The 505,469-nt window shown below is 40.7% G+C and overlaps 9 protein-coding genes, 2 non-coding genes and 2 pseudogenes across 26 annotated transcripts; 8 read left to right on the forward strand and 5 right to left on the reverse strand.

Annotated features, from left to right (window-relative positions):
- Positions 1 to 9,097: 9,097 nt before the first annotated feature.
- Positions 9,098 to 11,244, reverse strand: EGR4 (early growth response 4). Its single transcript, XM_068986968.1, has 2 exons — positions 10,812 to 11,244; positions 9,098 to 10,413 (listed from the first exon to the last, which is right to left on the reverse strand). Exons 1-2 carry the CDS (start codon positions 10,945 to 10,947, stop codon positions 9,098 to 9,100), a joined length of 1,452 nt encoding a protein of 483 aa, XP_068843069.1. The 5' UTR covers positions 10,948 to 11,244.
- Positions 11,245 to 62,744: 51,500 nt separating this feature from the next.
- TRNAG-CCC (transfer RNA glycine (anticodon CCC)) lies at positions 62,745 to 62,817 on the forward strand. Its single transcript has one exon. It is a non-coding gene; the product is annotated as a tRNA-Gly (tRNA).
- A 38,110-nt stretch (positions 62,818 to 100,927) lies between these two features.
- On the forward strand, positions 100,928 to 290,178 carry ALMS1 (ALMS1 centrosome and basal body associated protein). The gene is made up of 24 exons (XM_068972319.1): positions 100,928 to 101,218; positions 129,788 to 129,913; positions 141,624 to 141,819; positions 145,622 to 145,739; positions 146,869 to 147,344; positions 148,878 to 148,981; positions 153,128 to 153,152; positions 156,079 to 156,165; positions 168,433 to 173,343; positions 174,364 to 174,497; positions 203,058 to 204,895; positions 218,610 to 218,851; positions 225,792 to 225,917; positions 238,347 to 238,517; positions 246,809 to 246,940; positions 248,408 to 248,557; positions 250,484 to 251,646; positions 277,894 to 278,011; positions 280,035 to 280,238; positions 280,707 to 280,936; positions 281,658 to 281,841; positions 285,861 to 285,924; positions 288,641 to 288,740; positions 289,939 to 290,178. The coding sequence occupies exons 1-24, from the start codon at positions 100,928 to 100,930 to the stop codon at positions 289,981 to 289,983; spliced, it is 11,235 nt and encodes a 3,744-aa protein (XP_068828420.1). The 3' UTR covers positions 289,984 to 290,178.
- LOC138090984 (F-actin-capping protein subunit alpha-2-like) lies at positions 120,697 to 128,324 on the reverse strand (annotated as a pseudogene).
- A 201-nt stretch (positions 290,179 to 290,379) lies between the features above and the next one.
- NAT8 (N-acetyltransferase 8 (putative)) lies at positions 290,380 to 292,516 on the reverse strand. The gene is made up of 2 exons (XM_068981657.1): positions 292,460 to 292,516; positions 290,380 to 291,936 (listed from the first exon to the last, which is right to left on the reverse strand). The coding sequence occupies exon 2, from the start codon at positions 291,861 to 291,863 to the stop codon at positions 291,150 to 291,152; it is 714 nt and encodes a 237-aa protein (XP_068837758.1). The 5' UTR covers positions 291,864 to 291,936; positions 292,460 to 292,516; the 3' UTR covers positions 290,380 to 291,149.
- A 4,904-nt stretch (positions 292,517 to 297,420) lies between these two features.
- TPRKB (TP53RK binding protein) lies at positions 297,421 to 304,154 on the reverse strand. Of its 7 annotated transcripts, none has more exons than XM_068978605.1 (5): positions 303,404 to 303,759; positions 302,162 to 302,324; positions 300,936 to 301,058; positions 299,469 to 299,645; positions 297,421 to 297,573 (listed from the first exon to the last, which is right to left on the reverse strand). In XM_068978605.1, exons 2-5 carry the CDS (start codon positions 302,300 to 302,302, stop codon positions 297,532 to 297,534), a joined length of 483 nt encoding a protein of 160 aa, XP_068834706.1. In that variant the 5' UTR covers positions 302,303 to 302,324; positions 303,404 to 303,759; the 3' UTR covers positions 297,421 to 297,531. The 7 variants fall into 7 exon arrangements, with proteins under 7 accessions (XP_068834706.1, XP_068834690.1, XP_068834714.1 ...); XM_068978589.1 differs by lacking the exons at positions 297,421 to 297,573; positions 303,404 to 303,759 and adding exons at positions 298,864 to 298,950; positions 304,113 to 304,154; XM_068978613.1 differs by lacking the exons at positions 297,421 to 297,573; positions 303,404 to 303,759 and adding exons at positions 298,864 to 298,950; positions 303,999 to 304,094 and having other exon boundaries at positions 302,162 to 302,261.
- A 6,913-nt stretch (positions 304,155 to 311,067) lies between these two features.
- Positions 311,068 to 311,171, forward strand: LOC138093502 (U6 spliceosomal RNA). Its single transcript, XR_011146106.1, has one exon. It is a non-coding gene; the product is annotated as a U6 spliceosomal RNA (small nuclear RNA).
- Positions 311,172 to 314,551: 3,380 nt separating this feature from the next.
- DUSP11 (dual specificity phosphatase 11) lies at positions 314,552 to 329,490 on the reverse strand. Its single transcript, XM_068978776.1, has 9 exons — positions 329,315 to 329,490; positions 327,707 to 327,782; positions 326,382 to 326,513; positions 322,806 to 322,929; positions 320,158 to 320,218; positions 318,031 to 318,077; positions 317,679 to 317,754; positions 317,275 to 317,457; positions 314,552 to 315,001 (listed from the first exon to the last, which is right to left on the reverse strand). Exons 1-9 carry the CDS (start codon positions 329,413 to 329,415, stop codon positions 314,806 to 314,808), a joined length of 996 nt encoding a protein of 331 aa, XP_068834877.1. The 5' UTR covers positions 329,416 to 329,490; the 3' UTR covers positions 314,552 to 314,805.
- On the forward strand, positions 329,428 to 344,204 carry C1H2orf78 (chromosome 1 C2orf78 homolog). The gene is made up of 4 exons (XM_068967249.1): positions 329,428 to 329,554; positions 337,199 to 337,330; positions 340,304 to 341,062; positions 342,289 to 344,204. Exons 1-4 carry the CDS (start codon positions 329,428 to 329,430, stop codon positions 344,202 to 344,204), a joined length of 2,934 nt encoding a protein of 977 aa, XP_068823350.1.
- Positions 344,205 to 360,061: 15,857 nt separating this feature from the next.
- Positions 360,062 to 383,506, forward strand: STAMBP (STAM binding protein). 5 transcript variants are annotated; one of them, XM_068974126.1, is made up of 10 exons: positions 360,062 to 360,095; positions 362,052 to 362,269; positions 370,336 to 370,411; positions 370,714 to 370,809; positions 371,918 to 372,281; positions 373,309 to 373,433; positions 374,318 to 374,455; positions 380,743 to 380,855; positions 381,383 to 381,482; positions 382,922 to 383,506. In XM_068974126.1, exons 2-10 carry the CDS (start codon positions 362,067 to 362,069, stop codon positions 382,976 to 382,978), a joined length of 1,272 nt encoding a protein of 423 aa, XP_068830227.1. In that variant the 5' UTR covers positions 360,062 to 360,095; positions 362,052 to 362,066; the 3' UTR covers positions 382,979 to 383,506. The 5 variants fall into 5 exon arrangements, with proteins under 5 accessions (XP_068830227.1, XP_068830235.1, XP_068830218.1 ...); XM_068974134.1 differs by having other exon boundaries at positions 360,068 to 360,169; positions 371,918 to 372,284; XM_068974117.1 differs by having other exon boundaries at positions 360,068 to 360,169.
- Positions 383,507 to 417,229: 33,723 nt separating this feature from the next.
- ACTG2 (actin gamma 2, smooth muscle) lies at positions 417,230 to 441,372 on the forward strand. Of its 2 annotated transcripts, XM_068983249.1 has the most exons (9): positions 417,230 to 417,278; positions 426,144 to 426,305; positions 426,687 to 426,815; positions 433,413 to 433,523; positions 433,778 to 433,862; positions 435,657 to 435,818; positions 436,551 to 436,742; positions 438,396 to 438,577; positions 441,171 to 441,372. In XM_068983249.1, exons 2-9 carry the CDS (start codon positions 426,180 to 426,182, stop codon positions 441,312 to 441,314), a joined length of 1,131 nt encoding a protein of 376 aa, XP_068839350.1. In that variant the 5' UTR covers positions 417,230 to 417,278; positions 426,144 to 426,179; the 3' UTR covers positions 441,315 to 441,372. The 2 variants fall into 2 exon arrangements, with proteins under 2 accessions (XP_068839350.1, XP_068839351.1); XM_068983250.1 differs by lacking the exon at positions 426,687 to 426,815.
- LOC138090394 (complex I assembly factor TMEM126B, mitochondrial pseudogene) lies at positions 430,262 to 430,853 on the forward strand (annotated as a pseudogene).
- A 6,158-nt stretch (positions 441,373 to 447,530) lies between the features above and the next one.
- DGUOK (deoxyguanosine kinase) lies at positions 447,531 to 481,084 on the forward strand. 5 transcript variants are annotated; one of them, XM_068973116.1, is made up of 7 exons: positions 447,531 to 447,708; positions 458,002 to 458,114; positions 470,129 to 470,316; positions 474,150 to 474,297; positions 479,665 to 479,780; positions 480,370 to 480,469; positions 480,902 to 481,084. In XM_068973116.1, exons 1-7 carry the CDS (start codon positions 447,567 to 447,569, stop codon positions 480,926 to 480,928), a joined length of 834 nt encoding a protein of 277 aa, XP_068829217.1. In that variant the 5' UTR covers positions 447,531 to 447,566; the 3' UTR covers positions 480,929 to 481,084. The 5 variants fall into 5 exon arrangements, with proteins under 5 accessions (XP_068829217.1, XP_068829199.1, XP_068829208.1 ...); XM_068973098.1 differs by having other exon boundaries at positions 480,370 to 481,084; XM_068973107.1 differs by lacking the exon at positions 480,902 to 481,084 and having other exon boundaries at positions 480,112 to 480,468.
- Positions 481,085 to 505,469: the final 24,385 nt, after the last annotated feature.

The raw sequence follows: 505,469 nt of genomic DNA on the forward strand, positions 1-505,469 counted from the left end.
CATGCAGGAAAGCAGAGTGGTGGAAATGACAGAAATGAGGAAGGAAGACTTGAATATTAGTAGACGGCATTATAGGCCAAAGACATGATGCTCCAAGCTCGGTGCTTCCAGGAGCCGTCTGCCAGCAGGTGGAGGAGGGGGAGAATGGGGAGGCAACTGGAGGTGTCCCTGTGGCTGGAGAATAAAGGACTGCCCCCTGAGTCCCCCAAGAAGGCAGAGGCTCTGGCTGTCTCCACCTGGGGCTGTGGCCCAACATCTGCCCCTCCCAGGGTAGTTCCTGTCACCTGGAAAAGACCCACGGGGTCACTGCATCCAGTCCTCTGCTTCTTGGTAGCTCTGACACTGCCTTTTCCATTCTAAGCTCCCCCTCACTCTCAGGCTCCTGCAAGCATGCACACACCTCCCAAGGTCACACACACATGGCTCCAGCACCGGGATCCCACACCCAGAAAACCGCCTGGGCCCCTCACTGCAGACTCAACTAAGGAGAGAGCAGGCCCCACTCCTATGCACAGGCAGAGGGTGGCAAGCGCTTACAGGCACCGTGGCACACACTGACATGCAAAGCAATGCAGTGGGGCACACATATCCAGATCACTGTGGGCAGTCACCGGCAGAAGCACTAGGATGTCAGGAAACATGCGTGCACACGCATGCACACCTCTAAACCATCACACGTGCACACAAACCCTCCCACCCTCAGACACCCGCACAGGTGCCCAGCCAGGCCTCAACACCAAGCCCCTCCCCCACCCCTTTGCAGAAGTAGGTGGAAAGGGCTGGGGTTTGAGGGCGCTCTTTCTCCTCCCTCCCTCGGGTCCCTGCTCTACAAGGTCCAGAGTCCCAGTGGGGTTTGAAGCCCGCCCCGCCCCCCAACCTGGCTTGAGGAACGAATGGCGAGAGGGGGGATGGGAAGCCTGGTCTCGAATCGTTCTGATTTTAAGTCCTTATATTAACCCCTTCTTTGCCTATGGCCTGCTCCAATCCCCCGCGGTCGGGGAGCCTCCCGGGCCTCCAGAGGGCTGTGGGGGAGAAGCAAGGGGAGGAGGCAGCGGCTGGGGTCCTCCCTGCCTTCTCTCCAGGAGCGGTCCCGCAGCGCGCCCGCGACTCGCCCTTACCTCCTCCACCCCGCGACGAGGCCAGGCCCCGCGGCCCTCGGCTGGGGGTGCAGAGGCAGCCCCCGCGTGCCCGGGCCAGATGCAGGGCCGCCTCGGGGCCTCGGATCTCGCTCCCCTCCGCAGCCTCGGGTGGCCGCCGCGGCTGGCGCCCCCGCCTCCCTATCGGGGCGGGGGCGGCCAAGCCTCCCAGCCAGTCGCAGCGGGAGGGGCACACAAACAGGGTGGGGGAAGGATGGAGGAGGGAGGAGGGGGCGCGCGGCCGGAGGAAAGGAAAGGAAGGGGTAGGGAGGCGGCGAGGAGGTGGGGCAGAGCCGGCCCCTCCTCCGGGGCGGGCTCTCCTGCGAGCTGGGGAGCGGCAGATGCCGCCAGAAGCGGCTGCGCCGGGACCCCACGTTTTCCGCTGAAGGTGGCTTCGGTGGGGGCGGGGTCCGCGGCGCCGCCCTGGGGGTGCCCGGGCCTCTCCGGCCGAGCTCCCCTTGGCTCCCTGTTCTCCTCGCTCGCGGCACCGCCCAGTGCACTCCCCCTGCCCCAGGCACCTCCGGTTGCGACTTCTGCTGCCCACCTTTAATCCGAACCTCTCCGCCCTAACCCTACCAGTCCGGTTTGGGCCTGCTCCCCCCCGGGGCAAACCCTGGGGTGCGGAATTCTGTGGGTCGGGAAGAGGGCCGGCGCGCTGCGCTACTGAGATCTGCGCCGCCGGCCCTACGCAGCCGCCTGGGATACGCGCCTGGTGTGTGCACTCAGCGACCTCGGGTCACAGCCTTCGAGGAGACTTCCTGGGCCCCATCCCCTCTGGGCATCCCCAGCGACCCAGAGGAACTAGGAGAGTCTTTGGCCAGACTCCACCAGGTCCCGGGACCCAATCTTGCCCTTGAGGGTGCCGTCTAGGAACACATGTCCCCGTCACAAATCCTATTCGGGACCTGGAGGGGACAGGAGACCCCTGGTTCCTTCCCACCCACTCCCATCTCAAACTTGGTTAGGGGAGAAGCCTGGCTCTATGGAACTTGAGCACCTAGAGGGCCCACCCTTGACTTGAGGCCCATCCAGCTGATAAAGCAGGAACAATCTGACTGTCCAAGCTTGGAGGAAGTTTATAGGACTGCAGTGGGTAAAATCGGATAGGGTGTTTGGGCTACTAAGCCCAGGGATGAGATGAACTGAGCTTTGGATGAGAAAAAGAAGAAGGCATTTCAGACTAGGGGTAGTGCTGGCACAAAGGCAAAGAAACTGTCTTGGGCAAAGTTGAGGGCCAAGACCATGAGGGGTCTTCTCACAGCAGCAGAACAGAAATCCAGCATAGTCCCAGGATTCTCCAGTAAATGAGGCTGATGGGGACTCTCCTTGACCCCATCCTTTTCCTGCTAAGGCAGGGTCACTGGGCATTTAGTATCTGGAAAGATAGTTTGTGGGCTTCCCTGACAGCTCAGCGGCAAAGAATCTGTTGGCAATGCAGTAGATGCAGGTTCAATCCCTGGGTGAGGAAGGTCCGCTAGAGAAGGAAATGACAACCCATTCCGGTATTCTTATATACTGGAATACAGGAAACCCATTCTTGCTGCTGCTGCTGCTAAGTCGCTTCAGTCGTGTCTGAATCTGTGCGATCCCATAGACGGCAGCCCACCAGGCTCCCCCGTCCCTGGGATTCTCCAGGCAAGAACACTGGAGTGGGTTGCCATTTCCTTCTCCAATGCATGAAAGTGAAAAGTGAAAGGGAGGTCGCTCAGTCGTGCCCGACTCTTAGGGACCCCATGGACTGCAGCCTACCAAGCTCCTCCATCCATGGGATTTTCCAGGCAAGAGTACTGGAGTGGGTTGCCATTGCCTTCTCCGAACCCATTCTTATATAATCTGAATACTGGAAACTCATTCAAATTTCCAATATTCTGGGAAATCCCATGGACAGAGGAGCCTGGCAGGCTATAGTCCATGGGGTCACAAAGAGTTGGACACCACTGAAGCAACTAAACAGCAACAGGATAATTTGTGGAGCTGTTGGGTAGCTTCTGAAGAAAGGCAAATTTAGTAAGGACCCAGGCCAGTCAGTTCAAACTCCCCTCCTCCCCTACATCTTCTTTTCCTTCCCCTAGCTCCTGAATTTCTTTCCTCCTTGAGAAAATCTTCTTAGATTGAGCAAATAAGAAATCGCTTCTCTTAAGACTTGTTATAACAGCTATTAACCAAATGCTGCATACCCAGTCACTTGTTGTGTCTGACTCTTTGTGACCCTAAGGACTGTGGCCTGCCAGGCACCTATGTCCATGGGATTCTACAAGCAAGAATACTGGAGTGGGTTGCCATGTCCTCCTCCAGGGGATCTTCCCAACCCAAGGATTGAATGTGGGTCTCCTGCATTTCCTGCTTTGCAGGTGGGTTCTTTACCACTGAGCTACCAGGGAAGCCCACCCAAATGCTGGGCGTTTCACATCATTTTTGTATATATTACTCAAATGTCAGACCTACTGAGTAGGTATTATTATTATACCCACTTTACAGATTGGGAAGCTAAGAGTTCAGAGCTCAAAAAAGGGAACAGTCAGGATCTGAACTCAAGTCATTAAATTCTAAGGTCTGTGCTTGAATATAGTGCCCCCCTGACACCCCTTGGCTGTATTAAGCCCATTGAACCTTCTGCTGCCAAAATGAAGATTCTCTAAATTCACCTGCTTTTGTAGACTGCCAAAAATATTCATATGTTTTTTGTTCTAGTGATGTTTGTTCTCACTCTGTGCTTCCTCTGAATCTGTAAAACCAATTTAGGGCATGCGTGTGTACATACATGTGTTTTTGTGAATGCATGTATATATGCATATGCACACAGGTGTCTGTGCAGATGCTCATGTATGCATGTGTGTGAGTGCATGAATGTGTGAATGTATGCATGTGTACATGGGGGGTGTTTGTACATATGAATGTGTATGTGAGTAAATGCACATGTGTGTGTAAGCAGGCATACATGTACCAAGTGTGTATTCAGGTGTGCATGTACACACACGTGCATAAGTATATGTGCATGTGTGCCCAGGCTACATTTTATGGACAACAGTTCCTGCTTGGTTGTTATGGGAACCACAGTTCTAAAAATGTTAAACTGAATCCCACTCCATGTGGGCCAGAAAAACCAAAAGGGAGAGAGCGAGCTGAATAACAGACACATCTGGGGACCCAAAGCTGAGGCAGAGCATCATGGGCTCGGGAAGAACTGGACGGGCACAAACCAGCCAGAAGTATGCCCTACTCATGGAGCCCCTGGGCTTGGCTCAGGGCCTCAGTCTCGCTTCTTCCCATCTCCCTCCTGACCCTTTCCCAGTTTCATGCTCTCCACCCACCTTCCTTCCTTCCTCGGCCCCTTCTCTTTTCCTCTTCTCCTTTTAGGCCTTTAGGCCTTTTTGTTTTGGGCCAATCAATCAGCACAATAATTAGGCACTTAAGGTGTACCAGGCAGAAGGCCTAGTGATACAGTGGCCACACATGTGGATCAGACAAGGTCTCTGGCCTTGAAGAAGCTTAGTAGTTGGAGGATTTGGTGGGAGGATTCATGTGGGTGGAGGAGAGAGGACAGAGCGAAGGGAGAGATGACAGAAGAGGATGGACAATAAGTTTGGATCAGATACGGAGGGCTTTAACTGCAGTGTATTTTTTGTAGGAAGCTGGAAGCTGTGGTCAGTTTGGAATAAAACACTATTACATCAGTAGTGGTGTGCAGTGTGAAATGGAAGGAGAGAGAAGGGAGGCAGAGGGACCACAGGAAGCGGTCTGGTATAGTACAAGCTTGTTTCAAACAAGGCCAGAGGTTGGGGTGAAGAGGGAGGAAATAGCACTCTCAGTTGCTTTGTCAAACTCTCCCCCATGTCCCACATCATCAAGATTCTTATTACTCTTCCCTATCTTTCCAAGATGAGAGCCAGGATTTAAGTGAGGCTTTGTTACTGATGTGTATGTGTGTCAAATTCTTCAGGTGCACTGGAAAGGAAAAAAATTGGTAACCACAGGCTCAACATATGGTAGGCACTCAGTAATACTTGTGAAACAAATGTATATATGGAAATGGGCTGGTCTTGGCCCTGGAAAGCCCAGATTCAAGGTCCACTTCAGTCTCTCATCATCTGTGTGCTCTTAAGAAAATCCCCAAACTTCTGGGACCTCAATTTCCTACTCTGTACAATGAGGGGTCAGTCAGGATGTTCTTGTAAGATCCTTCCAATTATTATGTGATTGTCGTAGCCAAGGTGTTTGTATATGTGGAGGGGGTGGCATGGACTCAGGTGTTGGCAATAGGCACGGAGAGGATAAATGGGGGAAATATTTTAATAGAGGAATCTGTATTTTCTGGCTTCAGTTTTCAGCAATATTGTGGAATAAACCCAAGTCCCTCCTGCTAAAGAATGCAGGGACTGATTCACAAGACATAACAGACATCTGAAATGCTCAACTGACCTTGCAAGAAAGGGAAGAAAATCTACTTGGACCAGAACGAGCTGAGACCAACAGATGAGAGAACAAGATGTGCTGTGGAGGTATGGAGAAGGAAGGCCTTCCCGTATTGCTTGTCTGTCCTGACCTGGGCCCTGGGTGGAGAAGGGGAGTTGCCCCTGAGAAGCTGTAACTACCTGAGTTAGAGTTTGAACTCACAACACCTGCATAATATAAGAACCCCAAGCCAAGATATTAACATAAAGATTTGCCTTCATCAGTTGATATTCCTGGAATGCCCTGCAGAAGCAAGCACAAAACTGCTCAGGAGAAACATACCCTCTACCCAGGCTACAGAATATTACTGTCCAGGTAAATCCCCACTTAAGATGATCTCACAAGCTAAAAATGACAGTACATAAAAGAAAGCAATGTACCATGAATTAGAGTGTGTAAGACCCTTTTGAACTTCAGTAAGATCCAGGAAGTCTGAGTTGACAGCCTGGATGTGGGGGAGAGAGGGGTAAAAAATGAATCCCACAGAACTGTAGTTATTTAGGTGATTTTGAGAACCAAACAAATGGTGGTCTCCATTAGCATAAACTGGGTATACAGAAGAATGATTTGGTTTTAGACAGACTGTATTTGAAATGGTGGTGAGCCATCCCCATATAACATCCCCATATGGAGACGTTCATTATTCAGAGTCATGGGCTTCAGCTGGAGTAGAGATGAGGCCTGGCTGGCTTAGATGTCATCTGTGTAGCAGTGATAGCTGAAAGCCTAGGAATTAAGGTGGTCTCCAAGGAGAGTGTTGAAATGGGGAATCAGGGTCTCAGAACTAAGTCTGGGAAAACACCCACATTTTTGAGGACTAAAGTAAGGAAAATGAGTTATTTGTCCCTGATTATGTTTGGGTCCTGGTTTGGGACAATTTTCTGAGTGTTTCACTTAATTCCTTCCATCTCTGGCCTATTATTCTTTTCCCTCAAAATCCCTAGGGGAAATTCCAGTAAATGGAGCAGTTTCTCTTGGGAATAAATAGGAGGGCCTTCTTAGCTGGGAGTTCTAGAACCCAGGCTGGGCCCTGGTACGAGCACCACTACTAAGTCACTTCTTTGGGGTGCAATTTCCTTATCAGTGACTTTGAGCCTAGGTGGGTGTGAGGACAAGGAGGGACACAATGGAGCTGACAGTACGTGATGGAGTGCTGCTGAAGGGGACAGGGGAGGGGTGGTCAGACACCACTCGCCTTCTGCCCTTCTTACTTGTTCAGGTTGTGTAGTTTGAAACCAGTTGCTTGAAATTGGGGTCTTTATGCTCTTTCTTACCCTACTCTGCATGGGAAGTATAGTCAGGTGGGCTGTGCCTATAAAGTGAAAGGTGTGGTCCCTTAAATAGTAAGATAATGAGAGTCGGCATCATCTTATGTCTCCAGGGATCTACCACTTCCCTGTTACAGTGCCTGATGCTCCACCATTTGAGACTCACTACAGGGCTAAACATTGCTCTCTATAGGCTACTCTATTAAAATGCTGACTCTCCTAGAACTGTTAGTCGCTCAGTTATGTCCAACTCTGTCGAACCTGCCAGGCTCCTCTGTCCATGGGATTCTCCTGGAGTGGGTAGCCATTTCCTCCTCCAGGGGATCTTCCTAACCCAGGGTTTGAACCTGGGTCTCCTGTATTGCAGGCAGATTCTTGACTGTCTAAGCCAGGGAAACCCCTCCTAGAGAAGGGAGCAGTGAATCCTTTACCACAGACTGGTTTATTAGATACAAGGTACCCAACCACATGAAAGCACTTAGCACTTTGGGAGAAAAATGGGTAGAATTCAGTGACTTGATAATTTTGTCTCTTGTCAACCGGAGTGTGGGGATGGAGGGTGAGCACATCTGAGTTAGTGAAGGAATGAAGTGGCCAAAGGATCAAAAGCTGGGTTGATCTGGCATCTTAGGGCTGTAGGACTCTCTTAATTCAGGAATAGCTCAGCTCAGAAAAGAATGAAGTCCTCAGACAGGCTCTATCCTTTCCGTAGCAGAGAGGAGCTATCAGGGAGGAGAGATGGGGTGCGCAGCAGGCTTTTAATACTCCAGCAGCTACCCAAGACGGCCAGGAAAAGTAAAACCTTTTGGGTTGGGAATTTAGGGAGAAAGCAAGGGCCAAGATTCACCCACTACCCACCTTCCCCATCACAGGATCATACTTTCCTCACCCGCCTCCTAGCTCCACTCCCCGCTTCTGCCCTCCTTTCTCCCCCACCAAAGCCACAGATGTTCACCTGGAAGGAGAGTTAGGGAAAAGGAGCTGTGGTCATTGCATGACTAGGTGGTAAATGGACTGCTATGGGAAAAGCAACCAATGTGACTGTGAGCCTCTGACAAACATCCTCTCCTTACTGGGCTTGGCTCTTCTCATCAGTGGTCTAGCTGAATGCTGAGTCCCTTCTGGCCCTGACAGCATGTCATCCTTATACAGATGCAAACACACTGGTTGTTATAACCAATACTCTGGGCGTTCACAAGCAGCACTGAAATACTGCAGTCTTTTGCTGCTGTTGCTACTGCCTGGAGCTCCCTCTAGCTGCCAGATCTATTTCACCTCTTGCTAAGATGCCTTTCCAAACAGTGATTTTAAGCTGAGGTGCCACCATACTGGAGCTGGGAAAAAAGCATTGGCTTTGGAACCAGACAGATCTGAGTTTGACCCTGTCTGAGTTACCCAGAAAGTTACATACTTTGCTTCCTTATGCTGCACTCAAGATTGCAAAGATTAAGGAGGATAATATACGCACAATGTTTAATGCCTAAGCCTCTCAAAGACTCTCAAGTTCCAGAAACACCTTGAACCCTTAGGTCAGCTGTGATTAAATCCATTCGTTAATGCAGTACACATTTATTGAATGCCTATCACATGCCATTGTGCCTGATCGTAGGTGTGTAATGACTCCATGAGCATGACATCTCCTTTCTTTCCTGGCACACATCTTCATGGGGTGGGGGATGGTCAGGAGCTTGGATGGCAGATTCAGTAAGCTTTTAGCACAATAATTTTAATTGCAAAAATAAACAGTTCTGTCAACTGCTTGAGAGTAGCGTCTGCTTTACAAAAATTAACAACAAAAAGGAAATAACCCCAAAGCAAAACGTTACAACCAATGGCCGCTGAAAACGACATTGCTGTACAAAATCCCGCACGAGACCAGCTCGGCGCTACCCCAGCCTGGCTCTGGGGGTCTTCGAGGGGGCGTGGGGCGTGCGCCAGTTACAAAGAGTGTTTTAAGTTCCAAGTAAGTGCCTACTCAGTGGGGTAGCCCAAGAGAACTTCCCTCCAAAGCGCAGCTGACTCAAAAACAGCGCCTAGACCACGGGAGCTGTCCGTGGAGCTGGTGCTGAACAGGGTGTGTGCGGCGGGCGCTTCAAGGGAACTAGAAGCCGAACCAGAGTCCCGCCCTAGGGCGTGCCGGAAAAAAGTGGGCAGAGGAATGGGGAAGAGGGCGGAGGGTGGGGGCAGGTTTTCTCTTGCGCGCCAGATTGCGGCGCCCCAATCTACAAACCCATTTCACCCTCACAGGGCTGCGAAGGAGAGGCCCAACGAATAAAAGCCAAGGCCCTTGAGCCGCTCCTCGGCGCGCGCCTTCTGCTTGAGGTGCACCTTGCTATGCCGTTTCTTCTCATCGCTGCGCGCGAAGCGGCGGCCGCACACGTCGCAGGCAAAGGGCTTCTCGCCTGTGTGCGTGCGCACGTGTGTAGTAAGGTGGTCGCTGCGGCTGAAGTTGCGAAGGCAGATGCGGCACTGGAAGGGCTTGTGGCCCGTGTGGATGCGCAGGTGGCGGTTGAGCTCGTCGGAGCGCGCGAAACTGCGCACACAGCTCTCCACCGGGCAAGCAAACGCTTTTGCATGCGGCCGAGGGCAGAAGCAGCGTGCGCTGCACTTGCCGCCCCGGCGCCCCTTGCGCCGCGCCTTGGCTGGGGGGAATGGGGCCGGCGGCGGTACAGGAGGTTCGGGCACGGCGCTGCTCCCGGCGATGTCAGCCACTAGAGGTTTCGGGAAGTCCGCTGCGGCGCTGCGAAGGCCCAGCGGGGAAAGCTCAGGCTGCGTACCATCTAGAAACTCTCCGCCTTCGCCGCTACTCCCTCCCTCCCCGCTAGGAGGGGTCAGGAGCCCCGGGAGGCTCTCGGCTCCTTCTCCTAAGTCACCCGGGGCCAGCGGGAAAGCATCGTAGGTCCCCATGGTGTAAAGTCTGCTGGCAGGGCCACCAGGCAGCTCCGCGGGGCAGCTGATGGACAGCAGGTCTTCAATCTTGGCCCCCATCGGGGGGAAACGGGCCTCTGGGGCGGCCTGGTAGCCTCCTTGTGACCCACAGCTCCCTGGAGCCCCGGCTGAGAGCAGCTCCCATGGAGAGTACGGACCTTTAAAGGCCGAGGCAGTGTCCAGCGCAGGGGAAGCCGGAGGAGCCCGGAGACCTGGCTTGACGTCGGGTGGGGAGAGATGAGGCTCATACAGACACTGTGAGGGGGCGCCTGCCGAGGGCGAGGCCTCCCAGAACGCCTCTGAGAAAGCAGCAGCGCCCGGATCCGGGGAGAAAAGGTCTGGCGGACCTGGCAGCAAGGCGTCGGAGCCTGCGGGAAAAGAGGCGTCCAGAGGAGACCGGGATGCTGCCGCCTCAGCGCCGGGGAAAGGTGTCAGGCCTAGGATGCCCGACATGAGGTTGAAGAGTGCTTCTGGATCGTGCGGGTGTTCGGGTACTGCCTGGATGAAGAAGCTACCACTGTAGCCGAGGCCAGGGGGAGACGTGGGCGCAGGCCCCTCCAGGAGGCAGGAGTCGGTTAAGTACTCCCCGGCGCCACAGCTGCTCAAGGCCCAGCTCAAGAAATCACCTGCTGAGGAGGGAGCAGGAATCAGCTCCGCGCACATCAAAGCGGGAGCCTCGGAGCCCGCAGCCCCTACCCAAGAAGCCCTCGGTGCTCGCTGACACACGCAAAGTGCCTTTAGCACATTCCGATCCAGCCGGAGCCGGCATACGCCCCAAGAGATACATACAAACATGCACACACAAAACACACGTGCAAAAGCAAAAGGACGCCTCCATACACGCACAGGTTCCTGCGGAGGCGCTGGAGGCCTGGTGTGGGTGGGACTGGGGGTGCGCACCACAAGACCCCGAATCTCCTTCCGCCCCTATCCCTACCGCTCGAGCGTCCCCATCCCTGCCTGTTCTCAGGCACCTTGTGTCCCCGCGGTGCGCCGCCGTCTGAGCACCCCTGGCCTCGCTCCTTACCTGCCGGATAGCCGGTGGCTGCGGGTGGGTCCCTGGAGGGCAGCCGGGTCAGGTCGGTACTGGGTTCAGAGCAACAGCCCTCGGTAGACTTTACTAGGAGCGCGTCGGGGCCGGAAAACTCGCTAAGGTGGAGCATGGCTCGGCGGCGGCGGCGGCGGGGCTCCCGTGGCCTCGCCCGCTGGGCTTGGGGGCGCGCGAATGGCGAGGAGCCGACAGTCGGGGCGCCCGCACCTCACAGACCTAGATGCTCGGACTCCTGGCTCTCACCTCTGGCAAGGGGTTGGGAAGGGGTGGCTGCAGCGCCCTAGCGCTGGGAGGTGGCAGTTCCTCGTCTCTCCAAAGCGCAACCGGGCTCCCCCAACCCGCGGCCCCCCCACTTATATAGCAGCGGCGGCGCTGGCTCAGGGCTTCCGACTCCCCGGGCCACTGCCATTTCGGGAGGCCCCGGCCCTGCCGCCGTGACGTAAATGCCCAAACATGGACACAGGATGTGTGCCGGGGACTCCCGAAAAGGAAAACTCGGGCTGTGACGTCGTTGCCTCAGCCGTCGCCGGGCCCGCGCCGCTGCGTGCGCGCGCACTCCCCAAGCGTGGAGCCCCGTGCGCGCCGGGACCGCGGGCGCATCTGGCTGGGGCGCCGCGCCGCGTGGGTCTGGACGTCTAGAAAGTGCTCTTCTCTCCTGGAGGTAGACGGCGAAGGACGGCTAAAAAAGACCGCGTGACCTTAGGGATTCCATAATTTGGGTTCGAATCCTCTCTCTGTCAACTACTAGCTGTGTCGTTTCATCTCCCCAAACGTCAGTTTCCTCACCTGTGAAATGGAGATACACATATCTACTTCATAAATTTGCTATGTGAAAGTGAAATTGCTCAGTCGTGTCCGACTCTTTGCGACCCAATGGACTGTAGCCTATCAGGCTTCTCAGTCCATGGAATTTTCCAGGCAAGAGTACTGGAGTGGGTTGCCATTTCCTTTTCCAGTCATTGGATTAGAGCATATGAAATTCTAGGCACAGGGGCACTCAATAAACCATAGAGATTATTGCCGTAATTCAGTATTTGCTCACGTCCGTGTGTTTTTCATTTTCTTAATAGTTTTGTTTGTTTGGGTTAGTTTGTGCTAGGAAAAATAACATTTAAATAAAAAAGAGTCATGTCGAGAGAAAATGTCAGTTAACTGAAAATTGTATATGCAAGATTGAAAAGTAAAGGTCTCTCTTTACCCACCATTTTTTTTAAGAAAAAAACATGCATATGCAAGCACACACACTGTCTTGCAGTAGAATTTTCCTGAACTTGTAACAGCCTTGAGATTGACTCATGTCCAAACATAAAGAGTTTGATCCTTCTTTTGTAAGGCTGTATAGTACTCCACTGCAAGGGCCATCAATTTGTCCCTTATCCATTAGCATATAGAAAGTTTCCAGTCCTTTGCTTGCCATCGTTGCTGTAGTCCTTGAGTGCATAAATGTGAATATATCTGTGGGATAAATTGCAATGAGTATAATTCTAGATCTAAGAGTATGTAAAATTTTGATACAACTGGCAGTTGTCCTCCAGAGTAGTAGGGCCAATTCCTGCTCCCCATTCCCTCACCCACAAGGTTTGAGATGCCTTTATAGTAGTCTTTTTTTTTTTTTTTTTTTGCCCAGGAGCACACAGAGAATTTATAGGCTATACATGCCTGGAATCAGTTCCTGGAATAATTGGGCTTCTTCTGCAAAACTTAAACAAATATATTTCCTAGTGTTAAAGAGGCTGTGGCTCTTGGCTACCGAAGGCTAGTCAGCTCTAGCAAAGAAGCCTGCCTGCCCTCCTGATCCCCTTTCTCTTCTTCTGTAGTTTTTACTTTATTTTCTCATCTTTAAAATTTTTTCATTTTATTTTGTATTATAGTTCACTTAACTCCTTTCTGGACCAAATTAGGAAATTAAGAAAATTAAGTATGTTTTTCTTTACAAAGAGCATCAATTCTTGAGATTCTGGGTGCCAGCTGGTATGGAGGGCAGGTCGGGATCCCCTCTTCCTTAGGAATGGAAACAAAGTCATTTAGGGATGATGGGCCCTAGCATGACTGGCAGTATATCTCCAAGTCCTGCTTGCCCAGCCTCCTTTTTCAAGGGAGAGTGCCAGGAATGCCCAAAACCCACCAAATGCTCAAGTGTTTACCCTGTGTTCATTATGCAAACATTCATTCATTTAACTTCTCAATGTTTGTTCATTCAGTATTTATTCCTTAAGTGCCTACTATGGATCAGAAGGTAGATTTTGGTTTTTATTCTACAAAGCCTGTGAGATATATCTCCATCCCCATTCCACAACAGTGCTAAAGTGTGTTCACAGAATACGGCATCATATAATCACCCCAAAAACACATGCTGACACACTTGCATTCATTTTCTCGTGCCTGGAATTCACGTATGTCCAGAATGACCTAACAAATGCCGTAGACATAGTTCCATGTTAGCAGCACATGTGTTTCCACGTAGGAAATGCAGAAACTCAGCACTTGTCTGTAAGGATTAGGCACACAGGCCGCCATTTCTTTTATACTCTATTTCAGACCCTGATTTGAATCCTTATCCAAATGCATTGCCAAAGCCAGGTGAGCCCGTACCAGACACACGGGGCACACATGTCTCCAGTCCTTGCTGGCATCTTGCTGCCTGGGAGGGAGGAGAAGTGGGGAAGTTTGACTAGGCCGGTGTCCAAGGCTCCCCAGGTTGCCCCGTCGGGCCAGATTGGCCAGCCCCAGGTTCTCCATCCCTCTGCTGTTCTTCCCTCTGCCACAGCATTCCTCCTCCTTCTTAGTCATGGATAATTCCCCTACTCCTTTGGCAAGTTCCCAGGCCATTGCTGCTCTTTGCCAAGGGCTGTTGGGCTAAGTCTGTGTTAAGACAAAGGTCCAACTTCCTTTTGTTAGAGGCCAGGCCTGGAGGCAGAGCTGGGAAGGGGAGAGAGTAGGAGAGGAGACAGGGGACACAACCTGTGTTCTGGGTGGGGCTGGCCCGCATCCCCGCCCCTGTGGCCTCACCTTCAGCGCATGCGCACACCCATACTCTCGCACATGGGACCTCTGGAGGGCAGCTGCACCTACATTTGGTTCTTTGAGGAGGAGGAGGGAATATAAAAGGGGAAGGAGCATTTGGTAGCCCTTCGCAGCTCAGCCCATCTTACTCCCAAACTTTAACAGCTTAAAAATAGATCATAGGGGATTCCCTGGTGGTCTAGTGGTTAGGATTTGGCACTGAACAAAAGCTCCATGGAATAATGAATTGAAGACCCACTTCAGATGAGGAAACACACTTAAAAATATTTAACAACTCACTCAAGGCCACACTTCTATTCCGTGGTGGGACTGACAGTCAAGCCCAGGCTAGCCTACCCTGTCAGATAATTTAGGAAAAGATCATTCATTTTACAAAAAGATTAAAATGGCTGTATGTGGAGAATCTTCCTCTAGCTTTTCAAACGTACACACTCCATCTGGCTGGGATCCATCCGTGCAAGAATTCTCTGGAGTGACTGCCATTAGGAACACGGTGGGTCATCTCAGACACGTGCTGAGGAGGACGGCATGCAAGCCTCTTGGAAGCCAGTGTGAAAGGTGGTGGTGGTGATGATGTGTCTGTGACTGTGGGGAAAGCGAGAGGAAACTTCTGGCTTCCATGGGAAAAGGTGATGGAAGGAGCGTTTACTTTCTAGGCAAGCATTGAATAGACACTCACTGAATGAATGAATGAGTGAACAAATTCATTCATCAAATGTTCATTGAATACAGCCCTGTGCCAGGCGCTGCACGGGCCCTTCAGATGTGGATGCTGATGTCTCGGGGGTGAAATTGGAAGCTCTGGATCCAGGGAGGGTGGAGGGAGAAGGATCAGAGAAGTAAGCCTCCCTTTTCTCTCTTCTGGGAAGGGCCCAGACCCTGCCATCATTCTGGTAATGCTACTGTCTCCTCCCCCACTCCCCACCTTGATCTTTCTGCTCTAAATATCATTGTGTTCAAATAATAGTGTATATTTTAAAAGACTCCAAGAAGACAGCTGCCTCAGAGTATTATTCATGAAGAGGCCAGCGCTCAGTCTCCATGGCGACTCCTGGCGCAGAATGCCGAGGAGCAGCTCCACGTCCCACTTCCTGGGGCCGTGGAGATGCAGGCACACAGCGTTTCTCTCTCCTCTCTTCTCTCCTCTAGCCCCTCTCCCTTTCCTTTCTCCTTCTCTCCCATCTCCCCTTCCGCTGCCTCTTATTATTCTCCCAAGAGGGTTTATTTAAAAGCAGGGGCAGAGGCAAGATCCAGACACCCGACTGACACAGGGTAAGGCCATTGAGGCTGCAGTGGAGATGAAGCTTGTTTCCAGCTGCAATTTCTGCAGTACGTAGCACCCCTCCCCAAGACCCTGCAGTGCCCCTATGCTTCACTGACCACTTGGCCAGAAGGAGTCCAGTATCTGTCCCTGAGGCAAGTGACCCATCATCAGGGTCCTTCTTTGTACCCCTCCTCTTCCCTGACCATGTTCAGTTGTTGGTTTATGGTTTGGATTCTCAATATCTGTTTTTTTTTTTTTAATGACCACAAAAGTAACACAGGCTCATTGGAAAAAGACAAACGTTTAAATTTATAATGTGAAAAATGATACATACAATTCTATACCCAGATATATAAAATTAAAAAGTTTCAGGTTGATTCCTTTAGGTTTTCTTCATGCATATTCACTTATCTTCTATTAATTCAGCTGTAGCATTGTTATACTTGTCATTATTTATACCAGTGGTATCATACTATACATACTCTTGTATGAGATTGTACATTGAACAGTTTTTCTTTTTCCCTAATCATGGTACTGCTGCTGCTGCTAAGTCACGTCAGTCGTGTCCGACTCTTTGTGACCCCATAGACGGCAGCCCACCAGGCTCCCCTGTCCCTGGGATTCTCCAGGCAAGAACACTGGAGTGGGTTGCCATTTCCTTCTCCAGTGCAGGAAAGTGAAAGTGAAGTTGCTCAATCGTGTCCAACTCTTAGCGACCCCATGGACTGCAGCCCACCAGGCTCCTCCATCCATGGGATTTCCCAGGCAAGAGGACTGGAGTGGGGTGCCACTGCCTTCTCCGAATCATGGTACAGACTAACTTAAAGTCTTATAGGTTATAACCATATATATGTATATGTATATATATATCTCCTTATATGTATATAACCTTATAACCTATAGGAATTAATAATTGCTCCAGAGTATTCCATCATGTCAATATATCTAATTTTTTAACTTGACAGTTTTTTTCCCCACTATTATAAAGAATCTGGCTATGCACAGCCCTTTATGTGTACTTGGTGTACTGATAGGGGTAATAACACTACAATATGCTAGTTAACATTTGTATACCACTCACTATGGGCACTATTAATTGGGTATTGAGAGCTTTACATGTACTCACAAGTCTGTGTAAATCCTCACGATGACTTGTTAAGTACTATTAACTATCTCTGCTTCATAAATGGGGAAATCACAGCATGAGGAGGTTAAGAAATGTACTCAAGTTTACAGGGTTAAGACTAACCTACACTGTAATCATAGAATAGATTCCAAAAAGTAGAATTCCTCGGTAAAAGGTAGAATATTTAAAATTACAGTGTATGTTGTCAAACCTTCCTCTGAAAAGATTGTTCCAGTTTGGGGCCAGTGAGCAGCATATGAGAGCCACTGTAAGCATTTCTGGGAAAGGTATTCCTGTGATATTTTAATTTACATTGTAAAAATTATTAGTAAGGACATGAAACTTTCCATAGGACCTTATTATTTCCTCTTCTGTGATCTAGGGGCCTGATGCCTCATCCAAAGACATCTGAGTGGGAGCCTTTCTTGTGCTCCTTACATTCCTGCAGCGGGCACTGGAGATGAGGCTGTTCTTGCATGAACTGGTGTGGCGATGTGGGGTCTAGGGGATTTTGCACTGTCCTTATTTTTCTTTTTTTTTTTTCTAGTTTGAGTCATGGTGGAGGTAGAGAAGAGAATAATGCAGCTGGAAACCATTCAGGAAAAGCTTCTTAGATTCTCCCAAAGCAGCTTCTAAACTTCTCTCACAGGAGAGAGGGAGGTTATTCTTTCTCTTCTCTTCCATGCTATACTCCTCCTTGGGCAAAATCAGCATTGTACAGAGCCGATCACAGAGGAGGTATGACTAGAGTGGGTTCTAGGAGGGTCAGAGGCAGGGGCATGGACAGAATGACATCTCAATGCTGCTACCCACCCTGCAGTTTGGAATCAACCTCTTTTGTCTCTAAGCCTGTTTCTCCATTCGTGAGCAATAATGGACTTGGATCTTGATATGTACTTTTATTTGATTAGGTAATGGTGTTCAGAGCATTGGTTTTCAATTCATGAACTGAGAAGGTGAAAAAGAGGCTGAGAGTAGAGTGGGAGGCCTAGAACTCGAGAACAGAAATGGAATCAGAAAGAAAGCTGGTAAACCTCCCCAGCATACCTCTCTTCTCCCTGGCCTCCTCCTGCTTCCTCGAACCTGTGCTTATCTCACTTTTTTCTTTTTTTTTTGAATCACCTCTCCTCCTCCATCCTGTAATAGCGTTCCTTAAACTGACTTGAGTAGATTGGTCAATGCACTGAGATCCAAAATACTCACGCAGTTTATCTACAACTAAGTCCTCTGTGTGTTCCTGAACCCTGTCCACCACTAAGCTAGGTTTCTGCTTGAAAGTGATAGAAATGCAACCTGAATTAGTTTAGACCCAAAAAGGAATGTATCAGTTCATAGAATCCAAGGGAGTGTCAAACAATGACCCTGCAAGGGAATAGAGACACAGCTGATGTCAGGAGCTGGTAGAACCAGGGGCAAAGAGTTTTTCAGATAGTTTCAACTCTTTCTCTTTTCTCTCACTTATGACTGAAAACTTGGCAACTAGCAGATTCTGAATTCTCCATGCCTATCTTCTGTGATTAATGGGTTCTCATTCTCAATTCCAGGTAGGAAACCCTAGGAAAGACCTCTGCTGTCCTACTTAAGATAATGATCTGGCTAAGGGTCAGGGTAGTACAGCTGATGAGACCACTCGAGGCTCGCACTCGGATTTTGAGAGCCATTACTGGAGAAAGGAAGCCAATGGGAGCCAGGAACCTCCCAAGAGGCCTCCACCTCAGGTGTTGAGGGCAGAAGCTGGGAAGCATTGGGCTCTGCAAGTTCTCCAATGCCCCTGGAGCAAGTCACCTATTCCATCTGTCTGCCAGCTCCAAGGAGCACTGCCCAAAATAAAAATCCGTAATTAGTAATTCCTGCAATTCAGAAAACCAGTGTATTTGTTTCCTAGAATAATCTGGAGCCGTACTTGGCTTGGCAACCAGTGGGCCCCACAGATGCATGCAGTGTGCCACGTGAAGACTCCAGCAAGGACCCTTCCTCAGCCAGGGCATGACGGGGAGGCCCTGGGGCACCCCTGCCCAGGCAGCAGCAAGCAGGGGCCGAGAACAGAACCGGCTTTATCAATTGTATACCGTGGGCTTCTGAAACAGGGAGTTAGGGAACAGAAGGAACGTCAACAGGACTTCTAAATACCAGGCCCCATAAAGGCCAGACTAGGCGCACACAGCCTGCAGGATCATAGGTGATCCCATAATGGAGGAGTGACCTTCAGCCTGGGATCAGGGGGACTGATTCCAACCCAGCTCTGCTGTTAGCTTGCTCTGTGACCCTGAACAAATTCCCAATCTTTCTGTGCCTGCAAATCCTCACCTGTGAAGCGGTAGTATGTTATTTGCTCTACCTACAGTCTGAGGACTGAGAGCTAGAAAAACAAATTAAGCAGTTGAAGCACAAGTACTTACTGTAGCAATGAGAGGTGATGTGAGAAGCAGTATATCTGCTTTAGAAATAGTGGAAAACCCCTGCCACCCCCAAATGTGCTCCCCGTTTTCTGAGCACCTCTTTATATGGGGCTGAGACTGGTCACCATGACCTAAATTTTATTTTCAGTATAAAACATCATCTGTTTTATTATATCTCATCATTTTTGTGGGTAAGGAATTTGAACAGGGCTTGCATAGCTAATCTATTTTTCTGCTCCACATGGCTTTTTATTTTTAAAAATTTTTTAAAGTTGAAATACAGTTAACTTACAATATTGTGTTATGAATAGTTTCAGGCATACAGCAAAGTGATTCACATACACACACATATATTCTTTTTCAGATTCTTTTACACTAGAGGTTATTATAAGATATTGAATATAATTCTCTTTGCTGAAAGTGGGCCCTTGTTTTTTATCCGTTTTATATATTGTAGTGTATATATGTTAATCCCAAACTCCTAATTTATCTCCCCTCCAATCCCCTTTGGTTACTATTAGTTTGTTTTTTTATGTCTGTGAGTCTGTTTCTGTTTTTTAAATAAGTTCATTTGTATCTCTTTTAGATTCCCCATGTAAGTGATATCATATGACATTTATCTTTTTCTGTCTGAATTACTTCACTAGAGTATGAAAATCTGTAGATTCATCCATGTTACTACAAATAGCATTATTTCATTCATTTTTATGGCTGAATAATATTCCACGGTATATGTGTACCATGGACTCTACACGTGGACATCACCAGATGGCCAACACCAAAATCAGACTGATTATATTCTCTGCAGCCAAAGATGGAGAAGCTCTATACAGTCAGCAAAAACAAGACCGGGAGCTGACTGTGGCTCAGATCATAAACTCCTCACTGCCAAATTCAGACTTAAACTGAAAAAAGTAGGGAAAACCACTAGACCATTCAGATATGACCTAAATCAAATCACTTATGATTATACAATGGAAGTGAGAAATAGATTTAAGGGCCTAGATCTGATAGATAGAGTGCCTGATGAACTACGGATGGAAGTTTGTGACATTGTACAGGAGAGAGGGATCAAGACCATCCCCATGGAAAAGAAATGCAAAAAAGCAAAATGGCTGTCTGAGGAGGCCTTACAAATAGCTGTGAAGAGAAGCAAAAAGCAAAGGAGAAAAGGAAAGATATTTCCATTTGAATGCAGAGTTCCAAAGAATAGCAAGGAGACATAAGAAAGCCTTCCTCAGTGATCAATGCAAAGAAATAGAGGAAAACAACAGAAAGGGAAAGACTAGAGATCTCCAAGAAAATTAGAGATACCAAGGGAACATTTCATGCAAAGATGGGCTCAACAAAGGACAGAAATGGTATGGACCTAACAGAAGCAGAAGATATTAAGAAGAAGTGGCAAGAATATACAGAAGAACTGTACAAAAAAGATCTTCACGACCCAGTTAATCACGATGGTGTGATCATTCACCTAGAGCCAGACATCTTGGAATGTGAAGTCAAGTGGGCCTTAGAAAGCATCACTACAAACCAAGCTAGTGGAGGTGATGGAATTCCAGTTGAGCTATTTCAAATCCTCAAAGATGATGCTGTGAAAGTGCTGCACTCAATATGCCAGCAAGTTTGGAAAACTCAGCAGTGGCCACAGGACTGGAAAAGGTCAGTTTTCATTCCAATCCCAAAGAAAGGCAATGCCAAAGAATGCTCAAACTACCACACAATTGGATTTATCTCACACGCTAGTAAAGTAATGCTCAAAATTCTCCAAGCCAGGCTTCAGCAATACATGAACTGTGAACTTCCTGATGTTCAAGCTGGTTTTAGAAAAGGCAGAGGAAGCAAGGATCAAATTGACAACATCCGCTGGATCATGGAAAAAGCAAGAGAGTTCCAGAAAAACATCTATTTCTGCTTTATTGACTATGCCAAAGCCTTTGACTGTGTGGATCACAATAAACTGTGGAAAATTCTGAAAGAGATGGGAATACCAGACCACCTGACCTGCCTCTTGAGAAAGCTATATGCAGGTCAGGATGCAACAGTTAGAACTGGACATGGAACAACAGACTGGTTCCAAAGGAAAAGGAGTATGTCAAGGTTGTATATTGTCACCCTGTTTATTTAACTTCTATGCAGAGTACATCATGAGGAATGCTGGGCTGGAAGAAACACAAGCTGCAATCAAGATTGCCGGGAGAAATATCAATAACCTCAGATATGCAGATGACACCACCCTTATGGCAGAAAGTGAAGAGGAACTCAAAAGCCTCTTGATGAAAGTGAAAGAGGAGAGTGAAAAAGTTGGCTTAAAGCTCAACATTCAGAAAACGAAGATCATGGCATCTGGTCCCATCACTTCATGGAAAATAGATGGGGAAACAGCGGAAACAGTGTCAGACTTTATCTTTTTGGGCTCCAAAATCACTGCAGATGGTGACTGCAGCCATGAAATTAAAAGACACTTACTCCTTGGAAGGAAAGTTATGGCCAACCTAGATGGCATATTCAAAAGCAGGGACATTGCTTTGCCAACAAAGCTCCGTCTAGTCAAGGCTATGGTTTTTCCAGTGGTCATGTATGGATGTGAAAGTTGGACTGTGAAGAAAGCTGAGCATGGAAGAACTGGAAAAGACCCTGATGCTGGGAGGGATTGGGGGCTGGAGGAGAAGGGGATGACAGAGGATGAGATGGCTGGATGGCATCACCGATTCGGTGAACATGAGTTTGAGTAGACTCCGGGAGTTGGTGATGGACAGGAAGGCCTGGTGTGCTGCGATTCATGGGGTTGCAAAGAGTTGGACACAACTGAGCGACTGAACTGAACTGAACTGATATGTGTACCACATATTCTTTATCAGTTCATCTGTCAGTGAACATGTAGGTTGCTTCCAGTCTTGGCTGTTGTAAATAGTGCTGCTATAACCATTGGGGGTGCATGTATCTTTTCAAATTAGATTTTTCTCCATATATGCCCAGGAGTGGGATTGGTGGATCAGATGGTAAGTCTATTTTTAGTGTTTAAAGAACCTCCATGCTGTTCTCCATAGTAGCTGCATCAATTTACATTCCCATCAACAGTGTAGGAGGGCCCCCTTTCCCCCACACTCTTTCCAGCATTTATTATTTGTGGACTTTTTAATGATGGTTATTCTGATTGATGTGAGGTGATGCTTCATTGTAGTTTTAATTTGCATTTCTCTATTAATTGGTGATATTGAGAATCTTTTCATATAGATGGCTGTTGGCCATCTGTATGTCTTCTTTGGAGAAATGTCTATTTAGGTCTTCTGTCCATTTCTTTTTGTTTTTTGGCCATGCTGTGTGATTCATGGGATTGAACCTGCGCCCCCTACAGTGGAAGCACAGAGTCTTAACCACTGGACAGCCACAGAAGTCCCTTTTCTGTGCACTTTTTGATTGTTTTGTTTGTTGTTTTGGTATTAAGCTGTATGAGCTGTTTGTGTGTTTTGGAACTTTATCCCTCGCCCATCACATTGTTTGCAAATATCTTAATATTTTCTCCCAATCCATAAGTTATCTTTTTGTTTTGTTTATGATTTCCTTTGCTGTGTAAAAGCTTTTAAGTTTAATTAGGTCCTATTTGTTTATTTATTTTTATTTCCATTACTGTAGGAGACAGATCCCCTCCCCTCAAGAAAACATTGCTGTGAATTACATCAAAAAGTGTTCTGCCTATGGATTCCTATAGGAGTTTTATAGTATCCGATTTTATATTTAGGTCTGTGATCCATCTTGAGTTTACTTTTGTATATGTTGTTAGGGATTGTTCTAACTTTATTATTTTACATGTAGCTGTCCAGTTTTCCTGGCACACCACTTATCGAAGAGACTGTCTTTTCTCTGTTGTATAGTCTTTCCTCCTTTGTCATAGATTAATTGACTATAAGTGCATGAGTTTATTTCTGGACTTTCTATCCTATTTTGTTGATCAATATGTCTGTTTTTGTGCCATTATCATAACTGTTTTGATGACTGTAGCTTTGTAGTACACTCTGAAGACCATAACCTGAACTTTATGACTAGCTATTTTCTTCCAATCCTTGCTCTCCTTCACTCATTTATTCATTCATCTAAATATGTATTGAGGACTTAGCTTATCAACACTTCACAAAATCATTATAGAAATGTGTGAAGCATGTGAAACTGGGGGAAGAACAGGGTGGTTTGGTATCATAGAATGAGGCAGGAGACAGTTATCTAGCCAAGGAATTTGGGGGAGGCCTCCTCAAGGAAGTTTCAATTCTAATTGAAACCAGAAATTTGAGTAAAAAGTTAGCAAATAAAAAAGGAAAGGTTGAGTGGGGAGAATGTTCTAGGCAAAAGGATAGCCTGTGAAAAGGCCCGAGTTGAGAAGGAGGAGTCGAGGAGAGAGAAGGAGTCAGGGAATTGAAGGAAGGCCATGATGGCTGGATGGTAGGGTGTAACAGAGGCTGGGAAATGGGGAAGAGAGGTTAGTCTGGAGGGGTGGGCAGCCTCAGGATCATAGAGGACCTTTTAAAGCATGTTTAGCATCTGGACTCTATCCTTCGGGCCATAAGATGCTTTTGAAGAGGGTTAATCTGTGTAGAAGATGCAGGTTTTATTTTCGAAAAATCAGTCTGCCTCCTGTATGGAAGGTGATCTGGAGGGGAGGTCAGTTAGGAAAGCGATTGCTGCAGAAATTCAGGTGAGAGAAGTGCATGAGACGTGAACTCTGGTGGCAACAGGAAAGGAGAAACTTCCAGAGTCAACAGTCACTTAGGAGCTAGTCTATTATGGACATATGTGAGTGCTCAGTTACACATGGGGCAGAAGGGAAAGGAAGGAATTAGAGTTGACTCTTGGGTTCTGGATCTGATAGTGAGGTAGTCATTAATTTAGGTGGAGAATCAGCAAGAAAATCAGGGTCCTCCAACCAAACAAACCATGTTTTTTTTGTGAAGCTATAATTTACAAGTCCCAATTTATGTACCGTAAAAGGAGCAATTCTTAAGTGTATCGTTTGATGACTTTATGCCCAAATCAAGATATAGAACATTTATATCCCCCAGAAAATTCCCTTGTGCCCCTTTCCAGTCAGGGTAACCACTTTTTTCCAACTCTGTCCCTATAGATCAGTTTTCGCCTGTTCTTGAACTTCATATACATGGGCTAATTCAGTACATACTGTTTTGTGTCTGACTTCTTTTGCTCAACACAATGTCAGAGTTATCTACCACATGTTTTGGATGTATCAATAGTTTATTCATTTTTTGTTAATTACTGATTAGTGTGCCTTTGTTTGAACATACCACAGTTTGTTTATCCATTCTCCTACTGATAGAAGAAGGTATTTTTTTGTTGTTGTTTTCTTTTATGTTTATTTGTTTTGAGGAATCCAAAAGTTAAATGATTTAGAAATGAATGACAATGAAAAGATAGAACAGTTATAAACTCTTATGCTCTCCTACACAGCATTAAAATATACAAATAAAAGCTATGAATAAAAGATCTCATTTACTTCAGCAAAAAAGAAATTTTGTAAAAATCTAGTAATAAACTCAAGAATGTATAAGATGAAACAATAAAATTTTCCTGAAGGACATTAAAAAATAGAATAAGTGGGGGCATATGTTTTCTCAGATGGAAAGACTCAATATTATCCATAGGTCAAAGTGTCGGTGTTAGTGGGTTCTCTATGAAGCAGACATGAAAATAGAGTCAGGAGTACATGGGGTTTACTTAGGAGCACCCCACTCCAGTATTCTTGCCTGGAATATCCCATGGATGGAGGAGCCTGGTAGGCTGCAGTCCATGAGGTCGCTAAGAGTCAGACACGACTGAGCGACTTCACTTTCACTTTTCACTTTCATGCATTGGAAAAGGAAACGGCAACCCACTCCAGTGTTCTTGCCTGGAGAATCCCAGGGACGGGGGAGCCTGGTGGGCTGCCGTCTATGGGGTCACACAGAGTTGGACACGACTGAAGCGACTTAGCAGCAGCAACCTAAGTGAGAGATAGAAGAGAAGCTGGAGAGCCTCAGTTTGCAATGCATATCTGACAGGGTTTCAGTCAACTTGGTGATGAGTTCCAGAGCGAAAAACACCCATTATGAGCATCTTGCTTGGGAAGACGTGGCCAGTTCCCTGATACCCACTCTGTGCTCAGTCATTGGTGGGAGCCTTCCTTGAAAAAGCATGGCCTTGGCTTGAAAGCTGAGGTGAATCTTAAAGGTGCTAACGTCTGGGGGCTCCATTAGATCTGTACTGAACAGCAAGTTCATTCTTTTATTTTATCTTTTAACCAATTAATTATTTCCTTTTATTTTTAGTGAACTCAATAAGCAGAATCTTACATTTTATACCATGCAAGCATCCCTAAAATTTTTAAAATAAGATCTTTTGAGACTTAAAATGAGTTCTTTCAGTAAGACTATTCTGATCTCATAAATGTAGTGCTAAAAGATGAAAATTATAATCAAGAATTTAGAATTATCTATTATACTTTAATCAGAATATGAAAATTTGACTTTCCTTATTTGAGCATAGGCAAATACATTTACGGAGAAGGCAATGGCACCCCACTCCAGTACTCTTGCCTGGAAAATCCCATGGATGGAGGAGCCTAGTGGGCTGCAGTCTATGGGGTCGCTAAGAGACACGACTGAGAGACTTCACTTTCACTTTTCACTTTCATGCATTGGAGAAGGAAATGGCAACCCACTCCAGTGTTCTTGCCTGGAGAATCCCAGGGACGGGGGAGCCTGGTGGGCTGCCATCTGTGGGGTCTCACAGAGTCAGACATGACTGAAGTGACTTAAAAAAAATACGTTTAAGTATGTGATTGTGCCTTACCCCTGTAAATAATGAGTGGGGAAATTCACTTAACCTGGAAATATGTCAAAACATTAGTCAGCAAGTCCCATCTTGAAGCAAAACCTGAGGGGGCAACTTTATAGCTGCCACAGTCACTTCTCTCCAAATTAATCTGTAAATTTAATGCAATTCCAATAAAAAATACAAAGAGGACATGATTATATACAGAAAAATCCAAGGCAATGAACAGATGAACTATGAGAAATGAGACTTTACAAAAGTTTCTTGATACAAAGTCAACACATAAAAATCTATTTTTCTATACATCAAGAATGAGTTAAGAAATGAAATATAACAGGATAAGAAAACAAAACAGAAGTTTAAAAATTCTATCATTTTCCAAAGACAAACATATGAAGTACCAAAGTATAAATATGACCAAAAAGTAAAATATAAAGAAATTAATAACATTTTACTGAAAGATATTACAAAGTTTAAATTAAGTGGGGCAACCTATCATTTATTGAAAATGAAGCAATTTTAAGGTGACAGACTTCCCCAAATTCATGGATAGTGAAAGCAAACTAAATATTAATATTATTAAAATATTATTGGCAAGTGATTATGATTATGAGGCATTTATGAAAATGCAAAGAACTAAGAGAACTTAAGATGCATTTTGAAAAGAATAGGATGGGCAGATAATTCTGCTAAATATCAGAACAAATTATAAATCTAGAGTAAATAGTATAGAATTATTGAATTATTATAAGTAGTAGAGAAATGTATCCCTGAATTAAAAAAATAATGTCAATAAGATGTGGATTATTTTAGGAATTGGGGTGCAATTTAACAAATTAATACTAAAGTATGTTTGGAAGAATATGAGAGAATGATCAAGAAATTTTTTTATTAAATTATGACTAATGCTCTATTAAGTATCAAAACCTATTAAGATAATGTCATGTTTGAGCAAGGGATACCCAGATAAATCAGTGGAATAATCAAGAAACCAGACTTCCCTTGTGGTGCAGTGGACAAGAATCTGCCTGCCAATGCAGGGGACACAGGTTGGATCCCTGGTCCCGGAAGATCCCACATGCAGGGGGTGGGGGCAACTACTGAGCCTGAGCGCTGCCGCTCCTGAAGCCTGTGTGCCCAGAGTCCGCGCTCCCTAAGAGGAGCCACGTCAGCGAGAAGCCAGAGCACCACGAGAGTAGCCCCTGCTTAAGGCAACTGGAGAAAGCCCACACGCAGCGACGAAGATGCAGCGCAAGCAAATGCGAGTAAGTACGGAACGCGACAGAGACGTCAGTGCAGTGGCAAAAATTAGATGATTGAATACACGGCATTGAGAGAACAGGGTGGACCCATAGACGAGATGATAGAACACATACTTCATAAGACTTTCAAAAGTAAACTGCAGCTGTGTCAAAAAGTATAACAAACCTGAAGCTATACAGCAACAAAAGAAAACTGTGTGAGAGGATATTTTTATAATCTTGGCATGAGGAAGGTCTTTGCAAGCATGAAGTAAAACTCAGAAGCCATATTAGAAAAAATTGGCAAGTTTGTCTATGTGAAAATTTTAAATGTTGCTTGACAATGGTCTTATAAAATTTAAAACAAAGGACAGTCTTGGAGAAAACAAATCTATCTATTTAATAGCCATGGCTTAATACTTACAAATAAATTTAAAAAGACAATCCAGTAGAAAACTAGCCAGAGGATATGACAGGTAAGTTGAAGAAGGAACAGTATAAATGATAAAGAGAAAAAAGATGTTCAACCTCATCGTTAAGAAGATAACTGCAAATTAAACAACAAGATGTAAGAGATGAAGGCTTTTACCCTTCAGATAGGCAAAAGATTAAAAAGGTAGTAATATTCAGCATTGGCATTAAAAAAAGAATGAGGTGTATCTAAAGAAAGTTATTCATGATAATGCTAATTATTATACATTCTTTTACCCTGAGCCACCAGTGAAGCCCCATTATTATACATTTAAGTTTTTACAATATTGTTACATTTAAAAGCAACATAGAACAATACATACATAAAATGGTCTCATTTTTGAAAAACAGTTTATGTGTATGTGTTTCTGGTGTGTGTCTTTGCATATTCCCACAGGAAGACATTAAAGGATACAGGTCAACCTGTTAACAGTGTAACTCTGGGGAAGAGTTGTGGAGGGATTTCTGCAGTTTACTTTATATAACTCCTTGTTTGAATTTTTAAACATATAAAATGGCTTTAAAAATAAAAACAATAAGAATTCCCTTTGACTCAACAGCTACAAGACCTTCTAGAACTAACACCCCCAAAAGATGTCCTTTTCATTATAGGGGACTGGAATGCAAAAGTAGGAAGTCAAGAAACACCTGGAGTAACAGGCAAATTTGGCCTTGGAGTACAGAATGAAGCAGGGCAAAGGCTAACAGAGTTCTCCCAAGAGAATGCACTGGTCATAGCAAACACCCTCTTCCAACAACACAAGAGAAGACTCTACACATGGACATCACCAGATGGTCGACACTGAAATCAGATTGATTATATTCTTTGCAGCCAAAGATGGAGAAGCTCTATACAGTCAGCAAAAACAAGACCAGGAGCTGACTGTGGCTCAGATCATAAACTCCTTATTGCCAAATTCAGACTGAAATTGAAGAAAGTGGAGAAAACCACTACCATTCAGGTATGACCTAAATCAAATCCCTTATGACTATACAGTGGAAGTGAGAAATAGATTTAAGGGACTAGATCTGATAGACAGAGTGCCTGATGAACTATGGATAGAGGTTCGTGACATTGTACAGGAGACAGGAATCAAGACCATCCCCAAGAAAAAGAAATGCGAAAAAGCAAAATGGCTGTCTGAGGAGGCCTTACAAATAGCTGTGAAAAGAAGGGAAGTGAAAAGCAAAGGAGAAAAGGAAAGATGTACCCATTTGAATGCAGAGTTCCAAAGAAGAGCAAGGAGAGATAAGAAAGCCTTCCTCAGCGATCAATGCAAAGAAATAGAGGAAAACAACAGAATGGGAAAGACTAGAGATTTCTTCAAGAAAATTAGAGATACCAAGGGAACATTTCATGCACAGATGGGCTCGATAAAGGACAGAAATGGTATGGACCTAACAGAAGCAGAAGATAGTAAGAAGAGGTGGCAAGAATACACAGAACTGTACAAAAAAGAGCTTCATGACCAAGATAATCACGATGATCTGATAACTCACCTAGAGCCAGACATCCTGGAATGTGAAGTTAAGTGGGCCTTAGAAAGCCTCACTACGAACAAAGTTAGTGGAGGTGATGGAATTCCAGTTGAGCTATTTCAAGTCCTGAAAGATGATGCTGTGAAAGTGCTGCACTCAATATGCCAGCAAATTTGGAAGACTCAGCAGTGGCCACAGGACTGGAAAAGGTCAGTTTTCATTCCAATCCCAAAGAAAGGCAATGCCAAAGAATGCTCAAACTACCACACAATTGCACTCATCTCACATGCTGGTAAAGTAATGCTTAAAATTCTCCAAGCCAGGCTTTAGCAATACGTGAACCGTGAACTTTCAGATGTTCAAGCTGGTTTTCGAAAAGGCAGAGGAAGCAAGGATCAAATTGACAACATCCGCTGGATCATGGAAAAAGCAAGAGAGTTCCAGAAAAACATCTATTTCTGCTTTATTGACTATGCCAAAGCCTATGACTGTGTGGATCACAATAAACTGTGGAAAATTCTGAAAGAGATGGGAATACCAGACCACCTGATCTGCCTCTTGAGAAATCTGTATGCAGGCCAGGGAGCAACAGTTAGAACTGGACATGGAACAACAGACTGGTTCCAAATAGGAAAAGGAGTACGTCAAGGCTGTATACTGTCACCTTGCTTATTTAACTTCTATGCAGAGTACATCATGAGAAACGCTGGGCTGAAAGAAGCACAAGCTAGAATCAAGATTGCGGGGAGAAATATCAATAACCTCAGACATGCAGATGAAACCACCCTTATAGCAGAAAGTGAAGAACTAAAGAGCCTCTTGATGAAAGTGAAAGAGGAGAGTGAAAAAGTTGGCTTAAAGCTCAGCATTCAGAAAACTAAGATCATGGCATCTGGTCGCATCACTTCATGGGAAATAGATGGGGAAACAGTGGAAACAGTGTCAGACTTTATTTTTCTGGGCTTCAAAATCACTGTTGATGGTGATTGCAGCCATGAAATTAAAAGACACTTACTCCTTGGAAGGAAAGTTATGACCAACCTAGACAGCATATTGAAAAGCAGAGACATTACTTTGCCAACAAAGGTCCATCTAGTGAAGGCTATGGTTTTTCCAGTGGTCATGTATGGATGTGAGAGTTGGACTGTGAAGAAAGCTGAGCACCGAAGAATTGATGCATTTGAATTGTGGTGTTGGAGAAGACTCTTGAGAGTCCCTTGGACTGCAAGGAGATCCAACCAGTCCATTCTAAAGGAAATCAGTCCTGGGTGTTCATTGGAAGGAGTGATGCAGAAGCTGAAACTCCAATACTTTGGCCACCTGATGTGAAGAGCTGACTCATTTGAAAAGACCCTGATGCTGGGAAAGATTGAGGGCAGGCGGAGAAGGGGATGATGGATGATGAGATGACTGGATGGCACCACCGACTCGATGGACATGGGTTTAGGTGTACTCCGGGAGTTGGTGATGGACAAGGAGGCCTGGCGTGCTGCGGTTCATGGGGTCACAAAGAGTCGGACACAACTGAGCGACTGAATTGAACTGAACCACAGCTACACTTCAGAAATCTATTCCAAACAAAACTTCCCATAATATATAAGTGCAGGAAGATTACTTACAGAATTGACTGTGATAGAAAAACATTGGAAACAAGCTACAAATCCATTCAGAGACGATTGACTAAATGATGGCTGTAGTTCACTCCATTAAAAAACCTGTACACTTTTAAAAATGAGATAGTGTACTGTTAGAAAGGTGTTTTGGTACATTGTAACAATTTGGTGCATTGTAACTAATTGCAGAACAGTATATATATTTTGAGTTCACTACATTTTTGTGAGTTTTAAAAATGGGTGAATATACTTCAGACTGTTAACAGCATTAACCTTTGGAGAGTGGAGCTGAAGGGAAGGCATAAGACAGGCACAGCTGGACATCTGTTAGGAGAGGCCAGGTGCTGTGGGTGCAGCTGGGTGCAGAGGGTTTTGATCTCGCCTGCTTGTAATGTGCTGTCTCCTCAGTGCGATCGTTATTACATCCGTTAATTGCATAGACAGTATAATTACAGATCATGAAAAACAAGGCAGTATAGATGGGGAAGAGAAGGAAAAGAAAGTGAAATGAAAAGAGCTTGAAAAGATAAAAGTTGATGTTATCAACTGGGCAGAAGGCAGATGTGACTGTTTCTGGTTGATCTGTTGCATTCCTATGTCACCTAGCTTCTAAGGGCCTCCCTGTATTGTGGAGGCAGCGAAGTTGAACATCACAGTCCTCAGACTCCTTTTCAGCTAGGATTTTGAATGCAAACTAAGTAATACCAAGTAGCTGCGTTGTGTGAGATCTGGAAGACAGGTGTGGGACAGAAGTCATCTTTCTGCCTCTTCCGATTTTTTTTTCTGCTGCCAAACCAGAGTGCTCCACTCCCTGGCTTCTTCGATGTGCAAAGGTGACTGTGTTGGCCAGTAGGGACTTCTATTCTTTGGATTACATCTACTGTAGTGTGTTTCTGAGCTCAATAATGTTACATTCTGAGAGTCGTTTCAGTCCTTTCAAAGACTTTTAAGTCCCCAATATCCTCTAATAAACCTCTTCCTCTTTAAAATACTGAAGTAATTTCTATTTCCTTGTTTCAGTTATCTTAGTGCTACCTGACAAACCACTCAAAACTCAGTGGGCTTTAAAACAGCAACAATTGTTTATTTTGCTCAGAATGTGATTTGGGCAGGATTTGGCAAGGAAAGCTCATTAGAGTGGCTCTACTGAAGGCTGATTATCTGTTTTTTAAGCACTAAGTCACTTCAGTTGTGTCTGACTCTGTGGGACCCTATGGACTGTAGCCCACCAAGCTCCTCTGTCTGTAGATGGGATTCTCCAGGCAAGAATACTGGATTGGATTGCCAAGCCCTTCTCCAGGGGAGGTCTCACTTCTACAGAGAGCAAATTGGTGCTGGCTGGCAGCTAAGTTTCTTCTTCTGATCCCCATGGGCCTCTCCTCAGGGCATAGTGGTTGGGCTTCAAGAATGAGTGTGCGTGTGTGTGTGAGATCATCTTTATCACATACCACACTTTATCACAAGTCCTGGAGCATCACTTCTGCCATACTGTAGTAGTTGAGACAGTCACAAAGATCCACTCAGGTTCAACCTACTCGGGGTCAAAGAGAGGGAACTTAAGACATCACCTCTTGATGGAAGAGTGACGAAGTTCTAGAAAAGCGTCTGGGATGGAAATATTGTGGCCATTTTTAGGAAGTACAATCTGCCACATTCCTGTTCTGAAACATAATTGATACAGTTAATAACAAGGTTGCTTTTCTATTTAAACCTGAAGAATAAAGAGTTGGGCTAAAATTAAATTCTATAGAAAGTATTGTCTGTAAATAACTAAACAAGTAACATTTAAAGAAATATACAAGAAAAGAAAAGGGGAGATTTTTACAAGATTAGTTTTTAAATAGAAAGGCTAAATATAGAAGCAAATATTTTTCCAGAAAATAAAGTTTCATACATAAGGTGTGAAGGTAGAGGAAAATAAGAGAGAGAAGGTAGAACTAGAAGACTGAGAAAAAGAAGCGGTAAAGTAAGAACAAGGATAGAAAAAGAACAATGAAAATGGTCCACATTAAGACAACAAAACACGTTCAAAAGCCCTGCGACTGAAAGCATTAAACCAAATATATCTCTGCTAAAATAAGAAAAAAAGTAACTAAAGGCCAGTTTAGGGTGGGTTCTGGCCCTAGATGGAAGGAATCCTTCTTCAAAGGCCCTATGACCTTCATGGCTGCCGCTGGTAACGCTGCCACGTGGCTTTGGAGGTCTCATCATTTGGGCAATCTCTTGCTGAGTCTCTCATTTCTTCTCCATGCTAATTTCAGACTTCTGCCAAGGCAAATTTCCTTGGAGTTTGCTGCCTCGTCCAGGTCTTTCCTTGTCTTTGTGGCCATCACACCTGGGCCATCCTCCTGGTAAGGAGACAGCAGGGTCCCCCAGAGCCACTTCTTGTGGAGGCCAATTCCCCCTGTGCAGGTGAAGGTAGAGAGACCCTGGACTTGGGCTGAAGTTGTCATCAGGACCCAGGAGACCAGTATATCCTCATAGAAGCATGCTGCCAGTACTTGGATTCCCTACTTTCTTGTATTTAATCTGCTATTGCCCTTATGGTTGTTGGGTTTTAATGGTGGTGATTAAAAGAAGATTCAGTCATCGTCAGAAGCATACACAGTCATTTCCGAATGGGAGAGTCTGAGTTGATTCAATTCCTGGGCAGCGCTTCTATGCCATTTCCTTCGGTTCTTTCGTCCTTCTCTCCACTGGGTTGCTATCATTTCCACCACAGTGGATTCCTATTGTTGAACCCCAAGCCCCCATCACTGTGTAAGACCCATGGTTCCTCCAGGGCTGTTTGGGAAACTCATGTGAGCAGCATTTGCCCAGCTGTTGGGCGCCAGCAGCAAATCCTCCAAAAGAGTCCCAAGCAGAGCTGGAGTTGGGTGAGAGTAGAGGTGTGAGAGGAAGCCCAGCAGGCTTCAGTTACGTTGCTGAGTTTTGAGTTGCTCCTTTCCTGAAAGGCTGTGTCAGCCTACCCTGGAAACACTTCCCTGGCAGCTCCCTGTATGAGCTGCGGGCTGCCTGCTGCCAGCACCTCTGCCTCCAACCTCGCCAGCTGCCTGTGGTTCAGCTGCCTTCAAGAGCTTCATATCTCCTGTGTTATTAGAAGCTAACCTTTCTCCCAAGCAGCAGGAGCATCATCTTTCTTCATTTGGGTGTTGGCTTTGTAGAAGGGGCTGGAGGAGGTAGGAAGGCGGGTGGGAAGAAGAAGGAAATATTGACAATGTGATTGAAAATACTTTGTCTCCTTATTTTAGAAAATTAAAGAATGGTGGGTGTGGTGGTGGGGTTAAACGAGGAGACGAGGCCCCTGCCTGCATCTGCTTTCCTACAGGGCCCCCCATGACCAAGGGCACCGGCTTTTCAATGGCTGCCCGCCCCCGCCAGGGTGGGGTCTGTGCTGGAGGTGGGCTTCTGTGCTTCATCTCTGACATAGAACCAAGAAGCAGTAGTGGCCTGGTAGAGAGACAGAGCCCCAACCTGTGGGACTCAGTACGGGTTTTGACCACTTGAATGAATTGGCCCTGGATTAAATGGAATGGATTTTTTAAAAAAATCAGTGAAGATAGAGAGATGGTGAGCAGGTAGGGGGCACTGAGGCTGAACGCCTAGAAACTAATCCTGGCAAACACAGGTGAGGGCTAACTATATGCTGTGCGTGCGTGTGTGCTAAGTCGCTTCAGTCATGCCCAGTTTTGTTCGACCTCCTCTGTCTACGCTTTTCTCCAAGAATATTGCAGTGGGTTGCCATGCCCTTCTCTCGGGGCTCTTCTCAACCCAGGGACTGAACCCTCATCTCTTTAAGTCCCCTGCATTGGCAGGCGGGTTCTTTACCACTAGCACCACCTGGGAAGCCCAACTATATGCTGCTGCTGCTGCTGCTAAGTCACTTCAGTTGTGTCCGACTCTGTGCGACCCCATAGATGGCAGCCCACCAGGCTCCCCCGTCCCTGGGATTCTCCAGGCAAGAACACTGGAGTGGGTTGCCATTTCCTTCTCCAATGCATGAAAGTGAAAAGTGAAAGTGAAGTCGCTCAATCGTGTCTGACTCCAAGCGACCCCATGGACTGCAGCCTACCAGGTTCCTCCGTCCATGGGACTTTCCAGGCAAGAGTACTGGAGTGGGGTGCCATTGCCTTCTCCGGAACTATATGCTAGTACTTGTCAACTCATTTCTCAGAGTGGACACAGCTGCCCCCTCCCAGGTGGTGGGCCTTAGGGCAGATGCAGCCCTTCACCTTTCCCAGTATCTATGCCCAGCCCGTCTATCAGTTTAGCCTTGTTAGTCTCACTCTAGTCCAGAAAAATATCTACTTCTGCTTTATTGACTATGCCAAAGCTTTTGATTGTGTGGACCACAACAAACTCTGGAAAATTCTTCAAGAGATGAGAATACCAGACCACCTGACCTGCCTCTTGAGAAATCTGTATGCAGGTCAGGAAGAAACAGTTAGAAATGGACATGGAACAACAGACTGGTTCCAAATAGGGAAAGGAGTAGGTCAAGGTTGTATATTGTCACCGTGCTTATTTAACTGATATGCAGAGTACATCATGCGAAATGCCGGGCTGGATGAAGCACAAGCTGGAATCAAGACTGCTGGGAGAAATATCAATAACCTCAGATATGCAGATGACACCACCCTTATACCAGAAAGCAAAGAAGAATTAAAGAGCCTCTTGATGAAAGTGAAAGAGGAGAGTGAAAAGTTGGCTTAAAACTCAACATTCAGAAAACTGAGATCATGGCATCTGGTCCCATCACTTCATAGCAAATAGATGGGGAAACAGTGAAAGGCTTTATTTTCTTGGGCTCCAAAATCACTGCAGATGGTGCTTGCAGCCATGAAATTAAAAGACGCTTGCTCCTTGGAAGAAAAATTATGACCTACCTAGACAGCATTTTAAAAAGCAGAGACATTACTTTGCCAAAAAAGGTCTGTCTAGTCAAAGCTATGATTTTTCCAGTGGTCATGTATGGATGTGAGAGTTGGACTATAAAGAAAGCTGAGTGTTGAAGAATTGATGCTTTTGAACTATAGTGTTGGAGAAGACTCTTGAGAGTCCCTTGGACTGCAAGGAGATCAAACCAGTCAATCCTAAGGGAAATCAGTCCTGAGTATTCATTGGGAGGACAGATGCTGAAGCTGAAACTCCAACAATTGGGCCACCTGAAGTGAAGAACTGACTCATTTGAAAAGACCCTGATGTTGGGAAAGATTGAAGGCAGGAGGAGAAGGGGATGACAGAGGATGAGATGGTTGGATGCCATCACCGACTCAATGGACATGAGTTTGCATAAACCCCGGGAATTGGCAATGGACAGGGAGGCCTGGCATGCTGCAGTCCATGGGTTCACAAAGAGTCTGACACAACTGAGTGATTGAATCGGACTGAATTAAGTCTCACTCTTAGGGCTTCCCTCATAACTTAGTGGTAAAGAATCTGCCTACAATGCAGGAGACTTGGGTTTGATTCCTGGGTCGGGAAGATCACCTGGAGAAGGAGATGGCAACCCACTTCAGTATTCTTGCCTGGAGAATCCCATGGACAGAGGAGCCTGGTGGGCTACAGCCCATGGGGTCACAAGAGTCAGACATGACTTAGCAACTAAAGAGAGGTAGAGTCTCATTCTTAGGGACCCTTGGGCCTTCTAGAAAGCCCAGGAGTGTGATTCAGATTCAGAGACTGCCTTTCCTCATGCTTCTTGTCCTGGCTGCTTCTCACCCACCCTTCCTAAGCCCTCACGTATATGGCATCCCTGTCTCCTTTCTCCAAGCCCTTCACTCATGGACTTCTTCCTGAGGCTCTCCTGCCTTTCCTCTAAGCTTCAGCACAAGGTAACTCGCATTTCCAAACTAGACATTCCCCTGCTCACTGTGCTTTTATCATCCTCCCCCCATCCTTCTCTGTTGCTTTTTTTTAATTGCTGGTCAAATTCTGTGGTTTTGTATAAAATAGCTTTCTCCCAGATGAAACCCCAAACCCCTTGAGGGCAGGCGGTGCCCCTTATTCATGTTTGCAGCCCTGGCAGCACCCAGCCTGGGCCTGGCACACCTGAGACGCAATGCACGTTTGACCAGGTGACTTGCCAGAGGGCTGCAGGTGATGCTTGGCCCCACAGTTTCCCATCAAATGCCCTTCCCTTTTTGCTTGAATGGAGTGAAAGCACCCTGCTGTATATTCATGTATTCATTTAATAACTGGTGTTCCAGTCTTCCCTAATCACGCCTAAATAGCAAGGTGGTGAGAGTTCCAGGATCTGGGTCCATTCACCTCCCTTTGCTCATCACTGAGACTCACATCATGGCAGTTATTTGTGAGGAAACACTTTTGAAGATATTTAAAGGGATATTTTTTACCAAGTGGATTGAGGGAGGTGATAAAGTGGAAGATCTGTCTATTATATTGCCATTTCCTTAGTTAGAAAATCTATGCCCCAACCTCTCTGAGGTCCCCTTCAGAATTTGGAGGTGTGGTGGGAGAGAAATGTTTATAATTCTCACATCAACCACACAATAGGATTATAGAGATGTTTACCCCTTTATGAATCTAATATTTTCTAAACTTAAAAAAAAAACCCATTTAAAAGATAGGAACATGGAGTTGCTAAAGGCTTAGCAACCCTTCCACCCCACCCCTCATCCTCCTTTATTTATTCTTTTTATTTAGTTGATTTTAATAATGTAACAAGCACCATAAATTCACCACTGAAAACTTGGCCCATGACAGTACTCCACATCTGACTGTATGGTCCCCCAGCCCATGGCTTCACCTTCCCTCACTCAAGGTGACTTTCCATGCTACACTCAAATCAGGTTGGAGTCAGGGACCTGCCTTGTTTTATCACTTTCTCATCTGTTCTCGTTGCCACCAATAGGGCAAGTCTACTTTGGCAATCTTAACATTTTACAATATCCTTAAATGACCTCACTTGGCAGAGAAAAAAGCTCAGAATAAATGCTACTTCTTGTAGCATAATTTTCTATGTTTAACAGGAGTTCAAATATAGCTGAGATATTATTCATCTTGAAGCTATCACCCACTAATTCAGATATAACTTCTTTTGTCATATTCTAGAAATTCTTCCTTCTAGGATAGGACCAGGGTCGCTGACTAAGAGATCCCCACCCCACACTCCCTGCCCGCCTCCTCTCCAGTACTGAGTAGTGTTTTTCCCTCAGCCTCCGCCAGGGCGCATAATGACTCCTGAGTGACAGTCTCCATCTAGGCTCATACTTAGAATTCAGAGGCTGCTGCATAGAGTGACAAAGATGGCCATTAGTCACTCTCCCCAGCACTGAGCCTGTATCATGTTTCACAGCCGGGTTTGGAGAGGGGATAAAAAGTACGATACATGTTGCAGATCCTTTCTTGGGGAGAGGGGCTCTTAGAATAAAAGTGAATTCTTGGATACAGAATACAAACTGATGGTTAGCAATGAGGAGAGGAAAGGGAAGAAGGGCAAGATGGATGCAGAGGATTCAGAGGTACAAACTACTATATTTAAAATGAACAAGCTGCAAAAATATATTGTATAACACAGGCAATACAGCCAATATTTTGTAGCTGTAAATGGAGTATAACCTCTGAAAATTGTGAATCACTGCTGTCACCTGAAACTAATATATTATTGTCAACTATATCTCAATAAAAAGTGCATTCTGGGAGTTGATTTGAATTAGCAGGATAAAGCCATTGTCTCATAGACATTTCACTCTGGAGAGTCTACAAGACCTGAAGGTAGCTAGACTTGAAGTGTTATAAGGAGGTTCCATCTGCCACCTAGAGAATGCAGTTTCTAAGACATTGACCACCAGGGACTCTGTCAGAGTAGAATCTGAGCCTGAAGACCATGAGTGAGGATGGGGTGGGGTGGGGTAGGTGGGAGCAGAGAAGTAGAAAAAGAAGAGGGAGGGAGCCGGGGAAAGGAAGGATTTGGGACTTCAACCTAAGGCTTATTCAGTCTGCACTGAAGGGCTGTATTTTTTGTTTGTTTGTTTGTTTTCCTTTTTGGCTTATGGGATCTTAGTTCCCCAACCAGGGATCAAATCTGGGCCCTTGGCAGTGAGAGTGCAGAGTCCTAGCCACTGGGCCTCCAGGGAATTCCCAAGGGCTGTATTAAGTAAAAAGTAAGGACTTGTTTCTCATCCTTCTCTGAGCTTTTGATATCATCATGTCTGGCTACAGAAAAGATTGTTTTCTTTCTGGTCAAGACATTGCAGGACATAAGAACAGGGTGACATAAGGAAGATCATAAGCACGAGCAAGCGTTTGGGTTGGCTTTCTGCAAGCCAGAGCTCCGCTGAGATGGTGCCCTAGTGCCTATGGCTTACAATGGGTGAAGAGCCCTGTAGGTGGTACCCTGCCCACAACTGCTCCTTGCCTGAGAGCTACCCCCCTAATCATAACCCTGTGGCCCAGCAACCAGATCTGCATTCTCTAAATCTTCCCCAAGGTAGGTGATTAGCCCAGAGAAGGAGACCTGATCCAGGTTGGGCCAGTTGTGTTCTACCTTCTGGTAGAATCTGGAATGTGAAACAGACACACATGGACTGGGAGTCCCTAAAGCCAAGTCACCTCAGTGGTGATAATCTAGAGGGAAATGGATCCTCCAGCCTCAGTCAGGCTCTCAGGCCAGCATCTTGACTTTAACCCCCTGAGACTTTTACCTGAGACAGAACCACCCACATAAAATGCCACTGAATTCCTGACCCATGGAAACTGTGTGAGATAATACATTTTTGTTGTTGTTGTTTCAAGCTGCTAAGTTTGGGGGTGATTTGTTATACAACTAAGTACATATTTGTATGTATATTTTGGTATATACATCTCTGTGTGTGTTTTCACTCAGTCCCTTGCAAAGTATCCTATGCTTTGCAACCTCATGGCCTGTAGCCTGCCAGGTTCTTCTGTCCATGGAATTTTCCAGACAAGAATACTGGAGTGGGTTGTCATTTTGTACTTCAGGAAATCTTCCCAACCCTGGGATCAAACCCACGTCTCCTGTGTCTTCTAAATTGCTGCCCTGAGCTTGTCCCTCTCAATAAAGCACTACCACATAAGCTTTGCCTTTGCGTTGTTTGCTAGGCAGTGGGGCTCAGAAAGGGCTGGAAGGGAAATGGAAATTAAGGGATTATATGCAGGTGGATTCTCCCAACATAAATGACTTACTCAAAAGTCATGGCTTTTAGCAAAAGAGTCCCTGTAAAGTCTGAACACCCTGTAGGCGGGGACTCTACCGGGATGTGGGGACTAGAGTTTCAATTTCCCATTCGTGTCCTAGTGGGAGCCAAGAGCACTGCCTCTGCACGGAGCAGTGTGCGATCAGGCTTCCCCTTCTAGTCTGCAGCCACCAACATCTGCAACCCTGGGAAATTCACTTAGTTTCTTTGAGCCACAATTTTATCAGATCGCAGATGCTGAGAACTGAAGGCTCATTTTATAAAAAGGTGTATGTAGTGTGAAGAACACTGGACTGAGAACCAGGAGAGGTTGCCAGACCTTCAGGGGCTTAATTTCTACCTCTATAAAATGAGGTGGTACAACAATGTGACCAGCAACACGGAAGAAATAAAATACTAACCCACACATAACAAAAGAAAAATTGAGGTGGCAGGTATAAATAAACTTCAAGACTTCTCCTCACTCTAAATTGTGTCATTAAAGAGTTGAGACTTACTTAGGGTCACAGCATGAAGAAACTGGGGGCTAAAGCTGTTTTTCCCAACCCCTAGTCTGAGAGTCCAGTCTTGCTGCTTGAGATTTCACCGTCTTTGACTCTTTAGCTCTGTCTTCCTCTCGACTCTTTGGGTTATATAGGTTTTGGACCATGTGGGATTTGGGGTTGGATTAAGTATTTCAAGACCTTCCCAAACATATGAGGACATTGTTTATAGCACTGTGTACTTTGGAGAGAGCTTTTAAATATATTATCTGGCCAAGACCTGACAGTCTCCTAAGAACTATATGTTTATATTTACTTTCCAGATAAGAAATTGACTTTTGAAAGAGTTAAAGACTCAAGGTCCCAAGGATTGTGAGTTAGGGGTAGAGCTGGGCAAGAATGCAGGTCACCCGACTTCCAACCAAAGGATGTTTACTCACAAATGTAGAGGATTCTAGGGAGAGGATACAGTGGCTCAATGAGGGGAAGCAGATGATAGAGGGAAGGAGACTTGAGGTGTGGCTCAAAGAAGGAAAGACGAGGTAGGTTCCCTGCCTGGCTCCTCCTCACTGCTGCCAAGCCAGGCTAATGCCTCTGTCTTCTTTCAGTCACCTCTTTATTACTGTAGAAGCCATATGGGCTCATGGTAAGTAATTCAATCAGAAAAGAAGGGTAGCTAGTAACATGTCAAACTCCTCTGCTCCAACCCATCAAGAATCCTCTCAGAATGTCTCAAGAGTGTCTGGGTTAGCGTTGCCATCCTTTCCATGGCCCCTGGCATAGGTCATGTACTCTTGAAATGTTTGTGAAGATATTGTGGTCCATCCCACATATCCTATACTTCAATTTGGGGTGGGATTTTAGGTCATAGCATGTGCCTCTTATCCATCCTGGGCTTCATTCAGCTATAAATGGAGGTGGGAAACACTTCCACATATACTTAGCATCACATGTGTGATAGTGCACAAGTAGATGTCACCTGGAATAATCAGAACTTAGTTCTGAAAAAACCGGGGAAGAGCTTCCTGTTCCCTCTTTTCTAAACTGAAGATAACTGAGAATGCAGAGCCTACACATTTCCCTTCCTCCTACAGGTCCAGGCAGACAAAACAGGATGGTTGACCAGAAGGACAGTCAAGCCTGAGGTAGGGAGTAGAAGAAAGAGTTGAGCCCAGACACTCAACCTGTTACAAAATACAGTCACTCGACGCACCAGTGGACACAAGGCTCAAGAATGCCCTAGGCTTTGGACAACTCCTCCTCCCTCGGGAAGGACTCATAATGTGCTGTTTCCTCCCTTATGGGCAAAAATGGACATATGAGTAAAGTAATAGAAATATCCTTGTTTTACATATAACTGAAATTTCTCCTTTTTGGGAAAAATATGACACTTTTTATTTCGGGCACAATTTAGGGCACAATCAGTTCAGTTCAGTTCAGTCGCTCAGTCATGTCCGACTCTTTGCGACCCCATGAATCGCAGCACACCAGGCCTCCCTGTCCATCACCAACTACCGGAGTTCACTCAAACTCACGTCCATCGAGTCGGTGATGCCATCCAGCCACTACTTAAATGTACAAATACCCTTTGAACAGAATATATTAATACCTACTGTGTTAGAGATTGGGAATCAGAGATGACACTGGCTCTCAAGGAGCTTACAATTCAGAATGAGAAACAGACACCCACCCAATTTTTGAAATAAGTATAATGATAGCAAGGACAATAGCTAAATGACCATGGAATAATTACTCTGTATAAGTCATGTTTTATCTTGTTTAGTCTTCATGGCAATCTTAACTAAGGTAATTTTAGTAGTGCCAGATTTCAGATGAGGGAGCTGAGGTTTAAAGAGGTTAAGAGCTTGCCCAAGGCCACACAGATAACAAGAGGCAGAGCCTGGAGTCGCGCTGAGTTCTGGCTGACATCTCCGTATACGAGCACTTCATCATGTTCTTACAAGAGAGGACAACATGGGCGCTACTGGAACCCAGGGAAAGGCGGTCACCCTGACTGCTGAGGTCAGGAGAGGATCCCAGAGGGCTCACACGCCATTCCGTGAGTGCTTGAGCACCTATCAGGGACTAGCCAGGTAAATGAGGGCAGAAAGAGGGAGCATTAGTAGGTCAAGTCTACACAGGACACCTCAGTGGGAGAGGGAGGGGAGGAGGACGCTGAAAGGGGCAAGAGCAGTGTGGAAAGGGGTGCTATGAAGGCTGAACTTCACAAGTATGTATCATTAAGCTCATTCACCTCAAGGTTAATCCAGAAATGTTCAGTAATGACCGCTATTGAGGCGGGTTGACAGAAAAATATTTATCCCTGAGGAGAACACAAATGAAAATATCTAAGAGAGGAGGGAGGGGGAGCCATCAGGGCATCAGGAGCCGGATTCTCAACCATCTGGAATCCTACTGAGATTTGGCGGCCCGCTCCAGAGTCTCAGGTATCTTGCCAAAATATTTTTTAAAGGAGAAAAAAACAATAATGTTGCCTGCTATAATAATGCACCGGAAACTCCTCACATTGACATTTACAGATTTCCTGCCAGTGGCCTGGAGAGCACATGATGGACGGAGAGCAAAGGCAGCAAGAGAGAAAGAAGCAGCTGAGTGACTGAGCTGTGCCTCCTTGGGTTTTTTATTATCATTGCTGCCTTTAGCCATATGCTTTTCAAAGGCACTGACAAGCCTGGACCGATTTCAAAGGAATTCCTAAATCCCGATTTCAAAATCATCATCGCATCTCCGAATTGTCAGTGCACTGTACAGGAACCACAAATTTATTTAAGTTCTGAAATGTTTCTCTATAAATGTTGATCAGCCTCTTCTGTCATTATATGAGATGCCTTGGGTGTTGAAATAGATGCTAATAAATTGCCAATCCAGCTTATTGATTGCCAAGTAATGAAAAGCATTTCTCTTCCTCGGAATAGGATGTCTTACCATCTGAGTGGCTTCCAGAAGCTGCATAAAAAAGGGAATAAGATGGTTTCTTTTTTAGTCTGTCTGGTTGCTCCTTACCACTCCCACCCCCACTGCCACTTTTTAAAACAGAATGAAAACAGATTCAATCTGCTGGGGACGCTGGTATTTAAGTACAGGATGGACGCTATTTGTGCTACAGCTGTCGTCCAAGACTTTTGTCATTCTTTGCCACCACTGGATATCCCGTGTGCAGAAGTCTCCACTCACTTCAGGTCTTTCTCTATCCATTTTCTTGGCCCCCTTCTCCATGCCAATCTTGCTCCATCTTACAAATAGACCCATTAAACCAGAGGCTGATAAGGTAGGTGGCTGATGAGTCAGGAACAGAGTCTGGGAGAACCCACAACCAAGTGGGACTCTGGAACTCTGCAGTGTTCCTGGCTCCATCTCCAGCCCAAAGAACAGCATGCTGCTTTGCAAGAATGGTGTCATACTAAAGGCTCCGGAGAGCTAGAAGCCACAAGTACACTGGATATTTCAGTAAGATTTGTGTGAACACAGCAAAGAAAAGAGATAAATCCTGTGAAAATACAGAAGTCTTTTACTTTAGAGAAATGCTTGGATGGAGTATGCAGAAATCTGGGATATTTTGGTATATTCCATCCAAAATGAAAGACAAGTTTCTCCACCTTGTGCTTCATCACTAAGAAGAAGACCAATGTTTCAAAGATACCCTTGAATTTTGGGGGCAGCATAATAATATATTTAGCTCTCCATTCCATACCACTAATAGGATAACACAGAATACTCCCTGGGAACCAATACAAAATCATGTTCAGCACCTTGAGATGAAAGCATGGGACTATTAAATTCTTTTCTTGAGCCCGTACTGTGAGCCAGGTATTTTTTTTCCCCAAGTACTTTATTCATGTAGTCCTCACAGGGCACACAGGTTTCATGGCAGAGTGAGTATTTAGACCCAAGTGTGTGGTTCCCAAGCCCATTGTTCTTAACCATGTTTAAGTCCGTGTTCTCCTGTTTGCATTTTCAGAGCTGCTGGTTAATCTTGGAGACTGCAGTTTCCAAGTGATGCTCATTCCTCATCTGCTGCTGCTGCTGCTAAGTCGCTTCAGTCGTGTCCGACTCTGTGTGACCCCATAGATGGCAGCCCACGAGGCTCCCCCGTCCCTGGGATTCTCCAGGCAAGAACACTGGAGTGGGTTGCCATTTCCTTCTCCGACGCACGAAAGTGAAAAGTCAAAGTGAAGTCGCTCAGTCGTGCCGGACTCTTAGCGACCCCATGGACTGCAGCCTTCCAGGCTCCTCCGTCCATGGGATTTTCCAGGCAAGAGTACTGGAGTGGGGTGCCATTAGTCTACCATAATTCAGGATCCTCTGACCTAGGAAATGAATGATAAATTTAACTACTGCCTACACACTCACTTAGAATAGTGAGAGGTAGAAATGAGTAAGAGGAAGAAATTGCCATAACTAGTATTTTAAAGAAAGGGAAAAGGAGAAAGTAATTATTCAATCTTCAAATACTCAAGAAGTGATACAGAAGTATGCAGTTAATTAAAACTATGGTAATCTTCACTTATTTGTTTCCCTTTTCTTCACTACCACAACTGGGGAAGTATACAATCTCCAGAATTTGGGTATGAATCCCAAAACTGATACCTTCTAAAACACGACGTTTTTCAGCATTTTTCCTTCAGCATTCTAACTTCAGATAGATCAGTGCTTCTTGTGCGTGTCTCACACGGCCTTGAGCACTTTAAAGCTCTGGTGAGATTCTCCCTTTGGCTGTACTTCCATCCTACCCATGTGAGAACACACTTTGCTCTCAGCCCACAGCTACCTGCTAACTTCTTAAATGGAGGCTCCCCAAAGTCAAAATTTCAAGGCTTATTCTGTAGAACTCTCAAATGTGGTAGAACAAAAATTTCCTATTGTTTTTAAATCTCCCACTGCCTCTAAATATGATGGGGTCTTTTGTTTGCTAAGTCCTAATGATGTCATCATCCTTAGTATAACAAGGATACACATATATACTTGTACAGTCTTGAGGATAGAATGCAAATGATGGGAGAGGTATGTGTACTTTTTCATTGCAATTTCATTGCTATTGAGATAACTATAGATTCACACGCACTTGAAATAATCCAGAGAAATCCCATGTACCCCTGACCCCATCTCCCTCAGTGGTAATGTTTTCAAGCTCTAGTAAAATATCACAGCCAGAACATTGTCACTAGTACAATCACCAATCTTAATCAGCTTTTCTCAGTGGTTTGAATGTGTGTTCCTTCTAATAATTTGGAAATCAGACATTTTAATTCTAGTTTTTAGCTTTAATTTTAAATAACTATCTTTTAAAAATTGATGCATAATTAACATGTAATGTTGTTTTAGTTGTACCACATAATGGTTTGATATATGTATGTATTGCAAAATGATTATATAAATCAGTTTAGTTAACATCCATCACCCCATGTAGTTACAAAATTTTTTTCCTGTGATGAGAACTTTTTAAGACCTATTCTCTTAGCAGCTTTTAAATATACAGTACAGTGTTGCTAACTGTGGTCACCATGCTCTACATAACATCTGCATGACTTATAACTGAAGTTTATACCTTTTAACTACCTTCACCCATTTTGCTCACCCCACACTGCTAAACCCACCTCTGGCAACCATCAATCTGTTCTCTGTAAATGTGAATTCAGTTTTTAAAACTGCTTTCTATTTTAAATTAATTTTTTTGGCTGCACCACACAGTTTTGGATCTCAATTCTTCAGCCAGGGATTGAACATGGGCCACAGGAGTGAAAGTCTGGAATCCTAACCACTAGGCCAATTAGGGAACTCCTAATTCAGTCTTTTAAGATTTCACATATGTGTGATCATACAGTATTTGTCCTCTCTGTCGGACTTTCTGACTCATTTTGCCTTCAAGGTCCATTCATGTTGTAGCATGTGGCAGGATTTATTTTTTGTGGCTGAATAATTTTCCATTTTGCATATCTTTATCCATTTATCCACTAATGGACACTTAGTTTGCTTCCATGTCTCCGTTATTGTAATTAATGTTGCAATGAACATGGAGGAGCAGATAGCTTTTCAACATAATGATTTGACTCCAAATCGGATCAAATTTAGTAAAGGAAAATCCACATTGTTGGGTCATCCCCACCGCTAGGACCAATTTGTTCGGGTGCCCATGCTCTGGACTGCATTCTAGGCACCTGCTACCATAGACACTTTCTCCTTCCCCACTAGTTCCATGAGCTACTACTTTCCTCTCCCAAAGTATTAATTGGAATCTCACTGCTTTTTGCCTTATATTGGTCTGATGACCAACTCCAAATACCCCATATGTCATCAAAGGCCTTTTGCTTGGAACATGCTGTCAGGTAACAAATTCTGTTCCAGTTGGTGTTCTTTGATTATAAGCAATGAAATGACTGGTCAACTTAATTAAAAGAGAAATTTATTGAAAAAGTATAGTTTAGCTCACATAATACATGAACCAGAACTACCCAGTCAACACACAGAACTGTGAAAGGCAATAAACTGTTTTTTTAAGCCACTGACATTTTAAATTTTGTTATTTTTTATCTTTTGGCCATGCCACATGGCATGTGGGATCTTAGTTTTTCTGATCAGGGGACCATGCGCCATGCTGCATTGGAAGCATTGAGTCTTAACCACTGGACCTCCAGGGAACTCCCTAAACTATTAAATTTTGAGGTGGCTTTTACCCTGCATCAGATAACAAGCATTCACCTTATACAAAATAGTAGAAGAAAAATACATGGAAAATTAAGATGCATAACTCTAAATAGATATTCACATATACATAATTACATATGCATATACATAGTGTGCTGGATAGGGGCATGGCACCCCACTCCAGTGTTCTTGCCCGGAGAATCCCATGGACAGAAGAGCCTGGCAGGCTACTACAGTCCAGGAGGTCAGAAAGAGTCAGAAACGAATGAAGTAACTGAGCATGCATGCATAATGTCAGCGAAATAAGGTGACTCTTCAGTTCAGTTCAGTTCAGTCGCTCAGTCGTGTCCGACTCTTTGTGACCCCATGAATCGCAGCACGCCAGGCCTCCTTGTCCATCACCAACTCCCGGAGTTCACTCAGACTCAAGTCCAGCAAGTCAGTGATGCCATCCAGCCATCTCATCCTCTGTCGTCCCCTTCTCCTCCTGCCCCTAATCCCTCCCAGCATCTGAGTCTTTTCCAATGAGTCAACTCTTCGCATGAGGTGGCCAAAGTACTGGAGTTTCAGCTTTAGCATCATTCCTTCCAAAGAAATCCCAGGGTTGATCTCCTTCAGAATGGATTGGTTGGATCTCCTTGCAGTCCAAGGGAGTCTTCTCCAAGAGTCTTCTCCAACACCACAGTTCAAAAGCATCAATTCTTCGGTGCTCAGCCTTCTTCACAGTCCAACAATTGCAGCCATGAAATTAAAAGACGCTTACTCCTTGGAAGAAAAGTTATGACCAACCTAGATACCATATTCAAAAGCAGAGACATTACTTTGCCGACTAAGGTCCGTCTAGTCATGTTACTCTTAGTGTCCTCATTTCTGTAGCTGGGCACAAGTTACCCAGCACTATAATGATTTGATAATGTCTATTTCATGTTCCCTTTCAGTGGGCATCTCAGCCAGCTGGATTTTTTACTATTGGGGTGACACAAATCACCATTTCTGAGGAGTCCTTCCCATAGTTTGCTATAATCTTCCACTGAATTTTATTGCAGCATATGTCATTGTTAGGAAATGTTCCAGACACATTCTTCTCTCATTCAGTGTTGTGGCAGTGTTCCTATTTCTCTTTGATAATGGCATTTCTCTTTGGTAATCTGCAGCCAAACAGTAACCTCCTTTTTGTCCTGTTAATCCAAATTTATAAAGAGCACAAAATTGTCTGGTGCGTTTTGACTTTTCAGTTCAGTGGGACCCTTGTTTTGTCTTATGGTGGTAACACTCATTCTTTGGGTGCTAAAACCTCTAAACCAATAGAGCCAAAAATGGAAGGAACAGGAAGCAAACATTTAGATTTGTTACCAAAAACTAACACTACAACTTTCAAGCCTTTGGCTCCCAGATCCACCTATTCTGTTGGTAGGAGAAAGCACTGTGTATTAGTTACTAGTTCAGAGCAAGCATGGCACCCACCCTTTTCCCCTGACTGGTTCAATAACTGAGTCTTAATTGGTCAGTTAACTGTTCTATAAGCTCAGATGTTTCTGAGTGATGAGTACATGATAAGCCCACCAATTTCCATATGATTAAGCCAGTTGCCTTCTTTGCTAGCTAGAAACAATGTTGTGCAGATTACCATGACCACGAAGAAGGCATCCAGTGATTTCAAAGGTGGTGTTTGTAGCAGAGGCATGATAAGTAAGAAAGACAAGTCTATGTTTAAAATAAATGTCTATTCTAGTATGGACACTGCCCTGGCAGGAATCCAACAAAATCAACCTGCCACCAATTGACTGACTGGTCTGCTCAGGTTATGTTACTCTATTACATGCTCGCCATTGGTTGGTCTGGTTGGTTGGTTTTGTTCTTTATTCCCCTAACTTTATTGAAATATTACTGACATATAACACTGCGTAGGTTTGAGGTGTACAGCATGATGATTTGATACACATATATGCTGTAAAATGATTACCACAATAAAGTTAGTTAACACATTTATCACCTCATAGAATTATCACTTTATATATATAAAACATTTCTTTATCCGTTCATTCATCAGTGACACTTAGGTTATTTCCGTGTCTTGCTATTGTGAATAATGCTGCAATAGAACACTGGGGTGCAGATATCTCTTCAAGACAGTGATTTCATTTCCGTCAAATATATGCCCAGAAGTGGAGTTGCTGGATCGTACAGCAGTTCTACTTTTAATTTTTTGAGGCGCCTCCATCTCCATACTGTTTTCCATAGTGGTTATACCAATTTGCATTCCCATCAACAGGCCCAAGGATTCTGTTTATTCCACATTCTTGCTGCACTTGTCATTTCTTGTCTTTTTTATATTTATATACCTATCTTAATTTTCTATTTTTCTAAATAGAGTATTAATTCCACACTATGAGGAATGGTGAAATTAGGATATTTCTACTTCCCATTTCCTCTACTCACCTCTCCTCCCTCCTAAATATGAATTGAAAGTTTTCTTTTTATAGAGTTAAATTTTATATTGTTAATATACTTCTCTCACTTGATTTGGTAGCTTTGTAGCCCAAGCTATTAAAGATGAAGAAACACATTTATGCTGCAACGTATTTATACCTCATCTTGCCTTTGTACACCCTTCTCAACAGAACTTTTGTCAGTTAGATCATTTCCAGATCACTCCTAATCTGTTCCTCAGCCACATTCACTGCACGTGTTTTGCCTTGGTCTGTGGTGACGCACGGGCTTCCCCGGAGGCTCAGTGGTATAGAATCTGCCTGCCAGTGCAGGGGACGCAGGAGACGCAGGTTTGATCCCTGGGTCGGGAAGACGCCTTGTGGTAGAAAATGGCAACAAACCCACTCTGATACTCTTGCCTGGAAAATTCCATGGACAGAGGAGCTTGGCGGGCTGCAGTTCACAGTGTTGTGGAATTGGACGTGGCTGAGTGACTGAGTGTGCACACCTAGTGATATACATTCAGTATTCTCTGCCAGCTCTTTTGTTGAAGCTTCCTCATCATCTCTTGGTAGACCCAAGTTTACCCTCCTATAGAATCCTTCCTTTGAACTGATAGAAATTCTCAGAATTCCTTTATGTTTGAATCTGTTACCTAAGTATTTGAACAGCAGTCTGGCTTGGAATAAGATGTCATGTTTATTTTGCTTGAGGCGTTCCCGATTCTTTCTTGTCTTACAGTGTGTAAAAAGTTGCAGTGAATACAAATAATTAATGAAAATCAGGTTATCTTCAAGGAGAGAGGGAAAAGAGATGAGAAAAGAAGGCTGAAAAAAGTAAAAGAGGTTATTTAATAATATAAATAAAGAAAAAGATGTCATTAAAAGAAGTAAACAGAAGTTGAACAATACTGTAAAGCAATTATCCTTCAATTAAATAAATAATTTTAAAAAAGAAAGCTGAGAAGCAATCTTTTGTCTGATGAAATAGATTCCTAGATAGAAATAATAATAAGAGACAAACAGCATGATACTGGGAAAAAGAACCACAGGGCAAGGACATATAGCCGTCATGAACATGTATGCAGCTACATATGAAATATATAAAATAACAACTGACAAAACACTGAGAGAAATAGATTATCAATTATCATCAGTGATTTTAACTACAAGGTGATAGATCAGCAAACAAAAAATTATCAGAGATATAGAAAATCCAAATGCCATTAATATCTAGCTGCTAAATGTATATTGAACTCTACATGAACTAGAATATATTCTTTTTTGGTATATGTGTAATATTTACAAAAATTTACCATATACTAGACAACAAAGTAAACCTTAAAAAATTCCATAAAATCAATATCATACAGACTATTTTCTATACAGGAACAGATAGGACTAAATAATTTTGTCTTTGCAGGCCAGATGGTGTATGTCTTAACTACTCAACTCTGCAGCTGTAGCACAAAAACAGCCATAGATAAGCGAATTGATGTGTTCCAGTATCTGCTTTTTTAAGGAACTGGGTGAATATAAAGCATGGACTTTAGTTTCCTGACCGCTGGTGTAGGCTAATTTGGACATTCTAGAGAGTAATAATATAATCTGGGGTTTAGTAATCCTGTACATGCATGTGAGCTCAGCTGTGTTCAACTCTTTGCAACCCCATGGACTGTAGCCCACCAGGCTCTTCTGTCCATGGAATTTTCCAAGCAAGAATACTGGAGTGGGTTGTCATTTCCTCCTCCAGATCTTTCCAACCAGGGATCGAACCCACGTATCCTGTGTCTCCTGAATTGGCAGGCAGATTCTTTACTATTGAGCCAACTGTATATCACAAAAAATTCTCACATGGACTCATAAGGCAGCATATCTGGAAATTTCAATCCTCTTTGCAGGGACCTGGGGGAAATCTAAGGTTGATTTCTGGGGAGTTGGATAAGTGAAATATACTGGACATACCTCAGGGAAGACTGTGTAGCATGTAGAAGAAAGAGACTGGATGTGCTCAAGCGACGCGAATATATACTAATATTAGAGTGCTAAGTCAAAGACATGAGAAATAGGGGACTTCCTTGGTGGTCCAGTGGTTACAACACCATGCTTCCAATGCAGGGATGCAGGGGACACGGGTTCAGTCCCTGGTTGGGGAACTAAGACACCACATGCCGTGCAGTGTGACCAATAAATAAAAATTTTTAAAAAAAATGAGAAATAGAATGAGACCTAAAGCACATAATTTTTAAAATTTCAAAAAATTAAGAATATGGATTAACAGATACAAACTATATAAAATAGATAAGCAACAAAGATTTTCTGTATTGCATAGGGAACTGCATTCAATAGCTTGTAATAATTGATAATGGAAAATAATCTGAAAAAATATATGTGACTGAATCACTTGAAACTAGCACAATATTGTAAACCAACTATTCTTCAAAAAAAAAATACACAAAACGAAAATGTATGTTTTGTGAGACATGTACACAAAATGTATGTTATACATGTGTATAGGTTAAACACTTGTTTGTATTATATATACATTATACAGGCATGTTATATACAAAGTACACTTTTTAAAATTTATTTATTTATCTTAATTGGAGGCTAATTACTTTACAATATTGTGGTGGTTTTTGCCATACATCAACATGAATCAGCAATGACTGTACATGTGTCCCACCAACTTGAACCCCCCATCCCACCTCCCTCCTCACCCCATCTCTCTGGTTGTCCCAGAGCGTAAGCTTTGGATGCTCTGCTTTATGCATTGAATTTGCACTGGTCATCCATTTTGCATATGGTAATATACATGTTTCAATGCTATTCTCTCATGTTGTCCCACTCTCGCCTTCTCCCACATAGTCCAAAATGTGTTCTTTACATCTGTGTCTCTTTTGCTGTCCTGCATATAAGGTCATTGTTACTGTCCTCCTAAATTCCATATATATGTGTTAATATACTGTATTGGTGTTTCTCTTTCTAGTTTACTTCACTCTGTATAATAAGGCTCCAGTTTCATCCACCTCATTAGAACTGACTCAAATACGTTCTTTTTTTATAGCTGAGTAATATTCCATTGTGTATATGTACCATAACTTCCTTATATGTTATATATAACATTTCTCTCTATGTTTGAAGGATATATTTTAATCTTATTAGAATACTTGCCTATGTGTATATGGATGGGGATTGGGGACAGATAGGCTTTGGTGAATGAACATTAAAAAAAGAACAAATTAGAAAATACTTTGCCTAGAACAAGCATAATAATGGCCATGAACTGATGAGAATTATTAATTCTGTATCTGAGGTCCAGAATGTTACAGATCAGTTGTAAAGGTAGAGTGTTTTCAGCTACTTACACTCATTTGTCTTTGAATGCATTGCTGTTTCACTGTCTGCCCATTTAGCAATTATAGTTTGATAATTACAATTGGAACAATGTTATAATGTAATTTATCTTTTGATAATGTTTTTCAAATAGCTAGTTTTACAAAAGCATTACTTGTTTAGGACTTCTATCTGGTTGAAACTATATAATCAATTGCTCTGTTACATTGCAATCCAGGAAATATTACCCCAAATATGAACAGCCCCATGAACAATATGAAACAAAAATGTTCAAATTTTAAAACTTGGATATACATTTTAAATACCTTACACTTTTATTTGTCAATTATACCTCAATGAAGATTAAAAAAACTTGATAAAAATCTTATCATGAACCTTAAATTGTACTTTTAACATTATTGTATGTATTTGTTTTTGTTGTATTCAATGACAAAAATATATAAGCTACTATTAAAGACCTTGAAATAAATATTACCATCCATAGCAGTTGTTCCTGAGAATTCTTTTAAAAACAGATTTGACTTGAGAGTTGAACCTATTTGCTCTCCCAGTCTAGGGGAAGGGATCTCACATTTACAGAACAACTACCATAAGCCAAGCACTAAGTGTGTCATTTCAATTAATCCTCACAGCAAGTCTCTAAAACAGGCGATATAATCCATTTTGCGAATGGAGAAAATCAGGTTCAGATAAATCAAGTGATTTTCCTAAGGTCTCATAGCTGGTATGGAGAAGGCAATGGCACCCCACTCCAGTACTCTAGCCTGGAAAATCCCATGGACAGAGGAGCCTGGTGGGCTGCAGCCCATGGGGTTGCTAAGGGTCGGACACAACTGAGTGACTTCACCTTCACTTTTCACTTTCATGCTTTGGAGAAGGAAATGACAACCCACTCCAGTGTTCTTGCCTGGAGAATCCCAGGGACAGGGGACAGAGTCGAACACGACTGAAGCAACTTAGCAGCAGCAGCAGCAGCAGCATAGCTGGTAGGTGGTGATGTTAGAATCTAAACTGAATAAACACAAGTTTTACATCAGTATTCAAAGTTTAAAAACATCATGACAGATTTGAATTGTACCATGGTGGTGTACACAACCCATCTCTCCTGCTAGACAAAGCACAAAAAACCATTACCTAAAACCTTTATCTGAAAATTTAAAAAAAATTTTTTTAATTGAAAATGCAGGCAGATTGTGGAGGAGAGTTAAAAATTAGAGAGGCAGCCACCATGGGGATAAGCTGGCCTTTGTTTCCCCTCTTTTTCTTTTCTGGCCTTACTCTGTGGCTGAGCCCTGGTTGTAGAAAAGTATAAAGGTACCTATGTCTAACACGTGAACAGAAATCCAATGCTTAGGGCCAAAAAAAAAACCAGGAAAAGGGGCCCCTACCTGCCTGAGACTGGGGAGTAGAATCCTATATGAAAGAGACCCAAAGAAAAAAATCCATTAATTCTGCATATGAACCCATGTAAGTCTCAGCACAAGCCCTGAGCTATGAGTGTGTGGGCAGATGCCACGTTTTAACCACATGATCAAATGTCCGGGAATCCAACCACTGAGGAGCACTTGTGCAGAACAAATGCAAACACAGGTGACTCAAGAGCGGAGAGCCAGAGCAGGACTCGGGCCACCTGACCGACTTTCAGAGTCACCTCTGTGTTGCTGCTGAACAGGCCAGAGCCAGAGCAGCGTCACAAAGGCTTAGAGAACCGAGCTGAGAGGCTCTAAGCCTCTATCACAGGAGGCGAGCCAGAAAGGTTGACTGCCTGCTAAAACAGAAACAAGCATTCTTCAGAGGACTTTAATAGAATCCGGAGTCTGTCTAACATGACAGTCACAATTTCAAGGTACAATACAGGAAGGGGGGTGTTCAGGATGGAGGGGGCACATGTATACCTATGGCCAATTCATACTGATGTATGCCCCAAACCATCACAATATTGTAATTATCCTCCAATTAAAATAAATAGATTTTAAAAATACAGTACACAGTTCATCAACATAATTAAGAATTAGGAAATATAAATAATTCTTGAGAGAAAATACAGTCAACAGATGCCAGCCCCAAGATAACCTGGATGGTCAGATGAAAATGTTTAAAAAGCTATTACAACAAATATATAAGTATAGAAAATAAAATTATAATAATCTATACGTGCATAGGAGAAGGCAATGACACCCCATTCCAGTACTCTTGCCTGGAAAATCCCATGGATGGAGAAGCCTGGTAGGCTGCAGTCCATGGGGTTGCTGAGCGACTTCACTTTGACTTTTCACTTTCGTGCATTGGAGAAGGAAATGGCAACCCACTCCAGTGTTCTTGCCTGGAGAATCCCAGGGACGGCAGAGCCTGGTGGGCTGCCATCTATGGGGTCACACAGAGTCGGACACGACTGAAGTGGCTTAGCAGCAGCAGCAGCAGCATATATAAAAACAATTATCTAACTCTTATAACATGAAGTAAAGAAAAATACACTATAAGTGAAATAAGTAAATAGAAAAGAAAATAGAAAGCATAAAAAAGAACCTAATGAAAAGCGCACAGGTGAAAAATACAACCCCTGAAATGAGAAACTCACGGGAAGGGCTCAGTAGCAGAATAGAGATGACAGAGGAAAAGACAGTGAAATTAAAGCTAAATCAATAGAAATGATTCAATCAGAACAGAGATTGTTCTTGGGACATAGACTGAAAAAAATGAATAGAGCTTCGGGGAATCTGTGAAAAAATGTCAAAAGATCTAATATATGTGTAACTGGAGTTCCCAAAGGGGAAGAAAAAAAGGTTGGTACAGTAAAGAACATCTGAAGAAATGATGGTCCCCAATATCCTAAGTTTGGTGACAGGTGTAAATTTACAAATTCAAGAAGTTTAGCAAGCCCTAAGCAAGATAAATGTAAAGAAAAACACACTTAAACATTTTTTTTTAATTTTATTTTCTTAAACATTTTCCTGAATCTTTTATTTTCCACCTTCATTGTGTCATTGCAGGGTCTTAATTGCAGCATGAGAACTCAATTGCAGCATGTGGGATCTACTTTCCTGACCAGGGATCCAACAAACCTGGGCCTCCTTCGCTGGGAGTGCAACAGTTTAGAAACTGGACCACCAGAAAAGTCCCAGCAGTCTTCCTAATAAAATCGCTTGAAAACAAAGATCGAGGAACATCTTTGAAACTAGCTAGAGAAAACAAAACATTACACAGAGGGAGTAATGATATGTTTACAGGTTTTTCATCAGAAAAAACCAGAATCATAGAGCCATAAAAATGTTCTATAGGAGTGAAGGTGAGATAAAGACATTTTCAGGCAAAGGGAAACTAAGATAATTCATTGCCCTATTTACAATGAGCTCTAAAGAAAGTACTTCAGGTTAAAAGAAATGTTACCAGAGGGAAATTTGGTTCTTCAGAAATGAGGAACCACAAAAATGATAAATAGCTATGACCACCCTTTTTCCTCTATGGGGGCGGTTTTTCAATAGATGTAGATATTATACATATGATGACTATATCATGTAGGTCGGTGGCGAGGGGGTTCTAAATGGACCTATATAGCTGCAAGTTTCCTATATTCTATATGAAGTGGTACAAGGTTAACTTTGAACCCTTAAAATGATGAAAGTGGTACATTTTATGTGTATTTTACCACATTTAAAGATTAAACAGTGAGTTATCATATGACCCAGCAACTCCACTTGTAGCTTCTACATACGAAAAATGAAAGTATATATCCACATAAAACCTGTAAATGAATATTTATAGCAGCACTATGCAGGATAGCTACAAAGTTGAAATAGCCCAAATGTCCGTCAATGGATAAATGGGTAAACAGAATGCAGTATCTATACATTGGAATATTGTTTGGCAATAAAAAGGAATGAAGTATTGATACATGCTACAACATGGGTGAGCCTTGAAAACATTATGCTAAGTGAAAGCCAATCACAAAAGATCATGCTTTGTAAGATTCCATTTATCTGATATGTCCAGAATAGTATTAGCTAATCCATGCACAGCCCAACTAAAAGACATTAATTCATGGGTTCACATTTCTCATTTTAAAAAGACCCCCTCCACTTGAATGCACTTTGACCCCTGTTTCTAGCACCTGGCTTCAACTAAGCCAAGCATTACCAAGCAAGGATAATAGGACAACTGTAGGAGACAGCTGACCCAAGAGTCAGAACAGACATATAAGACCCATCCTGCAGGTTCAAATATAGTGTTTCCCAAATGTCTGTCTCTCTATCAAAATGGAAAGTTATTGCTTTATTTATATCTATGTTTTTGCCTCAGTGAAAACTCATTCTAACATTATCGCAAAGTATAACTACTGGGAGCAATTTAAGTGATTGTTGGATTTGTTATCAAATTCGTTGGTCAATACAAGGCCAATATAAGCCCTTCATAATTCTTGTCACTGACTTTTTGGATGTTCTTACAATCTATAAAATGCTTCTTCATCAGCATACACCTCCATGTTCATTTACTACATTCAATTTATATACTAATTTCTGAAGCTTCTATGATGAGAAAGTGATGTTGCAAAACCAAATGGCTCCTGATTTTTAAAACTACTTTGCAGAGGGAAACTTATGCTATAATTCACAGTGTTGTGCTTTCATATCAGACAACTCCTCTAATATAACCACCTAATGACTCACATATCAAACAAATTTCTGCATGGAAGTATCCCCTTTTCTAATCTAAATGAAATCTTGACTCAGTTCTGGGGATTCATGGCTTCTGATTTTGTTAGTGTTGTTGGTAATTTTGATTGTGTTCTATATCATTTATAGAAAAGTAATCTCTTGTGTTTTGGTGTATATTCAACTAAAATAATGGTGTCTGAATGACTTGAAATTATTGATCATTTCTATAGTTCTGTATAAAAGAATGAGCATGCACAATGCACATACAGGATAAAATCTGAATCCTATTGGACAACCTAGAATTGACTGTCAGTCCTTACCAAGCATTCTACTAGACCCACCCCCTAAAAGAAAAGAAAGAACTAGGCTGTTAAGACCTGGCATAGAGGGATATGATAGAGCCAGGTAAACAACCACCCTGGCATCAGGGGCACCGAATATTTGATTTGCTTTCTATTGAAAGATTAATGATCAAAAGGGAAGAAATGAAATAAAGTTTATATTTTAGGATAGGACAAGAAAAAATAAACATGAAATTATCTCTGTGTGTTTGTTGGGGCCTTCTCCCTCCCTAACATGCAGTGTGCCTGCATTACACATAAACCAGGGCACCTCAAAGATGGGAGTGTCTGCTCAATAGTAAATATCAATTTTTTTTCTCTCTTCTGATGCTAGCAATGTAACTTCTTAAATGAACAGCATTCTTTCCCAGCTCTGTAGGGGGTTTCTGTGACTTGCTGCTCACTTTGTAGGTGCTTAGCTCGACTATGTATCCTTGGTGAATTTAGTGTGAAGTATCAGTGTGTCATTTTGATGTATAATACGATCCTGTCTCACATGACTATGCCTTCAACTTCTAACAGGCATAACAGTGCTCAGAGCTTTCTGAGAATCTGCTTCTTTGGTTATAATCCTAAATTTGGCTTGAATAAAATTTTCTTTTCTCTTCTTTTTTTTTTTAATTTTAATTTTTATTTATTTGGCTGTGTTGGGCCTTAGTTGCAGCACATGAGACCTTTCACTGAAGCGCATGGACTCCCTAGTTGGGCACACAGGCTTCAGAGTGTGGGCTTCTGTATGACATGCAGGCTTAGTTATTCCGAGGTATATGGGATCTTAGTTCCCTGACCAGGGACTGAATCTGTATACTCTGCATTGCAAGGCAGATTCTTAACCACTCGATCACCAGCGATGCCCTCCTTTTTTCTTTTTTACTTGGTAGCTAATGGAATTTTCGTCAACAATAGGCAAATCTATAGAGAGAAAGTAGATTAATGTTTGTCAGAGGCTGGGGATAGGGGAAAATTAGAAGTGACTGCTAATGAGTACTGGGTTTTGGGATGATGAAAATACTCTAAAATTAGTGGTGCAAAATTTTGTGAAAATACTAAAATTGACAGAATTTGTACACTTTGAAAAATAAATTTTATGGCCTGTGAATTATATCTCCATAAAATGCATATTCATAGAAATGTATCTAGAATGATAGGCACCAAATGTGTGTAATTTTAGGAGATTTGTTACTTTTATATATCACTTATATTTAAAATTGAGGGACATCAATACATTTTTATGAAAATGAGCCCCTGATTTCCAAGAAGTAATGGGGCAAGTGAACCCAGATTATAAAGGTCTCAGAAACTAAAGGAAGGCAGTGATTGTTCAGTGGTAAGAGGAGTAGATTTTGGAGAGAAAAATCTTGTGTTCCAGTGGCTGTTATCTGCTGTGCCTATGCCTGCTGAAGAGATGCAAACTTCATTAGCATGATTACAATTAGTAACACAAGTTTATTTTTATGCTCTCTTAAACTGAGTAATTTTCAAATAAAAAGAACTCCTCATGATGCAATTTTACCAAACTCAAAGAGGGTCTGCTGACAGAAAAGTCATTTTCAAAGAGCAAGAACAGAAATATCTCTTTTCCATGGTGTGCCATTGATTTAATCATGGAAAGTGTGCTGGCAAACATTATCGCAGCAGGTTAATCCATAATTAGAGCTCTGATTTTCCTCCTGGCTTTCTTCTCATTTGTCAAAGGGACCCAATGAAGGGTATCTATAAAACCATGATAATGGTTCTAAGCATTTTCAGTGCCAGCACTACTCCAGAGCTTGTGTGTGGGAAGAGGGAAGTTGCATGGGGCTATGGGAGAAAAGCAACTATACAACCAGTAGGCTTGCATCCAAATTCCTCCCTCTCTGAAAGGTTATAACTGATCCCCTATAAACATTTTCTATGAAGATGTTTTCCTTAGAGGCGCCCATCCGGGATAAAGATTGCCTTAGTCACCAAAGAATTCAGAACAAGATGAAGATAATCTGTAAAACCAAAAGTTTGGGAAACTTCCTCTGCTGAAAGGACAATAAAAGTAATCAGTGGCAGGTCAAAGACAAGTATTTAAACATCTGTCACCATTGGATTCTGTACATCTCCAATATCTTGATTTCAGGCATCCCTTTCTTTGACTACTATCTCTTATCCTTCCAGTGTACTTGTTTTCATGAATCCATTCCAGCAATTCTCTTTTTAAAAATTTATTTATTTATTTATGACTGCTTTAGGTCTCAGCTGTGGAATGTGGGATCTTTTGTTGTGACCCAAGGGCTCCAGAGTACGTGGGTTCTGTAGTTGTGGCACATTGCTATAGTTGCCCTGCTGCATATGGGATCTTAGTCTGAACTCCCATGCCCTACATTGGAAGGCAAATTCTGAACCACTGGACCACCAGGGAGTCCCCCAGCAATTCTTAGCCATATTGAGATCATAATCCACTGATTTTTTTTAAAATTTTTACTTTATTTTGCTTTACAATACTGTATTGGTTTTGCCATACATTGACATGAATCCGCCACGGGTGTACGTGAGTTCCCAATCCTGAACCCCTCTCCCACCTCCCACCCCATATCATCTCTCTGGATCATCCCCGTGCACCAGCCCCAAGCATCCTGTATCCTGTATCGAACATAGACTGGCGATTCGTTTCTTACATGATAGTATATATGTTTCAGTGCCATTCTCCCAAATCATCCCACTCTCTCCCTCTCCCTCAGAGTCCAAAAGTCCGTTCTATACATCTGTGTCTCTTTTGCTGTCTCACATACAGGGTTATCATTACCATCTTTCTAAATTCCATATATATGTGTTAGTATACTGTATTGGTGTTTTTCTTTCTGGCTTACTTCACTCTGTATAATCGGCTCCAGTTTCATCCATCTCATTAGAACTGATTCAAATGTATTCTTTTTAATGGCTGAGTAATATTCCATTGTGTATATGTACCACAGCTTTCTTATCCATTCATCTGCTGATGGACATCTAGGTTGTTTCCATGTCCTGGCTATTATAATCCATTGATTTTTCACTATCCATCAATCCCTTCACAACCTCGTTCAGTTCTTATCCAGCCTAGGCATGTCAGACTCAGGGAAATTATGAACCTAGATGTTTATTTACTTTTAGTTGATTCTTTACAGTTTACCTACTTCCTGAAACAGTCTGAGATAGATTGAAATAGGAAAAACACTTAGGACAGAATACAGATTCAGAAAGAGAAATAACATTCTTTAAAATGTCAATCAAGAGAGACTTGGTTACATAATTAGAAGAGGAAACACCCTTTCTCTCTCACTGTCAGAGAGTAGAGAAAAGATAAGCCTTGGCTAATTTAATTTGACTGATGGTTAAGATAAAGGGCAATTCCAAAGACAGTTCTTTGTGTAGCTAACCAGTAGTTATTAAAAGATACAAAGTTTAATTATGAACCCTGATCTTGGGCCCAGAACACTAAGGATTTGAAGGGAATGAAGAAAGGTTGAGGGAGTAAGATGAATAAGAGGAATTCACAGTGTTTTACATAATTTCATGTACTCTCAGGTAGGGGTCAGTTCAGTTCAGTCAGTTCAGTCGCTCAGTTGTGTCCGACTCTCTGTGACCCCATGAACTGTAGCACACCAGGCCTCCCTGTCCATTACCAACTCCCAGAGTTCACGCAAACTCACGTCCATTGAGTCAGTGATGCCATCCAGCCATCTCATTCTCTGTTGTCCCCTTTTTCTCCTGCCCCCCAATCCCTCCCAGCATCAGAGTCTTTTCCAATGAGTCAACTCTTCGCATGAGGTAGGGGTAGTCATTAAAGTTATGTGGTTCTAAGGAAAAATGTTTTCTTCCTCAATGTAAACTTAGACCGTGCTATCTTCAAGAAACCCGTATTTGTTTTCGGGAACTAAGTGTGATTTTGTGTGTGTGTGTGTATTTGATCAACAGTTAATACCTGTTGAATATCAGGAAGACAAAAAGTAATAGCTATAGCCCACTATAGGATGCTAAGGTGGCTCCTATAATCTCTGCCTCCTGGTGTCCACACTTTCGGTAATCCCCTCCCTTTAGTGCAGGCAGGACCTGTGACTTACTTCTAACCAATATAATATGGTAAAGATGATAGGCATATCACACTTGCAATTACATTTGTTGTTGTTTTTCAGTCACTCAGTCGTGTCTGACTCTTTGTGACCCCATGGACTGCAGCATGACAGGCTTCCCTGTTTTTCACTATCTCCTGGATTTTTAAGGAATCTCTATACTGTTCTCCTGGAGAGGGCAATGGCACCCCACTCAAGTACTCTTGCCTGGCAAATCCCATGGGCGGAGGACTGGTAAGCAGCAGTCCATGGGGTCGCTAAGAATCAGACACGACGAGCGACTTTACTTTTACTTTTCACTTTCATGCATTGGAGAAGGAAATGGCAACCCACTCCAGTGTTCTTGCTTGGAGAATCCCAGGGACAGGGGAGCCTCATGGGCTGCCGTCTATGGGGTCGCACAGAGTCAGACACGACTAAAGTGACTTAGCAGCAGCAGCAGCATACTGTTCTCCATAGTGGCTGTATCAATTTACATTCCCATCAACAGTGCAAGAGGTTCTCTTTTCTCCATATCCTCTTCAGCATTTATTGTTTGTTGATTTTTTGATGATGGCCATTCTGACTGGTGTGAGATGATAGCTCATTGTAGTTTTTAAAAATATGCTTTGATTTATTCATGGCTGTGCTGGGTCTTCATTGCTGCATGAGCTTTTCTCTAATTGCGGTGAGTGGGGGCTACTCTCTAATTGTGATGTGGAGGCTTTCCGTTGTGGTGGCTTCTCTTATTGCAAATCATGGGCTCTAGGGTGCACGGGTTTCAGTAGCTGCAGCACATGGGCTCAATAGTTGAGGCTCCAGGACTCTAGAGTACAGGCTCAGTAGCTGTGGTGCATGGGCTTAATTGCTCCACTGCATGTGGGATCTTCCTGGATCAGGGATTGAACCCATGTCTCCTGCGTTGGCAGGCAGAGTCTTCACCACTGAACCACCAGGGAAGCCTCCTTTATTGTAGCTTTGATTTTCATTTCTCTAATAATGAGGTATGTTACACATCTTTTCATGTGTTTGTTGGATATCTGTATGTCTTCTTTGTAGAAATGTCTGTTTAGGTCTTCTACCCGTTTTTTTAATTGGGTTGTTTGTTTTTTGGGTATTGAGTTATACAAGATGTTTATATTTGTTGGATATTAATCTCTTATTGGTCCTATCAGTTGCAAATATTTTCTCAGTACGTTGTCTTTTCCTTTGTTGATGGTTTCCTTTGTTGTGCAGAAGCATTTAAGTTTAATTAGGTCCCATTTGTTCATTTTTGCTTTTGTTTCCTTTGCTTTAGGAGACAGATCCAAGAACTTCCCTGGTGGTCCAGTGGCTAAGACTCTTCACTCCCAATGAAAGGGGCCTGGGTTTAATCCCTGGCCAGGGAACCAGATCCCACATGCTGAAACTAAAGAGTTTGCATGCTGCAACTAAAAGATCCCACATGCCTTAACAGAGATCAAAAATCTTTTGCACTGCAACTAAGACCCAGCATAGCCAAGTAATAATAAATGAATAAACATTTAGGATACAGATCCTAAAAACATTGCTGTGAGTTATGTCAGAGAGCATTCTGCCTGTATTTCCCTATAGAAGTTTTATAGAATCCACTCTTACATTTAGATCTCTAGTCAATGCAGAGTTTATTTTTCACATGATGAATGTTAGAGAATGTTCTTTTTTCATTCTTTTACATGTAGTTGTCCAGTTTCCCAGCATCACTTATTAAAGACTGTCTTTTCTCCATTTTATATTCTTACCTCCTTTGTCATAAGTTAATTGACCATAGTTCGGTGGATTTATTTCTGGTCTTTCTGTTCTGTTCCATTGATCTACGTGTCTGTTTTTGTGCCAGTACCACACTGTTTTGATTACTGTAGTTTTGTAGTATAGTCTGAAGTCAGGGAACACAATTCCTCCAGATCTGTTCTTTCTCAAGATTGGCTATTTGGGGTGTTTTGTACTTCCATACAAATTTTAAAAATATTTGTTCTAGTTTTGTGAAAAATGCCATTGGTTTTCTATAGGAATTGCATTGAATCTGTAGATTGTCTTGGATAGTATGGTCATTTGAACAATACAGATTTTCCAAACAAGAACATGGTATATATTTCCATCTGTTTGTTGTCTTCAGTTTCTTTCATCAGTGTCTAATAGTCTTCAGAGTACAGGTCTTTTGCCTCCTTATATCGGTTTATTCCTAGGTATTTAATTCTTTTTGATGTGATGACAAATAGGATTGTTCTCTTAATCTTTCTGATTTTTTGTTGTTAATGTATAGAACTGCTACAAATTTCTAAGTGTTAATTTTGTATCCTGCAACTTTACCAAATTCATTGATAAGCTCTAATAATTTCCTGGTAGCATCTTTAGGATATTCTATATGTAGAATCACATCATTTGCAAAAATAAAGTGAAACCAGTCCAAATAGTAATACAGGAAACACTGGGGAGAAAATAATGTTCAACTCTTCAGGTACTTAAGCAGGCACATTGTTGAGCCTGACCAAGCAAGTGTGTTGGAAGAAGAGAGGATCAAGGAATCAAGATGGTTTACAAGCAAATCTGTAGTGAAGGACCATTAGGAGGAGTCTGTGTACACAGGATACTAAGAGAAGGGGAAGAGAAAATGAGAAAGGGCAGTCACTTGTTTGGATAATTGCCTAGTGTGGGGATACTAGAATTAATAGACAGGAAGATTGGGTGGTGGTCAGAGAGATGCTTGAAATGGAAATTCTTGGAGGCAGCACATGGATTGATAATGATAGTTATTTGGATACTTGTCCTTTGCTTTCATCACTATCTGAATCCTTGAAATCTTACTTTCATGATTCACACAGACCACAGTCTCTGATTGTTTAAGCTCACTCTTGCTCTTATTCCTAAAATAGTGAAATCACATCATTCATGTTTTAAACTTATTTAAATTTGGTTTTACTTCCTGAAGGGAAAGTTAGAAAAAGAAAGAACAATTTAAATAGCACAGTTGCTTCAAGACTTTTCCTTTCAATGAGTGTGTGCCAATAAGTGAGGATAAGGTGGGAACCAGGATTCTGCTACTTTGCAGGTTGACCTCAGTTCCCTTTTATCTCTTATTGTGGGAGCATCTTGTTGCCTTCACTGTGATTCTAGTGGTCAAAGAACACTCCCTATTTTTGTCAATATGGCCTCTGAACACATACAAACTACTTACATGCTGCTCAACTGAAGACAGAATTCTAGGCCAGCAGTGACTTGCTGAAAAATAGTATGTCAGGATGTCAGTGCAAACTATGTTTTAAGGCCAGTTTAAGGAACTTCCAAGGGAAAATTTGACCTTATGAAACGTATGTCCTAAGTGCTGCCTTTAGAATCTAATCCCTTCTGTGATGCAACTCACTATACTACCATTTTGGTCACAATCTGACAGTCGGTCCCTTGTTTATTCCATTTTTTCCCAAAGAAATCAGCATCCTCATGCCATCACTTGTTTCCTAGTGAATCTATACCCTTTTATCCTTTTTATTTCCCTAGACCTTTTTGACCTTTGGCATGCCAGTGTACTTGACCTATAGAACCACAAATCTCAGTTAATCCAAGCGTTCAATTGTTCAGTTTAGCATTGCTAAAGAAATTTGCACGAGTGCTTTCCAGTCAAGTCGCCAATTTCCAGTGGGTCTTTATACCTGCTCATCAGTTCCTCTCTGTATTCGAAGTTATGCCTCTTTTCATCTCTTTAGCGCTTAATTCAGCTTGTTTGCTCTTTCCTCAAATCTCTTTCCCCATTGTCTTCCTCTGTGCTAAGGATGTGTCTATTCCATTGGGAAAATTGAGGCCATTAGGCAAAAACTCTTTCAACTTCTTTCCCAACCACCTACAAATTAAACTCTCTCTTGACCTACCCTGTTTCCTTCCCTCTTACCTCGGGAAAAGTGGTTTCTCCCTCCACATGCTTGGAATCCCTCTCACTTTCTCAAGAACTTGCTCACTGACAGCTCTCTCCCTTGTCTCTTCAATCTCTTCTTCACTCACAGTGCTTTCCCTTAAGCACTTGCTCAAGTCAAATCCTCAATATCCTACTAGCCTATAATTTCACCATTTCACAACCAGGGTATTTTTAAAAATTGCCTACAAGTATTGTTGTTAATATTTCATTTAAAACCACTGTAGCCATGCTTCTGTCCCCATCACTCCACTGAGACTTTTCTGATGACTGATGACTTCCTGAATGCCAAATCCAATGCATCATTGCCTTTTCTTATCTTATGTAACTTCTCACTTTATTCTTCCTTGAAATTCTCATTACTTGATTTCTATGATACCACACAGTCCTGGTTTTCCTCTACCCTGTCTGAAACAAACTGGAATCAAGATTGCCAGATTGAGAAATATCAACATCCTCAAATATGCAGATGATACCACCCTAAAGGCAGAAAGAAAAGAGAAACTAAAAAAGCCTCATGATGAAAGTGAAAGAGGAGAGTGAAAAAGCTGGCTTAAAACTCAACATTCAAAAAACTAAGATCATGGCATCTGGTCCCATCAATTCATGACAAATATATGGGGAAAAATGGACACAGTGACAGACTATTTTCTTGGACTCCAAAATCACTGCAGATGGTAACTGCAGCTATGAAATTAAAAGATGCTTGCTCCTTGGAAGAAAAGCTATGACAAACTTTGACAGTGTATTAAAAAGAAAAGACATCACTTTGCTGAAAAAGATCTGTATAGTCAAAGCTATGGTTTTTCTAGTAGTCATGTATGGATGTGAGAGTTGGACCATAAAGAAGACTGAGTGCCAAAGAATTGATGTTTTTGAACTTTGCAGCTGGTGAAGACTCTTGAGAGTCGCTTGGACTGTAAGGAGACCAAACCAGTCAATCCTAAAGGAAATCAACCCTGAATATTTATTGGAAGCTCTAGTATTTTGGACACCTGATGCAAAGATGCTAGGAAAGATTGAAGGCAGGAGGAGAAGTGGGCAACAGAGGATGAGATGGTTGGATGATATCACTGACTCAGTGGACATGAATTTGAGCAAATTCCAGCAGATGGAGAAGAACAGGGAAGTCTGGCATGCTGCAGCCCATGGGCTTTCAAAGAGTCAGACGATTTAGAGACTGAACAACACCACTCTGGCCATGAAACAATGAACTGCCATTACAAACTAAAAATCTATATGACTAGGATCTATTGTATCAATTCCTTAGGCCAATGGTTCCCAAAGTATGGTCCTGGACCTGAGCATCACCTGGGAACTTGTTAAAAATGTAAATTCTGCCCCAGATTTACTCAATCAGAAACTTGGGAATGGAGTCCAGCAAACACTTTCAACAAGTCTTCCTAGTCCTTCTGAAACAGGTTCAAGTTTTGAACCATTACCTTAAGCCTCTGACTCCCAGTTTTCCACCCCAATTAAAATGTTTTCATTTATGTGTTTATATCTCGAGAGATACTTTCAACTATTAGCTGGAAAGCGACGATTGGAAGATAACCTTAGTCATTTTGGCTTTCCATGATGCCTGTACATTTAGGCAGAACTTTGAAAAATTTTTGGCACCTAATAGTCAGCATCTTGAAAGTCCACAATGAAAAGGAGCAAGAATTTATAGGAAAGGGAAAACCATAATAGGAAAGGCAAATATATAAAAGGATTGAAGATCACTTAAATAAGCCAGTACATAGATTAAAAAACAATTTTAAAAAATTTATGTAAAAGTGATTATAACTACAAGTGAGAAGGAAATGGCAACCCACTTCAGTATTCTTGCCTAGGAAATCCCATGGACAGAGGAGCTTGGTGGGCTAAAGTCCATGGGGTCGCAAAAAGTCGGATATGACAGAATGACTTACACTTTTCACTTTCAACAGCAAAAGGATAAGTATGAAGACATAAAATAGGCCCTCAAAATCACAAAATATAAGGGAAAGAAACATAAAAATATAAATCTCTTAAAATGTGTTTGAACTTGTATGACTCTCAGTTTGAATGTCCGCAGTACTCTGGATACTACGCTGATGTATTTCCCCAAAGTGATATCTCAGTAGTCATGTGTTCCAGGCAGTCCTCACTGCCTGCTAAGTACTTCCTCTGGAAAAACGTGGGGAAATGGAGGCCTGGCAGTTCAAGATAGAGTTTCCAGTGTCTTGTTCTGTCCAGCCAAGGGGTGGACACACTTACCAAAAAGAGGCCTTTTACGTGGAGTGGGGCCTCTGGTATCACAAAACCAAGGTCTCCTGAGATTACCAGATTCTCCTGATAATTCACTCCTGTGATTTTCACTCTGTATATTTTAATATCAGATTTCCATAGAAAGGAACCCTGGAGTGATGAAGATTTGTACAGCCAAGGTACTTATGTAAGGCTCTCTCCTGGATACTTTTATGGGGCTGCCCTCTTCCATGGCCTTTCCCTGATTTTGAAACCTGGCTTTGCCATTTATTAACCAGGTGACCTTGGCCAAGTCATTTAACCTGTTTGAGCTTTAGTTTCTTCATCTGTAAGATAGATATAAAGATACCTATCTCTTAGGGTTGTGAGGATTAATTAATTTTTAGCTTTTAGCACTGTGTCAGATAATAGTAGGCATTTCATATATGAGATCTAGTATGAGTTGTTTTTTTTAATAAGCCACCTACCATGGTTTATGTCTGGAGATTTTGTGGCTCCGTTGCTTGTAAACAGAAAAAAATCCAAGCACTGAGAAAATATACAGAGAAACAGAATGACTTTAAAATCCAAGTTCCAGCAGGATACTGGGAACAGAATATTAAGTTCAAAGAGATCAAATGAGAGAAACAAGATCACGCAACAGGAAAGCTCTAACTGAAGCCATTTCAGATTTTAATTTAATGATTTGCATAGTGGGTTAATTTTGCTTTTGCCTGATTCAGATACCATGGGGAGAATAAAAGACTACTTTGATAGAATCAGGGAACATATAGAAGAGTATTTTTTTTTAAGCAGTTAATGGCATGCCAACAAAGCTCTGGATAGATTCTGTCTCTCTCTCTTTTAACATTTAAAAAATATAAGTAGAACATCAAGTTTATGACAGAAAAATCAAATGATTCAGAAAGGCAAAAAAGGGAAGAAACCTGTAATTACTACTAAGAGACAACTATTTTTAATATTTGGGAGTGAATCCTTCCAGTTAATTTATTTGAATACACACACACATACACACACCCAAGAAACATGTGCCATATATATATTCCATATATATTAAAAATATATATACATATTTTAATGGACTTGCACTGGATACACTATTTTGTAACCTGCTATTTCCACTGAGTAAAGTGTTCTTAAAGTTTTCCATGGTTGTTATTTTAAGTGACAACAAATTCTTTAATTTCATGGATGTACCTCAATTTATTTAACTAACTGTAATGAGTCCAGTGACATTATAGACACTGCAATGAGGAACCCTATTGTATATACATATTTTTCATTAATAAAATGTAACTGAGGTATAACATACATACAAAAATGCAGAAATTATATGTGCATAGCTTGATAAATCATCAAAAAAATAAACATACCCAAGAAACTCCCAGCTCAAGAATAAGAACTATAAAAAAATAAAAACTATACCAGCATCCCAGAAGTCCCCTATTGTGTCCTCCTAGTCACTACTCTTTTCTCATTCCCAAATCTTAACCGTTACTTTGGTTTCAAGCACCATAGAATTTTTTTGCCTGTTTTTGCACTTTGCGTATGTGCAATCCTACAATATATATTACTTTGTGTATGGCTCCAATGTTATGAGATTGATTTAGCATTGGTTTGTTCATATTCATCACTCTATATTATTCCATTTCATGAGTGTACCATTATTTATTTATTTATTTTTTGCCACACCCTCTGGTATGTGGGATCTTAGCTCTCTGACCAGGGATCAGTTGAAGCTGGGCCCTCAGGAGTGAAAGCATGAAATCGAAATCACTGGGCTGCCAGGAAACTAACTGTAGACCATAACTGATCGATTAATATTATTGTTAATGGACACTTGAGTTGTTTCCATTCTTATCTATTAAGAAAAATATTGTCCATAAACATTCTTCTGCATGTCTTTTTGAACACAAATGTATACATTTCTGAAGTACAGGAGTAGAACAGCTGAGTCATAGTATATTTTTTAACTTCAGTTTATTTTGACCTTCAAAGGGGTTGCATCCGTTTATTACATGAGAGAGGGCTCGCTGCTCTGTATTCTCTCCAACACTATATTGTCAGTCATTTTAATTTTAACCATGCTGATAAGTGAGGTAATATCTCATTGCTGTAGTATTTTACATGTGGTTGTGCCCTTTTTAATATGTTTATTGACTATTTTGATATTTTCTTTTGTGAAATATGCATTCAAGTCTTTTGATGATTTTTTCCATTTGGTTGCTAACTTTTTAATTCTAAGAATTCTTTTTGCAGTCTGGAAAAGAGCCATTTTTCAGGTTCACGTGTGTTGTGGCCTGAATGTTTTTGTCCCCCACAAATTCACGTTAAGATCCTAGCCCACAATGTGATGATATTAGGGAGGTGGGGCATGGGGATGTGATTACATCATAAAGGTAGAACCATCATGAATGGCATTAGTACCTTCATAAAAGAGACCCCAGGGTCTTCCCTGGTGGTCCAGTGGTTAAGAATCCACCTTGGAATGCAGTGGACATGTGTTCAATATCTGGTTGGAGAACTAACATTCCACCTGCTGTGGAGCACCTAAGCCCACATAACACAACTACTAAACCAGTGTGCCACAACAAAAGATCCTGTGTGCTGCAACTAAGACCTGATGCAGTCAAATAAATAGATTAATTAATTGAAAAAGAGAGGCCCCAGAGAGATCTCTTACCTTTCTCTCACGTGAGCACACAGAAAGGAGATAACTCTGTGTGAACCAGAGAGCAGACCCTCACTAGACACTACATCCGCAGATGTCTTGATCTGGGACTTCCCATTTTCCAGACTGTGAGAAATAAACATTCATTGTTTGTTACCCCGTCCATGGTATTTTTGTTATAGTAGCTCAAACTGAGTAAGACAATGTGCCACGAATATCTTTGCCAGTATGTAGCTTTTACTCGTGTGCTTTTATGATGTCCTTTGGTGAGCAATAGTCCCTGATCCTAATGGAATCAAATTTTAAACGTTTTCTTCTTAGCTAAGCATTTTGTGTCCTGTTTAAGAAAAATTTGCCCTACCCCAAGGTCATGAAGGACCACAATAAACTGTGGAAAATTCTGAAAGAGACGGGAATACCAGACCACCTGACCTGCCTCTTGAGAAACCTATATCCAGGTCGGGAAGCAACAGTTGGAACTGGACATGGAACAACAGATTGGTTCCAAATAGGAAAAGGAGTACATCAAGGCTGTATATTGTCATCCTGCTTATTTAACTTATATACAGAGTACATCATGAGAAACGCTTGGCTGGAAGAAGCACAAGCTGGAATCAAGATTGCCAGGAGAAATATCAATAACCTAAGATATGCAGATGACACCACCCTATGGCAGAAAGTGAAGAACTAAAGAGACTCTTGATGAAAGTGAAAGAGGAGAGTGAAAAAGTTGGCTTAAAGCTCAACATTCAGAAAACGAAGATCATGGCATCTGGTCCCATCACTTCATGGCAAATAGATGGAGAAACAGTGGAAACAGTGGCTGACTTTATTTTTTGGGCTCCAAAATCACTGCAGATGGTGACTGCAGCCATGAAATTAAAAGACGCTTACTCCTTGGAAGAAAAGTTATGACCAACCTAGATAGCATATTCAAAAGCAGAGACATTACTTTGCCAACAAATGTCCGTCTAGTCAAGGCTATGGTTTTTCCAGTGGTCATGTATGGATGTGAGAGTTGGACTGTGAAGAAAGCTGAGTGCTGAAGAATTGATGCTTTTGAGCTGTGGTGTAGGAGAAGACTCTTGAGAGTCCCTTGGACTGCAAGGAGATCCAACCACTCCATTCTAAAGATCAGTCCTGGGTGTTCTTTGGAAGGAATGATGCTAAAGCTGAAACTCCAGTACTTTGGCCACCTCATGGGAAGAGTTGACTCATTGGAAAAGACTCGGATGCTGGGAGGGATTGGGGGCAGGAGGAGAAGGGGACGACAGAGGATGAGATGGCTGGATGTCATCACCGACTTGACAGACATGAATTTGAGTGAACTCTGGGAGTTGGTGATGGACAGGGAGGCCTGGCGTGCTGCGATTCATGGGGTCGCAAAGAGTCGAACATGACTGAGCAACTGAACTGAACTGAAGGTCATGAAGATATTCTCCCAAACTTTCTTCTAAATCTTTATTGTTTCACCTTTTACATTTAGCTCTGCAATCCACCTGTGAATGATTCTTAAGTATGGTGTAAAGTATGGTCAAGTCTGATTTTTTAATAAGTAGATTCCATTGATTCAATACCATCTACTGAAAAGACTATGTTTTTCATAACTGCTCTACAATGTTGGGCTCTTTCTGGATTCTATTCTTCTCCATTTGTTTATTTATCCACTTTTTCACCCAGATCACAGTCTGTTAAGTTTATTTTCTTAATTGAAGGAAAATTGCTTTACAGAATTGTGTTGGTTTCTGCCAAACATCAACATAGTCAGCCATAGGTATACATACATCAAATAGGACCTTCTGAGTTCATGAATTCTTCGGTAGTGTCTAATCTGCTCTTTAACTCAACTATTGAGCTTTTTTTTCTTTTTTCTTAAAAAATTAATTTATTTATTTTAATTTGAGACTAATTACAATATTGTAGTGGTTTTTGCCAAACATCAACATGAATCAGCTGTGGGCACACATGTGTTCCCTATCCAGAACCCACCTCCCACCTCCCTCTCCATCCCATTCTCCAGGGTCATCCCAGTGCACCAGCCCTGAGCACCCTGTCTCACGCATCAAACCTGGACTGGCGATATGTTTCACATATGATAATATACACATTTAAACGCTACCCTCTCAAATCATCCCACCCTCGTCTTCTCCCACAGAGTCCAAAAGACTGTTCTTTACGTCTGTGTCTCTTTTGCTGTCTTCCATATAGAGTCATCGGTACCATCTTTCCAAATTCCATATATATATGTTAGTATACTGTTTTGGTGTTGTTTTTCTTTCTCACTTACTTCATTCTGTATAATAGGCTCCAGTTTCATCCACCTCATTAGAACTGATTCAAATGCATTTTTTAAATAGCTGAGTAATATTCCATCGTGTATATGTACCACAGCTTTCTTATCCATTCATCTTCCAATGAACATCTAGGTTGCTTCCATGTCCTGGCTATTGTAAACAGTGCTGCGATGAACACTGGGGTACACAAGTCTCTTTCAATTCTGGTTTCCTTGGTGTGTATGCCCAGCAGTGGGTTTGCTGGGTCGTATGGCAGTTCTATTTCCAGTTTTTTAAGAAATCTCCACACTGTTCTCCATAGTGGCTGTACTAGTTTTCATTCCCACCAACAGTGTAAGAGTGTTCCCTTTTCTCTGCACCCTCTCCAGCATTTATTGCTTGTAGACTTTTTGTTAGCAGCCATTCTGACTGGCGTGAGATGGTACCTCATTGTGGTTTTGATTTGTATTTCTCTGATAATGAGTGATGTTGAGCATCTTTTCATGTGTTTGTTAGCCATCTGTGTGTCTTCTTTGGATAAATGTCTGTTGGCTCTTTGGCCCATTGTCTTGATTGAGTCGCTTATTTTTGTGGAATTGAGCTGGAGGAGCTGCTTGTATATTTTTGAGATTAATTCTTTGTCAGTTGCTTCGTTTGCTATTATTTTCTCCCATTCTGAAGATTGTCTTTTCACCTTGCTTATAGTTTCCTTCTTTGTGCAAAAGCTTTTAAGTTTGATTAGGTCCTATTTGTTTATTTTTGCTTTTACTTCCATTACTCTGGGAGGTGGGTCATAGAGGATCCTGCTGTGGTTTATGCCAGAGTGTTTTGCCTATGTTTTCCTCTAGGAGTTTTATAGTTTCTGGTCTTATGTTTAGATCTTTAATCCATTTTAAGTTTATTTTTGTGTATGGTGTTAGAAAGTATTCTAGTTTCATTCTTTTATAAGTGGTTGACCAGTTTTCCAGCACCACTTGTTAAAGAGATTATCTTTTTTCCATTGTATATTCTTGCCTCCTCTGTCAAAGATAAGGTTCCATAGGTGTGTGGATTTATCTCTGGGCTTTCTATTTTGTTCCACTGATCTATATTTCTGTCTTTGTGCCAGTACCATACTGTCCTGATGCCTGTAGCATTGTAGTATAGTCTGAGTCAGGCAGGTTGATCCCTCCAGTTCCATTCTTCTTTCTCAAGAATGCTTTGGCTATTTGAGGCTTTTTGTATTTCTATACAAATTGTGAAATTATTTGTTCTAGTTCTCTGAAAAATACCATTGGTAGCTTGATAGAGATTGCATTGAATCTATAGATTGCTTTGGGTAATATACTTTTTTCACTCTATTGATTCTTCTAATTCATGAACATGGTATATTTCTCCATCTATCTGTGTCATCTTTGATTTCTTTCATCAGCGTTTTATAGTTTTCTATATAAAGGTTTTTTGTTTCTTTAGGTAGATTTATTCCTAAGTATTTTATTCTTTTCATTGCAATGGTGAATGGAATTGTTTCCTTAATTTCTCTTTCTGTTTTCTCATTGTTAGTGTATAGGATTTCTGTGTGTTAATTTTATATCCTGCAACTTTACTTTATTCATTGATTAGCTCTAGTAATTTTCTGGTGGAGTCTTTAGGGTTTTCTATGTAAAGGATCATGTCATCTGCAAACAGTGAGTTTTACTTCTTCCTTTCCAATCTGGATTCCTTTTATTTCTTTTTCTGCTCTGATTGCTGTGGCCAAAACTTCCAAAACTATGTTGAATAGTAGTGATGAGAGTGGGCACCCTTGTCTTGTTCCTGACTTTAGGGAAAATGCTTTCACTTTTTCACCATTGAGGATAAGGTTTGCTGTGATTTTATCATATATGGTTTTCATTATGTTGAAGTATGTTCCTTCTATGCCTGTTTTCTGGAGGGTTTTTTTTTTAATCATAAATGGATGTTAAAGTTTGTCAAAGGCTTTCTCAGCATCTATTGAGATAATCATATGATTTTTATCTTTAAATTTGTTAATGTAGTGTATCACATTGATTGATTTGCAGATGTTAAAGAATACTTGCATCCCTGGGACAAAGCCCCCTTGGTCATGATGTATAATCTTTTTAATATGTTGTTGGATTCTGTTTGCTAGAATTTTGTTACTTTGCTAGGATTTTTGCATCTATATTCACCAGTGATATTGGCCTATAGTTTTCTTTTTTTGTGGCATCTTTGTCTGGTTTTAGTATTAGGGTGATGGTGGCCTCATAGAATGAGTTTGAAAATTTTCCTTCGTCTGCAATTTTCTGGAAGAGTTTTAGTAGGATAGATGTTAGTGCTTCTTTAAATTTTTGGTAGAATTCAGCTGTGAAGCCGTCTGGTCCTGAGCTTTCATTTGCTGGAAGATTTCTGGTTACAGTTCCCATTTCTGTGCTTGTGATGGGTCTGTTAAGATTTTCTATTTCTTTCTGGTTCAGTTTTGGAAAGTTATACTTTTCTAAGAATTTGTCCATTTCTTTCAAGTTGTCCGTTTTATTGGCATGTAGTTGCTGATAATAGTCTTCTGTGTTGTCGTGATTTCTCCGTTTTCATTTCTAATTTTGTTGATTTGATCCTTCTCCCCTTTTTTCTTGATGAGTCTGTCTAATGGTTTGTCTATTTTATTTATCTTCTCAAAGAACCAGCTTTTAGCTTTGTTGATTTTGCTATGGTCTCCTTCGTTTCTTTTTCATTTATTTCTGCCCTTATTTTTATTATTTCTTTCCTTCTACTAACCCTGGGGTTCTTCATTTCTTCCTTTTCTAGTTGCTTTAGGTATAGAGTTAGGTTATTTATTTGACTTTTCTCTTGTTTCCTGAGGTAAGCTTGTATTGCTATGAACCTTCTCCTTAGCACTGCTTTTACTGAGTCCCGTAGGTTTTGGGTTGTTGTGTTTTCATTTTCATTCATTTCTATGCATATTTTGATTTCTTCTGTAATTTGTTGGTTATTCAGAAGCGTGTTGTTTAGCCTCCATATGTTTGTATTTTTAATAATTTTTTTCCTGTAGTTGACATCTAATCTTACTGCACAGATCACAGTCTTAATTACTTAGTTTTACAATGTATTCATATATGATTGTGTAGGTCCTTCCACTTTGCCCGTCTCCTTTGGAAACTGTTAATGAGACTATGGAGCAAGCGGAAGTCTTGCTGTTAGAGAAAGTAAATTGGTACATGCACTTTGGAAAACTGTTTGGCAATACATGCTGAAGAATCATATATGCTATGACCTAGCAATCCCCTTCCTATGTATATACCCAACAGAAGTGTATCCAGACATTTACAAGAAAGCAGGTACAAGAATATTTTAGCAACATTATTTAGGAGAACAAAAATCTTTGAATAACCCAAATGTGCATGAATGGATAAATGTATTGTGGTATAGTCATCTATACAGCATACAAATGAATGGCTCCACAGTGAGTGACCATGTCCTTCTACCACTCCTATCAGGTGAGTTGTAGTTGTAGCTCAACCTTCTCCATAGCTCCAGTCTTGCTGGAAATTTCCTCTGTTCTTCAAACTTCGAGGGGAAATGGTTTCTCATTGTTGTGAGTCTATAAAAGTACACTAATCCTGTCCACATGTCTGTATCTAGCTCCATTATGTCTCTTTATTAAGCCATATATAACGAATTATTTTCTCACCAGGCACTGAATGACATACAAACACACAAAAAACTTTTCACATGGATGCATAAATGTGATCATATACATAATAATATATGTACTATATATTATACATATAATATATGTATAACATATGTTGTATAAAGCATATGAAGTTTTATACAATTCACTGTTCTAATACAATCTCTACTTTAAAAAAAAGATGATCAGATTCTAGAACCAAGAGGAATAAAAAAAAAATCAACCTAAACAATCCCAACTTTGAGTAGGTAAACTGTTTTCACTATGTAACCTATGTGCCACTGTGGCTCAGAATAGTTAAAACCCTACTTCAGGTCACACAGGTGTATTGGTGGCTATTTGAAGACTCAAACCCAGACCCCTGATACTGAGCCAGAGATTCTTCCTACACAGTGGTTCTTAAACTGACTGCACTTTAGAATCACTAGGGAACTTTAAAGCATACTCATGCCTGGGTCTCACTTTCAGAGAACTTAATATAATTGGCCAGGGTGTGACTGGATATAGAAAAGTTAAGTATATATATTTCTATTATGAAATAAAACACCATTGCAGAACACCCCACAAGTAAAACATGTGGCTTAATGAATTATTTTAAGGTGGACACCATCTAAACCAAAAAAATAGAACTTAGGCAAGCATTCCAGGAGCTCTTCCATGCACCCAGCAATTCCACTCCAGTATCTACCTAAGAGAAATCAAAACACACAAAAAATGTGTGCACACAAAAACTTGTATAGTTTACTCTTCAACAACTGCTAGACTCTCAGCAGTAGAAAATCCATATATAACTTTGTAGTCTGCCCTCCAGACCTATGGTTCCATATCTGGGGAATTAACCAACCACAAATCAAGTAATACTACAGTATTTATAGAAAAAAAATGTATATCTAAGTGGACTTGAGGGCAGTTCAAACTTGTATTGTTCAAGAGTCAACTATACAATCATTTATAGCAGTACTTTTTTCTTTTTAAAAATTAATTTTTATTGGCATATAGTTACTTTACAACGTTGTGTTAGTTTCTGCTGTACAGCAAAGTGAATCATGTTGTATATACGCATATACACTCTTTTTTAGATTTCTTTTTTTTTTCTTTTTTAGATTTCTTTCACACTTACGTCACCACAGAGCATTGAGCAGCATTCCCTGAGCATTTGTGGATGCTCAGTTGCTCAGTTGTGTCCCACTCTTGACAATCCTATAGAGAGTAGCCCGCCAGGCTCCTCTGTCCATGGAATTTTCCAGCTAAGAATACTGGAATGGCTTGCCATTTCCTCCAAGGGATCTTGCTGACTCGCCCACCTCTCCGGTGTCTCCTGCTTTGTTGTACAGTAGGTTCTCATTAGTTATCTGTTTTACATATAATAGTGTATATATGTCAATCCCAATCTCCTAGTTCATCCCACCTTTCCTTCCCCCCTTGGTAACCATGAGTTCGTTTTCTACATCTGTGGCTCTGTTTTTACTTTGCAAATAAGTTTATCTGTACCATTTGTCTAGACTCCACACATGAACAATATTATATAATGTTTGTCTTCTCTGACTTAGTTTACTCTGTATGCCAGTCCATCCATGTCACTACAAATGGTGTTATTTTCTGGGTCCTTTTTATGACTGAATAATATTCTAGATTGTAATGGCAGATTTAGGAAGTAACAGGGATTTCTTTGGGGGATAATGAAATATTCTAAATTTGATTGTGGTGATGGATGCACAACTCTGTATATATTCTAAAAGCCATTAAACTGTACACTTTAAATGGATGAACTATATGGCATATGAATTATAACTCAATAAAGCTGTTTTTAAAAAGTAAAAAATAAAGGAGACACTTCTGTCATATTTACAGTTAGAATGCATATTTATATATAACACTTTATCTTTTAATTCTAATTTATTCATAGTTCTACAGGTAATATACTATGAATGTTTAGTATCTGCCCTTATATCAATGAGTCTCTACTTATTTTGGTGGTCTGAAGCTCTTTCTGTAATAGATTTCTCCAGGATGGGCTCCTGAGAATAATAGTCCCTGGTCTTCACATGTTGATAATAGTTTGTCTATGTCCTTTATATCTGAAAGTTATTTTGAGGAGATATAAAACCCTTGTTTCACACGTTCTTTCCTTGAGTGTCTTATATTACTCCTTTTCTCTCTCTCTTTTTCTCTGGCATAGAGCATTGTTAAAAATATTCTGATCTAATTTCCTTTTCCTTAAAAATCACATGCTCTTTATTCTGGATGTTCAGAGAATTTTTATTTTTCTTTACAGTCCAGTAGTTTCTGTTGTGGCATTGTTTGTTCTGGGCCAATAATCTCAACTGTGTGGTATGCTCTTTCACATGTGCAGTTTCAAATCTTTTCTATATTCAGGAAAGATTTGTTGTTGTTTGTTTCATTTTTTAATTTATAGGATGTAGCTTTTGTTCTATGCCCTTGCATTGGTTTTCTCCGTTAGGAATTCCTATTGCTAAAGGAGTGTGTGTTTGATCTCCTTTGCTTTTCGCTCTCTTTGTTTCTTTTTGGTTAAAAAAAATTCTTATTTTCACTTTCTATTTCTTTTCAGTATTTCCTTCTTTTCCTTATTCTTTCTTGAGTTCGGTCAGCTCATTTCTGAGTTTTTCTGATTTATGTAGTTTTTTTGTGTTTTCTATAATTTCCTTAATATTTATTTTGAAACATGTTACACCTTTTGTGAGCATGTCCTTTTGACATGCTTCTGTTGTCTTTTGGGATGTCTTATGCTTCTTATTCCTTTTTTTCTTTTAATAATTTTGGGTAGGATTTCACTTTGATACTATTTGGTTTCTAATTTTCACGTGAAATTAGTTTTCCTGAACTTATAAAGAAACAAGGTGGAGTTCAGGAAAGCTTTTCTAATTTCATAGAGCTCCCTCTTCTGTTGCTTTTGTGTAGTATGCAGAAATATGGTGGTTTGCTCTCTGGGATTTTTCTGGTTCTATTCCCCTCCCCCATTTAGATCTAGCATTTCTATTTCCACGCAGTATTTAGAACCTACTTATACTAAAAACGTATTCCTTATTTACCTGAAATGTGAATTTGACTGGGCAGCCTGTATTTTCATTTGTTAAATCTGGCTGTTCTAGCTGTAACCATTTCTCATGCATGTTGGCTTTGCTGTCTGGTTGTTCTGCTGCTGCTATGTGGAGGTTTGTAGATGCTGAAAGACTTTGCTGGTGCTGCCACTGCCAGCTTCGAGGAATCCATCACGTAGTTTTCAAATGTGATCTCTTTTCTTTTCTTCTTTCTCCCTTGATATTGTCTTTACTTCCCTCACACATATATCCCCTCAGATAACTCATGTTCTAAACTTAATGTCTGTTTTTCTATAGTTTTTATTGCATTCATATAATCATATGCATTATGCATTATATATGGTTTCATTTTAATTTTTTTGACAGAAACAAGATTCTGTGTACTTTTTTTCATCTTGCCTTTCTGGCAACAATATCCTAAGGACATTGCTCCAAGTCACCTCATAGAACTCTATTTCCTTCTTTTTAATGATAGCATTCAGCAATGTACACAGATTGTAATTAATTCAACCATGTTTCTAGTGTTGGGCCTTCACTTCATTTATGGATTTTTATTGCTATAAAAGCATCTATAATAGACACCCTTATATAAATTCTTATATGTGAGTTCTTCTGTTTTCAAGAGGTAGAATCTCAGGAGTATATTTACTGGGCTACAAGTGTTTCTGATTGTTGCAGGAATGAAGATTGGGTCATTCAATATCCATTGCATCCCTCTTCTAGCACTTTCCCATAGAAGCAAGGATGGAAAACTAAAACAAAATCCCAGACTCCAGTTAGTTCATCCAAGTTAATACACCTGTGCAGGATCAATTGTTAGAAGTGAGCTATGTGAGAACTGGTTTTGCATATTGTGGTAGAAGCATTTGATTCTTTTGGGGGAGCTTGTTGGAGTTCCTCCCTTCTACCTTTCTCCACCCTCAAACATGTCTATAAAAAGTAGTGGTAGCAGTGGAATTTCCACTGGGACCTTTCATAGTGAGGTTGAGTGTTTCTCCTGGCTGCATTAGCACCCCAAATTTCCTGGAAATTCTTAAGACAATATTATATAACAAACCACTCTTCATTAAAACATGCTAGAGTAGATTCTGTTGGCCAAAGCAAATAATCCTGACCAGTAGCAGCTGTGCCAGGAGACAATTCTATGGCAGTGAAATGGGAAAGTGGGATTGGCCATTTGACCTGGTTGTCTAACATCATAGAATGGGTTGCTAAAATGGTGTATCATACACAGTATTGAACAATCACTTCAACTATTGTCTGTGGTTATCTGGAGTGAAAAGTACATCTTGAAGACAATACCTCAGTGATGAAAGTGGTTGCTGTGATAGACCATGTCAAGAGCATAGGAATACAAAGATTGCAACTTGGATTGGCTTTTTCAAACCATGCTTAAAGAAAGCAAATGAAGTCTTTGGGTTTTAAGTTCTTGCCTCAAGGCATAGTTGCATCTTCCCCTGGTAGCTCAGTTGGTTAAGAATCTGCCTGCAGTGCAGGAGACCCAGGTTTGATCCCTGAGTTGGGAAGATTCCCTGGAGAAGGAAATGGAAAACTACTCCAGTGTCCTTGCTTGGAAAATCCCATGGACAGAGGAGCCTGATGGGCTGCAGTCCTTGGGGTTGCAAAGAGTCGGGCACGACTGAGTGACTAACACTTTCAGTTTCACTCTTTCAAGGCATAGTTGGAGAACCAGGGAGTTCTTACATTTGTCCTAAAAGAATCTCTTCATGTAGTCACAAATGGCTGAGTGGGTTAACATAGGCTGAACTTATAGTCTTGTCTAATCTTTTAGGCAAAAGTTAGATCATCAGCCAGGTGGTACTATGAGATTGAAATGGGGAAGCTGGAGGATCTCGCTGATACCAAGTACATTAGACTCTTCTGAGCTTCTCTTGATGGCAGAAGGAGCCCTCTTCCCTGCTTTTGTCTGATGTGCTGATTTCTGCCCCAGTTGAAAAACCTTTCTTACAACTTTACCTGAGATAGTTTCCTGGCAAGTGAATGGAATTCTGCACACACTCCTTCTATCCCCCTCTAATTACATTCAGGCAAATAAGTCATATTGTCCCATGTCCCAGGAGACCAATTAAAAGTCCAAGATTACTTAGCAAGATAATTGCAAAATTTTGCTAATTTATTTTGACACAAAATGAATAATACATATGAACACAGAATTCAATAGATTAGGGACATAATTCTACATTGGCCTAAATTTATTTAATTTTAGAAGATTTAATTGCTTGGTTGGTTGATTAAAACCTAGGATGGCTTATGCTACATGAAGCTGAGATACCAGAAACTCTTCAGTATGACATAGAGAAATCGAAAGACTTTGGTATTTGGTATTATAGAGTGGATTTATTAAATGTGGCTTTATCATTAACTCATCTAATTAAGAAGGCTGAGCACCGAAGAACTGATGCTTTCGAGTTGTGTTGCTGGAGAAGACTGCTGAGAGTCTCTTGGACAGCAAGGAGATCAAACCATTCAGTCCTAAAGGAAATCAACTCTGAATATTCATTGGAAGGACTGATGCTGAAGCTGAAGCTCCAATACTTTGGCCACCTGATGCTGACTCTTTGAAAAAGACTTGGTGCTGGGAAAGATTGAGGGCAAGAGGAGAAGAGGGCAACAGAGGATGAGATTGTTGGATGGCATCACTGACTAAATGGGCATAAGTGTGAGCAAACTCAGGGAGATAGTGAAGGAGAGTGAAGCCTGGCGTGCTGCAGTTTATGGGGTTGCAAATGGTTGGACTTGACTTAATGACTGAACAACAATAACATCACTTAATTAGATCACTCAAGAAGTCTCAGAGGACATTCCCTTCATTATGGCGTAGAAAAGAAACCATAGTAGCTGTAAGCTGTGGATGAGATGAGATATTCTGCTATTGAAATGCATTCCTTGATTTCAGTGGAGATAATCATATCTCAGAATGGCAGAGGCTATAGAGTAGCGCGTGACCAGCAGAAAAGGATGAACATGGCTACCATAACACGCAGCAGGGCTAGAGTGGTCGTCAGAACAGTCTGACCCACAGAAAACTTTAATAATGCCTGACGCAGGGTATTCAAGGCCAAAACAGACAGCCCACTAAAGTTCTACTTAAATTGTAATAACAGGAAACAAACAAAACTTTAGGTATGTGAAAAGAGTCCTGCCATAAGCCATCGTGGCTTCTTATCCATTTTCCATTTCTGAATCTGTTCAAAGTCCCAGGACCCTTTGAATGAAGGAAAAATCAGGAAGCTTCGTGGAAGGACCATGTGATAACATAGATACACACAGAGCTCTTTTTCTTAGTCTTCCTAAAAGGGACTCATGCTTCTTTCCTGTGGCAACTGTAGCTAGGGAAAGAGAAATACCCAGACCTCTTGGGAATTACTAGTTACTGGCTCAGAGCCAGAGTTAATCCCTAAGGAACCAGAGTTACCCTGTAGTCTACCCCCGTCAGGGTGTGGCTTGTGAGAGCTATGTGATCTGGTTTGCTTATCATTCTTCTCACAGTGGTCCAATGGGTCTTCAAATCCACCTGTTCTTTCTGTTTTGATGGCAAAATATTTTAATTTTACATAAGGCTATTTCCTGTCACCCTGTAGACACAAGACGGAAAAGAATCTGCACGCATGTGTTCTGGCAGACCAGGAGAATGACGTGTGCATATACATACATGCATATACACACACGTGCATTTTAATGATCAGATCCATACTTTCAGAGGAGAAAATGGCAACCCACTCCAGTGACCAAAACCATCCCAAAGGAAAAGAAATCCAAGAAGGTTGCAAAGTGGTTGTCTGCAGAGACTTTACAAATAACTGAGGAAAGAAGAGAAGCAAAAGGCAAGGGAAAAAAGGAAAGATATACCCAACTGAATGCAGAGTTCCAGAGAACAGCAAGGAGTGCTAAGAAGGTCTTCTTAAATGAACAATGCAAACAAATAGAGGAAAACAACAGAATGGGAAAGACTAAAGATCTGTTCAAGAAAACTGGAAATACCAAGGGAACATTTCACACAAAGATGAGCATGATAAAGGATAGAAATGGTAAGGACCTAATAGGAGCAGGAGAGATTATTAAGAAGGGGTGGCAAGAATACACAGAAGAACTATACGAAACAAATCTTAATGACCCAGATAAGCACAATGGTGTGGTCACTCACCTAGAGTTGGACATTCTGGAATATGAAGTCAAGTGGGCCTTAGGAAGGATTACTATGAACAAAGCTAGTGGAGGTGGCAGAATTCCAGCTGAGCTATTTAAACTTCTAAAAGATGGTGCTGTTAAATGCTGCACTCGATATGTTAGCAAATTTGGAAAACTCAGCAGTGGTGATAGGACTGGAAAAGGTCAGTTTTCATTCCCATCCTGAAGAAGGGCAATGCCAAAGAATGTTCCAACTATCATACAGTTGCACTCATTTCACATGCTAGCAAGGTTATGCTCAAAATCCTAGGCTTCAGCAGTACATGAACCGAGAACTTTCAGATGTAAAAGCTGGATTTAGAAAGGGCAGAGGAACCAGAGATCATATTGCCAACATTCACTGGATCATGGAGAAAGCAAAGAAATTCCAGAAAACCATCTACTTCTGCTTCACCAGAGTCTTTGACTGTGTGGATCACAACAAACTGTGGAAAATTCTTAAAGAGATGGGAGTACCAGGCCACTGTGCCTGTGTCCTGTAAAAATCTATATGCAGGCCAAGAAGCAACAGTTACAACCAAACATAAACAACCATCTGGTTCAAAATTGGGACAGAAGTACAGTAAGGCTGTATATTGTCACCCTGATGATTTAACTACTATGCAGAGTGCATCATGCAAAATGCTAGGCTGTATGAATCTTAAGCTGGAATTAAGATTTCAGGAGAAATATCAACAATTTCAGACATGCAGCTGATACCACTCTAAAGGCAGAAACCAAAGAGGAACTAAAAAGCCTCTTAAAGGGAAGGAGGAGAGTGAAGAAGCTGGCTCAACATTCAAAAAACTAAGATCATGGCATCTGGTCCCATCAATTCATGGCAAATAGAAGGAGGAAAGTGAAAACAGTGACAGATTTTGTTTTCTTGGGCTCCAAAATCATTGTGGATGGTGACTACAACCATGAAATTAAAAGATACTTGCTCCTTGGAAGAAAAGCTATGGCCAACCTAGACAGCATATTAAAAAGCAGAGACAACACTTTGCTAATAAGGATTCATATAGTCAGAGCTGAGGTTTTCCCAGTAGTCATGTACGGATGTGAGAGCTGAACCGTAAAGAAGACTGAGCACTGAAGAATTGATGTTTTCGAATTCTTGGGGGTGCTGGAGAAGACTCTAGAGAGTCCCTTGGACTCCAAGGAGATCAAACTAGTCAATCCTAAAGGAAATCAACCCTGAATATTTATTGAAAGGACTGATGCTGAAGCTGAGCTCCAATACTTTGGCCACCTGATGCAGAGAAATGACTCACTGGAAAAGACCCTGATGCTAGGAAAGACTGAAGGCAAAAGGACATGGGACAGCAGAGAACTAGATATTTAGATAGCATCACTGATTTAATGGACATGAATCTGAGCAAACTCTGGGAGACAGTGGAGGACAGAGGAGCCTGGCACACTGTGGTTCATGAGGTCACAAAGAATCAGACATGACTTAGTGACTGAACAACACCACCACTGAATATTTGCTGTATTTCATATTATCGTTCATTCCATCAATTCTTTTTTTAAAAATCTGTTTAAAAGTAGTTCATCTAGTTCTCTACTTGCATATTATACCCAATTATTGTTCAACACATACATTTGGCCTCTTGCTTCTGCTACAAACGCCATCCTAGAAATTACTGGATGCCTTACACTTGGTCATGGTATTCTGCACAATGTTGTCTCTAGCTGAGAAAGAAGAAGACAGTGGCCTAGTACTTATAGAAACTGGTGGTCTTATCATGTATCTCATTGGCCAGAAACAGCTGAGCTTATAGAATAGTTAACTGGTCAATTAAAACTCAGTAACTTGGGACTTCCTTGGTGGTCTAGTGGTTAAGAATCTGCTTTGCAGTGCCGGGGACCAAGTTCGATCCCTGGTTGGGAACTAAGATCCCACGTGCCATGGACCAACTAAGCCTGCATGTCACAACTAGAGAGTCCATGTGACTCAACAAAGATTCCGTGTGCTACAACTAAGACCTGACATAGCTAAGTAAAATTTTTTTTAAAAGGTCTCAGTTAGTGAACCAGCTGGCAAACAACTAGGGCAGTCAAAAGAAAGCGTGTAATACACACACTCCGAACTAGCAACTAATATTTAATACTCTCTTTTCTACAGTCAAAATACAGGGATCTGAGAGCCAAAGGTGTTAAAATTGTAGTGTTACTTCTCAAAAGTACATCTAAACTGTTTCCTGTTCTTCCATTATTGGCTCTATTGGTTTAGTGGTCTTAGTATCCAAGGAATGAGCATTACCACCATTGGACAAACAAGGGTTCCACTGAATTGAAAGTCAAAACTGTCATCCGACGGTTTTGTGCTCTTTATACACCTGGATTAACAGGCCAAAAAGGAGGTTACTGTTCGATTGCACATTACCAAAGGAAGATAATATTATCAAAGAGAATTAGGAACACTGCCACAACACTGAGTGAGAAAATATGTCTGGAACACAAGTAATCCTCTGGAACACTTCCTAACAGTGACATATGCTGCAATAAAAGTCAGTGGAAGATTATAACACCTTTCTGGGTAGGACCCCTCAGAAACGGTCGTTTGGGTCACCCCAAGGGTGAAAAGTGAAGCGAAGTCGTTCAATCATGTCCGACTCTTTGCGACCCGTGGACTGTAGCCCACCAAGCTCCTCCGTCCATGGGATATTCCAGGCAAGAATACTGGAGTGGGTTGCCATTTCCTTCTCCAAGGGTAAAAAACCCAGCTGGCTGAGACGCGCACTGAAACGGAACATGAAATGGACATTATAGAATCATTCTCGTGCTGTGTGACTTGTGCTCAGCTACAAGAGTGAGGGTACTAGGAGTCACCTTGTTTTCCTCACTTTATGCATGTGTGTGTGTGTGTGTGTGTGTTAGTTGCTCAGTCAGGTCTGACTCTGCGAACCCATGGACCGTAGCCTGCCAGGCCCTTCTGTCCATGGAATTCTCCAGGCAAGAATACCGGAGTGGGTGCCATTCCCTTCTCCAGGGGATCTTCCTGACCCAGGGACCAAACCTGGGGATCTGCATTGCAGGCAGATTCTTTTCTGTCTGAGCCACCAGGGAAGCCCTCACATTGTACATATGCATATGTAATTACTTATGCGTGAACAAATATCTTTTCAGAGCTATCGATCTTAATTTTCCTTGTATCTTTCTTCCACTATTTTACATAACACAAATGCTTTGTTATCTGATGTTGGGTAACAAACCACCTCAAAGTTTAATGGCTTAAAACAAAACCAATTTATTACTTTCCACAATTCTATGAGTTGACTGGGTTGGTCTGATTCATGTAATATGTGAGCTAGACTATATCTTTTCAATAATTAAGTTGACCAGAGTCATTGCTATTGCTTATATTCAAGAAAGACCAGTTGGAACAGAAATTGTTACTTGAGAGTGTGTTCCAAGCAAAAGGCCCTTCATGAAATAAGGTGCATTTGCAATAGATCATCTGACCAAGATAATGCAAAAGGCAGTGAGACTCCAACTGATATTGGGGGAGAGGAAAGTAGTCGCTCATGGGACTCAGTGAAGAAACAGAAAATTTCTATGGTAGCATGTGCCTAGGATGAAGTCCAGAGCATGGGCACCTGAACGAAGTGGTCTTAGCGGTGGAGATGGATACTATTAATAAGTAGGAACTCAACAATATGGACTTCCTCTTCCTAAATTTGATCTGCCTACCACCACTGTTACACATTTAAATGCTGATAGTAGCATCTGGTTGTGATCCAGTAGTACAGGAACAACCCTCAAGCAGATCAGTGAGTTGAGATGGTAATTTTGTACTTACAAAATTAGGAATAGAAACTTTTTGCATAGTCTATGTTGTCCTCATTGATTTATCATATACTAAAATTATTATTACATATATATTTACATATATACACAGGGAGACACATGAATAAGTGTATAAAACAAAATTTCTCTCTATATATGCCACATATAAACTTTTAAAATTTCTTTAACTGATTATGAAAATGAAGCTATCAGTGGATTAAGTTAGCCGTCAATGGAAATGACTCATCCTAAGGGAGAGTTTGCCACCAGGAGTCAACTACAGTTTGGGATCATCTTCCCCTCCAGCCACTCAAGCACCTGAGATGCACTCCACTTTCTGCTCACCTAATACCCCCAGGAGCCAGATGAGAGAGAAAATGAAAATTTCCCCAGTAGCCAGACATCTTTATCAACTTTGGTAAAACCAAACTTATTCTGAAGTTCTATTCAGAAACTTTTGACCAGCTACCTCAATTCAGTCTCCGTTTATTTCATTCAACAATGCAAAACAGACAAAATTTCTTCTCTCATGGAGCTTGCATCCTACTGGCAGCAGTGAGTTGGGGTGGTAATAAATAAGACATCAACAGATTTTGGGTGGTGATAAGCACTAAGAAGAAAAATAAAGCATGGGTAAGGTGTGGGTGTATTGGGTTACTACAGAAGGCCTCTCTGATAAAATGAGCAGAGACTTTGTGGTTGTGTGTTCTAGCCGTGGAATAGCAGGTGCAAGGGCCCTGAGGCGGGTGTGGACTTTGCATACTGTGCAACAGTGAGGAGGCCAGTGTGGCTGGAGTGGTGTAAGCAAAAAAAGGATGGGCAGAAGTTTAGATCTGGAGATATCCAGGTGGAAGCCAGATCATGTAGGCTCTTTCAGGCCCTGGTTAGTACTTGGAATTTTATTCTGAGTGAAGTTGAAAGCCCTTGTAGGGTTTTGAATAGAGACATGAAATACTCAGATTAAAGATTTAACTAGACCACTGTTGTTCCCCTGTAGAGAATGGTCTTTGATGGAAACAAGTTCCATACCTCTAAGTTTCTTCATTTTCAGCCACATCTACAAAGGAGAGCTCCTCCCATTTCTTCTTGCGGCAGGGCTTTCCTCTGCATATTTTTGCAGATCTTCTTTAGCCTCTCTTCCTGCTGACTTCTTTCTTCCAAACCTGTCCCACAGTTGTTGAAAATCTTCCCTTGCCCCCACAGCTCCTCACATCATTCTACCCTAAACTGATACCCAGTTTGCTTCTGTGGGCACATGTGTCCTTGTCACCTCTACAGGGAAGGTTGACCCATGTTCTACTTACAACTCAGCTAGGAGTTGGGGTGTGCCCGCTTCTCCTGCCCTACTGGAAGCTTCTTTATCATAAGGTTAAACAGGAAGGGGCATAGACTGCATAGTCAGACTGGACTTGGAGCTGAACTTCACCCCCTCTTACTGACTCGGTTATATTGGGCAAATTGTTTAACTTACTGACTTTGGTTTCCTCATCTGTAAACTACTTTGCCAAATTGTGAAGATTAAAGGAAACAATGATTGTAAAATACTGGCTTCCCTGGTGGCTCAGAGGTTAAAGCATCTGCCTCCAAATGAGGGAGACCCGGGTTCGATCCCTGGGTCGGGAAGATCCCCTGGAGAAGGAAATGGTAACCCACTCTAGTATTCTTGCCTGGAGAATCCCATGGACAGAGGAGCCTGTCTATGGGGCTACAGTCCACAGGGTCACAAAGAGTCGGACACGACTGAGCGACTTCACTTCACTTCATCATAGTGCCTGGTACTCAGAGAACCTTAGATTTCCCTTCCCCCTGTCCCTTGGATGTCCATATTGCTCTCCTTGTCACTCATCTGGGTGGTGTGCAGGGAGAATGTGGCATGTGATCAATCTCCTCTCTAATTCCGCTTCTGTCTCCATCCTAGGAGGTTTTAATGAGCACATAAGGAGACCCGTTTTAGGAACGCACTATTATATCACACCTGAAGCCTTTTCAACTCCTGTAGCCACACCCTGGACTTTTTAAACACCAATGACTTGGTCTCCAGTCAAAGCCTGCTCTTTCTCCACTCACCCCTTCATGGCATCTCAGCATCATGTGCGCTCAGTGTCCAAGTGCTTCTTCTCCAAGCCTGACAGCTGCATCCTGGGATGCCACCTTCTCCCCATTTGGCTTAGATTTCCTCCTGTGGATCAGTCAGTGAGAGCTTTCGATTTCAGGTAAAAGAAGCTGGCTCTAGATAGCTGCAGCAGAAAAGGAACCTCCTAGAGAGATTGTGTAGGGTTCTTAGAACCAGTGGGAAAGCTGGAAGACAGGTTTAGAAAAGGGTTGGTATCATATATTAGGTTTATCATTCAATAAATATTTATTACTTCTCATCCATCAACCTCCACGGGAGAAATATGAAGTGGATGGGCCCATGTGATTTGCTTTGGTCAATAAAGTACAGAAGAAATGTCTGTGGCCTTAAGAAGGACTGGTATTTCCACTCACCTCTGAGAGCTTCCTACCTCCAGCCTGGAAGGAGAATCCTTTGGGCAACCTGCTATTTTCAATGTCTTTCTTTCCTTTGGGTCAGTTTTCTCAGCATACCAATATACTCTCCCATATTAAAAAAACTCCAGATTCCCATATTTCTTTTCCTGCCCTAGCTACTATCTCATCAATTTCCTTCCTTTCATGGCCAAATTCCTCCTTTCTATACTCAATATTTTACCTTCCTCACCCCCAATCATTTCTCAACTTCTGGATCTGGAGTTTCCTCTCACCATCCCATCAGAATAATTTCTTGTGCAAGTTACCAATAAATGTCTTGATGCCAATTTCAATAGACACTTTTCAGTCCTTAGTTTATCTTTCTGCTGCATTTGATCCTGTTGGTTTCTCCAGTCTTAAAACTCTTTGATGTCTCGTTTTCCATGATATAGGTCTTTTTATGTTTTCTTCCTATCTCCCTGACAGTTCCTTCTTAACCTGCATTCTCTTTTTCCTCTTTTGGGGATGTGTATATTTGTACATGTACTTGAGTTATGACTTCCTTTAACATATACAATCCTTGTCAGTAGTACACACCTCCCCCTTTCTTGAGTCCTAGATCTGTATATACAACTGCTAACTGAACATCCTTCCTGGATCTCAGGCAACTAAAACTCAATATGCTCATAACTGAACATACGATTTTCTCCTTCAGGCCTGTGTCTTCCTACTTCTACACTTGATCTTATCCAAAAGGCCAAGAAATGATGCATCTTCCTACTTCTATCATCAACTCAGTTACCCAGACCAAAATCTGGGATTTAGCTTTACTGTTTCCTTTCCGTCTCTCTTCCCCACATCCAGTCACTAGATTCTGTTGATGTTGCTCCTTATGTAGCTTTTGCATCTGTTTTCTCCTCTCCTTTTCTACACCACTGTGTTCGTTCAATTATCATTTAAAGTACTGTTATAACTTCCTTAGGGGATCTCCTTTTTTTTAACCAAGGTTTTCTTCACGTCATCAAATGCTTTTATTTCTAAGGATAATGGGTGAAAAGATATAGGGGCATATTTGTATAACCCAAAGATGCAACCATTTGTTTAAAGGATGCTGTAGGTGAAGGATGATTTCAGTTTATTCTCTGAAAATCTCAGACTCAGGTTTGTCTTTCAGACTGTCCACTTGGAATATGAAAGCTGCTGGACAGGCTTAAACACTTCAGATGTAGACACTGGGATGGCTTGCCACCAGCTAATAGATCTACCTTCTCACTTACACATAACTTCATACATTTTTGATGAGTCATCTTTGGAGGAAGTAAGCCACTGTATGCAATCACAGCAGAAGGAATCAATGAGAATTCTGCTATACTGACCAGTCCCAGTCTTGGTTCAAACACTATAGACAGCAACAGCAATTAAAGTGACAAAAAACAATTGTGGTAAAAATCACAGAATACAAAACCTACCCTCTTAAAATTTAAGTACAGTATGTTATGGTTAACTCTATTACAAGAATTACTGAAGCTCCTCAATTCATAATTTCATTACTGGTTTCATGAAAAATATCCCATGATTGAGTCCAGGGATGTTTTGAAAATGAAATACAAGCAAGACTGGACATTGATTGCAAAGGGGCAAGTCTGGTTAAGTGGCCCTATTGACTGTAAGTCCTCTGAAGGCAGAGAAAGTGTCATGCAGTCTCTGTTACTCTAATATCTGGCAAAGTGATTGGCATTTAGCAGTTGGTCAATAACTGTTTGTTGAGTAAATGCCATTGGGGACTTGGGGCTGATCCAGAGCCACCAATGGGATAAGGCACAGCCTCAGGTCTGACAGGGAGCTGAAGAGGGACGTAATTTGATTAGCTGTGCTGTAACCTGACTATCTGGGGGTAATCTTATGTGTACTTTTCCCCAATTTAAAAACAAAAGCTTGAACTTTTAAAGGCTTCAGTTTGAAAAGTGAATCCTTTGATGGGAGAAAGTCAGCTGACCCTGCAATTTGAAGTAGCCCCCTGAGTTTCGTCTTTCCTAGGCAGTAGGCTCGGCTTAATGACACCTGTCACTGCCATACTGGCCTACATGCTTCAAATGTTCTGTCTCAATGGTCATTGGAGACTCTTTCCATGGATTTCCTTTAGCACAGCTCTGGCAAGCTGGAGATTCATAATAGTTTTACAGACTGAAACTTCACTAGCCTCTGGCTCCAGGTAAGTCCAAGTTAATGGTAATCTCCCAGTTCGGTTCTGTTCCTTCTTCAAATAGTCCCTCATCTCCCCTTTGTCCTCAGGTGGGGGTGGTGATATTAAAAGTATTTCAACATCTGGAATGGTGACAATCAAACCAGAAGCTTAGGACATAATAGGCATTAGCTTTTTAGTTTTTCCATCCTAGGAAGATAGGTCTGGGGTAGCAGAAGGTAATGGGAGTGGAGATGAGAAGGGTGCTTGAAGCCCTGGCTAATTACCAGTGAATATGGAAATATCTCAATATTCTAACAACCAATATAGCTGTACCTGTACACATCAGATGAGTATCAGCCTTGCTTCCAGATTTTTTTGGAAGTTGTCAGTCTGTCATTCGTGACTTTCCCAAGAAGCCCAGCTAGCTGCCATGCGATGGGTGCAGGGCATTGTTGCCTCCAGCAAGGGAGAGCCTCCCCCATGGTTACACTGCCTTATCTGGGCATGGCTGTAGCTTCTCCTAGGTTGTTCATCTCTGGAACACTAATTCCCCCACTAGACACTATAATTGTTTCTGCTATTGCCTGATAGGCCCCATGGTCTTCAGCTGGCATGAAATTGCCTTGGGCATTTCTGGACCTCACCACCAAAGTCTGGAAGCCCTCATATCTGATTTTCCAGATATCTGTAGTAGAATTGATGAGAATGTGGCTTGCTCCTTTTAAATTCCTTTTGTGAGAGGATCACTGAAATAGCATTCATTTATTCATTCACTGGACAAATATTAAGGGCAACTATATAGCAGGCATAATTCTAAGTGTTAAGGTTGTGAAAAATATAGGGTCTCTGCTTTCATGAAGTTTATATTCTAGTGGGTAGAAACAGGAAACAGACAAATATATACAATGTTAGCTAATGACTGATCTATTAACAATAAGGAAAATAAAGCAGAGTGATAAGAGAATGAAGGAGGAGGTGGGGGTATAGATGCCAGCTTAGATGATCAGAAAAGACCTCTGATGTCTGAGGTCTTTTACTTTTAATAAAGTAAAAGAGTCTGCATAGGGGATATCGAGGGGGATAGCAAATGCAAAGGCCTTGTTGTAGTTTGCATGTGATTTGTGTTTTGCGGTTTTAATGAATCCAATGTTTTTCACTTTTTATTGAATTCTGCCTTTTGTTTTACATTTGAACTCTCCCTAGTAGACAACTTTTTGTTTTTTTCACCTCTGTTTATCCAGAAAAGGAGAAGGAGAAGAATAAAGGAGGTGGAGGAGCGTGAGGCAACAACAATGACTATGGGAGGGGAGGGGAGGGCGTGATGCCCTTAACCCTGTTTTGCTGCTTCCTGGCTCCAGGAGTGGGCATGACCTATGAGTGGGCAGGTCTAGTCTAAGCAGACTCAATCTTGTGGGCACATTAGACATGTGTTGTAGGAATCCAAACCATTTATAATTGGCAAATTCCAAAGTTTTATGCACTCATTTGTGCAGTCCTGCTATAGGAAGTGTTAGCCGGGAACATGAACTGTCAGTCTCAGCTGTCAGAGCCTTTGTTCAAGGTGTATGAGTAGTTCTCACCTTCCCCATAGGTCTCCACCTGTCTTTTTCCATTCTTTGGAACCCTGTCTCAATAGATGGCTATCACAGATAATAATGACTTTTTTTTTTAAGTACAATATCAGTATCTAATTTACACTTAACGTTTTTAGCTAAGACCCTTTGCCACAATCTCAGCAAGTATGTATGGTAAACTTATTATGTATCTTTGTACTTAATCTATAAACAATATTTGCACAGCACTCTTTGCCAGAACTGGAGTCACTGCAAAGTATTATGGCTGATAAAAGTGTGTGTGTGTATGGTTTCTTTCTTTCTTTTTTCTTTTTTTAATATTTGTTTATTTATTTTTGGCCGCACTGAGTCTTTGTTGCTGCTCAGAGGCTTTCTCTAGCTGTGTCAAGCAGGGGCTACTCTCTGGACTCTAGTTGTGGTGAGCAGGCTTCTCGTTGTCGTGGCTTCTCTTGTTGAAGAGCACAGGCTCTGGGAGCATGGGCTTCAGTAGTTGCCCTGCACAGGCTTAGTTGCCTCTTGGCATGTGGAATCCCCTCAGACCAGAGGTGGAGCCTGAATGCCCCTCATTGGCAGGTGGACTGTCAACCACTGGACTCCAGGGAAGCCACGTGTATGTGGTTTCTGATTTCTCCAAACTTCTCTGTACTATCTCTCCGCTATAAGACCTCAAACATCTGTCTAAGGTGGCTATGGTGGGAGTTGGAACTAGGACTTAGGAGGCACAGTGTGAACAGAATCGCCACTCTCTTTTTGTGACTAAAGCCCCCTGCTTTTGCATTGAATGCATTCTTACCTAGTTTCTTCTTTCCCAGAGAAACAGAAAGCTCTGAATCTTTATTTGGGCAAAAGTTGAATTCCCTAAAGAGGTAACAGCTGGGAAATAATATGGAGAACCTAGGGAATAGGAAGAATCTGAATGATGAGGCTTGGGTTTTAATCTTACCATGGTGGGGGCCAGGTTTCTCTGTGCTTTCAGGGAAAAAGCATTTTTAGCTCCTGTTCTGTCTTCTTATGGCAGCACCAACTTTAACACTGGCTACTGCTACTGCTCCGAGAAGGCAATGGCTCCCCACTCCAGTACCCTTGCCTGGAAAATCCCATGGGCAGAGGAACCTGGTGGGCTGCAGTCCATGGGGTCGCTGAGTCGGACACGACTGAGCAATGTCACTTTCACTTTTCACTTTCATGCATTGGAGAAGGAAATGGCAACTCACTCCAGTGTTCTTTCCTGGAGAATCCCAGGGATGGGGGAGCCTGGTGGGCTGCCGTCTATGGGGTCACACAGAGTTGGACACGACTAAAGCGAGTTAGCAGCACTGCTACTGCTAGAAGGAAACATCAACAGGGGTTCTTGCTTAGCCATAGAAGGACTGATGACAGGAGATGGCATTCCTACTTTCTAGCACAGTGCCTCGAACCTACAAAGCAATCAATCTTTGATCAAGAAATTTGTGCTTCAGAGCAGAAAGCAGAATTCTAGCAGCTGGGAATGCTCCCCACTCATAAGTTTAAAATCAGCATGGAGCTTACAGAGTTTCTTTAGTTTAATATTTCAGCGCTCTCCGGCCAGTGATCCTTGGAAACACATCTATAGTTAAAGCAAAGTTGGATTTATTATTTGTTGCACCAAGGCAGAACATGCATCATGTGAAATTAAAGAGTACCTCAGTAAGAAGATGTAAGGATCTACAGAATTTGGGCTTGTGTCAGTGATTTTGAGGAAGGTTCAGAGAAACAGGGCTTTACTCTGAATCAGACGATGTCAGGACAAGGGAATAACTCTACGACTGAGTACATTAATGAATCTTATCTAGAAGAATGGAGTAAGGCTAGAGCTATAATTGATAAAATAGTAGCAGTCGCCCAAATTGGTTGGAAAAGACAGATGTTTAGTATGTTTATGGTTTGCACAGTAACAGTGTTTCTGTCTGTGCTTAGACAAGTGGTCTTGTTTTTTGTCTCCCCTCATCACAGTCATAGAGTGACCTTGTGTGATGCTGGTGTTCTAAGAAATTGATTATGCTCAATAGGAAAGTATCATGGCATAGCTTCAACTGACAGGCCAGCTCCTAACAGCATTGAGGCTTAGTTATACTAATAACTAGTCAGACCAGTTTCCTGATCCAGAGGTTTCTTCTCTTAGTGCCCCTTCCCAACAATTGAGTCAGAGGAGAAGTTAGTCCATGGGATGTTAATACATTATATTCAGATTTCTTTTCTTTTTGCTATTACTGAGATTCTGCTGAGTCGGAAAACGGGCTGTAGTTGGACGAGGGTTAATCTCTCCTCATACTCCTGTTGTAGGATAAGTTATTGAATCATATGCTATGACAATGACTGTGTAGTAACATTTAGTACTCTGGACAGGGTACAGTGAACAACTGCAAACAAAGGCAGTTACCAGAAACAAAATGCTTATTCACATTCGTTGTAAGTCTGGAAGTCAGAGGCCCAGATTGCAAAACCCTGGCAGTGAAAACAAAGCCCAGAAAACCCAGCTGACTCTGTTTTACGTTTTATCTTTTAGCCATGTTCTACTACCCTGAAGGGTACCAATGCAGGAATAAGTATTGCTGAACACAAACTCGCCTGTGGCTAGCTATGAGGAAATCAAGGCCTGTATGACTGTCCATAAAAACTCTGGCTGATGTATTCAAATTTAATTGGTTGAGCTTCTAAAGTAGAAGTTCGGTCATTTATAATGTCTGCTAAGGTCATGGGAAATGCCGGGCTGAGTGAATCACAAACTGGAATCAAGATTGTTCAGAGAAATATCAGTAACCCCAGATATCACCCTAATGGCAGAAACTGAAGAGGAACTAAAGAGCTTCTTGATGAAGGTTAAAGAGAAAAGTAAAAAAGCTGGCTTGCTTACAACTCAACATTCAAAAAATGAAGATCATGGCATCTGGTCCCATCACTTTATGGCAAGTAAATGGAGAAACAATGTAAACAGTGACAGCTTTTCATTTTCTTGGGCTCCAAAATCACTGTGGACAGTGACTATAGCCATGAAATTAAATGACGCTTGCTGCTTGGAAGAAAAGCTATGACCAACCTAGATAGCATAGTAAAAGGCAGAGACATCACTTTGACGAAAAAAGGTCCATCTAGTCAAAGCTATGGTTTTTCTAGTAGTCACGTATGGATGTGAGAGTTGGACCATAAAGAAGGCTGAATGCTGAAGAATTGATGCTTTTGAATTGTGATACTGGAGAAGACTCCTGAGTTCCTTGGACAGCAAGGAGATCCAACCAGCCAATCCTAAAGGAAATCAGTCCTGAATATTCATTAAAAGGACTGATACTGAAGCTGAAGCTCTAATACTTTGGCCAACTGATGTGAAAAGCTGATTCATTGGAAAAGATGCTGGGAATGATTGAGGGCAGGAGGAGAAGGGGGCAACAGAGGGTGAGATGGTTGGATGGCATCACTGACTCAATGGATATGAGTCTGCACAAACTCCGAGAGACAGTGAAGGACAGGGAAGCACGGCGTGCTGCAGTTCATACGGTTGCAAAGAGTTGGACACGACTTTTCAGTTGCCAAGTCTTAATAACAAAGTCAGAGAAAAATGTTTGCAGCATCTTTTTCAGTTGTGTTAATTTTGTTGTGGGAATTTCATTCACTGAGGACATACACAGAGAAAGTCAGCTTTCCCTCCTGGGAGTTCTCCCAAGTTGTCTGTGAGTCTCTGCTTGCCTCATTTGCTTGGTTTCTGGGTATCTTTCTCAGGGAAATATGAGCCACTGGAGGACTGATCATTTTAAGCATTCAAAAACCTCTAACTATTAGATTCAATATACAGGGTAAGTTAGTAGGAGTGTATAAGCCTGACATTCATGTAAGAAGCAGTACTCTAGTAGGGGTACAGACTATACTGGGAGTACAAGTGTTATTAAGTGTATTGGGAGCAAGTCAGTAGTTTGTCCCTCACGATGGGCAGATTTCTTGGTTAAGTAAAATAGGTTTCTGCAAAGTGGGCTCCAGTATTTCTGAAGAGAACAAACTGACTATTGGCACAAGGATAGCCCCAATATTAATTGCCATTCCTGAAGAGCTAGGTTTTTCTAATAAGGTTGTAATACCCTCAGAGAAGCCCGACAGATTACAGTACCTGGGGTCGCAAAGAGCTGGACATGACTGAATGATCTTCACCCTCAGAGAAACATTTTGTTGAGGTGTGGATCAAGGTCTGATTTTTACAAGATTGAAGTTTGGGATTAATTACATGAGAAAAGCTTAAGAACCAGAAGGGGCCTATAGAAGAAAATCTACACTATGAAGTGCTTAGAAGTGCAGCTACTGAAGTTTGTCAATAGCCAGTTTAATTAAGAGCATAGCTATGGTTTGAGAAATATATACAGGTATTGCTTTTCTTAAGCAGCAGAAAAGTACAGGGAGTCAAAAGTAAAAAGATGCAGGTAATGTAGATCATACTGAGAAATCACTTTGTTAGTTGTCAAAGTACAATAATAGGCAAGATTAGTGGTAGGGTGAAGGATGCTGAAGAATCAGAAAATTAATCTTGTTTTGTTGTCATGGGCACAAGCTGTCCACTTCTGTAATCAGCAGCTTCTGGAGAATTCCCAAGAATCTTCAGTTTGAGGTCTTCTAATGGAATGGACATCCTGTAGTCAGGAAAAAATGATGCTTATATTTTTGGCTGGGAGACATGGACCCAAGATCAATGCCTTGGAATTTCACTGCTGGTCCACTTGTCAGCAGTACCTGATAAGGTCTTTCCCATTGAGGTTCAAGGGAAGTTTTCTTCTGATATTTTTTCAGAAAGATCAAATTTCCAGGTTTCAGATCATGCAAAAGTTACTTAGGTGGATGCTTTGGAAATGCAGATTCTACCTATTGTTGATACAGCAGGAATTATTATGTGGGCCCCTGGAGCAATTTGTCATATCAGATTGTAGCAAGGTAGGATTTAGTATTGAAAGTGGTTCCTAAATACAGGAGGCAGCCTATCGTTAATTCAGAAGGAGACACATGTATCCCAGAGAGGTTCCTGTTATTGCTATGAAGGTAAATAGAAGTTCTTTGGGATTTGGAAGTTTGAAGATTTCTGAGAGATTTGATAATTAGTTTTATAATTCCACTAGTTCTCTTTATTTTTCCTGACATTCGTGGATGATAAGGACAGTGGGGTTTCTAGGTAAATGGAAAAGTTTTACAGAATTAGTTGATAACAGATTCAATGAAATATGTGATCCTGTTACTGGAGAGGTTTCTCAAGTCAAAATATAAAATAAAGCAATTTTTTCCCTATCATTAAAGCCATAGCTCTCTAGCAAGAAAAAGCCCGAACCCACCATAAGAAGAATTGTACTTATATGTACTCAAAGTTCATTTAGAGGTGTTCCAAGGAGTCCTGAGGCTTTGGGCCTCCATATTCTATCTTTATAGCTTTCCCCGGATTGTGTCATTGGCAGATAGGACCTTCATTCTTGGCAAAGCCCCTAAATTATGCCACCACTGTCGGTTGTGCCCTGCCCCTTTCCCTCCTGTTACAATACCGTGAAGAATTTTTGCTGGACTTCACTTTAATTGTGTCTGTCTCCTTAGATAATAACAAGGGATCTCAAGATTCTTTAATTGGCCATTCATTTTATAAGCGTTCTCAAGGGATAGGGAAATCTTTGTTTTTTTTAAGCATTTAAAAATCATTGACTAACCCCCAAACATATATATTATCAGTATAAATATTTCTACTTTATTTTTAATTAGCTGTAGGTCTGGGCAAAGGCAATTACTGGACTTACAGAAGACCTGGGATGGCATTGCCAGCCACGTATAAGGTAAGAGACTTTGGCCAAATTATTCTTCTCAGCCTTAGATTTTTCAAATGCAAAATGATTATAACACTTGTCTCACAAATCTGTAAGCATTTACTGTTACTATTCAGTAGTCAACAAATAATACCTACCACTACCCCTTCACATGTAATCTCCCGTAATTATTACAACCATCCTATACAAGGGCCTATTACCCTCATGAGAAACGCTGGGCTGGAAGAAGCACAAGCTGGAATCAAGACTGCCAGGAGAAATATCAATAACCTCAGCTATGCAGATGACACCACCCTTATGGCAGAAAGTGAAGAGGAACTAAAAAGCCTCCTGATGAAAATGAAAGAGGAGAGTGAAAAAATTGGCTTAACACTCAACATTCAGAAAACGAAGATCATGGCATCTGGTCCCATCACTTCATGGGACATAGATGGGGAAACAGTGGAAACTTTCAGACTTTATTTTTTGGAACTCCAAAATCACTGCAGATGGTGATTGCAGCCATGAAATTAAGACACTTACTCCTTGGAAGGAAGGTTATGACCAACCTAGATAGTATTTTGAAAAGCAGAGATATTACTTTGCCAACAAAGGTCCGTCCAGCCAAGGCTATGGTTTTTCCAGTGGTCATGTATGGATGTGAAAGTTGGACTGTGAAGAAGGCTGAGCGCCGAAGAATTGATGCTTTTGAACTGTGGTATTGGAGAAGGCTCTTGAGAGTCCCTTGGACTGCAAGGAGATCCAACCAGCCCTTCCTAAAGGAGATCAGTCCTGGGTGTTCTTTGGAAGGAATGATGCTAAAGCTGAAACTCCAGTACTTTGGCCACCTCATGAGAAGAGTTGACTCATTGGAAAAGAGTCTGATGCTGGGAGGGATTGGGGGCAGGAGGAGAAGGGGACAACAGAGGATGAGATGGCTGGATGGCATCACTGACTCGATGGACGTGAATCTGAGTGAACTCCGGGAGTTGGTGATGGACAGGGAGGCCTGGCGTGCTGTGATTCATGGGGTCACAAAGAGTCGGACACGACTGAGCGACTGAAATGAACTGAACTGAACTGACCCTCATTTCAAAGAGGGTTGGTCTCACTGCTGCTAGAGGCCATGTTAGGATTCAAGCTCCCATCTTTCTGATACCAGAGTCCAGTTCTTACTTAACCCCTCTACTGCCTCTGACACTTTTCCGCTGTTGGGTTCAAGTGCCCATAATACATTGAAAACTTTGAAAAATTTATAATTTGCAGGTTTGATTATTTTTGGTTTGTCCCAGAGTCTGATTGCCCCTCGGGGCAGGGGAAAATTGAGTTTTGGCCCGGCCCAGCCGAGGACTAGATTCTTCCCTATTGCGACAGGAGCCCTGTCTGGGTTTATTGTGAGTTTACAGTACTGTGAGCAAGCCCCCAGCCCGTGACGGTGACTAGGCGTCGGCTTAGCCATCCCGCAGGTCAGCGCCGCGGGCCTTCCCGCCGGCCCCTTCGGGGCGTCCTTAGCAACGCGCGCTTTCTCCCTGCCCCGCCCCGTCCGCCCAACACCCGGCCCCGCGGAAGGCGTCGGCCGTCTTTGCGCCTGCGCGCAGCCAAAACCGCCAGTCGTCTCTTTCCCCTCCTTTCCCTCTCCCCTCCCCGCTCCTCCTCCTCCTCCTCCACCTCATAGAGCGAGGCGCCAATATGGAGCCTGAGGACCTACCGTGGCCCGGCGAGCTCGAGGAGGAGGAGGAGGAGGAGGGGGCGGAGAACTTGGACGAGGACGAGGTGGTGATGGTGGAGGAGATGGAGGAAGAGGAGAGACGGGAGCCGGAGGCGGATTTTAACTACGAGAGCCAGCGTCGGGAGAGTACGGACGACGAGGACGACGAGGAGGCCAAAGCCTGGCTGCAAGCGCAACCCGGCGCCGCTTTGCCTCAGGCGTCTCTCCCGAGGCACCGCTATTCGGAGAGCGAGCTGACCAGCCCCGGGAAGGTGAGCTGGGCCGGGGAGAGGTATGGGCCGCCGTCGGGCAGGGTAACGGGTGGTCCCTGAGCGCTTTGCCTGTTCCCTGCCGTCTGCCTCCTGCTCGCCGCCCGTCACGGTGCCTGACAACAGTACGTGTGCTTTTAATGGCTTGTAGGGGCCTTGTCGCTTCCTGGGCCCCGACTCTTGCCGAGTACTCCAGGTCTCCCGTCCTTTCAGGCAAAGATCTCTCTTGTTACCCCGCCCCAGGCCCCGGGCTTTTTGAATTACACCAGGTGTTCAGAGGAGTCAGTGTTGTGGTTTAAGAAACGCTGTTGGGAGGAGGTGGGGCTTATCCCCTGAGGGAGAGGAAAAGAGCGATGTAGGAAAGGAGAGAATGGTTGCCCAGGGACTCTCTTGTTGGGGAGACAGATTATCTGCCTGAAGGGCGGGACTCCGCTTGAGAGAACAGTGTGGATTCTGCACGACATTTAGTTCAATCGCTCAGTCGTGTCCGACTCTTTGCGACCCCCTGGATTGCTGCACGCTTGCCTGTCCATCATCAACTCCCGGAGCTTGCTCAAACTCATGTCCATTGAGTCAGTGATGCCATCCAACCATCTCATCCTCTGTCGCCCCCTTCTCCTGCATTCAGTCTTTCCCCAGCATCAGGGTCTTTTCTAAGGAGTCAGTACTTCGCATCTGGTGGCCCAAGTATTGGAGCTTCAGCATCAGTCCTTCCAATGAATATTCAGGACTGATTTCTTTTAGGATTGACTGGTTTGATCATCTTGCAGTCCAAGGGACTCTCAAGGGTCTTCTTCAACACCACAGTTTAAAAGCGTCAATCCTTCGGCCCTCAGCTTTCTTTATAGCCCAACTCTCACATCCATACATGACTCCTGGAAAAATCATAGCTTTGACTAGATGGACCTTTTTTCGTCAAAGTGATGTCTGCCTTTTACTATGCTGTCTAGGTTGGTCATAGCTTTTCTTCCAAGGAGCAAACGTCTTTTAATTTCATGGTTGCAGTCACCATCTGCAGTGATTTTGAAACCCAAGAAGATAAAGTCTGTCACTGTTTTCATTGTTTCCCCATTCAGTAAGTTACCTGAATAGTAATCTCTAGTGGCTTCTGGCCAATTGTGCTTCTTCAGCTTCTTTGTAGCCTTAAAGGGGTCCCTAGCAGGTATGAGGGGCTTAGAGATACAGCAGGTTTATTAGGCTGCAGCTCCCAACAGTCTGGAAAACTGGAAAGAGCTGATTTTTTGGCTGGCTCCTGAAGGTCATTTTGAAAATAACTGCATTTAATTGATTATTTTTCAGGGAGAAAGGAAAGGTATACAATTCGGATATCTAGTCATCAGACATTAAGTTTCTATTCTGTTTCTATTCTGTGAGAGGAACCTTGTGGGGACAAAAAGAAGTCTAGGGTTTATTGTTCAAGACTGCTCCTTAGATAAGGTGTCAGCTGGGTAGAGTGAAACAAGGTGCAACAATTGCAAAGACAGAGAAAAGACTGTATAGACCTGTGCTGTTCAATACAGTAGTCATAGCAATGTCTGACTCTTTACATGTTAATTTGTTAAAATGAAATTAAAAATTCAGTGCCTCTGTTATACCAACCACTTTTCAAGTGCTCGGTAGCCACGCTTGATTAGTGGCTGTGTAATTGGACAATGCAGATGTAGAATAATTTCATCATTACAGAAAGTTCTACCGGACATTATTGCTATAGGCTGTTGATCATTAAAGAATAATAGTTGTTTTGCTTGGTAAATATTCCTGTCGGTCCTCAGTTCATTGAGCATGTTGAGCATTCATCATGGGCCACACATTATGCTTTATGCTGTGGAATCTTGATGAATGGAAATATTTGTTGTTTCTTTTTTTCTAGTGTAGGCACTTTAAAGAGGGAGGCAGACAAAATTCAGTTGGTCGAAGAAAGAAAAGTAAAAATGGTATGTCCTACCGTGCTTTGAAAACATTTAGTAAGGGAATCTGTTTTATCAGTGAAGTTGGGGAAAGCTTCCCTGAGGAAGTTATGACAAGCTGAGATCTGAAGACAGATCACAGTTAACTAGTTAAAGGGAAAAGAAGCTTTCCCGCTGAGGGAAATGCACGTGGAAAGGGACTGTAGGTAGGAGAGAATGGCGTTTTCAAGGAACCAGGAGCCAATAAGGGTTGATTACAGACTTCAAGGCTTTCTATTCCATGTCAGGGATTTGGAAGCTTTATCCATGGAAGTCATTGAAATGTTTTTAAACAAAGAAATATAGGATAAGATTTGTGTTTCAGAAAGATCACTTTATAGCAGAGTAGAGAACAGCCTTGATAACTGGGTGGGGTGGGGAGCAGCAATAATAAGGATGTTAATTAATTAGGTCATTGCAGTACTGCTGGGAACTGATGATATTTTGGAAGAGGGACATGGTGGATACAGAAAAGTAGACTGATTCAAGAGGTATTTAAGAAGTAAAATAATCACAGTGGTACACTAATTTTACATTAGTATTACATTAATAATGGATTAGATGTGGAACACAAGGGCAAGGAGGTGTCAGGTTATTGGATAAATGGTTGTGCCAAATATTGAAAAATGGCCAAGTTTATGGTAGAAGTGGTGGCCATGGGGTAGGGTGATGAGATGGTTAGGATGGGTGTTAAGATTATGGGTTTGGCTTTGGAGATCAGAGGAGGGATCTGGGCTAGACATTTCAAATTGTAAGTTATCTATATACATATGGACCAGAACTAAAGCTACATTTGTGGATGAGATCTCCTAACTTTAATTTTGTTCTATGACTTCTTGTTTGAATAACTGTTAATATTTAAATTTAATATTCCTTGAAGATTTTAATTAAGCCCCTTTACCTCTTTACAGCCAATGTGACAAGATTATTCTTTTGTTTAACAGTGATCTATCTGTGTAATAGAAGATACTGCTTTTTAGAGCCCGAGTATTTTTTCTGTAGAGGGTTTTTTCCTTTTTGAGAGAAATCAGATATTCTCTTGTTTACCTTGGAGGGTTTATGAAGGTGTGGGTGATGTGCTGTATTAAAGGTAGTTTTAAAATGATATAAAATGTATTAAGATAATTTTTTTGCTCACTAATATATTAAGATTTATTTACTAATATATTAAGATTTACTGGCATAAATTGGAAAAATGTTTAAAGGAGAGATTTATATGTTTCTTGCTAGAAATTTATGAACTATAAGTTTTTGAAGATGAGTTTGTGGTGTAGTATTTAATTCAGTGTCTTCAAAGGATGGGGCTTCCCAGGTGATTCAGTAGTAAAGAATCCACCTGCCAAGCAGGAGATGTGGGTTCCGTCCTTGGATTGGGACGATCCCGTGAAGAAGGAAATGGCAACCCACTCCAGTATTCTTGCTTGGGAAATTCCATGGACGAGGAGCCTGGTAGGCTACAGTCCACAGGGTTGCAAAGAATCAGACATGATATAGTGACTAAACAGTAGCAGCGTTCAGAGGAAGAGGCCAAATGATGGGAGACATTAATTTCATTCAGGATAGCCTCAAGTTAAATGACAAAATTGTAATATTTGACTCACTCTCATATGTCTCTGACAATAAGGATGTTCTAGTGGTGATTTGTAAAGTTTGCAAGTCCAGTTAATGACGCTGAGCTAAGGTATGGAACTGTTTTAAGTTCAGTACAAAATGTGACCTGCCTTACAACCAAGTCTTAAAAAAAATATTAATTTATTTTTAGCTGAGCTGGGTCTTTGTTGCTGTGGGAGGGCTTTCTCTAGCTGCGGTGAGTGAGGGCTAATCTTCATTGTGCCGTCTTATCGCAGTGGCTTTTCTTACTGTGGAGCACAGGCTCAGAGTTGGGGGGCTTCAGCAGTTGTGATGCGCTCAGCATATGGGATCTTCCGGGACCAGGAATTGAACCCATGTACCTGGCATTGGCAGGTGGATTCTTAACCACTGGACCACCAGGGAAGTCCCACAACCAAGTCTTTTTAAGATTTCGGGGAAGTGAGTGATTCAGAGCCTTTACTTTGTTGGTCTTATGCCAGTCCTGACCATTCAACATGAACCGTCTCTGCTTTGTAATTCCTACAAATTTCTGAACTGTGCTAGGGAAAATAATTCAATTCTGTGAATTGGTATCATAGAAGTTCTTGGTCCTCAGCTTTTTTTGTTTTTAGTTTTATCATTTATTTACAATAGTCTTTTCTTCCAACTATATTGATATATAATTGACATGAAGCACTTACAAGTTTAAGGTACATAGCATGATTTGACTTACATACATCATAAAATAATTATCACAAGTCGTCATCTCGTATGGCTTAGAAACATAAAGAAATAGAAAATAATTTTTTCCTGGTGATGAGAACTCAGGGTTTACTGTTAGCAGTGTTCATACAGAGTGTACAGCAGCGTTGTTTGTCATGTTGTGCATTATATACCTAGTACTTATTTATCTTATTGTTGGAAGTTTGCACCTTTTGACCACTTGGTCTCCAACTTTTAACTGGATCATCAAGAGATCTTGGAAACATTTTTCTGTTTGCTTTTTCAGATTCTTCTGCATTTTCATCCTCTTGCCTTCATCTAGTGTTCAGCATTCTCCTATCAGCAGGTTATCATTTCTTAGGAGAGACGCTTAGGCCTGAACTCCTTCACCTTCCTAGTCCTCAACTCCAAATTTATCTACAGTGTACCACTCTTAGTCTTTTTTTTTTTTTGCCTATTAGTACAGATTTTGTTCTTAGTATTAAAACTTTCTTGTGCTTGGGGATGAAAGCTGTCAGTTATAGTGTGTTTCTCTCTTAAGGAAGTGCTGTATTTTATTTTTAGATATTTGATAAATGATAATAGTTTTAAGTTAAATTGTTTTCTTGAAATTTTTTGGTCAAATTTGAAATCAGAATTATGATGTTTTTATGTGAGGTACTGGGAAGATTTTTTAATGTCTTGGAACAGTTTAAATTATACAAGACTTTCTTGCATGTTGGAAAAATAATTTGTGAAGATACTGTGCCTGTGGATTCCTTTCAGGGTTGTAATTTGTATAGACTGTCTCACTTTTTTTGGGTTGAAACTGTTAGTTGCTCATTTGTGTCTGGCTCTTTGCGGCTCCAGGCTCCTCTGTCCCTGGGATTGCTATTCCCTTCTCCAGGGGATCTTCCTGACCCAGGGATCGAACCTGGGTCTCTGGCATTGTAAGCAGATTCATTAACATATTACCTACTGGGTAAACCCCCTTTTTGGGGGGGCAGTTAATTTTGCTAATTTATGATTTTTCTGGAAAATCATTTCAATAAGGATTTTTAGTTAATTATAATGAAGTGTGTTACATAGTATTCTTTATTTTTTCCATTGCATTTGTGATTATTTCCATTTCTCATTCCTAATTTTATATATTTTATTTTCCTCTTGATCTGAATAACTATGGATATGTTTTGTTAATTTTTTTCATCCAAAGAAACTGCTCTTATATTTAAGTTTAATTCTATTGACTTTTTCACCATTTAGTTTGTTAATTTCAGCTCTCATCTTTTACTGTTTCCCTAGGTTTATTTTGATTTATTTAATTTTACTTCATGTGCTGAATGCTCAACCGGCTTATTTAAAAACATTTTAAATAGTTTTGTTGTGACATAATTTAAATACTGTGCAATTTACCCTGTATTTTATTGCACAGTTCAGTGGTTTTCAGTATGTTAAAAGATATGTGTAGCCACCACCACAATTTTAGAACAATTTTTTCACGACCTCAAAAAGAAACCCTATACACTTTAGCTACAACCCCTCTTGCTTCCATTCCTCTAAGCAACTGTTAATCTACTTTCCCCTTCTGTAGAGTTGCCTGTTCTGGTCATTTAATATAAATGGAATCATGTAATATATGGTACATGCCACACGGATTCCTGGATCTTAGTTCCCCCACCAGGGTTCGAACCCTGGCAGTGAAAGCATTGAGTCCTAGCCAGTGGACCACCAAGGAATTCCAATATGTGGTCTTTTATGACTGGCTTCTTTCACTTAGCATAATGTTTTTAGGAATCCATGTAAATAACATCAATTTTTCTTTTTATGACTTAATAGCATTCCATTGTATGGATATACTACTTTTGTTGATCCATATCAGTTGATGGACATCTGAGTTGTTTTCTGCCTGTTGTCTATCTCAAAATAGTTGAAAATTCTCTTTGTGATTTCTTTTTTCTTTTCATTGGTTGTTTAGGAGTCTGTTGCTTAATTTCCATGTTTGTGAATTTCCTTAACTTCTTTCTGTTACAGATTTCTAATTTCATTCCATTTTGGCTGGAGAATATACTTTCCATGATTTAAATTTTTTTAAAAATTTGACGCTTGTGTTTATAACTGAATCACTGTGCTGTACAGCAGAAGTTAACACAACATTGTAAATCGCCTGTACGTCAGTAAGATAAATTTTCTAAAAAATTTCAGGCTTGCTTTGTAACCTAACATATTGTCTATCCTGGAGATGTTCCGTGTATGCTGAGAAGAATGTATATTTTGCTGCTCTAGGATGGAATAGTCTGTAATGTAGTTTGCTTATAGTGTGTTCACATCTTATATTTCCTTGTTGATCTTTTCACAGGTGGCTGTCCTTTTTTTTAAAATTGTTAGCATTATGTTTTGGCTGCGCCGGATCTTTGTGGCAGCCCTTAGGCTTTCTCTAGCTGTGGTGAGCAGGGACTACCCTCTGTTGCGGTGCTCAGGCTTCTCACTGTGGCTTCTCCTGTTGCGGCGCGTGGGCTCTAGGAGTGTGGGCTTCAGAAGTTGTGCTGCATGGCCTTAGTGCCTCTCAGCATGTGGTATTTCCCAGACCAAGGATGGAACCTGTGTCCCCTGCATTGGCAGCTGGATTCTTAACCACTGGACCACTAGGGAAGTCCCAGTAGACTTTATTGGGAGCAGTTCTATGGTTAGCAAAAAGTTCAGAATTCCATGTACCTCTTTTCCCTCCCCTGATTTCTCTGTTATTAACATCTTGTATTAGGCTGGCATATTTGTTACAATTGGTAAGCCAATATTGATACATTGCTATTAATTATAAGTGTATGTTTTTATTAGAGTCCACTTTTTTGTACATTCTTTGGATTTTGACAAATGTATAATGACATATATCCACTATTACAGTATCACACAGAATAGTTTCACTGCCTAAAAAAAAAAATTCCTGTGTTTTGCTTATTTGTCCTTTCCCTCCTTCCTCTGGAACCCTGGCACCTGCTGCTGTTTTTATTGTCTTTGTAGTTTGGCATTTTCCAGAAAGTCATGTAGTTAGAGTCATACAATATGTAGCCTTTTGGAATGGCCTCTTTCACTTAGGAATATGTATTTAAGGTTCTTCCATGTCTTTTCATGGTTTGGGGGCTCGTTTCTTTTTTCCTACCTTGATTTCTTTTTCTTTTCTTAAAAATTGTGGTAAAATATATATACTGTAAAATTTACCAGTTTAAGCATTCTAAAAATATGTTTATTTTGGCTGAGCCTCGCACCTTTCAGGATCTTAGTTCCACAACCAGGGATTGAATTTGGGGCCGTGGCAGTGAAAGCACCGAGTCCTGAATACTGGCCCACCAGGGAATTTCCCCATTTTAACCCGTTTTAAGTTTCATTAAGTACATTCACATTGTTTTATAATCTTTACCACCATCTATCTCCAGAACTTTTGCATCTTTACAAACTGAACCTCCAACATCTCTGCCTTATCTGAGTCTGATTCTGATCCTTGCTGTCTCTAACCTGCTTTTGTTTTTGTCTTTTATGTTTTGTAATGTGTGTGTGTGTGGAAAACCAGGCATGTACTGAATGAATATATGATAGGAACTGAAGTAAAGAGCCTTTTAGTGTGAGATTTCGTTAAGTTTATGTGGTTAGAGCTGATTTTGTGTTTGTTTCTCATAGCAGTAGGTGTCAAAGGCTAAAACTTCCTCTGATGACCTTGTTTTTGTTCCCCGTTTTCTTTGGATTTCTCTAAGGACTTCCTAAATAAGATCTGGGTGTGCTGTTCTTTCACTCATATGCCGTATCATCAGGAGCCCCGTTGATACAGTGGTAAGGTATGGGTGGAGGGGAGGTGCTCTGTAGCCCTGTTATTAGGTCTCACTCTTTCCCTAGGCTGTGAGCTCCACTAGGGTTTCGCATTGGTTTCTCCTTAAATGAAATAAGAAAGCTAGGAGAGGGCTTGGAGTTGACTATTTCCCTTTCCCACATCACTTCGTCTCTGTAAAACGCCAGTCTCTGGTGAACTAGTTTCTTTTATGGGCAGGTCTTAAGGACAGAATGCTCTAGGCTTATTTTGAAATGACTACTTTTCCCTCTTCTCCTGCCAGAGCAAGAGGTTTTTCTCTCATCTTAACTCTGAAACCTGGTGCAGTTCCTGGAAGTAAAACTCCAAAAGTGTGGGAGCCCCTCTAAGACTTTCCCTGGAGTTTTTAAATCTCAGAGTTCTCTATCCTGAGCTTCTAATTATTTGTCAGTTACAATTTAGGCTTTCCTTCCCTGTCCTTGGTGGTGTCTGCTCTGGAACTCTGTCCCGTTCGTTGTGATTGTCTGTATCTGTTTGTCCTTCTCTGATTTGGGGGACTGTAGTTTGCCCTTAATTTCAATTCTCTGGTGGATGTAAGAAGAGTTGTTGGTTTTCAATTTGTTTAGGTTTTTTCTTTTTATAGTGATAGGAGTAATGACTTCCTAACTCCTTGCCTGCTGGACCAGAGCTTTGTTTTAGTTGTTTTTCAGGAGACTGTGGTTTTGTTTGTTTTTACCATGCTCCATAGCTTGGCTTCCCTAGTAGCTCAGTTGTTAAAGAATCCGCCTTCAATGCAGGAGACCCTGGTTAAGTTCCTGAGTCAGGAAGATCTGCTGGAGAAGGGATAGGCTACCCACTCCAGTATTCTTGGGCTTCCCTTGTGGCTCAGCTGGTAAAGAATCCACCTGCAATGCTGGAGACCTGGGTTTGATGCCTGGGTAGGGAAGATCCCCTGGAGAAGGGAACAGCTGCCCATTCCAGTATTCTGGTCTGGAGAATTCCATGGACTGTATAGTCCATGGGGTCGCAAAGTGACTTTCACTTTTACTTTCATAGCTTGTGGGATCTTAGTTCCCCCACAAGGGATTGAACCTGTGCCCTTGGCAGTGAAAGCATGGTGTCCTAACCATTGGACCACCAGGGAATTTCCTCAACAGATCATTTTTTAGAGCAATTGTAGGTTCCAAAAAAAAAAACTGGACAGTACAGAGACTTCCCATCTACCTCCTGCTCCCGCACATGCACAGCATCCTCCACTGTCAATATCCCACGTCAGAGTGTAATACATTTGTTATGATGAACCTACATTGACATCCAAAGCCAGAGTTTATATTAGGGCTCACTTTTGGTATTGTACATTCTATGGTTTTTGACAAATGTATAATGGCGTGTATCCACCAATACAGTTTCTCCGTGTCTTTTCATGACTTAGTGGCTCATTTCTTTTTAGTTCTGAATAATATTATTGTCTGAATGAACCACAGTTTATTTTATTCATTCATCTACTAAAGGATATTTTAGTGGGACTTCCCTGATGAGTCAGACTGTAATGAATCTACCTGCAATGCAGAAGACCTGGGTTCAAACCCTGGGTCGGGAAGACCCCCTGGAGAAGGGAATGGCTACCCACTGCAGTATTCTTGCCTGGAAAATTCCATGACAGAGGAGCCTGGTGGGCTGCAGTGTGTGAGGCTGCAGAGAATCAGACACGACTGAGAGACTAACCGTCTTTTCAGTCCATTTGGGTCAGTACCAAGCAGTCGGATGACCAGCTGTATGTGTGCTCAGTGGTGTATTTTGGTTAACAGTCCTTATCAGGTTATGTCTTTTAGAAATATCTTCTCCTAGTCTGTGGCTTGTCTTCTCGTTCTCTTGACATTGTCTTTCATGGAACAAAAATTTTTAATTTTGATGAGTCCAGCTTATCAATTATTTCTTTCAAGGGTTGTGCCTTTGGTGTTGTACCGAAAAAGTGATCACCATAGCCAAGATCGTCTAGGTTTTCTCCTATATTATATTCTTGATGTTTTACAGTTTTTACAGCTTTGTGTTCTCTGTTTACATCTATGATTCATTTTGAGTTAAATTTTGTGAAAGGTGTAAGATCTGTCTCGATTCACTTTTTGCACATGTACATCCAGTTATTCCAGCATCGTTTGATGAAAAGACTGTCTTTGCTCCATTATGTTGCCTTTGTTCCTTTGTCAAGGATCAGTGGTCTTTATTTTGGTCTATTTCTGGACTTTGTTGTGTTACAGTGATCTGTTTCTCTGGCTTTTCACCAATGCCACATTATCTCGATTGCTGTAGCTTTATACTAAGTCTTTAAGTCAGATAGTGTCTGTGTTGTTTTTTTGGCTTTCTTGGGTCTTTTGACTCTCCATATACCCTCTATTTTTAAAGTTTACATTACTTTTTTTTTTCCCCCATTGGTAGGTTGGTTTCTGCTGTACAACAATGCAAATCAGCCATAATTATACGTACATCCCCTCCCTCCCTAGCCTCTCTCCCCACCACTCATCCCATCCCTCCACGTCATCACAGAGCACTAGACTGGGCTCCCTGTGCCGCACAACAACTTCTCAGCACCTATCCAGCTTGCACTGGACAATGTATTTATATTGATGCTGCGTTCTGCATTTGTCCCACTCTCTCCCTCCCCCACGGTGTCCATAAGTCCATTCTCTACATCTTTGTCTTCATTCCTTCCCTGCAAATAGCTTCATCAATATAATTTTTCTAGATTCTGTATATATGCGTTAATTACTATATTTGTTTTTGTCTTTCTGAGTTCACTGTATATAATAACAGGCTCTAGCTTCATCCATCTCATGAGAACTGACTCGAATTCATTCTTCTTGATGACTGAGTAATATTCTGTTGTGTATGTATGTGCCACTTTTTTTTTGTTGATTCCTCTGCTGATGGGCATCCAGCTTGCTTCATGTCCTGGCTCTTGTAAGCGGTGCTGCAGTGAACCAATTGGGGTACATGTGTCTTGAGTTTTAGTTATGGTTTTCTCAGGGCCCAGTAGTGGGATTGCTGGGTCATATGATGATTTATTCCTAGTATTTGAAGTAATCTTTATCCTGTTCTCCATAATGGCTGTATCAGTTTGTATTCCCACCAACAGTATAGAGTTCCCTTTTCTCTACATCCTCTCCAACATTTATTGTTTGTAAATTTTTTGATGATGGCCGTTCTGACTGGCGTGAGGTGATACCTCATTGAAGTTTTGATTTGCATTTCTCTAATAATTAGTGATGTTGAGCATCTTTTCATCTGTTTATTGGCCATCTGTATGTCTTCTTCGGAGAAATATCTGTGCCCATTTTTTGATTGGGCTGTTTTCCTAATATTGAGCTGTACGAGCTGCTTATATATTCTAGATTAATCCTTTGTCAGTTGTTTCATTTGCAGTTTTCTCCTATTTTGAGGGTTGTCTTTTAATCTTATTTATTGTTTCCTTTGTTGTGCAAAAGCTTTTAAGTTTAATTAGGTCTCATTTGTTTTTTTTTATTTCCATTACTCTAGGAGGTGGGTCATAGAGGATCTTGTGGTTTCTGTCAAGGAATATCCTGCCTGTGTTTTCCCCTAAGAGCTTTATACTCTCTGACCTTACATTTAAGTCTAATCCAGTATGTATTTATTTTTGAGTATGATGTTAGGAAGTCTTCTAGTGTCATTCTTTAGCATGTAGCTGTCCAGTTTCCCCAGAACTACTTGCTGAAGAGGGTGTCTTTTCTCCATTGTATATTCTTGCCTCCTTTGTCAAAGACAAGGTGCCCATAGGTGTGTAAATTTATCTCTGGGCTTTCTGTCTTGTTCCATTGATTTGTATTTGTTTTTGTGCTTGTACCATACTTGTGATGACTATAGCTTTGTAGTATAGTCTGAAGTCAGGAAGGTTGATTCCTCCAGCTCTGTTTTTCTTTGTTAAGATTGCTTTGGCTATTCGGGGTCTTCTGTCTTTCCATGCAAATCGTAAATTTTTTTGTTCTAGTTCTGTAGAAAAATACCATTGGTAATTTGATAGGGATTGCAGTGAATTTGTAGATTTGTATATATGTGGGCTTTCCTAGTGGCTCAGATGGTAAAGTGTCTGCCTGCAATGTGGGGGACCCGGGTTTGATCCCTGGGTCAGGAAGATCCCCTGGAGAAGGAAATGGCAATCCACTCCAGCACTCTTGCCTGGAAAATCCCATGGATGGAGGAGCCTGATAGGCTACAGTCCATGGGGTCGCAAAGAGTTGGACATGACTGAGTGACTTCACTTCACTTCACTTCACTTGGGTAGTATAGTCATTTTCACAATACTGATTTCTCCAATTCAAGAACATGGTATATCTCTCCATCTATTTGTGACATCTTGGATTTCTTTCATTGGTATCCTATAGTTTTCTGCATAGGGTCTTTTTTCTTTTAGGTAGGTTTATTCCTAGGTATTTTATCCTTTTTACTGCAGTGGTGAATGAAATTGTTTCCTTAACCTTTTTCTGATTTTTCATTGTTAGTGTATAGGAATGCAAAGGATTTGTGTGTATTAATTTTATATCCTGTGACTTTACTCTATTCATTGATTAACTCTAGTAATTTTCTGGCAGAATCTTTAGATTTTTCTTTGTATAGTATCATGTCATTTGCAGACAGCGAAAGTTTTATCTTTATTTTCAATTTGGATTTCTTTTATTTCTTTTTCATCTCTGATTGCTGTGGCTAGGACTTCCAACACTGTGTTGGATAATAGTGATGAGAGTGGGCACCGTTCTCTTGTTCCTAGTCTTAGAGGAAATGCTTTCCGCTTTTCACCATTGAGAATATTTGCTTTGGATTTGTCTTGTATGGCCTTTATTATGTTGATGTAGGTTCCTTCTGTGCTTACTTTCTGAAGAGTTTTTATCATAAATGAGTGTTGAATTTTGTCAGAAGCTTTCTTTGCATCTATTGAGATGATCATATGGTTTTTATTTTTCAGTTTTTTGATATGTGTATCACATTGATTTTTTTGCATATATTGAAGAATCCATGCATCCCTGGGATAAATCCCACTTGGTCATGATGTATGATTCTTTTAATATATTATTGCCTTTTTTTGCTAAAATTTTGTTGAGGATTTTGATATTGGCCTGGAATTTTCTTTTTTGTGGTGTCTTTGTCTGGTTTTGGTGATGGTGGCCTCCTGGAATGAGTATGGGGTTTTTCCTTCCTCTGCAATTTTCTGGAATAGTTTTAGCAGGATAGGTGTTAGTTCTTCTCTAAACTTAATGAGGGATTTACCTGTGAAGCCATCTGGCCCTGGGCTTTTGTTTGTTGAAGATTTTTGATCACAGTTTTTATTTCAGTGCTTGTAATTGGTCCATTCATGATTTCTGTTTCTTCCTGGTTCAGTTTTGGAAGGTTTTTCTAAGAACTTGCCCATTTCTTCCAGGTTGTCCATTTTATTGGCATATAGTTACTTGTTGTTGACTCTTAAGATCCTTTGTATTTCTGTGTTGTCTCTTGTAAGTTCTTTTTCATTTCTAATTTTATTGATTTGAGTCCTCTCCCTTTTTTTCCTCGATGAGTCTGGCTAGTGGTTTGTCAATTTTGTTTATCTTCTCAAAGAACTAACTTTTAGTTTTATTGAACTTTGCTATTGTTTCTTTCATTTCTTTTTCATTTATTTCTGCTCTGATCTTTCTAATTTCTTCCCTTCTGCTAACTTCAGGGTTTTTTGTTCTTTTTCTAGTGGCTTTAGGTGTAAAGTCAGGTTGTTGATTTTTGGTGGTGGTTGTTTTTTGAGATAGGCTTGTATTGCTATAAACTTTCCTCTTAGAACTGATTTTGCTGCATCCCACAGGTTTTGGGTCATTGTGTTTTCATTGTCTTTTTGTTTCTAGGTATTTTTAAAAATAACCTTTTTGATGTCTTCAGTGACTTGTTGGTTATTTAGAAGTGTGTTGTTTAGCCTCCATGTATTTGTGATTTTTACAGTTTTCTTTCTTTTCCTGTAATTGATATCAAGTTGCATAGCATTGTGGTCAGAAAATATGCTTGATACAATTTTAGTTTTCTTAAATTTTCCAATGCTTGATTTGTGACCCAAGATGTAATCCATCCTGGAGAATGTTCCATGTTCAGTTGAGAAAAAAGTGTATTCTGCTGTTTCAGGATGGAATGTCCTGAAGATATCAGTTAGCTCCATTTGGGCTAGTATGTGATTTAAGGCTTGTGTTTCCTTATAAATTTTCTGTCTGGATGATCTGTCCATTGGTGTAATTGGGGTGTTAAAGTTCCCTTGTATTACTATATTACTGTCAGTTTCCCCTTTTGTGGTCATTAGTATTTGCATTATGTATTGAGGTGCTTCTATGTTGGGTGAATTAGTATTTATAATGGTTATATCTTCTTGAATTGGTCCCTTTTTCATTATGTCGTGTCCTTCCTTATTTTTCGTAACAGTTTTTATTTTAATGTCTATTTTGTCTGATACAAGTATTGCTACTCCCACTATCTTTTGATTCCCACTTGCATGGACTATCTTTTTCCATCCCTCAACTTTCAGTCTGTATGTGTCCTTAGGTCTGAAGTGGCTCTCCTGTAGGCAGCATATACACAGGTCTTGTTTCTGTATCCATTCAGCCAGTTTGTGTCTTGATTGTAGCATTTAATCTATTTACATTTAAGGTAGTTATATATATGTTCCTAATGCCATTTTCTTAAGTGTTGAGGATTTATTTTTGTGAGTCTGTTTCTTCTGTAGAAGTTCCTTTAGCATTTGTTGTAAAGCTGGTTTGGTGGTGCTAAATTCACTGAACTTTTGCTTGTCTGTAAAGCTTTTGATTTCTTCGTCAAATCTGAATGAGATCCTTGCTGGGTAGAGTACTCTTGGTTGTAAGTTTTTATCCTTCATCACTTTAAATATATCCTGCCACTCTCTCTGGCCTGCAGAGTTTCTGCTGAAAAATCAGCTGTTAACCTTATGGGGATTGCTTTGTATGTTATTTTTTGCTTTTCCATTGCTGCTTCTAGTATTTTTTGAGTTTAATTTTTTTAAGTGTGATTAATATGTGTGTTGTTGTATTTCTCTTCGGGTTTATCCTATATGGGACTGTCTGGGCTTCCTGGACTTGGGTGCCTGTTTCTTTTTCTATAGTAGGGAAGTTTTCCACTATAACCTCCTCACATATTTTCTCATACCCTTTGTTTCTCTTCTGGAATGCTAATAATTTGAATTTTGGTGCATTTATTATTGTCCCAGAGGTCTCTGAGACTGTCCTCAATTCTTTTCTTTTTTCTGCTCCTCAGTAGTTATTTCTGTCATTCTGTCTTCCAGCTCACTTATCCATTCTTCTGCCTCAGTTATTCTACTGTTGATTCCTTTTAGATTATCTTTAATTTCAGTGATTGTGTTGTTCATGTCTGTTTATTTTTATTTCTTCTAGGTCTTTAGTAGATGTGTTAAATGATTCTTGTATTTTTTCTATTTTTGATATTTTGAAACTTCTTTACTGCCATTACTTGAAATTCTTTTTCACATAGGTTGCCTGTTTCCTCTTCATTTATTTGGTCTTGTAGTTTTTAACTTGCTCCTTCATCTGTAACATATTTTTTTGTTGTTTCTTTTTTTTTTGATGGTTGGGACTACGTTCCTGTCTCACAAGTTGTTTAGCCTTAGTTTCCAGCAGTGGAGTGTTCAGGTAGTTGGGTAGAACTGGGTCTTTGTTTTGAGATGTGGACCTTTGGAAACCTCACTCTTCATTAATATTCCCTGGCACCTGAAGTTTTCTCTGTTACTCTAGCCATTCGGATTCAGCACTCCTGCCTCCTGGGGCTCAGTCCTGAACTGGGATTCCACAAGCCATGGTTGTGGAAAAGAAAACTGTAGGAAAGGAAGAAAAAGAAAAAAAAAAAGGCAAAACAATAACAAAGAATAGAAAATAGCCTCAGAAGGGTGAAACTGGACTCCAGTAGCAGAGAAGAAAAAAAATTATGTCTATAAAAATAAAAAATCAAAAACAAGAGGGGGCAGAAAAATAATGAAGACGAAAAAATAATAAAATAAATTTAGAAAACTAACAAATAATAGAAAAACAAGAATATGTATGAAACAACCACTGGAGGGTAAAACTGAACTCTGCTGGTAAACAGTAAAAAAAGTATTGAAGAAAAAAAACACCCTCAAAAACAGAAAAAAACTTGAATGTGCTTAGGTGGGGGATGACTTATGTGGTGATGTTTGGGTGGAAGTGGGATTTAGCAGGGGGTGGGGTTCTGATTCAGGACCTAAGCCTCCAGGAAAGACCCTAGAGAGGGGACTCTACCCAAACTGAGAAAGCCTCTGCAGTGCCTCTGTGTAGGGTGTGGCAGGTGGCCTGGACTCCACCCAAGTTTCTGCAGTGCTTCTGGCTTCAGAGTGGGGAGGATAAACCTGGGTCTCCAGGAGGCTCCCTGGGGCCAAGTAGGTAGGGGAACACCAGTTGGATTGCCCTCTCCTCCCCATCCAGAGGGACCCTCCCCTGCTGCCTCTGCTTTGTCTTCCTTCCCTTCTGCATTTGCAAGACCTACATGGGCAGTGGGTGCCCTTGGAGGTGACCCTGGAGGGAGGGGGCTCCTGAAGAATAGAGGGGGCCCCTGGAAGGAAGAGGGAGCCAGAGGGTAGAGAAAGGGGTCCCAACTGGTGGAGGGCCCAGTCCAGAGGGCAGACAGAGCCCCTGGTTGGGGGATGAGGGCCCACAAAAGACAAGGACCTTGGAGGGGAGAGGAAACTGGAGAATAGAGGGGGACCCTGAAGGGTGGGGGGCCACCCAGATGGCCGAGGACTTGGCCTGGAAGGAGGAATAAGCCCTGGAGGGAGGAGAGAGGCTGGAGCGGGGCTCCCTGGATGGTGGAGGGGGCCTGGAGGTGGTGGTCTTAGGAGGCCCTCCAGGGCCGAGTGGGCAGAAGGACACTAGGCAGTTCCCTGCTACTGGAACCCTGCAGGTGCCTCCCCAAGCTGGGTGGTCTTCTCTCCCTGCAAGAGCCTCCCTCCCCTGTTTCACATCTATAGGACTCATCCAGGTGGATGAGTCCCTGAAGAGCAAAATGGGCTTTTTTTCCCCCCTGTGCATCATGTGGGATCTTAGTTCCCTGACCACATGCCAAGCCCACCCTTCCTGCAGTGGAAGCACAGAGTCCTACCCACTAGACTGCCAGGGAAGTCCCAGTGCTATTGTGTTTTTAATTTTAAATTCTAATTGTTCATAGCCGGTATGTAGGAAACCCATTGACTTTGCTCTGGTTTTGTTGTTGTTTGTTTTTTTAAATGTTCAGGTATCACCAAAAAAATATCCATCCACTACTTTGGGAAACTGGAGTGTTGAATTATAATTATTGTTGGATTGTTTCTTTTTTCCTTCAGTTCTGTTAGTTTTTCCTTAAGGTATTTTGGAGCTCTGATGCGAAGTGAATATATATTTTGAATTATTAGGTTATTCTTGGTGGTTTGACCCTTTTATCATTCTGAAATGTTCCTCTTTATTTTTAGTAACCTTTTTATTTTAATACATTTTTATATTGCAGTAGCCATTCTACATGTTTTATGATTATAAATCTGCTTTTCATCCTTTTACTTTCAACCTGTTTGTATTTTCAGCTTAAAGTGTGTCTCCTGTAGAGAGCATATAGTTGAATCTTGTTTTTCATGTAGTCTAACACAACTGTATATCTTTGATTGGATTGTTTAATTCACTCACATTAAATGCTATTGATATGTTTTGATTTATATCTACTGTTTAATTTTTTGTTTTCTATATATCTCGTGTCTTTTTGTTCTTTTAGACCTTATATTGCCATTTTTGGTTTTAAGTAGATATTTTTCTCTTGTGTTGATTTAATTCTAATGATTTTTAAAGTTATAATTACTGAGTTATTTTTTGGGGCTTACAGTGTACACTGTCAATTTATCAGAATCTGCTTGTGATTCATTAGGACTAAATTCCAGTGAAATATAGAAGGTTTATGCCAATATAACCCCGTTCCTTACCCTGCCCCTTTAATATTATTACTGTTAAACATACATCTGCATACGTTACAGATACATGTTACATACCAAGTGATGTAAGAGTTAATACTTTCTGTAATAGGTTTTTTGAAGAATCTGGGAGAAGGGAGAATAACAAGCAGATGTTTTGTAGTTAGTTATATGAAATTTCTTTTGTCTTCTTTTTTTGTACTCATTTCTTCCTTTTGAGTATCTGGTATTATTTCCTTATCTTAGCACAGATCAGTACCTGTTGATCTCCTTTGTGCTGTCATTGTCAAAATACATTTCTGTATGTTTATGTGCCCAACAGTACAATTAGATATATATTGTTTCCTACAATTGTATTTTTTTTGAAATAGGAAAAACTTCACTTTATTGTCACATTGAATTTTAGTACTTTACTTTCCCCCCCTTTCCTTCCTTCCTTCCTTTTGCTGTCGGGGCAGCTGTGGCATGCGGGGTCTTTCGCTGCAGCACACAGACTCTCTCGTTGTGGCGCACAGGGTCAGTAGTTGTGGCGCGCGGGCGTAGTTGCTCTGTGGTGCGTGGGATCCTAGTTCCCAGACGAGGGATTGAACCTATGTCCCCTGCATTGCGAGGTGAATTCCCAGTCATTGGCTCACCAGGGGAGACACTGAATTTTAGTACTTCTCTGTACAAGAGAAAAATAAACTGAGTCATGGTCATGAGTTCAGGATTATATATGCTGCATTTTGCCTTGTTATAATACAGCTGTGGCTCTATGATAAATATAAATTGGGGACACAGCTTGTAATCCAAAGCTAATTTGCATAACTGTCACGAGGGAAAAAAGCATTAAATGCATTTCTGAAATAAGTATTTTCATTTAATTCAGAATGTCAAGACAGCATTAGACATTGGCCTTGTTTCAAAAAAGTTTAAATGCTAAGGTAGCTAAATAACCTTCTTGAAAGGTTTAAGCACAGTTGATAAACAAAATGTTTTCCCTCTAATCTCAATCTCACATAAGTGAAAGAGATGAGGGGAAAAATGTAGAGTTTCTTTAGCGTATATGGCTAAGTACATCCCTCCTTAAACTGCAGTGTCCATTACTGACTTCATTAAATTGAACTGGGCAAATATGAAAAGTTACCACTTTATAAACCAAAGACAGCAATTTTAGGGTTACGGTAAGTAAAAAAATTTTGAAACACTTGAAAAATGTTTGACATTAGAGAAATCATCTCTTCATTATAAGAAGGAAAGGCATAACAGAAAGTAAAAGACATTTAAACTAAACTGATTTTCAGCCCTCTTTGAACAAGAGAAATAGAAAATAATGGTTGATTACTAAACTTTGTGCTTTAATCAAACTAATTAATTACAGTGATTTTAAATGGCAACTGCCCATCTGACTAGGTGGTGAGCTTGACAGTTTTGAATACTTTCGTAATGAGTATTTTTTAAAACACAAAGACACTAAAATGATCTGGTCTTGCAGTGTTTATCTTAATGCATTCTGCATTTCTTTGCCAGTCTTGTAGTTAAGGATCTTGTTCCAATCAATCTTAGTGTGAGTAACTGGGAACTGTTGATGAAAGTTGTGTATGACATTGTCTGATAATTTTCACTGATGACAGTTTGGTATTCATTCTTTTTAGCCTCTTCAATCTTTATAAATGGATTTGCTGTTTGCACCTCATTAGACACTTAGGGAATCTTGTATATCTTTATGACTCATAGCTGAACCTTACCATTTTCATAATAATGAACCTGAATTCAAGATGCCAGGCACCTGAGTAGTTGAAGGAATAATTGTAAACATCCACTCTGACCTCCAGTGACCATTCCAAAAGTCTTTTGCTTGAAATTAATGGCTTTCTATGCATGCAATAACTGTTTGCTGTCCATCTATTTTTTTTAACCATACACAGTACTGAAGCAGAGTCAGACACGATTGAAGTGACTTAGCAGCAGCAGCAGAGAGCAGTTATTACTGAAGTTTGCCATGGTTCAGTTGCATTTTCTGCTTCATACAGTGTTGGATCAGTTGTGTCCTTTTTTAAGTGATCAGGTTTTTTGGTTCCAAAAACTGTCCGTTTCCCAAGTTACCATGTTCTGTTTTCAATACCTGATTTTCATAACCTTCAGTTTTTACTGAGGTGAACTGGTATGCATGGGCTGCCCCTTCCTTCAGGAGAGTGTCATTGTTAAGCAATAACAGAACATCATTAAACACCTCGTTAAATTCTCCAGGAGGGGCAGGAATGATGAATTTTGCTGCTATGCATACCTTCTCATCAGACCACTCCTCCTCCAGATCTGCTGTTTTCCTTTCGGTGGCAAACTAGGCTGCCCGTGTTGATGGTGGCAGTGACAGCCTGCCTTACCCTTTTCCTCCTGGTCTTCCTTGCTGCACATTCTGCCAGTGAAGCTTTTCAGATCGTCAAAGGGAAGAAAGGAGGAGAAATAACGCAGTTACACTGTCTTTTGCAGTTAGCTGTGTAATTGCTTTAATTAATTCTCTGTTATTTTGTGTAAATTTCAGCTACTCTCTAGTATCATCCTGAAGCATTTCCCTTAGTATTTCTTGTAAAAGAAATAAAGAAATTTTCTGTTAAGGTTTATCTGGGGATTGAAATTTTTTAAAAAGAATTTTAATTGTGATAAAATACACATAATATCTTAACCATCTTAACCATTTTAAAGTGTATAGTTTGATAATGTTAACTACATTAACCCTGTTGTATAACCAGTGTCCAGAACTCTTTTCATTTTGCAAAACTGAAACTCTGCACCATAAACAACTACCCATTTTCCCTCATCGCAGTTCCTAGCAACCACGTTTCTGCTTTGTGTTTCTATGAGTTTGATTACTCTAGATACCTCTTTTAAGTGGAACCATACAGTATCTGTCTTATTTTCACTTTCATCCTCAAGATTCATCCATATTGTAGTAGTGACCCGATTATCTTCCTTTTAAGTCTGAATAACATTCCATTGTATGTATGTACAACATTTTGTTTATCCATTATCAGCTGATAAGACACTTGGATTGCTTCTGCCTATTGGCTGTTGTGAGTAGTGCTGCTGTGAACATAGGTTTGCAAATATCTCTAGACCTTTCCTTCAGTTCTTTTGGATATATATGCAAAAGTGGGATTGCTAGAACATGGTGGTAGTTCTATTTTTAGTTTTATGAGGACCCTCCCTACTGTTTTCCATAGTAGTTGTACCATTTTATAGTTTCACCAGCACTACACAAGGGTCTCCACATCTTTGCCAACATTTGTTATTTTTTCTCTCTCTCTCTTTTTTTCTTTTTTTTGATAGTAGCCATCCTGATGAGTGGGCTTCCCTCATAGCTCAGTTGGTAAAGAACCTGGCTGCAATGCAGGAGACCCTAGTTCGATTCCTGGGTCGGGAAGATCCGCTGGAAAAGGGATTGGCTACCCACTTCAGTATTCTTCGGCTTCCCTTGTGGCTCAGCTGGTAAAGAATCTGCCTGCAATGCGGGAGACCTGGGTTCAGTCCCTGGATAGGGAAGATCCCCTGGAGAAGGGAAAGGCTACCCACTCCAGTATTCTGTCCTGGAGAACTCCATGAACCCTAGTCCATAGGGTCACAAAGAGTTGGACACAACTGAGTGACTTTCACTTTCACTATCTTGATGAATATGAGGTGATGTCTTACTGTTTTGATTAGTGATGTTGAACATCTTTCCCTGTACTTAGTGGCTATTTGTATATGTTTGGAGAAATGGCTCTGCAGGTTCTTTGCCTATTTGATAATAGGTTAATTGGGTGGTTTTTTGTTTTGTTTTTGAGTTTTACTGCTGCTGCTGCTAAGTCGCTTCAGTCGTGTCCAACTCTTTGCGACCCCATGGACTGCAGCCCACCAGGCTCCCCCATCCATGGAATTTTCCAGGCAAGAGTACTGGAGTGGGTTGCCATTGTCTGCTCTGTTTTGAGTTTTAAGAGTTCTTTATATATTACGGCTGTTAAGCCCATATCAGGTATGTGATTTGCAAATATTTCCCCCCATTTTGTGGTTTGCCTTTTTACTCTGTTGGTGGTGTCTTCTGATATACAGAATTTTACAGTTTTCATGAAGTCCAGTTTGTCTGTTGTTTTCTTTTGGTGCTTGTGCCTTTGGTATCATATCCAAGAAATCATTGCCAAACATACTATTGTACAACTTTTGCTCTGAGTTTTCTTCTAAGAGTTTTGTAGTTTTAGGTCTGTAAGTCTTTGATCCGTTCAGAGTTGACTTTTTTATATGATGTTAGGTGAGTGTGTAACTTCATTCTTTTGAATGTGAGCAGCCAGTTTTTCCAGCAGCATTTGTTGAAAAGTGAAAGTGAAATCGCTCAGTTGTCCCTGACTCTTAGCGACCCCATGGACTGCAGCCTATCAGGTTCCTCCGTCCATGAGATTTTCCAGGCAAGAGTACTGGAGTGGGTTGCCGTTGCCTTCTCCGGTTTTGGACAGTACTGCAGCATGAATTCAGACTGAAAACCTGAATCAGTACTGGCTTACAGTTCAAATTCTCAGGGAAGTTCTTTTTAACTCCCTCCACTCAGTGCCAAGGTTGAGAAGTGGAAGTTTCTTTTCTGTCCTTTTCTGTGGGAAAGTTTATTTCCCTTTTAATTTTATATTTTATATTTGTTGAAAAGGCCATCCTTTTCCCATTGAATGAAGTTGATAGTTTTATTGAAAATTATTTGACCATATATATGTGAGAATTCAATCCCAAAGAAAGGCAATGCCAAAGAATGCTCAAACTACCACACAATTACACTCATCTCACATGCTAGTAAAGTAATGCTCAAAATTCTCCAAGCCAGGCTTCAGCAATACGTGAACCGTGAACTTCCTGATGTTCAAGCTGGTTTTCGAAAAGGCAGAGGAACCAGAGATCAAATTGCCAACATCCGCTGGATCATCGAAAAAGCAAGAGAGTTCCAGAAAAACATCTCTTTCTGCTTTATTGACTATGCCAAAGCCTTTGACTGTGTGGATCACAATAAACTGGAAAATTCTGAAAGAGATGGGAATACCCGACCACCTGACCTACCTCTTGAGAAACCTGTATGCAGGTCAGGAAGCAACAGTTCAAACTGGACACAGAACAACAGACTGGTTCCAAATTGGAAAAGGAGTACATCAAGGCTGTATATTGTTACCCTGCTTATTTAACTTCTATGCAGAGTACATCATGAGGAACGCTGGACTGGAAGAAACACAAGCTGGAATCAAGATTGCTGGGAGAAATAATCAATAACCTCAGATATGCAGATGACATCCCCCCCTTAATGCAGAAAGTGAAGAGGAACTCAAAAGCCTCTTGATGAAAGTGAAAGTGGAGAGTGAAAAAGTTGGCTTAAAGCTCAACATTCAGAGAACGAAGATCATGGCATGCGGTCCCATCACTTCATGGGAAATAGATGGGGAAACAGTGGAAACAGTGTCAGACTTTATTTTTTTGGGCTCCAAAATCACTGCAGATGGTGACTGCAGCCATGAAATTAAAAGACACTTACTCCTTGGAAGAAAAGTTATGACCAACCTAGATAGCATATTCAAAAGCAGAGACATTACTTTGCCGACTAAGGTCTGTCTAGTCAAGGCTATGGTTTTTGCAGTGGTCATGTATGGATGTGAGAGTTGGACTGTGAAGAAGGCTGAGCGCCGAAGAATTGATGCTTTTGAACTGTGGTGTTGGAGAAGACTCTTGAGAGTCCCTTGGACTGCAAGAAGATCCAACCAGTCCATTCTGAAGGAGATCAGCCCTGGGATTTCTTTGGAAGGAATGATGCTAAAGCTGAAACTCCAGTACTTTGGCCACCTCATGTGAAGAGTTGACTCATTGGAAAAGACTTTGATGCTGGGAGGGATTGGGGGCAGGAGGAGAAGGGGATGACAGAGGATGAGATGGCTGGATGGCATCACTGACTCGATAGACGTGAGTCTGAGTGAACTCCGGGAGTTGGTGATGGACAGGGAGGCCTGGCGTGCTGCGATTCATTGGGTCCCAAAGAGTCGGGCACGGCTGAGCGACTGAATTGAACTGATGTGAGAATTTATTCTTGGGATCTGTTTCCTCTGACTGATACTCCCAATACTGTGTTGATTAGAAATGGCAAGAGTAGGCATTCTTGCATTGTCCCTGGTCTTAGAGGAAAAACTTTCAGTTTTACACCATTGAGTATGATACGAGTTAGTTGTGGGTCCTCATAAGTGGCCTAAGTCATGTTTGACTGTTTGCAACCCTGTGGACTGTATCCCACCAGGCTCCTCTGTCCATGGGAGTCTCCAGGCAAGAATACTGGAGTGGATTTCATGCCCTCTTCCAGGGGATCTTCCCAATTCAGGGATTGAACCTGTGTCTCCTGTATTGCAGGCAGATTCTTTACCTACTAAGCCACCTTTGGGAAGCCCCATTGTATTGATTAGTTTCCTTTTGTTCCTTATTTGTTGAGTGCTTTTATCATGCAAGGGTATTGAATATTCAGGTGCTTTTTCTGTATCAGTAAAGATGATCAGTGGTTTTCTTCATTCTGTCAGTGTGAAGTATTGATTGATTTTTATGAGTTGAATCATCCTTGCATTCCATGGTTAGTCCCCATGTGATCATGGTGTATACTTCTTTTAATGTGTTGTGAATTCTGTGTGCTAACATTTTTGAGGGTGACTGAAGCGATTTGGTCCTTGGCTTTTCTGTGTTGGCAAGTTTTTGATTACTGATTCAGTCTCCTTGCTAATTATACATTTCAGATTTTGTATTTTTTCGTTGTTCACTCTTAGGAGGTTGTATCTTTCTAGGGATTAATGTGTGTCCTGTTTGTTGGTGTGCAGTTGTTCATAATGGTCTCTTATGATCCTTATTTTGTGGCATTGGTTGTAATAGTCCCTCTTGCATTTCTGATTTTATTATTTGAGTCTATTTTTTTTTCTTAGTCTAGCTAAGGGGTTATCAGTTTTATCAGTTTTCTGAAAAAGTCACTTTTAGTTTCATGATTTTTTTTCCTTGTTGACCATTTCATTTGTCTGTGCTCCAATTTTTGTTATTTTCAGCTTTAGGTTTTAGTTTTTCTTTTTGTTCCTGGAGATGCAAGTTAGATTGTTACTTGAGATCTTGCCTTTTTTTAAGGCATGCCATTTATAGCTTAAACTTCCTTCTTAGTACTTCTTTAACTGTATCCATAAATTGTTTTGGTATTTTGCGTTTTCATTTTTGTCAAGGTATTTTCTGATTTCCTTTATGACTTCTTCTTGTTTAAGAGTGTAGTGTTTAATTTCCACATATTGTAAAATTTCCAGTTTTATCTTAGGCTGTTTATTTCCAGTTTCATTACATTGTGATTAGAAAAGGTACTGTGTATTATTTCAGTCTTCTTGAATTTATTCAGACTAGGTTTATGCCTAGACATGTGTTCTGTCCTGAAGAATGTTTCATATGTAATTGAGAAAATGTATTCTGCTGTTTATGGATGGAGTGTTCTATATATATCTGTTAGGTTTGATTGGTCTATAGTGTTGTTCAATTTCTGTATTTTCTTATTCTTCTGACTGGTTGTTCTATGCATTATTGAAAGAACATTATTGTGTTGTTGTGTATTTCTCCCTTCAGTTCCTTCAACATCTGTCTCATTAATTTAGGAGCTCTGAGGTTTGGTGCAGAAATACACTTTTTATATCTTCTTGGTGAATTGACCCTTTTATCATTATATGACATACCTCTTTGTCTCTTGTAACAGTTTTTCACTTAAAAGTCCATTTTGTCTGAAATTAATACAGCTGCTCCTGTGTTATTTTGGTTACTGTTGCATGAAATATCTTTTTTTTTATCCTTTTAATTGATATGCATCCTTAGATCTAAAATGTTTCTTTGATAGGTAGCATGTAGTTGGAAGACCACTAAAGACCACAAACTTTTAATATTAAAAGCTAATCGGGGAAGGACTCTGAAACTGTTTCTTTATACCAGAAGGCATTTAACCTCAGATCAGAGTTGGTGATGACACCTGCTTAGTTTTAAAGCATTCATCTTAAGAAATCTCTTTCAAGTGTTTGGGTTATACCAATACCTGAGGCAACTGTGGGAAAACTGATCAAACATACAGGAATGTATTAGAAATTAATTTCCTTAATGAAGTCTATAAACCATCGGGTAGGTAATAAAAATAAGTTCTGGGAAATGTATTTTTTAATAAAAACTTTTCCACTGAGCCCATTCACTGGAAAAGACCCTGATGCTGGGAAAGACTGAGGGCAGAAGAAGGGGGCGACAGAGGATGAGATGGTTGGATGCCATCATGGACTCAATGGACATGAGTTTGAGCAAACTCTGGGAGATAGTGAAGGATAGGGAAGCCTGGCATGCTGCAGTCCATGGGGTCACAAAGAGTCAGACACAACTGAGCAAATGAACAACAATAAGAACTTTTAACATTTAATTTTAACTTTTAAGGCTTTTTTAGCTGATAAAAGTGAGAGTGTGTTCTTTTTTCTCACACGCTGGGTTAGTTTGTCAAAGTGTTGGTTTCATAATATTGTATCATTAATGTTCTACAAATATCTTAAGGGAACTGAACTCTCTTTTTGTAAGCTAATGTGAATCAGCTATTTCCAAAGGCAAGACCCTGTGCTGTGCACCCAGCATTATTTAGTTGCAGTGAATAGCCATTATGAACATTCATTTTGGCATTCTTCTTTCCTGGAGGGCTCAAGGAATACTGACTGTGCCAAAACATTGGCTCTATTTTTATTTATTTAGGGATTTCAAATTGCCAAAATGAATTTGCAAAGTGCCTTTCTTTGCTTTTTGTTCTTTATTGCTCAGAAAATGCCACTGAAGCAAGGTGGGTGTGCCCCATGTTGTTCTACCTTTTGAGAAAAACCTCTTGAAAGAATCTATACCATAGAAATCTCTTTAGTTATTGAATAGATTTTTGAGTTAAGCTTTCCTTTCTCATCAAAAGCACATTGTTGTATGTGCTCTGTAAAAATGTTTTGTTAGCGTAGTAACTGTTTTAATTCTGGGGGAAAAAATTACCTTATTATCTTGAGTTTCCTTCAGAGGTTCTTTGACATTTGTGGTTTTGTGACCATGCATCTTTTCTTGACTCATAGCTGCCTGTTTTATTTTTATCAGTCTCTTCTTTTTTTATGGACATTATGTCTCTTTTTCAAAAGTCTCTAAGAGTCTGAGGTATTCTCATTTTGAAGGCTTTTGAAGTACCTTTGAAAGTATAGTTTGTAATTTCATTTTTAGCCAAGCGTGTTGCTTTGTTTTGTCCTTTGGTACATTCTTTTCTACCTGGTGTTTTTCTGGTTGTCTCCACCTTGCCCCTTGCATATCCTTTAAAAGGAGGTTTTAACCCAGAGGGATGTTGTGGGGAGGGAGGTGGGCGGGGGGTTCATGTTTGGGATTGCATGTACACCCGTGGTGGATTCATGTCAATGTATGGCAAAACCAATACAGTATTGTAAAGTAAAATAAAGTAAAATGATTTGAAATCTGAAAAAAATAAAAAATAAAAGGAGGTTTTACACTGGAAGCTTTGGGTTCTTACTCTCCAAGAATATTGGGGGAAATCTCAGTAACCCATCCTGAACCAGTAGGTGACTTTGCATGACTGAAGTCATTTTTGTTTGATTGCCTCTGATCTTTTCCATGTGCATTGCTTCAGTTTTTATTGCCTTCTTTCACAAATAGGAGAGCCCTGCTTCAACTCTCTGATTATGCAAAATGAGCCCAGCTTTGTCCCCATTTTCCATGCTCTTGGATGATTTTAGTTCCTGTTATTAGGGTTAATTTCTTAGATGTCTCAAATAGTAAGATTGTGAAATAGGTAACTTGTTTGTTTCTATTTGCTTCTTTAACTTCTACAAGTATGTGTGCGAAGTCACTTCAATAGCGTCCAACTCTTTGCGAGCCTATGGACTATAGCCCACCAGGCTCCCGTGTCCATGAGATTTTCCAGGCAAGAACAGCAGAGTGGGTTGCCATTACCTTCTCCAGGTACAAGCATAGGAGGTTAAAGAACTGGTGTGGTTTGTTGGAATATGTCAAGTCCTTACTGTGTAACCAAAATCACTATTTCCTTATTTTTTAAAAAAATTAATTAAAAAATAAACAAGTTTGGCTGCACTGAGTTTTGTGCATAGGCTTTCTCTAGTTGTGGTGAGTGGGGGCTACTGTCCAGTTAGGTTGCGCAGGCTTCTCTTTGTTGTGGCTTCTCTTGTTGTAGAGCATGGCTCTAGGACATGCCCCTTCAGTAGTTGTAACACAGGGGCTCTAGAGCTTGGGCTTAGTAATTGTGGCGCATGGGCTTAGTTGCCCTCTGGTATGTGGGATCTTCTTGGACCAAGGATCAAACTCATGTCTCCTGCATTGGCAGGTGGATTCTTAACTACTGGACCACCAGGGAGGTTGAAGATAATAAGTTGGATAGTGATTATGAAGTCTAAATGTTATATTTGTGAAAGTGCTTTATAAACTGACAAACATAATTTAAATGTTAAATTTGTTTATTGTTTAGTCATAGGGATTGTGTTATTACTCTGTTTAAATCCGCCTTTGATTTTCAGGTTCTTCCATTGACCTGTCATCTATGGCAACAGCCATTATATCAAAATGATAGTGGAACACAGATTTCTGATACTAACGTGGCCTCTTTGGAAAAGATAGCTCTGTGGGGTTCTGGGGATGATCAGGTATGTCTTGTGTAACTGGAAAACTATCTTTCTTTTGATAAACAGCGTGAGAAATTCTGATTTAGCTATGAAGAGTGGAAAGAGGTGAATTAGTTTAATATTCCACTTTTCTGGTAGATCTTTGGCAGCCTTAATTATATAGAACAGCAGTTTACTTTTTTTTGGTCTCAGGATTCCTTTACATTTTTCAAAAGTGTTTTAAAGAGTTTTTATTTATAAGGGTTGTCTATATTAATAACCTCAGATATGCAGATGACACCACCCTTATGGCAGAAAGTGAAGAGGCACTAAAAAGCCTCTTGATAAAAGTGAAAGAGGAGAGTGAAAAAGTTGGCTTAAAGCTCAACATTCAGAAAACGAAGATCATGGCATCCGGTCCCATCACTTCATGGGAAATAGATGGGGAAACAGTGGAAACAGTGTCAGACTATTTTTTTGGGCTCCAGAATCACTGCAGATGGTGATTGCAGCCATGAAATTAAAAGATGCTTACTCCTTGAAAGGAAAGTTATGACCAACCTAGATAGCATATTCGAAAGTAGAGACATTACTTTGCCAACAAAGTCCATCTAGTCAAGGCTATGGTTTTTCCAGTGGTCATGTATGGATGTGAGAGTTGGACTGTGAAGAAGGCTGAGCACCAGAGGATTGATGCTTTTGAACTGTGGTGTTGGAGAAGACTCTTGAGAGTCCCTTGGACTGCAAGGAGATCCAGTCAGTCCATCCTAAAGGAAATCAGTCCTGGGTGTTCATTGGAAGGACTGATGCTAAAGCTGAAACTCCAATACTTTAGCCACCTGATGTGAAGAGTTGACTTACTGGAAAAGACTCTGATGCTGGGAGGGATTGGGGGCAGGAGGAGAAGGGGACGACAGAGGATGAGATGGCTGGATGGCATCACCGACTCGATGGACATGAGTCGTAAGTGAACTTGGGGAGTTGGTGTTGGACAAGGAGGCCTGGCGTGCTGCGATTCATGGGGTCACAGAGTCGGACATGACTGAGCAACTGAACTGAACCTGAACTGAACTGATATCAAGTTATTAAAATTAAGTCATTCTAAGAATATTTATTTTAAAATAACAAATCCATTGTATATTAACATAAATATATGTTTTAAAATGAAAAATTACTGTTTTCGAAAGCAAAAAAAATTGGTTGAAAGGATGGTATCGTTTTACATTTTTGCACATCTCTCTAATGTTAGCCTTACTAGAAGACAGTTGTATTAGGGTTCTCCAGAAAAATAGAACCAATAGGAGATAATACATGTGTATTTACAATAGTGTTAGTTGCTCAGTTGTGTCCAACTCTTTGCAACCCCATAGACTGTAGCCCGCCAGGCTCCTCTGTCCACGGAATTCTTTAGACAAGAGTATTGGAGTGGGTAGCCATTTCTTCTCCAGGGGATCTTCCTGACCCAGGGATCAAACCAAGGCCTCCTGCATTGCAGTCAGATTCGGTACTGTCTGAGCCACCAGGAAAGCCCACATATATACAGTATGTATATATGTGTGTATATATATGTGTGTGTATGTATATATGTATGTATATATACACACATATATATTATATATGTATATATGTGTATGTATATATACACAAATATATATATACACATACATACACACACACACACACACACACACATATATATTTGTGTCTGTGTGTGTATTATAAGGAATTTGTTGCAGGAGTGGAGACCCCTTCTATGGCCCAAAAGTGGGCTCTTGTCTAAATACTTGGATATTAATTATCCGGGGAGACAAAGCAAGAGATTTTGTTGGAAAATCACCCGGGTGGCGAGCAGGAGGGTAAGGGAACCCAAGAGAAGTATGCCATGAGGCTTGCAGCCTCTGGATTTATGGTGATGGGGTTTAGTTTCTGGGTTGATCATTCTGTCTCAGGGTCCTTACTGGTGGTGTGTGCCTAGCTCAGCCAAGAGAAGGATTCTGGGAGGTTGGTAGGATGTTTGGGCTGGTGTCTCCTATCTCCTTTTGACCTTTCCCAAATTCTTCCTGACGGTGGTAGCTTGTTACTTCCGCATTACTTACCAGGATCTCCTGTTGTTAAGATAACTCGTGCAAGTGGCTGACCACTTGCCTGGTCATGGCGGGCAGTTTCAATCAGCATTTCCCTAAGCAGATTTGCTCATGTGATTATGGAGGGTGAGAAATCCCAGGTTCTATAATGTGGGGACCCAGGAGTGCTGATGGTTTAATTCCAGTCTGGACCTAGGAACTGACTGATGGTATATGTTCTAACCCAAGTCTAAAGGCTCAGTGACTGGCCAGCAGATGGTGTAAGTTCTGTGCCAAGTCTGATTCTAAAGGCAGAAGACTGATGTCCCAGCTTGAAGACCATCAGACAGAGAGAGCTAATTATCTTTTGTCTAGCCTTTTGTTCTCTTCAGGCCTTTAGTGGATTTGGTGAGGCCTGCCCATATCAGGAAGGGCAGTCTGCTTTACTAAGTCTGTGGATCAAATGTTAATTTCATCTAGACATGCTCTCACAGTGCCCAGATTGTTCAACCAAATATCTGGGCACCTTGTGGCCCAGCCAAGTTAACACATAAAATTAACTGTCATAACTGAACTTTCAGATTTGCTTTCTGTATTTAGTCCATTGGGATATATTGTATCACTTAAATTATTTGAAGAAAATCTAACCTTATATAGGTATATAGTTAGAAAATGGAGGCCCGTGTCACTTCCCTGAAAGAATGTCAGTGACTCCTCGGGATCTTTGGAACAAATTTTGGGAACCACTAATCAAGAACATAGTAATAAACTTAGAGGAAATGGAAAAATTGTGAGCTTAGGAAAAAGCTCATGTATGTTTGTAGGAGGAAAAAAATACAGTCTTACTCATAATGATTAAATATTTAAAGGTGATTATGTAATAACTTAGATATCAGATTTCTTCTGGTTCCCTCAGTTTTCTCTGAATTGCAGTTATTATCCATTGAATGCAAGATATAGAGGAAGGAGATTTACTGTCACCAAGCTAAAAGGGTTACGAGAAACCCTAACAAGAAAAAGCACAGTAATTGTGACTGTTAAATGGCAGGGAGATTGTTATTTGTTGAATTGTGTCCCCTCAACTTATGTACCTACACACATGTGAGTTTTTGACTTCTGTTTGATATGTTGGAAAACTTTGATTCTAATCTAGGTCCGGGGCTTTAAATATACCTGTATACGTAAAGATTGCAAATTTGTATCTCCAGCCTTTACTTCTCCTTCAAAATTTGTTTGTATTTATTTTATTGTCATCCCTCTTCATATCTATCAAAAATATTTAGAGGTTTGAGGGCCTTTTTATATTAATTAAAAGGATATAACACTCAGGATCATAGCAAAATAAGCAGAAAGAAAAGAATGGTCAGCAGATTTTTTTTTAAGTTTTATTTTATGATGGGACATTATTGGAGTATGTTTGCATGAAGAAAGCAATTGTTGAGTAGGAAGGGAAAATTTGTGAAGGAAAGTGGGAAATCACATCTCTAGAAAAAAATGGAATGAGATGGGAAAGCCATTGATAGGTAGAGGGAGAGACAGTTTAAGTCATAAAATGAAAATCTGGGTTAGGTACTAGGGCTGTAGATCTTGTGACAGGAAAATAAGGGAGCTCCATCTCCTGCTCTTTGCTTACTAAAGTGGGAAATGAGGTCATCAGTTGAAAATGAGTAAGGAGAGTTCAGTAGTTCTGAGGAAAGTATAAATTAATTATTTTGGCCAGTCAGCTTGGCAGGAAATTATAAGAGAACTTCCAGGCAGGGCTGAGTGCTTTTGAGGTTTAATGTTATCAATGTAAAGCAAATACTGTATATTAATGCATATATATGAAATCTAGAAAAACCGGTATAGGTGATCTTACTCATAGAGCAGAAATAGAGGCACAGACATAGAGAACAAACATGAATACCAAGGAAGAAGGGAGAGTGGTGGGATGAATTGGGGAATTGGGATTGACGCGTATATGCTATTGTTGCTAAAGTGAAGTAGCTCAGTCGTGTAAGACTCTTTGCGACCCTGTGGACTGCAGCCTGCCAGGCTCTTCCCTCCATGGGATTCTCCAGGCAAGAGTACTGGAGTGGGTTGCCATTTCCTTCTCCAGGGGATCTTCCCAACCAAGGGATTGAACCCTGGTCTCCTGCATTGCAGGCAGACGCTTTAACCTCTGAGCAAGAAGCTCACATTGTTGCTAAGTATAAAGTAAATAACTAATGAGAACCTACTGTGTAGCACAGGGAACTCTACTCAGTGCTTGGTGGAGACCTAAATAGGAAGAAAATCCCCCCAGAAAGATGTATGTATACATATTGCTGATACACTTTGTTGTACAGCAGAAACTAACACAACACTGTCAATCAGCTGTTCACCTGTGCATGTGTGCTCAGTCACGTCTCACTCCTTGTGGCCCCGTGGACTGTAGCCCACCAGGCTCCTCTGTCATGGGATTTCCCAGGCGATAAAACTGGAGTGGGCTGTCATTCCTCCTCCAGGAATTGAACCCAGGGATTGAACCTGCATCCTCTGTGTCTCCTGCAGTGGCAGGTGGGTTTTTTGTTGTTTTTTTTTAACCACTAGTGCCACCTGGGAAGCGAGGTTTTTAAAATAAAAATGAACTATACTCCAGTAAAAATTAATTTAAAAAAATGTAAAGGAAATCCAGTCTGAATGTGTGTTTTCTTCAGCAGTGTGTTGTTGCTTGGATTAAGACAAAGAGAGATTCAATTAGAACTCAGCTTTTCCAGGCAGATAGGATGGTGGGGGGAAAGGGTAAGAAAGTCAGAAAAGTTTGTGAAACAGTGTTGATAAAGATGACTATGAACACTCATACTGTTCATGCTCAAACTACCGCACGATTGCACTCACCTCACATGCTAGTAAAGTAATGCTGAAAATTCTCCAAGCCAGGCTTCAGCAATATGTGAACCGTGAACTTCCTGATGTTCAAGCTGGTTTTCAAAAAGGCAGAGGAACCAGAGATCAAATTGCCAACATCCGCTGGATCATGGAAAAAGCAAGAGAGTTCCAGAAAAACATCTCTTTCTGCTTTATTGACTATGCCAAAGCCTTTGACTGTGTGGATCACAATAAACTGTGGAAAATTCTGGAAGAGATGGGAATACCAGACCACCTGACCTGCCTCTTGAGAAATGTGTATGCGGGTCAGGAAGCAACAGTTAGAACTGGACATGGAACAACAGACTGGTTCCAAATAGGAAAAGGAGTATGTCAAGGCTGTATATTGTCACCCTGCTAATTTAACTTCTATGCAGAGGACATCATGAGAAACGCTGGACTGGAAGAAACACAGCTGGAATCAAGATTGCTGGGAGAAATATCAATAACCTCAGATATGCAGATGACACCACCCTTATGGCAGAAAGTGAAGAGGAACTCAAAAGCCTCTTGATGAAAGTGAAAGAGGAGTGAAAAAGTTGGCTTAAAGCTCAACATTCAGAGAATGAAGATCATGGCATCTGGTCCCATCACTTCATGGGAAGTAGATGGGGAAACAGTGGAAACAGTGTCAGACTTTATGTTTTTTTGGGCTCCAAAATCACTGCAGATGGTGACTGCAGCCATGAAATTAAAAGACGCTTACTCCTTGGAAGAAAAGTTATGGCCAACCTCGATAGCATATTCAAAAGCAGAGACATTACTTTGCTGACTAAGGTCCGTCTAGTCAAGGCTATGGTTTTTCCTGTGGTCATGTATGGATGTGAGAGTTGGACTGTGAAGAAGGCTGAGCGCTGAAGAATTGATGCTTTTGAACTGTGGTGTTGGAGAAGACTCTTGAGAGTCCCTTGGATTGCAAGGAGATCTAACCAGTCCATTCTGAAGGAGATCAGCCCTGGGTGTTCTTTGGAAGGAATGATGCTAAAGCTGAAACTCCAGTACTTTGGCCACCTCATGCGAAGAGTTGACTCATTGGAAAAGACTTTGATGCTGGGAGGCATTGGAGACAGGAGGGAAAGGGGACGACAGAGGATGAGATGGCTGGATGGCATCACTGACTAGATGGACGTGAGTCTGAGTGAACTCCAGGAGTTGGTGATGGACAGGGAGGCCTGGCATGCTGCGATTCATGGGGTCGCAAAGAGTCGGACACGACCGAGCAACTGAACTGAACTGAACTGTTCATGAGGTTCTCTTAGGCAAGAATCCTGAAGTGGTTTGTCATTCCCTTCTCCAGTGGACCACATTTTTTCAGAAGTCTCCACCATGACCGGTCTGTCTTGGGTAGTTTAATTGAGTTAGACAAGGCTGTGGTCCGTGTGATCAGTTTGGTTAGTTTTTTGTGATTGTGGCTTTTATTCTGTCTGCCTTCTGATGGATAAGGATAAGAGGTTTATGGAAGCTTCCTGAAGAGAGAGACTGAGGGGGAAACTGGGTCTTGTTCTGATGGGCGGGGCCTTGCTCAGTAAATGTTTAATCCAGTTTTCTGTTGATGGAGGACACTGTGTTCCCTCCCTGTTGTTTGACCTGAGACCAAACTACGGTGGAGGGAATGAAGATAATGGCGGCCTCCTTCAGAAGGTGCGTGCACGCACTGCTGCACTCAGTGCCCCCGACCCTGCAGCAGCCACTGGAGATGGCCGCCCCTACTGGACACTCCTGGACACTCACGGACAAGTCTGGCTCAGTCTCTTGTGGGGTCACTATTCAGTGGTGACTATGGCTCAGATCATGAACTTAGTATTGCAAAGTTCAGACTTAAATTGAAGAAACTAGGGAAAACTACTCTTGCCTGGAAAATCCCATGGACAGAGGAGCCTGGAAGGCTGCAGTCCATGGGGTTGCTGAGGGTTGGACACGACTGAGCGACTTCACTTTCACTTTCATGCATTGGAGAAGAAAATGGCAACCCACTCCAGTGTTCTTGCTTGGAGAATCCCAGGGACAGGGGAGCCTGGTAGGCTGCCGTCTCTGGGGTTGCAGAGAGTTGGACACGACTGAAGCGACTCAGCAGCAGCAGCAGGAAAAACCACTAGACCGTTCAGGTATGACCTAATTCAAATCCCTTATGATCATACAGTGGAAGTGACAAGTAGATTCAAGGGATTACATCTGATAGAGTGCCTAAAGAACTATGAATGGATGGACAGAGGTTCATGACATTGTCCAGGAGGCAGTGATCAAGACCATCCCCAAGAAAAAGAAGTGCAAAAGGCAATGGTTGTCTGAGGAGGCCTTACAAATAGCTGAGAAAAGAAGAAAAGTGAAAGGCAAAGGAGAAAAGGAAAGATATACCCATTTGAATGCAGAGTTCCAGAGAATAGCATGGAGAGATAAGAAAGCCTTCTTCAGGGATCAATGCAAAGAAATAGAAGAAAACAATAGAATGGAAAAGACTAGAGATCTCTTCAAGAAAAGTAGAGATACCAAGGGAACATTTCATGTGAAGATGGGCTCAATAAAGGACAGAAATGGTATGGACCTAACAGAAGCAGAAAATATTAAGAGGTGACAAGAATACACAGAAAAACTGCAAAAAAGATCTTCACGACCCAGATAATCACGGTGGTGTGATCACTCACACTCACCTAGAGCCAGACATCCTGGAATGTGGTCAAGTGGGCCTTGGGAAGCATCACTATGAACAAAGCTAGTGGAGGTGATGGAATTCCAATTGAGCTATTTCAAATCTTAAAAGATGATGCTGTGAAAGTGCCACACTCACTATGCCAGCAAATTTGGAAAACTCAGCAGTGGCCGCAGGACTGGAAAAGGTCAGTTTCATTCCAATCCCAAAGAAAGGCAATGCCAAAGAATGCTCAAACTACCACACAATTGCCCTCATCTCACATGCTAGCAAAGTAATGGCCAAAATTCTCCAAGTGAATTTTCATCAATACATGAACCAAGAACTTCAGATATTCAAGCTGGTTTTAGAAAAGGCCGAGGAACCAGAGATCAAATTGCCAACATTGGTTGGATCATGGAAAAAGCAAGAGAGTTCCAGAAAAACACGTATTTCTGCTTTATTGACTATGCCAAAGCCTTTGACTGTGTGGATCACAACAAACTGGAAAATTCTGAGAGAGATGAGAATACCAGACCACCTTACCTGCCTCTGGAGAAATCTGTATGGATGTCAAGAAGCAACAATTAGAACTGGACATGGAATACAGACTGGTTCCAAATCAGGAAAGGAGTACATCAAGGCTGTAAATTGTCACTCTGCTTATTTAACTTATACGTGGAGTACATCATGTGAAACGCTGGGCTGGATGAAGCACAAGCTGGAATCGAGATTGCTGGGAGAAATATCAGTAACCTCAGATATACAGATGATACCACCCTTATGGCAGAAAGTGAAGAGGAACTAAAAGGCCTCTTGATGAAAGTGAAAGAAGAGAGTGAAAAAGTTAATTTGAAGCTCAACATTCAGAAAACTAAGATCATGGCAGCCGGTCCCATCACTTCATGGGAAATAGATAAGGAAACAGTGTCAGACTTTATTTTTGGGGGGCTCCAAAATCACTGCAGATGGTGATTGCAGCCATGAAATTAAAAGATGCCTTCTCCTTGGAAGACCAACCTAGTTTATGACCAACCTAGACAGCATATTAAAAAGCGGAGACATTACTTTGCCAACAAAGGTCTGTCTAGTCAAGGCTGTTGGGTTTCCAGTGGTCATGTATGGATGTGAGAGTTGAAGTATAAAGATGGGAGAGTATAAAGATGTGAGAGTATAAACAAACCCGAGTGCCGAAGAATTGCTGCTTTTGAACTGTGGTGTTAGAGAAGACTCTTGAGAGTCCCTTGGACTGCAAGGAGATCCAACCACTCCATCCTAAATGAGATCAGTCCTGGGCATTCATTGGAAGGATTGATGTTGAAGCTGAAACTCTAATACTTTGGCCACCTGATGGGAAGAACTGACTCATTGGAAAAGACCCTGATGCTGGGAAAGATTGAGGGCAGGAGGAGAAGGGGACGACAGAGGATGAGATGGCTAGATGGCACCACCTACTTGATGGACATGGGTTTGGGTCTGGGAGTTGGTGATGGACAGGGAGGCTTGGCGTTCTGCAGTCCATGGGGTTGCAAAGAGTTGGATGCGACTGAACTGAACTGACAAACACTTAAGAGTCATAAAGAGGAAAATGCAGTTAAAAAGTGTTACTCAGTCGTGTCCAACTCCTTGCAACCCCATGCACTATAGCCCACCAGGCTCCTCTGTCCATGAATTTTTCCAGGCAAGAATACTGGTGTGGGTTGCCATTTGCTTCTCCAGGGGATCATCCGGACCTTGGGATCCAACCTGGGTCTCTTGTATTGGAGGCAGATTCTTTACCAGCTGGGCTACCAGGGAAGTGTAAATGTGATAGGATAGTTGTCTCCATAAGGTTGCAAAAATTATTGCAGTTTAGGAGCTAGAGTGATCTGTGGAGGTCAGAGTACGGACAGGAGAGCAAATGAATATATCTTTCATCTGTAGTGAGGAATGAACTATGGAACAAAGCTCAAACCCTGGTCAAAGGGGCTAAGAGATGAGTTGGAGACCTGAAATTTTGTTGTAGTGAAAATCGCAAGATGACTGGAATTCCCTTGCTTTCAAACATATTCATTGGCCCACTCTTCCCTATTGAATTGAATACTCTCAAAAGAAAAAAAAAATTCTCACATTCCTTTTTATTTTTCAAGTATGAAAAATGTATAAAGCATGTTTCCAATAGCAATTTGATGTTACGGATTTGACTAATTTATCGGACATAGATGGGATTGGTATATTTTGGAATGCCAAAGGTCTATTTTTTGGTAAGCCATAGATGGATAGTGTTAATATTTTAGAATATTATTCTCCAGTATTATTTTTCTCTGTGTATTTATTGTTTTATAGCTGATATTAGGAAGTGGATAGTTGTGTATCCTTTTTTTTAAAAGCTTACTCTTAACCACATTTGGTTAGAGAATTTTAACTAATGGAAATAATCCTTTAAAGTTTTGTTGAAATTATGAAATCGTCCTAATTATATATTTTTATACGTGGGTCATTTGGGAATTAAAAAAATTTGATTTGGTTAAGGAAGAAAATAATGAATATCAGTACATTATATATCTAAGCCTGTTGATAGGCATCAATATAATGTCATTGTCTCATCTTTTTAAACAGATAGGTTAAAGTAATTCATTGTTTAACAAAAAATTTTGTTTGTATAATTAATGAAAAACTGCAAGTAGAGGAAACATGGTAAAGAGAAAAGCAGAAATAAGTTAGAAAGTAGAATTGTTACACTGAAGATAGAAAAAATGTATACATTCCTAGCAAATCCAGTCAAGGAAAAAAAAAAGACCTTAATGAAAAAGACTTAATACAAACCTATCAAAGCTTATGGAGTTGAACGGGAACTAAGAGGAAATCAAGAATGTTATAATAGTACCAACTATCAAAAAGGTTTCTGGATCTACTGCATTCACCGATGAAGTCTTTTATATTTTTAAGGAAAATAAAATTTCCTTGTATAAAAAAAATACATAGAACAAGGTTAGAGAACAAAAGCATTTAAAAATACGAATGAATCTTAATCAGTGAAAATGTTAAAGGCTGCTATCAAATCTAATTAAAGGTCTCATCTACCATCTGCCTACTACTGTGAAGTAACAACTTCACAGTATGAAGAAATTTATTGCTGTATTTTATCATGTAATTGGGGAAAAATGATGCTCTAATGCTGTTTGATCAAGTTTTGTGCCCCTTCCTAATCAGATTAATTTAAAATGAAAATAAAGGAATACTTTAATAGCATGACAGGAAGAATGTTCTTAATTATTAGCTAGTACTAAATTTGTTTTTTAAATAACCAGATTTAAACAGAAAATGCCTATAAAACTGGTTACCATTAGTCTTTAATTCAACTTTAGTTCAATGTTGCTACTTAGTGTGGTTTGTGAATTGGTGCCAGTCCATGAATTGCCTGTTACTGTCAAGAAATAAAAAGAATTGAGAGGAAGTGTTTAGAAACTTTTGTAGAAAGTTGATGTTTTTTAGTACCAGAAAATGACACTTAGACATCATGTGTTTTGTATTTTGGGCTTATATATCTTTTCAGTTTCATTTTCCTAGTTTTTTTTTTTAAAACTAGTTTGTAAATTAATTAATTTTTTATGTACTTGTTAGCTATTAATTTTTATTAGTATTAATAAACTGTTATTCTGTAATGAGTTGGAAGTAGGAAGAACTGACCATAGGTATTTTGAGAGACATTGTTCTGAATTATGCCACTAGTAAAAACATTTGAAAGAGACAAATGTACCACTCACAACTCATGAAGCCACATGATGTTTTGTACCAAGAAGTCCACTAGAAACTAGTATAGCAAATAAGAGTTAGTAAAGTGGTCACGTGTAGAGAACATTGTAGCTTTAGATTTGGAAATTTTATTTTCAGTTTTATGATATTGTAGGATTTCATCATGAAGAACCAAATTTATTGTTTTAATGATGAGAAGTAATATTAGAGAATAGCAGAAATGCCAGTGGTTCAACACGTTAAAAGATGTGTAATAATGGGAAAAGGTAAAAAATCTTATTGTGGAAAAAAGAGAACAGTTTTGATTTTTAAAAATTTTGATGAAAATGTAAAATAGGAAGCTATATGCTAATGTAAATGGACATGTTAATCTAAATGTTAATATGTTTGGTACTCAGTTAATGATTTAGCATATTTTCCTTTAAAATTCTTGTTTTAGAGAACAGAATCTTGGCATTGTCTTCCTCAAGAAATGGACTCTTCCTGTACCTTGGATACAGCCCAGACTGGGTTTAATATGAGAGAGAAAGGGACTGAAGTGACCGACTTCACCTCTTTGGAGGAAGGAATATTGACCCAATCAGAAAATCAAGGAAAGGATCCCAACAGAGACCTCTTATGTTCTCCATTGCTAGGTAATACCTCTTTATTTTTAGCTAGTAGTAATACCTAACGTTTACAAAATACATATGGGGGACTGCAAATCTTGCATCTAAATCCTTGCGTTGAGCTCTGTAGAACTGTACTCAAACATATTAGCTTATTTCTGGTTTTTCACACTGGCCAGCTGGTCCAGTTATGTTAAACATGCAATTGCTCCTCATTTTATCATTCCCTGTTGCTCTCAGAAGGCATACAAAGCTTTCTCTCATGGATATGCCTCCTTAGTCCTGACTCTGTGGGATTTTTCTTGGGGGTAACCACATATGTTATCCTTTGACTGCTTCTCTCAGCAGTGGAGGGTTCATGATGTATAAAAACCAAACAGAAAACAAATGTTCATGCTTACCTAATTAGCTTCTTAGAACTAGTTAAGACATTTATCATTATCCTAAGTTTTTAGATCCAAACATTGAGATAAAGAGGTTAAATGACTTGTCTGAGGCAGATCTTCCTGTTTTCCTCTGTTTAATATGGAACTAATTTATTAGCTCTTTACAAAAGATAAACTTTTAGTCCTTTTCAAATCATCAGGGTAGGAGGTAGAATTGTACTATCATTACTTTAGATTGTTGCACATATATAGAAATGCTTAGGCAATATGGTAATTTCAATTTTTTTATGCCTAAATCATAATTCAAATATTATTTTGTTTTTCCTTCTGTTTTCTTCAGATTTTTATTTTCAAAAATTGAAGAAAATGCAACCACCACAGATTTTACAGTTAACCTTTGTCAAGGGTATGGGATTCAACCATGGAGGTGTCTTAACAGAATTTTGTAGAGGAGCATGAATTAGCAGTTAATTTAACAAGTTCTTTTCAAATGCTATCCAAGTAAAAAGTATCAGTGCCAATATATTCAGTGATATAGATCATCAGAGTCAATTTTAGTTTTATATTTAAAGAAAGATGTTGACAAGAGTTAGAGTTCCCTTGTAAGAGGAGGTAACATTGATGGCATATGAAAGAAAAGACTTTGCTATAATCAGATATTTGAAGGGCTGTCATGCTAAAGATGAAGCAACTTATTTTTCATTTATTTGTTTATTTAGCAAATATCTAAGTGCCTATTGTGTGTTATACACTAGGAATATATAGAGGAAACCTATGTTGTCTTTTGGAAAGAAAGTACAATAAAAGGAAAATCATAGTACCATAGGATGAGTTGGATCATGGTCCACAGCAGGGGTCTGCAGCTACTAGTCACAGGCTGAAGCCTGATTTTGTAGGGTCTGTGGGCTAAAAAAGGTTTTAGCATCTTTATAGGATTGTGAAAAACAGATGAACAAAAGAATTACATGGGACAGAGACGATATGTGATCAACAAAGCCTAAAATATTTACTCGCTGACCTTTTATAGGAAATGTTTGCCAATTCCTAGTCTAGAGTTGAAAATCGGAGAAGGCAGTGGCACCCCACTCCAGTACTCTTGCCTGGAAAATCCCATGGACGGAGGAGCCTGGTGGGCTGCAGTCCATGGGGTCACTAAGAGTCGGACATGACTGAGCAACTTCACTTTCACTTTTCACTTTCATGCATTGGAGGAGGAAATGGCAGCCCACTCCAGTGTTCTTGCCTGGAGAATCCCAGGGACGGGGGAGCCTGGTGGGCTGCCATCTATGGGGTCGCACAGAGTCAGACACGACTGAAGCGACTTAGCAGCAGCAGCAGCAGAATCGAAAATGAGACTACAAAACTTGTAGGGAGGCTGTTTTCAACTAGTAGAGCCATTTAATAATGGGATATAGCTAATAATAATAATATAGCTAATAATGTTATATAGCTATATAGCAAAACAAAGTGGGCATTATGTCACAGCAAATAAGTGAAGTTCTCTAATAGAATAGTTTCAACATTGGGTTGGAGATTCTGCTCCATGGCTTGAGTTGTGTAGCTCCAGTTTCTCATTTACTGTAGAAAAATAGAACATTTTAATAATTAGATCAGATCCTGGGATCTGATGACCAGAGGCAGTTTCATCATTGTGACTTTGTTAGGCTTGAGTCCAGTCATTGTAGAGTGGATCTCATCAATGGCAAATGTCATGATGATGACTGGGGCCAGAATGGTTAGATATTTCAAAAAAGAGATCCAGGCCAGCAACAGTTGTCCAAGTGTGAGGAAATGTGGGGTCTTTGTTTAAAAATCTTCACGATTCTTGGAGGAATGAAAGTTTCTGTTATGAAGATTTAAGACTGAGCTTATAAGCCAGAGCCAAGGAAGAATTGTACCAATTAGTCCTTGGTGGTAAATGTTATTGTTATCTTTCAGGTTCCCATTTTTGGTTAATCCATTTAATAAATAAATAATTGTATTCTGAGGGCCTTCTAAGTGCAGGAGGTACTTTGTAGCAGGTATTTTGCTACGCACTGAGGATATAGCTCTGAATAAAGCAGACATGGAATTGGTAATCTAAGTGGGAAGCAGACAGACTGAAGATTAGAACAAGAGTGTGACAGTTATGGTAGGGAAGGAGTGCAGTATTATACGCATTGTGAAATCAGGAAGGTATACTGTAGTCCCAGTATTACATTCATATTTGAAGAACATTTCAGTTGTAGCAAAACATCGCTTATCTAGTTTAATTAATGTGAAATAGAAAACTATTGGTTTTATAGATTTGTTTCTGCTAGTGTTTACTTTTTTGTTTTTGTAATTGTATAAATACTCTAAGGAATAAGGAGTCTATACCTAGTTGTACATATTTAGGGATGTTAGAACTTATTTAAGGTGACAGTCAGGTATTCACAAGCATTTTTTTTTTCCTTTAAATTAGCAGTTTTCAAACACTTTGGCCACAGGATTTCCTTGACACTTTAAAATTACTTTTGTTGATGTGGCTTATTGATGTTTTCCAATATTAGAAATTATTAAAACTGAAAAACTTAAAAATGAGTTTGAGTTTATCAATTCATTCAAAAGTAGCAGCTCCATTGATGTTATAAATTAACCTGGTTTATTAGAAAAATAACTGTTTCAAAATCAAAAAAATTTAGAAGACTAGTGTTGTTTTACTTAAAAATATGTAATGTCTGACTTATTAGAAGACAAACAGGTTCTGATATCTGCTTCTGCCTTCAGTATGTTGCTCTATCATGTGATGTAGCTTTTGGGAAATTCCATGGTATCCTTATGAGATAATGAGAGTGAATAAAGCAAATGATACGTTAATATTATTTTGAATATCACTTTGATCCCAGGCATCTTCTGGGAGTATCTTAAGGATGCCTAGGAGCCTGTGAACCACATTTTGATGTAAGATGGAAAGAAACAATCATAATTGTTAGGAGCATTTGCTAAAAAATATAGTGTTTAGGTCTAGACTGTACTCTGGCATAGAAGCTATTTGAATGTGAACAGATTACTTAGTATTTTTTAAGATTTATAATCATGTTTCCCCATCTGTAAGATGACTATAATAATACCTGTACTTCTTCAAGGTTGTTATGAGGATTAAATAAAATATTGTATGTTGAGTGCCCGCATCGTGTTGTTGTTTAGTCGCTCAGTTGTGTCTGATTCTTTGTGGTCCCATGGACTGTAGCCTGCCAAGTTCCTCTGTCCATGGTATTTTCCAGGTAAGATTGCTGGAGTGGGTAGCCATTTTCTTCTCCAAACTTGGATCTTAATAAATGGTATTTGCTGCTGCTGTTACATTATCATACTAATGCTTGTAGAAATTTCCAGATGGCAACGTTTAGGTTCTTTAAAATATTATATAAGCCAAGCAGTTAATTATCAGCATTCCCAACATTTTTATATTTGAAACTTTGCAGTCCTACAGGACAATTTTGCTTCTCCTGATTTGCCTTTGCTGACATGTTTGACAGAATGTCAAGAGTTTGGGCCTGATTCCTTATTTCATCAAAGTGAGCTAGATTTTGCACCTCTGAGGTAGGATGATTTATTTTTGTACTTGTATGTAACCTTTTTACTCTTTGTTTTCTTGTTCTAAGTTGTTACTAAATTAATGACTTGTAGTGAGACTTTGGGGTGATGTTCTTTCTCAGTACACACTCTGAAGGTAACAAGGCCTTAAGACAGGGTACACGTTAATTTGGCAGAATAACGTGTGTAAAGATGAGGCAGGGGAGTGTAGTTTATTTAAAAATAATTTCTAATGTATTCTAGCATACTAGGCATATTTTAGTTTAGAAAGCACACTCGATTTTCTTCTTTATATATCTGCTGATTTGCTATCCATCAGCCCACTCCCGTTCCGTAAAAAGCATCCATTTCATGGTCACTCGCTTGTTTGGCATCCCCATTTTTGTCAGCCAGTATCGAGTGAACCTAGTTATCTCTCTTTCCTGTGTAGGAGGTGCAAATAGGAAGTAATGAAGTAGCATGATTTTTCTAATAGAGGTATCTAAATTAAGTTATTCCAAATTAATGTCTTTTAATACATGAGAGACAAGCCTCGAATTCTTTAAATCATATTTGGAATTATCCAAGAATATGTTTTTTTCTTTTAGAAATAAAAAAGACAACATAAATGAAAAACTATAAATGTTTACAGAGTTACAAACCTCTGCCCTTATGCTGTGTTTTACTTTAAAATCACATTTATGGAAAGTGTTCTATACACAGTAGTCAGCCAATGATTAGGTTATGTTTTGTTTGAAGAGTAGATCACTTAAGTGGTTAAGAACATAATAACTAGTAAAAGAATTAATGCATGTTAAATGAATATTAAATTATGGTAGGTAGTAAATTGCATATTTTAAATGGTAAAGTTTGAAATTTTCATTTAAAGAATCATCTTTGGGGCGTAGTATTGTTTTGAGAGAAGCCTGAGAAAATATCAGGTCATAGGATGGTAGTTCATCATCTGTCTACAAAAAATTTGCTGTATTCAATCATTAGCCACTCTAAAGGAATTTGAAATTAGAACTTTTTTCAACATACTTTTCAAATAACCTCAAGTTTAGTAACATCAGTTTTGCATTTTTTTTCATATTAGTATTTAAAAAAGATAAATGTTTTTAATGTGTTATTTATTTATTTTTAACTATGTTTTCAGGGGAATTCCTGGTAAGTCTGAAGACACTGAATGGTTTTCTCGACCGTCGGAAGTTAGTGAAGCTTTATTCCAGGCAGCCTCAGGAGTAGCTTCAGACTTAGTTAACAGTTGCTTTAGTATATCTCAGCACCCACTTATAGGTAGTACAGCTGTTAAGTCTCAGCACTCTTTGTTAACTCCTGAACAAGGAACTAAAGAAGAGACTGTTTCATCTAATACACTTGATGATCAGAAAACCTGCGAAGACTCTGGTAATTATGATGCTGTTTATTCATATATGTCATGGGAGACACAAGAAGTTATGCAGGAGCCAGCAACCAATTTAGCTGATAAAGATCAAGTTTCTTTTTCAACTACATCTGATATAAGTGATGAATACATAAATCCTAAAGGAAGTGACAGTTTTGATGCTTCTTACTTATATGTACAGTATGGGAACCAAGGAACTTTACAGCAATCAGAAAAATATTTAGCCAGTAAGGACCATGATTCTTATTCAGATTCATCTGACACAATTGATAGAAATAAAATTCCTAAGGAAAGTGACAATTTCTCTTTTTCAAATATGCCGTGGAGCAAGCAGGGAGCTTCACACCATCCAGAAATATATCTAATCAGTAAGGATCGTGTTTCTTTTCCACATGAAGTTGCGCCTCATTTTAATAATAAAATGCCACATTCTTTCTGGCATTGTTTGTTGGGATCAGGAGGAAGCGAGGTTCCCTTGATGTCTGATAGTCATTATTTTGAGAGCTTTTGTTTAAGGGCTCCTGTTGAGAATGAGGTGAAACAAAAGGTGGAGAGTTATAAAAGCAATGAAGATCTGGGGAAAGGATTTTCTCAATGTTTTGAATTAAAAGAGAATAGAAATACTTTAGTGTTTTCAGAGGTGCATCCCAAATCTTCAGAAATACAATATGTTGAGAATGTTACAGTTCCTGATAATTCTGTAGAAGTTTCAGAAGCCCATATACTCTCCCGGGGGCTTGATACCTCTACGATGGAGATTTCTGGTGGTCCTCTTCAGACTATTAAATCCAACTCAAATGAGACATCAGAACAACTGTATTTTCAAGAAGAAAGAAACCAAGAGGCAACTTCTGTTTTTGATGGGAAAAATGTTGGTGCTACGAAAAATGTAGCTTTTCAGGCAGTTATTGCCTCTATTGAACCTTCCAAGAAAGAGAGTACAGTAAATGAAATCCAAACTGACATCAACAAATCTTTAACAAATGACAGCCAAGAAAGTGAACCAAAAAGTGAGGATCCTTCCCTGTTAAATTACGATGAAAACCTTTTCCTTGATAAACTTAATCATCCATGCTGTCAGTCTACTCCTGCGGTGTTTGAATCAGGAGCTTCAAAACCATTCTATAAAAAAGATGATGGTGATAGCTCCCTGTACTGGCATCACAATTTAAAATCAATTCCCAGTGCTCCTCAGGAAATATTGATTAAGCCACTTTCTGTTAGTCCAGAGCTTAAGTCATCATCTTCTTTAAGTGAAAAATCTCTCAGACAGGCTGTTGGTCTTGGCAAAACATGGTCAACTTTATTTCAGTATGGTATAGACAATGAACAGTTTCTTCCCATTGGGAAGATAAAGTCTGTTTCTGCTCTCGACCTTGCAGAGAAGTTAGGACCTTCAAACATTATTTACCCAATGAAAGTATGGACTTCAGATTCTTTGGTTTCACAAGATTTAAAGCAGCACACCTTTGAAGAAGTTGCAGATTCCTCAAACTGTATTTTGGGTAATACTGTAAACTCTAGTTACATCATTGAAGGTCCATCTGCAGCTGTAGGAAGCAGCTTTTCAGCAAACTTGGTGGCATGTGATGCAAAGTTACAAGGTGCTTTACCAGTGATCAGTAATGCACCATTAATTGCAGTTGGCCAAAAGACATTGCTGAAAGCTGATACGGGCCGAGGTGAAATGCCTCGGCCTTTGGGAGCCAAGTGCAGTTTTACTATACATACAATTATGCAAAATGACTCCTATTTTATAGAGGGCCTGCAGGGGAAGGCTGAATCTGACATCTGTACCCTGGATGATGATACTGAATGCTGTAGCGTAGATGAAAATGCTGTTGTATGCAGTAAAAGACAAGAGGTAAGACAATAAAATGAGTATTGGGGAGAGACATGGTCTTTTTCATTGTTGTTTTAGGAAATGGTATTGTTTGTTTTTATTTTTACTTTTTACTGTTTCCCAGATATGTGACCAAGGTGACTTGACTGGTGAGTGCGTTGAGCTAACAGGTTTAGAAAATTTGCTTGATGATCTAGAGATTTGTGACAGCTCCCTGCAGTGGCAATCTACTGTACAGCTACCATCTAAGGAAGACAGCAGTTTTGAAGATTCTGTAAGTCTTTCTATTAGACATTTCTTGTATGGTGGGGAAAGAGATTTTAGTTGAAAAACGGGGATGAGAATAAAGGGCTATTTATATCCTCCAATACCAAATTGTGATGTGTAATCTGGTTTTCATCTGATATTCAGGAGTATGCTGCATTAGAGGTTGGCATAAAAGAAATATTTGTGATTTTCGACCATGAAACTCAATAAGTTCTGTGGTGGTTTGGGAAAAAAGGCCAGCCTTTGGAGCATCCAGGCCCTTCATATTGAAATATCTTAACTCTTTCAAATTGTGCTAGCAAGAACCTCTGGGATGGTATTAAGATTAAAGTCATTCATTGCTGTTGCTGTTGCTAAGTCACTTCAGTCGTGTCCGACTTTGTGCGACCCCATAGATGGCAGCCCACCAGGCTCCCCGTCCCTGGGATTCTCCAGGCAAGAACACTGGAGTGGGTTGCCATTTCCTTCTCCAATGTATGAAAGTGAAAAGTCAAAGTGAAGTCGCTCAGTCGTGTCCGACTCTTAGTGACCTCATGGACTGCAGCCCACCAGGCTCCTCCGTCCATGGGATTCTCCAGGCAAGAGGACTGGAGTGGGGTGCCATTGGAGATACTCAATTGTGCTTTTTCCACCCTCTGGCCTTCAGTGTAACAGCCCTTGGAATAGGCCTTGGAATATTCATGTATTTCTGTTTAGAAGCCCCTGAAAGATTTTAATTTCAGACATATCTTAAAGTCAAAATTTTGTTTTATACAAGGCTTGATTTGCTTGGATCCTTGGATCTTCTGATTTTAATGGTTCTCTGGCCCCATTGCCCATCTGGTTTTGTCTGACACTGTCGGCCCCACCCTGAGTCCTTTTACCTGATAATGTATCGTTACATCCTATTAGTCATTAAATATAGTTAGGTTACATATATATGGTGTACTTAATGTTACTTTGCTTTTCCTATTTTCCCATGTATAAGATAAATATGTCATGGGAAAGCTGCTAGTTTGAGTTGCAATTATATTCTGACCTGTAGGTTCGGGTAGTTTTAAAAAGAGAAAATGAACAAAAATATTGTGGTAAGCTTTTCCTTTTTATTTCAGTTTATTGAATTTATTTACAGATAGTAGAATTTATAGGTAGTTTTATTTTCTTCAATATTCTAGACATTGTTTACTTCTATTTTTCAATTAATAACAATGGGGATGATAATGATAGCTAATGTTTTGAGCTCAAATACTATGCTAAGAGGTTTACTTTATATATGATACCTCAATTCATTTAGTCCTTTGGTCAGTCCTATCAGGTAGGATTATAGAGATACCAAGGGAACATTTCCCTTGATACCAAAGATGGGCCAATAACAAAAATGGGCTCCATAAAGGACAGAAATGGTATGGACTTAACAGAAGCAGAAGATCATGGTGGTGTGATCACTCACACTCACCTAGAGCCAGACATCCTGGAATGTGAAGTCAAGTGGGCCATAGGAAGCATCACTACAAACAAAGCTGGTGGAGGTGATGGAATTCCAGTTGAGCAATTTCAAATCTTAAAAGATGATGCTGTGAAAGTGCTGCACTCACTATGCCAGCAAATTTGGAAAACTCAGCAGTGGCCACAGGACTGGAAAAGGTCAATTTTCATTCCAATCCCAAAGAAAGGCAATGCCAAAGAATGCTCAAACTACCGGACAATTGCACTCATCTCACATGCTAGTAAAGTAATGCTCAAAATTCTCCAAGCCAGGCTGCAACAATATGTGAACCAAGAACTTCCAGATGTTCAAGCTGCTTTTAGAAAAGGCAGAGGAACCAGAGATCAAATTGCCAATATCGGTTGGATCATGGAAAAAGCAAGCGAGTTCCAGAAAAACATCTATTTCTGCTTTGTTGACTATGCCAAAGCCTTTGACTGTGTGGCTCACAATAAACTGTGGAAAATTCTGAAAGAGATGGGAATACCAGACCACCTGACCTGCCTCGTGAGAAACCTGTATGCAGGTTAGGAAGCAACAGTTCGAACTGGACACAGAACAACAGACTGGTTCCAAATAGGAAAAGGAGTACGTCAAGGCTGTATATTGTCACACTGCTTATTTAACTTATTTGGAGAGTACATCAATAGAAACGCTGGGCTGGATGAAGCACAAGCTGGAATCAAGATTGCCGGGAGAAATATCAATAACCTCAGATATGCAGATGACACCACCGTTATGGCAGAAAGTGAAGAGGAACTAAAAAGCCTCCTGATGAAAGTGAAAGGAGAGTGAAAAAGTTGGCTTAAAGCTCAACATTCAGAATACTAAGATCATGGCATGCGATCCCATCACTTCATGGGAAATAGATGGAGAAACAGTGTCAGACTTTATTTTGGGGGGCTCCAAAATCACTGCTGGTGGTGATTGCAGCCATGAAATTAAAAGGTGCTTACTCCTTGGAAGGAAAGTTACGACCAACCTAAACAGCATATTAAAAAGCAGAGACATTACTTTGTCAGCAAAGGTCCATCTAGTCAAGGCTATGGTTTTTCCAGTGGTCATGTATGGATGTGAGAGTTGGACTATAAAGAAATTGAGCACCAAATAATTGATGCTTTTGAACTGTGGTGTTGGAGAAGACTCTTGAGAGTCCCTTGGACTGCAAGGAGATCCAGCCAGTCCATCCTAAAGGAGATCAATCCTGGGTGTTCATTGGAAGGACTGATTTTGAAGCTGAAACTCCAATACTTTGGCCACCTGATGTGAGGAGTGACTCATTTGAAAAGACTCTGATGTTGGGAAAGATTGAAGGCAGGAAGAGAAGGGGACAACAGAGGATGAGATGGCTGGATGGCATCATCGACTCGATGGACATGGGTTTAGGTGGATTCCGGGAGTTGGTGATGGACAGGGAGGCCTGGTGTGCTGCGATTCATGGGGTTGCAAAGAGTCGGACACGACTGAGTGACTGAGTTGAACTGATTATCATTCCCATTTTACAATTGATATTTAGAGGGTTAAGGAACTTGCTGGTAATCATTTAGCAAGTAGGGGAACTAGTATTTGAAACTATCCTTGTATATATACTTAATGAATATGCCATAAATTGCCTCCCTGTTTAACTGTTCTTCAGTGACACCAAAGCTAAGATTTTGCATTGTTTTGGCAAGAATGAAGGTCAAAGTTAGTTTTAGTAAGAATGAGAAGCAAAATATCAATTTTAAACTTAGAGTTTCTTTTTGTTGTTTTTCTTTCAGTTTTATTGAGATATAAGTTTAAGGGATATAGTGTAATGACTTGACTTACATACATCACGAAATGATTACCGCAGTAAATTTAGTGAACACCCATCATTTCATAAACATTAAAGAAACAGAAAATTTTTTTTTCCTATTATTAGAACTCTTAGGATTTACTCTTTTAAAACAGCACTGTTAATTATATTTACACTTGAGTTTTTAATTTTTTTTGCTAAAACTACTTTTGCAACTTATGTCAACTTTTCATATAGATAAAGTATATTTGAAGACGTGAGGATATATATTTATTTAGTTAATAGTGATGTGCTGAGATTAACTCTGACACAATTCCAGATTTTATTTGGCCTTAGCTGTAACTTTAAGTATATTTTTTTTAGTCCAGGGAGGATGCTGTTTTCTATGTTGTCTTTCATTCTTAGGTCTCTACTATATTCTGGGACTTACATAATGCTAAATATTAGAGAAGCAGTGAGCCAGACCTGGGAATCATCTTTCTGCATGGCTCAACTTGCTCTCAGGAGGTTTGCCTACTGTTCAGTTTCTTCCTTATCATCTGTGTCTCAGAAGAGTCGTTCATATTTGTTTGTCTCACTTTGGTACCCATCCGTCGTTCTTTGAATGATTATTTGGGTATCCATTTACATATGATGTAGGTTGGGGCTATGAAGAGAGTGTGGAGAATTGGAGTCAAAACCCTGTTCAGTTACTTTGTTAGCCCTGTACCTTGGTCAAATGATTTTGGAGGATTATTCTCCTTCCTTGTCTACATAAAGAAATAAGCAGTATTAATCACCTGAAACACTGTTCTATTGAATGGGGTAAGGTATGTAGCATGTATATAGTGCCTGGCTGTTAGTTCCCTTTATTTTAGTGAAATTAGATCAGGCTATTACCAGGGGTTTCCTACTCTCATTTGTTCTTTTATTCTTTCTCTTGCCTTGTTCCTGGAAGCATATTACATTCTTCTGTCCTCTATAATAAAATACTGTTTTAGTATCCCTTATTTTGGCCATATAACTCTTAACTATTATTTAAGGTTGACTCCTTAGATCTCTTTCCTTTTTGTCTTGTTGGTTCGCTATCCATCCCATGGGCTTCCCTGGTAGCTCAGATGGTAAAGAATCTGCCCACAGTGCAGGAAACTGGGTTTGATTGCTGGGTCGGGAAAATCCCCTGGAGAAGAAAATGGCAACCCACTCCATTATTCTTACCTGGAGAATCCCGTGGACTGAGGAGCCTGGTGTGCCCCAGTTCATGGGGTCGCAAAGAGTCTGACACAACTGAATGACTAACACCAAATTTCAAAGAATGTGTTTCCACTTAAGATTTTCTGTGTGGATGATTATCATCTGCATTTTTAGACCTAGGATTTCTCCTACATAGACCCATATACTATCTTGTATGACATTTTCTTGTGAATATTCCCATCATCTCAAATTTACCTTGCCTAAATCAGAATAACTTATCTTTTGACTAAAGTCAGAGTGACTTACAGATTTTCTGTTCTTCTAGAGATGTTAACATTTCTTGGTTTCTTTATTGTCACTGATTCTGTCTTCATTGTTCATTATAAACTAGGAGAGAAACCAATCTTGATTTTTTTTCCCTCCTAACTCCCCTAATTTTTAGTGATAAATATCTGTTGATCTCTTAAATATGTCTCATCTTTTTCATTCTACATTTATTACTTACTCTAATATCTGTATATTTTGAAGCTTTGAAATTTTATTAAAGTTAAAATTGGAATAGAAATCGTTTTCCCTATATTTAGAAGCTTTGGGGGAAACTGCTATTAAACACGGTGTGCACACACAAGTATTCATCTATTTCGTATGTGATATGTACATTTGACCTTGAACAGTGTGGGAATTAGGGGCACTGACCCTTTGTGAAGCTGAAATTCCATAGTTGGCCTCCTGTATCCTCAATTACACCAAATCTAGGATTCTTCCACATCCACAGATTCATCCAATCTTGGATCATGTGTAGTACTGTAGTATTTACTGTTGAAAAAAAAAAATCCATGTATAAGTGGACTAGTACAGTTAAGACCATGCTGTTCAAGGGTCAGCTGTACGTTAGTGAGCTGCATGTCTCCTTCAGCAGTAGGAGAGTTGGAAACTAAGAACTTTGTGTTATGTTTAGAACAGGGTTTTTCCACATTATTGGTTTGCTGCTGCTGCTGCTAAGTCGCTTCAGTCGTGTCCGACTCTGCGAACCCATAGACGGCAGCCCACCAGGCTCCCCCGTCCCTGGGATTCTCTAGGCAAGAACACTGGAGTGGGTTGCCATTTCCTTCTCCAATGCATGAAAGTGAAAAGTGAAAGGGAAGTCGCTCAGTCGTGTCTAACTCTTAGCGACCCCATGGATGGCAGCCTACCAGGGTCCTCCCTCCATGGGATTTTCCAGGCAAGAGTACTGGAGTGGGGTGCCATTGCCTTCTCCACATTATCGGTTTGGGGTTGGCTAATTCTTTGTTGTGTGGGGGTGTTCTTTGCATTTTAGGATGTTCAGTAACATCCCTGGCTTCTATTCGCTGAATGTCTGTAGCATTACCTCCACTAAAGTTAGGACAGAGAAAAATGTCTCCAGGCCTTGCCACATATTCCTTGGTGGGGGAGGTGAGGGAGTGCAGAATCTTCCCCAGTTGAGAACCATGGGTCTAGAGAAACGATGTAGGCAGTAGAAGTAGAATTATTTATTTTCACATTCCGCCAGCTTTATAAGATTGTTTGTTACTACACAATGAAAAAGCTTTCATAAAGAGGATAGAAAAATTTCAGACTCTGTCCTGGGAGAGCAGCACTGGAATAATATTTTAGGAAAATAAACCTAAAAGTGGTATGTTGTTTTTATTGAGAGTATATGTTTACTCATATATGAATTTAAGTCAGTATGCTATGAATTTGATGAAGAGTTGTATATATTTGTGTACCAACATCACTAATAATAGTTTCTAATTTCTTTTTTAGCAAGGACTTGCTGGAAAGCCATGAAACTTCAGAAACTTCCTTTTCAGCATTTAACTTTTATTTCATCAATTTATATTTCCTACTACTTTTGTTTTAAGAAATTTGAGGACTTATGTTTTTTGGTAACTGATCACAGATCCAGTTCTTTGGTGCTTTTATTTTTCTTCTAAACATTTGTGAATTTCTTGAAAATATTTCTGTTCTTATCTCTTTCCTTACCCTAGCATATCTTTCCTACTTAAGGAAAAAAAGAAACCCTTGAGCTTCTCAAGAGTATTATAATAGTTCAGATCCTGCAGTGTTCATACAATTATTGTAAGGATCAAACTTCTGAGTAATAGAACACTATTATGTCTGCTATCTGTAATATTCTGTGCAGGTTAACTTGAAAACCCTCAGAATAATTTGTAGAGCCATCTTGGAATTAACCAAATAAGATATGACCTATATATGAATTCAGGAGAGTTAAGAGTATGATCTTAAGGAACCTGGTATAACTGTTTAGCATTCATTTTCATAAAAACAAGGTTTATTTTTTAGTAGATGAAGTCTAAAGTTAATCTTCCTCTTTTTCATAGGTATGTCCTTCCAATATGGACATTAATGAATCTTTTTCATCTGTGTTGCCTCCATTCGTTCCTCGTGAGCCAGCTAGAGATTTGGAATATCACTCTTCAAATCTCAGAATGTTGAGGGTATCTCCTGACACTGTGTCAAGGACTGTCAGACATTTAACAGGTTCGTAGAGAAGGATATATTGTCTTTATAACTAGCTTGTTATGCCTAATTTTTAACTTTTGAACTGCAATGATGTTAACTTTGGATTGGTATATTTATAAATCCTCAGGTATTTTATTAGATGAACCATTTGATTTTTCATTGAGTTCTTCATGACAGTGTTTCTAACTGAATTACATGGAGGAGTCTGATATTAAAGTCAGTTTGTTTCTATATTCCTTTTTGTGACTTGAAGGAAAAAGGAAACTGAATGAACATAGGAGCAGATAAAAGTTTATAGAGAGGAGACTGAGAAATTAATTTTGAGGTAGAAAGCAAGATTGTCTGCAGAGGGAGGTAGAGAGTTGTGGAGGTGGGTGAGGGGACTTGAGAAGAATGGCTTGGTGAAGGCTTAGAATTTATGTTAAAGTGAGTAGGGGATGGAACTGACCAAGGTTAAAAGGATGGATTGGCAGGTAGTTCGAAGAGCTGAGGTTGATGACTATCCTGGACATTTTCATGTAAGTGAAATCATACAGTATGAGATCTTTTATGGCCAGCTTCTCTTTACTGGGTACATTTTCAACATTCATCCATGTTATAGCATATATCAGAACCATTTTTATTGCCAAATAATAGTTCATAGTGTAGCTATATCACATTTTGTTTGCCTTTTCATCAGTTGATGGACATTTGGGCTGTTTCCACTTTATGATCATTAAGAATAATGCTGCTATATGAACATTCATATACAGGGCTTTGTGTATTTATTTTTATTTCTCTTTGGTGTGTATCCATGAGTGGGAATTTCTGGTTCAAGGTAATAATGTTTAAAATTTTGAATATCTGCTAAACTGTTTTCCAGAGAATGAGCACTATATTACCTTCCCAACAGCATTGTGAGCGTTCTGATTTCTTTACATCCTCAGTGACACTTGCATTTCTGTCTTTTTTACTATAGCCTTCCTGGTAGGTGTGAAGTAGTATCTGTGGTTTTGTTTTTTGTTTCCCTATTCCAATCCCAAAGAAAGGCAATGCCAAAGAATGCTCAAACTGCTGCACAATTGTACTCATCTCACATGCTAGTAAAGTAATGCTCAAAATTCTCCAAGCCAGGCTTCAGCAGTACGTGAACTGTGAACTTCCAGATGTTCATGCTGGCTTTAGAAAAGGCAGAGGAACCAGAGATCAAATTGCCAGCATTGGTTGGATCATCGAAAAAGCAAGAGAGTTCCAGAAAAACATCTATTTCTGCTTGATTGACTATGCCAAAGCCTTTGACTGTGTGGACCACAACAAACTGTGGAAAATTCTGAAAGAGATAGGAGTACCAGACCACCTGACCTGCCTCTTGAGAAACCTGTATGCAGGTCAGGAAGCAACAGTTAGAACTGGACATGGAACAACAGACTGGTTCCAAATAGGAAAAGGAGTACATCAAGGCAGTATGTTGTCACCCTGCTTATTTAACTTATATGCAGAGTACATCAATAGAAACGCTGGGCTGGATGAAGCACAAGCTGGAATCAAGATTGCCGGGAGAAATATCGATAACCTCAGATATGTAGATGACACCACCCTCATGGCAGAAAGTGAAGAGGAACTAAAAAGCCTCATGATGAAAGTGAAAGAGGAGAGTGAAAAAGTTGGCTTAAAGCTCAACATTGAGAAAACGAAGATCATGGCATCTGGTCCCATCACTTCATGGCAAATAGATGGGGAAACAGTGGAAACAGTGTCAGACTTTATTTTTGGGGGGCTCCAAAATCACTGCAGATGGTGACTGCAGTCATGAAATTAAGATGCTTACTCCTTGGAAGCAAAGTTATGACCAACCTAGATAGTATATTGAAAAGCAGAGATATTACTTTGCCAACAAAGGTCCGTCTAGTCAAGGTTATGGTTTTTCCAGTGGTCATATATAGATGTGAGAGTTGGACACACTCTCACATCCATACATGTGAAGAATTGATGCTTTTGAACTGTGGTGTTGGAGAAGACTCTTCTGAGTCCCTTGGACTGCAAGGAGATCCAACCACTCCATCCTAAAGGAGATCAGTCCTGGGTGTTCATTGGAAGGAATGATGCTGAAGCTGAAACTCTAATACTTTGCCTACCTCATGCGAAGAGTTGACTCATTGGAGAAGACTCTGATGCTGGGAGGGATTGGGGGCAGGAGGAGAAGGGGACGACAGAGGATGAGATTGCTGGATAGCATCACCGACTCGATGGACATGAGTTTGAGTGAACTCTGGGAGTTGGTGATGGACAGGGAGGCCTGGCATGCTATGATTCATGGGGTTGCGAAGAGTTGGACATGACTGAGCAACTGAACTGAACTGAATGGCTAATGATGTTGAACATCTTTTGTTGTGTTTATTGGACAGTTATATATCTTCTTTGAAGAAATGTCTATTAAAATCCTCACTCACTTTTTAATTGGTTTATTAACTTTTTGTTACTGCATTTTAAGAGTTCTTTGTATATTCTGGATACAGGTCCCTTATTAGATATGTTATTTGGAAAAATTCTCCCACTCCTGTTGAGTTATCGGTTCACTTACTTGATGGTATTGACTTCACAGAATTTTTCATTTTGACAGTCTTATTTTATTTGTTTTTCTTTTTTGAAGTTAGTTTTAAGTAGTGGTAAAGTACTGATAATGTTTCATGTTAGCTATTTTTATATATATAGTTCATTGGCATTAAATACATTCACATTGTCATGTAAACAATGTCATGCATTCACAAAGCTCTTTCATCTTGTAAAACTGGAACTCTGTATCTAAATATTAAAGGATAACTCCCCATTCCCTCCTACTTCCCCATCAACCATGGTTCTACTTTTCACCTCTGCTGTGAATTTGAGTACTCGAGGTACCTCATATAAGTGTTTGTCTGTGACTGATTCATTTTACTTAAAATAATGTTTTTTAATTTTTATTAATGGTGTAGCAGGTGTCAGATTTCTTTGAATTTGTAGATTTTTTTGAGAATATTGCCATATTAAAAATATTGCATATTTTGATCTGCGCATGTGGGATTTCTTTTTGTTTATTTAGGTCTTCATTTCTTTCAACAATGTTTTGTAATTTTCAGCATACAGCTCTTGTATGTCCTTTTTAAATTAATTTCAAGTATTTAAATCTTTTTGATGTTACTATATATGGAAATGTTTTCTTAATTTCATTTTTGGAATAGTCACTGCTAGTGTATAGAAATAAAGTTCAATTTTGTATGTTCATCTTGTAGCTGGCAACCTTGCTGACCTACCTCTTTGTTATTCCTAATAATTTTTTGTGTGGTTTTCTTATTTTTGTATACAAGCCAGTGTCATCTGCAAATAGAGATGTCTTCTTCCTTTCTAGAATGTATTCTTTTTTGTATATTTCCCCAGTTGCCTTGACAAGAACCTTCAGTACAGTGTTGCCTGTAAGTGGCAAGAGCAGTCTTCTGCAGGTCTTTATGGGAACGTCTTTTACTATGTTAGCTGAGGGGTTTTTGTAGATGCCCTTTATCAGGTTGGGGAAATTGTTTTTTATTTGTAGTTTCTAGAGTGCATTTATCAGAGAAGGCAATGGCACCCCACTCCAGTACTCTTGCCGGGAAAATCCCATGTATGGAGGAGCCTAGTAGGCTGCAGTCCATGGGGTTGCAAAGAGTCGGACATGACTGAGCGACTTTACTTTTCACTTTCATGCATTGGAGAAGGAAATGGCAACCCACTCCAGTGTTCTTGCTTGGAGAATCCCAGGGCCGAGGGAGCCTGGTGGGGTCTACAGAGTCTACGGGGTCGCACAGAGTCGGACACGACTGAAGCAACTTAGCAGCAGCAGCAGCAGCAGCAGCAGCAGAGTGCATTTATCATGTAAAGGGTGTTAGATTTTGTCAGACACTTTTTCTGTATTTTTAAAATGGTGGTTGTATGTATGATTTTTGTTCTTTAATATTATGAAGCATTATTAGTGAATTTTCAGATGTTGAGTCAACTTTGCTTTCTTGGTTATAAATGCTACTTGGTTATGGTGTATAATCCTTGTGTGTGCTATTGGATTCATTTTACCAGTGATTTTTTGGGGGGGAATTTTGTGATTCATAATAGACATTGATGTGTAAATTTCTTGGCTTTTTTTTTGGGTTAGGTTTTGGTACAAAAGTAACACTGGTGTCATAAGTTGAGTTAGAAGTAATTTGAGTTTTCTTTCTCTTTCTCTTTTTGTGAGTCTAGCTAAATTTTGTCCCACATATTGTTGATCTTTTTGAAGAAATTTTGATTTCTCCTCTTTTTCTAATCTGTTTTTTTCTACGTCTTAAATCTATTTGCATTTTAGTTTCTTTTTATTTCCTTTCTTTCATTTGCTTCAGTTTTAGTTTGTGCTTTTTATTGTTTCTTATGATAAAAGGTTAAGTTATTGATTTGAGATTTTTCTTTTTAATATCGGTATTAATGTTGATAGATTTCTAAAGACTGACTGCACGGATTAACTTTTGGTTTGTTGTGTTTTTAATTCATCCAACCTGTTTCCTAATATAATTGTAGGAGTTCTTTTAAACTTTGTTGAGGCATGTTTTATGTCCTACGGTATAGTTTATCCTGTAGAATGTATGATTTGCACTTGAGAAGAATGTGCATTCTGTTGTTGTTAGGTGGTGTGTTCTATATATGTGTCTTAGTTCCAATGGGTTGATAGTGTTCAAGTCTTCTGTATCCTTGTTGATCTTCTGCTAATTTTCTCCATTTTTGAAAGTAGGGTATTGAAATCTCCAACTGTTATTGTTTATTTCTCCCTTTTCTGTCATAATTGCTTCATGTATTTTGATATTAAGTGAATCTATGTTTCTAATTGTTATATAGTCCTGATGAATTGGGCCTTTGGTTGTTATACGTTGTCCCTCTTTAATTCTAGAAGCATTTTTTGGTTTGTTTTGTTTTAAAGTCTATTTTGTCGTATATCAGTGCTGACATCCCACTTAATGGTTGCTGCTTGAATGTCATGTTTACTCATCCCTTTACTTTTAGTCTACTTATTTTTTGAAGCTCAGGTTTATGTCTTATAAGTAACTTACAGTTGTATCTTTATTTCTTAATTCCAGAATGATAGTCTTTGCGTTTTAATGTGATTGTTTAATCCCTTCACATTTAATGTAATTATTGATAAGATTGGGTTTATATTTGCTGATTTACTTTTTGTTTTCCATCTGTCTCATATGTCTTTTTTTTTCTTTCCTCTTTTACTGGCTTTCATTCTATTAAGTGAATATTTTCCAGTATTTTAACTTCTTTAATAGTTTTCTAGCTAATTAACAGTATTATTAGTGGTTGTTCTAGGACTTAGAAAATTTATTTTAACTTACCAGAATATGCCCCAAATTTATACTAACTGAATTCTAGTGTGATAAAACTCCCTGTATTTGCTATTCTTTTGATATATAATATACCTATATGTTACAAACCAAGGAGTACATTATTACATTGTCATAATTATTTATATAATTTTATGGCTTTAAAAAAAGCTTAGAGAGCACAAACGTGTTTTTTAGGGCTTATTGCATTTGTATTTGAAGTTACCGTTTTTTATTTTTTATTTGTTCCTGTGGACTTGTTATCATCCAGTGTCATTTCTTGCTGTACTCTTTGTTCTCATGTACCTCCTTTTGTTATTGTCAAATATGTCACATTTCTGTGTGTTATAGCTCCAATAATACAATTAGATATGTTGTTTTATGTAAACGTTCTTTTAAAATTTGTTGGAAGAAAGGAAAATATGCAAGTATCCCGTTTTTTCTAATTACCTAATATAATTATCTTTACTAGCACTATTTGTTTTGTTATGTAAATTCGAATTACTGTTTGGTATCACTTGCTTTCAACCTGAAGAACTTCCTTTTGTATTTCTTGTAAGATGGTCCTGCTACCAACAATTGCTCTCAGTTTGTATATATCTGGAAATATTTGTATATGTTTGGAAGAGTTTTGCTGGATTTTGAATTCTTAGTTGACAGATATTTTCTTTCAGTACTTTGAATATGTCTTTCCTCTGTATTCTACCTTTATTTATTGTTTCTGATGAGAAATCAACTGTTACTCTTATTAATGTTCCATTGTATGTGACTTGGTTTTTCTTACTGTTTTCAGAGTATCCTCTTTCAACATTTTGATTATGATGTGTCTGTTTATCTTACATTGAGTTCACTTGGATTGTTAGATATATAGGATGTTTTTCATCAAATTTGGAAAGTTTTCAAACATTATTTCCTTTGAGTATTTTTTTTTTTCCTCTTTTCTGCCTCAGATAATCCCCCATTATACATGTGTCAGTGTACTTAATCTTGTTTAATAGCTCTCTGAGGCTTTGTTCATATTCATTTATTCTTTTGGGGGGCTGTCCTTCATCCTGCATAGTCTCTGTTATCATCACGTTCACTGATTCCTCTGTCTGTCCCTGTTTACTGTTGAGCCTCTAGGAAGTTTTTCATTTCAGTAATACTTTTCAGCCCCAAATGGAAGTTGAACTTCCATTTGGTTCATTTATAATATGTACTATAACCTTATTTTATATTTATGAGACATTGCCATTACCTTCTTTTAGTTTTTAAGCATGATTTTCTTTTCTTCTTTGAGCATATTTATAATAACTGCTTTGAAATCTTTGCTGGCCAAATCCAACATGTGGGTCTCCTTAAAGGCAGTTTCTATTGGTTACTTATTTTTTTTCTATGAATAGTTCACTTTTTCTTTGTATGTCTCAATGTTTTTATAAACTGGACATTTTAGATAATATATTGTTGTAGCCCTGGATACTAATTGCTTCTCTGGTGCTGAGAATATTTGTTATTGTTTTGCTTGTCTGATTATTAAAATTTTTCTTAAAAAATGTATTTATTTATTTTTGGCTTTGCTGGGTTTTTGTGGGTGCATGTGGGCTTGTCTTTAGTTGTGGTGTACAGGCTTCTCATTTCAGTGGCTTCCTTCTATAGCTGCGGCGCACTGCCTCTGGGACATGTGGGCTCAGTAGTTGTAATGCAAGGACTCAGTACTTGTGGAGACTGGGCTCAGTTGCCATGTGACATGTGGAATCTTCCCAGACTAGGGATTCAACCTGTGTCCCCTGCATTGGCAGGCGGATTCTTAACAACTGGACCACCAGGGAAGTCCTGTCTAGTAATTTAAATAAATCTAATGTTTCTCCTGCAGTATGGACCTTCCGAATTCACTGGAAACCAGAGGCTTTGGTATGTGTAGAGCCTCCCTTACTGTGATCTCCATCCATTCTCCCCTCCTCTGCCTATGGTTTTAACTCAGTTCTCTTTTACTGTCTCCTGTTTTCATCTTCTTGTTCAGTTCAGTTCAGTTGCTCAGTTGTGTCCGTCTCTTGGTGACCCCATGCTCTGCAGCATGCCAGGCTTCCCTGTCCCTCACCAACTCCTGGAGCTTGCTCAAACTCATGTCCATCCAGTCGATGATGCCATCCAACCATCTCATCCTCTCCTCCTGCCTTCACTTTTTCCCAGCATCAGGGTCTTTTCCAATGAGTCAGTACTTCCCATCAGGTGGCCAAACTGTTGGAGCTTCAGCTTCAGTATCAGTCCTTCCAGTGAATATTCAGGACTGATTTCCTTTAGGATTGACTGGTTTGATCTTGCAGTCCAAGGGACTCTCAAGAGTCTTCTCCAGTGCCACAGTTCAAAAGCATCAATTCTTCGGCCCTTAGCTTTTTTTATGGTCCAGCTCTCACATCCATACATGACTACTGGAAAAACCATAGCTTTGACTAGACAGACTTTTGTCGGCAAAGTAATATCTCTGCTTTTTAATATGCTGTCTAGGCTGGTCATAGCTTTTCTTCCAAGGAGCAAGCATCTTTTAATTTCATGGTTGCAGTCATTATCTGCAGTGATTTTGGAGCCCCCCAAAATAAAGTCTGCCACTGTTTCCAGTGTTTCCCCAACTATTTTCCATGAAGTAATGGGACTGGATCTTAGTTTTTTGAACATTGAATTTTAAGCCAGCTTTTTCACTCGCCTCTTTCATCAAGAGGCTCTTTAGTTCTTTGCTTTCTGCCAAAGGGTTGTGTCATCTGTATATCTGAAATTATTGTTATTTCTCCCAGCAGTCTTGATTCCAGCTTGTGCTTCATCCAGCCCAGCATTTCACATGATGTACTCTGCATATAAGTTAAATAAGCAGGGTGACAATATACAGCCTTGACGTACTCCTTTCCCAATTTTGGACCAGTCTATTGTTCCATGTCTGGTTCTAACTGTTGGTTCTTGACCTGCACACAGATTTCTTAGGAGGTAGGTAAGGTGGTCTGGTATTCCCATCTCTTGAAGAATTTCTCACAGTTTGTTGTGATCCACACAGTCAAAGGCTTTGGTGTAGTCAATAAAGTAGAAATAGATGTTTTTCTGGAACTTTCTTGCTTTTTTGATGATCCAGCGGATGTTGGCAATTTGATCTCTGGTTCCTCTGCCTTTTCTAAAACCAGGTTGAACATCTGGAAGTTCTTGGTTCAAGTACTATTGAAGCCTGGCTTAGAGAATTTTGGGCATTAATTTGCTAGCGTGTGAGATGAGTGCAATTGTGTGGTAGTTTGAGCATTCTTTGGCATTGCCATTCTTTGGGGTTGGAATGAAAACTGACCTTTTCCAGTCCTGTGGCTTCTGCTGAGTTTTCCAAATTTGCTGGCATATTGAGTGCAGCGATTTGAAATAGCTCAACTGGAATTCCATCACCTCCACTAGCTTTGTTTGTAGTGATAATTCCTAAAGGCACACTTGACTTTTAGGAAGTCCCTAAGACAGACTGTTTTTCCATTTCTTTGGGTCTTCCATTACTTTCAACTGTGTCTTATTTATAGTTTTCAGCATACAGATCTTTCACCTCCTTGGTTAAATTTATTCCTAGGTATTTTATTCTTTTTGATGCAATTGTAAGTGTGAGTGTTTTCTTAATTTTGTTTTCTGATCATTCATATTTACTGCATAGAAATGTAACTTTTTTTGTATAGTGATTTTGTATCTCACAACTTTATTGAATTCATTTTTTTTTGTTGTCGGAGTCTTTAGGGTTTTCTATGTATAGCATCATGTTACCTGCAGTAGAGACAGCTTTTCTTCTTTTCTGACTTGGATACCTTTTATTTCTTTTTCTTGCCTAATTACTTCACTAGGACTTCCCAAACTAAGCTGAGTAAAAGTGATGAGAGTGAGCATCCTTGTCTTCTTCCCAGTGTTAGAGGAAAAGTATTTAGCTTTTCACCCTTGAATGTGATCTTATATAATCTTTATGTTGAGGTGCATTCCTTGTATATCCCTTTTGTTGAGAATTCTTATTATAAGTGGGTAGTAAATCTTGTCAAATGCTTTCTCTGTGTATATTGAGATCATATAATTTATCCTTCATTTTGTTAACAAAGTGTATTTCACTGATTGATTTGTTAATGTTCCCTGGAATAATTTCCACTTGATTATGGTATAGCACCCCTTTCATGTATTGTTGAATTTGGTTTGCTCATATTTTACGGAGGAGTTTTAGGTCTAAATTTATCAAGTCTTCAATTTAGATCTAAATTTATCAGGCCTGTAATTTTCTTTTTATGTAATGTCCTGGTCTGATTTTGGTATTAGGGTAATGATGGCTTAGTGAAGTGAGTTTGGAAGTGTTCTCTCTTCTACTTTTTAGAAAAATTTGATAAGTGTTGGTTTTAATTCTCTGAATGTTTCATAGAATTCAGTTCTATAAATTCTGGACCTGGACTTTTATTCGTTGGAATGCTTTTGAGTACTGATTCAATCTCCTTACTAGTCTGTTCAGATTTCTTGTTTCATGATTGAGACTTGGTAGATTGTATTGACATGTTTCTAGAAATTTATCTATTTCTTCTGGGTTGTCAAATTTGTTAGTCCATAATTGTTCCTAGCAGCCTCTTATCCTTATTATTTCTGTGCTATTATTTGTAACATCTTTTTCATTTCTTAGTTTATTTGTGTCCCTTTTTTCTCTTTGGAATCTAGCTGAAGGACTGTCAGTTTATCTTTTTAAAGAACAAGTCCTTAGTTTCATTGATCTTTTACACTGTCTTTTTAGTCTCTATTTTATTTATTTCCAGACTGATCTTTGTTATTTCCTTCCTTTCTAACTTGGAGCTTCATTTTTCTCTTTCTAGTTCTTTGAGTTGTAAAGTTCAGATGTTTATTTGCTGTTTTTCTTATTTATTGACGTAGTTATTTGTTGCTATAACCTTCTCTCTGAACTTTTTGCTGTATCCTCTTAAGTTTTAGTATGGCATATTTCCATTTTCATTTGTCTGCAGGTATGTATTTTTTAATTCCTTTTTGATTTTTTTCTTTGACCCATTGGTTGTTCATTTTGTCAGCCTGTGTTGATTTTAATTTTCTAGCTGTTTTTTTTCCTCACAAAGATTTCTGTAACCCATATTCCTTCTCAAGTTACTGTGTAGCTTATATTCGTTTTTAGTTTTCTTGACGAGTTATTGCTTGGTACTTTAGTTTTGCAATCATTAGTCATTAACTCAACCTGTTTCATCATATATTCAGCTACTTTTTTTGTTTTAAAACTCATTAATGGTTTTAGAATGGCAATTCGTTTTAGTGAAAGGAGTTCAGAATTAAGAGTTAGAATTAAAGGGTTAAAGGGCCTGTTTTTGTCAAAAAGGTACAACTATTCAAAATGTAGTCTGAGGGTCAATAGTATTGTGCATTATCAGGGAGCTTGTTAGAAATGCAGGATTTCAGCTTTCATTCCAGACCCACTTAGTCAGAATCTGCAAGTTAACAAGATCTTCTCAATGAAAAGCACTGTTGCTTCATCATCTTTGAAACTTACTTTCCCTCTGTGTAAGGTATAGATCATGTTTGCTGTATATATTAATCATCTATCACCATCTGTCATACCAGGTTTTAATAATTTATTGTCTGCTTTCTTCTAGTAGAATGTAAACTCTGAGGCAGAATTGGAATGCAAGCTTTGTTTACTGCTCTATTTCCTATATCTAAAACAGTGGCTAGAACAGAGTAAACATTCATTTTTTTGAATCACCAAGTGAATGTCAAATTTTGTTACTTTTATTGCAGTTATTTATTTTTCACCATTACTCAGATCTACTTTCATTTAGAATTACTGTGTTAGATAATACAGTATCAGAATTTGCCTGTAATGCAGGAGACCCCAGTTTGATTGCTGGGTCTGAAGATCTCCTGGAGAAGGGATAGGCTACCCACTCCAGCAATGTTGGGCTTCCCTGGTGACTTAGACGGGAAGGAATCCACCTGCAATGCCAGAGACCTGGGTTTGATCCCTGGGTTGGGAAGATTTCCTGGAGGAGAGCATGGCAACCCACTCCAGTATTCTTGCCTGGAGAATCCCCTTACAGAGGAGCCTGGTGGGCTACAGTCCCTGGGGTCACAAAGAGTCAGACGTGACTAAATGACTAAGCACAGCACATTAGATAATACAAATATAGCATGTTTCCATTGTTGCAGAAAGTTCTTTTAGATGGTACTGCTTACCCTTTTATTCCTTCCACTCATCCTGAATCTGTTTCTGCAGTATTGATCAGATCAGTCAACAATTCCCCATGTCATATAGAATTAATTTCAAACTTTTTAGTGTAACCTTTAGAGTCTTTAGAGTTTCATGTAGTTAGAAATACATATTTTATTCACAGTGTGTTTATTAGGAGAATCATTTAAATCCATTGCATGTATAGCCTCCATCTGGGCTATATTGCTCTGCCATCATATGACTTAGGTGAAAGGGAATTTTTGAAAATAAGTTGATTTTCCTTTACTATCCCATGGAATAAAGTATTTGTCTTTGATTGAGAAGTCTTTTTTCTTCTGACAACATACATGACACAGTAACAGGCTAACTTATTAGCTTATAAGTAGCATGAAATCAGATGCCATAGTAGATACGATTTGTTCATCATAATGAAAATTCTTTAAAATCTAAATTTTAAGCTCCACATAATATTTCATAAAATATATATGCTGCTATTTAAAAAAAATTACTCTCATTGAATATTTATTTCCACATTAGTTTGTTGTTATAAATCACTTTGTAATTAACATCTTTATCTGTAAATCTTTATTTCTTCTGATGGTGAGTTATTCCTTTTGGAGTCCTTTCTGGTAGTGTAAAGGCTGGTAGAAGAAAAGCTTGCCTGATTTCTTTAAAAGGAATACATTTTAATTCTATATATGTAAGTGTGTGTGTGTATTTATTTATAATATTAAAAATATTAACAAATGCTTTTTTCTTTAGGGGATACTTCTAAAGGAGGCACAGCTGAAATTCCTCAGTCCACCTTTAAACCAGGCATCACTACCTTTCCTGAAGATTCAGACACTGTATCTCTTTTATCCTTGTCCCCTGAGGACTTTCCTCAATTGGCTGGAAGGTCTCCTCAAGTGAAGAATATTGGTGGATATACTGATACTCTCAACCAGCAGACTTCAGCGGACAGTCGTCTAACTGAAGAGACTTTTAAAATTTCAGCTATTCCTGGCCTAGCTGACCAGAAGACTGGAATAGCAGCAGTGTCCTCTAGTTCGTACTCACAAAGAGAGAAGCCAAATATCTTCTACCCACAAGCCTTGCCAGACAGTCATCTAACTGAAGAGGCTCTAAAAGCTGGAGCTGTTCCTGGACTTGGTGACCAGAAGACAGGTCTATCTACAGTTCCTCCAGGTTCCTACTCGCTTGGAGAGAAGCACAGTATTTTCTACCCACAGGCATTGCCAGACAGTCATCAAACTGAAGAGTCTCTGAATGTTTCAGTTCTTCCTGGACTAGCTGATCAAAAGACTGGAAAACCAATAGTGCCTGCTAGTTCTTACTCAGTTGGAGAGGAGCCTGGTATTTTCTACCATCAAGTCTTACCAGACAGTCAGCTACCTGAAGAAGCTCTGAAAGTTTTGGCTTCTCCTAGACCGGTTGATCAAAAGAGTGGATTGCCTACTCTATCCTCTACTTACTCATATGGAGAGAAGCCTCATATTTTCTATCACCAGACATTGCCAGATAGTCATCCAACTGAGCAGACTCTGAAAGTTTCAGCTGCTCCTGGATTGGCTGAGCAGAAGACTGGGGTTCCTACTGTAACCTCTCCTTCTTACTCAAATAAGGAGAAGCCCAGTATTTTCTACCAACCAGAATTGCCAAACAGACGTCTAATTCAGGAGGCTCATCAAGTTTCAGCTGCTCCTGGATTGGTTGAGCAGAAGGCTGGGATATCGATAGTACCCTCTACTTCCTATTCACAGAGAGAGAAGCCTAATGTTGTGTACCAACGAGAGTTGCCAGACAGTCATCTAATTCAAGAAGTTCAGCAAGTTTCAGCTGCTCCTGGATTGGCTGAGCAGAAGACTGGGATTCCTACAATACCCTCTGCTTCCTATTCACATAGAGAGAAGCCCAGTGTTGTGTATCAGCAAGAATTGTCAGACAGTCAACTAATTGAACAGTCTCAAAAAGTTTCATCTGTTCCTGGACTGGCTGAGCAGAAGACTGGGATTCCTACAGTACCCTCTACTTCCTATTCACATAGAGAGAAGTCCAGTATTTTCTACCAACAAGAGTTGCCAGACAGTCATCTAATTCAAGAGGTTCAGCAAGTTTCAACTGCTGCTGGACCTCTTGAGCAGAAGACTGGGATTCCTACTGTGCCTTCTACTTCCTATTCACATAGAGAGAAACCTCATATTTTCTACCAGCAAGAGTTGCCAGAGAGTCATGTAACTGAACAGGCTCAGAAAGTTTCATCTGTTCCTGGATTGGCTGAGCAGAAGACTGGGATATCAACAGTAGCCTCTGCTTCCTATTCACATAGAGAGAAGCCCAGTATTTTGTACCAGCAAGAGTTGCCAGACGTTCATGTAATTCACGAAGTTCCAGAAGTTTCATCTGTTCCTGGATTGGCTGAGCAGAAAGCTAGGATTCCTGTCATACCCTCTACTTCTTACTCACATAGAGAGAAACCCAGTATTTTGTACCCACAAGAATTGCCAGACAGTCATCTAACTGAACAAGTTCAGAAAGCTTCAGCTGCTCCTGGACCTGCTGAGCAGAAGATCGGGATTCCTATAATAACTTCTGCTTCTTATTTACATAGAGAGAAGCCCGTTATTTTCTACCAACAGGATTTGCCAGACAGTCATCTAACTAAAGAGGCTCAGAAAGTTCCAGCTGTTTCTGGACTAGCTCACCAGAAGAGTGGAATACCAATAGTGCCCCCTGCTTTCTACTCACATGGAGGGAAGACCAGTCTTTTCTATCAGCAGGAGTTGCCAGACAGTCATCTAAGTGATCATACTCAGAAAATTTCAGCTATTCCTGGACCAGTAGACCAGAACACTGGCATACAGACAGCACCCTCTACTTCCTACTCATACAGGGAGAAGCCCATTACTTTTTACCAGCAGGAGTTGCCAGGCAGGCTTCTAACTGAAGAGGTTCTAAAAGTTTCGGCTCTTCCTAGAACAACTGACCAGAACACTGGGATAATAACAGGGTCCTCTCGGTCTTACTTATTTGGAGAGAAGCCAAGTGGTCTTTCCTATCAGCAGGTGTTACCAGATGGTAGTCTAACTGAAGAAGCTCTGAAAGTTTCACCTGCATCAAGGCCAAGTGACCAGAAGACTGGGGTCCTCTTACTGCCTGCTAGTTCCTACTCACATAGAGAGAAGCCTGGTATTTTCTACACGCAGGCCTCACCCAGCAGTCACTTATCTGAAGAGACTCTGAAAGATTCAGCTGTTCTTGGACCAGCTGACCAGAAGGCTGGGACATCAGAACCTTCTGGTTCCTATTCACATAGAGAGGAATCCAGTATTTTCTACCAACAGGAGTTGCCAGATAGCCACATAACTGGAGAGGCTCTGAAAATTTCAGGTGTTTCTGGAACAGGTGACCAGAAAACTGGGATACCTATAGTAACCTCTCCTTCCTACTCACAGAAAGAGAAGCCCATTGTTTTCTACCAGCAGATCTCACCAGATTCATACCTTACTGAAGAGGCTCTGAATGTCTCAAATACTCCTTCACGGGCTGACCAGAAGACTGGGATACCCATAGTAACCTCTCCTTCCTTCTCATATAACGAAAAACCCATTATTTTCTACCAGCAGGCCTTGCCTGACAGTCAACTGACTGTGGAGGCTCTGAAGGTTTCAGATGTTCCTGGACCATCTGACCAGAAGACTGGGATACCTACAGTACCACCTAGTTCCTATTCATATAGAGAGAAGCCTGTCATTTCTTACCAGCAAGAGTCACCAGATCTTACTCAGGTGGCTTTGAAAATTTTTGAGGTTCCTGGACCAGCTGACCAGAAGATTGGGATACCACCAGTAACCTCTACTTCTTACTCATATGGAGAAAAGCCCATTATTTCTTACCAGCAGGAGTTGCCAGATGCTAATGAAAATGCTTTAAAAGGTTTAGGGGTTCCTAGACAAGCAGACCAGACCATTGGTGTGCGAATTGTGCCCCCTGCTTCCTATTCACAGAGAGAGAGTCCCATCTTTTCTTACCAGCAGGAGTTACCAGATCTTACTGAGGAAGCTTTGAAAGTTTTTGCTCTTCCTGGGCCAGCTGATCAGAATGCTGAGATACCAATAGGACCTTCTAGTTCTTACTCACATAAAGAGAAACTCAAGATTTTACCAGACGGTCAAAAGACTGAGTTACCATTAACCCCCTCTGGTTCCTACTCACATAGAGAGAAGCCCAAGACTTCAACTGTAATTGGGCCAGCTGACCAGAAGGCTCCATTATTGACAGGTTTCCCTGATTCTTATCCTCAGAGAGTAAAGCCTAGTATTTTCTTGCAACAGCAGTTGGCAGATAGACATCAAAGTGGAGATATTCTGAAGATTTCACCTGTTGCTGAGCCAACTGATGTGAATTCTCAGATACCAATACCTCTTTCTAGTTCCCATTCACACAGAGAAAAATCTAATATTTTCTACCCACAGGAACTGCCAGATAAACATCTAAGGGAAGATTCACTGAAGGTTTCATCAGTTCCTGGACCAGCTGACAAAAAAACTGTGTTACCAGTGGTTCCTCCTAGTTCCTTTTCACATAGAGAGAAACCAGCTATATTGTACCATCAGGATTTCCCAGAAAGACATCTAGCTGAAGATAACCTGAAGTTCTCAAGCAGTCTTGGGCAAGCTGATCAGATTAATGGGTTATCAACAGGTCCCCCTGGTACTTACTCACATAGTGAGAAGCACAAACTTGTTTCACATCATGTTCAAAGGCTAACAGATAATTTGGATTCTTCTCACACCAGTGTTGTCTCAAATAATATGCCTTTAAATTCTCAGGCTGATGGTAGAGTTGTAATAAGTAAGCCAGAATCTTCTGGTTTTGAAGATGTTGGCTCTGAGGAAATGCGGGATACAGAAAACAGTTCCAAAACTCTTAAAGAGATTCAGACACTTTTAATGGAAGCAGAAAATATAGCGCTAAGACGATACAATTTTCCTACTCCCCTTGTCCCTTTCAGAGATGTTAGTGATATTTCATTTATACAATCTAAGAAGATGGTTTGCTTCAAAGAACCCCTCACAACTGATGAATCTAATGGTGATTTGTCTCAGAGACAGCCATTCACAGAAGAAAGCCCAAACAACAAGTGTATACAGAAGGATATTAGCACACAGACGAATCTGAAATGCCAGAGAGGCATTGAAAATTGGGAGTTTATTAGTTCAACTACAGTTAGAAGTCCTTTACAGGAAGCAGAAGGCAAAGCCAGAGTGGCATTTGATGAAACCCTTAAACAATATAGGGCAGCCAGATCTGTAATGAGATCTGAACCTGAAGAGTATAGTAGAACCATTGGGAATAAGATTGTTATCCCTATGATGACTATCATTAAAAGTGATTCAAGTAGTGATGCAAGTTCTTGCTCATGGGACAGTAATTCCTTGGAGTCAGTTTCTGATGTGCTTCTAAATTTCTTTCCATGTTCTTCACCCAAGACAAGCATGACAGACAGCAGAGAGGAAGAGGGGGTGTTAGAGAGTGATGATGGTGGTCGAAGCAGTGTAGATTCACTGGCTGCACATGTGAAAAACCTTCTGAAATGTGAATCCTCATTGAACCATGCTAAACAGATACTCAAAAATGCAGAGGAAGAGGAATCTCGGGTACGAGCACGAGGTAGGAAAAGATAATTTGTTATAAAGGCAGGTCAAACTCAAACATAGTTTAATAATTTGCTTAAAGTTAAATATTTGATGCTCTAGATAATTTTCTTGTAGAACTGTTCTTGTACAACTGTTAAAATGATTGCATTATCTACTGGCATCCCAGAATAAACTCATTTAACCAATAATGAAGTCACAGTATTAATAGTGCTAGTTTGAGGTCTTAAGGAACTGTAAGTTCTGGTGTCTGAAGAAAAGTAAGAAAATTTGGGTTTCCAAACTCCTAAAGCTTGAATGTTTTCCTAATCTTTTCATTGTATTGTCCTCATTGTGGAGGCAATAAAATACTCATTAGAAGAACTTATGTATATTTTCTATCCCCTTCTCTAATGAGATTCTTAAAGCAGATCTTAGATAGACATTAGGAAAAACTGAATGAAAGTATTTAACACTAAAACTTGGGTTAGAGTTAAATTCCATTAATCTCTAAATTCTAGAATTCCATTAAAAAAGAAAAAAAATCTTTAGAGATAGCATGGCAAATAAATATATTTTGGAAGGCAACTTTTAAGCAATTCAGGCCTACCTGGAAATCTCTAGAGGTCAGCTTCCTATACCATTCTTTTGATCATTTGTGCTTATTTTGATTCTCCAGAAACTCCCAGTTGTTAATATTTTAAGATATTAACAACTGTGGAAGTGGCAAAGACTGTAGCAGGAGCTAATAGGGGAGACAAAGGGACTCTTGATTGGCAGGAAGATTAAGATGAAATTGGCTAAATACTACATTTCAAGTGGCCTCATTGGAGAAATGTCTGTAGAATATGTTTTTATTTGTTTTTAAATCTGACTTTTCAGTGAAATTATCTCTCTCAAGAACTTCGAATAGTTTATTATAAAATGGAGAGCACATACTGTTTACTAAGCACTGTGGTAGGCATTAAATTGGCTATATTGATGATGATCTCTGCTCTTGTAATCTCTGATAGTTTTGCACTGTATTATCTCGAATGCTTTTATCTTTTCTCTCCAGCCTGGAATCTGAAGTTTAATATGGCTCATGAATATGGCTACTCCATTTCAGAATTAAATGAAGATGACAGGAGGAAAGTAGAAGAGATCAAAGCAAAGTTGTTTGGTCAAGGGAGAACAACTGACTTGTCCAAGGTATAAAAGAAATCTAAAAATTAAGAGACAAAATGTGACAGAAAGGGTGTGTAATTTGAATCTCTTACCTGGGCATTGATGACTCCTGCTGAGTCACTGATAGTCTTTGGCTAAAGGGTTGGGGGTCTTAAGTCTTCAAAAGTTAAGATTTAAGAATTTGATTCTACAGATTTTGTCTGCTATTATGAATAGTAATGGGACATATCTCTCTTATAGGGTTATGCTATGGCTTACATGAGATAATGCCTATAAAATGCTGGGGTGTGTGATATCTAGGTAGTACTCAATAATTGACAACTGTTACTATTTTAACTTTTAATTTTATATTGAAGTATAGCCAGTTAACAATGTTGTTTATATGTATCCATTCTCCCCCAAATCCCTCCCATCCAGGCTGCCACATAAGATTGAGCAGAGTTCCCTGTGGTATACAGTAGGACCTGTTGGTTATCTATTTTAAATCCATAACTGCTATTCTGTAAAAATTGATATAGCTATCAGATATGTACACTTAATGACTTAATTCATACAGTGTCTTAGAAAATTGTCAGTGATATAGCATAATTATTTGGCTGATCAGTTTTGGAAAGGTTATCAGTTTTTGAAACTATGAATTAGATTGGATTTTAGTTTTACATAGCTCATCAGTTTTGAAAAGGTTATCAGTTTTTATAGTATAAATTAGATTGGATTTTAATTTTACACGTTGATATATTCCCTCTATGTTGTACATTTCATCCCCATGACTCATTTATTTTGTACATCTTAGCCTTCCTCACCTATTTTGCTCTTCCCTCCTGTCTGCCTCCCCTCTGGCAACCACTTGTTTGTTCTGTCCATGAGACTATTTCTGTTTTATTACGTCTGTCCGTTTATGTTTTAGATTCCCCATGTAATTGAAATCATACAGTATTAGTCTATCTTTGACTTATTTTACTTACTGTAGTACCCTCTAAGTCCATCCATATTGTTTAAAATGGCAAGATTTCATTCTTTTTTATGGTATATTAACCATGTGGTATATATGTATGTACATACTTAGATTACTTCCATATCTTGACTGTTAGAAATAATGATGAAATGGATATAGGGGTGCATATGTCTTTTTGAATTAGTGTTTCATTTTCTTTGGAAAAATACACAGAAGTTAATTGATGGATCATGTGATGGCTATATTTTTAATTTTGTGAGAAACCTCCATACTGTCTTCCATAGTGGCTGCACCAATTTACATTCTCAACAACAGTGCGCAAGTGTTCCTTTTTCTTCATATCCTCCTCAACACGTCTTATATGTTGTCCTTTTCGTAACCATTCTAACAGGTATGAGTTGATATTTTAGTGACTTTTTAAAATTTACATTTCCGATGATTAGTGATGTTGAGCATTGTTTTGTGTGTCTGTTAGCCGTCTATGTGTCTTTTTTTTTTTTAACGAAAATGTCATTCATAACCTTTGCCCATTTTTTCACTGGGTTGTCTGAATTTTTTATTTGAGTTGTATGAATTCTTTGTATATGTTGGGTATTAATGCCTTGTTAGATACATTCATTGTTTGCAGATATCTTCTATTCATTTGGCTGCCTTTTTTGTTACATTGGTAGTTCCCTTTGCTGTGTGGTAGCTTTTTAGTTTGATGTAGTCCATTAGCTTATCTTTGCTTTTGTTTCCCTTCAGTTCAGTTCAGTCAGTTCAGTCGCGTCTAACTCTTTGCGACCCCATGAATCGCAGCACGCCAGGCCTCCCTGTCCATTACCAACTCCCGGAGTTCACTCAAACTCATGTCCATTGAGTCGGTGATGCCATCCAGCTGTCCCATCCTCTGTTGTCCCCTTCTCCTCCTGCCCCCAATTCCTCCCAGTATCAGGGGCTTTTCCAATGAGTCAGCTCTTGGCATGAGGTGGAGTATTGGAGTTTCAGCTTTAGCATCAGTCCTTCCAAAGAACACCCAGGGCTGATCTCCTTTAGAATGGACTGGTTAGATCTCCTTGCAGTCCAAGGGACTCTGAAGAGTCTTCTCCAACACGACAGTTCAAAAGCATCAATTCTTCGGCACTCAGCTTTCTTCACAGTCCAGCTCTGATTGTACCTTTCTAGGAATTTGTCCATTTCTTCCAGGTTGTCCATTTTATTTGTATACAGTCGCTGGTAAAAGTCTCTCATGATCCTTTGTATATCTGTGGTGTCATTTGTAACTTATCCTTTTTCATCTCTAATTTTATTGATTGGAGTCCTCTCTTTTTTAATTGATGAGTCTAGTAAAGGTTAATCGATTTTGTTTATCTTTTCAAAGAACTAGCTTTTAACTTCATGTATCTTTGCTGTTGTTTCCTTTGTCTCCATTTCATTTATTTCTGCTCTGATCTCTATGATTTCTGTCCTGCTACTAATTTTATGTTTTTTTCTTCTTTCTCTAGTTGTTTCAGGTGTGAGGTTAGGTTATTTCAGATTTTTTGTTTTTTTAAGATAATACTGTATTGCTATAAAGTTTCCTTTTAAAACTCCTTTTGCTGCATTGCACAGATTTTGGGTTGCAGTGCTTTCATTTTCACTTGTCTCTAGGTATTTTTTGAGTTCCTCTTTTAAAAAAAGTCATTTATTTTGATGAACTGGGTCTTTGTTGCTGAGCGCAGGCCTTCACTAGTTGCAGCGAGCGAGGGCCCCTCTTCATTGCAGTGTGATGGCTTCTCGTCGCAGAGCAGTAGTTGCAGCACGTGGGCTCAGTGGTTCCCACTTGCGGGCTCTAGAGTGCAGACTCACTAATTGTGGCTCACGGGCTTAGTTGCTGTGCAGCATGTGGTATCTTCCTAGACCAGGGATCAAACCCATGTCCCTTGCATTGGCAGACAGATTCATAACAACTGGACTACCAGGGATGCCGTTGAGTTCCTCTTTGATTTCTTCAGTGATCCATTGGCTGCTTATTAGCAAGTTGTTTAGTCTCCACCTGTTTGTGTTGTTTTATAATTTTTTTTTCTTGTAGTTTATTTTTAATCTCAGTTTTGGTTGGAAAAGATGCTTGATGTAACTTCAGTCCTCCTAAACTTACCCATGACTCCCTTTGTGGCGCAGATCGTGATTGTTACTGGGGCTATTCTGTGTGGACATAGAGGAAGGTTTATTTTGCTTCTTTTGGATGGAATGCTCTATAATTATCAATTAAATCCATCTGATTTCGTGTATCATTTAAGGCTTGTGTTTCCTTCTTGATTTCTCTCTGGATGGTGTGTGCATTGATGAAAGTGGAGTGTTACAAAGTCTCCCACTATTGTTGTGTTACTATTGATTTCTCCCTGTATGGCTGTTAGTATTTGCAATACATATTGAGGTGCTGCTGTGTTGGATGCATATATATTTATAATGGTTATATCTTAATTCTTGCAGTGGTCCCTTGATGATTATGTAGTGACCTTTGTTTTAGTAGTCCTTGTTTTAAAGTCTCTTTTGTCTGATAAGACCATTGCAACTCTACCCTTCTTTAGATTTCCATTAGCCTGGAATACGTTTTTCCTTCCTCTCACTTTCAGTGTGTACGTATCCCTACGTCTGAAGTGAGGTCTCTTTTTTAAAAAAAAAAAAAAGTTTATTTTTGGCTGTGCTGGGCCTTTGTTACTGCACACAGACTTTGTCTCGTTGTAGAGAGTGGGGGCCACTCTCATTGCAGAGCATAGGCTTCAGTAGTTGTGGCACACAGGCTTAGTTGCTCCTTGGCATGTGGGATGTTCCTGGATGAGGGGTTGAACCTGTGTCCCCTACATCGGCAGGTGAATTCTTATCTAATGTGCCAGCAAGGAAGTCCCTGAAGTGGGTTTCTTATAGACAACTTTTCAGTTCAGTTCAGTTCAGTCACTCAGTCATGTCCAACTCTTTGTGACCCCATGAATCACAGCACGCCAGGCCTCCCTGTCCATCACCAACTCCCAGAGTTCACTCAAATTCATGTCCGTCGAGTCGATGATGCCATCCAGCCATCTCATCCTCTGTCGTCCCCTTCTCCTCCTACCCCCAATCCCTCCCAGCATCAGGGTCTTTTCCATTGAGTCAACTCTTCGCATGAGGTGGCCAAAGTATTGGAGTTTCAGCTTTAGCATCAGTCCTTCCAATGAACACCCAGGACTGATCCCCTTCAGAATGGACTGGTTGGATCTCCTTGCAGTCCAAGGGACTCTCAAGAGTCTTCTTCAACACCACAGTTCAAAAGCATCAATTCTTCGGTGCTCATCTTTCTTCACAGTCCAACTCTCACATCTATACATGACTAGTGGAAAAACCATAGCCTTGACTAGACAGACCGTTGTTGGCAAAGTAATGTCTCTGCTTTTGAATATGATATCTAGGTTGGTCATAATTTTCCTTCCAAGGAGTAAGCGTCTTTTAATTTCATGGCTGCAATCACCATCAGCAGTGATTTTGGAGCCCAAAAAAATAAAGTCTGACACTGTTTCCACTGTTTCCCCATCTATTTGCCATGAAGTGATGGGACCAGATGCCATGATCTTCGTTTTCTGAATGTTGAGCTTTAAGCCAACTTTTCACTCTGCTCTTTCACTTTCATCAAGAGGCTTTTGAGTTCCTCTTCACTTTCTGCCATAAGGGTGGTGTTATCTGCATATCTGAGGTTATTGATATTTCTCCCGGCAATCTTGATTCCAGTTTGTGCTTCTTCCAGCCCCACGTTTCTCATGATGTACTCTGCATAGAAGTTAAATAAACAGGCTGACAACATACAGCCTTGATGTACTCCTTTTCCCATTTGGAACCAGTCTGTTGTTCCATGTCCAGTTCTAACTGTTGCTACCTGACCTGCATACAAGTTTCTCAAGAGGCAGGTCAGGTAGTCTAGTATTCCCATCTCTTTCAGAATTTTCCACAGTTTGTTGTGATCCACACAGTCAAAGGCTTTGGCATAGTCAATAAAGCAGAAATAGATGTTTTTCTGGAACTCGCTTGCTTTTTCCATGACCCAGCGGATGTTGGCAATTTGATCTCTGGTTCCTCTGCCTTTTCTAAAACCAGCTTGAACATCTGAAGTTCACAGTTCACGTATTGCTGAAGCCTGGCTTGGAGAATTTTGAGCATTACTTTGCTAGCGTGTGAGATGAGTGCAATTGTGCAGTAGTTTGAACATTCTTTGGCATTGCCTTTCTTTGGGATTGAAATGAAAACTGACCTTTTCCAGTCTTGTGGCCACTGCTGAGTTTTCAAAATTTGCTGGCATATTGAGTGTAGCACTTTCACAGCATCATCTTTCAGGATTTGAAATAGCTCAACTGGAATTACATCGCCTCCACTAGCTTTGTTCATAGTGATGCTTCCTAAGGCCCACTTGACTTCACATTCCAGGATGTCTGGCTCTAGGTGAGTGATCACACCATCGTGATTATCTGGGTCGTGAAGCTCTTTATAGGGGTCTTATTTTTGTATCTGTTCAGGCAATCTGTGTCTTTTGGTTGAAGCATTTAATCCATTTACATTTGATATATTTATTGGTATATATATTCCTATTGCCATTTTGTTAAGTGTTTTGGGTTTGTTTTTGGAGGTCATTTTTCTTCCCTTCTTCTTTTGTTCCTGTCTCTTGTTTGAGCACCATCTTTAGTGTTATGCTTGGGTTGCTCTTTCTTTTCTGTGTGTGTATCTGTTGTAGTTTTTGTCTTTGCTGTTCACCATAAGGTTTTGGTATAGCTGTCTGTATAATGTACAAGGTTGTTTTAAGTTTCTGGTCTTTCCCCTGCTAGAGAAGTTCCTTTAGCACTTGTTGCAAAGCTGGTCTGGTAGTGTTGAATTCTCTTAGCTTTTGCTTCTCTGTAAAGCTTTTGATTTCTCCATCAAGTCTGTGTGATAGCCTCACTGGGTAGAGCATTCTTAGTTGCAAGTTCTTCCATTTCATCACTTTAAATATATTGTGCCACTTAGATCACTTAAATGTATATATTGAGTTTAATATATATTAAACTCTGGCCTGCAGAGTTTAAGCTGATAATGGTAATTCTCTTGTATTTGTTGTTATTCCCTTGTTGATTTAAGCATTTTTTCTCTGTCTGTCTTTTCAGCTATTATCTCTTCAAATATCTTCTCAGCACCTTTCTCTTCTCCTTCTGGGACTCCTATAAATGAACATTGGTGCATAATGTTATCCCAGAGGTCCCTTTGACTGCCTTCATTTCTTTTCATTTTTTCTTTTTTTCTTTATTCTTTTCTGAGGAGTGATTTCCACTGTTCTGTCATCCAGGTCACATATCCGTTTTTCTGCTTCACACTCTCTGCTGTTGATTCCTTATAGTGTATTTTTATTTTGGTTATTGTATTGTTCATCTCTGTTTGTTCTTCAGTTTTTCCGGTCTTCGTTAAACATTTCTTGCATCTTCTCAATCTTTGCGTCCATTGTTTTCCTGAAATCTCGGATGATCTTCACTATTATTATTCTGAATTTTTTTTCTGGTAGGCTGGCCGTTTCCACTTAGTTGTTTTTCTGAGGCATCATCCTGTTCCTTCATCTGGGACAAATTCCTCTGCCTTCTCTTTTTTACTAAGTTTTTATTGTTGTAGTTTGTGTTCCATAGGCTACAGGATTGTAGTTTTTACTTGTGCTATCTGCCCTCTGGTGGATGCCTGTCATGATTTTAGTGGAGCATCTATGTGATTACATTTTCTCTCATTTCTTGGCATATATGTTATAGGAAAAACGTATAAAAAAATTTTTTTTGTAATTGTCCTAGAATTTGTAAAATACATTTGTACCCAGTTCAGGTATACTTTCAAATAACACTGCAGCATTTCACGGGTAGTATGAGTACTTTCCAATAACAGAACAGCCCCAATGCTTTTGTTTTATTTCTTTTAACATTGCTACCATTTTTCCTCCCATCTCCAAAAGAATTTTAAAGTTTAGTTAATTGTTTACAGTAGTATATAATGAAGTTCAGTTCAGTTGCTGAGTCATGTCTGACTCAGATATTATGAAGACAAAAAATAAATAGGCAGTTGACTGGATTCAGCCCACAGCAGACCATGCATAGTTTGAGCTACAGTGTAGTAGAGTATAGTATCTTATAGATATACCTTCATTTACTTGTTTTCTTATTTCTGGGCATTTATTTTTTAATTTATTAGAAAAAATTTTGGGAATTCTAGTTAACTTAGAATATTGTGTTAATTTGAGGTGTACTGCAAAATAATTCATATATCTTCATTATATGTTCCCATTATGGAATCTTTTTCAGACTCTTTCCTATTATAGGTTATTATAAGATACTGAATATAATTCCCTGTACTCTGCAGTAAACCCTTGTTTTTTATGTACTTTCTATATAGTGATGTGTTAATCTCACACTCTTATTTTATCCCTCCTCTCCTCCTTTCCCCTTTGGTAACTGTAAGCTTGTTTTCTATGTCTTTGAGTCTGTTTCTGTTTTGTATGTTCATTTCTATTATTTCTTAGATTTAACATGTAAGTTGTACCATATTTGTCTTTCTCGTCTGACTTACTTCACTTAGTATGGTAGTCTTTAGGTTTATTCATATTGCTGAAAAGGACAATTCATTCTTTTTGGTGGTCAAGTAATATTGCTGTGTGTGTGTGTGTGCTTGCCACATCTTTATCCATTCATCTGTCTGTGGACACTTAGGTTGCTTCCATGTATTGTAAATAGTGCTGCTATGAAAATTGAGGTTTATATGTCTTTTTGCATTAGAGTTTTCATCTTTCTGGACATATACCTAAGTGAGAGGTTGTTGGATAATATGGTAACTCTGTTTTTAAAGGAAAGTCCTTGCTGTTTTCCATAGTGGCCACACCAATTTAAATTCTCACTACCGGTGTGGGAGGGGTCCCTTTTCTCTCCATCTTCTGCAATATTTATTGTTCGTAAAATTTTTGGTGATGGCCATTCTGACTGCTGTGAGGTCATTGTAGTTTTGATTTGCATTTCTCTAATTAGGATGTTGAGTATATTTTCATATGCCTCTGACCATATATATGTCTGTAGAAATGTCTGTTTAGGTCTTCTAGTTTTTTTGATTGGTTTGTTTTTTTGATACTGATTTTTATTACCTATATGTTTTAGAAATGCAGATATTTTCTCCCAGTCCGTAGGTTGTTTTCATTTTGGTTATTGTCTCTTTGCTGTGGAAAAGCTTATAAATTTGATTAGGCCCTATTTGTTTAAATTTCCTTCTATTTCTTTTGTCTCCCAAGCCTGATCTAAGAAAATGTTGCTGTGTTTTCGTTTTTGTTTTCAGGGAATGTTCTCTTCTAGAAGTTAAGCCTGTAAGTCATTTTGGGTTTATTTTTGGTGTGATAGACTGTTCTGACTTTATTGATTAACATGAGCCTGTCCGTCTTTCCCAACTCTACTTGCTGAGAAGACTGTCTTTTCTCCATTGTAGCTTTTAACCTCCTCTTTTGAAGGCTGAGTGTAGGTTTCTGGGTTTATTTCTGGGCTCTCTATTCTGTTCTGTTGATCTGTATGTCTGGTTTTGTCCCAATACCCCACTTGTTTGATTTCTGATGCTTATTTTCTTTGATTCAGTTTGGAATAGGATTCCGTTTTTACTTTCTCTCTCTAGCATTTCATAGTAAGTGTAAAATAATGCAGCAGATTTGTGTGTGTGTGTGTATAAATCTTATATTCTGCTGACTTGCTGAGTTCATTTATTAGTTCTAGTAGTCTTTCTGTGGAATCTTTAGGGTATTCTATATAGACTATCATGTCATCTGCATCTAATGACAATTTTACCTCTTACTTTACAATTTGGAAACCTTTTATTTCTTTTTCTTGTCTGATTGCTATATCTAGGATTTCTAATACTGTGTTGAATAGAAGTGATAAGAGTAGGCATCCTTGTTTTGTTCCAGAATTTAGCAAGAAGGCTTTCAGATTTTCACTGTTGAGTGTTATGCTGACTGTGGGTTTGTCATAAGTGGCTTTTATTATGTTGATGTATGTTCCTTTTAATACTCACTTTGGTGAAAGTGTTTATCATAAATGGATCTTGAATTTTTTGTATTTTTTTTTCAATTTTTGAGTTTTTTGCTAAACCTTCTGTTTAGCATGAGGTTTTGGTCTTTTCTTTTGTTGATATGGTATATCACATTGATTGATTTGCATATGTTGAACTATCCTTGTGACCCTGGTATTAATCCAACTTGGTCATGATGTATGATCCTTTTTATGCTGTTGAATTTGGTTTGCTGATACTTTGTTGAGGATTTTTACATCTATTTTTATAAAAGATATTGGCCTATATTTTTCTTTTGTGGTAGTGTGTTTGTCTCGTTTTGATATTAGGGTGATGGTGGTAGTTTCATAGAATGATTTTGGGAGTCTTCCTTCCCCTTTAATCTTTTGGAAGAATTTCAGTAGTGTAGGTTTAAGTTCTTTTCTTCTTTGTTGTTTGGTAGATTTCCCCAGTGAGATCATTCGTTCCTTACTTTTGTTTGTAGGGAATTTTTTTTGTTTTCCCAGTTAAAGATTCTACTTCACTTCTAGTGACTGTTCTGTTCAGATTATCTGTTTTTTCTTAATTCAGTTTTGGCAGGCTCTATATCCAGTAACTTGTGCATTTCTTCTAGGTTTTCCATCTTGTTGTCTTAAAATATTATAGTTGTTCATAGTATATTTTTTTGATTTTTGTATTTCTGTGATGCTTCCCCCCCCATCTTTTATTTTTCATTTTATTTTGTTCTCGTTTGTTCTTGGTGAGCCTTTCTAGAGGTTTTTTGATTTTATCATTTGAAAAACCCAGCTGTTGCTTTTATTGATTTTTTTTTTTTTACTCTTTATTTTTTTCCTCTCTGATCTTTACCGTTTCCTTCCTTTGACGACTTTAGGTTTTGACTGTTCTTTTTCTGATTTCTGTATTGGTTTATCTGAGATTTTCCTTGTTTCTGAATGGGGCCCGCATTGCTGTAAACACCCCTCTCCAGACTGCTTTCGCTGCGTCCCATAGATTTCCTGTAGTTATACTTTGCTGTCATTTGCCTCAAGGTGTTTTTTATTTCCTTTTTGATTTCATTGTGGACTCAATTAAAGATTTTTTGCAGCCTATTGTTTAGGCTCTGTGTAGTAGTTTTTATCCTCTGTTTTTCTTTCTGTGGTTGATTTCTAGTTTCATGCCATTGTGGTTTAAAAAAATGCAGAAGAAATTTGTTGAGTAAGCTATTGAGACCAATTAAGGATGAGGAAAAGAGGTTGTGGTATTTTTTTTTTAATCCTTTACTTGTTTCCTCTTTGACGATCTTACTATTTTTATGTAGATCTCACTTTCTGAACTATATTTTCTCTTCTTGAGTACTTCTGTTATTATATGGCAATCCTACAGGTAACAAATTCCCTTGATTTTTGTTTTTCTGAGAATGTATTTCTTTATCAATTTGAAGGATAATTTCATAGGGAGAGTTTACAATTCTAAGCTGGTGCAGTTTTTCTCTTAACATTTTAAATATTTCAGTCTATTTTCTTGTTTACATGGTTTTGTGGGAAAGTTGGAAGTAATTCTCTGCTTCTCTTTAGATTTTTCTCTCTCTGGCTTCTTTCAGGATTTTTTCTTCTTCTTTGATTTTCTGTACTTTGAAAATGTTACATTATGCTTAGGCATAGTGATTTTTTCCTTCACATTTACTCTGCCTGATGTTCTTTGAACTTCATGAATCTGCAGTTTGGTATCTGACATTAATTTAGGGGAAATTCTTAGTCATTGTTGCTTCAATGGTTTTCTCCTGTCCTTTTCTTTGTCTAGCATTTTCACTCTCATCTGTTAAACCCTTTGTAGTTTTCCTAGGTTTCTTTGAGATTCTGTCCTCCTTTTCCTGCTCAGTCTGTGTTCTCCTTGTTTTGTATTTTCAGAGGTTTTTGTTGAGATATCCTTTTTTAAAAAATTATTTATTTTAATTGGAGGATTATTACTTTCCAGTATTGTGATGGTTTTTGCCATACATCAACATGAGTTAGCCACAGATGCACATGTGTCCCCCCATCCAAACCCCCTCCCACCTCCCTCCCCACCCCATATCTCTGGGTTAGCCCAGAGCACTGGCTTTTAGTGCCCTGCTTCACGCATCGAACTTCACTGGTCATGTTCTACATATGGTAATAGATATGTTTCAGTGCGAAGTCTCAGGTTTCTTGTCTTGAATCCTGTGCAATCTAATAATTCCATCAAAGGCATTTTTCATTCCTGCTACAGTGTTTTTGATCTCTAGCATCTGTTTTTTATTCTTTCTTCAGATTTTCATTTCTCTGCTTATATTGTCCCTTTATTCTTGATGAATGTTTTCCACTTTATTCATTAGAGCCTTTAGCATATTAGTCATAGTTGTTTTAAGTTTCTGATCTCATAATCTTAGCATCTTTGCCATATCTGGGTTTGATACTTGCTCTGTCTCTTCATGTAATTTTCTTTTGCTTTGTAAATATGTTCTTTTGTGGGGCGTATAAATACTCACATTATAACTGGATGAATTAGTAGGCAAAAGCCATTCACATGGGGTTGACATACAGCTCTGTTAGCACCTGAGCTTTCACTTTGAGGAAGTGTAAACACTCGGTTATTTTGATTGAAGAAACAATGGCACTACACTCTATGACGATATAAAGTCACGTTTATTTTTACAGATCGCAGAAAGGGGGATGGGGTGTCCAGTAGCCTAGGAAAGGCAGTCCTCTGTCCCAGGTCACAAGTGAGCAGAAGAGCACATATTAGCTGAAAAGCGTTTTGGGGGAGATTTTGCTGCCTTTTTGAGAAGTCACCTCTACGTGGTTATTTTGAAAGGAGCTGTGAGGAAAAGGAAGCAGGAACTTGTCACAGGAGTCCTAAGCTCAGGTCCTTATCTGTCCAGGCTCTGGGTGTGAGCAGGGTTGTCATACTGTAAAATGCTTATGTAGCAACTCAGAATAGCTGTTTTCTCATCACAATTGACCCTGTGATGCTTAGGCATTAGTCTTTAGGGAAAATCATGGGCACTGTCTAGATGGTGGAGATATTAAAAGGTGCTGGCAGGATTTTGGTCACCCAGCACATGAAACATCTAAGCAAAGCAAAATGCCACTCAGCAATATAAATAGACAAATGGTGGTTTGAAATCCTGTCTGTAACCATCTCCTCCCATTTTGGGGGTTCAGCCCAGAAAATAAAGCTCATGGATAAGATTAAGGTAGGTATTTGAATTAAAACTTGGGTGGGATTATGAAATACTTGTACCTGTTGGGATATCATTTGTAAATGTCTAAGTTTGTCCAGAATTATTAATATACATGCAACAAGAGGTACCCTTTGCAGGTTCCCCTTCCTTGGCCAATAGTAACCTAAAGCTAAATGGTTGTCTGAAACCATCTACACTAAAGAACTGTTCTGTTACTGCATTAAGGCTGGGCTTTGGTGTAACAGCCCAGTATTTTTAGACAGGGGAGTTGAAAGTTTGGTGTTTGCCTTAATAATTTAATTTAATAATTTGTTGTTGCTTGCCTGTTGTGGTGGTACCTAACTCAGTTCCCATGAAGGATAGTAGCAGACCTATTCCCAACATAATGGGGATGAGTACTGAACGTTTTTGACATGAGGTGGTTTAAAAAGAGACATTTGGGGGATCCTATCCAGTGATTTATAAGGATAGTCCCAGGGAGACTTAACTATCTTGGTGTGAATAGACAGGACTTAGCAGGAAGCTGGCAAGGAGGCAGATACATTGGTGGCTGAGGAAGGGAGAAGTGCATATATGAGGAACCATGTATATATGTTTGCTCCTGGGTACTAAGCCCACAGTGGACACCAACTGTTATAGTGGGTATATCCAAATAAGTTGGGGTTCCCCTGAGGAGGCTGAACCGTGAGACTCAAGAGCATGGGAATTGTGGTCTTTGGGGTGAGAGGTATAGATCATATTCAACCATGTGGTGTCACAGGTGGAGTGTGTTAGTGCATGGACAGACATGGTAGATTATATAGTGCATGTGGGGCTCCTGCTCTTTGCATACTGTATTGCAAAGTGCTGCATGGGAACAGTTGATCACCATAGAGAGGAGCGGGGTAAGCCATGGAGATGCATGAGATGGTTTCCATTGGGAAAATGGGGGCAGGGTCAAGAAATTAGCTAAGTAGGCCACTGACTCAGGAAAGAAGCCTTTGTTGAGTTTGATAATATGTTCAGCAATTACAGCAGCTCAGGAGAAAAAAAAAGCACTGGTTTCTGCCCATTGTATAAAAATATTAAGACTGTGGGAGGACTTGAATGAGAAGATTATGGAACCCTGAGTGGTTCCATAACCAGTGGGAAAAGATTCCCTTGTGTTGTGTGGGGAGATGACCCTGTGGCTGCAGTTCTGGAGAGTGTGTATGTAGGGGAGTGATGGGGAGTCCTATGGTGATTGTAGCATCTATCCCAGGGACGAGTCCTTTCAACAGAATTCAATTTACTAGCCCTCAATTAGGTCACATAATGTGGATCAATCTAATAATGTGTGGTGAGGGTAAGCAGTTATATGAAGCATTTAATCAGACATTTAAAAAGTTTAGAGACTTGACATATACCTTAACCTATCAAAATTTAAAGGTGTAGTGGAGAGCAGCCTACAGTCAAAGTGCCACCTCACATCTCAGCAGCAAGTGTAGTTAGCAAGGAGAACTTGGGGTAACTCTACAAAATGCCACGAAAATGGGTCATCAGCTTGGAATTTAGATAACTAGGCATTCAGTTTGGCAACCAAGTTCTGGGAAGTGCTTGCCATCATCAGCTGCCCTGCTTTCTGGGTGTCCCCTCTTCCATGGTGGAAAATTGTGGAGGCCGTATTCATGATGCAGTTGTGTCCCGTGCTGTCATCTGCTGAGACGTCGTCATCTCAGATCATCATGTTTGGCATTATCATGGAGTTGGGCATTATCAAGTGCTATCGCATTGAAGGGAGCCGTTCTAGAGTAGGTCGCTCCCGTCAGTGAGGAAGGGAATTGAAGGCCCATAGCGTCTAACAGGGTTGCAGAGAGTTGAGATATTCTGATTAAGGTTTGCTTGCACTTTTGGGAGTGTCTGTTGCTAACTCAAATTCTCAGTAAATTTTAGGGGTCTCTGGGGGTGAATCTTGCAAAAGATTAAGTGGTGCCCTTCTTCAAGGCATAGGAGGTCACCATTGTAAAGAGTAAAGATTAGAGGCACGTGTATACCCTTGGTTTAAAGAAAATTTAGTTATATGCTTCCGACAATTTAATCTTTAGTCTTGTATTACCAGAGATGGTTTTGAACTGTATAATCCTGTCAGCCAGTCAGGGGTGAAATTAGGGCAGCGTGAGGCTGCTGGCCTTGAAGCATTTGTGCTTTGGTGCCATTTAAGACAGAGTGCTTGAATCACTCAGTTAGTATACCTGGTGGCATTTTGGGCCCAGCCCTTCTTGGGCTGAGTTCCAACATATGCCATCCCTCCATCCTGGGGTTCAGTTGTGAGTGAGTGCTGTGGTCTTCCAGTAACTTTTTGATGTTGTCTCCTGGGGTCGTGGAGAAAGCCCCATGACTCAGATGGCGTGAAAGTCACAGAATAGGGACAACAATAGCAGGCATATACACTTTATAGTTTTGTGCTTGCCCTCTGAGTGCCCCATGTGATAATTGGTTGTTGGGCTGTTGTGGGTCAGTATCTCATTGGTGGCTTCCTCCAAAGTGAGATAGGGCCAGGTATGATTGTATCACCATGATGTCATCTTCTGATGTTGCTGGTGTCAACCTGAGTGCCTCTTCTCCCCTTTTAGATTTTCACCCACACCATCCTTTCACTGGATCCAGGGTTAATTATTTTTACTTCCTAGTGGGAGGTATGGTTAGGAGAAATGTCCACTGAAGAGACTCACTGTACATTGAAATCTCAGTTGAAATATGCATATCAAGTTACTTGGTTAAGTGTAGTCCAGCAGCCTCCTAGTGGGTCTGTGTTCCTCCAATGGGCCAGGACTCTCTCTGACCAAGGGGTTTTATAGCTAAAGTACCCATCAGGTCCCAGTTGAGTATTAGAAGGCAAGATGACTGACATTTTAAAATCTGTAAGGGGACTCAAAAATGTTGGGGAAAATGTAATTTATATTGTCTCGTGAGATAAAAGCATCAGATTTCCTTCTGATAGCAATCTGTCATCTTTGGCGATCTATAATTTTTTTTTTAAGGTATATGTTTTAACTGGGTTTCCCTGGTGGTTCAGTAGTAAAGAATCCACCTGCCAGTGCAGGAGATGTGGGTTTGATCCCTGGATCAGGACTATCCTCTGGAGAAGGAAATGGCAACCCACTCCAGTATTCTTCCCTGGAGAATCCCATGGACAGAGGAGCCTGGGGGGGCTACTGTTCATGGGTTTGCAAAGAATCGGACATGAATGAGTGACTAAACAACAACAGTCTGCTTTAGGATGGACTGGTTGGGTCTCCTTGCAGTCAAAGGGACTCTCAAGAGTCTTCTCCAACACCACAGTTCAAAAGCATCAATTCTTTGGTGCTCAGCTTTCTTTATAGTCCAGCTCTCACATCCATGCATGACTACTGGGAAAACCATAGATTTGACTAGACAGACCTTTGTTGGCAAAGTAATGTCTCTGCTTTTTAATATGCTATCTAGTTGGTCATAACTTTTCTTATGGCTGCTATCAAAATGCCAGACAAGGATTGGACAAGATGTGAAAAAAACTGAAGCCCTTGTGCATTGTTGGAGGAAATATAAAATTGTGCAGCCACTATAGTAAACAGTATAGAAGTTTTTCAAAAAGTTAAAAAGAGAATCACTATATGATCCACATCCCTACTTTGGTTAGATACCTAAGAGAATTGAAATTAGGATCTCAAAGAGATATCTGCACTCCCATGTTCTTTGCAAGATTTTGCAGTAGTTAAGATACAGAAATAACCTATATGTTTATTGATGGATAAACAGTAAACATATAGTGGAGTGGGTAACCTTTCCCTTCTCCAGGGGATCTTCCAAACCCAGGGATCGAACCCAGGTCTCCCACATTGAAGGCAGATGCTTTACTGTCTGAGCCACCAGGGAAGCAGTATATTGATGGATAAATAAAATGGTAAATACACAGCCATTAAAAAGAAGGATATCCTGCCATATGCATCAGCATGAATTAATGTGGAAGACATTATGCTAAGTGAAATAAGCCAGGTACAGAAAGATAACTGCGTGATTCTGCATATGAGAGTTCCGAAACGGCCAAACTCATAAAAACAGAGTAGAATGGTAGTTGTCAGGGCTGTGGGGAATAATAAGTAGGAAATTGGTGTTCAGTGGGCATATAGTTTCAATTATGTAAAATAAATCCTAGAGAAATACCTACTCTGCAATATGGTGCTTATAGTTAATAATACTCCTTTTTGCACTTAAAAAAGAGATGTACTCTGTCAACAGGATGTGTCTTTATAAGTGTTCTTAACATAATATATGTTTTATATTTAAAAAAGAATCTAATGTGGCAAATAGATGAAAAATATTTAAAATAAGTATTAATATTTAGTATTCAGTATCAATAATATATCATGAGCAAGTAGAGCTTAAGCCAGCAAAGCAGATAGTTCAGTCTTAGGAAATTTATAAACATGTTTTTCATAGCAGGAAAACTGTAGTTATTTCATTGTGTTCCAAAAAGATACTTGGGAATAAAATTAAAAGTAAAAATCTGTTCCCAGTTAAAAATATTTCTCTAGAGTAGGCCAGTAATGCCTCAATATGATAAAAAAAAATATGTATTTGAAATTAGCAGTCACATAATCAAAGATCATATACTCTTTTTTTATACATATAAAACATTGGTAAGTGATGTTGCCATAAATGATCAAGTAGGGAACTCCAAGGCTCCATTTCTGCACAAAAATAACAAGCTAGCAAAATCTATCAGAAGCAGTTTTTGTAGATCTCTGGAATCTAGTCAGAACTTAAAAATAAAAAACTAGGGAATGATTACTGAAGTAAAGAGCTATTGTTCTGTAGGAGAACACTGACTGAGGCTTCTTCAATCGCCTGCCTAACCATCCCCCAGTCTACAGTAGCTTTGAAGATGACAGATCACACTCCTAAAACTTGGGGAGAAAGCAGTTGAAAAAGGAGACACATGGGGAATAGGATTTTTTAAAGGTCCTGCTTATACTGGGGAGTTGAGGCCATGTGCTTGCCCAGAGCTGGACTTATTTTCAGAAAAGGCCCAAGAAGACCTTAAGCTTTCATCTCTGGCTAAACTTTCAGACTTGCATCGTACCGGCTATAAATGAAAGTACAGAGCTGGCTAACTGTTGGAACACTTCAACATAGAGAAAGTCAGAACAGACTGGGGAAAGTTGTTTTCTATTTTCTTTTTGGCTGCAGATATTTATGGAAACTCTGTCAAGATAACAGCTCACAGTTAAGCAGAGCTAACAAGACTTCAGTGCCACACACAAAGAATGTACAAAACAATTACCCACAACAAGCAGCAACACCAAACTCCAGCTGTGGGGGAGAATCTGGTATCCAGAGTTGCCACACTATATTTGATATGTCCAGTTGTCAACAAATCATGACATGCTTAAAGAAACAGAATATGGCTGTTGTCAGGGGGGAAATACAGTTTACAGTAACACTATGCAGGGATTAATTCCCATATAACTTTACTCAGTTCTCCATTTCTGTGATTTTTTTTTTTAACCCCATCTGTTGATTCAACCACAGACCATGATGTACTATAGTGTTGATATTTATTGTTGCAAAATAATCACATAAGTGGACCCTCACAGTTCAAATCCAAGTTGTTCAAAAGTCAACAGTAATTAATAAAAACTGTCCCTGAGGAAGCCCAGGAATTATAAAAAAAGATTTTAAAGGTGCTCAAAGAGCTAAAGAAGCTATGGTCAACAACTGAAGACAACCAAGAAAAAGCTATTTCACCAAAGAGAGATGTCAAAAAAGGGATAACAATTACAAAAAGGATCCAAATTGAAATTCTGGAGCTGAAAATATAATAACTGAAAGGGAAAATCCACTAGCATGTTTTAGTAGCAATTTGAGCAGGCAAACAGAGAATCAGTGAATTTGAAAATACATCAGTTGAGATTGGCAACTTTGAAAACCCAGAAAGAGAAAAGAATGAAAAAAAAAATTCCTAGAGCTGTGAGATACCACTAGCATACCAACATGTCTATAATTGAAGTCCCAGGGGGAGAGAAAAGATAAAAGGCACAGAAATAATATTTAATGAAGTAATTGTTGAAAACTTTTCCAAATTTGATAGAAAACATACATCTAAGAAGCTTAATTAACTTTGAGCAGGGTAAACAGAAAAAGTTCCCCACAATGAGACTCGGTACAGTTGCTCCTTGAAATATACGGAGGTTAGGGAGTCTGACCTGGCTCCATTCAGCTGAAAATTCACATGTAGTTTCACAGTTGTCCTTCTGCATCCAGGGGTTTAAGCAGATGCAGATTGTTTAGTGCTATTGTTGTTGTTCCGTCTTGTCTGACTTTTTGTGACCCCGTGGACTGCAGCACGCCAGACTCTGCCATCCTCTGCCATCCTCCACGTTGTCTCGGAATTTGCTCAAATTCATGTCCGTTGAGTCAGTGGCTTCTCTTGTTACCAAGCACTGGCTCTAGGGTGTGCTCCAGAGCATCATTTCAGTTGCCCTGAAGCAGGTGGAATTTTCCTGAATCAGTGACCAAACCAGTGTCCCCTGCACTGGGAGGCATATTCTTAAACACTTCACTACCAAGAAACTCCAGTTTTATTTTAAATACTTTGTTTGTTTGTTTGTCTGTCTGCACCATGTGGCTTGTGGGATCTCAGTTCCCTGAACAGGATTTGAACCTTGGCCCTTGGCAGTGAGACCACAGAGTCCTAACCACTGGACTGTGAGGAAATTTCCTCAGGGGCGTTTTGCATGAAATAGTAATCCATGTTTCATTTGTTTGTAGAGAGTAAATTTTTTACTTTTAGTGGTAGATGACTGTGTTTGCGTGGCTGTGTGTGTGTATATATCTGTATGTTTGTGTTTAGTTTTGTTTGTTTCATGTGACAGGCAAGAGCTATTATTTTCTTTTTGGTTTGTTACATGAGGTCTATGATTTGTGATATTAAACTGAACAATAGGAGAATAATCTGATAAAACTCAAATAGCTCTGTTAGGTAGAAATTTTAATTGAGAAATAGTCTCTGGAAATTCATAAAGGACATATATTAGCTAAACTGTACTTTTTAACTTTGTATTAGGGTATAACCAATTAATAATGTTGTGATAGTTTGAGGTGAACAGCACAGGGACTCAGCCTTACATGTACATGAATCTATTCTTCCCCAACTCCTCTCCTTCTCAGTTGCCACATAACACTGAGCAGAGTTCCATGTGCGATATAGTAGGTCCTTGTTGGTTTTCCATTTTAAATGTAGCAATGAGTACATGTCCATCCCAAACTCCCTAACTATCCTTTCCCCCCATCCTTCCCCACCCAGCAACCATGTGGTGTATATGTGTGTGTGTATATATATATACACACACACATATACATATAATAGAGTCTTACTCAGCCATTAAAAAGAATGAAATAATGCTATTTGCAGCAACATGGTTGGACCTAGATATTATCATACCGAGTGAAGTAAGTCAGACAAAGAAATATCATATGACATCCCCTATATGTGGAATCTAAAAAGAAATAATACAAATGAACTTACAAAACAGGCTCACAGAGAATAAACTACTTTTTAACAGCTTTTTCTCACTATAATATATACACAGTAATATAATAATCACTCACTTAAAATATATAATTCAGTGGTTTTTTTATTTATTTACAGAATTATCCAATAGCTAAATTTTAGAACTTTTTTTTTTTTTTTAACCGTTCTACCCTCATTCCTCTATTCCTAGAACCAATAATCTACTATCTTTCCTTATGGATTTGCCTGTTCTGGATATTTAATATAAATGGAGTCCTGTAATACACGATCTTTTGTGACTGCTTTCTTTTACTTAGCATAACAGTTGTGAGATTCATGCATGTTGCATAGTAGCGTGAATTAGTACTTAAGTACTTTTAATTGCCAAATAATATACCACTGTATAGATATATTTTATTTATCCATTCAATAGTTGCTAGACATTTGGTTCCACTTTTGGCCGTTGTGAATGGTGCTGGTATAAACATAAGTGAAGAGATTTTGATTGGACATTTTTTTTTAATTTATTTAATTGGAGGCTAATTACTTTACAATATTGTGATGGTTTTTGCCATACATTGACATGAATCAGCCATGGGTGTACATGTGTTCCCCATCCTGAACCCACGTCCCTCCCCATCCCATCCGTCTGGGTCATCCCAGTGCACCAACCCTGAGCACCCTGTCTCATGCATAGACCCTGGACTGGCAATCTGTTTCACACATGATAACACACATGTTTCAATGCTATTCTCTCAGATCATCCCACCCTCACCTTCTCCCACAGAGTCCAAAAGACTGTTCTATACATCTGTGTCTCTTTTGCTGTTTCGCATGTAGGGTTATCGGAACCATCTTTCTAAATTCCATATATATAAGTTAGTATGCTGTATTGGTGTTTTTCTTTCTGACTTTCTTCACTCTGTATGATAGGCTGTAGTTTCATCCACCTCATTAGAACTGATTCAAATGTGTTCTTTTTAATGGCTGAGTAATATTCCATTGTGTATATGTACCACAGCTTTCTTATCCATTCATCTGCTGATGGACATCTATGTTGCTTCCATGTCCTGTCTATTATAAACAGTGCTGCAGTGAACATTGGGGTACACGTGTCTCACCTCTTGGCTATATACCTAAGAGTAGAATTGCCAGGACATGTGGTAACTCTGTTTAACATCTTAAGGAACTAATACAGTGTTTTACAAAGTAACCGTACTATTTTACATTCCTGCCAGCAGTATATGAGTGTTCTAGTTTCTCTGTATCCTTTTAAACTATTTTCTGTCTTTTTGATTATAGTTATTCTGATGAGTATGAAGTGTTTTTTATTTTCCTAATAATTATATTGAACATCTTTTCATGTGCTTGTCATTTGTTTATCTTCTTTGCAGAAACATCTCTATTCAGATCTTTTGACCATTTTAAAATTTAATTATCTTTACTGTTGAGTTCCCTCTTCACTGTGGGCTTCCTTCATAGCTCAGTTGGTAAATCATCTGCCTGCAATGCAGGAGACACCAGTTCGATTCCTGGGTTGAGAAGATACCCTGGAGAAGGAAATGGCAACCCACTCCAGTATTCTTGCCTAGAGAATCCCATGGACAGAGGAGCCTGGCAGGCTACAGCCCATGGGGTAGCAAGAGTTGGACACAGCCTGGCGGCTAAACCTATCAGATGTATCATTTGCATGTGTTTTCTCTCATTCTGTATGCTGTCGTTTCACTTTCTTGGTTGTGACCTTCAGAGCACAAGTTTTTCTATTTTGACAAAGTCTGACTGATAATTCTCTTTTATTGCTTGTGATTTTGGTGTCATATTAAGGAATCATGGCATAACTGAGAGTCACAAAGGTTTAACATTATCTTCGAAGAGATTTAGTTTGAATTCTTATGTGTAGGTCCATGATCCCCCTTTGAAGCAATTTTAAATTATTTTTCTTCTTAAAAATTGTGCTGAAATATACATAACAAAATTTACCATCTTAACCATTTTTAACCGTGCATTTGACTGTATTTAACTGTATTAACATTGTTGTCAAACAGTCCTCAGAGCTCTTCTTCTTAAAAAACTGAAACTCTATATTCACTGAACCATAATCCCCTATTCCCTTCTCCCTTTTTCTCCAGCCCCTGGCAGTCCCCATTATAATTTGTCTCTGAATTTCACTCCTTTCGGTAGCTCCATAAAAGTGGGATTATATAGTGTTTTTCTTTCTCTGACAATTATGTCCTCAGAATTCATCTGTTTTGTAGCATGTGTCACAGTATCTCTCCTTTTTAGGCTGAATAGTATCTCATTGTATGTATGCACCACATTTCTTTATCCATTCACCCATCTGTGGACACTTGAGTTGTTTCCATCTTTTGGCTCTTGTGAATAGAGCTGCTATGAATATGAAAATACAGAAATATCCCCTTGAGAGCCTTCTTTTAAGTATTTCTGTAGAGACCCAGAAGTGGAATTGCTAGAACCTGTGGTCACTCTACTTTTATGTTTTTGTGGAACTGCCATACAGTTTTCTTTAGTAGCCATTTTATATTAACATCATTAATGCACAAAGATTTAAATTTTTTCGCATTCTCACCAACACTTACTATTTTCTAGGTTTTTTTTTTTCTTTCATAATGGCCATGTTGCAGATATAAAGTGATACATTATTGGGCTTTTGCTTTGCATTTTGCTGACGATTATTGATTTGAAAGTCTTTTCATGGACTTGTTGGCCAGTTATATATCTTCTTTGGAGAAATGTCTATTCAAGACCTGTACCCATTTTTGAATTGTGTTGTTTTTTTGTTTGTTTGTTTAAGTTGTAAGAATTCTTTATATATTCTAGGTATGTGTGTTAGTAGCTCAGTCATGTCCAACTCTGGGACCCCACAGACTGTAACCTGCTAGGCTTCTCTGTCCATAGGATTCTCCAGGCAAGAATACTGGAGTGGATTGCCATTCCCTTCTCCAGAGGTTCTTCACTACCCAGGTATCAAACCCAGGTCCTCTGCACTGCAGGCAGATTCTTCACCATTCGAGCTACAGGGAAATCCCAGTATTCTGCACAGTAACCCATCATCATACACACGGTTTGCAAATACTTTCCTCTTTCTGTAGGTTGCCTTTTAGCTCTCTTTATTGTGCACTTTGATACAGTTTTAAATTTTGATCTTTTGAGTTTTTACTTTTCCTACTAAAGTAAATCAAAAGAGTTAATTTGAGTTTCTGTGCAATACTTTGCCATTGAATGTTGTGATTGATTTAAACTAAAATTTGTACATTTCTTTGTTGTTTAAAATATGAATACTTACATATGAAAGATTCAAATTGTACCTCTCAATCTTAATCTAAATATTAAAAATTTTTCTCTTTAAAAAAGCAACAAAAGTATTAACATTAGTTTTCTTTGAGGAGAAGGATCTTTCAACTGATAATGTGAAAGAAAGTGTTAGTCACTCAGTTGTGTCCAACTCTTTGCGACCCCATGAACAGTAACCTGCCAGGCTCCTCTGTCCATGGGATTCTCCAGGCAAGAATACTGGAGTGGGTTGCCTTCCTTTCTCCAGAGGATCTTCCTGACCCAGGGATTGAACCCAGATCTCCCACATTGCAGGCAGATTCTTTACCATCTGAGCCACCTGGGAAGCCTTCACTTAAAATTGCACCAATATTTTTTTTAATTTGGGGTGTATTTCTTCACATTAATTTTTGTTGGCATATAGTTGACTTACTATGTTGTGTTAGTTTCTTGCTTTACAGCAAAGTGAATCAGTCATTCATATTTATGTATCCACTGTTTTTTAGATTTCCTTCCCATTTAGGTCACTACAGAGCACTGCGTGGAGTTCCCTGTGCTATACAGTAGGTTCTCATTAGTTACCTGTTTTATACATGGTAGTATGTTTGTGTCAGTCCCAATCTCCCAGTTCATCCTACCACCCATTTACCCCCTTGGGCCCCAAAATCACTGCAGATGGTGACTGCAGCCATGAAATTAAAAGATACTTGGTCCTTGGAAGAGAAGTTATGACCAACCTAGAAGGCATATTAAAAAGCAGAGACATTACTTTGCCAACAAAAGTCTGTCTAGTCAAAGCTATGGTTTTTCTAGTAGTCATGTATGGATGTGGGAGTTGGACTATAAAGAAAGCTGAGTGCCAGAGAGTTGATGCTTTTGAACTGTGATGTTGGAGAAGACTCTTGAGAGTCCCTTGGACTGCAAGGAGATCAACCAGTCCATCCTAAAGGAAATCAGTCCTGAATATTCATTGGAAGGACTGATGTTGAAGCTGAAACTCCAGTACTTTGGCCACCGGTGTGAAGAATTAACTCATTGGAAAAGACCCTGATCCTGGGAAAAATTAAAGGCGGGAGGAGAAGGGGACAACGGGATGAGATGGTTGGATGGTATCACCAACTCAATGGACGTGTGTTTGAGTAGACCCCAGGAGTTGATGGACAGGGATGCCTGGCATGCTGCAGTCCACGGGCTCGCAAAGAGTCGGACATGACTGAGCAACTGAACTGAACCATAACTTTGTTCCCTATGTCTGTGACTGTTTCTGAGTGTGAGTAAACAGTTTTGAGTTTATTTTTGTGTATAGTTTTAGGGAATATTCTGATTCAGTGCCAACCCTGTCAGATTATCAAGGGCATTTTTCAGAAAATTAGAACAAAACTTTTTACACTTTATATGGCATCACAAAAAAATCCTGAATAGTAAAAGCAATCTTGAGAAAGAACAATGAACCTGGAGAAACCTGGCTCCCTTCAGACTATACTACAAAGCTACAGTAAGCTATAGGTAAAGGCGCAAGACCAGAAATATAGATTCGTGGAACAGGTTAGAAAGTCTAGAAACAAACCCATGCACCTGTGGCCATTTATTGTAGTCTGTGACAAAAGAGACAAGAATATATGATGGAGAAAAGACAGTGCCTTCAATAAGTGGTGCTGGGGAAACTGGACAACTGCTCGCATGTATTTTTACTTTTGTTGCCTGTCCACTTAGAGGCATTATTTGTTTATTTTAGCAAATTAATGGATTTATAAAGAACTAGAAAGCACTTAAGAAAAAGTTAGGTTATTGGCAACCCACTCCAACACTCTTGCCTGGAAAATTCCATGGACAGAGCAGCCTGGTAGGCTACATACAGATCATGGGATCTCAAGAAGTTGTACATGGCCAAGAAATTTCACTTCTCATGAATCAGGCTGCTTGCCACTTCTTTAAAACAAACAAACAAAAAAGGTTCGGTTATACTAATATCTCCTATTTTATATACCAAAGTATCAAAACTTTAAATATAAAAATAATCCATATATTTAGTAGCTGAAATGGCATTTATTTATATATGGAGTACATATTCGTTATTTTACACATAGATATTTAGTTGTCTTAGCACTGTTTGTTTAAAAGACTTTTTTCCCCATGAATTTTCTAGCCTACTTGTCAGTTCATCATAAATGTTAGTATTTATTTCTGAACCATCAGTTCTGTTCTCTTACCCAGTACCACTCAGTTTTGATTACTGTAGCTGTGTGGTTAAGTTTTGAAATCAGAATGTGAGTCCTCCAACTTTGTTCACCATTTTCCAAATGGTTTGGCTACAGTGTCTCCTTTGAATTTCTAAATGAACTTTAGGATCAATTTTTACAAAGAAAAAAGCCAGCTGACATTTTGTTGGGAATTCCCTTGAATCTATAGATCAGTATGGGAAGTATTGCCATCTTAACAATATTAAAGTCTTCCAATTCATTGGGCCAGTTTTCCATTTATTTTGATCTTTTATAATTGGTTTCAGTAGTGTTCTGTGGTATAGTCTACATTTATTTGATAAATATATTTATTCTTAAGTATTTTATTTTTATGCTGTTGCAGATGGAGTTGTTTTGTTTCATTTTTGGATTGTTCACTGTGTGTTGAAATGCAGTTGACTGTTGTCTATTAAACTCATGTCCTAAATTTTAAGGAACTTGTTTATTAGTTCTCGTTGGTTTTCTTATGGTTTCCTTGGTGTTTTCTGTATAGAAGATCATGTCATCTGCAAACAGAGATGGTTTTACTTCTTCCTCTCCATTCTTGATTTCTTTTAATTGGTTTCCAGATTGCTCTGGCTAGACCCTTTAGTATGATAAGAGGAGGTATGTACATACTATGTTGTTCTTATCCTAAGGGAAAAGCATCTGATCTTTTACCATTTACTATAATGTTAGCTGTGCATCTTTTGTAAATGCTGTTCATCTGGTTGAGAAAGTCCCTTTCATTTATTGTTTGCTGAATGATTTTATCATTAAAGAGGGTTGTGAGGGAAACAGTAGCCTTTTGAGGGGCTAGTGTGCTGTGCCAGGTCTTAGCTATGGCATGCAGGATATTTAGTTGCAGCATATGGGATCAGTTCCCTGACCAGGGATTGAATCTGGGTCCCCCACATTGGAAGTGCATTTATTTTAGCCATTTTCTGTTAGGTATATCTTAACCACTGGATCACCAGGGAAGTCCACGTTTAAGAGCCTATCCCATATCAAGGGATACATTATTGGGATGTAATATAAGTTCTTATGGCTATATCTGGAGAAGATTGTATGAAAATAGTAAAATTGATTTGCCCAGTACCAAAGCTATAACAAAATTTTAAATGGAAAAGTTACTATAAAAAGCTGTTTATAATTATTATAAAGCTTGGAGGAGATGATGGATGGTTGTGGGGTTTGGAGTATTCTAAAAAATTATAAGACACAGATTGTTGGGAAGAAAGAAGAAATGTCTTGTGGGATGAATATAAATCTAATCATGCCCAGTTTTAAGAAGCTGGACTAAGTTTATGCTTCTCAAATTGGAGCATTTGTTTCCCAATGATATGTGTGGCAGTGTCAGGAAGTAAGAAGCCATTGAATTAAAATCACATTTGTAAAATGTTTTGTCCAGTGGTATTTAGTTTATTGACTTTTTAAAAAATTTAAACATTTTATTTTGAAATAATCATAGATTCACATAAAGTAGTAAATAATACAGAAGAATTGCCTTTACCCTTTACCCAGTTTCCAAAAATGAAGATGTCTTGCAAATATGTGATAATATATTACAACCAGGATAATAACATTGATACAGTCCCGATACTTAATGTTTTCACCAACCCAAGGGTCCCTTTTGTTTCCCTGTAATAACTATATCCACTCCTATCTTATTCCCACTCCTTTCTTAACCCCTGGCAACCATTAATCTAGTTTCTGTTTCCATAATTTTGTCCTTTTAAGAATGTCATATAAAAGAAATCATATTGTATGCAATCTTTTAGTATTGGCTTTTTCTCACTCAGCATAATTCTCTGAACAATATTCAATGTCAATAGTCTGTTCATTTTTTTACTAATGTGTAGTATTCCATGGTATGAATGTACCACAATTTGTTTAAATATATGCCGATTGAATGAGGTAACTTGGTTGTTTTCCAGTTGTTGGCTATTACAAATAAAGCTGCTATGAACATTCCTGTGTAGGTTTTTGATGAACATCAGTCTTTATTGCTTTGCGGGGTCATATGGTAGTTGTATAATTTTTTGACTGTCTCTAATACCACATTGGCCTGGATGTTGGGATCCTGCATTAGAGTTTGCCAGGGATGGAACTTTAGGCTTCTCACTTGGCCTTTGCTGGTGTGGGTATGAGTGAGGCCATAGATTTTTTCTGTGATGTTTGGCTGGAAGAGAGCAGTTATTGTCTAAAAGTTTTCTGTCTTGCTGAACTTCACCTTTATTTGTTTTTTAACTAATGAGAGCAGGTTTTTGTTCGAGCTCTTTGTATTTTTCTGTGCTCTTTGTTCATGGTTGCTGTCTTTAAATCAAAATCTGGGATATTTGAAGTAAAAAGAAAACCCAGGGATCACTCCCCAGTTATTCTCTGATCCCAAAGTCCCTAGCCAGTCTGCCTTTTTTCTCTTTACTTTTCAGATTCTTCTTAAGTTTGTTCTGTATATGATGTCCAGGATTTTTAGTTGTACTTCGCAGGAGGAATAGGGAAAAATACATCTCCATTATGTGAGAAATGGCAATGCAATTTAAAATATTCTTATATGAAATCACATGTGGCACTAAAATTAAATAGAATGCCAGGTTATCATTTTAGATGTAAAACAGAGAAATCTCAAAGAAGTGTTAAATATTTACGGTATCTTTAGGACTGATCCTGTATTTTAGTAAGAAGTACTAGTTCTTTCTTCCTGTCTTTATTGGTAAATATTAGGCTGTAGGCCATGTTTCTGTAGCAGAGAGACCCAAATACAACGGCTGAGATAAGGTAGAATTGTATTTCTCTTTCAGGTCCAGGGTAAGAAAGTAACTTTGCTTCTTGAAATCTTCTGAGGAACCAAGCTGGGTGGGCAGTTGAGCCACCATTATGTGTGGCCTCCCAGGGTTGTTCTAGACCTCACCATTTTCATTTGGCAAGAGCAATGGTAATGGGTTGTTGCACAGCAGAAACTAACAACATGGTAAAGCAGTTACACTCAGTTAAGAAAAGAAAGAGTAGTAGTGATGGTAATGATCGAAGGTGGCAGTAGGAGAACATGAAGGCCAAGAGCTTGATTTTTTTAAGGATGAGAGCCTGAAGTCGTACTTACTGCTTTTGCTTACCTCCCATTGGCTTGTACCTAGTCACATGATCCTATCTGCCTGCAAGAGAGTCTCTGCTTGGTAGTCATGTGACCAGCAGAATTTGGGTAAGGGACCCCTGTTATTAAAACTAAAAAGGTGAGCAAAAGTCTTTGCTTTTGTAACTTACGTGAAAACTTTTAGAAGAAATTAACTGTGTGATTTTAGTTATCATGAGCCATTTTATCCTATAGTTAACTATCTTTTTCTTGTTGTGTTTTTATAATTATTCAGACTACTTCAAGTAAGAACTTGTTTATATCTTCTAGGATTTACAGAGTCCACGGGGAATAGGATGCAAGCCAGAAGCTGTTTGTAGTCACATTATTATTGAGAGCCATGAAAAAGGATGTTTCAGAACTCTAACAGCTGAACGACCCCGACTGGACAGCCACCCTTGTGTTTTTAGATCTGCTGAACCCTCAGAAATAGTCAGAGGACAACGGAGCCCATCATCCTGGAGAACTAGGCACATCAACCTTTCCAAGTCACTGGACCAGAACAACTCCCAATTCAAAGTTTGGAATTCCTTGCAGTTACAAAGTCATTCCCCATTTCAAAACTTTATCAGTGATGACTTGGAAATTAGCAAGGGCCTTCGAATGCCATTTCGTGAAAAGCTGGACCCTTGGCTGTCAGAATTAGTAGAACCTGCTTGTATGCCACCTGAAGAAATGGATTGTCATTCTTCATCACAAATGCTGCCCCCAAAACCCATGAAAAAGTTTACTACCTCCATCACTTTCTCATCTCACCGACATTCTAAATGCTTTTCAGATTCCTCTTTTCTTAAGGTTGGTGTTACTGAAGGTAGCCAGTGTTCTGGAGCATCTGTGGGGGTAGTTAATTCTCATTTCACTGAAGAGCAGAATCCTCCTAGAGATCTAAAACAGAGAACCTCTTCCCCGTCATCACTTAAAATCATTAGTCAGTCACCAGATAAAGCTGTGACTATTTTAGCAGAAAATAGTAGCCAAAGCCAAAAATTATCTGTTGAACATTCTTATCAAGAAGAAAAACCCTTAGAAAAATCAGATTTTAAAAGCAGTCATCCTAAGCCCAGTGCCAGTGCAAATGATAGTAATTTCAAAGAAGTTCACTTTTCTGATAATCATACTCTCATTAGCATGGGCAGACCAAATTCCACACTAGAAGTAAAAGAGAAGAATGTAACTATTACTGCAGATCTTCCTTCACACATTTTTCTTGAACAAGAGGTCTTTGAACAAAGCACAGCCCCACATGCAGATCAGCATGTGAGAAAACACCATTCTCCCCCTCCTCAACATCAGGATTATGTAGCTCCAAATCTTCCTTGTCGTATTTTTCTTGAAAAGCAAGAACTCTTTAAACAGAGCAAGGCCCCACGTGTAGATCAGTTAAGAGAAAACCACTCTCCCCTTCCTCAGAGTCAGGATTATATAGCTTCAGACCTTCCTTCTTCAATTTTTCTTGAGCAGCGTCAACTCTTTGAACAAAGCAAGGCCCCAAATGTAGATCACCACCTCAAAAAACTCCATTCCCCTCTTCCTCAAAGTCAGGATTCTGTAGTAGAAAAGAATAATGAACATAAGCCTAAATTACACATTTCTGATACGATAGATGTTGAAGCCAAATTCAGTGATGTGGTCTCCCCATCAGTCCCAAATCAATGTACAGTAGCAACATCTGCATCTTCTCCACCTTCAAATAGAAAAGCACTTTCTTGTATTCGTATAACTCTTTCTCCCAAGACTCCTTCCAAGTTGGATAGTGGAAACTTAGATAAAAGATTGCATTCATTGGATCCTGCCTCTAAAACAAGGATGAATAGTGAGTTTAACTCTGACCTACAAACTATATCTTCAAGATCATTGGAACCAACCTCCAAATTATTGATCAGTAAACCTGTAGCACAGAATCAAGAATCTTTAGGTTTCCTAGGACCTAAATCATCGGACTTTCAAGTCGTACAATCTCCTCTTCCAGATAGTAATGTTATTACTCAGGACTTGAAAACCATACCTTATCAGAATAGCCAGATAGTAACATCAAGGCAAACACAAGTGAACAGTTCAGATTTGGAAGAATATTCCAATCCAGAAGGGACTCCGGTATCTGCAGATCGGTGAGTCTCATTGTGATGACAAGCAAGCTGATGAAATTTATGATAAAGGGTTTAAAATACTTAAGCAAGTTTAAGTTCTTGGGAGAGAGGCAGATAATTTCTCTTAGGGGAGGTTGTTACCTGCCTAATCTAGAAATCTTTCAAGGAATGAACACCTAAGTAAGAGAAGACATCTGAATGTAATATAATGTATTTATACTCTCAAAAGGACTTCTGGAAAACAACTTGACATCAAGTATTCTAAAACGTTACTCGGAAGATTCTTTGGTCACCGAGTGGTGCAAGTTAGTGATTCCTTATTTGTTACGTTGGAAATATGCTGCAGACCAGGCTTTGGAAGGGGATGCATGACGTATGTGCTCCCTCTCCTCCTCTCTCTCTGTTTCTGTTTCATGTTTCCTCTCTAAATGAATATCAAAGCAGTAATTTCTCTGTGAAAATTCCTGGCAGACGTCACTTTAACCAAGTTATCAAGGTTAATATCACGAGTAGTGTATGTCACGATAATGTGGTCCCTAATGTGATATCTTATTTCACAATGATTGTAGGAATGAAAGCCCAGTTTAGGGATAAATGCATGAGATCTATACTGTTCAGGCTGATTTTAAGACTATCATTCATTCTCTTTTACGTTAATGAGTCCTTTACTATATGGCTGAACACTTAGCCTCTGTGTGTACTGTTTTCACGTTATGGTAGAGAAGGTAATAGATCATAGCGGTGAGCCTTGAAAAGAAGAGAAAAAATGTTTAATCACCATCCACATGTGGTAGTCATGGCAGTGAGGGACTTACATATGTTACCTGATTTAGTGCTTGTTAACCCTATAAGGAAGGTGATGGTATCCGTATTTGCCCTCTGGAAAACTGAGACACTGACACTGCTGCTTTTTCAGCAAGCAGCAGTTGTTTCAAATAATGCAGTCTGCTCAATGGAAGCAAGCGCTTCTTTGCCACGTTACCATGTCTCCCAAATCCTGAGCCATACTTAACCTATCCTATCCTATCAGCTGTGCTCTTGGACAAGTCATTTAATATCTTTGGCACTCGTATATGGATGATTGGTGGGAAGAAATAGTTGGAAAGCTTGGAGGTCCATTATAGCTCTGAAAGTTAGTGACTGAGAATTGGATTGGAGCAGATAAAAACAAGGTCAGTCTCTGATTTCCATAGTATTATAAATAGGTCCTTTTTGGGTGTGAAAAGTGTTAAGAAATTAAAAGATTTGCAAGTTTGTATATAATACTTAAACTCTAAGTGATAAAGTGTCAAGTTATTGGAGCTGAATTCTTTGAATGAGAAAGAAAATTATAGCTTATTATAAATATGAACTAATAACAATGCTGTCTGTTCCAGAATGTACTGAATGCTAGGCACTGTAGTCAGTGTTTATATCATTTTATACTTAGTATAATCATCATAGGTAGGTATTATTATCTCAACTTATAGGTTTTACAAACCTTAGATTAAATGATTTGCCCTAGATTACCCTGGTGGCTCAGACGGCTGGTGAAGCATCTGTCTACAATGCGGGAGACCCAGGTTCGATCCCTGGGTTGGGAAGATCCCCTGGAGAAGGAAATGGCAATCCACTCCAGTACTATTGCCTGGAAAATCCCATGGACAGAGGAGCCTAGTAGGCTACAGTCCATGGGGTCGCAAAGAGTTGGACACGACTGAGCGACTTCACTCTCATATGACCATTCACTGTTAAAAATAACATTTGAACCTAGTCTGTCTGACTCCAGAATCTGTAAATAATATACACACTCACTGTATATGTGTGTATATATACATAAAATGTTTAAGAATATTAAACTTTATTTTGAGATTAAATTTAGACTTAGAGGAGCTGCAAAAATAGTAGAGTTCCTGTGTTATCTGTTATGTAGAAGCTTAAAACAGTAAATACTACCCCAAGTTTCTGTGGGTCAGAGATCCAGGCATGGCTTAGCTAGGTGCTTCTGGCTTCGGGTCTCTCATGGGGTTCAAACAAGGTATTGGCTGCAACTGTGGTCCCATCCCAAGACTTGACTAAGACCAATGTCCTTTTAAGGTCACTCACATTGTTACTGGCCAGAAACGGCTTCTTCCTTCCTTAAGGCAGCTGTGACAATTAAGCTTTTCTCAAGTGAGCAAGTGAGAGTTCAGATGTGCCCAAGACAAAACACAGTCTTTACTTTGTAGTAACCTAACCTTGGAAGTGAATCTCATCACCTCTGCCACATTCTAATACTAGTAAGAAATGAATCAGTATTTCTGGCCAGCCCTCACGGGTTAGGGATTACTCAAATGCATGAATACCAGGAAGCAGAGATCACCTGGGGGATTTTTGTTTGTTTGTTTTTGGCCATGCCATGTGACATGGGGGATTTTAGTTTCCAAACTACCCCCTGCATTGGAAGCATGGAGTCTTACCACTGAACCGCTAGGGAAGTTCCGTTGGGGGAATATTTTAGAGGTTGGCAATATACCCTTTGCTAAACCTCCCCTTATGTTAACATCTTATCCTAACATCATAACCATAAAACATTTACCAAAACTAAGAAATTCTCCATCATACAAAATTATAATTAAATGTGTAGACCAATTTGGATTTCTCCTGGTTATTCCAGAAATGAACCTTTTCTGTCTCCGATCCATCCCACCATCTCACCTTGCATTTAGCTGTTCTTTCTAGGTAACCTCCTCCAGTTGTTCTGGCTCCTTAATCTCCTGGAGAAACTGAAGGCAGTTTCTCAGACTTCCTTATTTTTCACAGTCTTTGAAGAGAATTAGTTATTTTGGTTTCAGGTTGGCTTTGTCTGATGTCGTCTCCAAGATTAAATTGAGATTATCGATTTTCAGTGCGTTTCATCAGGAAGCACATTAAGTTGATATACAACTACTGATGATGTTAACCTTGATTACTTGACAAAGATGGTATCTGCCAAGATTCTCCACTGTAAAGAGAGAATCCTGGTAGGTAAATCATTTCCTTCATTCCTTCTACATTTACTAATCAGAACTCTTCTGTAAGCAAGAGCTGTTGTTCCTCCCGTTTATTTTTTCCTTTAGTTTTCCATGTACATTAATATGGACTCAGGGGCATTTATTTCATCCTTTGGATTATAATCCAATACTACTAAATTGATTCAGTTTTAGCAGTTGAAAACATGATTGGCTACTGTACCCTGTCACAGCCCTGAAATCAATCATTTCCCCAAAGAATACTTATTTCTTTTTTGGAGTATAGGATTTCCCCCCAGCTTTGTTGAGATAAAATTGATACGCAGCCTTGTTTAAAGTCTACAGTGTGTTGATTTGATACGCTTATATTGCAAAATAATTACCGTGATAAGTGTTAGCTAACACTTGTATCACATCATATAATTATCATTACTTTTTTTGTGGTGAAAAAATTTAAGATATACTCTAAAATAACTTTCAACTATATTAATACATTATTTTTAACTATCATCACAGCACTGTGCATAGATCCCCAAAACTTACTCATTTTCTAACTGGAAGTTTGTACTCTTGGACCAGTATCTCCCCAGTTCTCCTGCCCTCCAGCTTCTGGTAGACAGCATTCGACTCTGTGTCCTCTCGTTTAGGTTCCACGTGTAAGTGATCCATGGTATTTCTCTTTCCCTGTCTGGTGTATTTCGCTTGGCAAAATGCTGCAGAAGTCCATCAGTGTAGGTTACCTTTTCATTTTGTTGACTGTTTTGCTGTACAGAAAATTTGGGGTTTGATGTAGTCCTGCATACTGACTTCTGCTCTTGTAGCTTGTGCTGTTGGTGTTACATCCAAAAAACCACTGGCAAGACCTATGCCAAGGAGTTTCTCCCTGTGTTTTTACTAGGAGCTTATGTTTTCAGCTCTTATGTTTAAATCTTTAACCCATTTCAAGCTAATTTGTTAGTATTAAAATAGGAGTCCAGTGTCATTTTTTGGGCATGTGATTATCTAGTTTTTCCAGCACCTTCTGTTGAAGAGACTGTTTTTCCTCTACTGAGTATTCTTGGCTTCCTTGTAAAATACTAGTTGAATGCATGTGTAGGGGTTTATTTACGGGTTCTCTGTTCTGTTCCACTGATCTTTGTGGCTGTTTTTGTGCCAGTACCATACTGTTTTGATTATTGTAGCTTTGTGTTATAGATTGGAATCAGGAAGTGTGGTACCTCCAGTTTTGTTCTTTCTCAAAATTGCTTGGGCAATTCAGGGTCTTTTGTGACTCTGTACAGATTTTAGAATTGTTTTTCCTCTTTCTATGAAAAATGGCATTGGAATTTTGGTAGGGATTGCATTGAATGTATATTGATGGCTTTGAGGAATATAGATGTTTAAACAATATTTTTCTGGTTCATGAACACATTTCATGTGTCTTCCCATTTGTCTGTGTCTTCCTCAGTTTCCTTCATCAAAGTCTTAGTTTTCAGTGAACAGATCTTTTACCTCCTTGGTTAAATTTATTTCTAGGTATTTATTGATTTGTTACTATTGTGAATGAGATTTTCTTCAGTTCTTTTCAGATATTTTGTTGTTAGTGTACAACTGATTTTTCTGTGTTGATTTTGCATCCTGTGACTTTACTGAATTCATTGATTATTTGTAACTTTTTTTTTCTAGTCTCTAGGATTTTCTGTTAGATGTTAGATTATATCATGTGCAAAGAAAGGCCGCTTACTTCTTCCTTAGTGATTGGATGCCTTTTATTTCCTTTTCTTGCCTGATCATTCTGGTTAGGACTTGTAGTGCTGTGTTGAGTAAAAGTGCTAGCAGTGGGCACTCTTATCTCGTTGCTGATACTAGAGGGAAAGTTTCATCCTTTCACCACTGAGTTTGATGTTAGCTGAGAGTTTGTCATACATCACCTTTATTATGTTGAGGGATGTTTCTTCTATACCCAATTTGTTGAGAGTTTTTATCAAGAAAGATGTGTTTTATCAAATGCTTTTTCTGTATCTACTGAAATAATCATATTACTTTAATCTTTTATTCTATTAAAGTGACATGTTTATTGATTTTTATATGTTGAACTATCCTTATGCCTCAGAAATAAATCCCAGTTGATCTTGGTGTATAATTCTAATGTGCTGTTTAATTCAGTTTGCTAATATTTTGTTGAGAAGTTTTGTCTGTATTCATCAGATAATTGGTTTGTAGTTTTCTATATCTTCACCTAGCTTTGGGTCATCAGGGTAATGCTGGCCTTGTAAAATGAGTTTGCAAATGGTCCTCTCTCTTCAATTTTTGGACAAGTTTCAGAAGGATTGGTATTATTTCTTTCTGAAACATTTGGTAGAATTCACCACTTAAAACCATCTATTGGGAAGATTTGATTACTGATTTTTTTTCCTTACTCCATTGGTCTGTTTATATTTTCTATTTCTTCATGAATCTGTCTTGGTAAATTGTATGTATCTTATGGATAGTGGAAATTATCCATTTCTGCTAGGTTATCCAATTTGTTGGCATATAACTGTTCATAATAATCTCTTATGATCCTGTGTATTAGTTGTCATGTCTTCTCTTTCATTTCTGATCGAGTCCTTCTTCCTTATTCTAGCTAAAGGTTTGTCATTTTTGTCTATCATCAAAAACTAGGTTCTTAATCTTGATCTTTTCTATTTTTTTGGTCTCTTTTTTTTCCTTTGGTTTTTCTTACTTCTACTTTGATCTTATTTCCTTTCTTTGTGTGCTTTGGGCTGGTCCATTCTTTTTCTAATTCTTGAGGTGTGAGATTATTTGAGGCCTTTCTTTTTTCTTAATGAAGGCATTTACCATTATAAATGTCCTTAGAACTGCTTTTGTCTCATAGGTTTCGATATGTTTTGTTCACAGTTTTATTTGTTTCAAGATATTTTTTGCTTTGTGTTGTGATTTTTTTAAGACATACTAGGATGACACTGCTTCTTTCCCTGGTGAGTGAATAAAGCTAAAGATTGTAGGCATTAACTCACACATGTGTCTACATCTATAGTCATTTTATCTTGATTGTAATGTGTGTATGTATTTATGTGTGTGTATTTTTTTTTAAATCACAGGTCAGTGTTGATACCTCCAACTAGTCTAGAACCATGGTGTTGATTCTAGCTTTTTTCTTTTATTTATAAACTTTTTTCTCCAATGGTGATAAACATGGCTCTCATTATCTACAGTATATTTACCCCAGTATATGTAGTTTCAGAATTCTTATCCCATACCCAGGTGAGAAACAAATTCTCCAACTATGTATAGGTTTTTTTTTGCAGGATTGGGGGGGGCCTCCCTGGTGGCTCAGAGGTTAAAGAGTCTGCTTGCAATGCGGGAGACCTGGGTTCGATCCCTGGGTTGGGAAGATCCTTTGGAGAAGGAAATGGCAACCCACTCCAGTATTCTTGCCTGGAGAATCCCATGGACAGAGGAGCCTGGTGGGCTACAGTCCACGGGGTCGCAAAGAGTTGGACACGACTGAGCAAGCGACTTAATGACGACTTAACGAGGTTTTTAATGTGTAGTATTCAGTCCAGACATTGTTGCTGTTTCCCAGGTTAGTTATTTTCTTCCCTGTTTGCTTTAGCATGATGATATGATTCATTAATAATACTGTTAGATTCATTTCTTACATCCTATATTCCATCTTGCCCCAATAACTTGGTTAGTTTTTAAAAAATTTACATACTATCAAATTCACTTTTTGTGGTTAAAAGGTTAGTTCTGTCAGTTTTGATTAATCCACATCACAGTTCCGTATGAAGCATTTCTCTTAGTCCAAGTTTTGCCTTTCCAGAGTGTCACGTAAATGAAATCGTAAAATACAGAATAGCCTTTTAGGTTTGGCATCTTTTACAAAGTGTATTTAAGATTTGTCCATCTTTTTTTGTCAATCAGTAGTTTTTTACTTTTTAATTACTTTTTTACTTTTTACAAGCATAAAGCAGTAAAAAGTTAAAAAAAAAAACAACCCACAGTTTATCTATGTACATTGACTCCTTAAAGGATATTTGGGTTGTTTCCAGTTTTAGCTGATTATAGTTAGAGCTGCTAAAAAAATAAGAATATATTTATATATATATATATGTATATATAGTTAGAGCTGCTGAGTCATGTGGTATGTGTGTGTATTTAACTTCACAAGAACTGTTTAGAACTAAACTATGCTAAGCTGATTTCGAGAGTGGCTGTACCTTTGTATTCCCACTAGCAATGTACAAATGTTTCAGTTACTCTCCATCCCCACCAACTTGTGGTACTGTCCGTATTTGTTAGCAATTATAATAGATGCTTTCCTTTATGTGTTTCACCCTGAGCTCCCCTTTTCAGGTCCTCGGAACAGAAAGCAGGGCTTAACTTAGCCCTTTCTTTCGTGTGTTTTTTGTGTGCTTCCTGTGACTGTGTCAGTGCCAAGCGGTTCAGTACAGAGAAAAAGATCACAGATTTTCCTTACCCTCTTGAGGCCACACCTCCTCTAGTGGAAGAGGAGGGTTTCCCTCTGTCAGAGTTTTAAACTCCTTGTTACTGCTGGTGTTGCTGCCACCATGTAATCACTTGAGTGCTTGAGATTACTAGAAAGAAAAGAAAAGGGGATTTTCACACTATTTCCAGTTCCACTTCTCATGCCTGAATAGAAGGCTTCTTCTTGGAGGTCTTTCTGTCTGTACTAATGTCCACTTCTAAGTGTCAGACTCTGGTACTTCAGATGTACCAGTAAATCAAATTGCCAGCTCCTGTTATTTCTCAAAAGTCTTCTAATAACTGCTCCATGTAGTCTGTCTCAGTTTTATAGCTTCACTTAGTAGAAGAGACAGAATGGGTTATGATTGATTATCCAAAACTGGAACTGACGATCATTTTTTGTTCTCAGTAGCAGCATATGCAAATTCCATTGCCGACACTTGGTATTTCCAGTTATTTTTTATTTTGGCCATTCTAAATGTGGATGTGAAATGATACATTATTGTGGTTTTAGTTTGTTTTTCCCTGATGACACATGATGTTGAGTATTGTTTCTGTGCTTCTTGGCCATTTTTATATCTTTATGAAGTGTCTGTTCACTCTTATCCATTGGATTATATCATGATTTTAAGAATTTTTCATATATTCAAGATAATAGATCCTCTGTGTATTACAAATATTTTCTCACAGAATGAGGTTTGATTTTCATTTTCTTCCTGGTGGCTTCATGAAGAAAAAGTTTTAAGTTTATGAAATCAAGTTTGTTAATTTTTCTTTTTCTATACTGCATAAGTTGCAAGTGTACAATATAGTGATTCACCATTTTAAAGGTTATACTTCATTTATTATAGTTATTATAAAATATTAACCATATTCCTTGTGTTGTACGTTATATCCTTGTAGCTTATTTTATGCATAATAGTTTGTACCACTTTACCCTCTACTCCTATATTGCCCTTCCCCTCCCCACTGGTAACTACTAGACTGTTTTCTGTATCTGTTAGTCTGTTTCTTTTTTGTTATAATCTCTAGTTTGTTGTATTTTTTAGATTCTGCATATAATTGATATCATATGACATTTTATCTCTGTCTCTTATTTCACTTAATATCGTAGCCTCCAGTCCATCCAAGTTGTTGAAAGTGCCAAAATTTCGTTCTTTTTTTATGGCTGAGTATTTTATTGTATATATAAATGTATATACAGTATCCTCTTTATCCATTCATCTGTTGATGGACAGCCATTTTCTCTTGTATGGTTGGTACTTTTTTGTGTCTTGTCTAAGAATGATGCCTACACCAGTGTTGTGAAATTTTCTCCTATATTTTCTTCTGGAAATGAAAATAGTTCTAGCTTTATTTTTTTATGTCTTTCATCTGTATCAAATTAATTTCTGTATGTACTGTAGTTTACATAATTCAGGACCATTTTCTTTTACTGGATATTCCAGCACCATCATTGAAATAATTATTTATTTCCTTATTGAAGTAGTTGGCACCTCTGTCAAAAATCAATTGACCTTTTATATGGGGGTTTATTTTTAAGTTTTTACTCTGTTCCTTTGAACTATTTATCTGTCTTTGCAGCCATACCATGATGTTTTTGTTATTGTAGCTTTATATTGTCTTGAAATCAGATTATGTCCTCTAAGCTTATTTTACTTTCAACATTATTTTTTTCTATTTTAGATTCTGTGCAGTTCCATATAAATTTTAGAATAGTCTTCTCAGTTTCTTCTGAAATCCTCCTGGGATTTTGTTCAATGTTGCATTGAATCTATAGTCATTTTGAGAATGATTGACATCTTAGTAATACTGGAGTCCCCTCCAAGCATGAACATGTTCTCCCCTTCCTCCCTCCTTGCCACTGGCTTGATATCTCTCAGTAAGATGTAATTTTTATTGCATAGGCTTTCACATTTTTCATTAAGTTTATTCCTCAGCATGTTATGTTTTATGATAATTTTGTATATGGTATTTTAGATTTTGTATTTTCTAGTTATTGGTTGCTTGTATATACAAATGCTGTTAATCCAATTTGTTGGTGCCAACCAGTTAATTTTAATTTTAATTTCTTACTAATTGGGTCAAAGCCTTTTTACTTAGAGATAATTTAGGCTGAGCTTTCCAAATTTGGTGGCATATTGAGTGCAGTACTTTAACAATATCGTCTTTCCGGATTTGAAATAGCTTACCTGGAATTCTGTCACCTCCACTAACTTTGTTCATAGAAATACTTCCTAAGGCCCAGTTGACTTCAAACTGCAGGATGTCTGGCTCTAGGTGAATGACCACACCATCATGGTTATCCAGGTCATTAAGACCTTTTTTTTACAGTTCTGTATATTCTTGCCACCTCTTCTTAATATCTTTCACTTCTGTTAGGTCCATACTGTTTCTGTCCTTTATTGTGCCCATCTTTGCATAAAATGTTCCTTTGGTATCTCTAATTTTCTTGAAGGAGGTCTCTAGTCTTTCTCATCCTGTTTTTTCCCTCTATTTCTTTGCATTGTTCACTGAAGAAGACTTTCTTATCTCTCCTTGCTATTCTTTGAAACTCTGCATTCAGATGGGTATATCTTTCCCTTTCTCCTTTGCTCCTCTTCTTTTCTCAGCTATTTGTAAGGCCTCCTCAGACAACCATTTTGCCTTATTGCGTTTTCTTGGAGATGGTTTTGGTCGCCACCTACGTGCAATGTTACGAACCCCCATTATAGTTCTTCAGGCATTCTGTCCATCAGATCTAATCCCTTGAATCTGTTTGTAACTTCCACTGTGGGAAGGAAAGGGAAGGGATCCCTGTACATAAGGGATTTGATTTAGATTATACGTAAATGGCCTAATGGTTTTCCCTACTTCTGTTTAAGGCCGAATTTTGCCAAAGGAGCTCATGATCTGAGCCACAGTCATCTCCTGGTCTTGGATTTGTCACTTGAAATTTCTTTCTCTCAAGCATTAGTTATTTAGCTTCCTATCTTATGTAGGTTCAAAAACTGGCGAATTTGAACTGGCTTGTTCAAAAACAAGCCCCTTTATCTAGTGGGATTTCTGTTTCATTAGTTCTTTGACTGTGCAGGAAATTTCACTCAGCTTTCTTGACTCAGTCCCCCATCAGGTTGACTTTGTTTTCTGCTAGATTTCACTCCATTGTGCCAGCAAATGAGTTCACCAAAAGCTCTGGTAATTTCTCTTTCCAGAAGAGTATGTCTTCCTACACCAAATACCCCTGCCTTAGATCTCTAAATGTCCCTTTCTAGCATATTAGTTGATATTGTTTCTTGATTGCTTCTGTAGCTCTGTGATATTTTTAAACTATAATGTTTATATAATTTATTCAATTTTGTTTACTTGTTGCAACAGGAGTGATTTTCTGTGGCCACCTAGTGCAGACGTATTATAGAGATATGGATTTGGTCCCAGACCATTACAATAAAGTGAATATGTTAGTAAAGCAAGTCACGTGGATTTTTTCATTTCCCAGTGCATGTAAAAGTTTTGTTTACACTATACTGTCGTCTAAGTGTGCAGCAGCATTATGTATAAACGATGTACATATGTTAATTACAAGCAGACCTTAAAAATGCTAACCATCATCTGAACCTTCAGAAAGGTGTAATCTTTTTGCAATAGTGACATCAGAGATCACTGATCATGGATCATGTAGCAAGTATAATAATGAAAATGTCTGAAATATTGTGAGAATTACCAAATTGTGACATAGAGCCAGAAAGTAAGCAAATGTTGTTGGCAAAATGGCACCAATAGACTTACCTGACACAAGGTTGCCACAGTTTTTCCTATTGTTAACCTCTTTACCATAGTATATTTTTAAAAATTAAAAAGCCAACATTTTTATATTACTATTAACTATATATTACTATTACTACTAACTAAAATTCAATTTGTTTAAAAAAATGCAATATCTGCAAAGCACAATAAAGTTAAGTGCAATAGAATGAGGTGTACCTGTATATCATAACTGGAAGTGGAAATCCTATTCAGACCACCTTTAATTTCTCTCTGTGATGTATCAATAGTTTTCTGTTTAGTGTTCTTATATCTTTTTTATACTTAGGTATTTGATGTTTTGATGATAATGTATATTGCATTTCTTTTGATTTTTAATTGTATAACTGTTCAGATACCAAAGAATATAGGGGAATTCTTAAAAGTTTGTTCTCTTATCTGGTAACTCTTCTGAAAAGTTAACATATTTTATAAGTTATCTATAGATTGTTTTAGATTTTCTGTATCCCTAATTATATCAAATATGAAAAGTGACAGTTTTATTTCTTCCTTTCTTATCCTTATATGTCTGATTTCTTTTTCCTGCCTTACTGCTAATGCCATTTAAGACTTTTACTAACATACTGAATAGAGAAGGTAAGAGTTAGCATCCTTATTTTGTTCCTACGGTGGACATTCTTCACATTTCACTATAAATAGGATCATGGCTCTAAAGTTTTTTGTAGTTTCCGTTTGCTACAAGTTTTTAATCATACGTAATTATTGAATTTCATCATGTTTTATCTGACTATATTGATACGATCATGCAAATTTTCTTCTTTTGATGTGGTAAATTATATTGGTTGATATTTGAATGTTAACTTACCTTGCACTTCTGGAGTAAACCAGCTTGGTAGGAATTCATTCACATGCACACAGACATTCACTCACTCACTGTACATTTGGTTGTCTAACATTTTAGGATTTTTGCTTCTATATACATAAGGGAGATGTCCTTTTAATTACTGACTAGTAGACAAAGGATAGGGATTTAAAAGCTCCTCTGGTTTTGTGATACAGCTGTTACATCAATATGATACAATACAGTATTACTCCTTTTTTCTTTTTCTGACTGTGCTGGGTCTTTGTTTCTGTGTGGGGCCTTTCTCATTCGGTGCTTGGGCTTGTCATTGTGGTGACTTCTTCTGTGGGCTCTGGAGTACAGGCTCAATAGCTGTGGCATGGGCCCAGTCACCCCACTCTTTGCAGAATCCTCCCAGTTCAAGGATTGAGCACATGTCCCCTGAAGTGGCAGGAGGATTCTTAACCACTGGCCCACCAGGGAAATCCAACATTACTACATTTTAAAAAAATAAATATTTTTTATTTTCAAATAATTTAAAATCTGAAGAAAAGATACAAACATAACACAGTTAACTCCTCTCCCAGTTTTTCCTACTGTTAGTTAACCTCTTTACCATAGTATATTTTTAAAAATTAAGAAGCCAACATTTATATATTACTATTAACTAAACTTCAGACTCTCTAGATCTCACTAGTGTTCCCATTGGCGACCTTTCCCTGTCCCCGATATACTGGACCCTATCCAGTGTATCTCACTGTATTTAGTTAGTTGTCAGGTCTCCTTGGTCCTCTCTGGTCTATGACAGTTCCTCATCCCTTCCATGTTTTTCATGATTTTGACAGTCTTGGGGAATATTGGTCTGGCATTTTGTGGAGTTTTTCTCAATCTGAGTTTGGCTGATGTTTTTCTCATGATTAGACTGGAGTTCTGGGATTTGGCAAAGAATACCATAGGTGAATGCTCGCCACATCGTAACAGAGAATATGTAATGTCCACATGGTATCACTGGTGATGCGAACCATCATCACTTGGATAACATGGTGTTTGCCAGGTTTCTCCACTGTGAAGTTACTTTTTCTGCTGTTTTTGCTCTCTTCTTTGGAACTCAGTGAACTCAGGACTGAACTTAAGAAGATTAAGCTTCACCTCCTTGCGGAGGAGCCTAATGGCAAGAGGGGCTTACCTACATATGGGGGTTTTCTATTAGCATGATTTGTCTTCTCCCTCCTATTATTTAGTTGTTTATACAGTCATTTATTTACTCCATTATGTCTTAATATGTATTCTTTATAATCTTTATACATAATTGCAACCTTAAAAACCTCTAGTTCCCCCACTGACATATAAATTTTTTGAGGAAAGGTTTTATTTCTTGTTTTTTTGTACACTCTATGTGTTTAGCATACTCCCCTAATTTATAGTGTACTTCCAGTAATTTTATTTTTGAATGGATATATTTCCACTTCAACTGAAAAGGACCTTGTCCTTATTAAATAGCACTGTGAATTGAAAATAAAAGTCAGTTTTAAAATAAATGTGATCACATTGTAATAAGTATCTAAAAAAGCAAAGTGTACTCCAGAAATAACTTCACCATTGAAGTCTGATATGTCTCCACAAAATATTGAAGTGATGTTTGGAAAGAAATAACAATTTGTGATAAGCCAAGAATATGACCTGCTGTGCCCTTTCTCTTTTTTTTCAGATCACCAGAGGAGATTAAGACCCTGTTTTCTCCCTCCTCTGGAAAATTATCATCTGACGCAGTCACTCAGATAACAACAGAAAGTCCAGGTAAAGCCACGTTTTCATCTGAAATTTTTGTTAATGCTGAAGATCATGGACGTGAAATTCCAGAGCTCAACACACAGAAGTTGGGTAATGTTCCTGTCAAGTTTGCTTCATCATCTTCAGTTCAACAGATTACTGTTCCTCATGGTACAGATGGTAAGAGAATTGCATTTTAGGTCATATTACAAACTTTCGTCTGTAATTAAGAAATTTCTTGATTGAGTCCTTTTAGTTAAAAAACCTGATTTTAATTTTAATCATTAGGCTGTACGTGATTATATCATTTGTTTTTCATAGCTATAAGGAGAATATTGTTTATTATGTTTTTATTTCTATTCCATTGGAGTTAGCAACCTATGTGAAGCACATGCTACTTGTGGTTGACATATTTTCATCTCATAATACTTGTCATAAGCCTGCAAGTAGTTCATGAAAGCTGAAATAACTGTAGAGGTTCAGTTTAAGAGAGGCGGGCAAATGATTTGGCTTTTTTTTCCTAAACTATCATTTCGTATATGTTAAACAGATTTTGCAAACACAATACCAGTCTATTTCTTGCTCGTGAAACATTGACCAGGGACCCAGGTTGGCTATGACCCTGCTGTCTTTAAAACATGGAACGGTGGATTCACCATCATAGTCAACTGCAAGGAAGGAAGACGTGGAGGTGCACATGTGGGAGGCTCTTACGTGCCGGTCCTAGAGGTGGCCCAGATCACTTTCCACTGACTAGGGTCAGTTAAATTGTGCTTTCCAGGATGAAGAAGAAATGAGATTTGGTGAACAGCTAGCAGTCTCTACCATAGGGTCTACATTTAGGGTGTTTGTATGCTATCTTGACAGTAATATTTTTATAGTGCTTATACTATGGAACATTCAAAATTATAGCAAGCTGTTTTCTTTTTCAGACCAGTAACTGGAAAATTAATTTCCTATTCTTCCTCTAAATAAAAGTGGAAGCTTTACATTACTAATTTTAAACTATCCAGTAACTTGTACAAATCTATTCAAAATAAATTTTAAGTTTTCCTACTTGTGCAAAAAGTTTATGGGTCTGTAGATAAAGATGGGATATGCTTTAAATGTATAAAGAAAATTGCTTTGTTCTGAATTTAAATTGCACTGAATTTAATTTGAATAAATACGTTTATATGTTGAGATAGTTAATATTTTTCATATATTTTTATTGTAATATAAAAATATACCCCAAAAATGTATAGTCTAATAAATCTTTAATGTATCAGTTACCTATTGCCACCATTATACCACGTAAGAACCTCGAAAATCTCAGAGGTTTGTAGCAGACATTGCTTTTCTCATTCATGGGCTTACTAGTCAGTTGAAGTTTGGCATCAGGTTGCAAAAATGCTTTGGGTCTGTTCTACCTGCCTTGTTCTGAAAGCCAGGCTACTCTTGGCTGTGTTCTCATGTTGGTGGCAGAAGCACAAGAGAGGATATCCAACTATGAAATTGTATTTTATACCTCTTCTGACATCAAATGGATCAGTCTATATAGAGGCTACAGTTTATGTAGTTTTACCTTTACATACAGGTACTTGGGAGAAAAGACTACTTTAAAAGGTAAATATTGTTTGGTTTACCAATAAAAGATTAAATCTGTGAATTTAAAAGTAAAATTTTCAAAAATATTTTAAAATATACAGAATAATAAGTTAAATTTATGATTGGGTGTCCACTGCTCTGAATTAAATTAAGGGTAATATGCTGTATGTCTACATTTAATTCCATTTTCAAGTTTTTTGAAGAAGTAAATTTTACAGTTGAACTTTATTCTTTACCATTCTCCAGTCCTTTTTTTCTCTTCCAGGAACAATTTTGATTTGCTGTACAGTGGCTTCTTCCCCCATAGAAAGGCAGTTCACACTTTAAGACTTGTACATCCATACATATAAACTTGTTGACAATTCAAAAACTCACCTATCTCTCTCAGAATTCTCCATCTTCACATGATAGCCATTCTTGCTCTAGGTCCACTGTAATTCTGCCCAAATGTTATTGTCCATTTTCTGCGAACTTTGAACTAAATTTACATACACTGACAGAAGAAGAAAACTAATAAATCAATATTCTAACAATGATGACTGCAGCGTGTCCAAATAGAAGTGAAAGCTACAGCCCATTTTTTCTATTATTTAAATTCTTCCATCCTCTATACATCTCTTTTTTTTCCCCTTGAATTCAGCCAGGTTCTCATTAGCTGGGTTTTTGCTTGTTGCAGTGGTACAAGTATTCTTAAGTAGGCTAAAACTTTACTAGCCCTGTACATATAAGTTTAAAATAATTTTTTGTTAATTTCTATGATCAAGCTTGGTAAAGTGGTCCCCTTGTTATTAGCCAGACTCCTATTGACTGTCTTTTTTTTAAGGTAACCTTATTTCTCCTTGATAGTTAAGGTCAGTCATAGTTTAGTCAACATTGTCACTCCCTATTGCCTGCTTATGTCACTATTTCAGTGACATAAAGAATGTAAAATGACTAGATGGCTCCTGTCTCTTGATAGAATTGCCCCTCCCTTATTTCTAATATCTGCCATCTAACAAAGCACAGTCACAGAGATGGAAAGGAAAGATTTTAAAGGCTTCTACCTTTTTTCCTGAATGCATGCATTCTGTCTGTGGGATAGAAGTGTCAGAACCATGTATGGTTCTGAGCATGTGCCATGTTCTGTAAGCTAGTGTTCCAGCCTCAGAAAGCAATACCCACCAGCTTGTGCCGCAGTGGTTTCAGTGAACTGTTCACTCACTTTTTTCTTCTTTTTTTGTGAGTTTACCATAGTTGTGGGTGATCAGACTTGTGATGAGAACAATGAATTCCTTTAGGCATCAGCCTCTTGTCTCATTCCTTCACTCTGAAGTTAGTTCCTTGTTTGAAAGCAGGGTACTAGTAATATGGATTTCATATCAAATCATCAGAATGATGGAGTGGTAATTCCAAGTAATATAAAAGTTATTGTGTCCAGAGTGAGGGAGTTCTCATTCCTGGGGCTATCAGACTATCTCGAATATCACTTCTTGGCCTTTTGGCTAAGATCAAGTGATTTTTATAAACTAGACATGTGTAACTAGGAGTCCATCTAGAGGTGATGACAGGATACAAGGGAAAATCATGGTCTGTAAGGATAAACTGAAGAAGCTGGTCTGTTTGATCAGAGCTCATAGCTGTCTACAAAATTCTGTTCAGATATGTGATTGGTTGAGTTCAGTTCAATTCAGTCGCTCAGTCGTGTCTGACTCTTTGCGACCCCATGAATTGCAGCACGCCAGGCCTCCCTGTCCATCACCAACTCCCGGAGTTCACTCAGACTCAGTCCATCGAGTCAGTGATGCCATCCAGCCATCTCATCCTCGGTCGTCCCCTTCTCCTGCCTCCAATCCCTCCCAGCATCAGAGTCTTTTCCAATGAGTCAACTCTTCCCATGAGGTGGCCAAAGTACTGGAGTTTCAGCTTTAGCATCATTCCTTCCAAAGAAATCCCAGGGCTGATCTCCTTCAGAATGGACTGGTTGGATCTCCTTGCAGTCCAAGGGACTCTCAAGAGTCTTCTCCAACACCACAGTTCAAAAGCATCAATTCTTCGGCGCTCAGCCTTCTTCACAGTCCAACTCTCACGTCCATACATGACTACTGGAAAAACCATAGCCTTGACTAGACGGACCTTAGTCAGCAAAGTAATGTCTCTGCTTTTGAATATGCTATCTAGGTTGGTCATAACTTTCCTTCCAAGGAGTAAGCGTCTTTTAATTTCATGGCTGTAATCACCATCTGCAGTGATTTTGGAGCCCCAAAAAATAGTCTGTCACTGTTTCCACTGTTTCCCCATCTATTTGCCATGAAGTGATGGGACCAGAGGCCATGATCTTCGTTTTCTGAATGTTGAGCTTTAAGCCAACTTTTTCACTCTCCTCTTTCACTTTCATCAAGATGTGATACAATCCCATAATATATTCAGAAGTAACCTGAACAAGAATTTTGTACAACCTTTGTGTAGGGATGGGGCTTCCCTGATAGTTCAACTGGTAAACAATCCACCTGCAATGCAGGAGACCCCGGGTTGATTCCTGGGTCAGGAATATCCGCTGGAGAAGGGATTGGCTACCCACTCCAGTATTCTTGGGCTTCCCTTGTGGGTCAGTTGGTAAAGAATCCGCCTGCAATGCTGGGGACCTGGGTTTGATCCCTGGGTTGGGAAGATCACCTGGAGAAGGAGAAGGCTACCCACTCCAGGATTCTGGCCTGGAGAATTCCATGGATTCTATTTCACGGACTGTTCTGTATAGTCCATGGAGTCGCAAAGAGTCGGACATGACTGAGCGACTTTCACTTTCACGTTCACTTTCACTGTGTAGGGATAGAAAAGAAAGGACCAGTAGATTAAAAGAAGGGATGAAATACTTCTGAATAGTAAAACTGAATATTGTAAAGATGTCATTTATTCCCAAATGAATTTATACTCTTAACATACTGCTGCTGCTGCTGCTGATGCTAAGTCGCTTCAGTCGTGTCTGACTCTGTGCGACCCCATAGATGGCAGCCCACCAGGCTCTGCCGTCCCTGGGATTCTCCAGGCAAGAATACTGGAGTGGGTTCCCTTCTACTCAAATTCTAGCAAAATTGTTGTTTTGTACTTGTTTAATTGATCTTAAATTTTATCATGGAGAATAACAAAGAAAATTCTGAAAAAGAAGAGTAAGAGGATAAATTTTAGCAGTAGCTGATGGAGTGTTTTAATGAGATAACCTAGAAGTTGCACACATTATTCTCACACTTGACTTATGCGCCCAGACTTAGTCATATGTCCATACATGGCTGCAGGGAAGATTGGGAAATATAATGTACAGATGGACAGTATGTACCCAGCCTAACATTAAGATCCTGTTACAGAGGGGACTTCCCAGGTGTGGCAGTGGTAAAGAATCTGCCTACAGTGCAGGCGATGGTGGGGGGAGTGGAGGGTGTGGGTTCAGTCCCTGGATCAGGAAGATCCTGGGGGATGGAAGTGGCAACCCACTCCAGTATGCTTGCCTGGACAATCCCATGGACATAGGAGCTTGATGAGCTACAAAGTATTGGGTGTGACTGACCACACATGCACGCTGTTACAGAGGACTTCCATGGTGGTCCAGTGGTGGAGAGTTTACCTGCTAATACAGGGGACATGAGCCTCTTGATGAAAGTGAAAGAGGAGAGTGAAAAAGTTGGCTTAAAGCTCAACATTCAGAAAACTAAGATCATGGCATCTGATCCCATCACTTCATGGCAAATAGACAGAGGCTGACTATTTTTCTGGGCTCCAAAATCACAGCAGATGGTGACTGCAGCCATGAAATTAAAAGACACTCCTTGGAAGGAAAATTATGGCCAACCTAGACAGCATATTAAAAAGCAGAGACATTCCTTTGTCAACAAGGGTCCGTCTAGTCAAGGCTACGGTTTTTCCAGTGGTCATGTATGGATGTGAGAGTTGGACTATAAATATAGCTGAGCACCAAAGAATTGATGCTTTTGAATTGTGGTGTTGGAGAAGACTCTTGAGAGTCCCTTGGACTGCAAGGAGATCCAACCAGTCCATCCTAAAGGAGATCAGTCCTGGGTGTTCACTGGAAGGACTGATGTTGAAGCTGAAACTCCAGTACTTTGGCCACCTCATGCGAAGAGTTGACTCATTGGAAAAGACTCTGATGCTGGGAGGGATTGGGGGCAGGAAGAGAAGGGGACGACAGAGGATGAGATGGCTGGATGGCATCACCGACTCGATGGACATGGGTTTGGGTGAACTCCAGGAGTTGGTGATGGACAGGGAGGCCTGGAGTGCTGTGGTTTATGGTGTCGCAAAGAGTCTGGCATGACTGAATGACTGAACTGAACTGAACTGAACAGGGACATGGGTCTGATCCCCAGTCTGGGAAGATCCCACACGTCTCGGGGCATCTAAGCCCATGAGCCGCAACTACTGAGTCCAGGTGCCTAGAGCCCATGCACCTCGACAAAAATGTAGCCTCCACTCACTGCAGCTAGAGAAGGCCTGTGAGTAGCAACAAAGACCCGGCACAGCCATTAATTAACTGATTAATTTTTTAAAAAGATGCTGTTATAAAATGAATGTTTCTACCACATCATGAAAGAAAAGTATACAGAAAAAGACTTCATCCTCTATAATAATCAAATTATTATACTGTCACAGACATTTTAGAAAGAATTTTAGAAGTTTATAATAAAACAACTTTATAAATGACATAATTTTTAACTCTGAAATCAGAAAATCTATGTGATACGGGACAGCAGGGGAGAATAGGTATGCTATAAACAGGAAGTCTTTTTTCACAGAATTCTCAATTATTGAAAATTTAGTTTACCCCTAATTTTTAACATTAGGAGAAGGATTAAATATACTTAATTTGTAGTATAATGATTTTTTTAAAATGTGAAGCTGTGAAATAAAATGAAAATTGTATTAATGTAAAGTGGAAAAGCTGAAGTCTAAGTTATATGTACTGTACACAACTATGTAAACAAATACTGAGGAAAGACATGTAGGAAATACATTAAAGTGTTAATAATAGCTATCTTTGATAGTAGAACTTTGTCTCTTTTACTTTTGTGTATTGAGAATTTATACTTTTATAATAGAAAACTTTTAGTTTGAAAATCTGCCACGTATAATAGAATTAGATTTATTTCCTATGACTCTAGAGGCAGAACCTCCAAAGTTGAGTTGTAAGGGTTAAGAGTGACCAGGTTTGGGTTCAGTATAAGGTAAACTGTTTCTTAGAGAAATATATTTGAATAGATTGCTATATATTGGAATAGGTGCTAAAGCCACTCTGTTTAAACTGCATGCTGCTGCAGTTTCTCCAGTACTTACTATCTTCCTCAGCATTTTCTAATTTTTTATATCACTAATAATTTATTAAAATACTAGATGGTTTACTTATTTAGTGTGCTAATTGTTTACTGTTTATCTCCTTCTAGAATGCTAGTTCATGAATATATCCCAAGAATCTTGAAGGGTACTTAATATTTACTCAGTTAGTTAATAAATGTTTTCTTAATAATTATTCTGATCTTTATCTCCTTAGGCCAGCCTTTACTATTGCCGTATAAGCCTTCTGGTAGTACGAAGATGTACTATGTTCCACAATTAACACAGATCCCTTCATCTACGGATTCCAAATCAGACACCACCATTGAGAGCTCACACTCAGGTATGACATATGAAAGCTCATTGCTATTGAGTTTTTAAGTGAAATATGGAACTATTTTTGATCAGTCTCTGGTTCAGATAGGTGTCAGATATATTGTGTACACTCAAACATTTAATAAATATTTCAAGAAAATTGCGTGAACAGTTACACGTTTTGGTTAGTGGATTCCATCTAGGACAAAGGTTTCCAAGTTTTCTCTGTTCAACCGTGACCTTAGTTTTTGGTTGGGTGATCTTTTTCCCCATCATCATGTGGATATGAATCATCAGCAGCATAGAATTACAAGAAGTATTTTTTTCAAATACTAAGCTATTGTGTAATTAGCACATAAAAATACTGTTTTGAACTTGCAACTTAATAAGCAAAAATACTAGGGTTTTTTTTGGTTTTGTGTTTGAAAGAAAATATTTTACTGTGTTCATAAATACACATAATTACTTACTGATGAGATATGTGCAGCTATTGGGCACTGTAAACTTTCTCAAACCATGAGATGAAATGGGACGTAACCACTCTCGCTTACTATTTTTGTTACAGAAACAGTCAAAAACCCAACTCTGCAAAGAGACAACAGAGTTGAAAGGAATGTAGCAGTATCTCATGTTGAAACATTTAGGTGCTAGTTTTGTAGTGTACATGCTGTGTGTGCTGAGCCTTGTGACCCTATGGACTGTACCCCGCCAGGCTCCTCTGTCTGTGGGATTTGGTTGTTTGTAGTGTACACCAGATATTAAGTATCACTATTTCCCTAGGATTTAAAATATCCCACAGCACTTCTTTGAGATCACCACAAGAGAACTGTAGATTTAGAAAGTGAATAGCACCCCATGGAACAGCTCAATAAACATTTTCTGTGGAATATTATAAGACACAGATACTGAGTTGGTAGGATGTGGGGTTTTGATTGTTGGGATAACATATTAATTGGTCCACAGGAGATGATTTGATTCAGTTTAAATATGAATTGTTCATGATTGGTCAGTAGACATCTTTATGTGTGTAGAAATTAAAAAGAAAGTAGTTGTCCCTGGTGTTACACAGAGTCGATTTTAAGAAAACCAAACTAATAGTAACTGAGGTAAAACCCCTGTTACTGCTGTTTTTGACTTCCCAATGTGAATCCAGTGTTAGGATTGATTGTTAAGCCTATAACCAAGATCCGGAAAGAATTTTTCTCTACCTGCATGGCTATAAGACACTTAATGGCTACCAGAAATAAAATAAGCTCACTTAATTGATTGTAGGTAGGACATCTTTGGTCTCAGTCTCACTTTCAGCCCTCTAGCTCAGAAGACAGAAATGTACCAATAGAAATCTGATCATAAGTGTTCAGTATTTTTGAGGTCTCCTGTGTACTTCTGTTCATTTACATCCCTTACACTTCCCTCTGGAGACATTAACTTTGAGAAAAATGGGACAGTAGTGGGAAGAGAAAATGACTCAGGAGTGGTACATTGTATCATGAGAAATATTGTCCCTATCAATAAAGTACTGAATTCATCAGTTAGACAAGAGGAGATCTGTTAGCTATATACTTGAGGTTGTCATTCTTTCATGTTCTTCCATCTGTTCTGAGAGTGGATGGAATTAACAATAGAAAATAATATTTTCTTACACCAGTAGAGCTACTGGTGAAAGCCTTGAAATTGTTCTTATAGCTATTGTCTAAAGAGTATATTGTGTTTCCATAGATATATGGAAGATCCAACTAGAGTTTGGGGCCGAGGGCAAGTCATAAACCACTGCAGATATTTGGGCCGAAAAATTTCTCAATTGAGAATGAGTAAACTGTTGAACTCATAAAATCCTTTTAAAAACAAAAACACAAGGCAAAGGTAATCTCACAAAAAAAGAGATTTGCTGTTGCTGTTCAGTCGCTCAGTCGTGTTTGACTCTTTGTGACCCCATGGGACCCCGTAGACTGCTGCACACCATGCTTCCCTGTCCTTCACCATGTTCCAGAGCTTGCTGAAACTCGTGTCCGTTGCATCAGTGATGCCATCCAACCATCTTTCCCAGCATCAGGGTCTTTTCTAATGAGTCAGCTCTTCACATCAGGTGGCCAAAGTATTAGAGCTTCAGCTTCAGCATCAGTTCTTCTCATGAATATTCTGAGTTGATTACTTTAGGATTGACTGGTTTGATCTACTTGCAGTCCAGGAACTCTCAAGAGTCTTCTCCAATGCCATAGTTCAAAAGCATCAACCTTCTTTATGGTCCAACTCTCACATCCATACATGACCACTGGAAAAACCATAGCCTTGACTAGATGGACTTTGTTGGCAAAGGAATGTCTCTGTTTTTTAATATGCTGTCTAGGTTGGTCATAGCTTTTTTTCCGAGGGGTAAGTGTCTTTTAATTTCATGGCTGCAGTCACCTTCTGCAGTGATTTTGGAGCCCAAGAAAATAAAGTCTATCACTGTTTCCATTGTTTCCCCATCTGTTTGCCATAAAGTGATGGGAACGGATGCCATAATCTTAAGTTTTTTGAATGTTGAGTTTTAAGCTAGCTTTTCACTCTCCTCTTTCACTTTCATCAAAAGTCTCTTTAGTTCCTCTTCACTTTTTGCCGTTAGAGTGGTATCACTTTTGTATCTGAGATTATTGATATTTCTCCTGGCAATGTTGATTCCAGCTTGTGCTACATCCAGCCCAGCATTTCACATGATGTACTCTGCAGTGGTTAAATAAGTTAAATAAGCAGGGTGACAATATTCCCTGAAATGAAAGAAAGAGGTAGATAGAGAAATACACTCTTTGGGACTAGTGACACTGTAAAATAGTAACAAGGTTCCAGTTACATTTGAGAGTAAGTTCTGTGAAGATAGGTACCATGTCTGTTTTTAAAGACATTTATACCTCATATCAATATAAAGTATAGATGTTATTTTTATATTCATTTAGAAACATTTAAATAATGTATATACTACTAATACTTAACTGTCAATAAAAGCAAAAAGCCATGGGGAGAGAACAGGCTGGAATTTTTAAAAGAAGATGAGAAGTTATAGCCAAAAAATGGCAGAGAAAATTATAGCAGAAAAAAAAATGGCAGCATGAAAAATTTTTCCCTGTGATAAAAACAACAGAGTTTTAGCAAAACTTTATAAAAAACTTTTCCAAAACTCTGGAAATAAACCAAAGTCTGGTAGCCTTTGCAGTAAGCATTTATTGAAGAAAAATGTCTGAACCTTGATAAGAATAGTAAGCTTGTGGCATTTTAATTTACTCTGTTCTCATCCCCACACTCAGCTCGATGAGAATCTTGAAAAATATCAGCCTGTAGTTCCAGGACTAGAGGGAGTAGAACAGAGCTAGTCCTCTTTCAAGACTCCCCTCAGAAGGCTTGTCTTTATTTGACGTTACTCAGAGCTGTCCAGTGTGTATGAGCCTCCTTTAAAGGAAAAACTAAAGATGAGATGTCCACAGATATTTTGAAAACATTGACATACTTCTAGGACTCTAGAAGACTTACACATGTGCACAGCCTGAGTGCATGCTCAGGAAAGACCTGAGACTTTTAACCATTGCCTGCCCTTAAGGCTGTGGACAAGAAGAAAGGAAAGGCTAAGGCAGAAGTTTTAACTTCCTACCCTCAGTATTGAAGGCTCTGTGCACGTAATCCCTCGGCAAAGACAGAGGTTAATTGTTTATGGATGTTTAAGGATATCTGTATCTTAGCTTATCACTAAGCTAGTTGAGTAGGAACTTCAGTAGAGTTTATAGAATTAGTTTAGAAAAGTTACTTTAAAAAAATAGCATAAGTCACAGTACATTCAAAGAACTAAGTGAAACCATGTCTGAAGAACTAACGGGGGCGTCTCTGGTGGCTGAGTGGTAAAGAATCCACCTGCCAGTGCAGGAGACAAGCATTTGATCTCTGATCTGGGAAGATCTCACATGCTGTAGAATAATTAAGCCCCTGCCCCTGAGCCACATCTACTGAGCCTGTGCTCTAGAGCCCATGAGCCACAACCTGCTGAGGCCACGTGCTGCTATTTAAGCCTGCATGCCCTTAGAGCCTGTGCTCAGCAACAAGAGAAGCCGCTGCAATGAGAAGCCCATGCACTGCAACTAGAGAGTACCCCCTGCTCGCCACAGCTGGAGAAAAGCCCACACAGCAAGGAGGGCCCAGCACAGCCACAAATAAACAAGCAAAATTAAAAGAAGGTATAAGAACAGTGTTTTACCAAATAGAGAATATCAGTGAAAGAGACAGAAATTATGAAAATCACCAAACAGAGATTCTGCAGTTGAGAAGTATAATAACTATGATGAAAAATTCACTAGAGAAAACTCAATATCAGATTTGAACAGGCAGAAGAATGAATCAGTGACTTGGTAAGATAGGTCAGTTGAGATTATCCAGTGTGAGAAACAGAATTAAAAAAAAGAATGAAGAGAGGTCAACAGAATCTCAGAGTCCTATGGATTACCCTCAAGCAATCTGTTTTACACATAATGAGAGGAAGAGACAGAAAAAGACTGAAAAGTATTTGGAGAGATAATGGCCCCAAACCGGTCAATTTAAGGACTCCTGTTAATCTGTGCATCCAAAAAACTCAAGGAAGTCCAAGTAATATAAATTCAAAGAGATCCGTGTCTAAATACATCATAAGCCATCAAAAGACAAAGAATGTTAAAGCAGCCAGCATGAGTTATGTACAAAGTCTCTTCAATAAGACTAATAGCTGATTTCTCATCAGAAGCCATATAGACCAGAAGGCATTACAATGACATATTCAAAGGCTGAGGGAAAAAAACCTGCCTACCAAGTACTCTGTACCCAGCAAAACTTCAAAAATAAAGGAGAGATTAAGACATTCTCAGATACTCAAAAAATAGAGACTGCATGGCTAACAAACTGACTCACAGAAAATACTAAAGAGATTTTTCAAGATGAAATAATAAATAAATAGTAACTCAAATCCAAAAAATAGAGTAATAATGAAAAAATAGAGTAATAATGAAAATAGAGTAATTATGAAAAAATAGAATAATAAAAGTAACTACATAAGTTAATACAAAGACAGTAGAAATGTATTTTTATTTGTAGTTCCTTTTTCCTCCTATATGACATAAAAGACAAATGCAAAACAATAGTTATAAATTTATGTTATTGGACACAAAATATGTAATGCTATAACTTGTGAAAATAGCATAAAGAGGGGAGGGGACAGTTACAAAGGAGAAAAGTTTATATATACTATTAAAATTGGTACTAATTTAAATAGATTGTTGATTTATATTAACATGTGAATGTTAATTCCCGGGACAATCACTAAGAAAATAACTTTATATATAGCAAAAGTCATCATAGGAATTAAAATGATATACTAATAAATAGCTATTTGACACAAAAGGGGCATAGTACAACTGAAGAGCAAAAAAAAGCATAAAACATTGAAAACAGTAGAAAAATAGCAGACTTAAATCCTACAGTTTTAGTAACTACATTAAATGTAAGTAGATTATACTTAGATAGGCAGAGATTGACAGATTGGCTAAAAAGACATAATTTAACTGTATGCTGTCTACAGAAGCCTCACTTTATTTTTTTTATTAAAGTATAGTTTATTTACAATATTATATTAGTTTCAAGTGTATAGCAAAATGATTCAGTTTTACCTATATATATTTCTTCCAACTATTTTCCATTATAGTTATTATAAGATACTGAGTATAGTTCCCTGTGCTATACAGTAGATCCTTGTTTTTTTATCTTTATATATAGTAGTGTGTATCTGTTAATCCCAAACTCCTAATTTACCCCCGTCCCCAGCTTTCCCTTTGATAACCATAAGTTTGTTTTTTTACATCTATGAGTCTATTTTTGTTTTATAAATAAGTTTGTCTGTGTCATTGTTTTTAGATTCCACATATAAGTGATATCATATCATGGTTGTCTTTCTCTGAAAAAGACTCTATTTTGATAATTTGGTGGTAGTTCAGTGGTTAAGACTCAGCACTTTCACTGCCGTGGACCCAGGTTCAATCCTTACTCAGGGAACTGAGATCCCACAAACCATGCAGTGAGGCCAAAAAAAAGAGACTCACTTGAGATCCAAAGATAAATTAGTTAAAAGTTAAAGGATGGAATAGACTATGATTCTGTAAATAATCGCAAAGGAGGGCTAGAGTGTCTATTAGGAGACAAAATAAACTTCAAAAATTGTTATTAATGACAAAGAATGTCATTTTATAATGATAAAAGAGTGAATCCATCAAGAAAATATAACAATTATAAAATGTATATGCACCTAACAGCAGAGTACCAAATACATAAATCAAAACTAACAGAACTGAAAAAAAACCACATTATTAAAGGGAGAAATATTTCAAGCCAATAGCAGAAGGTCATATATTGTATAATTCATTTACATGAAATTCCCAGAATAAGCAAATCCATATAGACAGAAAGTAGATTAGTGCATGCCAAGGTAATGGTAGGGGATGGGAAAATAGGGCGTAACTGCTACCATATGGAAGATTTCTTTGTGGGGGACAAAAATGTTCTAGAATTAGATATCAGTATTGGTTGTGAAAGTACTAAGAACTACTGAATTGTACACTTATTCTAATTGGTGAATTTTCTGTTTTGTCTCAGTTTAGATAAAAGGGGGGCAGCAACGGTATAAAGGAAAAGACTGTGTAAAGCTATAAAGATTTGGTAGCAGGCGTAAAATATATTGTTCAGGCAGGAAAGGATGGAATTAGCATGGTGGAAGTTAAATTAGTGATGCAGACAAATCTGAGAAAGTCTCTAAAATTACAGAGGAGAAAGAAGAAAGTGAAAATGCTGTGAGGGACTGTCTGGTGGTACGGTGGTTAAGAATCTGCCTGCCAGTGCAGTGGCCGTGGATTTGATCCCTGGCCTGGGAAGATTCCACATGCTGCTGGAGCAGCTAAGCCCATGTGGCACAGCTGCTGAAGCCTGCACACCCTCGAGCTGGCAGGTTGCACCTGCTGGAGCCCGTGTGCCTGGAGCCTGTGCTCTGCAACAAGAGAAGCCCCTGCAGTGCAAGGAAGGGTGGCCCCCACTTGCTGCAGCTAGAGAAAGCCAGCCGACAGCCACGAAGACCCAGCACGCCCAGCAGCAAATAAGAAGATGGTGCAAAAGATGAGGAGAGACACAAGAAACAGAGCTGAGTCAACCAAACCAAGAATTTCACCTGTAGCTGAGGAAAAAGGTAATATTCAAAGGCTTAACTGAGGAAAACATCCCTCTCCTAAAAAAGGGAACACTGAATGCAGATTGAAAGTTATCGTAAAAACCCAGGCAAAAATCAGTAGAAAGAGACTGAGATACATACCAGAAAAAGATTTTTGAGTATTAAAATAAAAGGGAAAAAAATCCTTTAAATATACAGTTGAAAAAAGAGAACAAAATTAAATCTGATATCAGGCTTATTTGAAGTGCTAAATGTAAAAATAATGGAACCAAGTCTGTGTTTACTGGGAAAATTATATAATTCAAGGATTAATAAACCCAGTGCATATTGATTAAGCAGTGTAACAGTGAAAAGACATTTTCACATGTATACAAGAGCTAGAAAGTATATTCAACCTCTGTGCCTTCTTGAAAAATTTACTTGAAGACTCATCCAGCTGAAGAGATGAATCAAAATGGAGAATTCATTACAGAGAAATGAAGCTGAAAATGACTGGTGGTGAACTTTGAAGGCAGTTTAACACAACACTCATCTAAATAGAAATTTTAGTTATACAGTGAGGGGAAAATGTCAGAAGTTAATTTTAGAATGAAAGGCACAAAAAGAATAAACAATTGTATTTTTTGTCTTTAAGAGACTAAAGAGGTTTCGTTTTATTCATGACTTGGTTTTCCTACAACTAATGATGCTAAGAGCACAGCCAAAAGAAGAAAAACTAAATTGGACTTTAATAACCTAACTTTCGCTACCCCAGAAAAATTATCAGCATAGTAAAAAGTTTGCTAACAGAGTTGAGAAAAAAAATTTGCAGTTCTTATATATCTGATAAGAGATTAATATCCTTAATGTCTGAAGAACTCTTACAGCTCAACAACAAAAAAACAGTCTCATTTTTAAATGAGCACAGCATCTAAAGAGACATTTCTCCAGGAAAGATATACAGATGGCCAAAAAGAACGTGAAAAGATGTTTTACATCATTAGTTATAAAGGAGATGCAAGTGAAAACTATGAGGAGATACCCAGTAGGATGGCTGTTATGAAACAAAAAAGAACAAGGATTGCAGGAATATGGAAAATTGAAACTCTTTGGGTATTGCTAACGGTAATGGTAATGGTATAGCAACTATGGAAAACCGTATAGTGGTTCCTCAAAACATTAAACGTAGAATTACTGTGTGATCTAACAATTCTGCTTTTAAGTATGACCCAGTATTCCTGACAGATACTTTATCGGTGCTACATTTTCAGGGTTCTGCAAAATAAACATGTCCCCTCTGCTTATGCTCAAGTGGGGAGGTAGATGTGAACAAATAGATACAAATAAGTGCATAAATTACAAATGATGCATTAAGAAAATAAGGGTTCTAAGAGAATAAGAGGATCCAGTTTAATTTTAGGAGCTCATGAAGACCTTGCTAAAGAGATCTAGAACATATAGGTAAATTAGGCAGACAGAGTGAGGAGTGAAAGTGCTCTGGCCAGAAGGAACAATATGGGCAGAGCTCCAACCGGGAAGTTTGATGCATTTGGCAAATGAGAAGAAGGCAGTGTGGGTAGAGCAGAGCTGTGACTACAGTTGGTTAAAGATAGGTAGGCTCAAGATGAGGCAGCATTGTGTTAACTATATTAAGGCATTAGAACTTTCTTCCAGTTGGCAATTACGGTTTGATTTACATCTGTAATTTTTTCATGCTGCTACGTGGAGGATGGCTTATGAATGAAAAGTAGGGAGTCAAAAAGTGGAAATGAGGATACTGGTTACCTAAAGACTGTTGCAGTAGTCAGTATCAGAAAGGGTAGCGTCTAGGATTAGAGTGATGATGATAGAGATGGAGAGAAATGGAAACATTCAACTTATTTTTTAGGAAATAGTTCCTCCTGGACTTGGTAATAAAATATGGAGAGTAAGGGAGAGGAGGCTAAAAAAGAGAATGCTTTCTAGTTTTCTAGAATAAGCAACTGGGTAAAAAAAAAAAAAGGTGACATTTACTGAGATGGAGAAGCCTGAGGAAGAAGCAGATTTGGGAAAGATGGTCAAGATACCTGCTTTGGACATGTTAAAAATGAGACTTCTGCATCCATGTGGAGATGTTAAATCTGCAGTTGAGTTTAGACAGAGTTGGTTTACAGATGTGTTTGTAGGCAAGTGCACTACATAGAATATGGCACATCATAAACATAGGCTATTTTTTATGAAAACATCCAGGTGGGTGTAAAGATTCCAAATCTCCTGTTAGAGTTCTTGGCTCTCTTCCTGTCCCAAACATTGATCTGTACTTATTTTGATACATTTTACAGCTGAACACAGATGCAGGAAAATAAGTATGCATACACTCAATGGCATATATATATTGTGTGGCTGCACTCTCTTTCAGCTGCCTCTTGGTTCCAGTGAGGTTGATTCTCTTTTATATATACCTAATGGCACCCCACTCCTGTACTTTTGCCTGGAAAATCCCATGGACGGAGGAGCCTGGTAGGCTGCAGTCCATGGGGTCTCACAGAGTCGGACACGACTGAGCGACTTGACTTTCACTTTTCACTTTCATGCATTGGAGGAGGAAATGGCAACCCATTCCAGTGTTCGTGCCTGGAGAATCCCAGGGACGGGGGAGCCTGGTGGGCTGCCATCTATGGGGTCGCACGGAGTCGGGGACACGACTGAAGTGACTTAGCAGCAACTGCCCTCAGGAACTGTATTCTTCCCCACCTCTGAAGCTGACATAATCACCTCTCTTGGAGAATAAAGGGAAGTTGTGAAAAAAAACCTCATGTACAGTTGTTTGTGTTGTTCCATAATACATAAAAGCTTTTTTTTTTTAATGAGGAAAGGAAGTCTTTTTCTAATTTTGCCACCAAATTCTTGGCTTTCTGTGCATTGATGCCCAACAGAAGTATAGACAGTTTTGGAGGAGGAGAGAGATGGCTTTATTCTTTTCATTGTCCAGCAAAGGGGAAAAGACAGCAGGCTAGTGTCTTAAGAACTACGCCCCTTTTCTTTGGGTATTAGGGAGAGAATCAAAATTAAGGTCTTACATTTTAAAAAATGTATCTGTTTGCTTTTGGCTACATCTTAGATGGGCTGTGTGGGCTTCTCTCTAGTTGTAGCCTGTGGGCTCAGTAGTTTGCGGCCCAAGGGACCAGTTGCCTCAAGGTACACCACTTCCCCATGGCTCAGACAGTAAAGAATCTGCCTGCAATGCAGGAGACCTGAGTTTGATCCCTGCATGGGGAAGAGTCCCTGGAGAAGTGAATGGCCACACACTCCAGTATTTGTGCCTAGGGAATTTCATGGACAGAGGAGCTTGGTGGGCTGAAGTCCATGGGGTCACAGGGTCAAACTTGACTGAGTGACTTACACTTTCACTTTCATGTGGGATCTTAGTTACTGGACCACATCACCTACATTGGAAGGTGACTTCTTAACCACTGGACCACCGGGGATGTCCCTTGTATTTTTTTTTTTCCTTTGCAAAATTTTAAAAAAGGCCACAGCTGGCATCAGGCAGCTCAGCGACTGGGCCTGCCTCTCCCTCCAGTTATTGATCCTAACCTTTTTGGAATGCAGAATGCTACTGAGTGTAGGGGGAGAAGAATGCCAGGTGCAGAGTACAATTCATATGGAGTCAGAGAGTAATTAGCTTTGTTTGGCTTTGTGAAGGAGAAGTCTAGCTGCACGTGTTAGCAGTGACAGTAAAGAACAAGCCGAGATCGCTCAACTCTTTCAGGCCTGTTTACGTTGTTTCCCCAGCCTGTTCACTGTTTCCTTATTTTCCTTGTTTATCAGAAAACTCCTATTTTTATTTAAGAAAAGTGTCATTTCTATTTTTGCTACAACAGTTTCTCCCCCAAATGCTGTAGAGGCTAGTTGTGTCCTAAGTACTAGAATCTGAAGCTCAGAAGAAAGGCTCCAGCTAGAGATACATATTTGTTGGTCATCAGCATGCAGTTCTATACATTGGTGATTGGTGAGTTCATCCAGGAAGAGAAGAGAACCCAGTTCTGACCCCTTCAGGAACTCTTAACAGTGAGAGTTTTAGTTGAAGAAAGGACAATGAGGATTTACCTGAAGGATAGGGAGCGAATGAAAGTGATGCCACAGAAGTAAAGAAAAGCTCAATGGACATACAACCCAGAGGGCTTAATAGGATTCTTACAGTCTATCCTCATGACATATTTATATTGTACTAATGGACTGATATTTGTGGTGGTGGTGATTTAATCACTAAGTCACGTCTGACTCTTTTGCATCCCCAGGGACTGTGGCCCATGAGGCTCTTCTGTCCATGGGATTTCCCAGGCAAGAATACTAGAGTAGATTGCCATTTCCTTCTCCAGGGAATTGCCCCACCCAGGGATTGAACCTGCATCTCTTGCTTGTCAGGCAGATTCTTTACCACTGAACCACCTGAACTGATACTTGGTTTTTTGGCCATATACCTTTTCGGTGCTTACAAAATGCATGAGATATGGAGTATCAGATAAGAAGGAAAAAAAAATTTTGTAGAAGATAATTCTGTAGTTACCACAAACTCTTATATATCCAGATATGTTCTTTTGCCTCTTCTTTGTGACATGGGTAAACTTCTTCAGTTCCTATATTAGTGGATTTAATGATGAAATGTATTTTAAAAGAAAAAAAAAATCTTACATTCAAATCTTACATTTATCACATAAAATTTTCCTTATAATATTTTATATTATTTCACATTAACCTTCCTAAAATGTGACTGATTGTATTTCCCTTTATTATTACCCCCTTTAGTTTGGGATTCTATGCCCAGCTGAATTTTGTCCAAATTACTTTTTAATATCTCCCACGACTCTCTTTAATGTCTGACTACAAAAGTGTCTGATTTTCTTATTTACTGTTTTCCTTTTCTTTGCTAATACCATAACCTCTGCCTAAAATGCTTTTGTCTCTTCCTTCCTCTCCATATTTCAGAAAGTCCCTACTTGCAATCTGTTTCTCCTCGTCTGAAAAGATTTCTGAGCTAGAATTTGATCTTCCTTCTGAACTGATATTCTGCTTAATATGTCTCCTCTTATGTCATTTGCTTCTCCACTATATTGTTGCAGTATTGTACATTTCTGACAGCTTCAGTTTGACTGACGTCTCCTTCTAATTACCCTATAACATTCCCATGGTAGTGCCTTTTTTATAGAAGTGGTTTAAGAGGTAATTTTTTTTTGTTTTTCTTTAAATTCATATCTGTACTTATGTTAACTGTACTACTTTCCCATTTTTCTGTAGGATCCAATGATGCCATTGCTCCAGATTTCCCGGCTCAGGTGCTAGGCACAAGGGATGATGACCTGGCAGACACTGTTAACATTAAACATAAAGAGGGCATCTACAGTAAGAGGGCGGTAACTAAGGCATCCTTGTCAATGGGGAAAAAACCCTTTCAGAAAGATAATGCAGGTGACTGGAGTGGCTTTGTGTATTTTGTGGCCTTTTTTTTTTCCCGTATTCATCCTAAGTGGGAGTATTGTCCTTTCTTTTTTTCTACTTCATTAATGCGAACTTTTCTCCTAGGTGTTTCATTGGGTATGTACAAGAAGGAAAATATAAAATCTTTTTAAATGCTTCAAATTTTTGAAAATAATAAACTTTAGTTTCACTATGGAAACTATATTGCAGCTTTTAAAATGAAATTATATCCAATTAAATGTTTTAAAGACTAAAATCCATAGAAAGTCTTGATAAAATGCTTCATGAATTTATCTGTCAGATGGTATAAATATCTCATCAATTGGATTCTGCAGGAAAGTGTGTGGCTTACATGTTGTTTTGAATTTTTTAAAATTTTGCTGCCAGCATTTAAAAATAAGATTTTGGGCTTCCTTTGAAAAGTCAGACTATCTGGTTGCACTCAGCTTGTGTTCCTTCTTGGCAATAATCAGTGAACCCTGAGGCATGACTGTCCTCTGCAGAAAGGATGTACATTCTTCTGTTTGCATCTGTCCGCATGAGCCTCAGACTCACGAAGACTCAGTCTGCTTCATGCATCAATCTTGGGTCTTCATTCTTATTCCCAGATGAAGGCCCCAGCGTTTTATAAAAGCTTTTAATCTTTAGGAATCTCCTTGATGTTTTTTCCCCTTTGCATCACTGATATTGTGCTTCTTTAATTGATACACAGTAGTATTTATTAAATGAAAATTCCAGGAGCCACTGAAAACTCTACTTGTATACTTACACATGTTGCTTTGTTACATTTACAGTTTTTTATTCATGTTCATAGCTATTAGCCAGATAGGAGCTACTAATCTGGGGGCAGTATTCAAACAAGGGCTGCTGGCTTTATGTTCTAGTTTTGGCATAGTGTTAATGATTTCCTGTGATGGTGTTAGTGCTTTTATGAGGAAACCAGATAAAAGGCTGCTTGCTAAAGTGCAGACATTCTTCCATATAACTTTTTGTTGCACTCAAAAGCATTTTGAGGTCTTTTGAAATGAGATAAGCTCATCTGCCAGTTAGCACTGAGACTGCCAAGTAAATAAAAAGGCAAATATTTTTTCAAAATGTAGTTCATAAATGAAAACTCTCATATGCTAGCTATATACTAGTGGCAGTTTGGTTCATATAGGTAACCCTGTGATCCCACTGTTAGACACTTGTGAAGAAGCTGGATATGCAAAAACTGACAGGAAGCAAAAAGTAATAGACTAAGGGAACTCCGTTAGAAGTCTGCACAATGAACTTACTAACTGTAACTTACCTCGAGGTTGCATTTGGTAAGGGTGTTGTGTTTGAAATAAAGTTGGGCTTTGTTACCTGAGGGACCCCTGTAACTTCGCGCTTCTTATAGGGATCATCTGTTACTATTATTGCGGGTCTACTTCAGACTTAACATCCTAAGGGAAAGCCCTCCTGATTAACTGTGGGAGAAGCCCAGCCTTAGAACCTCTCACTTTAAAGGGTTAAGAAGAATAGGGAGAAGATACCTGCTGGAGAAAACTTTTGTATACCAGCTAAGTGAACCCATTAAATATATCAGAAATAAAAATCTCAGAATGATTGGAATATAAAAGTAAGAAAATCTGATAGGAAATAGAACGTAAAAAGAAGGGAAAAGAAAAAAGAAAACGAAAAGAAAATTCAAGATTGACTCCAAAGGGTCATCATCAAAAGACAGGTGTTCCCTACAGAAGATAGAGAAGGTAAAAAAGAAGAAATCAAAGGACTAGTATAGGAATAGATCCCCAAAGTGAAAGATACGAATTTTCATATTAATAGGAACTATTATGTACATAAAAATCCACATCAAAGCACATGACTGTTTGAAATTTTGATACACTGGCAAGAGGAGATTCCAAAAGCTTCCAAAGAGAAAACCATATAAAGAAAGGATATTAGACTGATGTTAAACTTTTTAAAAATAATACATGCACTATTGATATTACCTATAAAATAGATAAGTAATGAGAATCTACTGTATAGCACAGGGAACTCTATTCAGTGGTCTGTGGTGACCTAAATGAGAAGGAAATCCCAAAATGGGGGATATATGTATACGTATAGCTTGTTCATTTTGCTGTACAGTAGAAACTTACTGTAAAGGGACTATACTCTGATTAAAAAAAGGAAAGTAATACATGGGACTAGAAACTAAAGGAATAATGCCTTGAAATTCTGAGGGAAAATTATTCCATTGAGATTTAAGATCTAATTTTTTAAAGGGAAGCACAGAATGAAGGAAACGAGGTCAGCCTGGGAGAGTGGGAAGGGAGTTGCCGATGCAGCAGTGGCGCAGAAGACCTAGGTCCAGCTCAGACAGAGGACTGCAAGGAAGAAGTCAGGCTGATCGACTGCCTTACATAGTTGGCTGTATTTGGAAGAGATTTTCGATTCTGTTTCCATTTATAAGGATGAAGAAGGGAATGGCATAGAGAAACTTAGCAAATGTAAAACCAGGCAATTGTTAACTCGTCAGGAAAAGCAAGACATTGTGAAAGAAAATAAATATGATTACAGTATTCTAGTTGGTTTGACTGTAAATAACAAATATAACACCATCACATATGAACTGAATATTGATTATATCAAGACTCTTACTTACATAATATATAAACACTGAACATTAGTATAGGGTTAAGTCTTCAAAAGATAGAATGAGGAAATATGGCTGTGACAGGAAAGGTTTCTACAAGGTAAATCCCTATTGATCATAGAAGAAAATAAAAAATTTTCTGGAACTAAAAAGGATACAACAGTATGAAACATGTTATTTGGAAACAAGGCTAGTGATACTGGAAGAAATGACTAAATGAATTGGTGGTATTTGAAAACTTGATTTCTATTATAAGCTTAATGGAACTATTCAACTTTCTGATATTTTGATTAGATTACTGTTTATTTTGTGTTACCTCCCAAAACATCTAAAAGAGATGGAGAAAGATATATTTGGCAAATACTAACCAAAGAAAAGGTAGTGAGCAGTGTTAATATTGACAAAATAAAATTCTAGGCCAAAAAATAATATATATAATATATATATATACTCCTAGGAGTAGGAATACTCCTACTAATAATATATATTAATTATAATATATAATATGTAATATATAATTATATATTATATAAATATGTAATATTATTATATATTATATAAATATGTAATATAATTATGAAATTATATATAATTATGAATTATATATATGTATGCCTATATCTGTATATAAGAGTAGGAAATGGCAACTCTAGTATTCTTACCTGGAGAATCCCATCGACAGAGGAACCTGGCAGCTACAGTCCATGGGGTCACAAAGAGTCAGACATGACCGGGACGACTGAATGCACACACACGCATGCACACATGAGTTTCCCTTGCAATAAAAAAGGCTCAAATATACCAAGAGGCAAGGTAAAATTTGAGCTTATTTTCATGTACTCAAACTTGTATGCAGGAAAAATGACAGGAAGATATAGGTAAACCCAACAATTCGTATCCATCAGAAACTGAGAGATGCTGGAAAGAGGATTAAAGTGTATGTGCTTGGTTGAGGAGCCAGTTGGCAAAGCTACCATCTGTGAGATTTAAGATAGTAGACCTCTGGAATCCCACTGAGGTAGAACCATATGGCAGCACCATGGAAGCCTTGGTGGGTTCAGATAGCTGGTGCCCCTCTGGCAGGCGGCTGCCCATATCCCCGGGGGTGTGGTGTGGCATGCCTGGCTTGGTTTTGGACAGTGCAGTGCAGCCAGAAAGGCAGCCACCCCCTCACCTGTCAGGTACTAAACCATTCATAGATAACCTGCTTCTGAGTGGGGGTTTCCTAAGAAGCAGAGAAGCTCCCTTCTTGAGTTCTATTTAATGTCAGCCCTCCACACAAGGGTTTTAATAATAAAAAGGGAAAAAAATAAAAACAAAAAAAAGAGAAGATTTAAACAATGGAATTTTAAAATTTGATTTATTGGGAACTTTGCATTTTTTTAAAGAACAGGTGAAACACTTAGAAAAATTGATGAAACTGTTGCTTTTAAAGAATTGATATTCAAACAGAACAGCTTGTTTGACTACTGTAGCCAAATTAGAAATCAACAATAAAAAGTTGTAATAACAAAAATCTGTGTGTTATGGGTTGAATAGTATTCCCCCAAAATTCATGTTCACTGAGATCTTCAGTATGTAATGTTATTTGCAGATGTAATTAGTTAAAGATCTTTAGGTTAAATCATCCTGGGTTTAGAGTGGACCTTAAATCCAGTGATCCGTGTATTTATTGAATAGGAGAGGTTGACAAAAGCAAAGATTGGAGTTATGCTGCCTTAAGCCAGGGAGTACTAGGGATCATTAGAAGCTGGAAGAGACCAGGAAGAATTCTCCCAGATAACCTTTTGAGAGAGCATGTTCCTGCTGACACTTGACTCCAGATCTGTGGGAGAATAAATGTATTTTGTTTTAAGCCACTCAGTTGGAAATACTTTACTGTGGTAGCCCTAGGAAACTAATATACATAATATATAAATACTATATACATATACTAATACAATAACCATGTATTTGAAAATTTAAGACTGTAATTCTAAGTAACTCAGAAGTTAAAGTAATATTGGAAGTTGAAATATATTTAAAACTCTGATATCAAAATGTATAGAAGATAGCCAAAGTGATACTTAGGGTAAAGTTATACCCTTAAATATAAATAATAAAAAATTGAAATGGGAGAACAAATCTATAGGATTTACACTACCAAGTATCAAAACTTATTATAAAGCTGTAGTAATCAAGACGGTGTGATGTTGGCCCAAGGATAAACAGACTGACCAGAGCAGAGAAGACTCCAGAAACAGATTCACATATATATGGACACCTGATTGATGATAAAGCTACCACTGCAGTACTGTGGGGAGAAAGATGATGTTTTTAGTAAAATGATGTTACGTAAATTGTATATGGGGTGGGGGGGAAACACTGACCCTCTCCCCCACTTCACTGCTTGTCAAAATCAATTCCATATACTTCATAGATTTAAATATGAAAGGCATAGGTAGATGAAATAGATCAGTTTTCTGCAAGAAAATACAGAGGAGTATGTCTTCATAATCTTGGAATGGGAAAAGATTTATTAAATTGAATCCCCAGCCCCCCAAAATAGTAACTATAAAAGAAAATATTGACAAATATATCACATGAAATTAAGGTATTCTATTAATTAACCACCAAATGAGAGAGTAAAAGGCAAACCACAGGTGGGGAAGATGTTTTCAATACATATCTCACAAAGGACTTCTATCTAGATATAAAATCAACTGATACAAATGTGAAAAAGATGGGCAATCCAAATTTTGAAAAAGACAAAAGTGCTTGAATAGGTACTTTATAAAAGAGAAGGTCAAATAGCCAATGAACATATGCAAAAATATTCAACTTGATTCATCAGCAGGGATTTGCAAATTAGGATCACAATAAGATCTTTCTGCATATCCATTAGAATGGCTGAAATGAAAAAGTCAGTACTGTGCTGGTAAGAATATAAAACAAGCAGTATTTATTCACTACTGGTGAGAATGTAAATTTCGAGAGTGACCTTGGAAAGCAATTTGCCATTATCTACTAAGTTACACAGAGCAAATTGAGCAATTCTGATCCTAATTATGTACTCCACCAAAGAGGATGTGCGTGAGCACCAGGAGACACACGTGAATATTCTTTACAGCAGTTCTTGTAATAGCTTCAAACTGGAAATTACCAAATGCCTAGTAGTATGGATAAATTGTATTAACATTGTTGAATACTAACCAGAAAATGAGACTAAGTAAAGGACAAATATGTTTTAACACTTAATGGATCTTAAAAATACAACATGAGAGAAGAAAACAAGACATAAGGCTATGTGCTCTTTTTTCTATTTACAGAAAGTTCAGAAATATAAGTAGTCCGTTGCATTTAAAATGGGCTGTTAATTATCAGCCTGGGGGAGATTGGAAGAAAGAATGAGGAGAGCATGTGTACTTCTAGTCAGGTGTTTTTTAAATCCCTGGTACATGTTCACTTTTTTTAAACAATTCACTGAATTCTCTGTGCAATATCTGGTATATGTCTTCTGAGACATAATGCAAAAGGTATTTTTAAGATACATTTTTTAAAAACAAAAAATAAGTACTTAGAAATGACTCTAACAAAGGACATAGAAAATGATTAAGCTTCATTGAATTACAGTAAGGAACCCTAAGTAAATTCAGTGCATCACTACTCAAAATTCCAGTAGAGTTTTTCCTGGGACTTGACAGGGTGATTCCAAGTTTTTTTTTGAAAATCAAGAAGTATATTTAAAGAATAAGGTAGAGAACTTGCCATACCAGATATCAAAAGACTTACTGTGTGCATGTGTGGTGGGTGTGTGTGTGTGTGTGTGTGTAAAACATATTTAAGACCTAATATGTAGTAATAAACAAAAGTGGAACAATGTGTGTTGATCAGAAACACACCCATGAATGTGGAAACTTAATATATGCCACAGATGACATATCCTGGAGAGGGGGTGAACTAGTCAGTAGCGTTTTGGCCACTGATTATAGATGTAAGAAAAAATAAAATCTGATAGATCCCTGTGTGCTCTGTGCTTAGTCACTCATTGGTGTCCAGCTCTTTGCGACCCTGTGGACTGTAACCAGCCAGGTTCCTCTATCCATGGGGATTTTCCAGGCAAGAATACTGGAGTGGGTTGCCGTGCCCTCCTCCAAGGGATCTTCCCAACCCAGGGATCAAACAAACCCAGGTCTCCCATACTGCAGGCAGATTCTTCACCATCTGAGCCACCAGGGAACCCCCTACTGCAAACTAAGCAAAAGCGTAGTCCAAGTGATGTTAAATGTAAAAAGGGAAACTTGAGGCTTTTAGAATTGAGATGACTGTGTTCTGACTGTGAAATACTGGTTTATTAAATGAGACCTGCAAAGCACAGACCATGAAAGAAAAATAAAATAAATACGATATTATTAAAAAATTTTGTACACCAAAACACATCATAACAAAGACAAGACACAGTCTGAGAGAATATTTGCAGTTCATACAACCTACAAAGAAATTCTACAACAATGTTCATTATAATGCTTTTTAATATTAAAAAAAATAGAAATAGCCTAAAGTTTATCAACAGATAACTTGATACATTAATTGAATAGAATTCTGTGTAACATTAAGAATGAATGAATTAGAGTCATTATGAGTAAATCCTCCAATCATAATTTGGAGTGTAAAAGACAAGTTACTTAAAGGTACTCAGAGTATTATACCCTTTATATAAAGTTTAAAGAAGGACACATAAAACAATCCAATACATTAAATTCAAAAACATCCTTGAAATTGGCAGATTCTAAATTGAGCTTAAGGTTGCTGCTGAAAATGGTATTGAGCCTTCACATAGAGTATCTTTATCACTATATCTGTAATGTTTTATTTTTTAAGCTCTATGATAGACACATTGATGTCCATTATGGTGTTTTTAGTAATCTCTGTTACCTTTCTATTGCTTTGTTTAACAATATCTGTTTTTAGAGATAGAAAATGAATCTCTTATCAATCCATTGTTTAAAAAAATATATATATATATAACCATTATTAACTGCTTGGTAACTGTATCCTAGTTGTATTGGTGATTTTTAATTTATTTACCAACATAATTTTGCACTTGAGTTTTCTCATACACTTTAAAAACTCACACACAAAAAAACTCACTTTAAAAGACCAATTAAGTAGATAAATCTCAAGCAAATATGACCAAGAAAAAGGAAATAGAAAGTATTAGACAAATTTAACTTCAGGAGACTTTTAAAAATTACATAAGTACTATATATAAAATCTAGGTGATATGAATTTTTTCTAGTATTATATGAAATGTCAGAATTTGCCCCCTAAGTGACAAAAACTTTGAACAGGCCAAAGAACTTGAAAGGTGGTTCAGATCTACTTTTCTACTTTGAAAGATACCTGATCTGGACCCCCCCCCCCCCCCGCCTTTTTTTTTTCTTACTGTTGCATCAAATCAGCAAAGAGCAGATTTTATTTAAAATGATTGTACACAGAAAAATAGGGAAAGGTTTCCAAACTCCCCAAAACTGTCATGTGTTATGAAGTCCTCAGAACTGCCCCAGCTTTTACATGGTTGAGCCTATGAGATGCTTTTTTCCTCTAGTGTATAACGAGGTTTTGTTTTTGGGGGGGAGGGTGGTGTATTACTTTCTGGTGTTACCTTTTCCTTCTCCAGATGCTCAAGTTCTCATCACTGGGGATGAGGACCTCTCAGACAAAAACCAAGAAAAGGAGATCTACACTAAAAAGGCAGTGACCAAGATTGCTTACTCTGAAGAAAAAGAATCCTTGCAGAAAGATGCCACAGGTAGAGGAACTGAATTATCTGCCTTTTATTTTCTTCTGCCCTTCTAAAATGACTATATCAATAAATAGCAAAGTATTATCCAGTTGTCTTCAACCCTCCTCCATCTTGTTCATATCTGAAATAGAATATTAGCTGCAACTTTTGGTATGCACTGGCAGGTGAAATTAACATTTTTAAAGCTCTTTGAAATATTTTTGGAGAACTTTGTGTATATTGTACACAGATTAATCTGATTGCCATAAATTCACATAATGGATTTTTAAAAACACTACTGATAAAAATATTTGGTGCCATGAGATGCTAGCTCTTTAATAACATTGTCATACACAGGCTTTTGTTCTTCAGGAATTTAGCTTGTTTATTTCCTAACTACCTACTTAGTTAAAACACTTCAGTAGGACTGTACTTATTAAAAATGGCTATTCAAGTGTGTTTAAGTTAGGATTAGCTTTAGCTCTCAGAGATCAAAACAAAACAAAAAAGACATTGGCTTAAAGAAGATAGAATACCAGGTAACAAAGCTCTTTCTCTCCTGTTGCTTCAATGTTTTAGCCTCCATTCTGATACTGTAGCCATCAGACCCATATTCCAGCCAGTAGAAAGGAAAACAGGAAAAGAAAAGAGTATATTTCTTCCTTTAAATACTTCTCAAAATTTAAATGTATCATTCCCCTCCCATCCTGTTAGCCAGTTATTCACATGGTCACACCAACCTGTGATGCCAGGGAGGCTGGGAAATATAATTTCTATTCTTGTAAACATATGCCCAGCTAAGTCAGGTTCTATTTTAGGGGCAGAAGAAAATCAATTTCAGAAGACAGCTGGTAGTTTCTGCCACAGTTAGAAATATTGATACATACTTTGGAGTATAATTAGCCACTTCTCTTTTTTGTGTGTATTGCTTCTTTTTCAGAACTTATATGTATTCTGGGCAAAACTTCAAAAATTTACCCCCTTTTTTGCTGTAGCTAAATCAGTGCTTCAGAAGTTTTGATCATGTTAATCTCCACATCAAAAAGTTTTCATTGCCCTTAAAAATTAAAAATAAAACTCTTTAGCCTAGTCTTTCAGAATAGTAGAATTGGCTCCCAAACAACTTTTCAGTGCTTACAAATTCTATAATCAAATAAATTATATAATTGTTCTGTTTCTTAGATGTTGAGTTGCTTTGCTGATTCCATTTTTTTCATATGTAGTCACCTTTCCCCAAGCTGTCTTTCTCTTTCATTCTCAGTGTTTACCCATCTTAACTGTCGTCTCACGCTAGTGAAAGTGAAAAGTGAAAGTTGCTCAGTCATGTCCGACTCTTTGCGACCCCATGGACTTGTCCATGGAATTCTCTAGGTCAGAATACTGGAGTGGGTAGCCTTTCCCTTCTCCAGGGGATCTTCCCAACCCAGGGTAGCTGCTTGAAAGGTATTTTAAAATAAGGTTTGTCAACTTATAGTCTTCTTTTTCCTGTCTTAGGTTCCAGTACTGCTGCTGCTTCACAGCACTCAACTCAACTACAAGACACAAAGACTGACATTAAACAGAAAGAGGAGATCCATAGTAAGAGGAAGGTTACTAAGGAAGCCTGGTCAGAAGAAAAGAAATCCTTACAGATAGATATTGCAGGTAATGAGATTGGGTGGCAGGGTGGGAGCTATAAGAGAGAGAGAGCATGTGTGCCCCCAAGCACCAATGTCCACATGTTTCCACTTAATCCCGGTGAGCATTGTTGTTCAGTCACTAAGTCATGTCTTACTTTGCAGCCTTGTGGACTACAGCACGCCAAGCACCCCTGTCCTTCACTGTCTCCTGGAGTTTGCTTGAATCATGTCCATTTATTTGGTGATGCTATCTAACCATCACACCCTCTGCTGCCCCCTTCTCCTTTTGCCTTCAGTCTTTCCCAGCATCAGGGTCCTTTCCAGTGAGTTGGCTCTGCATATCAGGTGGCCAAAGTATTGGAGTTTCAGCTTTAGCATCAGTGCTTTAGTGAATATTCAGGGTTGCTTTTCTTTAGGGTTGACTGGGTTGATCTTCTTGCACTTCAAGGGACTCTCAAGTTCTCCAGCATTACAGTTCGAAAGCATCCATTCTTCAGTGCTCCGCCTTCTTTATGGTCCAGGTCTCACATCTGTGTATGTATGTTAGTTGCTCAGTCATGCCCGACTCTTTGTGACCCCAGATTCTTCTGTCCATAGAATTCCTCAGGCAAGAGTACGGGAGTGGGTTGCTATTCCCTTCTCCAGGGTATCTTCCTGGGATCGAACCTGGGTCTCTGCATCACAAACAAGTTCTTTACCATCTGAACCACAAAGGAAGCCCCACATCCATACATGACTATTGGAAAAACCATAGCTTTGACTAGAAGGACCTTTGTGGCCAAAGCAATGTCTCTGGGTTTTAATATGCTCTCTGTGGTTGTCATAGCTTTTCTTCCAAGGAGCAAGTGTCTTCACTCAACTCTTTCACCTTCATCAAGAGGCTCTTTAGTTCTTCTTCGCTTTCTGTCATTAGAGTGGTATCATCTGCGTGGAGGGAGGTGTGAAGATATTTCACAAAAAAGGAATTTTCCTGGGCTGTAAAACATGTAAAGAGTTGCCATTTTTGATAATATTATCCATTTAATTACTGATGATAAAAATGAAGTCTCAGGTTTCTTTGCTGAAGAGGTTAATAATACCTCTCTATCAGTTTTATAAGAGAAAAAATTAGAGATAAAGCATATCTTATAATATTCCACACATAGCAGGCAATGATAGATAGCAGCTGCTGTTATAATCCCAATAACCAGAGTGCCTTCCTCAAGGTCATACAGCCAGTTTGTGGCAGAATCCAACCCAGAATCTGGGTCTTTTGAGCCCGAGTCTCTTGAAGTATTACCATGCCAGTCTGGGCACTAGGCACACAGCATGAATCCTTTATACAGGCAGTGAATTTTCTGAATCTTTATATAAACCATTCTTTTTTTTTTTTTTATGGCAAGGAAAGTTTGCTTGCTTTTGGAGGCTAGCAGACCAGGGGGAGGGTGGATGAGACATGTCCAAAGGCTGACTCCCCCATTGACAACCAGTGGGTAAGAGCTTTTAAAGGCAAGTTTCAGGGTGTATACAGGGAAATAGGGGACTACATGCAGAAACTGCAGTCAGCTCTGACAGTTGTCTTGGAAGTGGTCATGCAGTGGTTTGATCAGCATCATCTTGACTGTTTTAAGTATAGTTAATCTTCAGTTCCAGGGTCAATTTGTTCCCATTTCTTTGAGGCCGTTCTCAGAATTGTAGCAGCTTATTTCACGGATAGTCTGGCCATCATGTAGTTAACTTCTCCCACCTTCCCATCTCTGTGGAAAGGGAGGCTAAGCTGACGGCCTTGTAGTCTAGGAAAGGCTTGGGGACTGCCCACTCTTGCCTAACTGCATCCCTGACCTATATAAACTGTTGTTTCCTTCAGTCTTTGTTTTGTATATAAAGAATTAAATGTGAATACTATTTCTAAATGGAATGCAGATATTTTGAAAGTACTTCAGAATCTTTTTTTTTTTTTCCTTCTTTTCAGAATCCAAATGTCATTCGGAATTTGAAAATACTACCCATTCTGTATTCAGGTCAGCAAAGTTTTACTTTCATCATCCAGTGCACCTATCAAGTGATCAAGATTTTTGCCATGAATCCTTAGGAAGAAGTGTTTTCATGAAGCATTCTTGGAAAGATTTCTTTCAACATCATCCAGACAAACAAAGAGAATACACTTGTCTTCCTTCCCCTTGTCAACATATGGAAAAGACTAAGACAGATTATACCAGAATACAGAGCCTCAGTATCAATGTAAACTTGGAAAACAAGGAATTGAAGCATGCTTCTAAAAGTCAGGCTAGAGATTTTCCAAAATCTGACAAACAAATTAATGATCTAAAAAGGGATCCTAAGGCCACCCCAGAGCTAACAACCGAGCACACTGTGAGTTTGAATGAGCTCTGGAACAGATATCAGGAACGACAGAAGCAACAGAAACCTGAGTTCAGTGCCAAGAAGGAACTTTCCTTGGTGGAGCGACTTGATCGTTTGGCTAAACTTCTTCAGCATCCCATCACACATTCTCTTCAGCCCTCAGAAAGTACACAGGATGACAGCAGAGGGGAACAAGATGTTAAGGAATGGGGTGATAAACAGCAGCAGCAGAAAAACAAGCTTCAGAAAAAGAAACAGTATAAAAGCCTGGAGAAATGCCATAAAAACACAGGTGATCTTAAAAAAAATAAGATTCTTTCTACTCATCAAGCTGGGAGGTCCAATCAGATTAAAATTGAACAGTTTAAGTTTGATAAATACATTCTGAGAAAACAGCCAGGTTTTCATTATATAAATAACACTTCTTCGGATTCTAGACACTCAGAGGATAGTGAGCTGCTCACAGATACGGCCACCAACATCCTTTCTACCACCACTTCTCCTGTGGAATCAGATATATTGACCCAAACAGATAAGGAAACGACTTTGCATGAGAGGAGCAGCTCAGTTTCCACCATTGACACTGCCCGATTGATCCATGCTTTTGGCCATGAAAGAGTTTGTTTGTCACCCAGACGAATTAAATTATACAGCAGTATCACCGACCATCAGAGGAGATACCTTGAGAAGCGGAGCAAGAAAAACAAGAAGGCATTGAATACAGGTTATCCCCAAATTACTTCAGAGCACACCAGAAGGAAACACATCCAGGTACATGGCTACAAATTCCATCTGGCAATGTGACTGCCTTTTTCATGGACTTCTTTAGTTCAGCTTTGCACACAGGTGAAAAAAAGCCAATTGCCCTTTCCTCCCTATAATATTTCTTACCAACTGGAAAAGAGTGAGAAAGTGTAGCACAGTACTATTGTGAGTTGTCATTCTTTTCATCAACATTCATTTACAAATTACCCTTTGGATGAAAGGCTTTGCTGCTAAATGCTTCAGAATCTGCAAAGTATACCCTTGGTACAGTGGAACTTCAAGTTTAGAATGACCTTCATTCTGAACAATATTGCCTGCTTCTTTTTTGCCTGTTGATTTTGTTTATTCATTCCTCCCTATCTTTTAAGAAATTTTGAGGTTCTTTTAAGCACACATGTACATACACACATACATATATAAGTAATATGATATGATTTATTTAAGTAGATGAAGAGTTGGAATGATAGAAAGTTAGATTGAAGCCAGGGTGGAGTGAGCTACAACATGATTTTTAAAACAAATGAGTGCATAATTAAGAGTAATGGGAAGACAAGTTGATACCTTGTGGATGTGGTTCCTAAAAGTGAGTCACAAATTTTGCTTTATGTTTTCTACCAGTTAATATTGGTAGAATTTTGTGATCAATTACATAACTCTAGTAGAAAAACAAAATTTTCAAGAGCAGTACAGATATCTCTGGTTTTAAAGACTTAAGAGAAATTTCATCTGTCCTCAAGAAGGCATTGTGGTGTAACAAAATCCTCAACGGAGTCCTTACAATATGTTCTCAGTAACAATAGTCATATGAGGCTAATATGGCCTTAATGTAGAGAATTCCATAAAGGCAGATTTTACAGGGTCAGTAAATGCAGACCATCACTTTAACCCAAGATAAAATTTATTTGGAGACGTGCTCTCCAAATAAGGGTACTTGCAAAATGGTTCATTGGAATATGAACCTTTTAAAGTTTATGTTTTGTCTATGTTTTACAATATATAAATACAGCAATAATACATAATTTATAAGTATCTAATAATTTCTGCTCAGAAATATTTAATCAGTAGAACCCAATGATTAAAACAATTTGGAGACCACTAGTCTAGTGGGAAGAAGGCACAAAACATTCAGACATTTACCATAAATATTATTTCTCATAATTGAGTTTTTGGTAGGTACTTACATGTATAAATACTTACATGTATAAATAGTACAATAAGATTTTTTTTAAGTAAGCAAAGAATAGGGAAGGACACGATTGAGGCATTTTGTTCCATATAGGAGATAGGGGGAAAGGATGCAGATAGAGCATTTTGGAGGGGGGTGGGGGGAAGTGTAGTAAAATATATAGCGTGAAGTCTACAGTTTTATCATTTTAAAGTGTACGATTCCATGCTACCAAATATATTCACAGTGTTTTACAACTATCACCATGTCTCATCCCAGAACTTTTCATCACCCTAGGAGAAACCTCATTAAGCAGTCACTCTTTTCTCATTCCTACCAGTCCCTGACAACCACAGAATTCTACTTTGTGTTTCTGAACTTTCCTACTCAGATTATTTCATTTAATTGGAATCACATCATATGTGATCTTTGTGTCAGGCTTCTTTGACTTTAGGATAATCTTCTGAGATTTCTCCATGTCCTAGCATCTGTCAGTAGTTCATTGCTTTTTATGGCTGAATAATAATATTTGTTTAGACATTTTATTTATCTATTCATCCATTCATGGACATTTGAGTTGTTTCTACCTTTTGGCTATTGTGAATAGACCTAACATGAACATTTGTGTACAAGTTTTTAAACACCTACATACAGTTCTTTTGGGTATATATGTAGGAGTTGGAAATACTACTGGGTCATATGGTACTGGGTTGTCCAAAAAGTTCATTCAGGTTTTTCCATAAGAGGTTATGGAAAAACTTGAACTTTCTGGCCAACCCAATAATTTTAAGCTTATTCAGAAACCTTCAGACTCTTTTCCACAGTGGCTACCTCATTTGACATACCCACCAACAATTTCTAAGGGTTCCAGCTTCTCCACATTCACCCACAGTCTGCCTTTTTTTTGCTATCCCAGTAGGTACAGAGCTGTATCTTATGCTCACGGTCATTTTCATTGTGGTCTGCTTTGCCTTTCCCTTTCCATAATGACTAATGATGTTAAAGTACCTTTTTATGTGCTCGTTGATCATTGTTACACCTTCCTTAGAAAAACATCTGTTCAGGTCTTTGTCCACTTTTAAATTGTTTGTCCTTTATGTTTTGAGTTGTAAGAGTTCTTTGTATATTCTGGATTGTGGAATCTCACCAGATGTGTAATCTGCAAATGTGTGTTTTCTGCTCACTCACTGCTCTTTGCTGCCTGGCATTGTACATTTAATGGAGCCCCAGGGTGCCTGTCTTTTCTTCTGTTGCTTGTGCTTTTGGTGTCATATTTAAGAAGCCGTTGCCAAATCCAGAGTCATGAGGATTTGTTCATTTATTTTTTTCAAGAATTTTATACTTTCAGTTCTTTCACTTGCATCTTGGATGTAATCTTGGATGTAATGCATCTTGGATGGTATGAGGTAGGGGTCAAACAGACTTCCCTGGTGGCTCAACTAGTAAAGAATCCGCCTGCAATGCAGGAGACCCTGATTAGACTCTTGGGTCAGGCAGTTCCCCTGGAGAAGGGATAGGCTACCCACTCCAGTATTCTTGGGCTTTCCTGGCGGCTCAGATGGTAAAGAATCTGCCTGCATTGCAGGAGACCTGGGTTTGATCCCTAGGTTGGGAAGATCCTCTGGAGGAGGGCATGGCAACCCACTCCAGTATTCTTGCCTGGAGAATCTCCAGTAACAGAGGAGCCTGGCGGGCTATGGTCCGTAGGGTTGCAAAGAGTCGGACATGACTGAGCAGCTAAGCACAGCACAGCACAGAAGTCAAACATCATTCTTTTCCACATAGGTATCCAGTTGTCCCAGCACCAGGTGTTGAGACTGTTCTTTCCTTAATGAATGGTCCTGCACCACTGACCACAGGTGTGAGGGTTTATTTCTAGGCTCTCAATTCTGTTCCTTTGATCTACACCCATATCTATATGTCATTACTACACTGACTTGATTACTGTAGATTTGGTAGTAAGTTTTGGGGTTTTTAAAAAATATTTATCTATTTGTTTTTATTGGGCTGCCTTGGGTCTTAGTTGTGGGAAGCAGGGTCTTTGTTGCGTCATGCAGCGTCCTTTGTTGTAGAGCGCAGGCATCAGTAGTTTTGATGCTTAAGTTGCTTCACATCATGTAGGATCTTTGTTCCCTGACCAGGGATTGAACCCACATCCCCTGTATTGGAAAGCTGATTCTCAACCACTAGACTACCAGTAAATTTTAAAATTGAGAAGTGTTAGCCTTACAACTTTTTTTTTTTTTAAGACACTTTTGGCCAGTCGGGGTCTTATGTCTCCATATGAATTTTAGGATCAGCTTTTTTATTTCTGCTGAAAATGTCATTGGGATTTTGATGTAAATTGCATTTAATAGGTGGTTTGCTTTAGGGCTTAATGCCATCCTAATGATATTGTCTTCCAGTCCGTGAATACAGAATGTCTTTTGATTTATTTAGATCTTTAATGTCTTCCAGCAGTGTTTTGTAGTTGTCAGTGTACAAGTGTTATAAGTTATTTTTCTTCCAGTTTGATTGAGATATAATTGACATATCTGTTTGAGTACAGCATAATGACTTATCTTTTATTTGTTGTTCTTCAGTCGCTAAGTCATGTCTAACTCTTTGTGATCCTGTGGACTGCAGCAGGCCAGGCTCCTCTGTCTTCCACTGTCTCCTGGAGTTTGCTCATATTCCCATCCATTGAGTCGGTGATTCTGTCTAACCATCTCATCCTCTGCTCTCCTCTCCTCTTGCCTTCAGTCTTTCCCAACATCAGGGTCTTTTCCAGTGAGTCAGCTCTATGCATCAAGCAGCAAAAGAATTGGAGCTTCAGCACCAGTCCTTCCAGTGAATATCCAGGTTTCCTTTGGATTGACTGATTTGATCTCCTTGTGGTCCAAGGAACTCTCAAGAATCTTCTCCAACACCACAGTTCAAAAGCATCAATTCTTTGGCACTCAACCTTCTTTATAGCCCAATTCTCACATCCATACATGACTACTGGAAAAACCATAGCTTTGACTATGGACATTTGTAGGCAAAGTGATGGCTCTGTTTTATAATACACTGTCTAGGTTCGTCATAGCTTTTCTTCCAAGGAGCAATTGTCTTTTAATTTCATGGCTGCAGTCACCATCCACAGTGATTTTGGAGCCAAGAAAAGAAAATCTGTCACTGTTTCCATTTTTTCCCCTTCTATTTGCCATGAAGTAATGGAATCATAAGCCATGATTGTAGTTATTTGAATGTTGAGTTTTAAGCCAGCTTTTTAACTCTCCTCTTTCACCTTCATCAAGAGGCTCTTCAGTTCCTCTTCGCTTTCTGCCATTAGGGTGTTCTCATCTGCACATCTAAGGTTGTTATTACTTCTGGCAATTTTGATTCCAGCTTGTAATTCATTCACCCTGGCATTTCACATGATGTATACATCATGAAATGATTATCACAGTATGTTTAGTGAACATCCATCATCTCCTATAGATACAAAATTAAAGAAAAAAAAATATTTTCCTTGTGATAAGAATTCTTATGCTTCCATATCTTGGCTATTCTAAATAATACTTCAGTGAATGTAGTAGTGGATTTATCTCTTCAGATTAGTGTTTTTGTCTTCTTTTGAAAAATATGCATAAGCTAATTCTTGGGTCATGTGGTAGTTCTATTTTTAATTTTGCAGGGAACCTCCATGTTCTCCGTAATGGCTGCTCCCATTTCCATCCCCACCAGTAGTGCATGAGCATCCTGTTTTCTCTGCATCCTTTTCCACATTGTTATTTGCTGTATTTTGCTAACTGTCATTCTGACATGTGTTAGATGATATCCCATTATACTTCTGCTTTTTACTTTACTGATGATTAGTGATGTTGAGCATCTTTTCATGTGCTTCTTGGCCACCTGCATGTCTTCTTTGCAAAAATGTCTATTCAGATCCTTTGCCTATTTTGAAAATCAGGTTGTTTAGTTTATGTTGAGTTGTCTTAGTTCTTTGTATATTTTCGTTTCTTACCCCTTCTCCAATAAATTGCTTGCAGTTATCTTCTCCCGTTCAGTAGATGGCTTTTTCTTTTTCTTGACGGTTCCCTTTACTGTGGAAAAGCTCTTAGTTTGATATAGTCCCATTTGTTTATTTTTGGGTTTGTTTCCCACGCCTGAGAGGATACATCCAAAAAAAAGTACTGAGACCAACCAGTGTCACATAGCTTCCTGCCTGTGTTTCCTTCAGGAAGGTTTGTCTTTTTTTGGTTGTAGTTTCAGTTCCTACATTTGTCTTTAAACCATTTTGAATTTATTTTTGTGCATGGTATAGTTGAGTGATATTAAATACATACCACCTTATGCTCCTCCCCTAGCAACCACTGTTCTACTTTCTGTGTCTTAAGAATTTGACTACACTAGTTACCTCATGTAAGTGGAATACAGTATTTATCCTTAAGTAGCAAGTTTATTTCCCTTAGCATTTCCTCAAGGATCATCAGTGTTGTACCATCTGACAGGATTGTCTGTTTAAAAAAAAAAACCCTGAATAATACTGCAGTGTATGTGTATACCACATTTTGTTTATGCATCCATCAGTAGATACTTGTGTTGCTTCTACCATTAGACTGTTGTGAATATGATGCTGTAAACATGGGTGTACTGATACCCATTCGAGACCCTGCTTCCAGTTTCTGTGGACATATATCCAGAAGGGGAGTGGCTCAGTTACGTGGCAGTTCTGTTTGTAACTGAGGACTGCTGTACTGTTTTCCATAGTATCTACACCATTTTACAGCCCCACTAACAAGACAGACGGTTCCACTTTCTCCACATCTTTGCCAACGCTTGTTATTTTCTGTTTCTTTAATAGAGGCATCCTAATATGTATGAAGTGATATCTTACAGTTTTGCTTTGCATTTCTTTCATGATTACTGATATTGAACATCTTTTTACATGCTTCTTGACCATTCACATATCATCTTTGGAAAAATGTCTGTCCAAATACTTTGTCCATTCTTGAATCATGTTATTTATTTTTTGGTCATTGAGTTGTTGAAGTTCTTTATATATTCTGAGTATTAACCTTTTATCACATATTATAAATTTTTCTCCCAACTGGTGAGTTGCCTTTTCACCTTTTTTGATTGTGTTCTTTGATGCACAGAAATTTTTAATATTGATGCAGTGCCAATTGTTGACTTTTGCTTCCTATACTTTTGAAATCATTACCAAGTCCAGTGCCATGAAACTTTCCCCTAACGTGTTCTTCCAAGAATTTTATGGTTTTAGGTGTTTATTTTGTTTTGAGGTAATTTTAGTATATGCTATAAAGTAAGGTTCCAACTTCATTCTTTTTAAGAGAGCGTGGATATCCAGTTTTCCCAGCACTATTTGTTAAGAAAATTACTCTTTTCCCATTGAGTGATCTTGGCCCCTTGTCAAGGGTCAGAGATCCTTTGATCGTAGATCCTGTGACCATATGGCACAAAAGTTTATTTCTGTCTATCTATTCTAGTCCATTGATATACTTGTCTTTATGCCAGTATTTCACTGTTGTATTACTGTTTTGAAATCGGGAAGTATGGATCCTCCAACTTTGTTGTTCTTTTCCAAAATTGTCTTGGTTCTTCAGTGTTTCTTATCACTTTTAGTGATTTCTTACAGTTTTCAATTTTTTTCATTGGTATATGTTTTCTTTGAGTTTGTTTTTTGCTAATTTAGCAGCCGTGTAACTAACAAATTTGCTTAAGCTACTGTCTCAAATGTATCACTGTCAGAAATGAAGTTAGTATCTATTGACTCCACTATTATACGAAGAATTAAGAAGTTGGTTGTGCTTGCCCTACTTCTCCCCACGTACAGCACACTTCCCCCAATGTACCAATATTTATTTTGTGAATTTTATGTTTATTCTGGAAGTGTTATTCCTGTATTGATTGGCTTTATTTTCAAGAAGTATAACATTTTTCTTTCATATTATAAGCAAAATCACTGTATGTTTTTTAAAAGCATCAGTATTGGTCACAAGTCTTTTCAATATAACTGAGTTTATTAATTTAAATAATTATATTGTTTGGATAGATTTTTCAGTAGTTTTTCAGCAGTGTGCATCTCTTCAGTTCTAGCAAATTTGAGATTATCATTCTGTCACCTTTGTATAGGAATAACAACTTGTTTGGGTATAAAACTTTTAACAGTTTTTTAGAATATTTATTGATTTGGCTGTCTCAGGTCTTAGTTGGCGCACACAGATCTTCATTGTGCAGTGTGGGATCTTTCATTGAGGCACATGGACTCTAGATGTGGCGTTCAGGCTTAGTTGCTATGTGGCATATGGGATCTTAGTTCCCTCCCAGGAATCGAACCCACCTCCCTTGTGTTGCAAGGCAGATTCTTAACCACTGGACCACCGGGGAAGTCCCAGTAATAATCTTTAATTCAGAGCTCAGTTAATTTTGTTCCCCCTTTTCTGGGTGCATATGTGTAATATATCTGTGCCAGATGCAGCCATGATATTTTTTTTCCTATGTTGGATCCTGGATTTTCAAAATTTGTCAGGTTTTTAAAATTTGTTTTCTTATTTTCCCAGGGTGTGTCTCATTGTTGGTCAAAAAATAAAATTTACATACCTCACATTTCATTCCTTTTTTAAATTATTTCCGTTTTTCTCTCTGCTGGTCTTTGTTGCTGAAACCTCCCATTTCATTCCTTTTTAAATTATTTCCGTTTTTCTCTCTGCTGGTCTTTGTTGCTGCACAGGCTTTTGTCTCGTTGTGGTGAGTTGGAGCTACTCTCCAGTTGCCGTGCACGGGCTTCTCTTTTTGATGGCCTCACTTGTTGAGCACAGGCTCTTGGGCTCATGGTTTTCAGTAATTGCAGCACGTGGGCTTAGTTTGTGTATCTCCTGGGCTGTAGAGCACAGGAGTCTGTAATTATGGTGCACAGGCTTAGTTGCCCTGAGGCCTGTGGGATCTTCCTGGACCAGGGATCGAACCAGTGTCCCTTCATTGGCAGGTGGACTCTTCACCACTGAGCCACCAGGGAAGCCCTACAATTCATTCTTTTAAAGTGCAGCCATCACCCCTAATTCCAGAACATTCTTCTCATACCAAAAAGAAACTCCATACCCGTTAACAGTCGTTTCCTAGCCTCCTCTTAATTTTTTCAGGGTTCGTTTTGTAGTGAGTCAGTTGTTGTTTATTATGGCCAAGCAGTATTTCATATGCATGTACAATATGTTTATTCATGAGTTGTTGGACGTTTGGATTGTTTCTGCTCTTTTGGCCATGATGAAAAATGCTGCAGTGAACATTAATGTACAGATTTTTGTGTCAGCATGTTTCCTCCACTTTCTTAGGTGTGTATATACCTTGGAGCACAATTGCTAAATCATGTTGTAACTCTGTTTAGGCTTCTGAGTAACTGCCAAAGTGTTTTCAAAATGGCTGCACCATTTTGCATCTGCGTCTAGTGGCTGCACCTAGATCATGTTCCAGTTTTTCTACATCTTCATCAACACTTGTTTTCTGTCGTTTGGTGATAGCCATCTTATGGGTGTGAAGCGTTATGTCACTGTGATTTTAGTTTGCATTTGCCTAACAGCTACTGATATTGAGCAATTTGCATATGCCGGATGGCCATTTGTTTGTCTTCTTTAGAGAAATATCTGTGCAGATCCTTGGCCCATTCTAAAATTGAGTCACTTGTCATTTTATTACTATTTCTCTGTCTAGTCCCTTATGTTTTCCAAGCATGTCCTTACATTCTGTGACTTGCTTTTCACTTTCTTGATGGTATTATTTGTGGTACAAAAGTTTTAATTTTGACAAAACCATTCAATTTATCTTTTATTTCTTTTGTTCCTTATTATTTTCATATAATATCTAAAACTGTTATCTAACCCATGGTTACAAAATATTTACTCTTTTTGTTTCTTCTAAAAGTTTCATAATTTTAGTTCTTACTTTTAGTTTGATGAACATTTTTTAGTTAATTTTTGTACGTGGTGTTGAGGCAGTACAATTTCATTCTTTTGCCTGTAGATATCCAGTTGTCTTAATACCATTTGCTGCAAAGACTATTCTTTCCTCCACTGAACTGTCTGGGCACCCTTGGCAAAAACCAAGGGTGATAAAGGATCACCCTTGATCATAAAGGAAAAAAATTTTTTTTAATTTTTTTAATGATAAAGCTATATATGTAAGGGTTTATTTCTGGACACTGAACCTATGTCTCTCTTTATTCCACTACAACACTGTCTAATTAGTGTGAATCCTCCAACTTTGTTTTTTTCCTTTTCAAGCTTATTATTTTTAGGTCATACGAATTTTCAGATCAGCTTGTCAGTTTCTGCCCAAAAGAAGAAACTAGACAACTTGAATCTTGGGGAGGGATTGCATTGAAACTGTAGAAGAATTTAGGGAATCTTGTTACTCTAATGATATTAAATCTTCTAATCCATGAACATAGGATGTCTTTCCACTTACTTAGGTCATCTTTAATTTCTTTCAGTGATGTTTGTAGTTTCCACTTCTTTGTAGTTTGGTACTTCTTTTGTTAAAAGTATATTTGAGTATTTTATTCTTTATTCTTTTTAATAACATAACTAGTTTTCTGAAGTTCAATTTGGGACTTTTCCTTGTTAGTGTAGACTAACAAGTGTAGCAAGAGAAGAGCTGACTCATTGGGAAAGACTGAGAGCAGGAGGAGAAGGGGACAACGGAGGATGAGATGGTTGGATGGCATCACCAACTCAAATGGGCATGAGTTTGAGCAAGCTCCGGGAGTTGGTGAGGACAGGGAAGCCTGGCGTGCTGCAGTCCATGGGGTTGCACAGAGTCTAACATGACTGAGCAGCTGAACTGAACTGTACAGGAATGTACTGATTTTTTTCATATTTATCTTGGTCATTGCAACTTTGTTGAACTTGTTTATAAGTTTGAATATGTTTAAGTTGTGTGTGTTCATTGGTGTTTTCTATGTAGAATAATGTGTCATCTGCAAATAGAGATTGTTTTCCATCTTCCTTTCCAATATGTCATTAATCTGTTTTTGTTGCCTAGTTGCCCTTGCTAGAACCTCCAGTACTATCTTGAATAGAAGTGGTAAGAATGAGTATCCTTGTCTTATCCCTGATTTTAGGGAGAAATCTTTCTGGTCAACAGTAAGGATGATGTTTACTCTGATATTTTTATAAATGCTCTTCGTCAGACTGAGGAATTCTCTTCTATTCCTATTTTGTTTAGTGTTTTTTTTTGTTTTTGTTTTTTTTACTTTTTGGCCATACTACAGAGCATGCCTGATCTTAGTTCCCCAGCTAGTCTAATCTGTACCTCCTGAAGTAAAAGGGCAGAGTCTTAACCACTGGACCACCAGGCAAGTCCCTGTTAATGTTTTTATTATGGAAGGGTTTTGGGTTTTGCCATATGGTTTTTCTATGTATAATGAAAGGACCATATGTTTTCTTTCTTTATTAACATGTGTATTGCATTGACTGATAATCATATAGGAAACCAACCTTGCCTTCCCTAGATAAATCCCTTTTGGTTTTGATGTATAATTCTTCTGTGTTGCTGGATTCAGTTTCCTAGTATTTTGTTGAAGATTTTCCTTCTATATTGATAAGGGGTACTGGTCTGTAGTTTTATTATATCTTAGCCTTTCTTTCTGAAGGTAATACTGTCCTCATAGGATGAATTGGGAAGTGATCCTCCTTGTTTTTTCTTCCTTTTGGCTGTGCTGTGTCTTCAGTGCCACGCAGGGTTTCTCTAGCTGTGGCAAGCCGGGGCTGCTCTCGCTGCAGTAGCTTCTCTTGTTGCAGAGTTCAAGCCCTGGAGTGTGTGTCCTTCAGTAGCTGGGACACGGGGGCTCAGGAGTTTTGGTTCTTGGGCTCTAGTACACAGGCTCAATAGCTGTGACACACAGGCTTATTAGCTTCACAACATGTGGGGTGTTCCTGGATCAGGAATCAAACCCGTGTCTCCTGCATTAGCAAGCAGCTTCTTTACCGCTGAGTCACCAAGGAAGCCTCTTGTTTTGAAGTTGTTGTTTTTTAAGTTTGTGAGTGCTTATTGTTAATTCTACTTTAAATGTTTTTTTTAGAGTTTACCAGTGAAATAGGCTTGGGCTTTTCTTTGGTGGGTGTTTTCTTACTACTGACTCAGTCTCTTTCCTTATTGTAGTTCTGTTCAGATTTTCTGTTTTTGCTTGAGTCCGTTTTGGTAGGTTATTTTTCTAAGAAATTATCTGTTTCATCGAGGTTATCTAATTTGTTGACATATAATTGTTCATAATATTCCCTTATGGTCCTTTTTAATTTCTGTGTGATTGATAGTAATACCCCCTGGTTCATTCTTAATTTATAATGATTTACATGTTCCCTTTTTTTCCCCTTGGTGAGTCTAGCTAAAATTTATCTAGTTTTTTGGATCTTTTCAAAGAACAAACTTTTGATTTCTTTTATTTTCTCTTTTTTTTTTATTCTCTGATTCATATATTTTCTTTTTTTTTCTTTTAAGATTCATTTATGGCTGTGCTGGGTCTTTGCTGCTGTACGCAGGATTTCTCCAGTTGCAGCTAGTGAGAGCTACTTTCTAGCTGTGATGCGCAGGCTTCTTATTGAAGTGGTTTCTCTTGTTGTGGAGCACGGGCGCGAGGCATGTGGCATTCATTTGTTAAGGCTCCAGGGCTCTAGAGCACAGGCCCAGTAGCTGTGGCGTCTTAGTGTCTCCACGGCATGTGGCGTCTTCCCAAACCAGGGTTTGAACCCATGACTCCTGCATTGGCAGGCAGATTCTTTACTGCTGAGCCACCAGGGAGGCCCGTGATTCATACATGTTCGTTCTAATCTACATAATTTCCTTCATTTTGCCTCCTTTGGATTTTATTTGCTCTTCTTTTTCTGGTTTCTTAAGACTGAAGATGAGGTTATCAATTTGAAATCTTTCTTCTTTTAATATATACACTTAGAGGTACAAATTTCTATAAGCTCTGCCTTCACTGCATCCAGTAAGTTTGGTTACATTTTGCTTTCATTTTCATTCATCTCAAAGTATTTTCTAATTGCCCTTGTGATTTTGTCTTTGAACATTGGCAGTTAAGAGTGTGTTGTTTAATTTCTATTATTTCTAAAATTTTCAGAGTTCCTTTTTGGTTTCTAATTTCATTCCATTGTGGCCAGAGAACATACTAATACTGTGTTACAAATCACAGTAAATATAAATGTTTTGTGACTATTTTGACCTAGCATATGGTTTCTTCTGGAGAACATTACACATGCCCTCAGGAAGAATGCATATTCTGCTTCCATTGGTTGGAGTATTATGTATATGTTTCTAGATCTACTTGATTTATAGTGTTATTCAAGCCTTCAATTTCCTTACTGGCCAGTCAAATTTTTCTATCCATTTTGAAAGTGTTATATTGCAGTCTCTAGCTATTACTGTTGAATTGTCTTTGTCTTCCTGTATTTCTGTCCCTTTTGCTTTATGTATTCTGGATATTAATTTTTTTTCTGGTACCAAGCTCTGTATCCCTTGTACATTCAGATTTAATTTCAGCAAAAACTTGTATCCTAGAATGTTTTTTCCTTTCCTCTCAACCTGTTTTCTGTCTTACAAGTGAGTGTGGGGCCAGTGCCACATGTATAATCCTCTTCTTGCATTCTGATTATTTTCATTCCCTTCATCTTTTTCTCTACATTTCAGGAGACCTTTTAAAACTGTACTCTGCTCCACTGGCTAAGTTTTCTTTAAATCAAATTTGTTTTATTTTGCATAGATTAATTCTGCAATGGTATAACGACATAATTACTGTCTTCATTTTTTTCCTTTGGTGCCTGGCGTTGGTTTTCCAACATATGGCATATATTCATTAACTTTTTATTGAATTGTGTTAATTTTGTTCACAACCTGTTAATCTCCCCCTGTTTTCCCAGCTTATCTTGGATCTATTTCATTCAGCCCATGTTCTTTTTAAATTTTCTCTGAAGCGAAAATGCAGATTCTTTTCCTTTTATTTATTTCTTTCTGATTGCACCGGGTCCTTGTTGCTGGGCACCGACACTGTAGTTGCTGGGCACCGACACTGTAGTTGCTGGGCACCGACACTGTAGTTGCAGTGAGTGGGAGCCTACTCTGTGTTGTGACACACTGGCTCATTGTGGTGGCTTTTCTCGCGTGGAGCACAGTCTCTAGACGCAGGGGCTCAGTAGTTGTGAACTGTGGGCTGGAGAGCACATGGGCTCAGCAATTGCGGCACTCTGGCTTAGTTGCTCCGCGGCATGTGGAATCTACCCGGATCAGGGATCGAACCCATGTCCCCTGCATTGGCAGGCAGATTCTTATCCACTGTACCACAAGGGAAGTCCCCAGTTCTTTATTGACGAAAATGGGTAAACCTTCTGGCAAAGTAAATTCTTCCCCCCTCTTGTGTTCTTCCTTTCTTCCGCTTTAATGCTATAGAATGTTTTCATATTATCTTCTCTTTTTTTCAGATTACCTTTGTCTCTAAACAGTTTTGTGAAAACCATTTATTTGATCCCACATAATGTGGTTAAATTCTTTCTGACTGGCTTATTACCTGTTTACAAGATACTGAGTCCCCTTCCTAGGACATGAACCTGAAGGTTGATTGTATATGGCTTGTATTTTTTTTTTTTTTTTTTTTGCCTTTCAGAGTTTGGGAAAGGCAGAAAGATAGTCATTGATTTTAGGACTCTGGACAGCTTTAGCAGGTGATATTTTTCTCTGCCATTATTTTGAAACATAAACTGATGGCCACTTTTCTAAGTGTGGAGGTGAGAAAATACCTGGTTCTATAGGACATGCCCTTGAGTTTTGCTCTTATACTACTGTAGAGTCAGCTGGGAGCTGCTTTCATAGCATTGTTGCATGGGCAGTGATATAGCAGAGGCCTTATTTTTTTTCTAGCAAACTTTAGTAATGAAACTAAAGACTTAATTTTAGACTTGAGAGGTTATTTTCCTATCCCTTTTTCTGATTTCTTCCTGGCCAAAGAGGGTATACAGTAAACCATTCTGGCTAGGACAGAAGAAGCTGTTTTTCCACTGGGAACGTGTCTCCCCTTGGAAGACATGTTCTTTTTCCTGGGCCACTTACTATAATCAGTCCCTTTTCTGAGATACCAATTCAGGTGACTCACCTTTACCCTTCTGTATGATCCTTTGTGTAGGAAGAGTTTTGTGGTGGCATGAGTTGAGTCTGTTCCCTAGGCTCTGAATACTTTTTTCACTTTTTGATGGTTTTTGTTTGTGTATTTCAGTTATGAAAGAGGTTCATTAAGCCTGTCTCTGTGCTATCATATTTTCCAAAATCCATTATCTGCTTCCTTAGGTTTTTTTTTCTCTCTCTCTCTTTCATATTCTCTTTCTTCTTTTTCTGTAGGCTCCTTCTCAACTAAAACTGTGCTTATCATAGACTGTAGTGGAGGACTTGCCTGTCATAGCTTTTATTGATGCTTCAGCTACCTTACATCTTTCTCTTCTCTTTGGTAACAACTATTTTTGTCAAAAAAGATATTATTTTATTACTTTTAAATATAAAAGTAAGATAAATAAATATATCTATATATATATATATACTATTATATATATACTATGTATAATATTTACTCTTTATATATATAAAGAGTTTAATACATAAAATATAAAGACCTTGGAAATCACCCATAATTCTCACCATCCTGAAATAGTCATGATTAACATTTTCATAAATAAGCTTCCAGGTTTATATTTTATGTTGCACACACCTACTGCTTACCCTGGATCTGCTTGATCGGCATTCTAATGAAGCTAAATATCAAGTGAAGAAACCTCCGTGACAGCATAAAATGAGACTTTTATTACTGTCCAATTAAATTTTTATCACTGTTTCTTACATTTTTATAAAACCAGCTGATTTCATATTAGTCTTCACAATCATTTTCATATATGGAAACAATGGCCCAAAAAAATGAAATCATACTATGTATATTGTTTTGAAACTCTACACTGAATATAGACATCTTTCTATGCCAATAAATAAAGATTTATTAGTCATTTTTAATAGCTTTATGAGTTCCATTGTATAAATACAATAGTTAGGTTTAAGGGTTTTTTTGCACTTTATCATAATTTTCACTTTGGTGGGTAGTCTTGGTACATCTTTATGAATTTTTCTTTCCTAGAGATACATTTCTAAATAAAGAATTTCTGGGTTACCAAGCACGTACATGAAAAATGTTTAATCCACACTACTAAATTATCCTCTTGAAATGTTGATTCAGTACCTACCAGTAGCATTCTTATTAATATTTGCCATATAAGCCAGAGATACGGTATCTATCCTGACTGATATTTCTTTGATCACACCTACTGAGTTTTTATTTTCTATATTTCTCTTTGAATTGCCTATCTTATCTTTAAACCAGGTGTCCTTAGATATGCTAATGCTTTTTTTTTCCCTGAACATGTGTATCCAGGACATGTTACATGTGAGGGTTTAAGAGTCAGTAGAAGGGAATAGCTGCAAGTGCCTGCTTGTTCTGCCCTCCTCCTTTGATTACACCTGTTCTTTCTGTGACTCGCTGTCTGTGCCTGTCTTTGGTGTGTCTGTGCAGGCTCTCCCCACACTCTGTAATTCGTGCTGCAGTGTCTCTGCACCCTGTCTTCTTCAGTGTTCTTTCTCTCTGCCTCTGTGCACCCACATTCTGTTCTCTTGTGCTCTCCCACCCCACTTCATGCTGTCTGTTATCTCACCGTCTCTGCTGTGGGTCTTGTGAAAGCTACTCCTTTCCTTCTCTCTGTTTCATGTTCTCGCTGTGCTTGCCTGCTCTCTCCCTGTTTTTTCTTTCTTTTCCCCTCTCTCACTGTCTGGTTGTATGCTGGGGTCAAAGAAAAGGAATAGTTTACTACTGTCAGTACAAAGAGGTCACATTCAGTTTTTGTTTATGAAGAAAAAGCTAAAAATGAGTGATTTTTCTGTATTTTTCACCTCTCATTATTTCCAGTTGCCCATGTTACCAGCAGTTGGGCAAATGAACAACATTAACTACCAAGGAGACATCTATGAGAGAATAAAATGATAGCATTAGTAGTGTTTAAATGTTTACTGGTGTTTCTTACATTTTTATAAAACAGGCTAATATATCACTCTTCATAGTTGCACATATATGGAGAGAAACAACAGTCAAAGGCAGTATCTTTGAACCCAAGGATAAATTTCATTATGTGTTAAGAGATAAAAAGCAAGCTATAACATACACATGTATTTATATAGCTGGAACAAAAATATTAGCAGGTTATTTTAAGAGTATGGGTTTATACATTTTTTTCTTTTTAATTTTTCATGTTCTTTTTAAACAAGAATCAAGCATTTTCTAATATGAAACCATAAAAAAAATTTGTGGCCCTAACTAAAAAGTGACCTCAGCCAGACTGAGCAAACAAACAAAACAGTTAAGAGCTGGAAAACAGAATTCTAAAGCTTCTCATTGTGTTCTAGTTTCTGCCAATAATGCCTATTTGAATTCCAATCTAGACATCATAAATCCTTCAAGAAGCAGAGTGAAAGAATAGAATTAGAAAAGTACACAGTTTTTATACCAAAATAAAACAAATTTTTAACTTCAGCTGCTAAGGATTGAGTTAATATACTCCTAGGTTCATGGCGTCTCTTTTAAAAACTTGGTTCCCACATCCCATCCTCATTCTCTCCTATATGCACCTGGCCTTGTTATGTAAATATCTTTTGACTTAGAGTTCTTACAAAATATACATTCTGTAGTTGTCATGTATTTTCAGCTTGTATAAAACTTATATCATTATTTTTGTGATTTTCACTAAGCATTGTATTTTTCAGACGTGTCTACATTGCTATTCCTACATCTAATTCAGGTTTCTGATCATTGCACAGCCCTCCATTGAGTGCATCTACCAGTGTACCTTTCCCTGTAATTAACACCCATGTTGTTGTCAGTTCTCAACAGTGCCAGGCACCAGCAGTGCACATTCTTGTTCATATTGCCTTATGGACCTTGTGAGGCTATCTTTGGCACATAAATCCAGAAGTGGAATCCTTGGATCATAAATTATATGTATACATAATTTTCTGTATTAGTGCCAAATTACTTTCTAGTCTGTATTTCCACATGCAGTGCATGAAAATTCCTTTATTTTGATTTTTTGATCAATAATTTATAGTTTTGCCAGATTAGAAATACAAGTTTCTATACCATTGAAAGGTTAGGGGTTTTTTGGTAATTTTTAATTAAATGTTACTTTTTGTGAGAGTCTACCTTATCTCCACTCTGTAGTTTCCAAGGGAAGAAAGTCTGTCAGAGACTGTCGAAATTACCGCTTTGCTTGCCACCAGAATGCATTCATACATTCATCCAAACATGATTATGATATGGAATGTGACAAAGTACAGGATGGAATGTTCTAATTGTTTTTTTATCAGATTTTGATACATAGCAGGTAAAATAGCAGTATTTAATAGCAGTATTAACAATGCTAATTTAAGACATCTATATAAAACTTTATCCCTAAAACACAGCTTTCACATTTGTTCCAAATGCCCATGGAATACTTACAAAGATTAACTGTACACTTAGGCAAAATGTTGATAAATCCCCAAAGTAGATTACTAACTAAACTTATATTCTCTAACCACAGTACAGTAAGGTTGGTATTTAACGGCTGTAATTTTTTAAGGAAACATTTTAAAACATTCTAAACTTTGGGGCTATAGGATAACTAAAAATTGAGATTGTAGAATTTTTTTTTCATCAATGAGAGTAAAGTAAGTGAAAGTCGCTCAGTCGTGTCCGACTCTCTGCGACCCTGTAGACTATACAGTCCATGGAATTCTCCAGGCCTGAATACTGGAGTGGGTAGCCTTTCCCTTCTCCAGGGGATCTTCCCACCCCAGGGATCGAACCCAGGTCTCCCGCATTGCAGGCGGATTCTTTACCAGCTGAGCTATCGAGGAAGCCCAATGAAAGTAAAAGCAATATCGAAATCTTACAGGATGTGACTAAACCTATATTTAGAGGAAAATATAGAGCCTTTAATATTTTAGTTGAGCAAATTCAACTAGGAAGTAAAGTAAGCATTCTAAAAATCAGTCCCCCAGATTGATCAATATAACCAAGATCTGGCTCTTAAAAAAAAACAAAAAAACAAATCTTTATTTATTGTGACCATAGGAAAAGGGTTAATGTTAATTGGAAGGTTGGAAGGATATAACTCCAGTCAAAGATGTGGTTTTCTTAAAGAAAATTACTATGTGCAACTTTAGGCTGATATATTTTAAAACCAAAATTAGATGGATGATTTTCTAAGAAAATATCTAAGTAGATCATTAACAACAAATTTAAAAGACCATCAGTAAATCTATAGACCTTCCCACCCCTAACTATGTGCCGTCCAGAAATTTTGTACAAACATATGTGCCCACCAAAAGTATGAGGGAATGTTTCTTCATTCCTTTGCCAGGTTTGAGTAGTATCAGTCCTTTCAATGTTTGTTAATCTGCTGTGTGAAAAAACTCATTGCTTTAAATTAGATTTTTAAATATTGAATTTCAGAGGTTGCTTGTTACATTTCTTATTTTGAGAATTAACTTCTTATATACTTTGCACATTTTTCTCTGAAGAATTTTTATTAATTGTTGAGCATTAATTATATCATACTAATGAAGGGAATGGTAACCCACTGCAGTATTCTTACCTGGAAAATTCCATGGACAGAGGAGCCTGGCAGGCTACATACAGTCCATAGGGTCACAAAGAATCGAACATGACTGAGCATGCACTATCTAAAACCATCTAATGGTGTGATAGCATTGTTGTATACTCAACTTTATTTGTCACATGCTAAGGAAGGTCTCTCCATCCTCAAGATTATAAGAAAGTACTCTCCTCGGTTTGTTGTTGTTTTATCATGTTTAGGGTAGAGGACAAGGAACTTAAATCCTTAATCCACATGGAGTTTATTTTGGTGTGTCTAAGTGTAATTTTATTGCCTAATGTTTAGCTAATTGTCAGATTTTTAAATAAGATAGTGATATTCACAAGTTAATTTATGAGAAAAATTAATATTGTTTTTAAGCTGAGCTTTGATCAGTTGGACTTGGTAATTAATAGCCATGGTTCTTTTGAAATTTCTGCCCAAAGCAACTAAAATCCTATGTGATAAGGTAATCAAAATGGAGCGATAAGAAGAGGAAACTAATTCTGACTTACGAAATATGGAGTTTTATTTATTAAACTTGAAGTTGGATCAGAGCATCCAAGTGAAAATAGCTAAAACCGTAGATATACATGACCTCATGAGTGAAGTAAAGAGTTGAGAGCCATCCATGTAAAGGTGATCGTAATCCTTATAAACACTATAGCCAAGAGGAAGAGTTGAGAGAATGCAGAGAAGAAAAAGAGTGAGAGGATCACTTCCAGACCATAATTTTTGAGACTCATGTCATCTAGCTCTAGCACCCTCTATAAAATTTTAATGATCATTTTCTAACCTTCTAGTTTTTCCCACATTGAGGACTTCAGCTCTTGGTTTTCTTTCTTCTCTACCCAAACCCAACCATTATCTGGAAAACTTTACTATCCTGTTAGAGATTTTTTAACCTCATTTCTAATGACAAGTACTGCTGTTAAACATTTTAACTATATAGTCTCATGGCCTTACTTCGAATTTTGGCATTATCCAGATTCATTACATCTCTGCAATCTTTATTCATTTTTGTATGAAAAGAAATTTTCTGAGGACCTTTCTGCAGGCACAATACATTTTAGGGGGCAGGATATTTTATAGTTATCATCTACCATACTTGCAGAAATAATTGACCAGTTCTGATTTTCTAATGGTGAATAATAGTGCTCACCTGAGTTCTGCTTAAGATTTAATCTTGCCTCTCAGAATTAAATCTATGTCAAAATGTTATTTTGAGGGGACACACTCTGTGTCATCTTTTACTGGTTAATAAGTTTTAGTATTGAATCTACAGTTGCCAGTTTGAGCTGCACATATCTAAAAACTTTTCACAAAAACTGTCTTTGGGTGCTATTGACTGTATTTCTGATTTTGACTCTGCTTTATCAATGTGTATCCTTGGTACTAAACTTGAGTAGTTATAAATGAATTAGCGTAAATCCATTACTCTGAAAGAAAAGTCTCTCTCAGCAGGTACCTTGCTGGCGGAAGGTCAACGATAACAATCTTCATACATGAAGAATAGCCGTATAAGGTCATGTGAGAAAACATAGACTTTTTCCTACATTTGATATGTTTTCCTAAGCTCATTTCCACCTGAAAAACAATTATTTGAAAACCTTTTTTTTTTGGGTCTGATGGTGTGTCTGATCAATGAATATAGGAATGAATTTCACCTAGATTTTAATTAAGAAGTACAACAGAAAACCTGAAACATCTGTGAGATGGTGGCAGTTACTTTTTTCCCAGTTGTAATCAGGCATCAACAGGTGAGTTTACTGTCACAATAATAGAAATTAAAACAGAAGAAGCCAGCCAGTATGTATCTCCTTTCAACTCTGCAACAGAAAGCTTGAAAACCATGGTAGCTGGTAATGTCAGTTGACTTGTTGTAGTCACTTAAATCTTTATGTGTAAGCCCAGCTGCAGAGAACTGAGTGGGCTGATTCACCTCCAGGCCATGAGCGATGCTGAGATCACTATGCTGCTGCTAAGTCGCTTCAGTCGTGTCCGACTCTGTGCAACCCCATAGACAGCAGCCCATGAGGCTCCCCCGTCCCTGGGATTCTCCAGGCAAGAACACTGGAGTGGGTTGCCGTTTCCTTCTCCAATGCATGAAAATGAAAAGTGAAAGTGAAGTTGCTCAGTCCTCTCTGACTCTTAGCGACCCCATGGACTGCGGCCCACCAGGCTCCTCCGTCCATGGGATTTTCCAGGCAAGAGTGCTAGAGTGGGGTGCCATTGCCTTCTCCATGAGATCACTATAGGAGATGCCTAAGACTCCCTTGGACTGAGGAAGGTGGGTTATTGTGGGTTACCAACAGCATCTGTAAATGAATTCAGCAAAAACTACCTTCTATCCTGTGTTGGGTCCTCAGCACAGATTGTCAGACACGGTGCAAGGCTGTGAATTGTGATTATTGTTTGAGGAAGTCAACATGGCATGACTGCATCACTGTAACAGTTTGCACTTAGCTCTAGCCATAGTGTGTATACAGTGCTACCATGTGTACAATATCCAGTGCCCACATTTTTGTTAGGACTGTTCAGTATTATATGAAGACACTGTTGGTACCTTGCTTTGTTCTTGTATCCCTGATTCAGTAACAGGAGATAAAAGAGCAGCAATTTTTCTCCAAATAAAGACTTCATAATCTGCTTGTATTTCAGTTTGCGTACACAAATACACACATTTTATAGCTTTCTTGAGATGTTTCACACACCATAAAATTCACCTATTTTAAGTGTACTGTTCAGTGGGTTTTAGTGTATTCGCAGTGCTGTGCAACCATCATCCCAATTTTAAGGTGTTTTCGATACCTACTGTAAACACCCTATACACATTAGCAGTCATTTCTTCCAACTTCCTGTCCCTTCCCTGGCTATGTTGCTAATCTGCTTTTTTTTCTCTCTCTAGAGTTCTTTATTCTAAACATTTCATGTAAATGGACATAATATGTGATCTTTTGTGACTGGCTTCTTTCACTTAATATTTTCAAAGTTCATCTATGGTGTAGCATGTATTCATTCCTTTGTGTGACCAAATAATATTCCATTATATGAATATGCATATTTCACTTAACTATTCATTAGTTAATGGACATTTAGATTTCTTCCACTGTGGGGCTACTATTAACAGCTGCTATGAACATCCATATACAAGTTTTTATGTGGACATAGCTTATATTTCTTTGGGGCATATGCCTATGAGTGGATAGACTCTGGATCATATGGTAAGTCTATTTTTATCCCTCTGAGGGACTACCAGATTGTTATGCAAAATATTGTTACCATTTTGCATTCTAAGCATCAATATGTGAAGGTTCTCATTTCTCCATATCCTTGAAAACACTTGTTTTTGTCTGGCCTTTTGATTTTCCCCATTATAGAGACTTAACTAGATATATCTTGTTGAGCGAGAATTTATTTTTAGACTATTTTCTATTTTTAAATGTTTACCTTTTTACAGGCAGGAATGAACTTAATCAGATTTAAAGTGGAAGCAGAAACACGCATACCAAGACTCCTCATTTAATCAGATGTAAACGTGTTCTGTCACACCCAGTGGTGCATACCACGCCCAGTCGTGTACTTTGGAAGTGCAGGAGGTCCTCAGACTCATCAACACTTTGCTGCCTCTGCCCCATGAGGTGCTCCAGCCTCTGCTTCAACAGCTCCACCACTCTCTCACTGCTTATTGGCATCTCATTTCGTCTAGGCACTAGTTGGCAAAGGTTTTGAAAATTTAAAAAGATCCAAAATCTGCCTGTGTTAGATTTCCTGGCTCTGTTCCCAGTTCTCTCTGAAGGCACAGGAAAGCGATCTAATCTACTTCTCAGGCCCCCACTTCCTTCCCTGAAGTATTTTCTCTCAGGTCTTCACTCACTGAAGCAGTTCTCACAGGTCATCCTTTCTACTCCACTTTCCTAAGTTGGCAGCTTCTGGGTCTATTTGTTGATATCCTGTTTCTAAACATGTCCCTTTGAATTACATAGGCTGTGCCTCAGATAGTGACAGCAGATTTATCATTCTCCTTTCTGTAAACTAAACTGCTAAAGCATCTGCCTGCAATGCGGGAGACCCGAGTTCGATCCCTGGATTGGGAAGATCCCATGGAGAAGGAAATGGCAACCCACTCCAGTACTCTTGCCTGGAAAATCCCCCGGATAGAGGAGCCTGGTAGGCTACAGTCCATGGGGTCACAGAGTCGGACACGACTGAGCAACTTCACTTTTCACTTTCTGTAAACTAGAACACTTCTATGGCCTAACGTATGTTTTACTCCTGTTGAACTCATCAAAGCCATTAAACCTTTATTGCCACACTTCCTTATTTTTGTTTCATTTATTTTCATTTTTTAAACATAATACAATCACATGGTACCAAATTTAAAATATATTAAGTATTTGATAAAGTATCTTCCCTCTCCTGTTCCCCAGGCACCCATCTTTTCAGGGTTACTCAGTATTACTAGTTCTCGCATATCTTTAGAGATTTTTAAACAGCTTTATTGAAGTAAGTTTACAGAGCTGTGCAGTCATCACCACAATTCAGCTTTAGAACACTTCAGTCACCCAGAAAAGTCTCATACCTGTTTATAACCAATTCACATTCCCAGCACAAGACAAACTCCCATATTCCTTTTTTCTGCGTATTTCATATAAATGGAGTTACATAATAGCTAGTCTTTTGTATCTAGCTTCTTACGGGTATTTTCAAGATTCACCCTTATAGTATGTACCAGTATTCCTTTTCATTGCTGATTAGTATTGTGTCGCTCTACCACATTTTGTTTATCAGATAGCCAGTTGTTGGACATTTGGATTGTTTGATTGGGGGGGGGTGGATAATATGAATAATACTGCTACGAATATTTGTGTAGAAGTTTTTGTGTAGACACAAAAAATTTATGTGGACTCTTCTCTTTTGAGTATATACCTAGGAGTGGAATTGCTGGGTCATAGGTAAGTTTATGTTTAGTTTTTAAGAAAATTCCAAAGTGTTTTCCAAAGCAGCTGTATCATTTTGCATTCTCAACAGCAGCTTGTGAAGGCTGCAGTTTCTCCACTTCCCTGTCAGCACTTAGTACTGCGCATCTTTTTGGTTATCGCCATCCTAGTGGGTGTAAAGTGGTATCTCACTGTGACTTTAGTTTGTTTCCCTCATGACTGAAAGTGTTGAAATATTTTCATATGTTTATTGGCCACTCTTACATCTTCTTTGGTAAAATATCTATTCAAATCTTTTGTCCATTCCACATATATGAAATATCTCACAACTTATTTAGACCTTTAATTTCTCCCACCAGTGTTTTATAGTTTTCATTGTACAAGCCTTGCATTTCTGTTGTTCAGTTTATTTGCTGATATTTCATTCTTGTTGATGCTACTGTGAATGGAGTTTGTTTCCTTAATTTTATTTTCAGATTGCACCTTGTTAGAATATAGAAATACAATTGATTTTTTATCTTCTTGACCTTATATTCCACAATCTGGCTAAACTTTTTTATTTAATACTTTGTAGATTCCTTATTTTCTACAGATAGCATCATGTCATCTGCAAATAAAAAGTTTTACTTCTTCCTTTCTAATCTGGGTTCTTTTCTTTCACAGGTATTTTATACATAAAAAGCAAGTAACTGTATATATTGCATATATTTTCTTCCCTTTTTTCAAAAATGGTAGCAAAGTTTGCTTTTTGTATTTGACAGTTTATATTGAAAGTCCATTTTAGTGTGTAAATTATTCTCCCCTTTTTTTAAAAACAGCTGCAGAAAAATTATAGTGTATTACCAGTCTGTCAAATCTTCCTCACCACACTTTCATACATATTGGTTTAACATAATCTTTGTCTCCTAATTTTATATTAGCTTTTTACATTTTTTGCATCTAAATCATTTGTTCTTTGTAACACTTCCATAATTGCAGGAATGCAGCTGTTCCCTTTTCTAGATGGGGAAACTGGCAACTGAGACTATGGCTTGCCCAAGAAGAGACAGCTAGTAAAGGGAAGATCTGAGACAGGTTTAGGTATTTGGACTCCAGACTCACGGCTTTTTCTACTGTATCAGAGTTATTGCCATTCTTCCTGCCTGATGCATAAGGCTTTACAATTATCCCTTGTTTGATTTGGCCTGTCATTCCTGTTGTTATTAGGGATCCTGACAGCCCTTTAGTCCCTTCTGGATGTTTTATATGGGAAAGCTGGTTCCATCAGCTTATTCTTCAGCCCCTATAACTCCCATCTTGCCCTCAAGTATGCTATGAGAAGTTTTGTTGTTTTATCCAAATCTAGTTCTCTGCTATATATTCTGGTCTACCGGTTAAATGACCATGTCTACTAGGGAAAAAAAGGCTAACCTGGCAGGGTTTTGTTCTGCCTGCTTTAGTGAACCTTGGCTAAAATTTGCTGATCTTTTTTTTTAACCTGCATATGCTTGCAGATAATCAAATTTGTGATCCATTCTAGAATTTTACAGGTCATCATTTTTAAAGCCTGCAGTTTGCTATGCTTATCTTTTTAAAAGTTAATTTCCTGTCTCCAGACATTTAACATATTTCCTCTGCTGCAGGATCTGTTGCAAGTTCCCTGAAGGTCCTGAAATATAGTTTATCTAGCTCAGGGAAGGAGATGCTCTGTTTCAATTTACTCTACCAAACGTCCTTAATCAGACAAGCACCTGGCATTTATTCAAAATGTAGATACCCAGACCCCTCACTTAAAACCTCCAGTTCATTGTTCTGGGTTAGGACCCTTCCTCAGGAGAGTGTTCTGATGAACCAGTTTAAGAAATACCATTTTATATCAAAATTTTTTTTACTATATTTTGGTAATCTTTTGGTTATTCACAAACATTCCACCATCAGCTCCCTTCATTGCTCTGAATATAACTAAAAAACCTTTGGGGCTCAAATATTTAAGTGCTTTTTGCAATATTCCTGACATTCAGGACTTCTCATAGGGCCTTTAAGTTTTTTGGCATTTATTCTTGAATAAACGCCTAAGTCGGATCTTCCTGGAAAGCACTCTGCAGTTCACTACTCAGCCTCTTTAGTTATCCTCTGCCATCTTATCAGTTTTGTGGTAGTGTCACTTCAGAATTTCTTTCTCAAGACACACCAGGCTAATCTTTGTCTAGCACCCTCTGAAGTGTTTTCAAGTCCTGGGAACACACCCAGTCTTGTCTTAGCTTCTTGAAACAACTTGAGTCCTTATCTAACTACAGCATCCACCTGTCTGTTGCAAAACACGGAGTAGCATGTTCACATGGCTGCAAGCTTGCTAGCAATGTCATCTCAACCATTTGAACTGGGTTAGAAAGGGCTCTTTGTGACTTGTGTATTTTCTCATTCTGTAGGTAACTATGCCTTTGACCGCAAGTAATGGTAACAGGATCTCTTGTTTTTCCAGGTGACAGACCATGTCTCTTCTGACTCTGTTTCATCTTCTACCAGTAGTTTCTGGAGCTTGAACTCTACCCTTTGCAACAAGCAAAATGCACATATGTTAAATAAGGGCGTACAAGCAGGTAAATTAAACATTTTCATCGAAATATTAATATAAGTAGCTCTTAAACCTGTGATAAGACACACCTCACTCACAATAAAAGAAATGAAGATTAAAAATGTACTCAAGTATATTCTCTGGTGGTCCAGTGGTTAAGAATCCGCCTTGCAGTGCAGGGAACATGGGTTCGATATCTGGCCGGGCATCTGAGATCCCACATGCTTCAGGGCAGCTATTGAGCTGGCGCACCACAATTAAAACCTGGCACAGCCAAAAAGAAATAAGTAAATTTTTTTAATTAACAAAAAATAAATACTCAAATGCCATTTGTCACCTATCAGATAGACAAAAATTTAAGTTTGAAAGCAAGTTTGTGGGCAGGCACGTAAGGAAATAGGTACATTCTAGGAGGTGTATAAGTTGGGAGTGCAACCCTTATGACTTAACAACTTGGCAGTTCCTATCAAAATTACTTTGACCCAGCACTTTTACTTTTGGAGTTTAGCCTATAGATATATGGTGCAAATGTGTAAAATGACAAATGGTTAATGACAGAATTAACCTCTGGAGTATTGACTTATTATAAGCATTAAAGTAAAATCAACTTAGGTGTCCATCAGTAGCTAAATTGTTAAATAAATTATTATATATCCATATAATGAAGTCTTTGGAGAAGGAAATGGCAACCCCCTCCAGTAGTCTTGTCTGGAGAATCCCATGGACCAAGGAGCCTGGTGGGCTACAGTCCATGGGGTTGCAGAAGAGTCGGACACAACTGAGTGACTAACACACATAATGAAGTCCTACCTAGTATGAAGCAGCTTTTGCTACTAATGTGTCAAGATCCCCAAGATACATAATTAAAAAGAAAAAGAAAAGTACAGAATAGTATATAGCATGCTACTACATGTATTTGAAAAATGAAGAGAATTGCTTGAATGTGTGCAAAAATTCTCTGGAATCACAGGGTTATAAACTTAATGGAGAACAGGAATGGGAAGGAGGCTTTTCACTTTATGACTTCCTATATCTTTTGATTTTATAAAACAGAAGTAATCCTGCCCCTTGATTATCTTTCCCTTCAAATCATGTCTTTACATCTGTTAACCTCTTCCTTACCTTGGTGACTGCGTTTACTGTCCTCCTTACTTGGGATCAGAACTGAAATCTTTTTCCCAGTGAATCCATATTAGTAGTTCTTTCCCTCTAATATCTAAACTGACAGAAGTGAACTCCTCCCACACACAAACATCTCCATCTCTCTACCCTCATCTTCCTTCTCTTCTTCTCTCTCTCAAAGCCTTTTACCCCACCCAAGAGAAGTCAGTAGCCTGTGGTTCTGAAACCTTAAAATTTTTTTAATTTACTGAGGTAGAATAAAAAAAACTAACTCTAGTGGTAATAGTTTAGGCAGGAACCATTCTTTATCCAGACATCATAATAAGAAAAATATGTATATCACTTATCATAGTTTAGGATTCTTTCTGATGGCAATAAGAGAAAATACAACTCAAATTTGTTCTTAAAAATGAGATATCTCACATATTTGAAATTACAATAAAACTTTGAAGACACTTGATATAATAAATCAAATAATGTGATTCCAAAACTGTTTATATCAACTCTGCTTGCATTGTCTTTTTGCTTATATTCGTTCAGAGCACTGTCTTCAACAAATATTTTTACATGATGATACTTGTTTAAAATGTGTCTTGATGATTGTTTTGAATATTTTACCAGATTTATTTATTTATGTATTTTTTCTTTTGGCCACACTGCACAGCATGTGGGATCTTAGCTCCTTGACCAGGAATCAAACCCATGCCCACTGTAGTGGAAGCATTGAGCCCTAACCACTGGCCCACTTGGGAATTCCCTATTTTACCAGATTTAGTTGTGAAGATTGTAGATCTCAGTTCTTTTTCATTGCAGAATAGAAAATAAATGATTAATTTTTTTTTTAAGTTTTCATTTACTGACTTAAATGCACCTGCCAACCAAATCTCAAGGCTCTTCTCAGAGAGGTCTGTGATCTTTACCCTCAGGTAACTTGGAGATTGTGAATGGTGTCAGAAAAAACACTCGAGATGTTGGAATGACTTTCCCAACTCCAAGTTCTAGTGAGGCTAGAATGGAAGAGGACAGTGATGTGACTTCTTGGTCAGAAGAAAAAATAGAAGAGAAGAGGCTCCTTACCAGTTATCTTGTGGACAGAAAGTTAAAGAAGAACAAGAAGAGCTGCTGTGAAGGTCGGTTTCTAAGTGCTGCTTTCTTAGTAGAAAAACTTGTGAATTTCTGTTCTCTTGCAATGCTAGGATTCTTCATTTCTAGACAACCTAATGTTGACCACCCAGCACCACCTTGGCACATTTTCAAAGTACAGTCATCTCTCTATATCTGGAGGGGCTTGGATTGAGAACTCCTCCTGAATACCAAAGACTGTGGATGCTGAAGTCTTTTATATAAAATGACCTAGCACTGTCCCCAAATGCAAGGATTCTTCATGCATGTATATGGATGCTGACTGTATGTGTCATGTATATGGAGGGGCTGACTGTATTTAATGCTGCAGTTAGAGTCTATATACCTGCAGTAAGCGGACTCTAGAACATTTTGCTGGCCCCTGACAGCTGATTCCCTGAGAGCCTATATTATGTATATGTTTCTGATGAGAAAAATGAAAAATCTTTTTTCTTTCTTAAAAATATCTCCTATAGGAGTTTCATGGTTTGTCCCTGTGGAAAATATGAAGTCTGGTCCTAAGAAGGAAAACATGCCCAAGCTTCATGGCCCTGGTGTCTCCTGGTTTGCACCAATAACCAACACCAAACCTTGGAGGGAGCCACTGCGGGAACAGAACTGGCAGGGACGGCACATGGACAGCCACAGTTCACCAGCCGGCCCAGGCAAAGAGCTGCTGAAGCCATTTGTGAGGGCAACCCTCCAGGTACAGTGAGATTGAATTAATTTTAGCTGTATGTTTAAGGAGGAAGGAAGGGTAAATCTGTGACTTCGCATGCTGAAGTGTAGTCATGTGACCCTTGTTTCTGGCACCTCCACAGTTCATCTGTTCTCACACTCATTAATCAAAGGCTGCCTTACTATTAGTATTATAAATCACGTATCACCCTCAGTATCTGAGAGGGGCAAGGCAATAGAAGGGAAGTGTTGTGTAGCTACTCATTGGGTTTTGTAGATAGATAGCTGCATGGGGAGTGTAGTAGAGGCCTGATGTTTGCATCAGTCTTATGTTTGTTCCTCCATTTATATAACTCCTATTTCTACTTAGCACGGGGTTTAAAAGGCACCAAGGCTCTTTTTTATTAGTACTTGTAAGCCAAAGAAAATGTTATTTAATGATGTATTTCTTTGAAGGGAAATTTAAAATCGTGCAGTGAGCCAAACTTGATCCCGTCCACGTTGGGGAGAGTTGTAATTGCCATAATCTTAGTTCTTGATTTATTCCAAAGGCATTTCTTTGATCCCTCTGATTTTCCTACTGGAACTCTCCTACTCAGGGAGTTGTTAGATCATCCTTCAGCTCTAGGTATTTTCTATAAGTTACAAACAGGCTTTCCAAACCTGCTGGGCAGGTACTGTTTTTCTAGGCCCTTGGAGAAAAGAATGCGTCATTAATATGAGGTTGGAGGGCTTTTTCTTCTCCTCAGGAATCACTTCAGCTTCACAGACCGGACTTCATCTCCCGCTCTGGGGAACGGATAAAGCGCCTGAAGTTAATAGTCCAGGAGAGGAAGCTGCAGAATATGTTGCAGAGTGAGCGGGAGGCACTGTTCAACACCGTGCAGGAATGGCAGGGCTACCGGGACCCCATGCACCTGCTCCGTAAGAGAGGTACACTCTGCCTGTTCACTTTCCTTTACTCGGTAGAGAGGGCAGGGTCTGCTTCATGCAAGGCAGCACTGCTCAATGCCAGGCCAGTTACAGTTCAGAGAGTGACTTTTTGCTTGTTGAGACTCAGATCTCCTTAGATAACAGAACCTGCCTAATTAAGCTCTCAGCACTTCCATGATCCCAGAAAAACACAGTTAATCTTGCCCTGTCACTACATCTTAGAAATGAGAGTGTGCAGTGAGAATGGGCACTTGGCTTGCAGAATCTTAGTTCCCTAACCACGGATTGAACCCAGGTCCTCAGCAGTGAAACTGTGGAGTCCTAACTACTGTACTACCAGGGAATTCCTGAGAATGATGTTTTTGAAAACCAGCTCTGTCACCATGAACAAGTTAGTTCCAAAAGTATAATGTTTTGACGGGGCTTGCTTCCCTCAAAGGGTAATAATAATAATAAATACTTATATAGCTCTTGTGTTTTGCTCAGACATTATTCTTATTTAATGCTTATAACACTTCTCTGGGGTGGATACTGTTAATATCCCTGTTTCACAAATGAGAAAACTGAGGCAAAGAGACATTAAGTACCTTGCCCAAACAGATTTGAACCCCTGTGGGCTGGTGCTAGACTCTGTGCTCGTAACAATTATGCTAGATGTAATATCACAGTAAAATAATATGCGAAAGCTGTGAAAACTATAAAGTACTCCCTAACGCTTTAATCACTGCCTTACTGGTAAACAGGTCAGTGTTTCAATTCACACTGTTTAGTCTGTGCCATAGCGTTGTGTCTTCAGGAGCCTTAGGCCGCTGTCATAGTCGTCATCGTCTAACCCTGGCTTTGGCCATTGCTCACCAGCCTGCACTGCCAGCTCAGGGTAGGGGCACAAAGCCCTAGCTGCTGCCTCTCACAGTTCTTGAGCAACACACTCTTCCTTCTTAAGACACAATCCTCTGTTACCAATCCCCTAAGGGTCAGGATCCCCTCAATGGATCCTTTGCCCAGAGTCACAGTTGACAATTGAGTGAGACCAGGTTCAGCATAGCAGAACATTAGCTGATCACAGAATGGAGAAAGGAGAGCTCATGTTTTTGTTTGGTTTTTTCCTTTAAAGATTTTTTTGATGTGAACCATTTTTAAGATCTTTATTGAATTCATTACAGTATTGCTTCTGTTTTATGTTTTGGTTTTTCGGCCGAGAGGCATGTGGGATCTTAGCTCCCCGACCGGAGATTGAACTATCACCCCTGCACTGGAACGTGAAGTCTTAACCACTGGGCTGCCAGGGAAGTCCCAGTAGAGCTCATGTTCTAAAGAGGAGCAGAGTAAGGGAATTGAAGGAGGCAGGAGGAGGCAGATAGGTTGATTAGGGCTTGAGGAAAGGGGTGGAGATTTTCAGGGGCAGCCAGGGCATGCACAAGCCTCCATGGTCTTTTGCACATGGTAAAGATTGTGCCTCAGTTCAGTTCAGTCGCTCCGTCATGTCCAACTCTTTGCAACTCCATGAACTGCAGCATGCCAGGGCTCCCTGTCCATCATCAACTCCCACAGCCTTCCCACACTCATGTCCATTGAGTCGGTGATGCCATCCAGCCATCTCATCCTCTGTCGTCCCCTTCTCCTCCTGCCCTCAATCTTTCCTAGCATCAGGGTCTTTTCAAATGAGTCAGCTCTTCACATGAGGTGGCCAAAGTATTGGAGTTTCAGCTTTAGCATCAGTTCTTCCAATGAACACCCAGGACTGACCTGCATTAGGATGGACTGGTTGGATATCCTTGCAGTCCAAGGGACTCTCAAGAGTCTTCTCCAACACCACAGTTCAAAAACATCAATTCTTTGGCGCTCAGCTTTATAGTCCAACTCTCACATCCATACATGGACCACTGGAAAAACCATAGCCTTGACCTTTGTTGGCAAAGTAATGTCTCTGCTTTTTAATATGCTGTCTAGGTTGGTCATAACTTTTTTCCTTCTAAGGAGTAAGCATCTTTTAATTTCATGGCTGCAATCACCATCTGCAGTGATTTTGGAGCCTAAAAAAATAGTCTGACACTGTTTCCACTGTTTTCCCATCTATTTCCCATGAAGTGATGGGACCAGAGGCCATGATCTTCGTTCTCTGAATGTTGAGCTTTAAGCCAACTTTTTCTCTCTCCTCTTTCACTTTCATCAAGAGGCTTTTTAGTTCTTCTTCACTTTCTGCCATAAGGGTAGTATCATCTGCATATCGGAGGTTATTGATATTTCTCCCAGCGATCTTGATTCCAGCTTGTGCTTCCTCCAGCCCAGCGTTTCTCATAATGTTCTCTGCATATAAGTTAAATAAGCAGGGTGACAATATACAACCTTGACATACTCCTTTTCCTATTTGGAACCAGTCTGTTGTTCCATGTCTAGTTCTAACTGTTACTTCCTGACCTGCATATAGATTTCTCAAGAGGCAGGTCAGGTGGTCTGGTATTCCCATCTCTTCCAGAATTTTCCAGTTTATTGTGATCCACACAGTCAAAGGCTTTGGCATAGTCAGTAAAGCAGAAGTAGATGTTTTTCTGGAACTCTCTTTTTCGATGATCCAGTGGATGTTTGCAATTTGATCTCTGGTTCCTCTGCCTTTTCTAAAACCAGCTTGAACATCTGGGAGTTCATGGTTCACATATTGCTGAAGCCTGGCTTGGAGAATTTTGAGCATTACTGTACTAGCATGTGAGATGAGTGTAATTGTGTGGTAGTTTGAGCATTCTTTGGCATTGCCTTTCTTTGGGATTGAAATGAAAACTGACCTTTTCCAGTCCTGTGGCCACTGCTGAATTTTCCAAGTTTGCTGGCATATTGAGTGCAGCACTTTCACAGCATCATCTTTCAGGATTTGAAATAGCTCCACTGGAATTCCATCACCTCCACTAGCTTTGTTTGTAGTGATGCTTCCTAAAGCCCACTTGACTTCGCATTCCAGGATGTCTGGCTCTAGGTGAATGATCACACCATCGTGATTAACTGGGTCGTGAAGATCTTTTTTGTACAATTCTTCTGTGTATTCTTGCCACCTCTTCTTAATATCTTCTGCTTCTGTCAGTTCCATACCATTTCTGTACTTTATTGAGCCCATCTTTGCATGAAATGTTCCCTTAGTATCTCTACTTTTCTTGAAGAGATCTCTAGTCTTTCCCACTCGATTGTTTTCCTCTATTTCTTTGCATTGATCGCTGAGGAAGGCTTTCTTATCTTTCCTTGCTATTCTTTGGAACTTTGTGCCCAGCAGAGTACAAATGCCCCCTTTGGACAGAGACCTTAGCATGTTAATGAAGCAAAAGTCACTTTTGGACACTTTCACGTTGCATCCACGCAGGCTCGTTCTTGTGGTCAAGTCAGAACCGGTTTGGGGCAGTTGACCACTATATATCTCTCAAACATGTATCTCTCAAAGTACAGCTGCAAAACATGTCTGCCAAATGCCAGGTACTTTTGAAATGAACACAGAGATAAATCTGGTCAAATGTCCAGCTCTCAGGATCTGGTATGGAAACATAAGTCACAGGTCCACAATTTTTAGGAGCTGGTATGGTGACACCACTTGATATTCAACCATAAAAAAGAATCAAATTTTGCCATTTGGAACAGCATGGAGTAATCTGGAGGTTGTTATGCGTAGTGAATTAAGTCAGACAAAGACAAATACTGTATTATATCACTTATATGTGGAATCTGAAAAATACAACAAACTAAAGAATATAAGAAAAAAGAAACAGATTCACAGATATTAAGAACAAACCAGTGGTTATACTAGTGAGGAAAGCAAAGAGGAGAGGGTCAAGATAGGGACATAAGTAAGCTACAAGAAGGTATTGTATAGCACAGAGGATAAAGCCAATATTTTATAACTATAAATGGGGTATAGTTTTTAAAAATTGTGAATAACTATGTTGTACACCTTAAACTTACATAATATTATAAATCAACTATACTTCACTTCAAAGAAAAAATGGCACAATCCACTAAAAAAAATCTCTTCTCTTGCTTAGGCTTCCTGGCAGCCCAAAAGAAAAGGCCTATTGGAAAGAAGGAAATGATTCAGAGGTCTAAACGGTAAGGCCAAAAGAATAAGTAACTATAAAAGTATAAATCAGGCCACCAAATGGTCAGGAGCTGTAGCTTGTCCCAGAATAAAAGCATTATGCTCTAGTTACAACATTATGACCAAATTAGCTATAAAAACAGTTTCTCACTTACGGTTCTAAAATGGAAATGAAAATTAGCAGATCATGGTATGGATGCCTCATGTATAAAAAATACAAAGAGTTGCCATGAATTTTTATGCTTTACTCAGGCTTGGTTTTGTTAGAAACTTAAATATAAATAAAAATATTTTGAAATAAAGGTAAATACTTCTTTGGGGCTCTCTTTCTAGGCAATCCTTTTTCAAGGAATTGTATCCAATATAATAAGAGATAAGGAAATAATCTCAGAGATATAACACATTAGGCTTGTATCTAAATAAAGTTTGAAACTTGAAATAAAGTTTCAGAATCATATGTACACTGCCACTATTTGTAGTCTTTTAAAAAAAAGTATTTGTGCTTACATAGATGCATATAGTGGGTTGGCCAAAATTCAGTATTTTCCAGAAGATGGCTCTAGCAGCACTTACTTGTCTTTAACTTCTTTCCAAACAGTCTTGTTAGGTTGTATTGTGATAGCTGTCTGTCATATAAGAATGCATTTTAAAACTTATCAAAATTGGTGAATTTTTGTGTATCCATTTTAATATTGAAGATGGAAGAAAAAGAGCAAATTTTCAGTATATTATACTTTATTATTTTAAGAGCGATAAAAACACAGCTGAAGGGCAAAAAAAGATTTGTGCAATATATGGAGAAGGTGCTGTGACTTTTCGAATGTATCAAAAGCGGTTTACAAAGTTGCATTTTGTGCTGGAGATTTCTTGCTGGAAGTTCCACAGGTGATGAGGTTTATCAGTTGAAGTTGATAGCGATCAAATTGAGACATTGAGAACAATCAACATTATACCTCGCCAGAGACAGCCAATGTACTCAGTATATCCAAATCAAATATTGAGTCTCCAGAAACCATTTGCACCAATTTGGTTATGTTAATCACTTTGATATTTAGGTTCCACATAAGTTTAAGCGAAAAAAACCTCCTTGACCATATTTCTGCATGTGATTCTCTGTTAAACATAACGAAAGCATTCTGTTTTTTAAAACAAATTGTGATGGGTGATCAAAAGTGGATACTGTACAATAATATGGAAAGGAAGTGATCATGGGGCAAGCAAAATGAACCACCAACCACCCCAAAGTTGATCTTCATCCAAAGAAGGTGATGTTGTATATATGGTGGGATTGGAAGGGAGTCCTTGACTGTGAGCTGCTTCTCGAAAACCAAACAATTAATTTCAACAAGTGCTGCTCCCAATTAGACCAACTGAAAGCAACACTCACGGAAACGTGAGTCAGACTAATTCTGTTGAATCAGTCAACAAGAAACACATAATCTTTCATCAGGATAACAGAAGACCTCATGTTTTTTTTGTTGACCAAGAAAAAACTAACAGTTTGGCTGGGAAGTTTTGATTCCTCTGCCATGTTCACCAGACATTGCACCTTCAGATTTACATTTATTCTGGTCTTTATAAAATTAATGGAAAATTTTTCAATTCCCTGGAAGACTATGAAAGGCACCTGAAACAGTTCTTTGCTCAAAAAGATAAAAAGTTTTAGGAGGATGGAATTATGAAGTTGCCTGGAAAATGGCAGAAGGTAGTGGAACAAAACTGAATACACTGGTCAACAAAGTTCTTAGTGGGAATGAAAAACAGGTCTTTTATTCTCACTTTAAAACTGAAGGAACTTTTTGGCCAATGCAATACTTTTTTCCCCAAATGGTTGATCATACTGTATACAGAAGTTTGTAGTTTGTTTTATTTTGCTTAACACTATATTGTGAGTATTATGAATGTTTTCCCATATCATAAAAGCTATTTGAAACATTTTGTGCTTTGTAATAATTTTATTATAGTCCATAATTTATTTGTTTTCTTGTTGGAAACTTAGATTATTTCCAATTAAAGTGTATATATCAAATGCATCTTTGATCCTGTTCCTCAAAACATGGTTCTTTAAAATCAGTGGCATCCAATCCGTGATGGACAGAGCCCAAGATTTTCACTTGGCAAGACCTTCCCCCCATCTGTTTCCCCTGCACTCTCTCCATGAAACCTTGACTCCATTCTTACCAACACTTGCTTCTCCTCCCATCTCCTTTCTACTCTTAACTTCTTCAAGACCCACCTCAAACTTATTCTTTTTGGTCTTCATTGACCTCCTTCTGTCAGAATAAGTTTTTTTTCATTTCCTATAACTCTGTGTAGCATTTTGTAGATATGACCCATTGTACTTTTTTTGCATTATTTTTCATCTTTAGAAGTATGGTAGTAATACGTAGTCACTGTCTTATATTGAAGCCATACATTTTTGCATACAGAGTGCCAAGAAGTTCATCTGCACCCTTTATTCCACTCCTTTCTCAGAAGTGACCACTATCAGCAGAATTTTATATGATTTTGTGTATCTGTATCTCTCTCCAGATCTTGAACATAGGCCAGGGTTCTTTATGTCCAAGTGTCTAACAGGGAGCTGGGCCCACAGCAGGCCCACAGGCTGTCTGAGGGACTGAGTGCCCGGAGAGCGGTAGGGCTTAGGAGATGTGGGCAGAAGTGACTGTGTGCCTCTGTGGCCAGTGACCTCACTGCTTCTGTCTTCCCACCGGTACTATTTCCAAGGATTTATGAACAGCTTCCCGAAGTACAGAAAAAGAGAGACGAAGAAAAGAGGAGATCAGAATATAAGTCATACCGGCTGCGAGCCCAGCTGTATAAAAAGGTCAGTCGGTCCTAGAGCAGGATTGATGAGGTTTACCGGGGGAAAGGGAAATCGAGGCGTGTTTGAATTAACCGTATTTGGAGAGTGAACTTAAGCTAGTAAGTATAGTGTACCACCACTGAAATTTAGAGGACAAAAGCACCTGTAACTAGATTTCAAATCTGCAAATCTAAAAACGGCTCCTTTCAGGGGCTTCACTAGAGGTCCAATGTGTTTGAGACTCCGTGCTCCCACTGTAGGGCACAGGTTCAATCCCTGGTTGGGAACTAAGATCACACATGCTGCATGGTGTGGCCAAAAAAAAAAATGTTTTTTAAATTTTTTAAAATTATTCAATAGATAAATAAGTCACCTTCCATTTGGAGTGAAACCAAATTTCATACTTAGGTGTCAGTTTAGATGCCATGCTGGAAATCCCCACATCCTTCAGAATTGTTGGGCTTTCATTTGAGTCCCAAATGGTAGTTTTATGTCCCTTATAGGTAAATCATGTACCATTAGAACTTTTCAGATAAACTGGAAAGTGTCCACGTGTAGCATACAAGTTGCTAGTTTGGGGACTCGGGGCCTTGACGCCACTGCCATTTCCTACCCATTGCCCCAGTAGAATCAATGGTGCTACAAGTCCCAGAACCTCACAGGCCAGGGGATTTGCTGCCAATGAATTCCTTGAGAAAGCAGATGGACCTGAAGGTCTAGGTCCTTCAACTGTTCTCATTTCTTTAACCCCCTTGTTTCACCCTCAGAGGACTCTGAAAGCCAGGAACCAAGAGATGAGTTCATAGGAGACCCATATGGGATTGGAGAGTTGCTCCTGGAGCGTGCACCGCGGCTCGGGCTGGGCATCCTCAAGTGGGGAGGTGTGGGCGCTGCTGCACCGCTGGGTGGTGTGTCAGCCTCCTGAGGCCAGGCTTCTCATTGTGCTTGTGTGTTTGTGAACTGACGGACGGATTAGTCTGTTAGGATTATATTAATGTAATGTTTCTGTGTAGACTATAACAGACTGTAGATTGTCTTTCCTAAACACTTGAGGAAGTGTTTTTTTTACTATAATTACCATATTTTCTGAAGCTGGGAAAGATGAGGTTTGGGAGAACCACACTGATCTCTTCAAAAGCTCGACTAGGGTGAGGAGCAGCTGTCTGCCTCTGATGGCAAGAATATCTAACTTCTTTCCTCCCTTTCTTTTCTTCCACAGAAAGTGACCAATCAACTCTTGGGCAGAAAAGTTCCTTGGGACTGAAATAAAGAGTATTTTCCTCAGCGCCTTGGAATTATATTTTATCAGCTTGGAGGAACACAATCCTTACTTTTATGAGTCTGGTTTAATAAAACTTGTTGTCCATGTGTAATGTAGAAGTAGTTACCTTCTAAAGAGTCTTAGGTAGAAGGATGACTAAGATTATTAATGGTTTAGGAGCAGTACTTTCTCCACAGTGGCCTTACCTACAAGGATATTTTTTTACAATCATACTACCTTAATTCTAGCCAAAATTAAATCCCTTTTTGTATGTGTTTTTATAGAAAATAAATAACTTCTGATTGACTCATAGTAAAGCAAGCAGCAGCAGGTTTTTTATTTTCCATCTGGAGAGGTGCTGGGAGGTACGCAGTGTTTCCCAGGGGTGTGTGGGAGACTTCAGTCTAAAAGTGCCAGTCAAGGGAAATGGGCTGTTAGATCAAATGTGGTCTTTCTTTAGAAATGCCATGTAATGTATTGAGAGCCCTTTTGTTGATTCTGTGGAGACAGTGTCTGCTTAGGTAGCCATGAAGTGGGTCAGAGACTCTGGGCAGACGCAGGCACCTTGGGTCCAGAGCCACATCCTAGCTTCACGCAACTTCCCTCAGGGCCGCTAGCCTTTAGTGGACACGACTCAGGAGACAAGAGTAGCTGGATTTAAATCATGACCTGGTCCTGGCCAGTGAGATGCAGGTAGTGGCACCTCTAGGTCTAGCCATCCCTGGCTGCCTTCTCCCCTTCAGCAGAGACCTTGGGGACCATAACAGATCGATGGCATCGTTGGCCCCAGTCCTTCTCACGTGGGTTCTTCTCACACGCCTTTTCCACGCCCTCTTCATATGACTTTGCATTTCCGTTCACTGAAAGTGGGGAGGGTCCCTGGCATGACACCTGGACACCAAAGTGGCGACCCAGCCTAAACTGCTGACCCACAGACTCGTGAGCCAGAGAAAAAGGGTTATTATTGTTTTGTGGTAGCTTAACATGCAGCAGTCTGTTGGCATTAGGTAAATGAAACAGTAGCACTCCCAAAAGCCTGAACAGAGCAGAACCACCCCACCACCAGCGCCTGCACAGACAAGCAATAAGCTTTTACCCTGCCGTCACACTGAGACCTCAGGGGCTGCCTTTTTCTGCAGCAGAGCCGATTCCTCCTGACTAATCCGCTGCTAAACAGATCGCAGGCCCCCTCCCTGCTCCAGTGCCTGAGAGACCTGAGCAGAGGGGAGGCAGTAGGTGAATTGAATTTGAGAGAAAGAAATTAGCCTCCAGCTTGTGAATAAGAAAAACTGGCTTGTCTTCTGGAAGCCAAGGCGCTGGTAAAGGGCCACGGCAGAGTGCTGCAGTATGCTGGTGGTGAGGACCACTTCACCATAGCCCTGGTCTCGTGCAAACGTGAGCACAGTCCTGACCAGGGCTTTGGCTATCCCTTGACCTCGGTGCTCAGGGGTCACACATAGGTGAAGCAGCTCCAATTGCATCTTCTGCAGGGTGGGCTTCTTAACAGGTAGTGCTCCCACTATGCCCACCACCTGCCCCTTCGACTCAGCCACCCAGAAGCAGGAGCCGCTCTCACTGAGGTAAGATTTAGTGATGTCAGACATGTCTGTGTGCAAAGACATGACTACAAACTGCTTCCAGGGGTATTCGGCAAGGAACCTCAGGGCAGCAAGGAGGGCGAGGCTGGACACGAAGGCCAGGACCCAGGAGCCAGAGACTAGGATTAGGGCGAGGGGTCCCCCAAGCAAGAGCACAAGGGTTTGGGGCAGCTTCAGGATGTGGCAGAAGGTGGTAGGAATGTGCTCGGCCATCGCCTCAGAGAACAAGTCTGTGACCCATTTGTGGTCATTTTCTTGGTATTTGCGGATGTGATAAGGAGCCATAGAAGACTTCTGATTCTCTGGATCCCAGAGTTCAAGAGAGACCTAGGTGTCCCCTTATGCTTGCCCAGCAGCCCTGGGGAAGAAAGAGGAAGCCATGTGAGTGGCCCACTTACCAGAACCAGGAAGGCCCTGTGCAAAGATGTGTCTCTCTGCCTCTACCCAAGAGGACGTAGGCCACAGCCACTGGGAGAAGGTGCAGAGTCCGAAAGACCTGCATTTGATCGTGGCTTCATGCATGACCTTGGGCACGTTATATAATCTCTAAGAATCTGCCTTCTGAAGTTGTTCAGAGGATTTAATGAAATAACACCCTCCCCGTCTTTCCCCATTCCCTAGCCCTCGTCTCAGTTTCTCCATACATTGGCGCTCCATGCAGCAGCCACCTCTCTCAGGGCCCATACACTGGGGGAACCCTGTGTTTCCAAGTACAAAGACTTGGAAACAGCAAATGTTCTTTCCCCCTTGATTGCAGATTCTCAGGCTGCTGAGGTGGCATAAGAGCGTAGCTCCAAAAGTGGTCCAGCCTTGAAGGCCGGGGTGAGTCTGGAGCTCAGGCCACACCTGAGAGCACTGTCCTTCCACCCATGTCCTCTCACCTGCTGTCACAAGAGCCTGGAGTGTCCAGGGAAGCCTCTGCCTGGCCTCTGTCCTCAGTATCCGACTGGCATCCAGGAGAGACTGTGCAGGGCCTGTTATACTTCTGGGGCACAGGCCTGGATGGCACCTCATTGGCTGGCTTCTGAATATTTGTTAATCATAAAGCCCAAGCTCAAGGGGCTGGGCCATGATGAGCAGGAAGCCCATTCTTGGGGAATTAGGCTGGAGGGGTCACGCAGGGTTTGGAACAGCTCAGGGGTCCTCGCCCTTGTGGCTGGCCTACACCCCCCAGCATGGCAGTTCACCTGGCACCTTGGTGCCCTCTGATGTCCATGCTTGGCCCCACCACACAGCTGCTGTGACCCTGGAGCATTCGCTCCTCACCCTGTGCCCTGTCATCACAGGCCAGAGTCCAGTTCCACTGGCTCAGTACACAAGGTCCTTCAGAGCTGGGTGAGGGCAGCAGGGCATATCATCCGGTTTACGAAGTTTGGGCTCTGTTCGAAGAACATCAGGAGCCCACTGCTGTTCTTTTAGCTGGGGCGTAAAAACCAGAGGTAGCGGTAAGTTGTGTGATACCTGTGTGTGATTCTGGTGACCTGTGGAAAATGGACTGAAAGGGCCTGGAATGGAAGTCTCTATCCCCCTGCCCCCCAGAGGCTAGTGCAGCGGTCCAAGCAGAAGGGCCTCTGGATACAGATACGCAGGTGCTCACTTTACAAGATCACCTTGTCAAGGAAGGCTTGTGGGAACTAAAATCCACGAGCCCTGGCACAGAGCTGAGTCTGACCAAAGGAAAAGGCATCTTTTTCTTATTTTGCTCAAAGGTGTCACTGCCCACTGAACTGTGTGTCCAGCAGGTTGTCAGATTGAAGGGGGTGCCTTGTTCTTTGTTCACAAAGGAGCCATCTAGGCTAGTGGGGATCCTACAAGAGAAAGCAGCAACTTGGACCAGAATGGGGCCATGGAGGTAAACTGTTCCCCTTGGAAATATCTTTTGGGAACAGAAATGACAATGCTAATTTGAGGATGAAGAAGGGGTCAGAGGTGACAGCTGGGTTTCTGGCAAGAGCAACTAGGGGGATGCTCCAGAGACAAGACTTGTGAAAGAGATCACCGCAGAGGTGCCATTTTTAACATTTCAGTGTTAAGCAAAATTTGAACAAGGAACCAAAAGAGAATAGAAGGCTCCAAAGTATAGCTAAGTAACCCTAAGGAGTCTGTAATGTTAACCAATCAGAAACCTAATGGTCAAGCTGAGGGGCCAGATGTTCTGTCTGTCCCTCCCCTCTCTTTCCTGTATTCTCACCAACTTCTGTGCCTTCCTCAACCCAGTGACCTTGGCTTTTTAGGCTTTTTAACCTTTCTCATAGTCATGAATGATGATCATGAGGATTTATTGATATGAAAAATAATTGTCAAAATATAACTGTCAAGCTATAAAAGATTATAAAACTATGTTTTCATTCATTTTTGAAAAATATAACAATAATAATTTATATTCACAAGCATGCAGAAAGAAATGTCTTGAATGGTTACACCAAACATTGGCAGCGTTTATCTCTGGCTAGAGGAATTATGGGTAATTCTCTGTGTAAGAGATACAAGTCTGGAAGTCTCAGCAGATTGCAGGCTCTTGACCCTGCTTTCAACTGATGAAACTGAGGCTTGGGAATCTACCTGTCTCTGCCTCAGCCAACTCCTTTTTAAAAAAAATTTATTGAATGACAGTTGATTTACAGTGTGTTAATTGCTGCTGCATAGCAAAGTGACTCAGTTATATATATACATTCTTTTTCATATTCTGCATTATGGTTTATCACAGGATATTGAATATAGTTCCCTGTACTATACAGTAGGACCTTGTTGTTTATCCATTGTGTGTATAATAATTTGCATCTGCTAATTCCAAATTCCCACTCCCACCCTCTCCCACACAGCAACCACAAGTCTGATTCTGCTTCTGTCCTACGGACGAGTTCACTGTGTCCTCTTTTAGATTCCACATACAAGCAGTCTTGTATGGTATTTGTATCTGTCCTTCTCTGTCTTCACTTGGCATGATGTTCCCTAGGTCCATTTACACTGCTGCACGTGAACTTCAGCCAACTCTTGAGAGTCAGTCTAAACAGACCCATCGAAGATTGTGAATTCCTAAAGGTGAGGCAGGTGTGTTATTCTCTTATTTTTAATTAACCATTCAAATCTGTACAACTCAGTGGCTCTTAGTACATTCAGAATGTTGTATAATCACCACTTCTGTCTTGTTCTGAAGCATTTTCATCACCCCAAAATGAAACCCCTTAGTCAGTCACTCCATTTCCACCTCTTGCACCCCTGGCAACCACTAGCCTGCTGTCTCTTTGGATTTACCTATTCTGGATGTTTCATTTAAATGGAGTCACACAATATATGAACTTTTATGTTTACTTTCTTTCACTTTGGTTCTCAAAGTTCACCTGTCCTAGCAGGTATCAGTACTTCATTGCTTTTTATGGCTGAATAATGTTCCATGGAAAGGACAGACCGCATTTGTTTATCCAGCCAACCTGCTGTCCTAAGAGTTACTTGCCCCCCCGCAGTGAGTCGTTTTACTGCATGCCTCAGTATTAGGCCTGGCACATGCAGACAGCTGTTATTTGCGGAGATACTAGATGCCTGGCACTGTGAGAAAGCACTTTTCCTGTGCTGTACTATTTGACATTCACAACCATCTAAGAGCTAAGGCTCATATTGCTTCCATTTTACAAATGTGAAACCGAGGCTTACAAACCTGAGAGATCCTACCCAGGAGAGTGGCACCCAAGCCTTGGCAGTTTTGACTCGAAGGCCTGAACATTTTGCTTTTTCAGTACCACGTGCTGACCCCAAAAGGCAGGTTATCTGACAAGTGTTTGAGTTATTAATTAGTATAAAGCACTGTATGCCAACAAAAACAGCTGTCTGCTGGGATGCAAGATTCACCTCTAAGCCTCATCATGCCCCTATGTTCAGGCCATACTTGACCCAGATCCAGTATGTGACTAAGGCTCAGGTCCAGTTCAGTGCTACCTCCTCCATCAAGATTTCTGACTCCTGCCAACCAGATGGATCTTGTATCTGCTCCCTCCTTTGAAGACTTTGCACTTCTCATCCAGCACTTATATTGCTGTTAATTTGTTACTTGCTAAAAACTGTTAACTTATTAAAAGTTAAACAGTTACTAGTAACCTGATAGATTATTTTATTTTTCTGTTACCTGTAGGAACCTGATTATAATAGGTAGTTATCTTTTTGAAATCACTGTTATTCCGAGAGTTGTGGGACTTGAGGGCAGCATGTCAATGAAATCCCATGCTTGCATTTATGAAAAACACTTGCCTCTTAGACCAGCTAAGCCCAGAAATGGGTCAATGAAATGGAAGTTAGACAATCAAGTGGTGTCATGTTTTGGAAGTCTCAGAAAGAGGAGGAAAATGTCCTGGAAAGAACATCATCTCCCCTGATCTCTCATCAGGGTTCCCAGTAAGCCAGCCTCAGGTCAGTGCCCTGGATGCCCACTGAGCACTTATAACATGAGTGAGAGGAAGTAACAGCAAATTGTTTCAAGAGGAAAGAAAGTGGTCCGATAGGTCACTCCTTGGCAAGATGTTCAGAAATACTGGAACAATGATTCCAGCTCTATAGAAATACTTCTAAACTTTTAACGAAAGGGAGGTGTTATCAGGCCCCAACACTCAAACTAGGATAACCCAAGCTCATTTTATACAGATCACCAAAGGGCCTAATTATGAAGGTGTGGGTGGGTAAAGGGGAGCCAGGTATGTTAATGCTCAAGAGGCCTGAAGTGAGGCAGGAGGGTGGGGGGACAGGAACCTGACCCAGAAGTTGAGTAGCAAGGACCACCCTGAGAGGCCCAAGGCCAAAGCCAGCCTAGGGATCCTTGCAGCGAGGGGCCAGGAAAATAAATACCTTTGGCCTCATTCTCGTGCTGGCCTCCCCACTCCACACACTGGCCGAAGCCAAGGGAAAGGGAGGACCTCTTGCTGTGTACATGGTAAGTCAGCCTCCAGGGCAGAGAGAAGAGTGGAGAAGGATGAAGGGTGAGCTGGAGGGAACGATGGCAGATAACTGGCACAGAGGATTATGAAAACAGTACAAACTTGGTTCATTCTGAGACCAATCACCTAGAGAGTTGTGCTTTACTCAGTTTTGTAACATGAAGTGCAGATAGCACAGCAGTCAGCAAAACAAAACCGGGTGCAGAGAAGCAGCCGCAACCCTAGCACAGGTTCCAGGTTTCCAGACAAGCAGAAAGGTCGTCACAGGAAAAGCGAAAAGGAGAACTGCAGCAGGTGGCCTGAAAAAGCCTGTGAGCCCCAGGGCTCCTTCTAAAAAGGAGGCGCAGTGCTTAGGAGCATTCTTGGAGTTTTCCCGAGTGTGAGGTGGGGAGAGGGGCAGGGGATTAAAGATTCTGCCAATATAGTGGCAGCTTTCCTTACTCCCAGGACTGGGGAGATGGGGAGCAACGACTGCCTGGGTGACAGAGCCCCTTTCCCTCACATTATCCTAGCGACAGCTGGCTTTTTGCCTTAGTATCCCTTGTTAACCCTGTAACCCTTGACCAAGGAGCCAAATGAAGGTGGCCAGCCAAACTGCATCCCTTCTCTTCCAGCATCAAAGGCCCTATAATCACTGGTTGCTTTTGCTGGGGGAGTGTTTAGGCTCTGAAGCAAACTGGTTAATTTAAGAAGAAAGATAACATTATTCCTAAATTGGCCCAACTTTTTTAAGAAAAAAAGCTTGTGGACCTTATGTTAACTTTTTTCCCAGGAAATGGTATTACTATTTTTTCCTCCTTCACCCAAAGGGTCATAGAGTTAAAAAAAAGAAATCTATATAGTTACAGGTATAAATCCTTTCAAAACTCTTCATAACAAATAAACATAGTTCACCTTCACCAGTAGTCTGACATTTCAAAATGGTGAAAATGTTGAGAAGTTTAAAGGCACTGTTGGTGAGTCTGCTGAGATTGGCACACTTGTGCACTGCTATTACAACTGCGAAGTGGCACCTTTCTGGTATTAAAAATTCATATCCTCTTCCCCAGTAATTCCACTGAAGGGAAGCTATCCTACAGAAAAAGATGTGTACAGAGATTTACTTCCAAAAGCAAAATGAAAAATGGAAAGCAGTGTTAATATATAAAAATAGAATTACATTATGTGAAGTTTCACTTTTACAAAGAACATGTTCGATAGTTACGGCTGTGTGGAGTCATTAGGAGCATCAAATCGGGTCACGTGGAGTTTTAATCCTGGCTACAGGCACTTTGAGCTGTAGGGCAGCTTTGGCTTCTCCCTAGGCTTCAGGAGAAAAGACGCCTTCATAATGGAGAAGTCTGGGGTACCACCTTAACAGAGCGACCAAACTGTACCACCAGTGACAAGGCCAAGTGACGGTATGTGCCTCCCAGTGATGTAAAACCGGAAGGACACAAAGTCTACGTATCATTCTCCAAAATATTTAAACTGACTCGAATCACGAACAAACTCATTCCGAAATTCTGAAAGACATCTGGGGCACTCCTCAAAAAATGTCAACATCACCTTTAAAAAAAAAATTGTTCTAGATTAAAGGAGCCTTTAAAAGAGACATGACTGTTGATATAAGACAGAAACCAACAAAATTCTGTAAAGCAATTCTCCTTCAGTTAAAAAATAATTGAGAGAGACATGGCAACTAAATACAACAGAGGGTGAAGTGCCCCAAGGTATGCAATTTACTTTCAAATATTTCAGAAAAGAAGTGTTTGCCCATGCATAGACAAGACTAAGAACAAGCAAACTTTAACAAAACATTAACATACGGCCTGTAACCTACTCTATCTTGACTGACACAACCATATTTTAAGACAAAATATGAAAAAAAAAAAACCATTTATAAAACATGATTTTTAGCTGTACGACCTTGCGCACATTATTATTTGTACAACCTTTTAACGGGAGTAATCTACTTCATATGATGCTGTGATAATTAAATGAATTCTTGCATACAAAAACTTGGAACCAGAAAGCTTGGAACGGGTGATGCTGGAGTAGCCAGAATTAAGTGCAAGAGTATGAGCTGATGGATATAAAGTCATTTAGATAAGAACCTCATACATTGTAGACATTCAATAAATGTTTGCAATTATTCCAATTATATAAAAATAAAATATATTTGGACAGAAACAAAAGACAATAACAACAATAACTGTGATTATCTTTTAAAATATGAAAAGGTAGGACCAGGAGTGGTTTTTTTTCCCTTTGTTACCATTCTGTGTTTTAAAACTTTATACAATACAACATAACAGATTTTATGATCTAGGAAAAACAATGTTTTTTATAAAAGCTGAAAAATTTTTAATATTTCTGTCATTTCACAAAACATCTTTTGTTGACATTCTACAAATGATACCATCCAATAATGTTCCAATACTTTCTTCTTGTGAAGATAGTTTATATACCTATAAGCATAAAAGACAGATTACAACATGCTGACATATTCATGCACTACTAATTTTCATTATACAAAAACGTTTATGTGACCTAATTTATTACTCAATTATTGGGATAATAGGATGGAATCACAATGTGATTAAGGTATGCAAAGTAAACAGCAACTCATCACTTATGTCAAAAGTATCAACTGCAGTTATAGTGATAATTCTCAAAACATCAAAACATTTGTACCAATTTTAAAAGCACACATCTAGACATTAACTTCATACTATATTTTATATTTCAAATGTAAGCTTGATATCTAAAGTTATCTATTCTTTTTAAAAGAATGTCTTTACCACCTGTTTCTAATTATATCTTACATAAATCTGCACTTCTTTGCATGTCTTATCATTTTTCAAGTAATTTTTAACTATATTAACCTTTCTTAAAAGTGAAAACAATATAGAAGCATTGGTGATCAATAAGCAAACAGCATTATTCCACATCTGTCATGCTCTTCCTAAAATTGCAGTTTACAAACCTTTTTGACTTCTGTAATATTTGTTATTTCAGGGAGATTTTCCAGAGGAACCTGATGACCTTCTACCTGAGATATTAGGTGTTCTTGATTTATTTGTTTTTCACCCTCTTCAATATAAGCAATCAGAATTGAAGTATCATTTGCTGAGATACCAAATTTTTTCAAGGCCTCTGAAATCTAAGGGGTGAAAAAGACAATAAAATCAGTAGTCTCAACACATGAAACCTCTCCCCATTTGCAGCCTTTCCTGGTCAGATTCTTGTTTCTCATAGCCTAGTGGTTCTCTCTGCCTACAGTTTCGCAGTGTCCCTCCCTCATCTCTACCACCCCTGCCTCTAGAGTACTCCCCGCTCGAAGCTGCACCTCATTCCCACAGAATCCAGCCTGGACTTACCTGGATGGACCCAGTGACTCAGCACGCCCTCCTGCCCTCCAGCCAGTGGGGCTGTCTGGGCTCCTGTCCTTTCCTACTTTTCTTGCCTGTGCCTGCACTTTGTCCTCTACCTGGGCTGCCAGTATCTTTCAAGGGTCCAGTTCAAAGGTCACTGCTTTAGCACTATCCTCCTTATAGAATGAATTGCTTCTTTGTTCCCACAGATTTGCATTATTATTCCACTATATCAATTATCTTAGGACATTTGAACTTTATCTTGTTCATCTGCCTTTCTTGGGAACATTTCTGACCCTAGACTGGAACAGGAGCAAGCTTAACACATGTTTATGAACTGCAGTCTCTTGAGTTATTTCAGTGATCTCAAAGAAACAATCACCCAGTAATTTTCCCCAAGATACTGGGGAATTCCATTACTACCCATTTTATAAATTTTTCAAACATCTGTATTTTAAAGCATGCCACACGTTTCCTAATCTTTCTCTCCATGTCAGTACTTGACTGTGTTTAGTAGTTACTAGTTAGTGAGTTCAGTTGCTCAGTCGTGTCCGACTCTGTGACCCCATGAGTAATAATTAAACTTCATCAGCAAAATTAGTTGGTTTTTTAAAAAATATGCCCAGGTGGAATGTTTTTAACTCAAAAACTTTGATTACTATCAATATCTCAAACACAAACTCTTCCTATGTACTGCAGTGTATGAGCATGTGTTAAGAGCTAGTCTAGGTATCAGGCAGATTTCTGGTCTATGGAAAAGGCATGGTTCTATCCTCAAAGAGTTTATAGGGAGAATAAAAGATGCGCATGGTAACACACAAATACCCATGCCTAATTTTTATCATGAGATTTAAATAGCATTTTCCTGACTCTGTATGTCAGGAAGGACAAATAAAACTATCCTCACTTAATTTAGCTAAATTTCATGAGTGATTCCAATGCTTACTTGTCTCGTAGGCGGCAATGCTAAACCTCAACTCTGTCCAGCACTCACTCTTCACTGTTAACACTGAGTCACACACAGGCTACCATGACAAGGTCAAAAGATATAAAGAAAGTATACATTCCATATTAATTACATTGTTATTTGGGGAAAGATTGAAAATAACTTCAGTAGATAGAGTTCTTGTCTTCATTTTCCCCAGTTTGTAGAGGTGAACTGCTTTGTTTGCGGCCACAATTATCTGAAATGGATCGACAATCTACCAAAGAGAACAGAAAGAATTACACACAAAGAATCTGGAGCACTCTGAAGAGCAATGCCCTGTACCCTCGAGTGTCAGGCTGTTTTACTTCATCATAATTTCTATATTTTCAAAACTGTCAAAATCTCAAGGGCCTAGGTGTTTAGAAAAATCACAGAATTTTACAGCTGCAGGCAATTAAGATACAAAAAGTTTTAAAACAACTTATTGAGGACTATTATTATGGGAAAGGCCATATTCTCAACATCTAAACTTTATTTTCTATTCTACTCAAAACTACCCTATTTGATATCTTTTATTATTTTTCATGTGCAATAAATGAGGAAACCAAGGCAAAGAATGGGTTAGAATTTCAGTTCTGCCACTTACCACCAAGGGAACCTGGGCAAATTCCTTAGCATTTTATCTTTTAGAAGCAGATAATCATCTCACTACTTCATAGAGTTGTTGTGAAGATTAAGTGAGTTAGCAGTAATATAAAGAACTTACCAAATTAGCACTGAATAAAGGCTGGCTACCACATGCTCAAAGTCATAATAAATGGCATAACTGGGATTTAAGTACTGGTGATTCTACCACTGTGCAATGCCTCCTTTACAGAGGGTTTCTAGGTCACACAAGAGGATGGATATCTAGGCATCTGCCATCATATCAGAGGGAAACCACCTTTCACGTCAGGACGGGGCTCAGCACTTTGCTTCTGCTGCTGCTAAGTCGTGTCCGACTCTGTGCGACCCCACAGATGGCAGCCCACCAGGCTCCCCCGTCCCTGGGATTCTCCAGGCAAGAACGCTGGGGTGGGTTGCCATTTCCTTCTCCAGTGCATGAAAGTGAAAGTGAAGTCCCTCAGTCCCGTCTGACTCTCAGTGACCCCATGGACTGGAGCCTTCCAGGCTCCTCCGTCCATGGGATTTTCCAGGCAAGAGTACTGGAGTGGGGTGCCATTGCCTTCTCCCACTTGGTTTCTATTCACTGTTAAACTGAAGGCTGGCCAAATCTGAATCCACTCTACAGGTTAGACAAGTCCTTTTACATGAAGATAACAATTTTGGGCTAACCCATAACATCATGCAAAATCACTCATTGCCATGAGTACTTACCACTGTAGGATTTATTAATGAGCCATCAATGGCACCTTCCATGGCCTTTTTTCTCAAGCCCGCAGCATTTTTTACATCTTTAAATAACAGAAGGGTCACCCTGTATTCAGGAAATAGGTCCAGCTGATGTGTTAACTGCATTTCATAGATAAGCAGGATGCTACTGCACAGGACCAAAAGACCAAAAGTTAACAACTGTAAGTCACTAACAAATATCCTTGCTCACAATTAAAGTATTACAACTTTAATAGTAAGATGTAGAACTGTTAAACTTGAAAAATCCACCCCAAAACATCTGGCAGCCTGATGACAGACTGTCTTCCTAACCCTGCTAAGCTGTTCTAGCTTCCTTCCTGCAGAACGATCAAGGGCAACACCCGGTCCCCTAGTTGTACAGAAAAGGTAGGCTCTGGATGAGGGGGAGATTCTCAACAACTAGGAGCAGGGTACCAGACACTTTTTAGACCACAGGGTACTTACAGCATTAAGGAATCTGAAGATTTATGTAATAAGATGTTTTTATCATCCTGAGTAAAAGGTTGAAAACCTACCTAACTAGTAACAGGCCCAACTACAGTGGCTTTACTGACCAACCACTAAAAACTGTAGTCTTGAAGAGTAGCTAAGGATGTGTAAATATAGTAATAAATAACATTAAGTACTTAACATCTGACTGGAAAATAAAACACAAAATGTGCATAATATGTGGGGTTTTAAAAATGTACACAAAAAGAAAACTACTGAAAAAAACAACAAAATATTATCTTTGACTTGCTGGAATTACATATGATTTTTTCTGTTACCATCTGGAAAAATAAAATTGTGAAAATTAATAATTGTTAATAATGTCTTGGCACAGCAGGGCCACACAATCTTTATTATCATGATAACATCCAATGGAAAAAATATATATATACATAGAATGTATACCCAGTTCTACCCCCCCCCCCAAAATGGACTCAGAAAACAAAGGAAGCACACCAAAATATGGCCATCTTGGGTAGCAGAATTACAGACAATTTTGTTTTCTAGAAAAAATATTTTTGCATGTTCTGAATTTTCTACAGTGAGCACACAAAAGATAATGAGTACATATAACCAGGGAGGAAACAATTTTTTTGTGTTTTTTGTTTTTACAGTAGGGGGAAAAGGGCGCCTATCAAATGTCAAAAATGGTTTTGGTTTGTTTTATATAATTCACTCACTTAGGTCAGAAACTTCGAACCATCGCTGGATACTTACCTTCCACTCAAATCCCATATCTTATGCAAAACTCTTGTCAATTTTTAAGTAGCACCTTGAAGGGTCCAATTCTCTCCCATACCTACTCTGCCACCGCCGTTGGCCACCTTCTCTCCTCAACAGCGGTGACCTCCTAGAAGTCGCCTCACAATTCCTTCCCTCCTATCATCCAACTTCCACCCGGGAGTCAAAGTGATCTTTTCAAAACGTACACCAAATCCTGCCCTGCTATCAAGTCCCTTTATGTCACGGAGTCCCAGACTGTGATCTGAGACCTTCCTCCCTCTTCCGCTTCCTAGCGCAGCCCTGCAGACCGCGCTCATTTCCCCACAGCCGCACTGGCCCTTCCAGCTTGTCACCACCCCCAGTCCCTACCCAGCATGCCCCCTCGGACAGCCGGTTACTCTGAGTTAATCCTCCCTCCCTTCGACTGGCCAGTAAGAGCCCATTTGCCAGCGCCCCCAGGACTAGTCTCCTATTCTACGAGCTCCTCTGTTACAACTTTGGTGAGTCTGAGGCTCATCAGAATGCTGTATCGTCCGCCCTCGAAGGGAGGCTGAGCCGATCACTGCCGGGCTGCATCCCAGGACCCGACCTTGGCAAACGCTCGATAAACGAGGGCGCCGAGAATCACAGGTATCATCTGGAAAATCACTGGTCTCCAGTCGCCGCCCGACCCGGCCAGCGATGTGGCGCCAGGAGTACTCACCGTCGCGTCCCCGTCCGTCTCGTAAGATCTTCCCCACGGAAACAAAGCCCTCAGCTTCCGGGAGATCTGCCGCAGCTGCGCTCCTTCCTCGCCCTACCCGACCCTGCAGTGTCATTTCAGGTCGGGGTCGGAGGAAGGTTCTCAGCTACCTCCTTACACAGTGTTTCGCCGGCGTGAGTCGCGTCTGCTGACCCGAAGGGGAGCAGGGGCTCGGTCCGCCACTTCCTATGAGAGTGGCGGCAAGGCTCCTCCGACCGGGCCGGAAGCCTGAGTGCGGGTCTTGGCCGCGTCCTTAAGCCGCTTGGCCTTGAACGAGACATCCTGTTTCCTTCTATGCGAAGAAAATTAATGGCTCCGATGAGCTCTACATATGTCTCCGCTGCTCGAGATTCTACAGTTCTTTTTCGAGGCAAGCAGGACTCAGTTTTTTCTTGTTCTGGACGAGGTCCACTTGGCCAGGATCTCCTGGAGCCGAAAGCGCTCGGCGATCTGCCTAGGGTACTTGAGAGAGGTGTCAGTACAACCTCTTCGCCCAGCAGGCTCACAAGTTTGCCATCCCTGAGTATATCAGCCTCCGAAAGAGGAGGTCATCCGCTAAATGGATGTTTTTCTTCCATGTTATTCTAATATGTTATTCTTCCATGTTTTTTATGCTTGGGGGCTCATCTAGGTCAATACTTTCCTTTAAACAAAAAGGTAAATAATAAATAGGATAGATATGTGCTAAGGAGAAAAAACTAGAGAATAGGGGGTAATGTCAGGCCGTGAGTATTACCTTTTAAAATAGGATGGTTAAGAAAGATCTCACCAAAAAGGGCCATTTGTGACTGGGGGAGGTTTGGAGGCAGGTTCTGTGTGTATCTGAAGAGCAGCAATTCCAGAGAGAACAGAGAGAGTTAAAAGACTCAGAACAGATATGGCCTCATTTAAGAAAGAGCAAAGAGAACCGTGTGGCTTGAGCCCAGTGGGAATATATATGAAATTATTCTGAGGAAAGACTGGTATCCAGATTATATAACCAACTCCAGTTCGAAAATAGTAAGAGACACAACCTGATTAAGGATAGATGGCACAATTAAACACATTTTAGGAAAGATACATGAAAGGCCAATAAAAACATGAAAAGATGCTCATCATTAGTCATCAGGGAAATAGACACAAATTAAAAACATAATGAGTTATTACTACATACCCATAAGAATGCTAAAATTTGAAAGACCTTAAAATTTTTAAATATCAAGTGTTGTCAAACATCCAGAACTGGAACCTTCACATATTGCTAGTCGGAGTATAAAATTAAAATAGTGTAACCACTTTGGAAAAGAGTTTGGCAGTTTCTTAAAAAATTAAATGCATGGTGCCAGTGTTAAAGAATCCACCTGCCAGTGCAGGGATGCAAGACTGCTGGTCTGATCCCTGGGTCAGGAGAATCCCCTGGAGGAGGGCATGGCAACCCACTCCAGTGTTCTTGCCTAGAGAATCCCATGGACAGAGGAGCCGGGCAGGCCACAGTCTATGGGGTTAAAAAGAGTCAGACACGGTTGAAACAACTGAGCACACTCCCTTGCACGTGCGTACTTAACCATTCGCAGCAGTTCCACTCCTTGATATTTAACCAGGAGCAGTGACAACGTGTCCACCCACAGGCTTGAACATAAATGTTCATAGCAACTCTACTCATGATGGCCCCAAACTGGGAACAACCCAGTGCCCAATAATACATGAATGGATAAACAAATTGTGGTAAATTCATGTCATGAAATACTATTCAGTAATAAAAGGAATGAACATACTTGCAACATGAATCAATCTAAAAACATGCTCAGCAAAAAAAGCAAAGTAAAATTGTTACTGTATGTTTCCATTTCTACAAAACTATAGGGATTGCAAATATAGCAAATTTATTCTAGAGTGAAAGCAAATTAGTGGTTGTTAGGGATGGGGAAGTGGGAGACACTGGAAAAAAAAAAAAAAACCCAAGAGAACATTTGCGATGAAGCCAGTGTTCTATGTCCTGATGTCATGTTAATTACAAGGGAACCTGCGTTAAAATGCATCAAATTATGTCATTTTAAAGAGTACATTTTGTAAAATTTCTCAGTAAAGTTGATTTAAAAAGACAAAGTTGTCCAGTTCAAAGTGACTTGTCTGTGATCACCAAAAGCTGGAAACAGCCCAAACCCTTGTTAAGTGAATAAACAAACTGTATATCCATACAATAGAACACAACTTGGCAGTTAAAAGGAAATCAACTATTACTACATACAATAACATTGACAAATTTCAAAATTATGCTGAAAAAAAGTCAGACATAAAAATAGTGTATCCTGTGATTCCATCATTTACATAGAACAGATCCTACTGTATAGCACAAAAAACTATTCAATATTCTGTGATAAACCCATAATGGAAAAGAATATTAAAAGGAATAGAATATATATTCAATGTATATGTATAGCTGATTCACTTTGCTGTACAGCAGAAACTAACACAACATTGTAAGTCAACCATACTTTAATAAAAAAAAAAAGTTTAAATAAAACGGAAATTAAATTTGCTGAATTGCTTCATAAGGAAATAGAAAAATGCCTTGTGTCAGGCTGTTGAAAATGTTCTCTCTTGAACATAACCTCTAGCAGATGGAAAGAGGGCTCTTTAATATTTCCATTTTCTTTGATGCTATTAATATTCCCTTATAATCTCTGTGTATGTGGTCACAGTTGGTCTCTTGAGGTAGTTCTACTTTACCCTCGATTTCTGAAGTCATTAATGTCGATATAGTAGCAACCACTACCACCTACCTGTGGAGAAGGAAATGGCAACCCACTTCAGTATTCTTGCCTGGGAAATCCCATGGACAGAGGCGCCTGGTAGGCTATGGTCCATGGGGTCGCAAAGAGTCAGACATGACTTAGTGACTAAATAACAATTCTATTGGGGGTATATAAGAATAGAGTGGTGAGGGTGAGGAACAGGCTTCACAGTGAGCCAAAAAGACAGGTTGTTTGGTATATGTGTTCACTCAGCAGGTTGGTTCTTCTCTGGAAGGCTTGGTAGGAAAAGCCATTCCACGAGTATTCCACAGAAGGGAGAATGGAGGGGGAATTCACCTGCCAGGCTCCCTTCTCTCTTCTGCATTTCACTATTTAAGGCTCCTCACACGGGAGTCAGATGCTCTACACTTCTGTACATCATCTCACCCTTCCATGGCAGCTTATAAAGCCAGAGCTCGTGGCCTGACGTGCAGCATTTCCTCCAACTCCAAAGTGGAGGGATGGCTGATAGAGAGGGCTTCATAGGGGGGCTGTAAGGGCCATGCAGGCCCAGAGTTTACCTTGGGCTCCAGTCAGCTTAGGGAGTGCTAGGTTTGCCTGCAAAGGCAAAACTGGGGAGGATGGGCCAGGTGGCAGATGGCACTTTCAGGAAGGAGGAGGAGACCATTCTTGGAATCTGTATTTCACATAACAGGATATAAATGAAATAAATGCTAAATAGTCCTACAAAGTAACTTGTAGCTAAAGGAGTAATTCAGTAGGTGGGTAAGGTTGGGAGAGATGGCTTTACTGAGGAGATGGGGCTTTGAGAATGATTTGCCCATAGAGGCTTCAGGAGAGCTGTTACAGCCAAGAAACAATCTGAAAGACAGAGATACCGTGGCATAAATGTGTATGTGCTCAAGAACTGCTGGCACAGTGAAGAATGGAGTGGAGCATGGCAGAGGCTTTGAAAAGTCAGCTGGGAGTCAGATCACACAAGGTCTTGCCAAGGAGTTGGAAATGGATTCTCAAGGCCATAAGCCATTCAAAATTTCCAAGAGTGGGATAACATTCATGAGTTTGTTTTAGGATATAATTCTGGGGCAGCTGTTAGAATTACACTAGAAAGGTGGTTCAAAGAGGATTCTAGGTAGGGCTTTCTCCATAGTAGGAGTATCTGTAGTTGACTGTATGGGTCCAGATCATGACTTAGAGCACTGAGCGGCCTGCAATTCTGGAACGTAATGCCTAAAAATCAAGCTTACCAGACTGATGTTAAATCCAAAACTCATTTAATTGACAAAGTCTCATTATACTGTGCCAGGAACCAGCGTGAGGAACTTGGCCTGTGGCAAAGGTCATGAGGAGGGAGGCTCGGCATACACAAAGGAGGGATTGAGCCTCAGGAGACCTCCTGTTCCCAAACATCTACCCCCCAAACCAGAGTCTGCCAACTTTACTGTTTTATGCTCTCACCTACACCTCTGACTTTACGGGGGGCTGTCCCCCACCACCTCTCTCGGAGAAGGAGTCAACTTGCAGCTCCAGTCAATAAAAATTCCTGGGTGTGACAAGAATGTTTCAACTTACAAACTCCTCTGAAGTTTCTCTAGCCTGCCTGAACAGGTTCGTCCGGCCACATGTGATTGTTTACAGCCTCCCAACCGTCAGAGGCACGAGATGCTTTAAACTTTCTAAATACAGATTCTTTTGAGAAGTTAGATTATTAGTATGTGGGTTGGTTAGAAATTATACTGGTGAAGGGTTTTCATTTGTTGGGCCAATATTTGCTGCTAAGTCTCCATATTCCTTGCCCTTATACACATTAATGAATATAACTAGCATATAAGAGAAATAAGTATTAACCTTTGATATTAATCATGTTAAACCTTCAGTTCAGGTCAGTTCAGTTCAGTCACTCAGTCGTGTCCGACTCTTTGCAACCCCATGAATCGCAGCATGCCAGGCCTCCCTGTCCATCACCATCTCCCGGAGTTCACTCAGACTCACGTCCATCGAGTCAGTGATGCCATCCAGCCATCTCATCCTCGGTCATCCCCTTCTCCTCCTGCCCCCAATCCCTCCCAGCATCAGAGTCTTTTCCAATGAGTCAACTCTTCACATGAGGTGGCCGAAGTATTGGAGTTTCAGCTTTAGCATCATTCCTTCCAAAGAACACCCAGGGCTGATCTCCTTTAGAATGGACTGGTCGGATCTCCTTGCAGTCCAAGGGACTCTCAAGAGTCTTCTCCAACACCACCATCAATTCTTTGGCGCTCAGCCTTCTTCACAGTCCAACTCTCACATCCATACATGACCACTGGAAAAACCATAGCCTTGACTAGACAGACCTTAGTCAGCAAAGTAATGTCTCTGCTTTTGAATATGCTATCTAGGTTGGTCATAACTTTCCTTCCAAGGAGGCTAAGTAAATTCCTTTCTTGATTATAACCCCCTGCACCCTCACCCTATAGGAATGAAACTTTATCTGGTACCTTCGGAGGGTGGCGCCAGGTTTAAGAAAAAATCACCCTGGAAAAAATAAGTTTTCTGGTTGACTGACCATTATCAGAAAGGGCCATAAAATGTCAGCAGGCCTCATGGCCAGAAGATGACATAAAGCCCCTAAGACCTTTGTATACATTTATATGAAGCACCTGATTTTGACAAGGGTCAGGTCTGCTGATCCCACGTGACTCTGTATTCTATCTCTATGTGTAACAAAAAGTATATAAGCAAACCTGAAAATAAAGAAACGGATCAGTTTCTGGAAAGACTGATTCCCTCGTGTCGTTCTTTCTTTCCCCTTCTGGCTGAATTCCCATCTGGAGCGTGGATGCTCGCCAAGCCTGCTAATTTTGCCCTGGCTTCTAAGACCCACTCGAGAGGGAGCCCAAGGCGGGGCACCCTCCGCTATTCAAGTGGGCGACAGTGGCCTACGTAGGTGTGCAAACCTCTTTTCTCAAGGTTTTATTGGTATTCCACGTAAACCAAGTTATTCAGCCTCTTTTTCTCCACTAATTTTCCTACTACACTATTCTTTTCTAATCTCTCTTTATATTTCTAATTATATAGCTTTTTCCTAGGATGCCGACTCCATCTCCCCTTCAAATTACCCTGGATCCACCGGGGCTGGACCCCAGCAATACTGGCTAGATTGAACTCATGTCTATATCTCTACTCACCACCCAAACCCCACCAAAACAGATAAACTCCCAAAGATTAAAAACTCACAAGAGAAGGGGAGGAAGGATGAATGGTAGATGAGAGAGTACAGTAAACCTTTCAAAGATATTAACTATCAGAATAGAGACAAACAGGGTCTCCGTGGTGGCTCAGTGGTAAAAAATCCACCTGCCAATGCAAGAGTGATCCCTCATCCAGGAAGATCGCACAAACCTCGGGACAACTAAGCCTGTGCACCACAACTGTTGAGCCTGTGCTCTGGAGCCCCGCTCTGGAGCCCAGGAGCCCTAGAGTCCATGCTCCACAAGAGAAGCCGCCTCAGTGAGAAGCTGTGCACTGCAACTCGAGAGGAGCCCCACGCGCAGCAACTAAAGGAAAGCCTGTGTAGCGGCGAAGACCCAGCACAGCCAGAAATACAAAAGAAAATTTTTAAGGGCTTAAAAAAAAATGGAGAAAAATAAAACCTGATTCTGTGCAGCAAGGGGAAGCTAAACAAAAATAACAAGGTGAGTGACCGCCTTATTACAAGTCTACCATACATGAGCAGTTTCCAGCAGCTCTGAGTGCTCCAATCTTAAGCACTAAACAACAGGCAAAGATCACCAGATATTCCAAGATCACATCTAACAAGAGAGAAAGGCATCAACAAACAGGAGAAAACCAAAACCAAAAACGGCTGATCCAGAGAACAGAAGAAACTTAACAACTGATGACTTTATAAAGAGAGAAAAGATAATGCATTCATTAAAAAAAAAGAATGAAGTGCCAGGGAAAGATAGCCATTCAGAAAAGAAGAGCTAGCTATTGGAAATTAAAAACATATAGCAGAAAAAACAGATCTAAATATGCAGCAAAAAACCAATAGAAGGGTAGAAATAAAGCTGAGAAAATTTTTGATTAAAAAAAGATTAAAAATGGAAAATAGACAAAAATACAATTAACTTAAGAGGTACATTTCAGAAAATCAAATAGTCAACTAATAGAAGTTCCCCCAAAAGAAAACAGAGAAGGTAGTGCTCACTTCGGCAGCACATATACTAAAATTGGAACAATATAGAGATTAGCAGGGTCCCTGCACAAGGATGACATGCAAATTGGGGAAGCGCTAAAAGATATAGAGGAAGTGAAAAAACTTTCCCAGAACGGATGCACAGAGCCTGCTAGACTGGAACGCCTCATTTGCATTATGAATTTTAAAAACACCCACACCAGGGACTTCCCTGGTGTTCCAGTGGTTAAGAATCCACCTTTTAATGCCAGGAGACATGGGTTCCATCTCTTATCTGGGAAGATGCCACATGCTGTGGAGCAACTCAGCCTGTGAGGCACAACCAACCGAGCCCCCGCTCTAGACCCTTCAAGCTGAAACTCCTGAAGCCCATGTGCCCTAGAGCCTGTGATCAGCAACAAGAGGAGCCTGCACACAGCAAGAGCAGCCCCTGCCTGCTGCAACTAGAGAACGCCCTCACGCAGCAACGAAGACCCAGCGCAGCCAATAAAATTACCCACAGCAAGCCATATCATGGTATTTCAGGACACTTGAGATAAAGATCCTAAAGCTTTCAGGAACAAAAATTACAGGTCACAAATACAAGTTCTGGGATCAGAATTGTTACTGTTGTTCAGTTGCCAAATTGTGTCCCACTCTTTGTGACCCCATGGACTGCAGCACAGAAATCAGAATAGCACAGGGTTTTTAACAGCAGCAATGAACTATGGAAAAATAATGAATAAATGCATTTTCAACTGTCCACCTACAAATGTATAGTGTATCAACTTATCCATGCAGTGAAAGAATGAAATAAACCCATTTCAGACATGCAAAAGCCTCAAAAAGTTTGCATCCCATGAATCCTTGGGAAACCATGGAAGAAAATGCTCCACCGCACAGGGAAGTAGACCATGAAGCAGCAGCTGTGGATCCAGGAAACAGAAGGGGCACAGAGGAAATGACCAGAGCGAAGGCGAAGAGAAACCCCAGGGCAAGAGCTGTGCCCCTGGGGTAGAGAACCACCACCGTGGACCTGTCATAGGTTGAGTTGTGTCCCTGCAAAAGCTGTATGTTGATGTCATCCTAACCACCTGGTCTTCAGAATGTGACTGTACTTGGAAGATGAGGTCTTTAAAAAGTGAAGTTTAAATGAGTTCATTAGGCGGGGCACAATCCAGTGTGACTGGTTTCCATAAAAGAAAAGGAAACCTTGACATAGATACAGAGGGAAGATCATGTATAGACAAATGACCAAGATGGTCATTCACAAGCCAAGGAGAGAGGGCTCAGAAGAAACCAGCCCTGTCGATACCTTGATCATGGACTTCTGGCCTCCAGAACTGTGAGAAAATAAATATCCAGTGTTTAAGACACCTAGTCCGTGATCTTTTTTTATGCCAGCCCTGGCAAACAGTGTCCAACCTAGACCAAGTCAAGAACAAATCCAATCAACCCAAGGAAGATTTCAAACAAAAAAAGGAGTCTGATGTGTCTTCCCTATCCACATTAGGTCCACAGGAAAAGACACAAAAATGTAGGGGCAAAAGTGGCGTTAGAATAACCATGGCACACCCTGGTTCAGAGGTGAACAGTTACCTAGAAAATAACATAAACTTAGGATATTAATTTAACCAAAAGCTGGAAAATAACCATACTAAAAATATGCAGGGAACAGAAGTGTGTATGTGGAAAAATGTTATGGAAGAGCTAAAAAACACTCATCTTCTACAGTAGGAAATCAACAGAAAGTACTAGGAACTGAAAAATCAAGAAGTGGTCATATAAGCCTAGTATTTAAATAACAGAGGTAAATATTAGATAATAATGCAAAAATACATAGAGTGTTGCCCTTGGGGAGTGACAATCACGGGGTGGGGCAGTGTGCTAATGGGAAGACTGCTCTTTTTCATGAAAATCTCAGTAGAACTATTTGAATTTTAAACTATGTACGTGTGTTTTTCTTACATGTGGTTTTTGATGTGATGAAAATAAAAAATGTAAAAGCTTAGTTAAACAGACGACGACACAGCTTTAAAAGAGGAAGTTGCCGGTCCCTTTAGCCAGAGGACTTTCAGTGGTGCGATGTGAGCAGAAGCCAAAACCACAGTGTGCTGAAGAATAAATGAGACACTAGAGGAGCGTGGTTCTCAACAAGCCGTGTCGACAGGTGAGATGAGACGGGGACAGAGAGGACAGGACCCAAGACGGCTTCCCAGGTGGCGCCGCTTCCCTGACGCCTGTGCCGGCAGCATCCTCCTCGGAAACCGCTGGCCAGGAGCTCCGTGGAACACTAGGCTCGCTGGAGCCCCATGCCTGTCCCTGGTTGTTCTCTTTCTGCCTCACCGGTTGTCCTGCTCCAATTTCTTTCCAAGTGAGAGTTCATGACATATGCGAGGAAACAATTCCACAAGCGCAGCCTTTTAGCAAGAACAACTCTTGTATCTCTGTTAAATCTGGTGGGTAGAAAAAATTTTTTCCAAGCCACCATTTAGATGAAGGGTAGCAGCCTGACTAGGTTCATCAGACACAGACCAGGGAGGAGGTGAGTTAGAGCACCTCCTTAGCATCAGGTTTCACAGGATGTTCACTTATGAAACACAACAGGGCAAACCAGCATCACCGGCAGTATCATTCTATGACACAACGCTCCAAAATCAGAGGCTTACAAAATGAAGCCAATTTGCCCAAGTATTCATCAAGTATCTACCAAGGCTTATGATGTCATGACAGTTATACCCTTTCTTGACCAAACAAAGGTTTCTGGCTTCCTCTGCAACTAAAAATAATTACTACCTCCCAAGCGATCCATCTGTGTGTAAACCAGCTAAAGAGATAACTTAGAAAAAGTCAAGGTCAGGCACCATTCCATGGTGAGAGGATAGTAGAAAAAGACTGCAGCAGGTTACATTCAATAGAAAAGCAACAACTTCAGGAGCCATGCAAGTCTCCATGGATATTGCAGGCTTTAAATCTCACATCTTATTCAGTTCATCAAGCAACCTTTACAGTCTATAAAAGCCTTCAAGTTTTCCGAGTAGCTCTACCCAATTGATAACAGTTACCCTGTCAGGTAAATTACTCAGCATTAAGTATTTAGGTTTTTCAATTGGTCTTTTCTGCTCAACTCACAATCAGTCTCAAAGTTTATCCATTCCTGTGTTAGATGGCCTATCTGAAAATTTAGTGAAAGGAAGCTGACAATAACACAACAGGCTGCCAATGAAAGAAATGTCTAATGATAAAAATACTACAACTAATTACAAATAGTGATTAGGTTCTAAAGAAATTATCTCCTAGGTAGATTTTAACAAAAATATTGAACAGTTAGGGGGAGAAAAAAGATACCCTAGTGATTTGGTCAGTAACAGAATATGACAAAAACATGTTTCTGCATGCACACACACACATACACACAGACACACTGCCACCACAAGTTTAGTCAGAAAAAAATACATAGAAAACGAAGGTAGAATTTTTCATTAATTTACAAGGGATAGTCTTTATTACCTTTATCAGTTCTAAAATATTATCTTCTTTTAAAAAAAATTTGAGAGTGGAATGACAGATCATTTCCTTCACTGTTGTAAATACTGCAAATTTGTCAGCAGTAGTAAGTATCAATATAATTTTTCCTTAAGCTTGAACATGTAAGGGAGCAATAAAATAGATTATAAACCTCATTTGACCTGATCTTACAAAAAGTCACTTGCTGATTTGAGTCCTGCTCTGTCTCCAGACAGATTTCCAGGGTAGGCGTGTGTCACTTGGTCCATCTATAATAGGCTGAATAGGGTACTCTGTAGTAACTGCCAGGAGAAAACCTTCTGTTCGGGCCTCCTTGACTGGCATTTGGCTTTACATTCCAACAGTATCTCCTCTGGAAATAGTCCTCTCCAGGGGGACCAGGAGGAGGGACATGGCATCTCTGGTAAATGTTCCGATTCTGTGAAAATTTTCTTAAAATTAAAGTAATAAAACATTATTAGTTTTAATAACTATATATAACAAGCTTTATAAAATTATACATAGACACTCTGGTTCTACTATTTTCAACCTGTGTGATTTTAGCAGATAAAACTGCTTAACCTTTGGCTCTCTCAGGGCTTTATAAAATATAGTATTATTAAAAACCCTCCATCTTCATGACTGTTTTGAAGGTAAATTAAAACACCGTATTTCTATTACCCACCACAACGACTCAGCACACTGTAGGTCCCCAGAAGTCTTTACCAGCTTTCCCTGTAGAGGTAAATGCTCATACTATTCTAATCAGATATATTCTCTCCAAGTGTGGCAGGGTTGACATGAAACAGAATGAGCTATTTATGTTTGAAAACAGAAACCTGCTTTCACCGTATAAGTCAATACATATATAAATTAATTACAAAATGTAGAAATTCTAACCATGGCACATGCAGCAAACTTGGAAAATTAAAATTTAATTGTCCCAGAATTAACACTGGTAAATCTAATATAATCATATAAAAGAAAAGTTGGAGATCTGAGAAAAGTAAACACCCCACAACCCCTCAACCCCAATTAATCTAATTAAACTGGTTAATATTTTCTTTTGGTCTTTTCCTCTTGCATCTTTTTTTCACTATTGAATCATAACCTATTATTTTCACTTATTATAAGTGAGCTCTCACTTTTAATGCCTTTATAAAATATCACAGTATGGATACATCATTTACTTAGCTATTCTTAACTGTCAGAAATGCAAGCTGCTGTCAATTTTTCCACTACTGGAAATGATGGCGGGATTAACATTTCAGAACATATATGACTCTATCCTAAGCACTTAGTTTAGAGTGTGATGCACAGTAGGAACTCAGAGAAATGTGTTGAATGATTAAATGCATATATATTTCTCCATATTTTGAAGTTTTTCTGTAGTTTCAAGGTTAGCAGGTATGAGCATTTTTATGGCTATTACAGTTATGTTTCAAAAGGGCTATACCTATTTTCAGAGTCCCTGGCAACACAAGCAATAATCTTTGAAATGTTTACATCTTCTAAAAATGTCAACATCTTTTGAAAGTGGAAAGTTCACAATGTGCTAAATTAACTTATGTAATAATCAATAACAATCCCAAGGTATGTATTATTAAAGTTTTATTTATAATATTATTAAAATTTCCATCCAACAGATAAGAGAACAGGAATTTAGAGATTTTACTGAGATCATACAGAGAGTGAACAGCAGAGGTAGGCTGCAAACTCAGGCTCAGCCTGACAATCACCACCCTGGACTACCTTGTCAAAAACTGTTGCCAAATTAATAGGTGAAGAAGAATACTGTGCTATTTTAATTGTCCTGAGGTTTTCCTGTTTCTCAAGTAAAAAAAATGTGCGTGATTTATGCTTCAATTCCTCTGCAGATTTCTCTACTGGCATTGTACTATTTTCCGTATAATTTGCATTTATTATGCTGTGCTAAGTCAGTTCAGTAGTGTCTGACTCTTTGCACCTATGAACCATAGCCCCAGGCTCCTCTGTCCATGGGATTCTCCAGGCAAGAATACTGGAGTGGGTTGCTGTGCGCTCCTCCAGGGGATCTTCCCAAGCCAGAGATCAAACTCAAGCCTTTTATGTCTCCTGCACAGCAGGCGGATTCTTTACCCCTAGTGCCACGTGGGAAGCCCTAATTTTTGTTTACTCTTAAAGAAAACAATCTTCCTTATTCTGAAAACTGTACCACTATTAATGGAGCCCAAGAATGCAAGGAGACTTCCCAGATGGCACAGTGCTAAAGAATCCATATGCTAATATGGTAGACGTGTGTTCGATCTCTGGGTCAGGAAGATCCTCTGGAGGAGGAAATGGGAACCCACTCCAATATTCTTGCCTGGAGAATCCCATGACAGAGGAGCCTGGCGGGCTACAGTCCATGGGGTCACAAAGAGTGGGACATGACTGAGCGACTAACACACACAGACAAATATGCAAGATCATTTTTGGCATGCACATCAAATTATTGCCTTAAACTAAGTTTAAGGATCAATGAAAACTTTTAAGACCTTATCCTAACTGCCTCTGAAAAATCACCTATTCCCCATCCTATACTTGATTTTCCAGCCCTAAATGCAAAATATGGAGAAAACAACTCCTCCTTGGTTGACACTGACCAGCAAGAAAATACAAGTTCTTCATATTATCATACTGTGTTTGCACCAATTTATAATATTAGCTTCTATTTCAATTCTGGACAAAAGGAAAGCAGAGATACCTTTCTGACTGCTGTAAATCTTGAGTCCAGGTATGGAAATGCCGAGGTTCTGGGTAACCTTGGGTCTGATGCATGTTATAGTTAGGTCTTCGGTTAACAGACTTAGCAGCTGTGAAAACTGGCTCCATCACACGTGTTGAATCTTCAAAACCTCTTGTTCTAGATACACCGGAATCCCAATTCCTCAAACAGAATGTTTCCACAAAATATTATTGGTGTCCAAATTTGGTATCAGTTCAGTGACTATATTTTGGCCCATGAAAAAAACAATCCCACCTGACCCCCACACGTTTAGGCTTCCTACAGCAAGTTAATGAGCTACAAGAAGAATGGATATGTGCAATTTACATGATACAAAAATAGATCTTTCTAACCACAAATATCAGGTATAAAATGCAACTTACTTTCTGATGGGACCGTTCCGAAGGTCTTCAATGTAGTTTTGCCTTTCTAAGCAATGTCCACGGCATCTATTGAATACTGAGGAGAAGATGAACTGTTAGAAATAAGTGTACAAAAAGCAAATCATTCCCAGAGAAAGGAGATCAAAGAGGAAGTCCACTTACTAATTTTTCAGGTTGTCATAGCTCATTATTTCCAGATACATCCCTTTATAAACTTTTGCTAAAAGGTTATCTTATGTCAGAACAAATGAATCACAAACTTTTCTCTTTTACCGAAATTTGAGAAATTTACCTACATTTCTACTTTCAAATTTTTTAAAAAAGGGAAAACAGTGACAGCTCTCATACTTACATTCAATTGCATCATCTGGCCTCATGCCTTCTACATCAATCAAATACCTAACAGACAACAAAATTCAAGTCATTTGTAAATAAAAAGGAAAAAAAAATCATTTTTGCCAAAAAAAAAAAAGGTCCAATTTCACTTTACAAATATACATATAAAAGTCCTAAGAAACTATCAGCACATCTAATCAGTAATTATTAAAAAATGACATACGAAAAGGCTTTATTCCAAGGATGCAACGATGACCTAGCTTTAGAAAATCTATTAATTATTTACTTACACTAATACAACAATTAATAAATGAAGGAGAATAAAATACAGGATCAAACTGGCAAATATTAAAAAGGTATCTAAGATACAACAGTCAGTTTTGATCAGAATGCTTTGCACACTAACAACAGGAGACTTAGTATGACAGAGTACTCACCAGGAACCAACAAGTAACAGACAAATTAGGAAAAGTATTAACATCATATCTTAAAAAAACACTATTAACCAACTGTAGGAACCAGAAACTTATGAATCGCCATCACTGACAGTTATTTCTTCCTCACCTTCATCCTCAACCTACCACCAAGGCCTAAACAATGATGTTGCCTAAATATCTCTAGAATATGTTCACATCTTTCCACCAAAATGACCAACAAATCCTGGTCCAAGCCACCATTATGCCCAGTTTCTACTAACGTCTCCTAATTTGTTTCCTTGCTCTTTATCCCTGCAGTGTAATGCCCACTCAGTAGCCAAATGAGAGGCTGAAAATACAAACTTAATTACACTCACCTTCAACAAAAACAGTTCAATGATTTTCTAATACTCCTAACGTCTAAAACCTTAAACACAAACCTGCATGACTGAGCTCCTACCCACACTTCCAGCTCCATTTTAATGACACGCTTCCCCCACACCCCTGCCTTCCTGGCCAGTTCCTCCAACAGAGCACATGCTTTTCTCTTACAGGGTCTTTCTTATCTCTTATCCATAGAAATCTCTTCCCAATGTCTCTATCTGGTTAACACCTACTTCTCCATCACGTATCAGCTCAAACATCCCTAAAGAAACTTTCTCAAAGGAGAAATATTGTTATGAAGGTTGGGACTTTTATGGGCTGGAGACGGGCTGGAAGTTGAGTCCTTTGCCAACAGCCAATGATTTAATCAATCATGCCTATGTAATAATAACCTCAATAAAAGCCCAAAAGTGTGTGGGGGGGGGGGAAGAAACTTCTAATCTCCATGATGAGGTCAAATCCTCCCTAAAATATGTTCTTATGGTACCATGCCCCTTTCCTTGGCATTTGTCAGAGTTGTAACTGCACGTGCAGAGTGTAATTCTTGAATCTCTATTCCCTCTCTGGCCTGTCAGAATTCACAAAGGGTAGGTAAAGTCTCTCTGCTCACACAATTTCCCAAGGCTTTTTGCTAGTACCCAGCACAGTGCTTAAAAACAACAGATGCTCAATATTTTAAATATTTTCTGAATGAACAAACAAAAATTGGTACAGTCATAAAAAGTGTAAGGGCATAAACTCTTTAATTCAGAAGTCTCATTCTGAGTTATCTGAGACAAAGCGTATATAGTCAAAGACATTCACAGAGGAATGTTCATTACTTCAATGTTTTATAATATCAAAAACTTCTGACTTTCTCTTCATCAGTAAGCAAAGGAACGACGCAGTCTTTAAAAAAGAACAAAGTCTCCAAATATTTTCATAGGAAGATGTCAACCATATATTAAATTATAAACCAGAACATCTAAATATTATACCATGAAATCACATGTAGAGTCAGTCCTCTGTATCCACGGGTTTCATTCCTGTGGATATGGAGGGCTGACTATCCTACACCAGTTTACACAGGGGACCTGAGCATCTGAGGATTTTGGTATCCATGGGATAGCCTGAAACCCATCCCCTGCAGATATCAAGGGACGATTATATGTGCCTCTATTTGTGCTTTTTAAGTTAAAAAAAAACGTGCTAAATTATTACTGGTGGTATTCTCATAAGTCGAGGGCAAGAGTGCCTCTACTTCATATATTTCTTTAACTGACTTCATTTTCTGCATTCAGCTTACATTACTATTGTAAACAAAAAATTTAAACATGGTCTGCCTCTTGGGGTTGGCAACTCACCTGCAAATGAGGTAGCCAGTCCTGTTTAAACCATGGGTACAGTGGACACCAATAAGTCTGTCTACAAAACAGAGAATACGGAATTAAATAAATGGAGTAGCTACCTAAAGATAGGTTATACAACTTTCTGAAGAGTAGCATTTATTGGTTACCACAATACCACCACTATCCTAAAATGGAAAAACTCTTAAGAAAAATATGTTTTAGCAGGAAGATACTATAAAGAATATAGTCAAAATTCATTGCCTCGGGGAAATTTTGCATAGCCTCCAATCATATGCAATAGTATGGACTGGAGCATGCCCATCATGAACTGATTTGACTACAGAAAAAGGGAGTGGGGAAAAAACAAAACGAAACAGACTACCAAAAGAATGAAATCTGTTTTTGGGTGAAACAAATGGAAAGCCTTCACTATTAATGCTCAATAGTATTTATGAAAAGAACAAACGGCTTCTTGGCTTCCCAAAGTGCTTTTGTTCCTACTCTCATTCGCTGCTCCACACACACCATGGGTCTATATGCCTGTGGCGTTCTCGGGAACATAGCACTGTTCTTATATCACAATGAAAAAGTAAGGCTTGAGATGGTAAGCCGGAGCTGCACCGCAGGCAAACAGAACAAAGACTAGAATCGAGTCTCAGATTTTTCCAACTATGCCACAGTATCTCTTAGTTTAGCACTTAAAAAAAAAAAAAATATATATATATATATATATATGAGAAAGTAAATAGAAAACAACACATTTGATTGCTGCAAAAGGCGTGTTTGTGACTAGGCGGTGTGTGGCATTCATCATCTCTGGCCTGGATTACTACTGCCCAACTTCTAACCCCTTCTATTTCAACTGACCTGCCACATGGAAGATGTTATCTTCTAAAATATAAACCTGGCTGAATTGCTGTTAATTAAAAGTTTTCATTTAGCACAGAATAAAGCCCACATTTTTAGCAAAGAATTTAGAACTCTTTATAAACAAGTATCAATCTGTCTCTCCAACTGAATTATAAATTCAAACTATCAATCTGTTTCTCCAACGGAATTATAAGTTCAAACTTTGACCTGTGTCATCCACCTCCCTCCTGTCCCCTGCCAGCCTCTCTGCTCCCATTTTCTACTTCTCTGACTTCATTCACGCCCCCCTGTTCAGCCACACTGGCCTTACTAGTCCTTAAACCTGCCAAGCATAGCTGTGCCTCAAGGAATCTGCACCTACTAGTCCTTCTGCTTTAGAACACTCCCTCCCACCTCTTCCCCTCAGGTATCCAATGGCTTGGTCCTTGCTTCCTTTAAGGCTCTGATCAACTGACCTCTTAATAGAGAGGGCCTCCCTGGTCACCTTCCACACTCCCTCACTTCTTTATCTTATTTTCTTATTTTCCAGAGCACTTACCGCCCACTGCCTGACACTCCATATGTTTCTTACTTCTCTCTCCCCCAACTAGACTGTAAAGTGCATAAGGGCAAGAACTCTTCTGTTCCTACTTGCTAGAACAGTGCCTTCAACTCAGATGGTTATACGTTATTTTTGTTGAAAATGAACGTATGCATCCTCTGTCCTTCCCTACTACCTCTAGTCACACCAGAGGCTGCCCCTCACTGCACAAGTTCAAGTCCTGTGCCTTTTGTACCTGTTCCCAATACCTGGTCTGTCCTTTCCTCATTCTGGCAAGATCCTCTTCCCCCAAGCCCAGCTCAGATGCTGTCTCCTCAGCTTCTTCTGTGGCACCTGATTCTTTTTATTTTTGTTTATTTGTTTTTGGTCTCACCACGCAGCATGTGGGATCTTAGTTTCTGGACCAGGGATCGAACCTGCGACCCCTGCACGGGAAGCATGGAGTCTTAACCACTGATGGCTGGGGAAGTCCCTGCACTTGGTTCTTTTATTATAATTAACTCACTGTCTTATAGTTACTACATGCTTATCTTCCTAGATAACCATAAATCTCTACTAGTCTGCTAGTCTAGACTGTAAAGACTGCTAGTCACCTCTGTTTCCCCATGCCCTAACAACAAACTGAATAGGCTCCCAGTGTTTACTAAGCCAATTTATTTTCTGAGTCTCTACCAATTTGAGGGAACAGAGAGTGTAGCCTCTCCCTCTTTATCAGTGAGCCTGGCATCTGTGGGAGGGATTTATAGCAGAGGAAACCACAAGGGTTCATAAGCAAGATCCAGACGTCAGAGAGCATGGTGAAGTTAGCCCATTGCTGGCAGAGACCCACACAGGGGTCGCATGCTGTCGTGTGGGTCAGTGGCATTCCAAAGACAAGAGATTACTCAGTCTTAAAACATGGCAAACACCATGTTCCCTTTGATACCTTTCAACCAATAAACAGGACAAAAGAACATTTTTATTATATATTTCCCATTCAAAGTTTTTAAAAAGAGGTACGTAAGCTAGTTCAGTTTGTACTTCTCACAACAATCACCTTCCAAACTAAATTGACCCCCCACCAAAAAAACCCCCAAAACTAAATTGCTTGAGACCATAAAAAGGAAAAATGCCTCTGTTAGCACCACCTTAATGTTATCAAACAAAGAGGCCTAATGTCAGAACTATTAAAAATATTAAAATTCTCCAACCCCACTTGAAATGCATACCAAAATTCAGGTAAAGAGAAAAAAACAAAAAACAAAACACTCACCGTTATCTTTATTTTCTTTCAAAAACCCATTAACAGCAGTTTTGAATTTTAAAATAGTGTCATCATCAGGAACCTGATGTCCGACTGTATAAATTTTTAAATAAGGAATATTTTCTGGTAATTCCTAGAAGGCAAAACCATGGAACGGATATTATTTCATTTGTAGGGAAAGAACAAAAGATTAATTAGAGAAAGCAAAATATAAACAAAGACATTATATTAATCTAAGTATGTCAGTCACTCTGATAAGGGACTTTTTTTTCCCAAAGCTGTTTTAACCAGGAAGTACCACATGATTCTCGTTAAACTACAGAAAGGACAGTTACTAGGGATGCAAAAGCTAATCAATATGAATGAAGGCGCATATAACTCAAAGCGATAAATAGTTCTACCTAGTATCTTACATTTCAAGAGCATAAAGCAGCTGTGATTGATTGAAGTAGAATAGTACAGTAGAGTCAAAGAACTTCGAAGTGGAAAACAGAGCAAATTTCATGCACTGTTGAGAACTGGTATTCTTGGGGTGGGAGAAAGTAGATTATCAATAAAAGACAGAATAGGCTAAGTGAAAATTCTGTAGTTCGGAACTTATATGGAAAGTAGCAGTATGAACCTATGATATGCATGTGAGCGTGCTACGTCGCTTCAGTCGTGTCTGACTCTTTGTGACCCCATGCACTGTACCTGCCGGGCTCCTCTGTCTGTGGGATTCTCCAGGCAAGAATACTGGTGTGGGCTGCCACGCCCTCCTCCCCCAGATCTTCCCGACCCAGGGATTGAACCCTCATCTCTTATGTCTCCTGCATCAGCAGGGGGGTTCTTTACCACTAACACCACCTGGAAAGCCTTCAACCGTGATATATTTCGTATTAAAAACAAACAAACACATTTCCTATCTCGAACCACTGAAAAAGCCTAGGAACAACTGATGCCATGTCAAAAGGATGCAAGTCACTGAGAAGCTCCACTGGCCAAAGACAGGCCCTCAGTTAGAACAACTGTAACAGAGTCCACCGTTCTTGTTTAGTTACTAAGTCGTGTCCGACTCTTTGTGACCCCATGGACTGCAGCCTGCCAGGCTCCTCCGTCCTTGGGATTTCCCAGGAAAGAATACTAGAGTGGGTTGCCATTTCCTTCTCCAGGGGATGTTCCCAACTCAGGGATTTAACCTGAATCTCCTGCATTGGCAGGTGGATTCTTTACCACTTAGCCACCAGGGAAGCCCAACGCAGTCCACAGTGATACAAATAAATAAAGTTGGTCACCACTGGAGGATATTTGTCAATCAACTCATTATTTTGAACACTTTTAAGTAAAAGGAGAAAATCATGCCTCTATAGCTGGGCAACCAAATAGCTTATGCAGGGAATCTTCTCCTGATAGAAATACATCCAGTTAATAAATGAAAAAGGAACTACAGAATTAACCATTTTTTGAAGCTCCAGCTGAGTTAATGGATGTAGAAATCAATCATCAGTGACTGTTAATATCATAAAAAGAGACAACCATATGTCTCCACCGAAGGCCTATATCCATCATCACTTATGATGATCAACACCTGTTCATTCTCATCTATGAAACTGCTTTACCAAAAGAAAACATTCAAGTTTCATTCAGATCAAGCCTCTAGGTCCAACTACCAATTTACAGGAAATAAAAGGACTGAAGAATATGTTTAACAACACATTAACAAATGAGATCATCAAAATCTAGATGGGACAATTAAACCAGTTTCTTTAAAAGATAAAATTCAAGAGGAAAAAAAAAAGAGACATGGAAGAAGAACCTACAAAAAAATAAATAAAGATAAAATTAGAGACCTAACAATAAGACCACACCAAGTAACATGTGGACCATATTTGGATCCAATTCAGAATTCTTAAAAACAGCTTTTTATGACATTTAGGAGACAACTGCAAATTTCAGCACTGATTGGATATTTAATAATATTAAAGGATGATACTAAGGAATAAAAGTCCTAAATTTTAAATATATATATAACAAAAAATATTTATGTGTAATTAAATGTTATCTAGGATCTGCTACACAATGAAATAGAGTGAAACTGGCAGAGGTATAAATGAAGCATGATAGACATCAGTTGATAAATATTATAGTGAGATGATTTCATGGACTTCTCAACATACAAAGAACACTCAGTATTTTGTATACTTCTGTATATGTTTAAATTTGCAATAGTTGTTTATGACACTGTAGGAAACAGTTTGACAGTTTCTCAAAGGTTAAACACAGAACTAACATATAATCCAACAACTCTGCTCCGACCTACACGGCACATCCAAAAGAACGGAGAGCTACAATTTGAACAAATATATGTACACCAGTGTTCACAGCAGCATGCTTCACAATAGCTACAATGTGGAAACAAGCCAAGTGTCAATCAACAGAAGAGTAACAAAATATGGTATATACACACAATAGGATTTATGAAGTCTTAAAAAGGAATGGCATTTTGTCCCATGCTATAACAATGATAAACCTTGAAAATATTATGCTTTGTGAAACAGGCCAGATATAGGACAGATCTTGTAGATGCCACTTACACAAGGTACGGCGAAGAGGCAAATTCATAGAGACAGAAAGCAGAATAGAGGTTCCTAAGGGCTGGTGGGAGGGAAAATGGGGTTGGTAGTGTTTAAAGATTACAGTTTCTGTTGAGGATGATGAAAACATTTTGAGTGTAGACACTGGTGATGGCTACATGACACTGTGACTGTATTTAATGCCACTGAATTGTATACTTATAAATGGTTAAAATAAATATTATTTATGTATATTTAACCACAATAAAAAAAGAGGAACAACTAAGTTCAAATTTCAGCTCTTCCTTTTCTGAATCTGTTTCATTTCTGTAAAACTAGTAAGTGTAATTGTCTATCCTCTGAGCCAAGTGCAGAGGAACCGCAGCAGAAGATATTAGTACTACCACCACTTCAACAGCAAAGGACTGTTATGAAGATTAATTAAGACAATGGATATGAAAGAACTTTTTAAATGGCAAAATGCTATACAAGTATTAACAAACATTAGGTGTTACTGTTTCCCAAGGCCATGGAACAGATCAGAAGAAGAATAATTCTTTTGCACTGATGTGTCCTACAAGGGCCAAGAGAATATACAGGTTTCTGTATTATATCAAAAGATATTAGGAAAAGAAAGCATAAAACTTAAGAGAACAATTGCCTTTTACTGTGATACTTAAACAAATAAAGACATAATGGATATACGTTCTTTCCTTTCAGGCTTACTATTCTTACTAACAGTTTACTTCATTTTCAAACTATACAACAGGGAAGCTTATAGAATTCTTAAGCAGATCCAGAGCTTATTGCCAAATGGTATAATTCAATTCATGTCTTCAATCTCATTTTCTTAATCTCATTGCAGAGAGAAATCAGAAATGTGTACTTAAAGAAACCACCAACTTTCCTTTTTGAACTATTACTCATGAAAGAAGGCCAGGATTCACCTTAGTATAAGATGATAAATATCAAATTACTAAAAATTATTACAGTTCCAGAAAAAAGGTCCATTTAAAGTGCAAGTTCCATTTACCTCTGGCTTATAATAGCGGCGAGTATATGTTAAGTCAATAATCAGTCCAAGTTCTTCATTCTGTTCTTGGATTTTGTTAAAAAGATCCAAGGGGGAAAAACATTCTTCTGGGGCAAGATGCTTCTCAAAACTCTGTCAGAGAGAATGAAATTTAAAAAAAAACATGTGCTTAAAATCCATTCTTATATTATTCATTTACTCAAGCCCTGTGATGCTAACATGAGATTCAAAGCAAAGTTTCCTCCTCTGGAATTTACAAGCTATATTACAATCCTTTCTTCCAGAGAGATTAGAGGGAACCATTTCTATATATTTATTTCTGTTTTGTTTCTTTCATGCTGGTCTCCTAACCAGACTGGAAACTCCCAGAAGGCAGGGACCACATCAGTTTTGCCTACCACTGTACTGCCAACTCCAAGCAGAGTGCCTATAAATAGACACATATAAATAAATACTTCTTGAATACATATATGAAGGATGGCTTTCATTGCTTGTATGCACTTGGCTTATTTACCTACTCTTTCCTATTGATCTGTTTGGTTATTCAAGTCCCAGCAACACATTTTCTTTGAAATATATTACTAGCCTAGTTTTATAGCAGTTTTAGATTCAGAGCAAAACTGAGCAGCAAGTACACAGTTCCCATTTATACCGTCTGTCCTTCATCCCATACAGCCTTCTCCATGATCAACATTCCATACTAGTGTGCTTCATTTCTTAGAATTCATGGACCAAAACTGAGACACATCATTACCAAAGTCCACAGTCTTTTGCATTCACGGTGCAAGTAACTATTTTTTTTATTTCTGGTACAGTCTTGCCCAAATATATACATACTGAGATATATGTCGTTGTTGTTGTTGTCGAGTTGGTTAAGTCATGTCTGACTCTTTTGCAACCCAATGGACTGTAGCCTGCCAGGCTCCTCTGCCCATGGGATTTCCAAGGTAAGAATACTGAAGTGGGTTGCCATTTCTTTCTCTGGGGGATCTTTCCAACCCAGGGATCAAACTTGTGTCTCTTGCTTGGCAGGCAAATTCTTTACCACTGAGCCCCCACGGAAGTCCCAAGGTACATATTACTTTATTATAGATTACTTTATTTACTCTTTACTTATAGTTAAAGCATTACGTTGATTTTTCCCTATGAAATTAGGTTGTATTTATCTACGAATTCATTTTAGGATAGTAAAGGGGGTAGTGAAAAGTATAAAAAGGAAAAAAGAGAAGTATAAAAAAGGAAAATGGAGTACAACAGGGTTGAGAACTAGGGTTCTATCTGGTGAATATAGATTTTGAAAAAATACTGTATCAACTTTTGCATACCTTTTTCAAAGGAACTTTGAAAGCAATGAAACGAGTCCCAGGCATCCTCTGTCCAACTGGGAGGTAGTCTTTCCACCTATCAACACATTTTTTGTTAGGCAAATTTTATATTAGTCTGTCTCCCAGCACAGGATGAATGCACCTTCAAAATGGAAATGAAAGTCCTCTACAGTAGATTCCTCTTCTTTCAGCTTTGCATTTTATTCAAATCCACCTAGTAATAACCTTTACTTCCCCTAGTTCCAGTTTTTCGCTCGTGAACGCAGATAAAAAGTAACAAAACAGTGCAAAGGTCTTAACAAAGTATATCTAACACCAGAGATGGCCAGAACTTCTGACTCCCTAATTAAAACGGCCTGCTGTTGAATATTAAGGTATCATTAATACAAGCAGGTTGACTGAAATAGTTTAAACACAATACTTTCACTTCCCAGTTTATTCTAAGTCCTCACGTAATTGATGCCATCAAATTCAGTTCAGTTCAGTTCAGTCACTCAGTCGTGTCCGACTCTTTGCGACCCCATGAATCGCAGCACGCCAGGCCTCCCTGTCCATCACTAACTCCCGGAGTTCACTCAGACTTAGGGAACTTCAAATCCGTATTTTAAAAGAAAACTTGATATTAAAGGGATTGTGAAGGTCACAAAATGCTAGGAATCACAGTGAAAAGTAATATTTGAACTGATTTCTGTAAGATGAGTTGGAACTAAGGTTAACTCAGTGTATCTGAAGCACAGAAAGTGAGCACAAAAGTTCAGTATTAGGATGAAGAAGACGTGACAGATTCAAAAGTAATTCAGGAGATAAAATGGAGTTGATTTAATAGGATATGCAGTGGAAGAAACGAAAGCCTCAGGGAATAAATGGGTTTACTGTATATATGAGTAAAGTCTCAAAATTAATTGAATGTATAGAGATAGATCTCTCAAATGACACCAGTTCTGAAGCAAGACTACGCTCTTTACGATTCCCGGAGACAACACAAATAACGCACAACTGTTTCTTTGGAAAATTCGGCGGTATTGTTTTGTTTTTTTTTCCCCCACTGAAACTCAGTTCCTGTATTTTCTGTGCCAAAAACAACACAGCTTCAGGAACTGGAAGTGAAAACTGTAAGTGCTAGTCACTTAGTTGTGTCCGACTCTGCGACTATTCTCCACGCAAAAATACAGGAGTGGGTTGTCATCCCCTTCTCCAAGGGTATCTTCTCAGAGATCGAACTCGGGACTCCTGCATTGCAGGCGGATTCTTTAACCCGTCTGAGTCACCAGGGAAGACCTGAGGAATTGAAGGGGAGTCTATTTTGGTAATTACGCTGTGTCCCCAACACCGACAGTCTCACCTTAAAAAAGCAGTCCTTTGGCATTTTACCTGAAAAGCAATGACCAGAGCCTCGCTTTTGAAACAATGGGGAGAAATCAGAACATCACACACCGTCCCTTTCTGCTACTCTGAACGCAGCCGTGAGAGGGTCAATGCCGACTAGCACAAGCGGACGGTCCAAGCCGGCCGGGGTATACACGACAGACGGAGAGCACAAGAGATGAAGACCAGGCCCAGGGGCTCTGAGCTGAAAGGGCAACTCCCAAGGACCAAGGCGTGTATTACCTTTCGGGGATGTGGTTTCCGCCCTTCTTCTTGGCTGACGAATGTCCAGAAAAGACGCGATCCTGGTCCCAGTGACCACCGGCATGATGCCACTGGCTCATGTGACCCCCAAGATGCCGCGCACGCAACGCCAAGAGGGCAAAAGCTGCCAGACCAGAGACCCGGGTGCCGGCACGAACCCAAACCGGAAACGCCTAAGAAGCAACCCACGCAGCGCCAGGATTTCCTTCTATTGCGCATGCGCCACCGCCTGCCTAGATGACGTCATCACGACGGCTGACTGAGAGACTTGATCCGTAAACAGGACTCTGGCTGCAATGGCCTCCTTACCCAGAGGCAGGTTGCACAGGTCCATGGTTTCGTGTGTGCACCCTTCAGAATTCCAATAGTGCGGGACATGGAGAGTTTTCCCACTCTCCCAGTGCTTTGTGTGGCGCTTTCAGCTATTTTCCAAGTGCTTACATTCACACTTGTGTATACGTATTTGTGCCTAATGGCTCAGATAAGCCCATGATACCACTTTAATGGCAGACAGCGAAAAGGAACTAAAGAGCCTCTTGATGAGGGTGAAAGAGGAGAGTGAAAAAGCTTGCTTAACAGTCGCATCACTTCATGGCAAATAGAAGGGAAAGGTGAAAGCAGTGACAGATTTCTTCTTGGGCTCTGAAATCACTGCACGTGGTGACCGCAGCCATGAAATTAGAAGAGGATTGCTTCTCGGCAAGAAAGCTGTGACAAACCTAGACAGTGTAATAAAAAACAAAGGCAACGCCTTGCTGACGAAGGTCCATATAGTCAAGGCTATGGTCTTTCCAGTAGTCAGGTATGGATGTGAGTGCTGGACCATGAAGGAGGCAGAGCACCAAAGAATTTATGTTTTCGAGCTGTGGTGCTGGAGAAGATTCTTGAGAGTCTCTTGGACAGCTAGGTGATCAAACCAGTCAATCTTAAAGAAAATCAACCCTGACTGCTCATTGGAAGGACTGGTGCCGAAACTGAAGCTTCAATACTTTGGGCACCCAATGCTACCAGCCAATTCATCGGAAAAGACCCTGATGCTGGAAAAGATTGAATGCAGTATACGGGAATGGAAGATAAAGGACCCCGGGATATTTGGAGCACCAGACATCTAAGTGTTTGACACTAACAAAATATAACAGTATCTGGCAAGGCCATGCAAGGGTTTGAGGGATTTCAGTATTTAATTAAATCCAAATGTGACAATAAGGTGAATTAAGAAGAGCCTCCGGTAGATGAACTGGATATGTTACACCGAGACATCTCAGTTAACCTAATGGGTTCAAAATGCAGGAAGTGAGTCTATGGGACAAGACAATACCCTAACTATAAAAATAAAGCTTTGTAGTATAGTCTGAAGTCAGGAAGGGTGATTCCTCTAGCTCCGTTCTGCTTAAGATTTCTTTGATTATTCAGCGTCTTTTGTGTTGCCACACAAATTGTGAAATTTTTTGTTCTAGTTTCGTGAAAAATGCCATTGGTAATTTGATAAGGGTTGCATTGAATCTGTAGATTGCTTTGGGAAATATAGTTTTTTCACAATATTGATTCTTCCAGTTCAGGAAAATAATAGATCTCTCCATCTGTTTATGTCATCTTTGATTTCTTTCATCAATATCTTATAGTTATCTGTATGCAACATTTTTGTCTCTTTAGGTAGGTCTATTCCTAGATATTTTATTATTTTTGTTGTAATGGTCAATGAGATTGACATCTTAATTTCTCTTCCTGATTTTTCAATGTTAGTGTATAGGAATGGAAGTAATATCTGTGCACTGATTTGTGTCCTGCAACTTTACAAAATTCACTGACTAGCTCTAGTTCTGATAGTATCTTTAGGACTTTCTATGTATAGTGTCATGTCATCTGCAAACAGTAAGAGTTTTAATTCTTTCCAATATGGGTTCCTTTTATTTTTTAATCTTCTCTGATGCCATGGCTAGGACTTCCAAAAGTATGCTGAATAATAGTGGTAAAAGCTACAGTCTTCAAGACAGTATGGTGAAAGTGAAAGTGAAGTCGCTCAGTCGTGTCCGATTCTTTGCAACCCCATGAACTGTAACCTACCAGGCTCCTCCGTCCATGCAATTTTCCAGGCAAGAAGACTGGAGTGGGTTGCCATTTCCTTCTCCAAGACAGTATGGTACTGACACAAAAACAGAAATATAGACCAGTGGAAAAAGACAGAAAGCCCAGAGGTAAACCCACACACCTATGGGCACATTATCTTTGACAAAGGAGGCACGAATATACAATGGAATAAAAGATAGTCTCTTCAATAAGTGCTGCTGGGAAAAGTGGAAAGCTACACGTAAAAAAGTGAAATTAGAACACTTTCTAATACCATACACAAAGATAAACTCAAAATGGATTAAACACCTAAATGTAAGACCAGAAACTATAAAACCCTTAGAGGAAAACATAAGTAGAATACTCTTTGACATAAATCACAGCAAGATCCTCTATGACCCACCTCCTAGAGTAATGGAAATAAAAACACAAATAAACAAATGGGACCTAATTAAACTTAAAAGTTTTTGCATAGCAAAGGAAACCATAAGCAAGATTAAAATACAAAGCTCAGAATGGGAGAAAATAATTGCAAATGAAACAACTGACAAAGGATTAATCTCCAAAATATACAAGCAGCTCAGGCAGCTCAATGTCAGAAAAACAAATAGCCCAATAAGAAATGGGCAGAAGATCGAAACATGCATGTCTCTAAAGAGGACATACAGATCACTAATAAACACATGAAAAATGCTCAACATTGCTCATTATTAGATAAGTGCAAATCAAAACTAAAATGAAGTATCACCTTATTACTGTCAGAATTGACATCACCAAAAAATCTACAAACAATAAATGCTGGAGAGGATGTTGAGAAAAAGAAACCCTTTGGCATTGCTGGTGGGGATGTAAGTTGATATAGCCACTGTGGAGAACAGTAAGGAGATTAAAAGAAAAAAAATAAATAAAACCATTATATGACCCAGAAATCCCACTACTGGGCATATACCTTGAGCAAACCACAATTCTAAAAGACACATGTACCCCAATGTTCTTAGCAGTACTATTTACAATAGCCAGTGCCGGGGTCCAGCCCCGGTGGATCCAGGGTGATCCGAAGGTGGGGGGACGGAGTCGGCGTCTTTGGAAAAATACATGTTTAATTACAGATATAGAGAGAGATTAGAAACAGATAGTGTAGTAGGAGATAGTGTAGAAAAGGAGGCTGAATAACTTGGATTACGTGGAATAGCATCCATGCTCCAGATGGGAATTCAGCCAGAAAAATGGGAGCAAGAAAGAACGACACGGGGGAATCAGTCTTTCCGGAAGATGATCCCATTTTCTTTATTTTTAGGTTTGCTTATATACCTTTTGTTACATATAGGGATGAATACAGAGTCACGCGGGGGTCAGCAGTCCTGACCTTTATCAAAATCAGGTGCTTCACATAAATGTATAAAAAAGGTACATCATCTTCTGGCCATGAGTGAGACCTGCTGACATTTTATGATCCTTTCTTTCTGATAACCAAAAAGCTTATTTCTTCCAAGGATGTTTATTCTTAAACCAGGCACCACCCTCCAAATAAAGTTACATTCCTATAGGGTGAGGGTGTAGTGAGTTACAATCAAGAAAGGAATTTATTTAACCCAAGGTTAACATGATTAATCTTAAAGGTTAATACTTATTTCTCCTATATGCTAGTTATATTCATTATAAGGGCAGGGAATATGGAAATTTAGCAGCAAACATCAGCCCAACAAATGAAAATTCTTTCACCAATGCTCCCCTTAAGATCTGTTTAGTCTTAAGATAGTGATAAAGTTACATTTTTACATAGCAAGGACACAGTGATTTGTAACCAAGTACAGTGATCTATTACAAAAGAGAAGATCCATTAACTCAAAAAGTCTAGTATTGCTAACATCAAAAACTACTATATTTCCTTTGCTATATTCCAAATACATTGATTTATATATTCCCAGGTGCCTAAGGATATGGAGGCCTGGCGGCAATCATTGACTCAACAAGAAGAAAAAGCCCTATGCTAATTAAGACTCTCAAAATACTCCAAAACTCTCTGTGCTGTTTATGGTTAAGAGGTAGTAAACAATCATGTGGCAGGAGTATGGATAATCCTGTCACACAAGCTAGTCTGTCAGCAGAGAGGTTTGACCTGAGACATCCTTGTTCCACCCAGAGCAGGGAATTAGCAGCAATTATTGACACAAGAAATGAAAAACCCTTCACCAATATAATTCCTAACCAACCCACTATACTAATAATTTCCAACTCCCCAAAAGAATTTGCCCTTAGTAAGTCTAAAACATCTCGTGCCTCTCAGGTTGGGAAGCTGTAAACAATCACATGTGGCCGGACGAACCTATACAGGCGGGCTAGATAACCTTCAGAGGAGTCCATAAGCTGAAACACTCTTGTCACGCCCAGGAATTTTTATTGACTTGGAGCTGCACGTTTACTCCTTCTCCAAGAAAAACGGTTATGGAGGAGAGCCCCCCATAAAGTCAGAGGTGTAGGTGAGAGCATAAAACAGACTCTGGTTTTGGGGTAGACGCTCGGGAACAGGGGGTTTCCTGAGGCTTGATCACGCCTTTGCGTATGCCAAGCCTCCTTCCTCATGACCTTTGCCATGGGCGGAGTTCCTCACGCTGGCCCCCGGCAAGCCAGGACATGGAAGCAACCTAGATGTTCATCAACAGATGAATGGGTAAAGAAACTGTGGTACATCTATACAATGAAATATTACTCAACCATAAAAAAGAATGAATTTGTCAGTTCTCATGAGGTGCATGAAGCTAGTGCCTATTATACAAGTGAAGTAAGTCAGAAGGAGAAAAATAACTATCATGTATTAACATATACATATGGAATCTAGAAAAACAGTACTGATGAACATCTTTGTAGGGTAATAATACAGGCTCAGATGTACAGAACAGACTTGTGGACACATTGGGTGAAGGAGAGGGTGGGGTGAATTAAGAGCATAGCATTGAAACATGTACATTACCAAAGGTGAAATAGATAGCCAGTGGGATTTGCTGTATGATGCAGGGAGCTTGACCCCATGCTGTGTGACAACCTAGAGTGGTGACATGGGATGGAAAGTGGAAGGGAGGTTCAAGAGGGAGGGGACATATGTATAGCTATGGCTGATCCATATTGATGAATGGCAGAAACCAACACAACATTGTAAAGCAATTATATTCCAATTAAAAATAAATAAATTAAAAAAAAAAAGACCTAAGGTCAGGGAAGGGTTGATGTTCCAAAGTGTTGAACTCTTTAATTTCTTCTTCCTACATGTAAGATTCTCTTAGAGGATAAAATGATGCTGAGATTGCAAGCTAAACTTAAATGACTGGAACTAGGGAAACCAAATAAGTTACTTAGGTTTGGTGGAATCAGGAAAAGCCCAACTCATAGTTTCCCTAAGTAGAATTGAATATTGGAACTGAACAATTTAATATGTAAACATTTTATTGCTACCAAAATTGGTCTTACTGCATTTCCCTCTATCATACCATCCACCCAAACCTGCAGTAGTCATGTGAAAGTGAAGTCGCTCAGTCATGTCCGACTCTTTGCGACCGCATGGACTGTAGCCTACCAGGCTCCTCTGTCCATGGGATTTTCCAGGCAGTAGTCATGAGTCCCTTGATATCCATGGGAATATAGAGAAAGAGAGACTTGTTTGGCTTGCAGGTATTTAGTATATATTGTTAGCCTCACATCACATACTAGAATCATGGAAATAGGCCATCTGAAGTATGAAGCTTAGGGGGAAAAACCTTGATATACACTTAAAAGCCTAAGCCACATCTGCACACCACACCGTTCACAATTTCTTGTCAGTTAAGTATCATCCCCCATATATTTCATAAAAGGGAAAACAAGCATATAGATTAACTATGTGTCTTCAGAGATCCCATCTATGAGAAACCTCGGTATTAGCAAAGTCCCCAGATAGATTGCTCTTTTGCACCCCTGAAAGCTTACTACCAAGGAAAATGAATAGAACCATAGATTCCCTCCTTCAAATCAGCTTACCCCACATATAAGTCATTAGCAACTCAGCCATAACTCACATTATGAAAATCACAAGAGTGGTTAGTGGGAAAAGCACTAACGGGGCGGGGGAGGGTGGGAAGCAGAAGCACTCCAGACCAAGTCAGGCTGACAGCAGATAGTGGCTCCTTCCACTTGGGTGCACAGTGCAACTCAACAAAATGCCTTTTTCACAGACGCTGTTTACAGCTTTTCCACAAAATCCATCAGGCCAAGTTAGTTTATGATGCTTCAAAATAAACATGCAGTATGCCTTATAACGCTGGATCCCTTAGAAAATATGACAAAAAAAGAACCATGTAGGCAAAAGCATTTAAAAACAGTCTGTATTCTATAAATACACCAGTGAATGATATAAATAAGGTAATATGACATAAAATGAAAAATACCTGTAAGATTATTCTTTCTAGTGTACGGAATTCGTGGCAGTTGCTGCACTATCTAGCTACATAAATATATCCGTATCTAAAATTGTTGGTTCTGTTAATACAAAGTGAGGCCAAAGTGTGTCCACTTGCTTCTCACAGAAATTGAAAAACCTACATGACTCTCTTTTAACCTGTGCCCTTTCACCTTACCAGCACCCCGCCCCCAGCCTATTTTCCACAAATGTCCTCTTCTATCTCTAATTCTCCTGTTCATTTTGTCTGGCCTCACATCCAAGCATGCAAGAGAGAATCCTAGAGGCTCAAGATTCTAGAGTGGCTGTTTGCCAAGGGGAGGAGGCTACAGCAACTGCCACCTTGGATATACTTATGTGGGAAGGAAAAGGGACAGTATCCAGAATGCCTCTCATATATAAAAGCGCTGGATGGCAGGATGCCTGTGTGGGCCAAGGAACCAGAGGTAGTAAATTATGGTCAAAAGAATTGCAACCAAAGGCTGCAAGAGAAAAGGTCTGCAACCAGCTGTGTGTCCTAGCTCTCTGGTATTTGCTTCCATTGGGCTGAGTCTATTTTGTAAAGCATCAAGCACTGAAAAGAAGACTCCGATGCTGGAAGTCGACAGGAAGTAACAAACAAGATGATAAGAATGCAAGATCAAGAGTTGTCCCAGAAACAAGGCCTCAAACAACAACAACAACAAAAATGGAGGGCAGAAGAGAAAAGCAAGTCTAACCTGGCCCAGCCCAAGAAAAGGAGGAGTCAAGGAGACGAAACTAAAAGAGAAGAGCCTTGGACCACATCATTCTCCACAAGGTGCACTCAACCAGCTTCGCCCTACTCTTCAACGAAGTTACGGAAAGAGCTTCTTAATCCCTTCCTTTGCTCCTTAAAAGCTACTGCAAGTTCACTAATGTAATAGACTGATAGGATTTCAGAACAACTATAATAGTTCAAACTGGATGTCTCTTTCCTTCTTCTCTAAGGTTATTAATTAACCAAGACATATGTAACTGTAAGTGCATAACATAAAATATAATGCTACGTAGAATATAAGTAACTATGTTAATTATATTAATGAGCATCTATAAGAAATGTTGCAATGATTTCCTTCATGGAAGAGCTTGAGGGAAGTAAATCTGTCTTGGAGGACTTCACCTCCCCGGAGCTCAAACATTTAGGTGTTTCCTATACCTTTTTTTCTGCATCCAATCCTGTCTTCTTATTGGTGATCTGACCTCCCTATTGGCTGTATCATACCTTTCAACTGCCCACTTTGTGACATCATTCTCCCACCAAATCTACTGCCACCTGGTAGAATCTTGGGGTTTCCATGGAGTTGTCTGTAAATAAATTTGGATCATCACAAGTGACCAGTGACCAGTGACCAGTGACCTTGTACTGGATACACTTGTACTGTACACTTGGCTGCAATCATCCCAGACTTCCTCTTATATCATCTCCTCCTCCCTTGTATCTGCAGTTAATTTTTCCTCTTCTTCTCTGATCATGTCAGGTATGGAAAGAAACTTTGTAAAGTTTTTCATTAGATTTTTTTTTTCTGCCTGTAAATTTAGTAGTAGATTCAAAATGAATAATGAAGGAAAGTATTGAACTAGAAATCTGGAGACCTAATTTCAGTTTTGACTTGGACATTTACTATCTCTGTGACTTTGGACACTTTGGACAAGTCACTGTCTCACAAGATCTGTTTTTTCCTCATCTAATGTTACATCCAGTGTTACATTAGGAGGCTACATTGGTCTATCTCTTTGGTTCTTTTCTTTTCAATATTGAATCTCAAAGGGGACCCATGTAGAACATGAAATCAGAGACTTCTCAAGAGTGTTTCAACAGAAACAGAGAAACGCCTGGTGGTGTAGAAAATTAGCAATATATACTGAGTTGTTTTGCCCATAATGGTCACCCTCAGTTAATATTTCAGTCTTAGTGTTTTAAATTTAGTGCTGCTCAAGAAGTAATATTCACTTGTTTTTGGAGTTTTCTACCAAAATGAGTTGAAAAGAGAAAACAGGGAGAAAGGATGGAGAGCACTGGGCTAATGGGAGGCGTGTAGTCAAACATAAGGAAGTTTAGGACTGTCTTCATCAGCAGAGGCCAATGGGAACCAAGAGGAAGGAGCAAATACAAGAATGAGGAGAGAAAGCAAGGAGGAGGTCTCAGGAAAACAGTAGTTTGGGATGGAATGTTGACAGGATCCAAAGATTTTAAATTAAAGCAGAAACAGCACAGAGAACAATCTGCTTAGAGCAGGGCAAAATACCATTGATTTTTACAAATGCTTCTATTAATAGACTAGGAAGGAAAGTAAGGCCAGAATAAGGTATCACCAGGAAAAACTGCTTATCAGAAAAGTCATACTCAGTATTTTTCTTTTATTGCCTCTCTCAACACAGATGGCACTTGACAATTTTGAATATAAATATTTTAGAAATATGTTTTAGAAATGACACTTCCTATAAACAAGAAACAAAAGTGATTATCTAGGGGGCTGATTTTCAGTGTTTCATTCATTCTGACTTTGAAACTATTAGACATTCTACTAATTAAAAATAACATTTTAAAATGACATTTTCTAACTTAAATCAGAAGGACTAATTCTTTTGTATGATAGCAGGTTCTAAGACAAGGTTGCTTTTCATCTTTACAATTATTTCCTTCCTAACACAGAGAGCACGTTGATCAACAGCCATCATCCATTTTTACAGCTTGGCTACCTAAGAAGAAAAAGAAAAAGGCAAACTCTGTATCTCTAATTCCACATATAGGGAATTCCCTGGTGGTCCAGTGGTTAGGACTTGGTGCTTTCACTGCCAGACTGCACAGTGCTGCTAGGGGGAAAAAAAAATTCTGCATTTATCTAAAATATTGTTGTGGAGTCCTTTGGATTTTCCTACATTTAAAATCTTTTTAAACTGGATATTAGCGAAGATGGTTCTTTCAGGTTTTGGAATATCATCCTTCTGGATGTTGAAGATGATTATAATCTAAGTTCTAGGATAAATATGAAAACCATCTTGATACTTTTTAAGTTTTCCTTTCTGCTTGTGACATAGTTATATTCATTGAAATATATATTTTTACTAGACTTAGTACCTGTTACTTGCTGCATAAAACTATGAATGAGCCCAATAATGAAATTCTTTTATACATTATTTTATTGTCTACTTTGTACTGTTTTTTTTTTTACTGAAATAATTGTCTACATATACTGGGCTACCTATACATTCACATTTATTGCATTCTGTAGCTTGCTCTGCATTTTTTACAGATATATCTTCTCTGCCAGTATGTATTGGCTAGGAATTAATTCAAAGTCACCTTTTTGTGTCTTTTCATTAATAGTATTTACCGAGATAAAGTGAGCAATATTCACTCATAATATTGTATATATGATACAGAACTTCATTTATCATGAAACTTATTATGATTTGACACTTGCCACATACTGAAGTTTTCATATCTATATTATACATATACATTAACTAATATGTTTTTCATGACTTTTCTATGTCTTTCTAGAACTTATTAAATCTTCCTCCATATGAATCATATGTAATGTATCATTTATTCATGTATTATTATTTATTATGTAATGTATTAATGATTCATGTTTACTTATTACTGCTATTATTATTTTTGTTGTGATAACCACTCTATAGATAAGTATCCTGAAACTCAGAGAGTTAAATAACTTTTTTCATTCAAAAGGCAGTTCAGAAATTCACTTTCAGATAATCATTCTGAGGTGGGATGAGAAGTCCGGCTTGAAGAGGGTAAAGATGACCCTTTAAATTCATCAGTGGACTCTAGGTAACAGTGAGGGAAATGTGCAAGCAAAGTGAGACACTAAAGTTTACAATAGTAATAGCTCTACCATTTCCAAATGGACAAAATAATGCCTACATTATAAGTTGAATTTCTCCTGGTTTCTGGCCGTATCATGCTCAGATCGGCATCCTGGCAAGCAAGTCAGGATACTTAGATTCTGAAACCTGGTAATGATACTAACATAACGAGAGAACTTGAACAAGTCAGTCTGAACTCTCTTAGCCTCAGTTTCCTTACTCATGAAATGAAACTATAAGAACAGAAGTTCTCTAAGGACCTCCTAGTTCTAAAATGCTTCAGTTCTAAGAAACAGCATGCAAGTCAATACTAGTGCAGGCTTAAGGGAAAGATAGGGCAGGAAGAAGGATATTTCCTGCCTGGAGAACAATGTCTGAATCATATCACTTGGGTCTTCTGCACAATGTATGCCCAAGACGGGGGCACAGGTAGTCAACATAATGAAGTGTCAAACTGCTCCAACCCTTACAGCCATCATAACTGGCTGATTTTTGGTTTCTCAGGAAGTATTGATATTAGAGGCATTGGATAGCAAGAACCTTAAGATAATGCTGTTTCTCAAACACAGTGAGAATTTATCAATCTCACTCATCTTTTTCTTACCCTCTTGTTCTTACAGAAAATTTCCAAAATCCATCTGTACCTGGAACCCAGAATTCTCTGCAGCTCTCTCTCCCTGCGGTGAGCAATGCAGCTTCCCTCACAGAAAGTGCCTGCAACTTCTCCAGGGTCTCTGCTCCAGCCCTCAGTTCAGCATGGCTATTTCCAGCAGGCTCTGACACCTCTTTCCAGCCACTCATGGGTAGTGCCTACCTTTACCAACATTCCAGCACAACTATGTTATCTGGAGTCACTGGCCAGAGCCAGCTCTCCACTTCAGCTGCTTCCTGTCTGGGTATTTTTGAGTGGGACATCACAGGAAGCACTGAAAGGAAGTCTTCTTCACTTGGAGACTTCACTGTGACAGCCATTGACCAAGACACAGCTGTTTCCTCCATGTCTATGGCAGCCCAGTATGACAAAACATTAGACATCAATAGCATGGTCCCTCTACATCCATCTCTTTCTGCCAGCCTTGTTCAGGGAACACCATCTCAGATTCCAAATCAGGGACACAGCCTGTCACTTCCCCACCAGGGAGGAGGCCAGGTGTATTACTATCACCAAGGCACACTGGGGCCTTTACTATCTGAAGAACTTGGCCCCTGCCTGCGGTCCTATAGCTCTGTGTCGTATGCAAGAAGCAGGACCTCTGCCCAACCAAAAATGGTCATGGTACTAAAGGAGATTCAGCCCACAAATATCCTACCACCAGCTTCTACCTCTGGAATCTACTACCCTGTGTCTGCTCAGCCCATCACAGACACAGGTTGTCAAGGTGAGTACAAACAGCAAGAAAGTAGAATGAGCTCAGCATTCAAAAAATGGGGTCAAATCTACAGCTGGGAAGTGGCGTATAGACAGATAGAATTTAGATCCTGGGACTTTAATAACCACTACCTTTGCTCAGTGCTCTCTGTTTTTAGACTGTATATGAGAACATCTAATGCAGGTGGAAGGTTGCACACTGTAAAGGTCATTTATGCTACATGTAAGAGAACCATAATTCAGTCCAGTTGCTCAGTTGTGTCCGACTCTTTGCGACCCCATGGACTGCAGCACACCAGGCCTCCCTGTCCATCACCAGCTCCTGGAGCTCACTCAAACTCATGTCCATTGGTCGGTGATGCCATCCAGCCATCTCATCCTCTGTCATCCCCTTCTCCTCCTGCCCTCAATCTTTCCCAGCATCAGGGTCTTTTCAAATGAGTCAGCTCTTTGCATCAGGTGGCCAAAGTATTGGAGCTTCAGCTTCAACATTAGTCCTTCCAATGAATATTCAGGACTGATTTCCTTTAGGATGGACTGGTTGGATCTCCTTGCAGTTCAAGGGACTCTAGAGAGTCTTCTCCAACACCACAAGCACGTACCCAAAGGTACCACGTTTTTCACTGCTCTAGTTGATCAGTCTCCCCACTGTACTACCATGCTGTGTCACCCCCTTCCCTGATCTATTGCTATAGTCTTCTTGGGAGGTGTTTCAGAACTCTTATTATGATAGTGCCAGTTTAACTGTCCCTCACTTCCTTACTTTACACCAAGATTTAAACCCTTGTGGTCTGAGATCCTGTCCGGAGCAGGCAGGCTGAAGATTCTTTGTTTATATATTTTATCAGGAAGAGCTCTACTCCCTCTCATAATTCATGGTGTGAAGCGTTTTTACTCTCTCAGGAAAGCGGGGAGAATTGAAAGGACTCTACATGAGAATGCTAGGCTTTGTAAGACATGCTATATTTTTAAAATACGACTCATTTTAATTTGGCTTATAAGATCCCTATGGAATACAAAGAAAGCCAAAAATCAGTGACATCAAATGATCACCAGTAAGAATTAGAACAGTCACCTCTTAGCTCCTAGCATAAGACAGTGTCCACTGTCCTTAAAACTAGGTAGTAGAAATGCTTTGCCCACCATTGAAAGGTACATGATTACTGTGCTGGTGTCTGGGGGTGGAGGGAGCATCTCAATCACCAGGGACTGACTTCTTCCTTGATTCCTCTGTAGTGATGGAGACTTCCCTGAGGATGGAAAATTCACTGGGATCGCAACCTCCAAGCCAGACATTTTGTCTGTCAGAAACTTCAAAATTCCCTAGGTCCTGCATTAGCAGAAATATCCAGATACTTGAGAGTAATCCACCACTTGAACTTGGGGACATTTCAATGATAGCTCCAGTCCAGAGTGCCAGTAATCTCCTGGCACTGCCTCCAGTTCCAAGCCAGGAACAAACAGAGAATAAGAATTTGGATGATATTAAAACTAAGTTTTCAAAGCCTCTGGATGATGCTTACCAGATCCCAATAGAAAACCAAGAACCTCCACTAGTCCCTTTAGAAATCTCTGATATTCACGAGCTCCTGGCCAGCATTGATCCCCTCAGCCAAGAAGAGCAACTTGTTTCTGAAAATGTGAATCTGGGAAAGAATAGCCTGAGTTTTGAGGACTTAGGGACACTTGAAAATGGGTTTGAATCCAGCAGTGGCTTTGCAGACATTGCTACACTGGTAGAGGATATTCACCTTCCCCAGTTCTTTCATTCTTTGAAAGACCTTGATCAATCTGAAGCTCCAAAGTTGAGCATAGCCAAAGATACCAGTGCTGTTAAGGTGAATCAGGTGCAGGAAAAGCCAAATGTCATAAAGGCGCCCTCTGATCAACCCAGGAAGAACAAACATAAAGCCTCTGAGTCTGTCAGTGATGCTCCCAAGGCCAAAATCCAGCCAAAGAACCCAGAGTGCCTGTTAGGGGGAGAAGTGATTATATGCAATGCTGCAGTCAGTGACAAGGCTCCTGTGAACACAGCCAGACAGCCGAACAGCAAAGCTCAGAAAGCTGCATCGGGCAGGATCAACAAAACTAAGAGCCACGGGCAGGAAAAGACCAAGAGAACCAGAAAAAACAAGAAGGCTGAAGAGAATAAGCCATCAGGGAACAAAGTCAAGGCAGAGCAAAAGCCAAGCATTCCCAAGATGAAGCGAAAGAAAAATCAACCTGACTTTAGCCAAGAGAACTTTAAAAAGCCTCGAAGCTGCCTAGGCATGCACATGCTGGAGTCTGTGCAGGTTTTTCATGCACTGGGGAAGAAGAGTGATAAGAAAACTGGACTCAATTCCTCTCGGGTCCTGGGAAATTCAAGCAACCCTAAAGACCCCCAGCCATCCCCTGCTATCAAGTCATGGCTCAATACCCCATGTGAGGGTAAAGGTCCTGAGAAAACTCAAGTCAAAGCCCAGAAACCAGATGACAGTGCTGCAAAAGAGAGTCTATCTCCTTCGCAGTATGAGCTGCCTCCTCCTGGGAAGGTCAAGTTAATACCTTTGCCTTTTCCTACCTTGGACAAGCCTCAGGCTCGACCTGTTCCTCGGAGGCCACAGTCTCTGGCCTCACATCGGCCTGCTGTGGCTTATCCTGCCTGCCCTGGTTCTACTAACTCAGCTCAACCTGCTGCAGTCAATGCATCCCGGCCAGCTCCTGCATCTTTGCCAGGTCCTGTCAAACCAGCTCAGACAACTGTGACCAATCCAACCCGACCGGGTTTGACCAAACCTATCCAGCCTAGCGTCCCTCAGCCTGCAGCTCCTCGGCCTGTACCCTACAGAACTTCATCTTGCACTTCTCTCCAGCGGGAGTCTGTACCCCCTGCTGTGACCAAGCACCAGTCCCCACCCAAGCCTCAGACCCAATTTCTACTCCAAGACTTCCGCTTCCAACCCATTCCTTGGAGGAAACCCAATGTTCCTGAGCCCGTCATGTCAAAGCCGATCACAAAAGAGCAGCGGCCAGAGCGGGAGGCCATGAAGAGGCAGGCTCAACTAGAGCGTGAGAATGCTGCTAAATACACCTCTTTGGGGAAGGTGCAATATTTCATTGAGAGGGAAAAAGAGATGGAAATTGCTCAATACTATGGGTATGCCATGTAAGAGCTGCTAGGATTGTTGGTGCCACCTGGGGTACCAGTTGTTTTTCCATATATAAATAGATATAAATTTCTCTATTTATTCTGATATATTTTAAAACTTAAAACTGAACAAATATAATAGAGTTAGTAGACAAATAATAAAAAGACTTTTGAATTTGAGATGATGTTAACTGTGCCTTTTTTTTCTTTTTGGTTGGGGCAGGAATCAAAGTCTGCACAGGAAAGGAAGGACTGAATGTTGAATGAGAGAAGGAGGGAAAAGGTGTGAAACCTGAGGAAAGAGGAAGGAACTTGGCCCAGGGCTAGGAAGGCCAAGAGTTTTTATGGCTTTATAAAAGGAAGCAGGAGTGGGGGAAATGGTAGAAGTAAAATGTAGGATCTGAGGTTAGGGTTGAAAGAACAAAATTTGAGTAGAGTTGAAGATAACAGAAGATGAGTCTACTTTGACAAGGAGAGACTGAAAAAGTGTCTCCCTGAGATTGGCCTTATGTCTCACCACCACCAGACAGGTATTTCAAGAGGTTCAGGACACCCCTCTGAAAGGTCTGCGTTACCTAAGTGTGAGGACAGAAGGGAACTGGGAAGTCTACCAGGTGAGTGGCAAGGGCTCAGCGTCATCTTGGCAGCTGACAAGCGGGCAGGGGCCAAGGGAACTGCTGCAGCAGGAGGCTCAGGAACAGGGCCTGGGATAGAAAGCACCATTTACTCAACACCTAGGCACCAGGGCAGCAATACACTGTTGAGTGAACCCTGGCAACAACAGGCAAGGCCAGTACTCCTGTGCCCCTGCACTTAGTGAGGTTCAGCAACGGGCTGAGGTCACATCGCAGGTGGAGGGACAAGGCCTCAATCTGAGGCCCAAAGGCCCCTCAAAGTTCTCAGTATTTGGAAGTTCCGGTAGGCTGCCAACCTGGCTTTTAGAGCATAGCAACTGGAGGTTTCTGGTAGAAGAGATCAAACTTCTGCAGGGGCCGAAACGTTAACTTGAGGGGCTTCCTCCATTGACCCGTGCGCGTGCTGCCTTCTCTAAATAACGCCATCAAATCATCGCCATCAACTGAAGCGCACGAGAAAAATCCTCTGCAAGTGTCCATTTTCAACAGGGAGAGCGGTAGGCACATGCGCAGTAGGTCGCTGCTCCCGCAGCCACAGGTTGCAGGTATCCTGCAGTCCAGAGGTTCCTTGGGAGGCAGCTCAAGGGAGTGAAGATGAGGAGGTGGGGCGGCAGGGGTGGAGGGTGAGTAGTGAGTAGTAGGGCGTGGCAGAGCCGGTGGCTGGGGTTAATTCGGGCCAGGGGTTGGGGGGAGTGGCAGAGGGTGGGCCTGAAAAGGAGGGAGAGATGGAAGCAGAGGATAGTGACTATAGGAAAATTGGCAGTTTTCATTTGTAAATTATTTTATTGAGATATGATTCACACATCTTAAAATTCGCCTTCTGAAACTCCAACTTCAGTGCCGTTTAGAACACTCACAAGCCTATGCATGCAATCATCACCATTTTCATCACCCCGAAAAGAAACCCCCTTAACCATCAGCAGGCCCTCCTCATCCCCTCCTCCTTCAGCCCCTGCAATTTACTTTGTGTCTCTATGGTTTTGCCCTTTTCTGGACACTGCATGTATATGAAATAATGTAAATGAGACCGATGTGTCTGGCTTCTCTCAGTGTAATGTTTTCAAGTTCATCCATATTGTAGCTTGTGTCAGTGTGTCATTCCTTTTTAAGACTGTGTAATCCAACATAAAAATCCTTTCATCCATTGGTGAACATTTGGGTGGTTTCCACAAATAATTTCCATTTATCGAGAGTTTATCTTGTGCCAGGCAGTACCAGGATAAGTTATGGACCCTATTTTACAGATACAGAGGTTTGGAGAGTGGGAAGAATTTGCCCAAGATTAAGAGCTAGCAATTGGGGGAGCTGGGGTTAGAACTCAGGCAAACTTCACACGACAAAACGTTTGAAAATGTACACAACGTATTCAATGTAAATTCACCCTATTCTCTAAGTTCTGCAGCCACACATTTCCCTCCTCAGAGATTTGCTTCCAGAGAAATATTTATACCCCAACATGTATATATCACAATTTATTGACTAATCTGTCTCGCAGGTTTGAGATGTCACCTTTACGGTAAAATAGATTCTTCTACATATTACTCTTGATAGATTGTCTTCTTTTTTGCCTTTTTAAAATATTTCCCATTTCTCTAGAATTCTTTGCATCTTATTTTAAAAACTGTTCTCCTTTTTTGGGTTTCTTGGTAACTCAGTGGTAAAGAATATGCCTGCCAGAGCAGGAGACATGGGTTTGATCCCTGGTCCAGGAGGATCCCTCAGGCTATGAAGCAGCTAAGCCCATGTGCCCTAACTATTGAGCCTGTACTCTACAACGAGAGAAGCCACCACAGTGAGAAGCCTGCACCCTGCACCAAAAAGTTAGACCCGGCTTACCACAACTAAAGAACAGCTCGTGCAGCAACAATAAACAAATAAATCAAATTATAAAATTTTTCTCCTTTTCTTGTTTCTATTAAGACATTATATACACTTGTATTATTTTAAACAGACTTCATTTATGAATTTATTCCTTTTATTTTGAGTTCTGTCCTGTTCTGTTATCTTACCTAATTCTAATTTATACTGCTTTTTCATCTTTTATTTTGGTAAAACATACATAAAATGATTTCAACCATTTCTAAGTATCCAATTCAGTGACATTAAATGAATTCATGATGTTGTGTAACCATCACCACTGTCCAGATTCAAAATAATTATACCAAAACATTCAGCAGGACCTCGAAAAGATGGGCCCAGCAGAATAGTTTTTGAATCTCCCCAAACCCTTTCATGGAAATAGATCCACCAAATACCCACAGGTGGCATTTATCAGCATTTACTATTTCCGGAGCTTTTTCACCATCCTCAACAGAAACTCTGTAACCATTAAACAGTAACTTCCCATTCCCTTCACGATCCACATTCTTTCATTTTTTTGCATCATTTTTCCTACTGTCTTTTCACCCACTTTGAAATGATAGGCTACAGTTTGGATCTGTTTTGTGGCCTTATCTTTTCCAACTTGCTTTTATTGTCTGAAGAGATGACATTCTGCTCCTTATTCTCTCTCTCCTTACACTGCTTTTGTGTGGGATTTAATCCCAATCCTTTTCTGCTATTTGCTTTTAGGTGAAACCAGTTTTAAAACACTTCGAAAGGGAGATGTGAGGCCACCTGGAACTAGGTTCTTCTTGGCGGTTCCATCAATATTTCACCTGTTCTGGAATAACAATTACTTTTGCAGGAGGCATAAACCAGTGGGCTTTATCATTAGACACCATTCAGAGAAGGACCCCATGAAAGCTTAGCAAAAATGGTTTAGTTAAATGATTTTACCTAAGATGATCACACACCAGCCCCAGGAAACTCAGTGACCCCAGACAAGGTGTAATGGCATCCTTCCTTCTCTCTGCCTTAGCTCTCAAGGGTTGGTCACCTACATGTTATAAGCAATTATTATTTGGTTTCTATTCATAACTACTATCAGAAGACATAGTATCTGTGGGCCTAATCACACTGCCCTGATACAATATTCTTCTTCATTTTGGCTTCTTGCCCATCACCAGGAACCTGGTTTATTTTTGTTCTCCTTTTACCATGGCCTGGTAATTTTTGTGAATGACTCCATCTCACCAGAGACTGAGGGGGTTTCTAGTTTCTCAACAACTGCTACCCATGGGCATGTGGTGTTGGCTGCTCTATTTCCATGAGAGGGTTTTGATGTTGTTGCTCAGTCACTAGGCCATGTCCGACTCTTTGTGACCCCTGAACTGCAGCACTCCAGGCTTCCCTGGCCTTCACTATCTCCTGGAGTTTGCTCAAACTCATGTCCATTGAGTCAGTGATGTCATTCAACCATCTTATCCCCTGTCACCCCCTTCTCCTCTTGCCTTCAATCTTTCCCAGCATCAGGGTCTTTTCCAATGAGTCAACTCTGCATAAGGTGGCCAAGGTATTGGAGCTTCAGCTTCAGCACCCAGTCCTTGCAATGAATATTCAGGGTTGATTTCCTTTAAAATTGATTGGTTTGATCTTCTTGCTGTCCAAGGGACTCTCAAGAGTCTTCTCAAACACTACAGTTTGAAAGCATCAATTCTTTGGCGCTCAACCTTCTTGATGGTCCACTTCTCACATCCATACATGGCTAGTGGAGAAGCCAAAGTTTTGACTTATACAGACCTTTGCTGGGGATGTCTCTGCTTTTTAATATGCTGTCTAGGTTTGTCATAGCTTTTTTCCAAGGACCAAGCATCTTTTAATTTCGTGGCTGCAGTCACCATCCACAGTGATTGTGGAGCCCGAGAAAATGAAATCTGACACTGTTCCCACTATTTCCCCATCTATTTGTCAAGAAGTGATGTGAGTGGATGTCATGATTTTGAATGTTGAGTTTTAAGCTAGCTTTTTCACTCTCCTCTTTCACCTTCCTTAAGAGGCTCTTTAGTTCTTCACTTTCTGTCATTAAAGTAGTATCAGCTGCGTGTCTCAGGCTGTTGATATTTCTCCTGGCAATCTTGATTCCAGCTTGTGAATCATCCAGCCCAGCACTTCGCAAGATGTACTCTGCACAGAATTTAAATAAGCAGGGTGATAATGCAGCCTTTATGTACTCCTCTCCCAATTATGAACCAGTCCATTGTTCCCTGTCCAATTCTAACTTGCTTCTTATCCTGCATACAGGAGGCAGGTGAGGTGGTCTTGTATTCCCATCTTTTTAAGAATATTCCACAGTTTGTTGTGATCCACACAGTCAAAAGCTTCAGAGTAGTCAATGAAGCAGAAGTAGGTATTTTGGGGGCATTCCTTTGCTTTTTCTATGATCCAGCAGATGTTGGCAATTTGATTTCTGGTTCATCTGCCTTTTCTAAATCCAGCTTGTACATCTGGAAGTTCTCAGTTCATGTACTGCTGAAGCCTAGCTTGAAGGATTTTGAGTATAATCTTGCTAGCATGTGAAATGAGTGTATTTGTATGGTAATTTGAACATTCTTTGGCATTACCTTTCTTTAAAGACTGGAATGAAAACTGACTTTTTCCAGTCCTGTGGCCACTGGTGAGTTTTCCAAATTTGCTGGCATATTGTGTGCAGCACTTTAACAGCATCATCTTTTAGGATTTGAAATAGCTCAGTGGAATTCCATCACCTCCACTAGCTTTGTTGATAGTAATGCTTTGTAAGGCCTGCTTGACTTCACATTCCAGGATGTCTGGCTTTAGGTGAGTGACTACACTATGGTGATTATCTGGGTCAGGAAGATCTTTTCTATATAGTTCTCCTGTGTATTCTTGCCACCTCTTCTTAATCTCTTCTGCTTCTGTAAGGTCCTTGCCATTTTTGTCCTTTATTTTGCTTATGTTTGCATGAAATATTCCCTTGGTATCTCCAATTTTCATAAAGAGATCTCTAGTCTTTCCCATTCTATTGTTTTCCTCTATTTCTCTGCATTGTTCACTTAAGAAGGCTTTCTTATCTCTCTTTGATATTCTCTGGAACTCGGCATTCAGATGGGTATATCTTTCCTTTTCTCCTTTGCCTTTTCCTTCTCTTTATTATTTCCATATTTTTTTCCTTCTCTCTTTTTTCAGCTGTTTGTAAGACCTCTTGAGACTACCACTTTGCTTTCCTGAATTTCTTTTTCTTGGGGATGGTTTTGGTCATCATCTCCTGTACAATGTTACAAACTTCCATCCATAGTTCTTCAGGCACTCTGACTACCAGATCCAGTCACTTGAATCTACTTGAGACCCTCACTGTATAATCATAAGGGATTTGATTTAGGTAATACCTGAATGGCCTAGTGTGGTTTCCCTACTTTCTTCAATTTGAGCCTGAATTTTGCAATAAGAAGTTCATTATCTGAGCCACAGTCAGCTTCAGGTCTTGTTTTTTGCTGTCTGTATAGAGCTTCTTCATCTTAGGCTGCAAAGAATATAATCAATCTGATTTCAGTATTGACCATCTGGTGATGTCTATGTGTAGAGTCATCTCTTGTATTGTTGGAACAGGGTATTTGCTATGACCAGAAGGAAATGGCAACCCACTCCAGGACTCGTGCCTAGAAAATTCCATGGATGGAGGAGCCTGGTGGGCTACAGTCCATGGGGTCACAAAGAGTTGGACATGACTGAGTGACTTCACGACTTCACGAGTGCATTCTCTTGGCCAAACACTTTAGCCTTTGCCCTGCTTCATTTTGACTCCAAGGCCAAACTTAGCTGTTACTCCAGGTATCTCTTGACTTCCTACTTTTGCATGCCAGTCTCCTACGATGAAAAGGACATATTTTTTGTGTGTTAGTTCTAGGTGGTCTTGTAGGTCTTCATAGACTCGGATTATTGTGATGTCGAATGGTTTGCCTTCATGAAATGAGATCATTCTGTCATTTTTGAGACTGCAACCAAGTACTGCATTTCAGACTCTTTTTTGACTATGAGGGCTACTCCATTCCTTCTCAGGGATTCTTGCCCACAGTAGTAGGTATATTGGTCATCTGAATTAAATTCACCCATTCCCATCCATTTTAGTTCACTGATTCTTAAAATGTCCTTGTTCACTCTTGCCATCTCCTGTTTGACTACATCCAGTCTTGCAGATCTGCTTCCCAGATGGGAGGGTTTGATGAGATTCAAAAGCTACACCACGGCCTCCATCTTTCTGAAGTTCTGCTCCATCCTTTGACGCAATTATTTGAAATTTGGGGATCATATAATTTTCAGTTCCCCAAGCAGAGACCTATTTGCTCTACATTAGGACTCTGGGTCAGGTGAAGCTTTCTGAGTCTTCTCTAAGTTTCATCTAAATATTTGCTCAGCCCATGTTTTGAGTAGGAAGTCAAAACACAACAATCTAAATGGCTCATGGGTTGGGGGACATTTGGCCACCATGAAAGGAAGAATAAACTGGGGACGGGGGAGAGTCTGGAGCCAGGTCCTGGCGAGGAGTGCGTATCTTTTTTTCCCCCTTCCTTCTTTTCCTTCTCTCTTATTATTGACTTTTCTAAACATGTACAAAATGGAATCTCCAACCTGCCCTCTTACCAAGCAAAAATATTGGTTCATGCACAGTTTTCTTCATCTCAGTTCATGGTAATGCCATTTCTCCAGTTGCACAGCCCAGAGGCCTTCAGAACCGCTTGACTCCTCTTTGTTGTTCCCAACCGCACATCAGCAAATTCTGTCTTCTTTACCTTCAGATTGTATCTAGAACTTGTCCACTTCTAACCTCTTTCCTTGCTGCCCGGATTACTGGCAGAGACATTTAACTCAGAAGCTTCCCAAACTTTCTAGATTCACAGAGCCCTTGCTGTCTCACCTATAGGCTCAAAGAAATACTTAACAATCTAACTTATTAAGTAGCTGGGTGGCAACAATTAATAAGTACTTATGTTTGTAGTAGGCTGGAAAATGGCCACCCAAAGAGATCAGGTCCTAATTTCTCAAGCCTATAAATATTATTACCTTATTTAGAAAAAGATTTTTACATATGTGGTCAGATTAAGGATCCAGAGATGGGGAAGTTACCCTGGATTATCAGGGTAGGCCCTAAATACAGTCATTATGTGTCCTTACGAAATGGGGGCAGAAAGAGATTTGATAGAGACAGAAGATGAAAAGGCAAAGACGAGTTTTGCAGGCACCAGCCAAGCAATGCCAGCAGCCACCAGAGGGTGGCAGAAGCAAGGAATGAAATCTCCCTCAAGAGACACCTTCATTTTGTCCCAGGGGTACTGATTTCAGAATTCTGGCCTCCAGAACTATTAAATTTCTGCTTTTTTAAGCCAATAATTGTGGTGATTTGTTAGAGAAGTCACAGGAAAACTGTTCCATTGTATAATAATACAATGTTCCAGTAACTAGGCAGACATTTGGAAAACAATACAGATAAAATAAAAAATACATATATATATTTTTTACTCTGAAATAACCACAGTTATTTGCTAGTGGACTGTCGGGCACTATGCAACATCTCAGACTCTGGAATCAGATTGAATGCTACCAGTCCCATGTCCTGCTCCACACTGATTTTCAAATAGTGCTTGTCTTTTGTTACAGCTACGGCCAGAATCCCAGGTTTATATGTCAGCATTGAAAGGAATACGGCACAACCTAATGTCGAAACTGTGAACTACTTACCAGATAGAAGTCACGTGGTCTCTAATAGATGTCAAATATTGCTGTGAATCCTTCAACAATTTTAAATATCCTGCTACAGCCTGGTGAATTTGTATGGTATCCTGGGAGGGCCCCAGTGTATGTTGTGAACCACAATACTGACTGACTTCTCTCTTCCTACCCTTTCCTGCCTAAAACTTGTCAACTCAGTCACCATAATGATTCTTGAAAAACACTAGATCCTGTCCTGTTTGAATCCTCCCATGTTCTCATTTTTGTTAGAGTCAAGGCCAGTGGCCCTGCAATGGCCTATGAGGCCCTACTTACACCAGGAGTCAGCAAATAAAGAGCCAGATAGTAAATACATTAGTCTTTATGGGCCAGATTGCCTTTGTCTCTGCTGTTCAACTCTTCAGTGGTGAAAGCCATCATAGAAACCATGTAAATGAATGGGCACGGCTGTGTTCCAGTAAAACTTCCTTTACAAAACAGTACCTTGCTGACCCCTGCAGTACACGATCTACTGCTATGCTCCCGGTCACTCATTCCACTTCCAACAAAGCCATTCAGTTCGGTTCAGTTCAGTCGCTCAGTCGTGTCCGATTCGTTGCGACCCCATGAATTCCAGCACACCAGGCCTCCCTGTCCATCACCAACTCCTGGAGTTCACTCAAACTCACGTCGATCGAGTCAGTGATGCCATCCAGCCATCTCATCCTCGGTCGTCCCCTTCTCCTCCTGCCCCCAATCCCTCCCAGCATCAGAGTCTTTTCAATGAGTCAACTCTTCGCATGAGGTGGCCAAAGTACTGGAGTTTCAGCTTTAGCATCATTCCTTCCAAAGAAATCCCAATGCTGATCTCCTTGCAGTCCAAGGGACTCTCAAGAGTCTTCTCCAACACCACAGTTCAAAAGCATCAGTTCTTTGGTGCTCAGCCTTCTTCACAGTCCAACTCTCACAACCATACATGACCATTGCAAAAACCATAACCTTGACTAGACGGACCTTAGTCGGCAAAGTAATGTCTCTGCTTTTGAATATGCTATCTAGGTTGGTCATAACTTTCCTTCCAAGGAGTAAGCGTCTTTTAATTTCTTGGCTGCAATCACCATCTACAGTGATTTTGGAGCCCCCAAAAATAAAGTCTGACACTGTTTCCGGTGTTTCCCCATCTATTTCCCATGAAGTGATGGGACCAGAGGCCATGATCTTCGTTTTCTGAATGTTGAGTTTTAAGCCAACTTTTTCACTCTCCTCTTTCACTTTCATCAAGAGGCTTTTGAGTTCCTCTTCACTTTCTGCCATAAGGGTGGTGTCATCTGCATATCTGAGGTTATTGATATTTCTCCCAGCAATCTTGATTTCAGCTTGTGCTTCTTCCAGTCCAGCGTTTCTCATGATGTACTCTGCATATAAGTTAAATAAGCAGGGTGACAATATACAGCGTTGATGTACTCCTTTTCCTATTTGGAACCAGTCTGTTGTTCCATGTCCAGTTCTAACTGCTGCTTCCTGACCTGCATACAGATTTCTCAAGAGGCAGGTTAGGTGGTCTGATATTCCCATCTCTCTCAGAATTTTCCACAGTTTGTTGTGGTCCACACAGTCAAAGGCTTTGGCATAGTCAAAAAAGCAGAAATAGATGTTTTTCTGGAACTCGCTTGCTTTTTCAATGCTCCGGCGGATGTTGGCAATTTGATCTCTGGTTCCTCTGCCTTTTCTAAAACCAGCTTGAACATCAGGAAGTTCATGGTTCATGTATTGCTGAAGCCTGGCTTGGAGAATTTTGAGCATTACTTTACCAGCATGTGAGATGAGTGCAATTGTTCGGTAGTTTGAGCATTCTTTGGCATTGCCTTTCTTTGGGATGGAATGAAAACTGACCTTTTCCAGTCCTGTGGCCACTGCTGAGTTTTCCAAATTTGCTGGCATATTGAGTGCAGCACTTTCACAGCATCATCTTTCAGGATTTGAAATAGCTCCACTGGAATTCCATCACCTCCACTAGCTTTGTTCGTAGTGATGCTTTCTAAGGCCCTCTTGACTTCACATTCCAGGATGTCTGGCTCTAGATGAGTGATCACACCATTGTGATTATCCAGGTCATGAAGATCTTTTTTGTACAGTTCTTCTGTGTATTCTTGCCACCTGTTCTTAATATCTTCTGCTTCTGTTAGTTCCATACCATTTCTGTCCTTTATCTAGCCCATCTTTTCATGAACTCAGCCATTGCCGGTCCTTAAATACACCAGCCATCTCCTGGCTCAGGGCCTTTGTACTTGCTGTTCTTTCCAAGTCTTTACTCAAATCTTTCCAATGTGGGTTTACCTGACTACACTGTCTGAAACTGCAATTGCACCCCCTGCAGTTCTCCTTTCCTTCAATCTGATTCCTTTCACCCAAACTCACTTTTCCCATTGTATTTAGAATCTTCTAAATCTTACTTGTTTGTAATACATCACTCCCTCACCCATCATTAGAATATAAGATCCTTGAGGGCAGCATTATTTAATTTTTTTGCCTGCTTGTTTGCTAATATATGTCCAATCCCTTGAATAGTGTTTGGCACATAGTAGGTAGTCAGTAAACAGGTGTTCATTGAATAAATAAATGAATGTTTTTCAAGGAGTATAAATACAGTGGCATGCAATTCTTTATCTTGCATTCAAAGTTATAGTGGTTGGTCACGTGCCAATATTTTTCCAAATAAATATGTAAATCAAATATAAAATGATAAAATCCCTCAGCCCAAATTGTACAACTCAAATAGTCCTAAAACTTCTTATCTCTTTTAAGTGAAAAGTGAAAAGTGAAAGTGAAGTCGCTCAGTCATGTCCGACTCTTTGGGACCCTATGGACTGTAGCCTACCAGGCTCCTCCCTCCATGGGATTCTCCAGGCAAGAGTACTCGAGTGGGCTGCCATTTCCTTCTCCAGGGGATCTCCCTGACCCAGGGATCAAACCCAGGTCTCCCACATTCCAGGCAGACGCTTTAACCTCTAAGCCACCAGGGAAGCCCTATCTCTTTAACTCTTGCTGAAATTTCAACCTTGAGAATGACACTTTTACCTAAAACAAAAGGCTCTGAGTTATTAGGAAATAAATCATATAACTCATGGCTAACTAGCAGGTAACAAACGAAGAAAATATGCCAAATAAAATTGACCGCATATGTGCAAATTTAAGCATAGTTGTAATAATATACAGACATTTAAAACCTTACAAGCATGCATAAAAGCTCATTTTCCTGACTAGATATGTTTCTTGATGACAGGAGATACCATTCTTCAAAACTAACAATAGGTGGAGCCCCAAACCTCAGGTTTGTCTTTATGTTACTGGTTTTTCTGTTGGCTTCTCAAAGAACCTCCTCATAATGTATTTCCAAACTCTAGCTGAAAAAGAACATAGTTTCCGTGCATTCGTAGTATACAAATGTAAAAGATCCCAGTGTACTTGTTGTAATTCCCTTCTTGTAAACAGCTCTTTTCACGTCTCTTCTTCTCAAATTCTTGCTTTTGGAATTCAAATTTGTGATTTTATATTCCCAATGGGTTCACAGAAAAAGTTTTAACAATGTGAATAATTTGTCTTAAGTACACATTCCATTTCTGCTTTCTGAGCATCCTCTTTCCCTAGCAATGTTAAAGATAAACTGTTTTGGTGTCTCAATGCATGGAAATCACCTAGCAACCGCTTGAGAAACTTACTCATTTTTGCTTTCCTTCTGATGGCTCTCAGCTTTAATCTACAAGGGCCTTAAAAGAATAAGAGCTGAGTTTTTCTTTTTCATTATTGTAAACCCATGGTCTGACACTGATCTATGAGTATGATAGGTACTTAATAAAATATTGCTCAATAAATGAAGGCATCTAGCCTTGGACTCTTTCTGCTCTTGGTTCTAACTGTCTTGTAGAGAAGATTTGGTCCCAAGAACATAATGGCCACTATTTTCATTGTTCACCTCAGTTATCACCGTGATTATTACCCATCCGAGTAATCCTTTTTTGGGACAGTTAGACAGCATTTATTTCAACAACATTTGAGCATCCAGTGATCTTCACTGAATATCATCTGGGGTCCCAAGCTGTCCTAGGCACTAGGAATTGAGCTGTGAGCATCAAAAGAAGTTTTCAACACCACCACCTCACCCCTTCCCACCTCCAGGGGAATCCTAGCACCGACTTGCATATTTATGGTTGTGAATGGAAGAAATCTGATAAGCGCTTTCAGCCATAAGTCTAAAAAGCCAATGCCCGTGCAAAGTCACTCCAGGGAAATTTAAGAAAAATATACATAACTGAGAATGGGAGAAATTAGAGATCTGGATGCTGGCCTAGTGGAGGAGGCTATACCTGTGCAGGGGTTTAAGCTAGACCTTGAAGTGTCATGTCATCACACTAACAAACTTACAGACAGTCTTTCAAAATTTGGGGCTTAAAGTATGTATAGAGAGTTTAACCCTTTATTTTATATTGGCGCATAGCCGATTAACAATGTTGTGGTAGTTTCAGGTGGCTAGCAAAGGGACTCAGCCACACATGTACACATATCTAGTCTCCCTGAAATTCCCCTCCCATCCAGGCTGCCACATAACATTGAGTAGAGTTCCCTGGGCTATATGGTAGGTCCTTGTTGGTTACTCACTTTGAATATAGAAGTGTGTACATGTCAATCCCGAAACTCCCTAACTATCCCTTCCCCAGTTCTTCCTCCCTGGCAACCGTATATTCATTCTCAAAGTCTGTGAGTCTATTTCTGTTTTGTAAATAAGTTCATTTGTATAATTTCTTTTTAGATTCCACACATAAGGGATGTCACATGATATTTCTCCTTCTCTGTCTGACCTACTTCACTCAGTATGACAATCAAGAGCTAAACTTTTAAACCACAGCATAAAGCTTTGGAGTGGTGATAGTGTCCTGAGACAGAATGACTAGTAGGCTTGCAGAACTTTTTGGAAAGAGGCTGTGCATACATTCATACATATACACATCCACAAATAGAATGTGTCACTCTGAATTTGGTGTAAATAAACACCATGCCCTGGTCTTAGGGTAGGAACTGTGTCATACAGATATTTGTGTCCCCATTGCTTTGCACAGTGACCCTTAGAGATTAAACACTCCTTTTCAATACATTTTTTTGGTGTTGTGACATTAAAAAGTTAGTCTTTTAGGCAAAAAACAATTGTCTAATACTTCAGGCCAACAATTTTGTCTAGAATGTAACACAAACCAATGGAAATTTTCAGGAGTTTCTTTTCTCTGATTTAGAAAACCTGGTAAGTTTAGCCAGGTTTTCAGATCAGCAATCCCTCTTTGAATACTGGATTAATGTCAGTGTGTTAGAGTGTCTATCTGGCAGGAAAACCCTACTCAAAATGAAAATAGTAGTTCTTTCATAAGATTCAAAATTGTAAGTTAATGAGATAATGAGGCAAAAGATGTTTTTTATTATAGCAACTATTTTTAGAATTTAAAGAAGTTGTGAGTACTCTTCCAGACAGCAATAGAACAAAATCATTCAATTATTGGGTAATACAATCAGACTCCAAAGCAAATAGGTTTCTACTTCAGTTTTAAATAGTTTAGTCCTTGTTAAGCACACCCATTTATGAAATAGTATGTGTAGACAAATAGAAGAGTTCTTGACAATTTTGCGGTGGTTAAAGCAAGCAGATTCATCGATATTATATAGCGGTCATCAACACCTCAATTGACACGAGTTTGAGCAAACTCCAGGAGACAGTGAAGAACACAGCAGCCTGGCATGCTGTAGCCCATGGGGTCACAAAGAATTGGACATGACTGAGCAACTAAACAACAATATAGTGGTAAAGAACAAATATATATTGATATAATATTTCTAGATAATCAAATATTAAACATACTGGGCTTTAGTCTATTAACATATTTTTAAATTTATTTTTAATTGAAGGATAATTGCTTTACAATATTGTGTTGGTTTCTGACATACATGAACAAGAATTAGTCTACTAATATTTTTAAAAGTTTATAAAGCTGAATACTATACCTTGAAGCAAGGGATAAATTCAAATGTCATTTTTAACAAAATTCAGACTGGATATTGAAACAGCTTTAAACATTAAAACTCCAACAGCCAAGATCTAATATTGCTAATCTAAAACAAATGTCCACCTGTTTTTTGCAATGGTAACCACAAATTTTATGATCACAACAGAGTCAGGTAACCTATGAAAACCTAGAAATTTCTAGTGAAATGCTGAAGAAGTCTTTTCTTAACAAAGCTTTTAAAGTCCTATAGTCTGAAAAGGAAATGGTTACAAAATAAGTGCTTTTCAAATTTACAGATAAAATTTTATTGTAATATATGCTAAAAAAAAAAAAAATTAGGGACTTCCCTGGTGGACCAGTGGTTAAGACTCCATGCTTCCAAGCAGGGAGCATGTGTTCAACCAGTATCCCACAGTCTGTGCTGCATGGGTAGGAAAAAAAAAAGTTAATGCCCCCAAATTTTAATGGCTTAACCAGTATGCAAAAAAGAACTCGAGGGGCTTAAGTGGTGTGCTAAAGTTTGCAAAATGAAGTGTACTTTTAGATCCTACTAGTGGAAACCACTAGAATGACTGCTCAGTTCCCCAAATACTCTTCCTCTGAAAATCTTGTCACTGACCAGGATGGACCCTAACAGCCAATGAGTCCAATGTGGCCTATCTTTCTGGCCACAAAGGTTTAAAACAGAACTCGACATGACCTTTCTGAATGTGGCAATAAACAAAATTGAGGTGAAATGAGCTAAGATTTGTGTAATTTCTAAAAAAATAAGTGAGTGGAAATTCAGGGAAAGCAAATTTCCACATAGAGAAGACCCAAGGATGTGTATTTAGCATAAAAAATTCAAGACATAGCTCATCTGGTTTTTCAGTGACTTCGTAATATAAACAGGGTATTAATAATCTGGTGGGGTAGGTTTCAACATGCAATCAATCTTGATAAAGCTCATAGAATTTTCTGCAGAAAACTGGGATACCCTAGTTTTTAGGACTGACATAAATATATAACACGTGCTTCCCAGGTGGCGCTAGTAGTAAAGAACCTGTCTGCCAATGCAAGAGACATAAGAGATGCAGGTTTGATCCCTAAGTCAGGAAGATTCCCTGGAGGAGGGCATGGCAACCCACTCCAGTATTCTTGCCTGGGGAATCCCAGGGACACAGGAGCCTGGCAGGCTCCAGTCCATAGGGTCGCACAGAGTTGGACAGGACTGAAACGACTTAGCACGCACGCACAAACATATAACTCATCTGCACAAACGTGGAGGACATAAAGGCATGCGGTAAGCATGAAGGTTACCAGTCTAATTTCAATACATGGATGATTTATGCAACAGATTTTATCTGATTTCACACTTCTTAAGCTTTTCCAAGGGATGTTGTATTACAACGTGTGTAGCCTTTCACTGTGTCTGTACTAACCTAAAATAAAAGTTAGCTTGGTCATGAGGTCCTTTGCTCGTTTTCTCTTCTTTGCTGGTTGATTTTCCTTTACCAAAATGGCCCCGCTCTCTCCTCATTGGTGTTTTCTTCTCCTGCAGGTGGCAGCTCTAGCTCCGCCCACCAGTCGCCGCTCGGGTCCTAAGTTTTTGAGAATTTAACTCACAGACCAGAGGGAGGGGGCGGGGCGGGGCGGATGCCGGACGTGACGTTTTCGGAAGCGCCGAGAGTCGTCCGCGGGGGACAGGTGGGGAAGGGTCCCAGCCTTGTGGTGGGGCCCGGGCGCTGAGCGTGATCGGAGTCTGACGGGGAGCGGCCACCGTGAGTGTGGGGCCTGCAGCCTTCTCCTCCCTGCGCCCCCTGCCCGGCCTGTCGCGCGCGAGGCCCCTGACGGCTCCGGTCCCCAGCCTGGCCCAGCGCGTCCCCTGCTACTGCTCGCGATAGACGCGAAAGCCTTGAATAATTTTGCCCGATGTTGACAACTTGGCTTGAGTGCCTTCGAGAAGGCCTCGAGTAGTTGTCAGTGGATCCTTCTCCGCTGTAAAGGCCCCCCTTCGCTCATTCCTGGTACTTCCTTTCGCCTCCCGGTCATCTTCCCCCGTTTCGGTTTTTTCCGCCACTTTTCCCCTTATTTGCGGACGCTGCGTCTCCTCTTTGGAGTGTTGGTCAGCCTTGTCGTGTGGGGCAGCACTTGCTGGCCTTGGGAAGAGGTTCCATTCTCGACCAAAAGATCCTCTCCCGAGAGGTGATAAAGAGCAACAAGCCTCTCCTGCCCCAGTTAGCTTTGATGGGCTCTGCACTGAGTTTACTAATTAGGCAACTTGGGGAGCTTTTAAATTTGCTACTGGCTTCTTGAGCCCCTGAAAAGACTCCCACAGGAGGTGGACTGCCGCTACATCCCTGGTAGTCCCCACAACTTTTGTACCCTTAGGGTGTTTGAGAAAAAGCTTGGTGGAGGAAGTGTGACCTAAAGATAGAATTGACCTGGAGAAAATCATCTTTGAGGGAGTGCTTGGAATGGAAAACAACAGTGGGTAGACAAATGAAACACATATGAGGATTTCTGGGCAGATAAGAATCCCGACTGAAGCAAAAGGTCTCTGTTGGCAATGAGTAAGGTTTAAAAGGGCCTTGAATTCCAAAATCTGCTATAGCTTGTGTGTTCTACAGCATGCTGGTTGTGCTGTGTCGCTTCAGTCATGTCCGACTTTGTGACCCTGTAAACTATAGCCCACCAGGCTCGTTTCTTCATGGGATTCTCCAGGCAAGAATACTGGAGTGTGCTGTAATACAGGGGGTGTGCTGTAATTCAGTATGCATCAAATACCCAGAATCTTCCTGGAAGTGATGTAGAGTGATATCTGATTGGAAGAAAGAATCTGATTCTAACAGCAGCAGTATCAGGAAAGACTCTAGAATGACTGCAATCTGAGACCCAGGGAGGGGAGACTCCCAGGTTGTTTTTGTTGTTATTTTTGGTTTGGGTTTTGCCTTTCAAGTTACCTTTTTGTCCTTTTGTTATTCAAGGAGTACTTAGTCTTCGAAGACAGATTTGAATAAACTGTTTTCTAGATCTGAATTCCTTACCCTGAAATGATGATGTTGTACATTGACTGGACTAGTGATTTTATGAGCAGAGTCAGGATTATAAATATTCATCCCCACACCATTTCCCCTCACTAACCTTGTGCTAAAGTGCGAAAAGTTGTAGACAAAGTCCGTTACTCTCAGGTTAAATGATCAACTTAAAGTCAGTTAACAATCATCAGGAAATGTCATTGAGTATTCTCTGTCTGGTACTGGGGTGGGTGGAAGTGGGTAGCTGGGAGGAGAGATAATGGAAAAAATACAAGATATTGTCCCTCTTTTTATGGTGCCAAGGTCAGGGCCACCTAATGACAGGGAATGATTAGCATGGAAAGAGAACTGAAGCCCTTGTGGCTCATTATAGTTATACTCTTTGTACCACCTAATCATGCCACAGGCATTACAGGTTTCTGAGTCTGTCAGCCCTTTCATCCTTGTGAAATGGGCTTCCTGGAGGGTCTCAGGCTTCTTGTGGGGAAGAGACCTTAGTTAATATGGGCAACAGCATTTGGTGTTTTTCTCTTAATTTCTTTGTAAGGTGGAGGTTTGTTGAGATAAACGCCTGTGCCGAGGTGACGGGGGCCTTGGTATTGATGCCATCTTTTACTTGTTTCAGGACGTCTTGGTCCTCATGTCTGACCATGGAGACGTGAGCCTCCCCCCTGAAGACCGGGTTAGGGCTCTGTCCCACAGGGGCAGCGCCGTGGAGATAAATGAAGACATTCCACCCCGCCGGTACTTCCGCTCCGGAGTGGAGATTATCCGAATGGCATCTGTTTACTGTGAGGAAGGCAACATCGAATATGCCTTCATCCTCTATAACAAGTATATCACGTAAGACACCTCCGGTTTCCTTTTTCTTTTCTGGTGACTGATGCCTCACTCATGGTGCTCTTGTGCTCATTTATTTCTGCTCAGAATTGCTAAAACCAGAGGACTTTACAACATCATTATCATTAATCATTTTTGCTGGCAGCTCCGACACATTAGCTGTTCTTAACATTCAGAGACATGGGTACTGCAAGTGTTTTTGTGACTCAGTAATTTCATGAGTAAGAAACCTAGCTCTCTGGGCTGTGCCCACATGGCCCAGCTGTTAGGCAAGAGAGTTGGTGTTTAAACTATACATGTTTTGTATCGATGAAGGTTTTTTCCTGTCCCTTCTCTATGAAGGCAGCCAATCAGAGGATTATCGCTGAGGTTTAGCAGAGCCAAAATTCCTCACCTCTACCTATTTTGTAGCAAATTGATTGTCTCGGGAAAGAGTTTTTTCGTAACCTTAATCATAATCGTATAAATCGTTAAATAAGTATTGACCACCTACAGTTTGTATAGCTCATCATAAGACCTTTCCCTTGAGTTGCTTAGCTTTTTGCAGCTTTGAAGATTTCAGTGAACAGGAACAATTGCTAAAGTCCCAGTGACATTGGAAAAGATGTGTAATTTAGGAAGGGAATAATAATGTTAAAAGATCTCATTTCTAGTCTTGTTCTTTCATAATATTAGGACCTTAAGGTAATAATAATTACAGTGTATTTGTATAGCTCGTCAACAGTTCACAGAGTATTTCACCTGCATTCATGTCATTTGATCTTTACAGTTCTGTGTATGCTGTGTAGGGCACATCATCCTTCCATTCTGCATATGAGGAAACACCCTCCAGGTTCAGTGGTAGGCTTTAGTGCACAATTTGCAGTGGCAAAACCTGGATTTTCCAACTCTTAATTCAGGATTCATTCTACAACATAAGTCCTATTCTTTTTGTTTTCTTTTTGGTACTGTTTCTTGACTTGAAGGTAGTCTTTTGAGATTATAGTCTGGTGACACACTAATTTGGGGTTATTCTTTATTGTTTTTTGAATAGGTAACATGTGCATGTAGTGCAGAATTCAGAAGGCACAAAAGGGTATATATATTTCTAATCCTCTTTTCCCCCAAACCTTTAGTTCCCCTCCCCACAGGCAGTCACTGTTATTAGTTTCTTGTATGTTCTTCCAGAGGTGATGGGTGCATGTTAATTATATGATGCTAAGTTTTGGATCACATACTGCTCTAAAGCAGTGTTTGTCAACTTTGGCGTTAGTGACATTTTGGGTTGAACAGTACTTTGTTGCACAGGAGTGGCCTGTGCATTGTAGTGTGTTTAGCAGCATCTTTGGTCTTTCTACTCACTAGATGCCAGTAGAGCCCCTTACCCCCAAGTTGTGACAACCCAGAACGTCTCCAGATATCACTAATGCTCTCTGAAAGGGAAAACTGCCCCAGTTGAGAGCCAGTACTCTAAAGAAAACTAGGTGTAAGAGTGGATTGCCTAGAATTCATATTGTAATTTTAGGATGGAACAAAGGGAGTGCTGTGGTTTCATAAAGTTTCATAGAGTTATAATTACCTTTCTCCCTCTCTTTGCTATTAGGAATTTTTCATTCCTAGGCACTATGGGCACAAAATTTATTTTCCCGAGATATTTCTTTGGCTGTTGTCCTCCTCTTCATTTACTCTGCTGCTGCTAGAACTAGTATATTTCCGGTAATCTTGTAGACAGCTCTCTCAGAATGAGGGGCACAGTTCCTTTGGGAAATTATAGTTGAGTAAGTGCAGTAGAATCATGGAATTACTCTACCAGGTGTTTTCTGAAGGGCCTTCTGGGTCTTGTTGTTCCACACAGAAAGTGCTTTGAGGGTGAGGATCATATTCATTCAGCAAATATATATTGTGTATATCTACTATCTACTTGACACTGCAGTAAGTCCTACGTACATAGTAAGTAAAATGGCCCTTGCCCTTATTCTCATTATGGGAGAAGACAGCATACAGGTAAGCAAAGAAATATATGGTAAGAAAATAGAGAAAACCCTTTGGAAGCAACAGAGAAAGTGCTGTGATAGAAAATAACCATGGATATCTAATTAAATAGAGTAACATCTATCTGAGAATGTAAAATTTAAACTGAGACTTAAAGGGTGCCATAGAGTTGGTCATTCCAAAAAGCAGAAACCAGAGTGTTTAAAACAGATAGTACTGTGTATTCAGAAGCTCTCAGGTAAGAAAGACCTTAGTGTGTTCTGAGGATTAAAGATCATTGTGTTTGGAGTGTAGCAAATGAAGAGAGAGAATGACCTTAGATGAAGTTGGAGAGGCAAGCGGGGCCAAATCATGGAGGATCTTATTGGCCACAGTAAGTTTACATTTTATCTTGAGAGTAATAGAAAGCCACTGAAAAGTTTTAAGTGAGGTTGTGACCTAATCTTACTACGTTTTAGAAATATAAATTTTGGCTGCCATATGGTAGCTGGTAGAGGGAGTGTTAAGAGAAGGCAGTGATATTAGTTAGGAAACTCTTAACAGCAGTTCAAGAGAGAGGCTGGTGGCTTGAAAGAACATGGTAGCCTGGAAAAGAGTAGATGGATTTTGTTTTCTGGAGATAAAGTCCATGAGACTTACTCATAATTTTGGAAAGAAGATGGTATCAAGGTTGACCTCAGTTTCTGCCTTGAGTAACTTAGGATTTGCTGGTCCATTTATTGAGATGGGGGAGAGTGGTGTCAAAGGGGGTCGTTGGGTAGTGGGAAGACAAAGAGTTCAGGTCTGGGTTTTTAACACGTTAAGGTGTTAAGTTTAAGTTATCTATGAGATATCCAAGTAGTGATGTCCAGTAGGAGGTGGAGTGTAGCAGTCTGAACTCAGAGGAGAGGTCTCTGTTGGAGCAACAAGCTTAGGAGTCCTCAGCATATAGTTGGTCCTGAACCCATAAGGATGCTGAGACCGTCTAGTGCAGTGGTTCTTAATCTAGGGTCCAGGAACCCACAGGGATTCGTTGATAGAATTCAGTGTCCATGCACTTGGTTGGGAAAGACTTTTCTTATTTTTACTAATGTGTAGCTGAAATTTAGCATTTCCTTTAATTTTGAATATAGGCTCAAACCACAGTATTATTAATATTTGTAGTTTTGTCACCGACAGAAATCAAGATATTTTCATATTATGATAGTCCAGTAGGTCTCAAAATAACATTTATACTTATCACTACTTCAGAATTCTAGTACAGTTCTTAAACCCACAACTAGATCTTGTTTTTAAATGCACTAACAATGCATCAATAAGTAAGCACATGTCATCATTTTTTAATATTTTGAAAACTGTTACAGTAGAATGGGGCTTTTTGTAATCTTTCATTATTTATATTACATCTTTAAAAAATTATTTTGAGAAGAGTCCATAGGCTTCATTAGAGGCCAGAAGGATCCGTGGTGTGTTAAAGGAAACAAGACTTTGATTATAAGACTGTAGAATGAGAAGGAAAGGAGCTTGGGAGAGAGCCCCAAGGTTGGTTAGTGGAGGGAAGGCCAGTAGAGGAAACTTGGAAGGAAGTTTTGAGAGATAGGAGGAAATCCATCACTTTGTCGTGGGAGCCAAAAGAAGTAAGTAATTGCAGGACACTGGGCAGCTGTGTCAGATGGGCAGGGGTTTGGGTTTGATGTCACTAGTTTCACTGAAGTGGGTCAAAAGGCAAATGGGCGATAAGAGTACAATTCTGAGATTGGCTTGATAGTAGATATTTTTGGCATCACAAGCAAGTTGGTCTCTGTCACAACCTCTGCTTTGTAGTGTGAAAACAAGTCATAGATAACACATGAATGAATGAGTGAGGCTGTGTTCCAATGAAATTTTACTTACAAAAACAGATGGTGAGCTAGATTTGACCCACTGGCCGTAGTTTGCCAAGCCCTAGCATAGTCAGCTCTTAGGAGAAGTTGGACCAGAAGTAAAATGGAAAATTGAAATAATTGAAGGGGGACAAAGAGTGCATGAATGTGTTTGTGTCTGTTTTCAGGTGGGAGATGCTAGAGCATATTTTTTGGAAAGGATACTGTGGAGTAGGAGAGGCTAATGGTACAGAAAAGAGATTGAGCATAGAAATAAACTCCTAAATAGGCCAGAAGGAGTAGGCGTAGGATTAATAGTACCCAGAAACTTCAGTTGATTTTTTTTCTGTGCGTTGTTATTACATTGAGTGATATGAGTATCAGTGTTAACAAGACTGATAAAGGGAGCCTGTCCCTGTATGTGGTATTCTGCTTATAGGACCATTTAACGTGATGAACTCGGCCTAGAGCAGAGTCAAGTGAGAGGAGGGGAGAATGTATTACTTGTTAGATTTGGGTTTTAATTTGATACTTCGTTGGATTGGCTTGACCTGAATCAATAAATGTAGTTACATTTATTTTGCTTGCAGATATCTTCAAGACCCTAACTCTTGATTCTGTGAGCTGACAAGTCCTAGGAGTGCAAAAAAACGTTCTAGCTCAGTATTCTCGCTCTGTTTTTCTACCACACTTTCCTTGGTATGTTCCTGTCAGTTAACAAGAGCTCACTTTGGCAATTATTACACTGAGGAGGAGAGAGGAGGGTAGGCCTCTATTTCACCACTCCTCTGCTTCGCCCCCCACTACTGAGTCATTGTTCTAGACCTTTTGTGGATACTTTAATTCAAGATTTTAAAGGGTATATTTGTTTTTTTCCCTCAATCAGTTTAGGCATCTTAATGATCTCAAGCACATTCCCCTCCTCAGAGGTTTTCCTTACTGTAGGAATGCTTTTCCTTTTGCAGACCCCAGTATAGAAGAAGGATCCTCAACATATTAAATCAGTACATATTTTCATGGTGAGCACAGACAGTAATCCAGGCAGTGGATTCTTTCACAGCTTTTTATGGTCATTGACTAGGCTACATCGAAAAGAGTTACAGAGGACTTAGGCAGTCCTGTCTGCTGTGTGAGCCTCTTAGCACACAAACCTGCTTTCTGAAAATGGTCTGTTACCTGTGTTGAAAGTGTTTACCACCAGGATTGGGGCTTATGGACTGAAGAGGGTTTTCCTCTGTGATCACCCTTGCTTTGCTGACTAACTTTTCAGATTGGAAGAAATTAGAGCCCTTAATGCATCCACGTTAGAGATTTTCTTTTTGACTTTTTAAATTATTTATACACAAAAGTAATACTTTTTCATGATTAAAACAGTTTGTTTTCAAACCATACAGCAAGGGAAATATTAAAGTGAAAGGAAAATCCCCATCCACCAGAGGTAATCACTGTTCTGTTTCTTGTGTGTTTATTAAGAAAATATCCCCATGCAAGCACCTGGGCTCATGTCTTTATCCTTTTTCCTTGGTGCCTGAATGAGATCATACAACATAGTCTTCTCTACAGCTTGCTTTCTTAACAGTCGTATCTTTACATATCAGGACACTGATCCATCATCTCATTCTGCTTTAGGGCTGTTTCTTCTACCTGGAGCAGTCTTATCCTGGATATCTTCGTGGCTCGCTCTTCCGGTCCTTACTTAAATGTCACCTTCTCAGTGTTGCCTTCCTTAGCTGCGCTACCTAAAATCTCAGTCCCTTCCCTGTCACTTATTCCCCTTCCCTATTAGTGACTTTTCCCCAGCACTGATTATCTGTATACTCTTTGTTTGGTTTATTGTCTGTTCCCCCCGTCATGTATACTCTGTGGTGGGGAGGAATTTGTGACTGTGACATTCACTGCCAAGTCCCCAGCCTTTATAATTATGCCTGACCCTGTCATAGATGCTCAATAAATGTTTTTTGAGTGAAAGAGTGATTGATAATGTTGTTTTTCCACATTTGGGTCCACCATAATTTATTAAGTAATCCCCTACTGATGCCCATTTAGGGTTTCGGTTTGCCTTTCTTTTGTGAACAATGCTATATTGAATAATCTCATTCATATATTTTTGTATTATTGTAGGATAAATTCATAGAGATGGAATTGTGAGTTTAAATGATATACACATTTTAAATTTTGAATACTTGTCTCCTACACCCCTTCCCCCCATAAGGAAAAAGGTATTATCAAATTCCAGTCCTGCCCAGGAGTGTGTACGGACACCTATTTCTCTGTGCCTTTACCTACACTGGTTGTAATCCAGCTTTAAGCCTTTGCCAGTCTGATAGATGAGAAATGATAGCTCGTCTTAATTTGAATTTCTTTCATTTATAAGTAAAATTGAGTACCATTTTATTTAATTATTTACCTCTTTTATTTACTTTTATGCATATTTTTTCCTTTTGTTCTTTTGGATTGTTTTGCTTGTGTTTTGCCCGTGTATCTTTGCTTGCTTTTGTACCACTCCTCTCTCTAGACTGCAACCGGATATAACCCAGAGAACAGTATACCTCTGGGCCACAGCTATTCTCTGCCTGGAAGATTTCTAACCTTGATGTTAACATCTTCCTCTCTTTTTCTTGCTCACATCTTTATTTATTATGGTAGTAAAAACAATAGTATATATAGCAGATGTTGGCTGTGTGCTAGGCACTGTGCTCAGCACTTTATTTATTTTTAAACTCTGTTTGGTGTCATAGCAACCATTTCAGGTAGTAGTAGTTTGTCTCTGTGTATATAATTTATAGAGAGAGAGCAGCTGAGGGATGGTGCTGGAGGTCACACAGCTGGTAGATAAATGGTTAAAACCTGGATTTGAACCTAAGCAGGGTGGCTCCAGAGCCTGCCCTCCTAACCATTAAGCTTTCTTGCCTCCAGTGTGGGCACTGGGTTGTGTTATTCATTCTGTTTTGAGGAGACCCTTGTGCCCATATGTCCCCGTTCAGAAAATTGACTGCAGTTACTGAAACACGAGAAAGGTGTTCATGTTCAAGTCTGGAAGTTTTATGAACTCGTTTTATTTATTTATTTTGACTGTGCTGGGTCTTCGTTGCTATGCACAGGCTACTCTCTAGTTGCGGGCAGTCTTCTCATTGCAGTGGTTTCTCTTGTTGGAAAGCACAAGCTCGCTAGTTGTGGTTCATAGGCTTAGTAGCTCCACAGCATGTGGGATCTTAGACCAGGGATCAAACCCATGGCCCCTGCATCGACAGGCAGATTCCTAACTACCACCAGGGAAATCCTTTATGAACTAGTTTTCATTACATGGTTCAAAATCAAAATAATGTTTTAAAAGTATATAGATTTTTCACTCCCACCCTTGCCTCATGCACTCTATTTCCCCTGCCCTCTGCTTTTGTTAGTTTCTGTATCTGCTTCCTGTGTTACTATATATACTTATAAGCAGAATCTGGAATCAGCCTGCTGGCACTGAATTCTGAGCCCGCCACTTCTGGCTTTGACAAGTTGCTGAACTTCTGTTTGTTTTCACCATTCCCAAGTAGACATCATAAATGTTAGAGCTCATGAAGTGATTCAGTTTATTTTTCCCACTGAGCTTTACAGTCAAGGACAAGAACTGAAAGAGGAAATCTAGCACTTAGGTCTCTCTAAGCAGTCTTCATCGGAGACCATAATGCACGTATTAAACGTGATGCGCATGTGCACGTGTTACACATGACACATGTAATGTTCACATATAACACATCACTCTCTGAGCATCCCAGTGCTTAACGTGGTGCGAGGATGATTCTTCGACAAAAGAACATGAATCCCAAAGAAAATAAGCCGACCTCAAAGATCACACAGAGCTAGGAGTAGTAACAGAACGTGGGTTTTCTCTTAGCCTCCTGCCTTTGGCTGCCAGACTGTTCACTGAAGAATGCTTTGTGACAGAGGGCTTTTCCTTTGGAAGCCTGTTACTGTCACAACCAGAAAAGAATTTCTTTGGAGGCGTATTTTTGGGCACAGGCTAGGATTTTCTCCCCTCCATAGTTTTTGTTGTAGGCGTCTGGTGCTGCTGCACGCCTGAGTTGGGACGAGAGCAATTCTGTGGCTCCTTACAGGGCTGAGGGTGATGGGGGAGGTGGCCTGTTCCCGGTGCGTACCTGGAAACCTGTCAGATAGCCGCTACAGGGTAAGGGAGTTGCGCTGCTTCAGAGTCTTTTGGGCATTTGCATGTCTTGTTTGCATCACCATCAATCTGTTCTGTCCCCTTAGGCTCTTTATTGAGAAACTACCAAAGCATCGAGATTACAAATCGGCTGTCATTCCTGAAAAGAAAGACACAGTAAAGGTGGGTCTTCACTTTCACTCTTGCCCATCTAAAAGCTTCAGAGAGCCACAGACTAACTTCCAGATATAAGTAAGTGGCAGAGTCTGCATCTAAATGTCAAATCCTGCAAATAGGAGATTAAGGCCATTTCAGTAGATCAGTTATGAAATACCAGGTACGGTATGGCAGGGGTAATTTTTATTACATTATTTAAATGTTTTTGGAAGTGTTGTTGCCATTGCCAACTTGACTTAAGTCTTTTTACTCTTCTACTTAATTGGTGACCATTGTCCTAACTCTTAGATTTTGATTTTGTATCCCAGAAATTAAAGGAGATTGCATTTCCCAAAGCAGAAGAACTGAAGGCAGAACTGTTAAAACGATATACCAAAGAATATTTAGAATATAATGAAGAAAAAGTGAGTATGGATTAGCAAAAAAAGGAAATTATTTTGGTTTCTTAGGCTGTGTTCTAGGAATCTAGTAGGTATTCCAGCGGATCTTTTGATTTCATTGTGATATTTTATATTTTTGGCAAAATCCAGAAAAAAGTGTTGAGGCTGAGGATTCGAATATAGATTAACCCCTTTATCTAAGAGGATGACTTGAGGGACAGAAAATCTATTGCTTGTCTGTTATGTCTAGAGCTAGAACCTAAGAACAAAGAAAGTTCTCACTAAAGTATAACGTTTTTAGATCAGAGAATTTGGGGATTTGATTCACATTTGATTATATCCAAAACAGATTATACCTGTTTATAATAATCAAATTTTTTCAAGCTGTTAATATTTTCAGATGACTTCTTTTTAGGAAGAGTCAGTTAGAGCATGTGAGAAGCTCTGAGACAGTGTCCCTGGTGTGTGCCAGGTGGGAACACACACTGCAGGCACTTGCGCACTCTTTGTACACGCTACTGAGCTCTATTCTGGACTCTGATGTTGAAAATCAGCTGAGAGGAAACAGCTGTATATTTCTAAGGTACCTAGTGAGTGAAAATCTTCATGAAGGAAACTGTTACTTGATGTTTCTTAATAGTTCAAAATGTCACTCTGTATTTTACTAATCACCAGAAGAATTTCAGAGGCTTCATTCAGGGTTAAAATTCAATACAGACCCCCTACATGGCGTTTATAAGTTTGGATCTGGTTCCTTTTCACAGCCCTACTTGGGATACAGAATGTATACATGGCACACCTAGGGACTAAAATTGTATATGATATGCATGTGTGGCAATATGCTGCATTAAGATTTTGGTAGAGAAGAAAATACGTTAGTTAGAGTTACTGGGAAAGGGTACTGAAAGGATCAGGACTTTAATGTCCTTAAAGGATAGGTGTACGGTGCTTAGATCCATTAGGGATAACTGTTCTGTGGGTGTAGAGGCACTGAGGGAAGCCTGAATTCTGTGTTTGGAAATCAGGCCAGAACATTTGGGAGCAGTCTCCCTGCTAAAAAGCTTTGTCCTCCTAAGGTGTGAAGTTACTTGAGTGTGAAGTGTTATTGTTAACTGCTATTTGTGCTTTGTAGAAGAAGGAAGCAGAAGAATTTGCCCGAAATGTGGCCATGCAGGAAGAGCTGGAAAAGGAAAGACAGAGGGTGGCACAGCAGAAGCAGCAGCAGCTGGAGCAGGAGCAGTTCCATGCCTTCGAGGAGATGATCCGGAACCAGGAGCTAGAAAAGGAGCGACTGAAGATTGTGCGGGAGTTTGGGAAGGTGGACCCTGGCCTGGGTGGCCCACTGGTGCCCGACTTGGAGAAGCCCTCCCTAGATGTATTCCCCACGGTGCCTGCTGTATCCACACAGCCTTCAGACTGTAATGCAGCTGTGAGGCTTGCCAAGCCACCGGTAGTGGACAGATCCTTGAAACCTGGAGCACTGAACAACTTGGAAGGTAGTGAATTCATTCGCTCGAATCCTCTTCCGTCTCAGCTGCAGCCAAATAGGGTGTCATTCCAAGGGATTCAGCGGACAACTACCTCCGTGATCCCACTCATTAGGCTCTGGTCACAGAAATCCATTTGATCAATATTATCATACTGTGCTCTGTGACAGCTGTATTATAAAGTGGCCTTTGCTTAAGTCATATAATTCACCTGGGCTAGGTTGATTTCCTGAAGAGCTAATAAAATTCTTGAAAGTCAGACTCACTCTCAGCTTTTAAGGGTTATATAGAGATTTGAAATGTTCAGTGAACTAGAGACCAGTGTTAACCTTTTGTAAAGGAAATTTGAGATTTACAGTAACACTTTAAAATTCAACAACTGACTAAAAAATAAAAGCTACTGAACTGTGTTTGCCTTGCAAATGTTCCTAATTGGTAAGGAGTTTAGTCAAGGTAAATATTCTGTGTAGTCGGTGGTAATTCAGTCTAGCCATAAAACTATTAAGTCTTTCCTCACCTCACCAATGAATGGTTACCCAAGAAAATAACAGTAGCAGCAAAATGATGAGTATGCCTTGACGATTAGAATAGATCTTTTAGGAATCATCTTTCAAGTAGTCATGTAAGGAATTCAGCTTTGCAGAAGATCTACTTAAAAGGACAAGGTAAGAGTGGGCAAGAGGTGTTAGACTCTGAAGCTTTCAGGATTTCTCCCCATGTACTTGGCAGGGTTGCCTCTCACTGTTATTCCTGAATAGCTCAGAAACTTAAGTAGTAGTTTCTCTTTGCCTTCACTTGAATGATTAAAGCCTCTTCTCTTTTCTTGAAACAGCATACTCCCAATGGCTATGGTCAGAGGTTGGAGAAGAGCCTTTGCAGCCCTTTCTCTTCTGCCATTAGGATGAGATCCCCACTTACTGCCTGCAGTTGTGGGGACCCCACTGATTTGGCATTGCTCCCTAGGGCTGCCAACTCTGAGGTCTGCTTGGGGAGGCTGTGCCCCATGGTCTTAGATTTTTTTCTCTCTCCCTTACAGCTCCTACAATTGATGGATTGCGCCACGTGGTGGTGCCTGGGAAGCTCTGCCCACAGTTTCTCCAGTTGGCCAGTGCCAACACTGACCGGGGAGTGGAGACATGTGGGATTCTCTGTGGAAAACTGGTAAAAAAAAAAAAAAAAACAAACGCTTTCTAGAGCTTAGACTGTTTCTTCACCCTTGGCCTCCTATGACTCTCAGAGAGATATCCAGGGTCAGTTACTCTTTGTAGAGACCCCTCTGCTGAAGGAGCCATGGGCAGCAAAATGCAGTGTCACCTTGAATTCAGTGGCCCTGGATTTGATTAATTTTCAGAGTCCCTTGAATTTAACTGAGAATTTTAATGCCGATAATAAGAAATGCTTAATTCTAAACTTGGTAGGAAGATCCCTTGTTCAGCTTTTGAACACCTGCTTTGTGGTAAATCATCAGAATATGAAATATATAAGGCAGATAGCATCTGTCCACAAAAAGTACCCAAGCACTTTAGAGAGATGGGAGATAAACACCAAAAGATAGTTTGTTGACTAGCATGTACAATAAAAGCACTAGGAATTATGGGGAAAGAAGGATCATTAAATGGAGGTGCTTAAAGAACTGATTACTAACTGCTAAATAAATAAATGAGTAAAGTGGAATAGACTTAAACTGAGCCTTAAAGGTGGGCAAGGGCTTAGAGAAATAGTAAAGGAAACTACTCTAGACATGAATAAAGGAAGAGAAATAGTACTATACCCAGAGCTTCTTAAGATTCATGAGTAGACCTGTTTGGCTGCAGCAGGAAATTCCCACAGGGCTGTGGGCATCTTGGCCTTGCAGAGGGCCCCAGGCAGTGTACTTGGGCAGTAAGAGTTGTGAGCAAGACTGACATGAGGGACTCAGCTCATGAAGAAGACTCAGGCAGGGAGAAGGGCCTTTGCTTGTATGGAAATTTAACTTTCCACTGCTGTGACAGAGAGAGTTGCCTACATACGGGGGAATTGTGACGAGCTGTTTTCTAATTTGACAGATGAGGAACGAATTTACCATTACCCATGTTCTCATCCCCAAGCAAAGTGCTGGGTCTGATTATTGCAACACCGAGAGTGAAGAAGAGCTTTTCCTCATACAGGATCAGCAGGGTCTCATCACACTGGGCTGGATTCATGTAAGCAGTGCTGTGCCCTCCGGGGGTTCATCTCACATGATGTTACAGACGCACTACTTGTTCTTTTTTTGAAGAAGAGTGAGTTGTATCCAGACTGTTTAGATGGTTGTATTTCCCTCTGTTGGGTACAGACTTGACTTCCTTAGCATACTTAACTGCTTGCACTCCAGTATTGATTTCTGGGGCTTTTCGTTTCTAAAAGATGTTGTGATTTATTATATTTTTAAGAGATGTATATATTTATTTTTGACTGTGCTGGGTCCTCATCGCTGCACACAGGCTTTCTTTAGTTATGGTGCATGGGCTTCTCCCTGAGGTGGCTTCTCTGTGGAGCCTGGGCACTGAGTACATGGGCTTCGGTAGTAGCACCACTGAAGCTCAGTAGTGGTGGAACACAGGCTTAGTTGCCCTGCAGGTCTTCCCAGATCTGGGATCGAACCCATCTCCCCTGCATTGGCAGGCAGATTCTTCCACTGGGCCACCGGGGAAGCCCCGGACTTTTTAATTAAAATAATTTTTTAATAGAAATGAAATTCTTCCTCCAAAGTCCCAATTTCCCTGTGACCATGAATGTTGATAGGATGCTGGCTGAGAGTGTATGTGAGCCTTGACCATAAGGTTTATGCCTTACTTCATACAAATGTTGTTCCTGAAAGGTGTACAAGTCAAAGTATTTTAAATGAACCAAGGAAGTTAATACAGATACTTGCATTTCATCTTTCTTAAAACAACCTATGAAAGAAAGTGAAAATGTTAGTTGCTTAGTCGTGTCTGACTCTTTGCAACTCCACAGACTGTAGCCTGCCAGGCTCCTCTGTCCATGGAATTCTTCAGGCGCAAATACTGGAGTGGGTAGCCATTCCCTTCTCCAGGGGATCTTCCCGACCCAGGGATTGAACCCAGGTCTCCTGCATTGCAGACGGATTCTTTACCACTTGAGCCTCCAGGGAAGCCCAGAACAACCTATATGTAAACCTTTATGTAAATCAGAGGGGCTATCAAAATAGAAAATGTTTAAGTATCTGCATATCCTAACAGCCTTCTAGTAATATTCAGGTAAAATATAATTCCATCCCTAAAGATTACGTTTTAATTTTTCTTTTTATTCTTTTTCAACCCCTCATTCTCATAGACCAAGCTGTTTTTCACATTGTGTAACAGGGTTCCACACAAACAAGGCAGCTTATTTCTGGATTTGGGAAGATTGCACATACTTGTATATTGGCATTGGGGAAATACTGACTTGTGAGGCAGTCCCATGTGCCTCTGTCCTTTTGTAAATACTTGCTATTGTGTATCCCCCATTATAGATACATGGGGGATAGAAAACCTGTGTCTTATCCACCAGGGGATACAATTTGAGTAAGATATGGTTTTAGTCTAATAGAGGAGATTGACATATAGACAAGTCGTTAACTCCTTATGTGAAGCAGAATGTGCCTGGTGCCTTAAGAGATGCCCTGTAGAATTTAGAGGAGGGAAGGATCACAGCAGGGGTGATGTACTAGATATGTGGCAGGGGGTGCCAAGGGAGGGTTGCATATGGAGGGGACAACAGTGAAATAGGCAGACTGGAATCCTGGAGCATTGAGTGGTCAAGTTTTCTGGGGCTTAGAGTTCATATCAGGAAACAGTGATAGGTAAGTTTTCACATAACACATTAGGAGTGGTATTTTGGGTGGACAGGCAGGATAGTTCTGCTTCTTAGTGAGTAGGATGAGGCAGGGAGCTCATTTAAGAGGTTAATGTGATGATTAACATGTAATAATGAAGAGAACCAGGGTGATGGCAGTGCATTTGGGAAAAAAAGAGACAAATGTAGGATTTCAGAGGATGTGGGGAATGAGTCAGAGAGGATGATGAGTAAATGTGATGACTTAGAAATTTCAGGCCTGACTCATGGAAGTGGCAGTGATCAATCATCTCATAAGGAAAAACAGAGGTTCCAGCAAGAGAACTTACTTGGAAGTGGGGCAGATGTTGTCTTCAGTTCTGAGTATATTGAATTTAAGATACTGGTAAGACATTGGGCTTTCCTGGTGGCTCAGGTGGTAAAGAATCTGCCTGCAGTGTGGGAGACCTGGGTTTGATCCCTGAGTCAGGAAGGTCCCCTGGAGAAGGGAATGGCAACCCACTCCTGTATTCTTGCCGGGAGAATCCCATGGACAGAGGAGCCTGGAGGGCTACAGTCCATGGGGTCACAAAGAGTCGGACACGACTCACTTTGACTTTTTTCTTTTTCAAGACATGTCAGTAGAGGTAGTTATCAGGCAATTTGAACTTGGAAACAAGGTCAAGGTGGGAAAGAGAACCAGGAGACCTCTATGTAGAGCTGACCTTGGAGACTTTGGAACTGGGGGAGGATGGAGAACAAGAAGAAGTTAACTTGCAGCTGAAGGCCAGGCCACCTAGGGGAGCACAGGGAGTAGTTAGCCATGAAGCACAGAGATGTCAGAGAAAGGTGAGGTAGTGTTGAGGCATAGGTGCCAAAGGAGGAGGAATGTCTCAGAAAGAAACTTCAGGATGTTCACTGTGTCACATGCTGCAGAGAGCTCCAGAATGATGAATACTTATATGAGCTGATTGGACTTGCTGAGTCATTGATGACCTCAGTTTAGTGGGTTTTAAGCAGTGGTGGGAATAGATTTAAAAGGTTTAAGAAGTAATGGGTATTGAGGTTGTGGTGATAGTGAAGTGTACACTGATTTTTGGAGAGGTTAGCACTAACTAGAGGAAAGGAAAGAGATTGAATAGTGGCTTAAGGAACAGCCAGGGTGAGAGAAACTTTGCTTGCTTTATGGTTTAGTGTGTGAAAATGTGTTGTTTTTATTTTTATTTTCTTGAAACTTTATATTTGAAATATATATAAAAAAGTGTTATATAAACTAAATGTACACTTTAATGAATCATTAAACAAAAATATATGTGTACACATTACCTAGGTTAAGAAATAGAGCATTGCCAGAAACATACTCCTCCCCCATGCTCCTGCCCAGTCACCCTTCCTCTCTGGTACAGGTAATCCCTCTCTTGATTTCTTTTGAAATTCTTTGCTTGCTTTATAGCTTTGCTACCTTAGTGTGTGTCCCTAAACTCAATAGTTTACTTTTTCTGGGTTTGAACTTTACATATGTGCATGTGTGCTCAGGCGCGTCCAGTTCTTTGTGACCCCATGGACTGTAACCCACCAGGCCCTTCTGTCCATGGGCTTCTCCTAGCAAGAATACTGGAGTGGTTTGCCATTTCCTCCTCCAGGGATCTTCCTGAACCTATGGGCCACCAGGGAAGCCCTTGTTGAACTTTACTTAAATAGAATTATATAACATGTATTCTTTTGTCTTCAGCTTCTTTTGCTCAGTGTCTTTAAGGTTCATCTGCATTCTTATGTATAGTTGTCTGAGCATGTTTTTAAGCCCAGTGAGTGGGTGAACTATAGTGGAACCTGTGAATGAGAGGTAAAAGGACAGGAGAGACAAGATAATATGGAGGTAGGAAGGAATTAAGTCAAAAGTACAAAGAGGGTGTCATCTTCATATTAGGAAGGAAACACTCCTCTACAACAGAAATGAAGGAAGAAAGTTACAGAGAGATTTTCAAGGTTATAATTGGAGATGTTGAGGGAACTCATTTTAGACGATCTTTCAGGGTTGAAATCTAGGTCCATTGCCCCAGCAGGAGGAGACAGGAGAGTTTAAGAACTGGACAAGATGAGACAAATTTGGGAATCATTACTGTTTAGACTTTAGGTACATCTTAGCCACAGGTGAGTAAAAGTATTTTTAATATCAGTGAGGGCCTAGCTAGGAAGAGATTTAGAACTTAAATTGATAGTATTCAGCTTTTTTTCCCCCATGATATTCCTGTACCATTTCTTCCTAACTTGGGATTAAAAGCAAACCAAAACAGACGGTAATGTTTGCTCAGATCTTAAAGTCGGCAAGAGGAGAATACAAAAAGTCCATTCTTCTGTACCATGCCAGCTGTGAATCAGGTTCCTGGTCAGAATCTTTGCATTTTTCCGGCTGTGCTGGGCCTTCGTTGCTGTGCAGGCTCTCCTCTAGATGTGGCGAGCAGGGGCTGCGCGCTGGCTGCGGTGCGTGGCTTCTCCCTGCGGCGGCTTCGCCTGTAGCTGCGGCACGTGGGCTCAGTAGTTTCGGCTGCCAGGCCCTAGAGCGCAGGCTCAGTAGTTTTGGTGCATGTGCTTAATTGCATGTGGGATCTTCCCAGAACAGTGACTGAACCCACTACTCCGGCATTGGCAGGCAGATACTTTACCACTGAGCCACCAGGAAGCCCCCCTCATCAGAAACTTTGTATGGTTGTGCTTATCGCCAACTATTGTGTAATCCCCAGCTCAGTATTCAAGGCACTCCTTCACCTTGTCTCAGCCCTACCTTAGCTGGACACTCTGCTCATCTGAACACCCAGGCTGCCCTCAGCATTCACTTTCCTCACTCATTTCTGTTCCTTTGGTATATTCTTTTTGTTTTTTTCATAAAAAGGCCTTCCTCTGCCTCCAGCATGTGGGCACAGTGGGCATAACTTTTTTTCAAGAAACTCAACTGTGAAGGGAAGGAGAGAAGGCATAGTAGTTAGAGGGGAGCACAGGTTCAAACAAGATTTTTTGGTTTACAGTTATTTATTGAGGCCCTGCTATATGTCTTTATATCATCTTTCTGGCTAACCCAACTTTAGATTGGAGCCCTTCATCAACTTGTGTAGACCTTGTTTGTTCTCAGTTAAAATTTCAAGCTCTAACCATGGATGAAAGGTGTTGACACAGGCCGTATGTTCCTAAAAGCCTGTGGGATCGTATTCTTATTGGTAGAAACTGTTTCTCCCCTGTGGTCATAGAAGTCCTTCCCTGCCCCGTGCAGACGTGTGTGTGGATTTGCTGTCAGTACTCAGCTGACTTGTTCCTGTGTTGTAGACTTCTTCCACAGTGAGCTGGTCACAGCGTTTTGTGCAGTCATGCTTCTCGGATGAGGCTACGCATAAGAATTATTTAATGAGCTTTAAAAAAAATATTTTTTTTCCTTCTCAGGATGGATATTTCCAGGGTGGGGTGCAGGAACTTGTGCTTTTGACAAGTTCCCTTAGGAGCTTCATTTTTGCACAACAGAGTTAAAAACACTGGTCAAGTGCACATATTTATTTTCTGTGCTTTTAAGTCAGTAAAGATTGGTGTTCTTTTTGAGTCATATTTGGTCTTTCCTTTTTCCATTCTTGTTATCTAACATCATCCCCCTCTGAGATAAGTCATTATATAGTGTTCATTTGTATACAAAGGCAGTGTTCAATAAAACATTAAATAACTGGGGAATTTCAGTGGTTAGGACTTGGCGCTTTCAGTGCCATGGCCCAGATTCCCTCCCTAGTTGAGGAACTAAAATCCCACAGGCCATGCGGCATGGCCGAAAAAACAAAATTAAAAAACTGAAAACAAATGAGATAAACTGAATGAAATTTATATGGTGCTTTAACTGATTACTTTCAAATGTCAACATCATGGTCTTTTTCTCAGATAAGACAGGGTCCTTGTGATTAACCACCCTCTGAAATCCCAGTCACCCTCTGCCTCTCATATCCTTGAATTGATATGCTTTAAGCACAGGACAGCTTTTGCCACTTTAGCCTATGGAGCCCCTGACTTGTTCCTGACTTTTAAACCCCTTTGTCAAGAAGAAGAATCATTCATCTGTGGTTTGTTAAGTCCTTGACTTCTACCAGGTTGAAGTACTGGGTAGCACATACCGTCTATTCCAGTATGGGTGACTTTTTTCATTGTGTCAAGAGAGCTTGTGAGGAGCCAGATAGATCTTGATGGTCAATTAGAAATTAGGAGTCTGCACATACTCATGTTAAATTACATTTGTTTACAATGCAGGGAAGGAAGTTCATTCCTTATTAGGAACTTCAGGCATATTCCTCATGGCTGCTAATGACTTTATACTTAAGGAGATCATGGCAAGATATTGAGAATTATTTGGCTCTGCCTTCCTTCATGGGGCAGGGGGGCTTCCCTGGTGGCTCAGATGGTAAAGAATCTGCCTACAGTGTGGGAGATCCAGGTTCGATCCCTGGGTCAGGAAGATCCCTTGGAGAAGGGCATGGCAACCCATTCCAGTATTCTTGCCTGGAGCATTCCATGGACAGAGGAGCCTGGCAGGCTGCAGTCCATGGGGTTGCAAAGAGTTGGACATGACTGAGCAGCTAACATTTCACTTTCTTCATGGGCTAGGCTTACCTGTGTATTCTCACTGAGACTTTTTTTTCCCTCTTCTCAGACTCACCCCACGCAGACAGCCTTCCTCTCCAGTGTCGACCTACACACTCACTGCTCGTACCAGATGATGTTGCCAGAGTCGATAGCCATCGTTTGTTCCCCCAAATTCCAGGAGTAAGTACACGGGGTGTGGTTCCGGGGAGAAGCTTCAGAGGAAATGTTCTGCATTCTAAAGACCTTGTTCTCTATCTAATACATAGATTGTGGTATTTGACTGGCTTTTCTAAAGGTCTTCCTTTTAAGTCCTATAGCCTGATAAACCTATTCTGCTTGTTTACAAAAGTATCCAAGCAATAACGTAGGTGCTTTTATAAGAAAAAGATGTTAGAAATTTGAAGTGTTTGACTTGAATCAGTAGGAATTTCAAGAGATCGATGTCAGATTAGAGAATTTCAGTATCTAACAGATTATCTCTGAAAATTAACTTTTTCATTTTAAACCCTGTTATTTACTATGAATTCTCCCAGTAAAACTGATGTGTTGGCAGTGATGAATCACTCTCTGATTCATTCACCAGAGAAGAGAGCTGTGGGCCAGCAGACTTTTGAAGGTGTCTCAAAATGAGTTCTGCCCTGCCCAATGTGTGTGTGATTGAGGGGGACACCTTTGCTTGATTCTGAACCTGCTTTTTCTTATTTCAGAACTGGATTCTTTAGACTCACTGACCATGGACTAGAGGAGATTTCTTCCTGTCGCCAGAAAGGATTTCATCCCCACAGCAAGGATCCACCCCTCTTCTGTGTATGTATCCCTGTAGAGGAAGCTGGAGCTACGCTTTAACCAGGGAGCACAGTCAGAGCTGATGCCACACAGTGTCCTTCACGACCCACACAGACGATCAGCCTTGTCACTAATTTTCTAAATCTTCCTACAAAGACACGTGTGGGAGGCAGTGTGGAACAGGAAGAGGTTTGAGTCTTAGCTCCGCTACTTAAGGGTTGTGATCAAGTTATTTAACCTTCCTGGGCCTCAACTTTCTCACCTATAAATGGAGATGATGATGATGATAATAATAATACATACTTTTACAGGGTTGTTGACAGGATTAAATGAAAGTACCAAGTGCAGTAGCTTGCTTACTAAACATTAGGTTTTTTTCCTTCATCATCATCAGTTGCTAAGCATGCATTTCAATAAGAGATTTGAATTCAAAAGAAAAAAGCCATTTAACGTAGGTAAAGTATATTTAATTTTGGAATTTTGCTTTTAATTTGATTTTAGGTCATAGAGATTTTTACGACCTTCTTAGAAAGTTTTTCCCCCAAGTGGTAAATGTTGTGGGTTTTCGGTAAATTCACAGTGGTAAAAAGCTGTGGATAAAAAGCTGTAGTTGCTGAAAAGTATGTTGCAGTTTTCTCCTCAAATCTAATGAGATAGTACTGCCTCACTCCATGCCGGCCACGGAGTAGTAGTATTTCTTTTGGGTGCACTGAAAAGAAACCAATGTGGAAAAGGGACTCCAGAGCCTTGTCACCCTAGTGACAAGTAGAAGAGGTAAGAGAGACTAGGGATGTTTAGGAGAGAACCCCAGGGAGCATCTGAGAACTGACTGTAAGTATTAGAAGAGCTGTTGTATAAAAAGGTCCCAGATATTTCATATGACTCCCAGAACCAAAACTTAAGACCCTGTGAAAGTGCCAGTTTTCAGCTGAGTATGAGAAAGAAATTTCTGACAGATTTGCTCACAAATAGGGAAGTCTGCCTTGGAGTGTAATAAGTGTCTAGGTACCAGGATGTTGAAACAGAGACTGCACAATCCCCCAGAAATGCCTAGGCTTTCGGTTAGGATGACCCCTTGCACATGCGAAGAGGGAATATTCCCCTTGTGGGAATAGGTGTACTTTATTATCTGGTTGACATAATGACCCAGCATACTGCAATTAATTCAGCAGTTATTTTAAATAAATGTATATTTTGTAAATGACTCTAGAATATACATACATTTGAAGAATAAATGGAGATATATAGGTCCATATTGATTCAGACTACAGGCTATTGATTCTGGATTGGTGGAAATAATAATTCCCAGACCCCTTACCATAGTTGCCGCTTAAGTAACAGTCTGGCTGCCCGCCTGGGAACCACTAGCCGGAATGAGCATTTCAAGTATTTAAGCATTTAAAAGATGGCTTTTCTGAATTCTCCAGGACTTCCCCTTTCTTTCTGTTTTGCTATTGCAGAGCTGCAACCACGTGACTGTTGTGGACAGAGCTGTGACCGTCACAGACCTTCGATGAGAGTTTGACTCAGACGCCTCCCAAGAATTGTAAAACCATATCAGTGTACTGTAGCCCCTTAATTTAAACTTTCCAGAAAGCTCTGGAAGCTTTTTAAAACAATAGGAAGTACCACCCAGGAGAGAACTGATTTTCTATTTCTGGTTTGAAAAGAAATGATCAAGTATGTCTTTTAGGCACATCTGGAAAATAGCATGGTCATGCTAAAGCAACTTTTCAGTCTGCCTGCAGCTAAAAAATCAAGGTGAGAAACTGTGATGAAGACTCACATGTGCTTTGTTAAAGATTCACCAATTGTTAACATTCACCAATTGTTAACACTTTTCCCGTCACCTATCCTTCTAATTTCTTTGCCAACTTGTTTATTGTTTACCTTTGGACTAATTAAGAGCATCTATGCAGAAGTTTGGAAGCCATTTAAAAAATCTTTGGGTTTTCCTGTGGTTTATGGCAAGATTAATGAAGCTTGTTATAAGGCTGAAGGTCAGCTTCCTATGTCTGACCAGATGGTGAGGCTCAAAAACTCTAAAGAATGATTTTGTCAGAAATTATTGTTATTTAACAAATATTTCAGGATATTTTTTCTTCTACAATAAAATAACAATTAATATATATATATATATATGTATATGGTGTGTGTGTGTGTGTGCTCTAGAATGATCCAGCATTGTTGGATCAAGCATTGTCTAGACAGACAATGCTTACTAAATGTTAACTAAAGGTCTAGTTATTTGGGGAAAAGGTGAGGGAAAAATAGAACTTGGAGATGTGTCAACATTGCAAGTATGTCCCAGTTCACTTTAAATCGTTCAGTCCTTTCATTCTGCCTCTTGCCGTCTTCCAGAGGTGTGAGGTCATCTTTGTTCTTTTGGTGGTGTCTCAAGTGGGCCATCCATTCACTTCCTCCTTATGACCTAAAATCTTTCAGCTGAGGGTAATAGTGCCTTTATTTGGAGTACCAGGTTACACTCCAAATAAATGATTATATTCCCATGCCAACACACCCTACTGGCTTTATTGTGTTGGTTATTCCTTTCTGACTTAAGCAACATCTAGGGAGATGTTTGAAGCTGTAGCTGATTCTGTATTTTTCCTGTGAGCTGAGCCTAATGTTCTAAGGTGTTCTAGAAATTAATGGTATTGTTTGTGTCCCCTCAGAGGGCAGAAGAATAAATACTTTGGGTAGGAGAATGATTTCTTTTTGTATCAAAATTCTGTGGGGAAAAAAACTTTATAACTGTATGAAGTTTTGCTTCATTTAAAAATTTTGTGTCCTGAATATATTCATTCTTTATTACTTAGGTTTGTGGCCCTTGAACTTTTCCCCTGAAAGAGACAAGTGTCTATATTCATGTTCTCATAGGTTCTTAACTCCAAAGATACTGGAAGTTCTCTTTTCTGCAGTTTCAGAGTAGGTGGGAATGTGGGGCTGGATGGGTCTGGGCAAGGGAGAGTATCTCTCTGGCCAGTACCCTCCTTTCCCTGCTGCAGCCCCACAGGCAGCCTGGTCTGCCTTGTCCTTACAGTCCCACACTTGCCTGGCTCTGTACTTTCTAGGCAGTGCACACCTTCTTTGCATTCTCAAGGCTACTGTTTAGTTTATGACTTTATTACCCCTTACTTGAACTATTTCAGTAGACTTCTTACCAGATGGTTTCTGGTGTTTCTTTTTTTATTTTTTTGGTGGCACTATTTCTTTGTTATTGTGCACAGGCTTTCTCTAGTTGCTGCAAATGGGGGGCTACTGTTCGCTGCGGTGTGTGGGCTTCTCATCGCAATGGTGTCTCTTTCTGAGGAGCACTGGCTGTAGGCACGTGGGCCTCAGTAGTTCCAGCACGTGAACTCAGTAGTTGTGGCACACAGGCTAGTTGCTCCATGGCACGTGGAATCTTCCTGGAGCAGGGATCGGACCTGTGTCCCCTGCATTGACAAGGGGATTCTTAGCCACTGTACCACCAGAGAAGTCTTATTAGTGTTTCTTGACTCTAGTCTCTTCTGCCCAATACAGTCAGAAGAAGTTTCCCATGTTACAGCCATCCTCATGTTTCCTCACTTGCTCAGAAACCTACAGTAGCTTTCTGTCGCGTAACATCTAAAGTTAGCCTTCATTCCAGACTTTCCATATGGTCACGTAAAGCTCTTACCCTCGGCCACACACTAGTTACCTGGGAAGCTTTTTAAAAAGTACTGATACTTATGCTTCACACCCCACCAATGAGATCCAGATCTCTGGAGTGAGACCTCAGACATTGTTTTTGTTTTTGTCTTTTAAGCTGGTAGGATTCTCAAGGACAGCCAGGGTTGAAAGCCACTGCCCTAGTCATTTATACCTAAGAGTTTTGAGCGCTCGTCAGTCTCTGTACATCGTAGACATTTGATGAATATTCAGGGTTGATCTCCGTGGAGATTGACTGGTTTGATCTCCTTGCTCTCCAAGGGACTCTCAAGAGTCTTCTCCAACACCACAATTTGAAAGCATCAGTTCTTTGGTGCTCAGCCTTCTTTATGGTCCAATTCTCACATCTGTACATGACTATTGGAAAAACCATAGCTTTGACTATACAGACCTTTGTTGGCAAAGTGATGTCTCTTCTTTTTAATATTCTGTCTAGATTTGTCATAGGTTTTCTTCCAAGGAGCAAGCTTACTTTCACATACTCCTAATTAAATACCAAACCAGAGAGGAAGAAAAAAGCCTCTTAAACCTTATAATGCTCTCTTGGGTACCAGGCACTTTATGTGGGAAGCATTCCCTAGTGTGGCTGGTGTCATGATGGATATGTGTTGCCTAAGAGGCGAGGGTTTCAACTTTGACTTGGCACCTCAGAATTTAAAATCATAATAGGCCTATCCCTTTTGATTGCTGTTCACTTCTTCTGGGTTTCAGTTACCCCAGTGGAAGAAATTCTTTCATGTGGGGGAGAGTGCAGGCTCAGTAGCTGCGGCCGTCAGTAGCTGCTGTGTGGTTTATGGAATCCTCTTAGACCAGGGATCAAACCCATGTCCGCTGTAATGGCAAGTGGATTCTCAACCTCTGGACCACCAGGGTAGTCCCCAAGGCTCATTTCTTTTTGTGAGGAGCTTTGCTCGGGGCACTGAGAAAACCTGTTTGGAACACTGGAACATTATCCTTTGGGGAGGAAGTGCTAGACTAAACATGAAATATTTTGATTCTAGGCCCCGATGTTCACTTACCAGCAAGTCACCTCACTTCCCAAACATCTTTAAAATCTATAAAGTGAGGTCAGTCTAATATACCTACCTCACATGATAAAATGAACTCCATATGTAACTATGAGAGTTGTAAAGATGCTGTAAAGTCTTAACGTACTTACTCTCTGTATCCCTGGAAAACTTAGAGTTGAGGTGCCCTTGCTTCTACCTGTGAGACCACTACCTGCTTCAACTTCCAGCTAGAGGACTCCTCAGACAGATTCACGTTGTTTATCACTAACTGGGCTTCAGCTCCGATTATCTTTTCTGGTCTGCTCTGATGTTCTGAACTGAAAAAACTGAAAACCTCAAGAACCAGAAGAAATACTCCAAATTTCTACTCGTTTTCCCTAAGACTCAGAGCAGAGCCAGGACCTAGAGAGACGGCACCATATCTTTTATCTCTTGTTTCCACCCCCACTCTTTTTTAAAGCTCATTTTTGATTGGAGGCTAATTGCTTTGATTTGTTGGTTTCTGCTGTACAACAACATGAATCAACTGTAAGTATACAATGTCCCCTCCCTCTTGAACCTGCCTCCTACCTCCCCCACCACCCCATCCCTCGAGGTTGTCACAGAGCCCTGAGCTGAGCTTCCTGTCTTATACATCAGCTTCCTGCTAACTCTCTGTTTTACACATGGTATTGCATCTGTGTCAGTGTTACTGAGTTCGTCTCCCCTTCTCCTTCCCCCACTATACCCACAAGTCCGATTTCTGCATTTTTATTCCTGTTCTGTAAATAGGTTCATCAGTACCATTTTTCTAGATTCCATATGTATGCGTTAATATATGATACTTGTTTTTCTCTTTCTGACTTACTTGTGTAACAGGCTCTAGGTTCATCCACCTCACTACAGCTGACTCAAATTCATTCCTTTTTATAGCTGAGTAATATTCCATTGTGTGTGTATACCACAACTCCTTTATCATTCCTCTGTTGATGGACATCTGGGTTGCCACCATGTCCTGGCTATTGTAAATAGCGCTGCAGTGAACACTGGGGTACATGTGTCTTGGAATTATGGCCTCCTCAGGAGAAGGCAATGGCACCCCACTGCAGTACTCTTGCCTGAGAAATCCCATGGACAGAGGAGCCTGGTAGGCTACAGTCCATGGGGTCGCGAAGAGTTGGACACGTGTTCTTGCCTGGAGAATCCCAGGGACGGTGGAGCCTGGTGGGCTGCTGTCTGTGGGGTCGCACAGAGTCGGACGCGCCTGAAGCGACTTAGCAGCAGCAGCAGGGTGTAAGCCCAGTAGTGGGATTGCTGGGTCATATGGCAGTTTTATTCCCAGTTTTTTAAGGACTCTCCATACTGTTCTCCATAATGGCTCTATCAGTTTATATTCCCACTAACAGTGCAAGAGGGTTCCCTTTTCTCCACATCTTCTCCAGCATTTATCGTCAGCAGATTTTTTGATGACAGCCATTCTGACCAGTGTAAGGTTATACTTCCTTGTAGTTTTGATTTGCATTTATTTAATAATAAGCAGTGTTCAGCATCTTTTCATGTGCTTGTTGGCCATCTGTATGTCTTCTTTGGAGAAATGTCCGTTTAGGTCTTCCACCCATTTTTTGATTGGGTTGTTTGTTTTTCTGATGTTGAGCTGCATGAGCTGCTTGTACATTTTGGAGATTAATCCTTTGTCAGTTGTTTCATTTGCAATTATTTTCTTCCATTCTGAGTGTTGTCTTTTCATCTTATTTACAGTTTCCTTTGCTCTGTGAAAGCTTTTAAGTTTAATCAGGTCCCATTTGTTTATTTTTGTTTTTATTTCCATTACTCTAGGATGTAGGTCAAAGAGGATCTTGTGATTTATTTCAAAGAGTGTTCTGCCCATGTTTTCTTCTAAGAGTTTTATACTTTCTGGTCTTACAGTGTTACAAAGTGTTCTGATTTCATTCTTTTATATGTAGCTGTCTTGTTTTCCCAGAACCACTTATTGAAGAGCTTGTCTTTTCTCCACTGCATATTCTTGTCTCCTTTGTCAAAGATAAGCTGCCCATAGGTGTGTGGGCTTATCTCTGGGCTATCTTGTTCCATTGAGCTATATTTCTTTTTGTGCCGGTACCATACTGTCTTAATTACTGTGTGCTTTAGTTGCTCTGTTGTGTCCGACTCTTTGCGACCCCATGGACTGTGGCCCACCAGGCTCCTCTGTCCATGGGATTTTCCAGGCAAGAATACTGAAGTGGGTAGCCATTCCCTTCTCCAGGGGATCTTCCTGACCCAGGACTTGAACCCAGGTCTCCTGCACTGCCGTTGGATTCTTTACCGATTGAGTCACCAGGGACTCTCCCATCTTGATTACTATAGCTTTGTATTAATAGTATAGCCTGAAGTCAGGAAGGTTGATTCCTCCAGCTCTGTTTTTCTTTATCAAGATTACTTCGGCTATTTGGGGTCTTTTGTGTTTCCATACACATTGTAAAATTTTTCATTCTGGTTCTGTGAAAATACCATTGGTAATTTGATAGCATTTGCATTGAATCTGTAGACTGCTTTAGGTAGTGTTGACAATATTGATTCTTCCAATCCAAGAACATGATGTATCTCTCCACCTGTTTGTGTCGTTTTTTTTTCTTTCATCAGTGTCTTTTGGTTTTCTGCATATAGATCTTTGGTTTCTTTATTCCTAGGTATTTTATTATTTTTGTTGCAGTGGTGAATGGGGTTATTTCCTTAATTTCCTTTTAGGATTTTTTCTTGTTAGTGTATAGGAATGCAAGGGATTTCTGTGTATTAATTTTGTATCCTTCAATTTTACTTAATTCACTGATTAGATCTAGTAATTTTCTGGTGGCATCTTTGGGGTTTTCTGTTTATAGTATCATGTCATGTGCAGAGTTTTATTTTTTCTTCCACCCCACTTTTGTTTGAACCTCCTACTTTTGTTGTTCCAACTACTTCTTGAGGTGAAAGAACAGGAGGAGAACTTTGACCCTCTTCACAGATGTCTTTATTTCTTAATCCAAGGTTGAATTTTTTGTTAACCTTTGCCTACTTGTGTCAGAAGTGGACCTTACGCTTGTAAGATACGCGCAGTATCTAAATAACCATGGACTTTTGTGTCCTTGTTAATTAAACCTGCTTCCCTGAGGGTTTGATTCAAGTTCTACCTTTTCCAGTGTCCACTCGAACTGGCAAATTCACTCTTAGGGCTTCCTTCTTTGAGCTCCAGTGGCACTTCAGCCTGTTACCCACAGTTTGGTATGTGATTTTTTTTTTGCTATTCTGCAGTGTTTTTTAATTGTCTTTTGTGAGTCAAGTCGCTGAACTGTCATGTAAACTCATGTCATGCTTGCTTTCTAACACTGTGTTGAGTGCCTGTTAGTCAACACAGTACTTCCTTTCTTTTGCTGAGCCCTTCCTTGAAATAGCAGCCTTCGTGTTGGACCACGTGCTAGAAAGCCAGCTGGACCCATGCCCTGACCTCCACCTGTGGGAAGCCGTGTTAAGGCCTTGACTCAGACGTATATCCCAGGCCTGTCCCACCACCCCAGTGTTACCTCATGCCAAAGATCTGAACATAGGCACAAGCTGCCAACAGCTGTGCTCTTCCTCCAGCTGCCAGGACAGCTGCTTGTGCTGCCCAAAAGGCAGGCAGGGGAAGATGTGCCCACACTGAAGGCTTGAAAGGGGGAGGTCAGAGAGGGAAGAGGAAACAGAGAGAGTCTGGTGGCAAGTAATTACTGTCTTATCACAGAAACAAAGGAAAGCAACAGCTTAAACGAGGAAGTGAGTGGCACCAAAAGGCTCAGGGGAGGTTTTTAGGCTAATGATCAAGGGACCCAAGGTCCATGAGATCTGGCAGCCGGCAGAGGTCTTCCCTGACAACCCCATATAAAACGCCTCCACTCCATTACACTATCTCCTTCTTTACTGTCTGCATAGCACTGTCATTAGCTTAAATCATCTTATATATAGTGTATATTATATATAATAATAATGTATAATATATAATTAATAATATATAATATATCTACTATATATATATATATAGTATACTCTGAAAACAGCAATTTTTGTTCACTCTTCTAGTCTCAGCTCCCAGAACAGTTCCTGACACTGGATAAGATAGGAATAAATGCACAGACTTACCCAAAGTCACCCAACCAATAAATGGGAAAGCTTTGGCTTTTTCAGGAACAGCACGTTAAATGTGCACACAGTTTGAATAATGACTTTAAAGATTATGCAATTTAAAAATTAACAAGTTAATCATAGAAGATTACCTCTTAGAAGGTAAAAGAAGGAAAGCATATGAAAAAATAAAAACTGCATATATAGAGATCAAACCCAGGTCTCCCACATTGCAGGCAGATTCTTTAACAGCTAAGCCACAAGGGAAGCCCATAAGAAAGTCTTCTGTATAACTAAGCTTCTCAGTGAATAATCTTATCAGTGAAACAGATGATTTTCTAGTAAAAAAAATTATAGATATGCATGAAACTAAAATTTATCTTACGTGCAACTTAAAAGACCAATAGTCAATGAAGAAATGGGAAAACGTGTACAATATTATCTCCAGAAGCTTTTATGAATGAGTTCTTTCAACCTTTCAAGCGAAGGATAATTCCCATGTCCTTTTTTATTTTGGTAAAATATCGCAAAAGAGTAGCAATGTTTGTCCACTAAAAGATGTATATAATTCTAGCTTTCTAGTATAGGCAATAGCCAGTTGTGATTGGGGAAAAAGATTCTTAATCACCTTAGAAACCAAAACTATGAAATAACTTGGAACAAGATGAACAGGAAATGTTCAGTTTCTTTCTTTATTATAAAGAAAACTAAGCTGTACAGAGGGACATGAAGAAAATAAATGGAAAGACAAATATTCTATATTCTCTGAGGGGAATATTTAATGCTTTAAGGATTTTAATTCTTTAATCCATAAAATTAAATGCAAGTCTACAAAAATTTTAACTTGAAAGAATTTCTCTAAAATTAATCTGGAATAAGGGAATAACCATTTTTTAATTGAAAGGTGAAGAATGTTGGGGAAATTTTATTACTAGGTAATTCTTATTATAAACGTAAGTTAAAATAATAGTGTACTGATGGAAGACTAGATTAAGAATAGCAAACTTTATTGTTTAAAGAGAGAAGACAATGTGTGCATGGCATGGACCTTGTCTTGTTGGAATTGTGCTTTGGTATATGATGCTATTTGGCTTCTTCTGTGATGCTTTTTTTTTTTTCAAGGCAAAGGGAGGTGAAATGAGGTACAGAGGAATAGGGAAGCTAACTCCAGAGAATGACTGAGAAATATCCAAGAATAGTCTTACTTCCTTTAGTCTAGGTGATGTTTCCACTTCTTTCAGCCACTAAAACCCATTACTTTTTTGTCCAACACAAGTAACATCTTATATTCTCACTCAGACCCAGGAAAAAACAGAAATAACCCTTGGACCACTGTGGGATTTCTTTTTTGGAGTTGCCAAAAGCCACAGAACTGCAAATGAGTGGTGTCAAACTTCCAAACCCACACTCAACCACAATGCAATACCACCTTCCTAAGATATACATAGATATATGCATTCATTAAAACTATGAGAAAGAAATACACCAAAATATTAATAGTATTTTTCTGTAGGTGATAGAATTATGGCATAATTGCTCTCTTTTTTCCCCTCCATACTTTTTTGAATTTTCCAAATATTCTACAGAGAACATGCATTGTTTTTATAATTGGACAGAAAGAACAATGCTTACTATTTTCAGAAACCAAAGCTCCACTGCCCTTTCAATGTGGGAATCCAGCCAAGACCTTATTCTTGGACAGCACCAGTGAAAGGGCCTTAGGAATGCTCGTGGGCACAGCAGCAGAGGATGTCATATATGGAAACCTTCCATGAGGGTGACATCACACTGGAACCTAGTCAAAATAAACCTCGCTGCAAGGGCTGGCAGATATCTTTGGATAAAACCTGGAGAGTGGAAAGCCCAAGAAAGAATAGACCTAAAGAAGACAACCTCTGGCCTTTGGCCTGAAGAACTCCTGTGTATCTGTTTGGGCTTATTAGCAGATTTTCCTCTCTGCTCAGTTTCTAGGGAAGGATTACTTTTCCCCAACTCACCGTCCTCCAAAAAAGAATTCCCACAGTGGCTCAAGGGTTATTTCTGTTTTTCTTCCTGGGCCTGAGTGAAAATACAGGATGTTCCTTGTGTTGGACCAATAGTAATGGATTATTGATAGGTGAAAGAAGTGGCAATATCACCTTAGGGAAGTAAGATTTTTCTTGGCTATTCCTCAGTCATTCTCTGTAGTTAACTTATCTACCCGTCTGTCTCCTCTTTTCATCTCTCTTTGCCTTAAAAAAAAATCACATCAAAACACAGTTGCATCAAGATATGGTTCATGCCATCTACAGCATTGATCCCTTTGTCACCATGAATAGCTCTTCACTTCCCTGCACACCATACTTAAACATCTGTGTCTAGGACTTCTTTTATCCAGCTTAGTGTTCTAGACCTTCCAGTGGCCCGGGAGTTTTCAGTTGTTTTAATTGAACCACGGCAGACTCAGGATAAGTTTACCCAAATCTTTCAGTTCCCAGTCCCAGTGTCGCTCTGTAAGCACGAGGCTTCTGATACAGCCCTTGGAGCTTCAACACAGCGTTGGAAGAGACCATATAACGACAGAGAATCCTGGGTTGGTTTGAATTCTTTTCACTGCACTGACAGAAAACTCCAGTTCAAACTTGTGTTCAGGCACAGTTGAATCCAGTGCCCATTGTTATCAAAGACTCATTTTGTTTTCTTCTCTTAGCTCGTACATACTCAGTATTCGTTGATTTAATTAGATTTTTCCAGTATGGGAACTTTGTCAGCTATAGGTTTGTTCCTACTGTCTTGGTAAATCCAGCAAGAAAAAGAGAAGCTGTGTCCAACAATTCCAACAAGTCCTGGAATTGAGTCATAGGGTCATGACTTCATCCTTGAATCAGTCACTGTGTCCAAGAGGATGGAATGCTCTGATTGGCCTGGCCTGGGTCATATATCTATACCCCATCTGAACTAGGTGCATGGGAATGGGGGAACATTCATTCTCCAAAGAAAAATCATGATGGCATTAAGGGAAGAGTGGATGCTGGCCAGGAAAAAGCTACAGCGTTCACACTAAGTGCCTAGAAGGAGAAGCTAGGGCATCATCACTGTGGACACAATGACCAAGGTGAGCAAGCTAATAAAATGCAAATGGAAACACCAAGTGCTCTTGCCTTTAGATAATAGCAGCTTGACTGTGGGGTAGTAACCATTTCACTCCCCAAAAGATGAGTCGTTTAATTTGCACTTATTGAGCATCTACTGTGTGCAGAGCACTCTTAAAAATACACAGGAAGTAAATGTTATACTCTGTCTTCAGGGAGAAAAATAATGGAGTAAATTAAAGAAACTATGTTCTTTAGTTGCTCAGTCACATACGACTCTTTTGTGACCCTGTGGACACGGGACCCCAGGGTCCTCTGTCCACAGCATTTCCCAGGCAAGAATACTGGAGTGGGTTGCCATTTCCTTCTCCAGGAGATCTTGCCACGCAGGGATTGAACCCACATCTTCTGCACTGGCAGGTGGATTCTTTACTAATGAGCCACCTGGGAAGCACTAAAGAAACTATACTCCCATGAAATAAATTTCTGCACAATTGGTCAGTGTATACAGAAAGGGCACCAATTCTTTGCCTGAGTATTGACAGAACCCAAGTTAGGGAGAGATGAACGTTTTCGTCATTTATAGTCCACTTTTATAATTTATACTCTATGTAATTGTTTTGTATTCTACTTTTCAGCAAATATTTACTACTAAGTGCCAAACCCCCATGCTAGACTCTGAACCTAGTAGAAAGGCTTTCCAGGATATGTAAAATACTACAAAGGAAAAATAAGTTGAAGGTAGAGGCAAAGGATCAGAGAATACAAGCATACAACAAAGTAGATACAGTAATAGAGCAAAAAAGTGAAATGATCACTTACATTCCCATGGATAGGCCACATGAGGTGTGATGTCGTAAATAACAGAAACATTTGTGTAATAAACCCAAACAGCACATAGAGGATTATTTTTATTCATATAAAAGATGGCATCTCGCTAAAGCACAATGTGTTGTAAAAGTAATTCTATTGGAAAAATGGGGAATGGAGGCAGGCAGGATATATAGTTCAGCTCAGATACCTAGTTGTCTTTTAATCTGGCTTAACCTAGGGATGTATTTTGTCATATTTGAAGGCTCAGATGGACTGCATAGATTTTAAACAACTCCAAGTTTCTCTGGTGACATTTTAATAAATATTTAGTGACAGTGAACTTGGAATTGTAATCTTTGGCAAGTATCTGGAATTCAGCTGCCATTCTTTATTGGTGGCTAAGTAAGGTCTGAGACTCTGACTTCAAATGACTTTTACTTTAACACAGCTCACCACGGTGGAGTAAGAGAGCTCTTGGCCCACTAAATACATAGATTCCCACTTTACAGTTGAAAAGGGACTTGGAGTAACCACAAAGATACTTTGGACAGCGAATTTGGGGAATCAAATTTTGAACAACATGGTTGTCTCCTCATTTATGAACTTGGGAATAACATGGGACTACCTTCCTAGGTAATAACTTTATTGTTCGAGATTTTGATCCGTAGCCCTTCTCTGTCCTTAGCTAATAGACTGTTGTATATATAGACCATTCTTTGTCCAGGAGAAAAAGCCATCTCACCACAGTAAAAAAGAATACCTCCTTTTCTTTTTTTATCACAAGGGGCTGCGCAACTAACTCATCTAAAGATAGTATCAGGTTTTTGTTTTTGTGTTTTAATGAGTGGAAAAGTACTGGTGTCAGAACTCAGCCTGGATCAGCCCTCAGGAAAGTTGTTCCCCCAACTCTGGCCCATGAAGTGGAATAGCAGTGCCAGATCAATTTGTCCATGGCCCAGACTGAGGAAAGGTCAATGAAAGCTGCAGTCAATTTCATATTATTCTTGCCACTGTAGGGCAAACATTGTAGCAGTGACCTGTGGTGGCACTGTTGTTTGAAGACCATCTGCTCTTTATGTCAAATGCTGATCTGAGAATCCTGGAATTTCACGAATTGTTAACAAGGTGGCAAAGAATTTAGGTAGAATGACCAGTTTTAAAAAATAGACTTAATTTGAGTTAAGGGAAGCACAAGTTATCCTTAGTTAAGGAAAATAAGCTAGAACTAAATCCAAAGAGTAAAATAATAAACAATAAGCATAATTCATACATAAAGATGGGGATTAGAACCCATCATTCAGAAGGAACATTAAAAATTCAAGAGGCAAAAAGTCCCCATGGATGCTTTACTTAGCTCAAGTGTTCAAATTGGACAGTGATGGACCATAACTGGGCTCTAGTCAGAGACTGACCTCATATTTATAACAATGGGGGCTGTTGACCATGTGGTCAGAGAGCTGGAGGAAGTGAACTTCCTAGGTGTTATTCTGCATTTGGTCTGACACAAACACACTTTCCAAGATGACCACTCGCAAACCTTTTCTAGAGTCTGCCCTTATTGCCATATTCCGTACTCACCACAAGATAATAGATTTTCCCAGTTTTATTGAGATATAATTGATGTACAGTCCTGTATAAGTTTAAGGTGTATAATGTAATGACTTGACATATGTGCATGAAATGATGACCACAATAGATTAAGTGAACATCCATCATCTCACGTAACTACAGCATTACAGGGAAAGAAAAAGGCAGCCAAAATAACTCATTTGGGAGAGTGTAAAGACTGAAGAAATGGAAAAAAATTTTTTTTTCCTTGTGATGAGGTCTTAGGAGTTACTTGGGAGAGTTGTTGCTCTTAACAACTTTCATTTGTAACATAGCTCAGTTCAGTTCAGCTGCTCAGTCGTGTCCGACTCTGCGACCCCATGAATCGCAGCACGCCAGGCCTCCCTATCCATCACCAACTCTCGGAGTTCACTCAAACTCAAGTCCGTCAAGTTGGTGATGCCATCCAGCCATCTCATCCTCTGTCATCCCCTTCTCTTCCTGTCCCCAATCTCTCCCAGCATCAGAGTCTTTTCCAATGAGTCAACTCTTCGCATGAGGCGGCCAAAGTACTGGAGTTTCAGCTTTAGCATCACTCCTTCCAAAGAACACCCAGGGCTGATCTCCTTCAGAATGGACTGGTTGGATCTCCTTGCAGTCCAAGAGACTCTTAAGAGTCTTCTCCAACACCACAGTTCAAACACATCAATTCTTCGGCGCTCAGCCTTCTTCACAGTCCAACTCACATCCATACATGACCACAGGAAAAACCATAGCCTTGACTAGATGGACCTTTGTTGACAAAGTAATGTCTCTGCTTTTGAATATGCTATCTAGGTTGCTCATAACTTTTCTTCCAAGGAGTAAGCGTCCTTTAATTTCATGGCTGCAATCACCATCTGTAGTGATTTTGGAGCCCAAAAGAATAAAGTCTGACACTGTTTGCACTGTTTCCCCATCTATTTCCCATGAAGTGATGGGACCGGATGCCATGATCTTCATTTTCTGAATGTTGAGCTTTAAGCCAACTTTTTCACTCTCCTCTTTCACTTTCATCAAGAGGCTTTTTAGTTCCTCTTCACTTTCTGCCATAAGGGTGTTGTCATCTGCATATCTGAGGTTATTGATATTTCTCCCGCCAATCTTGATTCCATCTTGTGCTTCTTCCAGTCCAGCGTTTCTCATGATGTACTCTGCATAGAAGTTAAATAAGGAGGGTGACAATATACAGCCTTGACGTACTCCTTTTCCTATTTGGAACCAGTCTGTTGTTCCATGTCCAGTCCTAACTGTTGCTTCCTGACCTGCATATAGGTTTCTGAAGAGGCAGGTCAGGTGGTCTGGTATTCCCATCTCAGAATTTTCCACAGTTTATTGTGATGCACACAGTCAAAGGCTTTGGCATAGTCAATAAAGCAGAAATAGATGTTTTTCTGGAACTCTCTTGCTTTTTCGATGATCCAGCAGATGTAACATAGAACAGTGTTAATTATCTTTCTCATGTTATACATTACTTCTGTAGTATTTATTTATCTTATAACTGAAAGTCTGTACCTTTTGATCACCTTCATTCAAATCCCACCCTCCCCCACCTCTGGTAACCATACATCTGAACTCTTTTCCTATGAGCTTGTTCTATTGTTTACTTTTGAAGAAGAATTGATCTCCAGCGCTATGTTAGTTCCGGGTGTACATCGTAGTGATTCGATATTTCTATACATTTCAAAATGACCACCATGATAAATCTAGTTGTCGTCTATCATCATACAAAGGTATTACGTATTATTGACTATATTTCCCACACTGTACATTTCATACATGTAACATTTATTTTGTAACTGAAAGTTTGTACCTCTTACTCTTCCTCAACCCATTTTTCTCCTCCCCTCAAAGTAAAATATTTTTAAGACAGTGAAAAATGTATCCTAAACCTTAATTTTTATGAGGTGCTAAGTAGCCTCTTACTATTTTGGTTTTTCACAGTTGCTTCATTTGACTTAATAAAAGTTACTTTGGCTACTCAGGAACATTTTGAAAATTAAGGCTGACTCTAAATTATATGCATTATGTTGTTATGGGAGACTTCCCTTTCAGAACACTACTAGTTCTCAGCTAATACCTAATTGCAAATATATACTTTTTCCCCTCAGCACTAGGGGAGAGTGAAATGCTGAGGTTAAGAGCAGGCTTCAAAGCTAGACTGACCTGGGGTGGATTCCTGGCTTCCTCACTTGCTTATTATATCACTTCAGTAAGTGCCTTACAGCTTCAAAGTTCTCAAAGTTCTCACAATGTAGAAAATACCCTGTTTAGATAAGGGAATGCATACACAGGGCCTGGTACAATCTGTAAACCACAATCAATAAATGGCAGCTATCGATAACAGCAATGATAACAATAATAGTGTGGTCCAAGGCCAGTAGTTTGCGCCAAATCTTCCTTTGGGGGCTCTGGTCTTTCAGGGGAACATCCTTGCCTTCTTCGAGAGATGGGCAGAGGATCCTAACAGCCCAGGCTCAATGGTGTCCCTATATGCTGAGGCCTATCCCAGGGAAACCACTGCCCCAATCCCCAAATGAAATGGCCTGGCAGGTGTCTGTCATTTCAAAGCCACCCTTCTGAGTGGGCTTGCCTGAAGTGTTAGGTAGAGCTTTACTTTTAAAGAACCATCCAGCAAGGAGGCTACCAACTCTACTTTTAAAGCCTTCCAATCGTCCTTCCCCCAGCCCTCCCCTCTAGTTTCTCTTGTCTACTAGGCTCAAACTAGTGACCTGGGGCACCATACTGCTAGAGCTTGCCTGGAAGGAGTGGGAGAGGGAACTGCCTAATAATAAGTAAGGGAAGGAACGGATCCCAGGGCACCTTCTAGTTCAGCCCCAAGGCTCAGGACGCCTAGAAAGTGGAGAAGTGGTGAGGTCTGTTTCTAGCTCCTCCAGACTTGGGGTCGTCCCTGAGAGCAGGCAGGTAAAGGGCATGTGTCTTTTTACTTAGTTGTCTGGTAGGTTTCAGAGTTCTTTCTTTGGCTGTCATGTCTCCATTTAACACTGTCTTTCTCACAGTGATTGCATGTGGGGTTTTCAGCATGCTGTGTGCAAACTGCCGCCACCACCCCCCCCCCAACACCTAAATAGCACCCTTCCTTAATGTGGGGAATCTGGGCTAGTTCAAACGCTTTCACTTGCCCTTAGCCCCACTCTAGGGATACATTCTCCAGGGGACCACCCACAGTCTTTCTCTTGCTTAAATATTGGCAAGAAGGCTTAAGCCCAACCACTTTCCCTGTGCCCATTGGACCTGTAAGAACATCCCAGATGGGGGTGTCCAGTCTTCTCCATAGACTTCCCCACTGTCTGACCTGTCTCTGCCTTCCCGCAAACCCCACTCAGGTGGACTCAGAGAAGATCAGTACAGCCTCTGCACCGGCAGACCACCAAGAGGAGAATTATTGTGGGCACTGGACCTTCTGGGGCTTCCCTGGTAGCTCAGTTGGTAAAGAATCCACCTGCAATGCAGGAGGCCTCAAGTTTGATTCCTGGGTCGGGAAGATCCCCTGGAGAAGGGAAAGGCTACCCACTCCAGTATTCTGGCCTGGAGAATCCCAGGGACTGTGTAGTCCATGGGGTCTCAGAGTCAGACACAACTGAGCAACTTTCACACTCACTGGACCTTCCAAATCGTCCTCTTGGAAACCCCCTTACTTGACAGGGAATTACTTACGAGCAGCCCTCGCCTCCCCACAGAGAAAGGAGAGAACGCCTCCTTCCCTAGCACTGCTCTCCCTCCAAGGCTGAGGGCCCCAACTGCTAAGACTCAAGTCTGTCTCTAGCGTTCTCACATAGGTAGCTGGGGGCTTCGAGTGGGGGCAGGGGTGCTGCTCCCAGAAAGCAGGGTGGTTGAGCTGCCTCTCAGTAAGCCCTGCGAGAGGAGTTGGGCTCTGGTTTTTGGCCATCTCCTGTAGTTTGTTGTTTGCAGTTGGGGCCATAGCAACAATTCAGGGGAAAAAAAAAACATTCACTCAACATCGTACACAGATAAGAGTTAATCATGTTGTTCAGATCCTCTAAATCCTTCCTGATCTTTTTGTCGCCTTGTTCTAACAGTTACTGAGACTTTCCTGTGTTAAAAATCTTCCAATGTGATTGCAAATTTGTGTCTTTCTCCTTTTTGTTTGGTTAAGTTTTGCCCTGTGTGTCTTAGGTGCACACAACTGTGGAATTGTTATAATTCCATATAACTGTGGGATTTGCTGGTGGACTGACCCATTTTCATTATAAAATGTTTATTTATCTTTAGGACTGCTCCTTGCCTTAAAAACCTACTTTGATATTAGTATAACATTCTTTTGATTAGTGCTTCTTACTTTCAGTTTTACTGAATCCTTACATTTAAGGCATATCTCTTATAAGCAGGATTGATTATTGTTGATTTAATATCAAATATGCAGTCAAACAATTTTTATCTTTCAGTTCAGTTTAGTCGCTCAGTCGTGTCTGACTCTGCGACCCCATGAATCGCAGCACGCCAGGCCTCCCTATCCATCACCAACTCCCGGAGTTCACTCAGATTCATGTCCATCGAGTCAGTGATGCCATCCAGCCATCTCATCCTCTGTTGGCCCCTTCTCTTCCTGCCCCCAATCCCTCCCAGCATCAGAGTCTTTTCCAATGAGTCAACTCTTCTCATGAGGTGGCCAAAGTACTGGAGTTTCAGCTTTAGCATCATTCCTTCAGTTTAAATTTAACATAATTACTGATATGTCTGGGCATAAAGTTAGCACCTTACAATTTGTTTTCTATTTTTTCCACCTGTTTATCTTCCTTCTGGCCTTTCTTGATTTCTTTTGAATTAATGGAGTATGTTCTATTATTCTAGTTGTTTTCTCTTCTTTTAGCTTATTAGTTATACATTCTTTTTCTTTCAGAGATTACCCTAGATATTTTAACATTCATCCTTAACTTATTAACATTTCATGTAAAATAGAATTTTCTCTTTCCAAGACGATGCAAGAAACTTAGAATACTTCGACTCCATTTATCCCCTCTTGACTTCAGTATTACTGTTGTTGTATAATTCCGCATATATTTTAAAGCTCACAAGACACTTTTACCTTTGCTTTGTATAATTAATATTCATGCAGATTTATGCAATACTAACCCTTTTCATTGTTCTTCACTCCTTCCTGAATTTATGTGCTTCCTACTGGGATAATTTTCCTTCTGCCTGAGGAATTCTCCTTAAGGCAATTATCACAGTGTTAGCATCTCTAGAAATGTCTTTATTTTTTGCCTTCATTTTCTGGAATATTTCACAGATTATATAATTATAAACTGCATCTATTCAGCATTTTAAAGATGTCATGCCATTGTGAGAAGTCAGCTGTAAGTCTTTTTGCTGTTCTTTTGAAGGTATCACATTTCAACCCATTGCTTTTAAATTGTTCTCTTGATTTTAGATTCTCCCACCCACCCCCCTCCTGGCATATCCTGGTTCCACTATGATGTACCAAAGGAATGATTTTCTTTGTATTTATCCTACTTGGGATATAGAGTACTTCTTGAATCTGAAGCTTAATGTATTTCACCTGCTTGGGAAATTTCTTGGCCGTTATTTTTCAGATATTCTTTTTCATCTCATTCTTCTCTCTTCTCCTTCAAGGATTACATTTACACGTGTTAAACCTTCTCACCATATCCAGATTTCTCTCTTTTGTATTTTCCCTGCTTTTCAAGATACAGATCATCAGTGACCTGTTTCTGTTGTTTGCTGTTTCTCTCTCAGTCCTATTTCCTGGTATTTCTGATAATTTTTAAATTGAATGCCAGATACTGTAGACTAATATTTGTACAGGCTTCTTAAAGTATTATCTTCCTCTAGAGAGAATTTAAATTTTTGCAGATAGTTCGAGATCACCTTATTCTAATCTGGAATTGAACTCATTTTAAGCTGGGTTCAGTCTTTGTAAGGCTTGGTCTATTTCTGGCTTGCCCTTAATTCTCTAGAGCATAGTTTTTCATGGGACTAGTATTAGTTAGGGTTGTCCAAAGAAACAGAATCAAAATTGAGAGAAAGAAAGAGAGAGAGTGTGTGTGTGTCTGTATGCATACAGCCAGCAGATTGCAGACCCAAAAAAGAATTGCAGCTTAACTCCAAAGATGGTCTGCTGGCAGAATTTCTTCTTTCAGGAAGATCAGTCTTTTTCTATTTAGGCCATCTGATTGGATGAGAACCACCCACATTGTGGAAGATATTCTGAATTATTCAAAGTCTACTGATGTAAACGATAATCTCATCGTTAAAAAATACCTTCACAATACCTCAGTTAGTACTTGACCAAATATCCGGATACTGTGGCCTAGCCAAGTTAACACAAGAAGTTAGCCATCACAGACCCCAGTGGGAGGCCTGGAATATGTGGCAGTGCCCCTCCTCCTGAACAGTGTTTTTCTCCCTGCCCTAGGTCTGTCAAAAGTACTGATAAGCTTCCCATTCTCTTAGTTAGTGCTCCTTATTCAACTTCTTGACCTCTGCATAAACACTGAAAGACATCTCAGGAGAAAAATGGCATAGAATATCAAGTTCACCCAAGTGAGTTTTCTCTCTCCAGAAACCTGGCCTCTTAAGTCCTATTTTGGGTGTTCTCTGGTGCCTTTGAACAGATGTTTTTATGTTTTATCATGAAGGGAGGATCACTGAGATGCTGAGAAGACATTTTATTAAATCCAAAACTCCCAATTAGTAACTCTTAATAAACCTTTGGTGAAACAATAGTTCCATAATATGAAAAATAATGTATACTATATTGAATTATATTTAATGGGAAAATGCTAGACTACCATCCTAATGACATATTGGGAACATGGCTCAATATTATTTGTGTAATTAATAGGATGCGATTGCCTGGGTGCCACCTCAGATTTAATGAATTAGAACCCTTGAGTGTTGTAGAGATGTTAAGAAAAATGAACTAGAGGCATTCTCATTAAAGACAAGGATGCCACCTGTAACAGCGAAACATTAAACATTGTTCTGTAAGTCCTAAATGGTATAATGAAAATAAGAAACTAAATAAAATACAGAAATATTGGTTGAAATAAATATTATTTTCAAATGATATGCTGCCCACTAAATAAAAACCTTTCAAACTAATAAGATAGTTTAGCAAGATGACAAGATATGTATGTATAATAATATTTATATATGTACATAATAAAATGTATGTGTTTCCTCTGTCAGTAATCAGAAAATATTGCAAAGACGCTAATATAATATCATCAAAAAACAGAAAATCTTAATTTGAAAATCAGGATTGTGCAAAGTCTATATGATGAAAACCTTGAGATGTTATTAAGGAACATAAAGGTTTGAATAAATATATAATGGTGTAAAGGTATCAATGTTTTCTAAATTAATATGTAGGGAATTCCCTGGCAGTCTGGTGGTTAGGGTTCCATGCTTCCACTGCAGGGAGCATGGGTTCAGTCCCTGGTTGGTTAACTAAGATCCTGCATATTACTCAATGAGGCAAAAAAAAAATCAATAAAAATTTTAAAAATAATATGTAAACTCAATGTAACCAATTAAGATTTCAACTTTTTCAGGGGATGTGGGGAGAGAATTTCACAAAATGATTTTAAAGGTTTTCTGGAGAATAAATGAGAAATAATAACCAAGAAAGGTTTGAAAGAAAATAACAAAGCAATATTTACTTTAGGAGATATTAAAACCTGGAGCTGTATTTAAAATGCTGAGATACTGGTGCAGAAAATGGCAAATAAAGCAAGAGAGTAGACTATATAAAGAATGTTTCAACTCATGGAGATGGTGTTGACTAGTTTATAAATGATGTTAACTTATTAACAAATAATGCTGGGTAATAGCCTTGAAGGAACAGATAGGGGAGTTTGATCATTCTCTCTTATCTACATTAGAATAGATTTTAGCTGGATTAAATAAAGATTTCAATATAAATGACATAACTGAAGTGCCAGAATAAAACAGGTGAATATTTATATAATTATGAGTAGAGGAATGAGCTTCTCAGGTGGCGCTTATCTGCTTAGTCAGATTCTTCATGACCCCATGGATGGGGATTCTCCAGGCAAAAATACAGGAGTGGGTAGCCATTCCCTTCTCCAGGGGATTTGCATGACCCAGAGATTGAACCCAGGGCTCCCGCATTGCAGGCAGATTCTTTACTGTCTGAGCCACCAGGGAAGCCAAGAACACTGGAGTGGGTAGCCTATCCCTTCTCCAGGGGATCTTCTCAGCCTGGGAATCGAACTGGTTTCTCTTGTGCTGCAGGCAGATTCTTTTCTGTCTGAGCCACCAGGGAAGGCCTAGTGGTAAAGAACCTGCCTGCCAGGGCAGGAAACATAAGAGACGCAGATTCAGTCCCTGGGTCAGGAAGATCCCCTGGAGGAGGGCGTGACAACCCACTCCAGTATTCTTGCCTGGAGATTCCCGTGGACAGAGAGGCCTGGTGGTTTACGGCCTGTGGGGTCACAAAGAGTCAGACACAACTGAAATGACTGAGGATGCACGCAGGAGTAATTATTTTAAAACATGACACAAAGGTACAAACTATGAAAGCCAAAGTTTTACTACATCAAAAGTTAAAGCTTTATCAGAGTAGTGTTGACCTTGGGAGGATTATCAACTGGGAGAGGTCACATGGAAGCCTGATACAGGCAGTGATGATGGGGGTGTAAAAACTCATTAATGTGTGTGCTCAGTCGTGTCCGACTCTTTGCCACCCCATGGACTGTAGCCCACCAGGCTTCTCTGTCCACGGGATTCTCCAGGCAAGAATACTGGAGTGGGTTGCCATTTCCTTCTCCACTGAACTTGCCTCTCTTGCGTCTCCTGCACTGGCAGGTGGGTTCTTTATCACTAAGGCCACCTGTAGGTAAAATTTCTTACGAAGAATTTTTTTTAAAAGATACCATGAAAGCAATTTTAAAAGAAGTGACAAACTAGGAATAAATACTTGCAGTATTCATGACATTCAAAATGTTAATATCTTAAGTATATAAAGAATTATTATAAATCAATAAGAAAAGTTTAGGCATCTAATAAAAATGCATCCAACAGGCAATTTACAAAAGAAGAAATACAAGTTGATGATAGACAAGAAAATATACATAAAAACCAAACAAATGCAAATTTAAACCCTGTACAGCACATTTCTCACCTATTAGATTGTGAAAACTAAAAGGTTTGATGCTCCACACTGAAGAAAGAGGTGACAGACATCCATACTAAAAACAGCCCTCACAGCAAAAATATTAAACCCACACAGGCTACACAGGGACAATCCCACATAAAAATAGCCCTTCAAGACCACAAGAGATAATCGTTTCTCCTAAACTCATGGAATAAGGGAAATAGAAGCAAAATGAAGAAGCAGAGGAACCACTCCCAATTAAAAGAACAAGAGAATTCCCCTCAAAGAACAGACGAAGCAGACCTCTTCAGTCTAAAAGGCACAGAATTCAAAAAGGAAATAATAAAAATACCGAAGGAATTAAGAAAAGCTGTTCATAAAAATGCAGATTACTGGAAAAAAAGAACTAAAAACTTTAAAGAGGAGCCAAGAAAAATTCATTTGCCAAGACAAAAGCTGAGCTAAAGACAATAAATAGCAGATTCAATAATGCAGGAAAATGAAAAAGTGATCTGGAAGAATAGGAAAAAAGACAAATGAAAGTGGTATAAAAGTCCTATGGGATAATATAAAGCATGACAATCTATGCATAATAAGGATCCTAGAAGGAGAAAAGGGATCAAAACATATTTGAAGAAATTATGACTGAAAACTTCCCAAACCTAAAGAAGGAAACATATCCAGGTATAAGAAGCACAGAGGATCTCAAACAAGATGAACCCAAGCAGATCTACATCAAGACGTATTATAGTTAAAATGGCAAAAGATAAAGAAGACTCTAAAGGCAGCAAGAGAAAAACAGTTAATTACGGGAACCCCCATGAGGCTCTCAGCTGATTTCTCTTCAGAAATGTTGCAGACCAGAAGGGAAGATGGATTTAAAGTCCTGAAAGGAATCTAGGATACTCTACCCAGCAAGACTGTCATTTAGAATAGAAGGAGAGATAAAGAATTTCTCAGATAAGCAAAAACTAAAAGAATACCACAATACTAAACCTATCATAAAAGAAATATTGAAAGGTCTTCTCCAAATAGAAAAGAAACAAGAATCTAAAGAAAAGAGAAAACACAGTTGGAAAGTAAATCACTTAAATAAGCCAGTGTACAGATTTTTTAAAAAAGTTTAATTTGTGAAAGTGATGATAACCAGAATGAATAGCAGAAGGACAAACACGAAAATATAAAAGAGGACATCAAAATCATAAAACATGGTGGATGAGGATAAGAAAATGTACATTTATGTACATTTATGTATACATTTTAGAATGTGCTTGAGCCTACATGACTATCAGTCTGAAGGAAGTAGATGTAATAATGGGTCAACATACTTGAAAAACAGGATAACCACAAATCAAAAACACAACACATTCACAAAAACGAAAAAGAAGAGAACACAAGCATAATGCAAAAGAAAATCATCAAATCACAAAAGGAAAAAGGAACAAGAAGAAATAGAAAATCAGCTGGTAAACTAGGTTTAAAATGGCAAAAAATACATATCTATCGATAATTACCTCGGGGACGCCTCTGATGATCCAGTGGCTAAGACTCTGTGTTGCCAATTCAGGGGACCCAGGTTCGATCCCTGGCCAGGGAAATAGATCCTACCTGCTGCAACTAAAGATATAATGTGCCACAGCTAAAATCTGGTGCAGCCAAATAAATAAACATTTAAAAATTACCTTAAATATCAGTGGACTAAATACTCCAGTTATAAGACACAGAGTGACAGATTGGATTAAAAAACAACAACAACAACAACCAAAAGCCGACAATATGGTGTCTACAAGAGACCCACTTTAGGGCAAAGGATACACAAAGATTGAAAGTGAAGGGATGAAGAAAGATAATTCATGCAAATGAAAATGACAAGGAAGCAGGGGTCACAATACTTAGACAAAATAGACTTTGAAGCAAAGACCATAAAGAAAGGTTTTTAAAAAGAGAGCTCCAAACCAAGATCTAACAGGACTCAAGAATTCTAGTGAATTCAAGTATAATTCTAGAGTGGTGAAGGAGGTTTCAGGCATAGTTTGATTATACTATCTCTTAAACTCATCCAACTCTCCTTGCTGTAAAACCATGATTATCTGGCCACTTCTGATAGTCTGGATCAAGGGTTGGTGAACTGTGTCTTAAAGGGCCAGACCATAAATATTCTAGGCTTGCAGGCCACTTGGTCTCTGTGGAAGCCAGTCAGCTTCTGTGGCACCACAGAACAGCCAGAGACATTGCATAAACATGGGAATGGCCACATTCCAAGAAGATGATGTTTGCAAAAACAGGTGGCCAACTTGAAGGCTGCAGTTTGTCAGCCCCTGATCCAGATGCAGAACCATATTATCTTGGTTTTAAAGAAAATTTTTGCTAATAAAGAAAATTTATTAGCATTATTCTAGGCTTCTTAGTAGGTTATACTTACTGCCAAGTATTAATAATATATGGAACAGAATATCAATCACTCAACTGCTAATATGGCCAGGGAACCAGTCAGTTTAGTGTGAGTGGACATAAATCAGTGTTCTGGATTTTGATCCTCACAGTACCTAAAGAGGCCCAAAGTGGGCAGCTGGTATACCTCCCTATCTGTGAGACACTATGGCTACACTGAAGAATGAGCTCTAAGAACCCAAAAGTCACCATATTGGGATCACTAAAAAAAAAAAAAAAAAGACAGAATTTGGAATAAAAATTGAGGGAATGTAAGTCAGTGCAAAAACATCCTGACAATCAGTAAAATATGTGTGCTGACAAAAATTCAATAACATGTTTGGAGAAGAAAGATACCAAGTATTAGAAGTGGTAAACCAAATTCTGGTCCCAAAGAGGCCTTAATACTAAATCTAGAAGCTAATGATTAAACTAAAAGGGCAAAACAAAATACAAGGGCATTAGTATAACTGGCCACTTAGCTTACTGAAAGGGAAGTAAAGAATCCACCTGCCAATGCAGGAAATGCAGGTTCGGTCCCCGGGTCAGGAAGATCCCCTGGAGAAAAAATGGCAAAACACTCCAGTATTCTTGTCTGGGAAATCACATGGACAGAGGAGCCTGGCAGGCTACAGTCCACAGGGTCCCAAAAGATTTGGACATGACTTAGCGGCTAAACAACAACAAACATATAAGTTATAGATAGCACAAGAGGATAACTGCAAGCTAACTCCCAAAATGCAATTAAGAATTAACACATTAAGTAGACCAGTCATCTGCAGAAATGATACAAACCGAAAAATGTTTGGTATCTGCTGCTGCTGCCGCTGCTAAGTCACTTCAGTCATGTCTGACTCTGTGCGACCCCATAGACAGCAGCCCACCAGGCTCTCCCGTTCATGGGATTTTCCAGGCAAGAGTACTGGGGTGGGTTGCTATTGCCTTCTCTGTTGGTATCAGTTTTAGGAATATCCCAAATCTATTCCAGGTGATCTAGATGATGAGTGGAACATAGTTCTTGATGAAATCAATGGTAGAGTTTGATAAATAAGCTGATGAGGTGAGAGCCCTGAAATGGTAAGGGCGCAGCTTCCGTTTACTGATAGTTGCCACAGAACCCTTACCATACACCAGAAGCTTTACACACATGATTTCATTTAATCCTCACAACAGTCGTATGAAGAAACACTGTTTATTGATGAGAAAATTAAAGCTTGCCTAAAGTTAATAGTAGGGGGCAGAGCTGTGATTCAAATCCAGACCAGGACTCTACAACTAACTGTATTTTTCAAGTGGATCATTTGTAGAACTCTATCCTGCAATATTTTAAAAGATATGCTTTTAAGAAATGTTCTAAGGGTAAATCAGTTGGGAAATTCTGAATGTTTACGGTACTCTAGGACTTCTCTGAGCCTTTACTATAAATTTAAAAGCCAAGGAAGATAGCAACTGGATTGACTGGCCTTTCTAGACCATCTCTTCCCTTGTCCTTTCTCTTTCTAACTGTACAGAGTGAATAATTAACAGAAAATAATACTTCTAGGATGTGGACTAGATACTGTAGGAGTATGTAATTAGGGGGCTCAAAAGTGCCTGGATGTGAGACTTAGCATTTAAAAATAAATGTTTATATGTAAAAACAAAATTAAAATAGAGCTTTTCAAAAAGGTTAAACCTAAAGAAATACATTGGAAAACAGCTACAGTCTAGAATGCGCTCTAAGAGCAGGAGTAAAAGCTGTTTGGCTCCCCTTGGTTGTTTGATTCACAGAAGATCTGAGTTGTAAACAAGCAGAGGATGATGCAATTTCTGATATAATTAAAACTGGGTAAGCCACTGGGAAAAAAAAAAGGGTTGATGCTCTCCAGTTAGGATCTAAGAAAATACACATTCTCATACCTAAGTGGGAGAATAAACTGCAGTGACTTTCAGGAGGTCTGGCTTAGGAAAATGATTTTTAATTAAAATGTGTATTCTATTTAACCAAGAAACGTCTCCTTTTGGCATAATCTAAGGGGATAGTCCCATACGTATACAAACATGAGTAAAAGCATATTCATCACAGTATTATAGTGACAAAGTGGAAGCTAGTTGTTACAAGCAATCAGTAAAGGATTAATTTGATAAATACAATGAAATATATGCAGCCAATAAAACAGATGATGAAAGTCTGAATTTATGGACACAGAAAAAAAAAAGAAATTCCAAGACATTTTGTTAAGTGATTAAAAGTGGAACTTGTTTATTTCTTTCTTCATTTAGCAGATGTTTCTTGAGTGCCCACATGTGTCAGGCCCTCCTGTAGTCATGGGGGTTAGAGAGATGAGCAAAAAAGAAATAAAATTATTGCCTTCCTAGAGCTGACAGTCTAATGACAAATGAAAGATAATAAAAAGTGAAATAAATTATGTAGTATATAAAGCAGTGTGTGCAGTAGAATAAATGTGTATTTGTATTGAAAAATGTCTGTAAAAGGTTTGGTTCATAATGGTTATCTGTATGGTGGGATTTTTATTTTTCATTTCAGACATCTTTTTCTTGAAATGTTTTTAATTCTTTTTAAATCAGAAGAAAACTAACAAATTTCTATTTTTGACAAAAATGACAAAATTTTATTTTAAAGAGTGTATGAAAAAATGATATTTGTTGTTTCCTTCTTTCAAAGAAATTAAGAGATCAACAACTGTGAAACAGGAGACATTTTTGACATTAAAAAGAAGTGCTCACATGTAAATCAGAACCACAGTGATGTGAGCAACAGGCTCTCTCTCATTCATTACTTGTGAGAATACAAAATGGTACAGCCACTTTGGAAGGCAGTTTGAAATTTCTTACAAAAGTAAACACACTCTCACCATGTGATCCAGCCATCACACTCCTGGTATTTAATCAAATGAGCTGAAAACATTATATCCACACAAAAACCTGCTCAACAATGTTTATAAAGCAGCTTTCTTTATAACTGACAAAACTTGGAGACATCAAGATGTCTTTCAATAGGTGAATCGATAAACTGTGGTACATTCAGATAATGTGATATTATTCACTACTGAAAAATCAGCTATCAAACCATAAAAAGACATGAAGGAACCTTAAACGCATGTGACTAAGTGAACGAAGCCAGTCTTAAAAGGTTACCTGCTGTACGACACAAACGAAATGACGTTTTGGAAAAGGCAAAGCTATGGAGACAGTGAAAGGATTGGTGATTGCCAGGGGTTGGAGGGTGGGGAGGGATGAACAGGTGTAGCACAGAGGATTTTTAGGACAGGGATTCTGTCTTGTATGAAACTATGATGATGTATACACGATGTTATATGTTCGTCAAAACTTAAAGAACACACAACACCTAAAGTGAAGTCTAATATAAACTATGGACTTCGGGTGTCAATGACATGTCATTGCAGGTTCATCAATTTTAACACACGTGCTAGTCTGGTGGGGGATGTTGCTAGTGGGGAAAGCTATGCATGAGTAGGGATAGGGCATATATGGAAAATCTCTGTACTCTCTGCTCAATTTTTCTATAAGCCTAAACTACTCTAAGAAATAGTCTATTTAATTTTTAAAAACATACACACAGTGATATACCATTTTACATCCATCAGGATGACCACTATCAAAAAGTGTTGGTGATGACATGGAAAAATTAGAACTCTTGTGTACAGTTGGTGGGAATATAAAATGATGTAACTGCTGTGAAAAATAGTGTATCAGTTCCTGAAAACGTTAAAAATAGGATTATCATGTGGTCCAACAATTTCACTTCTGAGTATGCACCCAAAAGAATCAAAAGCAGGGTCTCAAACAAGTGTTTGTACACTCATGTTTATAGCAGCAGTATTCAGAGTAACCAGATCTGATAGACAAGAGTGCTTGATGAACTGTGGAATGAGGTTTGTGACATTGTACAGGAGACAGGGATCAAGACCATCCCCATGAAAAAGAAATGCAAAAAAGCAAAATGGCTGTCTGGGGAGGCCTTACAAATAGGTGTGAAAAGAAGAGAGGCAAAAAGCCAAGGAGAAAAGGAAAGATATAAGCATCTGAATGCAGAGTTCCAAAGAATAGCAAGAAGAGAAAAGAAAGCCTTCTTCAGTGATCAGTGCAAAGAAATAGAGGAAAAGAACAGAATGGGAGAGACTAGAGATCTCTTCAAGAAAATTAGAGATACCAAGGGAACATTTCATGCAAAGATGGGCTCGATAAAGGACAGAAATGGTATGGACCTAACAGAAGCAGAAGATATTAAGAAGAGATGGCAAGAATACACAGAAGAACTGTACAAAAAGGATCTTCACGACCTGGATAATCACAATGGTGTGATCACTCACCTAGAGCCAGACATCCTGGAATGTGAAGTCAAGTGGGCCTTAGAAAGCATCACTACGAACAAAGCTGGTGGAGGTGATGGAATTCCAGTGGAGCTGGAAAGATGATGCTGTGAAAGTGCTGCACTCAATATGCCAGCAAATTTGGAAAACTCAGCAGTGGCCACAGGACTGGAAAAGGTCAGTTTTCATTCCAATCCCAAAGAAAGGCAATGCCAAAGAATGCTCAAACTACTGCACAATTGCCCTCATCTCACATGCTAGTAAAGTAATGCTCAAAATTCTCCAAGCCAGGCTTCAGCAATACATGAACCATGAACTTCCTGATGTTCAAGCTGGTTTTAGAAAAGGCAGAGGAACCAGAGATCAAATTGCCAACATCTGCTGGATCATGGAGAAAGCAAGCGAGTTCCAGAAAAACATCTATTTCTGCTTTATTGACTATGCCAAAGCCTTTGACTGTGTGGACCACAACAAACTGTGGAAAATTCTGAAAGAGATGGGAATACCAGACCACCTGACCTGCCTCTTGAGAAATCTGTATGCAGGTCAGGAAGCAACAGTTAGAACTGGACATGGAACAACAGACTGGTTCCAAATAGGAAAAGGAGTACGTCAAGGCTGTATATTGTCACCCTGCTTCTTTAACTTATATGCAGAGTACATCATGTGGAACGCTGGACTAGAAGAAACAAGCTGGAATCAAGATTGCTGGGAGAAATATCAATAACCTCAGATATGCAGATGACACCACCCTTATGGCAGAAAGTGAAGAGGAACTAAAAAGCCTCTTGATGAAAGTGAAAGAGAAGAGTGAAAAAGTTGGCTTAAAGCTCAACATTCAGAAAACGAAGATCATGGCATCCGGTCCCATCACTCCATGGGAAATAGATGGGGAAACAGTGTCAGACTTTATTTTTTTGGGCTCCAAAATCACTGCAGATGGTGATTGCAGCCATGAAATTAAAAGACGCTTACTCCTTGGAAGAAAACTTAAGAGCAACCTAGATAGCATATTCAAAAGCAGAGACATTACTTTGCCGACTAAGGTCCGTCTAGTCAAGGCTATGGTTTTTCCACTAGTCATGTATGGATGTGAGAGTTGGACTGTGAAGAAGGCTGAGCACCGAAGAATTGATGCTTTTGAACTGTGGTGTTGGAGAAGACTCTTGAGAGTCCCTTGGACTGCAAGGAGATCCAACCAGTCCATTCTGAAGGAGATCAGCCCTGGGTGTTCTTTAGAAGGAATGATGCTAAAGCTGAAACTCCAGTACTCTGGCCACCTTATGCAAAGGGTTGACTCATTGGAAAAGACTCTGATGCTGGGAGGGATTGGGAGGAGGAGGAGAAGGGGATGACCGAGGATGAGATGGCTGGATGGCATCACGGACTCGATGGACGTGAGTGTGAGTGAACTCCGGGAGTTGGTGATGGACAGGGAGGCCTGGCGTGCTGTGATTCGTGGGGTCGCAAAGAGTCAGACAGAACTGAGCGACTGAACTGAACTGATTCACAGTAACCAAGAAGTGGAAAAAAACTTATCTCCCAATGAAACAAAATGAGGTACGTACATGCAATGGAATATTACTCAGCCTTAAAAAGAAAGAACATTCCGATTCATGCTACAACATGGACAAACCCTGAAGACATTGTGCTAAGTGAAATAAACCAGTCACAAAAAGACATATACTGTGATTCCAGGGTTGTCAAATCTGGACAGAAAGTGGAATGGTGACTATCAGGGGAAGCGGGGAGTTGTGGCTTAATGGATACAGTTTCAGTTCTGCAAGATGAAATTGTTCTGGAGATTGCACAACAAAGTGAACATGCTTAACAATAATGAAGTAAACACTTAAAATGGCTAATTTTATGTTATGTGAGTTTTACCACAATTAAAAATAAAATAAAAAATAGAAGAACTAAGAATATAATGAAACAAAATGACAGCAAAATGGAAAGACTTTACACTAAATTCCAATAAGGCAAATGCTACCAGATAAAGCCAAAAGGTAGATAAATAAAAGTTAAACTGGTGGGAAAATAATTGCAGCTCTTGTGATAAACAAAAGGCTAATGGTATCACTATTGAAATATACCAAGAACCCTTAAAACTCAAGAAGATAAAGACAAACCATACAATAAAAAAAAAATAGACAAAGATATGATCTTTCTCAGAGAAAGGTTCCCCCCAAAAGATTAATAAACGGGTCTATTCTCATTGTTTACGAAATAATTTTAAATCTTAATTTCAAAACAAGAAGATGCTAAGTTTCTCCTTTTGGATTAGGAAAAGTTTAAAAGATGGTCCATTGCCACATGGTTCTTTTGGGCACAAAGAGAGCAAGAGAAGCAGAGATGCTCAGTTGGCCAACTGTCCACCAAAAGAAACATCTTAAGATGCAAACACCTGTTTCCATATTTTCCTTTTTTAAAAAAAACTGCATGCATTACTTTTATAATTAGGGGGAAAACTTAACCAATTCTAAGGTGGTGAGCCACATGAAAATTTGTGTTTCCAAAGGTAACAAACTGATGTAATGGACAAAAAACCACTGATACTCAGGGTCTGAAAGAGTGTGAAGGAAGTGGTCTCATATCTTATTGGCAAGAGTGTAAACTAGTACAACCTTTTTGGAAGACAATTTGGCCGTATCTATCAATATTTTAAATGTTCCTTGCTTGATCAGACAATTCCACTGTAGGAAATGAACCATATAGATATACTTACACATGCATACAAAGGCACAATATATAAAGTTTTATAAACTGCAGCAATGTTGGCAAAAGTGAAAAATTGGAAATGACTCAAGAACCTATGAATCAGAATACTGGTTAAAATTTTTACAGTATATCCCTACTATGAAAAACTATGTCAGGGTTTTAAAAAATCTATAAACTGATTTGGACAGCCATCCAAGAGTGTTATTAAGAGAACATGGCAAGTTTCAGAACAGTTGCAAAAATGTATGTTATAACATAATCCCATTTTTATAAAGTAACATAAAAATGGAAGAAAAAAGTCTGGAAGAAGACTGAAAGAATATACATCATACTGAAAGCATATTAGAACCATCTCTGACTCAGGTCTGTATGAGATTGTTGGAGGCAATTGCCTTCTAAAACACACATTTTTGTGTTCTTTGAATTTTTTGCATTATTTTTGAAACCAAGGGAAAGAAAGAAGTAGCTGTTTAAGGGTGGGAATCTTCATACTATAAAAAAATAAAATAAAACTGAGCACCTCCGACAGCTGGCTTGGCCTCCTGCCTCCTCCACCCTTTCTCTCTGTCAAAGTCAAGGCAGACTCCAGCCTCTCTAAGTATTTCCGACAGGCTTCAGTTTATTCAGATAGTCTTCTCTGAACTCTGGACTGTTTGGACCCAGACTCACAACCAGTTCCCTTTGATTATAGGTTCTTCATTGCTTATAAACTGATTGTGGCAATCAAGGTAAGAACTTTCACCCAAGTCACAGTTCGGAATGATTAGAAGAGAATGAAGCCAACCCTGAAACTGTGAAGAGAAAAAATGCCCCCGTTAGACCCCTGATCCAGTCAGGGGAGACTCAGGCTCTGTCGCTGCCCAGGGAGGGAGATTAGCGGGGAGCGCACCGCCTGGCGCTGGCGCTGGCGCTGAGCTGTCGCCCAGTCGGGACTGGCAGCACCGTGTCCTTGCTGGACAGCGCCCACCCCATCTGCCGCCCTCATGCCCCACCATCCACAACGAGGGCTTTTCCAGGGACCTGAAAGGCTCAGGGAATCTTCCCGGGGGCCTGGAATTTAGACCTGGCATTAGGCACTCAGGCCAGTGGTCAAAGATAAGAAAGTATACCTCATGATGGCTACTGTGTCCCTTCTATGCCGGGGACAATCCCAGGTCTCCATGCAAAGCCTTCCCTAGTCTTTCCTCTGGGTCCTCTCAGCAGTGGCCACTCCTTACCCACACCTCTGCCCGCCTCAGTCCTTAATTAGTGAGCAATACAGACCTATACCAGCCGTTGTGGCAGGACCCCCAAAACCACTGGACACTCCATGCAGTGTCTCCAAAATGGACGCAGTTGTGCCTGGTCTGGTGCAAGCCCACGTCAGCTAAAAGCCAAAGGGCAACGGCGTCCACACCCTGGAAAACAACCCCATGTGCCCTCCTCCCCTGCTGCCCCTCACACAGCCCCTAACTTCGGGGCTGAGTCACCTGGGGGCCCAGGACAATGTAAGCAGGTGTGCGACACACATTTCTTCTGGTGACGGGTAGGAACCCTGGGCGTCTGGGTGGGAGGGAAGAGGTTTGTGAAAGACAGAGCCGTACCCCCAGTGTTTCTGATTCGGTCCTGCTGGGTGACACCCGAGGGTCTGCATTTCTAACATGGCCCAGGTCATGCAGTGGCTGCCTTCCAGTCAGCCTGGGGACCACACTCGGGGAACTGCTGGGTTTTAAGGTGGGGCAGAGTCAGGAAGGCCAGTCAGGAAGCTGTGCTGGGCAGGACCAGAGCCTGAAGCAGGGTGGGAGCCCACAGGGGTGGCAGGGAAGAGGCAGAGCATTTCCAAGGGGAAGGGGCACCAGAAAGAAGCCTGGGTGGGTGTGGGCATGAGGGAGGGCGAGGCACTTACTAGCTTAAAGGACTGAGAGGAAGGGCTCTGAAGTAGGGAGCCCAGTTGTCACAGCAACATCGACAGGAGGGAACAAGGATTCCATTTTGGAGGGACATCTGGGCAGGGGCGTCCAACAGGCAGTCGGTACTCTTAGTCTGGGTCAGGCATGAGGCGTTGGGACTGTGGGAATATGGCGGGCAGAGTAATTGCCACAGAGCTCTAGCTGCTGGCTTGGAAATGAAGCGGCTACTCAGGAAGAGGACGTGAGAAGAGCGGGAAGCCCAGGACTGTGGACAGGTCTACAAGCTTGCGGACCTTGTTAGGTGGAGCGGGTCTTGTTGGGTGTCCCTCCAGGTCCAGGCTGAGTTCCCAAGGTCCAGGGACTGGCAGAGGGAATCAGGAAAGGACACAGAGGTTTCAGAAGAGGCTTATGCTGTTCTGGGCCCGCAGGTGACTCAGCCCAGGGGTTAGGAGCGTGTGTGAGGGGCAACAGGTGAGGAGAGTACACGGGATTGCTTTCCCAGCGGGGATGGCGTTTCCCTCTGGTTTTCAGCTGACCTGGGCTTGCACCAGACCAGGCACAATTGCATCCATTTTGGGGACACTGCCCTGGGGTGGCGGGCAGCAGGGCCTAAGTAGGGAGGTGCGGAGGGAGGCGGCCCACTGCCATTCTTGGTATGGTTCTCTCTCCAGGAGCAGAGCTCCATCTGGTCTCACTCTGGGCAGCTTATAAGGCCTGGTGTGAGTTTTGTTTATGCAAGTGCAGCATAAAAGGAACAAATCCGCCAGCACCGAGGCTGCTGCCTCCGGAGTCCTTTTGCATACATTTTTTCAAATGATAATTCACTCTACCCAACCCCCTTCTCCACCCTCCCCACCCCCAAGGCCGATTTATTGAAAAAACCACCTTATATGGTAATATTGCTAACACACCGTCAGCTGGCCTTTTTAGGGACTCTGTTTAAAGAAGATCCGCCTCTGGGGTTTTATATTGCTCTGGTATTTATGCCAAAGACACACCAGCCCTCAGTCACTGGGAGAAGGATCGCTCCTACACTCGGTGAGTACTATACAGCTTCTGCTGTCTCTGTCTTTCTGGGGCTGCCTGGCCCCCTGGGTGCAGGAGGCGCCTTCAGATTGGCCTGGCTTCCGTGACGCTGGCCTAGGTCACACGTCAAGGCCCTTGGTGTGCAGTGGTGCCTGCAAGCACACTGCTGCCTGCCAGTATAAGGCATTTCTGGCCATGGGGCATCCTAGGGCAAGGGCAGCACAGAATTCGGCTCCCTGCTCTCTTAACTAGGTGCTGGGTGGAATATGTTACCTGCGCTCTCTCTCTTCTCACTGCTCGCCGGGGCCAGTGCAGGTCTATACCGTGTCCTTTGTCATGGCTCAGAATGTCTGGGAGGCTGTTTAGGGGAGCAGATGCTTTTCAGAGAAATGACTTCCTAGGGCATTTAAATCCAAACCAGTCATAACCCTTGTGTCTGTGAGATGTCTTTTTGGGGATGGGTGAGTAGTTTCTTCAGACCACCTCTTGTCTCTCTGACTTCTGATTCATGCTTGGCTAAGCGTTTTCTCAGTCTTGAAGGCTCCAGGGTCATTGGAGGATGCAACAAATCAGAAGTAGGGTGGGGTAAGTGTCCCGGGGCATCATGTGATTTCAGGGCTAGAAGGAAGTGGAACCGTCTATTAACAATTCATTCTCCGATGAAGACACTGAGACCTGGGGAAGTTAAGACCCTCACCCAGCTGTGAGACCACCACCAATGTCGTTGTCTTCCCCCAGTGACACACACAGACAGACACATGAGCATCAATAATTAAGAGGAAAATAGACCAAGGGGCTGTGTCCACTTTTGTGAGCAAACTCTGCTAACATGTCTTTACAGCTGAGGCTGGCCGGTGTAGTGGTGCAGGCCTTGGAGACAGACTACCCAGCAATGGAAGTAATAGTAATAATATCTCCCTGGCAGTGCTGTTGTGAGGATTAAATGAAATAATATTTGTAGAAAGTTCCCAGCTCAACACTGTCAGGGCCTGGCCCTGAGTGCTCAGACCTTAAATATCACCTGGACAGCTTGCTAAAACAGATTGCCTTACCCCAGATTCTGACTCAGTAGACTGGGGTGGGAGCTGATAATTTCCACTCCTAATAAACTCCCAAGTGAGGCTGAGGTGGCTGGTCTGGGACCATACTTTGCACAGAGAGGCTTTAAGCTCTTGCTTTAACCATTTGAATGGGTTTCGAGTTTGAGGTTAGCCCTTGGGCTGCAGAGAGACAGAGATTCCTGTGACAGAGATGGAGGGGAACTAGAAGAAATCTAATGAGCAGATATTATATGTCACACCTGGGAAACCAGGATGGGCAATATGACATCATGACCTTGAAGCTAGATTTCTTTCCTCCTTCCCTTTGTTCATTCTAGCAACATTTCTTGCGCACTTGTTATGTAAGCAGGCATTGTCCCTGCAGAGTAGGGGCTCTGCAATCACTAGGAGAGACAAATGAAAACCATGGAAAAGATAAATATATGAAAGGGGTAAAGCCCAGGAGCCCCTCACCCAGCCCAGGAGTTATCAGGGAAGGCTTCCCGGAAGAAGTGGTACCTAACCTGGGTCCTAAAGTCGGGATAGTCCCAGGACAGAGGACAGTCCCAAAGTGGTCTTTGGGACTGTTTAAGTGGCTCAGCTCTACTGAATATAGATTTCAAGGCAGCAAGCAGGGAGTTATAAGGTCAGAAGAGAAGGCGGGGCCAAATTACTAGGGCTTTCTACTGCTGCTGCTGCTGCTGCTGCGTTGCATCAGTCATGTCCAACTCTGTGTGACCCCATAGATGGCAGCCCACCAGGCTCCCCTGTCCCTGGGATTCTCCAGGCAAGAACACTGGAGTGGGTTGCCATTTCCTTCTCCAGTGCGTGAAAGTGAAAAGTGAAAGCGAAGTCGCTCAGTTATGTCCAACTCTTTGAGACCCCATGGACCGCAGCCTCCCAGGCTCCTCTGTCCATGGGATTTCCCAGGCAAGAGTACTGGAGTGGGTTGCCATTGCCTTCTCCAGTAAACTAAAGGACTGGGCAATGGGGCATTGCAGAATGGTAACAGCAAGAGGTCTGCCCCCTGAAAGGACTGCTTGGGCAGCTGTGAGGGGAATGGGCTGGAACAGGGCAAGACTGCTGCAGCAGTGTGCTGGTCCCAGTTGGTGCACAGATGCAGAGATAAAAGCCCTGAGGCTTGAGGGGAAGGAGCAGGGAGCCCTGGGGAACCGGGTTCTGTCCTGGGTTGGGGTATGAGTCTCTGAGGGGCCAATCCAACCAGAGGACATTGATGAAGATGGCAGTCTCAGAGATGGAATTGAGGTGCCAGGGCCGTGGGGCTCAGGAGAGGGGTCAGGCCTAGATCTGAGCAGGGGGAGAGAGTGGCCAGGATAAAAGCCAGAACAGCAAGTCCAAACGGCAGATTCCTGAGGACCAGAAGGGCTACGAGCAAGAAGCCATTTTTAATTTAATTAGTATTAACCAAGTCAAGGTACCCTGAAGTTAATAAGAGGTGCCACTAGAATTTTCCACCGTAGGAATGTTCCTCGTGCAGTCATTGTATGGATATATGCATTTGCAGATTATAATAGGCAGCTGCTTAGCTGTCAACTGAAGCCCTCACTCCAATCTATTTCCCCAACTATTACTTGAAATCTCACTATATTTGAGAGGCTTTCCTTTTAGGACTCAAACTTTTCACTGAAATGAAAATGCCTTTGGGAACTGGCATAAATTCAACCTTCCTTTCAATAATCATTGATTGGTGAAGCAGATCCTTCATCTCCTTCCAGTGTGGCAGACTTCATCCTGAGAGCAAGTTCTAATGGAGAAGATAAGAGAGATAACAAGAATTATTATTTTTCAGTCCTTTACAACAGGGATTGGGAAACTTTTTCTGTAGAGAACAAAATAGTAAATATTTTGGGCTTTGTGAGTCTAAAGGTCTCTCTCACAACTACTCAACTCTGCCATTGTACTGGAGCAGCCATGAACAGTATGTAAATAAATGGGTGTAGTTGTGTTCCAATAGAACTTTATTTATTATTTGATTTCATATAATTTTCTTGGGTATTAGAATCTTATTCTTTGACTTTTTTGCAACCATTAAAAAATATCAAAACCATTCTTAGTTCAAGGGTCTCACAAAAACAGGTGTTGTAGTTTGTAGACTACAGGGTCCTGAGTTTACTGACCCTGATTTGCACTTTATAAAGCACTTCATTTCCATTATTTCATTTGATCCATTGTCCCGGGAGATAGATGTCACCATTTCCATTTTACAGTTGAGGAAACTGAAGGCCAGAGAGGGAGCTGTGGGACTGAGCCATGGGAAGGGGCACCCGAAGGGAGGTGAGAAAACAAAAGAGGGCGGGAGAGAACTCTGAAACCAGACCTTCAGAGTGAGGGTGGGGAGCTCTCACCCTGTTCTCGGATTTGCTTGGGGGTGGCCAGGGGCACGTGTGGGTGAGCAAATCCTTTGCACTCATTATGTCTTTGGGTTTTGGCCACTTTTGGGGGAGGAGTGGGGAGCTGTGTTTCTAACTCTGTGAAATCCTCAATGAAGGCCAGATGTAGTACGTGCTGAAAGGGCCAGAACAGTGTGCTTGGGTTTTCTGCGAGTGCAAAGTGATTGTGACCCAGGAAACCACAGTGACGTTGGCTCTGGTTCAGCTGACATGCTCGAGTCTAGCCACAAATTACCAGCAAGCGGCTGAGTGAGGTTTAGAATTTCCCCCAGCGGAGACCTTCCAGGAGAGGCTGGCTCCAGGGTCCAAGCCTTCCCCCAGAGGGCCCCCGCCGCCAGCTGCCCTCCCCCTGCGTTCACCTCCCTCGCTTCTCATTTGGTTCCAACTTCAAAAAAAAAGCAGATCTGAGTGCACCTCAAGTGCTGCAGAATGGCACAGCTGACAGCTTGAAGTCACTCTGTGGCTTGTCTCAGCTGCTGGAAAATGAAGTCCGACACTCTTCCTTTGAGTGCAGAACTTCGGGGGGAGACAATAGGGTTCACCGAAAAGCCAGCCCGGCTTGAACTACAGGTCACCCGAGAGAGGGGACCCCAGAGGGAGATCACAGAGGTGCAGCTTGGCTTCTTGGCCACCTTTGGAGGTTGTTTTCTCCCCAAGGTGGACCACCTGCGAGAACAAGGAAACCCAGCGCTCTGTGACCCGCTTGTGAAGAAGACTGTCCCTTTGTGGCTCTAAATCATGTGACCGAGCTGCCTGGGACTGTGGGAACTGGGAGTTCAGCTCTCAGGGGCAGAGCAGACTGACACGGCGGAGCCCAGGCAGGTGGTGGGACTGTCATCCGACGTTTACTGAGCCTCTGCTTCGTGCCGCACACCGGCATGGGGGCTGTAGACGCAAACCTAGATCTTGGCATGGCACGGGAGGGGCGCAAAGGCCCCGGGAGAGAAAAGAACACTGACCCTTTTGTTTTAGGGCTTTTGCTGCCAGCAGTGCTAGGGAGACAGAGAGGCAGAAGCAAAAACACCAAACATGGAGAAGTTGTGTGGGTGTCACTGAGGTGCTGGGGAAGGGGCAAGCCCAGGCTTTGGAGCCTCATGGGCTGCGGCCAGCCCTACCTTTCCCAGTGAGCAGCCTGAGAGCTACGTCCTTTCACTTTTCTGAGATTTGGTTTGCTTATCTATAAGTTAGAACTAAGGATATCTTCACTCAGGGCTTCTGTGAGGATTAAATAGATAATATGTGTGAAAGGCCTTCAAATTTTAAAAATCAAAGATGTGTTTTTACCAAAAATCCAAACACAGAATATACTGTTTCACCTAACAAGACAGCCTGCTCCTTTTCCAGGGCAGTAAATATTCTACTCTATTATAGGTAGGTTTCTGGCAACTAGTTAACCAGCATTTTATTTATTATTCAATAACTTTTTTGGCATTAAAGTGGGCCAAATCTTTGCACTCACCCAAGGATAAATGGGCTTCCCTGGTGGCTCAGCTGGTAAAGAATCTGCCCGCAATTCAGGAGACCTGGGTTCAATCCCTGGGTTGGGAAGATCCCCTGGAGAAGGGAAAGGCTATCTACTTCAGTATTCTGGCCTGGAGAATCCCATGGACTGTATAGTTAATGGGATTGCGAACAGTTGGACACAACTGAGCAACTTCCACTTTCACTTTCAAGGATAAATTGCTAGAAGTGTATTTGTGAAAAGACATGCATTTTTTAAGACTTTTGATAAGTATTTGTGAATTCTCCTTCAGAAAGGTAGTCCTGTTCACCTTGTCAGCTGTGAACGGAAGCTCACCTTCCCGCACCTCTGCTGGCAAGTGTAGTCCTAAAGAGCAGACACAGCTTTCAGGCTGGAGGTGGGGTCAGCGTTTATCCTGGCTCCAGAACACTGCTGACTGTCCACAAGACCCCAGGTCCTTCTCACAGAGGCTGAACAAGAACTTTCACAGTTTGCTATTCAGACTCACCTTCACAACTTCATATTTATCCTGTTAAATTTAACCCTAGTGAATTTAACTTGTTTTTCTCTGCTTTTTGAGATCATCTTAGATTTTAATCCTTCCAGCCAACACATGTGCTTTATCTGGACATATGATGTGCGTGTACTCTCTGTTTTCGTCCAGTTCATGTATAAAACATGAGAAAGGACCAAGAGCGGAGTTCTGAGGTATATCGTTGCCTCCAGGTTGACAGTGATCTATCAATTAACACCTTTCAGTGACAGTAACTCAGGTAGCTATAAATATGCCTAATTGTTTTATTGTTCGGCCTACATGGCTCTATCAGTAGTGATGTCACAGGAGAACTTGTCAGATGCCAAGATCAAATTAAGCTCAATTTCTCCCACCTTCTCCTTCATTTCCAGCCGGGGAGTCCTGGGGGAAAAAGGAGGCTATTTGTTGTTGGTAAACCCTAGTCAGTTATAAGAAATCACTGCTTCTTTATAACGCTTTCTTTAATAGTGCCTTCTGGAAACCCACTTAATTTGGATATCAAGATTACCTGAGGTTTTAGACATCTGCCTTGTTTCCCTTTTTGAACATTGGAACTTTTGCCACCTCCATCTCCTGACAGCTCTCCATTTCTCCATGGTTCCAGCATGGTAGGTTAGGGAACTTCTCTGCAATCCAGAAACTGTTCACACCAGAGACAGCATTGTTTTGAACAACTAGGTACTTTTTCTTTACATTTAAAAAAAACTTTTTATTTTATATTGGAGTATTGCCACTTAACAATGTTGTGATAGTTTCAGGTGGACAGCAAAGGGACTCAGCCATACATATACATGTATTTATTCTTCACTAAACTCCCCTCCGATGCAGGCTGCCACATAACATTGACCAGAGTTCCCTGTGCTATACAATAGGATGTTGTTGGTTACCTATTTGCAGTATAGCAGTGTGTACATATTGGTCCCAAACTCCCTATCTCTTCCCCATTGGCAACCATAGGCTCTGAGCAACCGGGCACTTCCCTTCAGTCTCCATCACATCTCAGACCTTCTTGTCTTCTCACCAGTGTTTGTTCTATGCCACTGAGACTGGTGGGCCAAAAAGACTGAAAATGCAATGTCGATACAGAAGCCTGACAGGTGATGGGGGTCAGAGTAGTAAACAGGTTGGGGGAAGCGTGTTCCAGACCCTGCATCTAAAGGTCCAGAAGGGACAGGAGACGACACAGTACGGAGGATGGAAAGAAACGCCACATAGCCTCAGTGAGAAGGCCAAGGAGGGGGTCCAGACAGGAGATGAGTCTGGGGACACAGGCAGGGGCCAGACCTTGTTGGGCCCTGTGGGCTGAGTGAGAAAGTTGGGACTTGCTCTCCATGGCCAAAGGGATCATGAGGGTCAGCAAGGACAAGCAGGGTTGGATTCTAGATGTCCCGGTGACCTCTCCCCAGGTGTGCACACTGCTTTGAACAGAACAGGAAAGGCTTCCTTTTAGCCCGAAAGTTGTGTGAACAAGCTTTTGCTCAGTCTCTAGGTAGGCTTTGGCATTCGCAGGCCCGGGACTCTTCCTCTTTACTCTGGTCATGGTCTGTGCTGTCCTCCTCCCACGTAAGGTCGTACGGGAGCCGGGGTCCCAGGTGTCTGCAGCAGCTCTCTTCTTCCCCTCCTGCTGCATGTCCTGAACGAAGCGTGGTGGGCTCCGCAGCCACCTGCTCTTTCCACGCCGTGTGCCTCTCTTGTCTGGACTCCCATCCCCCTCAGCTGAGACTCTCCCGCCTCCCACCCGGGGCTTGCCAGCCGGATAGCGATCTGCACACCATCTCCTAGACTGCCACTGCTTCTCTTTTGCCACAAGGGTCAAAAACTTGTTGGGTCACTCAAAAAACAGAAAACCTGCACCACATGTTAGGAAAATTAATTTCCTAGCCAGTCTGCAGCCATCCCAATTCAGTATCAGCCCTGGAGGAAGGACTTCTCTGTTTTTTTCCATCTGAAGCAACAGGGGCAGTGAGTCCCATCATGAATTCTCTTGCTTTCCTTGTCCTCCAGGGGCTTCTATCCTTAGGATTGTACATTTCACCTAGAACTGCTCCATCTTTTTTTTTTTTTCTTAATGATATGTTATGACTGATTTTAATTATAAACCGTACATGGATACAGTCTCCTTGTTAAAAATTAAAACATTACGGCGCTTCTTCTCCCAGTCCCTTTCCCACCTCCAGGTAACTGCTACAATCAGCCTTAGTTTTTTTTTTTTCTCCACCCCCCAGAACTTTTTGCTATGTTTTCATATCCACAAAAAGAAAATTATGGAAAATGCACAATATTTTTTGTGCTTTAAATAAAACTCACTAATTTTTTATGCTGGGCCGTCTATCTGGCAACTTGCTTTGTTCACTTAGCAGAATGGGTTAGAAACTTGTCCACATTAGTCCATGTTGATCTGCTTGTCCCTTCCCTTAACCTCAGTACAATATTCCACAAGGGGCATTTAGGCAGTGCCAGATTGTACACTGATGTGTTTTTCTGATTAAAAAGTGCCAGTGTTCCCACAACCTAGCCAACAGCTATGATGAAACTTCAAATCTTAACAATGAGATGGGTGAAAATGGTCTTATTTCATTTGCATTTCCTGATAACTAATGAGGCTGATCACCTTTTCAGATAATTGTTGGGTATGTGCATTTCCTTTTCTGTCAATTAGCTATTTCATAGTTTTGTGTTTTTTCCCCCTTTGGGGCTATTTACTTTTTCTTATTGATTTATAACAGTTCTTGTATATAGTAAATGATAACCCTTATGTTTATTGCAAGTTTTTTCTGTTTCTTTTCTAAACTTCAAGTCTGTAGAGAGTTTTTCCATTGGATTAACACTTTGTATCTTTTCAGGTCTTTGAGGGGCAGGTGGATTTGTTTGTGAGGGCTGCCATAATGAAGTATCACAGACAGGCTTAGCAAGGGAAATTTTATTTTCTCACAGTTCTGGAGGTTAGAAGTCTGAGGTCAAGGTGTCAGCAGGGCTGGTTTCTCCCGAAGCCGCTCTCCTTCGCTTGTAGATGGTTGTCTCCTTGCTATGTCTTTACATGGTCTTCCTCTGTGTGTCTCTGTGTTTTAATTTTCTCTTGTAAAGAGCCATTCTATTGAATTAGGCATATTTGGTACCAGTCATAATAGATTAATGACCTCATTTTACTCTTAATTATCTCTTTAAAGGCTTTATCCCCAAATACAGATACATTCTGAGGCACTAGGGTTAGACTTCAACACAGAAATTGGGGGGTACACAGTTGAGCTCAAAACAGCAGGGTAGAGAGAGGGAAGAGGCCCAAATGCCAGAGCACAGGGCCGGGTCCTTGCCTGTCCATCTGGAATTATGTCCTAGTTGCCGAGGGGGTCAGACCCCAAAGCCGAGAAGATCGCCTCCAACATGATTTTGAGAGGCGGCCACCTACCTCTCTTTTCCCCTCTTCCCTAGGTGCTCCAGCCCCTGGTTCACTCGGCCACACTCACCATGTGTGAAGAGGAGACCACTGCGCTCGTGTGCGACAACGGCTCAGGCCTGTGCAAAGCTGGCTTCGCAGGAGATGACGCCCCCCGCGCCGTCTTTCCTTCCATTGTGGGCCGCCCTCGTCACCAGGTACGTGCTCACGTGGACCCAAGGCTTTGAGTTCCTGGGAAGAAGCACTGCATTGTGGCTTCCATGGGGAGCCGTGTGTGTGTGTGTGTTTCAAGTAAAGTAAGAGGGAGAAGTGTATGGATGAGCCCTGTTCTCTCAGAAAATGACATTGTTTTAGGACAGAGGAGGGAGACGCCCGTGAGAAATCAAGCGTCTTCTCTCCCATCATTTCCCCATTCATCAGCATCTGCCTCACCCTGCCTCCTTCAGTCTGGTTTCCAGTGGGGAAAAAAAGGACATTCTTCTTGTCTTTATCCTTCTTCAGAGACTCTCCAATGCCTGAATCCCTCCAAGTGGAACCTCAGCCAATTCCATTCTCCTTCCTTCTTTTTTGCATTGCAGGGTGTGATGGTGGGAATGGGCCAGAAAGACAGCTATGTGGGGGATGAAGCTCAGAGCAAGCGCGGGATCCTTACTCTCAAATACCCCATTGAACACGGCATCATCACTAACTGGGATGACATGGAGAAGGTATTGGTGGCCCCCTCCTGTAATGTGCTCATTTGAATATCATCAAGACCTTCTGCCCTGTCAACTCTTCCTCTACGATGTTTCTCACATCTTTCTTTTCTTCCTGTCCATGCCCCTGGGCATTCCCCAGCCTAAGTTGCCAACATCTCTCACTGGATGATTCCAATGGCTTCCTGACTGATTTCTCTGTCTCCTGTCTCAATCGCCTAATTCATTCTCTGCGCTGTTGCAAAGCTTGTCTTTCTAAAAACCGACCAAATCATGTCACTTGCCTCCTGGGACTCTTCAGTAGCTCCTCACTGACCAGCTAGGTTCCTAACTCCGTGTCTGGCATCTGAGGACCTGGTCCAGCCTAGGTCCCAGTTTTATCCTTTCCTGCAGCTTTCTTCCCAGCCCAGTACTTGTCCTTCTTTAAAATGCACAGTCCCCTCCAAAAAGGTGAATAACTTCTCCTCTTTATTTTCCCTGTCATGACCTCAGACAGGTACATTGATGCTATACTATTATGATGCTTCTCTAGTGAAAAATTTAAGAAAGAATCGCTACTGGTTTCTAGAAGCTTTTTTTTCATGTCAGAAAATGGGAGAAGGGGCAGACTTCCCTGATGGTCCAGTGGCTAGGACTCCACGCTTCCACCACAGGGGATGAGGGTTCCGTCCCTGTTCTGGGAACTAAGATCCTGCATGCCATGTGGTGTGGCCAAAACAACAAAAAAAAATCAAACTTTCACTAGATACCTAAGAAATACTAATATCAGGAACAAAACCACCTGTGAATGATAAATGAAAATAAAATATCTAGAAAAGGAAGATATGGGGGTACTTTTAAAATAGTAGTTTGTGTTCAACAAAATCACATGCAAAATGCTAATAGAACCTTTCTAATATTATTTTCTAATTGAAGTATGGTTGGTGTACAATATTTCTAATATTCCTTTGATACATTCCACTGACAGTTGTCTGAGAATTCTTGTTTCTGCAATGACTGTCTTTTGAAATGTAACAGAGGGCTTATTGAGCAGCTGCAGTCTTGCAGCTGGGAATAAAAAAAGCTGATTTGAAATCTGTGCTTCACACACACTTTCTCTAAACCTTAAATTCAGTCACTCTGAATGAGAGATAAACAGATAACAAATGCAATTGCTTTTTGTTCCACTCTATGGGGCAGTTAAAAGCACAGACACTGGAACCAGAGGCAGGGAGATCTGGGAGCAAAAACTCCCTCTAAACCTCAGCTTCCTGATTTGTGGAAATAAAAATACTTTCTTCACTAGGTTGCTTTGAAGGTTGAATTAGGCTAATAGTATAATCCCAAAGCATGGAGTATACTTAATGCTCAACACGTGGCACATATTACTTGTATATGTCTAATAATATCTAATTTAAAAACAATAGACAAAATTTTTATTCACAATAGTAATATGGATTCTTTAAAGAAACTCCTAAAAATACATTACATGCTTTAAAAGAAAAACTGAATAGGATAAAGCCGTCAAATTTTTTCAAGTTGATTTATAGGCTCATTAAAAGTAAAGTGAAAGTCGCTCAATTATGTCTGATTCTTTACAACCCCATGGACTGTACAGTCCATGGAATTTTCCAGGCCAGAATACTGGAGTGGGTAGCCTTTCCCTTCTCCAGGGAATCTTCCAAACCCAGGGATCGAACCCAGGTCTCTTGCATTGCAGGCAGATTCTTCACCAGCTGAGCCACAAACTTATAGTGTGGTATGTTAATTGTCTCTTAGTAAACCTTGAGAGGGAGGGGAGGGGAGGAACCATGTCTCATTCATCTAGAATTCCCTGGAATTTGAAGAGCAGGAAGACCATGCAATTGAGGTTAAGTACATCTAGTTTAAACTCTGGCACTTAAATTCAATAGGTGAGGACTGACTTGGGCTCCTCTGTCCATGGGATTCTCCAGCCAGAATACTGGAGTGGGTAGCCTTTCCCTTCTCCAGGGGATCTTCCCAATCCAGGGATCGAACCCAGGTCTTCCGCAGTACAGGTGGATTCTTTACCAGCTGAGCCACCAGGGAGGCCCAAGAATACTGGAGTGGGTAGGCTATCCCTTCTCCAGGGGATCTTCCTGACCCAGGAATTGAACTGGGGTCTCTGGCATTGCAGGTGGATTCTTTACCAACTGAGCTATCAGGGAAGCCCTCATTGCCATTCTAATAAAAATCTCACAATTTAAAAAACTTGATAATTTGATAATGTATATACATTATGTATCAGTCACTATATTCAAGCTAATAACATATCTACTACCTCACAGTTTGTTTGTTTCCCTTGTAGGGAGAATGCTGAGGATTTACCCTCTTAGCAAATTTTAAGGACAGTATTGTTACCTCTGCTCACCATGCTAATATATTATGTTAGATCTCCAGGTTTACTCATTCCACATAACTGACCCTTTGTGCACCTTGACCAAGAGCGCCTCCCTTTCCCCTCCCCCTCAGCTCCTGGTAACTCCATTTTTACTGCTTCCTTGAGTTTGACTAAAAATAACACAAGCTTTAATTATGCAAGATAATCATAAAGTGTGGAGAAATAAAATAAAATTTATGAGACTATTATGAATAAGGAAAACTGACAGAAGACTTGCTATATCTGAATATTAAGATATAAAGTTATATAAATTAAAACAATCTGATGCCAGTACAGAAGTAAAAAAGAAATACACAGTAAATGTAACTTCTAAGACCAGAGAGGAAAAAAGGATTATTCAGTGAATTATTCTGTGACAACTGGTCCATTATTTGGGTGGCAGGGAATCTGTTTATGGCCTTTACCTCATACAATTTCATTAAACACATCAGTTGAATATAAAAGTTGAATATAAAAAAATTAATGAGCAAAATACAATATAGTAAGTATGAGTATCAAATTTCTGGTGAAAGAAGTCATAGAAAGAATAACAAATGTGATTTCTTAAAAATCATAATTTCTAGTATGTGAAAGATAAAACCAAATTTAGAAGGCAAACAACAGGTTGCAAAGAAATTTCGCAACTAGTGTAATAGAGGATTAATATAAACAACTAATGTAAATTGATCATTAAAAACACAAAGTCTCCACCAGACAAATAAGGGACATGGCCAGACAATTGGCCAAATAGAAATGATTAGAAGTTGAAAATCTGAAAATTATTTGAAAAATTATTTAAAGTTTTATTTAAAAATTTGGAGTAAAACAGCTAGGTGTTATTTTTATCTGTCAAATTATTTCATATTTTAAGAATGAGAACACTGGATGCAGATAAGGGTGAAATAGGCAATTTCTTATTCTGAAGTAAAGACAAAATTAGCCTCTTTGTGAGTAATAGAAATCAAAGCATTTTCCAGCAGTCACCAAGATGGCAACACTCAGGCATGAGGCTGGAGCTGACCTGAGAGCTTCAGGTGTGGTGCTGGTGGGAGCTGGGGAAGCATGCAAGGACCTCAAGATGCCAGCATATACACATGGTCAGTCCAGTCCTTCTTTAGGAGATGCAAAACTCAGAAAACCAATGGTCATTGAAATCATAGAAAAAATTTTGAATGCCTTAGAAAAGACTTTTCTATATATGGAACAGTGACCTTTAGAACAACAGCTGCTTTCCCTGGAATATTGGGAAACTTCATTTTCAGGCATTGCTTCAAGGTTAAACATGATGCTTTGAAGACATATGCATCATTGACTATACTTCCATTTTGTCCACCATAATTTCTTACAGGCTTCTTATAACAGATGCTTTGTATTTAGGTAATACAAGCCAGGAAAATTGTGTTCTGAGAAGTTCACTGATTGGCATGGCATGTGGTGTTTTATACCACACTGCTTTGGCTTTTTATAAAAATGGATGTCTGGCAGTCGAGTATACTGTTCCACTGCCACCAAAAGGAAGCGTTTTATGTTATTGGCTGCTGCCTTGTCAAACAGAGATAAAAGCAATGGTGATTCCTCTCATTTTTCAGACAGTCTTTGGGATATTTCATGGTTTTCAGCATTATGCAATATTTGAAAGTACATTTGAGAAAACTGTATGTGAAGATTAACCAAAGAATGAATGGATACTGAATCAGCTGAACGCACTTTTTTTTTTATAAAGACTCAGGCGCTGCTGAAAGAGTTGAAAGTAATTCTAGATGGACAATTTGTTGTTGTTGCAGAATGCTTGCTTTGCAGTGCTGTGCTGGTCTCTGCCATACATCAGTATGCATTAGTCACAACAGTATGTGCAGCCCCTCTTAGAACTTTTCTCTTTTGGAAAACATCCTGAATAGAAAAAAGAAAATGTAATGGATACAGAGATAGTTTTCACACGATTATAAAAAAAAACAAGGCTACCCTGACTAGCAATGTGATTAAATATATGATGGTGATGAGACATGATCGACTGTTGTATAAGCATTAAAATAATTTTAAATTCAATTTATTAAAAATAAATATTTCCTATGAAAAAGAAAATTATTTATTTATATTAACTGAAAAGTGATAGGAAACAAAGTTGAACACAGAAGTGTAATCGTAGTAAGTAATAAATAAATGAAAGCATATGAAGCGAATAAATGATAATAGTAATGAATTTGAAAATACATAAAGATGAAAGATTAGGCAGAGAAAAAAGCCAAAGTGTTAACTGTTTATTTTAGTAAGTGATAGAAATGTGGGGAATTTTTATTCCTCTTAAAGAAATTTTCCTAATTTAAAAATTGTCAACATCTTTAACTTTTAAAGTACTTCATAACTTAAACTTCAAAGTACTTTATAAAAGCTTTTGAAAATGAAATAAAATGAAGTGCAGATGGTTGGACCCAACACCCAGAAAGATTCTGATTTATGGCCCTGGGATACCGCCTGGGGAGCTGCAGCTATAGCAATTATTCCCGCACAACTGAGGCCGCATTTGAGGAAACACTGGCATCACCTTATTAAGCCTGACTGTGGTCTCTCCCGTCTCCTGTGGCGCCTCCACAGCCCGTGGCCTCTGCCTGGGCTGTTTGCTCCGCCTCAGGTGCCCTTCTTAGTCTCTGGAGACCTTCTTTTGCCTTCAGGGCTCTCTCAGATGTCCTAGAAAACGAACTTCTCCTGCCTCTTCCTTCACCTAAATATGAATGTGTCTTTGCATTTTGTCCTTTGACTGTTTTTCTCCACTCTAGACTTGGAAACTAAGGTTACTTTTAGCACCATCCTAGCACAAAACCGGAGGCCCATAAATACACGGGTACAATGGACACAAAGGACTCTGTGCCCCACCTCTGAGGAAATCAAAGCCCTGTGTCCCTACCACTCTGCTGAATCCCTCTGAAATAAAGGCTCTTGTTTGCTGTCTGGATCACTCAGAGGGAACTGGACACAGTGGGAAGAAGTAACTTCCTCTAAAACTACCATGCAATGTTTTCAGAATCTAATATTGTGCCCTGTAACTATTAAATATTCAATATGTAGAAGTAAACTACCAGGCTTCCCCGGTGGCTCAGACGGGAAAGAATGTGCCTACAATGCAGAAGACCTTGGCTCAATCCCTGGTTTGGGAAGATTCCCTGGAGGAGGGCATGGAAACCCACTCCACTATTCTCGCCTGGAGAATCCCATGGACAGAGGAGCCTGGCGGGCTACAGTCCATGGGGTCACAAAGAGGCGGACGTGACTGAGCGACTAAGCACAGCACACATATAGAAGTAAACAAAAGAACTAGCTTCACCTAAAGCAGTGATTCTCAGCCAGGATAATTTTGCCTCCCAGGGGCATCTGGCAACTTCTGGAGACATTTGTGCTCCTCACAGCTGGACAGGTGCTACTGGCATCTAGTGGGTGGAAGCCAAGGATGCTGCTAAACATCCCGTAATGCACAGGTCAGCCCCCACGATGAAGAATTATTGACCTAAAATGTCAAAGCGCTGAGGCTGAGAAACCCTGCTGTGAACAGCCCAGTCAATAATAGACAGTGGCAGTCCATGCATATCTGTCAGGCTTCAACAGGAGACAGTATACACTCAGCTGGGGTTCTGAATTAATTTAAGGCAGGACTACTTACAGAGGTGTGAGCAGGTTAGGGAACCAGAAAGAGAGGCAGAGACACCAGAGTACCAGCAGCAGGGGAAGCTGTTAGAGCTGGAAGGCTGAAGGGCAAGGGCGGCGAGACTAGAGGTGAGTGAGAGCTGGAGCCTGAAGAGGGGCCGCACAGCGTGTGCTCAGGGAGACCTCAGCTTGGCCAGGAGGGCGCCCTGCCCTCCTCTCGCCCCGCGCTCTGCAACCCCTTGCTGGTATCTTCGATCAGCCAAACACAGCCAGAAGCCAGAGAGCTGCAGTACACCTGGTCCCTCGGAGCGCAGGGGAGACGAGGGAGCAGAGTAAAGAGGACCCAAGTTCAGATGGAAATAATCAACACACTGAGTATGTTGGCCCTAGGTCTGAGTCCTGTCTGGGGCCCTGATGAGAAGGAATATACCCTTGAAAGAGCGATCAGAAATTCCCGGTATTGATGGGCCTCCTCTCCAGATCCAGTCTGTTCTGAGACTATCAAGCCATCCTTCCCCAGTACGGACATGCCAGTTGGAATTTCCTCGCCCGCTGAGAGTCTGCTGGACTCATCTGACTTTTCTCCCAACTAGATCTGGCACCACTCCTTCTACAATGAGCTGCGGGTAGCCCCTGAGGAACACCCCACCCTGCTCACGGAGGCTCCTCTGAATCCCAAGGCCAACAGGGAGAAGATGACCCAGGTAAGAGGCCAGGAAGACCTGAGTACCAGCGCAGGAACACACATGGACGCTTGGCCAGATTCTTTTTCCCAACCATGCATCAATGCAAAAGAGTTTTTTGAGGACCTGCTATGTGTGCAGTCCACGCCAGAACCCATGGGAGGTGGGAGCGGGGTTAACAGGCACAGGCACCCCCTTAATAAAATTACCAACCATTCTGTGGGCCAAGAGAGCTGTGATTTCTGATAGTCTTCTGTTCTGCATTGTTCCTTCAGATCATGTTTGAAACCTTCAACGTCCCCGCCATGTACGTCGCCATTCAAGCTGTGCTCTCCCTCTATGCTTCTGGCCGCACAACAGGTAAGTAGCCCTGTAATCTGATCCCTTTTTGACTTGAGGGGAAGAAAGGGAAAACTGGGCTCCTGGAGAGATTCCTGTTCAGAGGAATCAAAGGGTCAGCCAAAGTCCAACGAAAACCTGGGTGAGGGATAACAGAGGGAAGCCCAGGTAGAATACAGGTGCAAGTCCTCCCAGTATAGCTGAAGAGAATCTACATGAGCAAATCATGACCACAAGGGCCATTTCTATCACAATAGTTAGTCCAGGAGCTTATGCACGCTTTCCAACAGTACTGAAATGTTTCTGCTCACAAAGCAGCAATGGCAGAATCTGTGATGGTGGGTGTATAAGTATGAGGTGGCCTTAGCATAGAAAACTCAGGGAAAACAGAGGGAACTTCAAAATGAAGTGATTTTTAATAAGGGCTTGACAGCTAGGAAATGGCAATCCACTCCAGTATTCCTGCCTGGAGAATTCCGTGGATTGAGAAGCCTGGTAGGCTACAGTCCATGGGGTCGCAAAGAGTCGGACACGACTGAGCGACTTCGCTTCACTTTGACAGCTTCCAGAAACATCTTTCAAACATTCATTCATGTATCCATTGATTTGTCCATTTATTCATCCATTCAAATATTCTCCAATACTTCACACCATGTGCCAAACACTGCAGGCCATGGGCACACACTGGGAAACACGACAGATCAGCCATGTTGCAGTGGACACAGTCTAGAGGAGGAGAAGAAATCAAAGGGTAATTTCACTGCACGTGATAAGGACAGTGACGGGGAAATGCAGGTGCACACGGCTCTGTATCCTGCGCCTTGCGCTTGGTTTTATGCTGCAGATGTCATGCTCACACACCGCATGGTAGTCATTGTGTGGGATGCTTCCATGATTGGTTGACTGATTTTACCATTTCTGTAATGCAGAACCTTTAGGTTGCCTCCAATTTTTGCTTATTATAAGTTATGCTGTAACCAACGTCCTTGTATAAGAGTAAGCTACTGATCTCTGGACATTTATTTTGGATCTGCCCTTTACTGAGACACCTTATTAACTCTAATGGTTTCTCAGTTGGTCCTCTCAGGTCTTTTAAGTATGGGCTACAGTCCATGGGATCTCAAAGAGTCAGACATGACTGAGCAATTAACATACACACCACTTTATCTGCAAATAATGATGATCCTCTTTCCTTTTGATAATAATACCTCTTATTTCTATTTTTCGTCATATTGCATTGGCTAGAACATCCAGGACAATATTAAATAATAATAATATAGTAACAATATTGTAATGTTTCCCCATCAATTATATGGCTGTTGGATCAAGAGGGATTTCTTATCAAGTTGAGAAAACTTACATCCTTTCATGGTTTACTAAAAGTTTCATCAGTAGAGAATGTTCATTTTTTTCAAGCTGGTTTTTATAGCCCTTTAAGTGCTAACATTCTAATTGCATGAGTGCATATGTTAGTTTGCTGCCTGAAGGATATGCAAATTATTCACTCTAACTTAAAGAATGTGCATCCTGGATGCCAATTGACAAGTATGCATTTTTGTGAAAGTGTTTCAAGGAATATAAGAAGAGGAGATGTTTCATTTGCCTTCCAGAAGCCTACAGTTTCATTTAGGAAAATAAACTGACATACACAAAATTGACATAAACAAAAAATATGATTGATAATTCTCACAATGGGTGAATTTTCCAGCTGCTAAAGAAAAGTATGGTTGCTGAGGATCGTTTGGTGACAGGTCCCAGAAAGAAACAGATGGAAAAAATAAAGGGTTTCATAGGCCTTATCTCCTCTGTCCTTAGGCATCGTCCTGGATTCAGGGGACGGTGTCACCCACAATGTTCCTATCTACGAGGGCTACGCACTGCCTCATGCCATCATGCGGCTTGACCTGGCTGGCCGCGACCTCACGGACTACCTCATGAAGATCCTCACAGAGAGAGGCTATTCCTTTGTGACCACAGGTACCCATCCTCTTTCTGGACTTGACATGAGCTCAGAACCAAATCTGATCTAGGATCAGAAACTCTCATGAGTAATGAGAAGTCAGTGGCCCTGTGTCCTCAAACTCTTTTCGGGTAGATAGGGAGGCCATAAGCTGGGGTTGGGGCCCTGGACCAGACCAGATAGTCAGGGGAGCCTCTTTCAAGGGACAAGTTTCCCAAACAAGACCCCCTGGGGAGGGGTACCAGGCTTAGACCTCCTCATTCTGAGAAGTGCTTGTCTTTACCCACCTTTAACTGCTTTCACAGCACACCCTCCTTCCCCAGGAAGGAGGATCAGAGCTAGTTTTTATGGGGCTGAATGGTGGCAAGACTGGTGGTGCATTTCATTACCTAGAAGTGTTTATGGTTTGAGGACAAATGGAATAACTAAGGTCTGAATTTCTAAGGGGAAGTGGCCCCCAGGGCAGGAAGAATTTATAGGTAGGGGCCTTCCTAGATTCTGTACAATCTCAGCGTATAAGCCTCCATCTAGATGGGAGATGCGTCCTGCAAGGCCCTCAGGAAGGCCTGCAGCTTTGTCAAGACAGAGTGATAAAAAGTACATGCAAAGTTTTGCTTGAGAATCAGGCAAATCTTGAGACTGAATCCAAAGGACAAGGAAGAAGGAAGTTAGTTTTCATGGAGACCAAAATGGGACAACCAAACCGGCAGAGCCTAGTATCTACTGTCTGTCATTTCTACTCTTTCTAGCCGAGCGAGAAATTGTGCGAGACATCAAGGAAAAGCTGTGCTACGTGGCCCTGGACTTCGAGAATGAGATGGCCACGGCAGCCTCCTCTTCCTCCCTGGAGAAGAGCTACGAGCTGCCAGATGGGCAGGTCATCACCATTGGCAATGAGCGCTTCCGTTGCCCAGAGACCCTCTTCCAGCCCTCGTTCATTGGTGAGGCTCTGCCTTAGTTCTGGCCAATCACACACACTGTTTATTGTTTATACTTACCCATATTTTTCCAGAAAGGGCTGAAAATACATGAACAATACAACTAGATAAAATCTAATTTTAAATAAAAGGGTAAGGAAACCAAAATAAAGGGAAAATGGGATGGGAATATAACATGAAACTAAGGATGAGGTTAAAACACAAAACTCTTCTTGAATTCTCACCATTTAGATGACGGGGTCTGAAATCTATAGGAGTAAACAGAGTGGGTTTGGGGGTCAGACCTGGTTTTAAGTCTTGATTCTGGTCCTTCAAGCGCTGTACCTCAGGCATGTTACCTTCTTCAAATCTCAGTTTTTTTATCTACAAAGTAGAAATCGTGATAGTACCTACTAGATGGGGATTAAATAAGATAATGTTTAATACAAGGATAACTATCATCTTGAGAAGTGTATAAGAGAAAGGCCTGTTAGCAAACGTTGACATACAATGTAGTGGTAAATAGCAAACTGGATAAAGTACTATAGGCCTAAGAAATCAGGTAAGGCTTCTCATAAAGCTGAGTCTTTGAACAGAACCTTGAAGAATGAGCATCACCTTATGGTATCTGGGGATGGAAGGAGTGCAAAGTGGGGAATGGCATGCAAGGCAGATGGAAAGCTTGTGAACATTATGGAATATGTACACGTCATATTCTATTTGGGACATCATCGGTGAAGTGTGTGTGTGTGTGTATGTGTGTGTGTGCACGCATTCACACATGGAAAATTGAAGAGAGCTACTGGGTCACACAAAGGGCGTGGGTGTTGATCATATCAGCAATTTCAAATCCCCTGGAAGTCTTTAAGCAGCAGAGTAGAGAAGTCAGAATTTCACCTTAGGAAGATTCCTCTGTCTACAGTGTGGAGTAATACCACATGGAAAAAGACTGGAGGTGGGGAAACTCAGGTATGTGGGCATGAGCTTTTTTGGCAGGCAGGACCTTTTACTGTGGAAGATCTCGGTTGCAGACAAAGGTGGCTAGATGTCAACTACTAGGCAAACACGATGTGATTGTTGCGTCCTTAGAGTGGGATATTTTTTGGCTATAACTGACTATATGGAAGAACCTTGAAAACATTGTGCTAAGTGAAGTGAGCCAGACATGAAAGAACAAATATTGTATGGTTTCATTTATATGAAACGTCCAGAATAGGCACATCTATAGCGATTGAAAACAGATTAGTGGTTGCCTAAGGCTGGGAAAGGGGAGACGGGGAAAATGGAGAGTGTCTGCCAATGGGTATAGAGTTTATTTGGGGGGTGCTAAACACGTTCCAAAGTTAGACTGTGGTGACGGTTGTACAACTCTTTAAAGTAAACTATACCTTAAAGGGGTGAGCATCATGGTACATGAATTATATCTCAATCAAGTTGTAAAAAAAGTGATACAACAGAAGCGTCCCTCTAGAAATATTGTCATCAGGCAGCAGTGTGAACGATCACCCAGAACAGGGGAAACTCAAGGCAGGGCAGTGACCAGTTAGAGGTCTGATCTTACAGTCCAATAGGGAAGTGACTGAGGCAAATCAGGGTAGCTGTCCCAATAGAAGGGTCACCTGAGGAGCTGTAGGTGTGGGGTGGTGGGTCCTGACCAGATATCGTGGTCTCTGCTAGGCATGGAGTCAGCTGGAATTCATGAAACAACCTACAATTCCATCATGAAGTGTGACATTGACATCCGCAAGGATTTATACGCCAACAATGTCCTCTCCGGGGGTACCACCATGTACCCTGGCATTGCCGACAGAATGCAGAAGGAGATCACAGCCCTGGCCCCCAGTACCATGAAGATCAAGGTGGGTGCTACCTGGCTCTCCTTGTCCTGTTCTTTGTACAAACACCTGTGTACTTGGGTACACGTGTCCAAGTCAGGCTGCCAGGCCTACAGCTTGGTGGTCACCTTTATCCTGGCCTGAGGCAGACTTCATCTTGGGCTGGGCGGGGAGGAGTGTGTTCCTGGGACCCTGAACGGGAGACACATTTATCCTGGGCCCTTAAGCACAATCTCATGGACACTGTACGAGAAGGAGGTGAAATGAATTTGGAATGGAGAGAATGTGGAAGGGGTTGAGAAGGAAACGAGGAGATTGAAGAGGGAAAGAGAAGGAAGAGGCAACACCTCACCATCTTTAAACTTTAAAAAGGACCTGGGAAGCCTTTTTAAGGTGAAAGTTCCAGAGAGAGAATGTTGGCTGTAGGACAGGCTACAGGGACATGCCTCGATTCCTGGATAACCTCTGACCTGTCTTCCCATCTTGGCCACAGCCCCCCGACACTGCTGCTCACCTCATAGGCCTCCTCAGCACAGGAGCCCACCTGTCTTACCACCCCTCCCCAGTCCCTGTCCGCAAGCAATCAGACAGACCCTTTCAGGATTTATAGGAACTGTTTTGCTAGTGGGGTTAGAAAAAGAAAGTGAAAAGAAAGTGAAGTCGCTCAGTCATGTCCGACTCTTTGTGACCCCGTGGGCTACCCCACCAGGCTCCTCCGTCCATGGGATTCTCCAGGCAAGAGTACTGGAGTGGGTTGCCATTTCCTTCTCCAGAGGATCTTCCCGACCCAGGGATGGAACCCAGGTCTCCCCCATTGCAGGCAGACGCTTTAGCCTCTGCACCACCAGGGAAGCCTTAGTGGGGTTGGAGAAAGGTAGGCACCAAATAGCGATAACAAATAGGTTGAAAGTTACAGACGCTCATGATAAAGTTGGCCTCTGAGCTGAGGAAGTGTGTTCTATATGTTAATATTCTAAGAACCTTTTCCACAAAGGCCTCCCTGCCCAGGGAAGCAGAATGGGCCACCAGAAAACAGGTGAGCACCTCTGAGCTCTTCTCACCTGGAACCACTGGAGCAGTCATGTTTATTGAGGCCTGCCATATGGTGGGCACTGTGCCAGGCCTTGGGCAGTGGTTTTTTTTACTAATACCATGTGTCAGGATACCAGACTTAGCCTCACCCCCAGATTCCTCTTCAACAGTTATGGGGTATCGCCATCACCACTGACAAACGGACACCAGTGATTTGATGCATATCCCAATTTATGAGCCAATGCCCTGAGCTTAATAACATGGCCAGCTGTTCAGGAGTTTAAGATCTGCTTATTAGAAATGCTCAATGGGAGAACAGCTTAAATAAGACCAGAGGAAGGGAAAGGGCATTGCAAGCAGGGGGAAGAGAGTGAGTAAAGGTGCCCAAGGGTGTGTGCATGTACAAACTCCCCAGCCCAATTGGACAGCAAGACGTGTGGGGGAGATGAGGCAAGCTCCAGAATACGGAAGAAGAGAGTAGGGTGGAAATGGGGCTGAGACTTAGGGCCTCCAGCCCAAGACAGCCCAGAGTTTTCTCACAACTAGAGCTGCCCAGCAATAAAATCCTGTACCTTCTTAGTGGCTGCGCCAGTCCTTGAGGTATCTGTCAAAGGAGCCCCGGGGTGACTTTTGTCTGTGTGCAAAAGATAACTTCTAAAGACCCTACTTATTCTGTAATTCCATGATCTCTGCAATTTAGGAAATATGTAGGGAGATACTTAGGAGACCAGAAAAAAATCTGTTTCACATCTGGCATGTTCTAGCATTGGATTCTTAGTCCCTTCAGAAACAGGAGTTAGTTGAAGAGTCATAGTCCTTTTGGATCCACTGTTAGGTGAAGTTCAAAGTTGTCTGACATGGCAACGAATTTCTAAAGGCCAAGCTCAGGAACCCCAGTGGCATGTTTGAATTTGAGAACTTCTCAGATACAAAAGACTATTGCGTAGGCTGGCTTATACTCCAGAAAGGAGGAATCCCAGCCCGAGCTGCCCATGCATCCAGGCAAGAAAAGAACAGCACTCCCCTTATAGATGTCTGTATTGGTCAGCTACTGCTGGGTAACAGCAACTGTGAAATGTCAGGTCCCATAACAATAAGCATTTATTGTTCATGCATCTGCCGGTCAGCTGGGAGTCAGTTGTTTCGGGTCAAGTTTGGCTAGGCAGTTCTGCAGGTCTAGCCAGCTCAGGTCAGGGGTGTATCTCTTACTGTGGGGCTCAGGCTAAAGGGCCAGTAGCTCTTTAAGGGAAGTTCTTCTCATGAAGATGACAGAGACACAAGACAGTGTGCCACTTGCAAGACCGAAGCACATTTCTAGCCACTGTGTCGTCTGCTGATATCCCATTGGCCAAAGCAGATAGGGCCCAGCCCATTCTTCTCATGGAGGGGCAGGGGAATGAAGTGGGAGAGAGAGTGACAATCTGAGCAGTAGTCTGACCTACCACAAGGCTTCTCCTGGTTCCTTTCTGACCACAGGGGCTGTCCTTTCCCAGGGCAGTCTGGCAGTATGATGAGAGATGATTCCTGGACCACCTTCCCTATACCTTGGCAACTGACCATGATTCACCATCTTTGCTCTTTGCAGATTATTGCTCCCCCAGAGCGGAAGTACTCGGTCTGGATCGGAGGCTCCATCCTGGCCTCTCTCTCCACCTTCCAGCAGATGTGGATCAGCAAGCCAGAGTATGATGAGGCAGGGCCCTCCATTGTCCACAGGAAGTGCTTCTAAAGTCGCAGCAGATTCTCTGGGGACCTCCTTGAGCATGCTCTGTTAACAATCATGAAACATTAAAACCTACAAGCCTTACTTCTCTGGGTGGAGCTCTTTATCTTCCTGGGCTGTGTCTCACACACAGTGCTAAGGGCTTTTCACACCTTATTTCTAGTCTACACAAGGACTCTATGAGGTAGGTGCTGCTATTACATATCACAGATGAGGAAATTGAGCTCTGAGACGTTAAAAACTTGCTGAAGATCACACAGAACCAGGGTTAAAAATTCATGTGTATCTGACTCTAATGCCGAGGGCTTATTCTACCAACTTGTTTCCTTTTTCTTTGAACTTTAGTAAGAATGAGGACTAAATGACTCTTGGGGACAGGAGGGTTAAGAAACAAGGGCTTTCAGAGATGTAAGTCCTTTTACTCAAGGGTGAAAACACTAGAGAGTGTGAACAAAAAGAGAAACACAGCACTTATAAGATGTAACACATGAGTGGTTGAAACACAGTGTTATTTAAACTTAGGTGAAAGATGGTCATAGTGGGCTTAAGGCCTCTATGATCCTTTGTCATTGAGGATTAAGTTGTATTTTGCCCCAAAAACTAATCAAGAAAGGAGCAGCACCACGGGAAGAATATTTTCTCTTCCTGCACTCCTCTTCTCCCTCCCTCTTCTCCTTTTCTGTCTGTCTCTGTCTCAGATTATTTGCTACCCACTCCCTGCCCTTGGTCAAGTCTGCTATTTCACAAGTATTTACCGAATTTTTGGCATCGACAATTCCTGGTTAAGGTCAAATGGGATTTATGTACCCCACAAAGATGATTCCTGCCCATCAGGGTCACAATGCCTAAAGAAGGAGACAGACACATACATATAAAACAAAGATTTGAACAGAAAGAGAAGCCTTCACAAAATACTATGGGAGAATAACAGATAATGACAACAGCTACCATTGATTGAATGCTTACAATATGCTGGGCACTGGGTTAAGAGCTTTACATGGATTTTCTCATTTCATCCTTACCACAGCCCTATGAAGCAGGAGCTAGTATCATTCTCATTTCATAGCTAGTTTACTAGTTAACTAGATTGCCCAGCTAGTTATTGGCAGAACTAAGTCCTTACTTCTGCCAGCATGCCTTTTGCTCTTGCCTCCTGGCCAGGTCCCACTTTTAATGCTCCTGAACAGAGCCCACCTGGTCTTTGCAGACACACCTATATGGAAACAGTGGAGTCCAGTTAAAGCATTACAGAACTCAAGGTCAGACATTTCTCCTCCACCATCCCCTCACTTGCCCTCTGGGGTTATGGTAGAGAGGCATATTTTCAAAAACAAAATCCCTAGAGGATTTTTGTCTTCTAAAGGGTTTCCCAGAAGTAGACCCTGGAATGAGGACTCATGTGCAAGTAATATATCAGAGAAGTGCTTTCGCTGGAAACCAGTGAGTGAGGAGAGAGGCAGGACAGAAGAGGGTGACTTCAGCCCGGTCTCCAAGGAGCCCTGGTGTATAAACCTTACTGCAGGCAAGGAGCCACAGCCACATATCAGTGATTGGTGATGGCACATCCTAGGGGACAGAAAGTCCCAGACTTTCCTCCAGTAGGTTAAGGGCTGTCTTGCAAAGAAGAGCCACAGGCACAGGCTATCGGGAGAGAAAGCACAGGGAAGACGGGTTATGAATGCCCAGGCACACAGACCCTTCCCACTGTGCAGGAGCACAGAGGAGTCTCCACATGGGGCATGAAGGGAAGGCTGACCTGTCCTTCCTCCTTTTCCCTGACCTGATCGTACCCCACTTCAGTAAGTGCTGTCCTAGACTTCGGGAAGGGAAGTCGAGTTATGTGCTGGTAGAAGGGAGAGCATGGATCAGTTACAGTGGTTTGAGGAGTGTGTAAATCCAACAGGAAATCAACTAAACAGAAATAACATCCTAGGACCTGAGGGCCAAGCTGAAGGTGGCCATTACTTGTTATGTAATACCTATTGGTTGGTAACCATGTTGCAGGCATTGTATTAAATGCTGCACATGGATTATCTTTCTTAACCCTCACCCTCAGCTGTCTGAATACAAGAGCCCACACACTTAACTGTTCCCTATATGCCTCCTTTTATGACTAGGTCTATCAGTGTTCATTCAGGCAAGCAGAGCCACCATGCACATTATGGGGATAAGGGAGTTATTATAGGAATGAGACTGCCCCAACGTGGGACAAACTAGGGAAGTGGAGGTCTGGAGGGAAATGTGGGGCAATCAGGGAGAAGTTGCTAGGCCTCAAGGACTAGCTGGGATCTATCTCTGGGCACACCTGTCTGTCATAGTGTCTGATGACAAAGGTCTCCTCAGAGTTGCTGAGGCTCCCATCCTGCTTTCTAAATCTCACACCTGGTCTTCTTTTGATCAACTCAAACTCAAAGCCTTGTTAGGAAGGGGGTTTTGGAAGCATACTTCCCAGCTTAACCAGATTGAGTTAGCACAATCCAGTACATTAGAATATCTTTGATGTAGGTAAGAATATAACTGACCAGACATCAAGCTGCAGAAGAAGGTCAGGGTCACCTTTGTGTATGTTTATCTCCCCATTTTTAGTGGCTGCATAGCGCGTTGGTAGTATAGATCAGTTTACTTGTCACAGCAGCATTAACAAATATTTGAAAGCAGTAATTCCTTCAGAGCTCTAAGGACTAAGCAGAGTGTCTAGTATATGATAGATGCTGAGCCAATACTGGATGAAGGAATGGATGCTGAATGACTGCAGTCCTCCCGGAGCAACATCAGCTTTTACTCATAAACTTCAGCAGATGTCTGACAAACCCCAGGAGCAGGAAGTGACGTCATTCTTCCAAGCAAATGGGACATAATTCTGTGCACCAACTGCTTTCTGGCCAAAACCTGTTTATCACTTCCAGGAAGAACCGATCACCACCTTTTTTTCTCCCTTGCTCCTGACGATCCCTTTAATCACCCTTCTTCCTCATGCACTCTGGGGTGGGTCTCCAACACACCCATTTGTTTCTTGAGCCCTTACTTTTTGGCCATAGCTGGGCCAATCAGAGTCTCTCCTTTGGAAGTTTGGAATTAGGATTAAGAAAGGTATTGAATTTTTCTGCATGGTATAACATAATAAACATGCATGAAGAAATACAGAGGAATAGAAGGATCATCAATAACTGAGGGATAACTAACAGGCAAAAGACATTCAAGCGTCTTACTTTACAGTATACATCCCCTCAATTTAAAAGCTTTTGGAAGCAAGGACCATAGTGAGAGGAAATATTCACAATGGATTCATATCCAGAATATACAAAGAACAATAACAATAAGTAAAAGAGAGATAGCCAATAGAAAATGGGCTCAGGACTTGAACAGGTCCTTCACAACAGAGGTTACTGAAATGGCTGATAAACATACAAAAAAAATGTTCCATTTCATTAATCATCAGGAAAAAGCAGATTAAAACTGCAAGACACCATTATACAGCAGAATGAATAAAATGGAAAAAGCTGACAATACCAATTGTTGGCAAGAATGTGGAACTATAAGAGCGCTGACTCACTGATGGTGGCACTCTTGATTGGTGCAATCAAACACCGTGGAACTGTATACTCTTTCGGAATATCTACTAAAGCTCAGCACACATATAACCTCTCATGCAGCAGTTCTACTTGTAGGCATATGCCCAAGACAAATGAGTTCTTAAATTTACCAAAGACATACTCAAGAATATTCATAGCAATGATATCTATTATAGCTCTAATCTAGGAACTTTCAAATGCCCATCAAGGGTGGAATGGATAAATTAAATCAAGGTGGTATAAGAACATAATGGAGCACCACACAACAACAAGAATAAATGAACTACAGCTATGTATATAACACACATAAATCTCACAGATATTATGTTGAATGAAAGAACAACTGACTACATGATTTCATTTACATAAAGAATGGGCAAAACTAATGTCTGCTGTTAGAAGTCAGCCTATTGGTTAATTTGGGGGTAGTAACTGGCATGGGAAATGAATTCTGGGGATGCTGGTAATGCTTTATTTCTTGCTCCGAATCTGGGTAACAGGGTGTGCTTAGTTTGTGAACATTTCATAAAACTGTATACTTATAACACATGCTCTTTTCTTCACTACATAGTCTGCCTCACTAAAAAGTTGTTTTAAATGACTCTTAGGGGAATTCTCTGGTGATCCAGCGGTTAAAACTCTGCGCTTCCACTGTCGAGGTACGGGGGGAAGTGGGTTCAATCCCTGGTTGGGGAACTAAGATCTTACATGCACGAAGTGCAGGCAGACATCTTATTTTAAAAATAAGTAAATAAATTAGTTAAATTATTTTTAGGAGCTCTAACTTTTAGGAACAGGTTAATTGCCTATCTGTACCTAAACCTGCCAGCAACTTTGGTAGTTAACCTTCACAGTCACCCTGAGGGCAAAGAGACAAACAAAGCCATAGGATGGTGAGAGCTTCTCAAATTTTTTTGGATGAATATTTTCCCAAGTCAGAGTTTACATAGATAAAGAAACAGAAGTAGTTTTTCTACAGAGAAGTGACTGTGGCGGAGGGAGTGGGGGAATGGGACAGATTTTAGCTGCTCCAATATCCTTTAGCATCTACCCAGGTTATCCTAAATAAATTTAGAATCTATTTTTTAATGTGTGGGTGTGTATGTGTATGTGTGTGTACTCAATTTTGTCCAACTCTTTGTGACCCCATGGACTATAGCCCACCAGGCTTCCCTGTTCATGGGATCTCCCAGGAAAAAATACTGGAGTGGGTTGCCATCTCCTTCTCCAGGGATTGAACCTATATCTAAATATATGAATGTCACTTCAGCCATCCCATATAAACATCAATATAGGAAAAAGATCTTGTGCCTGCTTTGCAAATAGTTGTCCTGAGACTGGCAGGAAGGCGGCAGGGCACAATCATTAAAAGAATGGCACAATTAATAAGAAGAACAGGAGATCACAAAAACAGGTTAGAACCTCCTAGGCCCAAGATGGCAGAAGATTTGACTTCCAGTAGATGAACCTCATTATATGCTCACTGTAATACATTAGCATCTAAATGACACCCACAGGCACCATGACAGTTTTGAGGCTGAACATAAATGGGCAAAAAGTGGGTGGTTCTCCAATTTCTGGAAACCCTTGCCCCTTCTCCAAGATGTTAGAATATTCCACCCACTCCTTAGCCTATGAAATTACCCAGCCCATAAAAACTAACCACCTCCACATCTCTGGTGCTCTTGCCTTCTGAGACAGCCCATACACTGTGGAGCCTATATCTTCCTAAATACACCTGCTTTCACTTTACTATGGCTAGCTCTTGAATTCTTCCTGCAAGAATCCAAGGACTCTCACTTTGCAGCCTGTCCCTGGGATTCAGTCATGTCTCTGCTCTTTTTGACCCCATGGACTGTAGCCCACCGGGTCCCCTGGTCCATGGAATTTTCCAGGCAAGAATACTGGAGTGGGTTGCCATTTTCTACTCCAGGGGATCATCCCCACCCAGGGATCGAAACCAGCTTTCTGTTAGTCTTCTGCAATGGCAGGTTGATTCTTTACCACTGCACCACTTGGGAAGCCCTCCACCCTCTTCAACCTTATGGAATTTTTGCTTACTACTCAAATCAACTGATTGAACTTTATATTTATTCAAGAGGCAAAACAAGAGGTGGAGTGTAACTGACACACTAATTTGCTAATTTATTCAATAAGATGCCAGCATTGCGGTGGAAGTTATACGGAATGTGAAGTTAACGTGTGTAAATCATCAGACTGCATCATTTTCCTACTTAAAACTGTCCAATTTCTTCCCGCGTTAGAACAAAAGCCAAAAAACAAACACTTGGGGGAAAAACTCGTTTAAAATTACAATTATTTTTATTTGTCTTTAGTTACGAAATTTATTCTAAAGTGAGATAAATATGCAAAGGTGATGAATTGTTGAACTTAAGGCTGTTTTTAAATGTTGCTTTTCCAGTGAACACAAACAGACGAGCGAATAAAGCAGCAGCAACTCCAACTTTCAGTACACTCTCCAGTACCCCACTCTAGAAGTCTTTCTTGCAACACTTCCCTACAAATAGCGCGAGAACAGAGAGGTCCCCTTGGCCACTCCCTTCGAGCCAGCTCAACTCCACCTACTTCCCGCCTGACGTCAAAGGTGCGCCGGAGTGTCTGAACAGCAGTATCGGGGGCGGAAGTGCTCTCGACGGAAGTGATCGCTGCGTGAATCGTGGGTGGGATGACCGCTTGCCGGCTCTATCTAAGGTTGCTGCGCGCATCCTCGAAGTTCATGGCTCAGCGCTTACTCGAGGGTGTGCCCCCTTCCAGGGGTCTACACGCGGGGCGTGGTCCCCGAAGGCTCTCCATCGAAGGCAACATTGGTAAGGGCCAGAAAATAGTTGCCAGGCTTCGGCCTCCTCAGAGCAGGTTCCTGAGAGGCTAGGAAAGGGAGTTGGGCCCAGAACCCCTTCCTTTTCTATCTGATGCGGCCAGGCTGCTTGTTCTCAGCTCCCAGACCTTTCCCCACTCAAGGTGCGCTGTGTGCCTTTGCCTCTTGGATTTTTCAGACGTCAGGCCTTCGTACTCTCCCACAGGGATACGTTTATTGAGGCATAAAAGCCACGCAGTCTGTTAATGGGACAAGAGCTAGCTTGTTTTGGTAGATCAAAACGGAAGCGACAAAGAGAAGGATGCAATTTCTTTGTTTTCCTAAGATGAGGTTGCTAGATTGAGGGGAGGAAAAAAGGATGTCCATTTAAAATAGCATTTCAGATAACGAATAATATTTTAGTGTGTGTCCCATGCGGTATTTAGAACATACCACCCCCCCCAATCTTAAATTCAAATTTAACTGAGTGTCCTTATTTTATCTGGCAACGCTACCCTAAGTTCATAAACTCCAGTCATTCAGCTATCACTTTCACTATTTTTGCCATGTCTCTGCTGGTCCCACTATAGTTTCTTAACATTTTTCTTAGAACAGCTCACTTTTTAAACTTAAAAACGTGTGTTAAATTAAAAATAACGGTTATAAGAGTGAATAGAAGTCCAGTACCTTAAATAAAAATATTTCAAAATAAAATGAAAGCAAAATATTCAATTAGTTACTGTTAGTTACTAATGTTGCTAACGTCTGACTTGAGGCTTTTACCTGTAGGGTCCTGAGCCCTAAAAAAGGATTAGGAAGTTTTAAGTATTGAAGACTTTTAGCAGCAAACTGACAATTTCTCAGCTTGTTCATTCAACAAACAGCCCTTTGAGCAACTTCCGAATTTCAGCACTGCTGTTGGCCCTGAGGATACAGTAGTGAACAGAACAAATAAAAATCTCTGCTTTCATGGGACTCTAGTAGAGAGAGATACACAGTAAACAGCATAAATAGTATGTTAGATTAAAAAGTGTGATGGAGGAAATACAGGATTGAGAAATTGAAGGAAGCTGCAGTTTTAAGTTGAGTTGTCAAGGCAGGCCTCACTGAGAGGGTGATAATTTGAGAGAAAGCCTGAGGAAGATGAGGGAGTGAACCATGTGGATAATGTGGAGAAGAATCTTCCAGGCAGAGGAAAGATCAAGTGCAGAGGCCCCGAGGTGGGACGTGTGTTCAGGGAACAAGGTGAAAGCTGCTGTGGCTGGAGTGGAGTGAGGCAAGGGGGCAGGTGAGGGAGATGAGGTCAGCAGGTAAGGGGTGGCTAGATCGTATAGGCCTTGTAGTCCATTATGGAATTTTACTCTGACTGAGATGAGAAACTGTTGGAAGATTTGAGCAGTCAAGTGACTTGATTTGACTAAGATTATAAAAAGATCACTCTGGCTGATATGTTGAAAATAGAAGGTGTCAGGAAGTTGCTGCAGTGATGAGTTATGGTGTGTAGGACCAGGATGTTAACAGTGGAGGTGGTGAGAAGTGATTCGATTCTAATTTCATTTAGGGTAGGGCACACAGGAATTGGTAACAGGAAATTGTGGAGTATAACATAAAAGGGGTCAGTGATGACTCAAATCATTCTGGCTTGAGCAACTTGAAAGATGGAGTTCCAATTCTCTTAGATAGAGAAAAGTGGGAATAACAGTCTGGGGACAGAAGGGTGATTTCACGTTTTTGGTTTTAGGCATGTTAGATTTTTATATGCTTATTAGATATCTAAGTAGGGCTGCTGAATAGTCAGTTGGATATATGAGTCTAGAGTTGAGAGTCTCTCTGGATTGTAGTTATACATATAGATGGTATTTAAAGCCAGGAGCCTATGTATGTTGATAGAGAGGACCATGTCCTGGGCATGCAAATGTTAAGAGAGATTGAGACAATGGGAAGGAACCAGCAAAAGAGACAAAGAAGGAGTGACCACTGAGATGAGAGGAAAGCCAGAAACATGATATGCTGGAAACTAAATGAAGAAGGTGTTTGGGAAAGAAATGATCGACTGTATAATGCTGTTTGAATAATGGAACTCTGGTGAACTTGAACAATTTATAGGAGTGGGGGCATGAAAGTCTGATTATAGAGGTTCAAGGAGAATGGGAGGTGAGGAATTGGAAACAGTGGGTTAAGACCACTGTTTGCAGTTTTCTTTGAAAGGAGAGATGTAGAGTAATAGCTGAAATGGGACAAGGGTTTGAGAGAGTTAGATTTTTTTTTCTTTTCTTTTTGTAAGAGGAATTAGATCATATTTATAAGCTGATAGAAAGGGGGAAAATTGGTGAAACAGGAGAGAGAATAGACTTGCCAGAGTGATTTTAGTAAGCAGGAAGGAATGGAATCTCTTGCCCAAGTTAAGAAAGATTGGCTTTAGCTAGGAGCAGTTTATCCCTAATAAACAGGGAGAATAGCAACATAAATGATTACTGACTTGAGTAGGTGCGGTGGGAACTTGGGGGAACATCTTCTGGTTGTGTTAGTTTCTCAGTAGAATAGGAAGAAAGATCAGCTGAGTGTGAGGAGAGAGGAAAGACATGAAATAGTCCAGCGAGTAAGCAGAAGTGTAGAACTGCTGGGCGGCATTAAGGACCCATTTGGACTCAGCGGTCTTGAATTTTAAGTGAGACCAGTCACCACAGATGTGTGTTGTCCTCCAGCTAAATCAGAAACATTGAAGGGAATGAGAGGGGCTACCTGCCTCATGGTGTTTTTTAAAAAAAGATTTTCTGTCCTATACTTGGGGAAACATGCCGCTAAAGGAAACTTTGTCCCCAGAGCCCAGAGAGGTACAGAGTACTTCACAAAATAAGTGGTTTGGACGGATGATCTAGTGAAATTTGAAGTGCCTATCCCAGTTTTCCTGCCTTTTGCTTCTCTTCTTATCCTTTCCAGATTTCTGTGCCGCCTCCTTGCTTTCTCCTGCAGCCAAAGCTCAGTGGGTGCCTGCTGTGGAGGTAGGCTCAGATGTGGTCCAGGCCTTCTCTTGTAAGGAACTCACGGCTAAGTGGGAGGAGCGGACTTCTAAGCATAGTTTCTGTACCAAATGATGAGTGCTATGTTCGGACATGGAGACTTGGAACCTCTGGGGTAGGAATTCCTCCCCCAGAGGAAAGTGTTCTAGGCCCAGGAAGTAATATTTGCCAACACAGAGCCTCAGGAGACATGCAGTTTTAATATCAAGCTTGTGCTGGGAGTTTGAAGGGCCTGTGAGAGGATAGCAGAACAAGAATTTGGAAGGGTAGGATTTGCCAGATGCTGGACAGCGAGGAGTTTCTCACGTAGGCTGTGGGAGGCTACTGAAGACTTAAAGCTAGTGTGTGCCATGGCCAGATTAATTTTTGAAAGGAAGTGGACTAGAATGAATAAATAAAAATAAAACTTCATAAAGTGGGCATTTTGTATGTCTTATTTGCTGCAGTACCCATCATGCCTTGCGTCCAGTTTGTTGAATGAATGTTGGAGTAGACTAGGTATTGTGGCCATTGTAGTTGTTGGAGGGAGGGAAGATGTAGGCCCGAACAGAGAGAATGGTGGACATCATCGGACATCATGATGGCGTGAGGAAGGTTTTGGAAGTGGGATTGACAGGGCCTGGTGACCACTTGGAGGTGAGAGAGAAGGAGCCTTAATTTAGACACTGACTGAAAACTGAGGATGGGAATGAAGGAAGAAGTAGTCTGGGGATGTAAGAGTGATATTTAGAGGAGGTGCCTCTGAGACAAGCGATAGATGTTCTGAGGTAGATTAGAGAACCTGAGGTAGATGAGAGTAAGTGCTTGAAGTGCATAGACAGATTGGAGCTGCAGTCCCAGACATGGAAGTTGTTGACTTGTCAGGGTAGTTGTTGAAGTCTTGGAAGTGAATGCAGTTGCCCAAAGGAAGTGTGACTAATGCGAAGTGGACTGGGGGATCTTAATCTGGCTCTTTCTAGTTTTATCTCCCATTATATTAGTCTCCATCACCCCCACATGGCGATGACTCTCCCCAGACAGAATTGGGCACTGCCTCCTCTGTGTGCTCACATAACATTTTGTACCCACAACTTCTGCTGCACTTGAGTTCTGTTGAGACTGTTGACACCCTCCGTACTTTCCCTGGATTAGCCACAGAGTGTCTTGTTCATCATTGCGTCACAGCATCTAACCCACGTGTGGCCTATGGTACTCAGCCAGTGTTTGCTAGATGCTTGAATCCTGGGCTGTGATAGCCATGTGCAAGTTAGTCACTGGTACCCACTCAGAAAGTACAATAAACTGCTTTTACAGTTATCTTGTTCTCTAACCACAGGTGACATTCCCCCGCCCCCACAAAAATCAGAGTATCCATTCAGGAAACCTGAACAGGGGAAGGTGAACCCCTGTCCCAGCTGGAGTTAGATAGGTTTAGAGGGACTTGTTTTGCTGCTCTAAATCTTGTTAATCTGATCCTGCAGGTACACACAGTAGCACGGAAGGAAAATAGATCAGTGAAGCAGCAAGTAATGGCATCCAGCATGAGTTGTGAGCCATGTGTTATGATTAAAAGTCAAAGCTTGGGATCTAGAATCCCTTAAAATCTAAAAAATAAAATACCTAGCCCATCTTTTTTATATAAGTGTATCCATCACTAAAGTGTATTATCACCTTCAGTTATTTTGTGTTTACAAACCTAAATTGAATAAAGGATTGCTGTAGGAACTATTGTTAGTGAGTCATCTCAGAGTAGTCTCATTTTTTTTTTTTTTCATCTTCGTTTTCAAAGACCCAACAGAGAAGAAGAAACCTCCCTTTTGCCATTTAGAGGCTTTTATGTAAAGCAGTGGAGAGCCTTCCTAATAACATATCCTCCAGCATTCAAAATTAGTGATTTAACATCACTAGTGTCATCTTTTATTTTCCTTAAGTGTAAACATTTGGGCAAGATTCCTAGGGAAAAAAGGAATCTTTGTATATTGGATACAGTGTTAGGAATAAACTGGATTCTCTGTTTCTGTGATTTACATCATTCCATCCATCCATCTCATTCTTAGCACCTGGCCAGATACTCAGGATGCACAGGAAGTAAGGTTAGTCCCTGTCTTCAAAAGGTGAGTTCCCAGTCTAGCTGGAGAGACTGATGAGTCAACAAATAATTGCACTGTGATGCCTTTTAAACCAGAACAGGCAGTAATTAACTATGCCCAGGGATAAAGTGGAGCTGGAAAGAGTTCAAGGAGACCTCACTGAGAAGGAGACAGTGAAAGGATGAATCAGCTGGTGGGCAGAGCTGGGGAGGACATTCCGGATCAGCGAGGGTCTTATGCTGAATGCAGAAGCTTAATTTCCACTTTGGAAGTTGGGAGGAATGTTTTTTTTTTCCTTTTTTTAACAATGATTTTTTTTTTTCTTCTCCTGAAAAGAAGATGAAAGTAATCAGGGCTGAAATATATCAAGTTTCTTTCAAGCCAGCTGATGATTTTTTTCCCCAGAATGCTTTTAGGCTCAGAGCCTGTCTGATCGTGTGTACTTAGCCTCAATATAAGTTCCTTGAGGGCAGCATCTCAGCTTACTTCATTTTAGTTATAGTACCCGCCGTTAGTGGCTACTCAGTAAACATCTGTTGGTTGAATGAATGAATATAGCATCAGATATAGTTACTGAAATAAAGGCTTTAAATTTTCTCTGGAATAATTTTTTTACTTAAAGATAGGCAGTTTTATATTTACTGCTTTTGGTTGCTTGTTGGTAAAGGATTTTACATATTGTTCAGAAGAAAATGCCTAGAGATGATGGTATATTTAAGAGGCTCCCATGAACTATGGCTATATTTAAAATGATAAATCATTTTGAGTGTTACATCAAGATACTATCTTAACTACTAGGTTTTAGTATAATGTAGCTGTAACAGGCATTGTATTGCTAGTTTATAGAAAAACTTGAGGGAGGAAAAAAAACATGATTTAGGAAAAGATGAATGTTAACAACAGAACTGTTTGATCCATCCTGTGGAATGACAATACTGGTGCTAATAAAAGTCAACTTGTTGATGTAATGTGCTCTAATAACAGTACCTCCCACCCTTTCTCAGGTCATGGCACGCATAATAAAGTACAGCGATAGCCAAGGCCCTAAGGGAAGGTTTAATGCTGCTTATGAGGTGAAACCGCCCAAATTTCATGATATTAGAAGTATACTGGAAAAGAACGGTTAATTGTGATAAGTCTGAGATAATGATATCAGAAGACGCTGGTGCTCAGCATAGAGACCAGACAAGGGGAGGCATTTTTCAGTTGGCTCAGTGTTATTCTGAAGAAGAGAACTTCTGCACACAGATGTTCTGGTCACCAGGAGGAAACCAGTGTAGCAATGGGGAACCAGACAGCACCATTCTTGTGAAACCCCTGGGAATATTTTAAAACCGAAGTCTTAAAAAAATTTAAAAAACTTAAAAGGAAAAAACTATTATGGTCAAGTATTGTAACCCCCCAAAATGTATTATAAATACATAATTTTGAATTATTTTAAAAAATAATTATTCAGTATCTGTGGGTGGTGCTTGGCACAGCTGAGCTCCACTGGAGTGCAGTTCTGTGTTCATTCTATGGTAAATTACCCAGGCTCTCAGCCCTACAGTGACATGGATGGCAAAGTTCCTAGGACCGTCCATCAGCATTCACTGTTATTCTTTGCTGAAAGTCTAGCTTCTCATTTTTAAAGTGGCTTTCCAAAAGTTTTGGAATGGGGAGTGGTGTGCAAGTTGGGGGTGTTGCACTGGTGTGATTGTTCCAGTAATTGGGACTGTATATTTCCCATTACATCTCATTTATTGGCATTCTGGGTTTTGTGTGTTTAAATAGCACCAGTCTCAGAGTACTGACTGCCCTTGGATGAACTAATAGTGTCTGATCTCAGAGGTGAAGTTGGCACACCCTACTCCTCAGGGCCCTTCCTTTCCATCTGCAATTGTTCCTTGGGTAGTTGTTTTTAACTTTTAAAAATTTAATTCTAACAACCATTTTACCCCACCCATGTAAGAAATAAGTTACCTTCATTTTTTCATGTGAATTAAAATAGTTTTTCAGCCCATAGCCAGGAACCATGTTTTAGCCTTAATCAAAAACCTGCAATCTAAATATTGACCATCTCTGCCAAATGTTTTGAACTAGGGGTGATTCAGGGCAGGCAGATGTCTGATAATAGAAAATTCAACCAGTTTGTAGTTTCTGTGACCCTGTTGGGCACTCCATGACAAGCCCAGAAGGTCTTATTTGATAGTCTGGGATGTGGTTTTGGAACCTATATTTTTTTAAAAACCACCTCTGTTGATTGTGATCAGATTGTTCTGGATACAATCTGAAATGTAAGTCTACATCACAGTCACTTGGGGCATACTTTTAAAATGTGGATTCCTAGGGATCCAACTTCAGAGGTTCAGATCCTGTTAGGAAACCAAAATTGAGACCCATGAAAAATCAAACCAATTAAATGCTAAATGTATCAGAGGCAGTTAATAAATATTTGTTTGAGTCAACTGCCCAACATGGTAGGAATTTGGTGTGAGCTAGAGATGTCCTGAACTTTGTGGAAGAGGTGGGCCTTGGGCATGGTGGGGAAGGGATTTAGACACAGGCGGAGCAGAGCAGGGGAAGGCATTTATTCACTGAAGCGTGGGAGGGGCAGAGGCGCACACGAGCTCAGTGGACGTGGGATTGAGAGATGAGCATGACTGTACAAAATGCACAGATTTCTGTGTTTGTTCTTCACCCCCTGTGTTCAGAGAGGAGTTGGAGCAGTGTGTAATAAATGTCACATATTGGATGTGTGGGCTCTCCTGCTGAGACATCTCTTTACTCCCAGTCATCAACCATGAATGGCTGATAGAATCAACTTAAAGGATGCCTCCCCTTTCCTTCTCTTGGTTCCATCTGGGTTCCTCTTAAGGGTAGAATTCACTTGAGGAAGATCATCTTTGATAGGGGAGATTGAGCCCCAAGTGCTCAGTTGTTTTGGTTCATGTTTTGGTTTTTAACAAGATGTGGGTTTTGTAGGGAACTGAAATTAATAATCTATGTTTTATTCACTTGGCTGGGTCATTAGTCTGGGCTTTGGTTCCTGCCTTGGAGGAACCCCGTCTTCTACTTAGAGAAACAGAATTATAGTGGCAGTGATGGAGTCTTATCCACATTGCCAGGCCAAGCACAAGCATTGGCGGGCCAATCCAGCTTATAGGTGTAAGGTCCTGAAAGGCTGCACACAGGGTGTGTATCTAAGCAGAATCTAGAAGACTGAGTAGTAGCTGGTCAGAGGAGGAGAGGAGGTGCTCCAGGAAATAGGAAAGCGTATGCGAAGTCGCATTTGCAGCAGACCACACGGCCTGATTAAAGTTGCAAGGCGTTTGGTCCAGCAGGAGCTCAGGATGTCTGAAGAGAAGCTGAGGCAGAGCAGTCTATGCAGGGGCCAGGTTTTGATATGTCTTATAGGCCATGCTGGACTTCCCTGGTGGCTCAGACAGTAAAGAATCTGCCTGCAATACAGGAGACCTGGGTTTGATCCCTGGATCAGGAAGATCCCCTGGAAAAGAAAGTGGCAACCCACTCCAACCTATTGCTTGGAGAATTCCATGGACAGAGAAGCTTGGTGGGCTGCAGTCCATGGGGTCATAGAGAGTTGGGCATGACTGAGAGACTTTCATCGTCACCACCACCATCATACGCCATATGCTAAAGGGTTTGAATTTTGTCATGAAGGGAGTTGGGACCTGTCACAGGATTTTAAGCAGGGTTATTTTGTGTGGTGTGGCTGCTGCAGTATGAATAATGCATTGAAGAGGGCAAGGCCAGAGTTTGAGAGGCAAGAAATGAGAGCCTGGTCTTGAGTGGGAAATGGGAATAGAGAGAAGGACAGATGGGGAAATTTTAGAAGGCATCTTCAAAAGCACTTGGTGGCCACTTGAGGTTTGGCAGAGGAGGAAGAAGTTGTGACTGAGTGGATGGTGCCCTTGTGCCCTGAGATTGGGATATGGGAGGAAGCTCAGTTTGGTGGGGAAGACGGTGAGTTCATTTAGCACATGTCAGTACTTTGAGGTGCTTGTGGGACATTCAAGTGGAAATGTCTGGAGGGCTCTTAGATAGTGAGTCTGGAATTTAGGAAGGTGTGGGCTAGATGTTGGTGTAAATGGGAAAAGAGAACTTAAATGTTGCGGTGCTGGGTTCATTTCATCTCCAGAATATTTCTCATAGCACTCACTACTTCCCACCTCTGCTATTGCTTTGGTTGAAGCTCCTGTTATGTTCCAACTGGTCTATGTCTACATCCGTCCATTCTTACCTAGCTGGTGGGATGTCTTTTAAAAATGAGATGGTAACTTGTTATTTTCCTGCTTAAAACTCTTCCTCAATGATTTCCCGTTGCCCTTAGGACAGAATTCAGACTTCTTCGCATGGTACAAGGCCCCATGTGGCCTGGCCCCGCCCTGCCTGCTGCCCTCTCCACACTCATTTTGAGCTGTCCTTAGCCCTCTTTGGACCACACTGTCGCTACAGTGCCTTCTTCAAGGCCACAGATTTCTCTTCTGTCTTCTTGTGCACTGTTCTTCTCTTTTCCTGACCTTTCCCCCCACCCTTGGCCTGGCTGCTCCCTCTCCCCTTACCCCACCTGTGACCTGACCAGTCCTCGTCTTTCAGGTTGCACCTCAGGTCGCATTTTTCAGGGGAACCTTCCTTGATCTTTTGAGCCACATTTGAGTCAATATGCATTTTTCTTGCCTAGCACGTAACACTGCTGTTAGTTACTCATGTGTTTATTTGGTGTCTGTCTCTCATACAAGCTCTGTGAGGGCAGAATCCATCCTGTGTTTTGTTTACCATTGAACCACCAGTGCCAGACGGTTCTGAGCACATAATAGCACTCCCTGAGTATTGGTTAGATTTGTTGAATGAATGAGGGTCATTGTCTTCATTTTCTACAGAAAAACTTGCAATTTTATACTGTCAAAGAATAACTGACTGTGATTCAAGGTTTATAACATATGTAGTTGATTTCATCTACTTTTGAGAGTCTATTCCATTTTTAACTGGTATTAAATATTCCTCTGGGAGGTTGGGGCAATAAAATTACAATCAAATCTCAGGGGTATTTTTCCTCCCTGTTACCTGCATTCATCTGGTTAGCACAGCATGATCCATCATCTGTCTGACAATGATGTGGCTGCTGAGTTGGGCATTTGTGGAAGAGTTGAGTAGCAGCCTTCTCCTGTAACCCTGATTTGGGAAGTGTCGCAATACATGCTGTTTGCATTGCAGCTGTGGGAAAATCCACCTTTGTGAAGTTACTCACGAAAACTTACCCAGAGTGGCACATAGCTACAGAACCTGTAGCAACATGGCAGAATGTCCAGGCTGCTGGCTCCCAAAAAGTAAGTTTTCAGTTGTGGTGGGTAGTTGGCAGGCTTGGGTTCATAAACTAGTTGTAGTAATCTAATTTGCCCTGAGTAGGTAAAGTAGTCCGTTTTGTGTCTCCTTTTTAAAATAGCTTCATTTCAGAAAGCAGACCATGTACATCAGGGAGGGATGACTTGTTTGAATGTGTTTAGTTTTGATTTTTGTAGTTTTAACATTTCTGTTTAAGTGATTGCCTCTGTTCTTTCCAGTTTCCCAAAGCATGGTCAGCCATCCTGGCATTGAAGATTAAGTTTGTCATTCCTACCCTTAAGTATTTTGTTGAAACTGACCATCAGGATTAGTAGTTAATTACAGTGATTTTAGCTTAGTTTTGAAGTCTTAGAAATTGAAAGGAACCATAGAGAACATCTTGTCACATTTTGAGTCAATGCAGAAATCATAGCTAGCATTTATAAAGTGCATACTACGTGCCAGGCACTGTCCCGTCCCAAACACTGTACGTTTCACAGATGCCTTGTGGCTGAAGCCCTCCTGTCAAGTATGTTGCTGTGGGAGAGGCCACGGGGTTGGTTTCTCACCAGCCACATCAGTGTGAGTAGGCACCAACCAACTGGACGTGAACGTTAGAAGCAACCGAGTGGCAGCATCTCCGCAGACTCCTGTAGTTCCAGGAGCAGTCATGAGTACCTCATTCTTGCTTTTAACAGCCTATTGTTAGAAAGTTCCTGTATGAGCCACTTGGCATACCTGTGACTCTGATTCATTGGTTCAAGTTCTGACTCTTAAGTCCTTTAACTTTTCCATATGGCAACTCTTCATTCATTTCTAAGGCAATGATTTCTTGCCTTTTTGCCCCCTCGAGTCTTCTCTTTGAACCCAAATACCGTTTTCCTCCAGACTGTTTCTCATGCAGAAGTAACTTTGTGTAGGAGATGCACTCCTGTTTGTTGGTTTTCCACCAGATGTTAGTAAGAGTAGTACTCAGAGCTGAACAGGACCTCTTGGTGTAGTCTACATGGTACAGAATACCATAGAACTGGTTCTCTGTGCCCTTTTCTTGTTCTTCCAACTTAGGATCGTGTCACCTTTTTTGGCAGACACTTACACTTATTGAGGATACTTGTTTTAACTGTCTCCATCTATGTATGCACATGTGTGTGTGTATTTGTGAAATTAACTTTTCTATTTAGTAAATAAATTATCTTTTTCTGAGTATGCCACAGGGCACCTGCTTTGGGGATTTAAAAATATATCCACAGATTTGGTACTGTTTCCTTCTTGAAGGAAATAGTATTAATTCTTTTATCCTTAATTCTCCCCTGGAGTGTGATCTGGACTTAGTGACTTGCTTCTAATGAGTACAGTGTAGCAGGATTAATAGTGTGTGACTTTCTGTGGTAGGTGGTAAAAGACATTGTATCTTCCATCTTGCTCTCTCTCGATCACTTTTGGCTCTGGGGCTGCCAGCTGCCCTGTGATGCAATATACCTGTCTGTGAAGAGGTCCACGCAAGCAAGGAACGGGGCCTGCCAAGAGCCATGTGACTGAGTCTTCTTGGAAGCAAATCCTTGAATCCCCAGTCAAGTCTTCAGGTGACTGTAGCCTCGGCCGATATCCTGACTAAAATCTCATGGAGAACCCTGAGGCAGAACCACCTGGCTAAGCTGTGTCCCAAATTCCTTTCCCGCAGAAGTGGATTTAGTGAATGTCTTTTCTGTTTAAGCCACTAAATTTTGGCATAATTTAGATAATTACTACTCTCATAACCCCATTGTCTAGAAATAAAAGTTAACATTTTTGTCCTTTAAAATTTTTTTCCTAGAAAGAAGAAAATGTGTATGTTAACGCATATAAATGTATGAAACATACACATTATTTCATCTTTTTAAAAAATTTATTTATTTGTTTATTTATGGCTGTGCTGGGTCTTTGTTGCCACGCAGGCTTTTTCTCTAGTTGTAGCAAGCAGGGACTTCTCTGTGCGGTGCTCAGGCTGCTCACTGTCGTGGCTTCTCTTGTGGCAGAGCACGGGCTCTCGGTGAGCAGGCCTCATTAGTTGCAGTGTGTGTGCTAAGTCGTAGGTGGCGCGTGGGCTTATTTGCTCCAAGGCATGTGAGATCTTGCCGGACCAGGGATCCAACCAGTGTCCCCTGCGTTGGCAAGTTGAGTCTTTACACTGAGCCACCAGGGATGCCCACATTTCCTCTTTTAAAATAAAAATTGTGATTGTCGCTTGCACGTCACTTGATACACAAGGTCTCCTTCCTTTCACAGTAATGTCACTTTGATGGTTGCCGTATACTGTATAATGTGGTGTGCTATCATTTAGTTATCCAGCCTTATTTTGAATGTTTACTTTTCCAATTTCTGCTTGTTATAAAGTGTCACAATGATGAATATTTTTGTACCTATATCTTTTTTTCTTTTTAATGGCTTAATTTTGAGGGTAATCTAGAAGTGGTATTTGGATGTCCAGAAATTACATGTTTTGTTGAGACTTTTGTTACATTTTGTAAAATCTTCCTTCAGAAAAGTTTTACTATTTTTCTCATATGTTTAGCAACACAGGGTATTTTTTTTTTTTATCTTTTCTGACTTGAGAGTGAAGAAAATGAATGGTATGTTATTTTATTTTACATTTATTTGATTACCAATTTGTAATGCCTCTTCAGACAGCCATTTTGCTTTTCTGCATTTCTTTTTCTTGGGGATGGTCTTGATTCCTGTCTCCTGTACAATGTCATGAACCTCTGTTCATAGTTCATCCGACACTCTGTCTATCAGATCTAGTCCCTTAAATCTATTTCTCACTTCCACTGTATAGTCATAAGGGATTTGATTTAGGTCATACCTGAATGGTCTAGTGGTTTTCTCCACTTTCTTCAATTTAAGTCTGAATTTGGCAATAAGGAGTTCATGATCTGAGCCACAGTCAGCTCCCGGTCTTGTTTATGCTGACTGTATAGAGCTTCTCCAACTTTGGCTGCACAGAATACAATCAGTCTGATTTTGGTGTTGACCATCTGGTGATGTCCATGTGTAGAGTCTTCTCTTGTGTTGTTGGAAGAGGGTGTTTGCTATGACCAGTGCGTTCTCTTGGCAGAACTCTATTAGCCTTTGCCCTGCTTCAATCTGTACTCCAAGGCCAAATTTGCCTGTTACTCCAGGTGTTTCTTGACTTTGTACTTCTGCATTCCAGTCCCCTATGATGGAAAGACATCTTTTGGGAATGTTAGTTCTAGAAGGTCTTGTAGGTCCTCATAGAACCGTTCAACTTCAGTTTCTTCAGTGTTACTGGTTGGGGCATAGACTTGGATTACTGTGATATTGAATGATTTGCCTTGGAAACAAACAGAGATCATTCTGTCATTTTTGAGGTTGCATCCAAGTACTGCATTTCAGACTCTTTTGTTGACTGTGATGGCTACTCCATTTCTTCTAAGGGATTCCTGCTCACGGTAGTAGATATAATGGTCATCTGAGTTAAATCCACCCATTCCAGTCCATTTTAGTTCACTGATTCCTAGAATGTCGATGTTCACTCTTGCCATCTCCTGTTTGACCACTTCCAATTTGCCTTGATTCATGGACCTAACATTCCAGGTTCCTATGCAATATTGCTCTTTACAGCATCGGACCTTGCTTCTATCACCAGTCCCATCTACAGCTGGGTGGTGTTTTTGCTTTGGCTGCATCCCTTTATCAGAAAACTAAGATCATGGCATCTGGTCCCATCACTTCATGGCAGATAGATGGGGAAACAGTGGAAACAGTGGCTGACTTTATTTTTCTGGGGTCCAAAATCACTGCAGATGGTGATTGCAGCAATGACATTAAAAGACGCTTACTCCTTGGAAGGAAAGTTATGACCAACCTAGGCAGCATATTCAAAAGCAGAGACATTACTTTGCCAACAAAGGTCCGTCTAGTCAAGGCTACGGTTTTTCCAGTGGTCATATATGGATGTGAGAGTTGGACTATAAAGAAAGCTGAGTGCCGAAGAATTGATGCTTTTGAACTGTGGTGTTGGAGAAGACTCTTGAGAGTCCCTTGGACTTGCAAGGAGATCCAACCAGTCCATCCTAAAGGAGTTCAGTCCTGGGTGTTTATTGGTAAGACTGATGTTGAAGCTGAAACTCCAATACTTTGGCCACCTGATGCGAAGAGCTGACTCATTGAAAAAGACCCTGATGCTGGGAAAGATTGAGGGCAGGAGAAGGAGAAGGGGATGACAGAGGATGAGATGGTTGGATGGAATCACCGACTTAATGGACATGGGTTTGGCTAGACTCTGGAAGTTGGTGATGGACAGGGAGGCCTGGCGTGCTGCAGTTCATGGGGTTGCAAAGAGTCGGACACGACTGAGTGACTGAACTGAACTGAACTAAGTACCAATTAATTGAGCAACTTTTTAATGTTTATTGGATATTTTTTAGTATTCTTTAGTGAACTGCTTGTTCAAACCTCTTGCCATTTTCCCCCCCTATTGAGATCTTTAGGTTTTTGTAATGGCTTTATAAGAGCTCATTGTCTTGTTAAATATCTTAACTCTTTGTCATATACTGTCGATTCTTTCCCCAGTTTGGTCATTTTTTTCTTTCCTTTTCTATATGGTATATTTTGCAATATAATACTTTTAAGTTTTTATGTGGTCAGATCTACATTTTCTTCGTAGTTACTGCCTTTGATGTGAAAGTTTAAAAAAACCTGTTACAAGCCCAGGATGATAAAAACATGCACTTGTTTTTCTCTTTTGCTTTTAAGGTTTTACCCTTTATGTGACTTTAAAAGTTACAGGAGTCTCATTTTCCCCCAGTTGTTATCTGCATTTCCAGTAATGGTCTTGTTGAGTTTATTCCGAGTGGTTATCTATTTTGTGGTTATTGTGACTGGGAAGTATTTTTCCATCGTCCTTTTCAAACTGGTTATTGCTGTTTTAAAGAAAAGCAGTTGATTGTTGTATATGTCTTGTTTGACTTAATTCTCTCTCTCTCTTTTTTTCTGCTTTATTTGCTTGAGGTTTTAGAAAATAATAGTTTCCTCTAAATCCTAATCACTTGTAAGGGCTTTCCAATATCCAAACCTCATTTCTGTTTTCTTCTGTTAGATAGAAGTTCCAGAATAATATTAAATAATAGCAGTGATGGTAGTCACCCTTATCTTTTCTGTCTTTAGTGAAACTACCTCTGATGTATCATCATTAAGTTCTGTGCTTGTCATTCATTTCAATAGACTGTGTGGAGGAGGTACCCTTCTATTACTAAGATATTAACTGTTTTTATCAGTATCAGATGTTAAGTTTTCATCAGAAGCCTTTTTTAGCATCTAGTGAGATAACCATGGGATTTTTCTTTCTTTTGCTTTTTTCTCTTAGTGTTAGTCATAGATTTGATAATGATGTCATCCTCACATTCCTAGAATGAACCCTTTTGATCATGGTGTACTGTTGCATTAATTTGCTAATACATTGTTTGGACTTTTGCATGTGTATTTATAAATTTAATTGGTATTACTATTTGGGTATACAGTTTTTGACAGGTTTTACCTTTAGGGTTATGAAAATGAATTGAGGAGCTTTGTATTGTATTTAGCATAGAAATTGTCTATTCCTTGAAGGTATGATAGAAATTAGTTTCAAAATTACATGGACTTAGTGTTGTTTGGGGGAAATATTGGACAACTCTTTCTCCCTCAATTATTATTCAGTGTTTTTAGTCACTTTTGATAATTTTTTTCCTAAGAATTGCCTTTTATTAAGATTTTCAAATTTAATAATGTAGAATTAGTACATGTCTTCTTTTATGCTTTAAATTCTTCTGTATGAGAGTTATTTTATTGTTTGTCCGATGTTGCTTATCTGTGTGAATATTTTGAAAGGAGAAGACTTGGTAGGTGATTATTCTTTTTTAAAAGGTGCAATTAATAGATTGTAATTTTTAATTCTGTTGGGGCTTGCAGTCTAGTTCATTACTCTTTGCTTTTAAATTTATTTCTCAGAATTTTTGTATTTTTAAAACTCTTTAATAAAGTTAATGATTCATTTGTGTATTTTTCCCTTTTTTTTGCCTTAATCATACTGTTGGCCCAAAAGGTTCATTAGGTTTTTTTCACCCGTTTTTCGCCAACCCGATAAAAGCATAGAATAAGTTCTGGCCCTATCTTCTAGATTTTGATATATGAGACTGTAACTGAAATTTCTAAAAAAATATGTAATTGTAGTTTTAACTTATTTTTTGCCTAAGAATTATTTTTAGTGTTTTACATATTCTGAGTAGATTTTGTATGTTTATTATTTTGTTAATTCTAGTTTTACTTTGTTATGATCAGTGTGGCTTATACAGTTTCTCATGGGAAACTTACTGAGGTTTTCTTCATGGCCTGTGTATGGTCAGTTTTCATAAGTTTGCTGTGGACTTTTAAGAACAGTATGTTATTTCCTGTAAATTCTGTGTAGTTTGGTGTGACATATTTTATCCATTCTAAGATGCCATTGATTATGAGACATCAATTTAGTGATGCTCCTAAGGAATAATTAAAATGTCTGTTATGTTTAGTAAGCATTGTACTATGTATCCCAGTTTCCGATATGTGAAAAAAATGATTTAGAGTCTAATCCTCTGAGTTCTCTACTGTTTTTTTTTTTTTAATTCTAAGAGAAGTGAACTAAAGTTTTGTGCTTTTATTATGTTTTGCCCATTTCTCCTTGTATTTTAAAAATATTTGTTTACTTATTTTTTATTTTTAAAATAAAATAAATGGGTCTTTGTTGCTGCACACTGGCCTCCTCTAGCCGCGGCGAGCAGCGGGGGGCCCCTCTCTTGCTCCAGTGCGTGGTCTTCCTCTTGTGGGGGCTTCGCTTGTGTAAAGCACTGGCTCTCGCACTCGGACCTCAGTAGCTTCAGTGCGGGGGCTCAGTAGCTGTGGCTCCGCAGCTCCAGAGTGCAGGCTTAGTTGCTCCGAGGCATGTGGGCTCATCCTGGACCAGGGATTGAATCCACGTTTCCTGCGTTGACAGGCAGATTCTTCCCCACTGGATCACCAGGGAAGTCCCTAATGCTTTTTTTCTTGACACATCTTTGCCACATCTGCTTGCTTTTTATTTGCACCTACTTGATGGATTTTTCTGCCCCTTTGTTTTCAACTAATCTATGTCATCTTGTTTTGTTGTTTCACTTATGAACAGGATTTTTAGCTTTTACACATTTTGAGGGTCTGCTTCCCATTCCTGGGAATTTTTCTCTTTGATCATGATTATATTTAACTTCTTCCTGCCACCTTATTTTTGTGCTTTCATCTCCTTTCTTTCCCTTTTTTTCTGTATTTAAATATTTCTTTCATCTTTCTCCCCTTCATTCCTGTGGAAATTTTTACTATTTTTACTCTGCTAATGGAAACATTTAAACTAAAAATATACATGTTAAATATATATATATATATGTTTAAGATTCACAGATACAGAAAACAAACTTGGGGTTACCAAAGAGGAGAGGGAAGAGGGAGGAACAAATCAGGAATGTAGGATTAACAGATAAAAATTACTGCATATTAAATAGCCAAAGCAACAAGAATATACTATAGGACACAGGGAACTATAGCCATTTATGTTGCAATAAGCTATAGTGGAGTATAATCTGCAAAAATGCAGAATCACTGTGTTGTACACCTGAAGCTAATATAATATTGTACATCAACTATACTTCAGTAAAAACTATATATATTCATGTTTGAACGTATTTATCAATATTAATGGCGTCTCCATAAAAGAAAAACATGAAATTTACTACTTTTTTATTACTTTATTCTCTAGGCTCTACTACCCAAGCATAGAAATCTGTAATTTTATAGTTCTGGAATGTTTGTAAATAGTGAAATTTCTCTCTCTCTGTCTCTCTCTCTCTTTTTTTTTCTGGCCAGGCTGTACAGCTTGTGAGATCTTAGTTTCCTAATCAGGGATTGAACTTGGACCCCAGCAGTAAAATCACTAAGTCCTAACCACTGGACCGCCAGGGAATTCCTGGGAATTTCTCTTTTAACTATAGAAATTGGCAGTAAACTTCTTAACCACATTAATAATAATTTATACTTAACTCTCTTCTGCTGGTCATTCAGTGAACACTGTTTTCTTATTGCCACTTCTTCTCATTTCTTGATTCTTTGATTCATTTTTCAATTGGTTGAAGTTTATTTTAGAGAATTTTTTTTTTTTAGAATGTAGGTCGTATTAATACAGTCTCTGAGTGATTGCTTATTTTAAAATGTCTTTAATTTCTGTTGTGTTGTTGTACAGTTGGTTAGTCGTGTCTGATTCTTTGTGACCCCACAGACTGCAGCACACCAGGCCTCCCTGTCCTTCACCATACCCTGGAGCCTGCTCAGACTCATGTCCATTGAGTTGGTGATGCCGTCCAACCATCTCATCCTCTGTCAGCTCCTTCTTCTCCTGCTTTCTGTCTTTCCCAGCATCAGGGTCTTTTCCCATGAGTTGGCTCTTTGCATCAGGTGGCCAAAGTATTGGAGCTTCAGCTTCGGCATCAGTCCTTCCAATGAATATTCAGGACTGATTTCCTTTAGGATGGACTGGTTGGATCTCCTTGCAGTCCAAGGGACTCTCAAGAGTCTTCTCCAACACCACAGTTCAAAAACATCAATTCTTTGGTGCTCAGCCTTCTTTGTGGTCCAACTCTCACATCCACACATGAATACCGGAATAGCTTTGACTATAGGGACCTTTGTTGGCAGAATAATGTCTCTGCCTTTTAATAAACTATCTAGGTTTCTGCTGTAGGGAAGTGTTATGTGGTTCTGATCCTTTTTTAAATGTAAGAAATTAATATTTCCCCCTCCTTAGGTTTTTGTTTTGTTTTTATGAATTATTGACATCTTGCTAGGATAGGTCTGGGTGTGTGTGTGTATGTGAGAGAGAGAGAATATGAAAGCCACATATGTAAATCCGTATTAAATCCTTTCTGATACTCAGCAAATTTCTCTGGTGGAAAGTCTCAGGTCTTCAGAGATATTCTTCTATTTTTTTCTTTGGTTTTGGCTTCTTTTTCACCTGAACTAAAACCATAGTAAAAGTACCGTTGTTTAAGTTTATTTGTGTTCTAAAATACCTAGAGATATGTCATGTTTCTATTAGACAGTGATTCTCAGTGACAGTGAAATTTGATGAGAGGGAGACACAGACCTCACAAGTAGTGGTCTTCCTCTGTTCATCTCTTCTTTTGGGGAGGGGAGTGGCATTTCACTTCTCTGTATAGGGCTCATCACTGGAGAAAGAAAATTGTTTACTTTGGGTAGTAGTTTTATCTGAAATATGGATACTGCAAAGTTGCACATTATTTTAGCTCTTGTTTGAAGTTAGTTGATACAAAATTGTATTAACTGCTGTGGGGTGGGAGAAGGTGACATTACATCTTGATGTATCTTTCCAGAAGAAAAAAAGATACCCTACCACTATGTAACAGTGTATACTGGATCTCCTAAACTGTTTCTGTTTATTTCTAACTTTCTGCTTTTTTCTCTTAGGAAAAATTTCTTGAGTTGATACTCTGTATGTGCTGTGTGCTGTGCTTAGTCGCTCAGTCCTGTCCGACTCTGCTCAGTCCTGCCCGACTCTTAGCGACCCCATGGACTGTAGCCTGCTGGGCTCCTCTGTCCATGAATTCTCCAGGCAAGAATACTGGAGTGGGTTGCCATGCTCTCCTCCAGGGGATCTTCCCAACCCAGGAATCGAACCCAGGTCTCCCACTTTGGAGGCAGACTCTTTACTAGTCTGAGCCACGAGGAAAGCAGTATTCTGTTTGATACTCACTAATCAGGTTTCATGCAGTTTACAGTCTGCTGGTTACTATCTTCATTGGGAGTTTTGTTTTGGCAATTGCATTTTTTCCCTCTAAAAATGTTCTTTTCATATTGTTCCATTTGGAGCATGGCTTCATTTCTTTTGCTGGGGGGCATGCCATGCAGTCTGTGAGATCTTAGTTCCCCAACCAGGGATCAGACCCTTGCCCCTGCAGTGGAAGTGCGGGGTCTTAACCTCCAGGGAAGTCTCTGGCTCCTTTTTTGGATAACCTGTTCTTAGTGTAGCAGTCTCTTGAATCTCATGGAGCTTTTTCCATTTTCTCCTCTTTCTGGCAATAGCTCTGTCTCCTGAGAGGCTACTTGTCCCGAGCACACTGATGAGTTCAGTCCTTTTGAATTGCTGAGTATTTTTATCTCCACTGATTGTCCCCTTTTTTGTTTTTATGTCTAAAGGGGTATGTGCTTCATGTTCTGTAGTTGAGATAGGTTCTTTAGAAATCACGTAGGCCTCTGTACAGTTTTTTATTCTACAACAGGCTCCCTTTGGTAGCCCAAAGCCTGCTGGTAGAAGCCCCCACCCAGTCATCCTGGTGCCTCTGCCAGCGCAGTGCCCCACTCCAGTCAGCTGGCTTCCCTGCCATCTCAGAACTGTGCCACGCACCATGGGCTCCCTACAGTCTCCAGTGACCCTGCCAGAGACCCCAGTAGATCCAAATTTGTCCTCCTGCTTCAACCTCCAGCTCTCAGCCAGGGGCCGTTTGTGAGGCTGGTGTGTGTTTGTAGGTTGGGACTGGAAAGAGGGAGGTTTTGTGACCTGCTGCGCTCTACCTGCATTGCTCCTGATGAAACCTTCCAAAGGGTAAGACCCTTCTTTGGAATCCAGGGTTGATATTCTGTGAAACTGGACCACTTATGGTTGTCTAACCTCCCCTTCCCCACCCCCTCTACCCCCACCAAGATTTTTGTCTCTACGTGAAATTCTTTCTTCTTAATCTCCGTTTCCGTCTATGGAGATTCCATGTACCATTTACTTACTTCCCTGCTTAATGCCACTTTTTTCCAGAAACTTCCCAGATTCTCTCACCACATGTGAGCACCCCTTTGTTGTATGTTCTGCTTTCTAGTCTAGTTTTCCATATTTTTGTCACCGCCTTTCTGTTTGCATTATGAGCTCCTTAAATTTAGGAACCATGTCTTGCTCGCTTTTATATGGAGAAGCATTAGAATGGAGAAGTTAGTGGAAGCCAGGTTTGAGTCCCCATTCAGCTCTGAACCATGAAGCCTTAGACAAGCTCTGTCACCCTTCTGAGTGGGTGTTCTCCTCGAGGAAATGGGCATAACAGTGGTACCTACCTCATGGTGCTGTTTTGAAGATTAAATGAGACAGCATAGCACAGTGAACGTTGAGATAAATCTTAATTTTGTTTTCTGTACCCCTTACAGCACCTAGCTCATGTAGCACCTCATCCACACAGGCCTTCAGTTAATGGTGACTAAATGAACACAGGTGAGAGTGCTTTGCGCAGAACTCACTTTTGCACTGAGTCAGTGGCAGGGCCCAGGGAAGAATCTAGGCTTCCTGAGTATTTTACACACATTCCCCCTGCACATGCGGAGTAAGTGGGTCTTCACGTGCCTCTCGTAAAGTGTCTAGAATCCAGGAGGAGGGATTAGTGTGTTTTTGTTTGTTCCTGTGTTTGTTTTTAACAATGTGTAGCTCTGCCATAAGAGAGACAGCACTCTTTATTTTGTGGGTTGGATTTTATAGTCAGTTACTTTCTTGTCTAGGTTAGTTTTAGAAAGAAAGAACCACAAATGGAAGCCCCAGAGAGAAGCAACATAGTGTTGTGGTAGAAGTAATATGGTTGCAAGTAGAGTTTTAGATGGTTGTGATTGTTACCTCCTCTGGCCCCCCTCTGCAAACACATCTATCCGTGAATGTGCTAATTCTATGGGTGGTTCTGGCACTGCTCTTATTTGGTATATTGAAGGTGGCATGTCATCTCACTCTATCAGATTCTCACCTAAGAAAGTAGGAAAGTCTCTTCCTTGGTTGTGTAGCTTCGACTACACAAATGGTGTGGGATGCAGTATCTTTTTAGTGGGAGGAAGCCTCTGTAATTGCTTCTCCCAGTGATTACAAGGTACAAGGTAGAAGGGTGGTAAACACTGAGAAGAAAATGTGCCTCCTAGGAAATTCTCCTCTTTTGTAATTTGCCTCTAGGCCGGTGCTGCCACCAGTCTTGGAAACTTGCTGGATATGATGTACCAGGAGCCAGCACGATGGTCCTACACCTTCCAGACATTTTCTTTCCTGAGCCGCCTGAAAGTACAGTTGGAGCCCTTCCCTGAGAAACTCCTGGAGGTTGGGAAGGCAGTACAGATCTTTGAGAGGTCTGTGTACAGTGACAGGTAAGATCCTGAGCCTCTGCCGGCCACAGGCTCTGTGCTCAGCACTACAGGTTTTCTTTTCTTGCTCAGACCCTGTACTGCTGTTGTCATTGAATGTTATCCTTGAAAAAATTGTCTTCTTTTTAAAGACAACACTGTAGAGATTTGTTCAGACTTACAATTTCAGTTACCACACATGTCAAGAAAGGAAACTGTGTTTTTCATAAACTAAATGCATTTAATTTCTCACATTGGCACTGATTACCTTGTCTTCTTCTTTTCTGTCATAGAAGCAGGCTGGTGGCTACCTAGTATAACCGTTACATGCAGAAAGGCACGAAAGAGACACTTAAGTAGCAGTGTATGTTCTAGCAAACCAGATGAGTCAGTGACTGGCTATCACCTTGAAGAAAAAAGCAGATGGAATTGAAATCTGTGTTCTAAAATGATAGGAGAAATACATTTATCCTTGTTTTATTCTTCAAGAAAGGATTTCTGAGCAGAAGCACATCTGAAAAATTGACTTCTGTCTTGGATTTAACCATTTTTGACTCTGTCGTGTGAGAGGATTTATTATTGGCCAGAGTCTATAAGAGATATCCAGTCTCTCATAGGGCCAGGGAAGGGCATTGTCCTATCTACCGGACGGAGGGAGGTGGGGAGTCACTTTTCACGAAGGCTAGCAGCTAGCTTGGGAATTCAGCCCCTCGATTCTAGAGGAGCTGGTCCGTCTATACTCCCGAATTCCTGGTTCGGCCACAAGACCAGGCTGAGACTTGTGTTTCAGCCATTTGAAGTGAGGGTGCCTCGATCTGGACATTACTGAGGGTTTTTTATCTGAAGGCTATGAATGACCTGTGTCAGTGTGAGATGGTGGCTCAAAGCATGTTGAGCTCTGAAGCCCCTTTGAATTATCAGAATGGGAAGTTTTCACTTCTGTTGTCCATTCACGTCATTTTGTTTATGTTTTTGTCTGTGCTGGGCCTTCGCTCTGCCCAGGCTCTCTCTGCTTGCGGAGAGTGGGGGCTGCTCTTCGTTGTGGTGCTCAGAGGAGCAGTGGCTTTTTTTGTTGGGGAGCATGGGCTTTAGGGCCTGCAGGCTTCAGTCGCTGCAGCTCCCCAGCTCCAGAGCACAGGCTCAGTAGTTGTGGCTCATGGGCTGAGTTGCTGTGGGGCGTGTGGGATCTTCCTGGATCAGGGATTGAACCCATGTCTCCTGCAGGCAGATTCTTTACCAGTGAGCCACCAGAGAAGCCCTGTCCATTCACTTCTCAAGACGCTAGATTGGTTACCTGTCTACTTCCAGATTACAGAAACTAGCCCTACTTCTTAGTCTTCCCATAAAGCCTCCTGGAGGGGGAAAAATAAGGGTATATTTGTAATGTATTCTGATTTTTTTTTAAGCATTACTTAAAAATCATTCAAGATATGTAATACAAACGCTATAGGCTAGGCACTCCTTCTCTGTGGACCCCAGGAGAGAGCCTGTTTTTTATAAAAGCTAAATATGTGAATTGTAAATGGTTGAGCTCTAGATTTTTGTTTTTTCAACTGTTGGATAAACTACTATTTATTTTCCTTTCCCCTCTCCCAAGCCTAGCCTCTAGAATTAGGAAGATGAATTACATATTGCTACCTGCCTGGAAACATACTTGCCATTGGTCTTTTGATATTCAGCCCTTTAGTGAGGTACACATGTGAGAGACCCCTTAGAAATACTTTGTTTAGAAAGTACACGGACTTTAGAAGATCTGTTCAGAAGATCTCCAGACTTCTCTGGCAGTCCAGTGGTTGAGACTCTGTGCTTCTACTGTAGGGGGCGTGGGTCTGATCCTTGGTCAGGGGACTAAGATCCCTCATGCAGCGTGGCGTGGCCAAAAAAAAGGTACCCGATCTTGACATTTACATGTAAAGGGAGGCAGCTGATTGTGCTGTTGGCAGCTGCAGCATCCTAGATGTTTTCTTCAGAGGGGACATTTTTGAGACAGAGACGATAACTGATTACACACTCTAGCCCTGATGGTAATTTAGAGCCTCTCCACTCCTTTAAACATTTATTCATTTGGCTTAGCAAATGAACAGATTTGTTGAATGCCACCTGTGTTCAGGCACTGGGTCAGACCTGGGGGCTGCAGTAAGCAGAGCAGACCCAGTTCCTGCCCTCATGGTGACCTTAGTCTGACAGGGAACTCTGAGACTGCACACCTGCTCAGGTGTGTTATATGTATTCCAAAGGAGCAACATAGCCTGTTTGGGAGAGTAGATGACAAGGAGGGAGAGTCTAAATCTTTTCTGTTAGAGTTGAAAGAAAACACTAGCATGTGGTTTTAGAGCAGGGACCCTGACGCCTTGGTGCTTAAGCTGGCTCTTTCCTGCAGCCCCTTCCTTCAGGCTGCAGGGGCTCTCCCCACCCTCCTCAGCATTTAGCACCGCCATGGCCTCTACATCCTCTCGCCCCTTCACTGCCAGCTTTGGAGAAATAAAGAAGTGCTCATCCTCAGAAAAGGGCCAGGGCCTTTTATAAGACTAAGTAACAGATATTTACTTGCTCTTTGTAAGATCTTCATTTTCATGTTACTTATGAAAAAGCTGAAAACATTTTTCAGATACTGAATTAGAAATTCACCTCTTTTCTTTGTTGTCTTCAGCTAGGCTATAGGTAAGCCATTTCAGACTGAAAGAGTTGGCTTCTAGAGCTCCCAAATTAGTGCCTTCATAGCCTAACAATGAAGTAGTTGCAGTGACAACTAAGGTGTCTTTAGTAGTATCTGTCAGTCACTGTTGTAAGTGCCTTGTAAGTATTACAGTTCTCACAACTCTAAGAATTAGGTTCAACTGTTATCTATGTACAGAGGAAGAAGCAGCCTGAGAGTTTGATGACTTGCGCCTGGAGACACAGCTAGTGAATTTTGAAGCCAGGTCAGACTCAGAAATGTGACTCTTGAAACCCTTCTCTTATGCAGCACTCGCAGACTTGTGGTGTATACCTCCCTGAGCCATTCATAGACAAGGCATCCAAATTTCATTTTTCCAGAAGTAGCCAGTTGCTGAGTATTGCCTTAGAAACTGGAATTCATTGCTTGATGTAAACTGTGTTTTGTATCAAGATGCCTGAGGTTGGAAAGCAGAACTGCCCCTCCTGAAACTATGGTTTCTAGTAAGCTCCGACTTCCTATTTACCAGATGCTCCTTTAGTTATGGAAGTAAGCAAGGGGCAAAATGAGGTTGAATTTTAGATTTAGCCTTCTCATATCTGTATTAGAAGCTCAGAGGTAGAGGAGGCTTGCTTTGGAAGAGAGTTTGTTTTCTTGGTGATACTGCAGTTAGTAGGAAATGCATTTCCTGCTCCATAGGGGACATGACTTAAATACAGTTCTGCTCTGCTTCTCGGCTAGACCGAAGGATGGCTCTGCAGCCTCAGAACCCTTGAGTCCTTAAAGTAAGTCGTGGGTGCTTTATACTAGGTTGTTTTGTTTGGGGGCTTACTTACAGTAATAATAAGGAAATCTTAAAAGTCTGAGTCTACTTGCACCATTTGCACATCTTTTGACTGGTTTCCAGGAGGGGAAATTGTTAGTGACCAATGAGACTGTCTTTCAGTGCCCTTTTTCTTCCAGTGGATTAATCCACTCAGAGATTTTGGCCTCTAAAGTTTAAATGCTATTCTCAGTATTGAGTGAAAGATGTAGGTAAAGAATTCAGACTTCTTAAAAATCAGTAAGGAACCAAAAAGGTTAAGTGGTTTGGACAGACATGGAACAAGTTGTTATTAATGTTTTTTTGCTTCTTTCTTTTGCCTTTCATTCCATTTCCCATTCTCTTCCCCTCACCCATCCCACCTACATTTCCAACCAGGTATATCTTTGCAAAGACTCTTTTTGAAAATGGGTCCCTCAGTGACATTGAATGGCATATCTATCAGGACTGGCATTATTTTCTCCTGCAGGAGTTTGCCAGCCGGCTCAGATTACATGGCTTCATCTACCTCCAGGCTGCTCCCCAGGTAAGACAGAATCTAAAGCCTTGAACATTAGGACCGTCTGAAACTTAAGAGGTGGCGCTCTCTGAGCCTCTGATTTTCCAGTTGGAGAAAGTTGGTTGTGGGTACTACCTGGGGCATGGAGAGCAGTGGGTGAGCACCCTCCCATTCTAGCCCAAGGACCCAGTCCCCATAGGCTCCCTGCAGCAGGGGCTGAAGGGTTCCTCTTGATGTAGCGACCGCCTAGAGAGGATTGGGCTTTATCACTGGGATCCACAGTTTCGACCCTCTGACCAGCGAGCGAACCTGTAGCCAGTTGCCTCAGCTTTTCCTTCCCTCTAACTGGGCCATCAGAGTCCATTGTGGTCTTGGTGGTTTCCTGACTAGCATGTCAGGAGGACGAAGAGGCTTTCCTCACCTCATCCTGATGCTTTCCTAATTCATTGTCTGCTTTTCTGAACCTTAAGGATGCCACTGGTAAGGCACGAAAGACTGTGGGAGTTGCCTCCCATGACCTCCGACCTGGACCATGGGGCCAACCCAGCACACAGTAGGGTGGTGGTGTGGAGTCTCTGAAGACGGCAGGGGTCCTTGGCTCTGCCAACCGCGGGCAGGCCCTGGAAGCCCTTCCCTGGAGGGGTCCTTGTCTGTCCAGTCCAGTGTTGCAGACACGTGATCTCGAAGGGCTCCTCTGGAGTGGGAGTCAAGCTGGGGGGTCTTTTTGAGGGCTGTGTTGCTCTCACCTTTTTAGACAGACATCTGACATACAGTCAAATGCCAGGTATAGCACATAGTCTCAGGAGGGAGCATTCTCTTCAGGCTGGAGGCCAGGCTTTTAGGTTTATGACCAAGTCTTGTGGAAGGAAGAAGCCTGAGAGCAGGCTGGCCAGGGTCAGAAAATGGGTGGGAGAGCCCCCATGACACAGACCCCCGGGAGCCAGAGGGGAGAGGACCGGATGGGAGGGCCTGGCCTCAGCAGGGGCGGCAGCAGGCGAGGGCCCTGGGTGTGAAGGGGACCAGGCATCGGGGCTCTTTATGTCGGGAGCTTCTGAAGATTGTGAGGAAATAAAGAGAGTCCACGGAAGTAAATAGGGTCTCAGGTTTAAGTGAAACTCAACTGGAGATGCAGTGAAGCCAGAGGGCTGAGAACCTTCTGTGAAAAGAGCAAAGCTGAAGGCGGCAGCCTCGCATGTTCATCACTTCTTGAAGTAGTCATTTCCTGGGAGCAGGAATAGAAGAGACCAGTTATGAAGGTGATGGACTGTAGGGGCAGGCATTGGTGCCAGTGTTTAGGGGAAAAGGAGAGCCGTGTCAAAAGGATGGTTTGAGGTGGCCGAATGTAGGGTTCAGGGTGAGAGGAAAGTCCTGGTCCCCAGGAAGGCTCATGGCCTGAGCCAAGGATGAGTTAAGAGCATTGTGGACTTGAACTGAGTGAAGACTGTGGTTGGATTTGAAGAGGTGACAGGTTTCCAGTAGGCGTTCATGGGATGGAGAGTTGAAAGCAGCTGTAGGTTGAAGGGCTAAGCATTAAGAGAAGAATTGAAAGTACTAACCTCTAACCTTTTCCTGGTTCCTGACCTAACCTGCTGGGACACCGGGACCCAGCAAGGAAGGAAGAAAGTCTTCCTCACGTCTTTGTGTATTTGGAATGACTTTGTGAGATGGGACAATGATGATAACGGTGGTGGTGATTGTAATTATTACGGTGTGGCTGATAACATCTTTTTGGAGAGACGAATTGAGGTATTTCAGCTGGGGTAGAATAAGGATTGAAGGATTAAGGATTACTGCAACTTGATGGTAGAAAAAAATTACTTATTTTGGGATTGGATGGGGATTTTGGTGCTATTTTGATGGCACCAGAACCGAGAATGTTGATATCCTTCCCCTGAAGTCACTCCTGATTTCTGCTGTGAGACCCAGAGGAACTGTGAGAGAGCAGAACAGAAGTGAAACATCTCTATGTAGAAAGTGGTGTGAGTGCCCAGTCCCCAGTGCAGAGTCCCGGCAGATGTTGGCTTAGAGCTCATGTGATGGACTTGAGTAGGGCATTTTGCTCCTTCCTACCTACTCTTCACTAACCTGTAAAAAGCAAGCTAGCCAACAGTAAAAAAAAAGAAATCAGAAGAGAAATGGCTGGGCCTCAGTGCCCCAAAGAATCAGCAAGAGAGAGTGCAGCTGGCCAGTGTGCCTCCAAGAGTCAGGCCATGTCTGCAGCCTGGACAGCGTGTGCTGCAAAGACCTGGGACAAGTGGCACCTGGGTGTGGGGCTTAGGAAGTGCAGTGGTCAGACCCACTAGCAGTCCCTGTCCAGTTGCTGCCTCTGACTTCAGGCAGTCCAAACAGCAGCTCTTCCAGGAGGGTGGGGTGGAGTGAAGCAGGCGGCTGCCGTTTCCAGCCGCACTGTCTTTCCTGCTCACATTCAGCGTGTCCTCCCCATGAGGACTGAGGTAAAGAGGAACCAGACTAAAGCACTGTTTGTGCAAGGTGGTTGTTTTTTTTAAAGAACTTGTAACCGTATCAGTACAGCAAGAATTACACCAAATGTTCAAAATAGAAGTTGACCTAGGCTTCTGGGTGGGGGAAGAAAAGTTTGCTCTCTTAAGTAAATTAATAGTGCGCAGGGAAATGTTAGCCTATTTTAACAGGAGAGACTTTAGCATCAGGTTTGCCTGCCAGCAATGAATGAATAATTATAGCTTTTATAAAAAGAATTGCTCTGCCCTAGTGTATAATTGAAAACATAACGTCACATTCTGAAAAATACGCATTTTCATTAATTCTGATAATATTTTTCTCTCAGGAAAATTAGGTAGCTTTGCTATGTTTAGAAATCCTGAAGCTACCTTGCTGGCAGGAGTGTGAATTGGTCAGCCTCTAAGGAGGCAGTCTGGCAGTGTATACTAGCAGGGTACATAGTTTTGCCCTATTAATCATGCTTCTTGGAATTTACTCCATAAATATGCTCCCACATAGGCAGAATGGCTCATGTGCAGGGCAGCTTTGTTTACAATAGCAAATTATTATAAACAACCCACGTAGTCATCAGTAGAGGCCAGTTAAATATATTATGCTCCATCGATGCACTGAAAAACTCTGAAGCCGTGAAAAAGAACTGGAAGGTACTATACTGACATATAACAATCTTCAAAATATATTCTTAAGAAGAATAAGAACTAAGTGTGTAATAGGAGACCTTTTATATATTTTTTAAGTGGCGGTAAGACTATATGTGTAAAATCTTTCTGAAAGTAGACAACAGTCACTAACATCTGTCATCAGTGGGGTGGAGCACTGGGTTGTGGTTAGTCAGGGCCGTAAAGCTGTGTGATGGGGAGGCAAGGGGACGGCGAAGAGGTCTGGAAGCAGTCAGCAATGAGGAAACGGTGTAGGGACAGAATGACAGAAGGAGAAAGAGAAGGTTCAGAGGGAAGGAAGGTAGAGAAAAAGATGAAAGTAGGAGGTCCACAGAGATAAGCTGGGTCAGAAATGAAAACTTTCCATGAGTATGTGCAATAAATATGTATTGACCACCTGTCCTGCCAGGCCCTGTGCTCAGCCCTGAACCAGACAGATTCTGGCCTGCTTTCAGAGTGGTGCTGAGTAAGCTGGTGCCAGCGATGAAGGGGGAGCCCCTGCCTCTTCCAGGAAGCTCTTCTGACTGCCCCAGCCCAGTTGCTGTCTTCCTTATCTGACTTCTGTACTTAAGATCCAAACCTCACAGTAGGGCACCTGATTTGCTGTTTTGCATATGTTGTTTTACTTGTTATCTAATTAAATTATAGACTCCCTAGGACAAGGACTTCATCTAACTTTAGAACAGTTCTTGATTCAAGGGAAAGAGATGAGAAGGGATAAGTGCTAAAAGTATTAGCATGTTAGACTGTTAACCTGTGTAATCAATTTGAAAAGTTGGGCAGAAGATCATAAATGAAATTTGTTTATATGGTTTTCTTTCCCTAGAGAAAAGATGGTACAAGAGGCAAACAGTGAAGATTGCACCTTTGGGAATCTTATACATTATATTTGGGGATAAAAGTTTACATTTGGGAATAAAACTCAACTATTTGAAAGAGAGAAGTCCTAAATCAGTGAGTTAATCTACATGTTCTTCCCAGGACAGATGACACTGAATAATGAAGTGTTTGCCATGCATAGAGAGGAAGGAAGGCAATTCAGCAAAGCAGACATTTGGAGCAAAAGTTTTGAGATGCGAAAGAGCTTGGTCTGTACTGCAGACAAGAGGTCACATCCAGTTTCAGGGGAGGAAGGAGCTAAGAATGTCAAGAGTGGAGAGTTAGGAGGGGTGGCCAGACTCTGGGAATGGCCCTGTGTGACCAGTAAAGGAGGTGACATTCCCTGAGCCATTGTGCTTCAGATTTTCTGATCAGATGAAGACAGACTGGAATTATGCATGCTCTGGAAGGACTGAGGGACAAAGTGAGTCTCAAGCCTCACTTTTTTATTTTTTGAACTGTGACCTATGCAGAATTTGCATTCTACCCCAGAGTGAATGTGTGATATGACATGACTTCAAATTACTTACCCTTTTGTAAATATGATGTCATGCATACTTCCTTGCACCTGGGACTAAAGGCGATAAGCACCCTGTGAGGTACTTTAAGCAAGGAGAGTCGTACCATTAGAGTCAGCCCTCCGGGTCCAGACATGGAACCCCGTGATGTGGAGAGCCCACTGCCATTTCATACACATAAGGGGCTCTAGCAGCGTTGGAATTTTGTACCCACAGAGGGTCCTGGAACAAACCCCCCTGAAACCCCCACTGCACATGCTGAGGGACAGCTGTATATTGCAGTAGTCTGGAAGGGTGGAGTGAGCAGGACAAGTAGGAGAAAAGACAGCATTTGCCTGGAACTGATGGGCTCCCTTCCGTGAGTCTTCACGGTGACCCATGGGGTTGATGAGAGGAAGTAGAAGCCCACAAAGCTTACGCCCCTGGTGCCTGGCAAAGATGGGAATTTAATCCTGGACTTTCTGACGTTAAGGCCTGTGCTCTTTCCATACACTTCACTGCCTCCAGGAGGCAGATAGTCAGAAGGCTCTTGCTCCATGGTCCAGGTGAGAAATGCTGGGGACCTGACCAGGGCAGGGTGAGAGAGGGGCAAGGAGAGAACCAGCTGGAGAGAGATGAAAGAGAACTCAGTGACTTCCTGGATGTGGCAGGGAGGAGGAAAAAAATAATAATTCCAGGTTCCTAGGGTAGATGATGTTTGCCATTAACCTGTGATTCAGTAAGAAGACAAGGCAGCAGAAGGAATGTCATAGCACTAGCGCCTGGGATAGACGCAGCAAGGAGGCCTGAGAGCCCCCAGCTTCTGTGACAGCCGAGATAGCCCAGCAGCTCAGCAGAGCCCGGGGACTGTCTTTCAGGTTTGTTTAAAGAGACTACACCGGAGGGGCAGGCAAGAGGAGAAAGAAGTTGAGTTGGCCTATCTGGAGCAGCTTCATGGTCAACACGAAGCCTGGCTTGTCCACAAGACAACCCCGTAAGTGGAGAAGAGGGCGCCAGTGGACAGAGGCCTGCCTTCTTGCAGCCAGTCATTAAAATACAGGCAGCTGAACACGCAGCCCCTTAAGCAGGTTCAGAGTGTCCTGGAAGTGATTGGAATTGTCAAGCATTATCCCCAGCAGAAATTTAATACTGGATATAAACTATATATATCAAGAAACATTTTTCATTAGATTGTTTCCCAGTTTTTTTTATTTTTCGATATGCCCCTAGACTGAACTTGGTGATTGATGATGATGAAGTAGTTGGCTCAGGGTAAAGGGCTGAAAAATTGTCAGTGTGTACTAAGTTAACATTCCTGGTTTCAGCCTTTCCTCCCTTCAGGCTTGGTGTGCTGTCCATTTAAATTGTTTGGGGCTCCGACCTTCAGTATCAGTCTTCAGACTAAAGAGAAATTTCAGTCTCATCTTTCCAGCCAACTTTATTGAATTCCTTTTTTAAACTGTTTGCATGAAATTTCCCTGAGAAGCCCTGTGACCTTAGAGCTGTTCTGAATTATTAAGACTGGTGAGTATGTGAAGCTTACTGTCTTTTTTCTGCTCCCTAAATACTCGTGCTTCTTACAGGCTCCACTCTGAGGCTCTGCTGAACATTCCAGTGCTCGTGTTGGATGTCAATGATGACTTTTCGGAAGAAGTAACCATACAAGAAGAGCTCATGAGGAGGGTGGGGAAGGCCGTAACGCCTGCTTTTCTTTCTTTACACTTCTACCACTTCCGAACTTCACTATGGGCCCTATGCATTGCGCCTCAAATAGCATTTCACACTCCAAAGCCTGTGGGGCCTTGGATAAGTTATTAATATAATCTCTATCCTCTAAAGTATTTGGGGCTAATAATTGTTAAATACTTGCCTTGTAAGATGTGCTTTCCAGCTGACTTCCTCGTCTGAGGTATTCTAGAACTAGGGAAATGAGACTTCTGGATTCACTCCAGCTCTGCCACTTGATACCCTGGGCAGGTCACATTTCCTTTCCATACCTGTGTTCTCTTCCTCACAAAAAACTCGAAGGCTTGGCTACACATGCATTATGGATGGACTAGTGTATAGTCTCCTGAAAATGTGAAATTTAACTTTTCATTTTTCTCTTTCCCACAGGTAAACACCTTTGTAAAGAATCTATAACCAGGACTGGGATGTTCTAGCTGGGATCTGGGCTCTCTGACTTTCTAAAGCCAGAGAATACCCAGCCACCCACCTTTCTGTCCCCTGCTCCCACCTGCTTTTACCCCTAGAGTACTCTGACACGCAGCGGGTTAAGCTTCTGTTAGCTGTAGACCTAGCCCTAGTCTTCTTTTGTATCTCAAGGACTTCTTAAATAAAGTCTATGCTTTTGTGGATTTTGTTAATCCAGTTGTTCGTTTATTTCATCTTGTATCTACTGCTCTGAGCTCCCCTCTAGACTAGCCATTTTCACTTGAGAAGAGTCCTTGCTTGCTTTTAAATCCTTCACCTGTCAGACTTCCCTGTGTGTTCACTGGTTCCTTCTGACATGCTAGGGCAGGGACTACTTCAGAACCCTGACCAAGCTCTGCCTTAGGCATGAAGAAGGGGAATAAAATGACTCAGGAGTGGATGGATGTGAAGTGAGAGCCCTCAGACCTAGGAAATGGAGCTCAAACTCCAGGAAGCTTCCCTGTGTCTCCCCATCCAGCACTCTTGGTGTGGGTGGTGGGGTGGGTACTTAGACCTTTGTCCCAAAGCTGAAGAACCTGGATGAAAGGAGGGAAGGAGGGAGAGAATAAATCACAAGCTTAGAAGTTCAGCATATGACGTTTAGGGCTTGGTCGTCCTGGCACTCTGGCCTCCTCCAAACACCTACCAAGTAAGTTTCAGGTTAACTTCATGGAGTGAATTTGTCTATGCTGGAAAGAAAGAAAATTTTGTGTGTGTGCTGCAGTTCAAGCTTCAAGGACAGTTTACTGTAAAGAGAGAAAAATACATGACTGTCTAGAATTGAAGTGCTTCATTGAAAGAAGCCTGCAGATCCACGATTCATCAGGATCGGGATTCCTGCACTGAGCCCTTAATAGCTGCACAGGCCCACGAGAAAATGAATGAGCTTGGGACCCTGAGTGTCCCAGAAGACACAAACCTGCGTTTCCCTGATACTTGGGAAAACAAATGTGAGACTGGTTTCTAATAGATGTGTGATGTTTTGAAATAGCACAGCATTTCTTTATGCTACTTAAAACATTTTTTTAACAGCTTTATTGAGGTAATTCACATACCATACAATTTACCCATTTAAAGTGTTCAATTCTGGAGTTTTTAGTGTAGTCATAGAGTTGTACAGCCATCACCACAGTCAATTCCAGAATGTTTTCATCACCTCAAAAAGAAATGCCATGCCAGTTGGAGTCACCCTCTATCCCCCACTTTCCCACAATCCCCACCCACCTATACCCTACTCTGGTCAACCAGCAGTCTACTTTCTATTTCTACTGATTGGCCTATTCTGGACATTTCATGTAAACAGAGTCACATAATATGTGGCCTTTTGTGACTGGCTTCTTTCATTTTCAAGGTTTTTAAGATTCATTCAAGTTATAAAACATATCAGTACTTCATTCCTTTTTATGGCTAAGTATTTTGTAAATATACATTTATTTATCCATTTATCCATTGATGGACATGAGGGTTCCACATTTTGACTATTAGGAATAACACTGCTATGAAAATTCATCTAAAGGTTTTTGTGTGGACATATGTTATAATTTCCCTTGGGTATATACTGAGGAATGGAATTACGGGGTCAGATGACAACTCCACGTTTCACTTTTTGAGGAACTGCTAAACTTCCGAAATTCCGTGTTATGTTCCCTCCAGCAGCGTGTGAGTGTTCCACTTTCTTCACGTCATTGCCATCTGTCATTTTGATTATAACTGTCCTAATAGGAGTGACGCTGTATCTCACTGCACTGGGGTCTTGATTTACATTGCACTAACGGCTAATGATGTTGAATGTAACTCTCATGTACTTATTGGTCATTTGTATATCTTTGGGAAAAACCGTCTATTCAAATCCATTTTTTCAATTGTGTTTTGTGGCTTTTTATTGTTGAGTTGTAAGAGTATATATTCTGGATACAAATCCTTATTACATAGATAATTTATTCATATTTTCTCCCACTCTGTGGGTTATATTTTCATTTTGATAGTGTCCTTTGAAGCATGAATGTTTTTAATCTTTATGAAGTCAAATTTATTTTTATCAACTTATTTTGGCACCATGTCTAACCCAGCGTCACAAATATCTGCCATGTTTTCTTCTAAGAGTTGTGTAGTTTTAGCTCTTACATTAGGTCTGTGATCCATTTTGAGTTAATTTTTGTGTAGAGTTTAAGGAAGGGATTCAACATCATTCTTTTGCATGCGTATATCCAGTTATTCCAACACTATTTGTAGAAAACATGACTTTTCTCCCATTGTATTGTTATGGCCAAAAAAGAAAAAATAGTCTGGGCACCATCTTGGAAATCTGTCCCACTTGTTTGTGTGTTTATTTACCGCTTCGGGCTTTGGACAAGACCAGGGATGAATACAGGATATTAGGTGTGTTTGGAAAGTCAATGGTTTTGGTATTTGAGCTCTGAGGGTCTCAAATGTTTCATTCCTATTTAAGTTTCCAGGAGCCGCTAATGTAGAAATCACCTGTAAACCCGGAGTAAGAGCACTAGGTCCCCACCCTTCATTCATTTATTCTGTCATCAACAAATATTTGAGTATCTCCCATATGCTAGAGACCAGGAAGGTAAGGCAGACCTCATCCTCACCTCACAGAAACTGTCAGCTAATGGAGAGGGTGACAGTCACGGACCAAGCGGTGCAGACGTAGTGACTGTTTCAAAAGATGTGCAGGTGCACTGTGGCGGCCAGAGCAGAAGGACCCACATAGTCCGGGACAGCCCCCTACAAAAGCGACAGCTGCCCTGAAGAACGAAGTGTCCAGGCAGAGAAAAACGTCCTGTGCCAAGGCTTTCGTGTGAGAACGAGGCATTAGGCCCAGACTGACAAAACTTGAGGTTAATGAGCTTATTATTTAAGAATGCCTCCCTCTCTACACACTTAAAGTCTGAAAATCTGCAAATACAGTGTTTCTTTCCATTTGTAAACATTGCCTTTAGAATGTAAATATTCTCTGAAATAATCAAAGCTGTCAACAGTCTCACCGGAAACAATTTGTCATTTTCCAAATTGGTAGCTGAGCTGGTCTGGTGAGAGTATATATTTTAATTAGGAGTAGTTTGGAACTTTAAGAATGTGAGTAGGGGTAGGTCTGGGTGAAGTGTTTAAATATGGAGATTAGGTCTTCACTGGCAGGCCAGACTGGATGGGCTGTTCTCAGTCTTGGATTAGACAGGCCCCCAGAATCAAGTAACTGGGATTAACACATAAAACACATAACACAGCTACATTTCTTTCTGACTTCAGTTCAGTTCAGTCACTTAGTCACATCTGACTCTTTGCAACCCCATGGACTGCAGCATGCCAGGCTTCCTTGTCCATCACCAACTCCCAGAGCTTACTCAAACTCGTCCATTGAGTTGGTGATGCAATCCAACCATCTCATCCTCTGTCATCCCCTTCTCCTCCTGCCTTCAATCTTTTGCAGCATCAGGGTCTTCTCAAATGAGTCAGCTCTTTACATCAGGTAGCCAAAATATTGGGGCTTTAGCTTCAACATCAGTCCTTCCAGTGAATATTCAGGACTGAGTTCCTTTAGGATGGACCAGCTGGATCTCCTTGCAGTCCAAGGGACTCAAGAGTCTTCTCCAACATCACAGTTCAAAAGCATCAATTCTTCAGCACTCAGCTTTCTTTGTAGTCCAACTCACGTCTATACATGACTGCTGGAAAGACCATAACCTTGACTAGATGGACCTTTGTTGGCAAAGTAATGTCTTTGCTTTTGAATGTGCTGTCTAGGTTGGTCATAACTTTCCTTCCAACGAATAAGTGTCTTTTTATTTCATGCCTGCAGTCACCATCTGCAGTGATTTTGCAGCCCAAAAAAATAAAGTCAGCCACTGTTTCCTCTGTTTCCCCAGCTATTTGCCATGAAGTGATGGAACCAGATGCCATGATTTTAGTTTTTTGAATGTTGAGCTTTAAGCCAACTTTTTCACTCTCCTCTTTCACTTTCATCAAGAGGCTCTTTAGTTCTTCACTTTCTGCCATAAGGGTGGTGTCATTTATATATCTGAGGTTATTGATATTTCTCCCAGCAATCTTGATTCCAGCTTGTGCTTCTTCCAGCCCAGCATTTCTCATGATGTATTCGGCATATAAGTTAAATAAGCAGGGTGACAATATACAGCCTTGACATACTCCTTTTCCTATTTGGAACCAGTCTGTTTTTCCATGTCCAGTTCTAACTGTTGCTTCCTGACCTGCATACAGATTTCTCAAGAGGCAGGTCAGGTGGTCTGGTATTCCCATCTCTTTCAGAATTTTCCAGAGTTTATTGTGAGCCATACAGTCAAAGGCTTTGGCATAGTCAATAAAGCAGAAATAGATGTTTTTCTGAAACTCTTGCTTTTTCCATGATCCAGCAGATGTTGGCAATTTGATCTCTGTTTCTTCTACCTTTTTTAAAACCAGCTTGAACTTCTGGAAATTCACGGTTCATGTATTGTTGAAGCCTGGCTTGGAGAATTTTGAGCATTACTTTACTAGCATGTGAGATGAGTGCAATTGTGTGGTAAGTTTGAGCATTCTTCGGCATTGCCTTTCTTTGGGATTGGAATGAAAACGGACCCTTTCCAGTCCTGTGGCCACTGCTGAGTTTTCCAAATTTGCTGGCATATTGAGTGCAGCACTTCCCAGCATCATCTTTTAGGATTTGAAATAGCTCAACTGGAATTCCATCACCTCCACTATCTTTGTTCATAGTGATGCTTCCTAAGGCCACCTTGACTTCACATTTCAGGATGTCTGGCTCTAGGTGAGTGATAACACCATCGTGATTATCTGGGTCACGAAGATCTTTTTTGTACAGTTCTTCTGTGTATTCTTGCCACCTCTTCTTAATATCTTCTGCTTCTGTTAGGTCCATACCATTTCTGTCCTTTATTGTGCCCATTTTTGCAAGAAATGTTCCCTTGAAGAGATCTTGAAGATCTTGAAGAGATCTCTAGTCTTTTCTATTCTATTATTTTCTTCTATTTCTTTGCACTGATCATTACCACGTGGTAAAACCTGCTCTTCTGGAACCAGAATAATTACCTTAATGGGTTTATAATGCAGATTGAGGTTGTGAAAATTCTCAAACTCTCAGGCTTTTAACATGAGGGAGAAGGTGATAGTTTCAGGTGAAAATTGTTTGTTATATACAAATACAAGAATCACTGGGACTATGAAGCAAGAAATAACATATACTTTGAAAGACTACTACTTAATCTTCAGCTGTCACTTTAAAGAGTAGGCAGTTTCAGTCTCTGGACCACTTTCTCCTTCTTGAAACTTTCCTTTGTTGGTCTCTTCTGGCTTTTCCAGTGCTTGTATCGCCCTTTCTGTCTCGGACTGCCTCGCCTTTCTTTTTCTAGTCTGAAATGCTGGTGCCGCCCCAGGCACCCTTGGCTCATCCCTTATCTCTGCTCACTCTTCTGGGTGATCTTGCATTGGTTTCTATTGCTGCCATACCAAATTACCACCAAGGTGATTTAAAGCAGTACAGATTATTATCTCACAGTTCTGAAGGTCAGAACTCTTACATGGGTCTCACTGGGTTAAAGTCAAATTGTCTACATGGCTGCATTCCTTTCTGGAGGTTCTAGAGGCGAACTTGTTCCCTTACCTTTTTTGGCCTTCTAGAGGCTGCCCACATCCCTTGGCTTGTGGCCCCTTCCTCTTCTAAGCCAGCAGCGCTGCATCTCTGACTCTCCCACCATCTCATCTCTTTCTGACCACAACCAAGAAAGGTTCTTTGCTTTTAAGGGCCCACTAGAGTACACTGGGCTCATCTGGATAGTCCAGAATACTCTGCCAACTCGAGGTCTTTAGCCTTCCCTACATCTTCAGAGTCCTTTTTGCTAGTGAGGTAAGTAAGATTCACAGGTGCCAGGAATTAGGGTCTGTACGTTGAGGGGTGGGGCATCATTCTGCCTTAGACCTCAAACACTGTCATGGTGCACACTACTAACATGGGGTGAGGACTCTAAAAACTTGGAAATGTTATGGAAAACGTGGATCATTTACAATAGAATAGTATAGAGAATTCCTGTATCCCAGTTGCTCATGACATAATCAATCAGGCTAAGATCACTGGGAACAGACCTGTATTTTGGCAAAATCAGATTTATTAACTCACTCAAACGAAGGAACCCACATACCAGGGAAACTATGGGGTGTCTCACCAAGCAGACACAGAGTTAACAGGATTTAGGGTAAGGATAGAATTTAGGTAAAATTTAAAAGAAGCCATGTTTTGACAGACTCAAAGCAAAGCAGGAGTCAACATCTGGTCTGAACTGCACACTAGAGCCAGGTTCATTTCCTTAGGAAGTGCAAAGTTAAGCTAAACATGAAATGTGTTCAGAAGCCCCTTATCTGAGGCTCTGAACCTGGGTTGCAAATCAAGACTGCTTCCCTGTGTCAAAGTGACTTAGATCCTCCTGGCAACAGAAGGGTGTTTCATTTTTACTGATAAAATTTCAAACAGCAAAGTTTCTGATCCATCATTTTAGAGAACAAGGTTTCCCAGTGAATCAGAAAGCAGTAGTCACACAAAGGAGGGGGTGGTTATGACACTTTAGCTGCAGCATGCCCTTGGGGGGAATATTGTTTCATGGTAACTTTGTATCTAGCCTTGCAGATGTCTGTCCTCCCAGCCTGATGAATGGCAGGGCAGCTTTTTTTCCCTTAGTATGAGCTAATTTTTACTTTTTCACCCACTTCAGTTATCTACTAATAGCCAATTCTGTTTCACTTATAGCCTACCCACCTGGTTTTGACACATGGTTTTGAAGCAAATTCCAGGCAGGAAGAGGACTTCTAAAGCTACAGCTATATCGACCTCTGGATATCATGACCTGGACATCCATCATGCTCAGTGTGTATGAGACAGCATCTCATCCCCACCCACGCGCTACACCCACCCGCAACCTGAGCTAACAAAACCCACTTCTCCTGCGCCTCCATTCACCTAGTTGACTCACCAGACTCTCTGGAGTCGTCTTGGCCCCTTCCAGCTACCATCATGCCCTGCTTTTTCACCAGAGTCTACCTGTTCATCCGAAACAGTGCAGGTCTTCTCTGCACCGCGGTCGGTTCCCCTAGTTGCAGGTGCAGTGGGTATCGCGGCTGACTCACCCACTCTGCCTGCTCTGTCGTGGCGCTTACATGGCTCCTTCTCTGCATGGGCATGCCAGGAGTGGCTGGAATGCCCAGACCCTGCCCTTCACTGCTGCCAGTAATCATCTCTTGCCCAAGATACCTCAACTAAAGTGTGTGTGTGCGCGCTCAGTCGCTCAGTCGTATCTGACCTATTGCGATCTCGCTGGACTGCAGCCCACCAGGCTCCTCTGTCCATGGGATTTCCCAGGCTAGAATACTGGAGTGGGTTGCCATTTCCTCCTCCAGGGAATTTTCCCAACCCAGGGATCAAACTTGGGTCTCCTGTGTCTCTTGTATTGGCAGGCGGATTCTTTACCACTGAGCCACCTGGGAAGCCCTCCCCTCAACTAAACCATGTGTTAAAGAAGCAGCTTCCAGTTGGGTCTCGGGCCCTGCCCCCACACAGCTCTTCCTGTGCAGAAGTATTCCAGCTGCCATGTTTTCATAACCTCATTTCCCACCACTCATTCCATACAAGACTAACGTAGGTTCCACAATATGACCTGTGTTTCCCACATAATGCAATTCTCTCTCTCTCCTTCTTGCTTTTTCCTCACTCTTTTTTTACTGGAAGACCTACTTATTTTGCCAGTCCCAAGTTCTCTTCCTCCTCTCTCTGTGAGGCTCTTCCCTCACCTCTCACACAAGTAACCAGCCTTTTTACCTTGGGCCCTCTGCTTATTAAACTATGTCAGACTATGTATCAGACCTGAATAAAGTTCTCTCTCCTTCCTGGGCTTTGCCATTCTTGACGCAAACCATCTTAGTCACTTAGCACAGAGCCTGGCAGTTACCTATTTATTGATATTTAGTGAGTGACTAATAGAGACTTGCTCAATAAATGAACGCTGTGGTTGGAGTCATGATCTGCTCTTTCATAAGTCATTGGGTTTGTGAGCTCCATATCACAATCATCAATGTATGAATTGCTTTGCAAATGTTAAGCACTTTGAGGATATGCAAGAAAATTATGGGCTCAGCCCTCACCTTCCTGTTGTCAAGGGAGCCAATTGATTACTAAATGCCTATTGTGTGCCAGGCCCCCTACTGAACACTTTGTAAATGTTTATCAATCCTCTAAATAATCTTATGAAGGAAGTTTAATATACCAGTTATTATCAGTGAGGAAACTGAAGCTCAGAGTTCAGTAACTCACACATGAGTTGAGTTACTGAATAAGTGGTGGAGTCAAGACTTAAATCCTGGGCCATCCTGATCCTAGAGCCTGTCCTCTTTCCACAACATCAAACTGAATTGTAAGGGAGACAAGTCTAGACTTTCAGAAAAGAAGGCAAACACTCATTTCTTTGGCTACCTGTCTGGGTTACCAGCCAACTTTGGGTGCCTAGGCAGGAAGACCTAGCTTGCCTCACTGCTAGGCAGAGGCTCCCAGGTGTCTTTCTCTCTCTCTTTTTTTTTAGTTTTCCAACCAGGGATTGAACCTGGACCCTCAGCAGTGAAAGCATGGTGTCCTAACTACTGGACTGCCAGAGAATTCCCAAGGAAGGAGTTTTCTTTTTTTTGGCTCCCAAGTGTATCCTAAATATATATTTGGCCCCTGGACCCTGAAGAGGCACAGAGTTGCTTCCAATGGCCCAGGTTTCCTCTTCTTGGCAACTGCACTTTCAAGTTGGTGAGCCCCTTCAGATGCTGGGCAGTGGGATGTATTTAGAAGTTCAAAGGTTCTGGAATGCCTTCCTATCTCACTTACTGGACCATTGCTGTCAGATGGTTCTCCTAAAATGCCTTTAATAATGTTAATATTCTCCTTTAAAAAGGTTGGTGTCTAAATATAGAATGGTATCCTGGAGAGGACTGTGGAATAGAAAAGAAAATTTTAGTGGAAAAACTAGTGAAATCCGAATTAAGTCTGGAGTTTGAATAATAGTAATGCACCAATGTCAGCTTCTGAGTTTTAACAAATGTGCCATACACTATAAGATGTTAGCACTAGGGAAAACTGGGTAAGGGATATATGGAAATTCTCTATGGAGTTTCTGAAACTTCTCTGTAAATCCAAGGAAAAGTTCATTTTTCAAAAATGTTGGTGCTCCTTACAAGATGATGACCAGGTTCCTTAACTGGGATTTTGAGGTCCTCCAACCTCACCTTCTCCTACCTCTATGAAAGAACTCTCTGTGCCAGCTCAATGGTTTTACTCACTGTCCTCTGAACAAAGCCACGCTCTCCTGGTCCCCACATTTGCCATAGCCCAGCCCTCCGCTGGACTGATGGCAGCCGAAGACTCCATCATGGTCCTAAACTGCAATGAGGAGCAGGTTACTGTGAACCTGATGAAGCCCTCCTCAGACAAGAAAGAAATGCTAAGTGACTGTCATTTGGGATGTTATCACTATGTATAGCTGTGACTCTGAACTTGTTGCAACATCCTCTCCTGTCTAATTTGGAGCCCTGTTGCCAGGCAGTTGTGTCAGATGGCTTGCAACTGGGGACCCCAGGGAATGTTACCTGGTATTAGGGACCACTGCAGCTGACAGATGGTTTCTGGGAGATATGAGGAAAGCAGGTAGGAAGAAACTGTGTCACCTTGGGCAAGTCATGACACCTTAGGCTTCCTGCATTGAAAACAAAGATAATCTTCAAGGCCCTAACAGTCTTATGCTTAAAATATTTGCCTGTGAATGAAGAAGTTGCATGGAATGGAAGGAAGGCTTGGGTTCCAGTGTCACACAAGCCTGGGGTCTAATCCTGGCTGGGCCACAAGGTAGCAGTGCAACTCAGACACTTTCTTAACCTCTCGGAGCTTCTTTTCTTACCTCTGAAAGTGAGACTCTGCACCTACTTTGCAGAGACGTTCCAAAGATTAGAAATACCAGAGATAAACTTCTGGGCACTGAGTAGCCACTCAAAAAATGGAGCCAGCATGTCTGTGGGTGGAGAAATGGAGAGAGCTGGAAAGTCCTTCACAGTCTGTTTCTGAGCTGAGCCTCAAAGGGTGAGGTGAGGGGTGTGATGGTGGCAGGACCTCAAAGATGTGTAGGCAGGTGGGCAGCACAGAGCTAGGAGGGAAGTCACATGATGCCATGGTGAGGAGTGGATACGATGCGATTCCAAACCTGGGTGAGAGAGACAACATGGCCCACCTGTGATGCAGAACAGACGGTAACAAGTGCTGCTTCCAGCTCTGGGGGCTTCATGGGTCACGTGGCTTTCCAGCTGGGCATTAAATGATAGTAGGATTTTCAGAGCAAAAGTTGTGATGAGAATGACTTTAGGGTAAACACCGATGGCAAAGGCAGGGAGCTGAGAGAAAATCCTGTGTCTAGGGGAGGGGAGGCCGTGAGGCTGGAGGAGGACAGCAGTGGACGACGAACTCTCTAAGGCTTTCAGGAGAGCGCTGCAAGAGGCCAAGACTCGACCGGCCGGCACCGCGTGGGTGCTCGCGCCTGCTTCTCCCAGCCCTCAGCATGGGCTGTGTCCGCAAGGCCCAAGCCAGGTGGCCGGGGTCTGGAAGGAGGCTCCGAGGCTCCCGAGGCGCCCTGGCCAAGGGGCTGGCACGAGACTCCGTGTTCAGAAGGCGAAGGGCTGGGAGAGCAGGCGGGCACTCACTGCAGCTTCCTTCCCGCCTGGCGGCTGGCTGCGTTCCCTGAACTTGACCTCAGATGACCTGTGTATTCCCTTCTTGGAAACAGTTGCATTGCCAGGAGCAGTTGAGCTCTGTCTGGCTTGCTTTCTCCTCCAGAGCAGGGACTCGGTCTCAGCAGTCTGCTCTTCTGCTCGTTCGGCAGCACCCAGCTTTCCCTCCACTGCCCTGCCAGCAGGGTGCCTGCTGTTAGCAACCTGCCCTCCTTGCTTCCTGTCCTCCTCCATTGTTCTTAGGATTGATGGCTTTTAGAGTGTGAGATCACTGATGGATAAAGACCAAGGAGGGGAGGTGTGAAGCCCCCTCTGCCCCCCAGGCCACACAGCTAGTTACCCACTGAGCAAAACCAACTCAGGAGTTCTGACTCACAGGCAATGCTCTCAGTCCTGGCTGTGAGCTGCTTAATTCTGTACTTCTCAAATTCATTAGTGTGTCGAGGTGTGGACCTCGGCTTATCTGCAAGTCTTAATTTGGATTCATGTCAGTGTCTTGAAATTCTTTTGTGAGAAAGTATTTTGGGTATTGTCCTTATTGACAATACCACGTTTGTGTGTTTTGTGGATTGGGTTGGCATGAAAAATAATTCCAAAACTGCCTGGATTTGCCCAGTGTTGCTGATTAGTGTTGTCTTAGGAGACTAAATCCAGTATTAGCCCCAATAAGGGGAAGGAACTGCACCATTTTCTCCTTAGTCAAATGCGTAAGGTATACCCACAGCATACTTATCAAAAGAAAGGGACAGATTTCTAATCAGCATACAATCTAGAAATTAATCCCAAACAGGCGGCTTTGTTCAAAACCTTTTTCAGACTTATCTATTGAGTCAGTTTCTGGGTCCCGGTAGAGAACCAGGCTCTATTCACCACTCAGAAGACTCTGCGCCGTAGAGGGTGCTGGGAATAACACTGGAGAGCAAGACAGACACACACTTACAAGTGACGGCTTCACTTAAAGAATAAACTGTCTTCACTCTTTCTTCAAAAGCTGAACCTCCTTGTTTCTACAGTTGAGTGACCTCCAAGCTCCCAGTCACCCCCTCTCATTCACTGAAGTCTTGGCACTGCTCATCTCTCTCTTCAACCCTACTCATCATTTTTGTCCAAATCGTCTCCTATCTAACACCTCGGTTTCTCTAACCCACTGACCCCACTACTTTTTAAAAAATTCTCTATAATGTTTTTCTTGCCTTTATTCTCCCCTTGTCTATCTTTGATTGCTTGACCCATCATTATGAAAAGCAGCTCTGTGTGTGCCCAGTCACTCAGTCGTGTCTGACTCTTTGTAATCGTGTGGTATTTTTCAGGCAAGAAGACTGAAATGGGTTGCCATTTCCTCCTTCAGGGGATCTTCCTGATCCAGGGAGTGAACCCACATCTCCTGAGTCTCCTGCCTTGCAGGTGGATTCTTTATCACTGTACCACCCGGGAAAGCTATGAAAAGCAACTCTAGTTCTTTTGTGTTCACTTACCCTCCTGGGTATAACTCCAGACCCTCTCCAGGCCTACAGCCAACTAGCTGAACATGGAAACAGTGCCTTAAATTTATGACAACAACATAATACTCCTGGATACAAGCAGCCAAATCCAGAATGTAACATTCTATAGGGAGAATGAGTTGATTTCATTAACAAATAAATGGTGATTGCTGCTGCTGCTAAGTCACATCAGTTGTGTCCAGACTCTGTGTGACCTTATAGACGGTAGCCCACCAGGCTCCCCCGTCCCTGGGATTCTCCAGGCAAGAACACTGGAGTGGGTTGCCATTTCCTTCTCCAATGCATGAAAGTGAAAAGTGAAAGTGAAGTAGCTCAGTCGTGTCTGACTCCTCCTGCAGCCTACCAAGCTCTTCCATCCATGGGATTTTCCAGGCAAGAGTACTGGAGTGGGTCAACAGTGAACCTGCAAATTAAAAGAAATTTAAGAGTCATAAAAATAGTCTTACCTAGGCTTGAAAACCTTCTTACTTGTCAGGTTTGGTTCTGAACTATATTTCTGGCTGCTTTCTAAAAAGTTAAACTTATCTTTAAAGGATGGCGAATGAATTCATTGATTGAAAAATACTCAGAAAATAATGTATCTTAGACAAAACCAGTCTCAAAAGAGGAATTACTAAGACATTTAAGCAATAGCCACATAATCTCCCAAGGAGATGGTTTAGATAAGAACATTTATTTTGAGGTGACAGTCTGGGGTATTTGTGTAAAAGGTGCAGGCACATTTTCATGAGAACAAAATTTTAGCTTCCAGAGGCCAGCCACCTTTCAAAGCAAGATGACCAAATGGTCTGAACCAACTCAAATCTATTGGCTACTGTCCACAGCCCATGAGCCCTCAGGCTAGGACTGCCCCAGGCATCCACATTTGAAAACACCTCTCTATAGCATCTCTGAATCAAATCAAATTACAAGACTGATATAGCTTGGGAAAAAAACCTGTCTATTTGCATGAGCTCCCGAGTTGCCAAGGATATTTCATTGATCAAAGATAATTGCTATCATCTGAGTTTCCAGGTTCTCACAAAGAGCACATTCTAATATGCTTTCTATTTCACACAGCACTTTCTCATTTATTCCTTCCTTGAAGCCAGACTTCAAATATTGCATTAAATATTCCCATTTTACAGACAGACTAAGATGCAGTTAAATGACTCAGCTAACGCACACAGCTAGAGAGGCTACATGGGTCTTCCTGAGGAGGACCGGCAGCCCCTCCTCCACCAGACCACAGTGGCCTAACTCTTGAGGAAACTTGTGATGACTTATGCAAGTGCATCCCAGCCTGGCTGCACATTATACGCCCACCCAAGAGTCACTAGATATTGCCAAGGGCATAAAGCCCAGACCTGGCTCAGCCCATCCCACTGGAATCTCTGGGAGTAGGGCCCAGGCAACGGCTTCCTTAAGATCTCTAGGGCAACTCCAGTGTGAAAGTCAAAACCATTCTGTTAATTGTCATTATTTGCATCCTGCTCTCTCAACAACCTGCTTTCAGGCAGCTTCACTTGTCCTTTTACAGAAATAGTTTTCTATCAATATTTCTCAATTACAGGATTAATATCCATTTGTTGTAGAAATTTTAGAAGTATGAACAAAAATCATCCAGAGACCCATTGTTAATATTTTTATGTATTCCCTTCCAATCTTTATGCATATTTACTTACAAATTCTTAATAGTTCAATATATACTGATTATTTTGTTTTGACTTCATATGGTAAATATTTTCCAATGTTCCCAAATATTTTTCAAAACACTATTTTAATATTAAGATATAAAAATTTTTTTAAAGAGATAGTCCACAATGTTAATGGTGATTAATATTGGACTAATGCAGGTTCTTCTTAGATTTTTCTTTTTGCTCATTTGTGTATTCTTATTCTATAATTAACTTGTGTTTAATTTTAATTTTTAAGTTAATGAAATTATAATAGCTGCATCATGTTATACTGTGCTTATATCTTATGAATTAATCATTCTGTAATGTTGGTCATTTAGGTTGTTCCTAATTTTGTTGTTATAAATAAGCCTTCCATGAAGACTCTTGTATCTTGATTTTTCTGCCCCATTTTCCTAGAAGTGGGATTATTGAGAGGGTGTAAACATTTTGAAGATTATTGATAAGCATGCTAAATTGTTTCCCAAAGGGCATGTGAGTTTATGATCCCATCAGTGGCATATCTTGGAGATGAAACTGTTAACAATATTTGCAAAATTGAGTACAGTTGACCTTTGAACTACATGGGCTGGGGGGGAGGTTAGGGTACTGACACCCTGGTTAAGAAGTCCAAAATCACAATATAGTGTAGTTAACCCTCTGTATCCTTGGTTCTGCATCCTCAGATTCAACCTATCACTGCTGCAGCTAAGTCGCTTCAGTCGTGTCCGACTCTGTGCAACTCCAGAGACGGCAGCCCACCAGGCTCCCCTGTCCCTGGGATTCTCCAGGCAAGAACACTGGAGTGGGTTGCCATTTCCTTCTCCAATGCATGAAAGTGAAAAGCGAAAGTGAAGTCGCTCAGTCGTGTCCGACTGCTAGCGACCCCATGGACTGCAGCCCACCAGGCTCCTCCGTCCATGGGATTTTCCAGGCAAAAGAGTACTGGAGTGGGTTGTCATTGCCTTCTCCGCAACCTACCACGGATGGCGCTATACTATAGTACTGTGTGTGTGTGTGTGTGTGTGTGTGTGTGTGTGCGCTCAGTTGCTCAGTCGTGTCCAACTCTTTGTGCCCCTGTGGACTGTAACCCGCCAGGCTCCTCTATCCATGGGATTTTCTTGGCAAGACTACTGGTGTGGGTTGGTATTTCCTCCTCCAGGGGGTCTTCCTGACCCAGGGATTGAACCTGGGTCTCCTGTATCTCCTGCATTGCAAGCAGATTCTTTACTGCTAAACCACTAGGGAAGCCCAAAACTATAGTACTTACTACTGAAAAAAATGTAGGTTAAGTGGACTTGCTTCATTCAAACCTCCTGTATTTTCAAGGGTCAAATGCATTTTCACTTTGTGATCTGTCAGTTTGCTATAATTAATGATGCTGGACTTTTTATATCTTTACCGGTCATTTGCATTTCTTCTTTTGTGAGTGTTGCCTTCTCCCCATCCTTGTGGGTGTCTTTTTTATTATATATCAACACTATAACACTTTTTCTTTTCATTTGTTTTGTAAGTATTTTCCCTGAGTTTATAATTTAACTTGGGTTGTTGACATGCAGAAGGAGTCACTGATTTTATGCTTAGAAATACTTTTTGATTGCTTGATCAGGTAAATAGTTCCATTTTTCTGCTACAGGTCTCAATGAATAAATGCCTGCTTAAGTAAGAGCAATTTTTCTGGTTAAGCAGGGTTTTATTGGTCTAGACTAAGAAGCAGCCCAGGATTCCTTGGTGGCTCAGACAGTAAAGAATCTGCCTCCAATTCGGGAGACCTGGGTTCGATCCCTGGGTGGAGAAGATCCTCTGGAGAAGAGAATGGCTACCTACTCAATATTCTTGCCTCGAGAATTCCATGGACAGAGGAGCCTGGTGGGCTACAGTTCACGGGGATGACTCGCAACTAACACTTTCACACAAGAAACAGTCCATCTCCTATAGGAACAAGACTTGGAAGTATCAAAACTACTTTAATGGTATACATTCCTTGAACCACCTCACCAATACATGTAAAAAACATGTTGGTAGCTCCTACTTTGTAGGAAAAAACTTTTAAAAACCAAACTAAGACTGCCCCACCCCAAAACTAACAAAAGCCCATCTCCACTCTGTATTAAAACACAGGGTGGGTCTTAGGATAGAAACTGGGCCTCAGGTAGAAACTTTCTTTCAGGCCAACCCCTATACCTCTACCCTGCCCACTCCCCTGGCCCCATGCCTTGAGTACAGACTCTAATCCTGGGCAGAGTTGCTCGGGCATGTAATATGTGGGGCATACATACACTAATAACTTACTTGTTGTTTCTGACTTTTGAATTTAACTGGATGCTCTGTATTTTTATTTGCTAAATCTGGCAACCCTAATCCTGAGGTTTCCTTTTGGTGTTGATATTGGAGCCCAACTCCCAGGAGAGCCCACAGAAAACAGTAGATAAACCTGGCATCTCTGGCATACACATGAAGGAATTTACCTGCCTGTGTCCAAAAAGGGCTCTCACAGCCAAGAGGCACCAGAGATGTTCTCCAGAAACCCTGCTCATTGACCTTTCTACGGAGATCAGGATCTGCTTGTAAATCTGCGCTCGAAGCCAGGCCTCTGGGGTGGGGATGGGGGGTGTGTCCACACTTCCCGTACTGAATTGTTCTTCCTCCTTTTTGCAGCAGCTCTGAGGCTCCTCTTGGGCCTGTGGTTCTGGGCAGGCCCTGTTGAGTGCCCGCCACTGCCTCACTCAGGTGCCCTTCACCCGCCGCACAGCCCTGTTTGAATGGGCAATCTGTTTGTTCCCTGTGGCTTCTTTTGCCTTAATGTTCATTTTCTCTCTAATAGGCTTTTGAGTCACTATAAATAATTTGATTGCTTTCCAAAGGCTGGATATTCAAATTCAAGTTTTATTGTGGTTTGAGATGGCTGAATATCATCAGGTGGATGTAGGTGGTGACCTAGTCATGCCACCATTAAGACCGTCCTAGAGATTGGCAAGAAGACTGAGACAGAAGCTGATAACCCCCTGCCTGGTTTAGCAGATAAATAGTGCAATGTTGGGAACACAGAATAGCTCCCCAGGAACGAGGTTAGAGTGACCTGGAATGACTCGATCCATTAGCACAGGTGTTTCAAAGAATGCCTCGCCCAGCTTGAGGGACACCTTTGTCCTTTTTCTCTCTAACCTTCTTATCCCTAGTCCTTGCAGACTTCTATTAATAAGGCAGAGCTTCTCAATCTTTACCTATGAATCGCAATGGCTGAGTGGGAAGAATGTGGTCTCTGGTAGGGGTTTGAGGATTTGTCCCCCTGCATTGCACAGTTCGAGCAAATGGGGCTTGACCTTCACCCATAAGAGGATTTGGGGAAGGGGTGTCTCAAGAACAAAAGGAGTTGATATCAAGTTCACGTCTCAAATGGGACAAGTAGGCCCCTGCTCAGCAGGAAGTGGGATGGGAGGAACATACAGAAATAGTTAATGAGACAAACTGGTGGAAGTTGAGCCAGCTCAGCTCCTTCTGTGAAACCTTTGCTCTTTTCTAACTAGATTCTCAGGATCTGTAGTTCAGGAATTTCATGATTTCTATACCACACTTATATTCTGTGGCTTCCTCCCCTGTTCGAGGATTCGATGCTGACATTTAACCAAGAGGTAGATCTAGGAGCTGGGTGCAGCCACTCGCTACTCCTGAACCCTGGCCCCTGTGTGCACTGCTTCCAGGTCTCTCTGTGGACTAGTCCCACAGGGGCCCCAAATGCAACATGTCCTTGCTGACCTGATGTAGCAACCTGCTCCTCCTCTGGGCCCCTTGATGCTACCGTCTGCCCTGCTACTCTTCCAGAAACTTCCTTGCCACCTCTCCTCCAATCAGTCCCTTCCTGTTATTTGATTCCCTAAATGTCTCCTACACATAATTCTCTTTACCCCACTCCCACTAACCTAAGGGAGACCATTGTTTTTTTGTCACCTGGGATCCTGCAACGGCCTTCCAGCTCATTTCTCTGCCTCCGTTCCAAGACCCCAGGCTGCAGCTGGCACTGGGCAAGATATGGTCCCTGTCCAGTGCACTGTGGATGGGACTCATGATGTGATCGGTGGGCTCAATCTTGAAAGATCAAAGGCTTCCTGGAGTGCCACCTGAGTTTAGCCAGGGAGGATGAGCGGGAATGAATGGCAAGAAGCAGGAAATGCTTCTGCTGAAGCTATGCTGTCTTAGTAGTTTTATGAGGCAGATCTTTAATGACACATATATCATGAATCTCTTCCTTTTCTGAATTCTTTTTCTATTTACGCACTAATTTCTACTGAGTTTGCCCCACTGTCTCTTACCTCTCCCACCATGCTTCCCTCAACTCAGGTTTCTTTCACCCTAGCCTAAATCTCTGAACATGCGTAGGGGGAGGAATGACAAACCATTAGAGTGGAAATCTCAAATATATGTTCCTAGGAGGCAGAAATGCTCTAGAAATGGGCAGCACTCATTGCATTAACACATACCTCAAAGGCACACACATCTAGCCCACACGTCACACACATACTTTCCCCCATATATTAGCTATTAGTGTTATTAACCAAGTATTTCTGCTTCTCCTTCTAGGCACATGAAAGCATTGCACCTATGGCATTCCTCTGCCCCCTTGTGACTTGCTTTGGCCAATGAAATCAGAGCAAAAGTGATCTATGTTACTTCCAGGTAAGTGCTTTAAGAGTTCACGCTCAATTTGCCCCACCCTCATTTCCTGCCTTCTGAGTTGAGGAGGCAGCACGTCTAGTTGCAGCAGCCAGAGTCCCTAAGTGGCTATGGAAAACAGAGCTCCTGTTGATCTCCAGAAGATATATTTCATGATGGAGACAGAAAACTGTGTCAGACCAGTGAGACCTGGGGATTGCTTGTTACCCTACCACAACCTAACTGATCCTGATTGATACACGCAGTCAAACCAAGGTTTGGGGGCACCAAGGCCTTTATTCCTGTTGGGTATTCAGCATCTTGAGTCTCTGAGTCAATCAAAGTTCCCATTCTCCTGCCCAGTTTCCTTAGGCTGGAATATTTTTAGGTTATTTAATCTCTTTTCCATTATGAAGGGGACCCTTTCGTGTTCCTTGTAATAGTAGAACAAGGAGTCTCTTTGACTGAACCTAAATTCAAAATGAAGTCACAGAAATAGCTGTAAAATACAAAAGCAGGGTTTCCCTGGTGACACAGTGGATAAGAGCTCGCCTGCCAATGCAGGGAACACGGGTTCGATTCTTGGTCCAGGAAGATTCTACCTGTCGTGTGGCAGCTAAGCCCATGCACCACTGAGCCCATGCTCTAGAGCCTGAACTCTGCAACAAGAGACACCATGCAATGAGGATCCCATGCATGGAAACCAAGAGTAGGCCCAGCAACTGGAGAAAGCATGCACAAAGCAGTGAAGACCCAGTGCGGCCATTAGTTAATTTAAAAAACACGAAGGCATTTGCTGTTATCCAAAAGCACGGTCTAGATACCCTGCGTATGTCACACTAACTAGTGCACATCTAAAAGCAACCCACTGACACATCTCCCTTTCACCAAGAGCAAAATGCCAGTTTCTTCCCCCGGAATGGCCCTAGCACTAGTAGGCGAATTTCAAAGGTCCCAGACTGTAGGCCTAATTCTGCCATTTAGCAGTGGAAGACCTTGGAAAAATTACCTCTTTGAGGCCTAGTTCCCTTATCTGAAAATGGTTATAGTAACAACCGGCTTCTCTGGTAGCTCAGATAGTAAAGTATCTGCCTGCAGTTTAGGAGACTAGGGTTGGATCGCTGGGTCGGGAAGATCCTCTGGTGAAAGAAATGGCTATCCACTCCAGTATTTTTGCCTGGAGAATTCCATGGATAGAGGAGCCTGGCGGGCTACAGTCTATAGGGTTGCAAAGGGTCAGATAAGACTGAGTGACTAAAACACACACATAACAATAATAACTATGTCATAGAAAGAGAAGGAAAGTTACATTTACACATTTGGCATACTCTTCAAACAGACTGAGAAAGGGTATGGAAAGGGAAGCTCTATGCAAATGTAAGTTGATAACGTTTTTAACCAACACATGACCAAAGAAGAAACATAAAATGAACTCCCCAGTGCCTTCAGTCTTTAAAACCAAGCTAAAGTGTGGACATTGGAGTGTATTTACATTTCTGTAAAAGGGCCCATAATACAAAGCTCATTCTTCAAATAGGACAAATTGCTTATTACCTAAAAGGGAACGAGTGGTGTCAAATGCCTCAGAGGAGGTCAGTCACATTCAATCATTTGCTGGTTGGGCAAACACCCAGCAGTGGCGCTTCCACGCAGTGACTTCCTGAAGAACCGCGCGCGCACATCCAATTATACCTCTTGTGCCCTTTGCTCAGTGCTGAATTAAGTTCAGTTCATCAATGGAAGCCCTACTTATTCCCCAGCCCCACCTCCATCCTTCTCCAGCGAAACGCCCCCTGCCAATTATGTAGTGCCAGCAGTCCTTTAGGCTTTTCCCTCTCCAGACGGTATTTCCCTTTCTAGCCCTCGGGCCAGCGGCGCAACCAGGTCCTGACCATACCTGAGCGATTGCCTAAAAGGCTCAGCCCTCGGCCCCTAGGGGTAGGGCCCGCCAAGCCGGTTTATAAATGGAGCCTCCGTGGGTCCGCCTCCTCTAAGCGCCTCCGGCGTGATCTTGGCCGGCGCCTAGGTGCTGAAGTAGCTTCTCGTCCGCTTCGCAAAGTTGAGGGTGCAACACCTGAAGGGCTTGTTAAAACAGAGCGCTGCGCCCCACCCCCAGAGTTTCTGCCTGAGTAGGTTTAGGGTGGGGTCCAAGAGCTGGCATTTCTAACAAGTGCCCAACTGTCGGTGACGCTGCGCATCAGGGACCGCACTTAGCTTCTAGGCTGCCTGGAGACGGAGAGGCTCGCCGGCCACCTCCACGCCGGTCCCAGCTGCGCTGCTGCCCTGAGCGCTGGTCTAGTAGGAATAACCCGGCAGCACAGGAGGCTGCAGCCCTGGGTGGGCAGGGCCTGAGGAATTTGGATTTTATCTTAGGGACCCCTGAAGGGTTCCTGCAGGTAGGAAAGCAAGCAGGAATAAACCTCGGAAGCCTGTGGGTGTTCAGTGTTACCAGGATATTTCATTCATCAGGTTCTCCTGACCTACTTTCTGCACTGAACACATATTGATTACCTAGGTTTAGGGTCACAACGGTGAAAAAGAGAGGGTCCCAACCCGCCAAGGGCTCGTAGTAACTAGGAGGGAAACGTGCAAATGATCACAATACAGGTAAGATAACTGTTTCTAGGGAGGCAGCGTCAAACTTCTGGGGAGGGAGAGTGGGTTGGACTCGGAGTCTGAGGAGCCGGAAGAACTGGCATTTATGCAGAGACTTGCAGAATGAATGGGAATTTGGCAGGTAGAAGGAGAAACTGGGAATGGGTTAGAGTGGGAAGGGTTAGACAAGACTGCTCAAATAGAAGATTCCAGAGGGAGACTGGGAGCTTGTCTAGTGGGCCCGGTTTCCCTCCCACCTCTCTGGTTGCGCTTCTGTCTCCTTTCTTTGCTGGCCTCTCGTTGGGCTGCTGTCCCTCATGAGCTGGTATTTGCCAGGGCTCTGGCCTGGCTGCCTTTCCCTCTCACTCTCCATGTCCACTCCTCCAAACGTGAAGCCTCCTGAGCTGCTCCCTGTTGGGGCCCACGTGTGTTTCCAGCCCAGGCCTAGCCTCCTCAGCACCACACAGATGTCCTCAGTGCCTCCTGTACTCTATCTTGGTGAGTGGGGCCCTCATCCACCTTGTTACCTAAGCCAGAGGATTTTGTGAAATGCCTCTTCCATATATAGCTGGTGAAGAGTGAACTGGCACAGTGAATTGCTGGTGCCATTCATCAAGATAGAAAACAAGAGAAAAGATGCCGGGCTCAAATTCTGTCTACAATTCACTAGCTGAGTGACCTTGGGCAAATTAATCTATTTCCTTACCTCTAAAGTGGGTTTCAAGATAGGACCTACCTCACAAGGTTGTTATACGGATTTAACAATAATTGTTATTTATTAAGCACTGTTAAGTATTTTATATGGATTCCTTCAGAGTTGATGAGTCCAAGGTCACTCTGCTATTACGTGCCACCTGAGTTTAGCCAGAGCCAGGTCTGGAACCCACAGTTCGCTCCCTTCTTCATTGTCACACTATCTGGAGATTGTCTATCAAATAGGGAAATACTTACAATATAATGTTAAGTAAAAAGTGGACCACAAATTGCATAACCAGTGTGAGTGCAGCCATTTTTTAAAAAAAGGAAATACTCTCAAAACTAGAAAATGCTAGAAGGAAATATAGCAAACGGTTAAATGTTGTATTGAGGTTATTTCTGTCTTCTAGTTTTCTATTTCCTGTGTTTTCTTCAATATATATAATTTTTACTAAAAATAAAATATTTAAAACATTAAACATTCATTACATTAAAAACAATTACAAGTCCACAAACTGTTCTGTTTGACTGGAAATTACACTCCACTGGTATCTCTTCTCAGTTCCAGTCTTAACTTCCCTGAACAGAAATTTTTTCCTACTCTCAAAGGCCAGAGTAGGAAGTAGGTATTGCAGCCGTGTTCACCACCCTCCCCACAGCTGACAACCTGGCCCCTCCAGGAGGCTGTCAAAATCAGGTCTGTGGGGAGGGAAGTTCCAGACAGAACGCGGGCTTCTCCTACCGCCTAGGGCTTTCTGGACAGCGCTGCTTGAGATCAATTGCTTTTTTCTTCTTCTAAATAAGCGGCCGAATGCTCTTTTTCCAGTTCTGGCTGAGTTGTTAGCTTCAGCCCAGTGGTGACGCCTGCCAGGTACCTGGCTCGGTGAACACCGCCCAGACTGGTCAGGCCAGTCCTCCCGTGGATGTTTCTGCCAGGACTTGCCTGTGTTTGTGTGTGTGTGTGTGTGTGTGGGTGTGTGTGTTGTGTTAGAGACCCACCCTTCTCCCCAGCAACCTAGGTAGGTGGAAGGTAGCTTCGGGGACCAGCCTGGCAGTGTGGCCAGATGGGTGGAGCTGAATTAATCTAACCTGGAATTTCAACTTGGCCTGCACAACAGGTGAGAGGAAAAAAGCAGCAGAGAGAACGGGCAGTTCGGCAACTTAGAAATATTCATGCCTTGCCCCTTGCCCCCTGGCTGGAAAACAGCCCGGGGTGACTTTTCAAAGTCTTTGCGATGGGTTATAGGGCTCGATCCCTCGGAGGCTGTCCGAGCCCCTCCTGAACGCTGTCCTCCTCGGTTACCCTCCGCGACGCGCCCGTTCCCCCTCCTCTGGGAGGCAGGGCGGGGGTATCGGATTAGTCTTTGTTTTCGACGCGAAAGAGCCGAGAGCGGCGCAGGGGAGGCTCGCGATGGCAGGGCCCCGGGGTCCGCCTGGGTAGGGCGCTGGGCTGCGATCCCGGCGAAGGTTCCTGCCGGCTGGCCCTTGGCCTCTGCTCGCAGGGTATCCCCTCCTTGCCCGCTAGGCTGACTCGGTACGCAAACGCGCGATGTCCCCCATTGTCCTGCCTCGGAATGAGCGAGCGGCGGCCAAGAGAGGGGGGTCAGTGGGGCCCGGAGTTCAGGACTCCCAGGGGCACCGGGGCCGTCCCAGGCCGCTCGGCCCGCAGGGAGTGGCAGGAAGTGGGGACACCGAGGCCGGCTCGGCCGAGGGCCTAGGCTGGGAGCTCCGCGTGCCCCACCCCGCGCCGCCCGCCGCGCCCGCTCGGCTGCAGAAGCGCCGGAGGGCGGGGGCGGCCAACCCGAGGAGGGCGGCCGGGTCCCGGGAGGACCGACCGCGGGGGAGGGGAGGTACTGCAGGTGCAAAGGCGCGGCGTGCGGGCCGGGCCCTGCCCCCACCCGCTTCAGGACCGCCCGCGCCGTCCCCTCCCCCTCCACGGAACGCCCCCCCTCGCGCAGCCCCGAGCCCGGCGGAGGGGGCGGCGGCGGGGCCGGCGGGGCTCGGCGGGGCCGCACGTGCGCGCCCTCCCGGGCGGGGGAGTCCCCGGGCGAGCACGTGCCGCGGCGCGCGGGGGGCGGGGAGTCCCGCGGACGCCTTCATTGCTGCTGCTGCTGCCGCCGCGGCCGCCGCTGCCTCTTCCTTCCTCCTGCGCCGTCCCCTCATCGGCCCGGGCGGGGGGCTCCGTGCGCCGAGCTCGGTCGGGCCAGGCGCTCCAGGAGGCGGGCGCCCCAGGCGGCGGCGGCGGCGGCCGCGACGGTGGTGGCGGCGGCGCGGGCCGGGAAACTTTGCCCCTTTGTGCGCTCCGCCCCGGAGGCGGCGGGCAGGTCGGTGCAGTCGGTGCCTTTCCGGCTCCGGGGTGGGGGAGGGGAGGCCGGGGGGGGGGCCCGCAGGGGAGGGGACGGTCCGGGCGGGGGGGCGCCCCGCTACTTTGTTGCGGGAGACGAGGCGGGGGTGCTGCGGGTCACAGTGTAGCTGAGCCGGGCGGGGGCGGCGGGGCGGGGCGGGGGCTGCGGAGCCGCCGAAGCCGAGCGGCCGAGGCCCCAGAACAAAGGAGCCCGAGCGGCTGCGCGCGCGCGGCCGGGCCTGAGCCGGAGCGCGCCCCCCTCCCCGCGCCCCCTCGTTGGAGCGGGCCGC

The sequence above is a fragment of the Capricornis sumatraensis genome, chromosome 1 (genome assembly GCF_032405125.1).
Source record: "Capricornis sumatraensis isolate serow.1 chromosome 1, serow.2, whole genome shotgun sequence".
Taxonomy (NCBI): Eukaryota; Metazoa; Chordata; class Mammalia; order Artiodactyla; family Bovidae; genus Capricornis; species Capricornis sumatraensis.

Bases quoted from the DNA above. Each gene is read 5' to 3' on its own strand.
- EGR4 (XM_068986968.1), bottom strand. From the start codon at position 10,947: ATGCTCCACCTTAGCGAGTTTTCCGGCCCCGACGCGCTCCTAGTAAAG. The intron at 10,414-10,811 runs GTAAGGAGCGAG...CTCCCTCCTCAG, and splicing joins AGCCACCGGCTATCCGGCAG to CAGGTGATTTCTTGAGCTGG.
- ALMS1 (XM_068972319.1), top strand. From the start codon at position 100,928: ATGGAGCCTGAGGACCTACCGTGGCCCGGCGAGCTCGAGGAGGAGGAG. The intron at 148,982-153,127 runs GTAAGACAATAA...CTATGAAGAGAG, and splicing joins TATGCAGTAAAAGACAAGAG to TGTGGAGAATTGGAGTCAAA. The intron at 285,925-288,640 runs GTAAGGCCAAAA...ACTATTTCCAAG, and splicing joins ATGATTCAGAGGTCTAAACG to GATTTATGAACAGCTTCCCG.
- NAT8 (XM_068981657.1), bottom strand. From the start codon at position 291,863: ATGGCTCCTTATCACATCCGCAAATACCAAGAAAATGACCACAAATGG.
- TPRKB (XM_068978589.1), bottom strand. From the start codon at position 302,302: ATGCAGTTAACACATCAGCTGGACCTATTTCCTGAATACAGGGTGACC. The intron at 299,646-300,935 runs GTAATTAATATG...TTCACCCCTTAG, and splicing joins ATCTTTCCCCAAATAACAAT to ATTTCAGAGGCCTTGAAAAA. The intron at 298,951-299,468 runs GTTTGTAAACTG...TTATGCTTATAG, and splicing joins ATATTACAGAAGTCAAAAAG to GTATATAAACTATCTTCACA.
- DUSP11 (XM_068978776.1), bottom strand. From the start codon at position 329,415: ATGAGCCAGTGGCATCATGCCGGTGGTCACTGGGACCAGGATCGCGTC. The intron at 327,783-329,314 runs GTAATACACGCC...ATGTGTTGATAG, and splicing joins GGAAACCACATCCCCGAAAG to GTGGAAAGACTACCTCCCAG. The intron at 326,514-327,706 runs GTATGCAAAAGT...TCTCTCTGACAG, and splicing joins TCAAAGTTCCTTTGAAAAAG to AGTTTTGAGAAGCATCTTGC.
- C1H2orf78 (XM_068967249.1), top strand. From the start codon at position 329,428: ATGCCGCGCACGCAACGCCAAGAGGGCAAAAGCTGCCAGACCAGAGAC. The intron at 329,555-337,198 runs GCGCCACCGCCT...ACCAGTGACCAG, and splicing joins GATTTCCTTCTATTGCGCAT to TGACCAGTGACCTTGTACTG. The intron at 337,331-340,303 runs GTATGGAAAGAA...TTGTTCTTACAG, and splicing joins TTCTTCTCTGATCATGTCAG to AAAATTTCCAAAATCCATCT.
- STAMBP (XM_068974134.1), top strand. From the start codon at position 362,067: ATGTCTGACCATGGAGACGTGAGCCTCCCCCCTGAAGACCGGGTTAGG. The intron at 362,270-370,335 runs GTAAGACACCTC...CTGTCCCCTTAG, and splicing joins CTCTATAACAAGTATATCAC to GCTCTTTATTGAGAAACTAC. The intron at 381,483-382,921 runs GTATGTATCCCT...TTGCTATTGCAG, and splicing joins AGGATCCACCCCTCTTCTGT to AGCTGCAACCACGTGACTGT.
- ACTG2 (XM_068983249.1), top strand. From the start codon at position 426,180: ATGTGTGAAGAGGAGACCACTGCGCTCGTGTGCGACAACGGCTCAGGC. The intron at 433,524-433,777 runs GTAAGAGGCCAG...TTGTTCCTTCAG, and splicing joins ACAGGGAGAAGATGACCCAG to ATCATGTTTGAAACCTTCAA. The intron at 433,863-435,656 runs GTAAGTAGCCCT...CTCTGTCCTTAG, and splicing joins TGCTTCTGGCCGCACAACAG to GCATCGTCCTGGATTCAGGG.
- DGUOK (XM_068973098.1), top strand. From the start codon at position 447,567: ATGACCGCTTGCCGGCTCTATCTAAGGTTGCTGCGCGCATCCTCGAAG. The intron at 470,317-474,149 runs GTAAGATCCTGA...ATTTCCAACCAG, and splicing joins AGGTCTGTGTACAGTGACAG to GTATATCTTTGCAAAGACTC. The intron at 474,298-479,664 runs GTAAGACAGAAT...ACTGTCTTTCAG, and splicing joins ACCTCCAGGCTGCTCCCCAG to GTTTGTTTAAAGAGACTACA.